Here is a 484,850-nt window from a genome sequence, read left to right as displayed (position 1 = left end):
TCTCTGACATAGATTCGCCACGCCATAGATTCAATACCTCAAAACATGGCGCGATACGATAACTAATTGATTAGATTCAGGGGCCTGTGATCAATATATATCTATTGCTATTATTATGTGCTTGTTTTACACAAACAGTTAAACCTTTTATTCATTTACCAATGCAACCAAAATATAACTGACATTTTAATTGATAATTGTAAATTCCGATTGGGGCATACAGACTACCTTATTATTACACGATTACATATTATTCACACAGTAGCAATAAATTATTCTTAATTTATTGATTCTACCTAATTCTTTTTCATCTTTTAAATTTTTCCTTTTTAAAACAGCCTACTGCTTATATTCTTATATTATATTTTGTGAAACTCAGTCATGAGTCAGGTGGCTGTAATTGCACCAAAAATTGAGAGGCCCCACTGCGTTGGATTTACAAAAACCATTTCAATTTTAAGAAGTGCTTTCTAAACATGTCAACATTGCATCAACTACTGATGAACACATTGTTTATTTGAGTTATCATTAAATTTACTTGAAATATTGAGATTTTAAGGTAATAAGTTAATAACTGACACATGTTGACTGTTCTCTGAAGTTGGTTTAAAATCAATGACATGATTATGATTTAATTAACTATTAATATATTGTGTAATGCACTTCAAGTGAAGTGAAGTGGCATGTGGCCAAGTATGGTGACCCATACTCAGAATTTGTGCTCTGTAATTAACCCATCCAAGTGCACACACCCGGAGCAGTGGGCAGTCATTTATGCTGCGGTGCCCAGGGAGCAGTTGGGGGTTCAGTGCCTTGCTCAAGGGCACCTCAGTCGTGGTATTGGTGGAAGAGAGCACTGGTTATTCACTCCCCCCACTGACAGTTCCTGCCGGACCTGAGACTCGAACCTGCAACCTCAGGGTTACAAGTCCGACTCTATCCATTAGGCCACGACTGCCTTCATGTTGCTAATAACATAACAAATGGAATATATTTTCTTGGTTTTTATATTTTCATATCAGTTTTGTACAAGATGATCCTATTTAAATCAATGTAATAAGTTAGGTCAAAAGTAATTAAAAAGTAGTCTGACTATATTACATAAAATGTTTAATGCATTACATTACTAACATTTTTGTCATGTAATTTGGAATCTGTAATGGACTACACTTTGTAAGTAATCCCTCATTTGTAAGTCCCCTTCAATTTAAATGATTTTGAGTCGCTCCAACTCAACAAATCTGTTCTCATTACAAAAGTTTTTCACTAGTAAATACAACATTAGGGTGGTGTTCATCATTATTATTTTATAAATAAACCATTCCCATATAACATGGGGTCTTATGTTATTGTAAACCATAAATATCAAGATTAGAAGCAGAAGTCAAAGAATTGATTTATTCTGTTCTTTGCTTGAGACGTCCAACATTACATGGCATAAATAACCAAGTATATGCACCAGATATTCTTGTTGATTATACAGGCACAGGCCAGTAGAGGGCAGATAGTGCTTGTTGTCTGTCTAGAGACACTTTGTTTGCCCATAGGGCTGCAATGACATCAATGCTCTGGGTTTAACTGTGCCCTCTACAGGTTAGCCTTGCAGATAGAGAGCAGAGCAAGAGTTTAAAACTATAACTCCCGTTAAGCTCAGTCAGTCCACCTCAGGCCTTGCTCATTATCACGACACTTGTTGGAAATCATTAAAAAAAGAAGAAAAAAGCTCTTCACTTAACCATGCTCTTGCATGCATCTGTAGTGCTCATTCAAATGAATCACAGAACTCTACTGTAGCATTAGTCAAGTTTCCCCTAAGCAGTTTTAGAGAGACAAACTGTTCCTCTGAAGCAAAGTGGTTACCTTTTTACTTTCTGTCCTCTGAGGTAATATGTTCTCATCGTTTCACCCTTAAAACACGGTGCAGCTAAGTGCAGAGAAACAGACAGTCAGCAGGATAATTGATTGTCTCAGTCTCGGCATGCACCTGTCAATTATCTAATTGAAGCTCTGAGGGGGGCGAGAGGAAGTGCGAACTGTGGCGTCACATCACATCTCTCTGTCTCTCAGGTCACCTAGACCAACCCAAGAGCCATTCCTGTTTCCATAACTCTCTGTTCCACACACTTGAAACCAGTGTGCAGGATTACAAAAACATTGACTTTTGAAATATACGGCTTTATGAAGATCTAAAAAGTGCTGTGGTGGGTCTGGGGTTCAAGTGAGACCATTAGTGAAAAAAATGCTTATTAGATAAAGATGAGTGTCTTTCTTCATCAGAACAGATTTGGAGAAATTGAATGGGTGCCGTCAGAATGAGAGTCCACAGCTGATTTAAAAACTAGTAAGGCTACACAACAATTTTCTGTCCAAACATGTTCTGATGGAACAAACTCAATTACATCTACATTCACATTATCCTCGTATTATATATTGTGCTCAGCCATCTTTAGAATTTTGTCTTTTAACTTCCTTTTTTTGCGGTAGCTCTATCCACCTTTTTCTTCCCGTAAAAATAGGCATGGCCATATTTAAATTCTATGGGTCTAGCTTCCGGTCTCATGTCCACTGTCCAGCTATTTTTAACTGTACAAAACAGTTTGTTTTGCTGCTTATTGAACATTGTGTCTTTGCCATATTATTTTAATGTAATAACAATCTGCATGGAGGCGGAGTGAAGTTACGAGGTTTCGCTGACAGATTGAGCATCCAATGGCGTTACAAAGTTCTACTGACAAGCTCTTTTGAATGCTTTTCATTGGTTAAATATTTGTAAAAAAAAACCTCAAACAGACATAAGGAAGACCAATAGAACTGATTTCAAATAATAACGAAATATAGGCTAATAGAGAAATTAAGTTTGGATCATTTTCCACGGCACACCTGACTGGGCTAGGTAATGGCGACTGCCATACTCTGCAATTCGGGAATGCCGCCCCCTGGTTTCAGCATGAAATAAACATGAAAATAAAATAAAAGAGTACAATTTACCGAAATCTGTATCCTGTCTCATGTAATCGGTCAAACAGTGTTTCAACCGCAGAAAGATGTCATTGTAACAGCTTGTAAAAAATAATGTCACATAACGTCAAATTTACCTCAGAAAAACATATTTGGTGACCATAAACTCGTTAGTGAGCTAGAAAAATGAACTCTAGAGAGGAGAATTTTGCTAAATATATGCACCATATAACATAATCATAATTTTTTACTGATCTTAAATGTTTTAATAAATCCGTCATTTATTATGACAGCCACCATTAAGTTTTATATTTAAAAAAAAACATTTGGAGTAGAAATATAATTATGTAATTGTAACTTTGTTATTATAAAAACTTAAACTTAGTGTAATTTAAGTGTTTGAATATAAATCGATTCATTTTAACCTTCAATATTACAGTAATGTAGTAGTCTACCAACTAACTGTCATTTAGGCCTATATTTTACCGCATTAGTTGAGATTTTTTTTCCTTGAGAAAATTTGACATGTACCTGCATGTATATCCAGTATAAGCTATATCGAATCGAATCATGAAATTTGTGTCAAAATGAAATTATGAAAATAATCATGTACCACGATTTTCGATGTTCTGCAGGCGCACGTACATTATGTGTGGGTTTGGTTAGCGCGTTCATAACAGTGGGTGTTCATCCTCACAGCCACTTTCTGCCTGACATATTGTGCTACCCATATTTTAACACATTTATTAAGGTATAATCATAGTTATTTTCCACTTGACATGATGTGATACCCATATTTTAATATTAAAAGTAAGTCATCCTAACAAAAAAGCACATTTATAGGCAAGCACGACAGTTAGTCACCCCGAGTGGTTTTCAGAGTAGCAGGCCATGGCATGAACAAATGCGTATGCTTGACATGAATTTGGATTTTTTATATATATTAAAACAATAGTACTTAAAGGCTTGATTTCTCAAGTTAATGTGAATGGGCTATTTTATTGTCTTTTTAGACATCTGAGTTTGACCGAGAGAGTTTTTCCCAGTACAGTGAAGACAATAAGCTAGGCTATTAGAAACCTCTCAAGCTTATTATCACGTAACGTGGCAGCAAAGGGAGAAGCAAGGAGAGGTTACGAGTCCCCCGTAGGATGCTCGTGTTTGATTATGACCTCACTTCCACCCCTCGGTGAGTAATGAACCTCTCTGCTCATATTGACTCGTCTAAATGGAACGTTACCCCTCGTCATTAAGTCTCACTGGAACAGCACTCAGCTGCTTTTAATTACATAGGTGAACAAACCTGGCTTAATATAGAACGAATTAACACGCCCCTACCAAATTATTAGTCAAACCACTCAGAGAAGAACACACGAGTTAGTGTGAATGACATTTGTGTTATAGGAGATTGGATGAATTGAAAAAGTTATTTATTATTTTTCCAGTCGTCCTCAGAATCGCATCAAGTTTACGAATTAATTTTAGCAGAGTTGAGATTTAGAAGTTTATTGCTGATAATGGGATGTACTACAACACGCACTGGATGGATATGCAAATCAAAGTTGTCACTGACACAATTGTGTTTATAGCATTCTATTATTTAACAATACAGTTAAATAAGCTACTGTATAAACGAGTCAGTTGTGAAAGGCAAATGAGATGAGGGTTTTGGTGTCTGGATCACGAAATGCATAAAATTACCTATTAAATGAAATGTACCAATACTTCTTTTACAGGGAGAAAGGTGGCGACGATTCTAGGGGCCCCCCACCGGAACGTGTTTTCAGCCAGGGCCCCATATACCCTATGGCCCTGTCAATGAAATATGCATTTCATAATACAGAAAGATCATTTTATCCCCTATCATTTATGCCTTTAAAAGATATATAACCTCAGAATTGTAAGAAGTTGAATTTGAATTCCAAGAAAAAAAAAAGTCACTTACGAGACAAACTTACAGTTCAGAGAAAAAGTCATAATTCTGAGGGGTTAAATCATAATTCCAAGAAAAAAGTCTGAATTGTGATATGTAAACTCAAAATTTTGAGAAAAAAAAAGCCAATTGCGAGATGTTTCGAATTCAGAGAATTTGGTCATATACAGGTAATGTGTTTGTTCCTCTTGTAAATAACCAATTTATGTGTGAATCGTATTAAGTCCTCAAAAACTAGACCGACAACCGTATTCTGCTGCTGTGTGAACAAGGCCTCTAATGCAGAACTATGGACAACAGACTACCACTGAGTAAAGTCTGGCAGAGTCTCTGTACGATATGCTTCACGGCCCTTCTCCTCCCACTCTCATTGTGTTCGTATCTCCGTGTCCTGTCCACAGGGAGCGCACGGCTCAGCTCAAGTTCATACTGATGGTGCCCCATAAATTTCAGCAGCCCTTTCTCCTGTAGGGTGCCAACAACATTGATGTACTTATCGAGCTGTTGGTTGAGATGGAGTTGAAGGCAGGAGGGGGTTTAACCACTGTCTTATTACCATGGTGCGCAATCCGACAAGCCTGCTTCATCATCCTGGGCATCCTGTGTGAAGCGTTCATCTGAGAGATACGGATGCCAGGAATGACCCCCAGTATGTTCTGGGGCCCAGTGCCCTTTCTTTGGCCGCAAAGCAGTGAGATAAATGAATGACACTTCCATCTTCTTCTGTGACACTATCGGATGCTTTAAGCCCTGTGTAATTATGATGGAGACCGCAGTGGGTGCTTTGAGCGTGACATCAGAGAAGATGAAATTTGAGTCATTCTAACCTTGCACTTGATAAGGTCCCATGCAGTAAGAGTCAGGAAAATTCTGGTCATGATTTGGCACTTTGCTGGTGTATTACTGCGGACCACTTAGTTTATTCACAGAGAGCTGATACAAAATTGAAAAGTATTTGTAAAAATCACAAGCTTCAAACAGACTGCAACAAAATTTCCAGAAGTCAGGGTGCATAGGATTTTATCACTCAGCCAAAAAACAAAATAGTTTACAAGCTACTCAGTTGGCATTATCTCTTGTTTTATCGTAAAGTGTGCCATGTTAGCTTTGAGGCTGTAAAAAAAAAGAAATCCGGTAGCAACATTTTAGGTTTTAAGGATTTAACTTAGTTTTTAAATGTACATATATTTAATTAACTTATATAATGTTAATATACTTTTTGTAATCTATTTAGCACCTTTGTAATATACTGATAACCACCAAAAGCAGGTGGTGATAGTAACATGATGAATCAAAGCTCATCACAAGCAGCTTTTCCACGAGCTGAGAAGAAAAATACTAACATATATAGAATGTGCAGAGTGTCATTCATACAAGCAATAAGCACCACCATGGTAACACACATGAAACTGAAATAATGCAATAAACATTCATTTGACAACATTAAATGTTAGATACAACCATAATGTACTCAACTGATAAGAAAAAACTAAGAAGAAAAAAAAAAATCATATGTTGATCTCTGTAGTTCTTTGTAGTAAAAAAACATTTTTACATTTAGATGTAAAATGTTGAAGATCTGCATTTCAGTGTCTATTCACAGGTATGAAAAAAAAAGTAATGCCCAAAAAAGTAACTATATTACATTACTTACTTTTTATGGAAAGTAATGCCTTACACTCTTAAAAATAAAGGTGCTTCACGATGCCATAGATTAGAAGAACCTTTTTGTCAAAATGGTTTCATAAAGAATCTTTCTGTTTCACAAAAGGTTATTTGTGGTGAAAGAAGGTTCTTCAGATTATAAAAAGGTAAGGAAGAGATGGTTCTTTAAAAAACCTTTGACTGAATGGTTCTTTGTGGAACCAAAAATGTTTCTTTGGCATCGCTTGAAGAACCTTTTGAAGCACCTTTATTTTTAAGAGTGTACGTTACTTTTGCATTACTTTTTCTCATCTGGAATGGGTTTAATTGTTTGTTTTTAATATAAAAAGTTCTGTTTTTGGCAAATGTAACTGCTCTTTCACACCAAAAATGGGGAAATAAATATGCCTCTGCCATTCTGGATTGCCAGAAGCATAAGATGCAGGAAAAGAAAAAAGAAACACGAATGTTTATCTAAAGTCATTTTTGGTATTTTTATTTTTTTTGTATGTTTGAATTGGTTCATCGAAGGTCATCAGCAAAGATATTAGTTAATAAAATGGGATTAAATAAAGGGTATTTATGTAATTTAACATATATTAATTATTGCAGGTTTGCATCATATTCTGAGTTTGCATTATACTTTATTCATTTTGAAGAATACTAAATCTGTATTTGTGCACGTGAGATGAGTAAATGCATGATAACATTTAAACTTGCAATGCTTTACCACCAACACTGGTGCTAGAGCCACAAATTATGCACGAATGCTTGAAATTACCAATGAGATCACATTGTTTTAGCAGTATTTTCTGCACATCCATTCTCAAAAATGATTAATGCACTCATCATTTAATTTATTTGTATAAAATAGCATTGCTTATTTCAGATTTGACACATAAAAACAAAAAGAATTACGATTGGTCATTTCCCATGTCACTCAGACAGTCTCTTTCTGTTTAAGCAAGTGAATCTTGACCAGAATTAGCTGCATTATAAACCAAACTATATGCCAATAGGCGAAAATGTTATCATGGATGTGATTCTTATGCACAGCCTGGCCAAAAGGTGAGGTCTTTGATATGACGGCGGCATATGATACATATGTTCCTGCCACTCTTTATCCATTTTAAAAGCATGCCCAGCAGTGAGATAACAGGAGGTGGAATGAATGGCTCTTTGGGAATGTTGAATTGTGTGTAGGTGACAAAAAAGGTCAGGTGATTTAATCTAGCTGAAACACTGTCACAGCATTCTGATCAATACGCTCTCATGCTAATGTCAGCGTGAGGAGACAATCCTCGCTACGAGTAGCAGGTGGATAACACAAGCCTGACTGGAATTAAAATGACTTTTGTGCTGTTGTTTGCTACCTTTGCAGGTCAAACTCAATACGGAGCCCTTCTAAAGAGGCAGTCAGACATCCTGCTGTCCACTTTAATGCATCTGATAGCCTCCTGGCTTCTGCAGGAAAAGGGCACCTGTTCGCCAGTATTGCCATTCTTCCAACGGCCCTCACCGCTGCTGAAAAGTTCAATGTGCCTTTTACCTACAATAATGACAGGTTTGAGAGATGCAGAAACACACACTTAGTGAAGAACGAACAGGTTCCACATGTACTGTAGTTTTATTTTTAATTCTGTGTGTTTAAAAATAGAGAAATTGGTAGCTTCTCCGCTCGAATTGTCTCGTTACAAATGCTCTTACGATAAATTCAATCCTCTTGATAAGAAAAAGGCCTGTTAACTCTGGTTAGCCCTTAATAATGTTTAAGCTTTTGACTGACACCTAAACCTAATCGTGTAGACCTTGAGTAAACCGACATACACAATAAACGGAAGAAAAAAAAAAACAGTTCCAAGGTTTCCAAAGAGTGAAGATAATCATAAAATGAGGGTCGTCAATTGAACAAAGATCTTAATCAAATTAATTAGATGATAGGCTAATTAATTAATTAAATGAACTGCATGATGCCACTGGTTTGGTGAGGTGAATCATGATTAAACATGTAACACATTATTCAAATTAATTGTACTAATTTAACAAGTTCAAAATAAAATGCATCAAAAATATGGCCCTTGAGATGCAATCCGTAGTTTCAGATATGTGGACAGATGGATGGCTTTTGTTTATGCTCATTTTGTTTTCCTCAACATATCACCCATGAGGTTCGGTTATTGTAAGTAGAGCTTGGCATGTGTAAACATAGATATGGTCTGCTTACACAATATTAATATCTGTTTAAAGAGGGGTGAATTTGCTATCAAAGGCCAGAGAGTTCAACTGAGGACATTTTTATTGAATAGAATGTTGGTCTTATTTATGCTTAGTCACTATGTGTCTTATTTAAAAAATAAATTACTTTTAATATTTTTTATTTAATATTCCAGTTACTCTTCTACATGCCATATGCTGTGCTACATGTGCTAGGCACACTATGTTTTCCTTTGAAATCAGTTGAACTAATTTCATCTGATTGCATGATTGTTCTAAACCCTGTCATATATCATCAGAGAGTGAATGGCAGTTTTGTTAAATGAACATGGGTCTCGGTTTTATGGCTTCAGAACACTAGGCTTTCTGTGGTTGGATATTGGGAGAATGCCAGAGCCGTTACGCAGCTGTCTGTGTGGGAGAGGAGAGGAATCTATACTTCTGGCTGACACAAACACAACAGCACAGCGGTGCATTGAGGCCCAGGAGATTGGCTGATTCATAACTAATGAATATTTTCCAAGCCTGCTCAGGTTGCACATTACACTTCAGGAGCCACTGAACCAGTTCTGGTTAGCCCCTCATGAAATCTACACACTTTTTATTTTTTATTTTTTTTCACTGATTGCAAGGGGAAAAAATGCAGAATGGATTTAAATATTGTAAACTCTGTTATGCTGAACTGAGAGTACTACAATCTAATTGGCAGCTAAAAGGCTTATTGGCAAATCACAAAGGCTGACAATACTAAGCTCAGAAGTCTGCTCACAGCAAATGGTCTCTTGTTAAATGTGCATGTTTGTTGTGGTGCAAATTGCCTGGTCAGTGAAATATAATATTAACTATTGTCAAGGGAAAATAAACTGCTAATAACCTGAAATCTGTACTTCCAGTGTTTCTCAAAGTATGTTGCACACACTCCTACATTCATTTTCACTCAAACAAATCTAAAGTGTTGATGATAGAAGCGAGAAGCAATGAGGTTTATGTGTAGTTTCTTCTTCTCTGCCGTCTTCTCCTTATAGGGTGTTGAACATACTAATTGTGCATATTTAAACACATTGTCATTCTCGCTTATGCCCCATATTCAAGTGGATGTTGACAAGGTTTTAACTTTAAAGTTTTGTCTGGTTTTACACACAAAACAATTAAGTGTCTTCAAAAGACTTGGAATAATGTGAACAAACCATATACTTTTGTGATACTTTGTATCATAAAACAGGGACTACTTTGTGATAATATGTGCGTTCATGTATTCACAGGTGAAAACGTCAGATTAAATAACAGAATATTGCACCTGCAAAGTGAAAGTGATGTGACATACGGCCAAGTATGGTGACCCACACTCAGAATTCGTGCTCTGCATTTAACCCATCCAACGTGCACACACACAGCAGTGAACACACACACACACAGCAGTGAACACACACACCATGAACACACACCCGGAGCAGTGGGCAGCCATTTATGTTGCAGTGCCCAGGGAGCAGTTGGGGGTTCGGTGCCTTGCTCAAGGGCACCTCAGTCGTGGTAGTGAGGGTGGAGAGAGCGCTGGACATTCACTCCCCCCACCTTTGGGTTACGAGTCCGACTTTGTAACCATTAGGCCACAACTTCCCCACATTTTTAACAATTTTCAAAAATTATATTTTTTCATTGTGCATTCCAATTAATCTCAATCAAACTGCAGTTGGGTTAATTTGATTAGCTAAGCAGTATGGGAGTCCTATATATATATATATATATATATATATATATATATTTTTTTTTTTTTTTTTTTTAAATTAGTTTTACGTTATCATGGTTTTTATTGTGTTTTATTGTGTTAGTTAGCTAATTAGCTTATTGAGATTAATTGTAATGCACAATGAAAAAATATCATTTTTAAAAATTGTTAAAAATGGATTTATCTAACTTATCTAATTTATCTACCCTGGAGACACTGCAGTTCTGAACATATGCTTCACCAGGCATTGATGTCAACCTCAACAAAAATATGACGTTCCATCAGGTACACAGATGACCCAGAACACCAGCTCCCCGGCCAGGGATCAGTTCCCTCAATCAATAGGACCAGTGTTCTGTGCACAGATACAAAGATAAACAACTCATCCCCATGTTAGATGTTCCGCAAAAGCAGTCCTGGCAGGGACTTTTATGAGCGCAAACATCATAATGCAGTCTCAAAACACTTGCCCCAACAAAGACGAACATGACTGACTTCCAGCTCAAAATAATCCTTTTCAGTAGCAGAAGTGTCACCTCTCTTTTGTCCAATTCATTTCTTATTTCAGCCATATTTGTGCGTGCTGCACTGCATCTTGTCTACTGACGGTATTGTCGAAATGCAGGGATCATTTACGACTAACGCTCTGCAGCCTAATGTGCGTCTGCATTTCGCCTCAATGCATCATTTCTTCAAATAGAGCTCTTGATTGATGGCCTGTGCCATTCCAAACACCATCCCGTCTGTAATAATGAATCACCTGTTGCGCTCCGGTTTGCAGTTTCTATTTGAAATTATTCTGTGATAATGAAGTGCAAATGCCCTTGGTTCTGGCATGAGATTGAACTACCTCAATGTAACAACCTTTCTACAGGCAAATCATCTCCTTGGCCTCTCAAGTTAATAAATCTAGGTGCTATAAAGAGAAAAGACCGTCAACAGATTGTCTTTTGCCATTGTTGATGGATGAAATTTCGGAGAGACTCCTAAATCCTCACTGTAACAAGTCAGTGTATTTGATAAAACGAGAAATATCTGTGCTTTATAGATAAGACAGGAAATCTTATTAATCACCCCAGGAACAGACGCACACTACATCTGTTTACCACCACATGGGTTGTCTTAATTTCTCTCAGCATAAATTTATGTAGCCTGTAATGGAAACTCTAATTTAACAGTAAATTTAATGATCACATTCTGCTGCTTTGGATTCACTGCCAGTGGAATAAGAAAGATACCTCAAATATTCATATTTTGTGCGAAAAGTACAGTGTATAAAGCTTCGTATCATATGAGGTACAACTTGGAAAATATGACATTTCAGATTTCATTTCAACTTAATACAGAACAAATCTGTTGCCTCACAGGCTGTTTTTGAAATACAGACTCCATAGAACAACACTGGATGATAACTTTCAAACTTTGCTCACTTAGATATGCATAATGCGAATGTTAAATCATTGAATCATTAAATCATCAATCAAAAGTGCCATTACATCTTTGGAGATTAAATGTCTGTTCTCTCTGTTCTTTTACTGACAAGGCGAGTATGTGCCTTTATGAAAGATAAAGTGGATGTGCATTTGTAAATTTCATTATACTTGCTAGTCCTCCCTTTTTATAGATGTCAGATGTTTCCTATATGAGGAAGACTCATGAAGAGTCCCACTGGGTGAAGGCCTTTGACAGCATACTGTACTAGAGAGGAGTAAGCAGGCCCACACAGAACCAGAATTCTTCGGAAGTGGATTAAAATAAAAGTAAAATGTTATATTGGTAACTGATAGCATTATTAAATGCATAATATTTTATTAATAAACAAGGGGTTGGGGATTTGCTGAATTTTGTTCAAATTCTGCTGATGGGACAGTGATTTGACATTATTATTCATCATTTCCTCTTTACTAATTATAGCATGAAATAAACATGAATGAACATCAGAAGGTTTCTTGTTTGCACCGCAGAAAGACGTCAACACTATTTATCAAGTTAAAGTCCACCAATGTTAATCTACAGATTCTGCGTTATGATTGGTCAGATCGCCTGTCAATCAAACTCCCAGTGAAGGGCGAAAGACTTGATTTTGAACATGACAATGACTTGAGCTTGTTTTTAAATTCTGAAGTAAATTTTTATTTGTTTTTTTATTATTTCTGATGCAAACATAAAGAAACAAGTCAAATTATATTCTTGACAAGAAAAGTTGATTAGGCTTTTTGGAATATTATTGATATTACTGTATTTATTAGATTTATTAGAATTATTAGAGTACATTAAAATAAATTTTGGTATTCATCCAAATGCCATCTTTAGTTGTAAAAAAAACACACTTATTAATAATTAAAAAACTTTGACTACCAAGTCAATGCAGAAAAAAAAGAAACATAAAACAGGACCCCTGCAGACCCTTTTGAGTCATGACTGCTTGTCGAGGTGAAAAAATCTCTTAGAATTTCAGATAATTTGACCTTTTTATGACAAGCCAAAAAATATTAATAATACATTTTAATAAAATATTGTATTTTATGAATATATAATATTTTATATATATTTTCAAAAAGATATATATTTTGAAAGTTCTTTTTTTTTTAATAATCTTTTTCTTTGTCATGGACACACTTATTTGACACGGACCCAGAAATCTGTAGAGCTTTCCAGTCATCAGTTTATGCTTTCCTCACCCGTTCTCTGGGAGTTCAAAGTGTGCACCTCTATTGGAATGACAGGTTGCTTGATCTGTGTGTGTTTGAGGGAAAAGGTCACATAGCTTGACATCTGTTCTTATTATCCAGCAGCGTAAATCGACTCTGGGACCAAATGTCAAGAAAACGTGGATTAGATCCAGCTAAGATAGTAAAGGGCTCTGTAAGAACTAGGTCTTCATTAAAGCTACATCATAAAAGGCAGATTTGTTGTGTCTCTCTTTGCACCAAATCACAGATGCATATCTCCTAACTACAATTATACGTCCGTTTAGCCTAAATCTAGCTCTCAGTCCGTGGAGATTAGTTCTCACTTAGCAGAGCTACAGCCTTTGCTGATTCATAGGCAGTTCTACAGGGATGCTGACACACAAGCTATTGAACACCTGCACTGCTCACTGACTCAAGGTTTAGAAAATGCATTAAATTTTAAGTACATCATTAAGGGTGGTGGGATAAATGAGAGGCCTCATTAATTATTGTCTGCAAAAACTTGCAGGGTCTGTAAATGTGCTATTTGTTGTTATTGACAATGATTAATCATTTCTGCAGTGCACGTGAGAGTAAGATTAGTATTTATTTGAGTCTAGTGCACACTATTTCACCATTTCAAGAGGTAATTGTGCTGAGAACCACAGATGGGACAAGAAAGAGAGTCTTTGATCTCATGTTAATGTGGGAATTTCCTTTTTGGGCAGTGGAGTAGCCTAAATGAAACAGCTCTCATCTTCTGCACCCCTCATCTGGTGTGTGTGAGTTTGCTGATGCTGACAACCTGTTTCCTGAAAAATGAATTTCTACTGTCACTCATGTGAATCACTTTGGTAAATCGTTATTCATCCGTGATGATTCTGCGTCCATGTGGAGTAGCTATGGGAAAATATGATTCAAGAATTACTCATCGAAACCAAACAGAGGGTACTTATGTCTAATACAAATGATCAGAGCACGTTATGTACACCTGATGAGAAATACGGGGGATGTTTGGCTCATACATAACATGATGGAGCAAGAGAGTAAAAAACGCAGCTTTGACTGAGGAGGCTGCTTCTGTGCTGCCTGCATGGACAACGATGACCAATTAATGCAGGATTGGATTCATAAAAATAAAAAAAACCCGAACCGAATGATTTGTGAGACATTAACAGTTCTCCATCGTGCTGATGGAACACCGTGCAGTTTTTTCTTCATCATTCAGCGGCACCACAACACGCTACAAACGAAACACAGCCTACCGCGCAACCACGATTCCCGAACTAACGACTCATATGAGTCGGTTCTTTTTAGTGAATCATTACCACAGTGCGACCAAGATATTTCGCGAGCGAGTGACTCTTGTGAGCCGGTTCTTTTGAATGTATATCCAAATCTCTACCAGTGTAGTCCGTTTCCCCAAACGAATGACTCTTTTGAGTCGGTTCTTTTTAGTGACTCGGAAGACCATTTTCCCGAACAAAAAATGACTCTTACGAGTCAGATGTATATTGAATCAAAAGACGTTTGATTCAATCGGAGCGGTTTACTAAATTTACTAATTTCATGTCATGTCCTACTCGAAATGGTCAAGTTACATTTTTTATTTATGGCTCGAGATTTAAATCGTTGTAGCTGAGTGGTTATTTACATGACCGCTTTTGTAATCAGTATTTTAAATAAATTAATTAGTTACACTTAACACCCCATTTCTATTTGTAATCGTGCTAAATGCTAATTATTGGATTATGTCGCGTCTAAAAAGTCCTTGAAGTTTATAGAAGTTTTTCTATTTTGAAGTTTTTGTTTTTGTTGAATTCTGAATTATCTCGGTACCTATTTCTAATAGACTTCTGATGGCAGTAAACCCAATAAAATGTTCCCTGATTTCTAAAGAATCCTTTCAAAAATGTCTTCAAAAGTAGGCTACTAAAAGGCCGTTTCCCGAATCATTCTTATTTTCATTTCCCATCCCTATATTTGACAGTCTAACTTGCATTCCCATCATTTGCAATAAAACCTCCAAAGCCAGAGATGCACTGAGCGGAGTACTGGATCAGTGCAGGTCCTGAAGCACAAGAGAGAGGAGAGAGCTCTTATCACACGCGTTTAAAACCGTGATTTAAAGGGACTCATTTCTGGAAAGAGTAAGAAGGAAAGTGAAGAAAAGAGAGCAAAAGAAGACCTCCAACCGATGTTTGACTTAATTTGACATGAGAGAGGATATCTGTTTCATTTATTTCTCACTGGGATGCGGATTTTTCCCTTCTTTTCTTGACAGCGTGCGTCTGCCCCGCATCGCTCGTATCATACGGATATATACGGAGAACAAATTAAAATGAAGTGGCCTTCGAAAGTAGTTTTTGACGGCGTACCGTTCGCTAGGGTTTTATTTTTTCTTTAATCGTGTTCAACAGCGTTGCACCGGGCACGAGGGAACGGCGGGGATTGATAGGGCACGCGCTCGGTGCTTATAAAACAACAGCTGACCATTAAAGCTCACATCAAGCCAAATAAAACACTACCAGAAGAAATAACACCATTGATTTTGTTACACAGAAAACGCGGGGGCATAAAAACGACGAGCTTTAAAACAGGTAAGACGATTCGCATCATTGCTTCATGCAGTTACGGTCTTTAGTTTATTCAACATGTGATGGATTGGATTGGGATTGCATGGGGAATTGCTGTAGAGCGCGAGACTTTAATACTGTGTTTGGATTTACATCATTTTAATTCTGTGGACACGGCATATGAATTATAGATAGCCTACTGAAGCAGCATGCAAATTCACTATACGCTAAACTTGAAAATCATTATGTGCAATTTGAAACATTTAGTTGCCTTATGTCACAAATTAATTTTAAAGTAAATTAGCAAATTTTCTCAGAATGGTCTGCATTTAGTCACAGCAACAATTGATAGTCAATGAACACTGCATGATTTGCATGACAATTAGATCATTCTTTGAAATAATTTAATTATTTAAGTGGTGCTAGTTTATTCATACTGAGCACAAATTTTGGTGTAGCTACTATTCAATATGCATCCAGATTTATGGGAAAAAATAGCTATGAAAGGCAGAATATTAGGAAGATGAAACTTAATCGTTGTGCTGTAGCCTATATTGGTTCCAAACAGCATTCAAAGTCGAATATCTTCATCTATTAAAGTGACCTTAAACCAGTTATGGTGGTTTGTTTTATAGGTGTTATTTGTGCAGAAGGCACACGTTGTAATGCATTAGGTTGTGCAACATGTGTGTCTTAAATTTTGCAGCATCTGGATCAGCTTTTACGCAGAATTACAATTATTATGGAATGATTTGAAATCCACTTTGGTAGAACTGAAATAACCTGATGTATTTGAGAGCTTCGTCAGGCTGTGTTGAGGGCTTTTTGCTGAAGATGAGGGTGGAATGGGTGTCATCTTTGCACCCCCTGGTGGATAATGGCCAGCGAGTGCTGGAAAAAAAGAGTCGATTTCTGTTTTAATGTCACAGTCATTATTTGCTTTCAGTGTGTGAGCTTACTCATACCGTGTTGCTGTTTTGTTAAAAGAGTGGTTAGATTCTTATGTAAAGCCCTAATGTGCATGCGTGCTTACTAGTGATGAGTGGTGTAAAGGGTGAATACTGTAATGCTTCTTTTATAACTATAAGGATATTCCTCCTTTCTCCTAAATGCATCTTTAACGTGAACTGCAAACTTAGAAATTTTGGTTTCAATGAATACTTGCACTTAGACTCTTTCACTATCAAACGATTGGACTTTCCGTCGGTTACATTGTTAGGCCAATAGGTGGCAACAAGTGAGTGTCTTTTGTGTTTGAACGAGTCATGGATTCGTTCACTCAACCGATTCGATTCTTATAATCCTCTGTTAAAATTGATTGTGTACAAATCTAATATGAGACCATAGAAATAGCGTTAATCATCATTTTCTGCACAAATGACAAAAAGGCTTATGTGTTAATCTATTATCATCTCTGGTGTTGTCCACCGCTTAGTAGCCTATGTTTATGAAGCAAACGATGAAGGTTATAGAAACAATTCATAAATTAGATTTTTAATACCATCTTAAGTTTTTATTTGTATAATGGCCAGTCATTTTAAACATTCATAATTCTTCTGCCTTCCTTCTAACCTTCAATTGTCAACCAATTTGATTCCCTAGTCTCGCTCAGACTCAAAACCATGTAAAGGGGGCATGTTTGTTTGGTAGGTGCAAGTGCAACCAAAGAAAATGCACTTTCACAGCAGCAAACGCCAATGCGATTGGCTCATGCTATAGTCAGTCTTCCAAAAACAGTAACACACTTTCAAATCAATATGAGTCAGTGCATGTGAACAGCAACGATTCATTCGTGACCCAAACAACTCTATCCTGTCACCTTCTCACATTATTTTGTTAGCGCAGACAGTAATAGCTCTTTAATGAAATCCTTTACACAAAGTCAGCAGACCTTCATCATGTTCAGCGTTGGTATAAGGATCATATAAGTACGCCATTTCTGTAGCAAAACAGCTTTTCACGGGCTAGTGACGCACTCACGGACAGGACCGCACAGAATCATTTTCTGTGCATTTTCTGTGCTGACTGAAAGCAGAAATTAGACAACATATTTAATAAATATTCAAGGGAATGAGGATTGACAGGATTGATTGATTAACAGGCAATTAAACTCTGCAGGAAGCATTCCCTGTCGGCCTGCTCATGGGGCACATTTAATGTATGTCTTTACATTGCGATGCATTACTGGTAGATGCAATGGTGAGTAACATGCTCTGTAAAGGAAAAAGAGCCATGCTTGTTCGTTTGGAGGGTGAAAAAAAAGTCTTTGTTAGAGAGTTATACACTATTTGAACCAAATCAACCAACTACAAGGTGAATCACAACATTACAAACTTTCATAATTTGATGCAAAAAAAAGAAAATAGGACAAAGAGAACTGCTATGCAATGAAGCACTATAGATGAAAATAAAAAATAATGTATAAATATAAAATGATTGATTTAAATATGTTTATTAATATGCAAAAACAGCATATTTTACGTTTACTGCAAATATGCATATTTCTACATGTATTTAAGTTGTTTGAGACCATAAGACTCTGATACAGTACATGATTTGCAGTGCTTCATGGGAGTGGGTGGGCACCAAAGGTCTTTTGGCACAGTTTGCTGATTCTTTGATTGGTGGAAATATTTGCAGAATCATGGGTCATGTATTTTTTTTTGACCAGGAATCCCACTTTTAATCATGAATATTGAATAATTAAATAATGCAGACTAATGGCTTTAGTAAATAACAATTACCAAGCTCACAGTAGGTCTATCTTTAAATGTTTACAAGTTTTTGTTAAATCAGTTCCCCTTTGGAGAAAATAAATGGGATTTTTACTTCTTGATACTTTTTATTTACCCCTTTACATACCAAGTCCAAAATATATGAGCTGTGAAGGTTGTGTCATTATATATCAACATGGTCAAACATCCAAAATTGTATTAAAATGTATTGGTAATATATACAGTATAATGTAAAATGTGAAATGTTTAGTGCAGTGCTCTGCTGTAGTTCAATGGAACAAAGACATGCACTTTATCTCATTTATTATTTACTGGCATATTTATTTTACATGTAATAAAGTCTGCAAAGTAAAGTCTGCTGCAGGCATAGGCATGCTTGAATGGGTTTCTAGAAGGCTTCTTTTATCGTCTTGTTGCAGAATTGCTTGTCAATGTATTTTTTACTGGCTGGTGAAATTAAAGATCAGCACTGGAGTTTTTGCCTTATTTAATGCATAAAAATACTAAAACAGTACTATATCAGTGGCATAGGTTTGGGCCAATGGAAGGCTCCCTGTTTAGGGAAACCTGTTTGGAAAGTTATTATTGCAGTTCTGTTTGGTGCAGCTAATGGTGCCCAAGTAACTTACAGCAGCTTTAAAGGTACAGTAGTGATATCACCAGTGTGTAATTATGGCTAAAGGTGGCTAAGGCGAGTGTTTCTTGGACTGGTACTGCTGATTTGCATTTGTTTTCACAGAAAGCCCTGTCCCAGTAGACAGAATGTACCCAGCAACTGAACAAACACGATTAAAAGGGCATACAAAGGCCCACACAAGTTTGGAGTCTGAGTGCCTGGCGGGTAGCGCATATGTATATGCACCTGACAGAAAACAGAGTAAGATGCATGATCTCATTGGATGCCTGATCATTTGATGGATAGGTCATAGAGAAGCACAACTCTCTGTTGTAGTGAAGGTTAACCAACATGGTGTGACAATTTGTCTGTATCCATGAGGTCGGTCTTCACAGAATTGAGACAAGAGTGTCATTCAGCGCTTTCTGTGTTGAGGGCCACTCACAGGACATTTGCCAATCTGTGCAACACCCATGAGACCAGCCCTTCACAAACTCAACACTCAGGCCATTTTCCTAGCTAATGAAAACTCTTTTTGTACAATTATTGATTGAAAAAACAGTAGTGATGCTAACAAACATGCTTCTGTTTTGAAAAGCGAAAGTGAAGTGACATACGGTGACCCATACTAGAAATTCATGCTCTGCATTTAACCCATCCAACATGCACACACACAAGCAGTGAACACACACCCGGAGCAGTGGCGCCCGGGGAGCAGTTGGGGGTTCGGTGCCTAGCTTAAGGGCACCTCAGTCGTGGTATTGAAGGTGGAGAGAGAGCGCTGTACATTCACTCCCCCCACCTACAATCCCAGTCAGCCCGAGACTCGAACCCGCAACCTTTGGATTACGAGTCCAACTCTCTAACCATTAGGCCACGACTTTCCCTTTTCAATAGGGATGCATTGATATTGAATAATATCATAGTTTTAATTTGATAATATAATATTTATTTTACATTAATCAGTATTGGAAATATAAGTTGATTACATTCCTATTTAGTTTGCCTACAAATATAAATAAATATACAGTACATATACAATACATACATATATACATACGTATATATAGTATATATGCTATAATATTGTGATGGTTAAATTCGCTTGTACTATTTTAAACAACTGATTTAAGTTTTTTTCTGTATTTTTAATTTATTAATTGGCCACAACACAATTATATTATCAACGTATCAATATTGAACATAATTTTATTACATACTTTTCAGTTGGAACTTGAAAATTGAAACAGATTGATTTGTATAATGTATTTAATTAATACTGAAGATATATAAGTTGATATTGATATTTGGTATTTAGTTGACTGATTTTATTTTTTTTTTCATTTAAATGTTTTTTATTTTCATAATACACACAAGTGAGTTTAAAAAAAACACTAATAGTATATTCTATTTAATATTAACATCCAGTTTTCATACTGTAATGTTTACACACACCCACACACACCATATAATAGTTGTACTGTGTTGCGATGTTATGATGCTTAAAGGGCACCTATTATGCAAAATCCACTTTTACATGGTGTTTGGACATAAATGTGTGTTGGCAGTGTGTGAACACAACCACCCTACAATAATAAAAATCCACCCACTCCTCATTTTTAAATCCCCTTTAAACCAAGTCAGTCTCAATAGGCCTGCCGTTTTGATTCTCACCGCAGTGTGACGTCACATTTCGAAAGGCCGGGCCACGGGGGTTGATTGACAGCCCTGCGTTGCTATAGTTTCTGCCCTCAGCTGTTACGCTGTCCTTCATTTTCTCCGCGCTCGAGCAGCTGTAACGCCAACAATGTTTCGCTTGCAATCTGTGTTTGGATGTAAGACTGAACAAGAGTTTTGTCCCAACATCTGAGCTGCTGAGGATGCGATGCTGTGGATTGCTTATTTTTCAAGGTAATGCACCTCAAAATCTACCTAAATACGTGTATCACTCCAGACTCCTTTGTGAATGTCATGTTGTTATAGTGCTTAGCGTTTGAACCGTATTTGTGTGCATACTTTAAGTATTTTTAACTGATCAGCGCCACGCTTGTGAGATTAGTTTGTGCTGTTCGTAGCGCTGTTTCGTCCCACTTTCAGTGCATTTGACTTCCCATATGTATGACTGAACACCAGTTCTCTTGCTCTCGGTTATGTTGCTTCTACCAGCTGTTTATTGCTGTAGATATGCAACGCAGAGAGACATTTACACGACGCCCTCTTCTGGAGCTCATTGCATTTGAAGCCATACACTCTAAAACAGCTCTTTTTTATATACACTCCAAAAATGACATTTTCCAGCTGTTATAATAAATGATATGTGGGGTATTTTGGGCTAAAACTTCACAGACACATTCTAGGGATACCCAAGGCCAATATTACATCTTGTAAAAAGGGGCATAATAGGTGCCCTTTAAATTCACATGCACCATTTTAAACAATTGAATTCAGTTTTTTTGCACGTTTTTTTTTTTCGTTTTGTTTTAAAACAAATTTATCACAATAATAAGATTATATTATCAACTTTATATAAGATTATATTATCATTATTGGACATATCGGAAATAATTTCAATACATGGAACTTTACTTTAGTTGAACCAGATTGATTTGTAAAATAAAAACAAGTCTTGAAATTGTCTTGAATTCTTTTGCTGACACTTTTAATGGTGGAACAACAATAAACATGGCAGCAACGAAAGCAAACATTCACAATCATGACATGTTAAAACCATAGAGAATTGTTTGTGCTTTCAAAGCCTCCAGCAGCTAAGGCCATTTCAGAATCCATATGTCAGTCAATGAGCAGAATATAATGTCAGAGAGCATGACATATCCATATCTATCCTCTGTGTCTTGTATTGATTCTGTGGTCAGTAGTGTTTAAGTGAATTTTCCAGGCCTCTCCTCTCCAGAGCAGCCCAGCCCAGCGCAGTCAGTATATCATATTTAATCATTATTGGCACAAATCAGTTTAGCCCAGGTGAATGGCTGAAAATTGCAGGTGCTATGTTATTTTCCTTGAGGCTTGCACAAAATATACTTCTTTGCAGCTTATTTAGCTTTATTATTATGATTATGCAGCATGGCTTTTGCACTTTATATAGCACAGAGTTGCTACTGTTAAATCCTTGGCTTATGAAACATCACAACAGCAGCCTTGAGAGTTTGAAGTGTGCTATTTGAATTTAGCAAGATGTTATTTACTGGCATTTGATTTCAGTGTTTTGGCTGTCGAGCACATTCTGAATGTCACCCACCCTCTGAAAATGCCTCTTTCATGTTGCCCTGGAAGTGTCAGTTGTCAGATGTGTCTCCAGCTGAATTTCCTTTCAAGGCCATTCGAGGTCACATGAGCTGATTTTTCCTGCAGGATTTTGAAGTCACTTTTTTTTTTTATCTACTTTGTGCACCACCTTTGTAGCGCATCTCATCAAGTTCATGCCTAGCAGTCGTTGCCATGACAGCAGCTACCACTTTGTGCCACTCTTGTGATGAGAGCGAATGACGAGCATATATCCTATGAGACATCGTTGAAGTTTAAGTAGTCTAATATCTCAGAATTAGCAAATATGCATCTGTCGACAGCGAAAAAGCAGCCCAAGGATCTTTTCATGATAGCAGATTCCCTTGCTGGGAATTCATAACCAGCGAGTAACTGAAGTATCGTACATGATCTAATGCTTCTGGTTGAATGAAGCGATTCTGCATTCACTTAGGGAAGACTCAGGGTGAACGTAAAATATTGTTGTGACTTAAAGCATGTCACATCTTCTAATTGACTGATAAATTAAGGAAATGCATTTTTGAAATGACCTTCTAAGGTTTTACATGGCATAAAACAACCTAGAGGCTGGTCCTATTTAATGCCTGAGGACTTTTATCATCAGTCTTCGTAACATTTCACTTTGTCCTTTCAGATCTCGCAAGGGCCTTGCATTGAAACAGTTTTCATTTAAAGGGATAGTTCACCCAAAAATGAATATTCTGTCATTCATTACTCACCCTCATGTCTTTCCAAACTCGTAAGACCTTCGTTCATCTTCGGAACACAAATTAAGAAATTTTTGATGAAATTTTAGAGCTTTCTGACCCTGCATAGACAGCAACACAACTACCACATTCAAGACCCAGAAAAGGAATTAAGGTCATCGTTAAAATAGTCCATGTGACATCAGAGGTTCAACTGTAATAACTGTTATGAAGCTACGAGAATACTTTTTGTGGCCAAAGAATACAAAAATAATGACAATTTCTTGTCAGTTGCATTGGAATACATTACACGTTTTTTTTGCCCAGATTTTTGTCCAATTTACAGTCTGGGGAAGACAATGCTAGTTGACAGATTTCATAGGAAGTAGATTATGATGGATTAAAACTTTAGTTCTCATTGAGTTTATTATTTACTGTTTTTCTCAAACCAGTTTATTGTTTTAAAATCTTTTCTGAAAAATCGTGTAGTGTATTTCAGCCTTTAGCATCTTGTCTATATTTCCCTGACATGGCCAGCTAGGAAAAAAAAAACAGCTGTACAAAAGATTGTTTCCCTGTTTCTAATTTCAGCAAAATGTTTGTCAATTATTGTGTGAAATTGCTCGTTGTTTTTAGATATGGCTGCACGATGAAGGAGGCTCTGTGAGCAGGAGCTTGGCTTTAATTTTTCTATTTTCTGTTTCATTGATTTCTCCAGTTTGCCAGACCTGAAAATTAGCATTGTCAACATCAGTTCTCCCATACCACCCTCAGATTTCACCGACGTGTGTCCGTGAGTCCTCAGAGCCTTGAACATTACATTGATATACAAGTTAACATTTTTTTGGTACGTCAATACGGTTTGAATTATTTATATTTTGATAGCAGGCTGTCAGGGAAGTAGTCCCAATGATCACTCACTTCATCAGATCAACAGCACCTCTCTTCCTCTCCGCCGCTCTTAAGTCGATACGTGAAGATGTCTATACACTTTTGAAAGATTCCTCCTCCACAAATTAGCTTCCCGGCTCAGAGAAAGAAGTTCATTGGAGACAAATGGTGCACATTTCACAGGTAGGCCTTTGCAACCGCTGTGATTTGTTTCATTGCTAATGGGGGATGAAGTGCCGGGGCCCCAGGCCATTTGCTTTTTGGAGTGGCAGTCTGAGCGAGTACAGCCAGCATCTCTTAACAGCTCTGAAAGAAAAAACCATCAGCACCAACTGATTTCCTCTCAGACTGGGCTTCCAGAAGACTTTCTCTTTACCTCTCCTCATTACCATACACAGGCTCTACAGATAGAATCTCTAATGCCCACAGGGCGCTTAACACACCACAGAGGTGACTGCTGAAGCTGCCTAATTGGCCGCCCAGGCAAAGCCTTATGGAAGCTACCTGGGTGATTGACAGAGGCCATGGAGAAAAGGAGATCCCAAGCGGAAGGCTGGATTGTCCTGGCTTCTTTTTAATCATGTCGTTCAGCAATGTCGATAAGAGATGTACTGAGATTAGAGTTCAAGGAGGAAGGCCTTGTGCCGTGACTGGGATTTACTCAACATGTGAAAGGGATGAATGAATCAGTATTCGGTAGGGGGAGCAGAAGGTTACAGCACATTGTTTAGTATGCAGATCACATACTTTTTTTAGAGTAATGATGTGCAGCCAGACTTGTGACTTTACCACAGCGTTTACCACTGCCTAAATCTCTTGTAATTTATAGGCACTAACGTTCAAAAGTCTGGGGTCGGTAAGGTTTTTTTTAACTTTTTTTTTTTTTTATGTTTTTGAAATAAGACTTACAAAGACAGCATTTATTTGACTAAAATATCCGCAGCCATTACTCCAGGCTTCAGTGTCACATGATCTTTAAGAAATCATTCTATTATCAAGAAAGTTTCTTATTTTTTATCAACGCTGAAAACCATTCATAGCTGATTAGCTTATAATTTTAGTGGAAATCATGATGTACATTTTTGAGTAGAAATTTAAGTAGAAAGTTTGTCCTTTATTGTGATAAGACGAGAAGAGGATGGGATCAGGAAAGATCTGCAAGCCGGGACTCGAACGCTGGATGCCCAAAGCACAACTGCACTATATGTTGGTGCACATGCCTATTATTAACATATTGGCTGTTTATCAGTGCTCATGAAGCACATACATATTCTGCATGACCATATTCTACATCCCTAATCCTACCCAATACCTAAACTTAACAACTACTTTACTAACTATTAATGAGCAACAAATTAGGAGTTTATTGAGGCAAAAGTCGTAATTAATGGTTTGGTAATAGCGAGAAATGGACCTTAAAATAAAGTGTGAGTAACAGCTTCTCTAAATGCCATGCAGTACCTTTGTGAAGCTGCTGACTCCCTTTTGAAAGCCCTACAAGCCCTGTAGTTGTAGAGTCTTAAGAACTTAAAAATTTTGCCCATTTCATTGGATCGTTCCCAGATTCCCATGAGATTATTTTGGATTAACACCAGTGCCAGTTCATGTCTGGCTGTTGACAGGATCATTATCTTCTAGGACTTTGCAGGTGCAGTTAAAATGTAAACTTCTGGTGGATCTTTTAGACATCACAAAGATGGTAGTGACCATGAGGAGACAAAGACATCAAATTAGTGCCATTGCGATACCGGTCATAGCTTGCCACCATATGCTTGGTAAACAACCGGTTATGTTACAAAACTGTGTCTAAACAAATGAACTACAATTTACTTAAAGAGAATACAATTAGCCAACAGTTTGCTTCTGTGTTTCATTGTAGAAGCTGCTCTACCACAGCTAAGAGATCTTGTGAATCTCAAGGACATCTGGGATAACAAAGATTAAAGATTTTGGTCAAGAAGTTAAGAGTAAAGTATAAATGTTACGTCTCTGATGTAAATTTAGTTTAGGGTTTGAAAGAGGTAACATTAAGATGACATATTAAAGAAATAAGCCAGGGAAATAGATGGCAATGAAACACGTGACACAAATTACACCTCAAGAAAAGTTTATTATTCCCAAGAAATCAGTAGTTAAACAAACAAGACAAAGGAAAAGAAGGGAAGTTAAAGTGGTGCTTAAATCATGAAATAAAAATAATAAAAGAATCCCAAATACTAACTAATTCCCAAATCCCCTAAACTATTAAAGTAAAGATATAAAAGAAAAAGTCTTCAACGCAAAAGCATCATAAACTACACTAAATGTACAAAGCAAAACATAGGAACGCGTACACTAATAAACTAATGTATCTAATACATCAAAGATCTCTACGTGCGGGTATGTAGGTCACGTGACTTACTAAACTCTTCCACTCCTTCTTTGTCTTCCAAACCAGCGACAAGCTGACAAAAACTAGCTATTAACAAAGGAGGTTGCAGGGCTCGCAAAATCGCTAGCCCGACGTCCCGGGACTATTGCGTTTTCCAGTCGGGCCACCAAAATGTATCACTGCCGTGCCCGACGGGCTACCTTAAAATACAGGGCTCCCACAGGTCCTTAAAAACTCTTCAATTTAGATGTATCAAACTTAAGAGGGACTTCAGGAGCCTGATCGAGACGGTACGCAGCACATCGCCCGCGGCGACGATCATCGTGTCAGGACCGCTTCCCACGTATCGACGAGGACACGAAAGGTTCAGTAGACTGTAGACTGTTTCCTTTAAACGAATGGTTATCGTCATGGTGTAAAGAACAGAAACTGCTCTTTGTTAATAATTGGAATCTTTTCTGGGAGCGTCCTAGGCTTTTCCATGCTGATGGCCTGCACCCCAGCAGAGTCGGAGCGGAACTCCTGTCTGACAACATCTCCAGGATGCTATGCTCCATCTGACTAGTAAGCCAATTCTCAAATAACTACTATGATGACTTTTGTTCTACCCACTTAAATGATAGAAGTACTTGCGTTGTCCAATCTATACAGACTGTGTCTGTTCCCCGAATAGCGAGGTCAAAATATAAATTTAATGCAGGATCTAGAAAAAATCTGATCGTGATTAAACCAGAAAAACGCAAAATAACAAAAACTATTTTTAAAGCTTGGGCTCCTAAATATTAGATCACTCGCACCCAAAGCAGTTATTGTAAATGAAATGATCACAGATAATCATTTTGATGTACTCTGCCTGACTGAAACCTGGCTTAAACCAAATGAATATTTTGGTCTAAATGAGTCTACTCCACCAAGCTACTGTTATAAACATGAGCCCCGTCAGACTGGTCATGGCAGCGGTGTGGCAACAATATATAGTGATATACTCAATGTTACTCAGAAAACAGGATATAGGAGGTTTAACTCATTCAAAATACTTCTGCTTAATGTTACACCGTTAGATATGCAAAATAAATCTCTCCCATCTCTTGCTCTGGCTACTGTGTATAGACCGCCAGGGCCATATACAGATTTCCTAAAAGAATTTGCAGATTTCCTCTCAGATCTATTGGTCAATGTTGATAAAGTGCTAATTGTTGGAGATTTTAACATTCACGTTGATAATACAAATGATGCGTTAGGACTTGTGTTTACTGACCTAATAAACTCTTTTGGAGTCAAGCAAAACGTCACCGGGCCCACTCATCGTTTTAATCATATGCTAGATTTAATTATATCGCATGGAATTGATCTTACCGATATAGATATCGTACCTCAAAGTGATGATGTTACTGATCATTTCCTTGTATCGTGCATGCTGCGTATTACTGATATTAGTTATATGGCTCCGCGTTATCGTCCAGGCAGAACTATTGTTCCAGCCACCAAAGACAGATTCACAAATAACCTGCCTGATTTATCTCAACTGCTCTGTGTACCCATAAATACGCATGAACTAGACGAAATGACTAGCAACATGGGCACTATCTTCTCTAATATATTAGAAGCTGTTGCCCCCCTCAAATTGAAAAAGGTTAGAGAAAAACGTACTGCGCCATGGTACAACAGTTATACCCATTCTCTCAAGAAAGAAGACGTGATTGGCAAGAGAAACATGTCGTCATAGTTGACTAATGATGAATGACAGCAAAGATAGCCAATAGAATCCAAGGAAGGCGGTACCTAAGAGCATGAGTGTAAGAACAGCAAAAAGACAAAAAGGAAATAACATACAGCACAAAAGGTCGATGACCGTAACAATAACGAAGACATCAGTTATGGAAAAGATACAAAACAGTATTAAAGGATTCGGATGCTGCAGTGGGCACAGTTGATTCAATTAGGAGGAAGTGGAAGTGACCTCAAACCACTCAGATATTGGCTAAAACAATATCAGCAGTTAGACTAAAAATGTCTACTTATGAAATGTGACTTATTGTTTTATCTGCACAACCTAAGTGATGCCAACAAAAAAAATGAAAGTAGTTCCATGTATTATTTTGCACTGGAATGTGTATTAAATAGTAAATAGGGTCACTTTTGTTTTTATGTTGACTTTACAATGTTTTTGGGTTAAATAAAAATATTACAACATCTTTTTTAATTAACTGAAATAAAACTGAAAGAAATGAAAATAAGTATTAGATGAAAAACTTTAACTGAATTAACTGTAATAAATTGCTGTGCTAAAATTGCTAAAGCTGAAAATATTAAAATAAATAGAATATTAATAAATAAATTAAATGCATATAAATAATATTAAAACAACTCTGACTTGAATGTTGAACACTTTAGCACTTTGAAGGAACTGCTAATATTACACTTCATCTCTGCATTAGGTCATCTAGATGCATAGCTGCAGTTTAGCTTGCCAAAACCACTCTTTATATTTTTCAATTCTTAGATCCACAGATGTGTATTAAAACCCAACTTTGATTCATTCTCTGTCATGCATACATAATGGAATGGGATGGTGCAATATGGAAGTCAGACACTGAGGGAGAAGGCAGCTCATTATTCACCGCTTCCCCGGACGTTCAGTTGTGTTACCAGATGCTGGGCCTCATCGCAGATTTCGTCTTTAATCAGCTGGAGAGCCAGAACGGAGTCTCTCTTTTAAACCGATTGTTTAGAGAAGAGTCGCATTTAATGCCACTCACCCTGTCATCGCTTGCTTGCTAGCTCGTTCAGCTGGACTACGGTGCTCCAGCATTCTTATCAGCTTAGCCCTGCCGCAGTCCTGAAGCGAACGCGACACTGGGTCGACAACCTTTGGCTTCATCCACTCATCCCCAGCTGCACAATGACAGCTTAGATGGGTGTCCCCTCTTGGGATAATGCCACATTTACCACTCAAGTGGATCGGGGCAAGTTAGGTACTTCACAGAATGGGAGAAAAGCTCTGTAAAACGTGCTGTCGCATCTCTGTTTGGTTCCTGCTACACGCAACGTGGATTTCAGGTCAGAACAGTGAATGAAGTCTGGCTGTAAGAGCAGAGGAACATGGTGCACAGACTGCGGTAATTACCCTTTCCTGGTGAACGGCTCTCCGCTCTGATAAATAGCCCTGTGTGTGTTTTATACACATTATGGCCTTCAATCATAGCCATGTGGAGAATCTGCAGGAATCGTCAGTCTAAACACCGTCTTCCGGCTTAAACCGTGCTTGGCTCAAACATGTTCCTCGGTTTGTGAAGCCACCAAAATGGACTTACAGAAAAAGATCAAACTTGTATCATTAAACATTCTTAAAAAGGTCTTAATTCACCCTTCTACAAATTAAGGTCAATAAAGATCTTAAATCAGACTGGAAATCTTTGACTTTACCCAAAAATAAAAATTCTGGCATTAATTACTCACCCTCATGCTGTTGTCAAGATAAGATCTTCGTTCATCTTCGGAACACAAATTAAGGTATTTTTGATGAAATTTGAGAGCTTTCTGACTCTCCATAGACAGCAAGGGTCCTACCACGTTCAAGGCCAAGAAAAAATATCTTAATTTGTGTTAAGGTCTTACGGGTTTGGAACGCCATGAGGGTAATTAATGACAGAATTTTCATTTTTGGGTGAACTATCCCTTTCGTTCATAAAGTTATGGCATTAAATGTTGCATGCACTGCAAAAAAATGAATATCTTTCTCAGTATTTTTGTTTTTTATTTACTTCAAATGCAAATTGAACATACAGTATGAATTCTTGTTTGTAAGTGAGTAAATTAAGTGAGTTTATGGTTAAAACAAGAACAAAGATCCGTGACTGGGGAATGAAGACTTGTTTTCCTTTGAATTAACTGGATATTTCTGAGCCCACTGGCAGATATTTGTTCTTGTTTTAATCAAACTTACTTCAATTTGATAAAATTCTCATTAAACAAGACTTGCCATTTTACCTCTCAAATAAATGTGTTTTGATTTAAAAATCTTTAGATATTTGGATGGGAAAATGAGACAAAAAAACAGATGAATAACATGATGATGGTGATCAGAAGGTACAGTGAAATTGATTTCCATATTCTAGTGCTTGCACAGTTTGCATTGCAGGCTGCAATATTAATAATAGTACTTCTTTTTTGTCTCTTAGAAATGCACATTTGACAGTAGCTTGAGTTTAGATGCAGATGTAAATTTAGGTTAATTATCAAAAACAGTAACATCAGTAAAAAGTAAAAAGAAAATTTAATTATTCTGACTGTTTGAGTTTTATACAAATTAACGATTGGTTTTCCATATTAGAACATACATTAGCTCATGATACCCACAGTTAAAACCACCAGTGGTGGTGCTAGGGCAGGGCTTGACGGGGCTATAGCCCCATCAGAAACTTGCTTAGCCCCCAAGGACTTCCAAATAATTTTCTAATTTTTTAATTGTGAATATAATTGTGAGATATAAACTCTCAATTCTGAGAACATATCAGCCCCCCCCCCCCCCCCCCCCCTCAAAATTGAACTTTTAACTTTATCTCGCAATTCTGACGTTATATCTCGCAATTCTGACTTTATAACTCACAATTGGGAGTTTATATCTCACAATTCTGTAAAAAATTGCCAAATTGTGAGTTAAAAGTCACAATAACCTTTTTTAAATTTTGTATTCAGTGGCGGAAACGGGCTTCCATAGTCAATTCACTATAGAGAAAGTGAAAGTAAAAAAAAAAAAACTTACAGCTAACGCTGCATATTAACAGCGCATATTCTCTCTGAGACAACGAGAGACGAATCTACTCTAACATATGCTGATAACGGTATATAACTGTCTTAAATTATTCTCTCAATTTAATTTGTTTTTTAGCACCCCCTCTGAACTGTTAAGCCCCGCCTTAGCACCCCCAACAAAAAATCCTGGAGCCTCCACTGAAAACCACATATATAGAACCTCAATACCATGGTAAAAATGTAACTATATGGTTTCTAGTTACTTGTATTAAAAACAGTGGTCTAAATACATTTAGTATAAATGCACAAGCACTCTAGCTTAATCACAAAAAATACTGTAATTATATTCCATTACTCCTTTAATACATTTAATACGTCTACATTAATAATATAAGATTCGATATGAATATCCCATATTTATGCCACAATATGGTGCAGTAAATCCATGGTAAATGATGGCGATTTGTAGATTGAAAGCCTTCTGACTGTATCGTTGTGCACAGTGTTTCTCCTGTTTTTTAGCGCTGTTTCATCTGGCTTTAAACTATATTTACATCTGGATCTCACAGTGCTGGTTAGCGGTCATGTGACCGAGTCTTATGAGTAAAAGCATCTACTCTAGCAAACTTTGAGCCGAGCAGATAAACGGTCCTTGTGGCGCCATTAGCGCTGTTTCATTCTGCTTTTTGCGCATAAACATATCGAATTATTGAAGAACATTTATATTGGAATAATTATCATTATCGTTTTATCGCCAAGCCCTAAAGTTTCTTCACGGAACCATCAGTGCCAGTAAAAATCCTTGATTTTAGGAGTGTAGGATGGGTTATGTGAGTGTTTGTGGAATGAAAATGGAATATGGTTGACTGACTTTGTTGCTTATTGCATCACCCTGGACCTGGCGAAGGTTTAAAGGCACAAATAAGCCACGTAATTACTGTGTGGCAACCATAATATCTTTTTAAGACATGCTGATCACTGAGGAAGGGGGCTAATCAGAAATCTCATTCAGCCATTTAATCAAACGTGTTTGTGCATTGAACACACATTTACACATGATACGATGTGACAGACTAAAAACTGCTTTGAGATATTCAAAGTATTATGTATAAAGCAGTAGCTTCTGAATTAGTGGTGATTTTTTGCCGTGTCCCATTCAGTTGTGCAATGGACCTGAATGATACAGTGGGGCAAATAAGTATTTGATTCACTGCCGATTTTTCAAGTTTTACCACTTACAAAGAATGGAGAGATCTGTAATTTTCATCGTAGGTACACCTCAACTGTGAGAGACAGAATAAAATTTTTTTAAAAATCCAGAAAATCACATTGTATGATTTTTGAATAATTCATTTCCATTTTATTGCATGAAATAAGTATTTGATACAATAGAAAAATAGAACTTAAAATTTGGTACAGAAACCTTTGTTTACAATTACAGAGGTCAGACGTTTCCTGTAGTTCTTGACCAGGTTTGCCCAAAATCTTGCGATACATGGCTCCATCCATCCTCCCCTCAATACGGTGCAGTCGTCCTGTCCCCTTTGCAGAAAAGCACCCCCAAAGCATGATGTTTCCACCCCCATGCTTCACGGTTGGGATGGTGTTCTTGGGATTGTACTCATCCTTCTTCCTCCAAACACGGCGAGTGGAGTTTATACCAAAAAGTTCTATTTTGGTCTCATCTGACCACATGACCTTCTCCCATGGCTCCTCTGGATCATCCAGATGTTCTTTGGCAAACTTCAGACGGGCCTGGACATGTGCTGGCTTGAGCAGGGGGACCTTGCGCGCGCTGCAGGATTTTAATCCATGACGGTGTAGTGTGTTACTAATGGTAACCGTTGAGACTGTGGTCCCAGCTCTCTTCAGGTCATTGACCAGGTCCTCCCGTGTAGTTCTAGGCTGATCCCTCACCTTTCTCAGGATCATTGATACTCCACAAGGTGAGATCTTACATGGAGCCCCAGTCCGAGGGAGATTGACAGTCATCTTGAATATCTTCCATTTTATATCCAAAATGGAAGAAATTTCCCATCCAAGCCTTTTGCAGGTCTACAATTTTGTCCCTAGTGTCCTTAGACAGCTCTTTAGTCTTGCCCATAGTGGAGAGGTTGGAGTCTGATTGATTGAGTGTGAACAGGTGTCTTTTATACAGGTAACGAGTTCAAACAGGTGCAATTAATACAGGTAATGAGTGGGGGATAGGAGGGCTTCTTAAAGACAAACTAACAGGTCTGTGAGATCTAGAATCCTTGCTGGTTGGTAGGTGATCAAATACTTATTTCATGCAATAAAATGGAAGTTAATTATTTAAAAATCATACAATGTGATTTTCTGGATTTTTTTTTTTTTATATTCTGTCTCTCACAGTTGAGGTGTATGTATGATGAAAATTACAGATCTCTCCATTTTTTGTAAGTGGGAAAACTTGAAAAATCGGCAGTGTATCAAATACTTATTTGCCCCACTGTACATGTTATGACATTTTGATAATAAATTCCGAGGACAAAAAAAGATTAATATATAACAATAATAATAAAAAAAAACTTATGCATGAATGAATTATTCAAAATAAGATCAATAACATGCATTTAAAAAGATATGCGGGATGATTGTTTGTTTTAGGCTGACTTTAATTAAAATATGCATTGAGGAATTCTTTATCTTTAACATCAACAGTTTTCTTAAACACAAAAGCTGCCGCAACAATGTAATGTAAGATTTGTCAATCTATACTCACTATGCATTCATTCTGTGTGGGACTTATTTATTGGCTCTGGAATGGACAAGTAATTAACAGGTGAGAATACACATAAGTGGCAGTCTCTGTGTGAGAACTGGCACTCTGTAATTGCCTTTAGTTTCAAGATGGCAGGATATGGCAGCTCCTAATGGCATTTCAGTGTGCCATAACCTACGCATACCACTGGTATATCTGTCAAATTAATGAATCGTCTAGAAATTTATGAATTTATATTAAATAATGCAGGAGGAATGCAGGTAGCACCTACCCTGATCAGTCCACTTCTTCTCTTCACCTAGTCTTCTCTTCTTACCAGTCTGTCAGACAGCGTTACAGGAGCTTGCTGGCATAAAGGCTTGATTGAGCTCATGGCTGAATGAAATTTCCTCATTTTCCAAACACTAGTCCGAATAGGCCACTTGCCGCCCAGTTATTTGTCACGAGAGCTGTAACTGTGTCTGTGACTTATTTCTGTGCTTTTTTGGACCGCAGACAGTAGTGTGTGTAAGAGAGCATAGGTTGTTATCATCGACAAACAGTGAGGGTTGAGATAAGTGGAATGCTTCAGGCCATTCTCTCTCTTACTCTCTCTCTCTCTCTGTGTTTTAGTCGGTACATTGTCTCTCTACAGTCCAACTCCTGCTCTGTTCCTCTAGTTTATCTTCTTTAAGCCTCACTAAACCCCACCGAGCCAAGCTGTGCCTATCTATCCATCTATCCATCTATCTATCTATCTATCTATCTATCTATCTATCTATCTATCTATCTATCTATCTATCTATCTATCTATCTATCTATCTATCTATCTATCTATCTATCTATCATTGTTCTATTTATCGTTCTATTGTTCTATCCACGTACTTATTAAATGTAATTTAATGAAAATAATTTTACAATAAAATGTATACATATAATAAAGTTTATTATGCTTGTGAATGTACATATTAACTATTTTAATAAAATAAAATAAATGCAAGTTTATTTTAGTTTTTCTCAGTCGCTTTGGTGCATTTCTCGAATCATCCTTAATATTTGCAAAGAAGTCTGTGCATTTCTCAAAACAGATGTGTAAATTTGTACTTTTGAAATGGATATATGGCATACATAAGAAGTGCAGCCTTCTGCATTTCAGTACAGTAACTGTCATCTAAACTGTTGCCATAGTTTACATCAGGTAATACTAACAGAGTGCACTTTTATATTGACAACATGACTAAGCATTTTGACTATCTTGTTTGTGAACAATGACACAAGGACTTTTCGTTCTGATGGCACTGATATGTTCATTGACATAAATACTTACTTTTGAGAGATGAACTAAAGATTTTGAGTAAGTTATAGGCTTTTGCAGGAAATCCATTGTGCAGTGCTGTTTGTACGAACTGTTTTGAGAAATACACAGACTTCTTTGCAAATATTAAGGATGATTAAGTGACTGAGAAAAACTGTATTATGTATGCCATGTATCCATTTCAAAAGTACACATTTACACATTACTGTATGTGGGATATTGATTGAAAGAGACTTGATAGGATACACAGTTACACTTTTACTAGTGGTCTGACACAAAAACAAACAAAACACATTACAACGACATTGTGATATAGAAAAGAAAAGGAAATATGGGCACAAAGGCAAAAATACAAAATTAGAAAGGCAAACACTCCTTAGGCAGAACTTTGCTTTAGCATGCAGCACTGTATATGAGGAATTTCAGAGAACTGGTTTATAATCGGTTGATCTACATTCTCTTCATTAGTGAAAGTCAAGTTTCACCTGCACAATTCATGGCAAATTTACAAAAAAAACTAATAGAAATGTGTTAAAAATATGCTTGAAAGTTCATGACAGCTAGATCAAATATTTAGCATTTAATGACTTATAAGATGAACTAATAACTAGATGTTTTGAGGGGTAAGATTATTGCACAGAGAGCTATGTAAAGCATTTTGAGACACATGACATTAGCAACTGATAATGTAGGAAAGCGCAGACAAATGTACATTATCAATTGCATGAATGTACCAAAGCAATTGCAACTTGATCAAAAGAATGAGAAACTGCTATTATGATGTGCACAGATGATGTGGAGGTTGAACAAGTAGTTTTGAGAAAATCATTTCTGATTCAAGAATTGCACCAAAGCTACTGAGAAAAACTTCAAATAAACAATTCAAACAAAATTCACATTTAAAATTAATATAATTAATTTGTATATTGTATTTTATTAATAGGTAAAAACAAGGTACTACTCTTAAGTATAATAAAGTGTTATTTTTGTATATATAATTTTAATTTATTTACATTAATGTATAATTGTCATAACACTATAATAAAATGTATTATTTTTTACATTATAAACTTAACTGCACAAAGCTTGGCTAAAATTCCTATCTAAAATTCTAAAAATACTATCTATTTGATAATATTAGGGTTTTTGTTTATTTAAGTGTTTTGCAATAAGAAACTGTACTTGCACTGATGTCGGATGCATCATTTATTTGTTGTGTAATATAAACAATTTAGTCATTTCCAACAAAAATAAGTACATTGTGATATGTAACCTACCGTTATGATGATATAAAATTACTCATACCCCAGCGTATCTGTAACACTGGAAGGCAAGTCTTACTGAAGGGCACTGTGCTAAATCAAGATTGATTCATTCATTTGGGAGGAGCACTCAAGAATCAAGAGGCGAAGATCGCCGGTCTTTTTTTGGATCCTTGGCTGAACCCACGTCGTTATCATTCTCGTGATGTCAGATTTACTGTTGAAATTTGGCCAGCGAGCCATGAGTCAGAGCGGCACAGCTGACTGTGTGGTGGAAGGCGGGTGTGGGTGGCCGGGGCTACTGTATGGTGACTTCATGTGCCAGCTTCATCTCCATCATAATCAGGCACGAAGCAGAGATTGCCGAGGCTGCACACATCACACTACGCTCGTCTTATGAGGTCAGGAGGACACGCTCTTAGATCTTGCTTTCATCATCCTGGGAAAGTCAACACAGGATGAAGAAAGCTAGCAAACTTCACCCTACCCTCCTCCTCCAGGAAGGCTGTCTTGCTCCCTTTAGCTTGTCATTGCTCTGCTTATTAAACCCACAAACAGAATGTAAGGACAGGAAGTGGATATGGCGTTTTTAGTAAGCAATTATGCTCGCACCTTTAAAATGGCTTAATTTGCAGGAAGGGAGGCTGGGTGTGATCTTCTGTCCAATATTGACTCAGGACTTGTGATGCCAGTGCAGTGATTACTCAGCCTCAGTCCGTCCTAAAGCCATCGTTCTCCAGCACCGACCTCCACCTGCAGGCTGACACATCCAATAGTCAATCACAGCCACACGTCCAAATGACATTTTCTGAACCTTTCTTTGCGCTTCTGTGCTTTGATGTACTCACGTTTCTAATTACTGCTGTTTGCTGAGGCGCTAGTGCTCATACTAGTCCTGATGTGAATGATACCTGAAAAAAATCACATGCTTCTACTTTTGTAAGCAGTCAGATTATTTATTTGCAGATGCAAAGACAGACAGACAAAAAAACATACTGTGTATTGGTTTCATCAGGTTTAAAGAAAGCGGGTGGCAATGTAGGTTGTATTGTTAATTTTTTAATCTGACTGTTTTAGGTAAAGATTTTAATGTTTTAAACGTGTATGGTTTTACAGATAGAAATGACTGACATGAGCTTTTAGAGGACCTGTAGCCCCACATGTTAGGTAGGGTGCCCCTAATGGTAGCAGGGGATTTTAATTGTGTTTTATCCCAAAAAGATGGGAAGAGGGCAACAGATTATATTAAAACATTGGTTTTATTGCAAAATTTAGGATTTTAAGTTAGTTTACTGTTTTAAACAACTGCATCAAAGCCAGAGCCGCTTGAATTGACAAATGTTTTTTTTTGTTTGTTTTTTTGTAAATTAACGTGTCAGAAATTGAAAATTAATTTGTGGTTGTTTTTGTTTTATTTGCTAGAGCTCATTGTCTGTCAAACTTGAATTGTGCGGCAATATTTCTACTCTGAGAAAAATGGCTCTGTTGAAAATGTTTTTAATCAGGTTAATCCAAAATTAGTTTTAGAAACTTTCAGAAAAATTGGTCTTAAAAATGTAATTTAGTTTCTAATTTAAATGTTTAATAACTAAAGTGTGTTTTTTCGCCATGAACATTTCCAAGCAGGGATTGCTTTAAAAAAGAATAATGACAATGTATTTTAATTTGTTTAACAACTACTCAGAACACCTTAGCAACCACTTTGACAACCACCTTGAACGCCCTAGCAAGTTCTACATGGGCAAGCACTGCTAGTGTTTCCTTTAATCAAGGCTTTCCTGTAGCTCAAACAGTAGAGCATGGTGCTAGCAACACCAAGGTCATGGGTTTGATTCCTAGGGAAAGCAAGAGCTGATAAAATGTAAAAACTGTAACTTGAATGCAATGTAAGTCGCTTTGGATAAAAGCGTCTGCTAAATGCGTAAATGTAATATAGGCCTAGTTATTTTAAGCTTTTTACATACCAAGAACATACATATATTTTTTTCAGCACAAACAAGCTCCATATGTTCGTTCAGAACAAACTCGGTTTTAAAATTAAATTAATTGATAATGTTGTCTGGCTCTCAGGATTGTAGGGTTTCATCAAGGTTGAGCATCAACATCTGTTGTTTTCTGAACCACCGCACCAGAATGGGGTTAATCCAGAACTAGTGGGCTACAAGAAACAAAAACTCAGTTTGTCTGGTGTGGTTCAGATTTGGTTCAGAATTAGGGATTTGTTTCGCATTTGTTCTATTTTTATTATTTTTTTCTTGCTCTTTGTGTGTGTATTCTCAGAAGGTTTGCATTGTTGAACTTGCGATCCACTGGGCATCTACACATGTTCAGGTTTTTTGTCACTCTCAATGCTATAAAGAGTTTTCTATTATTTCTCTTAAAAGCCCAGTGCCTTGTGAGTCCTGTGGGGTTAAGAAAGGCATTTAATTTCCTGTAGCAGATCTGGGATAATTTAGCACTGTGGAATGAATCACATCTGAGGTTCATTTTCTGGAACGTTCCTTTGAGATACATGCTGAGCTTTAGAGATGGCTATAGCAATGGACATTAAAACACAGAGTAATGGACAGAGTGCTCCGAGAAGAATGAATCTCTTTCTCTCTCCTTCTCTCTCGCACATAAATCCTTTCTCAAAGTACAATTCGTGTGGGATGTCAAGAAAATGTAAGTATTAGCTATCACACGAGGTCACAATAAGCCACTGGTATTTGTCTCTGGCTTATGCTTTAATATCTTGTTTGAAATAGGATGGTTTCTCAAGCTCTCCATTGTTGACATGGAAGACAACCCTGCATTTTGTACCAAACTGGCTTCTGTTGAAAATGTGGATTATTGCAAGATCCTCAGTGATAAAACCTTCTCTCTTTGATCAAGGCATTGACAAAAACCCATCATCCTTGTGTAAACATTAATTTTTTATTATTTTTATTTTTTTATTTTTTTGCTGCTCATAGGCTATCATATACTTTAATCTGACAGCATTTATTATGTTGTTGTCCTTGTTCTGTAAACACCAGATAGAATGGACCTGTAATCAAACATGTCTTAAAATAACCTCAAACCGGTCAACTGAAGATGGTCGGGACTGAGTCAGGACTCAAACAGGGAAAATAATTACAGTTGATTTGCTAATGAATAGTTAGTTACTCATGGTGAAATGCAATATGGGGTCTTATTCTGTTCTTGGAGTTCAAGTGGATATTTGTTTTAGAGTGAAAAGTACTGAGGCAGAACTAATAAAAAACATAGCGGGGCTCCGGCACGAATTTGTGTGGCTTTTTGCCACTTTTATTTTGGTCAGTATCATTTCTTTTCTTCGTTTCTCATTACATTGACTTGAATACCCATGGCCTAATTTTTGTTAGGGTGGGGTGATGCTGAAACCTCGCTGAAACCTCTTCTCTAGTGATTATTTTTTATTCCCTCAGTGTTGAAATAAAGTGAAACAACCCATGCAATAAAATGGCAAAGATTTTAATGGATGTATATTATAATGGCAGTAAATTGGCTTCTTATATTAGATATCCCAGAAGAGTGATCTGTTACCAACAAAGCTGCTTAGTTTTTTCTCGTTTTATGTATTTGAATACCTTTTTTGCCCTCTACCAGTGAGAAACTAAAGGGGTCTCATTTTTAACTGTCCTTTGTTATTTTTTACAATTTTACTTCCACTCATTTTTCTCGCAGTGCCCTTGAAATAGACTTCTCCAAGGAGTTGTGAAGTGAAATGCAAGATGGCCCGCTGAAGTTGACCCTCTGACCCAACACTGGGGGGTACATCAGCCAAACCTGAGTGCCATTTTTCTCCATTTGTCTGGCTAACCGCTGCTGTGAAATGATGTTCTGGGCGTACGATCCGCACTACAATTTGAAGGGCCCCACGCTGGTGTGTTTCAGCCAGAAGCTCATTATTCTCACTTTAGGGTCAGGTGTGCTTGATACTCCATGCTGACTATTACAGGCGGTGCCCCCTCCCAAGTGTCAGATGCTGTTGTGTCTGTTGTCGGATCTGATTTGTCACCTGCATCCTCCTTGGGGCCGGTCTCCCATAATCAAACTACGACAGGATTATCCACACCATCCCCAGGTCCAGGTGGGCTGTCAAAGCAGCTTTATGGCACATCCGCCCGCCTCGGCTGCCCACGCTGAACCACGCCGCTGTTTGAATGCAGAATGTCAGTGCTAATGCTGGATAGAGGCGCATTTCCCTGCTGGGTTTCGATGTCCGTGGCATCGGGCTGGCAGAAGACCAGCTTTCTCTCAGTTGTGTTGTCCAAACCTCTGTTCCTCAGCAAGCCGGTCCCCTTCCCAGACACGGTGACATTTCCTCTGTGCAAGCTCGTCTGCAGCTAGGCTGTCCCTTACTGCCTTTCATGTTTAATGTCAAATAAGAGCTTAATTGTGCCATCATGGCAAAATTGATAAAGCCGGGCCATTATGTCTGGCTGTCCAAGCACAACGCTAATGAATGGCCGCAATTAGCGAAGACTTGGTGAGTCATGGTGGTCCATTCAGGCAGTGTAACATTAAGTCCACATAAAGAGCAATAAAAATGGTAGATAAATTGAAAATTTAAGCCATCACTTTTTCATGTCTTAATTCCGCTAGTGGCTGGTCTGCAGTACACCTTGCGGTTGTATAATGTAGATGCAATTGAGTGCACTTGTTGCTGAGGTCAAAAAGGACTTTGAAATCTTTGCATGAACCAGACAATCCATTTCCACTCTGTATCAGACTGTATCACCCCTCTATCATGAAAGCAGAAGTACATTTGCAAAAAGGATAGAAAATCAACAGTCATGTCGCCCATTCAACTTATGTTCTGTATTTTAAGGCTTCTGTAGTCGTACAATCAGTTTGTGTGAGGAACGCACCAATCAAGCAATTTTTCACTGAAAATATCCTGTGTTGATACAGAACTTGAATCTTATTTGCATTTTTCAAACTTATGTTGTGATCAGTCCGGAAAACCAATGCAGGGCTCAACAAGAAGGATTTTTTGTTTACTACTTCCCCTGCCAACATTTCAATAACCACACTACAAAATAATGATCCATTTTTCTTAGCAACACATTTTTATGTTTTCTAGAAATAAGTATATTTTTCATGAAATGTTGCATTTTCATAGCATTTTTGGTTTTGCAATTATAGCTGTAATGTAACTAGGCTACATGAATTTATAAGCTTTGCTTGAAACCGATTGCATATGATGCAGAGCTTGAATCATTTAATTCTAGTTTTCATCATATTCTTACTGATGCTTTCAAGACTATCAAAAGTCAATTTTACATAATCTGGCCCCAGACCAGCAGGCCATCCTAACTGTAATGGCATTTGGCATCAAAGACATCAGACCTGGGGCCTTGTGTATAAAACTCTCCATAGATTTCATCATAAATGTGTACGTACGCACAAACGTTTTCAGATTTATAAAAGCATGTGTACGCCAGAACATGCGCAAAAATCCCTTTCTAAATCCCTGTCAGGGGAAGATTGTGCGTACGTGCATCTCCACCCCGTCTCCTCCCAGAAATCACCATATCTGGAGCTTACAACGCCTAGTTTTATGATGCATAATCTCATCTGCATATTATTTCCATGCATATTCCCATCCATGTGACACCATGTTTAACACCGTCAAAGGTACAAGACGTTAAGGAAATATGAGATACGGATTAAAAGCCATTTGTGCCACGTTCATTTTTATTGCCAAAATCATCCAGAATGTTTGAGAATATATCAAAATATCCATAAAAACAAAACTGTTTAGTTCTCAGATAGTCTATTTTAGAATATATTTGACCTCATTCTTTCCACTGACCAAATAGGATTTCAATTGTTTTAAACAACTCAAATAAAAATTTATGTAGTTTTGCTGAAAAGGTGAACATCTTTTAGCTATTTTTAGTGGAAACAGGTAAGCGATTTATTGCAGTGTAAATACAATTGTCTGACTCGCGCGTCACTGACAAAGTATTTTAAAAAGGAAACAGGCAAATCCTACCCCCCCCCCCCACCCCAAGTTTTATCCTTCAAATACAGTGGTATTTTCCATAATGTTGTGGCGATGCCTTCACACGACATCAACACACAGTAGCTATTGTTCAAACCGGACAATGGACCGTTCGACCACCGAATCCAGCAGTGTCCACCATAATATCGAAGTAATTGTGCATCATTGATCATTGTTCTCTCTAAAAAATTCTCATAACATGACATCCGCAGTTTAGTTTAAATATATGAATTATTATAGCACTCATCGCTGTCATTAAAACATTGCATGCCACAGGAAAAGTGATTAAGCGCATCAACTACAAATATGTCTAAATTCATATAATTTCGGTTTATCTTGTGTAATGACTTTATGTAATTGATGAGAGTGGATTATTTAATGTAAATGTGTATATATGGTGGGTGGTGATGGCGCAGTGGATAAGACACATGCCTTTGGTGTGAGAGACCCGGGTTCGAATCCACTGTGACACCAATGTGTCCCTGAGCAAGACACTTAACCCCTAGTTGCTCCAGAGGCGTGCGACCTCTGACATATATAGCAATTGTAAGTCGCTTTGGATAAAAGCGTCAGCTAAATGAATAAATTTTTTTTTTTTTTTTTTTTTTATATATCGAAATGAAAACAGTTTAAAATCATTGTTTACTTAATTTATATTAGACTATCATAATTTATCATAACGGGTTGTTATCAATTATATATTCATCTTCAGGAATTAACTGTAGCATTAACAGTACAATAAAATGATTTGTTCGTCCGCAGTACGGACAGTTTCAATCGTCTATTGACTCTAAGGAAAATTATTTGTCTGGTCACTGAAAATAATCTCCTTCTTAACACATCGCTCATAGAGCGTGTAACAAAACCGGAACGTTAAAGTGACCTCGTTCTGTGAGCTGCAGACACAGACAACCGAGTGTGAATACATATGGATGTTTATTAAACTACACTACAGGGGTACATGTAACATTGAACTAAACACAACATACATACATTAAACACAGATGCCAACGGAAGGAAGGCATGGCGAGAGAGAGAGAGAGCGCTTTCGTGTGCGATAGAGAGAGAGAGAGAGAGAGAGAGAGAGAGAGCGCTTTCGTGTGCGAGAGAGAGAGAGAGAGAGAGAGAGAGAGAGAGAGAGAGAGCGCTTGCGCGTGTGCGCAAGAGAGAGAGAGAGAGCATAATGGCAGGAGTTGCACATCAGCTGACACAACCTGTTAGAACCATCAAAGAATTACATCACCTTAATCAAAAGTGGTCGAAGCCTAGAAGCGCATCTAACAGTTATCAAGCGGTTGCTTGCACTGGTTTGTTGCAATGTGTTTCTTAATTCTTGATGAATTCCTTTAGGAGCGAAAGCTTTGTCATTCCAGCCACGGGTTGATTGGTCCGAAGTTAAGTCGCCAAAGTTACTGAGCTCAAAGCTGCCAGGAGCTCGGACTCCCCCCGAAAGGGGAGTCACTAAGTTTCCACTGTGATATGCGTGTCTCTAGGGCACCCAAGGTAAAGAGAAGAGCTGGTCTTTTTGGGTGTGGAAGGAGTTTTATCTGGATCCAGCAATGCCCATTTCTGGTCAGTTCGACCAGTAACAACGCACATAGTTTTGGCGGGAGAGTGTTCCTTTGTCTCACTTACACCCCATTTGCATGTTTTATGACTTCTGCTGGATCAGTGTAATTCTTCCCACACTACTGTAGGAATATTATGATGCATTTCACGAGGTCACAGTGTACATCATTGTTTGAGAAATGAAGAGCAGATCATTTTGACATCAAGAAAGAAACATCTAGCATATATTAAACCAGAGATACATTCATACACCTGAATATGAGTATTTAGAGCTTACTAATACAAATAACGAGTGGTCACTAGGCTAATATAATAAGGAAACATACAAACAACACGTGTCTATACCAGATACCTTTGTAACTGATTAATTATGGTCTAAATAAAGGAAATGTCTCTATGCGTGTGTTGTATTCGCATAGGTATTTCACTGGTCAGCCCGGCCTGGTACGGAGGGTCATTTAGTTCTCTTGGAATGTGTTTGAAGTCCGATGGAGAGAACAGATAGTCAATTCTGCTTAGCACCTGACAGTGGGGGGAACAACCACTGGCAATTATGCACCATATAAATGTAGAATTTGGGGCCAGGTCTGTGAGTTATTTAGCTAATGTCACAGGTTAAAAGGGGTCTCTAAGACATAAAACCACAATGACCATCAAGGATCATAAGCAGACGCTACACTTCATTACTCCAGGAAAAGGAGTGCGTACGCACAATCAAGAGCATCCGTACGGTGCACACATATTTATGCCAAGTTTATTTTTTATAAATCCAGATATGTGCTTGGAAAACAGCTTACGCACATTTCTATGCCCATTTTGTGCATACGCAACATTAATACATGAGGCCCCTGGTGCCACATGTTTAGAAATGCCAGTTTTTAATTGTTAATAAGATTTGAGAGCAGTGGCTTCAGAAGGCGCACAAGTCCTATGGGCTTTTTTTCCTCTTTGGAGCTTGTCAGGAGTAAATGTAACAGTTTCCATTTTTGGGTGAACTATTAATTATTTAAAGTTTATTAATTTGACGTTACTTGAATTTTTAGGCAAACGATGGTTAGAAGTCATAAATTCTAATAGAGAGAGGTAGAGACAGATTAGAACTAGTAGCTTGAGAGGTTGTGACCAATCACAATCCATTTGACAAATATTACCATGATATCATCACTGATGGTTAGATATCCAAAGATAGATAGAATAGTGGAAAGAAAGACAGGAAGCAAAGGGGAGCAAGGCTGGAAAAGTACCTCAAATTCTTGTTGCCTGAAGTGCGACTGTGCCATATGTCAGCGTGCTTCCTTCAAGGCTGTGGCTCCTACGTCCAATGATTCTATTAGTGCGAGTTAATGGTAATCAAGAGGAAGTGCCTTGCTAGCTCTCTAATTATACACAGCAAAATTAATCCAGTCGCAAACTTCCTAATGATTCCCATTCCGTCCCATTCCTCTGGGCATTGTGCCTTCCCAATCTATGCTAATATTGATACAGGAAAGGGTCTTGTGATTTCCAGGGATAAGCTCTAATGACTCTGACTCATGTGTCTGGTTCTGGGCCAGTGGAGTGTTCACAGATTTCTCACAGCCCGGGCTAGTATGTGTTCGTTTAATCCCCTTTTATTTTACACTTTCAAATGCAGGCTTATCAGATCCCAAAAGGACGCATGTGCATACAAATCGCCCAAGGTTTGCTAGAAAGTGCCTGATAACGCACCTGCTGGTGGAGTGTTAAGGAAATCAGGATTGGAGCGAAGCCACGTATATCGAAACATATGGTGATTTAAACGTTAATAATTAGGAAGCTTTAATTCATTACATGATGCTTCAGTCTCACCTCTGTTGGCATTGGCCTTTGTGTCGACCAGGGGAAGAAATCAAATGGAGTAATTAGCTACATGCGCTTCCTTTACCCTAATAGAGATATACGGTACAAGTCCCTCACCGTCTTGACCTTTCCTGATGCCACCAACAATTTCACTACATTAATGTGCTTGTAATAAGAGCCGAATTAGAAAATCTCTGTAAACTGTGTGCTAATATTAAGCTCACATACAAATCTTGTTTGTTCGCTCAGAGACAGGGTTTTGCTCTCCGTAAGCGTTCCCTGCGTGATTCACGATGGCCTTGTGCTCATATCGATCGAGAAAGAAGCACGTTGTGGCTGATGCAGTGAGCGTCAAAGCTGAGAACTCACCCCAGAGACGCATCTTTTTTGTCCGTACACGAGGTCTCTAATGTGCAATCAAGGACGTAGCATGAGCCAGTGAATATGATCGATGTTTTTCAAACTGAAAACGTGCTTGATGTCAGCATATCTGTGGTGGATATTCCTACCCTTCGCTGCTCACACGCTCTAAACTTTCTATTGGACGTGGGTCTCATCTGAGTGCTGAATATCAATGGACATGCAGGATGCGTTAAGAATTCAGAGGGCAGCACTTGCATAAGTGCATAACAGTAATTAGATGGTCTTTTCTCCGCATTGTGCCGTCCTCTAATGGAAGCTATCATTGCGTCTCCTTCACTTGTGTCGTTCGAGTATCACACTGTGTTCAGGTTAAAAACGTTGGGTCTGAACACTGCAAGTGTGCAGCAGATTTGATTAGGTTTGATGTGCAGACAGATGTTTAGTAAAGAACAGGAAGGTCAATGCCAGCAAAGGAAGGACCAGGAAAACAGAAGCACTAATATGTCCATCTGCAGATTGAAGGTTAATTGGTGAAGTGCTGTGATTTTGGCTTTTGTTCCTGTTAGACCATTTTGTGGCTGTTTTGTTATTACTGATGGCTCAGACTGACTTTCTCAATTTTTTTTTCTTTTACTGACATTTATAAAACAAATATTCATAAGCACTCATTTGATACTTAGTGTGAAACAAAATATTCCATTTAAGATCATTTTTGTCTCCTGGTTATTAGGCAAATCAAGCATAAAACTTAGTTGTAGTTTTTTTTTAGAAAATATACACTTCTGTTCAAAAGTTTGGGGTCAGTGAGATTGTGTTGCATATGTGTGTTTGAAAGAAGTCTCTTATGCTCACCTTTGGTCAAAAATACAGTAAAAGCAGTAATACTGTGAAATATTATTACAATTTAAAGTAACTGTTTTCTTTTTCAATAAATAAAATGGAATTTATTGTAATGGCAAAACTGAAATTTCAGCATTATTACTCGTCTTCAGTGTCGCATGATCCTTCAGAAATGTTTTTAATATGCTGATGGCTGGTTGGTTAATATAAATGTTGAAAACAGTTACTGCTTAATATTGTTGTGCAACTGTGATATATGTTTTTCTGGATTCTTTTATGAATACAAAGTACAGCATTTACTGTTACTTTTCAATTTAAGGCATCCATTACTCAGTTAAAAAATTAATTTCCGGAAGAAAAAAAAAATCTTACTGACCCCAAACTTTTAAACAGTATTGTACATGGGGGAAAACTTTAATCGTGTTACAAAATTTATATCAAGTGAAGTGACATTCAGCCAAGTATGGTGACCCATACTCGGATTTCGTGCTCTGCATTTAACCCATCCAACGTGCACACACACAGCAGTGAACACACACACACCGTGAACATACACCCGGAGCAGTGGGCAGCCATTTTATGCTGCAGCGCCCGGGGAGCAGTTGGGGGTTCGGTGCCTTGCTCAAGGGCACCTCAGTCGTGGTATTGAGGGTGGAGAGAGCGCTGGACATTCACTCCCCCCACCTACAATTCCTGCCGGCCGGGGACTCGAACCCGCAACCTTTGGATTACAAGTCCGACTCCCTAACCATTAGGCCACGACTTGTGAAGTGAAGTTATCAGTAATATGAAGTTTGAGATCATGTGGGCATCATAACCATGATGAGATGTATGGATTCTTGCAAACCTTGACTTTATTACCTATTTAATAGCTTCAACCCCAGACGGCACAACCATCGCCCATGGGCCGCCTACAGCATGTTGCACACAAAACTTGATCTGGAAATCTGTAATCTGATTGGCTGACTTCCGGAGGGAATCATAGTCATGTTTACAAAGTACTTGGTTGACACAGTGAATCCTCTTGAGGGTGAAATAATCACTGGATTTGACAAAGTCTGCCTTGTTAGTGGCTTCAGATGCTTCTTTTTAGTCACCTAGTAGCAAGTTAACAAGCAAAATAAGTGTTTTTTGACCAGAATAAGTTGCAGCCTTTGCTGGACTGCTTGTGAAGCCTTTACAAATGTAATTCACTCTGTTTGCTAAAAGCTGTGCCAAAGATCCTATTATATCAAACTGTTGGATGTGATTGTAGAATACTCCAACAATCCAAATAAAAGTGCTGAAAAATTGGATAAACATGAAGGATTTTTCCAAGTTTGAAGGATTTCTCAAAGCTGGGCCCTATTAACCTTCCCTTGCTCCCTATTAATCCTATGGAAATCCTTCTGCCAGAGCCTGCTGCTAATGTAAGCAGCCAAACAGAAAAAGAGACCTTTTGCTTTTTTCGCAATGTTGGATCTGAGTAGGATTATGGTTCCTGAAAAGCCTGCCTTTATGCTTGTATCAAACAGCGACATTAGGCTGAGTGTGAATGACGCTGAGTGTCAGGCAGTGAGATAGAAGGAGAGCAGAAGGGGTAATGGATGCTGGGAGACGGATGTGAACCACTACACAATGTGAGGGGTCTCGGAGTCTCAGTCGGCCGTGGATTTTTAGTCTATCCTGGAAAAGTGTGTCTGTGTGTGCGAGCAAGAGCTGGTCTGCCCTGGGGCGGTTTGCGGGAGCTTGACTCTTCCTCCCCTCTGTGCCAACCTGTCTCCCTTGCTGTCAGTCATCCACAGGCAGCCTATCGACTGATTGGCCGAGAAAAGGCCTGTCGGTCGGGAGCTCGACCGTGACCTTACTCTGCATTTCTCAGCCTCTCTGCACATATTTTCCTTCTCACCTCTCAGATTTATCAAATACCGTGACTTTTTCCAGCTGCCTACCTCAAAATGGATGCTCTACATTTTTGGGCTTTTTTGGCACATTTTTATTGTAGGAATGCACCGCTCCAATACCTGGATTGGTATTGGCACCCATACCGACCTTTTAAAATGGATTGAGTAGTGGCTGGATGTGACAGATCCAATTTGATACTGTTTGTTAGTCACGGTCATTACTGTCAAGTCCCAAATAGGATAAGAGAAACAGACTTGAGCCAGTGGTAATTTGGCATCAGTGATGACAAGATGCAAATCTGAACATGAATTATATGTGAGAGCTTTACTTGTAACTGCTGTTGCATTAGTTTAAATTTATGTTGTTCTTTCTATTTAGCAGAAATGCTTGGCTTATAAGAATTTACTCTTAAAGTCTTGTAACACACACTAATAACATTCATATTTGCATTTTTGAATTAAGATGATACCAGATTTAGCAAGGTTACCATTACATTTCCATTTTTAGAATTCATCGTCATCAGTATTTATTTATTTATTTATTAGGGATGTAACAATATCAAAATCTCATGATACGTTAATATTGTGATATGAAGTCCACGATATGATATTTATTGCGGTATTTAAAAAAAGACAAATTAAGAATAAAAATAAAATGACATTTTTTATACATTTTAAAGTTAAATCATTCTATTTAAGGCACTTTGAGAGTTCAGAATTAAAAGCTCCAACCCATGATCTTAACTAAAAAAAAGTCAGTGAATTGACTTACCTGAACTGGACCCTCTTTTTATTTGTGGTATACTGTCTCAGTCAGGTGTTTTAGGAAGCCAAACTAATTAGAATATAGGGTAAACGTACCTATTAAGCTCACCAAAATCTACATTGAGACATTTTTAGTGCATAAGATATTGGTTTCAGTACAAAAATGTATGTTAAAATAAAATATTAATCTCTCACACAAAAATATTTAATCTTATTTTAAATGACAAAAGCATTTCAATTAAGATACATAATTAAATTCAAAAAGTCCGGCTGTGCTTAATGGGTACATTTTTGTACCCTTTAAGCACACCCCTGTTCCCATTAAACTCACATCAGGTTTTATTAAAAATTCTTGTTTATTTTAAGGAAAATAAAAAATAAAGAATAATTGTAAAAATATGTTTTTGAAGGTACAAAGTCAATCACAAAAAAAAAAAACAGAACACTTAAGTCAAGCAACAAGTCGATCGGTTATATATTCATAGTGAAGTATCATCTAAGCACATTGCAACATCTATACTAGTCCACGTTCAGCTAAGTAACACATTCAAAAACCAGTTAAAACAAACCAATAAAACATTTAATTCATGGGGATGAATACAGAAACTAGCCTCATTGTGAAACCTCTTATTAAATGGATCAACTTATCTATACACTACAAGATTTTTGCCCCGATTTTCCAAAGGTTTAGAGTCTGGAGAAGTTGAGGCTAGTTGCCGAAGATCAGAGCTAGTCTGCAGATTTGAGTTGACAGAATCCATAGAAAATACATTAACTTAAATTAAAGTGACAACCATCAGTTAATATTTAAAGTCTGTTTATGAAGTTTTTACACAGACGTTCAGTGTGGAAGAGCTTAAAGAGAGCACACTGAGCTTAATTGGAGCAGCAGCAATTTTTTTTATAAATTTCATGTAATATTTATTAAAATGACAGGATTTGTGCTAAATAAATAGTCTAGGTCATGTATTAAGTTAATAAATATTCTAATATGAACAACTATTATTAAGTGAAGTGAAGTGACATTCAGCCAAGTATGGTGACCCATACTCGGAATTCGTGCTCTGCATTTAACCCATCCAACGTGCACACACACAGCAGTGAACACACACACACACACCGTGAACACACACCCGGAGCAGTGGGCAGCCATTTATGCTGCGGCGCCCGGGGAGCAGTTGGGGGTTCGGTGCCTTGCTCAAGGGCACCTCAGTCGTGGTATTGAGGGTGGAGAGAGCGCTGGACATTCACTCCCCCCACCTACAATCCCTGCCGGCCGGAGACTCGAACCCGCAACCTTCGGATTACAAATCCGACTCTCTAACCATTAGGCCACGACTTCCCCATGAAATTATACTTTTTCTTATTGATGTCACACTGTTTTCATAGTAGTGCACCCTTTAAACTCACCTTAAAATAATATGAAATCTTTAAAAATTACAGCAGTATAAAACCACAGACCAGCAATAAACTGTCAATTTATAATATTATGGATGTAAAAGTACAAGCCAGTAATATATTTGCGTAGCACACAATCTTATACAGCTAGTCAGCTAGCAGTGTTCTGTAGCATCTGCGCTGTGTTGCTAAAACTACCTTTTGGATCTAATGTAATTATTTCCCATATCCTAGTTCCAGGTTATAATATGCAAAAGTTTGAACATTAATCTCTTAATTTTACAATAAGTAGTGAAATTTACCCAAAATAAAGGCTTAAATGTCTAAAAAACACACATTTAAGGGGCTCCTCCTTTGGTGAAAGTTTTTAGACAGCTTTCAAAATGGCCGCCAGACAGTGTGAACACATGGAGACCCATATCTCAGTGTGCAATGATCTGATTTACTTGAAATAATAGGAGGTATATAGTAACAAACATCAATTGGTTAAGACATCAAGTAGGATTATAAATCATTTTTTCTTTTTATAATCTGATCTCAAAAATGGAAATGTGCTTAATAGGTACGTTTACCCTAATAATAATAATAACAACAACAATGACAGTAATATTGTAAAACAATTGCACTGTAATATATATAACTCTGATGAGTTTGTGTTTATGTGTGTGCATTCACACAAGCTATATATATATATATATACAGTATATATATATATATTATTTTTATTAAATTTTTTTCCTTCTTTTATGGGTATCTTATGTATAATGTGTAGTCATAAGTTTGTATTTATTTACACTATTATTTATTTTATTGTAATAAATCACAGGATTCTGAAAACATTAGCTGGACTTGCATTACCCATATAACATGAAACACACTCTTACTACTGGTCCACGACTCCATCCGTCTTTTATCCATCAGATTGTTCATGAGCTCAGTGATTGAAAACAGTTTCGTAAGTGCTTTTGAGAGTAGAGATCCATGTAAAGCTCTCTCTGGATGGAGACGGGCTGAATCAAAGCACAGCAATAGCAAGTGTCTGCCAACAGAAGTGGGCTGAGGCTGCTCACACACAAATACTCGCTGATTTGATTTGAGCTCTGTTTGTTTCTGTTTATTAAAGAGTCATAGGAGTGGATGCCAAAAGACTAACGAGAATCATTTCTGGAGCTCGGTGAAGCTGGCAGCGTGATTTCTCGGTGTGGATTAAAACATAGTCATATTCTATGCATGAATTTCTTCTGTTGCTTTTATTGTAGGGCGCAAATCAACTGTCGGCTCAGTTCGATTTAATTAGGTTCATCACATCAACTTTGGGTTTATCACAGCTGAGCAGAACAAATAAAACACGGCATGTCTGTGTTTAGACCTTATTTTTAAAGTGACTGGCAGGTTTGAACTGGTTACCAAAGCAAAAAAGCGCTTCAACACAATGTATGATATTATATCTGTATCAGTGGACTGAATGTTAAGCTGATTTACAGTATGATCTAAACTTGACGATATGCAAAAATGCATTTATGATTGAATAACAGATAATAACTTTAATCGGTAAGATGGACAAAGATTTTGGGAAAGATGTCTTTCTTTTTTTTTTTATCTGAGCCACTGGACGTCGTGCATCATCAACTGTTTTAGTCTACTAAAAATACAATCCCACACTTTGCAAAGGAGCCCATCAAGTAGAGTGACTGCCGACATTGCCATTTTTTACTGTTCCTTCCGACTGCATGCCATAAATATCTGTCAGATCAAAATCCATGTTATTTTCCCTCCAAATAAATGATCTATTTGATTTGCTCTTAGCTTGCTGTTGATGTGCGTGCAGTCGAGTGATGCGTAAAGCTAAATACAGAGTAGCGCTCGCTGCTCGGGGGGCATGGCTTCCTCTCTTCATCTCCATGGTACCCACAACCAAGCTCTCTCTGTGCATGTTCAAGTTAAATCCCATTGATTTTCATTACAGATTGCAGTGTATGTGGATGTATGGTGTGCTGCCATGATGGAATATATTGATTTAGCAGTCAGACTGAGAGAAAAGATGATGTGTCTAGGATAGTGAGTTCAATTAGTACTACTTGAAAGCATTATTATTAATATTGCACATACTTAAGGTTAGTTGAGTTGAACAAACTCATAGTCTTGTATATTAATGTAATTCAATTGGTCATTCAATTGACCATGCATGTGGTAGTAAAGACATTTTATAATGTCTAAATATTTTATTTCAATTTCATTTTTCATTTCATTTTGAACTTTATAAAAAAAGTATTACTGTTTCTAGTATAAAAGAACTGTTTTCAACATTGATAATAATAATAAAAGTCTCTTGAGCAGCAAAACAGCATATTAGAATGATTTCTGAAGGGTCACGTGACACTGAAAACTGGAGAAATGATGCTGAAAATGTAGCTTTGGCATCACAGAAATAAGTCGCATTTTAAAATAAATTAAAATAGAAAGGTGTTCTTTTACACTGTAATAATATTCCACAATGTTACTGTTTTACTGTACAAATATAGCCTTGGTGAGCATAAGATACTTCTTTCAAAAATATTTGAAAAGCCCAAACTGTTGGACAGTAGGTTATATGCACCTAAACAAAATGGACTTTTTGCACTTATACACATTTAAAATGTAGTTTTTCTATTCTGAAAAACTCATCCTGCACTCGACTGATTATTATCCAATTAGATTCCTACCGGAATTAAAATGTTCCTTCCCAAATTCATGGCTGTGATGTTAAACTTATTGTTTATTTTATATTTAATGTGACCTGTAGATTTTTTTTTCCCTAAAAGGTAACTCATCCCATGCAATTTGTGTCACAAAATCAGTCATAAGTTGCATGGGTATATTTGTAGCAATAGCCAATAATACATTGTATACTGTAGGTCAAAATTAAAATATTTTTTTCTTTTATGCCAACAATCATTAGGATAATAAGTAAAGATTATGTTCCATGAATATATTTTGTACATTTCCTACCGTAAATATATCAAAACTTAATTTTTGATTGGTAATATGCATTGCTAAGAACTTCATTTGGACAACTTTAACTAGGCGATTTTCAAATAGTTGTACAGTACAGTATCTCAGCCAAATATAGTCCTATCCTAACAGACCATACATCAATGGAAAGCTTATTTATTCAGATAAAACTGAGAATCAAGTAAATTTCTGGAAGAGTTCCAGAATTTTTGGAAACTTTTCAATTTTTTTCTTAAAAGTTTCTGAAAATTTACCAGAAATATTCCACCCCTTTGCAACCCTAAAGCTGATGGACTTACAGTTTTAGACAGTTGGGCTTTTTCACTTGAGCCATTAAGAAATGACATAGCAACAAGGATAGTACAAACCACTCAGAACACTTTATCAACCACCCACCATACGCTAGCATCACATCGGCAAGTTTCACACGCCAACACCACTCAGATTTTCTTCAGAAAATGTAGTAATTGAGTTTGAATATGCTGCTTTTAATCCTGTTTTGTATGTGACATAATAGTTAATGGGGTTTGATGACGGGTGGGTGATTACGTGTGTGCGTGAGACAATGCTACAGGTGATTAATTCTTCTGCTGAGCCTTGAAGATGATTTATTTATTTGGAAATGGCACAGCATGACCGGGTCTGATAATAGTTCCCATGGTGAAGACAGCAGATAGGTCGTCCATTTTCCACTCACGCTACTTCGCTCTCTTGGAGAGATTGCAGATCTGCTATCATTTAGCCCTCCCTTTTCAGACTGCGTGCCCTGCTGTGCTCATGGTCAGCTATTAGCCTAGCTCCTGGGAAGGAGAGAGAGAGAGTGAGAGAGAGAGACGATCGTGTGTCTGATGTATTAGTGTCTGAAAATAAACGTCTGCTCTCTCTACACAGCCGTGCAGACATTCGTTTAGCTTCAGGCTAAAGCGGCAATGCTAAATGTGTTTCTTGCTGTGCTGATATTGATGTCTGATCGCATGATGGCCTGGGATTCTGTTCTAAAAGGGGTTTTGCTTTGAGAACGTTATTAATTATACTGTTTTGCTACCAAAACCTTTTTGAAAAGGAGAATCTGGCCTCCTGAGGTCAGCCGTGGTGTAAGACGTTTTTTGATGAGTTAACCATTTAATCAGAATCAGAATCAGAATGAGTTTTAATGCCAGGTATTTTTGCACATACTAGGAATTTGAGAACTAGGAGAGCTGAGTTAGTTTGGGCAGGAGGAGGTCTGGAATGATAGTGTTAAAGGCCGAGCTGAAGTCCACAAACAGGATCCTCACATAAGGTCCCTGGTCTGTCCAGGTGTTGCAGTATGTAATTCAGTCCCATGTTGACTGCATCATCCACAGACCTGTTTGCTCTGTAGGCAAACTGCAGGGGGTCCAGTAAGGGTCCAGTGATGTCCATCAGATAAGCCAAAACCAGTTTTTCAAATGGCTTCATGACCACAGATGTTAGAGCCACAGATCTGTAGTCATTAAATCCTGTTATCTTGGGTTTCTTTGGGATGGGGATTATGGTGGAGCATTTGAAGCATGAAGGGACTTCACACAGCTCCAGTGATCTGTTGAAGATCTGTGTGAAGATGGGGGCCAGCTGGTCAGCACAGGATTTCAGACAGGCTGGTGTCACACCGTCTGGGCCTGGTGCCTTCCTTCTCTTGTTCTTTTTGAAGACCTGGCACACGTCATCTTCTCTTATCTGCAGTTCAGATGTGGGGGAGAGGGGGGTTGCAGGAGGTGTGTATGGTGTTTTTTCAAACCTACAATAGAACTCATTAAGATCATCTGCCAGTTGTTGATTCTCCACAGTGCTGGGGGATGGTGTCTTGTAATTTGTGATTTCTTTCAGACCTTTCCACACTGAAGCCGTGTCACTGGAAGAGAATTGGATCCTTAACTTATCGGAATAATTCCTCTTTGCCACTCTGATCTCCTTTTCCAGTGTGTATTTGGCCTGTTTATACAAGACTCTCTCCCCATTCCTATAAGCATCTTCTTTGGCCTGACGGAGCTGTCTGAGTTTTGCAGTGAACCACGGTTTGTCGTTGTTATAAGTTAGATGAGTCCTGGTAGGAATGCACATATCCTCACAGAAACTGATATATGATGTTACAGTCTCTGTGAGCTCGTCCAGATCATCAGCAGCTTCAAAAACACTCCAATCAGTAAGGTCGAGACAGGCTTGTAAAACCCGCTCTGTCTCATTAGTCCATCTTTTTACAGTCCTTAATACAGGTTTAACAGATTTAAGTTTCTGCCTGTAGGTTGGAATAAGATGAACCAAACAGTGATCAGAGAGTCCTAAAGCTGCTCATGGGACAGAGTGATATGCGTCCTTTATCACTGTGTAACAGTGATCCAATATATATTACTGTCTCTGGTGGGACATGTAACATGCTGTCTGTATTTTGGCAGTTCGCGGGAGAGATTTGCTTTATTAAAGTCCTCGAGAATGATTAAAACAGAGTCCGGGTGTTGTTGTTCTGTGTCTGTGATCAGATCAACAACGAGTTTCTGTAAAGCTGAGCTCATGTGCGCTTGCGGTGGAATGTAGACACTCCCGAGAATGAACGAGCAGAACTCCCGTGGCGAATAGAAAGGTTTACAGTTGATGAAAAGCATTTCTAGATCTGAACAGCACATCTTCTTTAACACTGTTACATCTGTACACCACCTCTCATTGATGTAGAAGCATGTCCCGCCGCCGCGCGATTTCCCCGTTGATTCCGCGTCGCGATCTGCTCTGATCAGCGTGAAATTAGACAGGTTTCCGTGAAACACAGAGCAGCAGAGTTTGAAAAGTCCTTGTTAAACTGGGAAAGCAGAAGGAGTTTGTCCGTTTTATTGGTTAGAGAGCAGAGATTAGCCAGATGGATGCTAGGCAACGGCATTCGAAATCCGTGCTGTCTGAGCTTCACAAACGTGCAGACGCGCTTCCCCCGTCTGCACGTCTAATGCGTCTAAACAGCGCTGCAGCTCCGTCGACTACTATGTTCAGCAAAACATCTGAATAATTGAAAACCGGTTGGAGATTTTGTGGAGTCTTCTGCCGAATGTTCAGCAGTTCTTCCTTGGTGAAACTGATCGTGTTAGACAAACAACAAACAGGTAAAACTAACAAAAACACTAAAACAACTGGAGAGCCAAGCACAATGGCTGCATGCGCGGCACCATCTTGTTTAGTATAATCGTCAAGAGTTTACTTAAAAAAAAAAAAACTTTCTTATCAGTAGTGTGAAAAATGCCTGATTATTGCCCCTTTTTCATTTTGACCTTTTACTGAATATTGATTCCAAATCTGTTGAGAGGTATATTTTTAAAATACATTGGGTGGATAACAATGAACAATGTTGTCTTAAAACATAAGGGACTTAATTAAATTATTATTATTATTTTTTTAAGAAAATACTCCTTATTCTGTCCAGTTACCTTCATATGAGCAATGTGACAAATGTCTGTTCCCAGTGTTTGCATTCAACAAAGTGCTGTTACTTATAATTCTGGCACAAGAAAATCTCACATGATCAGTGGGAGGTGTTTGATTTGACTGAATCATCTAGACCAGTGTTTACCAATCCTGCAGTTCTGCATTGTCATTCTTAAGCCCTTTTTTAAACTGGGTTCAAGTAGGGAAAATTTGCATTGATAATTTATGGATTTTATTTTAGATTTTTGTGTTTAAACCTTGCAAGCATAAGTTATTCGCTCAAAAAAGTGTATAGTTTAAAGAGTGGTGGCAAGAGTTTTCCATTTGCTCAAGAGTCGCTAAGAAGTAATGCATCTCTTTAATGTTCTCTCTTGTAGTATAAACAAGTGTAAATGTCAACTTCTTCATATGTGTCTTAAGGACTGAAGTCTGTCCCACAAAGAGTAAGCTCATTGATCTATTCCATTTTATTCCAGTCAGTATTCCCGGTTGGAGGCTACCATAAATATTTAGTTATGTCTGCTTACATTTCAACTTATATTTCAAGTGTAAATGAGCACAAGCTGTAACATTGCACATTTTGTATTTCTCTCTTACATACTAAATCAGAGAAATTTAAATTCATGATGATTTAATTGTATGCACACATATTGTTCAATAAGATTGTGGTTGGTGGGATTTTTTAATGTTTTAAAAAGTATCTTGTGCTGCTTTATTTGATCAAAGTATAGTAAAAACAGTATGGTGAAATATTACTATTTAAAATTTTTGTTTTCTATTTTAACATATTTAAATGTAATAAAGCAAAGCTGAATTTTCAGCAGCCATTACTCCAGTCTTCAGTGTCACATGACCTTTTAGAAATCATTTTATTATGCTGATTTGATTCATGAAACATTTGTAATTATCTATTGTGTTCAGGATCCTTTTATAAATATAAATGTATGAACTGTATTTAAAATAGAGATCTTTTGTTACATTATAAATATCTTTACTGTCACTTTTGGTCAACTTAATGCATCCTTGCTAAATAAAAGTATTAATTTCATAAAAAAAAAAAAAACACCCAAATTTCTAAACTCTGATGTCATTTTTATTTAAGCCCTTTAAAGACTTTATAAAGTGCATGTTTCTAAGAAATACTGCAGATATCCATTAGCTACCTAACACAAACATTATAATTATGTTGTGATGATACATTTTATCTTCTGCTCTCTTTTCAAGACCGCGTCCTTTTTGATGACACCGGTTCAGAGCTGGGCATGATTCACAGTGTTTATTCACCTACTGTGCTACCAAACTGTGGTCTACAACCTCTTGTTGTGAAAGCATTGCTAATAACAGCAGCATCACTGCTTATTCCACACATCTATCATTTGACAAAACAGTGACGCGGGACTTTCAAAGGTGCCATGTAAAGCCAGCATGGCATTGCAACGCCTGAAGCAGACTGGCAGAGATTCGGTCGCCTCTCGCCTTCACGGCAGATGAGTCATTCCAAATGTCTTACTCATGAATCAGTTGGGCTTCATTAGGGTTGATCGGAGGTGCTCTGACACCATTCGTGTCCTGGCCTGCTCACCTGCTATCACATGTTGAGTGAACTTATCCTGACCAGGTGGACCGTATCCATGGATACCATCCCTTGGACCAGTTAACACCACTGCAATTACTCATGCGACTGATGCTAGACCATTTAGTCTGGTTTTGCAGATATCTAGAAATGAGTGGAAGGGATCTGCTTGCAGAAAGGTGCTTGTTGAGACAGATGCAATAGACCATTGTTATGCAGGGCAGACTGTCTCCCCAGGGACGAATCGCTCTGGCTGCATGCTGGGAAATATGACAGGCTGTTAATTGGACGTGGCAGCGAGGCTACAGTGACACAAAGGGAGTTTAGATCAGTGCCACATCTAGTCTCTTAGTGCTGTGGTCTAACTTAAAGCCATCTACAACCTGCCCAGCTCCCATGACCAATTTTTTTTTAGTTATTTATTAATTTTATCCCGAGCATGACTTTAATCAAGTGAGTTTCAGCTGTGTATATAGACTGTCTTTGATCAGACGTATCTCATCCAGCAAAGAGTCGGTGTTATTAAATTTCTCTTCTATAAAATGTGCACGTGCAAGGCTGTTTTGTAATGCTAGAACCATGCTTTGAATCTGGTCTGAAAGAACCATTAACATAATAGTTTTGTTCAAATAGTGAATTTTTATTTTATTTTACACACATACAGTAGACATGTCAGTTTTGTAATATGACATACCTTATATAATTAACCACACACATAACATGAACTTCACAGCAGTATTAATAGGTGTGTAATAATTTTATTTGTTTGTGCATATTATCCATTTTGGCCATATGAAGGGCTTACATATTGTTATGCATTATAAATAAAAGCACAGTTATTCATTATCGCAAAATAAACCCAGACATGGTGATCAGCACTTCTGTATTCCAGACACAGGTGTCACATAACCCTGAAGTGGTTTCTTTTTTTGCGATAATGAGCGGCTAACTATACATTATCCTGCTTATTTCACGGCTACTTACTAAATACATAAATACATGGACATGAAATATTGATTTGAGTATTATGTGAGAAGAAAGAGTGATATGAGACTAGCACAGCTATGGAGGAAATCATTCGCTGGGCAATGGTCAATTATACAATTTAGCGGTCATTATGCTTTAACAATCAAGTATTGGTCAACTAGTTGATATAGCAATATTTTTCTCAGTGAATCTTACAAAGTAGCTGCTTTAAACTGGTATTAAAGGGATACCCAAAATGTAAATTTTGTCATTAATCACTTACCCCCATCATTCCAAACCCGTAAAAGCTTTGTTCGTCCTCGGAACACAATTTATGATATTTTGGATGAAAACCGGGAGGCTTGTGACTGTCCCATTGACTGCCAAGTAAATTACACTGTCAAGGCACAGAAAAGTATAAAAAAAACATAGTTAAAATAGTCCATCTGCCATCAGTGGTTCACTCTGAAAATTTGCATTTTGGGGTGGAGTATCCCTTTAAATTTGAAAATATCCAAAAGATGAATTCCGTTGCTTAGTCACGCAGAGCCATTGCTGTGCCACTCAACTCGATTCATTTCCTGCTCTTGAATTAGAGTGCTTTAAGAATGGGGGAAAAAAGACATGCATTTTTTTGGCGAATGTAATTGAGCCTTCCATTCTACTCATTAGTTTTCTTTAATAGTTTCTCTGTTATGATAATTACTTTGGTGCTCATTAAATAGCTGCATTCATTCCCTCGGTAGAACAAGATTCAGTGGAGGCATCTGTCAGGCAACACGGAAGAAAAAGGGAACATCTGAAGCTCAAATAAACGTGCATAAGTGATAAACTACAGCAGAGTGACGTCGAGGGCCTTTGTGTGTTTTCAAGCATGCTTTGAGCTTGGAGAGCTTTTTTGTCAATTTAGCAGATGTTGGATGACACCGAGGTGACAACGGCATGGTAGCACAGTGAGAAAATCAGTCAGGCTGTCGGTATGGTCCATCTTGCTCATAAAGTCTTCACGAACTGCTTACATGTGCCATAAGCACTGCTGGTGAATAATGGTGATGTCAAAGCCAATGATGAGACCAACATATGGCAGCCGTCACCCCACCGTGAGCTCGAGTGACACAAACACAAGGCTATCTTACTCACTCCGACACCTGTGGATCATACAGCCATTCATTCGATGATCAGACACAACTTGTTTTCTGCTCCTGACGCAAGAAGTATATTAAGGTAAGAAATTTGAAGGCCATGACATAAAGGGTCTCTCATGGAGTCCACAAGCTGGGTAGATATTTCCTCTGAACTTATCACCTGAGTAAGGACTGATGGGTCAGTGATCCTTATCGAGAAATAATTACTTTGCTCTCTTCTTTTTTATTCTACCAAAGGTTGACATCATTTATCTCTCAGCCCTGGCGCTGTCAGTGCCACGGTGTCGTTTCTTAAATAAGGCGGGCTCGGTTTTGCAGAACCTCTCTCTCGAAACTATTAGTTTCCCAGTGCAGCCGAGACCCCTGGTGTACCACACCTCCAGAGCGGGTCTCGTGGCCCTCGGCTCCACAGGCCTCTGATGGGAGTTTAGAGATCAAAGCAGCATGCAGGCCATCAGTGCTGCTCATTACAGCGGACTAATCAGCAGTGACCGAGAGAGGGAGAGGATGGATAATTTGATTACACAACAGTTATTAATGGTGCTGTTGGAACGCAGAGCGGGGGTCTCCACTGCCGTAATTACTCTGGGACCAGGAGAGAGGAGGGAGGAAGCCTTGGTCAGGCTGATTAGTTAAAAGTACGGCCCATCTCAGCGGTCTGCGAGATGAGAATAAATAAAGCAGTATTAACCTAATATACAGTGGTTGTCTTTTAAAGAAAGCTCACCGACATTCATTCTTTAATCCAATCAAAGACAGTCATCTTCCTTTGGAATTTTCAGTGTTAATTGCCTTGATGTTTCTCTTTGAGACCGATCTTTCCTCAAGATCCTCTTCAGATTACCAACATTAAACATGGATGTTCGCTGAGCGCCCTCCCCTCTCCTAAAATCCCATTACGATGGTAATCTTTTCAATCGTAACCTTTTAATTATCTTTGCAGATATAAATCATAATTAAACTCACTCAATCTTCAGGATTTTAAAGGTGAAATGTGTTTTCTGCATTACTAGTGGTGCCAAACATTATTGTTTACAAACAGAATTCCTATAAACTTCTCCTGTCCCGACTCTTGTCTTCCATTGTTCTGTAAAACAGGTAGTCCCGCCATAATTTGAGATGTTGGATCAATTAAAGCGCTAGATCACCAAAAAAATGAAAATTATCATCAGTTATCCAGCCTCATGTCATTCCAAACCCAATACTTTTTTGTTCGTCTTTAAAAAACATTAAAATATTTTTAATGAAACCAGAGACATTTTCTCATGTCCCTTAAGTACAGTTGACTACGGGTGTTATCATATTTGATGTGCTTTTTGCACAGTGTGATTAAAGGATTAGTTCATTACTGAATTAAATTTCTTGATAAAATGCTCACCTCCATGTCATCCACGGTGTTCATGTTTTTCTTTCTTCAGTTGAAAAGAAATTAAGGATTTTGAGGAAAACATTCTAGGATTTTTCTCTATACAGTGGACTTCAATGGGATCAACGGCTTGAAGGTCCAAATTGCTTTTTCAATGCTGCTTCCAAAGGCTCTACACAATCCCATCTGAGGAATAAGGGTCTTACCTACGGAAACGATCAGTCATTGTCTAAAAATAATTATATAACTAATTTATATAACTTTTAACCACAAATACTCATCTTGCACTAGCACTTGCACACATTTTCTCCTCCAACTTCAAAATCATCTGACATCGTTGTTTTACATTTTTTTGTAAAGGCCAAATGTGACCCTGGACCTCAAAACCAGTCATAATTCAGCATTTCCATTGATGTATGGTTTGTTAGGATAGGGCAATATTTGGCTGAGATACAACTATTTCTGCAATCTGGGGGGTGCAAAAAAGTCAAAATACTGAGAAAATTGCCTAGTTAAAGTTGTCCAAATTAAGTTTTTAGCAGTGTATATTACTAATCAAAGTTTTGATATATTTACAGTAGGAAATTTACTAAATATCTTCATGAAACAATTATTTTTGGCATAAAAGAAAAATGGATAATTTTGACCAATACAATGTATTGTTGGCCATTGCTACAAATATACCTGTGCTACTTATGACTGGTTTTGTGCTCCATGGTCACATATGACTAAGGGCCAGTTTTACTAAACAGGACAAATTAGCGTTAAGAGCACAATTCCATAAAAGTGCCGATGGGAGGGAAAAATTCTGTGGGTGATTTACTGACAGTGCGCACATTAAAGAACACAGACGCAGCCAGATAATTTCCATAATGACCAGCACAATCCACCAAGAGCAGTGCAAATTACCGCCTGCTCTAAGACATGTTTTTATGGGTGTTAAGTAATGGTGCAAATACCAGTAATTTGACGAGCGCAAACGTTAGCAAATCACATTGCATGATTCATTTTAATACTCCCCTCTCATAAATTTTGCGTCTGAAAGGGAAACTCCAATAAATGCATATTCAATAAGGTTAGGCACAAAAATAACTGTGTCCACGCCTTTTCAGCGCTAATTCTTCACTGCGTGTCTTTAGTTAATCCCGACAGTACTATTTTAACGCCAAAATACAGTTTGCACTGATGCTGTTAGTAAATCTGGCCCTTAGTCTTTGCACATTCGCTTTGTAAACAATGCGTTGGTACTTCCGCCTATGTCACACGTGAACTTTCCAACGTGACTGCGTCATGCGTGAAGTTGTGGACACAGGTTATTTTGTAAATAACCGATTGCTTCGCTAGATAAGACTCTTATTCCTCAGATTGGATCATGTAGAGCCCTTTGAAGCTGCATTGAAAATGCATTGCAGTTTGGACCTTCAACCTGACCCTGTTGAAGTCCACTATATGGAGGAAAATCCTGGAATGTTTTCCTCAAAAACCTTAATTTCTTTTCGACTGAAGAAAGAAAGAACATCTTGGATGACATGGGGGGTGAGTAAATTATCAGGAAATTGTAATTCTGTAGTGAAGTAATCCTTTAATGTTCATATGTGACTAAAAGCCTAAATTAAATTGTTCTTCATATAAAGCAGTTGTGTCTCTTCAGACTGAACAAGTTTTGGTATAGTGAACTTTAAATGGAGGGACAGAAATCCCTCAGGATTCATTAAAAATAAATCCATTTGTGTTTTGAAGATGAAAGAGAGCCTGGAACAACATGAGAATGATAACTGTTTAAAAAAATATATTTTTAGCTGAACTAAACCTTTAAACTATTTGTCTCTGTGGATTTAAAGTTTCAGTCATTTTGCTAACTTCAGCCACACACCCTGTCAGGACGTGTCAGAAAGTACAATCTCAGCAAACCGAACATGCTAAATGATTCACAGGCAGAGAGTGTTTCTGAGCGGTTCTTAAAAACTACATCCTGCATTTTTTTCTCAAAGACAGATGCTATTTCTCAGAACACCTATTTCAGTGATATCTGTCACATAGAACAAGAAAGAAAAAAAATCAGCATCTTTAAACCTGTATAGAAGACTGTATTTAATTCACTCAAAAATGAAAATGATGGCATTGCTCTGTCAACCTCATATCGTTCCAAACCTGCATGACTTTCTTTCTTCTTGAAATACAAAAGATCATTTAATATCCATTTGGATGCATTCAATACAATGGCAGTACATTGTGACTCACTTTCATGCTTAATAAAACACCCAAGAGTATCAGGAAAAAAAAACCATTTTACTCACTAATGATTTAAGTGTTTTGATCAGATTTGGTGAGAAACTAAAAATTTAAGCAGTTTCAAAATCATGATGGTTATCATTGCTCTCCTGCACGTATTCAAGGGTTTGGAACAACATGAAGGTGAGTAAATTATTAAACAATTTTCCTTTTTGGTCAACTGTTCCTTTAACATGGGAAAATTACACACTTCATCTGGAAGCATAATGTGTTGCCGAATCAGATCAGGGCTGTTGGACCATCTTTGAAGCTTTAAGGACCAGCAGTTGTCCGGACCACTGAACTCTATCCCAGTAACAGCTGTTAGCAGTAAGGAATGACTTATTCTCAAGTTCTGATTATCATCTTCACTTAACTGTTGAAGGTTTGTAGGTGAAATATACATTTCAACCCCTTGAGAAACACATGGTAGAAGTGAGATGTCATTGTATTAGACACATTTGGCTTTTGACGACTGAAAGTTCCAACAGTGGGTGTGCCTACAGGGATGAGTCACTGCTCACAAATCTATGAGTCCATAATGCTCATGTCAATTAGCTCGGAAACAAAGAATGAGATACAGCGATTCACTGCTCTTTTCATTTGTATGAGCATAAAAATGTAATATTGAATTTCTACAGCTAGCAGGGCGTTAATGACCCTACAATAGTATTGTTCTCAAACATTAACATTACCTAGAAATGCACCATATATCTAGAAAGTCCATTTTATATTTTTAGATGCAAAGCTTATTGCTACAGGTGATAAAAGTGCTGTAAAGGCACATACAAAATTAATATTTATTGTAGTGATGATTTTAATACCTGCTCAGTAGGTTTGCTGTATTATTTGTCTGGGAAATATCAAACATTAACCCTCATATGAATCCACTGTATAGTCTCAAACACAAAGCTCAGTACTTTATATCACCAGCTGTGAGAATAGGCCTGTATTTTATTAGTAAACATGTTGTAAATAGTTAAGTTTTGCTGTTCTGGTTTCAAAGACCTCTAGTCCTGGACTTAATGGGATGTTTTATTTAAACTCATTATTAACCACATCATTTAGTCCATTGCAAGGAATCCAGTTTGGTAATATAATGCAGTGTGAACAGAACCTTCAGTCAAAAACTGTAATGTACATAAAGGATATGCCTAGGATATCCAACATGATGTGATAAGCGCTGAGATCAGCATTTAATACTTTACGTCAAATGGAGTTGGACAGGTAATTATTCGCACCATGTATTATTGTTTTTTTGTTTTTTCTTTGGTTATAATTTATTGGTTGAGTAACATAAAACTGAGAAAGGGAACGTATAAACGGGGCCATTAAATTTATTTTCACATTCCAGAGCTAACAGGACCTTGAGGACTCTCAGAAGTCATTCACATTAGACTGTTTTATTAAGGAACGGGGACAAAAAACAATCTCTCTTTTGCTTGGAGGTACAGTGCATGAATTAAAGTTAAAGTCATAGTCACTGAATATTTCACAGTTTTTTGAAGGGAAATGTAGCTGGGAAACTATGATTAAAAACTCATATGTTTACCTCATGTTTTTGTTTTGTTTTTTCACTTAGTGTAGCTTATCAAACCAAAATTATAGTCACAGTATGCAACAAAATAAAAGGCCATACCCAGAATTGTCAGTCCAAGAACCAGGCTGTCCAAGGTATTTATCACTTAAAAAAAAAAAGATTCACTTAGAATATTGAATTGTCATCATTTATTCACCCTTATGATATTCCAAATCCACTTGACATTTGAAACTTGGAAAGAATCTTAATGGTAGAAAAGTATCTATTTACTCTGAAGTTATGCTTTAGCATAAACATTGTGTAAAAAAATCTTTAAATATATTGTATTAAAAATGCTGTTCTACAGAACATCACTTTTTGCACTACATTGACAAAAGAAAGGCATACAGGTCTGGAAAGACATAAAGATGATATCATTTTTATTATTTTGTGTGAACTGCTCCTTTAATACCTTAGAAATAGACAGCAGTCTTGTCAGGGACCATAAGCTAAAAGCCAGTTCCAGACCAAGGCTGTGTTTATTTAGTCTTCAGAGGTCTCAAAAGTCAACGTCTGCACACAGTCCTGCTCAACAAACATTATTCTGTTGTAGTGCAACAATAGGACAGCTAGTCTGGCATCAGAAGAATGACTGCAGCATTCACAGTGCAACAGATGAGCCATGTACTTGCTGACACCATTTATGTAGTTCTTCTAAAGCGTATGCAATATAGCATTACCATTTAAACGCCTCTATAATCTAGAATGTGTATTTACTGACAGGACCTGGCAAGACCTGTCATCAACCATGATTGCCCTGTATAAGCATAATTAACTTATACAATCTAAAGGCCTTGTGTTTTATTCGGAGTGTCTATAACAATTACTGTACCTTACATATGAGCAAGCTTTGTAGACACTAGGTAATGTTTACAGGGAAATGGAAATAAGAAAGAGGTCTTGAGGCTGATTCAACAGCCAGAGATGTCTAGACATACTTGTAGATCAATAATGAAATTATATTACTTAATGTATTGCTGTAACTCAGTGGTAGACTTATTTTTGATGATATGCAACGTATTGACTACTAAAGCCACTTGGGGGATTTTCTCAGCAAAGATTGATATATGCAAGTGTAATTCAGTTAATCATCATGTAATTAACTAAATTGAACGACAGCCCTTGGTAATATATGTATTGAATTCTAAAGTTGTGTACAATTATAAATAGTAAGTTGTTATAAATTGAGTACTGTATCTACACTCTTATGAGGTGCAGACAAAGATCTGGGCTGAACAGTTGGATGACCTTTAGAAGTTGTAGAAAGTGTGTTGTCTTCTGTAACGTGCGGATCCATACGCAAAGCTTTATTCATAGACATGGTCATACACAGGCAGGGTCAAGCATCAGCAAACAGATATATAAGATACAGTATATAAGAGATATATCGGCAAACTAAATCCAGAGGGCTTGACAAGAGGGGTAATCCAGAAACATACATACATGAGCAAAAGTCCAGACGAGGTACAAACAGAGTCTGAACGGCGAGACAAGGGTTAATCCAAGATACACAGGAATCAGGAAACAGGAAACAACGCAACATGACTGATGCTACTAGACTTCCTAGAACTAGAAAGTACACTGTAAAAAGTGATAAATTGACTTAACTTAAAAATTTTTTTAGGAAACCCCTTGCCTTAAAATGATCAAGTAAATAATAATTAAAATAATTAAGTTAAGTGAATTTTCAGATTCACTCAACTTATTTTTTTTTATTTGTATTTACTTAATAATTTTAAGGCAGTTTCCTCAGTTTTTTTTAAGTTATGTCAACTTATCACTTTTTACAGTGTAGGCTCCATAAAGCAGCTATATCACTAGGTGACTGATAAACACAGAACAATACTAGAGACAAAACAGAAACACGGAATGGCTCGGTAAAGCAGCTAACACTTGGAGAGTGATAAACACAGAACAATACCCGGCAACTTGAGCAGGATCTGAGTGGATGTTATATAATGGGTGTAATAGCTTTCAGGTCAGTGTGTGATTGGTGACAGCTGTGTGTACTCAGTGCAATGGATGATGGGAAATGCAATCCAGGGTGATGTGTAACAGTCTGTGTGGCATGAAAGTCAATGTAATGGAAGAACGATCTCTGGTGGCTAGCGGATGGAAGTCCATGAACCAGATTCAAAATCCACCAAAATATTTGTTTCGGACTGTTTTTTGCTTGTAAACAGTGCTTGATCTGTGCATTATTAACTCCTGATTCAAATGAGGCGACTATTTATTATGACATTTTAATCAGCTCTCATTCATTCACTGCAGAGGATCCATTGGTGAGCAACTGAAGTACAGTAATGCTAAATTTCTCGAAATCTGTTCTAATCGTATTGGGATCTATTTATTTATTTATTTTTAATTTATGCAGATCTAAATGCATATTTGATTGATGGCTGATAATACTTATACAGAGAAATTACTTCTACAGAGACAAAGGATGATGTGGTGTGTTTTCTGTTTCATTACTGACAATGCAAGCTTATCATAGTAATAGGAAAAGAGAGGTTTCCTCAGAGTCACTTCACTTTTTGATTTGTGAAGCTAAGTGTTCTTTGTCTAGTCTTCTGTTAATTCCCTTTTGTCATACACCATTCCCTGAAGTCCTTTTGGGAACTCCCACAAATTGCTATTGTAAGACACTCATAAATTGACTCAATCTATGAATTAAATTTGGGCATATCAGATCTGGTTATTTCCTGCTTCATTATCGTTGCTTGCAGCTTATTGCCATGCCAACAAATAATCAAATTGCTGCACCTATCATATTTTGATTAGGTGGAATGCAGTGTTTCAATGTAAGGCAACCCATATGCATCAGTATGGTAATGGGTTCAATCAGATAGTCTTTCTTTCATCTGTCTTTGGAGACATCACGGCTTTCAGCCAGAGGCCTATTATAGTCAGTGGTGAGTTTTGTTCAACAGTAGGTGTCACACTATGAAATGTCAGAAGGGTTCACAATGTTAATCACGCCACTTGCAATAATATAGATGTGCCATATGTGATGTGCAGCCCATCAGGGAGATCAGCCAACGGTGGATGATGTTTTGTACGCTGATCCTGGCCTGCCTTGGAGACCAAACCCTTCATTTCAAAGATTTATTTCTATATGTACAGTTTGTTTGGTCACACTTTATTTTAAGGTCCAATTCTCACTATTAACAAACCATAAACTACAACTTGTGTCTCAATAAACTCCTAATTTGCTGCTTATTCATAGCTAGTAAGGTAGTTGTTAAATTTAGGTATTGGATTAGGGATGTAGAATATGGTCATTCAGAATTTATGCTTTATGAGCACTAATAAAGCGACAATATATGTTATAGTAGGCATGCTAATAAGCAACTAGTTAATAGTGAGAATTGGTGAGTTTCTTTTTTTCTTTAAATTGGTGCTGATGTAAATAGAGTTTAGATCAGTCCACACAGAATCACCTTAATTGATAAAATTATACATATCCCTACCCCCTGTGTGCTTTTATTAAATATGAACGCTAATTTTCTTGTATTTAGTCTAATTTGTTAAAAATAACTGGCTAATATGATCTAATTTGATAAAAATATGAAATCACTATTATTTAGGCTACATTACAAATATCAATTTGCTTATAAAATGTGTTAATATTTAGGCTGCTAATATTTAACATTTGGCTTTGCTAATTATGTGAACTGAATATTTAAACTAATTTGATCATATTTAGGCTAGTGTTGTTTATTCCTTAAAGTATGGTTCCTGATGAAAACCCCCCACATGTAATCTACACCTAAACAGTGGTGTATCTGAAAGCCATACTTAAGTAAAAGTATAGATATCTTACCAGAAAATGACTTTGGTAGAAGTTGAAGTCACCGTTTAGAATATTGCTTGAGTAAAAGTCTTAAAGTATTTGATATTTATTGTACTTAAGTACGAAACATATTTTTTTTTTTATCTTAAACGTACTTAAGTATTGAAAGTAAAAGTACAAATAAATGCAAAATGGAAAAGAAGCAAATAAATATATATATATATAAAATGTTCATACACAGCTTGAGTAGCAAGATTGTCTTCAGTTTTAACTCTTTTTTTCCATTTTGTATTTTTGGGTATAAGAAGCACTTCATCCGGTACTTAGTGTCTTTCATTCCTACATAAAAAAAAACATTTCTGGAATCTGCATCTGAAATAGCATCTAGATGTATTTTCACAATTTAGTGTATCTCAGAGGGGACATGGATGCTTTTCAACTGCAGTTACCGATGCATAAATAGGCCTATTGTTTTGTTTTTAATTTAAAACGCTGAATACTCATATTTGAAATAATTTAAGACATGAAAAAATTGTCGAAATGTGAAATTAAAACCGCCAGTAGGTGACAGCAAGTGACTGTTAATTAGTGAGTCATTGAGATTCAACCAATTCATTCAAATGGCAGGACACAGGAGTAATATGTTCGTATTTACGAACACTGGTTACGAACACATCTAGATATTGAAGAACTGTTTATTCCCAGATACAAGGAATTACAATAATCAATTCTAGAAGAAATAAAAGCATGAATTTCAGTTTCAAAGTGCTTAAAAGAAAGGAAAGTCTTCACTTTAGCCAACGTTCTTAATTGGTAAAAACTTGATTTAACAACTAAATTTATTTGCCTATCAAATTTAAGTGCACTATTGAAAAAGACGCCCAAGTTTTTTACACCTGATTTAACCGAAGGAGATAAAACACCAGAATTTACATGAGAAATGTTTGGGCCTTCAGAAGAACCAAACACAGAGACTTAAGAATTCAAAGAATTAATTCAGAAACAAAGCATTTCACTGAATAATTTTTATCAACCAATTCGTTCAAAAAGCTGATTCATTCAATAAGTAAACACCATCCATTGCTCAGAGACGCAAAAACAGTGCTCTGATCTTTGTTTGGAACTATTTTCATTACAAGCAATATTATGTCTAAAATGTAAGTCACTTATTGCTATACTGAACTTGTATAAAATGATTATTAAATGTGTTATCATGCTGATATCTGCAGAAAAACGGTACTCTTTGTGTGATATACAGTAGATTAAGTTAACTAGGCTATATTAAATTATATAAATAGCATACAGAAGCATTAAAATCAACTACTAATAAATCAACGTGCGTGCGCTCTGTGTGTGATTTGGTGGTGTAGCCTACTTGATAATGTCAGATCGCACATCATTACAACAGCACTTACCATATTATCGCAGAAGATATACTGTATATCGCATACCCCATACTCGACTTGAGTGGAAAACGAATCAAAACGGTTGTGCTCGTACCTTATTGAGGTGTATTATTACTTCATTACGTTACACCACTGCACCTAAATTCATATAATGCTACAAATCCCCTGCCCCTTGTGTGTCCCTTTATTCAATAGCTAATAAAATTGGGAAATATTCTGTCTAATTTGTTAATAGTGCAAAATCGTTTTACGATCAAGTTACTAATATTGTTATTACACATTGTTATTATTAATTTTCTAATTACATAATGTTATGGCTTGGTAATAATGTGAATTTGTTAACATTTTAGCTAATTTTCTTATATTTAGGCTAGTATTATATTCATATTTAGGCAAATTTGTTAATGCCAGTTTAAAAAGTGTTGTACATTTCAGGTCTGATTAATGTATTTTGCCAAAATTAACTCCACAGGTTTTGCATCATAATCAGCTCTGACAATGTGGGAAAAGTCCATCTGGGCCTGTTAAATGCATGAAAACATGAATTGTGAATATTTCCCTGAAAGAAGTGCTACTTTGAATGTACTTTGTTTGTATCTACTTTATATTTCATGTTGTTGAACAGTAAAGCTGTGTCAAAAAAAAGACTGATGCATATGGAATGGTTGACGTCTAAAGACATTTGTGAAATTGTTTGAATGGTGGGTGCCAGTCGGCATATGCACAAAGGTATCATTAGTCTCCATTAGCTGCCCGTAATACCCTCATTTTCAGAGCCGTGTAATTGTAACATTGAAGGGACCTTGGCACAAAGGGAAGTTCAAATGGATCGATTAAGTGTAATTCAGCCATGCTGTTAACAGCACCTCAAAACACCAGATATAAGCTCTTAGGCCTCCTCAAGCAGGGGTTGTGACGGTGAGGGGTTCATCTCTGGAAAGACCAAAGTGGCTGTCCCTCTCTCAGAAGCTGAATTTTTCTTTCACAGATGGTGGTTTAGAGTAGACGGGTCTAAATCAGGAGCAGGTGATATTTGGTGAGAGGTGGATGGTGACCTTGTTGTGTTTACAGCGAGTAGGTGCATGAAGCTGGAACCTCTGCATCAGAGCGGTTCTGTGTGGGCTCAATGGTCTCTGTGTGTGCCTGGAAAAAAGAGGGGATGCATTTATGAACCCCTGGAAAAGCTCACTGCATTTTTCATTTCGTATTTTGTCAGAAATCAATACCTAACCACCCTGAGCTGAGATTTAGAGGGTCAACACTAAATACACACCGGTCCCAGACGTAAATCTCAGGAGAGGTAGCCAGTCTTCTTGTAAACTCTACTTTGGCAAACAATTGACTAGCGCTATGTTTTATGTCCTGCTGATTTGTGTTTTCTGCATTGGTTATTTTCTGAATTGTGTCTGCTTTGTGTATGTGTGCATTTTGAAGTTGTGCTGTTGATATTCCTCATTAGTGGTGCTGAGTTGCGCGGCTTGCTCTTTGCATTTAGCGTCTATCTTCAGGGGACGCAGCGCCCGCTGTCGTAATTGGTGTGGAAACCGATATCTGTTCCCGCCACACGCTGCTGTGGATTGTCAACATTTCGTAGTCCCTCAGTTGTAATCTGCAGATAATAATTGCGTGTTTTTGGGTACATGCTCCTCAGTGTCCCCTACCCTACAGTACTCAACCTTCCCCGCTCTCATTGACATTCAGATTAATCTGCTGGAGCATGAGCTGGCTGTCATGAACACTGTGAGGAGATGCCCACTGTCCATATTAACAAAGAAGTGGCCTAGTGTGAACCTCAGCCGTTGTTGCGATCAATTTCTCCTCCTTTAATGCCACATTGATTTGGAAATACAGACATCTGTGTCGCACACAACTGCCAGGAGAGTATGTGAGCTTTGCAGACCCAAGTTCAATGACTTGGCTGGTGTGAGAAACAAATTTGTTTGTAAGTCGAAGAACCCTAGATTGTTCCATTACAAACATACCAAATGTTAAAATTCCATAATACAGCTGCATGTCAGCAAGAATTCACTGTGTTCATATGTAACAGGTATGGAAAGTAATGTTCATGTCAAATGTAGAATTACACAAAAATATTCACGATGTATACTTGATATGCCTGTCTATGTGTGCACCTTCCCCTTTAAATTTCTGATAGCAGCGTTAGTCTTAATTTCATGTCTTTGCACCTCCTCTTCCCTTTCTGCACTGTCTGTACACGGGAGAGGTGGGTTTCTAATGAGCTCTGATTAATCTAATTTCATCTTTGCTTTAAAAAGCACTTTTATACTTTATACTCTGTTTAAATCATATCTGTAACATTATTTTACATGTATATTTGATTATTTCTGTAGTTTCACTAAGTTTGATCAGTTTTATGCCTCATCGATGCACTTGAAGCACGTGCTAATTGCGTTGCACTTTGCATTCATTTAACAGAAAATACAAAGGTTGAAAACACACTGTAAAGACTGTGTTTTGTTTCATACAGTAAATGAAGAGTCGAACCATCAACCGATGTCCGTCTGGTTACTCCGAGAAAAAAACACAATGCAGATTACGCCGGTCACACATAAACTATTAATGGTCATGTTGAAAGTTGGAACTTGTGAAATATTGGAAAATCATTTAAATGTTTTATATAACTGAGCCAACATGAAATCTACACCTTAAAACAATAATTTGCTGAAATATTTCAACTTTGTCATCATTTATTCACCTTCAAGTTTTTCTAAACCTGTATGAGTGTCTATCTTCTGTTGAACACAAAAGATATTCTCAAGAATGTTGGTTACCAAACAGTTGCTGGTAGCCTATTCCATATAGTTTTTCTTTTCCATTGTATGGAAGGTTTGGAACAACTATGTGAGTAAACGATGACAGAATTTTCATTGTGTGAATTATCGATTTATTTAATAGAATTTTACAAGTGTCCTGCCCGTCTGTTTATTGATTTGTAAGGCTAATTTGTGTGTATTTTGGCTAATGTGTTCATAAAATGTTTAATATTCTATCTACAAGTTGCTAATAATGTGAACTTGAATAATTGTTAATATTGTTAATCTACTTAAAATGATTTACTTATGTGGGTTAATTTGCTAATAATTACCTAACAGTGAATGTATGGTATCATGAACTTACAATGTTTTTTATATATATATTTATTTATCTAGGTTCACATTAATTTACTGTGCTATTTATTTTTGTATACTTGTTAAAATATACTACAGCAAATACTGTTTGCACAATTTTCATACTTGATCGTAGGGGTGGGCGATATGGGAAAAATATCATATCACGATTTTTTATAGAAATATCACGATTCACGATTTTTATCACGATTCTTTGTTAGTTTTACTATTTTGGTTTTACAAGTTGTCTGAGCATTACAGCCAAACTAGAAAGACAAAGATGCATGGCAGATATTTAGGCCAAAGTGGGCGAAGATAAAAAATCTTTGTCATTATTTTATTTTTCTTATTAAAAAATAAGAACAAAGATACACATTACAAATACACATAATATACAAATAAAACAAACAGTGCTTTATTTCCAGGTACAATAGGTGTATTTAGCAGAGCATTCAATGAAATTGAATGAACAAATATAAAAATAAAACACTAGATAGACTGATTCCTAAAGCAACTGTATTAAAGTTTTTCAGTCAAGAATAGTGAGTGATTTTTCTCTGTGTTTTGTTGTTTTGTTAACGTTAAATGAATAGTTCCCCCACAAATTAACATTCTGTCATCTGTCTGTCAATTCTGTCATAATGTTGTATTTTTATTCCATCATTTACTCAAAAGTTGTTTTAAACCTGAATGAGTTTCTTTCTTGTGCTGAACATTTATAAATGCTATTTTGAAGAAGGTGGAAAACCAAACAGTTGCTGGTCCTCAGTGACTTCCATAGGATTTTTCTTTCCTACTATCAAAGTCAATGTGGACCAGCAACTGTTTGGTTTTCCACTGAGTAAATAATGACAGAAATTAAATTTTAGGGTGAACTATCCCTTTAATGACAGTCGACAGCACGTTTAGTGTCCTGTCCCTTTAAGAGCTGCACGCATCTAATATACAGTACAGGCACGCATCCGTTTCTCTCTTAACTATTTACTTTCATTTTAGAGATAACCAACTCAGTCTGTATATAAACCTTGTGTGTTTTGACAGTATTAGCGCAAAATATAACTTAGTTGAGTAATCAGGCGCTGTTAGACAGGCGTTTTAGTGCGCGTGCTTCAGGTGTATGCGCTCAGAACAAGCGCACGTCAGACCAGCGCGCGAATTAAACATTTAACCAGCAAGGCTTGTGTGCAAATAATGTACTTTTGTGAACGCGAATAAGTGCAGTGTCCTGTCTAAGTAACTCTACTGCTGTATGTCGTGTTGTACAGTATATAGAGACGGAGGCGCCAGAACTGTATTTGACAATGTGTGCGGTAGCGCGATACTACGATATTTCTTAAAAAGCAGATCGTGGAGACATTTTTATCGTCCACGATCAAAAATCGTCATATCGCACACCCCTACTTGATCGTGCATTATCTAATATTAACAAATTTAACTTTGTGAGGTGTTACAAAAAAAACAACAACAACTAGGCCTACTTTACAGTTAAGCAGCATCGATGCAGATTTTGGTATGGAGTGAACTTCAAACAGGGAGTGAATGAGGAGCTTGAGATGGAAAACCCTGAGTGGAGTTGAAGTAAAGTGATTACAGAATGTTTTTTGTGGGAGGGGGAGTTTGTTGTTACTCCATTCCACTCGCATACTCCATCAGAAGAGGTAAAGAGCATGCAGTAGTGCAGCAAATTTAGATACCTTTCTGATTAATGATGGCGACTGAGTGATAAACTGAACACATTTTCTGCCAGCTCCCCACAAGAGGCTCGTCCCCTTACTTGAAGCGTTCACTCTTAAGATGAGAGTGGCCAGCATAGCGCTTGTTGACTTCTTTCAACGCCACTTCTTCCAAACCATCCGTCGTTTTTTCATCTCTAAGAGCTTCACATAAGTTTCTCTCCCTCTTTACTACCTCCTACTCCTCCGTTTTTCTGGTAATTTATTAATCTTGAATGACAGCCTCTCTGTAGTCATTGATACAAAAGCCTTTTGGCTATTTGCTCTATTGAAAAGTGCGGAGGAATCTATCGTCTATGAAAACTTGATGGCAAACATCAATAATTAAACCCCGCGCACAGTGAATAGTTTGAAAACTAATAATGCGTAAGGCTCAGACTTTTGAGCATTAATCTCAAGCTTACTGACATTTTGTTTTGTCATGCCCTCACCCAATTTGCCTGTAAATTGGTTTTGCTGTTGTCTCTAGATGTCAGATAACAAAAGCTGGAGTTTTATTGAGAGGCCTCCGGTTTGACGTTTGAATTAGCAGGAAGATAAACAGGGGTGTTGATACTCAATCCAGTCCCCTGTGTTTCCTGTTACGAGGTGACATAGTCCGTTTCGGTCCACCTACGATTCGTAATAAAGTTTCACACCATCCTCGGGGGAAATTCCTCATCTGTATCTACAACAGGACGGAACAGGAAGTGGTGTACATGTGAGAGCAACACCTTTGTGTGAAATTGCATGTGGCAGTGCAATTTCCATCTCAAGTGGTGTGCCCATCTAGCCCGCCACTTAATTTTCACTTATGATTGAAAAAGATTTTCCAGTCTGCACAGAAGCCATTCTACCTGGATTAATTTACTGAACGTGGCACCTCTTTCAGATAATTGTAAATATGCCACGGGCCATACGATCCTGTCATAGCTCGGCAAAGTGTGCCAGAAACGTCCTGTGGGCCTCTCCGCGGTGGTATGTCCATGTCTTGTCTTTGCCGTGACATTTGTTTGCGACTTCTTACAGGCACTAAAACAAGGTTGTCACATAACAATTCCCTAAATAATGGGCATTTCAGAAAAAAAAAACCTTTGAAGTAAACAACAGATCCCATCTGGCGGCTCGGATATGTGGTCAACACCCTCCATTCATTTCCCCTTTCAGGTCTGGAGTGTAGAATATAGAAAAAAAATGACACGACAGCATCTCATTATCCAGTAAATACCAGCAGATTAATTACAATGACAATGACAGATGGCTCATTATCGCATCATCCAGAGAGGATTCTGGGAAAAAAAGTACAGGTAGAGAATCATATGCGCAGTGACGGGATCACTGTACAGCATGAAGCCAGTAATTTAGCATTTGGTATGGCTCTGTGACTCTGTGAAGGCATTAAGGCTCTGTACCGCAATGCTCACTGGTTACTTTAATAGCAGGCAGCATGTTTATCTTAAAAGCTTCATCTTGGTGTGTGTTTTTTTTATTATTTCCATGCATCTGCCCTTCACAAGTAAGATAAACGCAGTATGCCATGTTTCGACAGGTTCGTGTGAAAAGTTTAAACCCCTAAGAATATAGGTCTTTAAAGGTCAACTCATTTTGTGTTGACTTTTTTCTTGAGCAGGGAGCAATTTTTCTGTACCAGATTTTTAGCCAGCTATATTTAGTCATGCCCTCTTGTCCTCTATGTCTCCATCTTCATGTACTGTGTGTTGTTGACTTGTCAACATGGTCTATCTTAGGCTTGTGCACAAACTACATATTCTTATAATTGATTAGTTCAGGGGGTTTTAAACAGGGGCGATAAAGTGGTGCTTGGTGGTCTGTGGAAAAATTGAGAGAAAAAAAGACCATGTTAAATTAAAATGTAAAAGTTTTATGCAATAATGTTAATACTTTATAAAATATTTCAGCTTCATTTTGCTTTGTAAAGACAGATTGAAAATCACGAGATTCATTGTGATTTATTCTATTGTTTTATTCAGTAGTTTTAAATACTGATCATTTTTATATTAAAGTTTTATATTACTCTACTAGCTGCTAGAACAATATGTCAAGTTAGCATTAAGTAAATATCCTAAATATATTATTTTTGTAATTCGCTTTGGCCTTGCCACAGTGAAAAGCCAATTATATAACTTTAGAAACAAAATGTCTTTATGATGCTTAATATTTTTTTTTCACACAGTGCATTCATAAGACTATTTAACTGCCTTTTTATATTTTGGAAATATGATCGTAATACAGTTTTTAAACTTCCTTAGTTATGAAAAAGCTGGACTAGATGATTAATCATTCTTCACGTGTCAATCATTCACATGACTAATCATTCTTCACAATGATACAAATCATTCTAAATGCTTATTTGGTGCTTAAGAAACATTTCTTGCTATATTATCAATATTGAAAACCATTGTACTTTTTTCCAGGGTTCTCTAATGAATTGAAAGTTCTAAAACAAAAAACAACATTTAAACAAATCTTTTGTAACATTATAAATGTCTTTACTGGCACTTTTGATCAGCTTAATGTCCTTGCTGAATGTATATTATTCCCTTGGTTTATTTATTATACTATATATATATATATATATATATATATATGTGTGTGTGTGTGTGTGTGTGTGTGTGTGTGTATTATTTAAAGGGATAGTTCACCCAAAATGAATAGATTTAAAAGAAATGTATTTTAATTTTATAGTATAGATTTATATATAAATGTATTTGCTTGTTTTTTCATGAATGTATTTTACAATAATACAAAAAGCAATGTGTACCATTTTACCAGATTTAGTCCTACACTTATTCACTTTTAAAAATAGTTAAAAATGTTTCTCTAGGTTTTATAAAACTAGAGTATCTTTTGTCATAGATTATGATTATATATTTTTTCATTTATTATTTTTCATTAATACGAAGTCATCTATATGTAGTAGATTGTGTTTAACACACAAAAGAGTGACAATCAGGTCAACACAGAGAAGTATAGAAATTCTACATCTATTTAAAAAAAAAAAAACTGTGCTGGTATCGGATTGGATCGGTATCGGCAGATACTTAGAATTTTTGGTATCGGATCGGTTCTGGAAAAATGGTATCGTTGCATCCCTAGTTGTTCCACACCTGTAAGATCTTCAATCATCTTTGGAACACAAATTAAGATATTTTTGACAAAATCCGAGAGCTTTCTGACCCTGTATAGGCAGCAATGGAACTACCACGTTCAAGGCCCAGAAAATACATTTTTGAATAGGGTCATTATTTTTGTTTTTTTTTGCACACAAAAGTATTCTAGCTAGTAGCTTTATAAAATTACGGTTGAACCACTGATGTTAAATGAACTATTTTAACAATGTCCTTAATACCTTTCTGGGCCTTGAACGTGGTATGAGGGCGAGTAATTAACGACAGTATTTTCATTTTTGGGTGAACTATCCCTTTAAATACAATTTTATTGGATGACAAACATTGTGACCTGCTGCTAGTCTATATTCAATGTCACACGTTCAGTTTGCCACACTTTATTCTTTGCAAGAGCCTCAAGTTATCAAGGGAATTGAAAGGCAGAACTGCACCCAATGGCAACAAACAGTCTTTCATAAATATAGAATTGGCATTGCGAGGTCTCTTAGAGCATCATAAAGGTTGCTGTGATGCGTTTCTGGACATGCCTGTTTGACACGAGCAGACTTCCCACGCAGCATATTACAAACAAGATGTGACCTTCTCTTTCATACGTAGCCACCATGCAAATACTCCTCAACACCTTTTCTTTTGCCAAGGCATCCACACGCACCACACATTTTACATGCTATTGAAATCCTCCAGTTAGCAGAGAGAAAGCGCGACCCTCAGGGCAGCTATAGAGTCAGACTCAAATGTGTGTTCTTAAGACAGCAGAGTTGACACTGTACAGTATGTGCTACTTATTTTTAAGACGGAACAATAAACAGACACACCAGCTGATTCTTGACTGTGAATTACGTAGCGCTTCGCTATCCTGGTTTCATTCAAACATTTGCTGTAATGTGTAACAGATGATACCATGGCCAGGCAAGTGCTCCATCTGGAAGGCTTGATGACAAAGAAAATCTTGCAGGAGTGAATGAGGACAGCTTGCGATTGTTGATGACACGGGAGCGTGTCTCAATCTGACTCGAATTCTCACTTGCAGCGTGCATTCATTACTGATAGGACACTTGATATTGACTCACCGGTTGTAACCAACATGTCATTTGTGCTTGCACTAGTCTATTAAAACTTTATAAAGGTCATGGACCAAGTTAAATAACACATTTGCATACATAGAGAGATTAGATATTATGAAAGCTTCAGGGGCGCATTCTCTGATTTCTGTGCGGTTTGATGTTAACAACTCGTTCTGTAGTCACTCACTCTTTTTATAGAGTCCACTCCTACCTTTTAACTCAGGATTTGGCATTTCACCTCAGGTGGGACACATTCGCTTGCCATGGAAAATGGTTTCTTAATTCAGTGGGTTTTTTCAGTGTGTAGATGGATATGCTGCATGGAACTAGCTTTCCATCCATACTTAAGATTTAAAAGCCTCAATTCATCATAATCATGTTCAAATTTAGTTGGATATTGCTTAAATTTACAAGGAAGATTTCATAACTTTCAATAACTACAAAGTAAAAATGCTTCTTTTTTCATGGCGATTCATTACAATCTTGAGCTTCTCCTGTTCTGTCAACCATCAGCCTAACAGCAAATGTTAGATAAATAAAGGCAATAAACAAGAGTGTTTTTTGTTAACTATTGAACGTTTTGCCGCAAATGTCATCCTAACACATTTGGGCTGCATCCTTTTGCTTTTGTAAGGGAACAAATAGATTATTTGATAAAAGATTATTGACTATTTAGTTAATTTTAAGCAGTGTCTTGTAAATACTTCCTTGCAGTTGAAGAATTTTGTCTAAAACGGCTGAAATATCCAATTTGTTTTATTTGGGCAGTGTCTAACATAGACATGTGGTCCGCTGAGACTAATTTGGATTTATCTGTTGGTTGCCATTGTGAAATGCTCCCCTCTAACTTTAACACGAAGTGAACCAATTCAATTCCCCAGCAGGTACGTTGGAGACAAATATGGCATTATGGGACCAAGAGGAAACCTCTAATTTGTCGGTCACTGTCTGGTGAACCCCTGCCATTATCAAATATGGCTGGAAGCCTGATCCGACCTTAAAGTGAAGCACCTTAGCTTAATTCTGTGGACACATGGACATGAACCTTTGAGTTGCTCTAGATGGTCCTCTCCTGACCAGAGCAAATGTCCCTGTTCTTCAGTTCAGTTTGCCAGCTTTCACATTTCATTACCTTTGCCTTTACTTTTATGGTCTGACAAGCAAAAGTTGACTTTCGACTTTACGTCTGCTGCATACTGTAGTTTACTGGGGCCTAGAATCATCTATTCAAGACGCCGTCTGAACACCACCAATCACATTTCACTTGTTTTTACTTGACATTTAGGGGTGGCTAATAGACCGCTGTGCTTCAGATTGGGCTGTGTGTCAAATACAGATGGATATCTTGTTTACTAGCAATTATCTAGCAAGTTCTTTATCATAATTGCTCAATGTAGCCTTGACTTTTGTAAACCATCCACTGTTTTTGCATCAGTAAGAACATATTTACTAGGTCTGTCAACTGATAAATGGAGAAGATCCAAGTTTGTCTCTGAAATCTACATTCTGAATGAAAGGTCTTTAAAAATGTATTTGTCAGAATTAAAATATGGTACTTAGAAACTATTATAAAAATAGTTTCTAACCTTCACTTTTTAATAGTTTCTTAGGTTTTTCTCAGGCACATGCTCTAAGACAGGATAATGGATGACAGTAACCTATGCTAGGGTTTTTCTCTTTTTTTCTTCTTCTCTTCTGGATGCAGTTATTGTCAGTACTTTTTGAACTTTGCCCTCTTGGGCAAGTAGGGGTAAAGCGTTTGGCAGCTGATCCTGGCTCCCGGGCTGCTCTGCCATCTCTCTCCCTCGTTTGTGGGCCATGGGCTCCCTATTATTAGTGGCTCTTTTAAAGCCACACTATCTTACCATCTCTATATCGCTTTGTAATTCCAGTAGTATTCTCTATGCTTATCGGTTTCCAATAGCCTCAGTAAATTGTGTGCTAATTTGTATCTCATTCACGTATGCACATTATGCAGGTATGCACCAACAAAAAGGTATTTAAACAAGTCTAAATCTGTGTCATTTGAACATTTACCCAGTTAAATACTTATTTCATAAACAATATGGTCACATTTTAGTAGTTTTACTTCTTTGTTAATCATTACGGTGCTTACTTCCCTCATTATCCTTGAAGGGATGATAATTCTGTCACTTTTTTGTGACTTTTTTTTCTGCTGCAATCTTAGGACATCAAGTAAGTAGTTTTGGACCCCATTGGCTTACATTGAATACAAAAAAAAAACAGCTTTTGGTTGAGCTGGAGGTTAAGGTCAGATAGCTAACAAATGTTTTTTTTAAATTTTGCAACACTCAAAAGATTTACGCACTTCACTTTTAAGGTGACAAACAAGAAAGATGCAGTTTGTACATTTGATCATCAGTCTCGCCAATCCTATAAATTTGACCCGAACGGGGATTTATGTTGAATAAACACCACCATAAACTGTCGCCCCAAGCCACATTGACCTTAATTCTGTCACATTATGGTATATTATAAAGGGTGAATGTCTTCTCCAATCTATTTGCTCTTGCTCTTTGTCCCTGAGACGGAAAAATAAAAAATGAACAGTTTTTTGTCGAGCATTTTGGCAGTAGTTTTGATACTTTTACACAAATTGTATATAATTTTTATAGGATATAATTTCATTTCAATGATTCAGCCTGTAAAATATATTCTCTGACACTTATAAATGAAACTCACTCTTTTTCTGAAATTAAATCAGCCTTAATGTGCATATTAAAGCATTTTCTTGCTTCGTTAATGATGCTATCCAGATGTTTATAGTCGATTTCCAATCTCCACATTGACCATTTTCTGCTATGATGGCAATAAATCAATTTTAACACTGGCAGTTGCGTCAGATTTGGTTTTATTTCTTTATAACACGTTCTCCTTGTGCCCTTAGTGGCTGGTGGCATTTGGCATATTGTTTCTGTTGATGTGGGTCTGTTAGCCGTTTCTCTGTGTTGGGTGAAAATCTGTCATTTTCTCAGACTCTGTGAGTAGTGCTCTTTTTTTCAGTCTTGTGCCTTTGATGTCTTCTCCACAGACCGCCATCGTCGCACCGGTTTCATCAGCCCTCTGTGTCTCACTGTTCTGGGATCAGCTTTGAGGTCCTGACTGAAACCGCCACAAAGACCCATAGCTCCTAATGTAAATTGTGCGACTGAAAAGAGACGCCGAGTGTTTGCTGTGTGTGCACGTGTTGTTTGTTCACATACATCCGTAAAAGCAGAGAAGAAATGGTATTGATGGTCAGACTGACGCAGACAGAAAGGTGAAGAGAGGTCGTTTGTTCTGGCTGCACTGTCAGCTCTCTGAGACTGATTGCTCATTGAACGCTCTCCCACTCTCTCTTTAATCAACTTGTCACCTCCTCGTTTTCATTAACCTCCATTTGTTTAGAATCATCATCATCAATTACATCGCTTATATGTTAGCCGACATGATCATCTGTTCATTTAAATTCTTGCAGGCACATAAGGAAGTTTGCCATTTGTCAGAAGTGACAGAAAGGATTTGGGAATGAAAGTGTAGTGTGAAGTTAATGCTTGGCTCATCATTTTCTGTTTAACGGCTTATCTTTGGTCTTCTTGCAACGCTAAACACATACGTTATATAAACAAACACGTACTTACAGTATAAGCTTATATGGTCTTTAGTTTTTGCTTTTTGAGGCATGGTAAAATGAATTGCTTGTATGATTTAATGTCACTGTGACTTTTCATGATTGCTAATTATTTTGAAGTAACATTTGTTAATTATAGATATCTAAAATATAAAAAGATACAAAAACAAAATAAGAACGTTTGTTTTAATTTGAAAAGGTGAAATAGTTGTTTACAATCAGTACTGTTTAATATAATCTTCCTTTTCTGTTTCATCTAGTTGTCATTGCTTTGTGATGTAGTTTCAACTGTAGCTTAAATCTAAAAGTTCAAACTTTTGTTATGTCTCACTGTTAACTAAATTATGGTTTAAATGAATGCAAGCTTAAAATAACCATTTACCGGTTGAAATGAAACATATGCATATGAAAAATTAAACATATGCTTGTTTAAAAGATTAAACCATGCAGGTCTAAGTACAGTACGAATGGCTCATGAAATCAGTTATGGTCCCTTTGATCGCTCCAACCGATTAATTCATTATTTTAACATTATGTAATCTACATTTAAAAGTTTGAACTGATGTTTTGTTTTATTTGATTTTATTTTCATATTTTAGTGCCAAACAAATCAAGCCAAATTCTGTGTTAGCAGACATAAAAAAACATTATATTGTATATCCTGACTGAGATACATTATGATTGTAGTCTGTGACCAGGAAATATTTTTTGCTCGATAACTTATATGACCTTCCCAGTGGCACTTGCAATCACCTGCCTGACCAGACACTAATGTCCACATATTTTCCATATTGCTTCACCTTGTGTTGTCTCAGCGGATGTCACAGTGACATATGAAGCTCTTATGAGTGACTCTGCACTCTCAGCACAACGGCCGCTGGCTCATTACTACCCATGACGAGGTTTATCGCTTCTGGGTGAGTCAATGTCAGCACTGTCCATATGACCATCTCATTTCAGACACAATGGCAGGTACATCTCTGCAAAATGAATCATACTCTGATGCAAACAAGAGCATTTGTGTTTTACAGAGAGTGCAAGAGATGCCAAAATAGCAAGTGTAAATTGGTGTAGGCTGACCTTTTTCCATTTCGGAGAGACAGTAGCTTAAATTGACAGTTTTCAGGTTAATGGTATTCATAGTGTTTACGCAATGTCTGAGTTCAATTTCAATGTTATAAACTAGCGATTCATTACAGTTAAAAAGTTTTAATGAGAAACTTTACAAAGTATAGCTGATTTGTAATCAAGTATGTGATCTATAATGGCAAATTCCATAGAGAAAAATGATTGACATCTGATATTACTGTTTAATGTCAAGCCAATCGCATTTATTTTTGACATTGATTACTATTTTAGTCAGTATGGCATGTAAATGTCATAAATGTAAGCGTATATTGACAAAAGGTCATATTGATGTCAGAATTGACAGCACTAGTTTGTTTAACAGTGGGGGCTGTCACCGTCTGAGATATTACTTGTAATGTTTTTGTCATAATTTATGCTTTAAATGACTTCTTCAGAGAAATACTGAGCACCATAATTCTATTTTTATTGAGTGGGCATCTCACCAACACACCACGCTCTTTGCTAATGACACTAGATTGACTATAGGTCCCTAATAGTGTTTGATGTTTGATTTTGTAGGCGCTGCAAAGCCTGCTTGCTGTATCTTTCTGTTTTCTCATGTTTTTATATCTTTCACGCTCTGTATCTGGCCTTGCTAACAGTGTCGAACATAAATCAGCCGACTGTAGAGTTAGTCTTATCTTTCAGTGCCATATCGCACCCTCACGACTAGCTGCATCTCTACACTGCCTGAGGAGTCCATCTCACTCCTCCACTGCCCTGTCTTCTTCACGCACTGTCATAACAGCTTTAATTGAACATTGGTACTGGAACTGCAGCGCTAGCACCGTGTTGTGTTTCTTCGCAGCTGGAGGTAGCTATAGATGCTGTTTGGATTGCACCGCTGGGGCCTTTTTAAAAACTATCAAGTTAATGATTAAACAAGCTAAGGTAATATTGTTAAAGGATTAGCACATTAGTTCAGTGTTTTTTTTTATTTACTTACCTTTATGTTGTTGCAAACTGTATGACTTTATTTCTTCTCTGACTTCTGTGCAGTTATAATGAATGGGACTGGAGCTTGTAGTTTGTAAGATTGGTGTGCTACATTCCAAGTTTTCTGAAATCTTTATGCAAGAAATCTATTTCAGTCATTATTTACAGGTAATCTTCTTTACTGGTTAATGACTAATGATTGAGCTAAATTTGAGAATGTGTCTTGACTGTTAATGTCTGAATCATTAAAACAGTGAGTTGAACTTAAGATTGGATTTTGGCTGTTATTGACTGAATCATTGAATCAGTGAGTTGAACTTGAGAATGGATCTTAGCTGTTATTTACTGAATCTTTGAATTAGTGAATACTTGAGAATGGATCTTAGCTGTTCATGACTGAATCACTGAATCAGTGAATTGAACTTGAGAATGGATCTGGGCTGTTGATGACTGAATCAGTGAATTGAACTTGAGAATGGATCTAAGCTGTTATTTACTGCATCACTGAATCAGTGAATTGAACTTGAGAATGGATCTTAGCTGTTATCTGAATTAGCTTTTAGCTGAATCAGTGCATTGTTAGCTAATTATGGTCATTAGTTACATTGGATTCTGTTGGTATTTCTCATAGCTCTTGAGAAACGCACCCTTAAAACGTGGGTGGAAAAGAATGACAAGCACATTTGCTTTTGGGAAACACACCCCTGGGCTGTTGAAGACTGAATCACTGATCTAGTGAGTTAAGCTTAAAAACGGATCTGGGATCCAAAAGTATCTTCAAGCTAAATCGATTGTAGAAACTATTAGCAGCAATGCTCTTATATTTGGCAATTAGCATCAACTTCTCCAGACTGTAAATCTGTGGAAAATCGGGGCAAAAATCATGGTGTATTCCAGTCTTAAGAGACTATAGATAAATTGACATCCATATAATAAGAGGTTTCACAATGAGGGTAGTTTCTGTGTTCATCCCCATGAATTAAAAGTTCCCTTCCAGGAACTCGAGCTGCGTCGAACGCTACGGGGAACGCCCCCAGCGTGACCGCGCTCTGAACCAGAGTGTAAAAGTGTCCTATGAAAGGGCGAGACGTCATAGGCGGGTGACGTCACTGACCGGAAAGCATAAAAGCACGTGCGGTGGAGCCGGCGTTTGCTTTTTGTCATTCAGCAACCGCCTCTCTGTCTGTGTGTATTGTCCTTGCATGTTGTCAGTCTTATTTGGTGTTGTACGTCCTAAAAAAGATTCTGTTCAGCATGTCTAAGAGTGCTAAAAAGATAAAGCACTCGGGCGAGAGCAGACCGCATTTCAGACCGTGTGTTCCCCCTTGCAGACGCTACATCACTGCGGGGGATACTCACGAGCTGTGTGTGGTCTGCTTGGGAGCGAGTCATGCAGAGTCGGCTCTCGAGGGAGTCGGCTGCCCGCATTGCGAGCTTCTTTCACTGCATGCACTCCGCTCCCGGAAGGCTCTCTTTCGCGAGGGAGCCTTCGCCAGCGTTCCCCGCGGTGCTGGTCCCGCTTCCGCCGAGGCGGAGCGGCGGCTGCACTCGTGGGGTTCGCAGGTGGATCTGGTAGTGGGAAGCGAGATGGGCCAGTCCCTATCTTCTTCCCCGCCTATCAGACCCAGCGGCCGCTCTCCGGGATCGGAAGCCCGTTCTGCGGATTCTTCCCCCCCGGGGCGCGGCTCGACGCTTCTCCTCTCTTCCTCCGAGGAGGTTGAGTTGGAGAGGGTCGATGAGGTTTCGCCCCCTCTTCCGCCCCAGTATGAGGAGTTAGTGGAGGTTATAACTCGCGCGGCAGCCAAATTAAATATCAGCTGCCCCGCTGAGACGGCGGTCGAACCACAGTCTAGTAAACTCGATGAGAGATATTTGCGTGCTAGACCGCCACCTCCACGACGGAGCCTGCCGTTTTTTCCCGATCTCCACACCGAGGTGTCGAGATCGTGGGCTAAACCATTCTCGGCCCGTCTCTTCATCCCCGCCTCTGGGAATTATAGTAATGTGGCGGGGGTGAGTGAGCACGGTTATAGAGCGATGCCACGAGTGGAACAGACGCTTGCGAGCTATCTGTCCCCTCGCTCGGCATCGTCTCTAAAGGCTCCATCCTTGCCCTCCAAGCCGCTGCGTACTACTTCAGCGTTGGTGGGCAAGGGGTACGCGGCTGCAGGTCAGGCTGGTGCATGTCTGCACACTATGGCGGTGTTGCAGGCATACCAGGCCGACCTGCTAAAAGAGCTGGATGAGGGAGAGGGGTTCGGGCCCGAAGATATTACCGAACTCCGTAAAACCGCTGATCTTTCTCTCCGCGCCACCAAAGAGACCGCCCGAGCCATTGGCAGGTCTATGGCAGCACTGGTGGCTGCGGAGAGACATTTGTGGCTGACCTTGTCCGATTTACAAGATAAGGACAAGGTCCTTCTTATGGACGCCCCGCTTGCGCCTTCTGGCCTGTTCGGCGACTCCGTCAATGCGGTCGTCGACAGGTACCAGGAGGCTCGTAGACAAGCGGCGGCGTTTCAGCGGTTTCTCCCTCGCCGTTCTCCAGCTCAGGGGGCTGCTAGGCGGGAGCAGCCCTCACCGCGTACCAGCTCCTCATACAGAGAGGCACAGAAACAGAGCGTTGCTACTCGCACCCCACCGGGGTGGGGTCGTGGGGGCAAGCGTTCTGAGTCGGGGACCTCTAAGGCTAAGCCGGATCTGAGGACCGTTCTTAAGTCGAAGAGGTCCTCGGGGCTTTCGAGGGCACACCCCCCTGGGGCAGATCGGGTGTCCGTCTCCTCCCAGTGCCCTCGGGAGATCAGTCTGCCAACCCTGCCAGAGTTCCAGGGCGCAGCTGGCTCCAGCGAGCAATACTCTCAGTTTCTTCCGCCCCGAAGTGTAGCGGAGCTGAGAAGCTCGCCACCCCTGCGGGGGTCGCTAGAGTTCCTGGTTCGGCCGTCTCCTGCCGGTTCGCCGCTTCAGGGCACCGAGCCAGCAGCTCTAGTTACATCAGAGGCCAGTCTCGAGAGACTGGTTCCCTTAGTAGACCATTTGGCAGCGTGGAAACTACTGCCAAATGTATCTCAATGGGTCCTGCGTACTGTAGAGAAAGGCTATCGTATTCAGTTCGGCGCTCCGCCACCGCCTTTCAACGGGGTGATTCCCACGTGCGTGGGCCCCCAGCAGGCTCTGATTTTGGAACAGGAAGTAAACACTCTCTTGAGGAAGGAGGCCATCGAGGTGGTCCCTCCTCACGAAAGGGAGTCCGGGTTCTACAGCCGGTACTTCATCGTTCCGAAGAAGGATGGAGGCTTGCGTCCCATTCTAGATCTGCGTCAGTTGAACCGCTCAGTCATGCGACTGAAGTTCAGGATGCTAACGATCAATCAGGTCGTGTCTCAGATCAGGTCCGAGGACTGGTTTGTGACCATAGATCTAAAAGATGCATATTTCCATGTCTCCATCCTTCCTCCTCACAGGAAGTTCCTGAGGTTTGCTTTTGGGGGGAAAGCTTACCAATTCCGGGTTCTTCCTTTTGGCCTTGCACTCTCGCCCCGCACCTTCACGAAGTGTGTGGATGCTGCTCTGGCTCCTCTGCGACTCCAGGGCATTCGCATACTCAATTATATCGACGATTGGTTGATCTTAGCTCGATCAGAGCAACTGGCAGTTCGGCATCGAGATGTCGTTCTCGCCCATATGAAGGCGCTGGGGTTAAGACTAAACGCCAAGAAAAGTGTACTTTCTCCAGTTCAGAGAACCACTTATCTAGGCGTGGTGTGGGATTCGACCACGATGCAGGCACGTTTGTCTCCTGCTCGGATCGAGTCGATCCTCACCTCGGTCAAGAGAGTGAAAGAGGGCCAGTCACTCACTGTCAAGCAGTTTCAGAAGCTGCTGGGGCTCATGGCAGCTGCGTCCAACGTGATTACTTTTGGCCTCCTGTACATGAGACCCCTACAGTGGTGGCTCAAGACCAAGGGGTTCTCCCCGAGGGGAAACCCGCTTCGCATGATCAAGGTCACGCGGCGATGCCTACGTGCCTTAGACATGTGGAGCCAAGCTTGGTTCTTGTCTCAGGGCCCGGTGCTGGGAGCCTCTTGTCGCCGCGTAATGCTAGCGACGGACGCATCCCTCACCGGTTGGGGAGCGGTCATGAGTGGCCACCCTGCCCGCGGTCTGTGGAGCGGTCGCCATCTAACGTGGCATATCAATTGTTTGGAAATGTTGGCCGTGTTTCGTGCACTCAAGCACTTTCTCCCAGACCTAAGAGATCACCATGTGTTGGTGCGCACCGACAGCACATCGGTGGTCTCTTACATCAACCACCAGGGAGGTCTGCGTTCGCGCCCCTTATACAAGCTGGCGCACCAGATCCTTGTGTGGTCCCAGGGCAAACTTCGCTCGCTCAGAGCCATTTTCATCCCTGGGTATCTCAATGTGGGAGCAGACATCCTGTCGAGGCAGGGGCCGAGGCCCGTGGAATGGATGCTTCACCCCGAGGTGGTGAAGCAGATATGGAGAATTTTTGGCCAGGCTCAGGTGGACCTCTTTGCGACTCGAGAGTCGACACAATGTCCCCTCTGGTTCTCTCTAGTTCCTCCAGCTCCTCTGGGACTGGACGCTATGGTACAGGCTTGGCCGAGGCTTCGCCTGTACGCCTTTCCCCCGATCGCTCTGCTCCCGGGAGTTCTGGCGAGAGTGCGCCAGGACGAGGTCAGCCTACTGTTGGTAGCACCGTTCTGGCCGGGCCGAGTGTGGTTCTCGGACCTGATTTCTCTCCTCGACGGCTCTCCGTGGGAGATTCCCGTCAGGAGGGATCTCCTCTCACAGGCAGGGGGCACCATCTTCCACCCCTGCCCGGAGTCATGGAAGCTGCGGGCATGGCCCCTGAGGGGGCGCAGCTCATAGCTTCCGGTCTCTCAACCGAGGTTGTGGAGACCATCCTCCAGTCCAGAGCTCCCTCTACGAGGAAACTGTATGCCCTGAAGTGGAAGCTTTTCACTTCTTGGTGCGGAGACCGCCACCTTGACCCAGTTAACTGCCCGATAGGTACAGTGCTGGAGTTCCTACAGGCTCGTTTCTCCGCAGGGGTAACTCACTCCACCCTGAAGGTTTACGTGGCGGCTTTATCGGCCTACCACGCCCTTCTTGGTGGACTCTCAGTGGGTAGACACCCCCTGGTTACACGTTTCCTCCGTGGTGCGCTGAGGCTGAGGCCTCCAGTACGATCCCGTGTCCCTACGTGGGACCTGGCTGTGGTATTAGAAGCTCTCTGTAAACCGCCTTTCGAGCCTCTCGAAGAGATCTCTGATTGCCTTCTCTCTATAAAGACCACCTTCCTATTGGCTATCTCTTCCTTAAAGAGAGTTGGGGACTTGCAGGCCCTTTCCGTGGCCCCTTCTTACCTTGACTTTGCCCCTGGCTTGGCTAAAGCTTTTCTCCACCCTCGAGCGGGTTATATTCCTAAAGTCCCCTCTTCTACCCCACGGCCGGTCGTGCTGCAGGCCTTCAGTCCTCCTCCCTTTCGGGAGCCTGACCAGCGAAAGCTTAACTGCGTGTGTCCAGTGCGAGCACTGGACGCATACGTCCACAGAGCTGCCCTGTGGAGAAGGACGGACCAATTGCTAGTCTGCTTCGGTCCTCCTAAGCGGGGTCTGCCTGCATCTAAGCAGACCCTTAGCAGGTGGATAGTGGATACTATTTCTCTGGCTTATGAGTCCTCAGGTCTCCCCTCGCCTTTGGGGGTTAAGGCCCACTCTACTAGGAGTATGGCGGCCTCTAAGGCCTTTCTGGCAGGGGTCCCTATGCAAGATATTTGCGATGCTGCGGGTTGGTCCACGCCACTCACCTTTGTCCGGTTTTACGACCTTGACCTCAGGGCCACTCCCGGCTCTTCTGTTCTCTCGCCCTCGTTGTGCTCCCAGTGATACACACAGGGCAGGTATTGGAAGTCTGGTGGCGTTGGCATCTCGTTCCCCGTAGCGTTCGACGCAGCTCGAGTTCCTGGAAGGGAACGTCTCGGGTTACGTATGTAACCCTGGTTCCCTGAAGGGAACGAGACGCTGCGTCTCGAGGCCATACTTCCTGTATCCCTGCGGGCGGTTGCTTCATTCCTGGAAGCAAACGCCGGCTCCACTGCACGTGCTTTTATGCTTTCCGGTCAGTGACGTCACCCGCCTATGACGTCTCGCCCTTTCATAGGACACTTTTACACTCTGGTTCAGAGCGCGGTCACGCTGGGGGCGTTCCCCGTAGCGTTCGACGCAGCGTCTCGTTCCCTTCAGGGAACCAGGGTTACATACGTAACCCGAGACGTTTTATTGGTTTGTTTTATCTGGTTTTTGAATGTGTTACTTAGCTGAACGTGGACTAGTATAGATGTTGCAATGTGCTTAGATGATACTTCACTATGAATATATAACTGATCGACTTGAATGCTTTGTTGTTTGATTTTAGTGTTCTGTTTTTTTTTGTGAGTGACTTTGTACCTTCAAAAACATTTTAAATATTCCTTAAAATAAACAAGAATTTTTAATAAAATATGATGTGAGCTAAATGGGAACAGGGGTGTGCTTAAAGGGTACAAAAATGTACCCATTAAGCACAGCCGGACTTTTTGAATTTAATTATGTATATCTTAATTGAAATGCTTTTGTCATTTAAAATAAAATAAAATATTTTTGTGTGAGAGATTAATATTTTATTATAACAACTTTTTGTACTGAAACCAATATCTTGTGCACTAAAAATGTCTCAATGTAGATTTTGGTGAGCTTAATAGGTACGTTTACCCTAATTGATGTCAGACCCCAAATTTTTATGTAAACCATCCCTTTAAGGCAGGGGAAATAGTATAGATTACCATGTTGACATTTGGTGAGATGCAGAGAGCTGCGGCGGCATAGCAGCTCTGGATTGACATTCTATGCTCGCGGAGTTATTGGATTAAGAAAGTGACCTGTCAACGTACGACTGACAGCTTTACGGGAAACTCACCGCCCATCTTTATGGCTGCAGGACATGCAGTCACATCACGCTGAGTCCAAAACATTTTGAATAGAGTTTCGGTGCAGAGCAGGTCGGTTGGCAGGTTAGTGCTCAGTTTGAATGAGTTTAAGCTCTGGTGGCAGGTGCTAGCATGCTTATGAAGCTCGTATCTGCTGCGATTGCCTTGCTTCAGCATTTAGTGATTATTATAACAGACCTTGACAGGGTTCCTTTCCGTTTCTGGGCTTCTCAAGTAATGTAAGAACTTGAAGCAGACTACTGAAAGATTAAGACAGAGATGTCTTAGAAGATTCTTATAGGACCTTGGGAGAGTGTGTGAGATTCAATCTGACATATTTCTCATGTCAAGGCCTGAAGTTACGAGCCCCGAGGTCTTAAAGACAGATCTCTGGCTCAAACCGTGGGACCATCCTCCTCCATCAGCAGATTTGAAGCTGAACAGACTTGCATGGGCATTATTAGGACAATGTTCACCATAATAAGAAATCTGACCACGTTTAAGCAAACAGATTCCTTTTTTAACTGCTGCACTCTTGGGCATCAGTCAGTGCTGGAAAACTGATTCGACTCCAGTCACTCGTAGCCGGTGGTTAAGGCTGAGTTGGGTGATGCGACTGTCTGTTGTTGTTTTGTTTGCATGTAACCAGATGACGCAGGTTCCTTTATCCTTCCCATGAGGCAGACACATATTGCATTTGTTTTGTGCCACAAACACCATTATGTGCATTAGCACAGACTGGGGCTAGTTGTCATTACGGTTGTAACCTAAAACTGTTTCTTGAAAGTCAACACTTCAAAGTGTTTATATTTACAGAAATTGACTCAAATATTTAACATACCCTGGGAAATATATTCTGGAGTATAAAGTGTGACAACTAGCCACCGGTCTATGTTGTGTTGTGATTGAATTTGAGCTTCATTGTGGAGTTATTTGGATGTGTTTGCTAGCATACACTGCACTATAGAAGATCTATAACTTCTATTACAGAGGCTTACAAGATTATGGCTGAGTCTGAGATATACATTATACATTCAGGATACAACAGCTCAGACAACCACCAATGAATGCATGATCTCTCTTGATTAAGCAAATGTGCTTGTCATTCTTTTCCACCCACGTTTTATCTACAACCTCATTGCAGCAACCATCTCCCCAGAGTAAACTGAGGTTAAGTGCCATGTTAAAGTGCACAATAACAACGTGGATCTCAGTAACTCCTGCTTATGATCCAACTTGTAATATTTAGTTATCTAATACGACCCATAATTACTTCAGTTTCATCATTCCATCTTTATAGCTCTCTTTAAGCCTTTACATTCATAGAAACATTTTTAATCTTAAATGATTTGTGGTTTTGATTCAGAACTCATTTTTATTTCATTGCAGTTTAATACTTTGTAAATGGAGCTTTATATTTTAAAGAGAATATACAAAAACACTAACTTTGTACTAATTATTTAATATCTTGCATAATGGTGTTTCACTTCATTTTCTGTTCAATGATTCATTGTGAAGCTGAAAGTCTTTAAGAATCGCAAATTGTCTTCCAGCCATCACAATCCTGTGTGACACTGTATAAAAAGCAAATGCAAAGCTGCAATTTCACACTTAAGTCTGTTTACCCATAAAATAACACAAGCTGTTGTATTTGTCGGATCAATCTGTGATGGCAGAGACATTGTGTAGCTGGATACAAAGGGTTTTTTCTTATCACTCCACTTCGGTTGCAGAGGGCTCATTAGACTTTCATAAACGTCTGTCCAGACAAGTCCAGCGAGTCCTGACTGATGTTCCATCAGATGTGCTGCTGGAACGCACTACTCAGGGGAATTCACTAAAAATTAATTGCACCTGCCAATACCTGCTTTCTTTGTTTGCATGTGATGTCTGCAAAAGTTCCAGATTGTAGAATTACGCAAATCTGGGAATGCCGAAAACATACCCCCATATTTTAAAATATAATAATAATACTTATTATTTTTTTTATATATATACACTATAGTTACATGTACTGTACAGTACAGACATTTTTAGGGTTACTATTTTCAACATTTATAATACCAAGAAATGTTTATCGAGCACCAAATTAGCATATTCAAATGATTTCTGAAAGATCAATTCAGCTTTGCCATCACAGAAATAAATTATATCTTAAAATATATTTATATGAAAAACACTTTTAAATATTTCACAGTATTACAGTTTTACTGTATGCAACCTTTGTGACACGCTTCTTTGAGAAATATGAAATCTTACCAACCCCCAAATTTTGAACAGTACTGCATTTAATTTACAGTACATATTTACTAAAATATTGTTTGAAAATTAATCGATATATAATAAATAATAAAAAATATTATAATATAATATAAAAAAAAAAAAAAAAAAAATATATATATATATATATATATATATATATATATATATATATATATATATATATATATATATAAATAAATTCTAATAAATAAATAAATAAAAAGATAATAAATCTAAAATAAAATAAAAAAATTCTTGAAATAAAGACCTCGGTGATAAATCTTTTGACCACTACTATATGCGTACAATATACTTGTACTATATGTTTGAATTTGGATTGGCCATGTGGAGGCAGCAGCAGGAACAGGCAGAAACTAGGCATTACTGTGACATAAGGAAGGCTTGATATGGCAGATCACCTCTACATTTTCCATGAACTGACATATAATTTGTCCACACACAAACAGAGCCATACATAACCATGTTTTCCACTTTAATTGGGTTCATTTGGCATTTCTAAGAATGTTTTCAATCATTTCGCACCCTTTAACATCATATGCAAAGTTCTTTCACCTCTCTAATGTACCAGATGTCTCAAGGTTGTTTTGCCAGCATGCTTGCATGTGTCCCCAAAGGCCTTTCTCAGAATCTGTCTCTTTGACAATGGAGATTATCATAATGTAATTTGATGCTGCTGTGTAACTGAATGGGCTTTTAATGTTTAGCCTGTTGATAATGAGAGTCTTTTCCTAGAATGAGCCCAGGCTTTGCTAACACATCTCATACTGTGTCTGTGAGACAGCGAGCGTTCACCTCGCATGCACATTCCACAGAGAAAATTGATGTGTGCCCATCCGCCAAACTTTTGTCGGGAGTCTTGGGTGAAGGTAAAGAAAAAGTATAGAGAAAGAAATATGAGATCGCAGCTTCCCACAGCGCTGACTCATTTCACAGACTGAATGCTACTGGAACCCTCTGCACTGTACAGCAATATTTTCTCTGTTTTATTTGCAAGGAGATCCCAGAAAGAGTGCAAACAGAAACTAGTCCAAGAGCAGCTTTATTTGAATCTGGTTTCACAGTCATTCTGCTGTCTGCCAATCTCTACCTGGCCATGAAAGCAAATCTTCTGATTTCCCTTGACTGGCTGTATGCTGCTCAGGTAGCTCCTGGGACTGAATGAAACAATCAGGCCAATCAACACTGTTCAGGATCACGCTGCCATAAATCACACATGTGATGCCGACCTTCCAAATACTGCATTCATCAGTCTAATGGCCATATGAGCCTTCAGATATAGAGTTTGAGAATCACCATATTCATGTGTGGATTCATATGGCATTCCGCTTCTTGACCTACTTGCATTACTGATGCAAAGGACTTGGCTTGGTCTTCAAGTGGTAAGAGGTCAACATCTCAAACAGATCAGATAAAATGAGTGTATCGCTCTGTTTCCAAACCTAGTGAGCTGTCTATAGAGGCGGTATTTTAAGGAATCATATAAATAATTCATATTATGAGGCAGAACTGCATGCACTCGTTATTGCAGTGAGCTTGATAAAGAAATCAGTCCAAAATGGTGGAGGATCTGTGAAAAATGTTGATTATATATATTTTACACTGAAAAGCATGAATAAAAATATGGTGGGCGATATGACCAAAATCTTATATCATAATGTGAGTAATTTTATTTCATGGTAACGAACGATATCATATAGTTATATTTGCTTTAAAAAAATTTGATACCATATATAGAAATTTCATAGTTTTAGTTACCAGTGTCAATATCACAAAAAACTAATACTAGGCTAAATATAAAAGCTCAAGCTCACTGAAGAGAAGTAAACTACGGTGCCCTTTAAGGGACATGGTGGTGGGAAAAATTTGGGGTGAGTGGAGAAAATATAACGCAAAACTTTAGCGTTCCCTCGCGAAACTTTTGCGTTCCCTCACAAAGATATTTGCATTCTCTCGCAAAACCAGTTGAGTTCGGACTGTTTACTTTACAGCTTGCAGTGGTTCATACAGCTCCATATGTTCACAATGGAGCGGTTCATAGTTTTATTTTGAACTTGGACTAAAGTATAAAGAAATACAGTCAGTGCTTAGTTCAAAGCATGGTTTTGGGGCATTCTAAAATGCTTAATGTGGCTTAATGTTTTAAAACAGTGACATTGGAGGACCAAATACGGTGATTATTATAAAATACCAAATCTGTTTACTGTTTATATTACGCACAGAAAAGCAGATGAGCCCAGAACGGAACAGCTTGCAGTGGTTCATAAAACACTTAACGCGGCCTAATGAAGATGATAAAAAAGATGATGACCAAATTTGCTATAGCCTATTATATATGTATTAAAAATATGTACTGTGTACATGCAAGCCAAAAATATGAGCTGAATTGCACGATAAGTGTTTTCTCCCCCATAGAAAAGCTTGCTAAAACATGGCTTAATATAAAATAAAATAAAAAAACAGTGATTAAAAAGCCCAAGTTTTATATTTTATTATAAAATATACACTATATGCACAGAAAAGCAACGTGCTAAGAGTTTTTTTTATAATGTTTTGTCTGTGGGGGAGAACACACTGCGCGTTCCGTTCTGGGCTGTGCATATAAACTGTAAACAGATTTGGTATTTTTAAATCACCGTTTTCATTCATTAGCCTGTCTTAAGCGTTTTATGGGGGAGAAAAAGCTTTTGTGCACTGCGTTGCGTTCATATTCTGGGCTATTCTGCTTTATTAATAGTAATATTATTAATGAGGATATTAATATTAGCCTAATAATTTTATCAGCTTTTATTATTATCGAATTTGGTCCTCCAATGTCACTTTTTTAAAACATTAAGCCACATTAAGCGTTTTAGAATCCCCAAACCGTGCCTTGAACTAAGCACTAATGTATTTCTTTATTTGCGTCCAAGTTCAAAATAAAACTCTATGAACCGCACCATTGTGAGTATACGGAGCTGTATGAACCACTGCAAGCTGTAAAGTAAACAGGAAGAGTTTGTCCGAACTCAACTGGTTTTGCGAGAGAACACAAATATCTTTGCGAGAGGACGCAAAACATTTGAAAAAAAAAATTTCCTCCCACCCTGAATTTTTTCCACTCACCCCGAATTTTTCCCACCACCATGTCCCTTAAAGAGCTCCATAGTAAACAGTCAGTGATTAAATAAGAACAAGAAAATAATTACAAACAATAGGACAAAAAAAAAAACACTGCATATTCTTCACTGTGTAAATTAAATATCTTTCTTCTTATTAAAATTACCGAAGTGATTTAGTCAAGAGCAGTGAGAGATTTTCTCTCTTTTGTTGTTTGAGTAGCATGAATGACAGACAGCAGGAATATTAGACAAAAATAACTCTGTTCAATACTCCCACGCTCTATGACAACACGCATAAATAGCGAAATAAGTTCTCTTTCTTTGCTGATTGCATTCCAACGGTTCAAAATCAGTTTTTTAAACCGCAATGCTTAAAAACACGTGCGAATGATACATTTTCATGACCACGTAGCACAGCAACGTCATGTGAATCTGTAACCATGATAGAGACGATAGCCTAAAATCTCTACCAATAGATTTCTATCGGTTAATTGTGTTTACTGGTATATCGCCCATCCCTAGATCAGCTCAATAAAAATTTTATGTTTACTTGGTATGTCTGTATTTTTAGGTCATGTTTTCATTAGCTTAGCAACATGCTAACAACAAACACGCATAAAAACTGCTTAAACTATCCTAAGCAGGTTTCGCTGGTCCTAGCTGATTTTACGAAGGTCATAGGTTGTTTAAACTGGTCTCTGTCCTAGCTGGTCTTCAGCAGGTTTACAGTCTAAGAAATATACATAAAAACAGAGCCCGTTGTATCTGTGCTTGTAATTGTTTCAATCTGAGTGAATTTTCTGTATTGTTTCTTAGATGTGTTTGACCTGTGTTTTGTATTACGCATTACATTGTATTGTGTTTTAGGGTTAAAGAAAAGGTCTGTCCTGTCAGGAAATTATCAGCACCTTTTCCATTTTTACTTACAGTTGGATGTCTATTCAGACAACAGAATAGCCAGCTAAGAACTGGAAACCAACTTGGGCTGGTTTATGTTTTTTATTTATTAATTTATTTATTTTAGCAGTGAAATTAGTTGGTGGTCAAGCGTGTGGCCCTTTAAGAGCATCTGAATTATTCACTAGCTCGTGAGGCAATTCACTTTTGGAAGAGAACTTAGATTATGTGGGTATGCAAATATACTGGTAAATGCAGTTGACTTAAGGCTCATTGTGGCAGACCCCTTCTAGTGAATATTGAGTATTTGAACTTTGGTTAATATTTGTTTTTCAGGCCAAGAGCCGAGGGAAAATCGATTACTGTCAGACGATCCACAATTGAGACCGTCAAATTAGTCCCAGGCTTTGGGATAGTGAAGACAGTCAGTGGCACAATCTATTGCTTGCAGACAAGATGCTTATCTGAGAAACGCATATGTCCTGGCTCACCTTGCTTCGGCTTTGCGTTTTGCAGTTACGTGGGAATCTAGGAGCATCATGACGGTGGGTGTCAGAACACGGAGGATGGGATCTTGAGAAAGAAAAGAATGCTTTTATTCTCATAGAGTGAGCAAGTCCAAGGTCAAGGTGCTCTTGGAATGCTATAGTTTCACACATACATCACAGGACGACAAAACACCTGAGGACGAGTGAAGAGGAGTAAGTGAGCAGAAAAGAAAAGCGGCCTTTAAAATAAAACAGCATTCAGTCGCAGTGTTGCGGGCAAAGTGTTTTATGTAATCAGATGACTTTACTTTAAAATGCTTTTCAATAAACTTAGATTATAATATCAGTTAAAAAATCTTAATTTTTAAAAATAGTACAGTGACTCTATTTAGTCACTGGCAAATACAACCAAAAAACAATACTAACTTTATTTTGCATAAAAAGTAACTGCACTTTTAATAAGTAACAATAATGTTCTTTAAAATCCCCCCTCCAAAAATGAAACGCATGCAATTATTTCTATATTATTATTTAATTATACGTATATTATAGATATTAAAGTAGCACAGTTTTTACTTTAAAAGTAATGTTTCTACACTTCACATTTATCCTTTAACTGGCAAAATATTTTAGTTTTATCTCTGCTGTCAAAAACAGCACAAAATGAAAATGTTACACACGGCCTAAATTGCCGGTGACCTGATAAAATTTATTGAATTGAAAATTTAAAGTGGGCCAAGGGGGTGGGGGCCATCCTGATCTCTGTCACAACACACACTCTGGAGCAGGGAAACGCAGAGACGTAGGAACTTCTTTCTAACATAGACTTTTAATAACAAACTTAGGACTCGCTGGAGATGCAGATACACATAAAATGATGATCAGACTGGACACAGAGACAGGGAAACACAGGGCTTATAAAGGGGAGACTAAACTAGATAATTGACAACACAGGGCTGGGGACTAATAAACTAATGATGACAGGAACAGGAAGAACACCAAATATGGGCGTGGAAACACAGGGAGCACGTGGAAACAAGACACGGAACCAAAGTCTGACAATTTCTTTCTGGGGGAGAAATTAAATAGAAATTTAAAATCTATAAAAGGTTAACATTAGTGCTGTCTGTCAATCGATTTAAAGTAATCATACATTTCTCTGTAATTAATCATGATTAATCGCATATTTATATTGTCATAATTTCACATTGAACCTCCGAATTAATCTAGAAACAATATAAAGATAGTATATTTTAAATATGTTTTTAATGGCATCTTTTTACAAAGTAGCCTATTATTAATGAAGAATTAATACCAATACTGCTACTGGTGTCTATATTAAATGCATTTTCCCTCAATTTTATCTATTAACTACAGTCATTCAACATTACAGTAATTGAAAGCCATTATTTTTAACATTTAATAGACTCTGAAATAATAAGTGATTTTAAAACGATCTTCACATAAACTATAACTTGTATATGCATAAACTATACAGATCAATCTTTATTCAGCTACAAAAGTTAATCAACGACTAGAGCAGTCTTGTGATTTCTCTTTTTCTTTTGTTCTTTGATTTACATCAATGACAGACTTCAGCAGGTTTCACTTTAAAAGCAGTGCTGTCTCTTTAACCTGATGCACATGACGCAGATCTGACACATATCCTATTTTGTCCAAACTCTTTACGGGCATTTAAGACTTTATAACTCATTTAAGACTACGTTTACGAGGTAACTTGCCAAAACGCGTATTTTCAAATAATTGTATGTGTTTTTGTCCGTTGAAGCGTGTTCAGCCGAGCACGCAGACTTTCAAACTATACTTCACTGCACCGTTTAGGCTGCGAAACCCTAGGAATATGTCGCCACATTCTCGGGTTATGAAGAATAAAGATGGGGAAAGTTAATCTTCCGAAATGAAGCAGTAATATCTTCTTAGGCAAACGTTATCTAGTAGGGACAAGCTGGCCAACACACTGCTCTGACCTAATCAGCCCGTTAGTATATTTGATTCGCTTTTGTGGCTTATGAACAGCTAATCACGATGAGCTCGTCTTCGAAAAAGATTATTTCATTCGCTTGTGTCAGAAACAGCGAATCTCTTTAAAAACGGGTGGTTGTTCTCACTACATTGCATGGTTATATTTCGTAAAAAGTTTTGCATGTGCAGTCCTGAGTGCATGTCTTCAGCATGTCTGTTTCTATAGCAACCGGGACTTCTAACTGCAGATGCGCTGACTTTACAGATTAGCGATTGGCTCTTTCATTCAGAAGGCGGGGCTTCCTGCGATTGAGCGTTGCATTAGTCTTTGATTCTACCAGAAACGTACATTATCTGTCCTTGACTTCTTACAGTGAATAAAAAGTATTTCATCCAAAAAAATTCTAAAACTGACTGATGGTTGATTTCTGTGAGTTGTTCTGTAAAGGAATATGCCATTCATTAGGTTCTCAGATACTTTTTTCTTTATTAAAAACACTTTGAAAATTACAAATCCCGTCTTTGTCCCGTCCATGTTTTCGGTCAGTCCTGTCACGTTTACATATAACTCAACATAAAATGTGTGCAACAAGCCTTTAAGGCGTATATCTTCCTTCAAGAGGAAATTACATCATTTGACTGAGGTGAAGCTGACACTGATAAAGGATGAGTTCTGTATTTGATTTTTTTTTGTATGTTTTTTTGAGGAGGATGAGCTAAAGCGTCAGGCCCTGTCACGCTAAAACATCCCAGAAAAGAATGAAAATGTTTTAAATCCAAAACATGTCTAAAAAGGTTACTGAAATTCCTTGATTGCATGCTAACAGTTTTTATGCTAGCATGCTGAGTAATAGCAGTTTAAAGTGGCTGACCGTCAGGCCCTGTCACATCCCTGTGACGGAGCATGACTGTCCTGTTACACGGCCTTACAAATGAATGGCAGTGTTCGTTTTTATTACCTTTTTTGCATATAATATGTATTTAACGCAGGACATTGTAAAACATTATTTGAATAAATAGACATTATACTGTAAATTTGAAGCTTTTTATGCTCATCGACAAATGTTTTGAATTTTGTACCTCTTTTACCTAGGCCTATATAGATATATAGATATAATTGTCATCTATATTAGCTTTGAGTAATGATGACTGTAATTATTCCAATTCATACAGGTGGCAGTTAGATGGCTCCAGTTAGTGCAGCTGAGAGTTGAAGGCAATGTTGTGAACGACTAAATGCAGACCCTGAGAGAAAGGAAAAACATCTTCAAAAAGAAAGGGAGAGATGGAGGCAGAAAAAGGAAAGAAGGAAAACTATTCATGAGTTCAATGAGCGAGACCAAAGACATAGGTGCAAATTATGGAGAGAGCAACAGAAAAAATCTAGGCTTAAGAGAAAGGTCATAGTTCCAGGGCCAAGGCCTTCAAGGTTAGAAAGGGCTGCCATCACAATATGACTTCATATTACAGCTTGGTAATAACAGAGTGATACTATGGTAATATCTACATTATTACCTATATGACATGTTACCATGTAATTTCCTAAGTAATAATGTAGATATTACTATAGTATAACCCTGTTGTTACTGAGCCATAATATGATGTGGCACCACAGTTACTTTACATTGTGCTATTCAGTTAAATGTCTATTGATTACATTTGCTGTATTATAGTAAAATGTATTTTATATATTATGAAGTTAATTGAATAGAGTGGTGTATTTTAATGACTGTTAAATGGTTGTGTGACAGTAACTTTACCAGTCTAATATTACATTAACATTAAGATTATAATAATAATTTAAAATAAGAATGCTTATCAAAACTTAAGAACACAAAACATATATTTTTCTGCATCAAAGAAATCCATAAAGTCAGTCCTGTCACACATGAAATTGTGATATAAAAATGTACTATTTGAGGCAATATTGATGAATTAATCTCTTTCACTGTGTAGATGAATGTGGGGGTAAATATACACTGCTATGTTTTTGTAAAAATCTCCTATGTAAAGGTAGTTTTTTTTTACAACTATATGAGTGCCTGGTGGGTATTCTGTGATTTTGTACTACAGTTGGAAAAGTTGCTTATATTTCTTATAGGAATTACAAAACCATGTTAAATACAATCAGGGACATGTGACCAATAAGAAAATGCTATTTGTTTCAAATAAATTTATTAGGTAACCATTCTAACATATACAAATTTTTCCGTGACAGGGCCTGACATTTTAGGGGTGAAATGTGTATAAAAATGTGTTTTATTCAGTCATAAAAACATGCTGAGATAGCACGATATGCGTTTCTCATAGTTTAACATGTCCTCCGTATGACTCAACGTTTAACGATTTAATGATAAGAAAAACAATTTCCCAAGATATTTTACGAGTGGAAATGTACGTTTCTGGTAGAATGTCCCCTCCAGTCACATGTTTCTTCAGAAATCATTCTAATATGCTGATTTGCTGCTCAAAAAACATTTATTATTATGTTGAAAACTGCGGAGTAGAATTTATTTTAGGTTTCTTTTATGAATAGAAAGTTCAGAAGAACAGCATCTATCTGAAATATAAATCTTTTGTAACATTATAAATGTCTTTATTATCACTTTTGATCAATTTAAAGCATGCTTGCTAAATAATAATACTTGCTAAGTATTAATTTCTATAATCTATAAAATTATATCGCGATACATATCGATATTGAATTATTGTCCAGCCCTAAATACAATCATACAAAAGTGTTTTGCATTAGACGTAAATAAATTAAAACAGCAGCCAGTAACACACCTGCCATCATTTGTGCTGTTCAGTGGGGTATGTGAATAATGGCAGTAAAAAAATTAACCACAATTCTTAGCGAATAATGGAAATTGCATGTAAACGGGAGTAAGAGACTTGCTCTTGACATGTAAACATCATAATGCGATTAAGTCCTTACTCTGATTATTGGAAATAATCCCATTATTCATGCCCATGTAAACGTAGTCAATGTTACATTTACTCACCGATGCTGATTTTTACTCATATTTGGCGCTTGGCGAGTGTTCCTTTATAGGCCCTGGTTACACAGGTGTGTTTGTTCTGATTCAATTCCCTGTAAATTACTTTTATGTTATTGTCTTGTCAAGTTAGCAATGTGCATCGCACACTGTCCTAAGCAGCAGAAATAACTTTGGTGACGACTGTCCTTGCAAGCTAATGCGCGACCCGTTCACCCATCGTACGTCAATTTGTTTTTGACCCTGTCCCATGGTTGCTCTTGAGGCTTCTGGTTGCATCATAATCAGTTACAGTCTTCTGGATGCCTTCATGCTTTCGTTAATAAGGTTAGAATATATTTTGTGGCATGGCTGTGTGAGATAATAGATTAGAGCTGGTGTATCTGGACCGTCCAATGAGAAATGAGTCCTGTCCAGTGTCAGAGCCTGGTGCATTTGCTTTCCTGGCTAGATGGAGCACAAGTTTACTTATGTAATGTACCGTTACAAGCAACACACACACACACACACAGAGTAAATGATAGATATGTGGCTGCTTTATGAGCAAATGCAGCCCTGGGCCCTTAATGAGCTGCAGTATGAGTTTGAATGAGTTCACTGCACAGAGCGACTTTAATGAAACAGTCTAATGACATCAACTCGAGCAGGGAAAGATAAAGATGACATACTGTCCTATAATAATCAAAGTGAACTTCAACGTTAATGTCAGGTATGTATTTTCAGGCCACATTCTGTTGTTGATGCAATTTCAAGGTGGCACCTGGGGTGAAATCACAAAGTTTTTTGCACTTGAATATGGTCTTTGTTTTGGGTGAAACTTCTTCTTTCATCATAACATTTGCTTGTATGCAGTGTTGGGGGTAACGCATTACAAGGAACATGAGTTACGTAATCAGATTACTTTTTTAAGTAACTAGTAAAGTAACGCGTTACTTTTTAATTTAGAAGGAAATATCTGAGTTACTTTTTCACATAAATAACTCCAGTTACTTTGTTTCCCATGTCTTGACTGACAGCTCTGTTGCCATGTTGAGAGAAATGGGGATTAAAGGGTTAGTTCACCCCAAAATGAAAATTATGTCATTAATTACTCACCCTCATGTTGTTCCAAACCCGTAAGATCTTCGTTCATCTTCGGAACACAAATTAAGATATTTTTGATGAAATCGGAGAGCTATCCTCCATAGACAGCAAAGCAACTGAAATGTCCCCAGGTCCAGAAACGTAGTAAATACATCGGTAAAACAGTCCATGTGACATCAGTGGCTCAACTTCAGTTTTGCGACACTACGAGAATACTGTTTTTTTGCGCAAAGAAAAGAAAATGAACAATTTCCTCAACCATTCTTTTCCCCCCGAGTTACGTCGTCCGGCATTTTGGAGAGTACCCAAGAACATATTTGATGTAATCAGCGTTGTTTGCGTTCGGGGGAAAATGCGCGCATGAATGAAAGCCGCGTAATAAGCGTTGTTTAGGACATGAGGTGAGTAATTAATGACATATTTTTCATTTTGGGGTGGAATAATCCTTTTAAGTGCAGAGGCGTTGTGTGCGCTGTGTGAACATGATGCTTACTGTAGTTCTAGACTAAATATGAACAAGTATTTACTCGTCTCACCTGCACAAAACAGATTCAGTATTCCTCAAAATGAATCAAAACAGTCAAAGGCAAACTCAGAATATTATAAAAACCTGCAATAATTAAATATGTTGAATAAGACAAATATAATTTATGTATTTAATCCCATTTTATTAACCAGTGTCTTTGCTACTGACCTTCGATGATCCAATTCAGCGATAATAAACAAAAATGACACATTTGGGTTTCAATTTTGTTATTGATGAATAGTCTTCTCTTGGGTTATATTCTTCATGCAATTTGTTTGAGCTGCGTCCTCTACTGTTTAGACATTAATTTTCATTTCCTTCAGCCTAAGGCGTATTCATTTCACTTTTGTTTTGACAGGGCTTTTACAACACTTTTTCTGTATTAAAAACAAGCAAGCCAACCCTGCCCAGATTTAAAAGGTAATATAACGCATTACTTTCCATAAAAGTAACGCAATTAGTTACTTTTTTAGGGAGTAATGCAATATTGTAATGCATTACTTTTAAAAAGTAACTTTCCCTAACACTGCTTGTATGGTATAGTAAATAGTTTTTTGCTTTACTGCACCTTCTGAATATTTGTCTTCACATATTTTCATTTGTTAATCTTAGGTTTAATGCAACAGACACCATATTAATCATATGAGTCATCATGATAGTTTTTATCATTTTGAATGATTCATAAAAAGCACTCACTTACTACTTGAGATCAAAATAGTATTTTTGAGTCGAAAGAAAGCTAGTGGGATTAGTGGTACATGATTCACAATTTCCAACATTAAATTTTTGGAATCTTTTTTGGTATGTTTTAATAATAGACATCACTCAGTGGATGTAAAATGTCTTTTCAGTTTTTTCAGTCAAACACATTCCACCTGATATGGAAATACTTCTACTTATACATCAAATGGTTACTATGCAAATCTGCTTGCGTAATTAAACATATGAGAACTGTGACTTTTCAGATTTGGAGAATGTCATTTAAATTTCCTCAATTATCGAAGCAGCCACGCTTGGCAGCGTTGTAGTAACTATATCAACCCTCGCCAATGGAGCTATTTAGAAAGCGACCTAGAGTATGTGTCTGCATTTCTGAGCGGCACTTGTGAAAATGAGCTGTGGATGGAGTCCTAAAGAGTGCCGTGATGATAACCTCGCTCAGCTGTCCTCACGTTCTGCATGAGATCCGTGGAGCCGATGCTGTTGCTTGCTGATTAAGCATAAACCAGCTAAATATTGAGAGACTTAGACCGAATCTATTTACATGAAGACGTGCTTGATGTGGCGAGCAGAAACCGTGTCACAATATTGACAATCTGGTTAATTAACAAGGATTGACGTGTAACCATGATGGGATGTTTACTACATGTAATCCATCTGCTGGAGGTTGAAGATGTAAATGTCCACATTTCTGCACCGCCTACACTGGTGTCCTTATGTGGTATTTTATATCACTGTTGCTGCCTTAAACATGCTGCATTGTGACACCTACGTTTCTGTAATTACCCATTTGGTCGGCTTTGTCTTTCTGGTACATGTCTCAGAAGTTCCCCAGGCTGGAAGGTTACAGACTTTAGGTAAAGCCGTCAGCCCATCTAAAAGAAAACCGTATTGGTAGACAGAAACTCTCACAGTCTCAGAAAATGCGAATATCTTGTGTTGTCCTTATCCTAATTGATTTTTGTTGACGCTTGACATCTGATTGGTGACACCTATGACTCAACTGGTATAGCTACAGGACTCAGATTTTTTACATGTTTTTTAGTTTTTACTTAAATGTTTATCAGTTATTGAATTTCCAACACGGTTTCCAACACATAAATTGCTTTTCAGGCATTTGTTTTAAGTGGAGAAAGAAGTGCAAAATCTAAAGAAATGATGATTAGAGTGCAAAAAAAAGTTTTTTCTTGAATATAATGCCATTATTAATAATAATTCATAATAAATGTTAATTGTACATTATTGTTAAAGTGTCTGGGGTCTGTAAAATGTCCTCTATACTCAACAAGGCTGCATTTATACGATCAAAAACATAGTAAAAGCAGTAATATTGTGAAATAGTATTATGGCATTATTTATATTATATTTAAAATAACTGTATTCTGTTTTAATATATAATAATTAATAATTTAATATAGATAATAATTTAATACAAATCTGAATTTTCAGCATCATTAATCCAGTCTTCAGTGTCACATGATCCTTCATAAATCATTCTAATATACTGATTTGTTGCTTAAAGGGGACCTATTATGCCTCTTTTTACAAGATGTCAAATAAGGCTGTGATGTCCTCAGAGCGTATATGTGAATTTGTAGCTCAAAATACCCCAAAGGTAAATTTTTATAGCTTGTTAAAATTGCCACTTTTAGGGTATGAGCCAAAATGCGCTGCTTTTGAGTATGTTGCTTTAAATTCAAATGAGCTGTTGCTCCCAGAGAAGAGGGCGGAGCTTCAAGAGCTCCAGCTCCGCATTAGCAGTGCTAGCCTTTGCAAATAAACATTCCCCTATTAGTACAAGCCTGTTATCTTTACAGAAAACTTACTCAGTTTCAAAGTCAGTCATCTGATTATACTGTGCACAATCAATTTGTGTTTATGAATTACACAGACGTGGAGCACGGTGGGTTAAAAATAACAACATAGCTGGTCTCATGCTATCACAAACTTTATAAGTGATCTCGACAACTTCAAGCGATCAACTCACATTGCTTTCATATGCAACTTTTAACTACCACATTCCTATTCACGATCATTCTGCTAGCACTTGAAGGCAGCATCAGTGAAAACAGGCAGAGACAATGATAGCTTTAGCAATAAGCCTTACAGAGTGCCAAGAAGCTCTTTCAGAAAGGCAATTTGGAAAACAAACACGTGATACTTACTTTGTCTGGAGCTGATGTTCGCAAAGGAAGCCTTACCGATTTTTTCCAGGATATTTCCTTCGAAAATTAAATTTAACCACAGTGTGGGCTCAGATGGGGAGAGATTATGGCGACTCCTATGTTCAGTAGTGCATCCCAATACACAACATATGTAAAGCCTCTTTGGCGCTGACATTGTACAGTATATATAAAATGCCATAGTAATGGCAGACTGCAGCTTCTCACTCAGGCCAGGGCTGTGTTTATGCTAATAGGACAGAGAGCGTCACAAATGGGCAGGATTTTTTCCCCTCGGTGACGTGAACAGAGGGAGAATCTGAAACAGCTCGTATGGAGAGACTGTTCATGATTTTTTTTTTTTTTTTTTTTTTTTAAATGACTTGTTTTTTAAATGACGAATGTTTTCACACACTGCAGCCACACAACTGTCTTCAAACACTTTATAAAAGTGATTTTTGCATAATTAGTCCCCTTTAAGATGCATTTTCCATTATTATTCATGTTGAAAACACTTGTTTCTTAATATTTTTGTGAAAACCATATCTTTTTTCTTTTGATGGATTCTTTGGTGAATAGAAAGTTCAAAAGAGCAGCATTTCTTTAAAATCTTTTGTGACAATATAAATATATTTACTGTAACTTTTGATCAATTTGATGCAGATAAAAAGTATTAATTAAAAATATTTTATAGGCTATTTATACATAAAAATAATTATCATGAGGCATAAGAAAATATTATAAATCTTTTTCTAGACCTCAAGTGGTCAGCCAACACCAGAACCAAAATGATATGCAAAAAAAGAAACCAACATTGAGTCCATGTCCATGTTGCTTTTGCTAATTTGACTAGATTCTTACAAAGATTTATTTGCTTTTCCAGAATAATGTAGAGTTTAATTCGATACAGCCTCTGACATCAACGTTTTCTCTTCTCTTTGGTAAGACAATTTTTATTTTGCAGTCCTAACGTTGTATGATAATAAAGTTGCACTTTACTATTGCATTTAGCATGGTTTTGTTTTGTTTTCCCTGCTGTCCTCGACCTGTCTATTCTGTTGGAATAGACTTGCCAGTTGTTCGTTTGGGTGCCCTGGCACTGCTGTTTTCCCATGTGGCCTTTCTCAGGGTTGGAGGTGGCTGATGCTGATGGCCCAGCTGCTGCCTGTGTCTGATTTAACGGCCCGGCTTCAGGAAGTGGCTGCTCAAGAGTCCAGGCACGTTACAGTCTCCAGACCAGAGGAAGTTCACTGCTATTCACGACTGATGCCTAAATGAGACTCTTCTGTCCTGCAAGGGCTCTGGCACACACACCTCGCTCTCTCTCTTTCACAATGTCAGATAACAGCACTTCCTTTTCTGAGACACTTCATTCTTATCATTTCCTGCTCCAGCTCTGTGATGAATCACTGTTTTTTTCTGGTTAGAGACCCGGCAAGCTAATTCTTCTTCCCTGGCTCCAGACACTTTGGCCCTTCATTTTCTTTCTTTTTTTGGCTCGTTTACGAGTACATTTATTGTGTGTTTTAATGTAGATATGCTCTCCAAGAGTGACACAATTAATGCAGGTCCAAGGTCTGTATAATGAAACCTGTTAGGATAAAGATAGTGGAGAATGATGAATTCATTACCTAAACATCCATCCGTCTGTCTGTCTATTGTTACAGTCTGTCATACTACAGTACTTATTCCATCTATTCTATTTATCTTCTGTCATTCTATCTATCTATCATTCTGTTGTTCCATTTATCTATTTATTCAGTTTTTCTATTTATTGTTCTATCATTATCACTCAATCTGTTTCCCTCTATCTATCGTTTTAATATTCTATCTATCATTCTAGCTATCGTTCTGTTGTTCTAGCTATTGTTCTATAGTTTATCCATCATCTGTTCATTCATTCATTCATTCATTCATCATCTGTTCTGTTGTTCTAGCTATCATTCATTCATCCATCCATCCATCCATCCATCCATCCATCCATCCATCCATCCATCCATCCATCCATCCATCCGGCTTTCAACCTTCAAGCATGGCTTAATACTAGTATTAATGCTGTCATATTGTTTTAATGTTTGTTTTGTTGTCAGACCCTCTTTTTGTACATTGTATTGGACAGTTTTTAAATATATTTATTTATTTTATTAACAGAAGCATTAAGATAAAATGCAGGTACATTTATAAAATAATTTCAACTACAATCAAAAGTTTTGTGTTCACGTTTATTTATTTATTTTGGATAAGTGGCTGTCTAATAAGCAGGATAATGAACAGTCACCCCATCATTATCGCAAACCCCAAAGAAAGGTTGACCCTGATCTCCCTTTCTGGGTTTATTTTACGATAATGACTGACTGACTGTACATTATCCCTTACATATATTAGAGATGTCAGCAGTACTTGAACCAACTGTTATTTTACCAAGAAACTTGGCAAAGGTCTATATACATAATGAAGGAGCACCAGACAACGCAACAAGAAATTCAGCTTTAGCAGCGGTCGACAAAGGTCAAAATAAATGAGAAACATTGTGAAAAGATAAAATATCGCAATCACAGACAGGATGAGATTTCACAGAGGAACCCTGAGTCAGCTGAACATAATTTCTCCCATAATTTTTCTAATACATTTTTGTGAATTCAATGTAATCTTACCTAAAGGGCAAAAGTAGTTTCATCCAAATGGGCCTATAGACAGAATAGGAATATAATTCTGTTGTTTTTCACTGACTGAGACATTTTCCTTCACAATTCAATATGTCATGACAAGTTGCATATGTCAGGTGAAGTGCTGTACCAAATACTCCCAGCATGCAGCAAAAAAATTAGGTGTGTACGCCCAGAAGTGCTGAGCTATTGCTTTTTGAAATTGATCTGCGCTAACTGGCCGGCCTCTTCATCTCTGCCTGTCTCGCTTTCTCTCTGTTCTCTGTTCCAATCGAACCAGTAGCTCATCAGACAGTCCTGGTCCGTGCCTCACCATCGTGACATCACCGTTTCCGATTCTCATGGCGTGTTTGAGCTGATGACATTGTAGCATTTACTTCTTTTTGTGTCAGGTAACACATTCGGTCACATCCACCTGGGGAGGACAACAGGCTTTAAGACGGCCCGTGAATTCTAATGGCTTTATCGGTCCCCTGCAGCTGGCTTTGGCTTTTTCCACTGTATGGTCTCCTCCCACAGCACACTGCATATGCCTCTTCAATTGGGGTCATGGCTCAGGCTGATAGTGAACTGTATTCCTTCCTAACTGGAGGGCTCCCTGCGCCGGCCGTCAATCTGGCAATGAGCAGCAGATTGGCTGGTGGTCTCGCTGCGTCTCAGAATTCATTCCACTGGCTTATATTGTGTTATTCTATGAATTAACAATGAAGATTGATGACACCGCCACACAACAGTGACAATCAGTCCGGCTTTGAATGTGACTCGGATTTCATATATTGTGCATATGCAGAGCGTGTGCGTGTGAGGTGTGTGTGTAGGATATGTACTGCGGAACTGAAGTTAGAAGCAAAATGCTTTTACCAAGTCATAGCTTAATCTTATCTAAGAATGATGTGCTATTCAATATCTTTTCTTTTTTTTTTGTTGCATGTCTCATTTTGGATTTGGAGAGTGGACAGGATAATATAATATAATACACACATAATTGAATGTTTGTACAGTATGTGTGTTCTTATATGTTGTACAAATAAATTATGGTTGAATTAAAAATGGTTGGGTAACACTTTACAATAAGGTTCAATTTACTAACATTAACTAACAATGAGCGATACATGTGTTAAAGTATTAATTCATCTTTGTTAATGTTAGTTAACAAAGATAATAAACATACATCTATTCATTGTTAGTCCATGTTAGCACAGGTCCATCAAATAACAATAATAGATACAACTTTTGATTTTAATGTTGGAATCAACATTAACTAAAATCAATAAATGCTTTATAAGTATTTTTCATTGTTAGTTTATATAAGCTAATGTAGTTTAATGTTAACAAATGGAACTTTACTGTAAAGTGTTACCAATTGTTTTCATCAGGTGTTACACATTTAATATTTGATATTATTTTCCAGAGAACATTTTAATAATTTATTTTGGCTTCAGTACAATCCAGTGATATATTTTTGTCTTCATATTATTATGCTGTCTATTTTTCCACACACAGTATAAAGAGGTCACTATACACAAAAATATATTTAGCTGCCTTTATATTTTAGGACCTGGGGCCAGTTGCATAAACTGCTTAGACTAGTCTTAAAAGTTACTCATCTAATTCTTTTCTTCAAGACTGGTCATAACTTTGTAAAGTCAGTTACAAGAAAAGGTAGACTGATCTAATTTTAATCTGAAAAGTAAGACTTGCTTAACTGCTAACTAGTTCTTAAGACTCGGTCTTAATAAAGAGACTATGGGCGAATTCCAAACTGCTTTTTTGCGCCCTTGAAGGGCACTTCGGGAAGGGGATGCCATTTGTAGGGACGTTCCAATCGAAAGTGAACAACTGGTTCCCTTCACGAAGGGCCCTTCCAGATGTCTGTTAGCGAAGGGAACATACGATGGTCACTTCACGGAAGTGATTCCCGTTTGTGATCATGTGATCTTCACTTAGGAGATCTTGCAATGCATTTTAAAGCAAAGTTGGGGTTTATTTTGACTTTACATACAAACGTAAGTAGAATAAGCTAATTAAAGTGGTCTTTATTTTCATGTAATGCAAAATATTTTCATCAGTGATGGAAATATGATTTAAGACTTTACTGTAAGCAAGTTTAGTTTGACAAAGTTTAATAGTAAATAAGATACAATTAGACAGTATTTTAATAAAATAATAACAATAAGAAGAAATATTTATTTGTAACAACTTTTGGAGCCCTGAATTCTACACGCACGTTCAGCGTTGTCAAGGTAACATTTTGTCCTTCATTCCCATCACCAAGGGAGTTCCAAACGCTTATAGGAGACAGTAATGCCCTACACCCTTCAAAGAACACACTTTAAGGGCTCTGCCCGTCGAAGGGAGTAGGGCATGCTCACTTCTGTTTGGACCTATGTTAATGCAATTGGCCTCTGGGTCCATAGCAACATTTTTGTATCAGTTTCAAAATCTCTGATGTAGACCACTTGGCCACAGCTTCAATAGTATCTAATCAATTTTACATTCTGCCAATTTTATTTATTTTGTTGCTTTATTTTTCACCATGTTTGTGGAAGTGTGTACATGTGTTAGAGGAAAAACCTTTGCCTGGTTAAAGTGAGATAAAGTGTCAGTGTTTTTGACAACTGTGAATGATGCAAAATCAAAACATGCCAACCGTGAGGCAAAAATCCTAAATGTTGAGGCCCAGTGGATGTGTCTCCATGTTAAGCCCTGCTATAACTGTGTGAATGAACACCTGTGTCTGCTGGGAAACTCATTAGAAGGTGATGTGTCTCAGGGATTACAGATGTAGCAATTATTTTTGACTGTGCATTCATTAGTAGTACTGGTGGGCATTAAACATGCAAAGACATAATTATAATGTATTTGCATTTTTATGTTACTACTGTGTCTGCAAAGGCTCTTTTTTGTTTTCAAGTTTTCAAGACTTTACAAAGTAGAAAAAGTAGTAAAATCTAGAAACTGAGTTATCATTCATATTCCTACAAAAAAAAAAAAATATATATATATATATATGTATATGTATATATAAGCACACACACACAGACACACACACACTATATTGCTATATTGCCATAGGTATTGGGACACAGATGGACTGGGAAAGTCCTAATCACAGTTGAACTCCTCTGGCGTGACTTTAAATGCTGACCTTGAGCCAAAAACTCATCACCAAACACCAAAGACTTGTAAGTTGTATGTCATTTTAGACAGAAACTGTCTAAATACATGAATTATGTTTCAAACTTTGTTGCCACAGTTTTGGAAGTGCCTTTTTTTTTTCCAAAGAAGGGGTGTCCCAAAACTTTTCAATACAGTATATGTACAAGTCATTGCTGTTTGGTGATGCGTTTTTGGCTTAAGGTCTGCATTTAAACATTAAGATTTGTACACATGGAAGTAGTCAAACTTGAAGGGGGTGTCCCAATACTTTTGGCAATATTGTGTATGTGTGTGTGTGTGTGTGTGTATATACTGTATGTATATATATATATATATATATATATATATATATATATATATATATACATACATATACATATACACACAGTTTAACTGTTCAGGACCAAACAAGGAACTCATGAACAACTATCACTAAACAAAAAAAATCACAGCTGTGGATCATTCAGGTAACAACACAGTATTAAGAATCAATTGTATGTAAACTTTTAGACGGGGTCATTTTTATAAATTCAACTATTATTTTCTCTTGTGGACTATATGTAAACATCTTTTATGTGAAATATCTTATTCAGGTCAGTACTAAATAAACAATAACATGCATTTTGTATGATCCCTCTTATTTTGGTAAAATAATTAACATTTTGCAGATTTTGAAAGGTGTATGTAAAGTTTTGACTTCAACTGTATATAGTATAATACATAGATATACACAGTATAGTACATATATATACAGTATCATACAAATATGCAACTTTTTTTTTTTTTTACTTTACATACATAAAATGTGTGTTTGTACAAATATTACTAAAATAAAATGTAATTTATTCCTGTGATTGACAGCTGGATTTTCAGTCTTCAGTGTCACATGATCCTTCAGAAATGATTCCAACATGCTGATTATTACAGATGTTTTTGCTGCTTAATTTTTTTTAAAACCATGATGAGTAAAATTATTTGATGGATAAAAATTTCAAAAGAACAGTGTTTATTTGAAATATATACAGTACCTTATGTAACATACTTTTTTTACTGTAAATTCTGATCAGTTTAATAATTTTGTGTATTGGTCATGCAATTGATGTTAATATATAACAGATTAAGATATGAATTAGTGAATATATTAATTATAAATGAATATATTAATAATACTATAATGCCTTTTTGTATGATAGACAATTTTGGTACTATGTTTAGTTACCTCTTGACGTTCAATGTAAAACCTTCCTAAAGTAGAACCAGTAGAGGACCACTGCGTTAAAACATGTTGTACAGTCATTCGAGTAGTGGAACATTGACCGAATCACATTATCAGAAAGTGTGTGTCAAATAAAGCCGTGTTTAATTTTGTCTAATCAGAAATAGCTGATTTCATTGAGACAATGCTAATGCGTTCTGCATGTTTGATAAGGAACAGGCAAATGTGATCTGTTAGATTAACTTTAATCTGCTCTAAATCCCCTTCAAGTGGAACAACAGCATGAATACCAATGTATTATTCATCACGACAACAAGCCAGGATTTTTCCCCATTACAGCTATTACCTTAATTGCCTTCATACGAGTTTGCTTCTGAAGGCTAATGAACATATCTGTAAATTGAAAATGTTTGATTGGGGAAACAAAATGTTTACCAGTCAGACAGCCAGTGAATGACATGTTATTAAGTAGATAATACAGCTCCCCCGCTCCGCCCCCAAGATATTTTACGAGTGCTTCTAAAGCTCTTCAATCAGACCTCACATCTCCAGAACCTGCCAAGAAGAATGAGAGCTGATTTTATCTCCAAACCTCAAAGACACTTTCCTTTCAAAGCAGCATTTATGTCTGTCAAAGTATATTCATACAGCTTTCCTTAATTTAACAAGACCACTTGGCATCAAAAAAGCAAATTGAATGGAAGCCATTTGATTTATGAAGTCTCTTCATTTACTAATCTGACTAAATGGGCTTGCAAAGTAAACATCCTAACTTGTTCACTCTAGAGCCACTGAATAAATTCTTGATGGTCCCACGCAGCCAGAAGATTCTCCCCCAAGGTGGCGTGGACTTGAATTTTCCTCCTTCTTGAATACATCACGGCTTCATTACTTCTATAGTGTTCTGTTATATGGCCTGTTTTCCCATCATCCCACATTTCTGTCTCCTCTCCAGCCCCTCAGCCATTGGCATAACTTTTTATCTTTTGTGAGTGCAGGGACAGTCGAGATGCTTCATTTACTCTGATGTGTTTCCGCTGGTGGTTCGAGGTATAGAGGATAGTGAGATGAAGAAAGAGTCAGTCCCCAGTGTGGTTGTCTACATTGCTGGGTGGGAAGGTGGCACTACGGGAGTACTGAGCACACAGTCAAACTGTGTCACTGTCTCACTCCTGCCTGGGGGAAAAGGACATATTTTATGCCTTCAATCTCTTTAAACTGTTTTCATGTGAGAGAAATTTCATTTGATGTATTGGATTGTGTGCGTGGTCTGCGAAACTTCTGAATAGATCTGCACCACTGATCTTTTTGCAGTCAAATTAGAACTTTTTTGGCAGAAAAAGGACATTGAAAATGTCGTTTTTGGGAGGACAATTAGGGTTCTCCTTGGAGACCTGACAAAATGTGAAAGATTAAAGACAGTACCTCAGGATATGGTGGTTTGCAAATGAAATTATCAGATGGAAGGCTTTTTTTTAGTATTAATGAGAGTTTGTGATTCAGTGTAGAGTATGCTAATAAAAAAGTGCCCCAACATTATTTGAAGTATCTTGAAGTGCTGTCTAATTACCATAGTACATTAATATGGTAATCAGCAACATGTAGCATGTTATATATCTATAGTTAGTATAGTTAGAGAATCTCTTAAGGAAATATATATTTTTGGTAAATTGTTGAAGCCTAAAATTTTTTAAACTTCAAAAGTTAGCATAAAAATGGCTAATCAGCCTGGCAAAAGTTTGGGATCAGTATGATTTTTAATGGGTTTTTTTTTTTATCTTTTGTGCATCAAGGCGGCATTTTTTTTTTTATCTAAGCTTCAGTAAAAACAGTAATACTGTAAAATATTATTCCATTTAAAATAACAGGTTTCTATTAGAATATACTTTAACATATAATTTAATTCTGTGGTGCAAAACTGAATTTTCATCAGCCATTACTTCAGTCTTCAATGTCACATGATCCTTCAGAAATCATTCTAATATGCTTATTTATTATCAGTGTTGGGAACAGATGTGCTTAATTTTTAATGTATTTTTTTGTAACCTGTGATATGTTTTTTAAAATTATTTGATGAATAAAACTTTAAAAGAACTACATTTATTCAAAATAGAAATCTTTTAACAATATAAAAAAAAAAAAAAAAATGAATAAAACTAAATAAACACTGACCCTAAACTTTTGAATTGTAGTGTATATTGAAAAGATTTCTCATTTAAATAAATGCTGTCCTTTTAGCTTTTTATTAATATGTGTGTTGTGAGAGAGAGAAACCGAACAGTTATGGCTGCTATATGATCAAATTAATTAGATGTTGAATATACAAAAAACATTAGTAACACTTTATTTCGATAGTCCACTTTAGACATTCTACTATCAGTAAGTAACTTTGCAATCACATGTTAACTAGCAGTCATTAGAGTATTAGTAGACTATCTGCTTAATATCTTCTAACACTTGTTAGGGTCCACAACATACAACATACTGACTATGAGAAACTTTGCAAGTATATGTCAACTTATTCTACTAACCCTAACCCTACCCTAACAGTCTACCCTGAGAGTTAGTAGACATGTAGTTGCAAATTAATGACAATTAGTTGACATGTAGTTGCAAAGTTACTTATAGTTAGTAGAATGTAAAGTGAACTATCAAAATAAAGTGTAACCAAGGCATTAAACAATACATAGAATATCATGATACAATTAATACAAATTTGGCAGATTGGTTGGTCAGATTCTGTATTTTTAGAGCAATGAGTTGGATTGGATAAAAAACAGTTTAGTTACTATGTGCATATGAGTTTGTTATACTGTATAAACGTACATATTCTGATTCATCGGTGATGTTAAATGTAAGAGTGCACTTACATAAGCTTGGCTCTTCAGTTAGTCTAGTTGCTTATTATAACAGCTCACAGGTGGGATCTGTGAGGAATCCTCTGGTGGCTGTGATAAAAGCAGTAAATGACTGGGTCATCATAAGGAACAATTTTAATCCTCTTCTGAGAAAGGGCAACATTAACGTGCAGTGAGGTTACATTAATGTTCATCTTGTAAATTACATTTACTGTCTCATTTAGCGTAAAATGATGTGGCAGTATTGCATGTTTAGAATGCTAATGAGTGTCAGATTCCTTTTGAGGACAAGTAACAAGTTCATTTAGATCCACTCGTTATTCACAAAAAGGTGAAACTCTGGCGTGTGCTTCTTCTTTAAAAGAAGGGAGATTCGAGGTCGCATAAAGTTGAATGGCAGGCAGATAAAATATGCACAAAAATATCAGAGTTAGAAAATGTTGAAGCAGTGGAGCGGGAAAAAGATTAAGCAAGGACAATTTGAAATCAAAAGCTAAATATAAACAGTAAGGAAATGAAATGAAATATTAAATTGTACTATTACTCAGCCTTGCTTATATGCCAGACTCTCTCCGCATGCTAAATTTAAAGTGCTTTTTCTCCGGCATTGATTGTGGAAGGTCATTTTGAGTTACAGAATACATGGTTATGTAACAGCTCCATGTAAGTGAAAGTTTTAACAGACTTATGAAGTATTTGCATTGCTTGATGGCAGTACATGCCAGATCCTTTTTAGGGCGGTAATCCAATTTGCTTGTGCCAAGTATCAAAGGATAGTTCACCCAAAAATAAAAATCATGTCAGCATTTACTCAGCAGCATGTTGTTCCAAACCCATACACTGTCATTTTTTCTCGTGCAAAACAAAAGAAGAAATGGAGGAATTGTTTTTCCTGAAATACTTTTCAGATATTTATGTGATAGACTGCAATAAATCATTATATCTGAAAATAAATATAGGCTATTTTCATTGCAGTATTTATTTATTTTACAATTTATTAATTTTTGTTAAAAGAGCTCTGTAAGCTTAAAAAATATATATATGAATATTTAATATTTGGAATTATGCTTTTTTGTTTTTCCTGTGATGCAAAGCTGAATTTTCAGCAGTCATTACTCCATTTTTTGACATATAATACTTCATAAACCATTATAATATGCTGTTATGTTAAATTTTAATAATATTTCACAACATTAGTGTTTTCACTAAGGCTGGGTAAAATATTAAAATTTTTACGAAACTATATCGATTCGAAGAATCGATTAATCTGGCCTGTTTTCAGTTCAACGGGAATATTGTAGCGCCCATCATATAAAAAAAAATCGCAATAAGCTTTATAGCTTTTTACTTTTGATATGAAACAAAGTCTCAGATTTTAAATTCTTACCATTTTATTACAGAATTCAAACAATAAATAGAGTTTTGGCGCTGTTTCATGTGGAGTGTCAGGTCATATTGTTGCCAAGTCCACAGTTTTCCCGCGGAATTGGGCTACTTTAACACTGTTGCTGCGATTGTTGAAGCGACCCCACCCCCTGGAATGCGAATTATACCAGGGGCACCCCGCCAAAAATGTATTTTATGTATTTTATCCCCTGGAATGGGATTTTTACCGGGCGACCACCCTCGAAACATGATTGAGCTAGTTTTGGGCTAAATTGGGCGGGTTTTGTTGTGAAGACCTGGCAACCCCGAAGTGCTCGTGTTCAAGAGAAGCGCGCGCCAACTGATCATGTCTTCCGCTTTAATAAGTTTCAGCACGAAATTGAACATTAATAAACATCCAAAGGTATGTTAAAAGAACGAGTAAAGCTTACCAAAATCCGTATCCCGTTTCATATAATCGCTCCATCAGCGTTTCAACTGCCAACAAGTCAATATAGCAGCTTGTAAACAAAATAAGAGTCAGTGTCATATAAAGTCACCTCATTTACCTTAGAAACAAATATATCTGACCATAAACTCATTAGTCAGCTAGAAAAATGAGCTCTGGAGAGGAGCATTTTGCTAAATATAGTATGTACCATATAACATATTCATCATATTTGTTTTTTTACTGTTCTTCAATGCGTAATTTGTTTGAATAAGTCCATGAAGTTTTTATGACAGCCACCATTTAAAAGTTTGTTTCAAAAAACTAATTTGAGTAGAAATATAATTATGTAATTGTAACTTTATTATTATAAAAACTTAATTGAGTGTAATTTAATCGTTTTATATAAATCAGTTAATTTTAACCTTCAGACTAATGTATACCAACTGACTCTTGTGTATATTTTACATTAGTTACATTAGCTTTAGATTTTTTTTTCTTGTGAAAATTTGGCATGTAGGCTACTGTTCCTGATATATAGCTAGAATAAACAATATTGAATCGAATCGAAAGCTTGAAATTTGTGTCAAAACGCAGCCCTAGTTTTCACTAGATTTTTGATCAATTAAATGCAGCCGTGATAAGCATAAGAGACTTAAAAAAAACATTAAAATACTTTCAAAATTATTATTCCAAACTTTTGACTGAAAGTGTGTGGTTTTAAAACATGCAAACATGCAAAGCAAAGTAAAGTAAATATTAAAATGTGCTTGAACCAGGGCTTGAAAACGAAAAGTCAATCGGTTCACTCCGAGCAGAATCGATATTTTAACGTTTCCGTTCCTGCGTTCCTCTGTATTATTGCCGTTCCGAAACCGGTTCGAGTAGAAAAAATAATGGTTAATACCGTTATTTTTAAAATTGTCTTTGCCTATAATAATAATAATAAAGTACAGTGTTTTCTTTACACAAAAAGAAAAAGAAAGAAAGAAAAAATACAGAAAGAGATGGTATCTTAACCCGCAGCGCTTAGTCACAGCCAATACATCTTTTCTAGATTTTTTCATTTCTAAATTTGGGCTACTAAACAAAAGAAAAAAAAATCTATTCATGCTTTAAAGACATTAAAGTATTTTTTAAGATATTTAAAAATGTTTGCTGCAAATTGTTAAAAAAAATGCTACTTGTATAAAATTGCGTTTTGAGGGAAAAAAGACAAAGCCGCGTCGCATTTTAAAAACATTATAAAGACAGTTATTAGTTTCTCTCCACAACAAATCCTCTAAACTTAAGGATATAGCCTATAGGCTATAAAAACGTCATTCCAAAAACAAATTAAAGGTGAAACTGATGCCTACCTCTCTAACTCGGCACGAATCCAAATGTTTCCATATTCTCGACGTATAATAAAATATTATTTATTGGCTTTTACTTTCATCGACGTAAAACCTCATCCCCTTCACATCGGCAATAACAGCACAGTGAGGCGGTGGTCACGCTGAACGCAACAGATTGGACAACGGATCACTGGAACTTTTTACAAGTTCCTTTAACTGATTTTGATAATGAACAGGCTGCAATGTCGCAAAAATATGTGTCTTTGTGCGCGTGAGGCGCCAGCTCGATATGGCCATACCAACGCTGGTTGGTTATACAGATGCAAGACATCATTCAAAACTGTCAAGCTATTGCAAAACAAATAAAACTGTAAAATAAAACTGTAAAGCTTTTGTAAAATAAAGAAAACTACTTTCTGCGTCTCGTTTTCCTTTCCGAGAAAGTTGGAATGCGTCACAATGAACCGTAGGCCTAACTCAGCATATATATATTTTTTTCATTTTGTTAATCTGTCAATAATTTACGTGAAATATACTTAGTGTATAGGCATATATATTCCTTTTTATGTAAGCCTATAGTTTTATTGTGTTTTCTCCGTTCACAGAAGCGCCGCAGGTGCGTAAGATCTGTTGAATCCATCTTACACTGTCGTCGGATAAACTCTTAACGCCGGTGTTCTGGCGATTTGTGCTACCCTGTCAGATTTTGCTACCTCCCATTAAAACAGATGGTAGCAGAATTAATTGCCATTGCGACTAGAGCTCACAGCTGAGCGCGGGGGGCATTTCACTCGCTGGATGCGTCAGCATGACATTTGCATAGTTTGTAGTACTTGAATTCCTGATTGGTTGACAGCAAATTTCAAATATTAAATGGAACGATAAAATAACGTTATTAACCGGTTAATGGCCATTTTAAATTTTCGATTCTATTTGGAACTATAAAATTTGATTTCTTTTCTGTTTCCGGTTCTGTTCCAGTCAAAATTTCGTTTGTTTCCGGTTTTTGTTTTCGTTCCTTGAACCGTTCAGAGCCCTGGTTTGAACTGTTTTTTTTTACTTGGTGTGCACCAAACAAACAGTAGATGCTTCAGATGCTTTGCCATATACACCTGACTCCCTGTCTCTTCCAACAGGCCAGTTCCCCAGCGTTTCATACGGTGGGTTTAGGTGGCAAGTGGACGGGACTCTGATGTGGAGTGCTGCTCCGGAGCTGAGTGCCCACTACTAGACCAGCAACTTCCAGCACCTCAAGATGGATTAGAGCTTCACACCTCCGGAGATCAAAGGTATGAGATGTATAGTAATGAGCTTCCATTCTGCTCTTTCCAATCAGAGCACCACATGCCTGCCGTAGTGCGTAGTGTTTGTCTTGAATGCACTATGGATGGCTATTACTGTCCTTTAAATATTTATGAATGTGCCGGAGAGGTGAAGGAGTGTTTGATGTGCTTAATTGTACTGCAGACATTACATTTTTCAAGGCTTGGAAACAATGATAGACTGCAAACAACACTTGTCTGCTTCAGCACTTTGCATTTTGTTTGGAAACCTGCCATGTTGTGCACACAGAGCCATATGAGCTGGCCAGAATTAATGTGATTATAAATGTAGCACAGATTTATTGCTTGAGGTGAAAGAACGAACGAAGAAGAGAGAGGAGAACAATGCTGCCTTGAGTCACAAAGTTCTCCAGTAACCATGGCAGCCGGGTTTTGACATCCATATAGCTGTCAGCCACTTGATTTGTGTCTCCTATATTTCAATTAGGCCTATATTTCAGATGTGTACCTAATTCGCACCTAATTCCCCATTAAAATGCAGAAGCCCGATGAGATGAATCAAAGTTCTCTTTACAATTTTTTTTTTATTCGTTTCAGTGGCTTGAAAATGAGGTTAGGAGATTGTTGGTGTTATACAAAGGGTGTTATAGGACTAGTCAGCGATTTATTGGAAAATGGAAGCTCACAGAGGGAATATGACAGAAGGGCTGAGATCATTCTGTGGCCTCGCGCATGTCTCGCTGCATTCAGAAAAGAGAGAGAACTTCAGAGAGCTGATATGTTGCATGTTATTGTATCACTGGAGACACTGAGTGGCCATGTTCTTGGGCGCTAGAAGCTGTTCCTACAGCTTTATGGTCGATTGTTATTTTTTGGCCAGCACAACTGATCTTTCACATTGGTAAAAAAAAAAGTGTTTGTTCTTTATACAATACTTACTTACTTTACTTTTACTTTTGTCATTTAGCAGACGCTTTTGTCCAAAGCGACTTACAAATAAGAAAAAGTAACTAAAACTAAAAAATTACAACTCTATAAATACTATCTACCCACATATTTAAGAAAATAAAGAAATTAAATAAAATTAACACATGCATATAACAACAACATTTCAATAATAAACATATCAATGAAAAAATTAAATAAAAAGCTACTACTATCCCTTGCCGGTGTCCCTGCCCGGTGGAGTCGCACGGTAGAGTCGATGGTCTTTACACTCTTTACTTTTTTACTTTTGTCATTTAGCAGACGCTTTTGTCCAAAGCGACTTACAAATAAGAAAAAGTAACTAAAACTAAAAAGTTACAACCTTTATTATACCAAACCAACAAATGATCATTTCAATTCAGCTGGACCCACTTTCCTGTTTATCAACTACAAATGGCCAAGCAAGTGCACACACTGACAAGATACACGATACAGTACGAGACCAAACGCGATTTCAGCAACTCTCATCCTAGTAAACAAAAATAAGCGTTTCCTAGCAACGGCAAATGCGCTAAACACTGAGACAAGTAAATACACTTACGAGCTGATTTTAAACTTCCGCTGATAGACTGCTTCTCTTAAAGACCACTTCATTACACTGCCTTCTGCTGGCGCTTGAACCCACTTTCCTGTTTATCAACTACAAATGGCCAAGCAAGCAAGTAGAGGTAACTGCAGGCTGGAGCAATGGACGTGCCGTAAGGTCGGAAAGGAATGGACGTGCCGTAAGGTCGGAAAGGAATGGGGCGTGCCGTAAGGTTGGAAAGGAATGGGGCGTGCCGTAAGGTCTTTACAATTGGACGCATAAAAGCATCCTGATCCGCACAAAAGCGAGCCATAAACTTAAGTGCACACACTGACAAGATACACGATACAGTACGAGACCAAACGCGATTTCAGCAACTCACTATACAATACACTTGTCTTAGTGTTTTTACAGGGATTGTTCACCCCAAAATTTAAATTCGGTCATCATTTACTCACCCTCATGTTGTTCCAAACCTGTATGACTTTGTCTTCTGTGGGACATAAAATAAAAGATATGTAAAGGATTTGGAAACCGAACAGTTTTGAAAACCATTGACCATTGACGAACTCGGATACATTTCTCAAAATATCTTCTTTTATGTTCCACAGAAGAAAATAAATAAATAAATAATGATAAATGAATGAATGAATGAAAGAATGATTCATTTAAAACTAGGGATGGGTCTCGTTTACTTTTTATCGATACCGATACTTATCAATACTGTTATCGATACTATTTGGTGCAAAAAGATATGATGTGAAAAGTTCTTGAAAATTGTAAGTTATTTTATTACTGCTGAACTTTAGCAGCTGTATTAAAGTTCTTCAGTCAGGAGCAGGGAGTTATTTTTCTCTTTGTGTTTTATTTTATTAACATTAAAGAAATAGTTCACCCATAAATGAAAATTGTCATCATTTACTCACTCTCAAGTTGTTTTAAACCTGAATGAGTTTCTTTCTTCTGTTAAACATAAAAATTATTTTGAAGAATGTATGAATTTTTATTCTTGTGCTGAACACAAAAGAAGATATTTTGAAGAATGTGGGTAACCAAACAATTGCTGGTCCCCAGTGACTTCCATATTTTTTTTTCCTACTATCAAAGTCAGTGGGGACCAGCAACTATTTGGTTACCCACATTCTTCAAAACATCTTCTTTTGTGTTCAGGACAAGAATAAAAATTAATACAGGTTTGGTACAACATAACGGTGAGTAAATAATGATAGAATTTAAATTTTTGACTGAACTATCCCTTTAATGAAAATCGGCAGCATGTTTAGTTCTGTTCCTTTAAGACTTGCACACACCCGTTTCTCTCTCAGCTGTTTACTTTCACTTTAGACATAACTAACTGTGTTTATATGTAAACCTTGTGTGATTTTGACAGTATTAGTGCAATCATAGGATAACTAAGATAACCAAGTAATCATGTGCTGTTTGACCGGCCTGTAGCGTACGCACACTTCAGGTGTATGCGCTCTGAATAGACACATGTCAGAACAGCATGCGAATGAAATGTTTAACCGGCAAGACTTTAAAGTTTAAACTAAAGCACATGCAAATAATGTACTTTTGTGACTGCGAATAAGTGCAGTGTCTCGTGAGTGTAACTCTACTGCTGAATCAACATTTGATGTGAATGTGTCTCGCGAGTTGCAGTTGGAGTTGGAGCCGGGAGACATAGTAAATACAGCGCATTGCTTGAAGTAGATGTATTTTGTTAGTAAATATTTCATTATATTACTGGTGTTGCCTCCTTTGTTCAATATTACACTACTGCATATTGCATCTGACACTGGTGTCTCTTAGTTTTGTCATGTGAGCCCACACTTTCGAACATTTCACTCTTGCCGCGATGACTGATTGCACGCAAACACCGCACATGTGCATGGATATCACACACACGTCGAGCAAACGACGGTCACATCATTCAGTGAAGAAAAATGACAACTAGCAGCTTCTAGTCAAGAAGGGGGAAGTCGTGGCCTAATGGTTAGAGAGTCGAACTCGTACTCGAAAGGTTGCGGGTTCGAGTCCCCGTCCGGCAGGAATTGTAGGTGGGGGGAGTGAATGTACAGCGCTCTCTCCACCCTCAATACCACGACTGAGGTGCCCTTGAGCAAGGCACCGAACCCCCAATTGCTCCCTGGGCAGCCGCAGCATGGCTGCCCACTGCTCCGGGTGTGTGTGTGTGTGCACCTGGTATTCATCACGTCCTGGGGACCAAATGTCCCCACAAGGATAGTAATACCAGTAAATCTTAATCTTGTGGGGACATTTTTTGGTCCCCATGAGGAAACAAGCTTATAAATCATACAGCATAAAGTTTTTTGAAAATCTAAAAATGCAGCATGTTTCCTGTGAGGGCTAAGTTTAGGTGTAGGGTTGGTGTAGGGCAATAGCACATACAGATTGTACAGTATAAAAACCATTACGCCTATGGGATGTCCCCATAAAACATGGAAACCCAACATGAGTGTGTGTGTGTGTGTGTGTGTGTGTGTGTGTGTGTGTGTGCGTGCGCATTTGTTCACTACTCACTGCTGTGTGTGTGCACTTGGATGGGTTAAACGCAGAGCACCAATTTCTTGACAATACGTCACGACAAATTCTAATTCGCCATTAACATTGAAGTACACGGAGATAAAACAATGCAAGTATCGATAACAGTATCGTTTGTCCTGAAGCTCATCGGTAGTCCGGTATTGAGCCAATTACGACGGTCCAAAAAAATACTGGTTCTCTGTACCCATCCCTATTTAAAACTATAATTTTAAGAGAACAGTTCACCCAGAAATTAACATTTGTTTTCTTATAAAAACAGGTTTTTGCTTTTCATGGTGTTAACTAATTGACTGGAATTATGGATTATGGTAATGGGTTACTTGTGGATTATTTTGGTGTTTTTATCAGATGTTTGGACTCTCATTCTGACGGCACCCATTCACTGCAGAGCATCCATTGGTGAACAAGTGATATAATGCTAAATTTCTCTATAACTGCGAAAAATGCTGGGTTAAATACAACCCAGCTCTGGGTAAAATATGGACGAACCCAGCAACTGGGTTGTTTAGACCCAGCGGTTGGGTTACTGCCCAGAAGGTTGGGTTAAACATTTAACCCATCTGTTGGTTGAAAACAACCCAACATGTGTTCCGTCCAATATTTACCCAGCACTGGGTTGTATTTAACCCAGCATTTTTTAGAGTGTGTTCTGATAAAGAAACAACCTCATCTACATCTTGGATGGCCTAAGGGTAAATTTTCTGCAAGTTTTCATTTTTGGGTGAACTATTCCTATTCCTTTAAACCCAAAATTCTGTCATTAATTATTCACCCTCTTGTCATTCCAAACCCTTCGTTCAACTTTGCAAAGCAAATCTAGATATTTTTCATGAAATCCAGGAGCTTTCTGACCCTTCATAGACAGCAATGCAACTACCAAGGCTCAGAAAGGGAGTAAGGACATCATTAAAATAGTCCATGTGACATCTTTGGTTCCATCTTAAATTTTATGAAGCTACGAGAATATTTTTTGTGCGGAAAGAAAAACAAAAATAACAACTTAATTCAACAATTTCTTCTCTTCCTTGTCAGTCGTCGATGTGAGAATTTTCATTTTTGGGTGAACTATCCCTTTAAGCATCTTACAGGAAATTGGATGATATGCATTTTAATGTTTTTCTCCAGTCAGTAGCCATCACATCGCTGCTCATTTATAAATTATCTTTGTACGATGTATCACTGGTCAAGCCCACATCACATCACACCACTAGCATTCGCTGTCACTCATGTTGCTGTAAAAAAACAAGATTCATTTGAAAATTAATGTTTTGCAAATCTCTATATGTGTAAACGACCCTTTACTATGACATACTATACTGAGCACTCAAATCGAGATGTGATACATCGTTTCACTGCTGCCTGGAATGGACTGCTATATCTACTGTGGTCTGCTCTTTGTGTAAAAGTCATTATTGAATATAGCTTTAGAAAATGCATTGTTAGCTAGTAATGGCAACACCTCATAAAGCAGTGCCATGGCAAAACATAATTGGCTGCTCACTTGAGAAAGCTGGTCAGCCCTTGCAAGACTGGAAAATAATTGCTGCCTTGTGGCTTCCAATGCAAATAACTGTTTCTTTGTCTGCTTAAATGGTTTCTTCGATTTGTTAATTTTTTGATCTGACACATAAGTCAGATAGTAAACTATATATTTATTGTATTAATAGTTACAACTACAAAATAAATGGCCTCAGCTGTTGAAGCATATAGGCTTTATGTGCCTGTTTACATCCAGTAATAACATGCATCTCAGATGTGTCTTCTGTATCTGGTTGTGCATGCATTTTGAGGGAAATATTTCTGATCGCATTTTTTAAAAGCTGTATGTATCTGGAAAATTTTAAATAAATAATTTAGAGCACTTAGATAAGATGTACAATACTGTTCAAAACTGTTTTAATTTATTGTAAAATTGTATTTTTCTGTGATGGCAAAGCTGCTTTTTTTGGCAGTCAGTATTCCAGTCTTCAGTGTCACATGATCCTTCAGAAGTCATTCTAATATGCTGATTTGATGCTCAAGAAGTATTTCAGGATTCTTTAATGAATAAAATGTTCAAAGGAACAGTATTTTAAAAAGACCATTTATTAATTTACTCTCAATTTTTGATCAGTTTAATGCATCCTTGCTGAATTTTTTTTAAAGCTTTTCAATTTATTATAATTTCTTTCTTTCAAAACCTCCAAACATTAGAACAGTAGAATATATTGAGTATTGGTGAAGAAATATTGGTGAAAAACTTTTTTTTCCCCCTCTATCACCCAGCCTAATCAATCACAAACTGTTATAAAAACCTTTTTGAGTGCTGTCCTCGCCCTCAGATTGCCTGAAATAAATCCTAATACCTGGTGTAAACAGGTTCTGTGTCGTTAATGAATCAGAAATGGTGAATTTACCGCTGACGGTCACCCATTTCTGAGCAGTCGTGTCTTTTTGCTGATCTCCTTCTCTGTGGCTTCTCCACACTGGGCAGATCCTGTTTTGTACTGTTTTCATGCGGCTCCTGCACTGATGCAATAAACACAGGTTTGTGTGTGTATTTGCGACCGTAGTCTCCCTCACAGCCACAGTTTCCCTCCGTCTTCACTTCCATCCTGCGCACCTGAAAGCTCCAGATAAGCCTCACTGATGCTTGACTGCTCAGGAGCAGATTACTTTGTAAACTGCAGGCACAGTGGAGAGGAAACAAGGGAAGGGAGGGAGGACTCGGCTGACCTGAGCAGGGTAAACAACTGCTGTGCTGTGGTAAAGGTTGGTGGAGTCTGTGAGTGCTGGGCATGTTTGCGATGCCCTATGAAGCCCGACAGTAACTGACTCACGGACTCTTCTTTAATGCTGTGAAATCAGCTCTTTTACTGCTGCCATCACACCTTTTCACAGCTGTTGGCTCTTTATGCCCCAAATGGGTTGGCTTTATTGTTTGATCATTAAAGGAGAGAGAAAAAATAGGAAAAATAGCTGCTAAAATATTTCTCCTCAACTTTATTCAAATAGATTTAGCATGCTAAGCTAACAGTGCAATGCTTCCCAAATGTTTACATTTTGGACATATTTTCCCTCAGAGTCCACCAGTCTCTATGCTGGGATAGAATACACGATTCTGTTTTATAGTTTAGCTAAATTTTGGTGTCTTAGGCATCATAATTGAGTGTGTGTGTGTATATATGTATGTGCATGTATGTGTATATATATATATATATATATATATATATATATATATATTGGACCCACTTTTGCCTTCAGAACTGCCTTAATTCTTCGTGGCATTGATTCAACAAGGTGTTGGAAACATTCCTCAGAGATGTTGGTCCATATTGACATGATAGCATTACGCAGTTGCTGCAGATTTGTCGGCTGCACATCCATGATGCGAATCTCCCATTCCACCACGTCCCAAAGGTGCTCTATTGGATTGAGATCTGGTGACTGTGGAGGCCACTTGAGTAAAGTGAACTCATTGTCATGTTCAAGAAACCAGTCTGAGATGATTTGAGCTTTGTGACATCGAGACTCATCAGACCAGGCAACGTTTTTCCAATCTTCTATTGTCCAATTTTGGTGAGCCTGTGCAAATTGTAGCCTCCGTTTCCTGTTCTTAGCGTCGTCCCCACCTGTTGTTTCATTAATTATCCCATTAGCCACTGGGTTTAATTTGGACCGAGGACAAGGTCGGAAGTTACCATCGCCCCGAAGCCTACTACCCCGCAATGGTCTGACCAGGTGTGTGAGCCGGCTACACTGCTGAGCACTGAGGGAGTTTTAGTGGAGTTCGGGGATATAGAGGATTTTCCCGCCAACACTCCTACTGCTATGAGTGAGTACGAACTGGCCTCTGGTGGATATTATGAGGAACTAAAGGACATTTTTTTGGAGGACCTGATTGACTTTTTTGGAGATGTGAACCCTAAGCTCCCTGTTCTTCCCAATACTCCTGTGTCTCCGCTGGTCCCATCCAGCCCTGAATCTCCTGTGTCTCCGCTGGTCCCATCCAGCCCTGAATCTCCTGTGTTTCCTGAATCTCCACCCAGCCTCCCTCTGCCGCCTCCTCACTCAACCAGTCCTTCAGCCCCTCTGCAACGCCCACTGGTCAGCTGGATATGCAGAGTGTTTTCAGACCATCAGCTCAATCCTACACAGAGGATCTCCTGTCTCCGCCTCAGACCTCTGCGCCCCCTGCTCCACCTCGGTCCGTCGACACTTTGGCTCCACCTTGGCTCCTCCCTCCCTCGGCTCCACCACAAACCACTGGCCATATGGCTTCTCCGTGCTCCCTCGTCCATCCGGCTCCGCCTTGGTCAGTTCTCAACCTGCCTGCACCTACGGCTTCGGCTGGCTCCTCCTTCCCTCCGACTCCGCCTTTGTCCTCGGTCCCACCGGCTCAGCCTCCGACCTCTGGATTTACGGTTCCTCCTCGGAAGCTCGTCCCCGTGGCTCCTCCTTGGTCTCCAGGACCATCGGCTGAGCGTGGACTCATCGGCTCTTTGGCTCCATCTGGGTCTCCATCTGCGAGGGCTCCATCGGTCGTCCCCAGGGTGTCCACGACTGTCAAGGCGTCATTCCCACCTTGGCCCCTCCCACCTTCGAACTCTGCCCTGGAGCCTCGTCCTGGTTGGTCTCTGACTCAACACATGGCTCCTCCTGCTCCTGGCTTCCCTTTGGCTCCTTCCACCTTCCACTCCCCCATGGACTTTTATTTTGTTCTGTATTTGGTCTGCCCTCTCTCCTGCTCCACTCCCTCCTCCAGAACCCCCACCCTCCCTCCTCAGTTTGAACTCTTTACGGTGTGAGGACACGCCTTCCCGGGAGGGGGCGATATCTGTCACATGTCTGTGTTGAGTTTCTGTTTTTGACCTAGTTTTTGCCTGTGTCTTGTTAAGTTCATCGTCACCACCTGTTGTTTTATTAATTAGCCCCTGGGTTTATAAGTCCTGAGTTTTCCCCATTTCAGTTGCCAGTTATTGTCTGTTACATGTTTTTGAGTGGACTGTTATTAAAGACTGTTATTTTGGATTATCTTTGCCTGATCTCATCTTCCTCCTTGGAGCTCCGTAACACCTGTGAGTGTGTGTGTGTGTGTATATGTATTAATTACATATAAAGAATTCATAAGAAAAATTTAAAAAGTAAAATGTACTGTGTTTACATTTATTTATCTTTTGTTCTACTTTTCCAAAGGTCTTTCAAATTGTTTTACAAAATACGTATTTTTATTTAATCACAAACCATAGTTTACTTTTGATATTTAGTTTATTTTTAACAGTAAGATCTAAAAATCTGCATATAGTTTTGTTAAAAAATATAAGAAATGTTTCTTGAGCGCCAAATAAGCATATTAGAATGATTTCTGAATGAGTATGTGACACTAAAGACTGGAGTAATGATGCTGAAAATTCAACTATGCTGTCACAGAAAAAAAACAGTTGTTTAAAATTAGAATAATATTTTACAAAATTACCAAAAACACTGAAAAATCAAACTTTTGAATGGTGGTGTACATATTGCTATGTAGCACAATATGTAACATATAACCCTAACCCATTTGTGGGGAAGTCGTGGCCTAATGGTTAGAGAGTCGGACTTGTAATCCGAAGGTTGCAGGTTCGAGTCTCCGGCCGGCAGGAATTGTAGGTGGGGGGGAGTGAATGTCCAGCGCTCTCTTCACCCTCAATACCACGACTGAGGTGCCCTTGAGCAAGGCACCGAACCCCCAACTGCTCCCCGGGCGCTGCAGCATAAAATGGCTGCCCACTGCTCCGGGTGTGTGTTCACGGTGTGTGTGTGTTCACTGCTGTGTGTGTGCACGTTGGATGGGTTAAATGCAGAGCACGAATTCCGAGTATGGGTCACCATACTTGGCTGAATGTCACTTCACTTCATATAAGTGCTACACAAATTAATTTTGATTGACCTGAAAATGTTTCTCTTCAGATTGATACATTAAACAGCATTCTAATATATATTTTTTAAAGATTCAGTGTCAACTCAGTGCAAAAAATAATTTAATTTTAAATTAATTTAGTCAAAATTATAAAATTATTATTAATATAATTATTATTATTCATAGATTTATTAATTAATTTATTTTGTACTGAGTTGACACTGAATCTTTTTAAACAATATGGTAACACTTTACAATAAGGTTCATTAGTTAACATTAGTTAACAACATTAGTAAACATGAACTAAGAATGAACAAAACTTCTAAAGCATTTATTCATCATAATGTTAATTTCAGCATTTACTAATGCATTATTAAAATCACAAGTTGTGTTTGTTAACATTAGTTAATGCACTGTGAACTAACATGAATAAATAATGAACAACTGTATTTTCATTAACTAACATTAACAAAGATTAATAAATGGCGTAATAAATGCATTGTTCATTGTTTGTTCATGTTAGTTAATACATTATCTAATGTTAACAAATGACACCATATTGTAAAGTGTTACCAACAATATTAGAGTGGTGTTTAATGTATAAATCTGAAGAGAAACATTTAAAAAAAAAAATCATGTGTGATTAAATAATTTACTTGACTAAAATCAGGTGTCTTACAAGTCATCAAACTGTCTACATTTTGTGCTGCCAATGTTGTCCTAAAATCGTGTCTACATAGGCTGCACACTAGAATCATTTGGAAAAGAAGTCAGTGTGCATGCGTGTGTGCATGTGACAAATTTATCCTTTCAGGCTCTGCTAAAGTTGCTCTTGGGCCGTACTCAGGCTTTCATCTTCACTGGTACTGCATCAGTTGGGCCACATTGGTATTCCACAAGATTTGCTCTTGTTTGAACAGCACTGTGTACAAAGTTGTCACAATATTTGGCTTTCCAGTTTTGAGAATGTCCAGCTGTTTTGCGGTACCAGAGGAATACAAAACCACAAAGGAGGTCTGAGGGCTGTTTCTCACACATTACACACCGGCGGAGAAATTAAATTATTGGGTATGTTGTTCGTGTCCTTTGCAGAGGAAGTGTATTGGCACAGTCATCCGTGCGTGGCAGCTTGGTTATGTGAGGATAAGGCCTGAAATGGTAGATTCACTTACAACTGTCCATGCAGACAGCACTCTCTAACACATCGTGTATGTGTTTTGAATGCAGAAAGACTGCCTTAAATACAGATCCTCCACCTGTACTAAAACCTTTCCCCCCTTGCCACTCAAAGGACAAATGCATACATGACGTAGAGCAATATTCAGATGCTGTTTAAGAATTCAGCATGCAGAAATGTTTGAATTCTAAACCTTATCTAGAGAAAGTGAATTTTGAAAGGGAATGTTTTGTGCTGTGGCATCCCAAGGCTCAATCTATTAAGGCTCAATTTGTGTAACTAAAAGACATTAATCTTACAGTAAAGTAAAAAAAGGAAAAGGTTGCTACAAAGTTATTTTCTTTTTGCTCTTCCAAAAGTCACAAATTAGAACTAGACTTTTTCTTTATTTATAATATTACATATTACAGTAACAAAATCAAACAAAATCAAAAACTACAGTAAACAAATTGTTTTTGAATTACAGAAGCAAAAAAAAAAAAGCTTTAGCAGCAATAACTGCAACCAAACACAAATGATAACTGGAGCCTTCACAGCGCCATGGTGGGGTTTGGGCCAGATTTTGTGTGCAGAGCTTCTTTAGTTCAGCCACGCTGAAGGGTTTTTGAGTATGTACTGCCTGTTTAAGGTCCTGCCACAGCATCTCAATTGAGTTCAAGTCAGGACTTTGACTAACTTGCAGACTGAAGACCAGACATTTACCTTTAGGATTGGACAAAATAAAAAACACTGAAATAAGAGCGTGCAGTTTATCTGTCAATCGGATGAGTTATGTCCCCACCAATGTCGAAAGCAAACCTACACCCTTGTCTGTATGTGTAAAAATATGTTTGTGTATATCTAAGCATACCTTATTGAGCATTTATTTGTGAAAAGCACTTCTTTTGAATTGAGCTGAAAAATGTTTATTTTCAGGTTTAACCATTAATAATGAGTAGAATAAAACAGTGTCAGTTTAATACTAAAAAATATTTTGGCTTTGCTACAAAAATTTCACAAACAACTTGTTACAGTATATAACAATACATTTTTTCACACAGTATAAAAGCTGTGTGAAAAGAAGAAAGCTGATTTTTATTTTATTTCTCACAAGGGGATCATCACATTTACAAGGTCTTTGGCATGTTATTGTATGGCATAGCATTAAGATTGATCTTAATTGCTATAAAGGGGTTTCTACATACTTTTGGCTGTGTAGCGTATCTTGTTTGGCGGTCAAAGCTCTACAGGCAAAAAGTATTATAATGAAAGAAGCTTCATACATTTTATGGATTGTATTAGCAAAACTGGCACTATTAATACGAAGTAACTGTAAAATCACCTGAAATATATCTACAGTACACAACTCTTTTCTTGAACTTGAATTGGTTTTTTTAAAGGGTTTTGGACTAGAAACAAAGCTCTTTATGTATGCATATTAACAGCAGATTTGGAAGATGAGTTGATGATGAGGCCAACTGTGTTGTTATGGCTGGCACTATAGTGTGGATCCAGAGGGTCTTAGCTGGCAGCGGCAGTGAACCGTGAAGGTTGGCACTGTGTCATTTCTATGTCATTCATTTCCAATTGGTTGAAGCATTTCTCTTGATAAAAGTGCTGAATAGTGTAGCATATGGGTGGTGAAAGGCAGCAGGCTGGAGAGAAAGTGTTGTTTCATCAATTGTGCATCTAATTGTTTTATGCACAGAAACACATTAAGCTCAGAACTCTTAATTGAATAATGGATGTCCCTGCTTCACCGCAGCTATTTCACTGCCACTCGGTTAGCAAGACTATCCAATCTGAACTCGTCTCCTTTGTGTTTTACCTGCTCTCTGCCATGATCCAGAGCAGAGTTGCATTAAGTCAGTCTGCCATGAGCCCAGGCCACGTGAGTGACAGGCTCTTATCAGCGGTCTAGCTGGCTGATGAGAGTTCAGCAAGGGTCAGCGTGAATTAAAGAGCAGGTAATTAAAATGTCCTAGGTACATGCTGCCGCTGCTTCGTTGATCTCCTCACGCAGCCGCTAACGGAGATATGTGCTATAAAGAAAGGCCCTGTTATAAATTCCAAGTTCAACAGCATCTGATAGCCGATGCATTGAACTCCGGCCATCATTTGTGTGTTTCTGAGTTTAATAATGCTGAAGTCTCATTGTCCACTGTTATGACCTTTCCCCCCACCATCTTATTCACAGGATGGGTGAGAGCTGTGTTTTTAAGTGTTGTATCCCTTTGAGTTTAGCTAATAATTAGCTTTCTGAGGGGTTTTTTTAGATCCAGTTAACAAATGTCTTTTTTTTTCTTCACTGACAACTTTCCAGCATGAGGGATCATTCTTTTTCTTCAGTTCAGTGTCACTACTGACAAGTAAACATGTAGGGCTATATGAAACATCAAAATAAAACTTAACAATATGGCTTTTTGTAATTATCAAATAGCTTAAGGTTTGCGGTTTAATCCTATAAATATATGCACCTGTTTCAAAGTGAAGCGCAGCTCTGTGTTCTTATACACACAAGCAGCTCATTATATGGTGTTTTCAGTCTCTCAAATTGGCTCAGTTGCAGTAAATGCTTCTCTACATGTTCTTTGAGTTTGGTTTACTTGTAACGTGCAAGCAACCTGCAGCAACAATTTTTCCCCCCAAACTTGTATTGAGAACTGAGATTATAAACCAGCTGTTTTCAATGAAAAAAAAAAGCTCTTACGGCTTATTGCAGAAATATTACGTAATTCTTATTCTGTTGTATATTTTATTCAATAATTTTAGTTATAAGTAATAATAATTAATAATAATAATAACTCCCATAGGGTTGACTTGGCTAACTAGTATGCTAGCTGTTTATTTTTGCAGATCAGTTCTTTGACCATTACCATTGATTCTGGGTGTTTACACACATCACAGGTGAGCTGATGGTAAAAATCTTGGGTCTATCAGAGTTCTGCCTCATATCAGATGTCATTATAACTCCCCAGGAGGCAGTTGTTGGTAGTGAGGTGGGAGGAATGAGTCAGTGTGGAACGGATGGTCCATTGTGATCTAAGGACTGCTAGAAAGAGTAATGAAACTCAGTCAAGCAGAGTTACCTTAATGTGAGGGATCTAATGGATGGAGACATTGGTGGCCAGTAGAGGCATCAGTGAGCAGTCCTTTCATTGGAAAGGATACAATACAAGGAATTCCATCTCTGTGCTTGAGGTTTTGGTCTGTCTTTTTTTATCTTCTTTATTCCTTTAACTCTCACTTTGTTTTTATTTTTCACACAGATTGACATTTGAAAGGATCAGAATGCTATCATTAGTAACTTGCCATTAGTTTAGTAGCATTCCCACTTTTGAAGTTTATCGAAAGTGATAACTAAAATTTTATTTTTATTTGATTACTACTGCTCATAGTTATTGTAACAAGCCCTTAATTCTAAGTTTTCAACTTTGGTGCACAACCCTTCCTAATAATGTTTGACATGAATGACATGAATAATAACTCAAATTGTGGGCCTTGTTTTAGGCCACATTAGCAACCACATGACCTCCCCAGAACTATCATGGCAGCATGTTTTTCAGGGAACCGAATGACCGCTCCAAGGGCACAAATGGATAGCTTTAATTTTACAGTGAACAAACTTTCTCAGAGCTCAAATATATCATTTTACATCCCCTCTTAAAGTGTGATTACCTGCCACTAGCTTCAGAAATCCATAAATCTGGATTTGTTCCATTGCGTTATGACTTGGCTGGTGTCCAAAGAGGGGTGGATCACAAAGCCACAGGCGACAGGTGCAATAGCTCACGTAGGACAGGTCATGAAGGGAAGAAATGAGAGCATAGTATCCCACAGCAGATGATCAGTCGTCAATGAGTTTACAGCATCCTGATGCTCCAGCCCTTCCCTCCACTTTACATGCACCTCCAGCCTCTCTTAAAGCAATAGTTGACCCAAAAATTAACATCTCCTGAAAATGTACTCACTCTCAAGTCATCCAAGTAGTAGATGAGTTTTTCTTCACTGGAACAGATTTGGTGAAATTAAGCATTGCATCCCTTGCTCACCAAAGCATACTGTGCAGTGAATGGGTGCCGTCAGATTTCAAACAGCTGATTTAAAAAAAAAAAACCCAAAATAATCCACAAGTAATCCACATGACTCCAGTCCATCAATTAAAAATAGTAAACAATGCTCTGATCTGTATGTTTCTCTCCTGATTCAAACAAGGTGATTTTTTTTTTCACTGGAGAAAGCAATATTATGGATTATGGCCTTGTATTTAACATCAGTTTATACTTAGTACGCATTAATGATTATTTGTTTCTTATAAACAAACTTTAAATTAATTGATCAACTGAAGTCGTGTGGATTACTTGCGGAATACTTGTTACGTTTTCATGAGCTGTTTGGACTCTCATTCTGACGGCACACATTCACTGCAAAGGATCCATTGGTGAGCAAGTGATGTAATGCTAAAGTTCCCCAAAACTATTCCAGAAACTCTACATCTTGGATGGCCTGAGGGTTATTACATTTTCGTTTTTGGGTGAACTATTCATTAAACACAAAAGTTTACAAAGGCCAAAGATGATTAAGTTCTGGTATACTGCTCTCCCTCCTCAGAATATCTCTTGTGGCTGTTTTTTGTCTAAACACAATATTAGCTTCTCGTTTTCTTAAGCCTCACCCACAACACCTTCCTTATCACCTGCTGTTAATGACTCGCATGAGAAATCTCGAGGTGCAAAATGAAACCCCTCGTGCTCGTGTTCTTCACCCGCCCTTCCACCCCAGCGCTCGCTGATAGCTCATAACATGCATGACTTCAGTGGAGCCAAAATGCATTTTTCAGCCAGAACGTCCCTCCCTATCTCTGCAGCAATGATCAAATACCTTTGTGTCTTCCATATTCTTTCGTTCACATTATCAAATTGAGTAAGTCAATCTAATAGGCACATGGGGAAGTGTGGTGACACTGCAATCAGATTAGAGGCGCAGGAGGGAGTGGAACCGAAGAATCTAATATTGCTTTGTGTGGAGCGTTCGGGGGCTCGGGTAATGCATCTCTCAGAGACCCGTGGCCCAGATGTGAGACGTGCCAGCCTGCAGAACTGCAGTGTCCTTGGAGGAGAAATTTCCAGCGTAACACAGAATAAGACATAGCTTGCGTATATGCCATGCCGGTGTGTTTCAGGCATTGGTCTGTTGGGGAAGACAGTTCATAACAGCAGATTCAGATTTATTGTGTTATTAATATGTAGCATGAAGGAGACCATATACTCAGGCTGTCACTGGGACAAGCTATTTTCCCGGTAGTATTGGAGGCATAGATTCAGACTTCTTCATAATGCAGAAATGTCATTTTATATGTTATGTTATGTTATGTTCAGTGGTACTGCTGGGAATCTACATGTAGACATCTGTTGCTTTATTTAAAATAATGATGTAGCTCCTATCTCTCACTTTTTCTGTGTTTGTTGTGATAAAGCATTGCCCATGTTTCGCCAGGACAGGGAGACCATCTTTGGTCATTGTGCAATGTATCCTGCCATTTGAAAACATTTATGTGGCTTTTCCTTGGCACGTAACTAAATGCCCATATGGTTAGAGGCCTCGTTTTTGCTGGAAATTTATTAAATTTTCTCCTTAATGGAAGATTTTACCATGCCCTCATGATTTGGTGTGTTTTACACCCACAAACTTTGTCTTTTTATTGATCTCTAAGACAATACAAATGCTTAGTTGCTGTGTGTGTGTGTTATTACAATTTAGGTTAATACAATTTAAATAAGTAAGGGATATTGTAAAGTCAGCTAGTCATTATTGCAAAATAAACTCAGTCTCAGATCTGGTCCTGTGTCAAACTGATGAAGTTTATTTTGCAAAAATAAAATATAAAATAAAATAAATATTTGGTGTTTTTGTTGATAATAATAATAATAAAAATATTTTGTTTAATTTATTTATTCAACAACAACAATAAACAATTAATGTCATTAATTATAATATAATTACTGTGAAATATTCTTATTTTTAAAAATAACAATATTAATAATAATTTTTAATTCAAACACATTTATTTTTGTAATTGATAATTGTTAAAAAGAGATTGAGATAAAAGATAAAAGAGATTTTTTTTTTTACCAAGGTCAGTGGTAAAATCTACAGTTTAAATGACATTATTCACGTTTTAGCCTCTGTAGAGCACCATCACTCCTAATTGAGTGTGTGTGTGTGTGTGTGTGTGTGTGTGTGTGTGTGTTTGAGTGTGAAAGAGAGACACAGTGAGAGCGAAATGTCAGTGGGAAAAGATCTGTGTTGAGTTTGGCCATGGTGGTGTGAGGGCTGCCATCATGTTTGGCTCAGCTCCTCTTTACCCACACAGTGGCACCTGCATTAATCACAGCAGGGGTCTGAGACTCAGTTCACATGCCACAGTGTTTTACGGCCGAGAGACAGCGAGAGAGATAGCTGGCCATCCAACCGTCCAGCCGAACAGATTGACAAACCAACAGACTACAGCAGCCAGAGCAAACAGGAGGGAAGCCGGAGGTCCGGTGGGAATGTGGGATAGTGAGGGGCGAGCTCAGACCCGCAGTGCATCTGTTTACTCCGCTGTTCTAGATTAGTTTAGAGACAGATCACTTGGACAGAGCTGAATCCTGTGAAATGCTGAGGCTCCTGGTGTGCTGCAGGAAATGGCCCTGCTGTCAGCAGCAATGCAGTGACCCCACAGTGAACGTCTGTTCAGTTACCGCCTCGATTTACACCATAAGACTCATTTAAGCCACCTTTTTTAGTGAATCAGAAACATACAGCATGATCAATGTTGTCAAATTCATAAGCAAATGACTCTTAGGAGTCCATTCTTTTAATAACTCAGTCAAAAACATTCACAAATACAGTAATTACCAGTTTGAATCAGATTGATAAAATACTGAATTACCAAATTACATTGGGTTGCTGAATCAGTTTCTGACTTGTTTACACACCAAAACACACTGAAAACAGTCCAAAACAGTTGTAAACAAATATGTTGGTAGATTGAGGAACCAACATATCATTATTATTACATAACATTAAATTATTATTATGGATTATGGACTCATATTTTGGCCATAAGTGATGGTTTAAAGTTAAAACATGTTAGGATTTTATTTTTTTTATTTTTTTATTTATTTATTTATTTTACAAACATTCAGCTTTTCGCTTCACACGACAAATAATTGATGGACTGGAGTGGTGTGGATTACTTGTGGATTATTGTGATGTTTTTATCAGTTTGGACTCTCATTCTGACGGCACCCATTCACTGCAGAGGATCCTTTGGTGAGCAAGTGGCTAAATTTCTCCATATTTTCAGTAAATATCTTCAGTTTTGAATGAACTATTCCATATTTCAACTGATTTATTATTGTGTCATTTTCCTTTTCAAATAAACCCGGCCTGAATAGCATGTAAAAGTAAATATTTTACATCTTATTCAGGTCGTTTCTTTTTGGCCAGAATATGTTGCAAAGATAATCAAACCTTTTGATGCATGTCAAAATCAGGATATTATGTGAGACTAATTAATTGATCACTGCTTAGTTACTTCATCCAAATAAGGAAGAATGAACAGTTTTAATTCTTTATTATACACTGCTTCTTTTTTGTAAATGATATTTCCTAGCACAATTTGTCAATTAACCTTAATGTGCTTTTATAAACAATAAACGAATAGAGGAATATTGCTTTCTCAGGAATGTATTGCTATGCTCAGTTATTTAATTATTTGCATATTGAATTTGAAAAACCTTTACCTTTGTAATTGCTTCCGTATGCTGCCGTGTCTGCTTTGTTTTTTTTGTGTGTTTTTTTGTTCTGAAAGTGATTAATCTTAAGAGAAGGAACAGTGTTTGTTAGAGGGAAGTGTGGAGAAGATTATGCCCTTTCATTCAAATGATGAATGCTTCCAGGCAAAGCATCTTTCTTCTTTTTTGGAATGTGTAACAGTGAAGTGATTGCAAGGTTCGCAGGAAACATATTTGGTCTTAATTCGTATTCTATAGAATGTGCTCAGAGCTCGCTTCTTTCACCAGGCACTGCAAGAACAAAGGCCCATTCTAGAATACATGCCCGGGTACAAATTTTACTTTGCTTTTTTTGTTCATTTCTGAATTATGGTTGTTGAATCGGAACATAATAGCTTCTTTTTGAATGAATCACACACAATATATAAAGTTTTTTTTTTTTTAAATGCACAGTAAATCAGTGCTTTTGATTTTGTTTCCCAGGCAAGAATATACCCGGTATGTTTATTAAAAAAGAAAATAAATACACAGCAGTCACAATATAGGATGAATTCCAACGCACAGCAGACACAGCCCATGTATATTAGATTTCAGTTTTTATCAGCTTTTTTGTAATCCTTACAAGTGCACATAATGAGATCTCTCTTTTGACCCTGGAACATTAGTTTCAAAAATCTACCACATAAGGGATGTCCGAGGAAATGAATGCTGCATTATTTATGCGCTACGGCACTGAATTTATGATACAGTAACATGGTCACACAGCCATCTTTTGTCTTCCTTAATTCCCGACTGTCATATGGAGCCTTATAATAGATATGTTGTAGCAGAAGCCTCCCTATGGCAATGTATACACTTCTTTTATAGGTGTTGAGAAGCTACAAGGATATCACACTGCAAAGACGTGCAATTATTTTATGAGTTGCTTTGTCCTCCTGCCAGGAACTAGCAGCATCTGGCCATGTCAGCACTTCTGTGTTCTCTTAGATATAAAACGGCACAAACTTTATGCTTTGAACTGGAAGCTGGTTTGGTAGGTTACACAGTTTTCCTTTCAAGTTTGGTTCTGTTCTTTTTAGAGCTGATTCAAAGTAGTATTTTACATTTTTCAGATTATTCAAAACTTTCTTTGAAGCTTATCGCTGGAAAAGTGTCTGTTAAACTGGGTTAACTGTACAGACACCCTTTTGCTAAAATTAACATTTACTACAGCGAACAGTGATTCCTCGAGCAGATAAATCTGGCTGTTTTATCAGTTCAAGCACATTTAACTGATAAATCTGAAAGAGCGTCACATGGCGCTCTGCCCCGTTCTGGCAGAAGGAAAATAATAGATCAGCATAATGTTGTATCAGGTGCGAGATTCAATTCCAGAATGAGCTTCCAGGGCAATAAATCATTTCTTTTCATAATCTTTCAAATGTAATTCTTGAAATGTGAATCAACTCAACTCTCTGAAGTCTAGGGATGTAACGATTACCGGTTTGACGATAAATCATGATAAAATTCCCCAAGGTTAGTATTACCATTTCATATTTTTAATTATCATTAAAACCGTATTAGATTACCGCGATTTGAACAATTCATGATAAATAAATACTGTCCAGCATAAAGCAGAGTTTGAAGTAAAAGTCTCATGTGCGCACAGCATGTAGAGTAGTCTTGTTTTGAGTGAAAATAGGGCGGAAAAGCTGGGAGGTTTTAAAAGAGTGCTAAGGGAATTATACAAATGAATATATGAATTAATTAATTATATGAATGTACCTCTGAAGGTTCTAACTGTCTTCAGAAACGATTCGATGGCATTTTGTTTTCATCTTCGCTCCATGTAATAACTAAAGAAGTGTTTAATCGCAGTGCTACTTTGTCTACGGAGTTTACGTGAAACAGCTGTAATTCAGCTTTTCCATAAGCGCCACCTAGTGTCAGAGAGTGGATTTACAGAGACTTATATTTACATTCAGCCTGTGTGCTTCTGTCTGGCCAAAAACGAACCGAATTTGCAATTTTGACCGGTTGATGAAAAACAAGCTTATGTGGATTCTACGCATTTAAACAATTCAGGGCCGGGTTTCCCCATAACGACTGATCTTAGCACTTAGAGTGTTTTCTACGAGTCATTTTATGAACACTCGTTATTGTTTCACATGCGTTTCCCAAAAATGTATTTAACACAATTGCACGTAGCCGTGCCCTAGGTGCTACTTAGGAGTCGCTATCCATTGGTCAAGTGCTGAAATGTCAATTTATAGAATGGCTCATAATTGTAGTGCACGCTTGTTAATTGAAATGTTAACCTAATGCTGCGTTCCAGACAGCTCGGATAATATAATATAATAATCTTAATATGTAAAAAAGTACAATATTAATATACTATATATATATATATATATACATATATATGTATATATATTATTGTATATAATATCTGTAGAGACAATGGGTCTCATTCACTAATAATTGCGTATGTTTTTCGTATTTATACGCACATTTGAACTTCTCACGAAAATTCACAACACGTGCGTATGCACATGAGCTTGTTCTTAAACTCGTCTTCTAAATGACTAACCTTGATTAGCATAATACACGCCCAAACCAGCTCCATATAAGGTCTTTCCACAAAGCGCCACTCGTCCAGAGAAAGACAATTATGGCACCAAAACAAAAGACAAAGAAAAAGAACTTCAACGATAATGAACTTGAGGTTTTGCTATCGGAGGTGGAAGCCAGAAAAAAATTGCTATTTAAAAGCGACTGAACAGACATTCGTCACTCTCAGCAAACATATCTGTGCACTCTCTAAAGATGCGTTCTCTCCTTAGAGCACGCGCCGCAATGTCTTCAAGCAGTACCAAGTGTGCCATGCCTCCAAACACAAGGTGAGACACAATAATCACTGTTTATATAAGGATAGATCAGGTGATTTGCTGTTTGGACGTCTAATTATATATATATATTTATATATTTCAAATCCGAGAATGAATATTCCAAACTTCAACGGATTTCCTCTGCTCAGTAGGGAGCAATGAACACTGTGTAGGGAGCATGTCGATCGGAACACAGTTCATGCATGTAGCTCTCTTCTAACAAGTTGGTTATCTGAATCAGGTGTGTTAACTAACCGCGAGACATGCAAAATATGCAGAGCGGGGGGCGTGAGGACTGGAATTGGGAACCTCTGGGCTACATCATGTGTCATTCACCGGTGAGAAAACTTTATAGCACAGTTAGTAAAAGTACTACAATACCAGGAAAGAAGATCGGGTTGTTGATGTTTGCCTGCCATTCTCGCTCTGTTTGCACAGCATGCGTGAACATGCTGATGACGTATACTGTCTGCGCGAACCGGGTGCGCAGAGGTATGCAAATACATACGCTGACAGGCAGGTAGGAAAGCCAATTAAAACGCTCGGACCGAGCATTTTGATTAGACGAACATTTCTTTTTCCTACACCTTCCATAGGATATATAAATACAGATAAATACATTTAGACCACTTAACTTAATCGTTGCTATCAGGATGTGAAGAAACTTTCAACCAGAATAAAAAAAAAGTTTCTGAAGACAATCACCAATGGCACCTTAAACCGTGCCTGAGTGCGCGTGACCCCCAAAGCCCGGTTCATTTGACTATTGTGATTGTTTTGTTGTCTCCGGCTCAGTTGGAAGAGGTGGACCAGAGCGCAGTTCAGTTGGGCTCGGGCGCGTTACGCATGTAGTGTGATGTGAGCGCTAACCGCACCAGAGCGCGGAACTTCTGATACGTGCAGCACGATTGCGTTAACATTTCTGAGCGGCAAAAGTGATAGATCTGTAAAGCAATTATATTGTGAGAGGGCTGTGTGTTACCGCATCCCAAATGACTCAAGATAATAAACCACAAAGTTAACAAAACGATGCACTCCACTGTGTTAAGAGAGAGTGCTTCTCTGCTGCCTTCACGTGCTATCGGAAACTTCCTATTTCCCCACTTATGAAGTCGTGATTACAAGCACGTAGCCTTCTTTTCTGTTAAAAATAACAGTGAACAGTGGTTTGTGAATGTTGATGCTTAATAATTTTATCGGGAGCGTTCCCGTTCATGTGAGTGCTGCTGCAGTCTTAGGGGCTGTTTACACCTGGTCACTTCATGTGTTTTTTCTGATCGGATAGCTATCCGATCCTGAAAAGACCAGGTGTAAATGCCCTCCGAAACGCATATAAATCCGATCGCTCAAACCACTTCAGGAGGTGGTCTGGGCCGTATTCCAAACGAAACAATCTGTAAATCTGTAAATGCATCTGATTGTTGAAACCACATATGCTAATTTTACTCCTCCCAAAATATTAAAGTAATCAACATGTGAGAGGGCGTTTTATAGGCTATATGGCATGTTATAGTCAGACATGACAGCACTAATGCAACAAGCATCACCGCGGATGAGTAGCTGACACCCATCCTACGCCAGTACTGATCAACATCCCACCCCTCCTGTGACCCATGGTTCGTCTGTATGTGTATTCAGAGCCAGTGAGCAACTGACTTAAAAAAAAACTGCTTTAATACACGATATAATAATTGTCGGCGTTAATTAATTAATGCGTTATAATGAAAATAAATATATATAATGGAAATAAATTTGATTTGAAAACTAACCTAAAGCAAAATCTTCAGTGTATAATGTCTTAAATTTTACTCTGTCCCTCACATAAAGCCATTGTTAGCCTTCAGAAGTCTTTGAATGTAGTGCATGAGTCATATGGAGCACTTTTAGGGTGCTTTTATAGTCTTTGAGCCTTTTTTGGTTGTTCAAAGAAGAAATCTCATTTTGTGTTCCACAGAAAAACTAAAAGAAAATGGGTTTGCAGCAACATGAGGGTGAGTAAATAATGACTGAATTTTCATGTCTGGCTGAATTATTCCTTTCTGTACTTTTTCGTTCATATCATAACAATATCTGTCTGCCCAATGAGGCTGTGCTGAGTCCAGTTTGAAGTCATTATGAAGATGTGGGATGCACATAAAAGGTCAAAAATTAATTAGGTCTCAGCAACGATTTTGATCATTTAACCCCACAATTCATGATTCAACTGCACATTTCATCTCAAGCATCCCTACCATGAAAACTAAGACGTCTATGGTCAAAGTATAAAAAGAATAGGAAAGGGAAGTGTAAGGTTGTATTTTGATTGCACAAGCCTGTTATTCTTCAAAGTTTAAACACATATTTTTCATGTTGCAGTACACAATGCAGACTCTTTCTAACCATGAAATGAGTATTTTTAAACCGTAAAATATATGAATGTGGCCAAACAAACTGTTTACATGCAAAAACATGATTTGCACAAGCACTCCCACATAATGTGTAAGCTCACGTATTTGAAGTCGGACTTCAAATAGACATCCTGCACTGCTTGCAACATGGTTTCCCACACAAACTGTTTGGCTTCTTTTCAGATCAGGATACAGTTGCATTCCCGGGTGGGGTGGCTACAAGAGAACGAAAGGACGGGAAAATGCTAATTCCTGGAGAACAGTGCAAAGGGGCAAGGCTACTGTTTGCTGCAGTGCTCTTTACTGCATTTTTTAGGAATATCGACGGCATTCGTGAGTGAACTGAGGTGAAGATGTTTACATAATCAACTGGTTTACCCTTCAGCACTGAACATAAATCAGCTGCCGCAAACCCCATTTCTTTTTCATTGCAAACTAAGTGGGATCATGAATCTTCTTCTGTGAGTAGGTGAAGCTCTGAGTCTGTTTCTGAGCTTATTGAAAGGATGAGGGTTTTAATTAAGCACTGGTGATGCTTTTGTTGAAATCTATCTATCGAATGGTTTCGTTGGGTGGTTTTTGTGTGAGGTTCTGATAAGAGGCAAATTATTTTTATTTAGCTCAGACGTCTTTAAGATTCAGCTTTCTTCTTTCTCAAAAGACTTTGGTCATTCACACTGAGCTTTTGAGTGAATTCATTTCCATCTAAAGTATTTCTTACCCTGAAATGCATACCAGTACATCACATAGATCGCACCTACAGCACCGTTTGTGTTTCTTTCTTAACAGCTTATTGAAATATACATGAAATAAGCATTTACGGACTTGACTTGTATGTGCGTTGGCCTATAAAATGCCTGAGGAGATGTAAATGTTCATATCTTCTGGAATGGATATCACAGTGCATGTAAAAAAATAATGGGATTTTTTTTTATATTCCTCTCACTGGGAAAAAGCAATCATGATCTGTGCAAATCAATGATTGGAATGGTATCAGACAGTATAGCCATGCAAAAAAAATCAATGCATGTGCAAGAGTCAAGCCTGGATTGTTGCATATCTGGTGGGACGTATAGGTATATCGGAAAAATAATTATGTTTACTAAAGATGACCGAGGCATTGTATCCGGTGTACATGATGAGTCTGACTTTTGGTTTGGTGGATAGGTTTGTTTTGAAAATATCGGGTCAGGAAAAATCGGGTCATATTTTTATTGTGTCGTTACACATATGATTTCCTTTCAGATATTTTGCTTAATACAGTATTGACAAAAATAAATAAATAAAAGAAAATGGAAATAATTTTTTTTTTATAATAACATTTATACATAAATAGTAGATTCTCTACATAATCTATGGAGAAATTCACTCAGTAGCAAACTCACCTTGATAGATATTCAATAATAATTTGAACAACTAGCCTCTGTCTCGCCTACAGTACATTACGCTCTTGATATATAATCAGATCTTTAGAAATACTGTGCTGAAAAATAACACTGACAGTTGACTCTAAATTAACCTCTTCAATTGTTGCACAATGCATTGTTTTATCAGCAGTGATTAGTAAATTGTTTTGACAACATTATTAGTCCGTGACTCATGTCTTGTCAGCTGTATTTAAATGGTAATGACATTATAGATGCAGCAGAGATATTATAAACTGTAGTACATTCAGCAGTAAAAGCCATGCACTCTGTGCTGAAAATAGCATTCTCGCAGCTATCTCTGACATTCACAACATCAAGGATCAGGAATAAATGAAATAGCTGCATCTTCATTTAAATGTTTCAGAATAGATTGCATTACTACATCATAATTTGAATGTTTTCGAATAGCTTACATCTCTGCATCTTAATTGAAATGTTTTAAGGTCGAGGAAATGCTGGTCTGTTAATGTTAATGTGTCATCCTGAGTATAATTGCATTGTCAAGTCAATTTCTTTTTCTTTTTTCTTTTTTCTTTTTGCAGTTTTCACAATACATACCCAATGTAGTTTTGCAGAAAATCATGTCTTAATGCCAACAGTGGGCAACGCAGAGGAGACTACGGTAGGGAACAAAACGCAATAAGATGTTCAGCAGGAGCCCATTCTCTTCTTACAAGGCACAAATATAAACATAAGCATGTATGTAAAAGGGTTAGTTCACCCAAAAATTTAAATTAGCCTGTGTTTTACTCACCCTCGAAGCATCCTAGGTGTATGTGACTTTCTTCTTTCAGACGAATCCAAACAGGATTTATATAAAAAATTGTCCTGGCTCCTCCAAGCCTTTCAGTGGAGGTAAGCGGGTGTAAAACACAGGCTAATTTGAACTAACTCTTTAAATATCTTGAATGTCTTATACTAGTTATGTGAATAAATATTTAACATGACTGTAGTGGCCAATTCACCATTCACTGTCTGACTGGCATCAGCTGTTGTTGGCAGATGACATGATGAGGTGAAAGTTAGAAGCAAAACATTTATGAAAATAAATGAGATGATGTCGGTGGAATTGATATTCGTTTATATAATACAGAATCCAACAGACCTGATTGAGTATAACTACACGTTTGAGAGGTCAGTTAGACGTACGTCTGGCTAGCATGAATTTCAGACCGAAGGCTGTATTGTAACTCAAATCTGCAATTATAATTGCCATCATATTTTATCTTTTGATGACTGGGTTGTTCACACAGCAGATCGTAAACCAGAACATGTGCAACAATATTTCAGCCTCTGAATTTTCTGACATTCTGCCGGCGATTACATGCTTTTTAGGGAGCTCTGCAATCAGCCCTTACATCAACTGCTGGAGCGTGATTGAGCTGATGGAATTGGTTTACACGAGCATAGCTCTAAGTAGTAAGCTGTAATCTATGTGATATATCTGTTAGCATATGATTGATGGTGCCATTGCACACAACATGGTTGAAGCAGTGCAAGTGAATCACCCCACAAATGAAATGAAAATGTCAAAACAAGACAATGCTATTACTGGAATTAAAGCATTTGTTAATCCAAAAACGAAAATTGTCACCATTTGCTCACCCTCATGTCATCACCAAATAACTTAGAGAAACACAGAAGGAGATATTTGTTTTTTTCCCAGTTTTGTTTGGGTCCCACCATTCTAGTGAATATCTTGTTTTGTGTTCTACAAAGAAAAGTCATAGAGGTTTGATTGACGTGAGGGTGAGTAAATGATAGATTTTTGGGGGCGAACTGTCCTTTAAGCAGTTTTTGGGGAGTAGAAAGGGTCACCCCTGTCTATGTCTGTTACTACTGTTAACAACATTGTTATTTTCAACTAAAACTATTTTACATTGCCTTTGTTAATTGACACAAAGCTGAAATAAAATATTTAAATGAAGATTTAATCTAAAATGTACAGTATTAGATGAAAAAATAAAATCAATAACATTGTCATAATTTACTCATCCTTATGTTATTCCACACCTGTATGAGTTTCTTTCTTATATGTTGAACACAAAAGAAGATATTTTGAGGAATTTTGAAGAGTCAAACAGTTGTTGGTCCCCATTGACTTCCATAGTAGGGAAAGAAAAAATGTGGAAGTCAATAGGCACCATTAACTGTTTGATTACCAGCATTCTTCAAAATATCTTTTATGTTCAACAACAAAAAGAAAAAAGAAGAAAAGAAACTCTTATAGGTTTGGAACGACATGAGGGTGAGTAAATGATGACAAAATGTTCATTTTTGGGTGAACTATTCCTTTAAGAAGTGCTAAAATTACTAAAAACTTATAAAAAAACTAATAAAAATGACAAAAGCATATAAAAATAATAAATAAATAAATAAATAAATAAAATATAAAAGGTACTTTATTTTAAGGTATACTTGTTGCACGTTACATTGACTTACTATTATAATAACAATAAATTATGCATAATTACATGCAAGTAACCCTAAACCAAACCCTAATCCTAACCCTAACAATATAGTAAATGCATGTGGTTAATCAATATTACTCAGTAATTAAATGTATAATTACACTGTAACAAGGACACCTTAAAATAAAGTGTAACCTAAAAAGTAACTAAAATTATTAATAAGTATTGTAATAGTTTATACAAAATATAATCTAAAATAATGCTGCCAGCACTTTCTAGCAATGAGTGTGTTCCCCACTGTTGGATCAATTCCATCTCTTCCTCAGCAGTGACAATTGTTCTCACACAGATTTATACACACAACAATGAGCTGCCAAATGGCGATTAAAATTCACAGTGGCCCTAATAAATTTGTAACCCTCAACAAAATATATATATTTTTTAATATATTTTTTTTTTACTGAAACCATTCCAAATAATGGTGATATTGTGTCAAAACAACTCATTTAAGTATTTGAGGAACATGTCACGGCTGTTCTCAGTTTATTATGGGACCATGTTTTGCCATTTAAAAAAAAAAAGAAAAAAGAAATTGAGACCACACAAGTGTGTTTAATGGGACCGTTTACCCACAAATTTACATTTACATCTCAATATTTACTCCCCCTGATGTTGACATTTATTTGTTCTGTGGAACACAAAATGAGAAGTTCAGCAGAATGTTCTGGCTGCTCTTTTCCACATTATGAAAGAGATTGGCCGTCCCAACTGTTAAGCTCCAAAATTAACTAAAAAAAGTTATTTAAAAAGTTAAATAAATGTAAAGTAGTTCACATGAGTCGGTCTCCATATTCCAGTTTTTGTATCAGTAAACATTAAATTAGTGATTGGTTTTCAATTTCTAAGCTGATGTATTCCTATAAGGTGAACTTCAGGGGATTCTCTGAGTTCTAAAAAAGGCACTGCACAATAAACAATGAAACATCATTTACATTTCTGAGAGTTATGTCCGAATGTGCGTTGCCCGCTAGTTTAGTCATTCGGATTGTCTTTGATTCTGATCAAAAGCCGCGAGTCAGAAAGCTGGCCGGAGAAGGTCTGAAACACACGCAATTATAAATGTGTCCCGATGGGTGATGACTTTTTGAACCGCAGCAGACCTAAAACATTCAAATAGTGTGGCAGATTCAAATTATGCACCATGAATTACTCACAGGCTCAACCGACTGTGAAACTTTTGCTTGATTACATCATATCGTTCAAAGAGCCCCAAAGAGTTCGCTGCTTATTATCTAGTTGGTCTCTTCTGACCACAGTTCTCCTTGCAATACGATCACACTCGCCTGCTGTCCTTGTCATAGCACAGGCTTCAGATACTATAGACAAACCTGATGCTTTGATGGAAAGATCCAGTTTTTCAAAGTGCAACGTTTCACCAGATAAAAAGGCTCAGCATCAATATACATGCGTTTCAATGAGGAAAATAAGTGTCATTACTACTAATCCGGTATTATAACTTGATGACTCAGATATTTTGCCGCTTTTAGAGAGGGAAAGAGGGAAAAAGGAGGTATTAGTCATCTTTATCATGCTTTCATTAGCGTTTGTAATCCCACTAGAGGAAGACAGGGCATGGAAGGAGCCAAACACACCATGTTGCCAGAGGGATTTATCCACTGATTCATTTTCTCCATTAAAAGGCATTTAACCAGGCTCTGATTGCTGGTAAATTAATCACAAACTCTTAATTCCTCAAAAGAGTCACAATATGTTTGAGATTCGCACTTTCTGGCAACTTCTAGTCTCGAGCCGCCAAACTTTTCGATATTTTTGTGCAGGTCCGATGACGTAGATCAGACAAGCTAATTTTGCCCTTCACATCTGCTTCACCGCGTTCAATTGAGATTAGCCTCTTTATAGATACGTCTATGAATATGCATTTGTAGTGTGTTTAATTTTAAACCTTTCATTGTGAAATTCTGAATTATATGGAAGCCAATTACCAGAGCAAGTGCAAATGTATTACGATATGAAATCTGACAGCTCATTAAGACAGTCTAACCTATCTGTCAACTCACTACTTTTAAATATTTGTTTCTAAAAAATATAAGCCGTGGGAGATGATTTCTGTCATTGTCCATTTTTTTTGCTGTGACTTAGGTCTGTGCGATATGACAATATATATCGGATGGACAAAAAAAGTCTATCGTTTCATATTATGTTCTATTGTTTATTTCGTTTTTTTTATTATTGTTTTTATTGTTTATCATTTGGATGACTGCGATCTTTACACGCCACCACGGGGCGTGAAGGGGAGACAGAACCAAGTGGAGAACGACCAGAACAAAACGAGGAGCTTGTTCCTAAACGAGGAACTACATCTGTAGCATGGGCACGCAAATTTAAGTCGTTGAAACACAAACAACAGAGCTATATGCATGCGCCGTCTCTGTTTTGCTGTTTTATTGGCTTTGAACGATTACATAAACACACTTATATGCGTCAGAATACGCATATAATCTTTGAAACTATCCTCATAAACACTTAGCGATTTAGGTCTTAAGAGAGAGTAAACAGCTGAAAGAGAAAACGCATATGTAACAGTATATTGGATCCGGACTTCGGTCTTAAAGGGGAAACTGTCCAATATTCGTTCTGTCTGCCATTCATATTAATCATAGCATATTGCTAGAAAATCTCTCACTGCTCTTGACTATATCACTTTTGTAACTTTAATAAGAAGAAATAAAAAAATTTAAATAATGATATTTATATATTTATGTATAGAATCTATACATAATACACATGTTAATTATATCTATCATAGATAGATAGATATAATTAACACTGTGAAGACTAATTAATTTACACAATGTATGTAGCATTTCTTATTTATTGTAGTTTTTTGTCCTATTGCTTGCAATTAGTTTCTCATCCTTATTTCATCACTGACTGTTTATTTATCTTCAGTGAGCTTGTTTTTTTGTCACTTTTTAATCTTGTATTAGTTTGATATTTATGTTGGTGAGAAGGATTATGAAAATTCTATGGTATCAAAGATTTTAATATCATAATTAAAAACCTTTTTAAAAGAAAAAATACTATACCGTGATATATATCGTTATCGTGATAAAAAAATCTATGCTTTCCTGTAGCTCAAATGGTAGAGCATGGCGCTAGCAACGCCAAGGTCATGGGTTCGATTCGCAGGGAAAGCAAGAGCTGATAAAATGTAAAAAACTGTAACTTGATTGCAAGGTAAGTCGCTTTGGATAAAAGCGCCTGCTAAATGCATAAAAAAAGTAATATTAGTCATATCGTGATATCAAATTTTGGTCATATTGCCCACCCCTACTGTGACTGCACATTGTGTTTACTTAAAGGCTTATGCCAATGCTGTCTTTGAATTTGACGCCCATTAATTATTCAGGTTTTATGTGTAATATTTTCTGCAAATTGTATAAAAACCGAAGAAGGCAGTTCAGAACACTTTGAAGCTTCTTTTGAATGTGCTGATATCATGAGAAAAGGCTGATATGAGGAGAAATGCTACTGCTGCAATTTTGATTTGGACCAAATGTGTGTATATGAAAGAGAGATGTATTCAGAGGCCACGCTCAAACACTTCTCTGATTTTCATATTGACTCAATTTTAGAAGTGAGCAGAGATAGGCGTTTTTTCTCGCCTCTTTCCCTCAGACCCTAATAGCAAATCCTGAAAAGATCATTCGGAATAGAGGAGGCTGCTGGCTGCCACCTACGGCGTGACCCGAAAGGACCCTGAATATTGAGCCTGTCTGCATATCTGCGCTGCAATCGGTGCTGCCCATGTGACTCGAGAACTTAATGCTTGATAGGCTGATATTTTAAAAATCCTCCGGTGGGAAAACACTCACAGGAGGAGTTAAATCGTGTTGCAGGTTCTCAGTCAGAGGAAAATGGTGCCAAATATCTTTCCCAATCCTCAGAGCGGAGGATTGAATCCGTGCCCTCTGTTAGTGCGGTGCGCCAGCCAATCCCCTCACCGGCGGTGGAGTCGGGACTTTCATGTGACCCTGCAGTATGGACTGCTGCATTCCTATCAAAGCTGCTCGTTCTGCTTATCTTCTTGCCGGATCTTCAAAACAATGGAGATCTCGGCAGTAGATGTTTATTTCGGTTGCAAATGAAGCTGACCTCCTTATGAAGTGTTCTGGCATGTGAATGTCCTGTAGAGGCAGTGTGGGACACAGCTTTGGCTTTTAATAACCCTCCATAATGCCGGTTCCTCTCCAGGCTCATCCTCGAAAAAAGAAGTATAGGAAGTGTATTGCGGGGGCCTGTGAATTCACTATATGTACACACAGGGCCATCCTTAGCTGACTCGGGGCCCCCTTCGCATTTTCATTCGGGGTGGTGGGTGGGAGGGGGTTGTTTGTCCCTCGGTCCATTCGCGATCATGTTCCGGGGGGCCTCAAAGCGAGGGGTCCGGATCGACCACACCAGTTGTAATAAAGACCTTCTGTCTATTGTCAAAAGAGTACAAAAGTATGAAGCACAACTTGCATAGAAGTAACTTTCAAACCAAATAGTTTTCTGTGGGTCAAGTTGCCAAGGCAAAATTTGTATTGTAAATGTACGAGATGCTACAAAGAAAACTAAAAAGTACTAAAAAGAAAACTGAAATAAAAATTTAATAAAAACAAATTATTAATCATACAAAGCATAGAAAAACTAAACACACACACACACACTTTGGTATTGGTGTTTTACGTGCATTTTCCATGGGCTTAATGATTTTTAAACTGTACAAACTGTTTTTGCCATCACTCTACACCTAAACCTATCCCTCTAAAAGTTTTTTTTAAGCCTTTTAAAACACGGGGACAAACAGTAGGCAGTGGGTACCGATATCCACACAAACACACACACACACACACACATGTTGGTTTTTGTGGTTTGTGGGGACTCTCCATAGGCGTAATGGTTTTTATACTGAACAAACTGTGTGTGCTATTGCCCTACACCAACCCTACACCTAAACTTAGCCCTCACAGGAGACTTTGTGCATTTTTTAGATTTTCAAAAAAACACCATTTAGTATGTTTTTTAAGCCTTTTGAATTACGGGGACATAGGCAGTGTCCTCATAAACCACCTTCATATTGTAATACCTCTGTCATACCCATGTCATTATACAAATTTGTGTCCTCATAAACCACATAAACATGCACACACACACACACACATATATAAAGCTAGTTGTTTAGTTTAAGTTAAAGTGCTAAAATAACTTAGGCAAAAACTAAAAACATTATATATATATATATATATATATATATATATATAAAATGCAGATTAGGTGAATTCATGTTGAAATGACAATTCCGTCCGCAATAATTTGCAGAACAATGGTAAATGTGGCCACACCTTTATACCTGCTTTCTGAGTTAATATGTAAAAGACTTTCATTATCGAAGAAGTTTTTCCATTGTCATCTTAGATCTTTTTCAGATGTGGGCTGTTGAAATTTTGCCTGTTCGTTACTTATTGGTCTTGATAAGCAGCCCATTGTAATTCATCCCATCATTCTTTGCAGGTGGTTTTATGCAGGATGCACTTCCCTCACTGATTTGGAGTATTTGAATTCATCACCATGCTCACTGACATGTACACCAAGGTGCCCCGCAGCAGCTGCTTAAATCTGCTGCAATCAAATTGCATTAAACTTTAAATATTCTCAGATTCCAGTCTAATTAATCACTTGTTTGCGGGTCCTAAGATTGGGACTCTAATGAGGGGTGTTATGAATGACTGCGAGCAGTTGGAGAACCCTAGCAAAACAGCTCTTCTGTTTAATCACACACACCAAACCTAAATGCCTTGACTAGATTAGATTCACGTGAAATTGTTAATTTGTGTAGCACTGTTGCGAAAAGATTAAAGTGTGTTGTTGTGTAATCGAGTTTTCTCAAAGTTCACATACAATAATTGTTCTTTACTACTGTATATTTGTCAGGGATCACCAGCTCCGACACGCACCAGATCCCATAATTGCTGATCACCCGCACCTGCAGCCACTTGGCTTCACTCCTTTAAATACATGCTCCACTCAGACACTCATCGTCCGGTCTACAGTTCACTACCCCGAACCGTCTCCAGATCCTGTGTGCACTAACCTGTGAATCTTACCTTATATTTCTCCAATGTTTCTCCTACGATCCTCCTGCGAAGTATCCAGTCCCCATTGGTTCCTGATCTCCATCGATCCTGTCATAGAGACTCACTTCAGTCCTCAGCTACTATTGAACTATTCCAATCTCCAAGATACTCACCCACATTTCTCTCCACATGATCTGCATTCCTTGTCAATAAACCATCCTGTTGTTTCACTTACTTGTTGTTCCCGACTCTATTTGTGACAGAAGACCGGACAACAACATTTGCCTGACACAATGGGCATTCTCCTCATCCCTCAAGAACCAGCAAATCAAATTCTCACATGCTTTCAGGATGGCCGCCCGATTGAGGACTATGTGGAGGAGTTCCTCGAGCTGTCACAAAGTGCCCTGGAACGATGACATATTGAAAACCGTTTTCTGGTGCGGCTTTGATGAGCACCTGTACCTACACTTTCCAGTAGGTGCTACTCCAGGTTCTTTTCAAAATTATATAGATTACATCCTGAGGTTATGTGAGTCACCATACACAGTAGAGGAAGCTCTTCCTGAGTCCGCCATTCCCCAGTCAAGCCGATCAGCCGCCGCACTTTCAAGCCTGCCATCCGCAGGGAAATTTACGCCGCCGCCCGTGGCCAATGCAAGCCCGCCGCCATCCAGGGCTCTCCCAAGCCCGCCGTCTGGTAAAAGACTTTTTCGGTCTTTTACTTTTTTTTCTGTTTACATCGTGGGAGCAACATCCCAAAGTGCTATACTTGCTATCCATCATTTTTTTTATAACCTCACTTTGTCATCACTTATTTTAATGCGTGCGTGTGTGTGTGTGTGTGTGTGTGTGTGAGTGTGTTTGTGTGAATGAGAGGGAGAGAAAGAGCATGAACACATGGTCTTTGTAAATAATGCTGGACTGTTTTTAAAAAATTAGGTGAATTATGTTTTCCTGTGACCAGAGAACAAGGGATGCAGTGAGTGAATATAAAATGTGAGATTGTGCAGTGCTTTAAGTTATGTCTTATATCATCTCATCTTCTCTTATTCTGGGCTAATATTGATTGTTAGCCATTCCTTTGTGATAAAGACCCATCATCTAAAAGATGCACAAATTGCCTTCTTTAATGCAGTAATTGAAGATCTTGGTCTTAGCAGCTACAGTGCATTATATCTCAATGTATTTATGGATGTCAGCATCATATCCAGTCATTACATATGATTTGTCAGGAGATAAAGATGTACATGTATGACAAATTCATTGTGTCAAAACAAATTAATCTGCTGTTCATGGCTTTAAAGCACTAATTGACTTGATGGTCATGTGAGATCTCTAGTGTTTTACAGCGTCTTTGTATCAGTGTGACTTTGAACAAGAGCATTGACTTATTGAATGTTATAAAATAGCTATGAGGAGATGTTGTTAGATTTTCTGAAAAAGTATTTTATTTGTGTACAGTATGTGGGTTTTCCCGAGGGACCTATATGGAGGCATTGCTGTATTTGACACGCATTCGCTGGTGTTAAACATGCATGGTGTTTACTCAGCACTTCAGTGAGACAGATGGTGACAAATTTGTAATATGAAAGTGATGGATCTTCTCACTTTTTATCATGCAAGTCCATCCATCTGATCGGTCTCCCCAGCATCAGAGCCAGACAGAGACTTTTACTCAAAATTGAACGTTATTTTTATTTAATTTTTATTATTGTGTTATTATTTCTAGTACACTTAAGATGTTTGACATTGTAACATCGTTACATTTTTTGAGGATAATTTTACTGTCAAATCACATTGCTGTAATTTTTAAGACACTCTTCAGTGTTTCCCAAATGATTTTGTGAGACTTGTGGCGGCAGGTGACATCACACAATTACAGTAGCATATTTATGACGTCATTGCATCGGGTTTGCATTCAGACAAGGTTTGGTAGTGATCTGGGGCCCGTTTCAATAAGGAGGTTCAACCAACTCTGAGTTGGGAAACTCAAGAGTTTTCGGTTTCGGAACAGCTGAATTGTGTCAGTTTATTCAACTCTGAGTAGGTTGACACTGAGTTTAGCGCGTGCACCACGACTATGAAAAGTCATGATCAGTGGAGCTCCGAAATCACGATTCACCATGGCAACAGATCCCGCCAAAAAAACGTCCGCACGCGTACTTCCGTTTGCATTAAGATTATTTTTTTTTACACTATGGAGAGCACTTTTATATTTTAACAAGACTAAATATCTAGATCAGGGTTCCTCAAATCTTACCCTGGAGGGTCAATCCACTGCAGAGGTTAGCTCCAACCCTGATCAAACTCACGTGTCTGTGATATTCTAATGATCCTGAAGACATTGATTAGCATGTTCAGGTGTGTTTGTTTAGGGTTACAGCTAAACTCTGCAGTAAAATGGATCTCGTGGGCCAGATTTGAGGATCCCTGATCTAGATCATTTTCATCTATAGAAAATGAATCTTAATTTAAGAATTTTGAAATATTTGTACTTGAAATAAGACAAAAATACTCCATAAGAAAAGCAATTTTGCAGCGCAAATGAATGAATGAGGTATAAAACATCGCTTACACTATAAAAAGGGGGAGGAGACGGAAAGAAACTCTGGGTTTACCGAAGAAAACCTGCTCCCGACCAGGTTAGGTTCACAGAGTAAGTTACCACGGTAACTGACTCTGAGTATAAGTTACCTCTCTTTCAGAAACCGGCTTGACTTACCCTGCTTTCCCGAGTTTGACAGACCTCCCATTTGAAATGGAAAACCCAGAGTTTCCCTCATTTCAGGGTTAACATACTCAGAGTTTTCACTTAACCTCCTTTCTGAAATGGGCCCCAGTTCTACTCTCTAAACTGTCACATACTTTAATACAACTGAATGCCCAATAAAACTGTTAACATTAACATTTTCTGTTTTCGCATATAAAACAAGTATAAATAGTGACTAAACACGAGCCATTATTAATACATGTTAACCAGGAATCGCTTCTCTGCCGCTCACTCCACAGAATAGACGCCGAGAGGCAACACTGCGCCGGGAGAGTCAAACCTCACGCTGGCGGGGCAGTACTGGAGACATCTTCCAACTGAACCAGAGCTGAGGTTTATCTAAAAAAGTCGCCAGGTTTGTCAGTAGTACCTTTTATGGAAAAAAGCAGCTAAAAGGGTCTGAAAGTTGCTAAATATATAAATATAAAATATAGACGCTGGAACTGCTGGCAGTGGGCGGTGGATATTTTTGGCAGTCAATGTGGATATTGTGTCAGGCTGCCACAAATAAATCAATGTATTAGGAAACACTGGTTGATCCAGTCTGTAGCGTTGCATGAAGAGTCAACGACGTGCACATGAGAGTTACGTAATTTACACAGGTCATCCAGAAAGCACGGAAATTCGAAAAGGGGAATTCGTGGGCCGCCCAGGTAGAGCTTATGTATGGGAAACACTGCTCATGTCTCATTACTTTAGCAAGAAGAAATCTAACAAAATATAATGGATTTATATATATATATATATATACATTTAAAAGTTTATATACTTTACTGCCAGTTGTTGTAGTGCCTTTATATTAATTGTAAAACATTGTAAATCATTATTTTTTGCTGTAATACAGGGAAACAATACAGTAAAGACTTTTTTTTAACAGTAAAAAGAATCATTATACAAAATAATGAGCTAGTATGAGACACATTATAGTATGAGAACTTAAAGGGGGTAAATTCTTCTGAAATTAATGTCACAATGCATAAAAAATTTAAATGTAATGACATTTTCTTTATGAAAAGATATGTTTTTTTATTTGTTTTTAAGGGATTTGATCGTGAAATTTCATTACACTGACCTTTTTAATTCTTGGAAGCGTAATTTCAGCATCCATCCATTTTAAAAACTTTTTTTTTTTCAACAACATTATGTCACACAGATCCACAACTAATGGCATACAGTAATTGCTCCTTCACTAAAGGCCGGGACGCGCCAAGAGGGTGAGCGACGGTCGGGCTAGTTTGTTTGGTGTGCTCCACCAAAATCTGAGTCGACGAGTCGTGAGCATACTCACGTCGGCGGCAGTTTGCCCGATTCAGCATGTTGAATCGGCGTTGGGGTCGTCGGCGCGAGTGAGAACTCTGATTGGATGTTCAGTTTAGCGTACGAGTCAGTGCCAGAGAATTACAGCGAAAGTGATGAAAACGAGCACGTAAATGAAGGCGGTACAGACAGAAGGCTGTTTAAATGTTACGTGATCTTTCCCAATCATTCTAAAATGCGAATGTTTTCATAACAACATGAGCCATTTAAAATAATTAGGGCCGGGACTCGATTAAAAAAATTAATCTAATTAATTAGAGGCTTTGTAATTAATTAATCGAAATTAATCGCATTTTAATCGCATATAAATATTTGACCTGAGAACAGTGAGAAGTAAGTTTTTTTTATATGGATTTTTAAATTTCCCATCCACAGGGCCAACCAAAGCGGTCTCATCAGCTTCTTTGTCCATGTTCACTGTGGTTTGTTTTTGTCTGTTTCTCAATATGCGTTCTTCAGCGATCTTGCGTCCTTGTGTTCTCGTTAACCGTCGAAGTTCAGTTCCAATTCTCAAGAACGCAAGTACAGAGGATGCATGAAAGTGCCCGGATATGTTCTTGAAAATGAGGATGAATCGAGTGCAGACTTGAGAGAATTGAGCCGTTAGAAATCCCAGAAAACGCTGTGGGTGGCCGGTTTACGGAAGCCTGTAAGCTTTAAAGTCGCTCTCACAAATACTTAACGGCTCTTCAAGTTGAAAGTAAACATTTATCCTTTTGTTTTGGTTAATTTTAATAAAGTTATAAGACCCGGAGAAAGTCTGCATTTTTATTGGCATATTAAAATGAATCTTAACAGTAAAACATATAACGCTGTAAAATAAAACAATACAATTATATGAAAGTAATATCTATAATAGTATGAAATGTTTTAATAAGTTATGATATGACATTTTGTAATATTTATTGTTCATTGGCCGTTTCTTATGCTGAGACTATGCGGTCAGTTAAGCAGGAATGCAGTAAGTTACATCTCAATTCTCATAAGTGTGCGTTCTGTGTTCTCGCGTCCTTCCGAGTTTGTTCTTCCAAGGAAGCTTGCCAAGACTAGGGCTGGGTATCGTTCAAAAAATTTCGATATCGATACCGATACCTTGAGTTCGATACCGGTTCCTGAACGGTACTTTTTTCGATACCAATTTTATAAAATCAGTTTTAATAAGATTACATTATCTGAAAAAAATATTTTGTTTTAGCTTGTTGATATTTATACAGACTCAAAGTCTCATCTCCTGAGCCACTGCACAAAGGAACAAAATATATCCAACACAATAAATAAATAAATAATTTTAATAAAGTTCAAATTGTTGATAGTTTACACATCTGTTAGGCTACGTTTACATTAGTGCGTGTTCATTTTAAAACACATAGCTCAGACAGAATCATCATTTCTAGGTTGTTAAAGACTTCAAGAAATTTAAAATCTTCATCCACTTTCATAAGTGGGTGTTTTATTTTCTTTCACCACATGTTTTATTGTTATTAAATTCTGGTGTAGTATGTCTAATTATTTGAATGCATAAAAACAACTTAGTTTATTTAAATTTATTCTTAAAATAGCCTTATGAAATGTTTTATTTTTCCTCAGAAATTCTGTGTTCTGTATCTGGTTTTCAAATGAAGACATAAAACATTAATTTAATTTCTCTTTAAAGTATTGAAAATCAAAGTTTATTTATTTTGGCAAACAAAGGGAGGTTACTATTAAAATTAAAACATGGAATAACTGTTGTGTGATCATTACAAAAAAAAAAAAAGTTTTAATAATTTTAATAGTAGCCTAGTAGTAGCAGTATGTACTGTCTGCTGAACAATATTAATACCGTTAATATTAAAACCGAACTTTTATTTTGACGGGTTGCCTGGAATACCTTTACAGTTCTGTGTGTATATGAGATGAGTTAGTTTTACTCGAATCAAACGGTAAAATGCTCATGAAGTGACTTTCAGAGCAGGTCTGGAGATGTTGTTCATGTCCTCATTTAGAGAGGCGGCAGACGCTGAAATGACCGCGAACGTCACGCGAGCTTCAGTCTGTGTATAATAAACAAACCGCGCGATTTAAAGAGCGGACTGCTCCGTGCGCTTTCGAAACGCTCTCGCGGAGGTCAAACACTGATCAATCTGCACGTCGCCGTTTCTAGTCAAACACAGCTAGTGATGCAGGCTTATTGGCTCACTGATGTGATGAGATTAACCCCTTAGGTATCGAAATTTGGTACCGAACGACAAGACGTTTTTCGATACTCGGTGGTATCGAGGCAATTCGGTCGGTGCCTAAAAAGTATCGAACTCGATACCCAGCCCTAGCCAAGACCGGTCTCCACGAACGCAAGTCCGTTCTGACGCTAGTTGGTGCTCCAGTATAATCGGTCCGTCGAAACTCATCCAGTGAGAAACGTTCCGCGGTGCAAAAATAAGTGCGATTAAAATGCGTTAAAAAAAATTAACGCGTTATTTTTGTGTAATTAATTAATCTAAATTAACGCGTTAAAGTCCCGGCCCTAAAAATAATTAAAGTTATCAATGTTACTGATATTCAAAATGGTAAGCAAGCGCTTATTTGTTTACGTTATATCTGCGTTTATCTCTTATATCTTTGTTTCGGTTTCTCCTTTTGAATGACGAATATATACTATTGATAGCTGTTGATAGACAGTTAATTCCTCTCACGCATGCGTAGAAAGCACATGTTAGTTTGCCATCGGCTGTAGTCTGTGCGGTGTGTTTGAGTGCAGCTTTTTGGTCCGACGCTGCTGACACGAGGCGACAACACCGTTGCTTTTGTCGCCGCTATTTCTAAGCCCCTTCAGAACACTGTGATTGCCCCAATCTCTTATGTCAGACCGCATTGTCTTGCACAATCTTTGAACTTCACCAGCAAGTTTCCAGAACTACTTGGAGAGCTAAATAAGTAACACTTATTTACACAGCCATATTGATCACAAGCCACTTTGCCCATTTTATATTTGACATTTTATCCATTCCACTTGTGATATTTGGAGGAGTTTCTTTCGTGCACGGCCCACTTCAGGTCTCCCCACAGCATTTAGTTTGGCTTGAGATCTGAACTTTGACTTAAGCCATTCCGAAATCTTCCATTTCTTTCTTCTGAGTCATTCTTCTGTGAATTTGCTTTATATTTTGGGTGTATATCATGTTAAAAGGTTCACTTATGGTTCAAATTCAACCTTTTTCTGGCTGGCCCAACATTCTCTTCAAGCACTTTTTGATGAAATTCATACAGTTGTTGATGTTACGATGGCATGTTTGCACGGCCTTGAAGCAGCAAAACACCCCTAAACCACAACACTCCCACCACCGTGCTTCTTTAGTCTTTAGCTTTCATCAAGCATCTCCACCTTTGATTCATCTGTCCAGTTCCAGAGGTCTGGTTCCTTATGTAGGTGCTGGATGGTGTTTCTTTTTTGAAAACTGAGGCTTCTCCTTTACTGACCTCCTAGATTTTCTGATGTTTGATTGGCACACATTCATATTGACCGTTTCCAGAGCTGCCTGAAGATCCCTTGATGGGGTTCTTTGAGAGTTCCTGAAGCATCTTGTGCTGTGCTGTTCGGGTGAATTAAATTGTATTGTGTTATTTGTTTATAACAAGAAACACCCACACACTGAACAGATGGGCAAAAACTTATTCTGGTGAGAAGTATATCAAAGGCAAATTTAAGTTTGAGGTTTTGACATTGTGAAACGTTACTGAAATCCACTTTCTTCCAGCGTTCATTACGTTTGCAGCAAATTGCACTTTTTCATACGGGAGACAATGTGAAAGTTAGCTTTAAGAGTTGCCAAGCAACAGCTGTTACATTTAGCTGTTTATTCTCTGTCATATAACATCTACCTTCCAATTACTGTAATGACCGGACTTTTCCCTGTCTCCTGCTTTCACTGATGCCTTACAAATTCATCTCCAGCTGGGAAAATTGTAAATGGTGCTTTTGAAAATGCTTAAGGAAGAGCCAGGGATATTCCATTAGCTGAGGCACACCTGTGTGACAGCACAGAGCCAGAGAACATGAGTAAATGCCTTTGAGAAATCGTTCACCCATGATAGACGGAGAGATTTCATCAGGTTTTGATACTTTCCAATGGAAACTGTCATTAACAGGATTGGGAAAAGCTCTCATAATAAATGTGATGAGTGGAGATCATGTAACCGTCGGTGTGTAAATGCCATCACTCATTCCCTCTAGTGTTTCATTCTCTTACTCCCTCTTGGTGTCTTTTATTCTCTGTACCTTTCTTTCCTTGTTCGCTCTGATGATTTCTGGTAATGGAGATATTCGTCTTACAGAGGCAATAATGTTCATTACTGGGCTATTATTGTGCTGTGCTGCACTCACAGAGATACTGTACAGTGAGGTCTAAAAATCTGAGACCACAAAGAAAATCTGGATTTTTAAGTCTGTTTTAAATGTAGAAATAAATCTGAAATGGAGTGGGCATGATTAGCAATAAAATAATCACAATATTCTTAAACATTTTGGCTATTTTAAATAATAATTTTAATACATTCAAAGGAATATTTGGTAACACTTTATTTACAGCCTTTATGTATTATGTTTTAATGCATTAGCCTTGTAATACACCTTATAATGCATTGTTTAAGCTCATGAAAAATTGTAACCACAGTTAGTAGCCTACATTATAACACTTACAATATCAATTCAGTGTTACACTATGCACTATGCAACAAGATATAATGTATTACAACGCACATTATGAATAATTATAATGCATTGTACCCTTTAATAATGCATTATACATAAAGGCTTCAAATAAAGTGTTACTGAATATGTGTTCAGAACTAGCTAAGCTTAATCAACGGCATTTATGACAATATTGATTACTAAAATAGTTTTTTGATGTATAAAAGCACTAACATTAGAACTTATTTTTTTAGGGTTTATGTGAAACATTTTATTTAACTTGCATGCATATTGTTTACATCTTGAAGCTATGATTTTGAAACAATGAGTCTATTATGCTATTATAGCTTCCATTATTATTTTTTTCCCTTTTTTATTTCTAGCTTTAATTTTAATTAAAGTTTTAGTAATTTTGTTGTGTATTTTGTCATTTTCATTAGTGCTTTTTTTAAAAACAATATGACTATATAGTTTTTATACATGTTTATTTTATTTTAGAAATTTTAAAAAATCAAATATAAAAAAAGAAGGGTTTTTTATATTTGATTTCATATCAGTTATTTATTTTATTTCAAGTATAAAAATGTTTTATTTATTTATTAAAGAAATGGAGGAAGGAGTCTGGTAGAACTGGTAGATCGACATTACAGTCTTTGTTTTTTATTTTATTATTTTTAATATAGTTATTTGCATTGCAATTCAGTAACTTTAAATGCATCTATTAGCAGCATTGTTCTATTTTTCATTTCAACTTTGTTTCAAATAGTTTTTATTTATTATTTGTATTGAAAAAACACTGTATTAAATGAATAAAATTCAAAACAGAAGCATTTTCCCTAGTGGTCTCAGACTGTTGGATCACATTGTATATCACAGAATCATGTTTTGCGGCCTGCAGCACTGTTGAAAAGGGAGTGATGTGACATTTTAATATGAATCTGTGATAATACATGTTTGTGTGTTGGTATCTTTTGGGAAGCAATCTTACAAATCTGATTCTGTCCATATAGGCTACAAAACCCACGGCACAATAAATCAGCGTGTATGGTGTTGATTTGAGCGCCTTAAGGCGAAGCATAACATAAGGTCAAGTAAAAAGCTGCATAATCAGAGTGATGTGTGTAATACTCTTTTTAGAAATTATATTTACCAAATGAGATTTGAGACGCTCGTTTCTTTCCTGGTGCATTTGCTGTAATGTGACTTGTCAGTGTAACACGGAAACAAAATAAATGCTTTGTCTGTTTTAAAAAAAATAGAAGCAGAATCTATTAATGTTGGGATTTGTATCAGTGTGAGCCAGGCAGGCCTGCCTCTGTCTGGTGTGCTGCAGAGCTGTATTGTGGATGTTGGCACATCAGTGAGCTTGTTGTTTGCTTTGCAGTATGTCTGGACTGACAGCAGCAGAGTGTAAGAGAGGGAACGGGGTGCAGGCTTTGGTCTCTCCCTGCTTGCCCGTGCTGCTCCAGCCTGCCTTCGATTTATGATTTGATAAAACTCAAGTTGCAGTTAATGGAATTTAATCAGGAGAATTTCCATGCAGCTGAGCTGTGAAAGTTTTTATTGCATTCATTAGGGATATTTGTGTATGTGTGCGCATGTGTGTTCCAGTCCTCGTGTTTATATGCAGGGAGGTGTGGTGCCTGGTTAAATATAGATTTATGGAAGTAGTTAAAAATTATTTACCAAACTTGTAAAAGATCAAGTCTATAACACTGAGACCGTCCTCCATCCAGATTTACTAATAAGATAGCAGTTGCTTCAGATGGCTCTTCTATTTTTTTCCTCCTAGTTTTAAAGCTTTTTTCTTATTTTTGTCAGTGTAAAAATATATTGTTCAAGCTTAATATGCAGAGACAACTATAAATAAACCATTCATAGGCTGATTTCCCCCAAAAGTTAAAACACTGTGTCTTTTTCAAAACATTGCTGTTTGTTTGAGCATCCTGGCCTGGCTCAACTCATAGTGTGCAGCAGTTCCCGCTCACTTTTTCAGTGGCCTTATACTGCCCTACAAACGCATAAGAGCTTAACTCTCTAGAGAGTGAAACTGAGAAAAATGACTTTAAAGTTTTTTTTATTTGTCCAGCTAATTCTAGGTAGGACACTGGAAACTGGTTAGATGTTTTAGTAATGAAAATTGTCTACATAAAAAAAATTGTGAGCAGAAAAAAACGTTTCAGCTGGTTCGGACAAGAGTAAACAGTGTGGTGTGAAAAGGAACCAAAACGGCTAAAAATAGCTACAATGTATAATTTTTTGCCTTTGGTCCGGACCAAATGAACCGAACTACAGGTGTGAAAGCACCCTTAGTAATGAAAATTATCTACATAAAACAATTGTGAGCAGAAACTTAATTTTCACCCTTATTTTGAAGTTACTGTACTCTGCCTTTGCATTTTCTGCAAAACGTGAGAAGTCACACCAAGGAAAAAGACGGTAACTTCCACATTATCATATTTGGTTGCTGATCACCATTTACAAAATCGTTACAGTAACACCTGTATAAAATCTAGTGATCATGGGCTATCTCATATAGGCTATTGCATACAGAAATGTGACTAGCCTATTAATTATTATTATTTTTTTACTGTAATAAGCGGACTAAAAGTTAAACGTGAGAGAATACTGTTTTGCAACCAATTTATTTGCTATGCTCATAAAAGAATGCTAAATATAGTGTAATGCTGTATTGACTTGAATGAAAATAGCCTAACCTAAAAGAAACGACTTGTGGATTGATGTGAACGCCAGCAAGCAGGAATGCTCAGAATGCTTGTGGATTAAACATCTCCGACGACGTTCATCGCCATGGTTTGATTTTATCTGCTAACAAGAAATGGTAGGATATGGATTTAATTGCGAACTGTTAGTACTTATTTTATGATTGATCATGCTGCACATGCACGCAGTCACGGCTTTGAGTCCACACACGACCAACTTGAAGTGACAGCCTGGTTAATAATCTGCATAACAAAAAGGAAAAAATAATAATTAAAAATATCTTTAAAGATTATTCACTATTATGTATTGCTGCCAAGGTATCTAGTCTTTGCAGTGCTTTGTTATAGCACTGTTTGGTAGATTGCGATCTATCTAATTTGTTTGTCTGATAAAGTGCTTCAGTGACAGATCAGATGTATGAAAGTAAACAAGTTACACCGTAATTAAAATGTGGTCGAGTTTAATGGCCAGTGAAATGAAAGCAGAACAACATATAACTCCGGTGTTGTGCCCATTTTCGACTCCCTGACAAATTATTACCCCCCTTGTTGAAAACACTACCTAATTGCTTAATCCTAACCCCACCCCTAATCCTAACCCCTCCCCCACACCTAACTGTAAACCTACCAATACTAGGGGATAACAATCTGGCAGGGGTCAGAATTCAGCACAACACCGGCACCGTAACTTCATATTGACGTGCAGTTAAACAAAGGCCATAACTCAATTTGAGCATTCCAAACAAAGTGAAAGAGCCGTATACGGTGTTCTGCCTTGGTTTCTCTGGGGCTTTTCGGAGTTACGGTTAAGACGACCTATTATTTTCTCTGAAAAACAACGGAATTGACTCAAGATACTCATGCACATGATAAAGGATGTCTTGAATGTACCAAAAATATTAATTTTCGAAATAACTCATTTTCGACCAAAATCGAAGTTATGGTCTTTTGCCTTTGCACGGCAGTATAGTTCCAGGCGTTTTCCCATTACCCATTAATTAAAAAAATAAATAAATTAGAGTTATATAAACGATGAACGCAACCAACCAGCTAAAAGGTGAAGCACAACAATACAAACTTTCATTTGAAGTAAAATATATATATGTATATATATATATATATATATATATATATATATATATAATTTTTTTTTTTTTTTTTTTTTTTTTTTTTTCTTGGAAATTCGGACAGAGACAAAAATACAAGACTGTGAACATAACGGCTGTAATGACAGAAATAAAACTACATTTGCAAACAAAATAGTTTAATTAAATGTGATGGATTACTATAAACCTTTTAATGTTGATTTTGTATGTACAAACAACATATTTTACATCTACTGCATGAATATAAGTAAAACTGTATATGTAAAAAGGAGATTGAGTCTGTTACAACATTGCTTCATGGGAATGGGCGAAGACTACATTTGGCATGTTTTGATTCTCTGGTTGGTTGAGGTTTTTGCAGAAGTATGGGTATTGTAGTTTTTACCAGGAATTTCATTGTTAAATGATTTATAAATCAAACCACATCCACCGCTCCAGCTCCCATCTTCTCCTTCTGTCCCCTCACCGAGGCAGAAGTATCCAAACTTCTCCTCTCCAGCCATCCTACAACATGTCCTCTCGACCCGATCCCCTCACATCTTCTTCAAACAATCTCTCCCACACTCTTACCGGCACTCACACACATTATCAACACATCTCTCCTCACAGGCGTCTTCCCCACAGCATTCAAGCAGGCTCGGGTAACCCCACTGATCAAAAAACCTACATTAAATGGTTCTCTTTTAGATAACTACAGACCTGTCTCTCTCCTTCCATTCATAGGGAAAACACTCGAAGGAGCTGTCTTCAACCAGCTCTCGCGGTTTCTTTCACAGTACAACAAGCTGGATGCTAAACAGTCAGGTTTCAGGAGTGGCCATTCAACAGAGACTGCGCTACTCTCAGTCACTGAAGCCCTGCGAACTGCAAAGGCTGATTCCAAATCGTCAGTCCTCATTCTGCTGGATCTCTCTGCTGCTTTTGACACTGTCAATCATCAGATTCTCCTGTCTACACTCTCTTCACTGGGCATCACTGGAATTCCACTTCGCTGGTTTGAATCCTATCTCACCGGTAGATCCTTCAGGGTGACCTGGGGAGGGGAGGTATCCAAACCACATCATCTGATCACTGGAGTTCCTCAAGGATCAGTTCTTGGACCCCTCCTCTTCTCCACGTACACTACATCGCTGGGTCCCATCATACATGCACATGGCTTCTCCTATCACTGCTATGCCGATGACACGCAGCTCTATCTCTCTTTTCAACCAGATGACCCAACGGTAGCTGCACGGATCTCAGGCTGCCTGGCGGACATCTCGGCATGGATGAAAGAACATCACCTACAGCTCAACCTGGCAAAGACGGAACTTCTGGTCTTCCCTGCTACTCCGACTCTACGGCATGACTTCACGATTCAGTTCGGCTCATCAATGATTACCCCATCAACTTCGGTCAGAAATCTTGGTGTAATCTTTGATGACCAGCTGACCTTCAAAGAGCACATTGCAAAGACTGCTCGTTCCTGCAGGTTTGCACTACACAACATCAGAAAGATCAGGCCCTTTCTGACAGAGCATGCTGCGCAACTTCTTGTCCAGGCCCTGGTTGTTTCTAGACTGGACTACTGCAATGCTCTTCTGGCTGGTCTGCCATCAAACGCAATCAAACCTCTACAAATGATTCAGAATGCAGCGGCACGACTGATCTTCAACGAGCCCAAAAGAGCGCATGTTACACCTCTCTTCATCTCTTTGCACTGGCTACCAGTGGCAGCTCGCATCCAGTTCAAGTCACTGATGCTTGCGTACAGATCTACCACAGGCTCTGCACCCTCCTACTTCCACTCACTATTACGAACCTACATCCCCTCCAGAAGTTTGAGATCTGCTAGTGAGCGACGCCTTGTGGTACCATCACAGAGAGGCTCAAAATCACTCTCCAGAACATTCTCGTTCACCATTCCTGGCTGGTGGAATAATCTTCCCACTCCTATTCGGAACGCCGGATCTCTGGCAACCTTCAAGCAACAACTGAAAACTCATCTCTTTCGGCAGTACTTGACTTCATCCTAAACTCAAAAAAAAAAAAAAAAAAAAAAAAAAAAAACTTTCCCTCTATCTTTCTCTCCACCTACTAGTTTGTACTTATTTGAACAATGACTGAGACTTGGTGTTACGAGCACTTCCTCTGTCTGACTGCCTCTTCAAGATGAATCGCTTTTTGTATTCCCCAATTGTAAGTCGCTTTGGATAAAAGCGTCTGCCAAATGACTAAATGTAAATGTAAATGTAAATGTAAATCAAGTTTAAATCATGCAGGTTGATGCTTCAACAAAAGCGTATATCACTTACTGAAAACCTGTAACTTTAAACCTTGTAACAATAGGTCTGTCTTAAAAGGTGTGTGAGTTATTGTTCAAACTCAATTCCACTACACTCAAAAAAAAAAGAAAAAAAGTTGAGCCAACGTAAAATTTTAAGGCAACCAGCTTCAGCAGATTCAGCAGAGTTTTCTCAACTTGCTGTTTTAAGTTTATACAACAACTCATACAAGAGAACTAAAAAATCAGCTGAAGCTGGTTGCCTTAAAATTTTAAGTTGGCTCAACTTTTTCTTTCTTTTTTTTCTTTTTTTACAGTGTACAGAGAAAAGGAATAGGATTTTGACTTCTGAGGTCAAAATGTTGCACTCTATGGCATGACTATGGCACTGTTTCACAGTTGTCAGTCAGTTCCTGTTTCAATATGCACCTCTTGAAAATCACACTACAGAGTTCCTGGTGAACATATAGTGCAGAGTATCTTACTGTGATGTACATCCTGCATCCTCTTTACCACCAGTGCTCAACAGCTGTTGATGGCACCTCAATTATAGTCATCTCTTATTGCTTTTTAATACAGCTTGTCCTTGGTTATCATACATATTCTAGGCACATTGCAGTACTGCAGAGCAATTCATCTAAAGAGGAGGAGGTGGGTCAAGTGCCTTCCACTGTCAGGTATGATTTATGTAAAATCCTGTTTAATATGAATGCAGCGCTCTGGAGGAGTCAGTCACATGCTGTCCTTAGACCCTCACTGTGGAGAGACGTCCGCTGAGTGGGCCTTGATATCTGGCCTAATGTGAACTCTGTCATTATGACCATGTGTTTTGTTACTGAGGGCTCGCAGCTCACCAGGTGGCTTTTAGCGTTGAAAAAAAGCAACAGCCACTTTACCTGAATGATGCAAAATTATGGAGTGGCTTTGACTAGTGTAACCGTAATGTGATGTGATAATGAAAGACAAGAGGAATGCAAAACACACACGCTGATAACCATGTGCTTTTGGATGTTAATGTAACATGCCCAGCACAGTATCATGAAGGTTTGTAATTATTTTACATTTTGGCAGATTGGTGGTTGATTTGCATGAATTTGTACGATCTCATTTGTACATTTTCCTATGATTAGATAATTGGCCCAGTGAGGGTCAATTTTAGGGGTGTGGTTAGGGATTGACCTAATTATGTTGTTTCTAAGTTATCATATTATCATGTTCATATGATTTACATTCATAGAAATCGTCACTTTGTAAAATAGTTGTGAGACCAGCAAACCACTAGTATATTTTTTTCTCCCAGCAAGGTTTTCATGTTATTCTACTAAAACTGCTTGAACCAGCCTTAGCTGTTTTGCTGGTGAAGTTGGTTGATTTGAGAGAGGTTTGGGTTTTTGCATGGACCGTCTAAAACCAGAAAATTTGGACGGTTTTTAAACATGTCAGTTTGGAAGAAACCTAAGATAGGTTTCCTAAGATATAACCACCTTAGGCTGATTTATACAGTTTTTTTTCCTGCAAGATTTTCATGTTAGCTTACAAAAAAACATCTTAAATTGGTTTACTAGATTTTTGGTCTCATATCTTGGTTAGGCTAGTCTGGCTTGTTGATTCGAGATGGGCTTTGGTCAGTTTGGAAGACCAGCGTGAACCTGCTAAGACTCGAAAAACACCTTAAACGTATATATATGCTGTTTATATGTTTTGTTACAGAAAACATCTTAAATTGGTCTACACTAGTTTTCTGATCTCCCAGCTTGGTTAGGCTAGTCTGGTTTGTTGATTTGAGAGGAGCTTTGGAATATGTCAGGCTGGGAGACCACCTAAAACCAACAACTGATTTATCATTTTTTTCTTCCAAGATTTTCTTACTAACCACCTACTAAACAATTAATAGAAGCTACTTCACTTTGAAAATCGCCTTTTGCAAAAAAATAAAAAATATTTTGCATTATTCACTTGCACTACAACCAGTAATGCTCCATGACACTTTTGTTGGTCTCTATAATGCTGGTTGCAGTTCCTGTGCTAACTGTAATATGTTGTGCGGCAGTCTGTAATTACTTATAATTGTTTTTTAATCAAAATATAACACATCTTCAGGGTTCTCCAAGAGACTTTCTACCATTAAACATCTTCGTTCTTCATTTTCAACTATTAATGTAATGCCATTGTCGGACAGCACAGTTGTAAGCGTTTTTTCCATTAGCTTTCAAATAATTTTGAAGTTAGGACAGGTGTGGGGTTGTCCTAAAGTTAAGACAGTTTTTAGTGTTTTTTGTCAAGTTAGGATGTTTCTGTAATACCCCTTTCCTATCTGTAGTTAAGATAAGATAATGCACTTAGGAAATGCTATTCTGTAATAGCTTTTGTCCTAAATGTGGTCCTAACTGAAATTACCATGGTTACCAAACAGATAAGATAAGATTTTAAAGTTAGGATCTTTCTGTTATTTCCCCCTGGTCTCCTAGCCTGGTCTCGTTTGTTGATTAGAAAGGAGCTTTGGAATAGGTCAGGCTTGAAGACCAGCTGACTAAAAGCCAGCTATAGGAGATCACCATAAACCAGCTAAGACCATAATACTAACTTAGGCTGGTTTAAGATGTCTTTTTCAGCAGGGTTTTTCATGCTAGGCATGTTTCAGGACTCCAATACGTCTTCAGTCTCTGTCATATGTGGATCTTAAGCGTTAATGTAGTGAGACAGATGTTCTCCTGTGGCTCTCTGGTGAGTGAACAATTACCAAGAAAATGATGGATTGATTTACATGGCAAGTGAAACATATGGAGCTGTGCTTAGTGAAGACAAGAGGTCAATTCATTCTCACTCTCACCTGTCTATAGTACACGGACGAGATCGGCTCAGTCGAACTAGACTTATCGTGTTTTAGGATCATTTGCATGCTGGAGGAAGAGCATGAGGTGTAATTTACAGTGAAGAATGAGTGCGCGATCATCACTTTCTCGCTTACAAACGAGGTTGTTCCTGTGTGCACGGGCAGCAATTAAACCCTGTCAGCATTTGATTTCCCTCTGGCTAGCGTGCTTATGCTACAGCCATTGTTGTTCTTACACCCATAAACTTCCTGTTTAGGCCTTCAGCGCTCATCTGTTTGTACCACAAGCCAACAATATGTCCGGCAGAATGGGGAATTGTGCATCTCGAAAACTTGGATGAAAATTTATGGGGCAATTTGCCGGTTAGGTTGCTAAGGCACAATGGAGTGGAGTTGATGGAGTTCTGTCGGTGGGGAGTTGATGGGCCCAGCTGTTCTTCCCAAGCCTTGTCTGCGCATGCTGAGGAACCGGGGTTTAAAGTGGCAGCCCTGAAGGCTAAGGATCTTAATTTCCCAGAGATTGATTAATAAATTTTCTGACAATCATTTGCTTGAGAAGTATTACTTGCATAATATTGTACATGACCGTTCAAGGTCAGTATGTTCTTTTAATTATTTATTGATTGATTGATTTTTTTTTAATAATACTTTTACTAGCAGTTATGCTGGGTACACACTAAAAGATTTTTAAAATCTTATAAGATCTTCAAAATGTGAGAGACCACAAGCATGAGAACAAAAAAATCCTAGATTTAACTGTTTTGCTCCTGTAGTGTGTGGTGTGGTGTGCTGCGATGTGACAAAGACAGCACACCACACACCAACAGATTTTCAACCAGAGTCCCGACTGTGAACACGGGAAATCTCACAAAAACATAGTTCAATATCAGTTTCAATGGCGTAGATGGTAAGGCGCATGCTTTTTGACGCGATCGACCCGAGTTCGAGCCTTCTTTTGCCAAACATTTTTTTCTCCCTTTTCAAATCTCATATCGCATCAGAAAGGCATTTATTTTCAATAAAAATGAATAAAATGTTAAGGATAAAAAGTTGAAAATAAAGTATCGGGTAGGGTTAGGTTAGGTGTAGGGAGGGCTTTATTGTCCCAATAAGGTGGCATCCATTTAATAAATTTGAATTAAAATAATAATTTACACTCAGTACGTTATTATTGCGTACTGTTTTATAATGTACTACAATACTGAGGTGCAGATAATTGCCATTATTTGCAACAAGTAGTATAAATAGCAGAAAATCTTGCTATTTTAACATAGTGTAAATAGAGTCCATCACTATTTGCACTTAGTGTAAATAGCATCTGTCACAAAAAAATATGCTATTTGCTCTTATGCTATTTACACCGAGTGTAAATAGCGTCTATCGCTATTTACACTTAGTGTAAATAGCCGCTGCCTTATTATATATACTACTGTTTTGTATATATACATATGTTTTACTGTCTTTATTAGATTCTTTTTTTGTTTATTTTTAAATAAACTCTTATTCTTTTTGTTAGAAGACTCCTGGGACCCCTTTGCTATGGTTGTGTCTCTAAGCTAAAATGTGTCCTCACATCTTACCTACACTGTATTCAGGCAACATACTGATTAGCTTTGTGTTTATAAAATTCAGCGTCATTCAACATTCACATATCATTCCGCCAGAAGACCTAGTCGTCTCTGTTTCCATCTGATGTCCTCAAACCTCACGTCTCACCTTCCTTGTGAAACCATGGTTCCAGCCCTCTGGCATCTGAACTCTAGCCTCGACACCAGCCCTCTGGCAACTCTGTGTCTGCACAACGCGCTGGTATCTGAGCCATCTGCTGACAAGAGAAACAAACCTCTGAAGAGCGGCGAAGTTCAGCAGTTTGCAAGCCCTTCATTCTTTCCTGCAGCAAGAGGAGAACTATAACCCTGCATAATCGCCATGCACTAGCCATGAACTCTAGCTGAGCTCCAAACGTAAGCCGGCATTCAGCAAAGCGGAGACACAACAGTGCAGTTAGGTGGGATCAGTTCTGCTCTGCTTTCTGTCTCTTTCATGCATTCAGCCAAACCAGCTATGTAGAAATCTGCTCTGTGTTTTTGGCCGAACGCACAAAAATAGCATCACTTGAATTTACATTTTAAGTCTCGGGGCCAATTCAGTTGCGCCATTTTTGCGTGAGGTATTTCAGCAGTGAAATATGAATCAGAGATGTGTGATGTGACGCTGGTAGAGCTTCAGTCAGGGCGGTTTAGGACATTTCTTAAGCCCATTGAAATGCTTTACATTCTCGTCGACAGACCTTTTTTTTATTCACATTTTCTGACTGCTTAAACACCCAATTTACATTCCAATTATATTCCTCTGCTCTTTTTCCTCTGGTACCAAGCAACAAAGTCCCTTCTAATCATGTGTTTTCACCTTTTTTTCTTTTATTAAATGAAGGAAGTGTTTTGGTCCGAGCCGCACCTGTTGTATCTGATGTGGAATGACTGACGTCTTCCTGGGCTGTTTCTCATGTGCGTTTTTGCTGCAGTTGGAGCTGAAAACCCTCATTCAAATTCAGTACAATCAGGTTTCATGAGCTTCAGCAGTGTTAAAACCCAGGGCTGCATTCTGACAACTTACTGATTTTAAAAACACACTTACAGTAAAGACGCTTAAGAACTCTTGACACTTAAATGAGAAGTGTCTAAATTATGTAGATTTAAAACTGGGTTGTGCTTTCATTCAGCATAAAAGTGAATGTTTTTCATTTCAACTGTGCTGTCATCAAAAAAGAAAAAAATATAAGGTAACAAATGTGATACTGGTATGTTTCAGCCTTGAACACCTTGAACAGTTTTTCTGAATTAATTCACATTGACATTATGCTATTCACTGCTACTAGATTATTTTAGTGCTGTGGATTTTTAAAACAAAACAAATGTTAATTGCCATAATGTTGATATTTGCTTGTAACATGAGCTTATTTTTTAATAATCAAACTGTATATGGATAATTGCCACGGATTGTCGAGGAATGAGTACTGCAAACAAAGATTCATACTTCCAAATAGACTTTACTGAGAAAACCAAGGCGGTACAACGCATAACACCAAATAATAACTGACAAAGGATAGAACAGAATAAACGAGGGAACTAAACAGGAACAGCTGGACAATGATTAACTAATTATAGCAGACATGACAGGAACTGAACTAAACTTAACAAATCATGACAATACTAGGGATACACAATTTTTTTTTACATTTTTTATTTTATATATAAAGATATATATCATCTTTTTTGTCATCTAATGCTCACAATGTTAATTTTATAATACTGGACTTTGGACTACTGGACTATAAGACTTTGACATTTTAAGGTAGGAGACAGACATTTGATGTGTTAAAAACAAATTTTTCATTGTACACTTTAAAAAAGTCCAAAAAAATACAGTACAATATACCGTAATAATTTTAAGGAATTTTCCGTATTTGGTTTTTACAGGTGTTTTTCCGTATTTTTTTAATATCGCTTTGCATTGTGGGAACAAGAAGCTCAGTTGATTATCAGCGCGAAAACAGTGCTTGAGCTGATGCCATTATTCACAGAGATAGTCTCTGTAAAAATTTCATTTTAAAGTCCGATTTCAGGTTTGGGGAACCGTTCTTACACTTCCGTGGTAAATTATGTTTTGTCAAATGTAAAATTGCATTTTACATTTTCAGCACACTGTCACATCTTACTCGACGTGGAGGTAAGTTACGTGTTACAGTGTGCTCACTTTCAGTTTTATAAATAAAAGTTTATTAACTTTTAATTAATGTTAATGCAGTGTACGTTATTTGTTACTGAGCGTGTCGTAAAGCATCCGGCATATTAACGTTACTGAGGTAAAGTTGGTTTTATATTCGCACATTTCCGCGTTCAATAACTTTCTAATTATATGTGCAATAAAGTTCACACACACACACACAGAGCAGTGGGCAGCCATTTTTGTTGCGGTGCCCATGGAGCAGTTGTGGGTTCGGTGCCTTGCTCAAGGGCACCTCAGTCGTGGTATTGAGGGTGGAGAGAGTGCTGTACATTCACTCCCCCCACCTACAATCCCTGCCGGCCCGAGACTCGAACTCGCAACCTTTGGATTACAAGTCCAACTCTCTAACCATTAGGCCACGACTTCCTTAAGCAAACATCTGTCAACCTACTAAAAATGTTTTCACAATCGAACAAATTGGGCAAGTATTGTCATATTTACTTGCGAATGTCCGCTGAATGTCCACTGTGGTTAACAAAGTAATTGAATGCACTAGTCCAAATGTACCAGTTTAAAACCAACTTTACCCAAGTTACTGAGGTGATGTTAAGCATCTAAAGTGCGGTACAACTGTGTTTAGAACGCTTTATGCCTTCAACAGAAGCAGGCAGATCAATAGTCAAGAAACGAAGATACCATTACGAATTTTTTTTATTATTTAAAAGAGATTATACGACTAGGTGACGATCTGACATCGCGGAATTCTTCAAGGATAACGCACCTTTTCTGCCAAATGAGGTAGGTTTAGACATTTTATTGTCTTGTTTATGACACACACACACACGCATGAGAAGCTAATTCGGTAATGTTAAGCCCAATTTATACTTCTGCGTCAAACCTACGCCGTAGCCTACACAGAGACTCACCGGATATATAAATATATATATAAGGCCACGACGGGGGAAGTCGTGGCCTAATGGTTAGCGATTTGGACTCGTAATCCAAAGGTTGTGGGTTTGAGTCTCGGGCCGGCAGGGATTGTAGGTGGGGGGAGTGAATGTCCAGTGCTCTCTCCACCCTCAATACCACGACTGAGGTGCCCTTGAGCAAGGCACCGAACCCCCAACTGCTCCCCGGGCGCCGCAGCACAAATGGCTGCCCACTGCTCCGGATGTGTGTTCACTGTGTGTGTGTGTTCACTGCTGTGTGTGTGCACGTTGGATGGGTTAAATGAAGAGCACGAATTCCGAGTATGGGTCACCATACTTGGCAGTATGTCACTTCACTTCATATATATATATATATATATATATATTATATATTTATTATTATTATATATATATATATATATATATATATATATATATATATATATATATATATATATATATATATATATATATATATATATATATATATAATATATCCTCACTATGGATATACTGTATAAAGTCAATGTGGATTTGAAATGCATTTGAAAATGCAACATGCCCCTGACCTGTCAATCGTTAGGCTCAGCAACAGGACGCACAATAGGTCAATATACGCTTTCCACATTTACTTCTAGTCATCGCGGGGTATTAAATGAAAATGCTATTGAAACATCTTATATGTAAGTGTCAGTGCATTTAAGAAAAATAAAACACATTTAAATCACCATTTTGCTACCCTTTTGCTGCACCTTTGGCTCAGAATGCATCCTCAAATTATCAGTGCATTTTGCTACAATTATCACACGGTATTGTGATGGATATGCAATCCCAAGTGTCCTACCCCTAAGTCTAAATGCATTTAGGAAAAACTGCATTTAAATGATAATTTTGCTGCAGTTTTTGCTTGGCCATATTAAACATATCTAATCAATTTGGGTAATACATTTTCGTTTTAATTTTGCAACTTATAATGTGTTAAAGTATGTTTTTAATTTGCATATTAAAACTAGTGTAGAAAACGGCAAAATTATATAACTGGATTTTAATTTTGCACTAAATTTTGGACATATGTATGGCAAAATGTAAATTAAAATACAGAACTACATTGCCATTTTATGTGTTGCAATGCATTGCCATTTTGCATATTTCAAATTGATTTTTTTTACATTCATACAAATGTAAGGAACATAATGAAACTGTGTATAAAGCATTTTGTTGTGAAGTGAAGTGACATTCAGCCAAGTATGGTGACCCATACTCGGAATTCGTGCTCTGCATTTAACCCATCCAACGTGCACACACACAGCAGTGAACACACACAAACACACCGTGAACACACATACCGTGAACATACACCCGGAGCAGTGGGCAGCCATTTTATGCTGCAGCGCCCGGGGAGCAGTTGGGGGTTCAGTGCCTTGCTCAAGGGCACCTCAGTCATGGTATTGAGGGTGGAGAGAGCGCTGGACATTCACTCCCCCCACCTACAATTCCTGCCGGCCCGAGACTCGAACCCGCAACCTTCGGATTACAAGTCCGATTCTCTAACCATTAGGCCACGACTTCCCCCGAATGACAGGATGTGTTGCTGTTTAGTTGAAAATAATCAAAGGGCTAGTTCACTCAAAAATGAAAATTCTGTCATTAATTACTCCCCCTTATGTCGTTCCAAACCCGTAAGACCTTTGTTCATCTTCGAAACGCAAATTACGATATTTTTGATGAAATCTGAGAGCTTACTGACACTCCATAGACTGCAAGGGTCCTTACATGATCAAGTCACAGAAACGTAGTATAAGGACATCGTTAAAATAGTCCTCTGCCATCAGTGGTTCAATCTGAACTTTATGAAGCGACGAGAATACTTTTTGTATGCAAAGGGAAAAAAAATAACGACTTTATTCAACAAGTCGTTATTTAACAAAAACAGCGTATCCGTGCGGTGCGGCTGACACAGAACAGCATACGCAGTTTGCGTCCAGCGGATATTCTCCAAAATGGCGCTACTGTGACGCAGATGCGACAAATTGTTGAATAAAGTCGTTATTAAACATATTTCACAAATTTAAAAAATATATGATTTATGAATCTAATGCTTAAAAACTTCAGTGTGTAGTGTTCTGCATTCATGAAACCAGTCTTTTATCAAATGCTGCTCTGTTTATACATTCTATTGATGTAGAAATGACTGTAGACAGAGAGAATTGGGCAAATATCTCTCTTTCAAACTGTATTCAACAAGAATAGCAAACAACAGCTGATAGGTAGTTGGTAGGTAATTAAATAACTTAATATGTGGAAGCATATTAAATTTGGATCACTGAACACAGATTAAAGTGTTTCTATGGGTTTTGTAGCTGCATTGAACTTACTTTCTTACACAGTAAAAAATTGCACTTGCAAATTCCTTCAATATGAAATAGAGGTTGACCCTCCTGATCTCATTACTGCTGATGATTTAACTAATTAAAGCAATCTTTGTAATGATTTCCATATAAACAAAATGAAATTGCAATAACCTAAATTCAAAATGGCGTTGTAATTACTGCTGCTATTAAATATATTGAAATGTATAGTGTTTCAGTAGTCTTTCGTCTTTACTGTTTTGGTTCAGAGCTCCCGCAGTGACTTTAAAACCCTTGAACGTTTCACCCGTTAGACCCCTGCATGCGAGGATTGGGACTCATTTTGGGATTACCAGGAAAGAAACAACCAAGAACACAAAACTCAGCATGTTTAATATCTGCGCTCATTTCCTGTATAGCATTGCTGCTTAATTAGTATGCGGCATCGCCGGTTTACAGAACTCCAGCAACAATACCTGTGAAATTCAATTTCCCTGCAGCTGGGTCTCTGGCTCATTTTTGCATCCTGTCATTCAGGCTATAGCGCACTCTTCACTCTCATTCCTTTGTTTAGGGGATTTATTGTAATTAACATATCATATTGAAGTTAACACAGTTTTCTCCAATGTTCGTTTGTAAAGACAGACGTCATCTGCAGAGTGAATGTAAGTGCTTCTGAGATAGGATGCTACTCCACAGTTAGCATGACTTTGTTAGCTGCTGCTAGATAATTGGAACTGCACTTTCTGTGTTGTAAAGCATCTGTATTGATTTGAGATATTCAAAAGGAGCAGTGTGTTCTTTTGTTTATTTGTTGAAATGAACACATATCTCTATTAATTAGCTATAGTAAGGCACATCTCTGCTTTTACAGTACAATGTAACATGTTTTGTATTCATATGCTTGTTTGTTTACAGCAATACATGATATCTCCAGTATTGTGTTGTACATGTTTTGCCAGTGACAGATTTTTATTTTATTTTTTTATTTATCTATCTGTTTTCATTTATTTTATTGTTTTTTGAAGAGCTCAAACCAAAACCACCTCTAGTCATTCATTCATTCATTTCTAGGTCGGAACCAACACTGCTTCAGGTTTTACTCTGGCAGATTTTTAATGGGTTTGAGGAGAGAATTCCAATGCTGACTCATTTCCATGGCTGGTATTTCCAGAAGGTTTGATCTGAATACCCACACATTGAGTGAGTTTCATGCCGCAGTGATGATGGCTACAGTTGGCAAAGTGCTTTGCAGAGAGCACACTTTTCCTCTTTCCACCTGCCGTGGAATCGCTACAGCCACAATGATTGCTTTCGAACAGGTCTCAGTGATGAATGAGTGGTTTTGTTTTGCTTGTTTGTGCAGCTTGGAGGTGGATGGCAATAGGTTGTTTACTGCTATTGGTAGCAAGTACCACCTTAAATCTTAAATAATCGCGCAATGCATTTCTATACTGTTTGTGAAACTTTTTGAAGCGTAACGAGAGCCTCTTGCCCTAAAACAGTATTGCTGTTAAGATGACCAATTTATGGCTATTCTGCAACATTTACCTTTTTATTCTTAGGGCTTTCTGATGAGCTGCACATTTATTTACAGTGCGGTGCAAAAAAAAAAAAAAATATATATATATATATTTTTTTTTTTCGTCATGAACACCCTTAAAACAAGATACATCTGCTTGAGAAGCAAAATTTCACGCAACAATTTAATTGTTTTCAGAGAATACATCTTGAATTGTTTATTTTTCTTACCCTATTGGCTTTTATTTTCATGTTTTAAGCATAAACCTTACTAGATTTAGTTAGATTATGCTTAAAACAAGAAAAAACTCAGGCTAATGGAATAAGAAAAATAAGCCTCAAGATACTGTATATTCTCTTAGACACAGTTAATATTTAGATATTTCTGCAGGATAAGGCAAAAAATGCTAAGTAATATAAAATTATTAATTCACGTGTTAATCAATATGCTAGCTAAGTACATTTATTTATTTATTTATTGCAATCTGAGAACTGTCCCTCTTTTTCATTGAGTTGCATTTGTAAAGATGTAGTCCTCCCCCTGTGTTTCTTCCTCTCTCTCCAGTCCACACAACCACCTTCTTTTCAGACCTTCATTTATCACATTCTGATAATTCAGGGGCTGCTGGGAAAGCTGCATTTACCCTGCTGGTATAAATCTGCTTTGGGGCTTTAATTCACAATCAGCATATGTTAGTGCACTTTAGAGGAATTAAAGCAATGGTGAAAACACACACATAGAGGCTCTATCCTATAAACAAACTTTCCTGAAAAATGAATTTAGAAATTTATCACTATGCCACTATATCACTCATGAAGCACTCTTTTAAAGGAGAAAAAACATCCTTGAGATATTGCTTTAATTTAAATGTGTGGTATAATTGCCTAAATTGGCATACATTTCCCATTAGCTTAGTTGTTTATTTAATTTCACTCACCCTCGACTAGACTCACCCTTCCAGCGCCGTACATTCACTGAGAGGGTCGATGAGGGCGGCGTCTGTCTGCTACCAGATATTAATGTGTGCAATTTGGATGTGTGCATCATGGGAGAGCAGCAGGCAGAGAAAAGTTGCTTTTATGACCCAGGCTTTGCTCAGCACAAGCAAACACCCCCAGGATTTCTGGGCATGGCACATAATTGCAGCATTAAGAGCCGGTCAGGCCGGTGGCTCATTAGGCCTGCTGTAGAGACAGCCGTAGGGGCCTTCGGGAGGCAGGAGAGGCGGGTAGAGGCATGCAGTGTGGAGCATCAGCGTTGCAGCCGGGGGGTAGGGCAATGGGAACAGAGGGATGGTGCAACGCGAGGAGGCCGTTTTTATTCTGACAAACTCTACTGGAGGAGTGGGTGGCTCTTCTCTGCAGTTTCTCATTAGTTAGCCACGAAGGCAATGCTAACTTAGCCCAATGTCATACCGCTGCCACAGATCCTTTGCTGAATGATCGACCGCATTCATATATGCACAGTGGAGCGAGAGCTGTTGAAACATTCGCCCTGAGGCCTATGGGATACTGTCCTGTGAAACTTTGGAGCATGTATTGATGGTGGGTGGCATGGTCTAGTAGCAGTTAAAGCTAAAGTGTTTAATTAAAAAACTATATTATCAATATATGGATTACAAATTTTATGTATTCATACGTTTAATTTATTTAACGTTTTAACGTTTTATATTTGATTTTAATAAATTTGAATTTCATGTAATACCATATAGTAAAAAAAAAGTGAAAAAGTGATGTGTGGCCAAGTATACACTTTGTGCTCTGCATTTAACCCTTCCAAGTGCGCACATCCAGTGTCACTTCACATGCACACAAGTGCACACACACAAACACACACACATGTTGGTTTTTGTGGTTTATGGGGACTCTCCATAGGCGTAATGGTTTTTATACTAAACAAACTGTGTGTGCTATTGCCCTACACCAACCCTACACCTAAACTTAGCCCTCACAGGAGACTTTGTGCATTTTTAGATTTTCAAAAAAACACAATTTAGTATGTTTTATTAAGCCTTTTGGCTTACGGGGACTTAGGCAGTGTCCTCATAAACCACCTTCATATTGTAATACCTCTGTCATACCCATGTCATTATACAAATTTGTGTCCTCATAAACCACATAAACATGCACACACACACACACACACACGGAGCAGTGGGCAGCCATATTGCTGCAGTGCCTGGGGAGCAGTTGGGCATTCGGTGCCTCGCTCAAGGGTCTCACCTCAGTCGTGGTATTGAGGGTGCAGGAGAGCGCTGGTCATTCACTCCCCACACCTACAATCCCTGCTAGACCTGAAACTCCAACCCACAACCTTCGGGTTACAATACCTTCTGGTATTTCTAACCATTAGGCCATGACTGCCCCTATATATAGCTGAAGTGTATAATTTTTTTAAAATATTGTTTTTCTTTTTTATATTTATAATTATTTGTGTTTACATGTAGCTAATTTGTTACATGTATTTTTTCTTTTATTTCTGTCTACAGTAGTTGCTAAAACAGTTGTCTATTTTTTTTTATTATTTCTCAGAATATTTAATTATTTATATATTTCTTTGCTTTAACTTTTTATTTTCATATGCTATATTATTTATGTATTTATTTGCTTTTACTTTTTATCTTTATCTAATCTAGTTTTGCTGAAGTGTGTAATTAAAACGACTTTTTAAAATATACATTATTTATTTATACTCTATTTGTTTAAATTTTTAAAATATTTGATGTAATTGCATTTATTTTATCTCATTTATTGTTTTTAAAGCTAGAGTTTGTAATTAAAAATATACATTATCATTATTTTAACCTTTATATTTAATTTAATTTTATTTATTTTATTTCATTTAATGTTATCTAGTTTTCAAAAGCGTGTATAAAAAAAAAAAAATATATATATATATATATATATATATATATATATATATATATATATATATATATATATATATATATATATATATATATATATATTACATTTTTATTTTTTTCTTATACTTCATTCTATACCATATAGTTTTTAAAGCTGAAGTGTATAATTAAAAATATATACATTATTAGTTATTAAATATGTATGGGTATTTTAACTGTAAAGCTCATTTAATATATTTTTATTTGCAGTATGTTTTTCACTTTTTATATTTTATTTAATTTTATTATTTTAATTGGCAATACTTAGTAGGTCAGCTGCATACTGATCTCTCCCCCCGAGAAGCTCTGTTTCAAAACATTACATAGCTAAAAGCCCCATCCTGAAGTTAGACTGTCTGTTTTGGACAAAAACTCCTACTGTCCTTCTCCTGGTCCACCTTCCTACCAAATGAAGTGTTAGTCCTGCTTCTACATAAGTGGCTATAATTTTCCAGCAAACCCAAAGACCTTAATTAGCTGGTTCAGAAGTGTTTGATTAAAACTGGTACTAAAGTCGGCAGGCGAGGAGCAAGATTGAGCACCCCTGCTCTAGGGCGGACACAGCGTGTCAGTATGTTTATGTATGTTTATGGCTATTAATGTCAATCTGAGCTGCCAAAAAAATACTAGAAAGAGATGTTTGTTCATTATCGTTGTTACCTTCATGTCTTTTTTTTCGGTCTGTATTTCTCTGTCATTCTCATCTCTTATATATCTGGGAGCTTGCTGAGGATTCCACTGGTGTTTTTCTTTTCACTCAGCCCACAGATCAAAACACCACACCAATAAGTGGACTGTAGGTGTGAACACTGTAATTCATTACGGAGATTTTAAAAGTATTCTTTCTGCTCATTATAAAATTGACCTGTTGTTCCTTCTGAATGCTGCATCTTATTACACTGAAACTTACAATGGGTCCCTGTTTCTAAGGAGAGAAGAGAAGAGAACCAGTTTGAATGGTTAATTTAGACCTGAACTCCAAGTGAAGTTTTAAAACTTTCTTTTGCTTAAAGGCCATTATGCAGGTAGTCTGTTCACTATAAAAGTAACTGGATTAATTAGGATCATATGTGTTCTTTTTTCCCAATAGTAATTGCAGTGTTGTTTATTTCTTCTTCCTCAATAATGAATTAATTATTTTATAAATTGTGGGGTTTGTGTAAACAATGGCTTTGACTCGCAGCTGTCTTATTCTGTGCAATGAAGAGCTCAGAATAGATTTACTGTACACTGTATTTAAAGACATTAGCAATTATAGTTTGACAGTCTTTTTTGATATTTCAGCATCAGTTTCTCTCTTTAAAAATGTAGAATTACATCACTTGTTCACCAATGGATCCTCTGCAGTGAATGGGTGCCGTCAAAATGAGAGTCCAAACAGCTGATAAAAACCATCACAATCCATACAATTTCAGTCCATCAAGTAACATCTTGTGAAGCAAAAATTTGTGAGCTTGTAATAAACAAATTCATCATTAAGAAGTTTCAACTTCAAACTGTTGCTTTTGGCCAAAATATGAGTCCATAATCTAAAATAACATTTCCATCAGTGAAAACATCTATCCACTGTTGTCCTCTCACATCAAAATCATCAACATCGATATGATTGTTTAGAACTGTTTTTGACTGTTTTCGCTTGTAAACAGTGATTGATCTGTGCATATTTCTCTCCTGATTCAGACGAGATTCTTTTTTTTTTCTTACTCGAGAAAGCTAAATGGGGAAGTCGTGGCCTAATGGTTAGAGAGTCGGACTCATAATCCAAAGGTTGCGGGTTCGAGTCTTGGGCCGGCAGGGATTGTAGGTGGGGGGGAGTGAATGTCCAGCGCTCTCTCCACCCTCAATACCACAACTGAGGTGCCCTTGAGCAAGGCACCGAACCCCCAACTGCTCCCCGGGCACCGCAGCATGGCTGCCCACTGCTCTGTGTGTGTGTTCACTGCTGTGTGTGTGTTCACGGTGTGTGTGTGCACGTTGGATGCAGAGCACGAATTCCGAGTATGAGTCACCATACTTGGCAGTATGTCACTTCACTAAATTATATATTGAGTACTTGTTTGAAGTTAAAAAAATCTTGATTAATTTGTTTCTTGCAAACAGGCAGCTTTTCACTTCACTAGATGTTAAGTGATAAACTATAATGTTTTAATCAGCTGTTTGGAATCTCATTCTGACGGCACCCATTCACTGCAGAGGATCCATTGGTGAGCAAGTGATACAGTGCTAAATTTCTCCAAATTTGATCTGATGAACTCATCTATTTAATTTAGATTTTTGGGTTTCTCATTCATAATTCTGACTTTGTGGTGATGTTCATGTGCATTCGACTCGTAAATAGTACTTTCACATAGAGGGCTGTGCAATATATCAAATAACTAAGGTTTTTTTCCAGCAAAATAACTATAAATATTGTCATATGAACCTTTACCATGCTACCCACTGTAATTTATCATGAGGTGAAAGATGTAAGCTTGTGATAAAACATCCAGCAGATAGAGATGCCTTTACCATAGGAGGGATTGTTGGACGTGAGGATGTCGGGGAACTCTTCAAGATGGTGTGCTACACTTAAATGCAGTTAAAAACCCTGTTATTATAGGCGCTGCATCAGAGCCCTGTCAGCCTTAAATCAGGGTCCTTCCCCGTGATGGGAGGCGGTGCGGTTACCCTGGGCAGAGAGACCAGGGAGCGGGGGCGCTGAACCAATGCATCGCTCCCTGTGGAGATGGTGATCGATTTGCCGGTTTCTCCCACAGCAGTGCTGGTGTCATTTGTGGTTAGTCTCTCAGATGGGAGGGTGACAGCAAAGTAGTGGAGAAGATGAGCACTGCATACTGTCTGCCACGTGTCTCCTCCTTTTAGTCCACTCAGTCATGCACTTACTCATTCAGGATGTACAGAACTACGCACTTTCTTTAACTAGCAGCCCACTCAGTTGTCTTGTGATTGAGGAAGCCTGTATAATTATTTTGTTTACAGTTTTGTTTTATAGACATGATCAGATATATAGAACATATGAGTGTTCTTCAACAGGACATCTGACAGATATTTAAATTAAGAATAGACTCTAAAATTTTTGTCTAAAACAAGCAATTTTATCAGACTCCTATATTTATGTTCAGTTATTTCACTTTAATTGCATAGAAAAGGACATATACATTGACCATAAAGTGAAATTACTGAACCCACACATAAGAGCCTGATAAAAATGCTCATTTTAGATGAAAATTTCAGATGGCACTTAGAAGCTTTTGCATCTGAACTCTTCAAATATACCCTTTTTTCACCAAATTTTCATATTCCTCCTAGAAACATATTATGCACAATAATGGCAACATTGCTCACAGCAGGTGATTTGAAGTCCGAAAGTAATTGCTTGAAATGTATTGTTGTAGGTGGTTAGTTGTAAAAGTGTTGCTGTGGCTGGGCTTTAAAGAATTGCTCATTGATTTCAGAAGCATAGGCTTTGTCATCTTGCAAATGTTGCATCATACGAGGTCTTTTTGAAATTCATCCATGCACCGTTTGTTTTTCGTGACATCTTTGCGGAGAATTTTAATGCACTGTCAGTCAATCAGCATTCACCTGTGCATGATGCTTTTGAAATGTTAGATGCAAACCCCAAAAATACAATGATATTATTGATCATATAATAAATGAAAAAATATTGAATTAATAATTTGTAATTATTTTAAAAGTAAAATTATTTTAGATTTTAGTCAGCTTTAATATACATATCTAATTGTATGTCATAAATATGAAAGATTACATTACATGATTATATTTAATATGAAGTATTTATATATTAGATATCTTAATTTTTTCATTTAGTTTGTCTCAATAATGATAATGATTGTTAAAAATGAGCATATATTGTATTATAAATATTAATATTTATATTGATTTGAAGTTTGTATTGGGTAGGGATGTAGAATATGGTCATGTAGAATAAAAGCTTTATAATAAATAGCTAATATGTTAATAATAGGCATGCTAAATAGTTAATAGTCAGAATAGGTTCCTATGAGACAGAACTTTAATAGAGGGCACTTTTCATATTTAAACTGTTTTCTCTTCCATTAAAATCAGATATCTGAAAGACCGCCTTGGCCTTTATTGTAATACCTCTGTTGGCGGTGTGACTTTTTGTGAGGACCTGAGAAACCGGAGTATCAGATCCCACTATTAATGAAAGCATCTATCTGAGAGTGCATTTTATTTGCTTACCCAAAGCATCAAATCTCCAATAACTGGTGCAGACATTTCTAAAGTTGTGTACTGAATTGTTAATATGACATTGCAGAGCTGCAGTGTGGTTTATTGGAGTTCTGAATATGAATGCTTGTCCTTAGTGACTTCAAATAAAGGATTCTTTACACTGCCTCAGTGTCCTTGGCCTTTTATCAGAGCAGATTTAGTCACCTTATGTTCACTGTCTCCTCAAAAACCCCTCGTTCTTTGATCAGGAGCCTGCAGAAGGGTCGACAGGTATCATTTTTCATTGTGTTCAGAGGAGGTCTGTCTTTTGTCACTGCTCTTAATGTAGTTGTCGATTCCTCCCTAGTCATTTAAATAGGATGCTATTGTTTTGCCATGTCAGCACAAGCTAAGCACCATCAGTCCAGCTAGAAGCCTCTGTAAAGTACTTCTAAGGATCTGTTCTAGGCTGAAGATTCATTTGATTCCGTTCAAATTGAGTTGAACCTAAAGAGCTTATTTTCTTAGATTGATGTGAATGATTATATTTGAAAATGGACTGCTTACAAACAAGGCACCACAGCAGCATTTGATTTTGGCGTGACATTATTTTTAAGATATACATATGTGTAGACAGAGACATTATGTAAGGAGAAGATGGACCACAAAATGTCTAGGAAACAGTGTAAAGCTCTACCATACCTCCATGAAAAACAATTTTGACATGATTTGAGCTAAAGAATCAAATATTTTGAATCCATTGATGTCAAATTTGATTGACATTACATTGTCCTGCATCCCATTTGTTGAATGAAATCTGATACTTTTTCCTTACTTTTTTTGGGAGCTAATTCCAAAAATTGGCTAGCGTTGTTTTTTTGTGTTAGTTTTTTTTTTTTACATTGAATTGAGAATTTGAGAATTGATACATTGACTTTTTACATTTGACTGTTATTTTAATAAGTGCAATAAAGCTGATACATATATTAGAGGTCTTCACAGGTCCAAAAATTTGTACCTGTAAATGTGCTGCACGGAAACGACCCGGACCCGTATTTTATTTGCAGACCCGAAAAATGCCTTAAATGTACTACCCGGACCCGACGCAGACCCGACTATTATTTGAAAGTTGGACCCGAACCCGGCTGGGAAGACACAGACCCGACTGCACAGCAAACTTCTATTAAGTCAATAAACAAGTTTAGAAATAAACGTTTTGCCTTAACTACTGTTAGTAGCCTTCTGACTGCGATGCATACAATCCTCTGTGCCAATAAATTTCCATCCATGTTAACCTGTTCATCTCTCTTACCGACTGAAAGAGCCTTCTTAATCCACTCATTATTCCAGCTTCAAAAGTCTACTTGATGTCATGGTCAGGGACAGATGACTAATGCAACTTCGCAGTTTTTTTGCATCTCGAGTCAACTTTGACGTTTAACCTTTTGAACTGCAATAACGATACTTTGTGTTGGTTGTAATAAAGACTAAGAGCATTTTTTTTATTTAGCAATAAACGCACAGAACAAAAAGTACGTTATACTTTACTGCGTGTGTGTTCAATATCAGCGTCTCTTCTTCAGTTTTGTTTCTGCTTTTTTTCACATCACTCATGAAGAAATCCAAGATCACCGTCCACTTTCAGTACTAACATTAACTCCACCCGCACTCGGCTTCTGGCGGCTGAGGTCAGGCGTGTTTTTAAAAAAAAATTTCCTCACCTTATTTCCCGCTCACACTTTTCTCACCCTAATTTTACAATATGCAAGTTACAAAACACACGCTAAGTGCTGACTGACACTGATCACTGACGGGTGCAGTGTTCTCCGATCGACTTGGATATTACACACAATGTTAAACAGACTCGGGACCCGAAGTAATAGATTGGGGTCCTCGGGTCCTCCATGAAGACCTCTAACATATATGTCATTTGAAAAAAAAAAGAACAGAAAAAAGTTAAAAAAGGAAAGTTTTTATTGATATCTTTGAACTCAGCATCATCAAATTAGGTAATATTAGACCTTAGCAGTCCCCACCCCCTGCGGTGTTATTGAACATTTCAATCTTTCTGCACTTTTATGTCTATTAGAAAATAGCTTCTGTAAGTGTTAACAAGATGGCCTACAGAGTGAATTCATTTGCCTTAAATGGACATCGGGATAGAAAAACTTTTTGTCAAACACGTCATTAATTGTTTTGGGTAGTGATGGATTGTATCCTCTTAGTTAAATATATCTGCAACAGAGGGTTAATAATGTAGAGATTTGCAGAATTGTTTTGCAGGTTGGGGTGAACAATATTTGCCCTTGAAAACCCATTTGACCCCACGACTGATGTCTTTGCAAGCAGGCACTTTGATTCCTGCACTTTCTCTTTTGAATAAGATACAGTGCTGTGGTGAAGGTGTTTATTCTGCAGTCTCTCTATATCAAAATAGTAAAACACATTTGTATGCATTCCTTTGTTCTGTTTTCTCTCTTATGACCCACTTCTTGGAAGTGAACTGAAAACCAAGAGCTTCCCAAACCGCTGATTTATCATGGAGACTAAATAACCCCACCGATGGGTTTTATTGTTGAGGATGTCAGACAATGTTAACACCAGGCGGATTTATCCAACAAGGATATCACACATTTCCCAGCCGTAAGTTTTAACCTGCGAGTGACCTTGCGATATCGTGGTGATTCAGTATGCATCGTGAAACACCAGTCATTCTCCTAACGGTTCTGCGTTAGAATGTTGTGAACCTACTGACTTTAACAAGCTTTTTGTTTATGCCCTGCTAAAGCCGGAGTAGGGATCGGCTGTTGTTCATTGCTTTCCATTCACATAGTTAAAAATCTTTTTCAGATACATTTTTTAAAATATACTTTAAGAAAAATATATACAAGAAATCGACCAAATATAAATTGCTAATAAAGTTTTAAAGCTAATGTATATTTTTGATCAGTCGAAAGTTTAAACAAAATACATTTTCGATTTGAAAAATATACTTACCCGATCTCTGCTGTTTGATTCATATATTGAGAATAGATTTGATATATATATTCGGCCAGGAACTTTATATAATCTTTTTCCATAGAGGTCATTGATTGAATTTATTCGTTCACTTGTGTTGGATGTCAGCGCTAAACTCTGACGTTTGCCCACCTTCCTAAAATCTTATTTGGAAATAGATGATATTAAGCCATACATCATTTCTGCTGTTATCCATGTTATCCAGGGGTTTAAAGATCCAGCCTCAGTATGGCCATCTTTTATAGTGCTTCAATCTGTATTTGCTTTGTGATATTCAATATTATTGAATATCCATAATCATTTAGATGTAGGCTAACACTGGCAGATATCCCAGAACTGCTCCACCAAACTTAAATTTTAAAGTTTTATGGAAATTCAGGTAATTTGAGTCACTTTATCCCATTCATCTCACTGACAAAAAATGTTCCAGTTGACCTTAATTCACCCCGCTTTACCTAATACAATCACTTCGTGCTTTTGTGTCTGTGACAGGCCATCTCGTCTCTTATGATTCAGGCTGTGATTGAGATCAAGTGTAGTAGTTGTTATGATGCAGCTTTTTGGCTCATATAAGTAGCATACTGTTTACAACAAACACACACATTACTGACCACTATAGCAAGACAGTCTGAAGTTAAATACTTTTTTTTTTCTTAAATGGATTTGTAAATTTGCTGTGTGTATGTGTGTGCAACACATTACTCCATACCAACTTTTATTGAGCTAATGTGCTACATGCTACTGGTTGGCTTTGGAAAATTATTAGTCACTTTGAAATAAATAAATACCAACTCTGGTACTTAAAGAGATCCAAAAATAACATAAAATTAACCCCTTTGACTTTCCTTGAATGGAAAAAAAGACTGTTGATTGTTTGAAAGTCAATCGTACAGGTTTGGAAGGACATGAGGTAAATGATGACAGAATTTTCATTTTTGGGTGAAATGTCCCTTTAATAATGGTAAAACACATATCCTGCATGTCAATGGCTCAGTTAACAGTATTTAATGTATTAAAGGGGTCATTTGATATAGAGGTTAAAGGCTTGGGCTGGCGGCCAAAACTTTTAGGTTTGAAGCCTGTATGGGGCGATTCATAACTTAAGATATCTACATTTTGTCTTCAAGTAAAACACTTAACCCCATGTTGGACGAACTGTCTTTGTAATAGGTTTATTCTTTTTTACTTTGGATAAAAACAGCTGAACATATACTTTATTATTTACTGTATTAAACTACTCATTATTAATGTAAACATTCCAAAATAGTGCTTATTTATATAATTCATAAGAAACAATTGTTCAACAAATACATTCATAAAAACGTTTATTCGTTATGTTTCAAAAAGAACACATTTAATCCTTGAAGTTTTTTTTCTCTCTCTTTGCTCTCAGCAATTGAAAATCAAAATGATTTTCTGAGTAGACAATTCAAAAGAGGCACTTACCCAAATTCTGCTGGCTCTCACGCACCATTGTTATTCCACAGAAAATGTTCAACTCCAAAAGTGCTCTAAAACACACCAGTTGCACAGCAACTCGGCAGGGTAGCTGAGTAGTGAGTAGCTAATATGTCTTTTGAATCAATTATTTTACAAATTCTTGAGAAAAAAAAAACCAACTGAGGCTGCATCTCAAAATTGCAAAGAGCTACTCATAATGCGGCGCAATGTTTGTTTTGGCAGCGTTTCGGCCCAGAGTGTGTGTCTCACAGCAATCCTGATAAAAATTCCTTGCTCGCGTTGTTTATGTTTGATTCTTCTGACTAAATAACAAATGACATTTAATGGTGAACTGTCACATGTTGATTTTCTTTCTGCCAGATTAATTTAATTCCTGGTGTGTTTATTTACTTCCAACTGCTTCTAGACGTTTACAACTTCAAGACATTCGAAACGTCAAATGAAAAACTCAAGAAAATGCATTTATTATCCATCCCTGCTGCTGGTTCTAAACTCTACATGTATTCACAAAGTATTTACCCTGCGGTTCAGGCTTCTCATTGACATCTAGAAGAGGAATCCTCTTCCCCGACTTGCTTTTGATTGGCAGCAGATGTCAGCTGTGAGTGCAGCATAAAAATACCGTAACAATTCAGTCTGCCTGTTGTTTTTGAGAAGAGAGCTTTGATGGACACTTAGAGGTATTTGGAGAGAATATGCGATGAAACTACGGTTATGAGTGGCAGGTTTGACTTGTTTGCGGTGCTCGTGGTCTAGCAGCCTTAATTGAAAAGAGCTCCTCCATTGCTAGACTTTAATTTGATGCCTTTTACAAAAGGGTGGCATCCTGGGGACTGAGCCAGGACTAATTAATGTTTGGACTGAATTACTCCACATTGTATCGAATCAGTCGCTTGGCTATAGTAGTGAAATTTTCAATAGCAAGCCTCGTGGCAGAGTTCTTCCCCATCCGATGGTATTGTTGGCCGGTCAAAATCAAGCTCTATTTCACCACATGACAGCAGCCGAGTGCGTTCCGAACAACATGGTGATTTCGTCTTTGTTTTACTCCCCACAGCGAGCATTTGTCTTACAAAAACAAGCTAGGGGCTATTTCTGTAGTATCCCATTACTGATTCAACCCTCCCTTCAAATGACTCAGTCCCACACACTCAGTAATTCACAGGGGGAAAGGCTTCAAGCAGATTCTGGAATGGGGTTTAAGTGGAAACTCTGCTTTGAATGTCATTTATACTATACATTTGTCAGTTATCATAACAATACTTAACAGCTTTCCAGCGTTCAAAAGACTTCTTCACTTCAGGAGGGTATTGCTATTTGTGATTGTGTGTGTGCTGTTTATTCCACAAAAACCCTTTATATAGTATCTAGGAGATGTAATATCTCATTATTATTATCCAAGAAAAGCATCAGTATATAGTGTAATGGCATTATGTAGACCAGTTTTAATTTGAATATGTGTTTCACAATGCTGATTTTTAAAGGGATAGCTAATAAATAATAATAATAATTATTATTATTATCATTATTATTATACAATTTTGTTTTTTTCATCTTCATGCCATTCGAAACCTGTATCATTCTACTCTGTTGAAGAAAAAAAGGAGATATTTCAGGGATTTGTTTTTTTAAAGTCAATGAGGCCAAATGTTGCATGAACAAAATCATGTTTTTTCCATACAAGAAAAAAGTCTTGAATGAAGACAATTTTCAGGGTCAGCCATCCCTTCAGTTGTTCATTTTGATCAATCAGCTGACAAAACATAAAAAAAAAAAAAGAAATCCAGTGGACCAAAGTATTACAATTCACTGAAAAACAATGGCGTAGAAACAGTTTTCACTCAAAAATTGCTAATAAATTTCACCAAAAGTTACAAAGAAATGGCAAATAATGCATTGAATTAAACTTGAAATTCTGATGAAGACTGAAACTGTATTTTCGGTCACACTTTAGTTTGGGGAACTATTAATTATGACTTTTGCCTTAATAAACTCCTAATTTTCTGCTTATTGATAGTTTGTAAGGTAGTTGTTAAGTTTAAGTATGATTAAGGGATCTAAAATATGGTGATGCAGAATATTTATTTGTGTAAAAAAAGCTTTCATGTTGCCCACCATTCCCAGTCATTTCACCTTTAACAGGTTTTCTCCGAACTATGTTTGTTTGAAGACAAAGAGAGAAAAAACTCTGCATGGCTTGTCTGGGCAGAGACGGGTAACTGTTTGAATTGAAGACACAGCGGGTCTGATTCGCATGATTCCCTTTGAGAGCGATGACAATTTCATAAACGAGTAAGAAACAGAACACATTCTATTTTCATCCTTCTGTTCGTAGTCAAAAGACTACATTGTTTGCTGTGTGGTGTTTGCAGGGTCTCTACTGTATTTTTAATTGCCTGTTAGCTCCTAAACGGAGCATTTAGCCAGAAACATTTCCTGCCTCAGTTCATATTAAAACACTTCCTGTATTTCCAGGATGAGTTTCTCATGGTATCAATACAGTCTTGTATTGATTAAAGAGCACTAACGTTTGTGAACAAGGCTTAGAAATGAATGTGCTGAAAAGAATAAGACAGTGCTGTTTAAGCAATTTGGTTAAAATGGATTGTGGGTTGTGGAGGTTTTTGCACTGTTTATTTGCTGAAGTGCTAAATAAATAATTCACCCAAAAATGATTTTTTTTTGTAATCATTTATTCACCTTCATGTTCGTATGTGGGACTTTTTTTCTGTGGAACTCAGAAAATTACATCCAAGATTTCGTCATCAGAACAGATGTGGAGAAATTTAGCATTACATCACTTTCTCACCAGTAGATACTCTGCAGTGAATGGGTGCCGTCAGAATGAGAGGCAAAACATCATTTTGATGTTTTTGATAAAAACATAAAAATAATCCACAAGTAATCCACATGACTCCAATCCATCAATGAACTAGGGCTGTAAAATCGATTAATTGTGATTATTCACATCTAAAATAAAACGCAAACATTCGTTTTGGATGCGATTAATCACAATCAATTTGACAACCCTACAATTAACGTGACTGGGATGCACTGGTGATCAAGTGATGCAATGCTGAATTTCTCCAAATCTGAATCAAATCTGATCAAGATGAAGAAACAAATGTATCTACATCTTGGATGGCCTGAGGATGAGTACATTTTCAGCAAATTTTCATTTTTGGGTGAATTATTCCTTTAAAGTCAATGGGGTCTCAAAATGTCTTCTTTTATGTTCTACAGAAGAAAGTAAGTCATACAGGTTTGGAAGAAGATGAGAGCAAGGAAATGATGACAATTTAATCAATTTAAATGAATTCATCCATTAGATTATTATTTTGCTGCTAACCATTTCAAAAAATGAAAAAGCCGTTCTCATTTGCACAGCACAAGATTACAGACATTTATTAACTGTACGACAGTAAAATAAAATTACAAGTGTCAGTACAAATGCGGTTTCTGTTCTGTATTCTGCTGCTGAAGGAAGGTGCTGTGCACAGGCCATGCGAAACCATTGAAGTTGATTTGCAGTAATTGCATTTGAGCAAAATGATTTGGATGTGTGTGCAGTTTCTAATTGTCATTGCATCCTGCTTCAATAAATGAATTAGGCATGTGTTTCCTGACGCGCACCCTTTCTTGAACTCTCTGTCTAACTGCTTGATCCTTAATGTGTTTTTTTAAATGCTCTACATAAGCAAAAGAAGAAAAGTTGTAATGAATAAGAGCTGGTGAAGAAAGCGGGAGTATTTCAATAAAATAAATGTGTATCGTGAACAACTTTTAATCTTATGCCTCAGCATCTTCGAAAGCATTATGTAATGGTCACATTATGAAGTGAAGTGAAGTGACATACGGCCAAGTATGGTGACCCATACTCAGAATTCGTGCTCTGCATTTAACCCATCCAACGTGCACACACACAGCAGTGAACACACACACACAGCAGTGAACACACACACACCGTGAACACACACCCGGAGCAGTGGGCAGCCATTTATGCTGCGGCGCCCGGGGAGCAGTTGTGGGTTCGGTGTCTTGCTCAAGGGCACCTCAGTCGTGGTATTGAGGGTGGAGAGAGCGCTGTACATTCACTCCCCCCACCTACAATTCCTGCCGGCCGGAGACTCAAACCCGCAACCTTTGGATTATGAGTCCGACTCTATAACCATTAGGCCACGACTTCCCATTATAACCATTTTGTAAACACATCTCTATGCTTCGTTTATTTTTGCTTCTTTTTTCTCTCTAGAATGCTTTTTGTATAGATTTTACTGTTTCACCATTGTTCCAGACTCAGACTTCCTATATGGAAATACCAGTTGTTACAATTGTCAGGTAAATCTGTGATAATCTAAACAAAGAATGAAATAATCAGAAAATAACGATTTCTATCTTATAATGAAAATGTTGTCGGTCTTTCATTTGTGGTGTCATTTCCATCACAGTTTAATTATGCAAAAAGTAAAAGTGAAAATGTTATTTAATTGTGCGTATTTATGATGTGTAAATGCTAACTATGACATTGACCTCAGTTAGAGGTTATTTTTATTTTATTTTACTCAAAATGACAAAAGCAGCCATGAGGGTAAATTTTTCAAAACTGATTATAAATAATCTTTCCATTGGTGTATGGTTTGTTAGGATAGGACAATATTTGGCCAAGATACAACTATTTGAAAAAAAAAATACTTTACGTAATATCCTAATAATGTTTGGCATAAAAGAAAAATCAATAATTTTGACTCATACAATGTATTTTTGGTTATTGCTACAAATATACCTGTGCGACTTCAAGGTCACACCTTTACTTTACTGCCCTGGGATTAAAATTAGCCACCACATTTTGCATTGCTTTTATTTATTATGTATGTGTTTTGTCTATGATTACATAGCTCTTTGTCATTTCTACCACAGACTGCTATAAACCACAATAAATCATTTGGGATGTATGGTAGAAATAGAAATGGTGGGAATAATTACGACAGAGTTCTCCTGCAATGTATTCATAGACACTTTTGGACATTTTTGTTGACAAACTAGTAAAAGTGTAAGAAAAAAATGTTTTAAAGTTTATTTTCTGAGTTAGAAAAGAATACCCAGTTATAGTGTTCTTAAGAACCAAAATAAGTTTAGCAATGTTCACCACAATGAAATAAACTAGATTTTTCGGCACCAACAAACTATTGTAGCATATGCGCATATAACTCCTTTGATTGAGTGTGCTTTCTATTCTTCTGAAGTGTTGCTGTTGTGTTTGGTGTGGCAGGTGGCTGTGTGAAGGGGGACCCCCAGGGCTGGACCCATGAGGAGTCAAAGAAGATGCTCGCAGCCTGGGCGCCTCTGCTCTTCTTAGCCATGTGGGTGAGAAACGCCACCAGTGGCCCGCTCTCATTCAGAATAGGTGAGTAATGTCTGCCGCTTTCAAGCTGTAAAGCACATCACTATCTACGGCCTGTATCTATCGTTAGTTCTCATGCTGAACGGTATAATTTGTAATCACTGTTAATTAAAGTGATGGGGTTTCACACCAGATTTGCTGCCTTAAGGCGGACTGTAACTCCCAGAATTAACACACTGGAAAAGGAGAATGAGCATGTGAGCGCTGCTTGTTTTATGTTGATGTTGTAAACAAAGGCTAGTTGAAAAATTAACAGTTTGTGGTGCTGTGGAGGAAGCTGCGGTGAAACAGATTGTGTCTGACTCATAGAAGTCACACTCTATATAAAGATAAATTCTCAGTTCACTTTTCAGGTAAATCAGCCTACAGCTGTCTTGTTGTCTGTGGTTTCAAATTTTGTTGTGGGTTTATGGGATGGCCTGGATGAGTGTGAGATTTCCCGGCCTGAAATTTTGTCCCAGTCCGCCCCTGACTTTCAATTACATCCTCCCAGAGAGAGCATTAATAATGTCAGTCATAATGCTGAAGTATAATTAAATGCTAACAAAAAAATTAGCGAAGGCCTCAGATACTCGCTTAAGAGATGTTGTTTTTGTGAGTTGTGTTTATTAGCGCCCACACAGCCTCTGTCTCACTGGAGAAAAGCATTAAAGGACGTTCCCTCATTAAGGAAATGAATATAGCTGTTTACACTGACTTCATTACGGTTTAGAAGGCGAACAGAAAGAGAAAAAGCGAGACGGAGCAAATAAAAAGAACCCATTACATGTAGGTCTGGGCTTTCAATGATGATGTAAATGTCGTCTAATCTATTTGGCGCCATATTGAGCAGTGCAAAATGTAAATTTAGTTCCAGCTGATTTAGCAAAGGGAACACGTTCTGTTTTCTATGTGTTGTGTGTACAAGTGTGAAGCTTTTAATTCACTGTGGTAAGGCTCGGTTGTGAGATGTTTGTGCTCGGTAAAAGAGCATTGATCTGCTTATTCGGTGGCATATTACAAAACCAATCCCTCTGATTCCAGCGGCTCGGGGATCAGATGAGGCAGTGTGCTCTCATCTCCACAAAACAAGCTCTTGCTTTCGTAGATCAATTAAGCAGCCAATGCGATCGCCGCCTCTCCAGAGCCTCTGCCTCTGTCATCTCCTTTGTCATTCAAACGCCGAACAAACCGTTCCCAACTTCCCCGGGTATGGTTGGGTAATTAACCGTTGCTGCTCTCCTCCTCCACTTCTCCCTCGTCTCCTCACATCTTGCACCTACAAATGCACCTCCGCAGCAAACCCTGTTTATTGCTGTCTGGTTTAGTTGACGATTAATTAAAACGTGTGGTTTCTGTTTTTACCGCTCCGATCCGAAGCGGCTCTGCTGAAGGTTGTGTAAATAGCGCGGGCAGCATTAACTTCTTTTCTTTCTCTGCACTTTGACATGATGCTGACTGTTCTGCAGGAGATGATGTTTAACACTGCTGCCCCTCCAGTCCGAATGTCACTGTCTGGCTTGCACAATGAAAGCGTCAGGCTAAAATAGCATCACACTGGCAGGAAACAGTGTTTGGATACTGGTCCCCAACTTGGGATGTGTACTGATATTCCCGCTTAGCTTCTTAACTCGTTTAAAGGGATAGTTTGTCAAACTGTATGACTTTTTTATAAGTGGATCACAGAGGGAGATTTAGTTTTTTTTTTTGTTTTTTTTATTTAGATTTTTGATCTCCTAAGCTGATCTTTTTCATACAAAGATATGAATGTTGGCTGTCAGGTAAGATTTTCAGTAAATATCACATGGATTCAGAAGACTTAGGCTATGTTCAGACTGCAGGCAAAAGGCAAATCCGAATATGCAAAATATGTCAGATTTGTTTGTTTTTTTCCCCCTCACCAATGTGAGCATCTCAAACCACATGGAATTTGATCTTTTCGATTCTTATTTGGGCTTCTAAGATATGAGCGCCTAAATCAGATACAGGTCTGTTTTGCAGTGCAACGTTAGTCTTAACTTAGAAGTATGTTATGCTAATGGTCTCATTAAGTTATGAAAAGTTATTTCTGAATGTTCTCTGAACATTTAAAAAACTGGACGCTTTTAAATGTTTTAAAGACTTTTAAAAATGAATGCTTTTGTGCTAATGTTTTGAAAACAGGGGTTTATAAAACAAGGTGGGTCGCGTGAAGGCATTTGGCTGCCTTCTTAAATAGATTTAAAAAATTAAAATTCTGTCATTAATTACTCACACTTAGTACCACAACACATGCATATGCATTCGAAGGTGCAACACTTCCAGATTCTACATCAGAACGCCAGCTCCTGTGTCAGCAGCATCACACACATGCATCGTGGTACTCTCGTGAATGGCGACGGAGACTGACACAGAAGAGAAGAAAGCGTTGAATAAAGTTATGTTTGTTTTCTTTGCACACAAAATGTATTCTCGTAGCTTCATAAAATTTAGGTTGAACCACTGATGTGACATGGATTATTTTAATGATGTCCTTACTACCTTTTTGGGCCTTGAACGTGGTAGTTGCGTTGCTGTCTATGCAGGGTCAGAAAGCTCTCGGATTTCATCAAAAAAAAAATTTAATGAAAAAAAACCTTACTTTTGTGATCTGATGTGGCTTCTTTTCATAGAATGAGTCAGAAAAGATTTTATAGTAGCCTATTCTATACTGTAATATGTTATGTCGTTTAGTACTGGATTATAAAAATATATTATTCTTATGAAAATACCTGAAATGGCTTGAATAACATATAGATAAAATGTCACATCCATGGTTTTGTGTTTGTTGTCTTCGAGTTTAATCATCAGTTGCAAATAATTTTTCCTACCACCTCAAGTTTTCATTATCATAAAAATGTATCTCATTGTCATGTTCTAGCTTTGTTATATTTATTTTTCAATAAAGATCAAACATTTCATGCCCTTAATGTTATGGCAGTTTTTTCCCTATGGTATAGAAAATAGTTTAAAAATGTTTTCCCCCCGTATTTTCTTTTAAAACATTTTAATTGATCTTGGGATAGATTACTTATCTAGGTGGTTCCTGGAATAGTTTGGGAACCCCTGTTATAAAAGACCAGCTAACTTCTATTAACATTACTGGATGAATGTTACCCAAAGTTCTGAGAATGTACCCTGTTATATATGGATTCATGTGACTTAGATTTATATCTAATCACTGATTGAAGAATGTACTGTATGCACCAGTAGTTCTTTGGTCACCTCTGGAAGAAAAGATCTGTTGCCACTTGTGTTACATTGTGACTTTAACCTGGAAATTAATGCAGAATTAAGACTCACAGACAAGTAATCAATGTTTTGATGTTGGAGCCGTGGCTACATATTGAGCCATGGCGCTGTGATGTGATTCTGGCTCGATTTTTTTTCTTATCCAGTTCCATGCTTTTTTGCCATCAAAAACAAGAAATGCTAGTGATTTTAGTTAGTAAATGCTTTTATATATCTGGATGTGTCTTTGAATGATTATCTCTGTCTGGCTATAAAACGATAAGCTGTAAGCTACAGAGTTTGAAATGCTTCCATGACTTTTTCTCAAGTGTATTGAATAATTGACAGTGTGTGTGTTTGTCAGCCTCGATACAATAAACTATGAGGATGTAAAGAAAAATCAATACTGCCACCTCCCCTTCCCTCTCAATCTCTAAGCACAAGTGATCGTTCATAACCGGACAACAAGAAAAACGAAAATTATAGATTTTGCTTTGGATAGTACATTTTGCCCAGCTCATTTTGTCCCAGATAACATCTCAGACGGCCATCACTGTCAGCTCCCGCTTATAAAAGTCCATTCAGACATGACCTAATATGTGATAGAGACAGCAGCCGGAGAACGGTGGTTGACTCAGTGGTGTTTGAGAAGCAGATGACCCTCTCGGGTTTATTATACCTTCAAATGGTGACCAATAGCTGTTTTCAGGCTGTAAAAGCAGAAGAGTGTGCCTATGTATGCAGGTGTAATGCACGTGTATTTGGTGTGCGTCTCTAGAGAGAGGTGGTATATAACTCAACTGGATCACAGCTGGTAAGGTAAGCTGCTAGGCCATTTTTTAGGCCTGCAGGGGGTTTTGTACTGAAACACAGTGATTCATACTTTATGGCTGTTGTGGTGTCTGAATACAACATAAACCAAGATAACAATAGCAGTGGACTAGATGGGTCCAGTAAGAGTAGAAAGATGCATAACACATAACTTTTAAGTTCATTTGCTGTATGTAATTTAGGGTCAAATTATAATAATAAAAAAAAAAAAAACATTTACGCATATGGTAGATGCTTTTATTGGAAGGTTTAGTACATAGATTTTATCAAGAGATTATTTCAATATTTAAATTCAAGGTATTACTGAAAAGATTTTTCATTTTAATGGAATAGTTCACCCCAAAATGAAAATTTTGTCATCATTTACTATGGAATTCAATGGGGATCATTAGCTATTTGATTACTAGCATTCTTCAAAATATCTTATTTTATGTGCAACAATAAGAAAGAAACTCAAACAGGTTTGGAACAACATTTTTGGGTGAACTATCCCATAAAGGCCAATAACCGACAAATATATATATATATATATATATATATATATATATATATATATATATATATATATATATATATGTGTGTATATATATATATATATATATATATATGTGTATATATATATATATATATATGTAGTAAAGTTGGTAAATAAAGAGAATTTGTTGACATGCACCAAAATCTAATATTGACTCTGATATAGTTTGTATACAGATGTAAACTTAATATGTAAATATTTTATTTTAATTTATATTTTATTTTATTTGTAATTATTTATATTTAGGTCATTATTAAATGCTATTATCTGAATAAAATTGTTAACTATGGCCTTAGACTAATCTCAAAATGTTTATTAATTTTTCATATACCATGTATTGTGTTTCATACAGCATAACAGTATCATGTATAATCAGTATTATGCTGGGATGACTAAATTCACTTGTAGCATTTAAAATGGCTCATTTTTATTTTTAGTGCTCAATTTTTTTTTATTAAGTGAGCATTTATTGCCATGCATTTGAATATCCAATGCCGACAGATACAACACATATCATGTATCCAGTACTTAAATATTGCACATCCTTAATTTGACCAGTTGTCAGTTCCCTAGGATTAGAACACATGACCTTGACGTTGCTATCACTAAATTCTAGTATTTGAGCTACAGGAACAGCTGCACTCACAGATGTGTGCACAATTTGGACAGGACTTTGACAGAATGATGGAGGCCTGAGTGTGTTGTCTGGATAAATGATTGCTAGGATAGTGCAAGTCACACAGTCAACATTCTTCGGATCACATGGTTGAACAAGCTCCAAAGGTGTCTGCTAGTGTTTGTGAAATGAACCTCAGTCGTCGTGACTTACTTTCATAACAATCTGATGGGTTTGTCATACCTTCTCATGCAATCATTCTAAAAAACTCAATGTTCTCGCCCTTGGGGAAATTGTGACATTCGACTGCTTTGTGAAAGCCTTTTAGTCATTAATTCTCGACTGTGTGTACAAGGTTGATCGTGATAATACATGTGAACAGAGCCACGGCTTGGGTATTTTAAGCAGTTAGAAATACACCAGATCGTTTAGGGTCATGCACATTATGAGTCAGAGTTTCACTGAGGGTCCTGTGACGTACACCCACTCGGAGCCAGACAGGGACATAAGCAACTGACAACCCAACCCTGCCAACTTCTGCCATCCAACAGGACCATTTGGCTCCCTCCATCTCCATCCGTTTATCACGCCTGCAAAAACACGACAGGTGCGGATATTTACCTCCCCATGTAGTCTAGAAATGAATTGAGTGTGAAGTGACCTTGTGTCTTTGTCTGACAGAGATGCTGCTGCGGGACTCCACACATCAGTGTGCGGGTGCTTGACATCAGCTGTTTATTTTACACATCCAGGGTGATATACATTTGTGAAAGTAGTAAACTGTTTCATTCTTACAAAGTTATGGTCTGTTAATATTAAATACATTTGTATTAATACAAAATAAGCATCTCTGAAATAATAAAAAGGACAATCTTTCAAAAATCTACCTCAAAGTACAAGTGCCAAGTTTTTAGAAATGTAATATCTGAATTCATGTTGGTTACAGACATGAATGTGTGTACCATTTTCCACAAACAAACAAACAAACAATAAATAAATTTAAAAAATCCATTAAAATAAAGATGTCAAGTGATGTCAAGTGACATCAGTGTATTTCTGATGTCAAGGGGTTTCTGTTTTGTTTTGTTTTTTGTTCAGATGTCTCTGTCTGAACCAAACAAAAAAAAATTGCCTTTTCATAAAAGAAAATACAGTATGTGACAATTTTGGGATCATCTCTTCAAAATGGTTTCTTTCATGTTTGTTACAATTGGGTGAATAAATGTTATTCAAAAAATATACAAATTTTAAAACTAATGGTCTCACTGTGTTTTGTTTTGTTTTTTCCTGAAATAATTATCACATATTTTGGCATAATATCAAAATTAAATAATTGTTAACATTTTAATAACATCAACAGTTTATTATTATTATTATTATGCTATTTATGCCAACATTTGTTTTTTCAAAAATATCAGTCTTTTTATTATTGCTTACATTTTCCAGACAGTTGCACCAACAAGCCCCACAAAGGACCACAGAATAATTTGAATTCAAAAAATTAATAGATTTTCTTAATCAAAGAGATGTATTATCCACATCTTTCATGTACTTTTGATTATCTTAATAGATCTAGGCAAACAAAACAAGCAGTGTTCATTTAGACGCAATTACTGCAGTTATACTGGTTTCTGTGCCCTTAAGATACACAAGTTACTGGATTGTGTACCAGTTTTTATTATACATTGTCTCATCCAATTATCATTATCCTTCAACATAAAATCATATGTGGTACAATTAAATAATGATTAAAATCTGATTTGTACGGTCAAAAATTATGAAAGAATAGAAAAATGAGTTAGATAATATCACACACAGTCAAAAGAATGTTTTTAATTATAGTCTGAGTTGTTGAAACCTAATTATTGAGAGCTGACTCCAAATTTAAAGGGGGTATGGATAATCTCGTTTTGTACTCATTCATTTATAATGTAAATTATATTAAAGCCTTAATGACTGGGTAGGAATACATAAGGGATGCAATATATTAAAAAATGAAATAAAAAAACAGTGTCTGTGAAACCCTAGAATGGTCATATAGTTATTGCTAGCTATTAGACTAGAATTATAAAAATACCTGGCAATACATTTTCAATTAAAACATATCTGGGGGCTGTGAATCTCTTGGCACAGGTTAAACTTGAAGCAAACATATGTCTCATTCTCCTTGGCATGTAAAGCCTGTCTCTGTAGTGTCTTTGCTGGGGAGAGAAGCTGTGGGATATGGGGATACACTGCTAACCTGACAACATTTCAGAGCTTTAGCTTCAGGTCAGACTGCAGATTCGCTCTTGTGATATGTTTTCATCTGCTGCGAGCTCAAGAATCCGATATAAAATGAGAGAATCTGGGCTTGATATGACAACTCCACTTCAACGCCTCAGTTTCTTAACTTTATACATTTCCTTATTCTGACATAACATGACATTTTATTTTCCTGGATTTTCACTGGTTAACTTTGATACTGTGGTGGTACTGCGGTGCAGTGATGGTATCAGATGGTAATACCATGCTATTTTGAAATGTGCAGTTTGGGGTCAATAAAATTATACTTTTATTCAGCATGGGAACATAAATGTGGTCAAAAGTGATTAAAAAAAGCCATATAACTCCTGAGAAGTACTGGGTTCCACAAAAATATTAGTTTCCACCAAAAATTAAGTGGTGCAGATGTTTTCAAGATAACAAATGTATAGACATGTATAGGATAACAAATGTCTCTTGAGCAGCAAATCAGCACATTAGAATGATTTCTGAATGATAATGTGACACAGAAAATTCAGCTTTACCATCACAGGAATATTTGACATTTTAAAACATATTGTAATAGAAAACTACATTTTTAATTGCAATATTATTTCACTATATTACTGTATTTTGATTTAAGAAATACGGCCTTGATGAACATTTATAAAAGACTTGTTTCAAAAACATTTTTTTATCTTTTGAATGGTAATATCTATTATGATACTAAATGATACTGTGAGACCAGGTTGCTATTATTCTATTAAATAATTACCATATTCATGTACTACAATATTTACATTGTACTACAAAAAATACCATGGCTGTGTACATAAAATCCTGATTTTTGGTTGTTTTTCTGGAACATTCATATTTCACATTTCACCCTTTTCTTGAACAGACACAGTGTCATGTAGCTTTGGCTTTTATTCACTAAACAGGCTTGGCTCTATTGAATTAACACCTGACCAGCATGTAGTCCTATACTTGCGCTTTACAACTCTCATTGCCATAGACAAACAACAGTGGCAAAGAATCAGTCACTGAATTGACCCTGCGGCTCTATACACCTCTGTAGACCTGTGTGGTTTTTGCTCAGCCTGTGGTTTAACTTTTCATCACATCACTAGATGCTGTCAGACAGCGATTTTTTTTATTTATTTTAATCAATCCACAATCGGCCATCCTTTAGAAGCCAGGCGACGGATGCTAATTGCAACAGAGAAAGGGGCGGTTGAGATGGATAGGGAGTGAGCGAGAGAGAAAGAGAGAGATCCTCTCTTGGCAGTGCAATGATGCAGGCATCCTACTGTGGACGATGGTGTGCCCTGGGAAAAGCCAATCTCTCAGTGGGTGTCATTACCTGTCATTCAGGCTAACTGTGTCCGGTGGGTGCCCCCAGACAGGCCTGCCGTAATTGTATAGGGGAGTGAGCGAGCAAGAGAGAGAGAGAGAGAGAGAGAGAGTGTGTGTGTGTGTGTGCAAGAATGCAAGACTGCTGGAGAGATGGCTTGATGGGTATTTGGAGAAAGCAGGCCGACGTGGGGCTATAGAGCTGACAAACAACCTCTCAGATTCAAAGTCAGCTGGAACAAATGCTGCGTCTGGATCCGGCTGGCAGTATGGAAATGCGGAGTATTAGAGCTGCGTGATGGTCCTGAATGTGTTCAATCAATTGCTGTGTAGAATACATGCTAGAACAAAAGAATCACCTTGACGGATGGAGCAGAACAGATGCACAGAAACGGACTACTGGTTATGTGAAGGATGTTTTTTGATTTCAACACAATTGATAGTTAGAGAAAAGTCTTCAGAAGTTAAAAACTCATTTATAGGGTTTTGGTATTTTTCAGGGTTTTCTTTTTATTCTGGAATGATTACCATAACCTTGATTTATGATGTTTGGTTGGTGTCAACATTATACCTCATATTTTGAAGCCCTATTCATCTTGTGCAATACGTCTTGTATTTAACTTGTATTTTTAACTTTTATCTTTGTAATGTTAGTCACGGTTTCCTGCACCAAAAACATTGTAATTTATTTTTAAACATTGTTTGCTACCCTCTCTATGATCCTCGGAAGTAAAATGGCTTTTTGTTGCTGTACCTCTATAAGGGGAATGTGCGTTCATCTGTTTCAGTCAAGTGACTTTTCTGCATATCTGCTTATATGTATGACCATCATCAAAGTAACAGCAGCAAATACAACAGTACATGAATATATGAAAAACATTAAGCATTGGATTTGATTCATATGAGGCCTCTGAAAACCTTTTTATAGACCTCAAGTTCTTCATTTTAGTATTATTAATAAGCTATTATAGTTTTTGTTAATATTTTAAATTAGGTTTATTTTATTTTAAATTGAATTTTGTTATTTGCTTTTGTAATTAAAAAAATAATAATTTTGTATTTTTTATATATATATATAAACCATTATATTTATTTTAAACTGATATTAAAAGTTTAATTTTAAATTTATGCATTTTGGCAGACTCTTTTATCCAAAGCAACTTGCACTGCATTTGATGTACAGTATGAATTTTTCAGGAATGAAACCCATGATCTCTCTCATACTGATTGATCTATAGATGGGTGGATGGATGGATGGATAGATAGAGAGATAGAATAAACAATTTAATCTACAGTCATGTGACTGAAACAGATTAATAGCGACAGAATTGCAATCATTTTGCCAAACATTGCCATTGGCTGAACAAATAGGTAGCCATGATCCAATCTCACACCATTGGTCGAGCCACTGTTGTCGTGTGGAGCTGGTCGGAATTTTCAAATAGAGCAATGTTTTTATATTACCATGGAGATGGAGAATCAATCTAAAGTAAGTTTGTATAGTGCATCACATTCTGTCATGTAAAACCAGAAGGAAAACTCTGTTGTCCATAGTTTGTTACTGTAATAATCAGTAATGTGCCTTGCTTGTTAAAATCGTCTGCATAATCACATCACGCTAGATGCTGTTCATTTACGTCATTCTTCTGACTCCCTGACACTGAACTTTGTATGACTGGGGCGGCTTTTATATGAACTGCATTATCAGCAGCCCTGTAATGAGTAGATCTTTTCTTTGCATTCGTCAGTAAGGGCAAGGGTGAAAGTCTTACCCTCCGGCTGGTCTCCTTGCCGCTTCGATCTCATTGATCTTTCGCATTTGGACACGAATCTCAACCTGTGGTAAATTTTCCTCAATTATTCATGAGAACACCTCACAGCAAAGTCCAGCAAGCAGCAGGCCTCATGAGGCTTTAATATGACAGCTTGTGAGCGGGTATTTAACTGAATGTGCGGAGAGAGATAATGTGGCAAAGGTTTGGTTCCTTTCAAGCCCTTCATTAGTCTGATGTTGAATCCAAGGACGTGTGGATGGGGACTGAGTGTGTCTTGAGACGACAGGTGTCTTTTTAGCTTTCTGTGTGTGTGTGCTTGTACTGCTTGCGATTTAACAGATAAATGTATTACATTGTAGACAACAGATGGGTAAGGGTGGGCATGGCCTTCTGCTCACCCAACAGAAATGCAGTCAAATTTAATATTTATCTTAGATTTGCCTCATCTTACAATTGATTATGAACTCAACTGATTATATTTGTAGGTGTGCTATGGCACTATAGCCTCTCTGTTGGCATCTGTGGTTAAAATATATAGTTATTAGGAGTTACCTGAGGAGCTTTGGTAACACTTTACAATAAATTTCCATTTGTTAACATTAGTTAATTTTTTTTTTTATTAATATTGTTGATTCCAACATTTAGGAACTAACGAATTATTCAAATGAAAAGTTGTATCTATTAATGTTAGTTAATGGACCTGAGCTAACATGGACTAACAAAGGTTAATAAATACTGTAAAAAATAGTTTGCTCATTGTTAGTTAATGCTAGTTAATGCATTAAATAATTAACAAATGAATCCTTATTGTAAAGTTGGATTGAAAATTTGTATTGAATTTTATATTTTATATTTAAAAATCTTGATTTAATAAATTAAATGATAGATGGATAGTTCTATTCATTAAAGAATCCTGAAATAAGTATAGTTTTCGCAAAAATATAAAGCAGCAAAACCATTTTCAACACATTTAAGACTGGAATAATGGCTGCTGAAAATTCATCTTTTACATCACAGAAATAAAAAAAAATTTAAGAAATATAAAATTGAATATTTTAAATGAATAATATTGTATTTTAAATTGTAATGATATTTTAGAATATTAGGATTTTATTATATTGTTTATCAAATAAATGAGCTTAAGAAAGTTTTGAAAGAAAAAAACATAATGCTGAGTTGCTCCAAATTTAAAAGAAGATGCCAAGAATTTAAAAGTGAAATTGATGGACAGGTGGCTTCTGTCAGTATTAACCTTCTCTCCAGCTGAATCCACCCCTGCACTCGTGTTCAGATGACACATTGGAAATTGTGTGGCAGTCAGTATTGTGTCTCATCATCTGGAGTGTTTGTGCTGTGGGATTGGATTCATTTTGCGGAGGTTAACTTCACAACACATATGTGGCGATACACAATAACCGACTCTAACTAATAGAATAAAAGATCTCGGCTTGTGAGATTTTGAGGACTGAGGACAGACGGTCTGGAACAGTCACCTCCAGGCTAAATTTGCCACATGTGGAGTCTAATAGCCTTCTGTTGTCAGTCTGCCTACAAAGAAAATGCATTATTGTAAAATCAAATCATGAGTTTCATTCACACCGCTTATAATTGGTCGTTATGGAAAAATATTTTCTACTAAGCCATTTTACCAGGCTCTCATCATTTCCGCACTTGTATGTCAACAAAATGCTGTTTTCTTATCTTTTCAATTGTGAGTTCCCAAGTCAATACAGATGACAAGAATTCATCTTGAAACACATTATCAGTTCTCTTTTTATACCTTAGAATATCCATCTAACCCAGCTCTCCTTATTATTTCCCATACAACCAAGTGATTTCTCAAGATAATTGCTTTCTATTTGGAGTTTCAGCTTTTTTCTCACTGATAGTAGCGTAATTGCAGCATGTGTTGTGTTTGATGAGCACTAGGCAGGTTGGTTCCTGAACACAGCTCAGATGAACATTAGCGCAATCTATAATTTAACAAGAAACGTGGCACATCTTGTGGTTTCTTTTGACAAATGGCAGCTCACAGTTAGCGATCTTACACATGTGGCTGAAACATTTCCCACCAAGTACATTTCGCCATAACGCTTAGAGTGCCCCAGAGAGGTGCTTAGCGCAAGTGCCTGGAAGCTTGCCATGAGAGGGTGGTAAAGTGTGTGTGCGAGCAATAAGGTAACGCTAAAATAGCACTAACAGCCTATCGCACTGTGGAACCTCTCCTGTGGGGCCTACAGAAGTTTTCAAGAGCAAGACCTTTGACTGCACGCCCATAACAAAGAGAGAAGATAACCACACACTGTAAAGAAAATGATGGTAATTTTAATGGTAAAAGACTGCGATAAAAACCTGTTAACAGTAATTTCCCATTACTCTATATGGTGAAAAACTGTGATAGCTCTAATGTGACATTTTAAGTCATTTTACAGTAAAATACTGTTAAATGCACAGTTTTTGGAAGTGAAAAACAAAGTCCCTTTAAGAAAAGACTGTTCACACACCTAGGCAGCTATGTTGGGCATCCAAGACTAATCCGGAAATCTTAAATACTGCTTGCCACACTCTAATAGTTATAGTTCACCCAAATATGAAAATGCTGTCATTAATTACTCATCACCATGTCGTTCCAAATCCTTTGTTCATCTTCAGAACACAAATTAAGATAATTTTGATTAATTCCGAGAGCTTTCTGACCCTGCATAGACAGTAATGCAACTGAAATATTCCCAGGCCCAGAAAGGTTGTAAGGACATGGTTAAAATAGTGCATGTGACATCAGTGGTTCAACCTTAATTTTATGAAGCTACAAGAATGGTTTTGTGCGCAAAGAAAACAAAAATAAAAATTTTATTCAACAATTTCTTCTCTTCCGTGTCAGTCTTTGCCCTGTGTTCAGGAGAGTACCACGACGTGTTGAATAAAATCATAAAGCTCTCGGATTTCATCAAAAATATCTTAATTTGTGTTCCAAAGATGAATGAATGTCTTAAGGGTAGTAATTAATGAAGGAATTTCCATTTTTGGGTCAGGTATCCCTTTGAATATAATATTATTTAAATCAGCAACAAAATCTGACATGAACTGTTCCATACGTCACAATTTTAGGCTAGACCAGTCAATGCGCATGTCTTAAGTGCACGTCTCAGAACACTACAGTAACCGGAGCGTCTAATGGCATCTGTAGTGACCAGTGTTGTGAGTAACGCGTTACAAAAGTAATGCATTACAGTAATAGATTACTTTTTACAGTAACGCAGTAGTGTAAGGCATTACTAATCCATTTTCAGTAATATTTTACTCTGTACATGTTCAGCAACGCTTGCGTTACAACACACTTTTAGCCCCCAATTTTCGGGCTCCGACTTTGTCACTAGGGCCGGGCTTCGGGACAATATTCACGCCATAGTTCAGACGCGGGCCGGTCCTCGGGCCTGTTTTAGGCTTCTCCTTATCTTTATATTTTAGACATCCATCAATTATTGATGAATAAAAAATTGCCATGCTGGTGGAAATAACATGAGTCCGTGCTGCCGCGACTGTCAAGAGCAGCTTGATGGTGTTTAGTGTCCCGCAGCAGCAGCGAGCCGTCAGCGCAGCTGAAGAGTTCTGCATTCAAATACACGCAATAAAGCACAAGCCCCAGCAAAAGTAATTACCATGAATGTGTCCGGGGGAAATAGTAAGGATTCGCCATCTCCTGGTTAGACGCGCCTTTACAGAGAAGTGCATCTTCACGGATAACGATTATATTAAATATTTTTTGTTTTTGTTTTTATTTATTTTGTTAAGTAGTAATTTAAAGCTTTCTATAGATATATTTATCATGTCTGTGAGGCATGTATTCGCCGACTTTCGGTTCATTTTTGTGAAGCACTCCTGTTCAAGATAAAAGCACAACGTTTTGTTGACATTGTGAGTGCACACAAATAAAAGTAGACCCTTTACAGTTACGAATGATATTTCTCTTACCTTTATGAGCAAAAATTATGGTGTAAGTTGTTTCCATTGGAAAAAAAATGCAATTGATTGTGCTGGTGCCTCCATGTCCTACGCTTTAGCTTCCACTCTCTGCACAAACTACTGGATGCATCACACATTTATCTAGGTTTAACGTTTAAACATTGTTATATGCTTGAACTGTTTTAGTATATCTATAGATTTATTTTAGGCAAGTCATGATGATTTGAGAAGGCTAAATTGATCAAGCTTAAGCTATGATCAGCCTGCCGGTCTGCTGCTGGCCGCTTGGTCGTTACTTTAAGAAAGAAAAAACGTATTTAATGAACAAAAAATTTTCCAAATGTTTTTTCTAAATGAACTTAATAAAAAGCCAGAACGAAATATAAACACTTTGCCATTAGGGCAAGGCTCTAGTACATTTTGTCATTTTAGAATGTTAAGCTCTACTTCTGTAGATATTTTGGTGAAAGGAACTCAAAAGTAATACAGGAATCATGTACCGCATTACAATTCTGAGACAGTAATATTGTAAGGTAAGGAATTACTTTTAAATAACAGTAACAAGTAATCTGTTATGTATTACAGTTTGGAAGTAACTTGCACAACACTGATTAACATTATTTCAGTTAAGGAAATTTTTACTTTAAATTGAAGTTTAATCAGTAAAATTCAAATATTGCTGTCATATGTTTTACGGTAAAGTTCTGGCAACCACAGCGGCCATTTTTTATTTTTATTGTAAATTTCATAGATTGTGTGTGTGTGTGTGTGTGTGTGCGTGTGTGCGTGCACTCTTAAAAATAAAGGTCCCAAAAGGGGTTTTTCACAGTTTTTCACATTTTAATAATCTAAAAAAACTTTTTCTATTATAAAGAACCTAAATTGCAAAGGAAAGGTTCCATGGATGTTAAACCCTTTTCATGGATCCATAAATGCCATTAAAGAAATTTTATTTTTAAGAATTCAGGTGAGCTCCACACTACATGGCGGTTCAGTGGCACTCAAACAGGACAGGACGCTTGTAAGTATGACACACTGCATGTGCTCAGCCTCTCGTACCGCACACCTTTGTCTTTTACAGGTCACTGACGGCCGCCCTTCTGCTGCTGGTTAGTACTCAGATATGCAAGAAGCAGTTGACCCTGAAGATTTAATAAGGTGCTTGTATTCCCTGTGGAAGCCAGCGGTGTTATATAGTTAAGGTGAGAGGATGCCGCAATCCAGAGCTGCTCCCTAGAATGTAATCTTGACTATTGTACAATGAGCATCAGCCCAATGGTAACGTATTGACCTTCAGCAAGATAAAGCCGACGAGGCCCTGTCAATGACCCCAGTCACTCAGGCGTTATATTAACAGCGTGCACACAGCCTCTGCAAGTTATCACAGTGCAGTGGGCTGTGTGATTAACACAGCCGTGGTAAACGTCGCCATTGTTCGTTATCTGGCCCATCCATTGATTACCACGCTAGGTAATCAGTTTCCTCCAGCCATGTAAGTTAATTGGTCAGAACAAACGGAGAACTGTTGCTGTTATGAGCAATATGTCATTTCAAATATTTGAACAACTGAGTTTTTTACTTTACTTTTCAGAACAAGCTGAAAAGTAAAGTCGTGACGTATTGTCAAGTATGGTGACCCATACTCGAAATTGGTGCTCTGCGTTTAACCCATCCAAGTGCACACACACAGCAGTGAGTAGTGAACAAATGCACGCACACACACACACACACACCGTGAACACACACCCGGAGCAGTGGGCAGCCATGCTGCAGCGCCCGGGGAGCAGTTGGGGGTTCGGTGCCTTGCTCAAGGGCACCTCAGTCGTGGTATTGAGGGTGGAGAAAGCGCTGGACATTCACTCCCCCCCACCTACAATCCCTGCCGGCCGGGGACTCGAACCCGTAACCTTTCGATTACGAGTCCGACTCTCTAACCATTAGGCCACGACTTCCCTAACATGTCAATGAGTTTTCCCTCATGTAGCCTCTGTTTGTACATGACAAAAAATGTAAAGTAACACATATTTATTTATAAGTCACTTTTTCTCGCTTTTGTTTGGTTATATATAGACTTCTTTTCAAAGGTTTTGCATTTGTAAGATTATTTTGTTGTTGAAAGAAGATTCTTTTGTTCTTATATTCATTTATTTGATCAAAAGTACAGTAAAACTGTATGTGTTGTAAAATATTATTACAATTTAAAATAACTGATTTCTATTTTAATATATTTTAGAATCCAAGTTATTTATTTGATGGTAAAGCAGAATATTCAGGAATTACTTCAATCCATTACTTCAGTTTTCAATGTCACATCATCCTTCAGAAATCATTCTAATAGGCTGATTTGATGCTCAAGAAACTTATTCTTATCAATCTTAAAAACATTTGTGCTGCTTTATATACTGTTGTGCTGCTTTTTTTAATAACTATTTTTTTAACTATTTTTGTGGAAAACTTTTTTTCAGTGTCATGCTTGATCAACTTAATGCATTCTTTTTTTGACTGAGTATCAATTTCTTGAAAAAAACAAACAAAAAAACATTGGTTGTTGATATTTCTCAGTTTGTGCTTTTAGTTTTGATTGTGATACAGTACATTATATCCAGTTCACCAGTTGCGCACTGTGTAGTCACACAAAACATATTACTTTTCATGTTTCAGTTTGCATAGTTATATTTAATTTCATATTTCAAATGCTCAAAGCTCAAATTTTATCTGAAAATCCCATGTTCGCACATCATTGGAACTCCACACAGCCTCTGTGTGACTATTCATTGGAAATGAATGATTTCCGGTCTGTTGTTTGTCAGAAGCACTGAATAGGCAGCTAATAAAACGTGGGCAAACAGGGCATGCTAAGAAAAGTTTAAAAAGGTAAACTAGGTGAAGTATAATGGAACTGAACAGAATACAGGTTTTTTTTTTTTTTTACCTTGAAATAGACCAACATTGACAAAAACACCACAGACCGAATTCAGTATTGCATCTTTTGTCAATGTCCCTTAATAATGAAGGAACAATTTTGCTAAAATATTGTATTTCCTCCTCCAGAGTAAAACAGAGCAAAAGACAACAATGGGCTTTGCTGTTAGTTGCCAAGCCTTATTATTATTATTAAATCTGCCCTGACCAGAGAGTGAGTTTGTGCCAGTTTTTTAAGGCTAGTGACATACAGAGATAGATTATCTTTGCGAACAAGTCATTAAAGACTGAGCATGCTGGGATATTCTGATTATAATCTTTCATTAAACTGGAAATTTTCCAGGTAGTGCTTTTCTCAGCATGGGCATGTTTGCAGGCTTTAAGTAATTTAGTATCCTTACTTCCTTACTTCCTGGAGATTGAGGCCTAGCGGTTAGCCTTCAATGGCTTGTTTTACCAAAAATGAACGAAAATCACCAATTTTAGTTGAAAATGATTGCTCAAGTAGCACATTGCTTACCACCAAATATTTGCAGATTACATTTAAAAAAGTTTTTTTTTTAAATGCTATTCATCTAACTGTGGTCACTCAAATTAAAATGTTCCTTCATACATATAATGTATTTAAAATATATTTTAAACACAACTTGATGTAGATGTTTTTAGAGATTCAGTGGGATTTATATGGTAAAGCTGTGAGAAATTATATGATGGTTTTTCATTCTGTTCATTCTTTTATCTTTTCACTGGTTTGAAGAGCTCTGCAGGCTTCTTAAATAATGTGCCGATTTATGACATCATGTACAGTCTTGGTATACAGTCACGACCTTGCTGAAGAGAAAGATAATTGCTTGTAGTATTTGGAATCACAGAGAACATCCTTCAATGTATTTTCTCAAATTCTGCTGCTTTGTGTTGAAGCTGGGGATTTTAAGGTTTTATGAGGGAACTTTGAAAAGTTGACTTTTCACAGTCTCAAATATATCTGTTAATTTTTCCCCAAAGATTCTCATTTCAGGTTGGGAATATATTTTCTGGAGAGATGGTGGTATTGAGAATATTTTCTAGACTAAAGACTCATTGCTATTGCCATTATTTAGTATAAATCAGTGGTGAAAAGTGACTTGACTAAATGCTGCACCCTCTAAAAATGTATGAATATTTGTTTTCAGATGACTTTCAATATTTACTTTGCTTGGAAAAAAAAACATGAAAATATACAGTTACAGCTTTTTTCCCATTTGATTTAGTCAAGTTAGTTTTGCAACAAATACAATGTGATTTTCAGTAATCGAGGTCTGACACCAACACCACATTTTTCAGCTTGGGCGATCAGTTCATGGAAAGGGCTTTTACATTACACCTCAAATGACAAGGGAATTTATAGTTCTGTCTTGATAATGTAATGTACATGACAATGTTAATGTATTTGGTCTTGGCGGAATAGATCTGCTACGCTGCTGCTTCTGCTGTGGCAGAGAAAGTAAATGAAAACTAAAAGACTTTCAAATCACATGAGTCAATATTTTATTCACAATAGAACATAGAGAACATAACAAATGTTTAAACAGAGACATTTTACACTTTTATCCACTAAATGAGCTCATTTCAAATTTGATGCCTGCTAAAGGTCTCAAAAGAGTTGACACGGGGGCAACAAAGGGCTGAAAAAGCAAGAAATTTATTTCAAATAAAAAGTTATTTTACATCAGGTCTATAATAGGATTAGCTATTAAAAGGGATGTATTTGAGAGGCAGAGTCTCTCAGAAGTAAAGATGGGCAGAGGCTCTCCAATATGTGAAAGAGTGCATAAAAAGATTGTGGAATACTTTAAAAACAAAGTTCCTCAACGTCAAATTGCAAAGGCTTTGCAAATCTCATCATCTACAGTCCATTACATCATCAAAAGATTCAGAGAAACTGGAGAAATCTCTGTGCGTAAGAGACAAGGCCGAAGACTCACTCACATCATTCATCGGCATGATTCTGTCATTGACATTACTAAATGGGCCCAGGAATACTTCCAGAAATCACTGTCGGTAAACACAATCCGCCGTGCCATCTGCAGATGCCAACTAAAGCTCTATCATGCAAAAAGGAAGCCAAATGTGAACATGGTCCAGAACGCTGTCGTGTCCTGTGGTCCAAGGCTCATTTAAATGTAGTATTTCGAAGTGGAAAAGCATTCTATGGTCAGGCGAGTCCAAATTTGACATTCTTGTTGGAAATCACGGACGCCGTGTCCTCCGGGCTAAAGAGGAGGGAGACCTTCCAGCGTGTTATCAGCGTTCAGTTCAAAAGCCAGCATCTCAGACCTAGCAGGCATCAAATTGAAATGATCTCATTTTGTGCATAAAATTGTAAAATTTCTCATTTTAAACATTTATGTTATCTATGTTCTATTGTGAATAAAATATTGGGTCATGTGATTTGAAATTCTTTTAGTTTTCATTTTATTCAAATTTAAAAAACGTCCCAACATTTCTGGAATTCAGGTTGTACATAATAACCCCCCATAGCATACATGAATCACCTCGTAGCAGATCTATACAGGTGGAGCTGGGGGAGGTGGAGGGTTTCTGAAGCACGCTGCGAAACTGCAGAACCAATCAGCTGTGCCATGTGGTAAGGATGTCATTAGGTCAGATTGAGTTAGTCCTATTGGACTGTGCTATCTAGAGTTTCATGCCAGAGCTCTGTATTAATGTTAATATTTAGCCAGTCCTTGAACCTTGGATTTTATACCTAATAAATAAAATACTATTAATACTAATGGAAACTATTCCATTTAAAGACTGTTTGAAAAACAGCAGGCCTACAGTCCATTCGGCTCTTTCATTAGCAGAGGCTGTGCTTAAAGTGACACGATCGTCATCAGCGCCATTGAACGTGACTGTAATGTCAGCACCTTTTGCTATCCCGACCGAGCCATTGAGGAAATTCACTTACACTTCAGTCCGATGCCAGTCACACGCCAGTGATCAGAGATAGGGGTCGACCGATTATCGACCTGGCCGATTATTGGCACCAATATTAAGCATTTTTATGATAATCGGCATCGGTCATTTTCAAAACCGATGTGCCGATAAAAATATTTAATTATGAAACGCGCTATTTGGCTCTGATGCAGCCTGTCGGAACTCACCACTCTGTGGCCTAGAGCAGTCTCCGCCCACCGCGCATCTGATTTGTTGAGAGTCAGGAGTCCGACCAATCAACTTGGAAGACTAAAGGCACTCTCACACCGAAAGCGCTTGCTAACTGGTGCTGCTTCATCATGCATCAGTTCTCTCTCAAAGGCAGCAGCAGACCTTGCACAAGTTGCAATAAATTACAATCCACTACACTGAAGTTGTAAAAACCTCAATATTATCTATTTATGGTTTCCGAGATGGGGGAAACGCAGGGGAAATCGCGGAATCCAGTCATATGGAATTTACTGTATAACGCGGAGTCACGGAATTAGTCAAAGTTTGGATGAATTAATCAAAAGTAGGTCAGTACACTTAAATCGACTCATGATATGGACTATCTGTAAACATTAAGCTGCTAAAAGACTATTTAAATATGAATTCTGCATGTTCGGCGTGTCTCTGTATATGTGAAAGGCACAGACGCGTGGTTTTGACACACACACACACACACACACACACTGAAGTGCGCGATGCTCGCGGTGTTTTCCGCATCTGCCATGTCACTAAATGAGGACATAAATATATGAACATCATCCCCAGAACTGCTCTGAGAGTTACTTCATGAGCATTCGACTGTTTCGTTTGAGTAAAACGATCGTCATATCATAAATAGGCTACAGAAACTTAAGAGGTCCTCATGGCAACCCGTCAAAATAAAAGTTCGGTTTATTTACTAATGCTACTACAATTATTACAACTTTTGTTTAAAAGAACAATCACACAATACGCTATTTCTTACATGTTTTAATTTTAATAGTAAACCCATTTGTTTGCCAAAAAATAGAGTAAAAGATAAATTAAATTAATGTTTTATGCCTTCATTTGCACTGTTCTGTAAATGAAAACTAATGGAAATTACTGTCACATAGGCCAAGATTAAGATACTGTCACATAGGCCAAGATTAGGATGACGGAAATTGGGACATTTCAATAGGCTATTGAACCAAGTGAGCCTATAAAAGGCTCTTATAGTGTTATAGTTTCATTAAAATAGTTGAGGTCTTCTTCGCAACTTCTACAATGGAGCTATGAAGACAATTAAATTATTTACACGTATTATATACATTGCGCTTTTTAAATTAATCAACTGATGTGCATTAGATGATGAATTGAATAGTCACCTCTTGTAGGTTATGATTTAGTCAACCGAAAATAATTAATGAAGAATTATGAGAGGTTATGCTATTACACATACATTTCTAAGATGTAAATTATTGAAGCCAAATACTTACATTTCCCCAAGCTGTTTAGCTGTAGTATTTAGTATTCATAGGCTTAATCATGAAGCATGCAGTGGCCCCACTTTTAACTCTCTCTTTATATATTACCCTTATTGTAGATGGATGCATGGGGGAAGACAAGAGTAAGAAGTGCAACCAACACTAGGGAAGGCCGTTTTTGTCAGAGCCCTTGTTATTCTTAATTTTGACATTCATTTTCATTTTTACACCAGACATATATATCGGTTCAATATATCGGTTATCGGTCTACTTAGTCTGTAATAATCGGTATCGGCATCGGCCCTGAAAAACACATATCGGTTGACCCCTAATCAGAGAGATCATGAACTTTAAGACTTGACCGGGGAACGCGATTTGGATGAGAAGAGACATTTTTGCACTCCTGCTGTGAGATCCAAAAATTAACTTTTAGATTTGGTTTTATCAAATTTATCTAACAGAGTAAAGTTAAAAGATACAAGAGCTCAAACACTCTCTACAAATGGGGTCTTCAGCAGGGGGTATCCGGCAGTACTGCAGGGCGGTCTGTCAATTATTGTTTGATCTTAATCTATTTAATGTGGGAAAAGTGAAAATATTGCAACTTAAGAAAGTTAAGAAGCTAAAGTCCATTGTTTCATTGTTCAAGCCACACTGAAATGTACATTACATATGAATTTGACTGCATGAATTATATGACTCTACATAAGTGATTATTTTAATATGCAAACATCATAAACATCAACAGTACAGTAGATAAATACATCAATATGATACTATGCACATAGGCCAGGATTAAAATGCAACACTCAATTTTTTCATTTTCTTTTTACAATATGTTAGGGGGTCTCTGGTCCATCTTTATATACCAAAAGTTACTAGGTGTGCAAAATATAAAAAATTCCTGCTGTATAGTTCCTGGAAATATACGATGAGATTAAAATAAGATAAATGATTATTGTTATTGTTCTGTTCATGCCTCTCAAGATGTCATCCGGTCCATAAAGCAAATTAGCTGCAACATTGGATAAAACAAGAGCTCCCACTTGAGGTTTTATACACCAACATTGTTTGATTGTATGACTAAATTAGCTCATTAATCATATACTGTGTATATATATATATATAAAAAACATAAATCAGCAGACGCTGAGTTCACATTAGACAGCACCGGACTCTGCTTCAGTCTCCACTAAACACAGCAGAAATTAAAGTGAGCAAAAATGGATCCCGAGTCTCTCTTTGGGATCTTTGAGAAAATTGAAAAAGGTTAATTTCCACGTTCCATTTTCTCTTGCCATTAAGCTAGACGAGAAATGAGTTATCCGTGACTTATTCTGAACACCCGTCTTTAACACCAAGTGCAGCACTTTTGGGAGGAGAGGACTGACTATAGGCCTACAGGCTTACTCACCCAAACTCTGATTCTTCAGCACAAAATACAGTAAATGAAAGATTTTTAAAAGAAATCTTTATGTACTCCTTCACACAGTCTGTTTGTAAAGTCTGTACTTTACTGTAACTACAGTATAAACCATGATTTAAAAGTGTGGAGTAATGACATTCATCAAAATACAGTAAAATCATAATATCATTATTATGTAACTTCTAATCTAGTTCACTATATTTTAAAATATAATTTATTCCTATGATGACATCTAAATTTTCAGCAGCCAGTACTTTGGTCTTCAGTGTCACAGAAATCATTATTATATGCTGATTTGTTCCTCAAGAAACATTTTATACTGTATGTACTGTAGAAATATTTATTTTAGATTTATAAAATAGCATCAAGGTTTTGTTTTGTCTGTTACTTTATGTTCTGTGGTGACAAAGAAATATATAGGCAACATTTTTTTTTATTATTATTCTATAGATCTGATCTGATTTTATTCTTCCAAATAATTTTTTTTAGAAATACAAACTTCAGAATATTCTTTACAAATATTTTATATTTTCATTTTGTTTAGAAGCAACAGGTTTAAGACTTGTTTTGCTTTGCTTTGCTTTGCTTTGTTTTGTTTTTTGTTTTGTTTTGTCCTGTCCACACTGGGTTCTTCCAATTGTATTACTCTTGCACATTGCAGTTCAACGAGAAAAAGAGAAGTATTCTTCTAATGTGAAAGGAGCTCTATCATCTGCTCTACCTGTTTTTAAGTCTCTAGCTAGGAGTCCTTGATATTTTATTCATGCATCATATTCAGACATTTTGAAAAGAACGCATTTGCCTTATCAAATATTGTTATGGGGCACAATGCCTTGCATCATTCAAGAGAGCTATATAGCCTCAGGTGGATCCTAAATGAAGGAGTTTAGGGTAGGAGAGCCTGGAGGGGAGAGACAAGACAAACACAATGCCAGGAAGCATTTCAATCCTCTTGCATGGCAAACGCCGGGCAGCGTTTCAACAGTTCTTTATTTTGTGCTGGCAGCGTCTGGTGGAGTGTATTAGAAAAGCTGCACAGATCTCTCCACTGTCAACTCCACCTTAAAACACATCCGTTTACTGTCGGCTGAGTTGTTCTGGGTAGAGGACATGAATTAAAAAAAATTTTTGGCAGCTCTGTTCAAAAATATCTCCCACTTGCATCGTACCTGTTCGCGCCTCATTTCAGTGTCTTTTGAAAAAAGAGGGGCAAAAAACAGAGAGAAGCAAAGCTATTTTCCACCCTGTCAAGATGAATGGCCAATCGCAGGTGGCCAGGAATGGAGAAAGAGTTCTTGAAAGTAGCTGTTTAAAATGTGCTCTGTCTGTCTCATCTTTGCTCTTCTGTGATTTGGGCTGAACTGGAGTGGCAGATCTGATTTAGAACGTGGGTGCAAGGCATTGATTCTATAAACACACTCCCCAGTGCTCAAGTGTGAAGAGGCGCTGTGCCGTTAATTATTTAGGAACCACAATCATCTGAATGTTTGTTTGTATGTCTGTACATGTTCACATTACAGCAGATTTTATTTATTTTCCTTGTGCAATAACCCAATATGACTGTATCTGGCTGTGTATTGTTTTTGGCACTGGCTCTACACATAATGCACTGTGAATTCTAATGCGGAGAACTAGAAATACACAAGGTCAGCTCAGATGTGCTCCGCTGCCTTTGAGGTGATAACAGGGACCTTGACAGTAAGAGTCTCATTAAGCCCCACCTGATGGGTCTGTGGCTTACCGTGGGGATGAATGGTTATACTTCCTCTTTTAATCACTGGACCATGTGAACAAATCAATGCGAGGATCAACTCCCAAACCTCAAGCCCAACCCACATAATCAATGTGAACACTTGGACTGCATAAAAGAGGCTCAAACAATACCACTGTGCATAAAGCGTAAGTATTTCTCAGTCTTTAGCAGATGACAGCGGTGTTTGTTTTAAATGATGTTACTGTAGCTCAACTTGTAGAGCAAAGATTTAGCAGATGGTGGATTACAAATAAAAAATGTCTGTCTATAAATAAATAACAAATATAATTATTTGTTTAAAATATGTATTATTATTTATATTTGATATATTATTGTTATATTTATTTGGATGAAAAACATATGTAGATAAAAAAGTAAAAAAATATAAAAGACTGCTGAAAATATATATTTTTTTATTCATTTTGTTTGTTTGTTTGTTTATTGCATGCTTTCAACAAATATATTTTTTACAAAAGAGTTTCAACATGGAGAAGTGAATAATTTTTGTAATGAAAAATAAAGATTTTTAGGTTAATATTTATATGAATGTATGAAAGTAATGAACAAATGGTGTGTGTGTGTGTGTGTGTGTGTGTGTTTGTGTGTGTGTGTGTGTGTGTGTGTGTGTGTGTCTGATTCTCTATTTGAAGAAAAAGTTTATTAACAAAACTATTTTTTATAAACCCCAAATAAGCCTCCAAAAAAACAATGCTGTTTATTGTTTCATAAAACTATACCTTATAAAGCTGTAGTTTTTTCCTACAATTCTTCTTTTCTTCCACAATTCTTCTTTCTAATTTATTTAGTTAGTTAATTAGTTAGCTAGTGCAAGTGCAAATATCCCATGCGGTTTCTCATATGCATTGCAATTATGAAAATTTTAAAATAGTATTTGAAGAAGTATTGCATGCCATACCACAGAACTTTAGTGTCATTTAGCATTCAGTATGGCCAGTGGTCAAATGTTTTCTCACCGAGTGTACCAGGATCACCACCAGACCTCCAAAATCCCATTTTAACCCAACACACTTATTGCAATTTAGTCTACAGACTCATCAGTCAACATTTTAAAGTCTCAGTCTGAGCTCAATGGCCTGTGCACTTTTAACTTAATAGACCAACATTGCTTTTGAGTCCTCATGCCGTTCTCCTGTCGTCTCTGCATCATGTTGCCTCGCGTCTCTGTACCTCCAGCCTTCTTCCATCTCTGTGTGAAATGAAATGTGAGCGCCACATTTCCACTATAAACACCTTCCTCACACAGCGTAAGTCAGGTATTGTTTGCTCTGTTGGCAACTGATTTTGTCTGTTGTTTTACGCTGGTCTGGAAGCATCAGCTGGAGTCTCTGGAGCCGTGAAAGTGTGTGGGTAGGTGTGATTCGGCACTAAACGCTAGTGAACGTCTTCATGGCAATGATGTGTGTGCTTGTTTTTGGTGATGTTATGGTGCCACTTCGTGCGATGGCAAGCAAAATAACAAATACCTTGGTCAGATGTAGACTCAGAGAGGCTATTACTGTGACCTGCTCTTTACTGGATGTGCAACCAATTGAATTTAGTCCACTGCAATTCTCCATCACACTCTCGATATGGAAAAAAAAAAAGACAAGCAGAGACGATTTGGTGCTTAGCTTTGATAATGCCCTCTATGGAGTGCACTTTCCGTTCAGTGTAACAGGGATTTGTATGCTTAGCCTTCTGTTTACTGTAGGCAAGATAAGCACAGAGAACAGAAAATATGAAATGAGAAAGTCTTCATCGTTAGTCTGGGCATGCTGCTATCTCCTGACATGTTTTGTACACTTCATCGCAGGAGGGAATGTCATGCCCAAGAAAGGCAACAACCTTTAATTATTGTGAATCGTGTTATTCAGAAGAACAGCGGAGGGAATGAGGACAAGCACTCAGAAATAATGACTTAATGAGCAGGAACAAAAGAGGATGGAGAAGTGATTGTGTTAGTATATGTATGTTTATGGATATGGCAGAAGTGCAGGTCCATTGACAGCAGAAGTATATTAAAAACCCAATACCAACCTTTTTACCCTATCATAATGTCATAGTGATCACACTCGTGCCTTGTAAGTTTGCTTTCGTATCATATAAAAATTTGTGAATTAAAAGAGTGCAAAATTTTAAATCCCGGGGGTCACGATCCCAACTAAGGGTCATTATAGATTTACACAATGTTCACCAAGCTCACTTTAGTTTGAGAGTTAAAAGTTACAGGTTTGATAAACCACGATACAATTCCTGACGAAACCACGAACATTTCCATTTCATAATTTAATTATCATTAAAATGTATTTGATCACTTTGATTTGCAAAACTCATGGTAAATACTGTATACTAGCATTTAGCAAAATTAATAACAGTTTCCACTTTGTGTGCAAACTTTAAACTTTTGCGCAAACTTAAACATTTTTGTCACCTCTTTTTTGTGATGGCTCCATTTCTGAAAATGTTCAGGGCGATAAACTATACAAGTGTACCAAGTTTCATGCTTTTATGAAAAAGTGAACAATTCACCTCAAATTTTGCACGTCACCTGGACTATTAATTGGCTTTACTTTAAAGAAAATATCTACATGCCTTTTAATTTGATAATAGATATGCAACTTTTTCAACAGAGTATTTATTGTTTCCTGCAGGAAACAATAAATTCATGACTTCCAGGAAGTCAGGTGGGAGGTCAGGAGTGTCACGGGGTGGAGCAGAGGCAGATCCTGGGCGTTGTGTGTTTCTCTTCCTTCTCTATCCTGTATAAGTGTGTGTGCTGAGTGATAAAGTGTGTGAAAAGGGATAAAAACAGGCAACTGAAGATGTAAACAATTACCCCGGCACACGCATCCCAAGGGCTGCACTCCAATGGCAGGCAGGATGAGCAATTGGTGCCATTAATACCATCATTATTCCCCTGTCTCTAATGGCCTCCCTTAGCGAACACACACACACACAAACACACACACATGCCTATTACAGCTATACACAGATAGCAATGAAAGCACAAACAAACTCAGACACAAAGATCACCAGTCGTGATCAATGAGAGAGAAACTTTCTTACCCTTTTCCTGCTCATTTATCATTCCTCTAAAAAAAGAGCTCTAGTGTATGCCATGCTTTACAGTAATAGGCTAGCCACATAAACCTTAAAACTGTGAATTGCGGATTCTCTCACAGCTGAATTTATTATAGCCAGTGTTTCAGTATAAAGTCTTATACCTGTAAATGTGAGTCTGTCGCCCAGAACGTTAAATAATGCAAGCTGCACAGTTTTTCCACATTTAGCTTAAGTGCACATTAAATAGAAATGATGAAATAAGTATTCAAATAAAGAAAATTTAAATCGAGACCTAAATATTTAACTGTAGGGGTTTTGTTAAACTACAGGTTTTGGTTAATGAACCTTTTATGGGTTGATTTTATTAAAACAGATTTTAACTTCTTGTTCTTTTTGTGATCTATTTTGTTATATAAGATGTAAACATATTTATACTGTCTTGAAAACTTTTTACCAAATTATTTTTCTAATGCCTTTCTGTATATATTTCGTTTTATCATGAAATAAAATTTGTCCAACTTTTAACTCTGTGTAAATATATATATATATATATATATATATATATATATATATATATATATATATATATATATATATATATATATATATATATGATAAATATGAGTATCTAATAAATCTTAGTTTAAGGATACATCTTAGTTTAGTTAAGACATTACCCTGCATTAGAGTGTCTGATTTCTTCAATGATTACCTTATTGTACATGACATTTAATATCAATTAAAAATGTGAATGTGTTTATTTTAACTGAATATATGTGAATAATTCAAATCTTAAAAAAACTAGATTAATGGAAATGTAATGGAAATTTCTGAACCATTTAAACTTCAGATTCATTCACTCCTCTTTTGTGAGGTTGTGCTGTTTGCGGTAGAGTGAGTAGTTATTTGACTGTTTGTCAATTTGGATCATGTAGTGTTATTCCTTTCAAAGTCTTTATGTGCAGAGGCTTTGAAAACAATTCATTTTAATGCATAGCCAGGCCTTACTCATTTATCACATATAATTTCTCTAATTCCCTTGCCAATCCGACAAGACAAAGACCTCTTAAAAGGTGTAAAAAATACACTTTTTCCTCCACAGACATGTAAAGACAAGTGACTGTGATGTCCATAAAGCAATCAGCGTTTTGATTTACTGGGACCTTAGGCCCTTCAGCTATGGATTCAGTCTTCAGCGGCTTGTCCAGGGGCTCCGCTAATTAGTGTCATTTCTGGAATTAGACGAGTCTTGCTGTGGTGAAAATAAAAATTTAATTAGAATCCGTAATTAAAAGTTGATTTACGAGACAGATCATTCCCAGTCAAAGATAAATGATATATCCGTTTAAAAAGCCTCAAAGCAGGGAAGATCCATACAGAATCACATGTGAATGGGACCTTCACCAGCCTATTTTTATACAAACAATCAGGCCTTTCCAGATGGAGAAGAATGCGGACCATTAAACATTATTGATAACCTTGAAATCACTTTTGTCCCAGCTTGATAGCAAACTGAATTTAAATCAGATTTAAAAATATCCTGCTGATATTTCATATAAAGGAACGGAGAGGTGGAATACTAATATCTAGTTTATTCTCATCAGTGACAAGGGTAAAAGGCCAGTCAATAATAAACTCAAACAACCTTTGAAAGCATTTTAAGACTCACTATTCATCATTTGACAGTGCAGATCCCTCTGTAAAACCATGGCATTGGCCTCTGAAGTGTTTTATCTCCCAGGTCTTTGCTTTTGCTGTAGTTATATCCTCTTTCGGTCTCGATGGGATGAAGTGAAGAGCAGATCTAAGTAGCTCAAATCTGATACGTAGATACCCAATGTAAGCAGCCTATTGCAGTGTTGTTGGGCTTTCAGGAGGCTGTGTGCCCAGACGACCAATGTATAGATAAGCTAAGCCCCATGACAGTGCATCTTAATCTCGTACCATAAAACTCCTCTCCTAAAGGACAAACATAGGCCTATCTTAGTGTTAGTGTACCAATGCATTAAAAAGCTGGGCAAATCAGATTTAGGCTGTTGAAATTGATTTTATTTACAGTAACCTGTTCTGCTGAATATATATATACAGTGTGGTAGCATTATTTCACCAGTAGGTGGCGGCAAGCGACTGTCTTTATGCTGTAAATGAATCACCGAATCATCATTAAAATCAAATGTTTAGATCAACACCACTGATTCATTCAGAAACAAAACAAGTGGTGTGAGTCTTTTAAATTAAGCTAATTATTTAACCGATTTGTTCAAAACCACTGATTCATTCAGTAGCTAAACAAGTGATTTGAATATTTGAATTATTCATTCAACCGACTCGTTCAGAAACACTGATTCATTCAGGGATGAAACGAGTGAGGTGACACGCGTCTTTTGCCTTGTCCAAATACCCACACTTGCGGTCTTGGCCACTTGAAAGCACATGCACATGACAGGAAGTAAGTAGTAAGTGCACAAGACTATCCCAGATCTTAAAAACACCAAAGCACAGTGCCCTTAACGCACACTAAACCCACACTATCTCAAAGAATACCATTCCAGAGTATCCGAGGCTTAGTGTATCCCATCATCCATCATGTTTTGGAATAAATCGTCAGATTTTTGCTGCGATCTCGGGAGAGGTCACTGAAACCTTTCCAATGTAAGTTAAATATTAATAGAATAATTAGATATTATTATACATATAATTTGGTAGAAAAACAAAGTGCTGCACGTTTTATTGATGCAAAGATGAGTAGTGGTGATATTTATTTCGTAGAAACATTTGCAACTGCTTTTCATCACTTAATTAGCCGCACCACAAATTAAATTGTGCCATGTTACTGAACAGACATTTAGAAGTTGATTTTAAAAGTATTTAAAATAAAAATAAAGCTATGTAAATACTTGCATTTTTACAACACTAAGTGTGTCCCATCAGGTAATGAAAAGTCTTCATCCTCACTTGGACACTTGGGCCAAATACAGGAAATACGTTGTCATAAGTTGCCAAGTGGTCAAGTGCAAATACCGCAAGTGTGCATATTTGGACAAGGGGTCTGAATCCTTCATTCAGCCGATTCGTTCAAAACCGCTCATTTATTCAGGGGCTAAACAAGTGACTCAAATCTTTGGATGATCCATTCAACAGCTTTCAGACAGTGTAGCACTGTGTCTAAAACGTAAGTTACTAAATATTGACATAATATGTTTAATTGTTCTATCCACCTTATCTTTCAACGCGTAAGTAAGCTGCTTTCTGTGAATGTGCAAGGTGTCCGATTCATTAGCCATTTATAAGTAAATAACTGAAAGAATGTCAAAGTACAGTAAACTGTGAAACTATTTGTGCTACAAATAAATGTGTTTATAAATTTTGATTTAAAAAATAATATTATAACAAATACCAGTTTGCGGTATCAAAACAGACAACAACTGGAAGCGGCTGATGACACAGGAGATCTTGCACCCGCTTTTACTGTACGTTAAATGTAAGGTAACATAAGATAAAAGCAACATTGTGCTGTTTTGTATATCAGGCATTTGGGAAAAGCGACAATCTTGCTAGTGTCATATTGCTCTCATATATTTACTGGATATTTTAGGAGTGGTTTTAACATTAACATTGCTTGTTTACCACTCTAGCATAGCAACTGTTTATTGCAAGAACACACTATGTAAAAGCTTCCCAAATTGATCGTTGTTGAGGCCTACTGTATAAGTAGACTAGTCAATTTTGAAAATATGTATTTTGCACATCCTTAAGTTGCAGGTTCAGCAAGGTAAAGATAAGGTCAATTTGTACATTTTAACCAAACAAGAGATACTCCCACAGCAGAACTATTTATTAAACCGGGGTTGATACTGAAATATCCTCAGTGGGTTATTTTTATTTGCCTCAGATTTGTTGCTTACAACATGCATCATAAAGGAGCATACATAAATGATCAAACATTATTGTGGCCTCCCTTGAGCTCATGATGTGCTCTGTTCTGCCTTAATACCTTTAAAAGAAAGATGATATTTAAAAACCACTACACTGTAAAAAATAAATAAATACCTTTTGTGGCTACATCATGTACAGCATCAAGTTCTTTTATATTGGTAAAGCTCTTTCAGCTGTTTGAAGGAAAGTTAAAGAGTGTGCTTTAATGTCATTACTGTTGACAGTTTGTTCATTGATAATCAGTCTAGTATAACGGCTGTATAAATGTCACAATCAAGATTCTGCTGCTTTGACGTTCTTCAAGCCTCATTTGGATCTAACGGTTCAAATGCAAAAGCATATTAAATGGCAGTTAGTACGCTTAAAGGTGATGCAATTGTCCATTTTATCTGCATTCAGTCACTCTGGTTGATTAAGTGTGTGATGATGCTTATTTAATAGGCATTTGTACATTGGACAACCCATTTGAATGATGAGTTCCTTTCTCCTAACAGTACCGCCATGGCTGGTCTGTTTTGACTACTGTTAGCCAACGGCCCAGTGGGAGCAACAGCACAAGGTGATTTTGAGAGTTTAGTGGCTTTATTATGGTGACAGTGTAGTGTTGAACGGGCCTTTGGGACATACTATAAACCCCCATGTATTGTAAGATCAAATGGTTTGTTTCAGTGTTTCTCTAGCCTGCAGGATACATAGTGGTTTGCGAGCTACACAGGTTAATAGCTAGAAGAAACATAGTTCAATAGAATCTAACTTCAGATACAGAGTGCACATAAACAAACGCAGAAAATAATTCTATAATGCAGTGGGTAATGCCAAGGAGGTGTGTAATATCTGGAGAGAGTGAATTATGTATACATTAGCATTACCATTTGTCTAAAGTTGAACTACTCAGCTGTGCGGGAATGAAGGCTCCATTATTTAGCAGCTGTGGTGCTATTACGAGGGCAAAGGTTCGAATCTGGCCAGCATCATCCAATTTTTCAACCTTACCACTTGCTATTTTCTGTCTCGCTTCACTTACCTTTCAAATAAAGCCCTGGGGTGCTTTTGTGGGGAGGCAAGTTTGAATTAGGTCTGTGTCATATCCAATTTTTTAACAGTGCCATTTCCTATTTTGCTTAATTTTCTATTAACTTAAGGTCAAAACACCCAATTTAAATAATCTTTTAGGAGCCGGGATGCTTTTGTTGGGATGCAGGTATGAATTTGACGGGCGTCATATCAAATTGTCTAAACGTTAATGATGCTATTTCCTGTCTTGCTTCATTTACTTAGTACCCTTTTTTAGGTGTTTTGACCTTTATTTAATGAGGCAAAAGTCATAGTTAATGGTTTGTTAATAGCAAGAATTGGACCTTAAAATAAAGCGTGACCCCTAAAAGTTTCCTTTGTTTTGGAGCTGGGTTCAAAGCCAGTCTGCATTATATCAAATTGTCCAATCATTATTTTTTTATAATAATATTTTTAATAGTAATTTCATGTCTTGCTTAATTTTATCTATCAAATAATGGTCAAAACACCTAAAGGTTTCTGGATCTGTGGTGCTTTATGGGAACACAGGTTCAGATCTGTCCTATGTCATATCCAATTGTCCAATCTTTAACATCACCATTACTTCTCTAGCTTCACTTATCATTCTGAAACCCCAAAAGCTTCCACCGTGTAGGGGGTTGTTGCACTCACAGGAAAAACGTGTTTGAGTCTGGCCTGCAACATATCTGATTCCCGCATCTTTATTTCAGTTTCCAACTGTCTTTATTTACCTATCAGTTAAAGGCCAAAACACCCAAAAGCTCCCACTATTTAGGAGTTATGGTGCTCGTATAGAAAAAAACGGATTCAAGTCTGGCCTGCAACATATCCAATTCCTTAATTTTTTATTTTATTTCCTGTCTGTCTTTTCCCCAAGTACAAAAAGCTCAAAAGTAAATACATTTACACTTAAAACTGATTTCAAATACACGGCAGTGCAAAAACACACATTGCTACACATGCATTTCTGGATAGTATCGAGATCCACTAAGACAAGGATGGTGCTGCTCATAACATAACTGTCATCCCTGGTATCCATGCACATTACACAATGCGTTTCATGCCCCGGCACACGCTGCTGCTCACCATCGATTCCTCTAAAAGGGTCAGCAGCCGAGCCAAGACTGGAAGATTGAATAGAACCTCGCCTGCAGTGGACCTCCACACTGCTCAGAGTCTCATACCGCAATGCCTTTAAAATGTCATTGCCCTGCAACAGATCTCCCCTTCTCATATTTTTACCCTATGCTAGGATTCCATTTAGCACTGGCAATTCCAGTTTCTTACTTTGACATCTACATTTGCGACCATGGATTGGGGACAAGAACAGAACCTCAGGGCTCAGAGCGGGGCCAGTGTTTCCATTTGGCGCTCTTTGTTGTGAGATTTGGGGGTGAACACTGGGAGAACTGCCCAGTTTGAGCTTTCTCCATTTATGCTGTGGGAACAGCCTTTTGCTATAGGCTGCGACAGAGAGGAGGGTGTGTGAGAAGATGATTTAGCTTGCCGTTGGAGACAGACTCTACAGAGTCTTCTGTATGGGCAGCCAGTACAGAATTACCATCTTTTCCTGTAATCTTTTTCTTTTTTTGTTGAGGATGACTGTTTTAATGTGAATAAATGTATGCATTTCCTGTGAACATACACTATGACAGGTATTACTGATGGGAAAACTTCTGTAATGAATGTGGCTTTGGCCTAAATGTGACAGCACATTAATTGATAATACATTTTTTGTAAACTATCCCCTGTGAGTCTGTGGTAAAGGCAAAAATCTGTTTTTTCCTCGCAGAACACATTAGCTCAAAGTGGACTCCTGTATATAGTAATTTAATTGCTTTTTACCCAAAAGCACATTAAAATTGCAAAAAAATGTGTGGCTTAACTGCCTTCACTGCTCTGCCTCAAGCGAATACATTTAATCTCATTTACAACATACCACACCATCTCCATTTACCATCTCTAAACAAACATCTCGATATTTATGGCAGTCTTAAGTGGATTGTTATTTATATTCCCCTTTTTTAATAGGAGGACTCTCATGGCTGATTCAGTCTTGTTTGAATTAAATCATTAAAACGCTCTGAATCACTGCAGGTCCATTTATGCATTATGTAATATTTTTTATTTATTTTTTTATGATGATTGTGCAGTCCAAGATTAGAAGGGTTTGCTTACTTCCAATGCAATATGTATGAACACAAGCATTAACTCTTCTAGCATACAGTTCTTGTCAGGGTTTGACAACTGACATTAAAAAATCTTTATAATCGTGCACAGTTTCAGTGCTACAGTATAAATAAAGCACTTTCAGGGAAATGCATGTGAGTCATGCCACAAATTTAGGGTCACTGGAGAGCTAATTATGTGTTGGCTTGAAGAATGTCGGAAAGATAAACCATTTCAATATGCCAACATGACAGGTAACAGAAATATCACAATGATAGTTTGAAAATAGGTTGACATTCATCAATAGTGACAGATGCTCATCTATAGTTGTTTTGATGTGATATTCAAAGTGCATTGAATATGATATGGGTTCACAAAAGTGGGCATACAGTACGTACACTAATAGCACTAAGCAGCCAGTGACTGTAAACATAGTGCAAGGATATTGTTTATTTTACCATGCAACATAGTGACAGAGTCATTCATAGCAAAAGACTACATGGAGCACTTGTGTCAGTCTACCAAGAAAACTGTCAAAGAACAGCATGAATCTTGTCTACTGTGAACGAATGCGCTTTAATATGCATACAAAGATGACCCAGAAACACTTGTGCCTACATTCCCCTGATTCTTCATTGTGTTGAATGATTGCTGCTGTATCTTGAGGATCTCTTGTCACAGTTGTGTTTGTCAAAATATCTTGTCTCACTTTCTGGGTCTCTCTCTGTCTTCTTGAACTCTTCTTGTCCCAGCTGCCATTCTTGATGACCCGATGGAGTGTAGCCGCGGAGAGCGACTGGCCATCACTCTGGCGAAAGACAGCATCAACCGTTCCAGCAACCGCTCCACCACAAGCAAGCTGGAGGTGGACATCTTTGAGCTGCTCCGAGACAGTGAATACGAGACAGGGGAAACTAGTGAGTATTCAAATGTGTTATGTCATTTCTGAGATGTAGGTAATTTATAATTTTTATACATTATACCTAAATAAATGTAAAAAAATATATATATATTTTCTACATGGCCACAAATATCGGCACCCTTGGTAAATATGATCAAAGAAGGCTGTGAAAATTAATCTGCATTGTTAATCCTTTTGATATTTTCTTTAAAAAATTCTAACCTTTCATAGGATAATACAAATTTAAAATGGGGGGAAATATCATTATGAAATAATTGTTTTTCTCTAATACACATTGGCCACAATTAATGGCACCCTTTTATTAAATACTTTTTGAAACCTCCATTTGCCAGTTTAACAGCTCTAAATTTTCTCCTATAATGCCTGATGAAGTTACAAAACACCTGACTAGAGATCAGAGACCATTCCTTCATCCAGAATCACTCCAGATCCTTCAGATTCACAGCTCCATGGCGGCGCTTCTTCTCTTCATGGGATGGCCATAGCAGAAGCTTGGTTTTGTGCTCAGTGACCCATTTTTGTTATGTTTTTGATCTTTGTGTTTTGATTATTGTCCAGTTGGAAGATCCAAACATGGCCCATTATAAGATTTCTAACAGAGTCAGTCACTTATTGATTTTTTATCTGTTATTATTTGATAGAATCCATGATGCCATGTGCCTAAACAAGATGTCCAGGACCTCCAGCAGAAATGTAGGCCCACAAGGTCAAAAATACAGTAGTATATTTCATTGTACATATGGGGTACTTTTTATCCCTGTGTTCACCAAACCCATCTTGAGTGTTTGCTGCTTAAAAACTAATTTTTTTAGTTTCATCTGACGATAGAAGCCAGTCCCATTTGAAGTTCCAGTCGTGTCTGATAACTGAATATGCTGGAGATTGTTTTTGGATGAGTGAGGAGAATTTTTCTTGAAACCCTCCCGAACAACATGTGGTGATGTAGGGGCTGTTTGCTGCACATCAGAAATATATTCTTTGTTTTCACAGCCTTCTTTGATTATATTTACCAAGGGTGCCAATAATTTTGGCCATGACTGTATAATACATATTATAATTTTTATACATCATTTTTTTTTAAATATCTGTATATTTTAATAGGCAATATATATTTATGTTCAGTTAAATATATTAGATATCACTTTTGCTATGTTTAAAATGATGCATTATGCACGACAACATAATATGATCCCATTATTTTTATCCACATTTTGAATACACATTTGTTTCATTTACCCAGGATAAGTACTATGAATAGTATGAAACATGGAACTAGATAACCCAGGATTATGTTTACTTAAGAAAAGCCTTGCTTAAAGGGATGATTAACCCCAAAATGGAAATTCTGTCTTTATTTATTCTTTCTTCTGTGGAACACAAAAGAAGATATTTTGAAAATGAAGATAATAACTTTGTCTATACAATGAAAGTCAATGGAATCCTATGCTGTTTGGACCCAAACATTATTCAGAATATCTTCATTTTTGCTCCATTAATGAAAGAAAGAAAAGTCATACACGTTTGAAACAGCAGTGTTAGTAAATGATGAGTTCATTTTCATTTTTGGGTAAACTGTCCCTAACCAATTAGATTAAGGTGCATAATATACTGTAAGTGTGCTAGATACTACATTTCTGCCCCTTCCTACTCCACACATTTGTTTTACTTTAGTTAGAACCTATTTGTAAAGCTTTTTCATTTTCATTTTAACCGCTGTTCTTTAGCTGGTAATAGTCCCTTAACTGTGGGGTTTTATTCAGCAGTTGTAGGTATTATAATGATTCACAGGTACAGGCAAATTATAAGATAACTGTGTCCTCGTGAGGGCATTCCTTCTGCAAGACATGCACTGAATACTTATTTAAACAGCAACATTTTGTTTGGTATTTAGGTATGAGCATGTCCTTGATATGTTTTCTTTTATATCTTTTAAAGAAAATACAGTTTTTCTTGTTTTAATATTTTCCAACTTTTGTAATGAAGTGTAGTGACACACGTAAAAATTGGCTTATATACATGCATAATTAGAGTGTTTGTCAGTTTCATCTCTCCGTGTGTTCTTGGCTGGTGGCAGATGATGTATTCAGTTATAAAGAAAGGGACCATTATGTGAAAGCAATTAACAGGTTTTCAAGTATGCTGTCATATTCTGATGTCTTCGTAGTGAGAAGTTATGCAGGAATTTATTGGAACAATATTTGTTTCCTTGGTTACAGCAAAGTCATTGTCAAAGGTCAACTGATACACCATATACAAATGACCTTACAGACATTTTTATTAACACAAACTCCAATAAGAATCAATGTTCAATTGGATCTATATCAATATGAATTTTAGAGATTTATTTATTAAGTTGTTTATATTTTACTAAAACATTAATGTATTTATATATTTCACATCATAACATTTTGGTTCTACATTTTGCATAATCATTTATTTATTTATTTTAATATGAGCATAACTAGGGGAAAGGTTAGCATGAATTTCGTGTCATAACATTTTGTTTTACATTTTGCAGTTTCATAAATCTTTGTTTATTGGTTTGAATCTCAGATTTTCAATGTGGGCTCAGACTTTTGAACTTCACTCTGCCTTTAAAATTTAAACCTACAGTCAGCGGGTTTCAAACGAATAGTGCGACTTTTACTTTAACAGCTGCCAGTCAATCTTTGTGTGCCTTCTTTACTCTGAGGCCCTATATTTAATAATGCTTCCCTTACGAATCCTGAATCAAATAGCACTGGGGAGAACAAAATAGAGTTGCTCGCTCACAGAGGGATATTAAACATGACTGAGGTTCATTGTTGTCAATGAAAGTAGGTGGCACTAAAATCAGGAGACGACGAGCTGTTATTTAAACAATCAGAGCTGTTGAGACACATGGCAGTTAAGGATGAAAAGCCTCTCCTGGTTTCTCTGGGCTTATGAGGCAGCGCCATTAAAATACCCCTCCTGATAGATATAAACAGCTTTTTTTCGCTCTCTATATGGTTAGTCGCACAACCCTGTTCGGTCTAATTCAGTATTGTAATAGCTTGCAGTATGCAGGAATTGAATTAGAAATGGATCAGTGACACTTCCAGGACGGTAGAAATGCCACACTGCCGCTACCTGCCCTGGCATACTCCCGTCTGAAATCGCTGAAGCCTGCATCTTCCCACAGCCCACATTGTGTGTGTTTGCGTGTGGTCTGCATACTAATGTCTGTGATCCAAACTGAACAGAGACGTCCTGATGCCAGCCACGATCCATGGTGCTTACTCAATCCACATTGATTCATTGTCCTTCTCTGGATCAGCCATGCAAGAGGGTCATGTCAGAAGATTCGACTCCAGTCAGTCATAACTGTGAATCACCTGACCCTCGTGACTCGTAGTACATGCTAGGGTTAATAACTATATGCCTTATGATCCGTGCATGCAAGACAAGAGTACAGATGAACTATTCATGGACGACTGTATATTAAAACACACTGAGATAAACAGCTTTTGAGATAAATTAAACATTTATAGTTGGGAAGTTCTACACTGTTAATACATTTACGTACATTTACCTAACGCTTCATTCTCTTCTGTGATTTCCCAAGACTTTAAGATTTTAAAGGGCTAGTTCAGCAAAAAAATAAAAATAAATATCAAACTGGTGGGGTTCCTGTTGCTCCACATCATTTTCAATTCAACATTTCACTCAAAATTGTGCTGATCATGTAATTTGCAATAAAGTCTCAGAGTTTTGGAAACCACTATATGTATAAATCAAGTCCAAATGGGACTTTTAACAGAAGTTAGTTGAAGTTAGTGGAATTTAATTGTAACTGAAGCTGAGTGATAGTGGCAGACCTTTTTGCATCTGACTCAATTTTCTTTTCTTTTAAAGAGTTAGGAAAACCCAAATGCATTAAAACTGGATGCAATATATTTTGATAAGAAAATGTACAGTACACTCTTAAAAATGAAGCTTCTTTATTGCCATCTGTGCCTCCATGAAGAACCTCTAACAACCTTTCAGTGCACAAAAGGTTCTTTATTGTAGAAAAAAAGTTTTAAATGACTATTAAAATGTTCTTCACACTAAGAGAAAATGTTTGTTTTAAGAACTGTTCACTGATTGTTTGGGAATCCAAAATGGTTCTTCTGTGGCATCACTGCAAAAATCCCTTTTGGAAGCTTTATTTTTTAAGATTGATATACTACTAATAGTGTTAATGCCAATACATAATGAGATTAATTGTGATGAATTGCTTTAACAAGCTGAAAGCCGTATTTAGAGGAATAACAAAGCACAGCACGGATGACATGAATCCATAAGGGTGTCCACCTCCTGTAGGCTACACTTGATTTCCAACTGAGAGCAGTTGACCTGTGAAATCAATGCTTGTGCATTCACTGTAGCAATGTGTAGTGATCCTAAAAATGCAGCTCATCACCATTCAGGGCAGTGCGGAGATATGCTTGCAATGTATTATGGTGGAGACAAGTAACAGGCTTCCACAGGTGTCTGCATTTGCATTGGTTACTATGAGATTATGAGTTAAAAATAAATCTCTGCATTTACTGGTGCTTTATAATCACATTGTTTCCCTTTCCTTTGTTCCCAGCATGCCCTGCTTAAGTGCTCAGAGCACCAGTATCTGGCTTATACACTGCCCACAGCATCATAATTACAACGGAGAGGGATTATAAACCCATGTGAAATGACACTCTCTTAGAGTTCAGACCAATGCGCTGCTCGTGTGCTGGAGAGTGAGAAACAAATCTACCTCATACTCCTCCTCCTGCTCCTAATCACAAATATAATTTCAAGACACACTTCACTCAAAGATCATTTAATAATGAAATGTAATTTTGTGTGAGAGACTGAAAAAGAGCAGATTAATAACAGCGCTAAGCCTCTGATAGATTGTGATTATAGTGAGCTCTTTAAAACTCATTCTTGAATAAAATGGAATTATTTGGGTTTTGCTAGTAATTTTAGAACAGATTGAGTGGACACCAAAGGGTCAGGTTTTGGCTGATTAGCATGGACCATTAGCCTCTGTTGGTAGATTCAGTAACTGCACCATCTGGCCCCAAAAATCATATTTCTCTATTGAAGGTTGTTCCAAAGTAGGCGTTTGTTATAAAAGAATACATCTGTTTGCAAACAACATGTAAATATTTTTAATATAGCATTATGTTAGATGAGTATTATTTTTATTTTAAAAGTGATTATTTTATTAGTTATTATTTTTATAGTATTATTAGGGGTGGACAATATGGCCAAAATCACGATAGGAGTCATTTTATTTTACAGTAACAGTACAGTATATAATATAGTTATTTTTGCCTTATATAAGGTCTTTATTATATCCACATTTTTGATACCATAGAAATATTGCTGGGCGGTATGACCAAAAATTTATATCAAGGTATTTTTCAAAATTATACCAGTTTCACGGTATATTATAATTTATTTTTTTCATGCATGACCGGGTGTTAACCACATTTTCTACTGATTGAGAGAGGAAATACTGCAGTAGATTGATGTAGAATGCCCTATTTTACTGTCATGATGAGTGAATATTGTAGAAAAATTCCACACTAAATAGTGACTAAACACAACCCAATAATACATGTTATCCAGCAGTCACTCTCATTAATAATTGCGATATCGTCTGATAAAATCAACATGCATCTACACTAAAGAGCGGCTATGTGGTGGTTTTGGCTATATTACTTTTTTGTCTCATGCAGCGCACTGCCTGCTTCTGAGTAACAAACTTTAAAAAAAAAAACAGTCCAAACAGTCAGAAAGCGACAGGTGCTTGGAAACGCTGTTTTGTACATTTACATTTATTCATTTAGCTGACGCTTTTATCCAAAGCGACTTACAATTGCTATATATGTCAGAGGTCGCACGCCTCTGGAGCAACTAGGGGTTAAGTGTCTTGCTCAGGAACACATTGGTGTCTCACAGTGGATTCGAACCCGGGTCTCTCACACCAAAGGCATGTGTCTTATCCACTGCGCCATCACCACCCAGGTACTCCTTTATTGACGAGTATGCTGCGGTACGGCCAACTGAATGTGCTGCTTCTCTGCACAGAACAGATGCTGAGAGAGGCGATTCTGTGCTGGGAAAGTCAGGCATCGCACTCACGGGGCAGTATTGGTGACATCTTCCAACTGAACCATAGCTGAGGTTTATCCAGAAAAGTCGCTAGGTTTGTCAGTATGTATATTCTATTGGGAAAAAAGCCGTTAAAAGGGTCTGAAAGTTGCTAAATATAGTGCTAAAGTCGTGCTTGTGTGTGACGCGAGAGCTGATGGCAGCGGGCGGTGGATATTTGTGGTGGTCAATGTGGATATTGTGGACCAGTTCTTCTATGTCATCACGTTCTACTAGTTCTACAGCTTTAGTTTCGGAACTTTCACGCTTAGTAACACATACAGCTGTTCCCTCACCACAGTGCAACAGTGAAAAGAAACCCCTCTCAAACAGTGTCGCTGTCACGATTCAGCTACTACTGTGGAGGAATGAGGGAGTGCGGAGACCAAGGAGGTCAATAATAAACAGTCTTTATTCATCTAAATAAAGCATCACAAGGAACAGGCAGGCACACACACGTAGCACTTGGGGGTTGACAAACAATACCGGACGCGGGACATGGAAAGACACAGGGCTTAAATAGAAGGAGAGTAAACGAGGAAGAATTTAAACAGGTGAGGAGTAATTAAACAGTGGTGGGACTCATGGGACTAAACGAGAACAGGAACAGGAAGACCAAATAAGGGCATAAGGAAACATGAGGGAGGAAAAACACAGGACATGGGAACACAGGGCTGAGAGTCCCTTTCTGAGCGTTGTTTAAACGACATACACCAGTACTGCAGTATTTAAAAAATTCATATCATAAGAAAAATGAACACCGGTATTCGGTATGAACCGATATACCGCCCAGCACTACATAGAAATTTCACATTTTTTGTCACCAGTGTCAATATCACAAAAAACACTATATATTCTTCACTGTGTAAATATATATTTATTCTTATATAAGTTACAAAAGTGACTTAGTCAAGAGCAGTGAAGATTTTCTGTCTTATGTTGTTTGATTAACATGAATGACAGACAGCAGGAATATTAGACTGCTATCAATTTAAGAGCTGTCCGGCTTCAATATACTGTCACACGTGTTGTCTTTCTTAGCTGTTTGTTTCTACTTAGACCTAAATTACTGTGTGACAGGCATTTTGACACATACAGGTGTGTATTTAACCGTTCAACCCCTATAAAGCTTAAAAAAAAAACATCTTCACATGCAAAATGATATAGCAAAATGAGTTCTCTTTCACTGCTGATTGCATTTCAGTGGCTTCAAATCACTTGTTTTTAAACCGCGATGCTTAAAAACCCATGCAAACGATGAGTTTCCGTGACCACGTAGCACAGCAAAGTCTCGTGAGCGTGTAACCACGATAGAGACAATAGCCGAAAATCTCTACCGGTTAATCGTGTCTGCTGCTATATTTCCCACCCCTAATTGTTATTAACAGTTGTTTATATTATGGTGGTGATTATTTTATTATTAATCATTGTTAATATTAGTTATTAATTAATGATTTATTTTTATTCTGTTATTGTTGTTTTTTATTTTAACTACTACTAATTGTTAATATTATGGTATTGATTATTATTTTTTATTATTAATTATCTTATTATTTAAAGATTATTTTATTCTATTATTATAATTATTATTAACACCACTGATTATTGTCATTAAATTGGTGTTATAATCAATTTCTTTCAACTCCAAAGTAATTAGTCCCATATTGTTTTCATTGAGATTTCAAATCACCTGCGCCAGCCAAGCAACTGGGATTTAAATGAATGAGTATGCTAAAACTCTCTGTACTTTTTGCTTCGTCTGGGTATAATACACTTCCATGGCAGATATGGTATCCTTGAATAAAAATGATGCTGCAGCACTCTTGGAAAGGTTACATCTTGCTTTCCTTCTGCTCTCTGTCTGTAATAAATGACAGTTGGTCTTTCCTTTAACTATTGACAGTGTGCCAGATCATGTCCAAGGGGGTTGTGGCGGTCCTGGGCCCCTCTGCCAGCCCGGCATCCAACTCCATCATCAGTAATATCTGCGGTGAGAAAGAGGTGAGTGCTGGCATTGGCTCTCTTTTGTCATCAGCGCAACATACCAAAGCCCAGATCATATTACCAAGTAATCATTCATATCATTACCGTAATGACCTGTGTGGTCAGTGACGTGCAAAAAATGATCCCTAACCACAGCTGATGAACACGACAACCAAATGGCGGGAGTTAAGCTGTGACTACAATGTGCAGCTGTAATTAATAAATACATAAATGATTATTGACACATCATGCTCAGTAATCCCACTGTTTTAAAGTCAAACTTTCCTATAAGCATTTGTTCTGCCGCTGGCAAACATGTAGACACAAGCGAACAGACTAAGTAAATTACTAAGGGAAGAATTAAATAATGCGGTTTAACAGAGAATTTATATTGATTAATTGTCGCCATGATGCAGACTGAATTGTTTGGAGCAGTTTCTCGCTCCGTCAGACAGTAAAGGGAAACTTTCAAACACAGAGAACAAAAAGAGAGCTGGATGAAGTGAAATATTTATCTTCAGTCACTTGAAACCAACTACTTGTTCATCCTATCTTAATTGCAGTTGTCCTATGTAAATGCTTTAATGTATTTGTATGTGGATTTCTAGCTGACAATGTCGTCACAAGCCGAGTCGCCAACTCTAAACAGTCTAGCGTTGAAGCTGATGTGATATTATGTGTGGATTTCCTTCCAGCAGTCAGACAAATATATTACTATCACACAGGTAATGAATAATGCAGCTTGAAACAAGTTTACTGTACATACTCAACTGACTAAGCATCACTCCTTAATGTCTTCATAATTCATTCTCGCCTTCCAAAGTGAGCAACATGCATAAATATTCAGTAACATCTTATAAATTACTTCTTAGGTCATAGATGAGGCCTTGTGTAATGAAAGTTTAAACGTTTACATCAGCTATAATACACCTCGATGAATATTTATAATGCTGACATTTTATTTGTTTTTCAGGAGCTGTTATTTGTCTTTGCAGTAGGTCAGGGTTTGGTTAGCGCTGCGGAGGTTGTTAGCTGCTTTGGGATGATGAAATGAGGGGGTCAGATACTCTCTGTCCTCTGTCTATGAGGAAAGGTCACTGTGCTCCTGTTATTGTATTTTAAAAAATGGTTTGTCTATCTCTAATGGTCTAAAGGGAGGAGGGGTCATTGTGTTTATAGTGGTGTATGTGTCTGAGTGTGTGAGAGAGAGGGAGAAAGAGAGAGTACAAAACAGGAAGGGGTTTGTAGTTTAGCAAGAAGCCTCTGATTTTTCAGGATGTTTGAAGGGATAATTTCATATCTGAGTGAAACCAGGCTTACTGGGTCTCTGTGACTGATATGTTAAAGTATGGAATAAAATTTATTTTGCACAGTTCTGCAAGAAAACCACTTTGCAACCCAAAATGAATCTACATATCATCCAAAATCAGAAAGTTTATTTTAAAGGGGTCATCGGATATCAACTTGTGGAAAATGGGTATGATTCTTTAGGGTCTTAATGAAAAGTCTGTAATATACTTTGGTTAAAATTTCTCCAAAACACCCTGTTTACCCTGTCAAAAACAGCTCTATTTTCAGCAAGCTGTTTTTTAGTCCATGTCGCTTTAAATGCTAATGAGCTCAGCTGATCCTGCCCCTTTCTTCCGTGGGAGCAGACTGTAAACTTCAGCTGCAAAACTGGCTAACTAGCACAATATTAGGAAAGGTGATTTGCAAAGATTCATAAAAACCCCTTATACTCTTATACCCCTTATACTCTTCTTCTGTAGACGAAGCTGGATCACGAATGATTCGCGCAAACATAGACGCATTTATGTAGATCGGGGATCGCCGCATTCTCTTCAAAAATGAAAGTAACGTTAATCCTCTGCGTCTTCAGCGGCTCAAATGTCGGGAGTAAAAGACGACTGCTATGTTCATTATTACATCCAACAAAAGAACACCTCAATCGCTTAATCGGAGACATTCTTGTCTTCCCCTGCACCGGAGCTGACACAATGGCGGACAGCTCTCACTCAGGGCGGGTCTAAGGTCAAGTCAAGTCAAGTCACCTTTATTTATATAGTGCTTTTAACAATGCAAATTGTGTCAAAGCAACTGCACAATATCAAAATAGGAAAATAGTGTGTCAGTAATGTAAAATGACAAGATTAAACACTAAATTTTCAGTTAAAGGCATTTCATTATTGAATTCAGTGATGTCATCATCCAGCTCAGTTCAGTTTAAATAGCGTCTTTGGAATCAGGTCAACGATATCGCTGGAAATGAAGTGTCCCCAACTAAGCAAGCCAGAGGCGACAGCGGCAAGGAACCAAAACTCCATTAGTGACAGAATGGAGAAAAAAAACCTTGGGAGAAACCAGGCTCAGTCAGGGGGCCAGTTCTCCTCTGGCCAAACGAACCAGCAGTTCAACTGTGTTCCAGTGGTCTTTTCCTGATGGCTGTCTAGTTGACGGGGTCCTCACTGGGGATCTGTCTCTGGGGCTTATCTAGGTGTCCTGGTCTCCGCTGACGTTCAGGGCTGTTGAGGTTGTCTCTGGGTGCTGATCCACCATCTGATCTGGATACGAACTGGATCTGGTGACTGCAGTGACCATCTGGGCTGGATACGGACCAGATCGGATGGCTACGGTGACCTCGGAATAAGAGAGAAACAGACTAATATTAGCGTAGATGTCAATCTTCTTACGATGTAACAAGTACATTGTGTGTTATGGGAAGTGTTCCCGGTTCCGGTTGACAAAAATAGAAAAAGGATAGAAAAATAGAAAAAGGATCTGCCCCCCCCCCGCAGTTGATTTTGATATTCTAGGTATTATCAAATGGACAGAGTTTTGAGAACGTAATGGACGTGGAGGACTATAATGCGATAAGAGCTCACTTAAGTACTGAGGAGCTAAACCATTCAGGGCTTTATAAGTAATTAACAAGATTAGTAGTTTGTTTATTAAGCTTTCAGAACAACCTCCCAATAAAGTATTACAATAATCTAACCTTGAGGTCATAAACGCATGAATTAACATTTCTGCATTTGACATTGAGAGCATAGGTCTCAGTTTAGATATATTTTTAAGATGAAAAAAAGCAGTTTTACAAATGCTAGAAACGTGGCTGTCAAAGGAGAGATTGTTATCAAATAGCGCACCTAGGTTCCTGGCTGATGACATAGAATTTACAGAGCAGCCATCAAGTGTTAGACAGTGTTCTAGGTTATTACTTTTGGGGGTTTCACTCGTCATTCAGTTTTTTATATTGACTATGCATTCCATAAGTTTCTCAAATTGGTGTGTTTCATCGGGCCACGAAAAAATATAGAGCTGAGTATCATCAGCATAACAGTGAAAGCTAACCCCGTGTTTCCTAATGATATTTCCCAAGGGTAACATGTAAAACGTAAAAAGTAATGGCCCTAGTACTGAGCCTTGAGGTACTCCATACTGCACTTGTGATCGATATGATACCTCTTCATTCACTGCTAAGAATTGATGGCGGTCAGATAAGTAAGATTTGAACCATGCTAATGCACTTCCACTAATGCCAACAAAGTTTTCTAGTCTATTCAAAAGAATGTTGTGATCGATAGTGTCGAACGCAGCGCTAAGGTCCTGTAGCACTAATATAGAGATACAACCATGATCAGATGATAAGAGCAGGTCATTTGTAACTCTAATGAGAGCAGTCTCAGTTCTATGGGATGGTCTAAATCTAGACTAGATCTTTTCTAGTATCTTTGACAGAAAAGGGAGATTCGAGATCGGTCTGTAATTAATTAGATCTTTGGGGTCAAGTTGTGGTTTTTTAATGAGAGGCTTAATAACAGCCAATTTAAAGGTTTTGGGGACATATCCTAATGACAATGACAAATTAATAATAGCCAAAAGAAGATCTATGACTTCTGGAAGCACCTCTTTTAGTAGTTTAGCTGGAATAGGGTCTAACATACATGTTGGTTTAGCTGATTTAACAAGTTTGTACAATTCTTCCTCTCCTATAGTAGAGAATGAGTGGAACTGTTCCTCAGGGGATCTATAGTCCACTATCTGATGCGATACTGTAGCTGACGGCTGCATGGTTACAATTGGATCTCTAATAGTATCGATTTTGGAAGTAAAATAGTTCTATATAGTAAAATAAAGTAATTACTGCTATGCTGTTGGGAAATGTCAACACCTGTTGATGCTTTATTTTTTGTTCATTTTGCCACTATTGAATAAATACCTGGGGTTATGTTTGTTTTCTTCTAAAAGAGACGAAAAGTAATAAGATCTAGCAGTTTTTAATGCTTTTCTGTACGATAGGGTACTTTGCCACCAAGCAATACGAAATACCTCTAGTTTAGTTTTCCTCCAGCTGCGCTCCATTTTCCGGGCTGCTCTCTTTAGGGCATGAGTGTGCTCATTATACCACGGTGTTGGACTCTTTTCCTTAATTTTCCTTAAGCGTAAAGGAGCAACCGTATCTAAAGTGCTAGAAAAGAGAGAGTCCAGTTTATGTTACATCATCAAGTTTTTCTGCGCTGTTGGATATGCTGAGGAATTGAGATAAATCAGGAAGATTGCTTACAAAGCAGTCCTTTGTGGTAGAAGTGATGCTTCTACCATATTTGTAAGAAGGAGCTGAATTTACAGCTTTAGTTATATGGAGTTTACACAAGACTAGATAATGATCTGATATATCATCGCTTTGCTGCAAAATTTCAACACCATTAACATCAATTCCATGTGACAGTATTAAATCTAGAGTATGATTTCGACAATGAGTAGGTCCTGATACGTGTTGTCTAACCCCGATAGTGTTTAGAATGTCTATGAATGCTGATCCTAATGCATCTTTTTTATTGTCAACATGGATATTAAAATCACCCACAATTAAGACTTTATCTGCAGCCAGCACTAACTAATAAAGTCTGTATGGTGCCCTGGTGGCCTGTATACAGTAGCCAGTACAAACATCACAGGGGATTTATTATTAATACTTTTTTCTCTAGTTAATGTTATATGAAGCATCATTACTTCAAAGGAGTTATACTTAAAGCCTGTCTTGTGAAATACTGAAAATATTGCTATAAATTGTAGCAACACCTCCCTCTTTGCCTTTCGGACGTGGCTCATTTTTATAACAGTAATCTTGGGGGGTAGACTCGTTTAAAATAATATATTCATCTGGTTTTAGCCAGGTTTCTGTCAAACAGAGCTCATCTAGTTTATCATCAGTGATCATATTATTTACAAAAAGCACTTTAGTAGAAAGGGACCTGATATTCAATAAGCCAAGCTTTATCATTTGTTTCTCTGTGTTATATACATTTTTCATTTGTTGAACATCAATTAAGTTGTTACTCATAAATTGGTTTGGACGTTTTTTGTATTTTCTAGTTCGGGGAACAGACACAGTCTCTATAGTGTGATATCTAAGTGAAAGAGTCTCTGTGTGCTGAGAATTAACTGACTTCTGTGACGTGAGGCGGCTAGCAGATGGTCGGTTTAGCCAGTCTGTCTGCTTCCTGACCTGGGCCCCAGTTAGTCAAGTACGTACTCTAAGACTATGTGCCATATTTCTAGAGAGAAGAGCGGCACCACCCCAGGAGGGATAAAGACCATCTCTTTTCGTCAGGTTTGCCTCAAAAACTTGTCCAATTGTCTATAAAACCTATGTTATTCTGCGGGCACCACTTAGACATCCAGCCATTGAGTGATGACAGTCTGCTATGAATCTCATCGCCACGGTAAGCAGAGAGCGGGCCAGAGCATATTACAGTGTCTGACATCGTACTTGCAAGTTCAAACACCTCTTTAACATTATTTTTAGTGATCTCCGACTGGCGAAGTCGAACATCATTAGCGCCGACGTGGATAACAATCTTACTGAATTTACGTTTAGCATTAGCCAGCACTTTTAAATTTGCCAAGATGTCAGGCGTCTGGCTCCTGGTAAACAATGGACTATGGTGGCTGGTGTCTCTAAGTTATATTTTACCACTTAAACAACAGAGTGAATGTAAGATAGAGATTCAACAGAAAAGCGAAGCTACACGGAGCTACAATCGCAAACCTCTCAGCAGCTCGACAGACAGAAGCAATCGAGAGACAGAAGCAATCGATGATCAGCACATGGGTCCAGTCGTATGCCCTCCAGAAGTCTAAGCTAAGACGGCCTTGTCAATCAGCTATCATGGGAGGGGCCTGTACAGAACTACGTCATTCTGACAGGACTCTCAGAACAGCCTGATTTGAGAAAGGGGGTTTTAAAATAGGGATTTTAAAAAAACCACTGGGTGGATTTTTATCATTATAGGATGGATGTGTACACACACTTCCAACACACATTTATGTTCAAACAACTTGTACAGTGAATTTTGCATCCAATGACCCCTTTAAATAAAAATAGGAGTATTACAATTAAATTATCATTACTTTAATGCATGTACATTTTTTTAATTATTTGTATGTATGTATGTATGTATTTATTTATTTATTTACAGTTTGTGATGAAACTAATAGTTTGTAGACCGGCCATAATTCAGTTATTTTATTTTTACTGTATTATGGTAAAAATTGCAGTAAAATAATTATATTTTATTTTAAATAGCCAAAAAAAAGAAGCAAAAACTATTATTATTGAATTGTATTTTTAAAGTTTCATTATTGTAATTTTTATTTATTATTTATCCATAATTTATTATTGTTATTATTATTATTATCATCATCATCTTTATTATTATTATTATTATTATTATTATCTTTATTATTATTATTATTATTACTGTGTGGTTGGGGAATGTACTAAATTGCCATATCAAATTTCATGGTCCTAAAATAGATTTCATAGTTTTTGTTAGCAAAATAAAACTTATTTATTTTATTATAATGTACATTTTATTAAATATAGATTTTATTTAGAGGCAGAATATGAAACAGACATGTTTTTGAAAGGTTTTATGAGATTCACCCATTTCTGTGGACAAATTTAATTTACTTCTGTATGCATACAAATGCAGAACATATTAACTTCCCTCAGTGTGTGCATTCATGCTTGAGTGTGTGGGTGTGTTCGTGCTGGTTAGATTGCAGGCATGTTTGTAATATGTGGGAGGTCTATATTGTTCAGATTGTATCATTCGTATTTCTGTACACAGCTGTTCTGAGCCTGACAATTCGGCCTGGAGATAAAAGTGAGTACAAGATGAACCTCTACTCGTGTTTTTTTTATTTTATTTTTTTGTATCGCATCACGGGTGCTCAAGATGCTCCTGCACTCATGTAATGCAATGATGGAGTTTCCCATCTGGCCTAGAAAGAAAAGACAAATTTGCTGTGAGGGTCTGGAGTGTGGCTTTTGACTTCTCTCATTATTACTGATAAATGTATGTTCACAGCATACTGTCACTTTCCCTTCTCACACAATTTATTTTATACTACATGAAGTGACAGCTCTTGTAAAAGCAGAAAACGTAAACAGTCTAAGTGATCTTGCTTTTTGTAAGTCAAGTACAGGAACCTTATTGGCAAAAAAGAGTTGTTGACAGTAGAATATGTTTTCTCGGGGACCGTGGAGTTCAGCTAGCAAATTACATTGTTATTCAAGTCAGTCACTTGAGAAAAACATATACTTGTAGGACAAAAAAAGGTGAGAGGAAAAGAGGTTTTCCTCTAATTTCTCATAAATATGAATGGTGTGTTTGTAGTACAGAGGGTGGCAGATGAGAGAGGCAGGAGCCTTTGAGAGCTTCAGGAGCCACTACAGTAGAGCGGCACGGCTGCGCTTAAGGCTGAGGCCTTTGAACCTAAATGACACACGGGTTCAGGAGAGGAGAGAGATGTGGGAACTAGGTGAGGGAGAAAGGCCAGGCCTGAAACCCAAGAGCATAACACACAGAACCTCCTGTGGAGCCTGAGACCTCTGCTGAATACATTCACACAGAAAATTTGTATTCATGTTTTGATATTTAAATCACAGTTTTGGCTCTTAGGGGCACTCTGTGCCACGGCGGTGATGCTGATTTTTATTCATTATTTTTGTAGCGTTTTTGTACATTTTCATAAATAGGTGTGTTTTGTGCATTTGCTTTTGCATCGCTTGAATGTGAAATACAGTGGGGCTGGAAGTGTGATGCCATGTTGAATATCTAGGATTTAAAAACTAGTTAAACCTCAAAATAAACACAGGTTTTGTAGTTGAACAAATTTAAAACAAAAATGTTGTGTCATGTGATGATAAATAAAATAATGTTTTTTTTTTTGTTTTTTTTTCAAATTAAATGTTACTTACATTACTTAAAAGAATTATTAGTATTTTTACTAATTTAAATCAAATGTTTTGCTGGGTTATTATAGTTAACTAAAACTAAAACAAACCAAAAATTTTAAATTTATTGCAGCTGCAAAGGCAACATTTCTCATTTTATTTTAAAGTTGATGAAATAAAAATAATTAAAATATATGTAGACATTAAAAAAATACTACAGATGACAAACAACATTAAAAGTAAAATGCAAACGGAAAATATAAAAATAAAAACTGATTCAAAATATTAATAAAACCTATAATACTATATCAATGATACTAACACTAACATTGTTTCGTTACACATTTTCGTGTTTTTGCCAATTTATAAGAAATATTATCATATTACTTGAATGTTTCGTATTTTACTAATTTAAATCAAACATTGTTATTTAACAGAATATTTGTGTATTTTTGTCAATTTAAAACAAATGTTGTTACTTAAAGGGATAGTTGACCCAAAAATGTAAATTCTGTCATTAATTACTCACCCTCATGTTGTTCAAAACCTGTAAGACCTTCGTTCATCTTCGGAACACAAATTAAGATATTTTTATGTATCCCGAAGCTATGAGAATACTTTTTGTATGCGGATCCTTGCTGTCTATGGGAGGGTCAGAGAGCTCACGGGATACATAAAAAATATCTTAATTTGTGTTCCGAAGACGAACGGAGGTCTTACCCTTACATGAGGGTAAAGAATTAATGACAGAATTTTCATCTCTTTAAACTTTTTGTGTATTTTTTCCAATTTATAAGAAATATTATATTATTTAAAAGAATGTTTTATATTTTTTTTCAAATTCAATCCAATGTTGCTACCTAACAGAATGTTTTTGTAATTTTATCAGTTGTAAAAATATTGTGTGTTGTCATGTTACATTACTTACTTAACAAAATGTTTATGTATTAGCACAATTTTAAAGCAACAAACATCATGCTACATTGTTAATTTAACTTTTCAATCAAATTGTTATGCTGCTAATAGAATTTCTAATGGATAAATACAGTTTAGTAACACCTTAGTTTAGTGACCAATTCTCACTGTTAGCTAGTTGTTGTTAGCATGCATATTACTAGCATACCGGCTGTTTATTAGTACTTATAAAGCACTTATTAAAGCCTTATTCTGCATGACTAAATTTTAGATAGCTTAATCCTATCCCATACCTAAACTTAACAACTATTTTACTAGCTATTAACAAACAGCAAATTAGGTGTTTATTAAGGCAAAAGCCATAGTTAATACTTAGTTAATTGTGAAAATTGGTCCCCAAACTAAAGTGTGACCAAAAGTTATATTAAAATGAGAAAGATTAGCAAAATAGGAGCATATTCACTTGTGCTTTTAGACTTTTGGCCACCACTGTTTAATCAATTTATGGTGAGTGGTCATCTCAGTCTCTCAGGTTATCACTGATTACATATTAAATTAGGATTACTCCACTTGGTCAAGCATGAATAATGAAGTATAAGCAGCGGCCCACAACAGGGAGACACAGAGGAGCGCCGATGTGAGTTTAAGCCAGCAGACTCAACCTGGAAGCCCTGTTTATTTGTAGCTAGGTGTCTTTTTTTGGCATGCTATTTTGGGCCAGACTTTGTTCCAGGCTTGCCAGTGAATGAGAGTGGACCTAGCATGCTGTGTTTGATCCTGAATGCTGTAATTTTGCTAGCTATCAAAGCTTCAGCCCAGCAGGAGTCTTCATTTACAGCAGTCACTCTGCAAGAACGTTTTTTTCATCATCTGTCCGTCCGTCCGTCCCTCCCCTCTCTCTCTTTCTCCCTATCCACATGCACATACTGTATCTTCCCATACTTCTCGTGCAGTGTTTTTGGAGAAGGGCCAGTGATGGGATTTGTGCCAGTAACTTGCCATTAACGTGATTTGTGTCCCATATTGCAAGTTGCTTGAGTAAGTAAGCATCTGTCGAGAACGTCAATATATGTAAATGTAAAACAACCGAATCTGTCCTCGCTTCAGGTTGGCTGTGGTTCCTGGTGGACGATTCCAACAGAACGGGGTGAGAGGTCAGTCGTGGTTATTAAGCTATGAAAACTTTACTGGACCGTATGAGGCGACGAGGCTCTTAATGGCAGAACCCTTCAGACCTCATTGGCTTAACTATAACTACAGCGCGGCTGATCCCGCAGTGTTAAGTGCTATAAGCGCTAATGTTGTGCTCTATGGACAGATGAGCACTGATGGGAGAACAGGCGATATGTTTGACAGATCACTCCAGATTTGCTGTTAAATACCCCACTTTCCATCAAAATGGCTCTCATTCTTGTGGCTGTGCTTGGAAATCTGTGAACCTTGAATCTGTGTCTTATGGGCTCTATGACTGTTTTAATATTCAAAGTAATTTGATTCAGCTATTTTATGCTGGTTTAATGCAATAAAATCTAACAAAATCAGATAAATTGAAACGTGGCACTATAAACACGGACATGTGTACATCGATATTATCATTTCACAGGAAGTAGAGAGGAAAATCTACTTGCCAGTCATTGTGCACAACCTGAGTACTTGATTTATGGCAAAAATGAATGTTGTGAATAAGATTTAAGCCTCTGGCATTTTTATTTAGTTTAATTAATGTCAAGTGTGATTCCTACGCAGATGTTTGTGGGCATAAAACGCATGTGATGTGATCGTTAAAACATAATTATAAAGCTCATGGGTCACATAACAGTTAAGTAGACTTTCAGTATAACCAAATAATGTTTATTTTCGTATTAAAAATGGAAATTTATGACAATTTAGAATGAAATTATAATTTAGGTTTTTAGAATGACCAGTTATAACATTTAAATATGCAATTATATATTTGTATATGAATACACATGAGTATATTTGTGAAAATATGGTAATTTATGTTATATTTATACATTTCACATGTATTTACAAAGATTCCACACATTACTATATTTCATAATTCTTGAAATCCCTAATCTTTGTGATTTTCTTTAAATGATTTTCCCTGTTTAGTATATAGGGAGTAGTGCACACTGCACAGGGACTTTGTGAATTGAAACTAGGGATGCACGATATTTGATTTTGGCCAATATCCGATATGCCGATATTTTTCAACTTTATTTTGGCCGATAGCCGATACCTGTGCAGAAATTAGAAGCTAATTATTTTAAATTTTGGTTAGTTTTTTAGCAAAAACGTATTTGTTAGAATTAAATAAACAATAATAAATTTATTTTATAATGACAGTACATTAAAGATTTGAAAATAACTATATATATATATATATATATATATATTGATCCCTGCATTTTTTTATTATTTTTTTTCCAGAAAGATGCAGTGGTAACCTTAACATTTTATTTTAAGATTTAACATTTTTAAATGGTCTAAAGCAAAAGAGTTGTAAAAATTCTAAAAATCTTAATTAAATCTTAATCATAATGTTTAAAAGTTATAACATATTAGACATTAACCCTCTGGGGTCTCAGGTGATTTTGGGGCCCTTTAGATGTTTTGACATGCCGTGATATTTCTGCTTATTTCAGCTACTTATAACATACTATTGACCAACGTGTATTTTTTTTGTATTCAGCACAAACTGTGCTACAATAATATATGACTAAGATGGATGTACATGTTTGCCTTTTTTAGAAAAAAAAATATATTATGCGTGGTTAGTAAGTTTTGAGGGGAAAAAATGTAGCTGAAATAAGGCCATAAACCCACACTTAATAGTCCTGAATAAGACTTTTGAGTAGTCAGTCTTGTAGGCTAGAATATTTACTTTCCAATTATGTGAAAATCCTTCTGCTTACTCATTCAAAGAAAACAATAAATTGATTTAAATTTTTAAAGATCGAAAGTCTATATGCGAGGGAGTGCTAATGGCCTTGAATATTATGTGATTTTCACCTGAGAGACAAAGGGCCCTCCCCTAACGGCTGCTAATGGGCCATCAGTGTGACTGTGACTTTGAGGCAGGTAAGAGAGAATGTGAGGAGATTGAAAAAAATTTTTTTTTTTTATTATTTGTATTTTATTTACAACACAGTATAATCAAAACATACATAATGAAGGCCAAAGACACATTATTGTGCACACTGATCTAACTACAGAGATGTGAACAGACAAACAGTTTGAAGATAGTCATCAGGATTCATCTGTGGTTCAGGTACCTGATTCAATAAAATACAATCAATCAATCAAAAAAAAAAACATTTGTGAGCATGTTAATATCAGGAGCATATATATATTTAGGTTTTATAGACTCACGCATGCTTTGTACTATCGCAAACAAAAAAACACATTTTATATCTGAGAAACTAATTATTATTTTTTAGTACGTTATTAAAATCAATTTTTGAACAGAGTAGGCTATTAATCATAAACATGTTCTAAATATACTTAGACTCGTAGCTGTTATGTGTTGGTGTTGTAGTAAGGAAGCGCGCGGCGAGGAATGGAAAAGGAGGTTTTTAATAATCATCAACACTCTATACATAGATTAACTTAACATTAAGATCAGACAAAAGACAAGGGGAGAACTCAGGACTTATAAAGGGACAACCAAACGAGGAAACAAGATAATTAAATCAAGACAGGTGAACAGGATGAATGATGATTAACTAATGACAGTTCTGTCAGGTCCATTAAGTCAAGAACACAGACAATAAAATAATTTAAGAATTTTTATTGAATAGATTGCAAACAGGTTGATGTTCCTGAATTGAAATTTGGCGGTATGGCTCTGTTCAGGGAGTCCTCTGACCTTTCATGAGCACCATGAAATAGCAGAGAGTCAGAGGACAGCAGCAGCATTAGGGAACGTTCACACAGTTTAGGACTGTGAGAGCTAAAATATCCCCCCTGTGAACAGAGCAGGCAACATGACAAAGCAAAATGCCACGTTATGCATAAGGAGGAGCTGGGGAGGTGGCGGGCAGCAGTAGCGAGCAGCAAGCATTTATGAGCAAGCATGTATAACACTTTAAATAGGGCGCCTTGTTTGAGCTTGGCCATTGAGCAGCGAGGGGAGTTACCCAGCTAATGCAGCTCAGCTGAAGCAGATCAGCTGGAGCAGATCAGCTGGCGGGACAGTGTTGAAGCAATAGCATTAGCAGCGTCTTGACTACCTGGCCTGCCAGAACTGACGCTGAAGTTCGATTTCTGTCAGGTCCATTAAGTCAAGAACACAGACAATAAAATAATTTAAGAATTTTTATTGAATAGATTGCAAACAGGTTGATGTTCCTGAATTGAAATTTGGCGGTATGGCTCTGTTCAGGGAGTCCTCTGACCTTTCATGAGCACCATGAAATAGCAGAGAGTCAGAGGACAGCAGCAGCATTAGGGAACGTTCACACAGTTTAGGACTGTGAGAGCTAAAATATCCCCCCAAACAAACCACACCTGGCAATCCTCTGAGATACAGAGGATGATTTATTTTAACAATTTATATGCTTAGTAATCTTACGAATATATACGGATAATTTGCAATAGGTTATAATCATTACGTTATTTGACTAGATGAGCTATTCCCCCAAAACAGAAATTGAGTGTCTCGAACGGTGTCGTCTGAGCCGCCCTAATTTAGTGATTTATATTAGGCTATAGTAAATTATTAATTAATTACTGAAATGACTATTCAAGACCGCAATAGCTAAAAACATGCTGTTACCTAGAATTATCCGTCTTGACGGTTTTGACGGTCTACGGTGTGAGCGCTATGACTAAGCCACCTTCTGAGAACGAGCTGAAGGAATTAAACAGCTGGTAGCGCATCCCAACCTTGCGCATCCAGGGGAGTTACTGAGCAGAGCGCGAGCAAAGTAATGATCAAATGCGTTTATTAGTGAAACAAATCAGCAGTAGCGAGCAGCAAGCATGTATGAGCAAGCATGTATAACACTTTAAATAGGGCGCCTTGTTTGAGCTTGGCCATTGAGCAGCGAGGGGAGTTACCCAGCTAATGCAGCTCAGCTGAAGCAGATCAGCTGGAGCAGATCAGCTGGCGGGACAGTGTTGAAGCAATAGCATTAGCAGCGTCTTGACTACCTGGCCTGCCAGAACTGACGCTGACGCTCGATGAAAAACCAAATAAGGGCAAAAGGGAAACTGAACAGAAACCAAACCGTGACAGATATTGCCCCCCTCCATGAAGGTGCGTCCCACACCGTAACAGTCACAGGACTCTTGGGGGTGCTCGGACAGTGCAGACTTTTGGGGGCGCTCGGACAGTGGGGACACTTGGGAGCGCTCTTGAAGCGCGGACACTTGGGGGCGCTCTTAAAGTGCAGAGCTGGACGGAACCAGCGGAGATGCAGGAGAGCTGGACGGAACCAGCGGGGACGCAGGAGAGCTGGACGGAACCAGCGGGGACGCAGGAGAGCTGGACGGAACCAGCGGGGACGCAGCAGAGCTGGACGGAACCAGCGGGGACGCAGGAGAGCTGGATGGAGCCAGCGGGGACGCAGGAGAGCTGGACGGAACCAGCGGAGACGCAGGAGAGCTGGACGGAACCAGCGGGGACGCAGGAGAGCTGGACGGAGCCAGCGGGACCAGGCAACGTTTTACAATCTTATATTGTCAAATTTTGATGAGCCTGTGCGAATTTTAGCCTCCGTTTCCTGTTCTTAGCTGACAGGAGCGACACCCCGGTGTGGTCTTCTGCTGCTGTAGCCCATCTGCTTCAGGATTCGACGTGTTGTGCGTTCAGAGATTGTATTCTGCATACCTTGGTTGTAACGAGTGGTTATTTGAGTTACTGTTGCCTTTCTATCATCTCTAACCAGTCTGCCCATTCTCCTCTGACTTCTGACATCAACAAGGAATTTTTATCCACACAACTGCCGCTCACTGGATATTTTCTCTTTTTCGGACCATTCTCTGTAAACCCTAGAGATGGTTGTGCGTGAAAATCTCAGTAGATCAGCAGTTTTTGAAATACTCAGACCAGCCCGTCTGGCACCAACAACCATTCCACATTCAAAGTCACTTAAATCCCCTTTCTTCCCCATTCTGATGCTCGGTTTGAACTTCAGCAAGTCGTCTTCACCACATCTAGATGCCTAAATGCATTGAGTTGCTGCCATGTGAGTGGCTGATTAGCAATTTGTGTTACCAAGCAATTGAACAGGTGATAAAGTGGCCGGTGAGTGTATTTGCGACTGTTGGTAACCAAACAGTTGATGGTAGCCTTTAATTTCCATAGTATGGAAAAAAAATACTATGGAAGACAATGGCTACCAGCAACTGTTTGGTTACCAACATTCTTCAAAATCTCTTTTGTGTGTGTGTGTGTTCAACAGAAGAAATAAACTTGGAACAAGTGGAGAGTGAGTGAATGATGACAAATTTCATTTGGGGGCAAATTATCCCTTTAATTAATTTCTACATATACTAATGCATTTTTTTTTTTTTTTTTTTACTTTTTAAAGTTCTATCTGTTAGCATTAGTTTATTAACTCTGAACTAACATGAACAAAAAAAATGCACAACTGTATTTTTATTAACTATCATTAACAAGGGTTAATAAATGCTGTAAAATACTGTATATTGCTCATAGTTCATATTACCTAATGTATTAATGTTGATAATAAATGAGACCTTATTGTAAAGTGTTACTGATGAACTTGATACCAGTATGTTAAAAATAACTGAAAGTGTTAGTTAGAAAAAGTCTAGCCTCATTTAATCACTTGGTTAAACACTTGGTTTGATATATTTATGCATTGTAATGATATTTAGACATTGTACTATAAATATTTGTCATTTAAACTGGGGAAAATAACAACATCTGCAAATTGCATTGAGAAATTTAACATTGTTGAGTATCTCTAGTTTTGTCTTTTTCTTTACTCTGTGTAGACATTATAATGCCCCCAACTCATAACCAGCTGTGGAAGCGTACAAGAAGGTTCCAGATTGGCACCAGCAATGCTGGTGGAAAAGGGCTAAAAAGTCCCTCTGGTACTGTCACGAAGGGGGAGGACGTGACATTTTCAGAAGAGAGGGCCTTGTGGTGAAAGTGGATGATTGTATCACGGTATGCCCGTACCGCTCTGCTTTCGTCGTGCAAACAAAACACAGGTGCTGCGTCCTCATCCGCCTGATGATAATTAGAGTAGCACAGCTGTCGGCGACACCTCTGCTCACCTCTCTTTTGCTGTGCAATTGATCTGTCACGCCGAGGGACACCCACACAACTGAATTTACACCAACGAGAATGAGTTCTCTTTATTCCTTACTAAATGGATGTGCGTAGTGGTGCTATGCCACTCAAGACCCCTCCTGGCTTGTGAGAGCCCTTTCAAATTCAATTCATCCTTTTGTTTCTAATATGATGGATGTGCAAAAGACACTGGACCAGTTTTCTATTGTCTCTTTGTTCTGTGGTCATCCATGGAACAGTGCTGTCTTTTTGTGGAGGTGTGAATGGATCAGGTTTTTACGCCCCAGCTGAGCCCATCAGCAGCGCAGAGTGGAATTATTCATGGCTTCATCAACTCTGCAAACAAATCCCTGGGCAGGCATGAATGCGCTCTTAACGAGTCATGCATTTTGTTGTGTGTTATTACATCACATATCCCTGCTAAATATTTAAGTGTTCACAATGTGCTCTAATTTCTGCAAGCCTGTTTCTGCCTCAGGTTAAAAAAAGTAAAAAGGTACTGTAATTGTGACTACTCACAATTACAATATACGTATTTCAGCATTGCTACTTTTTCATTGGAATTCAGATTTTTTTTTTTCTCTTAATTGAAAATTTCTTTCTCGTTTAATTGTTTTTTTTATGCTTTAATTGACCCTTTACAGAGAGCTTGATTGACAGGCGATCTGCCCAATAATAACGCCGGATCTGCCATTTTGTCCGACAAAAAAATCAGACTTACAACTGAAAAATTGTGTGTATTGATGTCTTTCCGCAGTTAAAATAAAATACCTTCTGATGTTTATTTATATATTTTTTCATGCTTTAAGTAAATATGAAAATATGATCGGTTCATTTGCCGCATGAACGAAGGCAATACAGTAATCTGTCACGACACATCAAAGAGCCACAAAACGGTATTTATTGTTTGTTAGTGACAACATTTGAAAACTGAGACTTTTTCATACCAAAAGTAACCTGCTCTGTCTTGTCTGCCGGAGTGTTGTGAGTTTCCTCTTTGCTTTGCGATGTATTTTTCACTTCGTGAAAACATGATGTGTAACGTCAGAGCGGCATGGCTTGTTGCACGTACCAACAGTAACTAAGGGGGTGGGTCTTTTCAAAGGCTCAATTAGCACTTTATTTAGTGCAGTTGCAACTTTTTCACATAATTGTAACTTGATTTTAAATAATTGTAAATATTGTAAATTGCTATTTTATTTCTCATTACTGTGGTATTATAACTCACAGTTGTGACTTTATTACTTACAATTATAGCTATTTCATATTATCAGCTTTCTCACAATTACCTGTTTTATTTTTAGAAGGGAACTGGGCCCGTATTCACAAAACATTTTATCTTACCACTAAGAGTTCTCCTAAGTAGCAGTAAATGTTTTTAGCTAAGAGTTTTCTCTTAAAACCTATTCACAAAGCTGCTGAGACAAACTTTTACTAAGGAATAGAGAGAAGTCTTTAGCTAAGAGTAAGGGTGGGGTTAACCTTGTTGCTATGGATGATGTCAGCATGCTTACTAACCATGCACACAGTGATTAGCTGATAGGAGAGGGGCGGGGTCTCTGTCAGAAATTAATTCCTAGAAATGTTGTAGAGCGCAATATTATGTTGCCATATTCAAACGAAGGTTTAAAAATAAAATGTTAATTGCCACATTCAAATAAAGATTTTAAAATGCAGGCTTAGTGCACTAATTAACAAGTATGTTCAGCTAAATGTCAGCCTCTTGCATGTATGCTTCTCGTAGCGGATATGCATACAAACAGCTTTTTAACAGAGTCTATAACAGAGGCTGATAGTAAGACATGCAAACGTAAAAGAAATCCAAACTGGATGCAAGAACAAGCTGTTACTTCTTGCCCAACTGGTTAATGAAAAGGATATAATCAAAGGAAAATTTGGAGTTGGGATAACCTCCAAACCCTAAAGGTGATACTTTTTTAAAAGCTCATTATTGTCCAATGTTTCTAAAATGTTTATATTCTTAGGCAGATTGCCGGCAACAGCCATTTTAGGATAGTTGTGAGTTGGTCTTAGTGACTTAGGAGTCCTCTTCACTACTCCTAACGTTTCACAGATTTAGGAGCTAGTTTTAGCGCTAAAATGCTTTGTGAAATACTCTCAGAGCAAAATTGTTGGAGTCCTAAATTTAGGACTGACACACACACTATTTTTAAGATTTTCTCCTAAATCAGCAAGTTAGGAGCTACTTTTAGCCTTAATATGTTTTGTGAATACGGGCCCTGGCTTCCATAACTACCCTTGAGCATCAATGGATTGATTTGTTGTTTTACATGGAGTGCTACACATTTGTCCACAATGGCTGAATGCATGAGCAGACACCAAGGGAGGCACACACCTGCGGATTCCATCTGTTAGGTGATATTTGAAATTCACCAAAGATGACTTGTCCAGTTCACCTCCATTCACCATGGCTTCACCTTTCCACCTGCACCACCGCTGGTAGTCATGGTGCAGTTTAAAAGGTGACCCACAGCTTTAAAACGTTAGAGTCTTTTACAGGATTTCTATGTTCTTCGGAACCAGCAGTGATGCTTGCAAAACAGTGATCATAGAAAGTGTTTTTTTTTTTTTTTTTTTGAGCAGGCTGATCAATGAGATTGTGGTCAATGCTCAGCTTTCTCTCAAGGCCTTGGTGGCCTTTTCTTCTCTTTGTTCCCTCCACCAGGGACTCTCAGCGCTCACATAGCCTCCAAAACATGATTACTCCACTTAATGCTTGAGTGTGTGTTTTTCCCCAAGCAGCTGACTTCCCGTGGTCCATTGCACCACATTAGAGAGGTGTGCGATGTCACGATCATTCACAATACCCTTCCAGCCACTCTGCCATCCCCATGTCCGATCTCCATGTCTTTGACTAATGGAACTGCTTTCTGCCTACATCCGCCCCCAACAACCTGTGAGGCAACCTACCATGGCTTTGTCACTCGCTGCCATTCTTGAGTGTGACAACGGACAAATATGGCCAACTTTACAGTACAACAGTATGTCCAGCTGTATCAGTTGACACTGTGGCCCTGGTAAAAGTTCTGTGATCTTTTATTAAACATGATTTTGTTCCTCTGGCACATAAGGGAACAGATGTAAGATCTCATTATACTTTACCTTGCCATATGGCATGAAATTCCCCAGGGTTCCCTCCTGAGACCGTCCACCCTTATGGATGAGTTTTTGTTCAGAGCCACAGGTAGAAAGCTGGACGACCATAAGCAGTAAAACCAGGCCTAACTTTAATACTGAATGGTAAAAAAGGTAAAGGTGGGAGTTTTACACTGCAGAGTTTCTTTCAGCACTGCATCACAACAATCTGCACGATTTCATGGTTAAGTGAGAAGACCCTACGTGTGCCAAATGACTTCACAAATGGCGCTTTGTAAAAGCCATGCATTTCCCTATGAGGTTTAAATTGATTATTTAAATAAGCCAAGGGACGTTTTAAGTAACGCTCATGATGTCGCAACAGATTTTGTTATTCAGAGTTGCATATTTTAGTCTGGCAGTTGCACAGTAATGTCCTTGCCTTATTGTAGTTTAAAACCCTATTAAGATGACTTTGCAAAAATGATTGTGTACTTTAAATAAAACATTTTGGCTATACACATTTAGATAAAGATTAACAAAGAGCTCAGTTTGCTCAAAGAGTGTGTACAAGAATTATAATTCAATCAACTGAATTGTCGAAACACTTACAATACAATTCACAAGATATTTAATGCAAAACCATCCATTTGTACTGTTCTACATTAGAAATGTCCAAAATGCAGCATCTGTTAAGTGCCTCAATATTCATTTGTTCCAGGTCAGCATGTTCCTGCTGGTTTAAATGAAATGTTCAGCATATGTACTTATACTGCAGTGTTGCATGGCTGTTTGCCTGACTTCAGTGAGCTGCTTTTGGCCTGCACCAGGCCCCTCATTAAAAGCCTGTCAGCAGTGCATCTGTAGGCCTGACAGCCACTCTGTCAACCCGCAGGAGCAGACAGCACACGGACAGACAGATATTACCCTCATACACAACTCTCCCTCTGGCCCACAATTCCAATGTTGCAGCCCAGATTGGCTCCACCAGGGCAAAGAGTTTCTATTTACACCCTGGAAATGCTGCTGATGCATATGCTGTGTGCTGTAACCACAAGAAAAATGGCTTTCAAACCTCTTTCACTGTTATGCTCCATTTCCTGTTCATACACAATGGATATTTACTATGTATGTTTGAGCACGCAATGAGACATTAGATTCTGACATCTGTCTGATGTAAGGGATAGTTCACGCAAAAAATATAAAAAAAATACTGTCATTATTTACTCACCCTCATGTTGTTCCAAACCTGTATGACTTTGTTTTCAATGGAAAAACAAGAAGGGTTATCAAAGGAATCATTATCAAAGGTCTTTCCTCACTGAGCTGTGTGTGTGTCACTCTGTTGAATGACCTCTGAATAGCAAGAGCTTATGCACACAGGAGGAAGTCCGACTGTAGCCGCTATTTACAAGTTAGCACAGGGGCTTTGGACAGATGGGATGTTGTCTGGAATCCGGCATGGGGAATAGAGAAAAGCATCTTCTCTGAGAAATAGAAAGAACGGTTCTAGGAAGGTCGGAGGCTTGTACATGTCTCTTCGCTGCAGCAATCCCATTACCAGCCTACTCTGAACCCTCCATCTCCAAGAATCCCAGTTGTCCCCCGAGTGTCGGAAAGCCCACGCGCCCCATCCATCCACACTGGCGGGGACTCCATTACACCCTGATGGAAAGCGATGGAAAACCAGTTGGGGATATAGGGCCGTTCAAGTACGATGCATGGTCACACGGCCCGTCGCAGACAGGCAATCTGCTGTGATGAAAAGGCCCTTTACACAGCCCGCCTGCGTCCTCTAGGATCCCCTTCAAGCCCCAATGAGCCCAGCACCCACTTTTCCCAAATCCGACACACCCTCACATCAGCACACATCAAATCAGAGAGCAGCCAATGCTGAGGTCTCCATGGATAGCAAGACAATTTGCATTGAATAAATATCTCACTGGCCTTTACACAATGAGAGATTCTGCCTCAATCATCGCTGAGGTTCAAAAAATCTGTTTTTATTTCATCTTAAGTTGCTGAGCTTTTATTGTTAATTTACATGCCTTCAGAGAGGACCTTTTGAAATTATTCAAATGAGTTTTTATTAGTTTTAGGCGTAAAATGGATCTAATTAGTCTGATGAGAATGCGGTGATTCTGTTGCACAGCCACTCTTGAGACCCGCATCACAGCGCAGTAAACAAAACGCCCTCCTGCAATGTTCTTTTGTTCAATTTATCTGCAGTAACAACCTAACAAGAGGGGTCCTGCAGGGCTCAATTTCTCTGTCTTGTTCTGTGTCCCTGTGCAGGTGCCATACGTGAAGGTGGCTCCGGAGGACATACTGAAGGTGCAGTTTCCTCGCTTTACCACGCTGGACCTCAGGCCCACTAATACAGACATCAGCATGGCTGTAGCCGGACTGCTAACATTCTTCAACAGCAGCACGTCGTGTCTCATATGTGCTCAGGCCGATTGTGAGTATCACAGGGTTTCTGTTTGTATTGTTTGCGTGTGTGTGTGTGTGTGTGTGCATCTACATATACATATTAATGGCAATACTGCACTCCACAGAGTAGCTATACTTTTTAATTTAGGCCTCAAAAAATATATTTTAAAATCTATTATTTATTTTTCCTTATGTTCCTAAATTCTGTTCCATTTTTCCTTTTTTCCTTTGCAATTTAATACAAATTTATCAACTATTTATCATTAAATGATGTCTGGTGAAATGTAACAATATAATCAATCTTTTAAAATTTAATCAAATGAAAATATAAGTCAATTTGCAACCAAGCATTGCATTATTATTTTTATCAAATGAAATGCAGCACAACAGAAGTGTATAAATTAAAACATGGTTGTAAATATGTTTAATTGTATGATATTCCTTAAAAAAATAATACTAATATATTTCTGTAAATTTCTTCTTGTCGAACTAAATTTTTTTGACGGGTTGTCGTGAAGATCTTTGCGTTTCAGTGCGTATTTGACAGTAGTTTTTCTCAGAAGCAACAGGGAAAAGCTCACGAAGCGACTCTCAGAGCAGCTCTGGAGATTAAATAAATGTGGACTATCATCATATCTTGAGACGACAGGTGCTGAAAACCCACGCCATTCATTTACACAGAGAAACTTATTAGCGACATGCACTTATCGGCTGTTTATTGCATTTGTTTCTGCTATGTAATCAGCTGTCAAAATTATCCATATCGAGTAAAAATATCCAGAGCGTATCACTGTTATCAACAAAAATGTTATTGCCATAGCGATATGATATTGTTTATCACTCAGCCCTTACTACAGCTCTTTATATGTCAAAGATGTGAGGGACTTCAACAATTCTGAAATAAACAACTAAATAAATACATTTTATATTACTCTTTCTCACCCACCATGGTTGGCGACCCCAGCATTAGAGGCAAAAAAAAAAATTGCAATAATTACATTGTACTCATTGGACTCTTTCTTAATTGGCACATACTGTATAGAATTGCTTGCATCTGTCAAGCAGCAGATGTCCTCTCATATAGATTGTTCCAGCTGCTTTCTGACATATGCATTCTCTACAAAAAGAACACAGAGTTACATAGTGGTACATACACTTTCTGCACTCTTTGCCACTGGATGCTTTTGTGCACATTCACGTGCTCCATTACCTTCTGCTGATTATTTAGCAATAACAACTGCTTATTAAACCTCACATATCCACACGTTTTTGAGGATGATGTTAATGTAATTTCGTACTGTTTGATTGTACTGCGTTGTTGGATTATTTCAAATGTGTTGTTCATTCTGTCTCTTGTCCATCTGTGTCCTTCAGGCATTCATCATTTGTGCTGTCTCATTCATTCACCATCAAACACTCACCCTGCCGCTAATACCAGCGCACTCTGCTGAAACAGAGATGTCCATGGAAATGAATGGCTGAAGGTTTAAATCAAACCCAATATAGTCAAAGAAAAGGCAGCTGACGGATGACCCTTCGCAAAGTCTCCTTATTAGACACACATTGAGTTCAGCTTGGCAGAGGATTAAAGTTTAGTATTCTGAATTCACATCTCGGTGCGAGGATGCCGCAAATTACCCAGAGAATCCAAACAAAGTCACATTGCCCCTTCAGACAGTGGCTACCTTTCTCCGTAATCAGCTTAAGGCCTTCAAGTGGAACAGTTATAATTCCCACTAAGACGTCAGAGAGGCGTGTAGAGAGATGGCAAACTACCAGTAGAGACTTGAGAACAGGGTCAGGACAGGACTGAACTAAACCAATACGAAATTTCATATTGAAAAAAATGACCTTATATTATATGTGGGCCAAATTCAGGATTTAAGTATTTGATCCCTTTCGTGGGTTGGTATTTGATTTAATTGGCTACACCTAAAGGATGCTGAATTGGAAATTGATTTTACTGAACTGCAATTTGTGACAAAACGTGAATAATTTGATCATATATTAGATATTATTTTGGTATGATTAGAGATATTTTTAAGACTTTCAAAAGAGGTTTTCCTATACAAATTTTCCCATACAGTACCACAGAAATGTTATTTATTAAATGTAATGAAATATTCACTGCCATTCGAAAGTTTGGGATCAGTAAGATTTTTTTATGTTTTTGAACATTTTATGTTTTAAGTTTATTTAACTAAAATACAGTAAAATAGTAATATTGTAAAATATTACAACAATTTAAAATAGCTATTTTCTATTTAAATATATTTTAAAATGTCATTTATTCCTGTGATTTATTCAGCGAAGCTGAATTTTCAGCATCATTATTCCAGTCTTCATGATCCTTCAGAAATCATTCTGATATGCTGATTTGGTGCTTAAAAACATTTCTTATTGTAATCAAGTGTTGTGCTACTAAATATTTTGTGGAAACCATGATACTTGTTTCCAGAATTTTTTGATGAAAAGAAAGATCAAAAGCATTTATTTGATAGATAATCAAAATAATTTGTAGCATTTTAATTCTATTTGATTTCAAATTAAACATCCTGTTGAGGAATTTAATTATAATTTAAATGGTGTTCTCAATTCTGCTCTGAATGATGCACAACACTGGTGCTCAGATGAACAAACTCTCGAGAGACTGACTGTAGGGGATTGGTATGCCATTGTGATTATATCTACAATAGCAGTATCTGAGGTTTATCTCAGTTCTGAGTCCTTAAAAGAACCCGGTGTTTTGCTCATTCTACCATAGAAAGCTGAAAGCAGACAGCATTTCAGGTAACTTGGAAAGTTTGTCTTGTGGTACACTCTAAAGTTAACCATTTCACGCGCATGCCAACACTATTGCTCAAATGTTTTTCTCTTTGTACCTCTAGAGTAAAAGCCCGACTTTCTACACAGAGATGAGTCAGAAACAGGAAAAAATAAAATAACATTGTTTTTCAGCTAATAATGAGTGCATGCGCTCCCTGAAGAATTCTGTAGGAAAATAAAGGAGATTCACAGCAGCGACAGACCAAACTTAAAATGCATTGTGACAGAAAACTTTTAGAAAACTGTACCAAGGTGCTTTTGACTCTCATAAAAATTCCCTTAGTGCAATGCAAAACTTTACCTATATTAACTACAGTTGCCGTTATTTTTTTCTAAATAATATTTCATTTCTGTCAATCAGTGCATGTATATATGTCACAAATTCACATTTTTTTATGATTAGAATTTATATTTGCATTTATGTTCTTGATTTAAACCCCTTATTCCTCAGGGAAGTTGTGTATTGTATTTTGTTTGGTCAATTGTATTGAGAAAGTTATATATAGCACAAGGTCTCTTAATCTTTAAAACATTTTATAACCAATAGCCTTTTCAAGATTTATAACTTAAGGCCCATTTGCACCAAGAACAATAACTGTAATGGTAACTTTAATGATAACGTCTCGGTTACGTAACCCTCGTTCCCTGAAGGAGGGAACGGAGACGTCACGTCGGGTGACCGATGAATTGGGATCTCCCTTAGAAAGACCAATCAACTTTGAGTGTAACTAAACGACCCAATGCACATTGGCATGTGATTATTGCATCCAGTTGCCACTGATCACAGCGTGCGTATAAGTAGGTAGCAGGTGCAGCGAATATTCAGGTTTTCGCTGAGGAGCCGAGCCGTTGACCTGGCCGCTCAGCGTTGGTACAACAGCCGTGGCGACGGGACGTGATGTCTCCGTTCCCTCCTTCAGGGAACGAGGGTTACATACGTAACCGAGACGTTCCCTTTCAGTCAGTCACTCCGAGTCACGTCGGGTGACCGACGAATTGGGATCCCTACCAAAGGGCCAAGGATACTGTCCCTTCCAGTGTCCTACTTTTTGGCACAGGTCAGGGCTTACCACAAGAAGACCAGCTACTGTGCTATGGCACTATGCACTCAGTAAGATTGGATAACACTGGGAAAACGTACCCGTTCCACTTGGAAGCCCAAACTTCCCGAAGGAGGTTCAGAAGCACTTATGCATATGAACAACCGCTTAGGTGCATATGGAAGATTAGAGGTGATTGTAGCCCCTTTCCCCAGAATGCTGGGGAAACACGGGCTCGGAGGCTATACCGTAGACTTACACATATGGAATCCAATTAGGTCTCTACATATGGAACCCAGCCCTCTACCGGTTCTCACGGATTCATCGAGTGAGGGCCTGGTGCCGGACGCTCCTCCACGTCTGGCTGCCGAGGGGATGGAGGAGCTCGACAGGGTCTGCAGTACGGAGCAGTTTTAGCAAGCCGACCCGAAACCGGAGCCTCTCAGTGCTTCTACCCGTTTGAGGTGAGAACACAGGAGGAGACCGGTTCCACACGAAGGCTATAGAATCTAGCGAACGTGTTAGGGGTCGCCCAGCCCGCAGCTCTACAAATATCTGCCAGCGAGGCGCCACGAGCCAACGCCCAAGAGGATGCAACACTTCTAGTAGAGTGGGCTTCAGCAATTGCAGCCACATAGACTTTAAGTGTGGAGGGAGACAGCCTTCGATCCAACCCCTGCTGCAAGAAGGACAGCACGACTCTGATCAGGCACTTCCGGGGGTTTTCTTGATGAGAAGAACACTATTCAACGAACAGGTTCCACTTCAAGGCATAAGCATGTCTCGTAGACAGCGCTCTCGCTGAAGTGATGGTGTCAACTACCTCTTGGGGCAGGTCACCTAGAACCTCTGTGTTCCGTCCAGGGACCAGACATGAAGTTTCCAGAGTTCTGGACGCGGGTGCCATAAGGCGCCTCGTCTCTGAGTCAGTAGATCCTTCCTCAGAGGAATCTGCCAAGGAGGGGCTGTCACGAGGAGCATCAGTTCTGGGAACAAAGTCTGAGTGGGCCAGTACGGCGCCACGAGCAGGACCTGCTCCTCATCCTCCATGATCTTGCACAGTGTCTGTGCGAGAAGGCTCACTGGGGGAAACGCATACTTGCGAAGGCCCCGCGGCCAGCTGTGTGCCAGTGCGTCCGTGCCGAGTGTTCCCTCAGTCAGGGAGTAAAACAACTGGCAATGAGAGGTCTCTAGAGACGCAAACAGGTCTACCTGAGCGGGCCCAAAACATCTCCAAATCAGCTGGACCGTCTGGGGATGGAGTCTCCACTGTCCAGGGAGCGCAGCTTGTGACAGCTTGTCTACTGCCCGGTTGAGCAAACCCGAAATGTGAATGGCACGAAGCGACCTCATATGCTAGCGGGCGAGTTGTGACATACGACGGGAGCGTAGACCACCTTGTCGGTTGATGTACGCAACGGTCACAGTGTTGTCCGTGCGGACCAGTACGTGCTTGCCTCGTAAGCGCCTCTTGAGACAGATCAAGGCCAGGCGTACTGCCAGCAACTCTAGGCAATTGCTGTGCCAATGCAGTTGGGGGCCCGTCCAAACCCCCGACATTGAAAGCCCGTCGAATGTGGCCCCCAGCTGGTGGTGGAGGCATCCGTGGAAACCACAGCATGCCTGGAGACCTGTTCCAGGGCACTCCCGCCCAGAGATACGAGAGGTTTTGCTATTGATATGAAGAGAAATGCTAACCGAATACTGGTGACGGAAAAATGTAAACTGATAACCTTTTCTGCTGAGATGAATAGAAATGCTAACCAATAGCTTTTAGCACTAAAATTAATAGAAATGATAACTCATAACTTTTGTTGCTGTGATAAATGGAAATGCTAACTAATAGCTTTTAGCACTAAAATTATGCTAACTGATAACCTTTTCCATTGAGATGAATGGAAATGTTAACCAATAGCTTTTACCACTGAAATTAATAGAAACGCTAATCAATGACTTTTAATATGATTATAAATGTTAACTGATAGATTTTGTCACTGCGATGAATGGAATGGCTTTTACCAATGAAATCGGTGGAAATGCTAACCAATAGCTTTTGCTGAGAGCCATTGAGATGAATGAAAAATGCTAAAGGATAGCTTTTGAAAATATGTAGCTTTTCCTCATTCCTACTACTGTATAATCTTTGGAGGCTTCATCTGGCTCCAAAGGTCCGTACCATGTAGTGAGGTGAGTAAGGTCTCATTGAACAAAATTGCCTGACCTGTTCTATCCAGTCACGAGACCCAGAAGATCACCAAGACCCTGTGTTCGTAAGGTATTACCCAAATTATTCAGAACGGGGTCAGACAGGTGAGCACTACATTCTCTTTCAAGTTTGTCCTCTTGAACTAAAGGAGCTCACGGATTTAATTGAAAGGAACTGAGCTTTGGTGCCCAGATTGAAACCAGAGAATCAAATACACACACTTCAAAGAGGTTTCCCACCTGTCAGGTTTGCTGTGCCTCTCCGCTAGGAACAGAAATGTTGTACTACTTGTTTGCCCGACATTCTTCTCAGTGCTTTGAAGTGATCTGTAATTAAAGATGATTAAGTGAAGAATTCAGCCCGCGTCCCACAGAGAGATGAGAACCGAAACGTGGGTGAATTAGGATGATCTAATTCTCCTGCCTCTTCAAGAAGAATACAATAAATGTTTAGATAAAATAAGGGCAGTACTGTAAAATCAACCAAAAACCCCTGTAATGAAAGTCAGTGTCACGGAAGTCGTAGGGAAAGGATCGCCTTTCTAGAAAAGGCCACTTGATATGAAGCAGGACGTTGGAAACTCTCTTTTGTCTGGCTGTGTTTATTTCTGAAGTTCTCTCCTTTGTGCTGGAAGACATTAATTTAATGTGATAAGGAGTGTAATGGGATTCTGACATGCGTTGTTTAAGTAGGAAGACAAAAGCTTTTTTTTTTTAGTGGTTCACACCCCTTCAGCTTTCCCTTTTTTCTGTCTAATGAGAAGAAACGAGTGCAAGAATGGTTGTCTGGCCCCGGGCAGGATGAGATCTGACTCTAACTATTTTTCTTTTAGCAAGTACTGATATAAAAGGTTTACCGAACTTGCTTATTTTGAAAAAACAACAAGATGACCAGACAGCACCATAATGAATCATGACTCTTCAAACACTCTTCACACTGTTAACTATTGTAATGCTAGGGTGTATTGACATCCCATATCAACGAAAGGATGAAAAGGTGCTGACATGAATTAAAAATTCCCCTTTTCAAAATGCACATTATTGATCTTATTCTGATTAATCCCTCTATAGCCTACTGTATGTCCCCATAATTTTTAATCAAAATGTCATAATCTTACAGTAAAATTATAGACTTCTCTCTGTTGATCTATGCTAGGCCACATATCAAAATTCAATTAATGGCTACTGTATAGAACCAAGTCCACATCTCGAATTTATTTTCTTTTTCACTAGTCCATGCACTCAGATGATCTACTGTATGTCACAGAAGAAAATATTTGTTGCTGCTGCTGATTTGTCGTAACTGTTATACCAACATTAAATATACAAAATAGTTGAAGAACACCAATTGAGAACACCAAATATCCAAAACCATCCCTTACGAAAAATAAGTTTATTCAAGAGTGCTATTAGTATACTTCTTTTAAACTTAAAATAATAAAGTATACTTTCAGTCTACTTTTTATGTACTTCTCAGAAATATATTTAAAATGATATTTAAATGTACTTGACTTATACTTAGAAAAAGTCTGACCCTGCATCCCAATGTGCATACTGTCCACCCTATCTGCCCTAAATAGTATTGAAAATTACTTAAAACAAAACAAAAAAATACTAATATCACATAGAATTTAGGATGGATAGTATGCACATTGGGACGCAGGCTAAATTTATTTGAGCTATACTTGTGCTCAGAGAATGTTTTCATTGTTATATGGTAGGGGGCGCTATTACACATCTTCTGTACAGAGTTTCCAAAACCTAAGCGAAGAAGAAACCGAAAAACAACAGGTGCTTCCACACGTAATTTAACATGATCATCAGACATAAAACAGTATCAAAACTTTGAAACGTTATGGAATAAAATGTTGACCCATGAAGAGCTTGAATGATTATCAAGCTTTGGGGTGTTGATTGACTCCATCTACGTCTTGATTATCATTCTGAATCCAATTCATAGTCTTTTTTCAGCCTTTTGTTTAAAATGCTGTTTATTTATTTTTTCATTTTGTCTTTATTTGTGAAACTTACCCACATTCAAGTGTTTATAAAAAAGAATGCATGAAGTTAGAATAAAATGTTATTGTTTACAAGCAAATACCCTGTTCTTTATTTTTGATGTTTTTGTTCAGATTTTCATATATCAAAATATATACAAATTAATAAATAGGGACATAGTAGCATACTTAAAGTATGATGTAAAGTTCACTTAAAGAAAACTTATGAGTATACTTGCAGTATATAACTACTAAACAAGTAGTTTACTGAGACTATACTTCAGTGTGTAATAACTTTTACTTTTCAGTACAAACTAAAAACACAGAGGTAAACTAGTTGTGTACTCAACATTTACTGTAGTGTACTTTTATATAGTAGAAATTGGGCCAATTTGGTCCCAAGGAGTATTGAAATAGTATATTTACAAGTATACTACTAGTACACTGATATTTGTATACTTACTACATAAAGTATTCTTAAAAACATACTTGAACTTTACTGAAGTATACTTAATAAAATAAACTTGAAGTATACGTCTTTTTGGTAAGGGATCTAAAGCTGGTTTGCGGGTCTAGCCCAGGCTGACTAACCCAGCTGACAAAAATATGTTCAAGGAACATTTTTGCTAAAGTTTCCATTCAATTTTATAAAACATTATTTCTGGATTTTCTCTGAACGATCAAAATGTTATGTGAACATTAAGGGAACATTCCATTTTCAAACATTAAGGTAATGTTACTTTTGAATGTTTTCTTCTGAATTCATTTAAAAATGTTAGATTGGTGTCCAACTGAAATGTTTCAGGAAAAATGTTTCTATGATTAATGTTTTCGTGCTTTGTTCATAACTTGACAGAACATTTTCCCTGTTAGTTAGGAAGCAGGCGTTCTGCTGGTTTAACTTGTTGATGTGTGCCCAAAACCCCTCTAAAACCAGCCTAACCTGGCCCAGAGACTACATTAGCCCAGCAAACCTGCAAGGTTTTTTTGTTGTTGTTTGTTTGTTTTTGTTTGTTTGTTTGTTTCTTCAGCAAGGTTTGTGGCAGTTAAACACAAATCTAGCTGAAGTTAGCAAAAAAGCTGACTTTACCTCAGATTTGAGGAATTGTTTATGCATTGTAGCGTAGTCAAATACAATCCTCCGAGTGCATGTGTACATACTTGTTATTTACCTGTGCGAATACTCTTCTGTTATGTTTGCACAGTGCTCTGCTGAGCTTTTAAGCATGTGTGTATTTTCATCTGTAGAATTTGCCCATTTTGTGTGTGCGCTTTAAAGATAAATGAAGTTGGCACTTTGTAAAAGCCCACTGGAAAGTGATAGCTGAGGAATTGATTGGCTGCTCAGAGTGAATGGACACTAAGCTTTTATCACAGTCTCTGTGTGGGAAGCGGCTTTGTGCTTTTCTTTTGCCAATGCTGGAACCCTCTTTTTAACACCTTACCCACTGTGCTAACTTAACCCTACACGCTTTCGTCTTCTCATTTACCTTCCATGTATCCTCACATTTTGCTCTCTTAGCCAATCCTCCCAAATTTAAAGTCCATTAAGCCAAGCAAAGTTAGCTGATTTGGTATAAAAACTCAATGTTTTGCTGTTCTCACAAGTTCCTGTCCAACTTGATCGGTGCAGTCAGCGCATGTGTTAGCTAGCAATGCTAGCAATGCGCCGTGTTTAATGTAGTGCACTAAATGTGAAATTGCATATGATGTGCAATGAGCAAAAGACAGAAACCGAATGTTTATGGTTAATCAAATATACGCTGAGTAACTCGGCAGGAAATTGAGATGACAGCTGTGAGCAATGGCATCGGCCGCTTTATGTGTGAAGTCAGCAGCTAAAGCCTTTCAGATTTAAAGAGTCAGATTATAATAAACCGATGTCACGATCTGTTGCGATGCAGTGTTGTGCATTTCACAAGTCGTGTATTCTCCTGGGCCTCATAATTGCCAAAGGAACCGAGATTGAACACTCGGGTGATTATGATTTCACTAATTAAATTAGTTTGCGGAAATACACTACAGCAAAAAAAAAAAAAAAAAGCTTTGTTATCCTTGTTGAATTCAATTAAAAAATATTGGCAGATAATTTAGCTGAAATTTTCAGACATATGTAATAGCATTATATTTACACCCACAAAAAATCGACTCTAGTCCCTTAAAAGGGACTATCCCATGGTATCATAATTGCTGTGAAAAGAGAGGGAGGATGTATTTCTTGTTGTGAGCAAAGGTGACATGATTCAGGACGCTGAAGTGTTTTGTGTGTGCCCCTTTTCAACAGGCCTATTAAACCTGGAGGTGTTACTGCGACAGTTTCTCATCTCCAAGGAAACCCTTTCCGTTCGCATGCTGGATGACAGCCAGGATCCCACCCCCCTTCTCAAGGAGATCCGCGATGACAAGACTGCCACCATCATAGTGGATGCCAACGCCACCATGTCTCACGTAATTTTGGAAAGGGTACGTCTCAGCTTGACAATTGGCCTGTTGTGCAAAAACAAATCATTGTTTTTGTCTAAATACCCATGAAACAAGATCAGTTTAATTAAATCAAAAGCGTTCAATTAATTAAATTCAAATTTGTGCAATGTAATTAGCTATTACCATTATTTATTTTTCTTTTCCAGTGAGTTAAAAGTGAATTTATTTTCACTAAAAACACATTTCAATGTTTTGTGAAATTCTTCTCAAGTAAACTTGCCTTGTTTAGGGTTGTTTAGTATTTTTTTAATTGAAAACAAGACAAAAATACTGATTGGTACAAACTGAACAGCATATATGGATAAAAAAGGTAACTGCAACTTTTTATCTCATAATTTTGACTTTTTTTCTTGCAAACTCTCTCGCAAAAGTTTATATCTCACAATTCAGACTTTTCTTCTCAGAAATGCAAGTTTATATCTCACAATTCAGACTTTTCTTCTCAGAAATGCAAGTTTATATCTCACAATTCAGACTTTTCTTCTCAGAAATGCAAGTTTATATCTCACAATTGCAAGTTAACATCTTACAGTTGTGACTTTTTTTCCTCCGATTTATATATATTCTATATTTTACTACATGGTACGTGGAAGCTTTTACAATAAGTTTCCATAGGATGGAATGTGTTGAGAGGGATATGCTGCAAAAATCTCTAATCAGTTAACTAGTCATTTTTGTTATTTTTTCAATTAAATAAATGTAAACGATAATAAACAGGAGAATATATATGTATATACAGTATATGTGTGTGTGTGTGTGTGTGTGTGTGTGTGTGTGCGTATATTAGTGCTGTCAAATGATTAATCACGATTAATCGCATCCAAAATAAAAGTTTTTGTTTACATAATATATGTGTCCTGTGTATATTTATTATGTATATATAAATACACACACTTGCATGTATATTTTTAAGAAAAATATGTTAAGTTTATACATTTAAAATATTAATATATAATATCAATTATATGAATATAAATATATACATGGAAATATTTTACAAATATATACTGTATGTGTGTGTATTTATATATACATAATAAATATAAATAAATAAATACATATATATATATATATATATATATATATATGTAAATTTGTTTTTACGAGTTTCTAACTTATAATAAATTGAAGCTTCCTATAAGCGTGCAAATTTTAGGGGAAAAAAATAATAGTGAGATAAAAAGTCATAATTGGCAGAAATAAGCTTACACAGGACCTCCATACATCCAGGCTTTGAAAGGTTTGCAAAAATATAAGAGTAAAAGACTATCGTTATGTAATTATAAACTGAAAATAGTTTGCTATTACTATTTGCATGATAGATCTGGATGTCAATGACCATGACCTTGAGTCTCAGAATAAAATTAACATTCGCTCATGAAGATGGAAGAATTTAATGATGCCATTAAACTATATAAGTAAGTGTTCTACTACATTCTCAGTGTAGCATTATTCTCATGACCTTTTGTTCATGTGTTTTTTTAAGTGTAAGAGTTAAATATAATAGGGTTAAATATTCATCCCACCCTTGAACTCAGTCGGAGCCTGTTGCTTCCCTTTTGTAAGATTGACACTTATGAACTGTAGTAAGTAAATCTTTCTTTCTGACACATTCAATGCAAATGAACATGAACATGCATGGATGCGGCCTCATGACTGAATAATTCAGTATAGATGAATGACTGAACACACACACCTCTGCAGCAAGTATGAGCCATAATTAAACATGAATCATTATTTTCAGGAAAGAGAAATAAATGGCTCTGCAGGAGCGGCTGATTGCAGACTGGTGAAAAGAGAGTGAATGTGATCAATGGAAAGAAAATGAACAGACTCAATTGCGTATGACAAGTCAGTCTAAAAATGCATAACTGAAGTTAAAAGAAGTTCATCTTCTTAAAAATACATCTCAAAGACTTTTTTTTCACTCCACTGCCTAGTGTGTCACTGTTTTTATGTAAAACCACATTATGTGTGAATGGCCCCTTATAGGCTTTTAAGGTGCAGTCACATTTACCGTTGTTCTGTGAAATTTCAAAGCTGAAATTTAGACATTTCAATAGGAATCTATGTGATTGGGAAGTTTGTGTGAGGGAAAAAGATTTCCCCGCAAGATTTCACAACGGGTTCAAGTTGGTCACATGAATTTGCACCAGTGTGAAACAGAAAGCTGCTTGGTTTGAACTTGACTTCTATGTAAGCTGTGTTTTAAGCATCTCTATTGACAATAGACCAAAAACAATTTTGCCAACATTTTGATAATGCGATCGCAACTAAATAGTGCTCATGGCAGGGCTACTATAGTTAACTAAAACGAAAACTACATTTAAAACCTAAAAAAAACAATTAATGTTATTTATATGTTATTTATTATTCAATATTATTATTTATTTATTTATTATTATGTATTATTTATTTATTTTAGCTATTTGCCAAGGCAACATTTCTCATTTTAATTTAGTTTAACCTGATGAACTAAATCATCTAAAACGTAAAATTTACATAAAAAAACTGATTCAAAATATGAAGGAAACTATAATACTTAACGTCAATGATGCTGAAATAACACTGGCTCAGGAAAAACTGTGTTTATAAAGAGGGTTCAAATGTCATCTTAACATCTCATAATAACCACAAGCCCATTTCTGCTCATGGTGTTGTCCTCTTCTCTTCTCTTCTCTTCTCTTCTCTTCTCTTCTCTTCTCTTCTCTTCTCTTCTCTTCTCTTCTCTTCTCTTCTCTTCTCTTCTCTTCTCTTCTCTGTCTTGACTCAGTTTGTCTCTTCTCATGATATCTCGACTCTTATCTGCTCATTTCATGTCATCTTGTTCTTTTCAAACATTTCAGCCAATGGATATCCTTCATTTTTCCTCCCTATTCACACCATTGCTCTTTAATCAAAGTGTCTGATGACCATCACAGGTCTTTCCTTGGCTTTTCCTGTTGCTATGGAGACAGGGACAAGAACCGCCACTGTTACGCCGGTGTCTTGCACGGTTCACAGTGGGTTCCTTGTCAGTTTGTCACCCTTACTATGTTTCTCATACCCCTTTGATCCCATCTCTTTCTCTTTCTCTCTGTATGTCTCGCTGCCTCTGTTTTATCCACTCACATCTTCCCTTCATGTCTCTCTGTTCCTTTCTCTCTCTCTAGATCTATATGGAGCGAGCATGCGGCAGAGCTGTGGAAAGTTGGCACTCGTTCAGTTTGTGAGGTGCGAGTGTAGGGCAAGCATGCTAGAGCTGTTTGCCAATGTTCACAGCACGGCTCACACACCAGCTTGAGTTACAGGATTCAATTACATGGGCAATTGCAGGGAAAATCTTTCATTATAAAATACTTTACGCAAGGACAAAATTATCATAACCTGGAAAAACTCTCCGCTCCTGTGGTCCATTTTCTCCCTCTCTCTCTTGCTTTTTAACACAACATTGGTCAAATGAAATGCAGATGGGCATTACGGGACGCTAGGCAGGGAGTCTGGGTGTGTATAAGTACAATAATACAGATGCTGCTTTGAACTGTAATGCAACCACAAGAGAACAGGTGTCTAGGAGTGCTGTGTTAGCATGACTTATGCTCTAAAATGTAGGAACAAAGCGGGGAGTTTGGGAAGTTCAGACCTGGTGCTTCTGCTACCGTCAGCAGATCTGAGGCGTCTACAAATTATGCTTTGCCACATAAGTTGTATATGTCACACAGGTCGGAAGGAACATAACTTTGGGGCTGTGCCATTAATAATGTTCAAGCAAAAAAGTTTAGAGGGCACATTTTGAAGAAGGGATGAGCACAATGCTTAATTTCAAAGTCTAGAAAAAACGTGGAGTGGGTTGCCTGAATGACTAGTCAATTAATCAGCCTTAAGGAAGCTACGTAAGTTTTGGGATTGTGAGATTTTTTTCATAATGTTCTTGAAAGAAAGTTTGCATTTTATTTTAAGGTCCAATTCTCGCTATTAACAAACCATAAACTACGACTTTGCCTCAATAAACTCCTAATTTGCTGCTTAATAATAGTTAGTCAGGTAGTTTGGTAAGTTTAGGTATTGAGTAGGATTAGGGTTGTAAAATATGGTCATGCAGAATATGTGGTTTATAAGTACTAATAAACAGCCAATAAATTAATAATATAGCATGCTAATAAGCAACTAATTAATAGTGAGTATTGGTCCCTATATTAAAGAGTTACTGAAAGCAATTTCTTATGCTCACCAAGGCTGCATTTATTTAAAAAAAAAAAAAAAAATACAGCAAAAACAGTAATATTGTTAATTATTACTATTACAATTTAATGTTTTTTATTTTAAAATATTTTAAAATGTAATTTATTTCCATGACCGTAAGCAGCATTACTCCAATCTTCAGTGTCACATGATCCTTCAAAAATCATTCTAAGATGCTTATTTGCTGCTGTTGTGATGATATATATGTATAGATATAGATACAGATATACAGATATACATATATATATATATATATATATATATATATATATATATATATATATATATATATTTGTATATATATTTGTATATATATATTATATATTTGTATATACAAGTATATATAGTATATACGTGTGTGTGTGTGTGTGTGTGTGTGTGTGTGTGTGTGTGTGTGTCTCAGGATTCTTTGATGAATAAAAAGTTCAAAAGAACAAAATAAAATTGTATTATTATTATTAAAAATGACAAAATTATCAGCTAAAATTTTAAACAACTACTGTGATTCCTATCCTATTCTGAAGTGCACAATAACTAAAAATAAATCTGTGTATGCACTGTATGGCTTGAGGTTATTGATCATGGCTGCAAGGTTAATGAAAAGATCTGCAAGAGCAGTTTTGGAGAGATTATTTGTGAGACCTATAATAACTACCAAGTTACTTCATTGTTCATTTTGTTCTAGGAAATGTGATTATATTTCACTGCCGGTTATTCCTGATCAATATATTTTTTATTAATTATTTAACATTTTCTTCTGCTATGGAAAGAAGACCAACACGCCCAACCGCTCAATTCATTTCCCTCTCGTGCATTTATTGTACTCTAAACTGTCCCTTTTACTGTCCCGTTGTCTCTCCGTTTCCATAGAAATAATTGTTGAAAGTGTTTTCACCCCTGACATTTGATTGACATATTATATTTGCTGCTTTGTTTCCTTGGAGAAAGTGGAGAATTGATAAATAGAATGGCAATGACAGAACGGGAATGTTGTCTGTCTTTTGCTAGCTTTCACCCAACTCTGAACAGGTTTTGCAAAGCATTGAACCTTGCCTTTTGTTTCTCAATGCCGGCAATGCCATGTGTGGATTTAGTCTAAGTAGCTGTTTAAATTAGCCTAGCCTTGTCAAAAGTGTTTAATGTTGCTCTCTCTTCTCTTTTATCTTCCAGGCCTCAGAGTTGGGGATGCTGTCAGTGTACTACACCTACATCCTGACTTCCTTGGTGAGGGAATTTAAGTCTGATGCTCTCTGTTGCAAGAGTTTTTAAAGCACATGCCTGTCAAATATAAAGTCAAGAAGTCGAGTTTCCTTTCTTCCTCCCAAATTACGTGTTTTATTTCACATTTAAATACGAGAGGGAAAATTTTGTTAACTGCTTAAATTTGGTTTCTTAGTTGGAAGTTATAATATTGTACAATATTGTTTATTTGATTTTTATTGCGTAAAATTACATAACCAATAATTAGTGTACCCAAAAATCTGAAATGGCTAATGATGAGGCTGAAACCACACTGAAATCTAGCGTAAAGTGGTGTGGCACTTGCACTGATTTGTTGTTTTTTTTGGAGTTGATTCAAGGATCCTATAAACAGTATCTTTGATGTTTCCTTTTCAATCTTTCTGTTTCACGCTTATGTGCGCTAGAAATAACAAACCAGGATGGATTTTTCAAAACTTTTTCATCCACACTTCAACACACTCCAACCTAATTTAAAGAAGCCACTTCATTTCCACACACTGCTTTCCTTTACTTATTTAGTCTCTCCTGACGCGTCGTTCATGTGTCCAACACGCTAACGCCACACCGTCCTCCTATCTGCACGCTGGTGTTGCATTATGCCATTTTGACAGGCCTTTTTCACACTATTTTTTTGCATGTTTGTCACACTTTAATGTTTCAGATCATCAAACAAATTTAAATATTAATCAAAGATAACACAAGTAAACACAACATGCAGTTTTTGAATGAAGTTTTTTATTATGAAGGGAATTAGATAAATTGTTTGTTAGCTTTTCATCAAATGTAAAATTAAAATTAAGAAATGAGGCTGCACAATTAATTAAAATAAAACTGAAATTGCAATGTAATTAATAAATATTATTTTAGATATATAGATATATTGATTATTAGCTTTTCTTCAAATTTTAAATTAAAATTAAGAAATGTGACTGCACAATTATTTAAAATAAAACTGAAATTGCTATATAATTTATTAAAATGCTTAAATATACTTACATGTATAGATATAGTTTTCATAATTGTCACATTGCAGTTTAAATGGCAATCATATATGACAAAATAATTCTAATATAATTTTTGGGTTACGTTGTGCAGCCCTACATATATAGAGAATCATAAAGCACTAACTAAAAAAATGTATATTATTAGAATATTTTTTCTATTTACTTGCAAGTCATGTGACCTCAGAACTGAACACGCAGATGTGTCATTGCATTATTGCATAATAACAATATTAATTCTCAGATGGTACTTCAAGTAAATATTTCACATCTATAGATGTTCAGCTGACAAAATATTTTGGGAACCTCTGACCTAAAAAGTAGCTGGCTGAGGCCTTGCCAAGATGGAGGCAAAGCCTGCACCCATTTTTAAACAAACTCAGAAAAGAACCGGATGGATGGATGGATGGCCTCTTTAGATGTAGAGGACACCTTAGGCACTTTAAGAGATGGAATCGGTTTGCTGATAAGCGAGTCCAATTTATGACTGTGCTGGGGGCGGGGCATTTTTCAAAGGCAATTTTTGATCGAGCTGCGAGCCGAGGCCAAAACATCACACCCACACATGACTTTACGTCTCTGTCATCTCACCTGAATCCATCTGTCTTGGGAATAATTCAAGTCCCCGTGGGATCTTGGCTCAGATATATTGTTTCTGTACATTACAGCAACTACAGCATTTCTCTCGCAGCGAATGTAAATCAGGACTTCACAGTGTCCAGGCAAGCTTATGAATCACGCTCACCTGCTGCTTGTGAATCATTTTGAGCAATCAGTCATTAGTAGTGACAGCATATATACAAACCTTTTCCCAAAGTGCACTTTTCTAGTGCAGTTATTTATCATGTGCAATGTGCTTTGCTATCGCTTTAAAGGGATAGTCTATTCGAAAATAAAACGCCTGCCATAATTTTGTCATTCTCATGTCATTCCAAACAGTATGACTTTCTTCTGTGAAACATGAAGATACATTTTGAAATTGATACTTTTATGAAGTGTGTGTGTATATATATATATATATATATATATATATATATTTATACACACACACACACACACACACAAATATAAATACATTATACATATTTAATATTTTAAAAGGACATGAGAGTTAGTAAATCATGACAGAATCCAGGCATCTATTTTTTGTAGCTATTAGGCATTCAAGTATTGATCCTGTCTGATAGGGAATGGCCAAAATCTTTATCTGTTGGTTAAATGTATGTTTCAGATATATATTTCATAAATCAGCAATAAAATCTTGCAACAGTGCTGTCATTTATCATCTTAAGATCTTTGCACACTGAGTCCGAAATTTTCGAATGCGTTTTTTTCGGGTTCGTCATCCTTTCTATCAAAATGCTTATGGATGCGAAAACGCAGAAAATAGAATGTGAACATTTCAGACGGGAATTTCGGACTGAGTGTGCAAAGACCTTTAAGCTACAATCAAGCTAAAATACCTTCTAGTGTGCATCAGACTTGGACTTGAATAGAGAAAAACGCTTGCTATCATATTGATGCTAAAACTGTACTTATGCATGTTGTAGAACAGTGGTTCTCAAATAGTGGGTCTCTGCAAACTTCCAGGGCTGAAATGAAATAAAAATATCAGGGCCTTTAAAGGTTGACGTCTACTATTCTAGAGTACACTGAGAAGGTGATTAGGTCTATGTACTTGGACAGAGAATGACTAAAATCTCCAAATCTGTTTCTTTCAATAATATATTTTATAAATCATTAATACAATCTGACAACAATGCTATGATTTAGTATCTTTAGCTACAATTTACTTAAAAAAAGTACATGTGGTAATTAAAAAAACTACCACATGTTCTAGAGAGCCCCATTTTTTTCCTTTAAGTCTTTGATGTAATCTCCATCTACATCCAGTACAGTTTCCGGCTTGCTCTTTTCAGAAACTTCACTTTTCAGACATTACATGTCAATTCCAATCTCGTCCTCATTATCACGCAGGAAGAGAAGAGCTACCGCTGCTATGAAACGTCCCTGTAATTTGATACAACATCCTTCCCTCCTCCGTTAGAGATCAGGTTCAGTAGGTTAATTGCAATAATGAAAGGAAAGGAGCGAAGCCATTTTGCTCTAATTACTAGATGTATTCTCTCTGGTGGTGACTGCCGTACAGGTGAGCAGTAAAGGGATTGTTGCTTTGTGATTTGTGCAAGCAATAATGCTTTGCCGAGTGAAGAACGTTTTCATCTGTGTTTGACTGTCACCCAGAGAGTCAGCCTTTGTGCTGCGTTTAAATGGAAGAGGTATGCCAGCAAGACCAGTGTGCCTGAGAGATCTGCTTTTATTGAACAATCTTTGCAGATCAGAAAGTTCACATTGGCATATCTGACATTTCTGCAAAAGTTCTCAGAAAACATTGTTTTTCCCGTTCTTGACACATCTGTTGAAACACATGGCACAGATTGTGTGCCCTCATCACACGTGTTGCCGATCCCGAGTAGAACAATGTGATGAGAAAAATTGATGAAGGTCCCTCAGACTCAATTCACGGGTGTAATTATAGACTTCCTTATGAAGAAGACATTATGAACCCCAGGTTTAGATTAATTGCATATTAACCACAAAGCATTACAAAGAAAGAAATTTTGTTCTTGGGTTTTGTCTGCCTTAATGAGAATTATGAAGGAGACGATTACATTGGCAAATTTTGTAATTTTTTATGTTCTGGTTTTATAATCCTGTACTTCAAGTATAGCCTGTTTTTGACAGAGTGTATTAACATGAGAAGTCAGGGTCATTAGCACTGGCTACATTATTGATTTTTAAGGTAGACATACTCTAAACAGATGTTTTTTTGACAGCTGTGATGCATCTCGCTGTTAGCACTTTGTACCTTGAGTGCTATGTTTTTGAGAAGCGTGTCAAGTTAAAGGGATTGTGCATCCAAAAATGACAATTATGTCATCATTTACGCACCCTCATGTCATTCCAAATCTGTATGACTTGCTTTCACAACCCAAAAGAAGAAAAAATATATTTTTTGTCTGTACAATTAAAGTCTGTGGGGACCAGTGTTGTTTTGGACCCCATTGGCTTTAACTATATGGACAAAAACAATTGAAACAATCTCCAAAATATATTTTTGTGTGTGTTCTGCAAGAGAAAGAAGTAGAAGCTCTACAGTTTTGGATTGACATGAAGGTGAATAAATGATCACAGAAAGGGAGAACTATTCCTTTAAAAATTCCTTTACGTCCGGCGACTGCTTATGTTATGCTCCATCTAGCTTTTATTAAAAACAAGAGCGTGTCATGTAGCCTACACAAAAATATTCTGCAACCTGTCATGTTACAGCTGTTGTAAATGATAATTACCTAAACATTCCTCTTACTTTTATTATTCAACAAATAGCCCCGCCTACAAACATACACCATTGGCAGAAATCTGCCTTCAAGTTTTCTGATTGGCTGATGCTTGCAAGAGTAATTTTTCCTCTTTTACAGAGCAGTTTACTGTATAAGTCTAGTACTGTGATATTTCTCAGGATACCAATTTCAGTGCTACCTGACAGGCAAGTATAGGGATATTTTTGCATGCCATTCGAAAATAGAAGTTGCTTACTGCAGCTTTAACGTTGAGTTATGGACAAAAATGATGTAGCATTGTGAGTGGCATAAAATACAGCTACAACAAAACAACAAAAGAGATGTGGCTTGTTTAAGCATATAAAACACAAACACACTATCTTTTTGGGCCAGGTTTTTTGAGAACGGACCAGACTGTTAAATCACGATTCTGTTTATAGCTCATACAAACACTGAAGTGTTTGCCGGTAATTAACAAGACCAGTTTCTCTTTCTATTATTTGTTCCACCGTTTAAATTTTGGAGCATTAACCAGCAGGACGGAATTACAGATGTGACTTTTTTTTCTCAAAGATAAGTGCAGAAAGGGAAGGTTTCTTCACGGTTTGTAAACAGCAGAAGCCATTGTTAAAAGGGCTATTGAAGTCATACTCACGGAGAGCAAACACTGGCGGGTGTTCAGAGTTAAAGCAGAGGACACAAGGTAACCGGCTGTGAGCCAGGCTCAGGAGGAACCCGAGACCAGACAGTAGAGAGAGACAGGAAGGAAATGAACAAGACCATCTTTGGGTGCCTTTGCATAAGTAGACTGAATAAAGAGCTGGTCAGCATCACGTAGCTGCTGTATTTCTATGGAGCATGGAGGGGTTTTGTCATTACTGGCCGCTCTCGAAGTCTCCTCAGCAGCCCCACGAGGCCCAGCTTCACATGACACTGATGAATGGGCTGCCATGCCACTCACCTGTGTAATTTGTTTTTTAATCATTTCAAGTTGCTGGTAGGGGACAGAAAGAAAAGTTGCATGCATCTTGTCACCAAACTGATATGTTGGTTACCACTGACATTAAACCTTGTTTTGTGGTGTTTACCAAGGTATTTGTTATCTTAGAGTGAGCTAATACAGGGATGTCTGATAATGATTGCATGCATAATATATTATGTGTACATGCATTACATGTGGGTGAGGTTGATACAGTATTCCCTATTCAGTTTGATTCCCATTCACAAGCTCTTGATTCTAATGCATTTGGGTGTGTTTTAGATCATATATTAATTTTGCTGATTTATGAAAGAAACTCTCTCTCTGCTAAAGCTGTAAATTAAACAGGGGTAGTGAGTTAGACTGATTTAAACCAGTAACTCATCTTTTTGAAATATTCAATATAGCTATTTGTGTTGTGATTTGAGCTACACGTAGTTTTATGTTTTGGATTCATTCAAGAAACATGTTCATATGAATTATTAGTTTGTGACTCGGAATACACCATTCCCGCCATATGAATTTGATGTATGTGCTAAAAAAAAGTTCCATTTCATAAGAGTTATTAATTTCAGGAATCAGGCTACGCATATTGATTTTTGGATATACAAAAATTAAATCTGTCTCTTTTTTTTTTTTAAATTAATTAAGTTGAATTTTATGGGCAAAAACGTCCATTGCCTGTTGTCAGTAGTGTAGCTTAAACCAATAATTTTTCTGTCGGTCAATTTAGTATCACGCGATCAACTTCCAAACCCTTGCGAAATCTGCGTAAAGGTAATGTTTTGCCCTTATGCAAAATTCCCAATGGACCTTTTTCACATTTCTGGGTTTCTCAGTAGCATCATACGTAGTTGGGTAAACTTCTATAGCAATGAATGGGAAACTACCACAAATATATTTTTTGCATTCCCATTTGCTCAAATAGCAAAAAAAAAAAAAAAAAACTCCACAATAGTGTTTTCACGACTTTCCAAAAAATAGAGAGATACTGATAACGGCAGTCAGAAGAGAGAACGATGACAAATTTATCGTCACTCCCATAGACGCTGTATTAGAAACACCCTTGCATTAGTGTAAACTATTTTTTTGTGATTTGATGCAAAGGTAATATAAAGTATAGTGTTATAAATGTACTTACATTTAAAAAAATGTAAATATAAAAATCTTTGGAGGACTTACAATGCTGATAATCTCATGGACCATTGGCTGAACGTCTGATGCATATGGCACACAAAATTGGAAACACTTCAAGAGTTTCGAAGTTGTCATTGGATTGGTTGAATTATACAGGAATTCCGGGAGTTGTGTGTCACGTTCTTTAACGTTCCATCTGGAAACAAAGATGTCGTAATGCCAAACCCCTTCATAGAAGAAAAAAGTAATTTTGTCTACAACTGTGACAGTGACCGCTCACCAGTATTAAATAAACACTGGATTTTCAAAAGTATGTGAAATATGTAAAGTTCGTGGCATAGAATCTTTCAAATATATCCAAGAGATTTATACACTGGTCTGTTATTGTGGCGACACTTCCACGCCCCTAAACATGACACGGCACAAAACGAAACATGATTGGTGGCTTTACCTACAGTCTCAGTCATATGGCCTCTTGGGCGGTCCTTGGCCATTCAAAGTGGCCAAGGTTCCCAGACCTTCTGCCATTAGTCTGAGGGTCTGTCTACGCGAGACTACGATGCTGATGACCATTGAAACATGCCATTACAGTCTTGTAAAAAGAGTCCATTGCTTGGGATCCTTTTAAAATGACTGGATTTTCATCACAAATCTGACTGCACCTTCAGGATTTACTTTGTTTGCAGAGACCAAATGTCCCTACAAGAATAGTACAACTTTCCATTACCTCCCAGCAGCCTGTAATGAAATCGGCTTAGTAAAAGGACTAAATATCTTCATTAGAAACTAAAAAAGAAAAATATTTTATGTAAAGGTTAGGTTTAAGAGTAGAAGTCCATGGAAAAAACTTAGCATAATATAAAACAAACGTTTGGTGGTGAATGGATGTGAGTGCGTGTGTGTGTGTGTGTGTGTGTGTGTGTGTGTGTGTGTGTGTGCGTGTGTGTGTGTGTGACCTTCTGCCATTCTTCATTTATTCATGTGCTGTGATCTCCTGCTGCATAAAACAGCCTCATTTTGGAGTGTCCTTTCCACAGAGAGTGCTGACTGGCCTTTTATGTGCTGTGTGTATATATTTTGTGTGTGTGTATATGTGTGTGTGAGAGAAAAAGAGAGAATTATGTAGGGTCAGTGATAAGCCTGCCGGGGTCTCCTCATAGTCAGATCTCCTCACAGGAGCTGATAGAGAGGAAATGAAGAAAGACAGACCAGACCAGGGCAGCTCACCAATGCCGTCTACTCCCATCAACCCAAGCCGTCTACACTGTTTACCCCCTATAATTCAGCTCTGCGTCCAGCCCTGGGCTGAGGGGAGAGATGTACAGCTGACCTGGTAAAGAGGCCTATAATCAGCTGTTCTGCAGCATTAACTTCCTCCACTCTTTCCATCAGGAAACAGCCTCTTTCTCTCTCGCTGGTGTTTTGCGTATGTGTGCTTGTATGTGTCCTACTCACTTTTGATGCACATGTAAGGTGGCCCGCATGAGGGCCTGTAAAAACTAATGAGCAATTATGCTCGTCATTTGGCCATCATTAAATGGATTGCAAGGAGATGCGCACGGGTCTCAAGTGACAAATGAATTCCTTCCTTACAAATCTATCTTTACCAGATTTAGCTGATAAGGGCTTATGAGATAGACCATGTGCTCCTCGAAACATTAATTCAGCAAACCAGCTGCAGGGAAGGGCCTCGTAAAATAGAAGGTCACGAATAATCAAGAAACAATCGCTCAATTCAGATAATGGCACCGTCTGAATTAGCCGTGATCGCGCAATCACCGAAAAGACTTTCCATTTATCGTGGAGCACTGCGAGCAGCGCCTCTGTGTTGTTTTGATACGCCGTGTCAAGAACCCTTCCCATCTGGACTATTAGCAAGAGTGGACGTAAATACAGCTCTATCAGTTGATATTTATGGAGAAAGAGAGACCATAGGGCAGAATAGATTTCCTAAAGCATCTGCGATTTTTATACTCAAGACCTGAGTGACTTTCTTTCTTTTATAGAACACTAAAGAAGATATTTTGGAGAACGTTAAAACTGTTTTTGTCTGTATCATAAAAGCCAATGGGATCCAAAGCATTGACATGAACTTAAAACATTAGCTTGATCTTTTTCTGGTTCTTGCACATCATGTGACCATGCATTACTTTAAATGTTCCTAAATGTTTTTGACTTTCATTTAATAGAGCTGTAACATATTCAGTATATTATCTTTTGAATGTGCAGAAGAAAGTCATTTGAGTTTGTGACAACAAACAAATGATTGTTTTTAATTTTAAGGTTGATCTGTTCCTTTAAGAAGAAGATTTATGTTTGTGGTGGCCATTTTGCTTTGATTTTGTTTTACATCGTACAGTAAGTTTGCACATATTTATTTTGACAGCCATGTTAGCAGGTCTCAACATTCACACTGCCCGCATGAGCACTGGCTATTTTTGCCATGTGTAGGAGTGCTGAACTCTGGAAAATACACTGAAAATGCTCTGTAAGATAATTTATCAACACAATATTTTACAGTTTAGGCATTTGTAACATTTACATTTATGTGATTTGGCAGACGGTTTTAATCCAGAGCAATTTATTAAATTTTTTTTCATTGTGTCCAAGGTATACATTTTATCAGTTTTCTGTTTTTAGGAAGCAGCATAATGAATGGGCTAAACTAAAGACGTATTTTGCGCTTACACATGTTGTGACAAGCACACAGAAAGCTCTTTGTATTCAGTAAATCTGACTGAATCCAGACCATTTAAGAAGCTTATAGTTGCACTTTGGGATTTGGCTTCTATTCTACGTAGATTAATTACCATTCGAATGTAAATATGATCCTCTTCCCCTTTGTATTATTAGATTTCATTATGATGAAGTTTGTAATAATTTTCAATAGCCAACTCCTGATAACACTTTGTATAATTTATGGCCGTTATCAAAGGAAATCCTTAATATAGTAACTCAGAAATCTTTTTTATTTTTATTTTTTTTAGAGCCACAGTTACACAGCAGAAATGCTGTGAGCTTCAGCAGCTGTCTGAAACAACCCTGGTCTGTCTCTCTCTCGCTCTCTCTCTCTCTCTCTACTCCTACGTTTCCATCATGAATTCCATCAAAGTGATTTGTTCTCCTTAGTTCCAAACTACTCGGCTGGATTAAATAAATCACATCAGCTCAGCTGCATCAGCTGCTGGGGGGCTCTGATGTCATTTGAAGGTTGTGTGAATGGGAGATCTGCGCTGATGCTCATCAGGCCTCCGCATGGGCCGCTTCTCCACATATTATGGCTGTCGTCAGCTGCCACTCTCTTACTCTGTCTCTCTCTCTCTGTCTATCTTTCTGTCTTCTGTTTGTTTTGTTCTTCGTGTTTAATTTCCCTGTCACATGGTCCTGATGCGCCCTGTCAGACATGTCATCACCGCAGTGCTTCAAGCAGGGATCAGAGCAGAGTCATACATACAGGCACACACTTTACAAGCAGGGTGGTCCAGCTTCTGACGGGCTCATTGTTCATGTGTTCATTCATTCATTATAGCCAAATTATCTGTGTTTGCTATGAATACATTGCTGCACATCATCTGCCCCATAAGCATGTGTTGGATTGCTATCCTATATCTATATCTATCCATCTATCCATCCATCTATCCATCCATCCTCTATCTATCCATCCATCCATCCATCCATCCATCCATCCATCCATCTATCTATCTATCTATCGTTCTATCGTTCTGTTTATTGTTCTATTATTCTATCCTTCAGTGTATCTATCTATCTATCTATCTATCTATCTATCTATCTATCTATCTATCTATCTATCTATCTATCTATCTATCTATCTATCTATCTATCTATCTATCTATCTATCTATCTATCTATCTATCGTTCTGTCTATCGTTCTATCATTCTATCTATCATTCTTTCTATCGTTCATTCTATTTATTGTTCAATTTTTCTATCTCTGTTGTTCTATATATAGTCTATATTTGTGACCCTGGATCATAAAAGCAGCCATAAGTAGCACAGGTATATTTGTAGCAATAGCCAACAATACAGTATATTGTATGGGTCAAAATTATCCATTTTTCTTTTATGTCAAAAATCATTAGGACATTAAGTAAAGATCATGTTCCATGAAGATATTTGATCAATTTCCTAGTAGATATATCAAAACTTATTTTTTTTATTATTCATTGCTAAAGGCCAACTTTAAAGGTGATTTTCTCAATATTTTGATTTTGTTACACCCTCAGATTCCAGATTTTCAAATAGTTGTATCTCGGCCAAATATTGCCCTATATCTTAACAAACCATACATCAATGGAAAACTTATTTATTCAGCTTCCAGATGATTTCATTATGTCTATTGTTATAATGTTATGTCTATCTATCTATCATCCTGTCTATTGATCATTCTATCTATTGTTTTATCTGCCGTGTCAAATTTGGTTGGAAAAGGAACATTTCCCGTAACCATTCATCCTATTTGCTGACCTCATTTACCACCAGCTTAACTCATGAATATCCAGTTCAACTCACCTGCATCCAGTTTCCACCCTCTTGCGCTCCTCCAATGCAGTGACATGGTGGAACGACCCTCAAACACATTAAGAGCAATCAGGTTCACAACACATGGATCCATGAGGTCTGAGCAAAGTGGTTTGCACTGACTTATAGAAGTCAACGTCCGTATCGTGCTTGTCAATACTCACAAATCATTATTCAGGCGTTGAGGACTTCTCATGGTTTCTGCTTCTCTGTTTGGATGGATGTAAAGCTCAGCAGTCAATAGAGTGTGTAATGAAAGAAGCACTGTAATAGTACGTGAAAATATCAGAAAGGCTGTAAATTTCCTGATATTTGCAGCTTGTACATTTAATGCCAAGCTATTTAAGAGGTAATGAAACTTGTAAGCAATACTGTACTATTTGGCGGCCATTATGCATTTCAATCCAGCATGTGCTACTGCAGCACAGATCCAATGGCCATATTGAGATATTTGCTAAAAATAGTCATTCGGTTTGGTGGCAAACTCTCCCTAACTTTACGCCACTTGTCTTAAGCCTTGTTGCATATTGATTAGTTTCTGTCAGCTTGATTGCAGTCTTACTTCCTCTGTGGCCTTGATTACTCCCTGTTGACAAATGTATTGAGCTGATAGCACTCACTGAAAGTTCCTGCCGTTACCCCGATGTGCAGATAAGCATGGACTACATTCGTTTTTCCTAGAAAAAAATTTTTTTGTAATTGTCCCTCGGGCAATAAGCAGATGATTTACAACTCCCCTGTTTTATAATTATGTAAAGTGTTTGAGACCTCCTTATCCACGCCTGTGCTAATTACACAATTGGGGGATTCATTTCAGTGAAAGTGCTAAAAGATCAATCTTTTATTTTTTAGCTGTGAAAAACATGAAGCAATGGCTGATCTCTGGCACCTGCTATATTGAGTTCATTAGATGCAAGCGATGCCAGTGGCCGCTCCCTACCTTGAATGATTGAGGGTTTGCTTGATTCACTCTGCATGTCCGGTCTTGCCTCGGACGATTTGTAATAAGTATAAATGGGTCTGAAATTATATTCTATTACTCTGAAATTATCAATTAGCTTTGCTCAGGCTGCCGTTTTTGCCAGATTTCTTTGATAATTACACAGCTCTCTGAAATACTTGCTTCTGATAGATCAAGCGTTATGTAATGCAGGCAGACAGTATATGTTTGCGCCATTACTGCTTCATATGGTGAGACTAAAATAGAAATTTGAAGAAAACTTTTGATAGATGCTAGCAGCTCAGGTATTCCTCAGTTAAAGAAAGATTTGAGATTGCAGATATTAATTTTATATTAATAATTTTAGTTCCAGTGTTTGTGTTGTTGCTAGGCTCGTTGTTATGTACAGTACACATTCCATGTTATAATAAACTATTATTCTAGAAAATATAAAAAATGGTAAAAACAAAATTTAAAACTAATTTTCATATCCATTTATTTATGGTAATATTGTATTTGTTCATAGCAGTAGCAGTGTAATAAGTAGCATAGAAAATATACAGTATCTCACAGAAGTGAGTACACCCCTCACATTTTTGTAAATATTTTATTATACCTTTTCATGTGACAACACTGAAGAAATGACACTTTGCTACAATGTAAAGTAGTGAGTGTACAGCTTGTATAACAGTGTAAATTTGCTGTCCCCTCAAAATAACTCAACACACAGCCATTAATGTCTAAACCGCTGGCCACAAAAGTGAGTACACCCCTAAGTGAAAATGTCCAAATTGGGCCCAATTAGCCATTTTCTCTCCCGGGTGTCATGTGACTCGTTAGTGTTACAAGGTCTCAGGTGTGAATGGGGAGCAGGTGTGTTAAATTTGGTGTTATCGCTCTCACTCTCTCATACTGGTCACTGGAAGTTCAACATGGCGAACTTCCAGTGACCAAGATGGCGCCGCTGTGTTCGGACGCCGTTAGGTTCGCTCCACTGAGAATTTGCTTCTACTTTCTTTTTTACTTAGTTTTACTTTCTCTTTTTACACATCTCACGTCGGCACTGATCACCTACAACATAGAAACACTTTTGGACATTGGAAACCGCTACACCAACCTGTTTCAGGACACTTTATCCACGAATCCTGCGTGGCCTCTGGAGATTCTTCGGAACGCGGAGATAAACAACACCCCCCCGAGGCGACGGATCAAGAAACACCGCGGGAAGCGCGCTGGAATTTGAGTCAGACTCAGGAAAAGGGCTCACAGTCCTCCTCTCCCAAGCATTCTCCTCGCTAATGTCCAATCCTTGGAGAATAAGATGGACGATCTTAGAGCCAGGATTAGTTTCCAACGGGACATTAGGGACTGTAACATCCTTTGTTTGTCAGAAACGTGGCTTTCGTCCTCGGTCCCGGACACTGCTGTAATGCCGAGTGATAACTTCTCTGTCTTTCGGACGGACAGAACAGCAGAGGCCGGTAAATCCAGGGGTGGAGGAGTATGTTTCATGATCAACAAGAAATGGTGTGACCCCAGGAATATCTCCATTCTGTCGCGTTCCTGCTCGCCTCATCTGGAACATCTTTCCATTATCTGCCGCCCATTTTATCTGCCCCGGGAGTTTTCATCGATCATTGTTACTGCTGTGTACATTCCACCACAGGCGGACACTGGCTTGGCTTTGTCTAAGCTTCACGATGTGCTCAGCGGCCACATTAACAAACATCCTGACGCTGCCTTCATCATCGCGGGGGACTTTAACAAAGCCAACCTCAAGCAGGTCATGCCGAACTTTTATCAACATGTATCCTGTCCAACTAGAGGACCAAACACACTGGATCATTGCTACACTCAGTTCCAGGATGCCTACAAAGCCCGCTCACTACCGGCTTTTGGCAAATCGGACCATGCCGCCATCTTTCTAACACCGAGATACAAACAAAGGCTCGTTCAGGAACCTCCGGTGCAGAGAGTAGTGAGGCGCTGGTCCTCCCACTCAGAGACTATGCTGCAGGCGGCGCTTGATGACGTCGACTGGGACATGTTCCGGGCGAGTTCTTCTGACGTCAGCGAGTTCACGGATGTAGCATTAAGCTTCGTAAACACGCTAACCGAGCAAGCTACAGAAACAATAACGATAAGGACATTCTCCAATCAGAAACCGTGGGTGGACAGAACAATCCGTGCCGCGGTTAACACACGCACCGCCGCTTACAATGAGGCTCTTCTGTCTGGGAATACGAGCGAGTACAAAGCATCGTGCTATGCTCTCCAACGCGCAGTAAGAGCCGCCAAACACAGATACAGAGAGAGAATTGAGTCTCATTTCCAGCTCAACGACTCTCGACGGATGTGGCAGGGACTGAGGACCATCTGTGACTTCGGAAACAAATCCTCCGCGGAGGTGAGAGCAGATCCGTTGCTGGCCGACGAGTTAAACATCTTCTACGGCCGCTTCGATGGCAACGGCGGCGGCGCGTTTCTGCCGACCAGCGCGTCTGGAAGCAACAGGCAGAGCAGCGATGATCCTGTAATCACCGTGTCGGAGGATGAGGTTCGGAGGGCGCTAAAGAAAGTGAACGTCAGGAAAGCAGCCGGACCTGATGGGATAACCGGCCGTGTTCTGAGGTCCTGCGCCGATCAGCTCGCTGGTTTGCTCACTTCTATCTTTAATGAGTCCCTTGCTACCGCCGTGGTTCCCACCTCATTCAAAAAATCCATCATTATCCCTGTGCCAAAGAACAATAAACCCTCTTGCCTGAATGACTATCGCCCAGTTGCCCTCACATCTATAGTCATGAAGGTTTTTGAGAGACTTGTAAAGAGCCACATTTGCTCCTCCATCCCTGATACTCTGGACCCTCTTCAGTTTGCCTATCGCCCAAACAGATCCACGGACGATGCCATTTCTCACGTTCTCCACTCTTCCCTCACACACTTGGATAGCAACAATGGAAATTATGTAAGGCTGCTATTCATTGACTATAGCTCAGCTTTCAACACTATAGTCCCCATCAAGCTGGCATCTAAACTCACAGACCTCGGCCTAAACTCCTCACTCTGTGACTGGATTCAAGACTTCCTCACCGGCAGACCTCAAGTGGTGAAAGTTGGCCAGTTCACCTCAAACTCCATCACTCTGAACGTAGGAGCCCCACAGGGCTGTGTCCTGAGTCCCCTGCTCTACTCTCTCTACACGCATGACTGCGTGTCCTCTCACAGCTCCACATCTATTGTCAAATTCGCTGATGATACTGTGGTTCTGGGCCTCATCTCCAACAACGATGAGACCGCATACTTGGACGAGGTAGAGAGACTCACATCATGGTGCCAGGACAACTGTCTCTCTCTGAATGTGAGCAAAACTAAAGAGCTGATCATGGACTTCAGGAAGAGACAGCAGCAGCCCTACACTCCTCTTATGATCAGTGGGACCCCTGTGGAGAGGGTGAGCAGCTTCAAGTACCTCGGTGTAAACATCTCCGAGAACCTGACTTGGACTACACACATCCAAACACAGGTAAAGAAAGCCAGGCAAAGACTGTACCAACTGCGACAGCTGAGGAAATTCAGGGTCTCACCAGCAATCCTGAAAACTTTCTATTCAGGGACCATAGAAAGTGTATTGACTCAGTGCATCTCAGTGTGGTATGGAAACAGCTCCAATCAGGACTGCAAAGCACTACAGAGAGTTGTGCGCTTAGCTGAGCGCATCTCAGGGTCTGCTCTCCCCTCTCTGCAGGACATCTACCTCAAACGCTGCAAAAATAGAGCTGTCAAAATAATCAAGGACTCAAATCACCCTGGTAACCAGCTATTCACTTTGCTTCCATCTGGTAAGCGCTTCCGTAGCCTGATGGCAAAAACTGAGAGACTTAGGAGGAGCTTCTTCCCCCAGGCCATCAGGCTCCTAAACTCTAACTCTGTGTCATAACATCACTTGACTCCATGTAAATATCACCATATCAATAAGCTATTCATAATTTTTCTCTACCTCATATTGCTGCTATTATATACCCTGTACAACTTTTTTGCACATTATTTTGCACATTCCTCTTAGTACTATTTAAGTCAACAACATACTGACCTGCACATTTATATTTATATTTTTTATCTATCTTTTTATTTTATTCTTTTATTTTATTTTATTTTTTCTACTTTTCTTCTCTTAATATTTGTATACTTTATAATTGCATTGTCCTTGGAGCGGACCTGACCTACATTTCACTGCTGGTTATACTCTGTATAATTGTGTATGTGACAAATAAAACTCTTGAATCTTGAATCTTGAATGGCACCTCATGGCAAAGATTTCTCTGAGGATCTGAAAAAAAAATTGTTGCTTATGGACTGGGGCTGCATGAGTGCTGATGGAACTGGGGAGCTACAGTTCATTGAGGGAACCATGAATGCCAACATGTACTGTGACATACTGAAGCAGAGACTGGGCAGCAGGGCAGTATTCCAACATGATAACGACACAAAACACACCTCCAAGACGACCACTGCCTTGCTAAAAAAGCTGAGGGTAAAGGTGATGAACTGGCCAAGCATGTATCCAGACCTAAAGCCTATTGAGCATCTGTGGGGCATCCTCAAACGGAAGGTGGAGGAGCGCAAAGTCTCTAGTGACTCCAGTGGCAACCTGTGAAGCTCTGGTGAACTCCATGCCCAAGAGGGTTAAGGCAGTGCTGGAAAATAATGGTGGCCACACAAAATATTGACACTTTGGGCCCAATTTGGATATTTTCACACAGCGGCGCCATCTTGGTCACTGGAAGTTCGCCATGTTGAACTTCCAGTGACCAGTATGAGAGAGTGAGAGCGATAACACCAAATTTAACACACCTGCTCCCCATTCACACCTGAGACCTTGTAACACTAACGAGTCACATGACACCCGGGAGAGAAAATGGCTAATTGGGCCCAATTTGGACATTTTCACTTAGGGGTGTACTCACTTTTGTGGCCAGCGGTTTAGACATTAATGGCTGTGTGTTGAGTTATTTTGAGGGGACAGCAAATTTACACTGTTATACAAGCTGTACACTCACTACTTTACATTGTAGCAAAGTGTAATTTCTTCAGTGTTGTCACATGAAAAGATATAATAAAATATTTACAAAAATGTGAGGGGTGTACCCACTTCTGAGATACTGTATGTATGTGTAAAATTAAGTTAAATAATAAAATAATTTACCAATAATGACAACATATTATTTTTATTGTTTTCTGCTAGAAACAAACACAGTGATTTAGCACTTATTGGTATGTACACATTCAATGTTATTATGAACTATTATTCTTAGCAGAAAGCTAAAAAGATAAGCATATCCATACATTATCACTCACTGTACATATTGTATATTCTGCCAGAATCCATCAAAAGGATTGGCGCTAAGGGCCAGTTTTACTAACAGCTTGCGTCAGCGCAAACCATCTTTTGGTATTAGTACTGTCAAGATTTACTAAAGATGCGCATTGACAAATTAGCACTGAAAATGCGTTGACACAGCTATTTTTGAATAGCTTTTGACCTATCTTATTGAATATGCATTTTTAGGAGTTTCCCTTTCAGATGCAAAAGTTATGGGAGGAGAGTATTCAAATGAATCACGCAACGCGTTTTTCTAACATTTGTCAAATTAATGTTATTTGCGCCATTATTTAATGCTCAAAAAAGCATGTCTTTAACTATTTTGCACTTGAAATGGCTGGAATTATTGTTGCTAGGAAGGGGCACTGCAGAGAACAGAGAGCGTGTGGTAGAAGGGAGAGGATTTTTTTCTAAATGTATTAATTTATTTGGAATGCAAAAAGAACACAAAAATATAGTTTGCCAAGCCATGTTATTTTTAATTTGCTTAAGGAAATAAAAGACCACTTGGAACCCTCAACTAGGATTCACGCAATACCAGGTCTATCAAAACTTCTTGCAACCCTTCATTTTTTGGCCTCTGGTTCTTTTCAATGTACTGTGGCTTCTTTATTTCTTTATTTGCGACGCTAATTTGTGCTGCGCTTGTTATATTGCGTTGGTCGATATGTAAATTAGATGTTTCATCTGTGTTCTTTAATTTGCGTGTTGTTAGTAAATCACCCGCAGAAATTTACACACACATCGGCGCGGATTTGGAATTTGCTCTCTCGCGCTAATCTGCCCTGTTTAGTAAAAATGGCTCTTAAACTAATGCACATTGATTTCAAATAGACAGATGCACATTGATTAGACAAACAACCTACTTGACATACATGACCAAATAAAGACTCAAATGAATATCAAATGTGAAAATCTCATAAATTGCACATTCAACACGGTGTGAATGTATCAGAGATGAATGTTGTAAAACAAAACATGATCTCAAATAAGGTCTGTCTGCACTTCAGTAGTGAGAGCTTCATGTCTCTGTCATAGTGACGGTGAGAGAAAGAGCTGTTCTGTCCAGTTGTGATTTAATCTCAGGTGTTGGACAGCATGCAAGACAGACCATTATTTCTGATGAAAGGTGAGGTGGAGCTGGTCCAGCTGCATTGAGAAGAGATTTGGAGATAACAGCATGGGATCAATCACCGATCCCTGGGGGACCCCTGAGTAGGTTGGCTACTGTTTTCATACAGTATATGGGCGGTATAGCGATATCCACCTCACTGTCGGAGGTAGACAAAACTAATAACCAACAACTGTAGTTTCCACACAAAACCCAATAGCAGAATAATTTGCGTTTCTGTTGTCATTTCCACCTGTTATATTTACATCATTTAATGTGTTCCACCTCTTTTTGTAACACCAAAATATCACTGTCAGTTTCTCTCCTCTGTTCACATCTGTCAACAGATTTGTTTTGGCTTAACAAACGTGGGGAAGGTGTAAAATAACCAGCTTGTGCTACGTGAGATGTCTGAGAACAGCTCTGTTGTCTATTAGTGGCTTGTTTGACCTAGACTTTCTTGCTTCAAGTTGCAATCTGTCAGGATGAAATGGCATAAAGCCAGTGGTTTGCTGAAGATAGAGGTTAGACAATGCAGTTTGCACTTGGAAACTTCATTTGTTGTGCCCCAAAAAAATATAGCAATATTAATCCGAAGAGGAAGAGGTCAGCACATTGGAGGACAGAGTTGGATTTCTGCCACTTCTCTCCTTCTGTTTTGTATTCTTTGTAAAAGTACTTAAATACAGTTGCCTTTCCTTTAGCAAATTACGTGTAGGATTATATTGATAATAAATTAATCTAGATATTTCTTTTGATTAATAGATTAATAGAGTAATCATATTTAAGTATACATATTTTAATGTATATATTTAATGTGTATAAATATTTAATGTGCCATTTTTTTCAGTATATATAAGCTATGCTGTATATCAGGTAACTACACACAGAAAAATAAGGGTTTAAAATTGTACCTTTTTGGGTACAACAGCTTGTCCCTGGAGCAGTACCCTTAAAAGGACATATTTGTACCTTTTATTACCCCTAATAGGTTCATATTAGTACCTTAGAGTAGTAATACGTACCCTTAAGGTACTGATATGTACCTATTGGGGGTAAAAAAAGGTACAAATATGTCCTTTTAAGGGTACTGCTCCAGGGACAAGCTGTTGTACCCAAAAAGGTACAATTTTAAACCCTTATTTTTCTGTGTGTAGTGTAGGCTCAACTAATTGATAATTAGTTGTCAGTCATTTTTTATTATCAATCGATTTGTGTTGCGGGCATGAGACAGAGATGACACGTGACTTTGGAAATATCACAAGTGTGGTGTGGGCAGGTGAGTGACAAGAGTTGCTTGGCCCCTAGAGATTGATAAGAACATGCCAAGGGCTACCCAAAGTGATAATACCTAGCTAATTTCCGTCAACTTAGACAGATCACCTTCCCCCTGAAACCTGCAGCCTTGTCTCATTTTCTCATTCCCACAAACACACACACATACGCACTCATTTGCACAAAGGTATACATGCATTTTTCAGTGTGCTGACATATTATAAGTGGTTATGCATTCTGTTACTATACCTCAGAGCTTATTCATGCCATCAGAGATCATTAATATATAATTTGTGAATACTTTAAGGCACACAATGCATTTTTGTTTCCTGTTCAGGTTGGGATTTGAGGCATTGTGCCAACAGTGTTTGCAGTATTTATGAAAGCATTTGTGGACACTAGATTAATCAAGCGCACAAGATTATTCTGTCAGTAAGGTAATATGTTTGTGGCAGACGGACTGTGGTTGTAGGCCTATAATTTTGTGAGAAATAAAAATGAAAGCTTATGTGAGGTACTCTATCATTTAGAGTTGTAAGATGCAATGATCTGTTTGTAGAAAAATGTGATTATAAGATGTATATATAATTTGGTAATTTTATATTTGATAAAACTATTTTTTCCAGTTCTAATAATAAGTTCTATAATTTTTATGACAGCAACTGCAAAGAAGCTAACTAAAGTTGATTTTTATTTGGACACAAATATCCGAAACCAGTTGCATAAATAGCTTAGACATGTTTTAAAAGTTAGTCATCTATTTCTTTTTTGTTGTTGTTCTTTAAGACTAGTCATAACATTTTCAGTTACATAAAAAAGGTCTATTGGTCTAATTTAATAAGACTGATTGCCCCAACATCTAGTTGGTCAGACTAGTTCTTAAAGTCGAAATGAAAATTCACCCTGTCTGTATTCTAAATGCATGTTTTTGATCTTCTTATTAAAAAAAAAATAATCTTTGCGTATGTTTCTTTTCTCTCTTTTTTGCCTCATAATTCAATCTTCTGAGAATTTGACAAAATCTCTTTGGTGAAGTATGCCATTTATGCCAAGTATGACTTTTCCAATCATTTAGTCCATTAAAACCCTTTGTTTCCTTACAGTCGACTGCAATCTCACATTCAGATCTGCCTTCGTCTAATTAACAAGTGATTTTATAGAATCAAGCCCCCTAAACATGTTTCCGCTTTTTAAAAAATCTGTTGCACTCAGATATGCATCATTATATGGTGGAAAATATCTGTCGCTACTTCTGTTTCATTGTGACTTTACAAACTTCATGGTCTTAAGCATAGTGCCTGTGTTTATTCAACTGGCCCCTGCTGTGAAAATGTGGCATTACATTGTACAACAATGTCATTTTTTTTATTCCTTCTGAATTTTACTAGATGTAAGTCATATTGCAATATTCCATGGGCTAGAAAATATATATATATGTTGTCCCGTATAGATTGTTGTGAATGCCAGGGTGTGAATCCAATCTCCCTGCCAAAGCAATGAGAAGACTATACAAGCTCACACATAGTAATCCTATCACATGTTCGGCTATCTAGTGTGTGAGAGTGGGAGAGATGGAGAAAGAGAGAACTCTCTCCACAATCAAGTTCAAGTTCAAGTTTATTTGTATAGTGCTTTTTACGATACAAATCGTTGCAAAGCAGCTCTACAGGAAATTAAGTTTCCACGATATATTTATATATTGCAGAACCTTAATATATTTAACTTATGGCAAAATTTGGTAATTCTGTATGTTGTCTGAGCGTTGGCATCCTCTGAGGTCCTCTGAGGGGTTGGCATTATCTTTTCTCAGGTGTTCGGTCATCTCAGATCATTTAAGGGCTGGATCCAGACTGAAGCTTCTGTAATTCCTAGTTACCATGGGATGTTAATCCCGAGACAGAAACAGAGAAACAAATAGAGACATAATTAGCGTAGCTGCTGTTCCATCTAAGCAAAAATTATTTGTTCAATCCAAGCTAAAGAATAATAATAATGTACATTTGATCAGATATAACTGCAGTACAAGATTATAAGATGCATTATGTGAATGCTTGGCTAAAGAGATGTGTCTTTAATCTAGATTTAAACAGATAAAGTGTATCTGAACACCGAACGTTATCAGGAAGGCTATTCCAGAGTTTGGGAGGCAAATGTGAAAAAGCTCTACCTCCTTTAGTGGACTTTGCCATCCTAGGTACTACCAAAAGTCCAGAGTTTTGCGACCTTAGGGAGCGGGTTGGATTGTAGCGTGGTGGAAGACAAGTTAAGTACGCAGGAGCTAAACCATTTAGGGCCTTATAGGCAAGTAATAATATTTTGTAAATGATACGGAACTTAATAGGTAGCCAGTGCAGAGACTGTAAAATTGGGGTAATATGATCATATTTTCTTGACCTGGTAAGAACTCTAGCCGCTGCATTTTGGACTATCTGTAGCTTGTTTATTGAAGATGCAGGACAACCACCTAGCAGTGCATTACAATAGTCCAGTCTAGAGGTCATGAATGCATGAACTAGCTTTTCTGCATCAGAAACAGGTAGCATGTTTCGAAGCTTGGCAATGTTTCTAAGATGGAAGAATGATGTTTTTGTAACATGGGAAATATGATTTTCAAAGGACAAGTTGCTGTCTAATATAACACCCAGGGCCCGTATTCATGAAGAATTTTAATGCAAAAAGTAGCTCCTAGTGACAAAATTCTAAGAAAATTCTTAGAAATGTGGGCGTTTACTCTTAAAATTAAAGAAAAAATCCTAGTAAAGAAAAAAGTAATTCAGAAAGCATCTTAACCCTTAAAAGAGGTCTTAAGGTCAAACTTGTTAGGAGTATGGACAAGGACTTTTAAGGGGCTTAAGAGTTTCTTTAACAGCGGAGAAAATGGACGAAAATGAAGAGGGAGAAGAAATGTGTTGCACACAATGCATGACAGTGAGTTAATAAGACACTACACATTAGTTCGTGCAGGGATCATGTTTGTGACTGATCTTATTAAAGACATGCTAACATCTCAGACACTACATTAAAATATTTGGCAACTGGAAAAATGCAACTATGCAGCAGTGATGATTTGGGTCTGTTACAGCACTTATTAGGCTTATATGTCTCTGTTCATTTCCTATAAAACACAGTAAATATGCAGGGCCGGCGCCAAGGCGCCCAAACGAGTTACTGTGCCCCCCCACTTTCCATCCTCTCCCCTCCTTGCTGAACGCGATCGATTTTGAAAGCGAAAGTACCGATAAAACAGCGCACATAATGCGATTGCACGCTTTAGCGAGCGTCAGCAACTGCACGAGATCACAGATTGCAGCCCCCCCCCCCCGACACACACACACACACACACACACACAACGTGATTTGTGCCCCCCCCCTAGAAATTTAAATGCCCCCCGATGGAGGTGCCCTGGCGCCGGCTCTGTAAGTATGACAGCATGGTAAATAAAAAATAAAGAATATATATACATATATAATGTGTGTGTGTGTGTGTGTGTGTGTGTGTGAGAAAGAGCGAGAGGAAAAATTCCGCCTGTAATTTCAAAGTGAAGGCTTATAATATACCCTACTCTTAAAAGCACGCTTTTATTTCCTTCTTGACAACCAACCAATCAGTCTTCAAAAGATTGTGTCATACATAGCAACGGGGTCAACCCCGCCTCCTCACTAAGATGAAAGTTTTTGTCTTTTCCTTACTCAGAGTTGCTCTCAGATCGGTCCCGAATCGCTCTTAAGCTAAGACTCCTACGTAAAAGTTTTTAAGCTAAATTAAGAGTTTTCTGAGAGGATTCTTAGAATCTTTATGAATACGGGCCCAGATCTTTTACTTTAGCGGACGTAAGAGTACATCCGTTTAGTTGCAAATTGTAATCCAAGAGATTTTGTGTAGTGTTTTTTGGTCCAATAAGTAATATCTCTGTCTTATCTGAATTTAATAGGAGGAAATTATTGGTCATCCAATCTTTTAAATTTTTTACACAATCTATTAGCTTAGATAGTTTAGAAGTTTCATTTGGTCTTGAGATATATAGTTGAGTATCATCAGCATAACAATGAAAACTAATCCAATATTTTCTAATAATATTACCAAGGGGCAACATGTATATTGAAAATAGCAGAGGACCTAGGACAGATCCTTGTGGTACTCCATACTTTACTGGTGATAATTGAGATGACTCCCCATTTAAATGAACAAAGTGGTAGCGATCGGACAGGTAGGATCTAAACAATCTTAAAGCCTGCCCTTGAATACCAGTATAGTTTTGTAATCGATCTATCAGTATGTCATGGTCTATAGTGTCGAAAACAGCACTAAGATCAAGTAATACTAGCAATGAGATGCAGCCTTGGTCTGAAGCAAGAAGCAAGTCATTTGTAATTTTAACAAGTGCAGTTTCTGTGCTATGGTGAGGCCTGAAACCTGACTGAAATTCTTCATAGAGATAATTTTTTTGCAAGGAGTACAATTGAGCAGACACAACTTTTTCTAAAATTTTAGACATAAATGGAAGATTTGAAATGGGTCTGTAATTTGCCAGTTCATTAGAATCTAGTTGTGGTTTCTTAATAAGAGGCTTAATAACCGCCAGCTTGAATGGTTTTGGGACGTGACCTAAAGATAACGATGAGTTAATAATATTGAGAAGCGGTTCTTCTGCTACAGGTAACAACTCTTTCAGTAGTTTAGTGGGTACAGGATCTAATAAACATGTTGTTGGCTTAGATGCACTGATAAGTTTATTTAGCTCTTCCTGTCCTATAGTTATAAAGCACTGCAGTTTTTCATTGGGTGCGATGAATGAAGCTGAAATACTAGACGCAGTAGAATAAACATTTGTTATTGTACTTCAGATGTTATCTATTTTATCAGTAAAGAAATTCATAAAGTCATTACTATTAAACTGTGAGGGAATCTTTAGATCGGGTGGCATCTATTTATTTGTTAATCTAGCCACTGTGCTAAATAAGAACCTTGGATTGTTTTGGTTATTATCAGAATAAGAATCAGAATGAGCTTTATTCGCCAAGTATGTTTACACATACGAGGAATTTGTTTTAGAGTAAGGAAGAGATACAGCATGACATGAGGAAAGCGGGGAGAAAAAAATATAATTCACAGACTATGCTCCTTTGGGAGTACAGTGTGAGAACAGGAAAAACACCCCAGCAACAAAAAGCACATAGTCAATCAACAACATAGCCACACAACTGCAACAGGGAAGGTAATCCAGTTCCGGCAAGCAGCCATCCGGTCCTGCAGCCATTCTCGGCGCCGGTCGGACCCGCATGTCAGGCTGGCGGTACAAAGCGGCGAAGGCGATGGATCGGGGGTGGGGAGGTGAATGCATATCTTTATATGTGCGTATGTGTCTGTGTATGTATGTATTTGTATGCCTGGAGAGTCGCCACGCTGGCATTCAAATCAAGTTGTCTCAGTCCGCAGAATGTGATAGCGACACAGCACGTTGCTATGGAGACAGCCTTGATCAGGACCCAGACAGAGTCAACAATCCGCAGGTGTCTGTGGAAGGGGGGAGGAATGCAAGAGCGTCTCACAGCAGTGCTCTTCCCGGGATTGTTTTCCAACAGCGACCTTGGCCGAGGCGATGTGCTGCATACCGTCTTGATCAGGCTCCTGAAGTCCCTCTTCAGTGTCTCCGTCTGCCGCAGCTTGGTGTCATTAACCCCCTGTGCAGCACGACAGCACCGATACTCTCGTCGCCCTTCAGGATCGCGGGTATCTGCGCAGAAACATCGAGAACACGAGCACCGGGGAAACAGTGAGTGTGCACTTTACCTTCAGCTAACGTAGCACGGATGTGCCGGACGATGGAGTCTCCGACGATCACAGCATCGCGTTCCGTCTTGCAGAGGGGAGCGAAGCGCTTCCGGGTGGAGATCTCGAAGACCGGAGGTGGCGGAGGGGGAGAGGTCGTCGCCCGGGGCCTGGCTTACCTCTTCCGCTGCTGGTGCACCCAGGGTCCGTGGCGTCCCGGCGCTGGAGTGAAGGACAACTGGGAAGATTGCATCCTGGGTACACAGGGCCTGTGCAGAGAAACACACAGAGTAGAGGTGGTGGGAGTGTTAGCAGCATGCTGTATACTTACCTCGGACTTGTGAGCGTCAGCCCGGGATGTTTCCAGCGCGGCTCTCTGCTCTCTCAGCTGGGCCTGCTTCTCCACCAGGTCGCGGATCTGCTTCTCCATGTCCTCCAGCTCCAGCTGCACTGAATGCAGCTCGAATGTGTCCTCACCTGCACTCAAAGGTAGACACAAATCTGCCTTTTAAGCAAGTAACAGTGAAACAATGGTAATGTGTGTGAATAGAGTATTAGCAGTGTAAGCGAGATTAGTGGGAGCCACGCTGCCGATGCTAACGTGCTATAAGCTAATAGCAGACTCGAGAAATCAAAATAAAACTAGTGATAACAAGGCGCTCTGATTGGTTTTGTTTTAGAATGCTATAAGGGATATATTCGCACATTATAGAAACGAAAATGATAGTGTATAAAATTGTTTTTAAGATAGAAAATAAACAATAAAGAATCAATTTGATGGAGCTCAAACTGAAAACACGCAGTCACAAATCAGCGCATGCGTAGATTGGATCTCAATGTACTCAACACTGTAAACAACTATAATCATTAGCAGTCAGCAGGGATCCCTCTCTCTGATTCATGCCATGAATTTACATGCCAGTTAATACAAGCGTAAAATGACTTATATCTGCCAAAAATACTGTGTGAACGTTTCAGCTGTTCAGATAATCACTCACGGAGATTTTATTGCGGCAGTTTAAATCGGCATTCATTACCTCTTTAATTCATAGAGTAAAAGAATGGCACTTAACTGATGTTATCATTGAGAAAATCGATATCCTATTCATTAGTTTGTAGCTCAAGTCTAGAATACAGTTCTTCTTGGAGCCTAAACTGTTTATTTTTTGCTGTTTATAAGTTTAAAGGCATAGTTCACCAAAAATGAAAATTCCATCATCATTTACTTCACCTTCATGTCATTTCAAAACCGAATGACTTTCTTTCCTCTGAGCAGAACAAAAGACTGCGTTGATTGCTCTTTTCATGCAGTTACAATGAACACTGACTGTTTGTTCTTTAAAAAGAACAAAAAACAAACAAATAAAAGTAGTGCTATATTCGAAGTCTTGTGAAGTAATATAGCTTTGTGTAAAAAACAGGCCAAAGTGCCCTTTCTTAGGTTTTCTTTGACGCTTAGTCAGTTTGTACCACTTATGGAGTGTATTCGCAAAAACTCTGAAGAATTTGTCTTATGTTTGGGCAGAAAAATTATTATTAGAAATGGTAGTTTGTATTATGCCTCAGTGCTCAGTTCAGTTGATTGAGCAGATGCGGTAGTGAACGAACAAAATAAGTCAGTAATACTGTGCATCAGTGAGTAAATCACTGAATGAATGAGTGATTCAGTGAGTGAAAGACACTATCTGTCTCCTCTTGTCAGAGAGAAAGTCTGTTTTATTCTCTCTTGGCACTTTTCCACTGACACCATGAATGATGTTCACAGCAAACAACTCTGAACATCATAACACCAGCCTCTCCTACATAATCACACCTCGCTAGGAATCAATTAACACCCACAACCGAACACCTAAATCTTGGTTTCAGCACACTGGCAATTTGAGTACAGCACATTAAGTGAGTCACGTAATAGTTGAGATGGGACTCTAAGTTCCTGAAGTTCATCTGAAATTCAGGAACTTAGAATTACTTTCTGAGTAGGTAATTATTTTGAATAAGTAATTACTTTGCGACCGTTTAAAAAGGAATTCAATCGCGTTTCCATTACACATAAGGGTTCTTTATAGTGGGGGAAAAAAGTTCTTTACACTTGTGGCGGGAGGAGCAAACGACAGACACAGTGGGTGTGGCGTCAAGCCTCAGAGAGGTTTTTATTAAACAATAAAGGGTAAAATAAAGTGTCCAAAGGGGGAAAAGTGTCCAAATAAACGGGGAATATGGTGTCCTCGTTGTGCTGCGGGGCTTGTGCAGGAGGGTAGTGTTCCGAAGGGAAGGGTCCAGGGAAGGGGCGGAGTCCGGTGGCCGCACGCGCTCCCCTCTCGGGCCGGGAGCGAGTGGCGGCGGCGTCTCTTGCGCGGCTTCTTCCATCTCCTGAATTCCCAGCGTCTCTGGGGGACTCGACAGCCCGGCATCCTGGCCCGTCAGCCGCCTAACGGGTGCGGCAGTCCTCCTCCTCGACGCACCCTTCCTGGACCCACGAGGACACCAGCGTGCATGCACGGGGGAAGAGACCGGTCTCTCGAGGAGAGGAGCGCTCGGCGTTTAAACAGCGGCGGTGATGAGGCTCCATTCACATCAGGTGCGCCTCATCACACGCCACCAGCCGTGGCTATCCAGCACCCCTCCTCTCTCGCACACCCACTCCCGTCGGGAGCCTGGTGAAGGGCGGCGAATACGGGACGGGGTGGTGATGATAGAAAGGGGGGAGGCAGCCGACTCGTCACACACTATAAATTTTTTTTTTTTTTAAGAACTGTTCACAGAAAGATTTCTTTGGGAACCCAAAAAGGTTCTTATATGGTATCAGTGTGAAAACCCCATTTTGAAAACCTTTGTTTTTAAGAGTGTATGTAGTATGAATGCAGTCCAGCCTTTGCTTCAATGCCATTTACAAATCCTCACTTGTGGCCTTATGGAACGGTAATGCGTCCCTGGATGCTTTTCACATTTTCAGGGTTCTTCTTTCATAGTGAGAAAGAGAGAGAGAACTCTCTCCACAATCAAGTTCAAGTTCAAGTTTATTTGTATAGCGCTTTTTACGATACAAATCATTGCAAAGCAGCTCTACGGGAAATTAAGTTTCCACAATATATGTATGTATTCCAGAAACTTAATATATTTAACTTATGGCAAAATTTGGTAATTCTGTATGTTTTCTGAGCGTTGGCATCCTCTGAGGTCCTCTGATGGGTTGGCATCATCCCTTCTCAGGTGTTTGGTCATCTCAGATCATTTAAGGGTTGGATCCAGGCTGAAGTTTCTGTAATTCCTAGTTACCACGGGATGTTAATCCCGTGTCAGAAACAGAGAAACAAATAGAGACATAATTAGCATAGCTGCTGTTCCATCTAAGCAAAAATTATTTGATCAACCCAAGCTAAAGAATAATAATGTACATTTGACCAGATATAACTGCAGTACAAGATTATAAGATGCATTATGTGAATGCTTGGCTAAAGAGATGCATCTTTAATCTAGAATTAAACAGAGAGAGTGTGTCTGAACCCCGAACGTTATCAGGAAGGCTATTCCAGAGTTTGGGAGCGAAATGTGAAAAAGCTCTACCTCGTTTAGTGGACTTTGCTATCAAGGTACTACCAAAAGTCCATAGTTTTGCAACCTTAGGGAGCGGGTTGGATTGTAGCGTGGTAGAAGACAAGCTAAACCATTTAGGGCCTTATAAGCAAGTAATAATATTTTGTAACTGATACGGAATTTAATAGGTAGCCGGAACGGTGTAACGGAACGTGTGGTTGTAGTAGGTCAATGAAAGATTCGGAGAACAACGATGCATCAACACACGTCTTCCTTTATTTAACGAGTAGACAGGACAATGAAACAAACCAAACTGGGTGCTTTTAAAGGAACAGGAACAAAGGAGTAAATGAGATAATTAACACAGACCAGGTGAATATGATGAATGATAATTAACTAAATGACAGGAAAACCCAAATAAGGAAAAACAGGAACAAAGGAAAACCAGAAAAACCCTAAACTCCTGACATTACTCCCCCCTCCCGGAAGGTGCGTCTCGCGCCGTAACAGTTCCACCAGGGAGGGGGGGCGGGCTCCCTGGAGGCCGCTGCAGGACCGGGACAAGGGAGGCCTCCAGGGCGGATCGGTGGAGTGGGACTCCTGCAGCCATGGCGGGACAGGAGACTTGGATGGCCATGGCGGAACGGGATGCTCGGGGAGCCATGGCGGATCAGGAGATTCGGGAGGCCATGGCGGATCCAGGGATTCGGGAGGCCATGGTGGATCAGGAGGTTCAGGAGGCCATGGCGGGATATGATGCGTGGGGAGCCATGGCAGATCAGGAGATTTGGGAAGCTTGGATGGCCTTGGCGGATCAGAAAGCTTAGACGACCATGGCGGGACAGGAGGCTCAGGGAGCCATGGCGGGATATGATGCGTGGGGAGCCATGGCAGATCAGGAGATTCGGGAAGCTTGGATGGCCTTGGCGGATCAGAAAGCTTAGACGACCATGGCGGGACAGGAGGCTCAGGGAGCCATGGCGAATCAGGAGATTCGGGAGGCCATGGCGGATCCAGGGACACGGGAGGCCATGGCGGATCAGGAGACACCAGAGTCCATGGCGGATCAGGAGACACGGGAGGCCATGGCAGATCAGGAGACACGGGAGGCCCTGGAGGGACTATTTTTTGGGTTGGCTGAGATAGTACAGGGAGCTCCTTGGCCTTTGCTTTCGGCCCGGCCACACAGGCCAGGGGTATATAGCCCCCCCCAACATTTCTTTGGGAATGTTCCCTTCAAGGGGCCAAACTGGAGTTGCGGGTTCTGTGGGGCGCTCAGGAGGAGCGGACACTGGAGTGCGCTCTGGAGGAGCGGATTCTAGGGGGTGCTCTGGAGGAGCAGGCTCTTGAGGACGCTCAGGAGGAGCGGGTACTTGAGGGTCCAATCAAGGCAAACCCATCAGTCCAATCAGGCAAACAGAGCAAAGGGGCAAATCCAGGAAATCAGAAGTCGTAGTAATCAGGCAGAGTAATACACAGGTAATCAGTCAGAGAAATAACAGTTGGTAATGCAGGTAAACTGGCAATACTTCGCATTCTGCCATGAGCTCAGTATCCAGCTTATAAGGTCTCCAAACAGGAAATGAAAGCAGAGGAAGCAGAGGGAGCGGCATGCAGTCAGTACTCGGGTGAGGGCTCCCTCTGCTGGTTTGGTGTTACAAACTGAGATTAGGAGCACTCTCTTAGTGCCCCTAATCGCAGTTTGTTACCTGTATAAATGACAACCTGTCCACAGAAGCAATCAATCAGTCAGATTCCAAACCCTCCACCATGGCCAAGACCAAAGAGCTGTCCAAGGATGTCAGGGACAAGATTGTAGACCTACACAAGGCTGGAATGGGCTACAAGACCATCACCAAGCAGCTTGGTAAGAAGGGGACAATAGTTGGTGCGATTATTCGCAAATGGAAGAAACACAAAATAACTGTCAGTCTCCCTCAGTCTAGGGCTCCATGCAAGATCTCACCTCGTAGAGTTTCAATGATCATGAGAACGGTGAGGAATCAGCCCAGAACTACACAGGAGGATCTTGTCAATGATCTCAAGGCAGCTAGGACCATAGTCACCAAGAAAACAATTGGTAACACACTACACCGTGAAGGACTGAATACTGCAGCGCCCGTAAGGTCTCCCTGCTCAAGAAAGCACATGTACAGGCCCGTCTGAAGTTTGCCAATGGTTCAGAGGAGAACTGGGTGAAAGTGTTGTGGTCAGATGAGACCAAAATCCAGCTCTTTGTCATCAACTCAACTCATCGAGTTTGGAGGAGGAAGAATGCTGCCTATGACCCCAAGAACACCATCCCCACCGTCAAACATGGAGGTGGAAACATTATGCTTTGGGGTGTTTTCATTACCTGCTAAGGGGACAGGACAACTGCACCGCATCATAGGGACGATGGACGGGGCCATGTACCATCAGGGCCAGGGCATTGAAGCCAACCAGGGTGTTGTAAATGGGTCGTGAATGGGTATTTCAGCATGACAATGACCCAAAACACACGGCCAAGGCAACAAAGGAGTGGCTCAAGAAGAAGCACATTAAGGTCCTGGAGTGGCCTAGCCAGTCTCCAGACCTTAATCCCATAGAAAATCTGTGGAGGGAGCTGAAGGTTCGAGTTGCCAAACGTCAGCCTCGATCTTCAAAGAGGAGTGGGACAAAATCCCTCCTGAGACGTGTGCAAACCTGGTGGCCAACTACAAGAAACGTCTGACCTCTATGATTGCCAACAAGGGTTTTGCCACAAAGTACTAAGTCGTGTTTTGCGAAGGGGTCAAATACTTATTTGACTCATTAAAATGCAAATCAATTTATAACTTTAAAAAATGCATTTTTCTGGATTTTTTTTGTTTGTTGTTATTCTGTTTTTGTTTGTTGTTATTCTGTCTCTCGCTGTTAAAATAAAACTATCATTAAAATTATAGACTGATCATTTCTTTGTCAGTAGGCAAACGTACAAAATCAGCAGGGGATCAATTTTTTTTTTTTTTTCCCCACTGTACGTGTTATTTTCATTTGTTTATTTTGTTTGTTTTATGGAGAGTTAGACCAATAAGAGACTAATAGCTACATCCCTTCCTTTTTAACATACAAAATCTGTCATTAAGAATGTATAAAACTGACTTATGCAGCACCATTAACTATTCTGTAATTTAATGCCAAGGTAATAACAAAGTACTGCTATAATGTACATACACAATGTTTTTTTAATAAAAATGTAAAAATTAATAATAGATTCAGTGTTAAAAGCTGTGGAAACACGTCTTCACAGTACATTGCTTGAGCTCTCCAGAATCTCACACAAAGTAGAAGATCATCTAGTACTTTTCGTCTACTATTTTAAAAATACAGTAAATTTGAACATTCTACATACTACATTTTTCAGTTGCTATATAGGGAAATATGTGTGTTCGGATGCCACCATATTAATTCATTAGTTTGCATTTGTTGTGCCGTGTTGTCCTCTTATTATTTTTGTGTCATTTATTTTAGTTTCTTTTTGTACTCTGAAACCTGTGGGAATGCCTTTATTTGTCATAATGAATATTAGAGTGTCAGATTGTGTCCTCATTTGTCCTCTTTAGATTGTCAATTAAGTAAACATAGAATGACTTTGGAGGTTGAATTAGTTTGATTTGGGTGCCAGACCTGTTCGGACCCTCTACTGTTTTACCTATCAGGGTTTAGCGTTTCTCCCGGGAGCTCATTATTTCAAACTCTGTTTGGCTGTGCCACAACAAACAATATGCATGTGTGCACGCCCGTATGTGTGTGTGAGAGTCTGCCAGCGGTGAAGCAGCAAGCTGGCCCAGGTTCAGCTTTTCTGATTGATCTTCAGGTGACAGGCTGTGTCAGGGGGCTCATCGCCAGCCTGTCATCGCCTCACCTCCCTTCCCTCTCCTCTATGCAGTCCCTTTCCTTCCTCTCTCTTTGTCTTGTCCTCTCTTCTCCTCTCTTCTGTCATCCTGCCAGAGATCAGGAGCAGCTGCTGTCCCAGGGGTCCAACTGTCTCCTAGATGCTTCTTCTCTTACGCTAGCCAAACAGTTAAATAACTGTTTGCGTGCGTGGTTTTTATGTGATTTGCGGAATTTTGGCACAAAAAACTGTCTTGTTCACTAACCACTTGCAATCCAGTTTAGCCAGGTGTTAAGTGTGCTGCTCTGTGAGTATTTAAATGAAGTCATTATCATTCTTTTGTGTGCAAACACGCCTCCTTTCTATGCAAACTTATATAGATTATGACTGTTTGCCTGGTTGGTATAATATTGTGCTATTAAACAGAATTATTTAGTGCAGTCGTGGCCTAATGGATAGCGAGTTGGAAGGTCGTGGGTTCGAGTCTCGGGTCCGGCAGGGATTGTAGGTGGGGAGAGTTAATAACCAACACACTCTCCACCCTCAATACCATGACTGAGCTGAGACCCTTGAGCAAGGCACCGAACCGCCAACTGCTCCCCGGGCGCCGCAGCATTGGCTGCCCACTGCTCCGGGTGTATGTTCACTACTGTGTGTACACTTGGATGGGTTAAATGCAGAGCACAAATTTCGAGTATGGGTCACCGTACTTGGCCACACACCACTTCCCTTTCCCCTTAAAAGATATTTCTGTGTACATTTTCTTTTGGTTGTGGCAACAGTTATTGGTGAAGTCAGTTGTGCAGTATTAGTTTGGAAGCAAATTTTTGTTGATAATGATATTACGATATAAATATTTTTATAGAAACATAATTTAAAAAATACTAATTATAGACCATCACAAATTTGATTCATTTTATGTTTTGGTATTATTTTATTTAAAAAGAGATGAACATTGACATAAAACAAATAGGTTTAAAAATAAATAATTATTAAAACTGCTTCATTTTGAGAGGGACATCGTTGAAATTAATGACTTTTTTATCATTAGCGAATCAGATGTTTAAATCAGTAACCGCTTGGATCAATTCATCGAGTTGATTCAGTTCATTTAGTGTTCATCAGACTGATTCAAACTCCTGAGTTTGTGAGTCTTCTGAATTACTTGTTAAATTATTAATCTGGCTCAAATTACTCATTTGCTCATGAGTCAGACTACACTGACTGTTCTGTGTGTTTGCTTTTTGCGTGCGATTAGCGAAGACAGAACAACCAAATAAAAGAGTCTTTATCTCAAAAAATTCAATCCAGACTGCAAACTACTGTAATATTTAGAATTACGTTTATTTTTAGATTTTCAGTTTTTATTTTAGCAATTTTTATTTATTTTTTTATTTCTGTTTAGCTTTAATTTATATTTATTTCAGTTTTAGTGATTTGAGTATTTAAACTTATTCATTTCAGTTTTTTGCCAAGGCAACATTTGTTAATATTTAGTTTTTCATAATATATATATATATATATATATATATATATATATATATATATATATTATTTCAGCTTTATTTCAAGTAATAAAAACTATGTTTAGTAGTTTTCGTTATCTGTAACAACACTGCAACATGTGAATTGTGTTCATAACGTGTTTGTGCTATTATCTAATTTGCATAATTACTTATGCAATTATTACTAATTACAGACTGCACGCGCAAATGAGTGGGCAGTTCATTTTTAGTAAATGCTGAAGAGTCTGCTCAATCACACATGCACACACTCCACGCGTGCTTCAGGACATTCGGTGACCTTGCGTGTCGTGTATGAGAGGCCCAAACTGCACCACAGTTAATGACTGGCTCATTTACACTGTCTCTGTTTTAATGAAGTATTAACATGCGCTCAGAGAGTAATTACAGGTCCGTACCCATCGGGCTTGTCAGACTGCACCAGGGAGTGCAGATGGAGGAAGGGTCAACTGTTCACACACTCTTATATGCTAATCAATATGAGTCCATTTACAATAAAGCTTCATTTGCAAAGCCATAAAATAAGCAGCGTTATGATTTGTTGGCAGCATTACTTTTTTTTTGGTTTACGCCAGCAACAGATTGTAGCTTGCGGCGTCTAATGTCTCAAAAATTGCTTGCTAATGAAAAGTTTTTTTTATTACTTTTTAGTTAAGTTTAAAGTTTGAGTGTGAGTGTTTTAAATAAAAGGTTTTACTGCTGGAGGTGCTATATTTACATATTTTGCAGCATGATTTTGTTGTTATAGAATGGAATCAGCCTTGCGTTTCTTGCCAGGATCATTTGAGCATATTTCAACGTTGTTTCGCAGCATTGTGTTGTCATCAGAGCAGGAGACAGCCTTTATTCAAATCAAAAGCTGAAATGGCCATTCTTTAGTGAATCAGAGAGGCCGCTTCACCTCTAAAATAAGAAAAGAGGAGCTTCTGTTATCTACAAGAAGATTCAGCGGTCTCTCTCCCTCGGGTTTCCTCTGAAACAAACTGTCTCCTGAAGCTCTGCAGTGCATTTTTGTCTCTGCACTCCCATGACACTGCGCTCCCCTCCTTTTCTTCCTGTCCTCTCAGCAGAGGCTTTAATCCTATGCGATGTGCGCTACCCATGGCCCGGGTGGCTGTCTTCATCTGGCTTTGTGTTTGTAATGAGAGGGCAAGATTGTGTTGTCTTTGATCTGAGGTGCTTCATTCTTACTGCATGCTGCCTTGTGTAAGGCTGGGGATTTGCTATTGTGTGTGTGTGGATCATTTGCTCACCTTCCCTAACCCCTCCTCCTCCGCCATATCTCATTCTTTTATTCTCATTTAGTCTCACTTCATCTCATTCTCTTGTTTGTCTTCTAGTCTCAGGTAATCCTGTGTCTTCTCATCAAGTCCTATTGTGAGACAAGTCCTTTTCACTTCTCTTTACCTCTTATCTCATCATGTCTCTTCTCGTCTCAACTTTCGTATCTCGTTCTGTCACGTCGTCTTGTCTCTTCTCATCTCATGCGGTTTCCTTTTCTTTGTCTTCTAGTCACAACCCATGCTTTCTTTTCACATCTAGTGTCATCTGTTTTCTTCTTCTCGTGTAGTCTTATCTGTCATCTAGTCTGTATAATCTGTCTCTTCTCGTTTAGTCTCATCTCATCTTTTCTCATCTAGTCTTCTCTGTCGTCTAGTCTGTATATTATGTCTCTTCTCATTTAGTCCCATCTCATCTTTTCTCATTACTGGCATCTAGTTTCAGTTGATACTGTCTCATCATATCTAGTCTGTTTTCCTCTGTCATAGTCTGTTAATTCTGTCCCTTCTCATGCAGTCTCATCTCATAATTTCTCTTCTCTGTCATCTAATGTCAGTTCATTCTCTTTCATCTCATCTAGTCTTATCTCTTCCCTTGTATCCTCATCTCTTCCCATCTCCTCTCTTCTTCTGTCGTCTAGTCTCACTTCATCTTTTCTCTTTTCATCTAGTCTCATCCTTTCTCATTTAGTCCTCTTTTCTCTGTCATCTAGTTTCAGTCTCATCTCATCTAGTCTCTTCTCCTTTCATCTCATCTCTTCCCATCTAGTCTCATCTCCTCTTCTTTGTCATCTAGTCTCAGTTGTTTCGTTTTCTTCTCTTCTAGTCTCATCTCATCTTTTCTCAATTAGTCTTCTTTTCTCTGTCATCTAGTCTCATCTAGTATCGTCAGATTCATCACATCTCATCTCTTCTCATATATTCTTCTCTTTGTCAATGTCATCTGGTCTCAGTTCATCTTTCTCTTCTTTTGTAGTCTCATCCTTTCTCCTTTAGTGTCATCTCATTTTGTCTCATTATTTATCATCTAGTCTCCTCTTCTTCACTGTCATCTAGTCTCTTCTTATGTAGTGTCGTCTCATTTTATTTCATTATTTCTCATCCAGTTTCCTCTTTGAGAAGAGTCTCAGTCCATCCTGTCTCTTCTCATCGTGTCTTTTCTTGTCTCATCTCTTCTCTTCTTGTCTCTTCCCTCTTCTCTCCTCATCCCGTCTCATAATATCTGTGATGGGTCCAGGACTATAACTTATCTTCTTCTTCACATCATCAGTGTCCCCTGAGCTAGTGATGGTGACAGAGTCATAGACTGTAATAGTGTCAGCAGGAACTGCAGGGACATCTCTATTAACCTTCAGCTGAAGTACTGCACGTGCCGGGATGCAGACTGACAACACTGCAGACCTTTTTTTCCTGGCTTTCGCACAATCTCAAAAGTGCCCCTCCTGGGATCTGAAGCACAATAGCTGCTGGGATTTGCTCTCCTAAGCATTAACTTTTGCTGAATTGAATTACTTGGCCCAGGAATTGAATTACCTCAATGCTTGTTAATGAGCCTGACGATATTGTTTTACTTCCTATGGGCATTATTAGGTTGTTTAGATTCGACAAGGAACCTGAGCTTGGCAACTTGATAAGAAGCACTCATATTGGTGAATTAACTGAAACGTTTTTTCTTCCCTTGCAGGAATTCTCTCTGCTACGATTGGACGATTTAGTTGATCAACGAGTCAACATCGTCGGGTTTTCAGTCTTCAACTGGACACATCCTTTCTTTCAGGACTTCGTCCTCAGCCTCAATCGATCCTGGCAGGAGAACTGTGATCATGCTCCTTTTGCAGGAACACCAGTAAGGCTGATAAACTATTAGTTAAAGATGTTTTGAATATGCAAGATTACATCAATATTAAAGGGAATAGTTCACCAAAAAATTCAAATTCTGTCATTAATTATTCACCGTCATGTTGTTACAAACCCGTAAGACCTTTGTTGATCTTCGGGACATAAAATTAAGATATTTTTGATGAACTCTGAGAGCCTTCTGACCCTGCATAGACAGCAATGCAACTGAAACGTTCAAGGCCCATAAAGGTAGTAAGGACATCGTTAAAATAGTCCATGTGACTTCAGTGGTTCAACCTTAAATTTATGAAGCTACAAGAATACATTTTGTGAACAAAGAAAACAACATTGTTGACTTTATTCAAAAATGTATTCTCTTCCATGTCAGTACCATGACACAAAAAGTATTCTTGTAGCTTCGTAACATTAAGATTGAACCACTGATGTTGCATGGACTATTTGAATGATTTTCTTACTACCTTTCTGGGCCTTGAATGTTTCAATTGCATTGCTGTCCATGCAGGGTTAGAAAGCTCTCAGATTTCTTCAAAAATGTCCTAATTTGTGTTCCGAAGTTCTTACGTGTTTGAAATGACATGAAAGTGAGTAATTAATGACAGAATTTTTGAAACTAAAGAGAAATCAGTTACTTTCTTTCTTTCATGAAACAGAAAAGGAGATGTTAGGCAGAATGTCCAAGCAGCCAATTTTAATATCATGAAAGTAGATGGTGGTTTGTCCTTATGAACTCCAAAAAACAAAAACATCATAAAACCATAAAAGTAGCCATATGTTTACAGTGGGTTACACTTATTATACTTTTTTGCTCATTTTGGAGCTTGAAATCATAAATTCACTTTCATTTAATGGAAAAAAGGGACTTGGACCTCCATCCCAACATCTCATTTGGGGTTTTACTGAAAAATGAGAGGTGGAACAATATGAGGGTGAATAAATAATGATAAAATTTACATTTTTGGGTGAACTATCCTTTAAAAATTGTCTCTTTTCTTGTTTATGTCTAGTACATATTCTAAAATAAGTCATTTATTTGTAACTCAAGGATGCTGTGTTAATTAATTTGGAACAGCCTACTACCCATGTCCTCTTGCTCACCTTGAAGACGAGGCTATGGCTGTATAATTCATCACACAAAGTCACATATTCACCCTGAGGAATACACACACCCTGCATGTTCACGTCAGCACAGTTATTTCCGTCACTTTTATGGAGCTTATAATATGACAAAACTATTTGAATTTCCTTGAATCGTCACGTGGCTGCCGTTTTCTCTCGTAGTGGAAGTGTTTTGTGCGGTCTCAGACAGGTCTCATTACATCGACACAATGATCTCGTGGCTACGACATATTATCACACTCCCACGAGTTAATATGTTGTGGCCAGGACAAAACTAGCCTAAGTGAACCGAACATATCCCCTCCCGGTCGCAGTAAAGGCTTCGTTCGACTTTTCGGAGATCATCTACTCTTCCCTGTGGATGACCTCTGACCTACTTTCTTTACGATCTGAATTTCTACGCTTTGAATTTTAAATATTGAATTTAATGTTCCGAATTTCTTCTTCATCTTGAAAACTTGAAGCTGTATTTTTTAAAACTGTATATTTGCATTCAAAGAATTCAGAACAAAAAAATCCGCTGTTTGAAAATACATGTATTATTCCTGATCTCGGTCCCAGTTTGTACTCCATCAAACATCCAGTGAAGCTAATAAAAAACAAGATCGATCGGTGACATTTCTTTATCTGATATATGCAAGCAAGTCGAAATAATTTATTTTTACATTTTTGTATTCTAATTAAAGCTAAAGGGGGAAGACTTTTGAAAAATAAATGCTTACTGCTTTTAGAAACTAGCCCTGGTTGCACTTCTCATTTAATTAGGTCTAATCTTTAATTAATCAGAATATGGTTTGTAGTCTGGCAGACAGATGAGAGAGAGAACAGGTCTAAACCCCACAGTGAGACTCAACTCTGTGTTACACACTGGCCTAGAAATGCAAAGCCTTAAAAACTAGCTTAGCCTAATGTTTTTGATATGGAAGACTCTAACAAAACAGATATTTAAGCCCTGGACTTCATTAGCCAAAGACTAGACTGGCTAGTCTGTGCAGAGATTAACCAGCGAGCCTGTATATGTGCCTCAGTCGGCAGCGCAAACACATTGTCATTCTGCATTCGCCTAATGAGAGCAGTCAGGACGTTTCCCTGCATGTGACCAGAATAGTAACACTGTTTTTTTTTTTGTTTTTTCTACAGAAAGGAGAGAAACGTAGTCAACTAAATTTACACAAACTTTTATTTTAGTCACGAACACATTCAGTCTTCCCTCACGACACATACACACGCACATCTCCACCTCCTCTAAGCTGCTGTGTTGTTCCATAATGCAGCATAACATATCCTCATTACAGAAAGCTTTAGCACCATAATGGATGTCAGAGGGAAAAGAAACTCCACAGCCTTTGCTGCAGTGCATTAACATGCCATCTGATGTAATTAAAGTGGTCAGTAATTCAGTTCCAGGGGGCTGAGGGGCAAAGGAAGTGGTGGTTGTATCACAATCATCAACGATGATTTGATGTCTGAATGATTTAATGATGTTCTGCATGGCCAAATGCATGCAGACAACCAAACACCCAAATCCATGTGCTTTTTCCAGCATTTAAAGCATGTGCTTTCCGGTAGATATTAAAACATGGATGCAGGAATTTACTTCCATTCAAATAAGAGCATCAATGAGGTCAAAGAGGCAGTATTTCATTTGTGTGTGTGTATCTAGTTAACATATTTTTGGGACAAATTTGTACCCAAAAGTTAGCTACACCTGACAAAATCTAAAAACAACTCCCTTTGGGGACGTCCTCATTTGTAAAACTGGTATAAAAAGGAAGTAAACAAAGTTTGTTTGTTTTTTTTATTAAAAATGTAGACAGTTTTCTGTGAGGGGTAGGTTTCGGTGTAGGGTTGATGCAAAATATAATTTTGTACAGTATAAAAAACATTATGCCTGTCCCCATTGAGATCCCCATATTAGAATCAAAAAGGATGACAAATAAATGCAGTATATATCTCTAATAAATGAAGCTCGATATCTCAAAACTGCTCAGAAGGCAGATAGAACCTTATAGAACCAGTTTTAAATAGTTTTAGAGTAAATATTACAGACTTTTTATTAAATACTATTTAATTACATACAGCTTTATGGTCTATGGTATTTCTGGTATATTTTCTAGTGAGTTCATGGGTTTTATTTTCAGGGAACATACAGCTATACATTTTAGCCAATAAATCCCTTTGGATAAAAGCATCTGCCAAATATATTTACATATTTATTTCTATGCCTGAATAGCTAAAAATGCTAATCAAAAGCTTGTCCGCATACTTTTGGCCATGAAGTGTGTATCTATCTCTGTATTTGGATTGTACTGTTTTCTGTTTGCTCAGTCTGTGTTTACTGTTATGTGTGTGTGTTCCAGCTTTCGTCAGCGCTGCTGTTTGATGCGGTACACTCGGTGGTGGCAGCCGTGCAGGAGCTGAACCGTAGCCAGAATGTAGGAGCCACTCAGCTCTCCTGCAAGTCCTCTAAGATCTGGGAGCATGGCACAAGTCTGATGAACTACCTGAGGATGGTGAGAACCGCAGGGAGAGCCCACGAGCTGCCAATCATCTCACCTGCTGCTGTTGCAGGCTCATTCATCATTTAGTTTTTGCTCTCTGTACCACTGCGGCCCACAAACCCTCGTCAGAACTGCAGCCTTCAGCAGAATCTGTGAAACCGAGACACTGTGTCTTACTCAGCCATTAAAGATTAACGACCATCAGCTTGTCATTACTGCATCATCTTATGCATGACATACGGCAAGCTATAGCCACTTCCTGCATTGTGCGAACGCTTCCAGTGAGGAGCTCTGCCGTCCACGTAGCTCTATAAATCGATACAGCACTGAAGACTTTTGTGGCTGTGATCGGATGATACCCCCAGGCGTTAACATGTTGTCTCTCCTTCTCTCCGGATAGGTAGAATTGGAAGGTCTAACAGGCCACATCGAGTTCAACAGCAAAGGCCAGCGCTCGAACTATGCCCTCCGGATCATGCAGAGCAGCAGGGATGGCCTAAGGCAGGTAAAGTAACTCTCGGCCACATCAGCCTATCAGCCAGTGGTATAACTCGCCATTATCTGTGTTTATGTTTCTGTCTGCCAGGAACACAATGAGATTTCCTGGCCGTTGTCACACGGATGTGATGGAGAAATCTGCTAAAAGCACATTGTTTTTTTCCCCAATCAGAACGCTTGATCGTAAACGTGTAGGAAGGAAACTCCGATTTTTATAGAGTCCAGCGAGACGGCTAGACCGACTGTGATGGAATTATTGTTAATTAGCACTTTCATGCTCCTGTGATTTTTATTGGCAGGTTTGGATGTAGATTGAATTGTTATTGCAACATGAAGCGGGGGCTCTCGCAGGTGTGCCATCTGCCGTTCGTAAGCAGAAAGCGAGTGTTTGGAAATTTAAATTGACAGTTCACCCAAAAACTCAAATTCTGTCATCATTTACTCACCCTCATGTTGTTCCAAACCTGTATGACTTTTGTTTATCTTCTAAACACAAGTGAATACTGCTTTCGGCACTACTTGACTTCATCCTAAACTCAAAAAAAAAAAAAAAAACCTTTCCCTCTATCTTTCTCTCCGCTTACTAGCTTGTACTTATTTGAACAATGACTGAGACTTGGTGTTAAGAGCACTTCCTCTGTCTGATTGCCTCTTCAAGATTAATCGCTTTTTGTATTCCCCAACTGTAAGTCGCTTTGGATAAAAGCATCTGCCAAATGACTAAATGTAAATGAATATATTTTTAATGAAACCTGAGAGATTTCTGTCACTCCTTTAAAAGTGACAGAAAGAAACGTTTTAAAAAAAGTCCATAAAGAGATTGCAAAGGAAATCATGTGAATTGAGCAGTTCAGTCCAAGTCTTCTGAAGAGACACGATTGCTTTACATGATGGACAGGTTTAATTTAGACTTTTATTCATTTCACGATCATCTCACATCTTAGAGCACATCAGTTATGGTAAATGGAAGCTTAAATGTTTTTAAATGATGCAGGAAGGAACCTCATTGGTTCTCTCACATCATGCAACTTCATGAAATTATATAAACAAGGGGTGGAAATCTCTCAAGTTGCATTAAAAATATGTTAATTTGTGTTTCAAAGAGGAACAAAAGTCTTAAAGTTTGGGACCACATGAGGGTGACAATTTCAAGAGTTTGCCTGCCCAGTCAGTCCTGACGGACTGCTGCTTATATAGGCCCGTAATGATGATTGTCAGGACTGAATTATTAGGCTCCTCCTGAACCTATGTTTGGAATTCATATAATTAAATGGGTAGGCTACCTGAAAAGTCATAAAATTGTTTGTCCACTATTAAAATAGAGTTTGAGAGCATAGTGACAATATGATGTCTTTTTGTTTTTTGAAGGCATTGTTGAATGTTTTTTCGGTCATGAACCTCCTCTAAAGTCATTTCAGATGTTTATTTATTTGACGTTTCATAATAGTACTGGTTTTGTGTTGCACTCCACCCGATGAGATTTGATTATTAGTTTTTCATCAAAAAAGCAATAAGCAACACATTTTTTCATTCACAATGCAATATTATAAAAGAATCATCTTAAAGGGATACTCTTTTTGAAGATGTGCCCAGTCTGTGCTCAGAAAAAGGAATTTTCAAAGAGGACTACCTGATGAAGACTGAAGGGGTCAAAATGTTGCTTGTCCACTTTTAAAATAGAGTTTGAGCGCATTGTGACAATGTGCTATTCTTTTTGAAAGCATTCTAGGATTTCGTTTTTTGATCACTTACTCTAAAGTTGATGGTTTTTTTTTTTTTTTAGATGTGCACATACCACTTAATTTAATTTAACATGCTTTTTATGTTGCACTCCATTTGATGAGACTCTCGTGACATTTTGGGGTTATTCTTTGGACATTTGTTTTTTTATCAAAGACATTTTGGAACATTTGTTTTTATCAAAGATGGAAGCACACAACACTTTTGAATTCACAAAGGCAGACTACGAAAGAATACACCTAAAAGCCAGGCCCCCTTTTTGCTCAGAAAAGATTCCCTGAAGGACTACCTGACACAGACCAAAAGGTTTGAAGCGTTGTTTGTCCTCTATTGAAATAGTGCGAGAGCATTGAGGCAGTGTGCTGTTCTTTTGTTCTTTTTTGAGTAATAGAATTACTCTTAGAATCAAAATTACTAGGGTTGACATAGAATAAATATTTCCATCCATTATCACACAGTGGCACCCCTGAAGTTAAGTGAGTTTTCTTGCTTTGCCTCGAGCTGCATCCAGCAGCACAGTATGAGCGCTTTCCAACTTAAAACAGCCATTTAGGATAAACCGAGCTGACGGCTGACTGTTGTTAGTGTTGGCTGTTTCTGTATATGACGGCGAGAGAGCAAAAGGGTAGCGCTGTCAAACAGCAGCCTGGTTTCTGAGTGACACCGCATTTCTACATCATTTGTGACCGTCACCTTGTGTCACTCACATACACTTTTTTATTGCTCTTTTAACCTTTTGAAACACTGTCAACTTTCTCCGTCAACTTCTGCCGTACGGCGAACTCTGTGATTCGTGATGGACAGATGGACAGTCGAAGGCCCCTTTGTTCACTATTCCAGTCATAACAGCAGAGATTGGACTGGCAGCTGGTGCTCGCGCCCAACCTTATTAGTTTCACAAAGACGTCACTGTTTTTCTAGAGAGTAATATCCGCTGTCTCAATTTGATGTAATGCATCTGCACCTGGCCCAGCCCTTTCAGTGTTGCTGTGCGGTACAGCTGGACAGCAAAGTTCATGCGAATGTCACCTCGCTGTCCTAACGTAGCTCCCCTCTGCACATAATTTTCTGTATTTGTTGTGCACTTGTTGCTGTGAAAAACTGAGCATTGTGGCAGAGCTCACAGTGTCTCTTTCCCTTAATGATAGACATTCACCCACAAATCCAAGCAGAGGCTGTTTTCATTTAATGAGTATGAGTGTGAAAAATACAGTGGATGTGTTTGGATGGAATACTGGTGTTCTGCATAGTTTACACTTTATACTGCTTTTTTGAATAGTGTGATCACTGTGCATTATGCTAGTAAAATACTATGTGCATGTTTAGTGCAGTGGTGCCAAGGGATAGTTCACCCAAAAATGAAAATTCTCCCATTATTTACATTGCATCATCATTTCGTTCCAAACCTGTGTGACTTACTTTATTCTGTGGAACATAGATGATATTTTGAAAAATGTGTCAGTGACTTTCATTGTAATATATACTGTATAGATTACAGTTTAATTTTGAAAATGTTGAAAATTAATTTACTTTTAGCAGTTTGATAAAATAATAATGACTGATATTATTTTTGATTCATCCATCACTCTGGATATGGAAGGTCAAGTTGATTGTATTGCATTATTGGATACAGTATTCTGTGCAGTGTGTGTTCTGTATATTGCACATTTTGGCAAAAGTCATGCAAGTATTAAATTAGCATATTGCACACTGCATGAATAATAAGAGTTGTATGCTATTCCAAGCATAAACAATAGTCATTTACTTGGAATGGTTTTATTTTAATCTTATAAACCTGACATTAAACATTTTAATATATATTAGTACTGTCCAAAAATTTTAATAATGTAACAACATTCATTTTGTTTTAATTTATTTCATTTTAAAATGCATTCAATCATCCCCAATGTGTGTAACTTTCGTTCTTCTGCAGAACCGGAAATAAGATTTTTTTGAAGAATGTTTTGGTGACCGTTGACTTCAATTGTATGGACAAAAACAATGAGAAATATTCAAAATATCTTCTATTATGTTCCACAGAAAAAAACAAAACAAACAAAAAAAACAAGTCCTGCAGGTTTGGAATGACCTGAGGCTGAGTTATTTCATGAAATGTTAATTTTAGGGTGTACTATCACTTTAAGGAAAGAAGACCCATCAAATGTCTCAAACTAGCATAAACCTAAATGTTGCTTTAAATTATGCTTCTATAGTTTCTCAAGCAGCCTCCATTTTAATATTAATGAATTGTATACAGTATAATATGGGTTAAAAGTAACATTTCTGGTTCTGTTATTGGTTCTTGAGCTTTACTAAAGGAGCTGAAAAAGGTTGGGAAACATTTACATTTATGCATTTAGCAGACGCTTTTATCCAAAGCGACTTACATTGCATTCAAGTTACAGTTTTTACATTTTTATCAGCTCTTGCTTTCCCTGGGAATCGAACCCATGACCTTGGCGTTGCTAGCGCCTCTACTATTTGAGTTACAGGAAAGACCTGTGGTAATGTACATAAATGAAAAGTGAATGCTAAGACATATTTGCGTTTGTTTTTGTGTGTGATTTATGCTATCAATATCCTGAGATATTTAAAGCAGAATGCTTCTGAACGCTCTGTCTCAGATTAGCAGCTATTAGAGCTATACGGATGCCTTGGCAACAAGTCTTGAGTGAATCTGCCAGGCTTTATACAAAGACGTGCACACATCCACGAATGCACATGCTTTCTCTTTCCACATCATATACTGACAGATGCTTGAGGCTGTTAGCCGTTTCGGAGGCTACATCAACACCCTACCTACTGGGAATCCGTGAAGCTTTCCAGAGATGCTGGACAAACAGAAAAAAGATGGAGCGTTGTGGCTAAAAGGAGAGCGAGATGGAAAGTGGTACAGCACTGAGAGCAGTGTTAAGTCTAGATTTATCCGTCATGTCCTGGAGCAGTTGGCAGAGCCGATCTTACCCAGAGGGCATTGGACAGACTGGCCCACATGTGTACATACGCTTCCCTTCTGGAAGCTGGTATGGAGGGAGGAGAGGGAGGTGGGCAGCACACACTATTGGCACTTCTAATTTGAATTTCTCTGGCAAGCATCTCACATATGTGAACTGTACCGCGCTCAACCAGCACTGCAATTTCACATCAGTTTCAGCTCGAAAGATGTACAAACCCAATTCCAAAAAAGTTGGGACACTGTACAAATTACGAATAAAAAGGAATGCAATAATTTACAAATCTCATAAACTTATATTTTATTCACAATAGAATATAGATAACATATCAAATGTTGAAAGTGAGACATTTTGAAATGTCATGCCAAATATTGGCTCATTTTGGATTTCATGAGAGCTACACATTCCAAAAAAGTTGGGACAGGTAGCAATAAGAGGCCGGAAAAGTTATATGTACATATAAGGAACAGCTGGAGGACCAATTTGCAACTTAATAGGTCAATTGGCAACATGATTGGGTATAAAAAGAGCCTCTCAGAGTGACAGTGTCTCTCAGAAGTCAAGATGGCAAGAGGATCACCAATTCCCCCAATGCTGCGGCAAAAAATAGTGGAGCAATATCAGAAAGGAGTTTCTCAGAGAAAAATTGCAAAGAGTTTGAAGTTATCATCATCTACAGTGCATAATATCATCCAAAGATTCAGAGAATCTGGAACAATCTCTGTGCGTAAGGGTCAAGGCCGGAAAACCATACTGGATGGCCATGATCTTCGGGCCCTTAGACGGCACTGCATCACATACAGGAATGCTACTGTAATGGAAATCACAACATGGGCTCAGGAATACTTCCAGAAAACATTGTCGGTGAACACAATCCACCGTGCCATTCGCCGTTGCCGGCTAAAACTCTATAGGTCAAAAAAGAAGCCATATCTAAACATGATCCAGAACCGCAGGCGTTTTCTCTGGGCCAAGGCTTATTTAAAATGGACTGTGGCAAAGTGGAAAACTGTTCTGTGGTCCGGCCTTGACCCTTACGCACAGAGATTGTTCCAGATTTGAAGTTCTTTTTGGAAAATTGGAACGCCATGTCATCCGGACTAAAGAGGACAAGGACAACCCAAGTTGCTATCAGCGCTCAGTTCAGAAGCCTGCATCTCTGATGGTATGGGGTTGCATGAGTGCGTGTGGCATGGGCAGCTTACACATCTGGAAAGGTACCATCAATGCTGAAAGGTATATCCAAGTTCTAGAACAACATATGCTCCCATCCAGACCTTGTCTCTTTCAGGGAAGACCTTGCATTTTCCAACATGACAATGCCAGACCACATACTGCATCAATTACAACATCATGGCTGCGTAGAAGAAGGATCCAGGTACTGAAATGGCCAGCCTGCAGTCCAGATCTTTCACCCATAGAAAACATTTGGCGCATCATAAAGAGGAAGACAGTTCAGCAACTAGAAGCCTGTATTAGACAAGAATGGGACAACATTCCGATTCCTAAACTTGAGCAACTTGTCTCCTCAGTCCCCAGACGTTTGCAGACTGTTATAAAAAGAAGAGGGGATGCCACACAGTGGTAAACATGGCCTTGTCCCTACTTTTTTGAGATGTGTTGATGCCATGAAATTGAAAATAAACTTATTTTTCCCTTAAAATGATATATTTTCTCAGTTTAAACATTTGATATGTCATCTATGTTGTATTCTGAATAAAATATTGAAATTTGAAACTTCCACATCATTGCATTCTGTTTTTATTTACAATTTGTACAGTGTCCCAACTTTTTTGGAATCGTGTTTGTATATCAAACCCAGCTTGGATGGCAAGATGGCTGCAGCGCTTTTTGTGCAGGTGTCTTTAAACCAAGCGTGGTTCTAGCAGTATGCCAGTCCTATCCGTGCGCCAGTGGCTGATGAGAGCTATGTAACATTTCAACACTTCGCTCATTATTTTACACACAGCCAACACTCTTCAAGATGTATTTGAGGAAGTTTTGGCACATGGACAGAAGGTGAGATGCTTCTGGGGTTTAAAAAATATTCCAAAACTAATTATTCAGTGATTTGGGCAAAAACACCTCACAAAATTAATCAAGAGATCTGGTTTAATTATCAGTTTCCAAGACATGGGGGTTCTATTTATCTATCCATCCATCCATTGTTCTATCTATCTATCTATCTATCTATCTATCTATCTATCTATCTATCTATCTATCTATCTATCTATCTATCTATCTATCTATCTATCTATCTATCGTTTTATCGGTCTATCTATCTATCGTTCTATCGGTCTATTTATCCATCCATCCATCTATCTATCTATCTATCTATCTATCGTTCTATCGGTCTATTTATCCATCCATCCATCTATCTATCTATCTATCTATCTATCTATCTATCTATCTATCTATCTATCTATCTATCTATCTATCTATCTATCTATCTATCTATCTATCTATCGTTCTATCTATCGTTCTATCGTTCTATCTATCTATGTCATTCTATCTATCGTTCTATCTATCTGTAGCAAATTAGCTCAAAGTGAGATGAACATAATTAATCATAAAGGGTTGTTATCAATTATATATTCATCTTCAGGAATTAACTGTAGCATTAATAGTACAATAAAATGATGTGTTCGTCCGCAGTATGGACAGTTTTAATCGTCTATTGACTCTTTTATTTGTTATTATTATTATTTTTATCTCTGGCCACGAAAAATAATTTCCTTACTAATACATTGCTCACAGAGCACGTAACAAAACCGGAACGTTAAAGTGACCTTCTGTGAGCAGCAGACACAGACAACCAAGTGTGAATACATATGGATGTTTATTAAACTACACTACAGGGGAACATGCAACATCTAATTAGACACAAACATACACACATTAAACATAGATGCCAACGCAAGGAAGGCATGGAGAGAGAGAGAGAGAGAGAGAGAGAGAGGGAGCACTCGCACGCAAGAGAGTAGAGTGTAATGGCAGGATTTACACATCAGCTAAACACAACCTGTTAAGAACCATCAGAGAATCACATCACCTTAATTAAAAGGGGTCGAAGCCTAGAAGCGCATCTAAATAGTTAACAAGCGGTTACTTGCATTGGTTTTGTTGGTGCTGAGTAAAGTGTCCTGGTATATGTATAATGTGTAGATTCTTGATGAATTCCTTTAGGAGTGAAAGCTTCGTCATTCCGGCCAGGGGTTGATTGGTCCGAAGTGAATTGACAAAGTTACTGGACTTAATAGTGCCAGAAGCTCGGACTCCCCCCGAAAGGGAAGTCGCGAGATTTCCAATGTGATATGTGTGTCTCCAGAGCACCGAAAGTAAAGAGAAGACTTTGCCTTTTGGGTGTGGGAGAAGTTTTATCTGGTTTCCCCTTAACACCCATTTCGGTTAGTTTGACCAATAACAAGGCACATAGTTTCAGCGGGAAAGTGTTTCTTTGTCCCACTTGACACTTCATTTACATGTTTTATGACTGGTCTGGAGAATCTGTGTAATTTTTACCACAGTACAGTAAAAATAGTATGATGCATTTCACGATCACATAGTGTACATCATTGTTTGAGGAATAAAGAACAGATCATTTTGATACCAAGAAAGAGACATCTAAAAGATATTAAACCAGAGATACATTCATACACCTGAATATGAGTGTTTAGAGCTTACTAATACTAATAACGAGTGGCAACTAGGCTAATATAATAAGGAAACATGCAAACAACACATGCATATACCAGATACATTTGTACCTGATTAATTATGCCCTAAATCATAGGTCACTAACAGAACGGACCGCGGACCCAAAAGCCATCCCATACGGACCCGTCTACAGCCAAAACAGAAGGTTAAGATTTAAACCTGACGGTGCGCTTCTATTTCACCGGCGCAGCTTTTGTAGTCTTTACGGTAGTGGGGTCACCAACTGGCAGACTCCGGTCCGAATTCGTGAAGGCTTTTGACATAATGAAATAAATAAATACCAATAGCTAATTTAATAAATCAAATTTATATTAAGCACATCAAGGTCAGCTCTAGAGCCATTTGGGTGCAGTCATGCGTGCAGTGATGAGATCAAAGAGCGGTGCGCTGCATGCGCGCGGACAGATGAAACTTTCAGTGAGTGAAAAACGATGGCATTTTCAAAAATTAGGAAAGTTGACGGGTCCTTAAAGTCTTAAATGGTACAAGAAAGTCTTAATTATGATTTCAGGAGGTCTTAAATGTGGGGACTGAAAGACAAGAATTGCAATTAAACTTAAAAAGGCTATTCATTCAATAAATATGAGCGCTGCACGTTTCAGATTCAGCTGCTGCACTGCTTTGTGGAGTCTTGGGCTTGTGTACTGCAATTCCGAAAGTGCCACCCGCTGGAAGAGCATGATTTTCCATTTTCAATCAGCCTGTACGTCTGCTGTTGTCAAAGACCAATGTGAAAACAACCCATGATTTTAAGCAGCAAACACGCAGAGTTATAAATGTGAACTGGTGGATCAACAAGAAGATAATATGTTGTAAAATGTAAACAATTAAGGCAGTACAATATATTTATATGTCACGGTACGCCCCCAGGAATGGCGTGGAAAGACGAGGTCAGGGTCCAAATGCAGGTAAGGCTTTTAATAATATAAACAACAAAGGCCAACACGGCACAGCAACACTTAAACACAGCAGATGACAAGACATAAACAGATAAGTACGAACCCAGGCAGAGTGGTGGGAGAGGGGAGACTAAATAGTCTGTGGCAAATGGGGAACAGCTGTGGGTGTACTGAGTGTGATGATGATGCGGCAGGTGTGTGTGATGTGGCAGGTGTATGTGATATGAGAGATGAGTCCGGGAGAACGGGAGATGGCGGCCTCCTGTGGGGCCAGGGAGAAGTACAGAACCCGGACTCGTGACACTACCCCTCCCCTAAGGAACGGCTTCCAGACGTTCCACCAACCGCAAAAGTCTGGAGGGAGGTGGAACCGGGGGATGGTGGGCCAGGTCCATGTGGAGACAGAGGCCGAGCAGGAGACCGGGGCGGATTCGGAGGGTTGGACCAGGGAGACTCCAGCCAGACAGGAACTCCAGCGAACGGCCAGGGTGGGACCGGAGGAACAAACCAGGCAGGCACCGCCGCCTCGGAGAAACCTTGAGCGGGCACCGCCGCCTCGGGGGCGCTGAGAGCGAGACCAGCTGTCTTGGGAGCTTCGTGAGCGAACGTTGCGCTCTCGGGAGGAACGGGAGCGAGCACAGCTGTCTCGGGAGTTTCGTGAGTGAACGCCGCGCTCTCGGGAGGAACGGGAGCGAGCACAGCTGTCTCGGGAGGAACGTGAGCGAGCACAGCTGCCTCGGGAGCTTCGTGAGCGAACGCCGCGCTCTCGGGAGGAACGGGAGCGAGCACAGCTGTCTCGGGAGGAACGTGAGGGAACGCCGTGCTCTCGGGAGGACCTGAAGTGAGCTCCGCTGCCTCGGGGACAACCTCAACGGGCGCCGCCGCTTTGAAGAGGCCTGACGTGAGCTCCGCTGCCTCGGGAGGAACGTGAGTGAGCACAGCTGCCTCGGGAGGAACGTGAGTGAGCACAGCTGCCTCGGGAGGAACGTGAGCGAGCACAGCTGTCTCGGGAGCTTCGTGAGCGAACGCCGCGCTCTCGGGAGGAACGGGAGCGAGCACAGCTGTCTCGGGAGGAACGCGAGCGAGCACAGCTGCCTCGGGAGCTTCGTGAGCGAACGCCGCGCTCTCGGGAGGAACGAAAGCGAGCACATTTGCTTCGGGAGCTTCGTGAACGAAAGCCGCGCTCTCAGGAGGAACGGGAGCGAGCTCAGCTGTCTCGGGAGCTTCGTGAGCGAACGCCGCGCTCTCGGGAGGACCTGAAGTGAGCTCCGCTGCCTCGGGGACAACATCAGCGGGCGCCGCCGCTTTGAAGAAGCCTGAAGTGAGCTCCGCTGCCTCGGGAACCACATCAGCGGGCGTCGCCGCTTTGAAGAGGCCTGCAGTGAGCTCCGCTGCTTCGGGAACCACATCAGCGGGCGTCGCCGCTTTGAAGAGGCCTGCAGTGAGCTCCGCTGCTTCGGGGACCACATCAGCGGGCGTCGCCGCTTTGAAGAGGCCTGAAGTGAGCTCCGCTGCCTCGGGGATAACATCAGCGGGCGTCGCCGCTTTGAAGAGGCCTGAAGTGAGCTCCGCTGCCTCGGGGACAACATCCGCGGGCGCCGCCGCTAACTCTACCCTGAGGCCCGAGCCGCTCATCCACAGAGCCAAGTTAATGTAACTCTCCAGCGACTTCTCGGGGTCCCAGTAGGGCATCAGGGTCTTGAAGGGCTCGGCCAGGCCTCCGTGAAAGAAGACCATGAGGCAGGTCTTCTCCAACGCCGTCTGCCGAGCCAATCCTCTGAAGTCCCTGACGTAATCCTCAATGCTCCGGTCTCCCTGGCGGATGCCAAGCAACCTTCCTGCTGGACCCATGAATGCTGGGTTCGTTCTGTCACGGTACGCCCCCAGGAATGGCGTGGAAAGACGAGGTCAGGGTCCAAATGCAGGTAAGGCTTTTAATAATATAAACAACAAAGGCCAACACGGCACAGCAACACTTAAACACAGCAGATGACAAGACATAAACAGATAAGTACGAACCCAGGCAGAGTGGTGGGAGAGGGGAGACTAAATAGTCTGTGGCAAATGGGGAACAGCTGTGGGTGTACTGAGTGTGATGATGATGCGGCAGGTGTGTGTGATGTGGCAGGTGTATGTGATATGAGAGATGAGTCCGGGAGAACGGGAGATGGCGGCCTCCTGTGGGGCCAGGGAGAAGTACAGAACCCGGACTCGTGACATTATATATGTTATTTAATTAATATAATACATGATTGTTTTTGTGAAAACCTGCATCTGAACTGTAAATCATGCTTTTTACAGTCATTTTATTTTATTTATTTTATTTTTGTGCAGGTCTTAAAAAAGGTCTTTAAAAGTCTTGAAATTAAGTTTAAATATCTTGCATATACCCTGACCTGGCAAAAAACAGCAATTGTTTTTTAGAATTGTCCAGACCTCGGCTGGTGGGGAGGGTTCATTACTGGACTTCAAGCCATTTTAGTTGAAGACCCCTGGTCTAAATAAAGAAAATGTCTCTATATGTGTGTGTTATGTGTCTTGTAATCGTGGGGGTAGTCCACTGGTCAGCCAGACCTGGTACCGAGGGTCATTTAGTTCTCTTTGGAGTCTGTTTAGCATCTTTTTGACAGTGGGGGGACAACCATTGGCAATTTAGCACCCATATAAAGGTCGGATGTGGGGCCAGGTCTGTGAATGAAATGCAAATGTCAAAAGGCTAAAAGGGTCTCTTAAGACATAAAGTCCCAACGACCATCAAGGATCATAAGCAGATGTTACATATTCTATCTATCTATCTATCTATCTATCTATCTATCTATCTATCTATCTATCTATCTATCTATCTATCTATCTATCTATCTATCTATCTATCTATCTATCTATCTTCTGTGAAGTAGTTCTTTCTGTCTTTCCTTTGGTAGTTCTATCAATCATTAAACTGCTCTATTTATCGTTCTACATATTGTGGTATGGTTCTCTCTCTGTCAGTGTATTTCAGTATTTAAGTGAATAAAATCAAGCAGAGCTCTTTATATATATATATATATATATATATATATATATATATATATATATAGATGTCAGGGGATGCATGGCCCATAAAACCCTTTTTGAAGTTGTGCATCAGTGGGAACCTGTGGCTTATATCTGAACACTTGTTTTAATGGAGCAAAGATGGATCAATGTTCATTGGACAAAAGGCTTTAAACATTATTGGACATTGGACTTTCAATCAATGTATTTCTTTTTGTCCCACCTGGAAGCTTAGCTTCTCTATATAATGATCGAGAAAGCTTTCAAAAAGACAGGACTTTGCAACAAATGTCCAAAAATGAAACACCGGTGTGTGTGAATGACAGCATTTCAAATGTAAAAGCACTGCTGTCGAAATCAGAGTGCTCATGCAGCCACAAAAATACAGATGCAGTTATTGCAATCTGTCATAACAGATTTATTTTAGCTTTTATAATCCGGTATTTTGCCTGTTAGGCTTTTTATGCATAGAAGTTTTGAGCTTGTTCAGTTATTTAGCCAAGTGAACTCACTATTTAGTGCATGGGCATCAGTTTGAATAAAAAATCAGTAAAGGGAGGTTGTGATGTCACAAAAATGGCATGCTACAGTGCTACAGCTGTGACATCAATACCCGGAAGAATAATTCACCATGGGATCTCTTGAGATTTTCTGATGTTTTTTTTTTTGTTGTTGTTGTTTTTGGAAGCAGTTATGTTTAATTGTAAAATTTTGTGTTTGTAATTAGTAACTACACAAGAACATTGGGGGTTTAAGTATGTGTAGTTTATATTGTAGGGCAAGACAAAGTATCATCAACTTATGTTTAACACAGGCCTTATATTGCTCATTCATTGAAAAACCTCAATTTAAAAACCCCTAGGAAAATTTCAAAGGAATCCATGGTGAATTATTCTTCTATGTTTTGAAGTCATAGCTTCTAATTAGTTAATTAGAAGGATTTTTGCCGTTTTTATTGATAAATAAATATTCTACTGTATGTGATAATCTGGTTGTGTCATTTTTACTGGTTTTAATGTCAAAACTGAACCGTAAACACTAAAATTGCATATTAAAAATATCCCAAAATCATTTAATCTGCACATTGACTGCCTGTTTTTCTACAAAACAAGATCTGATTAACTCATTACACAGCTATTTAAGGGAGCGATCATACTTGATAACTAATTCAAGTGCTCAAATTAACTTAATTTGATAACTTCATCCATCTTGGATTTTGGAGAACAGTGGATGAAACCAAGCATGACTTTTGTCCAGTATTATTTTTGCTTTTAATATGAGAGGTTATTTTATTTTTTATTTAAAATTGTATTTATTCATTTTTAAATAGATTTTATATCAAATTGCAGCAGTATAGCAGATGTATAGTGTGGAAACTGTTTGCATTTTCCTTTTAGATTTCACTGGAACGGATAGCAAAATGTGTGAAAGATTGGAAAAGGAATAGATTGGAGCATGTGCTGCAGAAAGCATTGCTTGTTGTTTTTTTTGCTACCGACACCAACTACAACAACCGCAAAATAACAAATTCATCTCATTATAACACACACAAAAACAAAATAAACTCCTGCTAGAGAACTGGAAATGTTTCCTCTGTTTTAGACAGTAATAGTCACATTCATCGTGTGAGCTATTTAATAAAATAGTGGGCATATATCCCACCTGTTTCCATCATATACTGTATATGTTGCCTTTTGTTTATTAGCAGCCAGAGATGCAGCTTTTGGAAGCAGTTGCTCGAACATTTCTCCTCATGCTCTCTGAAATAGTTAGCCCATCCAAAATGAAGATGTGCCGACATTAAGAAGGTCACCTCCGCCTCGACTGTATTCCTCAGTTTCAGCAGGCCTGACGTTCCCTGTGGCTCTCCCTGTCTGATCTGGCATGTTCTCTGCCATAAGCTCCACCAGTCATCTCCATAAAGAGACCCCATTAAACACGGCTACACCGTACAGAGCTCAGCTTAGCATCCTCCGACAGGCATTCTCACCCACGCGTTTTCTCTATCTCCACTAATCAAGTTAAAAAACTGTTTAGACTAGTAAATATTTTCTAGAGAATGCGCTTTAATTCAGGACACCCTGTGTTTATCTTTATATGAGAGTGGGTAATGAGCGATATCAAGCAAGCTAATAAGGAGCCACTGCTTTGCAAACATGGGCAGATGGTGTCCTCCATTGGCCTGTGATGGTTTGGCTAAATGGATGAAATAATTCAGCCTGTTCAGGGATGAAGATGTTATATAGAATAGGACGGACAGAATTATGATGGGACACCTTTTCAGTCTAAAATGGGCTCTGACCAAGGACATGGTTTTCTGTTGTGAGCTTCAGAGATGATGTGGCGTGATCTCATTGACTTTGCCCCGCTCCAAACGCTAGATCGTGTAGCCGATGGGTCCCAGGGGGCAAGCCGAGTGGAAATGCCCTTCAGGATCCATGAGAAAGGAAGCTGGTTGGTTTGGGCACCCCGCCAGCCGGTGTGCCCTTAGAGCAGCGATCCAGGGAAAGCATGTTTGCAGTAACACACACACACACACACGTACACACCGTTGGTTAGGTCTGCACAATATACATAAATTGAAATAACATCAATATCTTGATATTGTCAAATTGTGCAGGCTTCGATTGAATAAATATATGCTTTACTGGTTTCAAGTGCTGCATGTAGCTTGTGATGGTGTTTCAGTGTCTGAGAACATTTCAGTTCATTATGAATCGAGCTGTTTGGACACAGAAATGCCATGGGCTGCACACATGTAAATGAACACATAGACGAGCTTCACTCTGAATCTGGCAGGGCATATTTTTATTTGCTGGAAATCTATCAAAATGAAAGCTAAATGGTTTACCATTTGAAAATCTAAAATTAAGACAATAATAAATAATAAATATTAGTATTGTAATTTTACAGTAAAATAAAATATTTTTTATTAGTCAATTTTTTTTATTTGACAGTATTATTACAATATATTTCTTGTTTTGTTTAATATTTTTATTTACCAATATATTTTTATAGTCATTTTTTACCGTATAAAAAAATATTTCTTAGTATTTAATTTTATTTCACAATATCACAAATAATATTATTGTAATTTAACAATAAAATTAAATTATTACTCATTTTTAATTTTACAGTATGTACAGTATTACAATATTTTTCCTGTTTTGTTTGATAATTTTATTTCATAATATCACAATAATCTTAATAAAAGCTCAATGGTTTACCATTTGAAAATTTTCCAGTAGTAAATATCAGTATCTTACAGTAAAATTAATTTATTTGTATTACACTTTTTATTACTTATTACTTTTACTTTTTAGTATTTCTTTTACAATATTATTTCAATAAATTTCTCTTTTTTATATTTTATTTACCAATATCACAATATATTTGACATTATGACAATCATGACAATTAACATTATTTTTTTATAGTCATACTGAATTGATCAAAAACGGGGAATGTAGCTTAAGTCAAGCAGTGAGCAAATTATTCGATTTTTTTAAAAATCTTGCAGCCCTACCAGCATTTGACACTCAAAAACATTTTCAGAGTAAAAATTAAAACATTTTGTGCAGACATCAAAAAATGACCCCACTAAACCTTGAATGATTCATTCTTTCTTAATATACAGTAGCTATTAATGTGACATACTGAAAAAAAATCATATTGTAATATACATCACAGAAAAACAAAATATGTCAGTTTTTCATATTTTATTTTGTTTATTGTGCAGCCCTACCAATGATGCAGCTTTTTTTAAATCACTCACATATTTTTATGCAACAACAAACACATGCACACACACACACAAACTTCCAGCCTATTTCCCAGCAGGTTTTAGCCCTGCATCTTTCTCCCAGGTCTTGCGAGAGGCTATTGTCAATTGTCTTTATTTCCCCAATCGATAGCATCGCGGGCTATTAATTAGCCTGAGCTCTATGGAGCCTAATAGCAGTCAGAAGCCAGCTGTCGGAGCCGCACTGCTGTTTATTTGTTTGTCTCTCTTGCTGCGGGGGGTTGGCCTGCTCACGCCAGCGCAGGCCACTCTTGACGATTTCGTAATTAAGTTTGGTAATAGAAGTAGTTAATCAAGGCCTGAGATTATACCACCTGCAGCGGAAGCCTGGCAGTAGGGAGTAGTAGCTCCTCTACTCTGAAGGAGAGGCTTCAACTGTTGGATTTTCTCCTGCTGCGCACAGGCCGCGTCTCCCGCCTCGCATTTGTCCCGCTCTGATTCTCCCCCTCGGCGGCAGAGCTCATCCTCTGAGTAGTTTAGACAGCGTCAGGCCCCGGTCTTATCTCACACTCGCTTCATACAGATTAGTTTTGGGGAAGCTCATTTGAAAATGTAGCTTTGTGAGCTACAGGTCACCCACAAAACTTTTTTTTCATTTTACTTGCTAATTATTTTACTTTATCAAGTAATAGTATTTGAGCATTACTTTCTAGAATTTATATATTACTCAAAAACATACAAATTAAAAGGCAAAATGGAAAAAATAGTATGATATGTGACCCTGGACCACAAAACCAGTCATAAGTAGCACGGGTATATTTGTAGCAATAGCCAATAATGCATTGTATGGGTCAAAATTATCAATTTTTCTTTTATACCAAAAATCATTAGGATATTAAGTAAAAATCGTGGTCCATGAATTTGTTTTTTTTTTACTTCCTACCGTAAATATATCAAAACTTTTTTTGATTAGGATTTTTTGATTTTTGATTAGGAATATGCATTGCTAAGGACTTCATTTGGACAACTTTAAAGGCGATTTTCTCAATATTTGTTGTAACTCGGCCAAATATTGTCATATCCTAACAAACAATACATCAACGGAAAGCTTATTTATTCATTTATTCAATTTCAAAACATTGACACTTATGACTAGTTTTGTGGTCCAGGGTCACATAAAATAATTTAGATAATATACTACACTATACTATAAAAGATAATATACTGTACTATACATACACTACCATTCCAAAGTGTGTATACTGTGAAATATTACAATTTTAAATAACTTCTCAATTTTAATATATTTTAAAACTTTATTTGTGTGAAGCAAAGCTGAATTTGGCATATTTATAAACACATTTACTGTCACTTTTGATCAATTTAATGTATAATGTGTGTAATTTAATTTAGTTTTAATTTCTTTATAAAAAAAATGTTACTGACCCCAAACTTTACTATGATATATATATATATCGCACGGAGCGGAGCGGGGCGCGAGGGGCGGTGGCTTCGTCCTTCTTCAGCCCGCGGCGCTTCCGGGGGATAGTACGGCCCGGCACCCTGACCCGTCAGCCGTCTCGCGGGTGCGGAACTCGATCCATTCTCGACGCTCCCCTCCTGGACCCACGAGGACACTGGCTGTTTCAGCGCCCCTCCTCTCTCACACACCCACTCCCGTCGGGAGCCTGGTGAAGGGCGGCGAATACGGGACGGGGTGGTGATTATAATAAGGGGGGAGGCAGCCGACTCGTGACAATATATATATATATATATATATATATATAGTGGGGGAAAAATTATTTGATCCCCTGCTGATTTTGTACGTTTGCCCACTGACAAAGAAATTATCAGTCAATGATTTTAATGGTAGGTTTATTTTAACAGTGAGAGACAGAACAACAAAAAAATCCAGAAAAATGCATTTCAAAAAAGTTTTAAATTGATTTGCATTTTAATGAGTCAAATTATTGTATTTGACCCCTTCGTGTAATGGAGTGACAGAAGCGCGAGGTGTGCGGATCCATCTGCAGAGCTTTATTAAAAGACGTGGTAATGAAACAAGCATTGCTCGATACACAGCAAACAGACATAGATGAGGCAAGACAAGCGTATTCCTAGGACAAGCGTGGGTCTATGATCGCCGAACAGTATCCAACAGGGCAAAGCAAAGAGAGATAATCCAGAGATAAACTGCTTGGCGATGGTCTTGTAGTACATTCCAGCCTTGTGTAGATCTACAGTCTTGTCCTTGACATCCTTGGACAGATCTTTGGTCTTGGCCATGGTGGAGAGTTTGGAATCATGATTGATTGATTGCTTCTGTGGACAGATGTCTTTTATACAGGTAACAAACTGAGATTAGGAGCACTAAGAGAGTACCTGTTTAAAAGACAGCTGGGAGCCAGAAATCTTGCTGATTGATAGGGGATTAAATACTTATTTGACTCATTAAAATGCTAATCAATTTATAACTTTTTTGAAATGCGTTTTTCTGTATTTTTTTGTTGTTATTCTGTCTCTCACTGTTCAAATAAACCTACCATTAAAATTATAGACTGATCATTTCTTTGTCAGTGGGCAAATGTACAAAATCAGCAGGGGATCAAATAATTTTTTTGCCCACATACATACTGTATATTTAACTTAATATGTGATTTAATATTAATATTTGACTTTTTTTTTTTAAAAGACAATGGGCAAGACTTACATTTTTAAACTGGAATGGTTTGTAAAGCTGTACTGCCACACAGTGATTGTGATAATTGTAAAGCTTTGTTGCCATAACAAGTGACATCAATATAGAATTTTGTCATGCTATACTGCTATTGTTGGAAAAGTTTCAGGACAAGCAACATTTTTAAGCAACCGGGCACTATCTTGCTGCTAAAAAACATGTTACTGGTAGCGTCGCTAATTTTAGTTTAATTTCTCCCCAACGCTGATACACACTCACAGCAGGTTGATTTAATACACACACAGCTATTTGAATTCGATTATGTTCACCTGGCTCTGTTGGCTTGCTCTGTCTTTCAACTGAATTTGTTTACTTGTACTCTCAGCACGAGACCTCATTTATTAGGCCCGTCTGTGTCTTGTGTGTGTTTTTATCACAGTGGCTGAAGACAACAGTAGTCGCTAAGCCCCGTCAAGTTTGCACCCCACATTGAACATTGGAGAGGAGTCAACACTTTCCGACACATGCTGGGAATTAAACTACCAATTCGCTTCTTGTCTTGAAAGATATCATACCACACCAGCTGGTTTGGCATGAGCCTTGCAAATCAACTCGAGACCAGTCGATTTAAACCATAAGGCACAAGTTCCTCACATTTCAAAGTGTTTAAAGAGCTCCGCAGAGTGATATTTTTATTTCCAAAGGACCCATTTCTCACATACTATACGGTTTGGTGCCAGTATAAAAACACGTTTCTGACAGAATTTGGAGAAATGGAAGTTGAGGAGCATTTTGAGGACTTCAACATTATCGCCGATAGAAATCATGAATTACCCGTTTATGTCTTCATCCGGGTGGCAATAAAACTGTCACAGCAGCCATAACATTCCTCTGTAATGTACACAATTTGTGTCAGTGCGTGAGCGCGCCTGGGGAGAGCAATAACGTGGATGTGATGAAATATGAAGGAACGGGTCTGCGAACGCTGAATGATCAAGACTCTAGTACTGTAGGATGTAACCGAATAAGAGATGAGAGATATGCGTGAGAGAAAAACACACCGTGTGATGGTCAGGTCTCTTAAAAGTGTGTTTTTTACCCCAGAGCTATTACCAGGTCCACCATCTGGCCTACCAATCATTCTCTGACCTAGTCTTTATGGCTAATTGCTCAGTCCAGGCTCAACTTTTAACATTGCAGACACTGTGTTCTACTTCTGAGGAGACAGAAACAGAGAGATGAGAGTCTGAAGAAGTCTCGAGGTCGTGAGAGCCAGTAACTACGCTGACTTGAAAAGAAGCTGGAGAGGCACGCAAGGCTCGCCTCTTTTTAGCACCCGACATTAAAGCCAGTATGTTTGTATTCGGTGAGTGTTGTGGTAATTAAAATGAAGAGGGTTGTGTGAATGTGGATGTGGATAAAGACTGTTTGATTGTAGACCACAGGGGAGTCTTTCTTTATGTGTCTTTGCTTCTCTGTTTGGACTAAGTCAAGTGGCAGAAAACTGGCAGATTTGATAGATAAATTAAAAGAAGAATGGAGGAGGTGCTTCATACAATTAGACACTTTTAAACTTTCTCTTATTAAGTTAAAGTTTCCAGCTTTGACATCTGGGAATTTATATGACCATAATTTCCACATTCTACAGGCCGTATACTTACCACTCACATCAATGCATAATAACATTTTGTTTATCATGCATGTGTGCATTGCAGTTCTGTCATCTGTTGCTTTAAATGCTTACGCTCCTTAAAGTCAGGTGGATTCTGATTGGCTGTCTTGTTTTAATTATTCATCAGCTGGAGAAAAAAAATCTTCCTAAAACTAGTTTTGAATCCCATTGTTATTTTTTTGTCATACTTACTATAACTATACAGTATTAGAATTAGAATTATTCTTAAAGCAGTTATTTATGGTTATAGTTATCAACCTTGGTGTCCTTTATCGACTCTCAAACTGGCTTAAACTGAATTAAATGGGGGGGGGGGGGGGGGTTATGCTGAACATTTAAGGTTTTATCATGAATAATGATGCATACTCTGTTAATGTGTTTGGATAGACAGACAGAATAGATCTGCTACGCTGCTGCTGCGGCAGAGCAAGTACAGAGACTTGCTACTGCCAATACATCCTCGGACAGGCTGCTGTGAGCATATAGAAATACTGCTGCTGCACATAACACATAGTATATGGAAAAAAAAAACCTTATATAACATACATGAAACTACCCTGTAGCAGATCTATGCAGGTGGAGCTGGGGAAGTGGAGGGTTTCTAAAGCGCGCTGCAAGTACTACAGCAACACTAGCTAAGATTAAAATGTCAAGCAGCAAGCTCATTGGCTGCTGATGCTGCGCCTTGTGAATGAGAATTATATCAGACTGAGTAAGAACCTATCGGCCTGCACCATTTAGAGGTTCATGACAGAACTTAGTATGTCAAAAATCACTATTCACACTGTTGTTTATGAACACTGTTGTGTTAAATACTGAATAAACAGCAATATGTGATATTGTCGGCCATTATTGTGGCTCATGGTTGTGAAATTTATATTGTGACACCTAACATAGTTTATCTGTAGCCTGGAATTGAACAAGATTGGATTTCAGGATATTATTGTTTTCATGACATCAGCAGTGTCTGAACAACACTCTTCCTGACATCCTCTTTTTAACTTCTTTTCTCTCTGCTCCAATCTTGAAAGACTCTGAATGTACTTTTCTGTTTTTACTGTCCTGTGTAAATCTTCCAAGTCCCATATAAATTCCATTCACTACTGCTTATAAATGGTATAAAGAAATCGCAGTCTTTTACCTGTATTTTCATGTGTAAAAATCTAATATGCATTAAGAACTCAATAAAATTCTAGGTCTGTAACTCTTAAATGAACTGTATTATGATCAAGGTCATGATACCTATGTGCAGCATGTGCAGTGAACACACAAAAACACTTAAAGAGTTGTAAAGCACATCTTTTTATTTTCTGGGTTGTCTATTTTCTAGTTGCCACTTGGAGAACCTGATGCACAACTGTAGTTAAAGGGCCTACAAGCTAGGCAGACTGTAGGCATAAATTTACAGCGTTTTACCAACATTTCAGATCTCATGGGACTGTTCTTAACTGTGGTCATTTTTCCAGAACATTTAAAGTAAAAGGCATCATAATCTTTGCAGACACTAGAATGCAAAGTCTATAAAAAAATCGAGGAAAATTACTGGCACAGCCAATTCAGAACAGGATTAAAATAAATATAAAAAGCTCTGGTAATTATTACATCACCCCTCCTCTGAGAAGGGCTTAAGTTTCCATAGATGGGCCACGTGGTCTGAGGAGGGAGCTTTGCTTTGTGAATGTCAGAGTTTCTCTACATGGTACAAAGAAACAAGCAAGGAAAATCCTAATATCCCTATCCCCTTCAATGATGTCTTGAGCCACAGAGTTTAGTGTGTTTTTGTATTTCCTGTTTTTTTTGGGGGGTTTTTTTTTGGGGGGGGGGGGGGTTATATTTATTTTATTGCTTGCTTGTATTTATTTTCTTTTATGAATATTATTTGTTTTATAGAATTAAATTTGTACATTTATCTTGTCTAATATAAATGTATTTGTTTGTTGATTTGTTCTACATATTATTGTTCTTTAATAATTCCTATTTTATTTATAAATAAATAATATATCCTAAAAAGTTATTTATGTTTTACTTGTATGTTTCATATTATTTATATTTGTATTTTTTCATATTATTTATATTATATATTTTTATATTTACTTTTTTTAAAATTCTTATTACCACCATTATGTGCCACCTTACTTTATTATTTTATACTTATATTTATAATATTTTATTTTTTATAAGGATATTTGTTTTGTATATTATAATAATAATAATAATTAATATTGATATTTTATATTACCAATGCATTTTAGCCATTACATTTAGTCACTACTTTTGTTTTTGTATACTGGTGCGTTGGCAATATTGTATGTATAACAATCATGCTTATAAAATGTTTTAGACTTGATTCCTCTATTCACCATTACCCATGCACAGCCAGTCAGGACCTTCAGAGAGCTGGAGAAGGAAGAAGCCAGCAGAGATGGAGAATAAATGAGGAATGATGAAAAGGGGACTAGACAGTATGCATGATTTGGTCTCAGCCTATCTTCCCCTCCTTGCTTTCAGTGTTCGCATCCGGACAGTGGGAGCTTCGGCAGAGCATTGTTAAGCGTGTGTGGGGGGCGTTTGTAGAAAGCTTTGATGTGAGCTGCGCTTTGGGTGGAGCTTGACGGCTCTGATCTCCAGTGTCTCGTCATTATGGGAACGGGCCTGCAGCAAGCGGATAATGTCAAATAATGAATGTTGAAATTGGCTATGCTATTTGGGAATAACAAGAAATGTTTTTCTGTTGGCGGTTATGCGCTGCAAATTGAAATTTTGATTGTAGTAAAAGGTCACTTCTTGAAAGGGAGTATACCCACCTGACCTTTCCAACCAGCCTTTAACTCTTTACCCGTCGGCATATGTTTCCTGCTAATGACTGCAGGTGTGACATTCTCCTCGTTCCACATGAGAGGTGGGAATTCTGGCCTCTGAATAAACGGAAATGGGCAGCCGTCAAACGAGGCGATGTGGACTTGTTTTTGAGTTGCGGGTCACAGGGTTGTAAGGAACACTCACAGATTGGTGCGATGACACTTGGCAGCTTGGTGGTGCGATGACACGAAGATAGAGCCATTCAACCACTGTATACACCCACTTCACGTTCAAACACACTCTTGAGAAACTGGACTCAAACAATGATAGTTTGATAGCGGGTTGACAAGTCGCACACTGATACAGTTGCCTTTTTGTCCTATTACTTTGAGAACAGACTGAAAGGTTGTGGTGGCTCACAATAGGCATTCATGTTATCTCTGGAGCTGCAGTGCTTTCTAAGGCCACGCTTGGGCTTATCCATTGCTGTCTTCTTCCTCTTCTCCATCTTTCTCACACCGCTGTATTGATCTGTGTCGACTTCTTCATGCCTCCATTCACAGAATATACCAGACTCTGCCTGCCTGTTCCAGCCACCCCACTGGTATTCATTATTGGGTAGATTTGCAGCAAGCAGGATGGGGAAAAGCAAAAAAAGAAGATGAGAGACAGATAAAGCATGAAGGAATGTGTGTCGGCACAGCTGAGGTGATAATTGCATATGTAGCAGGTATGGAGCTATATGATTATTGCTGACAACTACTAACCTGACATTATCAGAAATTTAAAACGCATGTAGAGTTGTACATTTGTACCTCTTCTTTACTTTTATCCCCGGAAACCTTCCACAGAACTTTCTTTTTAGCATTACAGTGGGAAAACCCTCCTGAGATATAAACCTACAACACCACCTCTGCCGACTAAAGCAGACTGACTGATGTTGAACTTGAGAAGTCTGTCCCTGAGTACATTATGGGCTTTGATCGGGCGTACAGGATGCTGTAAGTACCATTTGTACAAGCAGGGGAGCTCAAATTTGACTTTGATATTGTGTACTTGTCTGCGGTAATTAATGACAAGCACTCATAGCTCTTGATTAATCACGACTCGTTTAAATGAACAGGATATGGGTCCTGCTCAGCCAGTTACTCCCATTTACCTTGACTTGTTGCTCTCATTTTACACACTTAATTACCACAACTGCTCCCTTTTAGCCTCTTAAGGGCCCAGTGTAGAAAATGAGTCACTTGCTGGGCCTTTATTGTGATTATTTATGCCAGAGGCATGAAACAAACTAAAGACCTTTAAGGGTATTAAACCGTGAAACCCATTCACATTTAAATCACAGGGAATCATGGTCAAACGTTTAAATGGGGACACTGAACTTTAGGTTGTTCTCATTTGTTTCTCTCTGGAAAAGCATGCTTTTTCATGCATTTTTTACTCTTCACAAGTACTACTTGTAGGATATCAGAGACTGAATCAGACAATGCTAAGATGCATCAGAACATTGAAACCTGAGGAGCTGGAATGCAGAGAGGCCTTAAGGAAACAGCACGTCGTAAACCTAGTTTGAAGCAAGCAATCTAACCAGCGAACCTCTGTCACCAAACAGCTTGCAACACTGAGACAAACGAACACTTATTGATAATTCCAATTCAAGAAGGAGACTGTCAAATTTGTTGCAAATAATCAAGACTGATGGTCAAAGAGATGGCCATCACGTGTTCCACGATTGAATTCACAAGCTTCCTTAGACTGACTTCTCCCCCACATAGAAGACAGTCCAAACCAACATTCCTTTGTCTAAAGAACATGCCGTCGTTCTCCATAGAACTGCATAAAGACTTTCATTTTCAATGTTTAATGAAACTAATAAAAAAATGAAAAAAAAAAAAAATTCTATGCATAACTGCATAATGTGTATGTAACCCATTTGAACATTCGATTATCCTTGTTTTAATCACTCAATATGTCTTGCTTTTAATAAGTATTGAATAGCTCGAGCCTTAAAGAGAAATATTGCATATTTAGTATGTATGAGCTTGAAAATCCATGCTTTAAATGTTTCTTCCAATCAATTCTTTGTCAAATGCATCATAGTCTTGTTATAGAAACCATGTTCAAAAGGTATACTTTGCAAGAGTCTGTAAAGTTCGGACCTCTGACTGAACGGATAACAAGTTGATTTATGATTTGGTGGAGGAACAGAGCAACACCCCAAGCAAGGACAGTATCTAATTGGTCAAGACGTCCAGAGGGGACGGTCTGGAAGCCGAGTTTAAAAACTCAGGACATCGTAAAATTCGCTCTCTTAGCTCTCTTAGCTCTCATGTCACTCTCACTCTGGTCGCGCTCGTCCCTCTTCTTCTCTTTTGCCACCGCGTGCTGCTCTTTGAGCGTGCTCTGGCCCACATGCCATAATGAGAAGGAAAACAACTTAGTCTCATTACATCCTTTTATTTTATTCTTTTACTTTAGTTTCTTTTCTTTCCGTGGAGTTTCGTGTTCTAGTGTAAGTTTGCTACAAAGTCCAGCTCCGACTGCACTCGCTTCAAGTTTCGACTAGACTCCAACTCCGCGTCCTCAGCCAACGCCCAAGTCACTTCAAAGACTACTGAACTCTCAACCAATCAGCAACTTCGGGGAACCCCCTGTCTGCAACACAGGCAATGCACGCAAGCAAGTACACCTCCAGATTCAAACTGAATCAGGTGCATTTAATATAAATTTTAGCCTCATTGAGAAACTCAAAGCGAGGGTTAAATAAGTGATTGATGGTTGTTCAGGTCTATGCAATAGCACATATTGCTGTAAACTTGGGATTTCACATTTCCATTCTCTTAAACTCATCCTTTCCTTACTTTCTCTCTTTCTGCAACGTGTGAATGTGTGAATGTGTGAATGCTTGTGTTCATGTGTTAGATTAGTTTATGTCTTAGGTTTATATAAATAAAATCTGATTTATATTGAAAAGAGAAGTATCTTGTGTTTTCTGCTCACAAGTTAATGTCTTAATCTGTCGATTTTGTTACTGTGCTGTTTAATAGTGTTTTCACTATATTTTGGATGTTAATATCCAGTGCAGAGTTTGTTATACGGCTCGTTCAGTGAATCGCCGTAACACTGATTCTGTTCAAATCCCTATAAAATCATAAATGATTCCCTTTGAGCTAAATTAAACTATTGCTTTAAATTACATATTAATATTATAAAATGTATTACCCCTACATACTTCTAATCCTTTATGGGGTAAATTATTCCACTTTAATTATTAGGGATGAACACTGGTGTATGGGTATCATTTCAGTGTTAATTTATTATTGACCCATATGGATGGATATATATTAATTGATGTTGGATATTTAGTACTTATTTACAGATTTATTTATTTTTTCCAGTTTTTCATTTAGGTTTGCATTTTCTGTCATCTAAGACATGCTTTTATTATTTTAAACATTTCTTTTTAGAAAAAAATGATAATTTAATCGCCGTTTTAAATGCAATCTTTAGCAGATCTCAAAATGAATATCCGTTATTAATGCTGTACATTATAATGGTGTAATACCTAAATTTACATGCATGCTTTTAAAATGATGGTCCTTTATTTGTATTTGTAATCTACTGTAGAGTTTTTAAAGCTGCAATCCGTAAATTTTGGTTAAAAATGATCCGAAATCAATATTTGAGCAAGTACATAATCAGCCAGTGTTCAAAACTAATGCCTTACTTTAGCCCGATTCACAAGGGTAAGTTTATAATACTGTTTTCTAATTTGAGTGGTACGGGTAGGTTTTCGCGGGAAATCCGAGCATGGCACTACGTCACATCTGTAAACATAAAGAAGTTGTCCCAGCTACTAGGCTATCACATGTCCGGATCCTGCAGGTGGCGGATCGTTTAGCCTTTTCTCACGGCAGCTAGAATAATTAAATGTATAATTTTGATGGCAGATTTTAATCGATAAAGGATTATGTGTTTATGAAACACATATGAATGAAATTAAATTGTATTCCAGTTTTGAATATGCATTTGATTACAGATAACCTGGAATTACACAAGATTTGTATTTTAAAGAAAACCAGTTCGAAGGGAGCATAGTTTGCTTTTTGGGTTAAAAGAATTTCTTAATATGAAATTGACAATTAGATATTAAACTGCACAGAAATTGTCACGCAATGCTGATGTTGTTAACATTAATAATTTGAGAATAAAGTATAACAATAATAATAATTTACATGGTTTGATGTGATATGAGCTAACCGATCTTTAGATTAAACCACCATTGATAGCGCGATTTATTGTAATGATTTTTTCCTCAGTTAGTCAGAACAAACGTGGCAGACTTGTTACTTACTTGTTCAGATGGCAATATACGGTGAAAATTATTATTTGGGTCATAAAATTTCAAGACGTATGCTAGAATTTGTGATTGCGAAGTACAGTAAATATCCACACTGATGCAGTGACTGACAGCTACACATTCACCTTAAAACATTAGATTTATCTGCGCTGAAGCCTGCCAGAGCACATCCCACACAGGGAAGATCCGCAAGAAACTGCAATTTCAGGTTTTCAAACCTGAAGATGGCGACAAAGAGGCAAAACTTATGGACTGCAGCTTTAAAGGTGTCATAGAATGAAAAACTGTATTTACCTTGGCATAGTTGAATAATAAATAGTTCTGTACATGGAAATGACATACAGTGAGCCCCAAACACCATTGTTTCCTCCTCCTTATGTAAATCTCGTGAATAAAAAAGACCACTGAAAAATAGGCGAATCAGACTGTGGCATAACAGTCGGGATCACTAATAGTGCTCCCTGATGCCCGCATTTTATATACAGTATAATTACCTGACGATATAACTGCGAGAGAAAGTATTGAAATATATATTTTCCCTGTGTTCCCTTCCTCCTATGTGAGAAATGAGCTGCAATGAGCCGCACTGTGTAACAGCCAATCAGAGCAGAGCTCAACATCGAGCCGCACTGTGAAACAGCCAATCAGAGCAGTGCTCAACATTATTATTCATGACCCTTTCAAATAAGCCAATAACAGACCATTTCATTCTAGGGAGAAATCCTAGGGTTGTGAATGCACATGTAAAACCAATTTTTGCCCTTACCTAAGCCACATAACTTCTATGTAGATATCAGAGAACAATTTAAAATATTGTATCAATGCATTCTATGGCACCTTTAATATAAGCCATTTATCGGTTCTCGGTTACCATTGCATCATGGGTGCGAGTTTTGCATTGCAAGTACTACTCAGATTGTCTTCTAAGTAGTCCAAAAATCTTGTTTAATATTGTATTTGAGTGTGTGATAAAAAAAATGTCTACTTATAGAAAATCTGCTCATAAAATATAAACATCAGAATCAGTTATCCTTTCATAAGTGCATGTGTGTATACATACGTAACCATATTCTGGGGTCAAATTTGTACCCAGAAGGGAGCGAAACCTGACAAAAGCATCTTTTGGGGATATTCGGGGATGTCCTCCTTTGTAAAAACTATTGGTCAACTAATACATTAGCCGATATTTGCCATTTTTTAATTATCGTCATCGCCCAATGTGTTTTTCTATTTGGCTGATGTGTTGCAAGCAGGACTTTTATTTTGACAGCTCTAAGATGATTTTCTTTAATTGTAAAAATGCTGCAAATTTTCTGTTAAGGGTTAGGTAACAGTATTTCTAACTAGCTGTACATAAAAACAAAGTCTATGTAATGTCTCCATTTAAATAGCTGAGTAAAAGTGTGTGCGCATGAGTGCGTGTATGCTCTAGTTGCCACTCTGGGCGTGTTTTGTTCTTCATGTTTGTCAGAGCTGTTTGTGCTGAGTAGATGGCTGCGCTCAGAGCAGTTCCTCCCTATTGGACGATATCCAGACTCTCTTCCTGCCCACAGCTTTACTGCATGGTCCCTCACTGTCCCTGACTGCACTCTGCCTACACCTCCTCCTCCTCTCTTTTCTTTATGTCTCTCCTAATAAATCCTAATTGTTCTTGGTATCACAACCTCTCTCTATTGAAATGGTTTGGAGATCAGGGTCTGGCTGTGGGTTCCTGTCAGCTCATCACAGCCATGTGCTGCTGATTCCACAGAGCCATCAAGGCTGTTTGGCTGCTACTGGATTTCATTTGTAAGAGTAAGGTGGTATCTCTGCCACAAGGGCGAGGAGGGAACGAAATAGAAAGCAGGATCTTTTGATCATATTCTCAGAGGAAATCTCTGATTCTGGGTGTCCTTGCATTCTCAGTTTCCCCTTTCTTCATCTCTCACTGTGTTCACTGCAAAACACAAGATACATTTACTTAAAGCAAAACTATGTATTGTTATATTTAATATATTAAGCCTGGTTTTCAAAGGTTTATTTTATTTTATATTTTATTTTTATTTTAACCATTACTTAATTCTGTTATATGTATGCTTGTAAAAAAGAAATGTCTTGTTTTGAGAAGATATGTCTAGAATTAAGTTTGTTTTTGGTATCGCATTGCACACAGTAGTTTTTATTTTTTTGTTTTATTTTATTTTATTTTAACTATAATTACATTTTGTTAGATATATGCTAAAAAAAGAAATGCCTAGGGCAACAAAAACTTAATGCAACCTATATTCTCTGAGGCACATCGTAATATCTTTCATCTGTTCTGCTTCTCAAGTAAATATATCTTGTTTTAGGGCTATTTTAGTGGAAAACAAGACCAGAATAATGATTAGGAAAATATTTTTTGCAGTGTGCTTTGAGAAACAGGTTTACAGTTGAATGAATGGTGAGCTATTTTCAAATGGATTATCCTCGGTATCTTGCAATCTCACGAGGATCAGTGCAATCTTGAACAGCAGCTCTGCTTTGCAACATAAAAGTCAAACTAGTGCAGATGTATTTGCCCTTGCTTTTAGGAGTGTTTCATGCAAGGTCCCCCATGCACGCAGGATTTGGAGAAATATTCCTGGTTCTGTGGCTGCAGCATCCATAAAGTCCTTAGAATACTACTAGATTGTTTTTGCTTCTTATATTCACTTTAAACAAAAAAAAGAAAAAGTTCCTGTTGTTCACTTTCTCCCCTGTTTGTGGCCCTCGACACTTTCATATCTCAAAGAGTGGGTAATTTTAGATCCAGTGCAGTGCTGCATCATTCTCCCCTGTGTCGTTTGGGTCTATGGAAACGCTATGGATCAGGTACGACGGGGAAGATAAATAGAGCAGCACCTCTTCAGAATACTTCAAGCTGGAGGCCCAATGAACCATGCGGCTTTGTAATTATAATGAAAAATAAAAATGATGGGTGATTTAGGACTGCCATGTGTGCTGGGTGGAGACTCAGCCTCCCATTAAAGGCAGCGTGGCCCCATATAGGCAGTCTAGCGAAGGGGTGCCAGCCAAAACCGGAATGATAATGAGGACATTGGCTCGCTTCAGAGAATTGGGGTGTAATTGAGTTAATGAATGAATTCTGTTGCATCTCTGATTGAGCGCATGTCCCTTCGCCACTTCTTTTAAGGTGTTTTGACTGTTTTGTGTGTGTGTGTGTGTGTGTGTCGACGAGCTCACTTCCGCATTCTCCTCCACCTGACATTGAGCCTTAAAGAAATAGTTCATGCAAGAATTTAAATGGTCATAATTTACTCTCCCTTATATGTCTTCCTTTGTGTCTCCCCTGTATGACTTGATTTCTTCTGTGGAACACAAAAAGGGAATTTTTTTATCATTTCCTGATTACTTTTCTTAATATGAAAGTGAATAGGTTCTGGGAATGTCTTGCTTCAAAATGACAAAAATGGCACAAAAATAAACAAAATAAGGGGGCAAAAACTGCCTATACAGTTGAATTAAATCTATTACAAATGTTGAAATGATAAAACCAATGAAAAGTATTATCTCTGTTTCAGTGATTATAAGGAGAGTTTTTTTGAGAGAGTGCATAACTCATGCAAGACTGAAGTCACAGGCCGTTTCAGTGATGGAGAACGTTCTTTTCTCACTTTCTGTGTATAATTTATTAGTAGTTTGAATAACCGTTTTGGTAAAAATCAATTAACCAATTAATACATTGTTCTTGGCTTGTTTTCTCTGTTTATCCTATAAGAATGATGTTCCATTTCCCCAAACACAAAAACATATGTTATGTATTTTATTAATAATCATTACTACAGTGTAAAAAATACTCAAAGTTGCCTATACAAAAGTAAAAAAAATAGCCCTGGAAATGAGTTTCAGGGGACATATATTGCAGAATCTACCGTCCTCATGTGACCTTTGTTTGTTTATGTATTATTCCAGGTCTTCTGTGGCCATATAAAAGTGATTTTGTACACAATTAGGATTTATTAGGAACAAGCAAAATTTGAAATGTTAAATGGAACATTTTATGCACAAATCTGCACATTCAAACTGTTGCAGTAAGTCATGAGATATGCAAGAACCAATGGAGATTGACGTCACTGCCAAAACTGGTACGCATTTTGAAGTGCCATATTTCAATATGTGCAAAAGCAAATCAAATTTGACAGCTATGAGTTTAAAGGGATAGTTCACCCAAAAAATGAAAATTCTGTCATTAATTACTCATGTCGTTCCAAACCTGTAAGACCTTCGTTCACATCTTCGGAACACAAATTAAGATATTTTTGATGAAATCTGATAGCTTTCTGACCTTGCATAGACAGCAACGTAACTACCCCATTCAAGGCCCAGAAACGTAATAAGGACATTGTTAAAACAGTCCATGTGACATCAGAGGTTCAACTGTAATTTTATGAAGCTACGAGAATACTCTTACAGTCTCCACTGCACATTCACGAGAATACCACGACATATACATTTGTTTTGTTTTTTCTTTGCGCACAAAAAGTATTCTTGTAGCTTCATAAAATTTTTGGTTGAACTAACCCTTTAAGTGAATATCTAATAAAATTTTGGTCTGTTCCTCACACAAACTGTGTAGTTTCAGAAGACATGAAATCTAATACATTGGTGATACTTTCATGGTGCTTTTTGTTAATTTGGGAGCTTAACAGTCTATTGTCTTTGAAATGACTTGAGAGTAAGTAAATGACAGAAATTTATTTTATGGGTGAACTATCCCTGTAAGGCTTCATGGTTGCTCTTTCATGTCATTGGATCTTCTGCTGCACATAGTTTGCTTAAAGGCTTAGTATAACTCTCAGTGTGTTTCTCTTACAGATTGGTCAGTGGCATTCAGAGCTGGGACTGTCCATGGAGAGGAAGCTTCCATCACTTAACGTGACAGACACACTATTCAACACCACTCTCACCATAACTACCATCCTGGTAAGTCCTATCTTCTACTCTGGTCCAGGTTCCTCAGTAGAGGACACACCCTAACGATTCAACCAAGAGATTTACACACACACCCTGGAAAGGATATATAATAGCTCCTTTTTGAAGGAGTCTCTTTTTAGCTTCCAGAAATTGTCTGTCTAGTCTCTGATCACCTCAGGGTTCAGCACTGATCTAAATAAAGACTCTTCTCCTCTGAGATGAGTGGAAGCTAACAAGTATGTGTGTGATAGCATTTCCTGAAGCAGCAACCACCAATTGAAGATATAATCCGCTAGGCTGTTATCTAGGGGCAATTTTCTCATCTTCTCATACACTGTATTGTGATGAGAAAAAAGAGGCTCTCCGCAGCCTTAGGCTGGATGTCGCATATCTGGTTGGGTCATCCCGCACTAGAAAAGAGAGGGGGAATAAAGAGACTGCGAATGAAGAGGGGCCATGCAAGGTGAATGAAGTGCTCGAAAGCCAATAAATAGCTGGTTTAAAGCAGCCTTGTTGAGGACAGATGGAGAAATCTTCTTCAGTTCAATTTACACCTGATGAATGATATGATAAGCATGAAGAACTGCTGAAAAGACAAGCATAGTCATGCTGTTTACCAGCAAAACTTACCGCTGGTCGACCAGCATGATTTAAGCTCAATCAACAGCATTTGTAGCATAATGACTACAAGGGGAGTAAATGTGCCCAATTTTTGGAGAATGTAGAAGCAGAAATGTGAAGGTTGTAATTTTATAAAAGCATTTACATTTTTTGAGTATTATTTTTGTAGTTGCTTTGAGTCGTAAAGTTCTCATTTTCATGGTTGTTTGGGTTTTAGAATTTTTTTTTTTTCATGGCAACAAAGTAGTAAAATTAGCTATAACTGAACAGAAAGTGTTTTTTTTTTTTTTACAGTTAACAACATGTTGTGGCTATACTATTGAAACTGTGAGTATTTTAACATTTACAGATTGGCCCCATTCACATCTATTGTTAGTAATTGCAAAGTAAACATTGCCTGTAAATAAAAAAAATATATATTGTTTTTTAAAGAAAAAAAGAGAGAAGATTTGAGCTTATAGTCACCATGATATCAAAATGGACAATACTTATTTATAATGGAAACATTGCAGTGTTTATTATAAATTATTTATCCATGCTCATGATTTTTTAATTATATGCCCAAGTAATCAAAAACCGCAATCCTTCCCTCTCTCAGTGACATTGATCCAACAATCCAATCTATTCTTAATGAATAAAATCAAGTCCCAACCCACCTTTTTTCTTGTTCGAGAAGCTGTTTCACTCGGATATATATACGTTACAATAAGGAAGAAAAGATGATCACAGTTTCATGGCAACTGGAAGTTTGATTTAACCCAGAACAATCCTTCGTTAAAGTTTGTTGAAGAGCCTGATGGGAACATCAGCACACCAGTCTCCAACACAACATATTACTGGTGTTTTCACCAGGTTTATGAAAACAAACTGCTGTGCGGTACTGTAAGTGAAATAGAGATAATTATGTTGTCTCACTAAAGAACGAGTGGAATACAGGTGGAATGATTAGTTCCTCTCAGATCTTTTATTTTTAATGTGCTTGATTATGTTGCATCTGGGAGAACGGGGGAGAAGTTTGCACCGCGTGTTTATTCCACTTTAAAGATATACGAAGACTTTGGCCGCATTAAAGAGCCACCTTAGAGCAATTTCAGCTCTATCATGGCCCATTCATCACAGGCTGATTGCAAAGTCTGCTTTATCTCGTTGAAAACATGCTGCAGAGCTGAGCACCTGTGGACCACTCCACCAGCGTTTTCATTACTGCTGTGAGCTTTTGTCATCGCTGGAGCTACAACACACACACAAACACACAGATTGAATTTTACCCTGGTGATATGGGCTAGATCTAACATTTTTGTAAGGATAGACAGTATGTTAGTGCTGGTTTGGCTTGTAGTGGTAAAGCTGTCTAAACTGTACAAACTGTTCTGCGGGGTTTTGTAGCTGCTCTTGATGCCTTTGGCATTATATCATGTGCAGAAGGAGCCGGAGCTTCAGTGCTTTGATTGAGAACACAAATAGCTCATGTTTGTTTGTAACATTTTTTTTTTATATACTCTGCTTTTCATAACCCAGCCTTTGATTGAAAAAAAAAACTGTGTTACTCTGCCATTGATAGACTGGTGGCAATTGGCAGACTTGGTGAAGACATAATATCCAATTTAATATATTATATAATATTAGCTCACTTACCTCACGTATTAGAAGAACAACTCAGAACAATATTACTCCTGTAATACTCATTAATATTGCTGAATAATTTCTGACCTTTATATGGTAATAATTATTTTAGCTGTGAGGAATAATTTGTGATTAAATGGGTCATGAATTATTTTATAAAGTTTCCTGAAGTCCACTTATAATGTTTTGTAGGATTATTAAAAACTGCTGTAATTTAGAAATAGATTTTCCACGCTGATTTCAGCCCTCTGGTTTCCTTTCCTTTAAGGCTTACACGTGGGACTCTTTTGAAAACTTAATTATACTTTATATAAAACTATATTTATCACACTCCTTTTTTGCAGAGAGAATTTCATTGAGGACATGTTTAGTGCTAACTTGTAGAAATTTAGTGTGTTACAATTGAACACAGTCTCCCCTGTAATCATTACTGCTTCAAAATCTTTGGTGTTAAGTCAAGCAGTGGGCATTGGGGCCAGAGCTGAATTCACAGTTATGCCACTTCGGCGTGTGGTAACGCAACTGCTTCTTTTTGCAAACCTCCTGCCAATCAACTCAACCAGGCACTCATGAGTTTTTGGGCTTACTCTGTTTGACACAGTTAATGCCTGATTTGCATAATTCCCTTAGTGATTCAAATACTAAAACAACACAGACAGCGTGTGCAAATACAAGATGCTGTTGTTTTATTCGTGTTTAATAGTTTTTCAACCTTTCTGTGCTGTCATTTGATTCGGTTTGATATGCTTTCCCTTCAACAGCTGCTTGCTTTCTCAGATAAAGCCGTTGTCAAGACCTTTTTTTTTTTTTAAGCTCAAATACATAGTTTTTCCCGTGAAACTGAGTTCACTTTCCGTTCACTCCATAAAATCTCCTTTCTGTGATGCTATCAGCATTTTTAAAAACGCCATATCATGAATTGAATGACTGAGAAAAGTCGAGTAATCTTTCCCGGCCAGAATTGTCTCTGAGAATCCATCTTAAAAAAAAGAAAAGGCAAAGTGTTATTAATCTGTATGGGTGCAATGGCAGAAGACAATAATGTGACATGGAGTGGAGACTGAATTACTGCATCTACTCAAAAGAAAGTCCTCACTGAATTCACGCTCACGGCAATCAATGATGGCGATAAAGTGCTCTTTCTGAAAACATTGAGAAGTACGATTGAAGAAACAATTTCATGTTGAAACCTCAGGCTCACCATCTTCAGTGGACAGACCACTTTTATTGTGTTCAAAAAGAGGCAGATAGCCTTTATTCGCAGAGCAATTGGAAATGTTCATAAATATAAAATGTGAGGCACTATCTTCATGTAATGTGTCGCCTCTGTGACCAATTTCTGTTTCTCAGACCGCTAGAAGAGCTGGTTCTGTCTGGACTATCTTCAGTGCCATTCACCCTCTGTAAGCCATAAAAAAAATCAAAAATCAAAAAAAATCAAGGGAGGCATAAATAAAGAGGGTGTAGTGGACCAGTCAGTTACCAAACTCACTCAGGTTTTTTGAGAACGTCTGAGAAATGCTAACACACAAATCCAATTTTTCTTCACCTTCTGAACAAAAAGCTTTGAGATTTGATTTGAAGTAAGATTGACTTTAATGTGTTTGTTTTTCAAACGCACCAAACCAGACTGCCGCCATGCTATATTTGTAAAATGGATTTCATCAGCTGACAGCCTTCCAAGAAAACAAATAGAATCTGCTGCAGATCCCAGACTGGTGAGGAATGTTGCATTTGGCAGACATGACACTCAAAGTGCCCTTAATCTCACTGTCTGCGCTATTAAATGGAAAGTTTCTTTCTCTGATGTGACCCGCAAATGTTATGGAACCATTCAAGCTCGGAAGAGAGGATTGCTTGGCCTGATAACAGCATTCACTCAGTTGATTGATGCCCGAGCTCCATTCCTGAGATTGATGGCGATACGCCAGGACCGGTCCTGTGTGTTCACAGTTAACCTCGCTCCTCTTCCTCAATTGCTTCCTCCCTCTTTTCATAGGCTTTGCTAAGAATGGATTATTATATGTAAATATGTGGTTGCTCCATTTTCTGGCACTCGATCATCAATCAAACTAGAGGCTAGCTGAGAAAAGGAGTTGTTTTGTCAGTTTTATTTAGTGATAATTTTTTGTTTCTGTAACATTATGTGATATGTAATTTCAAAGGTTAAGAAGTTAGCTTGCTAACCGAAGATTAACTGAAAACAATGAAAGCAGAGATGTTTTATTTGGTTATTTTTAGCTTTACTGATGTTAAGTTAAATATGGTAAAGTTATATGTAATTTAAAAGGTTCAGCGAGGCTAAGTTGTTATTGCTAACAACTGAAAACAGGCTGGTTAAATTTTTGTAGCTTCTGTAGCTTTTTAGCTTCCACTTGAAATGTAATCTACAAGGCTAAAGCTAAGCTATAGCTTGTTAACGGAGTGTTAACTGAAAACACACAAAAATGTTTAACTTCAATTTTATAGCTTCTGTAATATGTGATAAGTAATTTCTAAGCTGTAAAGTCTAAGATGTTAGCTTGCTAACCAAGTACTGACAACAAAAGAATGGAAAATGTTTAATTTGACCATTTTTGGTAAAATGCTGTGATTGGAATCGACTGGTGCCAGAGCTCAATTTCTGATATTGATGGCGAAAAGCCTGGTCCTGTGTTTTCAGGGCCCTTAAGAAAATTAACCAGGGTTTTTTGGAGAATTACCATTTGTATAACCACAGTTTTACTTAGTGCATCAAAACCATGGTTAATTTGCCGTTACCATAGCTAAACTAGTAACCATGTTTGTTTGTTTTTTTGTTGTTGTTGTTTTGGGGTTTTTTGTAGTAAATCCATGGGTAATTTCCATAAGGGAGTTTACTTCCCTCCTCTTCCTCAATTCCTCTTCCTCTGTCTTTTCATAGATTCTGCTTATAATGGATTATTAAGTATGAATGTGTAATCATTCCCTTTTCTTTGGCTTAATCATCAATCAGACCAGAGGCTAGCTGGCCATTATGGGCACCACGTAATGACCCGAAGCCATCGATGACTTCTCTCACCCAGTGCGTAGACCTATTAATTGAATCCAGAAGGTTTGTTTATTAGCTTTCCTCCTTTCTTTGAAACCGTCTGTCTAATATGCAACTGGTCCATGAAATGCTACTCTTTAATAAGCCTAGTTGAGAGAAAGTGTCCGGCTGCAATACTTGAGTGCCTCCAGCAGGCTGTAAGCGATGCAAATTTGCATTTATATTGTGCTTTTCTGCATAACCACCGCACCAGTGTCAGTCCGGGGCATGACGGTAACATGAGTTAATGAACAAAATGGAAGGATTTGCATTTATAGAGTGTTAGACTCTGAGCCAAAGCGGCTCCTCTTTGTGCCATGGCAATATGGGATTTCGCTGTTTGCTTCGACAGGTCCAAGGTGCTCACATCCATCTGCAAAGACATCATGCGGCTTTTATGGACATACAAATGAGGTGAAAGGACAGTTACCGTGTTATTTGGATGCATATGAGCGGCTCGTATTAATAGAGTTCAGGTTTATTTGAAGTGTCAGAACATGTCCATTGACGTTCCCCCTTGTCTGACAGGCCGCAAGACCCAGCTGCTGCTGTACTCAGGCCAGCTGGAGCATGGCCACTGGGCACATCAAAAATCAGGGATGCAGGACCAGACAAGCAGGTAGAAAAAAAAGAAGAAAAAAGTGTTGCCATGGCGATGCGAAAGACTGAAAAGTCTCCTCAGCTCTTCAGATTGCCACTCAAAGCATCGGAGTGGAGCGAGTCAGATTTACTGGTGAAAATGAAACACTCTCTCCAGTCAACCAGTCTGCGCTAAACAAATCTTAAGTACCACAGACCTATTTTAGTGTCTGTCTTACCGCAACACATCAGACAAAGTGATTTTTACATTTTTTTGCAGTTAAAACAAAAAGTGGTTTTGAAAAGCTTAATATGGCTGCTTTCATTCTGTAGTGCCTGTTTATGTCCAAGGTGGCAATGTTCTGTTCAATTTATGCAAAGTGTTTAATTTATGACAGCAACATTCTCCACTATCGTGCATACTAGAAATATCCCAATGTATAACGGTGGGCACAGCCAGTGTTTATTGAAAGATGGCGGGATGAAATTTTTTACGAAGCCTTTATTTTGACCACAGATTGCCTAATAAATCTATTCGGTCTTTGGGCAGCATGAGAAAACAAACCGTAAATTAAGAACTTGGTCTTTTGGTGGGCTCACGTTAGTCACAGAGCCTTATGTGTCCAAACTTTTGTTATGCTTACATCCTCGTATTTTTATGCAAACTTATATTGTGTTAAAATATTGTGTTAAAAACCTCTGGATTGAAATGTCAAGAAGTGCGTAAAATCATAAAATGTATATAAAAGATGTGTTCAACTGAGGCAAATCATTATTTTTATCCAATAAGGAGACGTGTGCATAAACTACAATGGAAACACACATACAGAATAAATTCCTTAATACATAACAAAAAACTCTTGCCTCAGCAGATCATTGAGTGGATAACTGGACTAACCAGTGGACCAGTCTCATTGCACAACATCTCAAATGTTGGTTTAGTCATTCTGAAATGCCTGAGCCAAAGTCTGTCATCAAAATGGTTTGGTATAATTACATCTCAGAACTGTCTCACACGATTGCGGTCCCAAACTAGTGATCGACCGATATTGATTTTTTATAACCGATACCGATACCAATTATTTGCATGTCTATGTGCCCGATAACCGATATGCAGAACCGATATTTATTTACTGTTATAAAGTAAATAAATGACTGTGTGAAGTAAGTCCATACTTCACTTTGGTTTTTCCTCCTTTCAGTCATCTTAACAAAAAATGTTTTGAGAATTAGCAGTCTTTCACGCAGGGCTCTAGACTCATTCTTCCCACTGATCTCACTTTTGCGCACGAGCACATAATTTGGTTGCAATTTGTTTGTTTTTTTTGCTACAACATTTGATTAATCAATGCATGCTGATGAACTTTTATCATAGTTTATAGTTATATGGTAACGAAAGTTTTCAACATTCAACTCGTTCTTTTTCATCTGTATTATTTGTGATTTAAATTTTGTGAACAGGAATTTCTTTTTTCGTGCGCTTTTTACTTTCAAATTTGCGATCTTGGTGTCACATTTTACAAGAAAAGATCATTGTCTGTTTTGCTTATATCTATACACCTTTAACTTTTTAAGACTAAAACAAAAGATGGATTCATTGTTATTCTTAATTAAAAAGCGCAACAACAATAAAACAGTACGTTGACAATGACAAACTCTTACATAACATTTATCAACAAAAACGAATAAGATGAGGCATGGCAGGACACATCACATGCTGTACTATATACCTAGTATATTACAGAATGTTTAGCAAACTCTGAGGAAGCAGATAAATATTAATATATATATTTTTTTAATTAAGGAAAGCCTCCATAGCATAACCTGAGGTAAACAGCAAAGATAACAAGCTTCTCAAAACGAAAACAAAAAGAAAAGTAAAACTAAACTGGCTGTAGCTGACAGGAGTTTTTTCTACAAGAATACCACCACGTTCACCTTCTCTGGTTTAAGAAGCGGTCTTTTACTTTAGTTTGAAAACAAATCCATCCGTTGCGCTCCATCCGCTACGCGCACCTTCACGCTCGTGCTGACGCGGCGAGTATAAACCAGGCTCTACCCACTAAGCGCTCGGCTGAAAGCACCTCTCTTCACGTGATCAGTGAAATCTGACTCCTGCTATAATGTGCTGCGGCTGGCAGCGCGCGCTGTATGAAGCAGACGCTTTGGAGCAGCGCAGACCTGGCACTCGTACAAATGCGACCACGTCAAATTTTAACTCGCAAACAATTACCATTTTGGTCGCAGTCTAGAGCCCTGTCATGTTCAATTTAATCTTCGTATTACAACAATAAAAAACATTTTATTTATAAAAAGCTTTAGCAGCAACACTAATATTAGCAGTAAGCAAAATTAACATAGAAAGTCTAATGTTTTCAAATGAAGAAAATAAATAAAGGACAGGAGTCATATCAACTTCATTTTTAACTACAGTTTTAGTAGGTTTATAAGCTGTTTAATAGGATAAAGAGTGAAGAATAATTCACTGGATAATGTTAATTCACGGAATAATATTCTCTGGAATATTGGAATATAACAAGCATTGTATTTTATTGCATTTCTCAACTGGCATGCTCTAAATTATGCTGCTGACAGCGCGGTTTATCTATGCATTTACACAGAACTATAGGGTACTCAAACTGCGATCGATCGCGGAGATAATAAATAATTAATTTCCATAGAGTTGTATTAATTTAGATGTTTATAAACGAAATAATGGTTATATAGTAAGTGTTAATACAATTTAGGGTGCTTCAAAAAAGTGAATCTTGTTAAAAGTTAAATGCGGTGGCCGTGCTGAGCATTTCTTGAGCATCAACCCGCTGAGTGAACTGCAATATGAAAGCGGCTTCACGAGACTAATGATGAGCATATAGACAACAGAGAGAGAATTACATTCAATGCTTTTCTTTCCAACATGCAATCATTCATGGCTGTATTATTTAATTCATGCAAAGTTACGTCTTTATTGGGAGAGGACTCGATGGATTATCTATGTGACTCCGACTTCACGAGACTAATAGACCACAGAGAGAATTAAATTCAGCGCTTTTATTTCCACCATGTGCTAATTCATGGCTGTGTTATTTCAGGCAAAGTTATAGCCTATCTTTATAGGGACAGGGCTTGACAGAGTATCTTATTTATCATATTTCTTAGAGCCAAGTTGCATTTAAACTATATATCAGGCATTTATGTAATACATCTAATTTGTGCATTAATGCCTGTAATATTAAATAGTTTACTAACTACAGCAAATCAAGTACCTGCACGCCGTTGCTGTCTCGTCTCCCCTCAGATGCGCTGCAATTGCGATCCTGCGCGCAATTCTGAAAACGTCCACAAGATGGCGGTGTTTATCGGGGAATCCGATATTACAAAACCGATATTCGATTATGGAAAAATGCTTAAATATCGGGAAAAATATCGGTAAATCGATATATCGGTCGATCTCTATCCCAAACATCAAGCATCCGCCTCCAACTGCAAGATAACATGACAGCGTTTGTTATTGCATTTCGTCTGCACACTCTGAGGTGCAAGTAATTTCTTATGTAGGAAAAAAAGCTACTGTGTCTTCCCCAGTTGCATCAATCCAGTTCCATTTTGATTCGATTTTCATTCGATTTTGTTATCTTGAACATATGGGATGGAAATGGTGGATATTCCAATTTTCCCACATTAAATTTACAAGTTTGGATGGAAATTGAAAACATGGCTAGTGTGACTCAAATGATTTGTCACAAAAAACTGAGTGTTGATTGATACAGAAGTGCTCCCAGAGTGCGTTAAGATGTGTGAGTGTTGACGATAACACCAATATCTTTACAGGAGAATCCATACGTAATGCTGAGAGCCAATCACCAGGAATTTGAAGGGAACGAGCGCTATGAAGGCTTCTGCGTGGACATGCTGAAGGAGTTGGCAGATATCCTGAAGTTCAAGTACCGCATTCGTCTAGTTGGGGACGGTGTGTACGGAGTGTCGGGTGCCAATGGCACCTGGACAGGCATGGTGGGAGAGCTCATCAGCAGGGTGAGTGACGTCACAAAATAATAGGTTTTAATCAGGGGTTAAATTGGGACAGAACGGCACTGCGGTATCATGCATTTTCCCCCTTTCTTTGCTGCCTGATGATTATTGCTATTGTGAAATGTTGCTACATTAGCTAGTAGGCAAAGTTGTTAGCTTGCCAACTGAAGATACAAAGAAGGGAAAATGTTCAATGTGACCATTTTTAGCTTCTGGAACATAAAGCAACGTGTATAGTATCTCACAAAAGTGAGTACACCCCTCACATTTCAGCAACCATTTTAGTATATCTTCTCAAGAGACAATACTATAGAAATTAAACTTGGATATATTTTAGAGTAGTCAATGTGCAACTTGTATAGCAGTAAAGATTTACTGTCCTCTGAAAATAACTCAACATACAGCCATTATTGTCAAAAAAGCTGGCAAAAGTGAGTACACCCTAAGTGATAACAGCTATACGTCGTTTAACCATGCAAAGCCACATGTCCTATTCATCATGTTCATGTTTTTGTCTGCTTGACAGGACTACAAAAATGTGTGTATCTTATATTAGAGCAGTTAAAATTGGGTGCTTTGAGTACAATTCTCTCATACTGACCACTGGATGTTCAACATGACACCTCATGGCAAAGAACTCTCTGAGGATTTGAGAATTACAATTGTTGCTCTCCACAAAGATGGCCGAGGCTATAAGAAGATCAGTAACTACCTGAAACTGAGGTACTGTACTGTGGCCATGGTCATACAGAGGTTTTCCAAGAACACTCGGAACAGGCCTCGCAAGGGTCGATCAAAGAAGTTGAGTCCTTGTGCTGTGTGTCAGGTGCAGAAGCTGGCTTCAAAAAACAGACGTATAGTGCTGCCAGCATTGCTTTACAGGTTGCAGAAGTGGAAGGCCAGCTTTTCAGTGCTCAGACCATACGCCACACACTGCAACAAGTCAGTTTGCATGGCCGCCATCCCAGAAGGAAGCCTCTTCTGAAGCTGGCTCACAAGAAAGCCCGCAAACAGTTAGCTGAAGAAAACCTGTCCAAGAGCATGAATTAATGGAACCATGTCCTGTGGTCTGATGAGACTCAGATAAACTTGTTTGGTTCAGATGGTGTCCAGCATGTGTGGCGACACTCTGGTGAGGAGTACCTGGAAAATTGTGTCTTGCCTACAGTCAAGCATGGTGGTGGTAACATCATGGTCTGGGGCTGCATGAGTGCTGCTGATACTGGGGAGCTGCGGTTCATTGAGGGAAACATGGATTCCAACATGTACTGTGACATTCTGAAGCAGAACATGATGCCCTCCCTTCAGAAACTGGGCCGAACGGCAGTTTTCCAACATAATAACGACCCCAAACACACCGCCAAGATAACAAATGCCTTGCTGATGAAGCGGAAGGTAAAGGTGATGGAGTGGCTAAGTATGTCTCCAGACCTGAACTCTATTGAGCACATGTCGGGCATCCTCAAGCGGAAGATGGAGAAGCGCCATGTGTCTAACATCCAACAGCTGATGTCATTATGGAGGAGTGGAAGAGGATGCCAGCAACAACCTGTGCAGGTCTGATGAATTACATGCCCAAGAGGATTAAGGCAGTGCTAGATAACAATGGTGCCCCTACAAAATATTGACACTTTGGACACAGTTTTGACATGTTCACTTAGCGTTTACTCATTTTTGTTGCCGGTTATTTGGACAATAATGGCTGTATGTTGAGTTATTTTTAGAAGACAGTAAATTTGTACTTCTATACAAGCTGCACATTGACTACTCTAAAATATATCCACGTTTCATTTGTGCCGTATTGTCCCTTGAGAAAATATATTAAAATTGTTGCTGAATGTCAGGGGTGTACTCACTTTTGTGAGATACTGTAATTTAAAAGGCAAGTATTGGAAATTGTTTAATTTGATGTCATATTAAAATGTGTACATGTAATAATATGTGGAAGTTAACTTGAAAAGCTAAATTAAGTTAAAATTTTAACTTGCTAATCATCAGCTAAATGGAAAAAAGCTATAAAAGTTTAAACTGACCATTTTTAGCTTTAGCCATGTGAAATATAATTTAAAATACACACACTACCGTTCAAATGGTTTGGAAAAAAGTCTGTTTTGTAAATACAGTGGTCACACTTTATTTGAAGGTCCAGTTCTCACTATTAACTGACTTTTCACTCAATAAAGTTTGTAGAATATGGTCATGTAGAATATTTGCTTTATGAGTACTAATAAACAGCCTGTATGCTAGTAATATGCATGCTAATATGCAACAAGTTACTAGCGAGAATTCGCAAATTATTTCTGTGACGGCAAAGCTGAATTTACTTCAGAAATCATTCTACTGAGCTTATTTGGTTCTCATGAACAATTTTTAAAGTTTTATCAGTGTTGAAAACTGCTGCTTAGAACATGATACTTTTTTCAGGATTATTTTATAAATAGAAAATTCAAAAGAACAGCTTTTATTTTAAATAATTGTGTAACATAAATGTCTATACTGCCACTTTTATCAATTTAATGCATCGTTGTTGAATAAAAGTATTCATTTCTTAAAAAAAGAATATTATTGACAAACTTTTGAATTGTAGTGTACTTTATATTTTCATAAATAAGAAAAACCAAGCATAAAGCGATTTACAGGCATTGTATGCAGTAGCCTACTCATAAGAAGTTATTTCAGTCAGCGGAATGGCTTTGTTGAGAAAAGGGGATAAAACATTATTGGCAGTTTGTTTGTCTAGTAGCTTGTTGTATCTTACCTGAGGAAACAGAATCACTGGCAGATTTTATGGTTCCCCTCCTCCAAAATCCCAATTTAACCCCTGGTTATACTGGCATCTAGAACAGTCATGTAGTATGAATACCATTCAAAGCACACCTCTTCTGCTGTTCTGAATACATAGCATGAAACAGTCTGTTTCCTCTTGTTTCAGCCTAGAATTATTCATTCTCAAATGCTCATTTCAATAATTCATTAAAGGAAGGAAGCCTTAAAGCCAGACTAAAAGTTGTTTTACTTGCTTCCACACAGGTGATGCAGATTAACCAATAATATTCATGTTTATGCCTCCAACCCAGTTACAGGTCCCTCGTCCTAATGAATTTCAATTAGCCCATCTGATCCCATACCAGACACACAGATGTGTTTAAAAAGACTCGGTGAAGCGTGAAGAGTATTAGTCCCATTCTGACAGCCACTAACATCCCGTTGATGAGATGGAAATCTTGCATGCCGCAAATACTGTTTAGCTACTAGCGCTTGCCCTTTTCGACTGAAATGTTATTTATTTAAAAACAGTCGCAGCATTACGGCTTGCTGCTGATTTATTTGTACGTTTTTTTGGCAGGCACCGCAGGGAGCAAAGTAAATTTTCAGAAATGAACAAAAAGGCCACAGCGATATTCATATATTTCCAGGGGAAAGAGTCATAAACCAGAACGTTTCTCTAAAGCCTACGTTCTCGCATACAAAAATGGAGAGGCTTTGAGAAGTTATCCGTCTTAATTCCTCAAGCTAATGGAGGGCAAAGCCATTAGTGAAATAAAGAAAGAAGTGCCTAATCTTATTATTGTTTCAATTTGTTCCCTCAAAGTATGCTCTATACAGCTGACCTTGAGAGTGGCCAATGAGTCTAATTGCATCCCACGCGCTATAGTGTCTGTAGACAGTCGAGGGTGATGAGGGGCAACTGAAGGAGGCGAGGAGCGCTACCTCGTCCTGACAGCCTCTCTATGCCACTAGGATCCCATGAGGGACCTTTATCCTGTTATTTATTACATAAAAACATGGGTCTAGATTTGTATATGAACAAAGACTACAAATATTTTTGCAGTTGCGATTGAATGTAACAGAAAATTTAATGAAGTACAAGCTAACATTTTGCCGCACCTGCTAATGGCTGGTGACTTGAGAAAATTTAACGGCTATATTTTTTACTGGCCATAAAACTGTATGTGCATAATTTAAAAAAAATGTAAAAGGCAAGGAAAACACATCTAATTGAAATTATTATTATTATTGACATTATTATTTACACAATAATAGTTTAATTACAATACTCATTTTTTTCTGTGTTTGCAAAGGTTAAACCATAAAGATTTTATTTTTGCGGAAAACTACAAGAAAACATCTATTGAAAAGGATTATATAGTGTAAACCATTATAAACCATTCATAGTGGGTTTTTTTGTTTGCATTTGGAATTATTAAATTATATTTACAGTTGGACATTTAAAATAATGCAAAAATAATTTATGATCAATTAAAATATTCAATTTATAAAAGGTTTAAAATAAACAAGGACTATAGAAGAGACTGGATTTATATATATAATAATAAATTTATAAAATATATATAAATATCCCTAACTGTATTAAAACTGAACATACACCTTAATAAATGTATGTACACCTTAATGTATGTATAACTACAGCCATTATTTAAAACAAGTACATCTGTGGATACGGATAAAACATTTTTCAGTTATGTTGTTATTATATAATATCATTATAGGATTTAAAGATTTTTTTAAAGAATTTTTTAAAAAGAAAAATATATAATACAATATAATATTAACTCTGAATGCACAAAATTCTACAATGGTTTGTTTTCATTATATATAATAAACATTTTGTAGGCTTGTTTATCTGTTAAACATACTAAATGCAATCTAAAGCAAGAAAAATTAACCTTAAGATACTGATGTAATGGTCAAATAAAAGTTAAAATTTATATTTAATTAATGTATTTGATAGTTATGCATTCATAAATGAAGCAACAAATACAATACCTCACAAAACCATTTCTGCTAATAGTATTATAATTTATTGGAAAATGAGAATCTGCACAAAAGTGGTTCATTTTTGCCCTGGAATATGGACTCCTAATCCTTTATAATCTTTATAATGTTCTGGAACCTCTTGTAAAACTAAAGGCAGCACAATAGTACACAAAGGTAGCGAAGCAGCCGAGCTGTCGGGGTTTTCTATGGCGTCAGATGAAGAATAAGCCTCAGAGGGAATATGAAATGCCACACTGGGAACTTACGTCAATGTATTATTCAGTAGTGATAGAGTTGATATTGCATTCTTCTCTCATTTTTGGGGGACATCACTTTTTGATTGAGTCAAAGCTGAGGGGGAGGATGGAGCGCAGGAAGAATATCATACTGCATTATTTATTATTTAGAGTCTCCGTCTCATAATTTCTCTCTCTGTGCAGTCCAGCCATCAATATTAATACGTAACGAGATGTCAAATATTTGAGCGGCAGTTATTGTCCTTGTTTCTGTTACGGACGACATCTGTTTGAGGGATTTCTGTTCAGCGGGGACCGCGTAATTTCCTTGTTTGTGTGTCAGCGTGATGTTTTGTTGTGTGAAGTGAAGTGTGCATGAGTTGGAGAAGAGCTGTGAGCCACAGCTGAACTGTGGAGAGCACTTGAAGATTAGCGCATCTGCAAGCTGTTATTTGGGAAGGAATCTTCAGGGAACGTTCAAGAGTTCGTCTTACCGCACCACAGTCGCTTTTGCTACGATGAAGTACTGTACATGGCGAGATAATGACATAACTAACTTTATAATCAGGTGAGCAGACGGCTGCAGTGTTATTATCGTTAACTAAAACCATAAAAAAAATGGTTTCTTTAAATAAAATAGATGGTAACACTTTAGAATAGGGAACACGTACAGTTGAAGTCAAAATTTTACATGGGCTACATCTTGCAGAATCTGCAAAATGTTAATTATTGTACCAAAATAAGAGGGATCATACAAAATGTGTGTTTTTTCTTTAATACTGACCTGAATGAGATATTTCTGTAACACTTTATTTTAGGGTCTCTTAACTAGTTGCTTATTAGCATGCATATTACTAGAATATTAGCCATTTATTAGTAGTAATTAAGCACATATTAATGGCTTATTCTACATGACCTTATTCTACATCCCTAATCCTACCCAATACCTAAACTTAATAACTACCTTACTAACTATTAATAAGCAACAAATTAGGAATTTGTTGAGGGAAAAGTCGTAGTTAATATTGAACAAGTGTTCCCTATTCTAAAGTGTTACCGATATTTCACATAAAAGATGTTTACATATAGTCCACAAGAGAAAATAATAGTTGAATTTATAAAAATGACCCCGTTCAAAAGTTTACATCCCCTTGATTCTTAATACCGTGTTTTTAGTCCTGAACAGTTAAACTGTCCCGCTGTGCTCCATACAAATTCTTCAGGTCCCACAAAGTCTTTGGTTTTCCAGCGTATTTGTGTATTTGAACCCTTTCTAACAATGACTGTATAATTTTGATATCCGTGTTTTCACACTGAGGATAACTGAGGGATTCATGCACAACTATTAGAGAAGGTTCAAATGCTCACTGATGCTCCAGAAGGAAAAACCATGACTTTCTGAATTTGAAGATCAGGGTAAATTTTATTTAAGTCTCTTGGGAGACATGTAAATATCTTCTGTAGCTTTTGAAGGGCAGTACTAAATGAAAAAATATGATATTTAGTAAAAATATGAAAATTGTACTCTCCATTCTCCAACTCCATTCTGTTCAAAAGTTTTCACGCCCCGGCTCTTAATGCATGGTTTTTCCTTCTGGAGCATCAGTGAGCGTCTTCTTTAATAGTCGTGTATGAGTCCCTCAGTTGTCCTCAGTGTGAAAAGATGGATCTCAAAATCATACATTCATTGTTGTAAAGGGTTCAAATACACAAAAATGCTGGAAAACCAAAGAATTTGTGGGACCTGAAGGATTTTTCTGAAGAACAGCAGGCAGTTTAACTGTTCAGGACAAACAAGGGACTCATGAACAATTATTACTAAACAAACAAAAAAACACAGCTGTGGATCATTCAGGTAACAACACAGTATTAAGAATCAAGGGGATGTAAAAATTTTGAATGGGGACATTTTTATAAATTCAACTATTATTTTCTCTTGTGGACTATATGTAAACATCTTTTATGTGAAATATCTTATTCAGGTCAGTATTAATAAAAAAATAACATGCATTTTTTTAAGATTTCTTAAAAACAATTCCCTCTTATTTTGGTAAAGTAATTAACATTTTGCAGATTCTGCAAAGTGTATGTAAACTTTTGACTTCAACTCTATTCAGTATTAACTATGACTTTTCCCTCAATAAAATCCGAATTTGCTGCTTATTAATAGTTAGTAAGGTAGTTTTTAAGTTTAGATATGGGATCAGATTAAGGGATCTAAAATATGGTCATGCAGAATAAAATGTGGTTTATAAATACTAATAAATATTCATGTAATATGCATAGTAATATGCATGCTAATAAGCAACTAGTTAATACACTGTAAAAAATCAAAAGTGATAAAACTTAAGTTTCAGCCAAGGCAACCAGCTTCAGGACATTTTTTAGTTTTCTCAACTTCTTATATTCATTTTCTACAACAAAAAGTTCAGAAAATAAAAAAAAAAATCATACATTGAGAATACTCAAAATCTCCAAAAAGCTTGCTGCCTTAAACTTTTAAGTTTTCTCAAAGATTTTTTTACAGTGTAGCGAGAATAGGGACTTAAAATCAAGCATTGCAAATCAATTTTAATAAAATGTTAAAATATTTTTAAAGTATATTATTTTGGCTTACAATAACTAAAATCAAGATAAAAAAGAATTAAAACTATATATATTTAAAAAAAAAAATAATAATAATAATCCCAAATTTCCACAAAAACTAGAAAAGGTTTGTTAAGACAAACTTTATGTTGGCTTGACAAAGCAGTTTAAAAATGAAAACAAAATCTAAAAAATAAACCTATAACTTATTCAAAATATACTATAATAGTACCTCAATGATACTTTTTGGATCTTGAAACACGTGTCTAACATTCCTAATTCGGCTCTCGGCATTAACAAGCCTCTCCTGTCGCTTTCAAGGGTTCAGGCTTGAGGCTAAAACATCACATTGTAACCGGTATCTGCTGTCCGGAGAGTCTCTCTCATTTACAGCGCGACTTCCAATATCCCATCATTCCTCCTGGAGAGGACAAAGAGCAGTGGAGGGTAAGAGTATGTCCCGCGGGACCGTAAAATCCCTTGCAGATGCACTTTTCGGTGTTGTTTGATTAGTGGGATCCGGCCACAGCATTGTGCCCGGCAGCACTGGATGCTGTGTCAAGTGATTTGTCATGACAGTTTCTGTGTTCATGTTCCATCAGAGACACACACACACACACACACAAACACACACACAACAACGCTGCTTTGCCCTTCAGAATTCACCAAACACAGGTATTTGGACTGAAAGCAGTTGTTTCCAGGTGTAAAAACACAGGTCATGGTAGCTTAAGGTGGTTAAGCTGGTTTGTTGCTGGTTTGAGGTGGTTTAAATGCTCTAATCAGCTTAACTAAGATGGGCTACAGGGGTGTCATGATTTTGAGGGAGCTTTGTGCTTTTGGTGAGACAAGAGACAATAACCTACTTCATAATGATACATAAATGTATTTAATAATTGTATTTGATAATCAGTGTTATGTGTAATTTACAGTATTATTTATTGATATTTTGAATTAGCGTTTTGATGTTTTTTGGATTTAAGTTTCAGCTTGCATTTATGTTTTAGTTTAAGTTTTAGTGTTTTTGTTATGTGCTTGCATCATTATTATTTTTTTTTTACTTTTAGATTTTTCACTTTTTTATTTTAGATGTAATTTTTATTTCAGTTTTAGTTTTTCATCTAATATATATATTTAATAGTAATCATTTATATAACTATATATTTTATAATTCCATTTGATCAGTGTTGTTTTTGTATAATTTATATACTATTATAGTATTTATATATTATATATTTTTAATTTTATCGTATTGTATTTATTTTGTATATACAGTATATTAGTGCTGTCAAACGATTAATCGCGATTAATCACATCCATAATAAAAGTTTATAATGTGTGTGTACTGTGTATATTTATTATGTATATATAAATACAAACACATACATGTAAATATTTAAGAAAACTGTATTATGTTTATATATTAAATGTATTTGTATATAATATAAGAATATGAATGTATAAATTTATATACATGTAAATATTTTCATAATATATACTGTATGTGTGTGTATTTATATATGCATAATAAATATACACAGTACACATACATATATTATGTAAAAAAAAACTTTTTTTTGGATGTGATTAATCACGATTAATCGTTTGACAGCACTAATATGTATATATCAGTTTTTATATAACATTATAATATAATAAATATATTATTATTAATATACATTTATAATATATATTTATCAGTTGGTTTAATATTTTCAGATTTCCTTTTAGTTTTAGTCATTTTATGTGTTTTTGTCATTTTGTTAAAAAAAATTGCCGTATTTTTAGTCATTTTTATACTTCAACTTCAACTTTTTAAGATACATTTTTAATACTTTATTTTAAGCTTTTTTTATTGACAAGCTATTTTTATTTGTTTTACTTTTAGTTAACAATAACAACACTCTTGATAATGAAGTTTAAATATCTTAAATATCTGAAGGGCCAGATACCCCCTTTCTTGAACCAGCAAGAAACCGCGTATACCACCTTACCCGGTTTGAGCTTCATTTTTTGCACCACTTTATCCAGACCCGCATTAATGGCTGCTGTTATTTTGCATATGTTTCAGAAGGCTGACTTGGCTGTGGCTGCCCTGACCATCACGGCTGAGAGGGAGAAGGTCATTGATTTCTCCAAACCCTTCATGACTCTGGGGATCAGCATCATGTACCGAGTGCACATAGTAAGTTCCTCCATCTCCTCCATCCACTGCAGCCCGAGACTCCCGAACTATTCCCGACCTCGTAGCATTAAAGATCAACAATCCTCAACAATCGGCAGCCTCTAATGGCCAGAGAGAGAGTGTGTGGGAAATAAATAGAGAAACACTTTGGGGCAGAGAGCTCTGAGCGTCAACCTTGCCGTAGCAGATGGTGCGCTGTGGTGTGAAAAGCTGATAAATGTAGTGCTTTCCTTCCCAATTTCAGATTCTCCTTATTGTGACTTGTATCTAATTCACACCAATAACACCCCAAGCTCTTGCACACAGCAACACTGAAAATCCAATAGCTCTTATTTTTAAAGGCCTGTGCGCCATTAATCAAAGCCCCTCCCCAAACCCAAGGTGACATGCTGATCTCTCTGTTGGCTAAATGCCGGATGAAGCCGCTCGGTGCAGCGTGTGCAAACATTAATGTGGTATCCCGGTAGGGCACTTACACAAACACACACACACACTCACTAGCTTACACAAACACATCGTCAGCCCCCCTGCTCTGTTCATGCTGTTAATAGATGCTCCTGAGCGCGTCTTCATTGGTTGAAAACGGTTGGGGGAATCAATAACACCAGGTGTGCTGTTAACTGAGAAAGAAAGAGCACTTCTGTTGCAGATTTTTGAACTACGGCATGCAAATGCATGCTTTTCACCCAACTCAAGTAGGCCATAACCGCTATAGATATTGAGTTAGAAAAGTCACCCCATTGATTGAGAGAAAAAGTTCACAAAATGTTTAGGCTGCTCTGATCGTATAGGGAGTATTGGACTTTTTTGACAAATTGTGCAGTATTGAATTGAAAGCTGATTATAAAAATTCTTGTTCTTTTACTGCTGTTCTTCTTTTTTTATTTGTTGTAGTAAACTAGAAATACACACAACATTCAAGACACATGCTGCGTCCCAGTTCGTCTACTTATACTATACTACTTATACTCTCTTTATGAAGGAAAGTACATACTTTTGAGTATGTAGCAGAATATTAGGAAAGCTTTGGGACATAGGCTTCGTCATAACTGTGTCTTTAACAGACGCTGTGTTCTGTTGCGTAGTTACGTGCAATCTGTCACTGTTTAAACTGCTCTGTCAGTCATATTGTTACATTTAACATAATCCACATTTTGTTCCATTTTATTTCCTACCGTACTGGAGAGAAATGAAGAGGCACGTTGATCTCCCAGTGGTGGGTCTTTCCTCATACTCTCCTCATATGTTTGCATAATGATGTATTCAAAAGTTAATGACCAAACTTATCTTTATAAAATTTTTGTATATTAAATATAACGCAGATAACATTAAATACATTTTTTTCATCAGGTTAGACATTCATTATTTATCACTCAAACCCCTTTCTCTACCTGTCCGTTGGTCTCGCATATCTGGCATGTTTGTAGATTTTTAACACTTTTTATGCACGTTTGTTGTTCTAATGAATCCTTGTCCAACGCGCAATTGACCATATGCACGGAGCGCTTTTTAGAACTTCCGGATAAAGGTAAGCCAGCTCATAATCTTCCGGTAAAGCTCATTTTATATGTGCTATATATGTAGAGACTCTCACAGAAACCTCTCCTGCCTCATTCTTATCAGAATCTGAGAAAAAAAAAAATCATTGCAACACCGTAAATAATGACAGCGGCATTAACATACAGTTTCATGTTATTAAATAACATATAATTTTATACGCAGAGTCTTGTAATCCCAGGAAAGTACCCAGACACGTAACTGTACATTTAAATGTTAGTAAGGAGAATAAGCTAATCTCTTAAACGACATTGTAATGGTATTCTCCATAATCAATATCTTACCTTCTCAGCCATGAACACATTTTTAAAATCTTATAAAATTTTAAAGCCTTTATTATTTCTCAACTCTGTGCAGTAAAATTCACATTATTAAAGGTTCACTTTTAATTCACGAAGACGACATGAAGAAATGTGCCAAAAACATGTCTCGGTGAAAAATAAAGACTTTTTAAGAAGAAAATGAAATTACCATTATAGCCAGGAGATGGCAGTATAGGATCAATCATTGGCTGCAGCTGCTGTTTCAACTGCCTAGTTTTTTCACATCTTCAGATTTATTATAAAATAAATATTATAACAAATTTTGTACTTTATCGCACTGAAGTATAAAATATAGCAAGTGCAGGAAGTCACAAAAATCACTTGTCATTTAAAGAAATAAATAACGCCAGACGACAGTGTCAGGATCCTGGACTGTTTTGTTATGTTTTTGCTCCTCATGTGTTCCCTGTGACCCAGTTTCTCCCCAGTCTGATTGTTTTTATTTGCTCCAGCTGTGTCTCATCGTCTTCCCCTATTACCCAGTGTTTATAAGCCCCAGTCCTTTCAGTTAGTGTTTGTCGGATCTTGAACGTCTTTCCCTGTGTTCCTGTGTCTCCTACGTGTGTGGACTATTAAAGATCGTGTTTGAAATACTCCTCGCTCCCTCGTTCCTTGCTCCCGGGTAAAGTGTGACAGAAGAACCGACCAAAAACAGTTACCTCCGTGTGTTCCCTCTGTTTTGTTTCCTTATTTTACCCAGTGTTTTGTTTCCGTTGTGTTCCCATGGATCCCTTCATCCGGCCCGAATTCCTCCTCCTCCTGCTGGAGCAGAGGGACCGATCTCTCGAGGACCATACCAGACTGTTCCTCCTAATAGCTAATGCCACCAGCTACCCGGACGACGCGCTCTGCTCATTCTATAATGCAAGCCTAAACACCGCGTGCAGAGCGCTGTCGTTCGAAGATGGTCCTCGAGAGGATTTCGCCACATTCGTGGAGTGGACTCTGGCGAAAAACGGTTCGCCCCTCACAGTCTCCCCTGAGGATGATCTTGCCAGATCCACTCCAGACCCAGAGCCCAGCCCACAATCTCCCCACGGTGCGGAGCACCAGCCCGAGCCCACCGATGACGGAGAGCCATTTCCCGCCGCGATCTGCGAGCTAGCGCGAAGCTGAGCGACTGAGCGGATGATCGCCCCGGAAGTTGAGCCCAACCCGTCAGACCAGGTGCGAGAGCCGGCGTCAGTGCCCATCATGGGGGAGCAAACTGTGGACGGTGTGAGTGCGGAGTGGAGCTCCGCCCCCTGCACCGCGGCTGAGGGTGAGCTGAAGATAAATCTGGGACTGCTGGACAGAGAGGGGGCGTCCGATCCTCCAGTGCCCGCTCCTCGAAAATGCCCTCCTGTGCCCGCGCCTCGAAAATGCCGACCCTCCCACACTCTCCTGCCTCGTCCACCGCTGTCATCTGGCAGCCTCCCCGCTCGCCCTCAGCCCTGCGAGCCCCATGGGTCTGCCATCCTCCAATGTTGCCGGGGCTGGAGTATCCCTCACCTCCTCCTCCAACCTCCAAGGCCCGGACTCCGCCTCGGCCCGTAGGCCCAGTGGCTCCACCTCGGCTCCTAGCTCCCTCGCCTCCACTGTCACCCCTCGATCCACCAGCTCCACCGGTCTCCCTCGTCCCTCCGGCTCCGCCTTGGTCGGGCGTCGACCCGCCATCGCCTCAGGACTCCTCTCCTCTGGCTGCGCCTCGTCGCTCCGTCCCACCGGCTCCGTTGGACTCCTTCCTCCCTTCAGCTCCACGTGGGTCCTCAGTCGCTCCGGCTCCGCCGCGGATCTCCGGGTCTCCGCCTCCGCCTCGGTCGCCAGAGCCCTCGGCTCCACCCTGGCCCCCCGGATCCTCGGCAGACTGGCAAGACAGGACTTCAAACAGGGTAATATCGACGACGAACCGGCACAGGACTGCAAACACAAGGAGATTATAAAGGGAGCAAATGAGGAGGGTAACGAGAAAACACAGGTGGGGCAAATTAACCAATAATCAGGAAACAAGGTGGGTGGGGTCAAGACAATTGACATGAGAGCACATGGCACATAGAACCTAACAAGACAAGCCATGTGCTCACACAAAACAAAAACACAAGCACATGGCCAGCAAAACAAAATGAGTAGCCATGTGCAAAACAGGACACGAACACGCAACTAATGAGGAGACTCATAAGCTGCATGTTCACAAAACATGACAAACATGAAAGCACGCAGCCAGTGAAAAAAACACAAGCTGCGTGCCACACAGAACAAGACAAAACAAGCGACAGCACACAGCCCGAGCGAACTCGAGACCGCACACTCCTACAGCAAGAACAAACCTGGAGCGTGAGTGTCCAAACCCCGACATGAAACCAGAACTGAGTCTGAACAAGACAGGAGTGCCGGGATCCGAACACTACGCCCCAACATGAAACAGAGCACGCAGACGAGAGAGCGTGCAGCTCGAGCACACTCGAAGCGCACGCTCACCAGAAAACAAGACAAGAAGGGAGTGTCAGGGCTCCGTCACAAAACCATGAATAAACTAGACCGAAGTGACAGAACCCTGACAAAAAGTGCTTCATAACAAGCACTTTTTAGCACTTAATTATGTTTTCAGATGTAACAAGGTGTTTTTTAGACACTGCGGTTTAAACCTATGTACCAAGATTTTTTTCCATGAACAATTTCAATAATACTGGCTATAGGCAATAAATGCTAAATATGAAAATTGTTCCAGAACCAACAAAGGGGGTTGGGGTAAATTACATTGTGCCCCTAGTGAGCTCAGATCTTAGTGAATTGTGAATTATTTTCAGTGTTAAAATGCTTTCGTTTCCAGCAATAATTAATTCATTTATAGATTGATGAAAACTGCAAACACTGTGGAGCTTTCAAAACATTGCTAAAATTACACACTTCACCTTTAAATGCAAGGCTGTGACTACCCTAGAGAGGTGGCTAAGAAAGTGAAAAAAGAAGTGAAAGTTGATTGAGAAAGGCATAGAGGCAGACACAGTGAGCGACTCGGAGACTGGCAGACAGAGAGAACAGTGACAGAAGACATAAGACGAGTGTTAAATGAGTTCACACTGGTAAAGAGGATAAAAGGCTGTTGTACAGTGTAGAGCTGTTCTCAGGTTGGAAAGCCTTGAGTTCTCTCTCTCTCTCTCCCTGTCTGTCTCTCCATGGCCCTTTCTGCTCTTCTCTGTCCCAGAATAAAGCTGGAGTAGCTTTAGGTTAAGGCTGAGCTCATGAATATTAGTTAGCTTTTGCTGGCGTTGCTGATGTTTCACATTGATTTGCCAGATGTAATATTAAACCAGTTTTGCATTGGTGCTCATCACATTCGATAATTAACCATTTGTCAGAACTGAAATATCAATAATTTAACACCATATATATAAAAAACTATATATGACTGTGTGTGTGTGTGTGTGTGTGTGTGTAGTTTTTCAATTATTAATTAATAATCAGAATTTTTACAAATATAAATTAATTTTAGTTATTTTAGACATTAGATAAAATATATATAATTTTTAATTGAATATTTTATATTTTAATTACTTTTTATTTTTAATTTCAGTTTGTTTGTGTATTTTCTATATATAGTTTTTCTATTAATAATTTATAAATAATCAGTAGTGAAAATGTGTATAAATATACATTTGTTTTATTTATTTTGATATTGATATTTTGATATATAAGACTTGAGCCGACTAAACTTTGTTGAGTGTGCTAAAGATGGGGGTCGGCCTTCAGTTCGGTTGCTCCTGCTCAGAATAATCTCCTCTCACTCATCTATACCCTACAGCCATGGTGCTCTGGATATTTGGATTCTTGTGCGTGCACTTGTTTAGATTTAATCCACTTACTATTGATCCAGCAGGCTTTGATTTCTACAAGGACCCCCATAGCTTATTTCAAACTTTAAATGAAATCCTTCACTTGATCAATAACAATGGCAAATGGAATAAAATGTGGCCTTCGGCCCTGTTTTAATTACATGTTTGCGAGTACAGTGGTATCTCCATCGCAGCATGTCATTGGGCGCACTGGTAAACGTGAACGTATGGGACGTGCCATTTTGTTTTTGTATGTATATATGAGTTTAGTCTGGACAGTGTGTGAATAAACACAAGATTGCATGAAAATTAGTCTCCCTTCGTCTTGTGCGGCACACGCAGGGAGGAAGAAGAGAGACTAGGTGTGGCTGAGGATGAAATAACTAATTAGTGCAACAAGTTAATTAGATCGTACAGGGAGCATTGGAAAAATCATGCACAGCCACAAAAGAGCAGCAACTGAGCTTGTGTGCATTATGAGACTGTGTGGAGTATACAGAGAAAGAAAAAGAGCAGCTGCCCTCAGAACATGAAGTCAGGGCACTTTTTTCCTCTGAAGCACTCCAGCCGTGACAAGACCATGTTCCCACTGGCCACACACTTTCAAGGTGTGAGCGGCTACAAAAGGGAACTCTGTGCCTCTGCAGCACTGAGCCCTCTTTACTCGTGACTGAGCGTTTGTCTCACAGCAGCGCGCTTGGTTTCATGATGTACTTCAGAGTTGAAATAATGCATCTCACCTCTATGTGTGTTTACGATCCGTCACAGTCACGTAGTTCCGCTTAAAATTAGCCTACAGAAGGATAATTTTTAAATCTGGACGTTTTTAGTGACAGGAGAAGAAATATTGTGAATGTTACAGTGGAATTCAATGGAACATTAAGTTTTCAAATCTTTTCAGCCCAAGTCGATCTGACAGTGGCTGGTAAACATGTGCTGACAGTATATCACTGCTCTGTAGCAGAAGCTTCACTACAGATCAGTCTGAACTGCAAATCACAGAGGAGACTAGTAAAGGGTTTATGACCAGTGATCTCTGGGTGAAACAACAAACATGCTCAAGTGTGTGAGAGCGAAGAGAAAGACCCCATGCATAACCCTTTTATGTATTTTTATTAAATGCATGTGTAATCACCATCTTATGGTAGCCCGTTTCCGTCTAGAATTAAAAATATAAAATATTTTTTTTGTTTGTTTTTTTGTCAGAATTACGATCTTATAATATAACTTTTGACTTTTTGTCTCACAGTTTACAATTTTAGTTCTTGTAATTGTAACTTCATATTTCATAATGTGACTTTATATCCCACAATTAAATTTTATATCTCACAGTTGCAACTTTACATCTGACAGAATGACTTTATATCTCACAATTTGGCTTTATATATCCCACAATTTAATTTGATATCTCATAGTTGCAATTTTATTTCTCTTATTGTGACTTTGTATCTCACAATGCGACTTGTTTTCAACTTTATCTCACAGTAGCCCGTTTTATTTTTTATTTTGAGGTGGAAATGAGCTTCCATACTGTTGTGTGTCATTGTTTCTTAGATATTTTCTTAAATTTTGCTCCGCATGTGGTATTGGCTTTAATGACACAATATTCTTTAATGAATCTAAATTTAAAAAGAACAGAATTTATGTAAAATAGAAATGTGTGTTAGTCTTTACTGTCATGTTTAATGAATACAATGCATCTTTGCTGAATAAAAGTATAAAAATAATTACTAACCTCAAACTAATTAATTTCATCTTAAAGTTCAGAGTTTTTTTCTTAAATATTGTTTTGTTTACATTCTTTCAAAATCCAAAAATAGCTAAATTATTTATAAATCAAACCCGTATGTTAAACAAAAGTAATAATACTGAAATTTAATTATCATTAAAGCTTAAGTATGAAACATCACCGATAAGTGAAACACGCCACTAATGAGAAAACTAGCAGTGGTTTTATTTATTATTCAGGAAGTGAATGCCCTACATTTGGAAAAGTTCAAAAATTCAAACTCGAGATCAATCACATTAACGCCACAAGGCATAATTAATTGTTTTAATAAACTGACAAAAACGTAAAAGTAAATAACTCTTCCCATAAATAACTCCCTGAATATAAGTGTGCTGAACAAGAAACACTGAAGCTGTAATCAGTAAAAACAGATAAACATGGTAAGACTACACATGCAATGACATCTCTGCAGTTTCCTCTGTAATTTAATATGTTGTGTAGTGCAAATGTTAATGAGGACCTGGTTAACCAGACACAGGGAACCCTGATGTGAAAATCTGGTATGACTGCAGGCTTCTGCAGCTGCTTCAGGTTGTATTTCGACAGCCAAAGCAGCAGCGCTTCTCAAAGACTAAATTTTGAGTATATCACTGAGAGAAACTTTATTTCTTTCCTCAAATCCGCTAAGCCAGAAACGAGAAATTACATAACACCACAGAGACACATCAGAGCCTGTGGGGACGCGCTAGAGTCGAGCAAGAACTGCCCTACTGCACTGCTATTCAGTCAAACTGGGGGAGGATCTATCTGTGCTCATTTGTTAAATGATCAAGGGAAGATTCGCTCTTGAGGGTGTTACATGTTCGAAAGGCTGATAAACCACGTGTACCTGTGTAGCTCACCTCTAAAACAGATGTGCACTAGTTTCTCACTTGTTTTCCGGCAGGTTTCTGCAGTCCACAATGTTGATTGTGCTTTTGTTTAAACCTTAAAATTGAATTTACAAAGAGGCTGCAAACAAGGCAAGTTGCTTCAGCTGGAAGCAGATTGTACAAACCCAACACCACAGTTAACGTACCCCCTTGTGAGCACCCTCCGCAAGTCCCTCTCGCTATAAGTCACGATACATTTATCTCCTCAAATCTCACACGAGCTCAGTCTGGTACATACAGGCTCCAGGCACGGCCCAATTTTCCCTTCCCTCGACGACAGCTTCCGTTAGAAAGTGTAAAGCAACCTGCCTAAGAATAAAACCACACCTGAACCGTTTTTTTTTTCCCCCATTGAGAGCCCATCAGTTTCTTGTGTATCTACCATAGACAGACTTGCCTCTATTTATTGCTATAATTACAGCTTTTAGTGTCCAGCTCAACAGCAATGCCATTCAATTACACTAATATGGAGATGATTGCAGACACATTAATGAATTTCCAGCCTGGTGCGGGATAGATAGTGGAATAATTGCTCATTTCCGAACTATAGTAAACCTGGTTTTTGTAGTCTTGGGGGAAAAAAGCAGCACAAATTATTTGTTTGTGAGTGTATCCATCGCTGGGACTATTTAGATCCACCTTGTTAGGACAGGACTATATTTGGCCGTAAGACACCTGTGGCGTGTAGATAGATTGGCCATGGTGCTTTCACACTTAGTTTCTCGCTGATAAGAGTTGCTGCTGTTAAGTTGCTGTTGACCACTGATTGTCAAAGTACCTCCAGGAGAGATAATTGGATTTGACTATTGTGTACAGAATCGGCTCCTGAGTTCTGTCCCAGTGGTTATTGGATCTTCAGAGTGTGCCAAAATGGTTAGGAGACAGAAAATCAAGCACTTTGTTTGGATCAAGCCAATCAACCGTAAAAGCCTTTAAACATCTTTAACCTGAATGTTTACTTACTGGAACTGAATGATATAGGCTTATAGGATCTTTTGGATGCTTGTTTCGGTGTCTTGATGTTACCTGTGTGTCTTATAGGGAAGAAGACCGGGGTATTTCTCCTTTTTGGATCCGTTCTCTCCTGGGGTTTGGCTTTTCATGTTGCTGGCCTACCTGGCAGTCAGCTGCGTGCTCTTTCTGGTGGCGAGGTAAATACTCAGCTCCACACTGACACCTGCAGCATCTTATCAGCACTGACACTATCCTTAAAGGAGTTGTACAGCTAAAACATTGTCAAAAATGTCTGACTGTTTGAAGGAACATTTTAAAGAACTTTTACTCTGCTGCCATACAATGAAAGTGGAAAGCTACAAACTGGATTTTTAAAAATGCTAAATAAAAGTTGTGCATATGAATCTTACACTATATTTCAAGTCTTTTTAAATCATATAGTAGTTTTGTTTCAGAAACAGACTAGAATTTAATTCATTATTCAGTAAAAATCTTACCTTGCTGCTTTACTGCTACCATTCACTTTCATTGTATGGAAATGAGCTTGGACACTCAGAGATGTATACATCATCTGAAAGCTGAATAAATAATCTTTCCATTGGTGTATGGTTTGTTAGGACAGGACTATATTTGGCCGAGAGATAACTATTTGAAAATCTGGAATCTGAAGGTGCAAAAAAATCTAAATATGTGACCCTGGACCACAAAACCAGTCTTAAGTCGCTGGGGTATATTTGTAGCAATAGCCAAAAATACACTGCATGGTTCAAAATTATCGATTTTTTTTATGCCATTAAATCATTAGGATATTAAGTAAAGATCATGTTCCATGAAGATATTTAGTAACTTTCTTACTGTAAATATATCAAAACTTCTTTTTTGATAAGTAATATGCATTACTAAGGACTTAATTTGGACAACTTTAAAGGCGATTTTCACAATATTTAGATTTTTTTGCATCCTCAGATTCCAGATTTTCAAATAGTTGTATCTCAGCCAAATATTGTCCGATCTCAACAAACCATACATCAATGGAAGCTTATTTATTCAGCTTTCAGATGATGTATAAATCTCAATTTTGAAAAATTGACACTTAAGGTTTTGTGGTCCAGGGTCACATATTGAGAACCCCAGCGACTTCAGACTGGTTTTGTGGTCCAGGGTCACAAATGTCATTAATTCCTCAATTGTCATTCCAAACCTTATTTTTTAGTGGAAAACATTTTAAAGAAACTTTTTCCTGTTGTTTTCCATATAGCAAAAGTGGATAGGGACTAGGCCTATCAAGCTCAAAAATGGACAAAAAATCCCATAAAAGCAACATAAAAGTTGAACATAAGAATTGTGCCTTATATTATAAGTCTTCTGAAGTCATATGCTAGCTTTATGTTAGGAAAACACTTCAAATTTAATTCATTATTCACCGAAAATGTTGTTTGGCTGCTCTGGTCACCATTCACTCTCATTGTATTGAAACAAGTAGCTTGGACATTCAGCTAAACTTCTTCTGTAATGTTTCGTAAAGAAAGAAAGTCATAGATTTCCCATAGAATGGCATGTGAATTAAAACTTTATTTATTTTCTTGCTTTAACACCATTAAACATTATGGGCCCGATTTACTAACAGCTTGCGCCAGTGCAAACTGTCTTTTGGCATTAAAATAATACTGTCAGGAAGTCATGCAGTGACGAATTAGCGCTGAAAAGGCGTGGACACCGTTCATTTTGCGCCTGACCTTATTGAATATGCATTTGAAGGAGTTTCCCTTTCAGACGTAAACTTTATGGGAGGAGAGTATTCAAATGAATTACGCAACGTGATTTACTAATGTTTGCGCTCGTCAAATTACTGGTATTTGTGCCATTATTTAACACCCCCAAAAAAACATAAAGCAGCTTAATTTGCACTGCTCTTGGTAGACTGCACTGGCTGGAAATGTTCTGGCTGCGTCTGTGTTCTTTAATGTGCGCATTGTCAGTAAATCACACACAAAATTTTCCCCTCCCATCGGTGCTTTTATGGAATTGCGCTCTAGTAAATCTGGCCCTATATCCCAAAACTAAACCTTCTACTTAAACCGGAGGGCAAAGATTAGTTAATTCTGGAGCATTCCTACTGCATGAACTAATCTTGGTGCTCTGATTTTAGGGAGAGGTTTAAAGGTTACGATTGCTAGTCCAGTTAGGATTGTAGAATGTTGTTGTTGCAAGATCAACATCCTTTGTTGGTCCTGTGAAAGAGTCATGACCTTAAACCTAACCCTAAAATCTAATTGTTTGGTTGGAATGCAGTTCTAGGATCAGCATGTGTGTATTTGTAGACATTTCATTTTAAACTCACTTTTTATTTCAGCTTTGCTTTGGATCACAAAAGAAATGTCATGTTTTATACTCTTTCACAGTAACATTCTGCAGGACAACAGGGGTGTTGTGTGTTTTTATTTGCTGAACATTACCTGTCAAGACATTTTATATAAATTCATAGTTGGAGCTTTTGCGTATGCGTGTGTTTTTCTTTGTTTGCCTCTCTATAATGTGTATATTTTTACACATTTGTTATTGAAATACGACCTGTGTTTTCTTTTCTGCATTGCTTGTGTTCGGCATTTCAACAGAGCTGTAATGTGAGGTTGTCGCACACCTTGAAGAGTAACTCAGCAGCGTCCTGCAGTGCAGTGCATTTTTATTAGTGTCCTGTCAGTCACGGCTAAAGCTTGCACAGCCCCTTCAGGGAACAAAAACCAGGTTACATGGCCAACAGGGAGCACTGGTGACTTCATGCTTTGCCAACTGTTAAAATTGTTCCTGGCTCATTTATGTTTACTACTTTTTATTCTTTCTTTTTTCACGCTCCTCATGGCACACAGGCTAACACCTTATGAATGGTACAACCCTCACCCCTGCCTGAAGGGGCGCTGTAGCCTGCTCATTAACCAGTATTCACTGGGCAACAGTTTCTGGTTTCCTGTGGGCGGTTTCATGCAGCAAGGCTCCACCATCGCCCCCAGAGCCCTGTCCACACGCTGCGTCAGTGGAGTATGGTAAGAGCACAGGGTCACTCAGGTAAACTTCTCCTTTCATGAAAGAAAGAAACAACATGTAGCACATCTTATCCTCCTGGGGTCTCCATTCTGCATTCATGGTCACCAGCATATTTGGTCTCCAGGATGGGATTTATGAGGAATGTACAGAATGTCAGGGAATTATATTGATATTTCCTCATAAATGTTTTATGTAAGCCTCAGAAATGTACATATTTGTTGGTCATAGCTCTTGTCTTCATAAAGCAGGTCAGAAAGGCCATGTATCGAATCATGGTATTTTTACCATGATATATTTAAGACTTGACATTCTTTGGAAAAAAAAAGTGATTTCATAACTTGATATGCTCTTTCATTTTTGGACACACTTGAATAAATGTTTATTTTGACACAGAAGACCATAATGAATATGTTTTTGACTGGTTTTGGTCTCATTTCTTTAAAAGGCAGTCATGTAAAATCTGCCCAAAAGCCATGGAAAACTTTTTTTGTGAAATAAGATGGCCCTGTCTGAAGGGTCATATCAAAATAATCTGCAAAAATAGGAAGAAATAGGCAGGAAATTAAAATTTCACTCATGAACTTGTTAGTTTGCAGATTCTTTTGTTCAAAGTGACATTACATTGCATTCAAGGTATAAACCAAGCTCTTCTGTTTTATCTACAAGAATGATTATTGAATATTGAATTTATATATTTATTATTGTACTTGGGAAGTGAACAAATTACTGAAACTTTTACACATTTACATATTCCCTCCTTTATGCATTCATTTTGCATTCATTTCGATTTTTAGGTCTTTAATTTTAGGGTCAACTAGCTTAACCAGTAAGACCTCACTGAAAACCAGCATTAACCAGCCAGTCGAAGATGTTCTTTTCCACAGAGTATCACATTCTGCTACACCCTGATCTCATTGTCAGCTGCTGGATATAGCAGATAAAAGTGCTACTCTCACTTGGCCTCTGTTTTTCTGCTGCGTTATTGTACTGTCATTTTTCGAGGCCTCGCTGACTGCAGCACACCGAGGTCAGTGGAGAATAAAAGCGAGCTATTTTTGAGTATTCTGAACGGCGTACAGTATTCAGAGAAGCCTTTCAACTTCTCATTCGGATGCAGAGCTCACAGTAGCGCCGAGCTCTTTTGATGTTGGGTTAGAGCTTTGCGTTCCTCGCGTCTAAAACTGGTTTGTCGTTCCAGGTGGGCCTTCACCTTGATCATCATCTCTTCCTACACAGCCAACTTGGCGGCCTTTCTCACTGTGCAGAGGATGGAGGTGCCCATCGAGTCCGTGGACGATCTGGCTGACCAAACGGCCATCGAATACGGCACCATGCACGGCGGCTCCACCATGACCTTCTTCCAGGTGAGATCTCCAAGGACAAAATGGAAGGAAGCTCCACCCACAAATCAATGGCCTGTCGGCATGTTTATTGAGCATGTCGCTAGCGCTCTTCCCTACTTTGGGATTTATCTGTTTGCTGTCTTAATATCAATGCCCTTCGATATCTTGCCCTCTCCAGAGGGCCATCCCAGACTAATTCAAAGTCTTTGATGTGTCAGAGGGACGTTTCTCGACCCGCCCCTCAGCGAGCACAGACTGTTTCACATATTCAGTTGTCACATCAACATGTCAAACTGTCAGCTTATCAACCGCCAAGTCCTTGGTTTACACAATGAGTCTCGCCTCCTGAAAGCTCTAGTGATTGGCTGTCAGGACACCGGATGAAAGTTGAGGAGCAAACGTAAAGATTCTAATATCTCCTGCTTTCCGATTAGAACTCCCGCTACCAGACGTACCAGCGCATGTGGAACTTCATGTACTCCAAGCAGCCCAGTGTGTTCGTGAAGAGCACTGAGGAGGGCATCGCCCGAGTGCTCAACTCCAATTATGCCTACCTGCTGGAGAGCACCATGAACGAGTACTACCGCCAGCGCAACTGCAACCTCACCCAGATCGGAGGCCTGCTGGACACCAAAGGCTATGGCATTGGCATGCCTCTGGGTGAGAAAGAGTTCCTGTTAGAGAGACAACAATGAATAGAGGTTTATGTGGAGTTAGCAGGACTTTAATTGATTGAAATGCAACTCATCTAGAGTGCAAAAGAAGTGTAGCAAGGAATCTCACACACTGTGCAGACTGTGCGACGTCAACGGGCATTTATGCTACTGAACGATACACAACTTTGGTCACGATTGACAGCGTTGACCAGTAGATCAATGGTGTCACAATCTGACATACTTATTAACATGCAAAATAGTACCACACACCACACATATTGCACTGATGTTTATGATTTACCTGAAAGAAAAGAAAATGTCTAAAAGTCTGTGGAGGCAAAAAAGGGAATTTACCTTTTTTTTTTTTTCTCAAAACAAACTTGATGTAGTTTAATCATAACATAAAGGAAATGCTAAATGGCTCTTATAACATTTAAATGAAAGGGTTAGTTCACCCAAATAAGAAAATTCTGTCATTGATTATTCACCCTAATGTCGTTCCAAACCCATAAGACCTTTGTTCATCTTCAGAACACAAATCAAAATATTTTTGGTGAAATTCGAGAACTTTCTGACCCTGCATAGAAAGCAACTCAACTGAAATATTCAAGGGCCAGAAAGGTAGTAAGGACATTGTTAAAATAGTCCATTTGACTTTATTCAACAATTTCTTCTCTTCCTTGTCTTCGATGCGTGTTCACGTGAAAAAAAAGTGAAATTACATTACCTGCGTCATGGTACTGTCATGAATGTGCACAAAAGACTGACAAGGAAGAGAAGAAATTGTCGTTATTTTAGTTTTCTTTGTGCACAAAAAGTATTCTCGTAGCTTCATAAAATTATGGTTGAACTACTGATGTGACATACTATTTTAACAATGTACTTATTACCTTTCTGGGCCTTGAACATGGTAGTTCAGTTGCTATCTATGCAGGGTCAGAAAGCTCTCGGATTTCATCAAAAACATCTTAATTTGTGTCTTACAGGTTTTGAACTACATGAGGGTGAATAACTAATGACAATTTAAATTTTTTGGTGAACTATCCCTTTTATTTTATTATTTATATACACACTAACATTCAAAACTTTGAGGTCAGTAAGATTTGTAAATGATTTTAAAAGTTGTCTCTTATTTGTGGCCTTCAAGGCTGCATCTATTTGATCAAAAATACAGTAAAAACAGTAATATTGTAAAATACTATTACACTTTTTTGATACATTTTTCATAATTGTTTGATGAATCGATAGTTCAGAAGAACAACATTTATTTATTACAGAATTTTTTTTGTAACAAATGTATTATATCTTTGCTGAACAAATGTACTTATTTATTTACAAAATCCTTAACGTTTGAACAGTAGTGTAAATATTTTTAATTTTAAATTTCTTATTTTTTTTTTATTTACTTTTATTATTATTTGCTATATAGAGCACTATTATATACAATGCTCTTGCACACAAGTCATCAGTTGTTGTGTTTTATGGGGGTGTTTATTAGACAGGCATTGTAGCAATAGTCACACTTCACAAATTTTGCAACCTAAAATTTCAGACACTGTCAGAACTTCGCCTGATGCGTTGACTAATTGGCCATCAGCGAGCATATGACAGTAAGCTATCCAAGGCTGCCAGTCTTCGTGATAGAAATCTTTTATATTTACCAAAAACCTGTCTCAGATGGCAAAAATGGTAGCCAAAATAGCACACTGCACACCAGGCTTTAATCATATAACTGAAGTTAAATGAATCCATTGACCGAATATAAATTGCACTAAATTGATTTGAACCAAGCTATGTTTTTCTCAACATGACTGATGGCAGGGTTTAGTTTACAATAAGCTGACTGAACACCATTAGAGTGGCAGGAGTCAGCACAGCAGAAAATATACATCCAGCTCTGGCTTTCTAAGATGGATATTTTGTTTCAGGCTCGGTCTACAGAGATGAGTTTGACCTGACCATACTCAAACTACAGGAGGAAAACCGCTTAGAGATCCTGAAGAGGAAATGGTGGGATGGTGGCAAGTGTCCAAAAGAGGAGGATCATCGAGCAAAAGGTGAACCACCTGTCACTCAACTGCAGGTCCCAACAGAATCTTTTAGGAAACATTTATCAGGTTGTGTGTTTTTGTGAAGGTCTGGGCATGGAGAACATCGGTGGGATCTTCGTGGTGCTTGTGTGTGGTCTTCTGGTGGCCATCTTCATGGCGGTGCTGGAGTTTGTGTGGATGCTGCATCATACGCCAGCAACAGAGGTGAGAGAGGGCTATTTTACCTGCCTCTGCTTTTTGTCCTTCTCCCCGCCCTCGCGCCTCCCTCCCTGAACCCCCCACACCCCATCCCGCACCTCACCACCAGCACACCAAAGAATATACCTCAAACTGATCTACACAGGCCATCACACGCTAAAGGTGCCAGATGCTTTTTACGCTTTTTAATGTTTGAATGGAATGAAGTTCCTTCTTTTTTGTCTTTTATTTTCTTCCCTGAATCAAATCAATGGTTGTGTGACTGCATTGTTTCAAATGAACCATTGTGATTTTTTTTTTTTTTTACTAAATAAACACTTCAGCATGTTTCAGTTGAACCCAAGACGTGACTTTTTTTGGAGGGTGCAAATGCATGCTGTGTTTGTTTATAATGTCTTCATGATTTAGTTGTGGTTGCCCATATTCATAGACTGAGCATTGTGGGTAAATATTTAAAGAAGAATGATGTTTGTCTATATGTTATGTGGGTGTGTTTGAAGTGAGGCTAAACTAAATGCTAATTGAAAACTGCTTGGGAATATGGGTGTTTGTGTGATCTCAACATCAAATCAAAATGACTAGTGCAGTGCAGTTTATCCCATTTTTGATATGTAGAGTGAATATTTGCATTACCCCTAAGGGAAATATAGCTTTGTGTGTTAGCATTAGGTTATGCTAATAGTGTGTCTGTGTTTGTTTATGTGTGTGTGAGGTGCATTTCTGCATGTAAGTGTATATTCAGCACCTTAAACTGCACTTGCATGGCTCATCGTTCAATAGGTAGAAACTTTCTGTCCTGTTTTTAACTAGTGTACATATCTTACCGCCATACAACATTGATCCAACACCAAGATGGCCCCTCCAATTAAATGTCTGCTACACATTAAAGCTCCCCCAATCACATTGATTGTATGCAGTGCCTTTTCAACCTCACGACACGATGACAAAATATTGATTGGATCATATATTTTTTTTTTTACTTTGTATCATATGTATGAATGTATGTGATGTATATCTGATATAGACCTTAGGCAAGGTAGTACTATATTTATTTTTTGACAAGAATAAAAACAAGGCTGTGAGGGACTGAAGTACAGTGTGTTCAATGGACTGTACTGTTGTTTAACAACACATCTTTCCGCTAACTCCATAAAAGAGTTTTAAAAGTTGTTAGTTGTGAATTGTGAACTAGGACCTTTATACAGTGCGTGCCATTGTAAAGACTGCAAGTCTATCCCTCAAAGCCTCGTGTTCATTGAATATGGTGTCTAAACTGACAAAGGTCAGATGTTCAGAAAACAGAACTGGTCGAGCTTCAGAAGCTGAGTTCTGGATTTTATCAGTAAATTTGAAATGAATGCTAATAGGATGTGGCATTCAATTTTTTAAAGGCACATCACAACCAGCTGTTTTTTTTTTTTTTAGTTGTAGCTTATATACTTTACTTGTCACACAAAACCTTAAGTGTCATGGTGCATTCACACCAGACGCGAATGAAGCGTTAAGCGCGAGTGATTTACATGTTAAGTCAATGCAAAGACGCGATTAGACATCCTGCGGCGCGATTCGCGCGAATGAGGCGGCGCGAATGACGCGATTCGCGCGAATGGCGCGGCGCGAATTGAGCGTTTCGAGCGTTTGACGCGCGGAACGCAAGATTCGCGCGAATCGCGCAAGTTGAAAAATCTGAACTTTGGCGGATATTTCGCGCCGCGCCAACCAATCAGGAGCTTGCTCTAGTAGTGACGTGTGGAGCAGAGGCAGAAATCAAAACAACAATAAAGGACAAAATCATTGTCGCTGTATGTGGATACCCGGAGCTGTACCATAGACCAAAGATTACATGTTAGATTTACCCAAAACAAATGATATCTTATGTTTATCCACTACAGAGACATCAGAGCCAGCGGCAAATGTCAGACTAGCCGAGGTTATGCTCCTCTCTTCGGCATACATGAGCACGAGCGCCCGGTGATCGCCTGGAGCTCACGGCTCCGAAATCGGCAAAGCACATTTTCAAATAGGGGCTGTTTTTGTAAATAAACAGCAGATTTGAGTTTTAAACAACTACATTCTCGGCTGAAATACACGGGTCCAGTGTTTCCATAGCACATAAAGGTGATTTTATTTGCCAAATTCTATACATATGCTCTCTGTGGCAGTCATTGTGCCCCCTGGCAGAAGCCCCGCCCATGACGCGAATTCGCGTCTGTTGTGCAGTGAATTTCACGCGCGAATGAAGCGTATTTCACACGCGAATGAAGCGAGTAAACCCAAAATGTTCACGCGTCCAACTACGCGCGAATAGCGCGATTTATTCGCGCAAGTCGCGTCCGGTGTGAATGCACCATAAGAGCTGGTCAAAATCCAGTCATTTCAATAGCAATCCATGCAATCAGAAATTTAGCATGAGGGCTAAAGATTTCCCCACAGATTTTGCAACAGGTTCAAGTTGGTCACACGGATTTACCGCACTGACCAATAGAAAGCTGCTTGGTTTGAAAGGCTCCACACAACGCTACTCTATTGGACAGTAGACAATGTTGCCTTTTTTGTGACCTCATCTTAACAGACTGTAACTGAACAGCGTATAAATTAAAAGGTAAATCCTTAATGATATTGTGCTGAGGAAAGATGAAATTTTGGTTTACTTTGAGTGGATATACATAGTATTTCCCTTGAAATTTGATGTCACCGCAGGAAATTAACATTGGGAAAACAGGACAAAAAAAAAATACTACTGAAAAACAACCGTTAAGATAAATGAACGATTCAAAGCAAAGATGATTTATTTAACAGCCCTTAATCGAGACTTTATTTTTGTAATACTGTGCAATAATATTCCATTTATGACAGAATTCCATTAAGATAACAAATTGCACCAGAGGACACGGGAAAACACCCCGCCTCTGTTTGTAAAGTGATTAAAAATATATATGCATTCAAATAATCTGATTATTTTATGTAAACAATCATCAAAACTCCTCTTGGGAGCAATTTGAGCCCAATTTTTCAAAGCAAAAGGCACTGCATACAAAGAATGACCCAAACACAGCAGCTCCTATCACTTATGTTTTTTTGTAATGCAAATCTAACAGAATATATTTAAAGATGTGAACTTGTTGAGAATGTAATGAGCACACACCGAGATCACCAGGCGCTTCAGGACTTTTTCTTTGATTTCTCTGCGGTGCATCAGTCAGATAAACAGCCACCGCCCCCTGTATAGCCCAGTGTTATTTTTGATCAATGCTCTGGCTGTGCTGCCTGCCACCCCCTGCGAGTAGTGTGTCAGTGAGACCCCCTGGCCTCTCTTTCTCTCTCTTTCTCTCCCTCTGTCTCCGTGTCTGTGCCTCACAGCTGTCCATGTGCGAGGAGATGCTACGAGAGCTGCAGGGCATCGTGCTGTGTCAGGACAGCCTGCAGTTACGGCGCAGGCGTGGAGCCAGCGTGTTGCGACCACAGCCTTTGCCCCTGGACGAGCGACGGGCGCGGGCGGCGGCGGCGAGCCTCAGCAACGGCAAGCTGTGCACGGGCACCGGCCTGCCTGAACCCCTCTCCCACAGACTGGCGCAGGAGGCCGCCCTGGTGGCTCGAGGGTGCAGTCACATTCGTATCTGCCCGGAGTGCCGGCGCTTCCAGGGCGTTCGAGTGCGCCCGGCTGGCCCTCCAGGAGCATCACCCAGCCACAGCGAGGAGAGTATAGAGTGGGAGAAGGGTACCAACAACAGTGAACATGAATAACCTCTCGGATCTGTGGCGGATAGACGTTAAACGACGGTTTTGCTGGACCCAGGGATTATGGGAATGTAGGCTCCAGGGAAGGAGCTAAAAGAGACCGTGTCCGTGCTGCTCGATTCGGCCCAGGAGCTGCATCTGGTTTCTGTACACTGTCCTTATGGCCCTCTGCTTTCGGGGGACACAGCAGAGGGGCTTTGTACTATGCAGTATATTTGTCTTACTGTGCTGTTGATTTATTTTTAAATTATTCCTCTTTTATTGTGATACCACTATATTGCTATTATCTCCTTCTCACGACACCAGTTTAGTTTGGTTTTTCACACTGCGGACGGCTGCAGACTGTCAACCACGCGCAACCTTTTTAAGAGTGCCAAAACACTTTGTATTAATTCTGTGCTGTTGCCGTCTCATTCCGGCCCCCGAAGGAGTAACTATTAAGAGAACTGAACACAAAAACAACTACGATCTGTTTTTATTAATAGTCATATTCTATTGAAAAGGTTTTTGGGATGTTTCTGAATGTTTGATGTGCATGTACAAGGGTTTTAGATGCTACTGAATGGAGAAGAACATGGGAATTCTATTTTTTTCTGGTTAAAGACACTTTCTATATTTTGCTTTTCATTCTTTTGAGTTTTGACTCATTGTGTTGCACTCCTCGGATATGAAAATTGCACATAGTTGTGGGAAAGTGGAAGATTATGCTCGCACTGAAATTTTCATTGGGAAACTAACTAGGAATTATGCCAATTTCCATTCACCCTTATTTTTGCCATTCCTGCAGTGCGCTTGGAGGTGTCAGATGTGTTCACTTTCAAAAAACATCAGGAAAATGAGATCTGAGGTGATTTTGTTCCTGTTGAGGAACATCTGTACCACTCAATACATGATGAAATCAACTACAGACAGGGTCACTCCATCTAGACATATCTGTGTGATGAGATATTGGAGATCATAGGCCTATTTACATTCAGGTATTTCTTTATATTACAGAACATCTCATAATGTTTAATGTTTATTTTCTTGTTTGAAACCAGAAACGTTCATTTGTTCATGTGACGTCTTTGATTTATACTTCTGTTGAACACTCTTTTAAAACTGGACTCAACTAATCCGTTTTTCAATGTACCACAGCTGAAGCAGAATTTGGATACCAAATGAAATTATTTTATTAGGCATGATGTTACCCTCAACTTCCAGTGCCAAATTGTAATAAATTGCCTTCATGTTTTGGAGAGCCATTAGAGGTTACTTGCTACTCATGTTGATTTTTTTGTGCATTTCTATTGAACTGAATCCATTTCTACATGATATTTCAATACGGTGTTAGTGCCTGATGAAAATAAATGGCATTGTGTTCAGTTCTGTGAAAGGTTGGCTTTGTTCTTGAAGGTTTTGTCTCTTGGATCTGTTGGTCCTCTCTGTAAACATTTATTTTTCTAGGTGCGCAAATACAGCTCCGTTTATTTCCTATTGCAGGCTGGAATGGCTGTGCGAGTGTGTGTGTTTCAGGCTTCTGATGAACAATGGCAAAGCTGTATGTGCAGGTGGGTTTTCGCTGGATACACAGACCTGCAGACAACTCTATTGGGGCAACTTCAAGATGTGACACATTTACTATGTGGGGCATGGCATCAACTGCACATCTGCTTTAGATTCACAGAGGCACAAGCTGGTTTAAAGAGTGTCAACAAACAAGCAAAAACATTTGGCAGACAATTGCTGCTTGGAGTGACAACTGACTGCTTAAGAAGGTTAAAACAAGTAGTTTACCATTAGCATTTACAATTTGGGTGAAAGCAAAGAAGTAATGCCAAAAATATGCATGCAATTATTTACATCTGTCACAAGGATTGTAGCATCCTGCAAACTTTGTACTCAGACATGAAAAATTTATTCCATTATCCAAAGTGTCCAGTAATAGGAGGGTTAACAAGATAAAGAGAGTAGTATCTGGCTTGTCATGTGACCTCAAAATGGCTTACTGAGTACACTTTTGTGATTGCATTGTTCTTTTCTCTTTACTAAATACTTTATATAAATATCTGGTTTAGTGAGAACTCACACCCAGTCTCATGAAAAAACAACTATTTGATGAGGTTGCAATGTAATTCATATAAGACTGTGATTTTTAGAAAGAAGCAAGCATATTATATGAAAACAAACAAATTAAATTGAACTAATTCCTATGAATTAGCCACCAATTCGCCAAAATGTAACATTGCCATGAGACTGTTTTAGAGCTTCTGTGTTTGACTCAATCCTGAGTATTTTCTGCAAATGTCTGTATGATGGAAATCCATTTAAGTTCCAGGGTTCAAACACTAAGTTGTCCAGCGCTATGATGGTTTGATAGTAATGAGTGTGAATTGTTCAGAGACTGAAATGTCATGGCTGAAGACAGGACTTATTAGTGAGACACGCAAAGCTCACAGCCCAATCAGTCCGGATGCATTCCCGAGGGCAGGGCCTCTATCTCTCTCAGCATACTGCCCTTCTCCAACCCATTTATTTCTTAATTCAGCTCTAACCCGTTTCCACAGAATGAAATTGCATCTCTAGCTTTAATTCCTTCTAGTGTCGCAGCTGGTTTCTGTCCAACAGAAGGAAATTTGACTTTTTTGCTGATTTACACTTAATGACATCACTAAACTTGATGTCATGTCTTGTTGCTTTCTGAAATGTGTCAGACGGCAATTCAGGCACATGTTGTATTTTCAGCGTTGCCATATGGGGCAGGGGCACCATGAACCTTAATCAGGGTATAGGCCATAATATTCAACAGGAATGATATTATTGTTTAACATAGGCTACCAATTGTTCAGCTGATGAAATGACTTTCTGAGAAAAAAAGACCAAAGACAAAAACATCTTAAAACAGTTCTGAAAGATGCTATTGTAAAGACTTTAAGTCTATCACTCACAACCTTGTTTTCATCCACACTAAATTCAATATGGCATGTAACCTAACTAAAATGGACTTCTTTTGTGTTAGATCGATGTTGCTTGTTTGCACCTTGTGTTTTTAAAAGCAAAAATGCTTTCTGAGTGAATGGCCACAAAGTTAAAGTCAATATAGGCCTGGCCTATTTATAGCACCTGAATAACAACACATCCAATTTTATGTCAGAGGTATTTGAATGTTATGTTTTATGAATAGTGTTGACTTGCCACATCTTAGTGATTTTCACAAATTATTTATTATCAAAGGCAGTATATTAAAACAGCCCGTTCCTCTAAAATAATACCATTTTCATTCTTTTAAAAGGACACAATGCTGCAACGAATCTTTTTCAGATCACTGGTTTGTCACCTACAGCAGAATTGATCTTAGACTCTTTTTAATGTTCTGAAACAAAAGGTAAGTAGCTCAAAATGTTATTTCCCATTTTGGTTTCACAATGGAAGTGCTGTTAGCATCACTGTAAGTGCGGGGAGAAATTATGTCATGTTCATTTTGCTGCCTTTTGTTCTCCAGCAGTGCATAAATGAGTAGAACAACCGTCTCACATCACAGATTTAAGTGAAATAAAAATCTTTGTTTGCTTTCTTCTGCTTTCCATTTATTGATCGATCTCAGATTGGGAGACATTGATCATCTGTCTGCCGGTACTGCTGCACATAGAAAATGGCATAGTGCCATGAGTTTCCATGAATGTCAAATTTGTGACATAACAAGGTCATTTAACTGCATTAACACAATAATCTGTGTAATCAAGATTTTTGTACTGAGATGATATTTGTAGAGCTTTTTCCAGACAGTCAGTTCTCTCGGGGAATCTCACATCCGTAAATCAACAGCTGGCGTCTGTCAGGGGCATTAGCATTACACTTGGACTCATACTAAGAAGAACACAACAGGTAAACATCCTACACATTCTTTGGGGGAAGAAAATAAATCATAAAAGGGCAATTACATTATTTTAGTAAAATTATTTTAAATTTGATATTAATTTAAACATGAAAACGCTGTGTAAATTGGAATAGCGGCAAAACAAATTGACCAACAGAGACGCCTGCTGGAGACTAAATGAACTGCACTGTGTTGTAAAACTATTAGGACAATTCATTATGAAAGAGTTGTTTAAACGGAAAATCAGTCTGCTTTTGTTTCATAAATAAGACAAAAACATAAGTCGGCCTATAAACACAATGTTTAAATTGCTTCATCAAATTATGCTAATATCAGGTATGGTAATTCAAAATGTAAACAATATTCACTTTAGGATAAATTTACTGTAAAATTACATGTCCTGAGTCTTCATTTTCAAAATAATTCCACAACCTTCAACCCCATGTGAAACTCATTTCAAAAGTCACTAATTTCAATTAAAGTCAGCTTGACCTTTTTATGGAGAAGTGATAATTAAGACAATGTCTTTTATTGTTGTTGTTTTCAGATCAACATTTTGACCTCAGTTGAAGTTGATATGGGCACAAAGCTAGCACCGTTCCCAAACCTGTATACCTGAATATATAGCTATCAATTAGTCAGAAAGACTTTCAAAAACTTTTGAAAATCTTTCTAAAATTCAGCTTTGCCATCACAGGAATAAATTACATTTGAATATATTTTCAAATGTAATTTATTCCTGTGATGGCAAAGCTGAATTTTCAGCTTGAGTCTTCAGTGTCACATGATCCTTCAGAAATCATATGCTGATTTGATGCTCAAAAAAATAATAATATCAGTGTTGAAAACTTCAATTTTTTGTGGAAACTGTAATACTTTTTTTCAGGATTCATTGATGAATAGAAAGTTCAAAACAGCATTTATTTCAAACAGAACTCTTGAAACATTATAAATCTCTGTACCGTTACTTTTAATCAATTTAATGCATCCTTGCTAATTAAAACTATTAATTTCTTTATATAAAAAAAGTATAGACTCGTACTATATATAGGAGTTTAAAAACTCCTGGTTTATGCAATATGTGCAATTGCTTAGCTGTCAAAGGTCAGATGTCTTGGTCCTGCTCCTGTTCTGTTCACAGCGCTCAACTGAAGGTGTACTCATATGTGAAGCGGGTTTATCCCAAAGTCTCTGAGAGTGTCCTTGAATTCCTGATGAATGACTGTGCTCTGTTCTTCCCACTGCAGCCGCATTTCAGCCAGGTGAGAGAGCAAACTGTCCAGACAGCCCTGTATCAGGCCAATAGACACCAATTAATAAAAACGTACTCAATTTAAGATGAAAAGTAGCTTATTAAATGGGGCATGTCTCACCATCTGGCATAAGCATTTAGAGCTGCAGATGGTCTCTACTATGCTAAAATAATAAATGCTGAAATGGATAGCCTTGTGGATGGCAATTAGATTTGTTAACACTTTAATTAACAGTCAGTTCAATTTGTTTTACTATAGCATTAATTATACCTCATTTCGTTGAGGTAGATTAGTCTGTCGCGCTTTGAAATGTCACCAAGCAATTTAAGCTAAGCCTTGGGTAATGCTGATAAAATATGTCATCCATTCAAGCATCTAATATATATTTTGACACAGCGCTGATATTTCACTTAATCACTTATAGAGCCGTGACTCTGACTTACGTGCAGGATCTTCTCACACTCTCTCTCCATACTGTCCAGTTTGCTTTGGAGGTCAGAAATGATGGCGTCTTTTTCTGCTTCTGTATTCTCTCGCTGCTCTCTTTCCAATTTTAATTGAACCTGACATTCGGCTAATCAAACAGAGGCCTTGTTTGTCATCAGCATGTCATTGGAGAGCATGTGTTTGGTTAAAGCACACACTGCCTATGATAAGCACAAGAATTTGAATGTGTTTATGCCTGGACTTACCGAGCTGCGTCTCAAGCAAGTCTACACTCACTTCAAGCCTGTTTACTTTAGTCTGCAGGTCTGTTTCCATGGACTTATATTGACGGTTGAGATCTGAAATCAAGTTTGTATAAAATACAATACATATTGTGTTAGAAACCAATGATATCCCTTTACTAAAATATACATTTACATAAGTCATAAAGAAGTGAGTAACATTTTTATATAATGACATTTATAATGTTTTGTTATATGAAATGAAATCTAATTTTTATTAAATGTATAAAACATTTCTATTTCAAATAAAATATTGTTCTTTTGATCTTTCTATTTATCTAAATACTGAAAGAACATAAAATATTAAGCTATTTTCAACATAATAATAATGATTATAATATTAAATGTTTCTTGAACAACAAATGAGCATATTAGAATGACTTTTGAAGAAACTAACACTTTTATTTAGCAAGTAAGCATTAAATGAATCAATTAAAATATTTCCATTTCAAATGGAATTTCATGCTGTTCTCTAAACTTTCTCAAATAATAAAAAAAAAATAGTTATAAATAATATTGATAATAATAAAATAATTATTGATGACTTCTGAAGAATGATGTGACATTGAAGACTGGAGTAATGACTCCAAATTACATTTTCAAATATATTAAAATAGAAAATAGTTCTCTTTGTAATAATATTTCAAAATATTACTGATTTTACTGTATTTTATTCAAATAAATGCTGCTTTGTGCTAGTGGATCAAATAATCATGTAATTTAAAGAAACTAAACTAAAGTCCATTAGGTGACCTTAGAAATATTGAGCAAGTTTATGAAATAATGAAGTCTATGAAACTGCCTATAACTTCACCAGGATCTGTGGGGAAGCTTCAAGATATTAACGAAGTAAAACTTTTTGAGACATAAAGTGTCTGTTTGGAGAAAGCTAAAATTCAGCATTCTTCAGCACGTTTTGTTCTGTACTGCAACATGCACTTTCATTTTCATTCAAGTATTTCCATAACAATGCAGCATAAAACAGAGTACACATTGTTTCATGCAGGTGTGCTATATCAATAAACCTGGAATAAAGAAATTCACTTTCTACAGACCTGTAGTGATGTCCTTCATGTCTGATCGTTCCTGACCGAGCACCTGCTCCAGATCTCTGATTTGACCTTTCAAGTCATCTCTCACTGCTGTGGCCTGACGCGTTATACTGGTCCTCAGAGCTGGCAAGATTTGTAGAGAAGTTCTTTTCTTTATGTTTTAATAGAACTGGACATCAACAAACAGACAACAACTCCTAGAACAGGCCGATTCAACAATTATATTTGCCTTACCAAGATGTTCTTTTAAAACAGCCACGTCTAAGGCACTTCTCCGATACTTCTCTGCTAGTCCATCATCTGTATGATGAGGGAAAAAAGGGAATATATCATGTCAATCAAATACTAAAATACTAGCTATTGTTAAGTACTATAGCCTATTATACTGTGTTTTTAAAATGTAATGTTATAGTTAATAGATAAATACCTTTTTCTGGTGTGCTCATTTTGGACTTGTTCTTTTTGCCGTCTCCTTTCCCTTTCTTTTTTGGTGGCATGGTGTAAAGATTCTAGATCTTAAGGTTTCGAACTGAAGGGAAAGTTTCATTGTGTCTGTATTGTGTATACAGAGCCGCCTGGCAGCGTGGGCGTGGTTAGAGAGAGGCGTTAGCCAATCACCTCTCCAGAATGCCAATTACAGTTGCTCTACGTATCCGCATTGCACTACATTACCGACTCGTTGCCTGGAAGTGTGTATAGTTGCTAAGCGCGTCGTTTAGTTTTATGGACAATAAAGTCTTTTGAGGTATTTCTGAATTGCTTAGATTCTTTAAAGAGAATCTCACTGACGTTCAGGACGCGGAGCTCTGTAGAGGCATCTCGTTCACAAGTTTTTACTTTTCTTTCAATTTAGTTTTTGGATATGTGTAAAGCGAATATGAACTAAAATGATCAGCGAATCAAGCATCACATATTAGACCAATTCGTGAAATGTGTCAAAAAAAATCTGCATAATTAATCTCTTTAATCCGGAGGGCGGAGAAAGGTCGCTTCTTCTGCCCAATGCTTTGCTCATGAATATTATAATATGCTTACGTTGCTTGGCAACCTTCCTAGTGCTCCGGTTACGTGCCCTATTTAATATTCATTAGGATTCGTATATTCGCAAGAGGAGAAAATGTGACACATGTCTTACAGGCGGAACAGGAAGTGCAATCACACGAGCACGGGAGGGGGAAGTCGAAGGCGGTGTTTATTTCCCAAAATGGTTTATTTATCTTATTTCAATATGATTGAATATCATTTCGCGATCTAATATTGCATTTTCATATGGAGAAAGACAATGTGTGCCGCGTTTATAATAAACGTGAGTGATCGCTCTTTCACTCGCTTTTTGCTTGCAAGGACTCTTTACTTGCTCAGCCTGAACTTCCCGTTGCAAAAGTAGTGATGGGAAGTCCGATTCATTTCAGCGAATCGGGTCTTTCGGACAGGTTCACTCAAAGAACCGATTCAACTGGTCCCTAACACCCAGGCTTTGAAACGTTCCAATATTTGTGTTTTTAAAAGTATTTTCTCTTCACATATATATATATATATATATTCTTTGTTTGTTTTTTGTTCAACACATTGTTATTCTGTGTTTGCAAGTGATTTTTGTAATGTTTGTTGCTTAAAATTACTGATAACTAAATCAAACTCATAACAGTCATAGGTTTGTGTTTGTTTTGATTGTTTATTGTAATTTCATGTGTCGTTTCATGTGATTATTGAAGCAATGATTATGATCATATAAATCGTTTCGATTTTAAAAATAATCTTCGCGTAAATTAAACTAATTTTATTTTACCTGTCAAACTATTTCAATCCGACCAGTTTTGTGAACAGATTCATTCAAAAGATTCGAACCAACTGGTTCATTTAAAAGATTCGACTCAAATGAACGATTCGATCACGAATCGGACATCGCTCTGCAGAAGCGCACAGATAGAGAAAGAGAGAGAGAGAGAGAGAGAGCTGCAGGAAAAGGGAACATCACGCACGGGGTGTCGATGTGAAAACATTGTTCCTCCACGTCCAGACACCCATCAAAACTTGTTTTTATGCGTTGTTTTTAACGGGATCCGCCGCACTAGCTGAGCGTATTCAACACAGCGTGAAACGGTAGTTTCCTGCACGGGGGATTTAATGGGAGTCTTGCATCAATAAAGCGTCCCCCCCCCCCCCCTTGACGGACCCTCGCTCGAACCCAACCGGACTCGGGCGCTGTCCTCACCGGGGGGTATCCGATCCCAGTTATATTTTGACTAGGAAAAGACCACTCCAGAGTCCGAATATGGCAGGCAATCTGAAGAAAGGTGGGGGGCTTATTGGCATGATGAAGGACGCTTTTCAGCCTCACCATCATCTCCACCACTCCCATCACCAGCCCGGGGCCGTGGACAAAAAGACGGTGGAGAAATGCTGGAAATTCATGGATAAGGTGGGTGGCTATTAATCAAAACGCAAAAGAAAGATACCAGAGAGAGACGCTGTAGCTAGCAGCCTCGGTCTCTGTTAGCTTAGCCGGATGGCCTGCACGGAGGAGTTCTAATGCAATATGGCATGGCAGCTCTGCTAAGGCAATTAGCTGAATGGTTTGCAGGCTAATAAACCATATTCAGCCGGCTAGATACTCTGGGAATATCTAGTTTTAGAGAGCAGGTCATTTGCCGGACCCGTACACCTCAGCTTGCCTAGTAAGACTCGTGAATGTGGTAACGTACAGGGTCATGTGCTAGTTTTGCTAGCTTAATAGCTTGTGGCATTTCTTTAGCTGGTAACGTTAAATATTGTTTATATGGTAAGACGACTAGAAGTGGTTTGGACATATATCTTCAAAAGTGACTTCTTCAGGATGCTCAAATGAACAGTGTGGAAATCCCAAAGTTGGTTAAGCAACCAGTGTGTGACGTTACTGATCTTGTTGCTGGTCAGTCAGTTGGTTAAATTGCATTTACTCCGTGTAGATGTGGATAGTGGCATTTGGTGGATTGATCTGCTCTTTCAAACCACTACTTGCTTGCTTGTTCCTGTTTCTATATAGATTTTTTGGGATAAACAGGAAGTGCCATATCACTTCTTCTTCTTTTTTTATCTTTAAGCATTGGAATCTGTTTTAAGTGGAATATAAACTGTTGTGTTCCAATCATGTGAAGCTAAATATGCAGCTTTATTAAAAGCTAGTGGTTTTGGGATTTAATGCAGATCTAAGTATGGTTGATCTTATTATCAGGTATGGATGTAGCTGCTAGGCACACAGTCCTTACTTCACACCTGATTAGCCATATAAAGCCTACTGTATCATTTGGTATGTGAATTTCTAAGACCTCTAAATTATTAACATGATCAACATGAACTTCACACACAATCTGCTACATGCCTCTGATTGATTGTTCATACCTTTTTTGCAAGTAAAAATTGTAATGATGTCCACCTTCAGGTTGTTGTTGTTGTTTTTTTATGAAGTAAACATAAGAATAACTTTTATATTGGTTAATGTTTTAAGATGAACATTTAATGGACTGATTCAGCTCAGAATGTTATGTAGCGTAAATGCTCTGCTATGTTATTATAAAGATCTTTTATTGATGTAGATTACTATACATCAGAATTTCAGAATTTGACAATAATAACCGCAACTGCACCAAATTGAATATTTTTCCTCAGTTCAGGCCTTTGAATAGCGTTGAGGTATTTTCTTCAAGTGTGAGCACAATATTCTCATTATGCCATACTATGAGCCAGAAAATTTTTTATTAAATATGATACAAAACATAGAACACATAAGAAACTTTTTACAGATTTTTATTTTTTAGATTTTTAAAAAAGCATGTCATAAATGAACTTTCAGTAAAGTGTTCCATTTCAAAGAAACATATTTTTCATATCTCAGGCTTTACAGAGTTAATGTACTAACTATTAAATAAGAATTTAATCAAATGGTGGAGAATCTTTTACCAGCTTGTCTGGTAAAACTTTAAAACCTAAAACGTTTATGTCTACCAGAGTGGTTTTCTTTTGTTGAATTTGCTGCCTCACAATACAAAAGTTAAGGTAGCAGTTCATGGAAAAAAAGTTGTGGTTGCTGACCTCACACTTCCTGTGATCTTCACACTGATACATGAGCGAAACAGTGCATCTGTCACAGGGGGCTCATTTTAAACTTATCCTGTTCATGCATAGATACTAAAGATGGCTTTTAATTTACGTTTTGAGATGCTTGTTACAAAGGAAGACTGATTAATGATAATGGTTGCTGATTGATTACTTTGCAACTTCCCATTTGTTTAGTTTCACTCTGGGTAGTTTGGTTAGTGCACATGTGACATATCACATTGCCTTCATAAGCGAATCTCCCTGTTTTTGCAACATAACATTGTAAATTTTCACTTTAAGTCAGCTGAGACTTATAAATGATTGTTTAGTATGAACATCACGATCAGTGATTCAGGATACGTGACATTAGCAGAAGTTCCACTTGCAAAACAGACTTTTCTTAAATAAATGTTTCTTCATATGACTTGAACTTTTGTTAATTTTATCATGACTTTGCTGCTTATTATCCAAAGTTAACATTTTCATATTATCCATTTAGTTATATTCTGTAAATCCTCTGTAAATATTCAACCTCTTACCAAATACACAACACAAGTTGTGCTTCTTCCCTGTGAATCATAACATGCTAAATCATTCCATAGTCAAAAACTCTAATATAGAAGTTCTGGATTTGGGTTTTCCCCCCGTGTATTGTGTTCACCTTAGTTACAAACACACATTATCTACACGTTGGTTTCCTTATAAGGTTTAGTAATCGTTAAACTGCATGTCGATTGTAGTTGTTGTTTACTGTATATTTGCATACTTTGATAAGGTTGTTCTTATACTATGAATGCAGATTTAACACTATAAATGGCACTCTTGCTTGTTTGAGTGCATTATTGCATTGGTGCATTTTAAATTATGTTTATTTTAATCGACTTCCTGATATAGTTTCTACGCTTGAGACCAAGCGGATTCTTCTCTGCACTTCTGTATTATTATTATTATTCTGAGTTCAGGTTATCGCTGGAAGCCCTAATGAACACACATATGCACATGAACACGTAGCGTATGCATGTTCGCTGATAATTCTTGGGACGTCCTGTCGCCACAGTCTTATCTTTTGTCAGGGCTGGGCTGCATGATATCCAGAAGCTTTGGAGCACAATTCAGACTGGATGTTGACCAGTGATGTCATCAGCTCTCCCCACCCCCCCAATCACAGCTGGTCCTGTGCTGAAGACAAAATAGATAAGAGCGGCTGCAAGTACTCTGAGCAGCTGCAGGCAGCGCCGGACTCTTATTGCTGGAACGTGCGTCTGCGGCACTGCGCTTCTCGAACTGCTGGGGTGGTGACATTTGAGCAGTTTCCCGTTTCCTCAAATTTCCCACCCACGTCTTAATCAATAGTTCAGAGGGTGATGATACGTAGCTTTAGTCCAGACACAAGAGAGCCACTATGTCTGAATTAAAGCAAAGCCTATTGGCCATCAGTCTAGCCATTAAGTTGTTTGGCTAATGAAGTGGTTTGAGGCCGTGCACTTAATCATAATGATTTATTGTCTGGAATGGAGTCTTTTTTTTCTTGGACAATTTTAACAGCTTTGTGGCCTCCAGTAGGATTGGATGGAATGACGATATATGTGTGTGGCGATTTCTCTATGTGTAAAGATTTATTTGTACAATTGGCATGTAACCGTTCAAAGGTATAAATATATAAAAAAATTTGAAAGAATTGAATGCATCTGTTGCAAGTATTTTGCATTAAATTGATCATAACTGATCATAATATTACAAAAGATTTCCATTTTAAATACATGCTGTTCTTTTGAGCTTTCTATTAATCAAATAATAATAGGTAAGCTAATAAAGAACATATCTTGAGCAGCAAATCAGCATATTATGCTGATGATTTCTGGGTGATCATGTGACACTGACGACTGGAGTAATGAAGCTGGAAATTCAGCTTTGCCATCACAGAAAAAGTCATTTTAAATTGTAATAACCTTTTTTTATAAAATGGTTGTTTTTACTGTACTTTTTTAATCAAATAAATTAAGAATTGGATTTACTGGTTTATGTTTTAACATTTAGTTTTACTGTTTTGAGTCAGGATCAGGATCAGGCTATTTTTGCACTAATGTCAGGCTTATTCCTTTGTGATGAATCTTTTATAAAGTAGAAATGGATTAATTAGAAATAGAAAAGAATAAAACCTTTTATAGTTTTAGGTTTTTATTAAACTCCTGTTTTTAAATGAATGTTTTATTTGCAAAGTGTTTAATGCAAAAGTAGGTCAACACAGTTATTAAACATATATCATTGTATACAATGCCATTATAAACAGCATTTTTATCCTGCCGCCCAACCCTAATCTCAAGCATTAAACCCCTATAGCTGCAGAGTACACGATGTCATTCCCAGTCACCAGCTGTAAATGTTGTGGAAATTGAGATGACTGTGTAGTGCTGTAGATTGCAGAACTGTGTCTTTTGTGCAAAACACAGTTGTCATCATATGTAGTTCACAAAAATCCTTTGGACTTTAAGATTCTTCTCTTTGGAATGTTCTGGTGTGTGACCTTAAAAGTTTTGTGTGTGTATTTCTGGTTCTGTTAACAGTTTTAAAGCCCTTGTCAGTGTAGTTTTTATTTTGTCCCTCACACTGCAAGAGAAAACTTGCAAAATGTTGACCCTCAGAGGATATGAGGTTAGTTTGCAGTTCTCTTTTCTTGATCGATATTCAACTTAATGCGCCTTTGGAGAATTGTACAGAATATTTGTATCAAAATATTTGTACAGAGCTTGTTGGCTGCTGTTAACAGACAAATATAGACACATATATTGTGAGTTTTTCTGTAAAGATGCTTTGAAAAGACATGTATTGTGAAAAGCACTATAAAAAATGAAGTGAATAAAACATGAATTGTGAGTTTTGGAGGTGCGACATCATAATATAAAACACGAGTTTGAGCAAACTAGCTTTATGCTATTGCAATCTTTTGTGTACACTACCTTTCAGGGTCAGTAAGAGTTAAGAAAAAAAATATTTTTGGAAATAAAAAATACTTTTATTCAGCAATTATGAAAGAAAAAAAAAAAAAAGTGGCAGTACAGACTAGTATGATTAGAAAAAATTCAAATAATTTTTTTCTTTTGAACTTTATTTATTCATGGAAGAATTGTTTTCTGGCATTCTCAGTGTTGTAGCAACCCACCATTTTCGCTTTTGCTGCTCACTGTTTTGAAAAGATACCATATTTAACATCATCTGCTTTCTCTGCTGTTTTGTAGGTGGTACGTCTATGCCAGAACCCCAAGTTGGCCTTGAAGAACAGTCCTCCGTACATCCTGGACCTGTTACCAGACACCTATCAGCATCTCCGCACGATCCTATCCCGCTACGAAGGCAAGATGGAAACACTGGGTGACAACGAGTACTTCCGCGTTTTCATGGAGAACTTGACCAAGAAGACCAAACAGACCATAAGCCTGTTCAAAGACGGCAAAGAGCGAATGTTTGAGGAGAACTCTCAACCCAGGTGAGTTTCTGACACCATCTCTATTTATAATATGTCAGATGACCAAGGTGACGCTTTTAGTGCTTTCATGAGCTGCAAACGTTCAAAAAGATGTGTTAAGCACAATCTGTACTGACCAAATAAGGTGTCTGCATTTTCCATTTGACGAAGTGTTGCGTTAGGTGTGAAATCAGACTTCAGAGATCTCAAGCCAGCTCTGTTCAGACGTTTCCTGAGCTAGATCGTGTTTTTTGGAATGTCCTGCATATTAATTCAGTGTGGGAGGCAAAAGCAGAAGCAGCAAAACATGGTTCATCAGTCCTCGAGTCATGTGAAACCGGTCCCTTCAAAGAATTTGAGTAGAGGTAACATTGAGTGAACCTGGAGCTCAAGACGTATATCAAAGATGCAAATGAGTAGAGCATGTAAGTGGTCTGAGATCATATCAGGCCTGTGGTTCAAGTTCAAGTTTATTTGTATAGCGCTTTTTACGATACAAATCGTTGCAAAGCAGCTCTACAGGAAATTAAGTTTCCACGATATATTTATATATTGCAGAACCTTAATATATTTAACTTATGGCAAAATTTGGTAATTCTGTATGTTGTCTGAGAGTTGGCATCCTCTGAGGTCCTCTGAGGGGTTGGCATTATCTTTTCTCAGGTGTTCGGTCATCTCAGATCATTTAAGGGCTGGATCCAGACTGAAGCTTCTGTAATTCCTAGTTACCATGGGATGTTAATCCCGAGACAGAAACAGAGAAACAAATAGAGACATAATTAGCGTAGCTGCTGTTCCATCTAAGCAAAAATGATTTGTTCAACCCAAGCTAAAGAATAATAATAATGTACATTTGATCAGATATAACTGCAGTACAAGATTATAAAATGCATTATGTGAATGCTTGGCTAAAGAGATGTGTCTTTTAATCTAGATTTAAACAGAGAGAGTGTGTCTGAACACCGAACGTTATCAGGAAGGATATTCCAGAGTTTGGGAGCCAAATGTGAAAAAGCTCTACCTCCTTTAGTGGTTCTTCTGCTTCTCCTGCAAACACTGAGCTCGTGTGAGCGGACTGAGGAGCAATGTGTAATGCAAATAGGACCAGTCACAAGAGGAAGAGCGTAACTGAGCCAAGGCCTTACAAGTAGCAGGTCGATTGTAGAGTTTCCTGGTGTAACCTTCATTAAAACCCTCATATCATTTGTTATTCATCTTCATATTCTCCTGCCTCAGTTTTCATTGCCTTTATATAACCTAAAAACAAGACAGTTGTTTCATTTTCATAGCACAGCCTTCCAGCCCATAGATTCCAATGTATGTCATATATGAAAATCATATTCAGCAATTCTTTTGAGTATGAAAATAACGTTTAATGGGCCTGCTAATCCTTTGAACCCAATTTAATGTGTTTGAAATGCTTTTGCCTTACGTTTGAACTAGAATGACCCTACAATATGATTTAATAGTGGACTCTTAATTTAAGCTGAAGTCCCACACATTCCCATAAGTCCTGTACATTTTCCCTCAGGAACCGCAGCAGTCTGACTTGATTGTAAACATAATAAAAATGTTCATACTTTATTTCCGTCATTCTTATAATCTCACTTCCCGTAGTACAGTGGCCTCTCGTATCAGGCTGTATTGTTATTTCGTGTTGTTCATACTATTTCACTTCTCTGAAACTAGCAAAGAATTGTCAAGCTGAACATTTAGACGTTTGTAACCGTAAGAGCATTCACATGAAAGGGCCTCTTTTTGAGCCACTTTGGTGGCAAATTCTCGAGAATCTTATCCAAAGCTTTTCCGTGTCTTTAGACGCTGGAGCTTTACTGAGGGGGTGGAGGTGTTCCTATTGAGTGAGAATAATTTAATGATTAACTCTGACACACCAGTCATACTTTGCACCACACAGAGACCGATCTTCCTGTTAACACACTCACTTCCCCTTCCTGTTTCTCTTAGGTCTCCTCAACATGCATAGCTGAGGCTAGCCAAAACCCGCCACTTCATACACTGACAGTCTGTGGCAATTTAAACTTCACAGAATCACTTTCACCTTAGTAGTACTGAAGACTGTTATAGATCTTCATGCACTCATTGAAACAGCTTCTCTCCATCTCTAGTGCTTCCTACATACATTTTACAGGATACCAACATTTTGACTTCAGCCTCTTTACCTCGATATTAATACTTGCTGCAAACGTACAATAGGTAAACTGATGAATATGTGCTGTAAGTTTGCATATCATAGAAATATGAAAAGTAATATTTTAAGCATACTTAAAGACAGGGTAGGCAATTTCTGGAAGCCAATGTTTATATTTGAAATCACCAAAACACGCCCCTACCCCAAAAGGGTCTTGCCCCTATTTTGATAGATCCGCCCCACATATACGTATGTAGCCTACGCAACCCGGACAACGATTAGTTCTGTGAAACATAAGCCGCTTTTCCACCGAAATTACCTGGAACAATATGTCCCAGGAAATGTTTTTCCCCCAGACCTGTTGCTGTCTGCGTTTCCATCGCGGTCTAAAGTACCGAGAATATTAGGCAAATAGTCTGGTGACGTAACGTTAGGTCTGCGCACGTTTCTTAATACCAAGTACGCAAATTTCAGCCTTGCATCCTCGGTAGTTTGGACTTCACGAGTTAGACTCAGTGTGAGTTCCCGCAGAGGAACGACATAATTCGGGTAATTCTGCAAAGAGCAGCGTACTTGATAACATCAGTCAGCTCGCCTTGGCTGCTGCAATCTTCCTCACTGTATTTACAGATGAAATATATCAAACACCACTGCCTCTTTTCGTTTTCATTTAAACATATTACTAGAACAATAGGATAATGACCAAAGATTACCGGTTAGATTTACCCAAAACAAAATATATCTTATGTTTATCCACTACAGAGACATCAGAGCCAGCGGCAAATGTCAGAAGGACAAGCCGAGGTTATGCTCTTCTCTTCGGGATCCTCTCTTCGCCCGGTGATCGCGTGGAGCTCATGTCTCCGAAATCGGCGAAGCACATTTTCAAATAGGCGCTGTTTTTATAAATAAACCGCAGATTTGAGTTTTAAACAACAGACTTAGACAGACTTTAGCTGTTGCGGCACGCCGCGTCCGGTGTAGACACGGTGTTACTCCCCTATCAAGAAGAAACAAAGCAACCTTGGCGTCCGATCGCAGGCCTTCTACTCCTTGAGTTCTCTCCAGCGCTGGAAAACTGATCCGATATTTACACGGGTCCTACTTCTTGCCTTATCATTCCATAGTCGTTTTCCTCTTTTGTTTTTTATCCGCCATCGCTATCTTTCTGTCGCTCGGCTCGGCTGTTCACTGAACGCTCTCTCCTCCACTCTGATTGGTTATACAGGGCTCGCAAAATTTCTAAATCTCTGGTAGCCCTTCGGGCAGGTACTCCTCAGATTTTGGTAGCCCGAAAATTTATTTAACTAGCCCAAATAAAATAAAGACCATAAACGTCAATCAAAAACATTTTCAATACACAAATATCAACGAATATCAAGGAAAGAGTTTTATTTTACTATTTACAAGGTATCTGCAGAATTCTTAAAAATCTATTTAAGGCAATTTGAAAAGTTATTTCTTATACCATTTAACATATTTAAAACTAAGGCCTTTAAAACTCTTTAAACTTTATTCAGCAAGGATGTGTTAAATGGATCAAATTGATAGTAAAGACTTCTATTGTTAGAAAATATTCCTATTTTGAATAAATGCTGTTCTTTTAAACTTTTTATTAATCAAAGAATCAAAGAAAAAAGTAACAAGTTCCAAACAAATATTAAGCAGCACAACAGTTTCAACACTGATAATAAATCAGCATATTAGAATGATTTCTGAAGGATCATGGGACACTGAAGACTGGAGGAATGATGCTGAAAATTCAGCTTTGATCACAGGAATAAATGCTATTTTAAAGTATAGGTATTAAAATAGGAAACCAATATTAGAAATTACAATAATATTCCAATACATCACTGCTTTTGAAATGAATACAGCCTTGATGAGCAAGAGACTCAAAGTCAAAAATCTGATAAATAATTGACCTTGTTTTTGAGTCTATAATACAAGCCTAACATAATATATTATCAAAACAAGCTATTTAAACTGATGGAATAGAATAGAATACAAACTGAAGCAAAACTTAAGCTGAGATCTGCAAGTTAAATATATTAAAAAAACATGAACATATGAATTATTCTATAGCGCAGTTTGTACAATACTCTTGTGTGTGACTGTACATGTCTTTATTACCGTTCTTTGCCCATCCTCCGCTATTTCCAGCACTTAATCAAGCCACTCTTTAATACATGAGGACGTTTTTTTTCACATGTCATTGTGTTTGCGTTGTCTCTCGTGTTGAGCGCACCCAAACATTGAAGTATTGAGTTTGTACAGCGACTCATTTGGTGCATCGTTCTCTTTCTATGAAACCGGTTCTAACTCTGTCGTGACATCAGCTCCATAGCGGTTTGCCCGAGCATTGCTTTTCTTTCCCTTTTACTGGCGGCATTCAATCAAATGGCTTCCCAACGTATTTTTGTGTGCGCGAGGCACATTATTTCTTCTGCGCGGGCGCGGTGGAAGAAGAGTGCGGTCGCGCGCTCAGCTTAGAGAGAACACTGCGTGGGAGCCCTGTATTTAAGGTAGCCCGTCGGGCAGGGCAGTGATACATTTTGGTAGCCCGACTGGAAAACACAATAGCCCCGGGACTTTGGGCTAGCGATTTTGCAAGCCCTGTTATAGCAGCACCCTGAGCTCTGATTGTTTAGAGCATGCTATTCAAAGTATAAACATGAGAAGAGAGAGAAGCTTGGTTTTGAAGTCACGTATTGATGTCTGGGTTAGCTACATGCATATCTGATTCATCTAATATAGGATGCGTTGGAATATTAACATTTATTAACATGCTGAATGCACTGCATATTACCAGTTTCATGCTCAAATGCAATGTCCGATATTGACTGAGTTATTTGAGACCGTCATATTCCTTTTAGATGTTTCTTTTTCAAAAATACTGATCAATGCAGCAATGATGTTTTTCGTCATATTTGTTCAACAGTAGGCATATTTCAATTAAAATTGTTTTCGTATTTCGTATGGCTTCGAAAACACTCAGGCTATTTTAGGAATCACTTGATAATGTTGATGAAAATATAGCACAAATCAGCCTTAAACATTAATGACATAAGCATTATAATGACAACTTTATAGAATGTGAACTGGCATATGCATCCTTTTGTGCAGATACAAGTTGTAATGTTACGTTTGTTATGTATCTAAGTTATCTGATTAATATCAGGGTTATAGAACGGGTTTCAGTTTATTGGCATAAAGTTAGCTTCACCTCAGGCAGCCATTCTTTTTTAGATGCTTCTTTTTTAATAACATTGCTGCATCATAATCATAATCTAACATCTAATCATGTTCATGTTTTCATGTCATTTTTATTTTTAACATTCATTTTCATAAGTCTTCAGATATTTTCATCATCTCAATTACAACCATGCCCCGCCCACGAGTACTCGATTAATCGTTTTTGAAACCAATCGATGATCGAAATAAGAAATTTCCAAAAATGCCCATCCCTAATATTCCTGAATGTATACATTATAATTGAGCATGCAAATAACAGCATTTAACTTGCTTTGTTGAAGTTGATGTATCCAAATAAGAATAAAGACACACATAATTTTCTTTAAGTCATGCATATAATCTAGGACAGTCTCTGTAACACATTGAATAAGATTGTAATTACTGTCATCTATTATTAAAATCCATGACTGAATTGTTAATTGATACAATACTGCACAGTGCACACTTAAATGTTATCTTTGCTTTCACGCGTAACGTCATACCTAATTGGCTGAACTAAAAAAAACACAATTTCATCAATACTGAAATTTTTGTATTGCGCACTTTTCTAGTATGCCATTGGTGACAATTCAGCAAAATTTTGCTGTAAAAAAAGCTCCATTGTCAATAGTTTAGCAATGTATGAAGCACCGCTCACACAAAAGTTACTTTTTTTTATAAACCAAATAACTTCCTCTTGGTCAGTGCAGCTATTTCACATGACCAACTGAACATAAGCAAAATCTGGGACCTTTTTCCCTCTCACATGAAACTCCCTAACGTTCCTTTTGAAATGACTGGATCTCACCTGTAAAATTTTTACAGAGCAATTATAAATGTAACTGTATCTTTACCAATAAGAGGCAGGATAGCGGCCTCATCATCTCTCTTAAATCTTTGATCCCTGCTAGACACTCACAAAAATGAAACTCTGTTATATTGTTGGAATCTTCTACCACATATTTTCTCTATTTGTCTTTCATTGCAGGGCTTCCTTATGAAGAAATGCATAGCGCTCTGATATCCATCTCTTTGAAATTGCATATGCTCTCAATTTAGGTAGCCTGAGGTTAGGTGTGTGCCATGCAGCTGTTTTCAATTAAGCAAACTAATTTTGGATATGCTTTCTGACCGATGTTGTATCCTGAATTATAGTAGTTGTATTATCTAATTGTGTTGTCCTGAGATTACACATCCACACTTTTATTTGGGTCACTATATTTGGACCGTGACTTTTCCGAACTCATGTTTCCTCTCCATTTAGTTTGGTTATCTTTTCATCTTATCTGCATGTTACAGGTCTGCATGAAAGGAGCATTTATAGCAATAGGGAAATGCACAGCAGATAGGTGAAGTCTGATACTTGTGCATCTGCTGTGTTTATCACGTTAAGGCGTTTTACAGTTGTGTGGCATAACTGAAATTTGTCAGCTCGTACAGAGTACAATTTCCTTTTTGTTGTAGTCGCAGCTCTGTCATAAGATGCACTGTCGTTTGTTGTGGTGAAGACGTGTCACTCATGTTCCGTATTTAAAGTCTTAACATCCTTCTGCATGTTTCTTTCTGTGAATTGTTTTGAACTTGGACAGTGTAAATGAGATGTAGCAGAAAAACTGGAATAGAACAGAGGAAACATTTCAGACTACGTGCATACAATCGACAGGGGAGGCCCTGCCCAACTGTGGGGGAACATTTCAAGTTTACTACAGTACCTAGTTTCCATTGATTTCTAGAGGGAAATTAATGGGAATTTACAGATGACCTAACATGCCAAAAAGTTTTGTTTCTTTTACACAGCAAATAAAAAATACTTGAAGTTTTTGTTGGTTGTTTTTTATGTTTGTTTTGTTTTTAAATGTGTTTTTTTGTTTTGTTTTGCATTTTGTTTTTAAATGGTTGTTTTTGTTTTCCAGTTTTGTCTTTTAGTTTTTGTTTTGTTTGTGTATATTTCCGACAGTAAGTAAATCTATAGGCTGGTGAAAAAATAAATAAACTTGTAGCCAATGATGTGTTCACCCGTGTTTTGTGGTTTAGCTCTAATTTAAATTTAGTGCCTCCTACTCATCAGAGGAAACCCAAGTGCAACAAACCCAATCAAAAGATGCTATCAAACAAGCCAATTTTTTTTTTTTTTTATAGTAAGCGCCTTTGGTCCAAAGTCTTAAAATGTCATGCTGGTGGTGTAGCTCAAGGCTCACATCAGTGGGGTGTTAATTAAGCTTTCTTTGTATTAATCATTCATTGTTTAGTGAGATATATGGTTCTCAAGGGATCACAGGAACCAACAAGCCTGCAAGCAATGGAGCTGAGCAGCCAATGCTTCAGTGTCATGAACAAAGTTATAATCACATCTAAACTTCTGTCAAAGAGATAGTTTTGTCTGTTTTTCATGAGTTAGCGCACATGGAGAGCGTTTCGGATGGAAACACGGTTAACACGTCCGAGGATTGTATTGCAGCTCGAGTTACTACGTCCTGCATCTCGCTCCACACAGAGCCTAGCCGAGCCCAGCTAAGCACAATTGAGAGCCACACACTAGCAGTGGGACACTGTATTTATTTATGGCCTACTGAACACACTGGCTGACTGAACTCTAACTGATAATGCAGCTCTCATACTCTTGCTGTGTTGTTCTCCTCTTCTGTCTGAAGACATGGCAGAAAAAAGGCATGCTTTGCCATCTCTTTCGCTTCCAAAGTTACACTTCTCTTGTTTCCTAGTCAAGGGTTAATTCAGTCTGTTTTTTTAGTTCTTCCTCTAAAATACTGCTCTTTTAAAGAGAAAGTTCACCTGAAAATGATTATTCTGTCATCATTTTCTCACCGTCATGTCATTCCAAACTTGTTGGACCCCACTGACTCTTGCTTCAACACTCTTAAAAATAATGGTTCTTTATTGGCATTATTTCATTCCACAAAAGGTTCTTTGCAGTGGAAAAAGGTTCTTTAGATTATTAAAATGTTCTTCAAAAATGTTTTTTTTTTTAAGAACTGTTCATTGAAAGGTTCTTTGGAGAACCAAAACAGGTTCTTCTATGCCAGCATCGCTGTGAAAACCCTCTTTTGGAACCTTTATTTTTAAGAGCCCAAATTTCACGTGGCGTCATCACCATACTGAAATTAGTTATAAAACTACAGTATCCTTAAAATCAAAAATTTTACATTTCATGTAATTAATATTACCATAAACCATACTTTACCATTCAAAAGTTTGGGGCCAGTATTTACACAAAAATATTCAACAACACAACTGTTTTCGACTTTGATAATAAGAAATGTTTCTTGATATTTAGAATAATTTCTGAAGGATCATGTGACACTAAAGTTTGGAGTAATGACTTAAATTACATTTTAACATAAATAACATAAAACTTACCAACCCCAAACTTTTGAAGCTAGTGTGTGTAAAAACATAAAATAAGTAGAAAATGGAAATCAACAAATTTGTTTTTTAAATGTGTCTTTGCATATTTAGTCTGGTTTTGATTTGGGAAATAATGGCATGCCACATAACCTGTCCGTGTTAGTGTCCGTTTAATTTGAATAGCTTCTATCGATGAGTAACTTGGATGAGGATATATTGTTCCACTCTTTTAAAGCCTATTTATTTTGTTATCACAGTCATGATTATATGCTTAGTTGAATTATATTATTTGCATATTAAAATAGTCCTGCATCCCACCAGAGGACCGCTTCTCTGGATGAGGTGAAGTCACCTCATATGACACAATGGATGGGAATAGACAGCGTTAGATCAGTAAACACAATTTGTTTGTGTGAATGTTTTATTTAAAGGGGTGTGTGTGTTTGCTTGGGTGTATGACTGCTGTCACCACCACTTCCTGACAGAGATCCGGTGTGAAGCCAGTTCCGGACAGTTAAATTTGTCAAAGGGTGGCTGCGTTGAGAAGGAAACACGGAATCCATGACCTGTTCGCATATTCTCATGAACACAGTGTTTAGACATAAATAGTGTCCAGAGGCAGATAAAGTCACTTCCTTAGACAACTACAGGTCTAATGTTTGGGGAAATGTTAGAAGTTATGGGGAAGTTGGCTTTTGAAATGTGCATTAGTTGAGCAATGCTAACTAGTGTAAATTAGTGCAAACTGGCCCTTGTGTTTTTTTGTGTGTGTGGATAAATGGAGGTCAGTGGGGAACTAAAGGGAGACTGAAAGATGTGATGCTTCTGGACTCTAGACTCTTTGATAATCAGCCGTGGGCACGAGCAGACCGCTCTTGCTTCCTCCAGTTGGCTTGGCTGTTTTATCATAGAAAACAGGAAACAGGAAGGGAGCAGCCAGCTGCAGGTCAAAGGTCAGGCCAAAAGAGGAGGGAAGCAGACAAAAGCACAGTATCTAGGCAGGGCTTGGCCTACAGCAACTGCAAGGAGAGGCCGGCCAACTGAGAGATTGGGGAGGAGGAGGGGTCAGATGAATTGTTTTAATGCTGGCAAACATGAAACCGCAATAATTAAGCACTACTGAAATTAATGAACCTTGACCATTGATAAAGTAGGTTTCCTGGATATAAAGACTGATCACATTGTTTACTGATGACTTTTACCCAGGTGTTGCTTTTATCACAACTTTAACCTTAGTCATATGCCTAGTCGTGGTCAGAATTATTGGCACCCTTTGTAAATATGATCAAAGAAAGCTGTATGTATCAATATGAAATACACATTGGCCACAATTAACGGCACCCTTTTATTAAATACTTTTTGAAACCTCCATTTGCCAGTTTAACAGCTCTAAATTTTCTCCTATAATGCCTGATGAGGTTAGAGAACACCTGACAAGAGATCAGAGACCATTCCTTCACTCCAGATCCTTCAGATTCACAGCTCCATGTTGGTGCTTCTTCTCTTCAGTTCACCTCACTCATTTTCTACAGGGTTCAGGTCAGAGGACTGGAATGGCCATAGCAGAAGCTTGGTTTTGTGCTCAGTGACCCATTTTTGTTATGTTTTTGATCTTTGTGTTTGGATTATTGTCCGGTTGGAAGATCCAAACATGGCCTATTATAAGATTTCTAACAAAGTCAGTCACTTTTTTTTTTTTTTTTTCTTTTTTTTTTTTTTATCTGTTGGCATTTGATAGAATCCATGATGCCATGTGTCTAACCAAGATGTCCAGGACCCCCAGCAGAAATATAGGCCCACAACATCAAAAATACAGCAGTATATTTCATTGTACACATGGGGTACTTTTTATCCCCGTGTTCACCAAACCTATCTTGAGTGTTTGCTGCTAAAAAGCATTAAAAAAAAGCAACTAAAAATATTTTTTTAGTTTCATCTGACCATAGAAGCCAGTCCCATTTGAAGTTCCAGTCGTGTCTGATAACTGAATATGCTGGAGTTTGTTTTTGGATGAGCTTGGAGAATTTTTCTTGAAACCCTCCCAAACAACGTGGTAATATAGGTGCTGTTTGACAATTTTTTTTTTTTTTAAGGTTTTCTGACCCCGAGACTCAACTATTTTCTGCAATTCTCTAGCTGTGATCCTTGGAGAGTCTTTAGCCACTCAAACTCTCCTCCTCACCGTGCATTAGGACGATATAGACACATGTCCTCTTCCAGGCAGATTCATAACATTTTCTGTTGATTGGAAATTCTTAATTATTGCCCTGATGGTGGAAATGGGAATTTTTACTGCTCTAGCTCTTTTCTTAAAGCCACTTCACTAATTTGTGAAGCTCAATTATCTTTTGCTGCACATCAGAAATATATTCTTTTGGTTTTTTTAATAATAGTACATCAAAATTAAACATGGCATCCAGCCTGGCTAATTTTATTTTTAACAACTCCTCAAGGTCTTGTACATTTTTTAGCAGATGCAGTGTGTCATTCGGATAATTGGGCATTTGGCTCATTTGATTTGTTTCTGTAAGCATTCAGTGCAGTAGAAATGCTTGCATATTATTTGTACATAGGATATGTTGGTTTTCCCATTCTGATGTGAATTAGCCAATTCAAAGACATGATTGTTTGTTAGCATGAGGGCTTGAGTTATTGTTCTGAAGAGTGACGCCTCTGACTCTGGGATTAGCTGAGTGCAGCTCTCAAGCGCCGTCCTCGTACGACAGCTTTAGTGAGTGATTGAGCGAGCTCTGCTGCATGAGCCTGGGCTTTCTGTGCATCTGTGCCCTACTTGGTTTGAATCTCCTGCCGAAAGCCTCTCTTCTCCCTTATGGTTTAAATCTACGTGAATATACAGAGTCGAACGTGTCCAGGATCTCTTTAGTGCTTCACTGTATTCACTTGTGAGTGTCACTCTTTCAAGCATGCACGTACTGAAAGTTGAAAGTGTGAAAGTGCCACTCTGTATTACACCAAAGGCATGTAGCCTCACCACACAAATGTTACCCTGGACCACAAAAGCAGTCATAAGGGTCAATTTTTCGAAATTGAGATTTATACATCAACTGAAAGCTGAATAAATAAGCTTTCCAGTGATGTATGGTTTGTTAGGATCGGACAATATTTGGCTGAGATACAACTGTTTGAAAATCTGGAATCTGAGGGTGCAAAAAAAATCTAAATATTGAGAAAATCGCCTTTAAAGTTGTCCAAATGAAGTTCTTAGCAATGCATATTACTAATCAAATGAAATTTTAATATATTTACAGAAGTAAATTTACACACTATCTTCATGGAACATGATCTTTACTTAATATCCTAATGATTTTTGGCATAAAAGAAAAATCGATAATTTTTACCCATACAATGTATTTTTGGCTATTGCTACAAATATAATCCAGCGATTTAAGACTGGTTTTGTGGTCCAGGGTCACAAATGTCATCGCCAAAGTCCTCTAATGTGTCCTCTTGGAGAGAGGAAACATGGCACAGCTGGCTTCCCCAGAAGGCACATTGGCACCCTTTTGCCACAAACAACAACTGTTCCCAGAGCCATAGATAAAGAAGTATGTAAACGCAAGCTATGTAGCCAGTGGGAATTTAAGTTATTGCAGTACCTCAAATTAAATATGGCATCTACCCTGTCTATTTACTTATTTTAATAGCAAAGTGTTTACTGGTTGTACACTGTGTTATCCGGACTTGATTTACATGATAAAATGCATGTATATTTGAATGCTACATTTTGTTTTATTATTATGTTTAATAGTAATGAAATATTATTTTAAATTTATTTTATTAAGAAGACCAACAACTATTTTAATATTATTAGTAGTAGCAGTATTCAGTTTTGGAAGTAAAACTTTCTCATAATCTTTCACTTAATTTTTATAGAATTTTTTTTGCGTGAGCTATTTTTCTCATTTGCTTGCTCTCATTTCTTGTAGTTACACTCCACTCTTGCATTTAATTTTTTGTTTGTTTACACCCCTTTTCTCACTTTTTTCTCTTTTTTAGTTTAAGTAAGGACTCAGTATTTGAAGGCAGCTGTGGCGCTGCCACACTCAGACTCTCTCTTGTGCATGTCAATTCCCCAGGCTGGAGCGCTTGTACAATCCCCCACTGTGCTGCCCTGTAAATCATGGCTTTCTTTCCACTTCCTCCCCCTGCCGTGCAGCACAACCCTCCCTGCTCTCGCCTGCCTGCCTTGAGCTCATGTGCCCAGAGTCGGTGGAATCAGAAAAATGCAGAAGGCATTCAGTCCTTGCTGATACGGGCCTAACACGCTCCCTCACTGTGCCCGCCAGCCACAGAAATACTCAATCACCACCAAGCTCGGCTCCAAAATCTGCTGATGTTTTCACATTTCTGTGCTGATTTTGGAGAAATAACTTCTATTATCACTCTTGATGAGACGCCTCATATTTCATGTTCAGATTTAAACATGGCATATTGTGAAAATCTGACTTTTTCTGTGTTTAAGTGCTATAATCAGGTCCCCGGTGCATATACCAACTGAGAAAATGAACAACCCCAGTGAAAACAATTTTTGGGAAGCCTTTCTCTGCAAGCTTTTGCAAAGCTTCAAACTTTGTTACCCCGTGACTTAGAAAGGAGACCTTATTGTAATATTACCGCCCCTTAATCTGTAAATTTCCACCCACGGCGCCACCAAGCAACAAGAGTGTACCAGTTCAAACGCCATGGCGAAAGTTCAAGCAAAGCATGCTAAGTGTTCTGTCTTTGCTGCCACACAGATCTAACATAAACATGCAAATTTTTTCCTAGCATTTTTTCCTTTACATTCACAGACATAACTGGCTGTTTTTTTAAGTCGTGTTTTTAACAAACTTGTGTGTATTTGACAGTTTAAGCGCAATAAGACATGAAAGAGAATTTAGTTTAGTACTCGTGCCATGTAACAGCCATTTTCTGTGTGCTTTGGATGTGTGCACCGTATATCAGAATTTTAAACTGATATGGTTTTTTAAAATGCATGATTTCAGCGCCGTAGCAATGATAATCAAAACCAAACAGATGTTTTTTGGCAGAGTGTACTATCTGATGTACAAGTTGTAAAGGAACAGCCCTGTAGAAACAGAGCGACACGCGTCATAATCTGAAGACCACGCCCACCGGGGGACAAAAAAAAAATTCCAAAACTCTCTCCATTGACTTTGTATTGCGGGAAGCTACCTCCTTGTCATTTCTGACTTATAACAAAGAAACAGAACAATGTCTAAAAGCTGCTAGTGGTTTTTTTTTTTTTTTTTGTATTTGTTTTTTATTGAAATCAATTTAATTGAAAAAAGACAGTGGAGATCTGTTGGAAGCTGTATTTTCAAACTTTGAAGTGATTTTTAATAAGACATTTTACATTTAGAGACCATTTTGGTGTATTGTGTTCCATTTCGATTTCTTTACTTGGTCTTAAAATGTCTTATTAAATTACAGAGACAGTTTTATGGATTTATCAAACCACTCAATAAAAATGAAACTATTATTTTTCCTTTATTTCAGACGGAACCTGACGAAATTGTCGCTGATATTCAGTCACATGCTCGCCGAGCTCAAAGCCATCTTTCCCAACGGCCTGTTTCAAGGGGATAACTTCAGAATCACCAAAGCAGATGCCGCAGAGTTCTGGAGAAAATCGTTCGGGGACAAGTGAGATGCTTAATGTGTTCTTTGTTCTCGTTACAGATTAACATGCTACATTTTGAGAAATTGGACTTTGACATGCTTAAAGAACAGAAAACAGTCTGATTCTGATCACATAATCTGAATTTATCTTAATTTCAGGACCATTGTGCCTTGGAAGGTGTTCCGGCAGGCCCTGCATGAGTTTCACCCCATCAGCTCAGGCCTGGAGGCCATGGCTCTCAAATCCACCATAGACCTCACCTGCAACGACTACATCTCCGTCTTTGAGTTCGACATCTTCACCAGGCTTTTCCAGGTGCGTCATTCAATCACTCCATCACTTCCTCCAAGCACAGACTAGCTCTATTGTGCTTGAGCTCGGTGTAGAGGAAGGTCTGACAATGACTATTGTTGTGTGGCTGTGGGTATGGAAGCGCTGTTTGAGTGCGTGTCAGTGCTGATTCTTCAGTTCTCATGGCTGAAAGCCAGCCTGAATGGAGGCCTCTTATCGCCTTTTGTAGCTCAAACAGGCTTGTCTGCACTCCTCCGAGCACACGATTTCCTGAGAGTAGAGGGCGAGAGATGATTTGAAAGTGCCTCAGCTTTAGATGAGAGCTGTTTGACCTATTTTAATGACGACTGCTGCTAGCCTCTCTGGGATTTTGTTTTTTTTTGCTCTAATTATATATACCCTTTGAGAGCAACAATGCAGAACAGAGATGTTTGAGGTTTTTCTGTTCTTCTACTTGATTTGTGTGTGTGTACACACTTTTTATTCTGGAACCACATAATTAGTGGTATTTGCTAGAGCAAGATTACGATTACTATTGCTCATACTTGGGGTTTGGGAATTTGAACCAACCTCAAGTATTTAGCTAGTCGATGGATGATAACCAAAGTTGACATCAGAATCGAAATCCCAATCCAAATTGAAAGTGTGTAGATTGAATCAAATAGAGAAAAGTGTATATCCAACCCTTCTGTGCTACAAACATGAGTCATACATCAATCATGCTATTATATTAAGTTATTATGCTTCCAGTGTTCACCATTCATAACAATAGCGAATACATAACATGTCAAAACCACTCTGAATACACGAGTGTTCAAAAGTATTGGGGTGTTAAGGTTTTTTTTTTGGTTTTTGAAAAGTCTCTAATGATCATCGAGGCTGCGTTTGTTCAAAAATACAGTAAAAACTGTAATATTGTAAAATATTAATACAATTATTTAAAATAACATTTCCAGTTTAATATACATTTAAAATGTAATTTATTCCTGTGATGGAAAATGGTCATTACTTAAGTCTTCAGTGTCACATTATCCTCCAGAAATCATTCTAGTATGCTGATTTGCTGCTCAAGAAACATTTCTTATTATCAATGTTGAAAACCTTTGGGCTACTTCACTTTGATCACTTAAATGATTTCTTGCCAAATGGTGATGTACTTTACTGCATTGCAAAGCTCTGGCAACCATCCACAACACCCTTGCATCCTAATGACGAGATTTGCCACTCGCGTCGTTTTCAGAAAATTTAAAAATCTAGTCGTGTAGTTTTTTCCATGGAACAGTTGACTATTGAGATTAGAATATGAATCTATAATATAGCAGCTGTTGAATGCATCATCTGACGGATGCTTGGCGGTGCAGTGCTGTCTATGTAATAAGCTCATTATTCAGAGTGCTCTAACACAGACATCACAGCGGTCCAGAGCTTTCTCGTTCCCCTCTCTTCTCAATAGGCCATAATCACATCTATCCTTTAATTAGCTTTCCTTACTTCACATCAGAGCTAATTTGGGATAAAAGGGGGGTCAAGATATTTTTTTTTGACTGATGCAGCTATAATCAAATGCTGCCTTTTTGATACATCTAATAATCAAGCTAACATTGACAGCATGTCATAATTCAAGTCGGTATGTTGGTCTGTTAGAGCACTTAAAACGGCCGTGGCACGGCAGGCCTTGTGCTCGTTCTAGTTGCAGTATAGAGCATTTGTGTTGCACCCTACCTCAGCTTCATTCATGCAGCCAGAAATAGACCAGCTGTTTACAGAGAGCCCGCAAAGCTCTTTGACGAAACTCCACGTAGCAAGGTCACGCTTCTCACCAGCATCTGAATGAACCCGCCCTGCTCGAGAGCCAGTCACAGGCTTTTTTTACTCCTTCGATTCGGCAGCCTTTTGACTGTGAGTGGACTTTTGTGAGATGGATACCTCAGTATGAAAACCGGTTTTGTTTTATGTGTTTGTTCAGTGTACACAAGCATGGTTAGGGTAGTAAATACTGAAGATTTCTAATAATGATAATATGTAATCTGAGAGGGGAAGAGGTGAGTTAGTTGACCCATATTTGCTTTGCAGCTATTTGACATGAGTGTCAGGGGGCGTTTCAGCTGATGCATAATGCATTTTGAAAATGTGTGAATTAGGGCTGGGTGATATGACGATATTATCGTATATCGACAATGTCTTGTAAGTATCGCGATGTCAACAGTCAGGTAAAAGACGATTACAGATTTTAACAAGAAAAAAAAAAGACAAATGATAAACCTAGTAAATTGCAAAAAATGAGAAAAATTACCCCATAGTCACCATACAGGTCTTTTTGCATGCAAGAATGAAATAATTCAGTAGGAGGGTTGGGAATCGAAAAGCTGTTTCAATTTTTGAGATCAGATCAGATGGAAGGTCAGGAACCGAATTACTTGTTATAAAATTAAATTTTGATTCTGCTTCTCGATTCCTGTATGTGCATTTATTGTGATTTCAAACGATTCAACTGCAAGAAGACGAAATAGAACGCGCTTCTGCACTCGCACGCTGTTTTCCGTGCTGCGCACACACACACAAAGTGCACGCACTAAAGCCGCCTCTTATATACGCGAACACTGGACTCAGCTCTCTTTCTCGCATTCTTACACATTCGAATGGACAAATACACACAGAATTATATCAAAATAACCCATAAATACAATCGGTTATGTCTTAAGTGAACGTAAAGAGCTGAGAAAGAAAACAAGGGTGTATTGGATCCATGCATTGACAGCAGCCGCTGCTGCCAGTCATTAATGTTAATCAAAGGACAAAAGAAAAGAAAATCCCTCACTGATCTTGACTGAGTCACTTTTGGAACCTCGGTTTATATTTATTTGCCCCCTTTTTTTTTTTTTTTTTGGTGCTGACCACCATAATGGCAACGTGCATCTGTGTATGCGATTTTGGAGATGCGTTCCAATCCTATTTATCCTTATTTAGGGTATAGACCTATTTTGATCTGCAGTTTAATAAAAGTTAAACAGAAAAAAAGAAAAATAGTAGCACTGCATGTGTTTCTGAATGTTTATTTAAACAATGTATAATGATGAAAAACCACAAACATGACAGTTATAATTAAAATACGCAAATTCCTTGACAGCCTATTCACATAGATTTTTTTTAATCAGTGTTTCCAGTATAATTATGTTTAATTAAGCTGAGATATAGCACTATAAATTATTAATTCATTTGCAACAAAACTATAAAGTTTTCTTGCAAACAGATAAAGGCATTATAGGCCTAGCCTATCTCAGCTCGCCCCTTATATTGTGGGTGTTGTATTTTGATTATTAAAATAAAAACTATAAAAATTAAATTACAAAAATGACATTTAAATTACCCCGCTTCTAAATAAGAAGCAGTTATTTTTATTTTGTTACAAAACAGGCCAAAAGAGACCTCTGAACTAGGCTTCCAGAAAAGAAAAAAACCTCAACGTTTTTGCTCAGAATTCGTTTTAATCCCTGCATGATTTTAGTCATACATGATAAATATCAAATAGCCTACTTATAGCTTGACTACAACGCAACAATTGTTATATTCAAGGAAATTAAACTTACCATCATAAAATGTCTACACAGGCGATAATGCCAAAAAAAAAGAGAAACATCCGAAAATAGGCATATTTTATTCAAAATATTAAATGAATGAATGATTGAGGCATTTATTTATGACATCATCATGCATTTATCATTCTTACAATCACCATGATGAACTTAAAATTGGGTTCTATTATTTTTCCTCAACAGTTCTCCTCACAAAACGAAATTATTTTCAAACACAAATTTGATAAGAACAGAATGACAATTATTAGCAACACCAACATAACAGTAAAGCTAATGTTTTCTGTTAGTTTAAGCACAAACTAAGAAATAGTTAAACCGAAACTTTAATGTGGCAATAATTAAGACCAAACTGAACATGTGCGGTGCATGTCGGCAATGTTGTCTCGGCTGGGGCGGGGCGGGGCAGGGCGGGGCGTGGTGGAGATGGGGCTTTTTTGCGGCGATTATCGATAAGATATTTTTGACATATCGCCCAGCCCTAGTGTGAATGTGTGAACAGAAACTGTGCTGGAGCCACTACATAGCCTGTCGTTTCCACAAACAAACATGGTGGATTGTGGTCTTTGCTTAGTCTAATTAATACTTTTATTGAGCAAGGATGCATCAAACAGTGCTGAAAAAATTAATCTTGGTTTCCACAAAAATGTTAACCAGCACAACAGTTTTTAAGATTGATAATAATGGTAAATGTTTTTGAGCAGCAAATCAGCGTATTGGATCATGTGACACTGAGGACTGGAGTAATGACTGCTGAAAATTCAGCTTTGCCATCACAGGAATACATTTACAATATATGAAGCTATAAAACAGTTATTTTAAATTTTAATAATGTTTTACAACATTACTTGTAATCAAATAAATGCAGCCTTGATGAGATTTCTTTCAAAAACAAATCCTACTCAACTACAGAGTATGTAATCACAAGCTGACTTTGATGTAACAGTCAAAACTGATTTAAATTTCAAATATATAAATAAAATTATATTAGATTCATTGCAGTCATTAGAACTGTGGTGTATGTCGACTGAATGCATGCTGAATTACACACGTCCAGTGTGGTCGGTCTGTGTTTATAACTTTCAATTTGAGCTCTGTGATTCTTACTCCGGCTGATAAAATGGCTTTCAAAGAAAAAAAATGAACACTAGTCCCATTTTTATAGGCCAGGAAGTGAATTTTTACTCTGACATCTTTAGACAGAGAAATTTGCATAAGGGCAAGCTGTTGATCAGTGTCAAACAACTTTTTTGAAAAAGGAACAAGTCAAATTCTCAGAAGTGATTGTCAGTGAGAGGAAGTGCCAGTTTTGCCTCCGGAAGATGCCATGAACACATGGGCAAAGTCATTTTAAAAGTACTTCTTATATAGTACTGTCACCCTGAACTAGAATGTCATCTGCTCAATTGATGTAGTTTATAGATTATATCAAATGAGCACATGACACTGTTTTTCTCGGAAGTACTTTTAAAGGACTTCATTCATGTGTGATATATATACTGGCCATTTGTCTCTTGATAAACTGTGTCTGTGAACAACAGTCCCATGGTTTTGGATGAGCTTTAGAAAGGGAAATAAGACTGATTGTGTGTTTTAAATTTGTCAGTATATGTCACTAGGCTTGGCATCTTGGCATTGAATGAAACGCCTGTTTTACTAATAAGGACTGACATTAAGTGATGTTTAAATACAGAGATCTTAGTTCATTTGGTTCTGAGTGACTCACCAATCCATCCACAACACACTCGGTCTCTTTGACTCAGACTCTCTCCATCGCTTAAATGGATATTAGAGCTCATCGCATAAGGGACTATGGGTGTCTTTGCTGTCAGATGTAATCTGTATATACATGCCACTACATTCATAGTGTGAATGGTGTTTGTGGGGAAAAAACTATACATGTTATTTTTTTTTTTTTTTTTTTAATATAGCCATGGTCATCACTGCTAAGAAACTGGAACAGCCTGGCAGTGACTCATCCAGGCTACATGGCCTTTCTCACCTATGATGAAGTCAAAGCTCGTCTGCAAAAATTCATCCACAAGCCCGGCAGGTAATGCAAACACCGCACACGTCACTGTTATAGGGGTAGTTCACGCAAAAATAAAAATTCACCTTGTCATTTTGTATAATGACTCATGTCGTTCCAATCGTAAATTAGTATTTTTCTTCGAAATAACAAAAAAATCTATGATTTGATTTTAAGATTTGATTTTATTTATTTTAATTTTTTATTTTTTATTATGAATATTTTCTTCCATTTTTAGTATTATTTTGTTTTATTTTATAGTCATGATCAATTTTTTTTTTCATCAAAACAACACAAATGTCATTTTATTTAATTTTTTATATATTAAGTTATTGGATTGGGACAACAAGGAATGATGGCAGAATTTCTTTTTTTTTTTGGTCAGCTTACTATTTAGTCCCAGTACTCAAGGATCTTGGTGTCTTGGGCTTCGACCAAGGGTCACGCAAGTCTTTTTTTAATTCAGATGTGTTGACGGCATCAGCCTCGTCACAGCAACATTATCTGCGACTCTTACATAAACAGTGACAAGACTTACATGGCACCATTAGTTGCTTGAATCCCCACTCTAAGTGGCCCGAAGGACAGCATGGTACCTCCCATCAATAGATGTATTGTAAAAGTACCATGATGTCACAAGCGCTCTCAATTCAAAGAAAAGCAATCATATGACCACCCATAATGCACTGAGACACGTTTCTCAGTGATGGCTTGATCTGACGCTGTTAGATTGTCCTGTTTCTTTATCTCATGTCATAAGTGTTTGTTGTAACAGTCACGTTTTCTCTTGGTTACAGCTATATTTTCAGGCTGAGCTGTACGCGCCTCGGCCAGTGGGCTATTGGTTACGTCACAGCTGATGGGAATATCTTGCAGACCATTCCTCATAACAAACCCCTCTTCCAGGCCCTCATCGATGGCTTTAGGGAAGGATTGTAAGTCAACACAGCAGCTCAGTCTAAAGCTCACATTTAAAATATTTAGATGTGTAATAAAGTATCAGGTGTAACACTTGACCTCCCTCAGTGTGTCTTAAAGACTGACTTTATTCCCATTTAGCTACCTTTTCCCTGATGGCCGCACACAGAACCCTGACCTCACAGGGCTGTGTGAGCCCTCACCTCAAGACCATATCAAAGTCACACAGGTCTGTTTTTGTTTTTTATTATCTCAGTCAGACACCTAAATCCATCTAGTGTTTTGGATAATCTGTGTAACCCTCTTTTTTCTTCGCTTACAGGAACAATATGAGCTCTATTGTGAGATGGGCTCTACTTTCCAGCTGTGTAAGATCTGTGCTGAGAATGACAAGGATGTGAAGATCGAGCCCTGCGGCCACCTCATGTGCACTTCCTGTCTCACAGCCTGGCAGGTAAACCTGAAGAACCTTCAGCTGTCCATTAGTCTGGATACACACGTGTTTTCCTCACTCTTGGTTTATTTTCTCACTTTTTTAGGAGTCAGAAGGCCAGGGCTGCCCGTTCTGTCGCTGTGAAATTAAGGGCACCGAACCCATCGTCGTTGACCCCTTTGATCCCAAGGACCCCAATAGTGGAGGTTCCTACGGAGGCTGCAGGAGTATGTTTGGGGCTGAGGGAGCCCCTTCGCCCAGCTACGACGATGACGATGACGATCGCTTTGAGGACTCTCCTTTCATGATTAGCAAGCTGGTTGGTTCTAAAGTAAGAACAACTTTATCTCATTATGAGTTTATGGACCATTCTGTTTTGCTAAATATGAAGGCATTGAGGTGCCTTCATAAAGACACCTCAACCTGTTTTTCAATTAACAGCATTGATTCAGCTGTCACCTGCCTTAGTAAATATTATTTTTTTTATGTGTTTGAGGCTCCTGTTTTGAAGTTTAATATAGGAATTCCTACAAATCCAAACCAGATAACTTTTCCTGCAGACACTTCAGTATTACTCAGCTCCAGATTGTGGTAAAGGCTCAGAAATGTTAGCATGAGTATTTAGCATCAGTATAGCTGTATGCTGAATGGTTTGGCTTGTTTCAGGTGGAGAGGCCACCCTCACCTCTGTCAGCTGCCCCTCAGCCCGTTGTTCCCCCAGTACCTCCTCGGCTGGATCTGCTTCCTCTCAGACCCACCAACCCTCCAGGGGCCTCTAGTCCAGGCGCCACATCCAAGGTAAATGCACTAGCATGGAATGTTTCGCCAAGTTTTTCATCCTCAGTACCTCAGTTTAGAATGTATTAAGCATTCTTTTTAAACACTTCAGAAGAAAATTTCAGAGTTAGGATTAGACGAGCACTTCTTGATGTTCAGTTTTTAATATCTGGTTTTTTCTCCCATCCCCAGGCCCCATCCCATCACAAGGACAAGCCGTTACCGCTGCCCCCAGCCCTTAGGGACCTGCCACCACCTCCTCCCCCAGACCGCCCACACCCAACCGGATCAGACAACCGGCTCCCGAGACGCCCTCTCCCCAGTACGCCTGGAGAACCTACTCGGGACAAATTGCCTCCTGCCCCACCTAACCGCAACATGCCAGACTGGAACTCCCGGCCCGTACCCAAAGCTCCATCGCAGCCACCAGCAAGCGGAGACTCCCGTGGGTCTCGAGAACTCTCAAACAGACACTCTCTGCCTCTCCAACTGCCCTCCACGCTCGATGCCAGAGCAGAAGGCCCGAGGAACAACGGCCCCCCCAGCCTCGACCACCAGCTGGTGAGGACGCACATGCCATATTTACACATTGACAGAAGCCTAATCTGACTTTTATCTAACTTTCATTTGCTTCATGTGCAGAGTTTCGGATCATCTAATCCTGGGTCAGATTACGACAGTCCGAAAGTAAAGCCATCTGCCTCGGCTAATGCCATCTATTCCTTGGCAGTCAGGTAGGTGGCATAGAGCCAACATAAAAGGCCATTTCACACTGAGCATGATGCGAAAAAGTGAGGTGAATCGCCAACAAACGGTTCCTTCACACAGAGTACAAAACAATTAATCAACTTCTGCTAATTCACGCCTACATGCCAGGTGGCAACCAACAATGCATTTTTCCTCATGGATGTATTTCATATATGGCTTTAACGTCGCTTTTCAATAGCATTAAATAAAGATAAATAAAGTTTGGTTCAACACCGGAAACACAGCCTATCTGTAATGCTTACACGAATACATCTTAAAGGGGTCATCGGATGCCCTTTTTCCACAAGTTGATATGATTAATGAAATGAAAAGTCTATAACATACTTTGGTTAAAATTTCTCAATGGTAGTGTAAAACAACACCCTTTTTACCCTGTCAAAAACAGCTCTTTTCAGAGCAAGCAGTATTGTTGCATGCCGCTTAAATTAAAATTAGCTCTGCTCGCCCCGCCCCTCTCTTCCGTGGAGTGACGCTCAGTTCTCTGAGAAACTTGTTTGCTTTAGCCACGTTTAGCTGCATTCATTGTGAAACTTGCTAACTAGCACGTTATTAGGAAAGGCGATTTGCAAAGATTCATAAAAAAAAACCTTCTACTCACTTCTTCTGTAAGGGGAGCTGGATCACAAATGATTCGTGCGAACATAGATGCATTTAGGTAGATCGGGGATCGTAGCATTCCCTTCAAAAACAAACATATCCACTGCGTCTTCAGTGGCTCAGATGTCGGGAGTAAATGATGACTGCTATGTTCATTATTACATCAACAACAGAACACCAGTCCAGTCTGTGCTGAAACTCTACTGTCTATCAACTATCGTGGGAGGGCCTGGGTCTGTGTGACGTCACACAGACAAGAAGCTGAGAACAGCTTGATTTGAGAAAGGGGTAAAGATTTTAGTAGATTTAAAAAATAAAAACACTGGGTGGATTTTTATCATTATAGGGTGGTTGTTTACACACACTGCCAACACACATTTCAGTTCAAACAACTTGTAAAAGTGCATGTTGCATCCGATGACCCCTTTAAAATATAATTAGAGGTACAATTAGCATCAAGCTACACTTCAGAATTTGTGATTAAAGTTTTTGCTCAAAACCTACTTTAAAGCATCATTAAGTGTTTGTAATAACTTCCGATTGTGATCTAAAGTGGATTTTGATCCTATAATAGGCAGACGTGCACCCTTTGTTTTTTTATAATGGATTGAGTGCTACACCTGCTTATCATGTCATAAACATCCTTTATTGCTATAAAAATACCATGAGCTACATAAAAAACATATACAGAAAAATATCGTCATAATCATTTGTCTATTTGCTTTCACATTTCATGTGTAGAAAAATGTTTCTCTCAGTTTATTATATTGGGAAGGACTGGAGATATGATCACACGATTGACAGATCTAGAGTGAAAACGCTTTGACTCATAACACTCGCGCACATGGAAGAAAACGGACATAATTTAGTGGGAAATAAATACAAATGATATTTTGTATAAAGAACAAGTGAGAATAAATCTGTTGTCAGAGACCAATGATGACAAGAACTCAGCATCCACTCTTTCTTCTGGAATACTCTTCTTCTGTGTTTGTTTACACTGGTTTTCAAAACAGCGCCACCACCCTCACAATTTTGTGCAACAGGAGCAGCCGCTGGCACGTGATCTAAGCTCAAATCTAATTGGATGGCCTGTTTCATTGCGAAGCGACGGGAGAAAAATCGACACGGTTTTTAAAAAATCCTCGCTTTTTCGCTCTGTGAATGATTGCTCCTGGTGTGAATAGCCCCATAGAGATCTATTGTTTCAATTCAAAAGTGTCATCACACCAAATTTTCGCGTTCAGTGTGAAAAGGCCTGCAGACTAGAGCAGCACGAAGTACTGCATATTGAAATAAAACTGGAATCGCACTATGGCTTAATGCATTAGTTTATCACTGAGGCACTATGTTTTTTACATGTGTGAAACCACTTGCTCTGAGAAACTGAAACACCGTGTCATGAGCTGTTTGTGTGGAAATGAACATAGTGCCGAGCTTATATACATATATTTATTCACCAGGAAACCTTCAAAAAATGCTTTAACATTTGAAAAAAAAAAAATATTAGTATTGTAATTTTACAGTTGCATGATAAAATAAAGTTTACACATTTTGTAGTCATGGAATGAGTAAAAAAAAGTGTTAATGTGGACTATGAAAAAAGTTCCCCTCACTTTCTATACTCACTCTGAACCTGTTAGTAAAGCGAGCAGTCACATGTGCGTTGACACTTTCTCTGTGTTGACAGGCCTCTCCCAGCAGTCAAAGCTCAGACCGGGGAGGACACCTGTGAGAACGATGAGGAGTCTGAGTACATGACTCCATCCTCTCGACCAGTGCTGCCCTCTGCTGCAGGGGAAGCTGTGCCTAGACCACCTCCTCCACTTTCTCTCAGTCCCAGGTAAACTTGTTTTAGCAGCCATGGAGGTGTAAAACTCAGAGACACTCTGAATAGACTAGACATAGATATCAGATCTCTTTCAGTGTACTGACACTCATGTTTACCTCTGTAGGAGTATGCTTAATGAAATGGAGTCAGAAAGCCCACAGATGTACGAAGCCATGTACAACATCCAAGCCCAGGCCCTTAGTGCCTCTGCACCACATCAGGCCAGAGACTCAGGTACTGTAATGTTTAAAGCTCTTCGTCTTTATACAGGCAGTCTTCTAGTGTATTCTGAAATGTGTAATATTGTATTTCTTGATTGTTTAGATTACTCTGAATTGCCTCCTTTGACCTGCTCTAATGGCCAGAGGGATCCTGTTGGTGCATGTGGTGAGGAGGAAGAGGAGAACAGCTATGACTATCCCAAGCCCCATATACCCACCAACCTCGCCCGACGAACGCTTTCAGATATTAACCCTATATCCTCACCCTTCAGCCGCTTTTCCATGGACAGCGAGTTTGGAGCGGCAGCAAGTAAGTAATACGGAGTGTTATTTTAGTATTATTTATACTTATTATTCATATACTCTTTATGTAAATAATAAGGATATAATATATACTAGTACATTGTTTTATAAGTTTATATACTATAGTTTTTGACTTGTATATTTACATTTTCAGTTTTCATTTTTATTTTAGTTCAAATGTTATTAAATTTGTCATTTTTATTAGTTTTTGCTTTTTTAAAATATTAAAGTATTTACGTTTTTTTTAACTGAAGCTAATAGTTTTAGTTATTTAGTACTTCCAACTATATATATATATATATATATATATATAAAATTTAGTTATCTAATATTTATATTTTATTTTATCTAACTCAAGCTGTCAAGCATCTTTTAATATCAAAAGATTTTTTTAGATGAGGAAACAAAGTCAGTCGAGTATGTCCAATCTTTTTTATTTCTATGGTAGTCAATATTTTTTAAATATATTTACAGAGCAAATATTGCACTGCCATTTCCTTTTTCCACCTATATTTATTTTAGATCATATTTCAACCCCATGAGAGTGCCATGGCTTCCTTATTTTAGAACAGCAACTGCAGTATGGTCATTATCTCAGTGTCTATATATTGACATCGTTTTTATTCTACATTGTGTCTTCAGCAGGCATGGACCCTACTGAAGCCCCCGAGCGGCCTCCTAAGCCTCTTCCCCGTCGCATTAACTCAGATCGCAGGCCCAGCCCGGTTCCCCCCGGAGCGAGCCCAGGGCCCAGCCAGCAGATCAGCAGCGAGATCGAGCACCTCTTGAGCCAGGGCTACTCCCATCAGGACATCCAAAAAGCCCTTATGATTGCACAGAACAATATCGAGATGGCCAAGAACATCCTGAGGGAGTTTGTGTCCATCCCTTCTACTGCACATATCTTAACATAGCGAAACTTATCCAAGCATCCAGTCATGGCCCGGCCACGCTCGTCACACATTCGTCTAGACTCCAGAAGAAAAGAGCGCAAACTTGCACTCTACCTCTAGATCTAGTGACGGCAAGAGACACTTTTTCCGTAACACTTCTTGGATTCTCTGTCCTCCTCCGTGCGTGCGGAAGAGCGAGGGGTTCGTTGCGGCCGCTTCTTCAGCCTGAAGGGCAACGCATGTCCCCCAAGGACAAAAACAAAAAGACAAAAACATGTACGTGTTTATATATGATTTAATATATAAATCAGAATATTGAGTATAGTTAATATATACACGTGTATGTTGGAGAGGTTCAGCTGCAGAGATCAGGGTGTGTGAAGTATTAGGCCTCGGAGTTCGGATAGCTAAAGGGAGTTAAACAGCAGACTGCAGCTGAGCATTTTCTGGTGTGAAAAATGGCCTTTACTTGTGTTGCTTCGGTACGTTTTGTTTTCAAGTGTGTGATTTTTCATTTTTCGTCTGTCTAGTAGCATGCTGTAAACGTCGGTCCCCACAGCGCAGTCGTCTGTTTCAAAAATACCGCTCAGCCCAAAGCAACCCATTCTCCGCTTGACCTTGACCTCCAGGGTACTGTTTTTTGGGGTTTTTTGGTTGTTGTTTTTTTGCGAGCGTGGTGGCGGCTGTCTTCGGAAATGGGCTCTCCGTCAGCCTTGTTACATCTGTGTAGCATTACTGTAACTGTACTGTACCATGAATTCACTTCCCAAATGTTTTAAGGACAGCCAGTCCTTCAGATTCCCAGTAGAAATGTGCTGATGAAGGGTACACACGTCTGATGTCAGGGGACATGTAATTAGTTTGCTCTAATCTGAATGTGTCATTAATATGGTGGTCTCTGACTTTTGTGAAGTAGTGTGTTTACTAAAGATAGTGTTATCTAACAGATAAAGGGCGAGAGGTTGGACACAAAGTGAATCTGCTTATTTAAAAAAAAAAAAAAAAAAAAGTAGTATTTGCTTAGAAAGGTCTAAGGCCTGGCCAAGTCGGTGGGGACTGAAATCACACTTGGGGAGGTTCGGACTCTTGTATGAAGCTGTTCATCTTTAGAAACCATTTCATTTGATCACCTTAATATATTGTTATTATTAATGTTATTATTATTTTTTTGATTTATTGTTATTAATACAGAAGTGCTTTACTGCTGCTATTATTGTTAGTGCTAAACAATTAAGCCTTAAATGTATATTTGTGAATACTGTGTTTAACCCATTTTAAAGTGACAGTATCGGTTGTGTGTATTTTGGTAATGTAGCATACTTGAAATAAGAAGCAACTTGCGCAGGTGTGAGCCCAGATGATTTGTTCAATGTGTGTGTGTGTTTGTGTGCATGGGACGTCTTGTTTTCATCCAGGTACGTTGCATTTTGCTTGAAATACATGCGTTTTCGTTTATCGAAATGGTGAAATGCGTCACGGGGCTCATTTTAGAAGGCTTTATTTCTGTTCTTTCCTTGTCCTATGAGGCTTTGGTTTTCAGCCCATCACCGATTGGATCGATCTTTCAGTGGCAGCCCTCTTCAAGCCATGATCGCAGTGCCCATAGTCTGCCTGCTGTTAGGGAGAAGGTTCTTCCCAGTCTCCCCTTTGTACTCAGGAATACCGTACATTTCAACAGAGTCTACATTAGTGACTCTGTACTTTAAAACCAGTGCAAGACTGTCTCGTTTTCAGGGTGAACACAATGCTAGACTCTTTTCTCAATGACATCAGCATCAAATTCATTAATTCCGCCTTCCTTAAAGGTATAGTTCTCAAAAAAATGTAATTCTGTCATTAACTGTATGGAAAAAACGACATGAGGAGGAGTAATTAATGTCAATGGGGTCCAAAATTAAATTGGTCCCATTGACTTCTATTGGATACATAAAAAAAAACATTCTTCAAATTTATAATTCACAAAAGAACGAAGGTCATTTGGAACGACTTGTGTTAATAAATGGCATCGTTTTCATTTTTGGGTGAACTGTGCCTTTAATATTTCCAGTTATTGTTTGTTATTGCACCAGCACATTTGAATGCACTTCTAATACATTAAAGTGAGTTTGAGTTTCTCATGTGGGACTGGAGGACTCATGATTGATGTCGCCGACATCAAAACTGGCCCAATTTTAGTATCTACTAGCCCTCAGTTTTCTTGAGTGTTGCACTGGGATTCCAGGTACTTCCATGTCTCAATCTTGTAGGTACACATGCAACCTTGAGAGCTTGTGAGCTGGTTAGTTCGAGTTGTAGGCGGTTTGTAGATTCTGTTGCCTTGAAGCACATGATGGTTTAATACTGATTTTTTTTACTGCACCATATGAAGTTTAGAGATGAGGTGGTGATACATTTTTAATTTTTCATTTTACTGTACTACTATTTCTTGATGATGTGTGATGGACGTGTGTAAGGTTGTGTGTACAATATTTGGCACAGTGTACCAATTTGTGCTATGATACTGTCACTTTAAAATCAAGTGTGTAAAGTTACTTATACATAGAATACGTGGAAATGGCAATGTTTTATTTCATTTTTGCATTCCTGTACATGTCAGAATTTTATTTTTGTTTACTGATGTGAATATTACTGTGAGCAGTGCCATATGTTTAGATATGTCCGTAATTTTTGTTCTGCTACCCGGAAAAAAAGGCCTTGTTTAGTGTAAAGAGTGAATGATTTCCCTCATGAATTTTTGGAAAAAGTTTCCATTGTCGCTTCTTTGGCTTGGTCAGTGACATCATAGTGAATATCTTGTCTGTTTACTGGAATGTCTCGAGTCAGACCACAAGAGGGAGCTCGCTCCTCATATTGCCATAACTTGCCTGAGTATTTCAGGGTTTCTTTCTTTTGTGCTAATTCTCATATCACTTTGGAAGTATGCACAGTGCTATACTGTTAATTAAAACAATAGAACAAACATCATGGCCACAGTGTCTGTCTTAAAGCTGTGTGTGTGTGTGTGCTGTAATTTTTTAATTTATTACTATAAAAAGCCACATCTGTTTTTGATCTTATCCGGTCTTTAACCTTAAAATATTTTGAACTATTGTACAGAACAGCTGTTTCTGATGAACATAAATAAATAGGCCAAACCGTGACAAAATTAAGGCTTGAGTAAGCCAGCCCTTTTTAATAGAAATACCAGGACAGTTCAAAAACAAGCATTAACAAAAACACTGACACAAAACAAAAACGGTGTGACAAACCAGAGGAAATGAAACGGGTGAACTTCAGTGTAATAAGGACTTTTGTATCCAACTGTGGGTCTGCTTTGCATACAGTACAGGGTACATACTGCATTGATTAAGATACAACTTATAAACCTTCAAAATATGGATTGGAAAAAAAAATCTAATAAAATATATAGTTAAAAAAAAGTCTTAAGTATAAAAATAACACCTGCATTCTTCCTGTTCTACTCTCCTTCCAATGTGTTAAATCAATGCAGACTTCCACATGCATTTTAATATTCCCTCTAAAATTTTAAATTGGGAGGGTTGGTCATGTATTACTTTATTTACATTCAGTGCAAGATGAGGACAGCAGGTAATGGCATTTAAAAAAAAGAATGCAACTGAGCTCAGCAGGACACTTCCATTTTTCTCAGACCAGAGGGACATTTTTAGCTCAAACTGACATTAACGTAATTCACTTGCTCAGCCCTCGCAGTGAACGTGAACTTCATTTGATATAGCTAATAAAATATCAAAATAAAACCAGAGGCATGACATGAACCAAACGTTTTGCTTAAGAGCAACCATGTCAGAGACATTCCCTGACAATTTATTTGTAGAGAAACTGCCCTCAAGCTTATCATTGGGCAGTGTCAGTGCTGATCCAGAGGACAGATGAATGTTGACGGTGGTAAAGACAGTTCAGTGCATGGACTATGTTGCGGCAGAGGTGGGAGCAGGTTCAGATCAGACACATCGACAGCACAGCAAATAATGCTCAACAAAGAGACTTGCATTATCAAAAAGATACTCGAGCGCAACCTTTCGAATGTCTCAGGCATTTTAAATAGCTAAATATATACAGTATTTCATATTTATATACAATTTGTCAATAATGGAGTCGTCCATAATGAACTTGGTGCTTTTTGGATCATCTTACTGTATATTGAATCAGATTATAGCGTTTTAAATAAACATGGGCAGAAAAAAGCAGAATTGAGTGGGAATTCAAGTAGAGGGGAAGATGTGGAAGTGTTGTGAGGTCTTTGAGCACTCAGATTTGGATTCACCCTGAGACGGAGCGCTGTAGGACAGAGGCCGCTGGCATCTCTTCATAGGTGGATGTAGTTTTCAGTCTTTGACTCTAATTGAGAGAAAATACCATCAGGTTTCTGTGGCACGGTGAGTGTCAGCCTTACAAATCTAGGGTCTTGTTTAAGATTGGATTTAAGTTCTGTGGACTGTAAAAGAGCTAATACTGGGAGTCATTGTTCTGAAGTAATGACCTATTCAGTGGGGGACTTTTTGTCTCCATTGACTCCTTGTAGAAGCACCGCCTCTTCAGATTTACCGCTTTTCATCTCCATCACAATATCATCCTTACTGGCCTTTTCCTTCGTGCTGGAGAATGAAAACAACAGATGATTTAAATCCTTAGTATGATGGTGTATTGAAAAATATTCATGTACATCTATCCAGACATTTAGTGTGGCTATGGCATTACGTTGATTCATTTTAGACCATTTTGCTCTAATTTTAAGGTACAGTGATACTTTAGTATTATTTATATACTATTTTTGTATTTCTTTTTAAATTTACCTTTATTTTTACATTTATATTTAGTCATTTAGCAGACACTTATCCATAGTGACTTACAAATGATGACAATAAAAGCAATCAAAAGCAACAAAAGAGCAATAATATGCAAGTGCTATGACAAGTCTCGGTTAGCCTAATATATATATATATATATAAAGTATGTATATACACACATGGTCAGAATTTTTGGTACCCTTTGTAAATTTGATCAAAGAAGGCTGTGAAAATAAATGTGCATTGTTATTCCTTTTGATCTTTTTTTTTTTTAAAATCACAAAAATCTAAGCTTTCATTGGACAATAAGAATTTAAAATGGGGGGAAATCTCATTATGAAATAAATGTTTTTTTTCTCAAATACATGTTGGACATTATTGGTACCCCTAGAAATTCTTATGAGTAAAATATATCTGAAATATATTTCCATTCATATTCACAATTTTGAGCACACCAGAGTGATTATGAACATGAAATTATCCAGCCATGGCTTCCTATTTCACAGAAATATAAACAAAACAAAGGCCAAATTCCAAATTAATCATCCATCACAATGAGAAAAACCAAAGAATATATTTCTGATGTAAAGCAAAAGCTAATTGAGCTTCACAAATTAGTGAAGTGGCTTTAAGAAAATTCCCATTTTCACCATCAGGGCAATAATTAATAATTTCCAATCAACATAAAATGTTACGAAACTGCCTGGAAGAGGACGTGTGTCTATATCGTCCTAATGCACGGTGAGGAGGAGAGTTTGAGTGGCTAAAGACTCTTCAAGGATCACAGCTGGAAAATTGCGGAAAAAGGTTGTTTCAGGGTCAGAAAACCTTTTTAAAAATTATCAAACAGCACCTACATCACCACATGTTGTTTGGGAGGGTTTCAAGAAGAAGAAAAAAATGAAAATAAAATTCTTTCACCAAAAAACAATCTCCAGCATATTCAGTTGTCAGACACGACTGGAACTTCAAATGGGACTGGCTTCTATGGTCAGATGAAACTAAAAAAAATAGCTTTTTAGCAGCAAACACTCAAGATGGGTTTGGTGAACACAGGGATAAAAAGTACCCCATGTGTACAATGAAATATACTGCTGTATTTTTGATGTTGTGGGCCTATATTTCTGCTGGGGGTCCTGGACATCTTGTTTAGGCACATGGCATCATGGATTCTATCAAATAATAACAGATAAAAAAATCAATAAGTGACTGACTCTGTTAGAAATCTTATAATGGGCCATGTTTGGATCTTCCAACCGGACAATAATCCAAACACAAAAAATTTTTGTGAATTTTTTAAATAATAGATCAAAAGGATTAACAATGCAGATAAATTTCCACAACTGCCTTTGATCATATTTACCAAGGGTGCCAACAATTCTGACCACGTCTGTGTGTCTGTGTGTGTGTGTGTGTGTGTGTGTATGTATATATATATATATATATATATATATATATATATATATATACACATATATACAGACATATATATATATATATATAGACATATACATATAATAAAAAGAAAACGAGTAGACAGTATAGAAAAAGAATAAAACAGCAAGGCTTAGAGGCCTTTTTTTTTTAAAGAAAACAAGCAAAACTAATTTTTACAACATTTCTGTTTAGCTTAAAAGTGTTTTAGTTTTAGTAATTTTAAGTTTTATTTGTTTAATTAAAAGCTAAAAAAAAATTACAAAAACATGTCAATTTAGCTATTTATCTTTAATGTATTTTAATTTTAGTTCCAGTAATTTCAACTTTGAGCATAAAAAAAAAACATAAAAATTACCAAAATATATTTCTAATTTATTTTAGTTTTAGTAGTTTTATGACAAATTAAAAATGAGAAATGTGAAAAGTTTGCTTTTTAAAGGGGTCATATGTCGTTGCTAAAAAGAACAATATTTTGTGTATTTGGTGTAATGCAATGTGTTTATGTGGCTTAAAGTTCAAAAAGCACATTATTTTCCACATACTGTACATTATTGTTACTCCTCTATGCCCCGCCTTTCTGAAACGCGTAGATTTTTACAAAGCTCATCGTTCTGAGAAGCGAGGCGTGCTCTGATTGCCCAGCTATCCAGTGCGTTGTGATTGGCCGAATACCTCAAGCATGAGACGGAAATGTTATGCCCCTCACAGTATTGTGATGGCGTTTCCTAACGCCGACAAGACTAAAACAATAAAACCCATTACAAACGAAGCATTTGTTGCATCCAGTGGGGACATAATTACTGATTATAATGACTTATACTGTCTTGTTACGCGGAGCGATGCAAACATTACCATGTCTGCATTTGTGATCGGAGAAACGACAAACAACAAGCACTACACTACACTGCTCAAAACTCGCGTTTAAATTTGTCAGTAGCAGAAACATACTGACAGGCTGTGAGTCAGAAGCCCAGACTGTCCTTGCAAAGTTGGAATTGCCCCACTTTATAGAAACAGCCTTTGTGCAAGCCAGCAAGCTACTCTTCCAGCTTCAAGAAATAGTCCTCCGTAAAATGTTATCTCCTCTTTTGGAAGACCAAACAAAGTAGTTTCGCCTTCACAGTGTCTCCAGGACATGGTGCCAGTGGCAGAAACAATACTACAGCCAGAATAAAAATCACGCCCTCTTCTTTTATTGCGTATACATTTAGGCTGTGTTATGAAAATCTGCCCACATCCTGATGTAGGCATGTGGGGGCGTGTTTGAATGAGCCGTTTTAGGGGGGCGTGGCAGAGTCTTAACTTTTATAAAGAATATCTCTTTGGTTTTGAGACTTTAGTCTTTGCAACTTCAGATCTTATTTATGCATGAACAGCTTGTAACACTCCAAAGAGAAAGGAAAATTTGAAATCGCATCATATGACCCCTTTAAGATTTTTATCTAATATTTTATTTTAGCTTAACAAAATAATGATTTTTAATATTTTTTTAAAGTTTTACTAACTAACAACACTGATTTAAGGGTGCAGTGTGTAATTTTTACAGCACCAAATAATCAAATAAACCTACAAATCGCATACTGCCTTTGCAAATATAAACTGCTGTTTCTAAAATGTTCTATATATTAATATGAGACAGAAGTAACTTACTATCAAAAAATACAGCAGCTTAAAGCTAATTAAGTCTTTGTTAATTATACTTATTTTATTATGTTCAAATAACATGTATTTTTTCATAAAGAAAAGCATACAAATCCTGCTTTCCCGACCGTCCACAGGGCAGCTTTCCTTTCTTGTAGAGGAAGTAGAGCACGCTGCCCAGTATGGCTATGAGGAGGAGGCAGATGATGATGATGGCTATGATGACTCCACTTCCACCTCCTGTGGAAAGAGAAGAAATGCAGGCTGAAGTAAGTACACTGACAGAGGAAAAGCTGAAACTTCGGGTGAATGTTTCCTGTATGTCTGACTGAAATATAAAAAGCCTTTGCCATAACAGTTCGTTTCCAAAAGGGCTGTGAGAAAAGAGTGCTGAGTGAAGAAAAGCAGTGATGATGTGTGACTCGGTGTAGGGGGTGGTTATACAGAAAGCAAAGTACTCTGGAATCATTCATTCCAGAAAGATGGTCACAGTTCAGTGGTCAGTGCAGATTAGCATGAGAAATTATGGTTTGTACACAGCCCGAGAAAGAGTGCTCATGTGATCGAGGCTGGGGGTGATGGTGGGCGATGAGTGGTCAGGCTGCTCTTCAACCTTGCAATACAAACCTGTATGTTGTTGTTTTGGTGGAACGGTTAATCGTGTTCCTGTGATGACAAGGGTTTGAGTTACCAAACAGCAGTTATATTCATACATCACTTTATCTTGCATGGTGCTTTTCTTTAAGTAGATCACGATTAGACCCTGTGAGGAAGTTATTGCTACAACTTGGACATTTTAGCATCTTGTCTGCACTTCTCGTAAAGAAGGGGGGTTAAACTGCAGTGTAGGGATACTAAAAAAATGGATAAAAATGAAAAAAATGGATATAGTTTTGTGGGGGGGGGGTATGTTTTTATTGTTATTGATCTTGTTGACTAATTTTAGGGCATTATTTTCTTTAAAATTAATGAATGGAGATATATATAGAGAGATATATATAATAGAGACATATATATCATATATTTATTAATATTATTATTATTTAATTCCTAATATTTTTTTTTCATTCATTTTTTTATTAGTTTTTCATTCATTTTATTTTTACTAAAATATAAATAAATTATATTTAATTATTTAAAAATCATTATCAATAAAGTAAATAAGTTACTTTAATTTCTTGAGGCTTTAGTACAATTACATATACAAGTCAATTATTCTATAATTTGGTATAATTAACATATTTTAGTTTCTTGAGGCTTTAGTACAATTAGATATACAAATACATTTTTCTATAATTTTCCAAATAAGGCTTTAGCAAAATTACAAGTCAATAGTTCTATAATTTGGGGTAGAAAAAAATATTATAATATTTAATTATTAATTTTAAAATACTGCTACTATAACAATAATACTACTACTACTAATAATAATAATAATAATAATTTTATATAATATTAATAATGTTTTAAAATAATGTTTGAATTGTCAAAAATAAAAAATATACTGTTGCCATATTTTGACAGACACATTACTTTCTATTAACTTGCATTGTGTCTGGTAAGAATAGACACTGAGACCAGCTAAATCTGCTCTTATAACTCTGTTTATTTTCCTGACTACAGCCATAAACAGTATCAGAGATAAGGGCTCTGAGGACCACCATAATAAGAAACGGAAAGGTCAGCTGATATCCCAAAGTGAGAGTGGCTGCTTCGCCTCATTTGCCCTGATACCAAGCGCTCTGGTCCCATGAGGTCACAGGCAGTCAGCCAGGCCTGATGCGAAGCCTGCCTTTCTCCTAATCAGAGTCCAGAGACCACGTGAGAGCATTTTCACCATCAACCGCCACCTTCTGTTACAGTAAAATTGTTTATTTTGACTGCACGTCCAGAATAAATATACAACACCACATCAGCCCTCTCAGATGACTGTGTTTCTATGGCACAGATACTGCTTTCTGTCATCAAATCTCAACCGTTTTCTGTTACAGTCAAAATACAAACAGTCACTCGCTGCACTGATGGAAGTAAAAATATACAAGTATCTCAAAGTATTTTTGAGTGAAAGCTTCAGAAACATACCTTTAGTGCTGGTGGCTTGGGTTATAGTTGTTGCCACACGTGCAACTACACAAGAAAAATTGGTATGGATTAAGATTGTATTTGTTTGCATAATTTAACTGTGTTAGTTAACATGAACTGATAATGAACAACACTTGTACAGACAGTATTAGTTGTGGTCAATGTTCATTTATAAACTAATACTAATACATTCTTTACATTTAATAGAACTAATAGCATATTTGTTGCATATTAAATTTAAAATGACATGAATTAAAATATTAAATAATATAATGAACCAAGACGTACGCTGTATTAAAAAAAGTGACAGTAAAGACATTTATGCAAAAGTTACAAAAGATTTATTTCAAATAAACGCCACTCTTTTTCACAAAAAAATATCCTGAATAATTTTTTGTGGAAATAACCTTTCAAAATATTGTCAAAATATTGATCAAATTATTTAACCTAAATGAATAAATTCTGTAAAAAAAAATTGTTCATTGATAGTCCATGATACCAACAGTGCAGGGTAGATTACTTACAAATTGTAGTCCGTTACTTTACTTTACGATACTTAGTCTGTTAATTACAGATTACATCATTAAAATTATAGTTAGTGATGTAATCTAGGTTACTAATTTTAGTCATGTATTTTGACTACTTTTTAGATTACTTTTAGATTACTTTGTATTCTGACTACTTTTAAGTTACTTTTGGATTATTTTTTTACCTAACTCGTTTTAAACTTACCATTAAATGTAGCATATTGATATAAAAAAGCAAAGAGAAAGAAAATATATTACATTATTTTATATCAATATCATGAAGTGCATTAAACATGACATTACGCCAGGGTTTGCCTTGCCAAACAGGGGTTAATATAAGAACTGCAGTGGGTTTGTTCATAAAAAGCTGATAATTAATTCAGTCAGAAAAATGTACATTAAAAATTAATTATTTAAAACCTGTGACCACTGACCAACATCAGAGAATTGTGAACATGCAGATGTAGAAATCTTAAGAGTCTGAAAATGAAAACTCACATGCTTCAATCTTGCGAGAAACATCTTCTGTCCCCAGCTCATTGGCAGCGCTGCACTTGGCTGTGAGTTCAGATGTGGTTCTCACAGAGATCATGCTGAGAATACCAGTGTCCGTCCTCTGGTTCTCCGCCTCCGGCACAGGGACAGGCTGCCCAGTCTATATATGTTTTGTCATGGTAATTTCAGTTTACATTACATTAATCTAGAATATTTTAGCTCACGTCTGCACATCAGGATTTACCCAAGAGCTTTCTTGAATCACCTCATCTTTGCAACATTCTTATCAAACAATATGCCTCGCCCTCTGTACAACCACAAACTACCCAATTTTCAAATTACTAGCAAAAGATCTTTGTGACTGTGTGATGGTTCCTGATTGGCCAGAATTAGAGTGCTATAAGGATACCCGTTTGTCAGAGAGGGTCCAGGTGATGGTGGGGAATGGGTAGCCTTCTGCATAGCAGGTCAGGTTAACGGAGCGGTCAGCCTTGTTCACTGGACCCACTGCTATCTCCTCTGTTATCTTAGGCTTCCCTAAAGCAGGTTTAGATGTTTAGTCATGAAAGCACTTTAGTTTTTCTATAATATTGGTGATGTTTTATGTACTGAGCTAATATTTTTCATTTTATTATTTATAAGCCCGGTTTTACTTTCCCTCTATGGACATTCGGTCCTCACAATGTAGGCAAAGACTGACCTCGCACACTGATTTGCACAGACTTTTGTTCTCGTAGCTCAGTCAGGGAAGGGACTGTCACTTCACACATATACAATCCAGCAGTGTCATAGGAGGCATTGTGTAACTCCAAAACATGCCTCTCCACCAGCCGTGTGCCATCCTGCAGTGAAACACACCGTCAAATAGATCAGTTTACATTCTTGAGCATTTCAAGAGCACTGTCTCATTCTACTCATGCTGGATATTATTTGTATGTTGTATTTTTGATATTGGGTCTTGAGCTCTTTTGAGACCACATAAATGCGGTATTGGTCTATATTGGGGTCTTATTACTTCAAATCTGGGGTTTAAAACTCTGGATCTCGGGTTAATGAGCTCTAACACTTCCTTTCAAAAGTTTAGGGCCAACACAATTTTAAAGAATGCAATACGTTCATTCAGCAAAGACCCATAAATGTATCAAAACTTAAAGTAATGACATTTATAATGTCACAAAAGATTTCCATTTCAAATAAATATCAAAGAATCCTGAACAAAAGTATCACGGTTTCCACAAAAATATTAAGCAGTACAACTGTTTTCAACATTGATAATAATAATGAATGTTCTTTGAGCAGCAAATCAGTGTATTAGAATGATTTCTAAAGGATCATGTGACACTGAAGACTTAAGTAATTTCTTCTAAAAAAAATATTCTTATGAAAATATTTCACAATATTACTGTTTTTACTGTATTCTTGATCAAATAAATTCAGCCTTGGTGAGCATGAGGCACAAGAGCATACTAACCCATGAGGCAAAAAAATATAAAATATTTTAACTAAATGCTAAATTTATTAAATATATGTTTGAAATTGAAATATACTTAGTTTTATTATTTTTGACAGCATCCTCATTTTACAGTACCTAAACCATTTAAAAAGTACTGTCGCTTTGCAGGTAGGTTTCTTGAAGCATCTGTTCTTATAATGTACAAAAATGGCCAAAAAATATACTGGTAGAAAATATATTTGCATAGATACATATTTTTTAAATATTTAGCAAAAAACATTTTTGGCCATTTCTTTGTATATTTTGAAATATAATTTAAAATATATTTTTATTAATTTATTTTTATTACAGGTCATCAGTTTTGACTGCATCTAATTATTGTACCTTATACCATGCTGTCAATGTGGGTAAAGAAGACAAGGCGTTGCAGGTTAAGGTAAGATCTTCCCCCTGGCTCAGAACTGTCTCCTTTGGTGTCACCACAATTTGATCCAGATCTAAGAAAGAAACAAAAGCTGTTAGTCACCATGAAGCTAAAAGCTTACATCATCTCACCAACATCTGCCGTGGCACAGGAACTGCAGAGGAACATGTTCTTACAGTGTACTGTGATATTGGCGGAGTCCTCAGAGACAGAGCCTGAGTCAAAGTCAAATGACTGGCACAAATACATCCCACTGGCTGACCGTGTGACATTTTCCAGACGCAGCATTTCATTATCTGCATAATCTAACTCTTCCTGGAAAGAAAATGAGAATAATTAGAACTGCAGGCGATCCAATAAATATTTTTAACGTGGTTCAGAGATTTTAGAACAGCTGACATTCAAGTTAATTTGCATAGCACTTTTTACAATATGTATTGTTTTAAAGCAGAAATTATTACAATCAGAAAGTATTCTGTTCACAGTCAGAGATAAGTGAGTCAAACTAATGTCCATATGGCTAATAATATACAGCTATAAGATAATATTAGCTACATAGTTATTAAGTATAATGTTTTTAGTTAAGCAGGCATAATGAACACGTTTGGCAGTGATTTCAGCTCATATATTACCCCTTTATGTGTGAAAGTAAAAACGGGCTGAGGGTTTCCATTTCCCTCACATCGGATCTCCACAGTGTCACCTTCTTTTATAAGCCTATCAGGTGGACTTACATACGCTGTTACTTCTGTCGTAGGGTCTGAAAGATGAAGTGAAATTGTGAGATACTGTTGCGCTTTGTGTATCCAACAGATGGCAGCACAGAGCACAGTACGCTAAAAAATCGATCAATCCACAGAAGAAAGTTATACAACACGAAAAGTAAATGTAGGCTAGAAGGATGTTGACTCACAGTGAACTATGATGTTGATTTCATTGGACTCTGTCATTCTTACTCCACTGGGGACAAAGTATTTGACCTCACAGTAAAAAATGGCATCTTTATCTGTCCTCTGAGCCTTAATGTACAGATCACTCTCGACTGTGAGCAGACCGTTAGCTTTGGTTGTCTCCGACTCCGAGATCTTTACCTCTAAAGGGGATTCAGATTTTTTTTTTATTGCCATAAAACAACATTTTGTTTTGGAGAATGTTCACTTAATGGTCCTGTATTTACCACCATCTGATTGCTGGAGAGGGAATCTGTCCTTGTACCATGTGATGTTGGGTCTGGGATATCCGTCGTCCACTTTGCAGTGTGCAACCTGAGTGAAAACACCATTATTATGCAAAGTCCGTAAAATGTACATAAACGGATAGTTTTTTTTTTTTAGCTCTACCTTTGATGGCTCCTCCACAGTAACAGAAATCCCTGTGTGTAGACCTTCAATCACAGGTAGAGATGGCGAGTCTAAAGGACAGAGAGGTTTGGTGTTAGGATGAAGCTCCTAATAGGTCAAGAGGCATATTATTATGATCCTCTAGCCTGGACAGGCTCTTCTAAAACAAGTGAGACAACTCTGATTTGTCTTACTGAATATTTGGAGACGAGTGTGTCCTTCACCGATGTCTGCTGACACATCATGCACGGTGCAGATGAACTCCTTCTGGTCACTCAGTTGCACATTGTTGATGATCAGAAGGGCACTTCCGCGTTTGTTCTGTGGGTCATAAAAGTGTGTGATGTTGATCCGCCCGGCGTATTCACTGCCCTCGTCAATGATCTCGTTCTGATCATCATAGTAGTAGATTCTTCTCCTGCTTTGGTCCCTGCCTGGCGATTTCTGTACAAAGTCAAAAAAGCTTCAACATTTATTGTAAGACTAGATTTGTACACTACCCTTCAAAAGTATAGGGATGTTGAGATACTTTCATTCAGCAAGGTTGCAATGAATTGATCAAAATTACAGTTAAAAACATGTATAGTATATTAGAAAAGGTGTATATTTGAAAATAAATGCTGTTTTTAACTTTAAATTTTTAAAATAACCCTGAAAAAAAACAAAAAAAACCAGCAAACACTGACAATTATAAGAAATGTTTCTTGAGCATCAAATCAGTATATTAGAATGATTTCTGAGGAATTATATGACACTGAAGACTGGAGTAATGATGATGAAAATTCAGCTTTGATCACAGGAATAAATTACATTTTAAAATATATTAAAATCAGAAAAGTTATTTTAAATTGTATTACTGTTTGGCTGTATTTTTGATCAAATACAGTAAATGCAGTGTTTGTGAGCATTAAAGACTTCTTTTTGAAAAAAATTACCCAAACCTCATTCTATTGAAATTCTACTGATAAAATTGCCAAAAACATTTTAAGAATATTAAAGGATATTAAGAATATTAAATCTATTTAAACACTCTTTTCTCCTACTGTTAAATACTGTAGAAAATAAAAAATTTAATATTCAATGAAAAATGTAATCATTGTATTTGTAGTAAATATTATTAATGTAACTATTTTTGGTAACGCTTTAGTATAGGGACCAATTCTCTCTATTAACTAATAGCATGCCTATTATTGTTGTTTATTAGTTCTTATACAGCATATATTCTGCACGACCATATCCTACATCCCTAATCCTACCGATTAATAACTACCCTTCTAACTATTAATAAGCAGCAAATTAGGAGTTTATTGATGCTAAAGTCGTAGTTACTGGTTTGTTAATAGCGAGAATTGGATCTAAAAATACAAGTCATTTTTAAATTTAGTAAACTACAATATACATTGCAGTAGTAATTGTTATACTGACCTTTAGCTAATTTAATTAAAAATTATAAAGACATTTTATTTTTTGTATTACAGTTAAGATAACTGGAGGAAATGCACTTAATTGTTAGCCTTTTCTTATTAGCCTTAAAATCTGGTTTATTTTCTTAGCTTAATTTCTTCATTCATCTTTTGATTTTTGGGTTTTAGGCACTATAGATCAGTGGTTTTAGGGCATTTTTCATAATAATTACCCATTCAGCTGATATTTGTGAATGAAAATAATGTAAAGTGTGAATGGGCCTGTTTTTCTCACCGTAAACCAGACTATCATCTTGGCTGGTTCCTGCAGAGTGTAGATACAGGAGATTTCAGCCTGGCCTTTTAAAGATACATCCACCCGGTCTTCCATGTTCACATCCACCGCGGCCCATGCTGAAAACACATAAACAAACATAGATTTGTCAATAGACCTATACTTATACTGTCAAATCTGTTGAGTAAAAGGGTCAACATTTCCTGGACAGATTTTGTGATGCCTAAGACCCTTCATAATATCCTTTGAATGGAGTGACCCCTTAACAGGAAATATGGCATGGGGAAGACCACTTCTGATTGGACCGCACCACCCATGTTCCCATGTCAAATGCCTGATTTAGTGGGAGAAAAGCACTTGAGGGAGAAGATATTATGAGTGGAATTCACTGAGCCCACCCATGTCCAAATTCATGTGTAGCATTCCCTCATGTCACATCTCAGGAGGAAGAAAGACTCGATTTATCTAGAGAATAAGTGACCTACTGTTGGCCAGAAATGAGCTGTTCTCTCCCTTAAAGCATCTTAAAGCTCTGTGAATCATGAGGAGGCTGAAACTATTCAAGTCTGATCACCACAAGACACGACAAAAACATCCATGCTGTTTGTTTGCTCTGTGAGGAGAATAGTTTGCTAACACACTTCACAGAGAGGGTGTATAATCTAGATTCGCATTTCCAATTGATTTTGCACCAGTGCTCCTCAGTAACCTTTCAAATAGATTCTAAATGGCCTTTCTGGCCTCTATGTGGTCCTGTGGGCACTACAAGGGGATAATTGAGTATGAAGGATGCTTTCACATTACAGAAATCTGATTAGTTTCTCCCAACAAAGGCATTTCCTGTGCATTAGCGACATTAGCGTAAGGCTGACGCTCTTTGTTGTTGCCATCAAACATTTACCTTGTTCACTGAGTACGAAAGGTAGGACTGAGGTATCTGTAATGCCGTGTTTCTGAAGTTTCTGAAGATTTTCAGAAGAATTTTTCAAACAAAATTAAATAAACCTTTGATATCTTTGATTCTGATATTTTTAGCAGTTGTGGTTTAGTTAGCATGCTAATGCTGTGCCTCACACTGACAAAATATTACCCTTGTTGAACAGGCAATTTATATATGTAGGTTTTAAGAAATTCATATTTTTATTTGGGATGCAGTGAATAATAAGTGACAGTAAAGGCATTTGTAATGTTAGAAAAATTTCTGTATGCTGTTCTTTTGAACTTTCTATTCAATCAAAGAACCCTGGAAAACAATGTATCACGGTTGAGTTTCCACAAAAATATGAAGCAGCCTAACTATTTTCAACACTGATGATAATAAGAAATCTTTCTTGAGCAGCTAATTAGCATATTAGAATGATTTCTGAAGGATCATGTGACACTGAAGACTGGAGCAATGATGCTGAAAATACAGCTTTGCCATCACAGTAATAAATTATATTTTAAAATACATTCAAATAGAAAACTATATTGTAATAAAAGTTCACAATATTACCATTTTTACTGTATTTTTGATCAACTAAATGTCGCCTTGGTGAGTACAAGATATTCTTTCAAAAAAAAAAAAAAACGTTTGCATGCTTGTATATGAAATATTTCAAAATCTGCCTTTCAGCTAAGAATCATTTATGTCATAATGCAAATCTGTAATCATCTTTCAACATAAACATACATAACTGGGCATCACAATGACCAGCATTTCCTTTGATTTAATCTCACAGATTACAGAGAAGAAATTAAACAGATAAGAAAAAATAACAGTGAACTCCAATATCTTGCCCAGCTAAGAAAGACCAGCAGACAAATGAAAGTCTGCCAAGATGCCATAGCAGCAACCAAGCAGAACATCATAATAAGCTTCAATTATAGTTAAGAGTCTCACTCAGCATGTCACTCTTTTTAAGCATGGACAAGCTCTCAGACAAAAAAGAATGGCCAAAAAAGGAAGTGAGAGCTAATAATGTGCCCATGAGCCACTGTTGACAGTTTGGTGTCTCCACAGTCTAGAGTACAGATAACCATTACACGTAGGTTGCGCTGTATCATCAGTCTATTGAGTAGGCTGCTAAAATAGGTTCTCCTTTCAGAGAACCAGTACTGGACAAAACCTGGACGTCTGAACAATGAAGCCGCAGTTTTTGCCAGGCTTTCAAACAGAAGACTTTGAGCAGGAAGACACAATTCAAGGTTTACACATTTCCCAGTAAAGCTGTGAGCCATTTCTATGAGTCCCAGATGAACCCAATACTAAGCATGCTGTTACGGCTTTTTAACCTCACACAAAGTTGACAACAAAAATAGCACATCCTGTAACTGCTGGAGAAGAAAAAGAGAGTCTTCAATTAAAGAATGAATTTTTCCTCAGAAAATAGAAATCACCCTATGAAATCCTGACTGCACACTAAGAGAGCCCCTGTCGCCAGGAAGTTACAGATGCAGGAACACAATTACACAGGTGTGCGTTAGCATGCATGCAAATACACTAATACACGGCATGGAAGATGCACACTATTTTGGTATTTTAGGAGTTATATTTAATTGTTCAGGCTCTATTCCTCTATTTTTACATTCAGATAGTCTGTGCCATCATCTAACACTCAATTAAAAATCATCTTCAAAAACTCTCCTGAGACCCAGACATATAGCTCTGTACTCTGCAGACTAGAATACATTATATTTTAGCAAATTTTTATTTTCATTAAATGCAGACACTAGTACAAAATACATAATATGAACATTTTCTAAAAATCCTTGAATGAATACATATCCATTTTAGAGAGGACAAGTTATAAAAAAAAAAATAGCCTGGAACCTAAAAATTAACGGGTACATCGAATATAAAATTGATCTATATTAGTGCTGTCATTAATCGCACCCATAATAGAAGTTTTTGTTTACATAATATATGTGTGTGTACTGTATATATTTATTATGTCTATATAACTTCATTTGTTTCTTATGTTCCAAACAGTGCAATGTTGTAAAAAAAACTAAATAAATAAATTTCCAAAACTTGTAAACCATTTTTCTTTGGTTCTCGGTTAATTAATTTACACTGTTAAAAACATAATCTTTACTAAATCTTAAAAATTAATAGACATTTTTCACACTGTACAATATAATGCTGTGATGCCTGAATTCATAGCATTTAAAACAACTGATTTTAGTCTTTGGTGATTTATTTTCTATTTTGACAAAATAATATAACATTTGAATATTGCCCATTTATCAGTTATTGGCCATGACATAATAATTTTTGGCTTATCAATTTTCTTGATATATGAATGTGACATTTATCTTTGTTCAACATATTTCAGTGCTATTATGGCATATTTGAACTTGTCTGACCTTTGTGACAATTCAACACTCCAGCATGTATGAGAAGCACTTACACACTCAAACATGTCATATTCTAGTCTGAGCCGCTCATAATGAGCTCAAGTCTGCAATCTTATAGAAATCTCTATTATAATAGCCTTTGAGGCCAGCCAAGCACAACTGGGCATAGAAACAGGAAATAAATGGTTGCTTTTAACATAGAAAATACCCCCAGGCTGGGGGTCTGATTCCATTCTCCAGATTCCATGATCCGTATGATGCTCACAACCCTCAGCTCCAGTACAACCATTTAAGGGGCCTATAAATGGTCATTGTTAATACCATTTATGGATAATGCACCTGTTTTTCAATTGTCTCCTGTGGATTCCAGATGTATGTCATGCTCCCATTCTTCTGAGTTGACTTTATTCATAAGCATACAAAAACTCCCACAGCTGCATAGTGAAACTGAAGTGCTGGAGCCACTCTTTCAATCATCACATGCTTTATTTATAGGACGTTCCACAGAGTTACACCATAAACAAATGCTGGCGGCCTACAGCAGCTCTGCAGTCTAAGCCACCACATCCTCTGATGATGAATTTTGTCTTCTTCACAAATCACACAGAGGTTTGTTTAATACCTAATGCTGCACAAGTTGTTTTATAAGGGTTGTTTATTTGGCCCTGCAGATTATATAGTGCTAGTTGAGATTCTGCTGCCAAGGGCGATGGCTTCTGTTATGGGACAACAGACGGGAGAATGACTGTGCTAATAGAGAATATTTCCTTGTACATTACTTCATGGAGCAAATACAGGAGTTAGCTGACATGTCCTGCTTTATCACATATAAGAATAGATAAAACAGCAGTGTATCAGCTGTGATTGACGCTTTGAAAAGGTTCCATATCATGCCAGTGTGGTTACATGCAATGGCCCAAAGACACAGACATTCATTACTAAAAATACAGCACTTCAAAGTAGGCCGATGCAATTATAGCAACATATTATACTGATTAGCAACCACAGCAAAATATTTTTTCCATTTACCCATTCAAATCCATTTTAATGTTTCCATTTTAGTTAATAATTAAGTTTTAATCGAACCACGTCTGATCAATTAAATTCATAGTATCTTAAGAAATTAATATTTGATAAAATTTTTAACAAAAATAGACACATGAAACAAAATAATAAAAATTAAGTACTGCGCAGTTGTGTCAGTCCTGTCTTCCTGTGTCTTGTGTTTCCCCTCCTCTCGTGCCCATATTTGGTTAGTTCCTGTCCTCGTTTTGCTTATCAGTTTATTAGTCCCCAGCCGTGTGTCATTTATTATCTAGTTTACTCCTCTGTTTATAAGCCCTGTGTTCCCTGAGTCTGGTGTCAGCTGTTATATGTCATCCTTGTGTTCTGTGTCTCCTGCGACTCCTGTGTTCAAGCGATTGGATTAATAAATACTGTTTGATGAACGATTTCCTTGTCTCCTCGTTCCCGATATCCAGTGAACATGACAGGTTGAGGTTTTTATATATTTTTATAAATTAAGTTTTTAATTGAGTGTTCATTAAAAACATGTTTTGATTAACTATTATTATTATTATTATATTATTATTATAAACATCATAACTGAAATTTAATTAATAACTTTTAACAAAAAACTCAAAGTGCTGCATAGTAGTTTTTTTAAAGAGATTTTTATCAAGTAAACTTTTTTTATAAATGGATAAAATAATCTCTTGATTGAGTGATGTTCCTTAAAACACGTTTTAATGAACTGTTATTAAATTTAATCCATAAGACTTAAACATTTTATTCAAATGTTACAAAAATAAAGTGCAGAGTTTTTAAATATAATTTTGTTCTAAATTAAAACATTTCTATGAATGGATATGGATTTAAAAATGGTATAGAGTAACGTTCCTTTAGAAACATGTTTTAATTTTATTATTATAATTAGCTACATTTATGACCCTAATTGTTACTGGTTCATGAATAAAACAATATAATGGCAACTTTTAGGAAAAGTTTGAGGTTTTTTTTTTTTTTTACTATTATCCCAAAAAAAATAAAAAATGCACATTAGAAATAGTAAACCACCTTTCATTGTTCAATATCTGAGACGCACTAATTCCAGTCTTCGGCACCATTCTGAATGAGGCACAGCCACTGCTAGTTTAAATTCAAGGGTCCAGCATTCAGGCTAGCCTAGCAAATCTGAGTTTATCTCTAGGACAACTCTTAAAAGCAGTCTTTAAGCCTTTTATCATGTGCATGAAAGCCAGGTCTGTCTACGTATATGCATCCTCACCAGTAACAGCAGGTGTGCTATGGAGGTAAGTAGGACTCTCTATTAAAGCACAAACAGCAGGCACTTCTTCCTAGCTAATTATTGCCCAGACCTGAGGTTCAGAGTTTCTTTTAAAAGGCTTTAATGGGTTTAGAGTGGAGTTCCTATACTTCAGTCCAGGCTGCTGAATGACATGGACAGACTGTTGGGAGGCCTTCAGAAGAGCAGACTGAGCCAAATGTGATGCAAAGCTTTTATGTTATCGCAAGATCTTTACAGCAGTTTTATGGCGGAGTTAAAGTAATGAGAACATAATCACTATTTATAAGCCCAAATCTTACAGTAAGTAAGCTGGAGCTGACGTGACTTTGCAAAACTGTACTGTCTGTGAGATGGACTGTTTTATTATTCCTCTCAAGTGGAGATAATACATACAAACGCAGCTGTTAAACTCCGTCTCACACTCCCAGGGTGTCACACACACACCAGTGACCTACAACATGGCACGTCAGCCTGTCGCCCCCCACGACATCCTCTGAGATTTAAAAGGGTAAACGGTGCACTTAGTTAGTCCTGTTTGGTTTACAACAAGCATCTGACTGCGCTCACAAACACACACATAAAAATTTAACAATCATAACAAATGGACTTCATCTCTGTTGTGTATTAGCAATGATCTCTGTGGACTTTTTTTTTCCAAGAATCCTCCCATGAACCTCCACTTCCCTTCTGTCCCTTTTTCCCACGTCTCGGACACGTCATGCTAAAATAGCAGCAAAAATAGCTGCTGATTTCTGGGGTATGGGAACAAGCAGCAGGACATTATTTATGCTGCACTGATTGTGATGACCTGCCCTGAGAAGTATGGGATACGCGATGGAGATCTCTCATTGGTTAAGCAGATCTAAGCTCTAAAGATAGCCAGTAACCCGACGTGACGGAGCACTAGAGAGCGGCACATTCCTTTTTTGGTGCACTTGAAAGTGGCATGATGCTGGATTCTGCATCATAAGCCTCCCAGTGTGCCAAAGCAGCGGCATTTACCATGTGACACACAAGTATGCGGGATAGTTATTAAAGACACTTCATTAAAGATAAAAAACATTTAAGTTAAACATCTTTTAATCTCCAGAAATGGAATGTTGTGATGACAGAAAAACTGGAAGTCTCATATTCTGGAGGCCAGAATTATCTAAACAGAAGATCACAGAGAGAACTGGTCTGACCGGGAGAAAACTCACAGAACCCTTGAGTTATAAAATGCATCTGAATAAGCCTACTTAAAGGGAGTGTTCACTCAAAAATGAAAATTACCCCATGATTTACTCACCCTCAAGCCATCATAGGTGTATATATAGTTGTATACAATCGGACTTGTATATCTAAAAAAAAAAAAAAGAGTTCTGGCTCTTTCAAGCTTTATAATTGCAGTGAATGGTGGTCGAGATTTTGAAGCCCAAAAAAGTGCATTTATCCATCATAAAAAGTACTCCGCATGGCTCTGGGGGTTAATAAAAGCTTTCTGAAGTGAATCAAAAAAGTATTTGTGTAAAAGAAATATCCACATTTTAAACTTTATAAACCACTGTCTCTAGCTTCTGCTAACTGTCGTACACGTGTTCACGATTTTTGTGAATCATGTGGGATGTAGACATAAATATTAACATCCAAGTCATATTGTTCATTTATTCTTTCATTCGTTCATTTATTGTTTTGTGTAAAAACATTGACTGTCCCACCAATTTTGTTCCTAATAAAGTTCATTCAAGTTAGTACACTAACAAATATATGTTCCAAGAATGTTTTGCTAATGTTCCTGTTAACTTATGAAAACATTATTTCAAAATGTTCTGTGAACGATCTAAATGTCTAGTTTTTCTGAATGTTAAAACTTTTCTTGGTTATTTATACATTAGGAAAAACTTTAAGGGAACATTTCATTTTATCATTTGCAAACATTCTGGGAAAGCTCAACCACCTGAAACTTGTATTAATTTTTTAAATAAGTTAGAGGAACATTCAACAAAAATGTTTCAGTAAAACATTTCATAATGCATTAATAATGTTTTTATGCTAATGTTTTGAGAGCATCATTACAACTGAACAAATGCCCTATTAACGTTACTAGAAGAGTGTTTGAGAGAACCTTGCCAGAACATTAGCCAAAGTTATGGCTACCAAGGAAACAATGTTGTCAACAAAGGGCTTGAGAATAAATATAAGACGTGTGATATGAGAAAAACAGTAAATATCACTTGTGAACAGAATATTTTTATTTGTATGTCATTTCAAGTTCAGCTGTAATGTTGTAATTTCAAAATGTGTGACAATGTCACGAATCCAGTCCATGAACTTCCGTTCACTCACCACCAAAGGTCACCCGCTCACCGCATGGACTCTTGCACTACACCACTGCTGCACTTCACCATTGGACTACAATTCCCATCATCCATTGCACTGACGACACACAGCTGTCACCAATCTCACATTGCTCTGATTACACAGCTGATCTACACACTTTATAAGCCTTGGACTTCCTCTCTGTCATTGCAGAGTATTATATAGCGTATATCACTCTCCTAGCGATAGCTACTCTACGGAGCCCACTTAGTTGGCCTTGCCTTGCGTTTTCTAATGTTTTGATTTTTGGCTTGCCGTTCAGACTCTGTTTGCACCTCTCTTGAACTACTGCTTGTGTACCTGGATTATCTCTCTGCTTTGCCCTGTTGGATATTGTTTGCCGATCAAAGACCCACGCTTGCCCAAGGATTACTCTTGTGTCTTGCCCGTGCCATATCCGTTTGCTGTTGTTTGACCCTGCATGTTATTTGATTACGTTTATTAATAAAAGCTTGCACTTGGATTCGCTTGCCTCATGTCTCGTTCGCCCCATTACAAGACAATATTGTAGTGTATATATTTAAAATGCCAGCTATGAAATTAACCTTCCAGGAATCATCTATTTTATTTAAAGGGGACCTATTATGCAAAAATCACTTTTATAAGGTGTTTGAACAGTTGTGTGGCCGCAGTGTGTGACAACAACCAGCCTATAATGTTAAAAATCCACCAACTCATTTTTGTATAAAACCAATAAATCATGAACAGTCTCTCCATACGAGCTGTTTCAGATTCTCCCTCTGTTCATGTCACCGAGGGGAAAAAGTCCTGCCAATTTGTGACACTCTCTGTCCTATTAGCATAAACAGCCCTGAGTGAGAAGCTGCGGTCCGCTATTATTGGAGTTATATACAATGTCAGCACCAAAGAGGCTTTACAAGTGTTGTGTTTTGGGATGCACTAATGAACATAAGAGTCACCATAATCTCCCCCCATCTGAGCCCAGGACACTGTGGTTAAACTTCATTTTGGAAGGAAATATCGGTAACGTCCCCTATATGTTTAGGAATTAATACCAACGCTTCGTGCACGAACGTTAGCTCCAGACAAAGTAAGTATCACGTGTTTGTTTTCCAAATTGCCTTTCTGAAATAGCTTCTTGGCACTCTGTAAGGCTTATTGCTAAAGCTATCATTGTCTCTGCCTGTTTTCACTGATGCTGCCTTCAAGTGCTAGCAGAATGATCGTGAATAGGAATGTGGTAGTTAAAAGTTGCATATGAAAGCAATGTGAGTTGATCGCTTGAAGTTGTCGAGATCACTTATAAAGTTTGTGATAGCATGAGACCAGCTATGTTGTTATTTTTAGCCCACCGTGCTCCACGCCTGTGTAATTCATAAACACAAATTTATTGTGCACAGTATAATCAGATGACTGACTTTGAAACCGAGTAAGTTTTCTGTAAAGATAACAGGCTTGTACTAATAGGGGAATGTTTATTTGCAAAGGCTAGCACTGCTAATGCGGAGCTGGAGCTCTTGAAACTCCACCCTCTTCTCCGGGAGCAACAGCTCATTTGAATTTAAAGCAACACACTCAAATTCAGTGCGTTTTGGCTCATACCCTAAAAATGGCAAATTTAACAAGCTATAAAAATTTATCTGAGGGGTATTTTGAGCTAAAACTTCACATATACGATCTGAGGACATCAGAGACTTATTTTACATATTGTAAAAAGGGGCATAATAGGTCCCCTTTAAAGCTGCAGTCCGTAACTTTTTTGTGTTAAAAATTTACAAAATTTATATAATAAGCGAGCACACCATGAATCCATTTTCCAAACCGTGTTTTTAGCTTGTCCTGAATCACTACGGTACACCTATAATAAGTGTTTATATTCTGACTATTTAGACTCGTTCGAGTAGGTACCGCTGCGGAGTAGCCCAGTACTTGCATGATTCACTATAAACAAACAGAGAGAAGTAGCTCCAGCTACAATGTTCTTCTGCAAAACGCACGCGTGGTTATTTACATATGAACGGCGCGTGCCGCAAGGGGGCAGGATCGCATTAGAGATAATGAGTTAGACGGGAAAGACTGAACATCGTGTTGGTTTCATACGGATTACTTCATCACAGAATATCTGTTTTCGATATGACTTCATTTAAAAGGAGACACTTCAAGCTTTCTATAGATATCTCATGTCTCTGTGTTGAGTATTTGCCGAGTTACAGTTCATTTTAGTGACGCGTTTCTAAATGCAGTTTGCGGAGACGGAGAAGACAGAGCGCACCCTGTTTGATTTCTTTATTTTATAAAATTACAAAGTTGTGTTGTAATTATGAGTGTATACAAATAAAAGTAGATGCATTTACAGATTAGATTGATGTATTACTCTTATCTGTACAATTAAAACTCACAGAGTAATTTAAGTTCCTTTTAAGGGCTTTCAAAAAAATGCACCAAAACGCGCCAGCTCGTTTGTCGACCCCAGAGGGTTAACCGCTAGAGCGCCTAAAGTTACGGACTGCAGCTTTTAAAGAAAATGCTATTAAAATACAACACATAATTCAAGATGTGGTTGAAGTGACGCTGTGGTGGAAATTCCTTTCAGAAAAAAAATACTTTCTGCTAATGGACACATTAAATAAATTAAAAGTGTGGAAAGTTTTTCAAGAGAGTTTATTTTAAAAGTCCACAGGGCCAAAAGTGCCAATAGTTGAAGAAACACCCATTCTGTACGTAAAATTGCTTTCAGAAACATTTTTGTATTTCCTAAGTATGATCTATTAGACCCATATTTGTCTAAACACAGAAACCTCAGTTTACAACTGGAGAGTCAAGTATTGGTGACCCACTGTAATGCAGTAGTGCAATATCAGAAGAAAAACTATGAGCTCTTGCCAAACCATCCTCAGTAGAAAAGCATAATGTCCACAAATTACAAATCATTGGCAGTTTGTCCCGAAAATTCATTCCAGTCACTAGATCTATACAAATCTCTTAAAAAGATGATGATCAGAGGGTTCATTACATCACTCTCTGAATCAGACACTGATTACATTTCTAGTTTTTCACATTTGCATGCCAAGATAAATCTCAAGCAGTTCATTGATTCAAACAGGGCATTCCTGTTGACTCAAGAAGGAGACGGAGAAGGAGACATTCTCACAGGCCGTAAAAGGCTTCTTAGATGTTTGTGATCAGCAAAGATGGGTGTTTCAGGAAACCCCATAAATTATTTAGTTGCATAAATGACAGAAGAGATGAAGCTGCCTTTCCTTGTCAACATCAGCTCCCTGAGGAACATCTATCCCTGTTCTCTAGCTAATAGCTGAAGGGCTTCAAAGCATGAGCCAGTGGCTGTTTACAACCTGCTTCACTTCATGGATGCAAATGGATCCCTGCAAGCCTGTAAAAGGTCCCCGGGGGCTACATCAAGATGGAAGGAAGTCCACAATCAAAAACAGACATGAATATAGTGTTTGAACTGACGATCGGGAGTTTTTTAGCTTAAAAAGTGCACACTGATTCACAGAAGTTTGCATGTTTGCAGTGCATTTATTATTATATTGGCAAAAAAAGTATTTCTTAAAGTTACAGTAACTATTAAAATCTGTCTCTGAGCTACTTAAACCAGTAAACTCAAGTTTATAGACTGCCACGAAGACATTTCACCTGCTCTAACAAATTGGGTAACATGAGCAGGGGCAGAGACCACACAATGGCCCAAGTGGCATTTGCCCACCCAGAAAGACAGCTGATGGAATAATCTAACAGTTTAGAAATAAAAAGAACCTGCATTTTGTTGCACAGAAAATAATAATAGCTCAGATGCCAGCATAATATAATTTGCTCAATATTTAACAGCCATTACTCCAGTCTTCAACGTTACATGATCCTTCAAAAATCATTCTGAGGCCAGCTGTGAATTTCAGAAAACACGTTAATGGTTTTAAGTCTACAGCAAAAAGGTGAGAAGGTGCCAGAGGATGAGGATTTTATATGTTGTGTAAAGAACCATCTAGAGGGATTTGTGGTGGTATGTATCGCTGGGGAAGACTTACACTTATGGCAAAAGTCCAGAATGAAGAACCAGGGACACACAAGACTCTAGCTGGGGAGCAGGGAAACAGGGAAGTCTCTGAGGAATGCCTGGCATCTTTGGCCATATGATGACTTGGATAAGATTACCATTATGGAGCACCCTCTGTCCCACAAGCCAGACGCTCCACAATTCATGCTCTGTCATCATCCACTAACCCCACAAGTGTCCGTTTCACTTGCAAGTGAGAAAGGAGGCACCATTCTACAGAGATTAGGCACGCCTGCACCAGATCAGGATATATGAAGGATTCACAATGACACAACTATTTCTCAGGTCATGAATCTTGAGCTAAGAACACGGAGGGGTCTTTGTGACAGAGGTTACGAGGTTGGGAGCCTCATAAATTACTCTACTGTGTCTGAAGAGCCCATGAAATGACTTGATAAATGCAGTTTTCTATTGTGTTGACACATTTGCTATATGAAACAGAAAATGTCCACATATCGAAGGGTTTGTCTGTTTTAATTCAGTATAAACTTTAGTTATTAACATGATTGGCTACGTGCTAATGCTAGTCAATGCCTGCTATTAGGGTGAGGGGCATTCTCATAGAGGATTTAATTAGACAGAAATTACATGTAGTACAGGATAATCATCATTTTAGTCTGTTTTCCTAGAAGAGAAAGACTTTAAACTGTAAATTAGGGCTGCACAATTAATCAAATTTCTAATCGCGATTACGATTATGGATGCCACGATTACATAATTGTTCAAAGCCGCGATTACAAAAATAAATAAACAGTTAAAAATGCCCACTTAAATTATTCTATGTGCTTAAAGAAGCATTCGAGTTCAGTGCAGAGTTCTCCAGAACAAATGACATCTCTTTAATTTAAACTAGTTTAGAGCCAAATAAATCGGAGCTGTTATCCTCATCAACACTGATGCAGAAACAGTGCAACAACGATCCAGTTAGAAAACGTTTCAGTCCACAAATCACCCACATTTACCATAGTTTTACTGCAGTAGCACGGTAACTACTAATGGTACGGTGGTAGAAAAATAGGATATTCTTATTGAGTATTATTATATTGTTAATATACTAAATACGTTAAAGGAGTAATGGAATATAATTACATTATTTTGTTAATTATTCTATCAGTTGGTGTGGATTTTTAATTGTCAATGTCTTTAGGCTACTGTTTTTTAATGCAAACACCACAGAAACCATATAGTTAGGGTACTTTTTTTACCATGGTAATGAGGTGCTGTACTTTTGGTTATGTATAAAAGATGAGGCTGTTACAGTTTTCACAATGGTACCGTACTGTCAAATGTACATCTGCATCCCAACTCAAGCTCCTGCTACTCTGAACTCAAGCTCCTGTTCTAATGTGCATTTCTAAGAGACAAAACGTGTAATATTACATGTTCAGTGCTACCAAATCAGGTGCTGGTGCCACTGCTCTCGAATGTTAGTCTGGAGCCCTGATCATATAAATTGTACTGTAAAATGTTGCTGTAATTTGAAATTTCTTCTGTTTAATTGTAAATAAAATATACAGCTATAGTAAACCATTTTTTCTTTTTTTTCTTTTACTATTAGTATAACATTATTATACCACGCATAATTTTACCTTTTTTTGTTTAAAGAAGAAACCAAACCAATGTATAGTTGACATTTGAGGCTCAATGCTATAGAAAAGCAATAAAAGTTCAGGAAGAGTGTTTTCAGCCTTATATATATTATATAAAAATATGGCATGCAGCTTCAAACAATGGCATAAATCTGTTCAATATAATCGTTATTAATAATCGCAATTACAATCTCAAGGGAATAATCGACAATTCAGCCCTACTGTAAATGCTTAAAAATCACTGTCAATCAACTTTTAGGATATATAGATATGCTAACGACCATGGACTAAAAGCTACAAAGTAATCACAGATGTTGGCAAAAAAAACAGTAAGATTTCTGATTATAATAGCAAGCCACAGCATATAAATCAACACTTCTGACTTATATTTGGCCTGCTATCAGAGACAGATAGGGATCTGTTTCAAAAATCAGATCACATGGCTGAGCTTTTCATGTGGGCACTATGAGGGTGTTTGAGCCTGAAATCCTCCATAGCTGTCTGCTTTTCTCCATTTCTTACTAATATGTTTATCCGTCTTGTGTCTAATCAAATAAAAACTTAAAAGAATTTCTGTCTTTCATCAAGATGATGTCAGAACTGCTGTGGCAATTAATTTTTAAATTTTAAAACACTTTCTCCTACCCAGTTTAATGTGAGGCATAACTATAAGTAAGCCATTCATAGTCTGATTTCTCAGAAGAGTGTAAACACTGTGGATTTAAACCATTGCTCTGTTTGAGCGATCTGACAGCAGTCAACTTCAGGCTCATCTAATGGTGTGAGTTGGTTCTTAGATTAAGAAACTGTGGTAACACTTTATTTTAGGGTCTCTTAACTAGTTGTTTATTAGCATGCATATTACTAGAATATTAGTCATTAATTAGTAGCACATATTAATGGCTTATTCTACATGACCTTATTCTACATCCCTAATCCTACCCAATACCTAAACTTAACAACTACCTTACTAACTATTAATAAGCAGCAAATTAGGAATTTATTGAGGCAAAAGTTGTAGTTAATAGTGAATAAGTGTTCCCTATTCTAAAGTGTTACTGAAACTGTTTATGAACACAATCGTACAGACACGACAGTATATTATTTCAGTAAATAATAATGATTTTTACTGATAATCAAGACTCAATTAATCTATCAATTTGTGATTTGTAACATTTTCCCACCCATTTGTCAAAAATGCTAAATGCATGACAAAATAATAATAAAACAAAATCCAATACATATAAATCATCAGCTAGACACTTAATCAGGAGATCCATGGCCTGACTAAAAATAAGTCACAAAAAAGTTTTAAAAAAAATGCATAACAAGATAAAAACATAAAAGAACAGTATGGTTTCTAGAAAGGTCCTCGGAGACCCCAATTTAGCATGTCACACATCATTTGTGCAGATGAAAAGCCAATTCTGAAATCCATTGCAACGTTATAATTGTGGATTAGGAACTTTTTTCCATTCCATACTGACAAGTATTGATCAAAAGTTTCATCCATCCATCCATTCATCTTTCAATCCGCTTGTGCTATGTGGGTCTAGCTTAAATTGTCAGTATAATCAAAATTGATCATTTTACCCAGTCTGTATTTTTATTCTTACTCTACGATCTACTGTTAGTTTAGCAAAATTATAATGTCAAACTATGGAAACTAAAAGTAGAGTCTCTCACATAGTGTTGCCTATGCAGGGCTTTCTAATTTGATCAGTTGTTAGGTTCCTTACTAGGCAGCTCTCTAGGTTTCAATTCTTGATTTATTGCCATGTGATTGTTTGTAATAAAATATCCAGTTGTGTGTGTTTCACATTTTAAGGGCTATTGAAAGACAGTACCCCTATTCAGAGGACAATCACCCTCTGGCTTTACCATCCACAACTCATAATTTCCATCTCAATCTCCTGCACAAGATGATCCAGAACTTTATTTTAAGAGCACATAAATGCTAAATAGTTTCAGAAAACCACAAAAATGAGGCCAATCACAATGCCAGTTTACTTAACTGCCACCATGCAGCCTTCATATTGAGCATTAAACCAAGGCTGTTAAAATCTGGCTCCAAGCTTACAGTGATTCTCAGACAGCAAATTCAACAGAACATGATTTACAAACATAAAAATAGTTTGGGCTCGGGATTTGTATGCTGACAAACTGATGTTCTGCAAAACTGCACTGCGGTTCTGTTTAAAATCATTCGGCCGTGCCCTGAAAATATTTAGATTTCTAAAGTATATATTTTAAAATATTACTTGCCAGCAAAATATTCTGAATGAACTCCAAACAAACTTAAGACTGATGTACAACTACAATGACGTATCATGCCCTGCAGTACTACGCCACCCACAAGTGTCAAATCACTGACCTAAGTGGCGTGAATTATTTGATTTTACCCCACATCTGCATACATTATCCATTAATACAACTCAGATCCATTTAAAATGACAAACCACTGCAAACACATGAACTGTAACCCATTCATTGTGTAAGTCGAGCAAACAGAACAGCTGTAAACTGATTTTTCCCACAGCACATAAGCATTCAGTCTTTTTATACTCATATACAACATTATAATCATACATATTGCTGCACATTTAGATGTACTTAAGCAGAAAGCTGTAGTTTGATTTGTTCTTATTGGGTTAAAGTAGCCAGGAGTTGCAGCATGTTAGAAGCAGTTAGACTGTGGCACATGGCCAGAGCTGAGCAGAGTGCAGTTCCTCTGAGGCCTCGACGCAGCCTCCAGATCTCCAGAACAAGAGCCGCATTCAGGCCTTCTGAGTTCCCAGCGGGCAGGCCTGCAGGCCCAACCGAATTTTGGAAATTGAGGAGTTCTATCTTCAGACCACAATACTGTTTCCTCTAACCATTATGCATCTCATGTCAAAGTAAAGCAAATGTTCTGGAGGACAAATTAAACTGGGAATTATTTTTGGGTTGAAACCAGAGAAGTTACGTTATTTTCTTTTTTTATCATTTGCTGTCGTTCGAAACCCACTTGACTTTGTTTATCATGTTGTATCATGATTTAATGGTTGGCTGTGAATACCATGACCTCGCATGGAAGACAGCAGCTTGGATATTCTGCTAAACTTCTCATTTTCCACAGATGAAATGAAATCATATGAGTTTAAAACAACCTAAGGACATAATTTTAATATTTGTGTGAACTATCCCTTTAAGAAAGGTCTGCAGATGGAACAAGTCGCTTCTTAAACCCTCCAATCTTTGTTGAAAGGAACGGTTAGTGTCTTCAGATTCAAAGACGTAAATGACAGAAGATACCTGTCTTTCATCTGTCTTCAGTCAGGTTATCAATAATGCAAAGTTAAAGTGTGTTGAACTAAGACAGAGACTGCCTTTACATTCATTTATGTTTATGTTTATCATGCACAAAATGTCTCATAGAATTTCAAATGATGAACCGGGATACACTGTTTATAACACAACACACTAGAATGCATTTATATAATGCTTTTATATATAGCGTTTAAAAGTCAGTGAGAATTTTTTTTTTTTCAATAAATTAATACTTTTATATAGCAAGCATCAATTAAATTGGTGTGAAAGTAAAGTGAAAGATTTTATATTTTGAACTTTCTCAAAGAATCCTGAAAAAGTATCATGATGTCCACAAAAATATTGTGTTTTCAACATTGACAACACATAAAGATAAAGACTGGAGTAACGGCAGCTGAAATTTCAGCTTTACCATCGCAGAAATACACTAAACTTTAAAATATATTAACATTAAAACTGCTATTTTAAATTGTAATAATATTTCACAATATTACAGTATTTCCTGCATTTTGAGCATATAAATGCAGCCTTGGTGAGCATAATGCGCTTCTTTCAAAAAATGTAATTAAATAAATAAATATCTTACTTACAGTCCCCAAACTTTGAACGCTGGTTTATGTTCTTTTTCACAAGAATTTTACTGTTTAATTAACCTTGAACAACTGCAAAACTTCACAGATTTGTTGGTAATGAAGCAGTTCTCAAAATATAGCACCATCATGTTGAAATCCAGGGCTAAAACTTGCCTGTTCTAAAGATCTCAAATGCAAACATATAGAGGTTTACCTTCACACGAACTGCCCAGCCCACATGTAGCGTCCTCTTCCACCAGGAAATATTTCAGTGCTGCCACAAAGTTATCAAAAATTATATTTCTATATCTAACTTCACAATTTTGGTTTCTTTGTTAATTTATAGGCTGCTACTAAATTCTCAAAACTACTAAAAAAGAGGTGACAATTACAGTGGGACATTCCATTGCTACTCTGAAGATGTAAAAAATAACACTCCACTAATGAGAGCTATTCTCTAATAATCCATAAAGAAAAGTGTTCTATGATCTATTCATCGAAGTATACAGTGATTGACGGTCTCTATTACAGGACTAACCTCTGCAGGTTATGTGATCCAGAGCTATGTATAATGAGCGTGACCATTCATTATCAGCCACATTCCCAAAAGTTGACTGTACCGATTAGTATGTGCTGGTCATAAAAGGTAATATCACAGCCACTCACAGGCAGACTCTGTGTTTGAGCAATCAGAGTGAATCATATGGCTCATTGCTGTAACCTAGCAGGAAAGCTGCTGTTGTGGGGGTGGGCAGGACTCGCAGTCTGAAACCTGAACTTAAGCACGTTCTGTGATTGTTAGAATGCCAGGTGTGGGCAGCTGTTTGCTGGGACCCACGTGCAGAAAAGTGAACGCAGTATGAGAGCGTGTCCAGAGATCTGAAGTCAGGTTTGGTGACATTAAACAGCTTTAGCTGTACTGCAAACAAATCTCAATCAGTATTTTTGTCTTGTTTTTGAGTAAACATCCTTAAAACAAGATAAAGTTTGAAAGATAAACTGCATAAATATTAAGATTTGTTTTACAGAATATAACTTGAATAAAGTCTTTTTTGTAGCACACTAGCAAATAGTTTTTTGGGTTTTTTTCTTCTAGTTAGTTCTAGTTATTTTAATTTAAACGATAAACTGATTTTGGGTAACAAACATACAGATCAGTATTTTGTATTTTTTTTTTTATATTATATTTGATATCCTGAATAAATGCTAATGATAATATTTAATTCTGGAAAATCCTACACACAGCTCATATGATATCCAAAAATCCAACAATATCTGATTTCCTTGATCATCATGTAATTAACATTTGCTTTAATTCTTTAAAGTGTACAATGCAATTTTAATATGTTTTCATAAACACATATTCCTAATTTCAAATTAAAAACTTTTGCAGTGTTTGAAATATTATCAAATATACCGTATCCGACGGAGAAATAGAATTAGGAAAAATACATACTTTTTGACTAAGGAAATTACTAAACTGTAAGGAATCAAACATTAATAAATCCAGCTGCAAAAGAATTGTGGAGCCTCTTATCTCACTAGTCACTTACAGAGTGTAATAGCATCTACCATCGTTAGGAAAAAGTCATAATTATCTTTATCTGTTCTATCTCGCTCACTCAGTCATATGCACTCACTCCCTCTGAAGCAGTTTTATGCTCTTTCTGGGAAATGAAAGTATTGCATTAATGGTCAACACTTTTGCGAGCTTATAAGCACCATGCCTTTACAAAAACTTTGAGATTTAAAAGCCATGGCAAAGTTCATAAAGTCTGCTTACTTACTGTTTTTAGATAAATCAATGCTCTTGACAGAAGTACAGCAAGTACAACATGTAGGCCTAGGTATTTACATTTCGTGCCATTAACGTCACCAAAAATAAATACTATTTTTAAACAGATTTCCAGAATACTATACCTGGGTAACCTGGCTGCCATTGCTCAGACAAAGAAAGGGAGTTCAACCTATGAATGGTTTACTAGTAATTATTATAGATATTTAAACATAAAAATAACACTGAAAATAAATTACATCTCCTCATTAAAACAAAATAATTTCAAAATAATGGGAAAGCAACATGTCAATGCAATAAAGACTTTTCCCCAAAACATGCCTAACTTCAGTTTATAGCAATAGTTTAACAAGAGTGCAGGGCTTTTTTCCGCTTGCAGAGATCTGGATACTGTCAGCCTAATCTCAACAATACTGCATTACACAGACACATATTTATAAAACACTGATAGACACAGAATATCATACGCAGGAGCAGGATTATTCTTCTGTTATAAGGACAGATATTTAGAGGAATGATATGCATAGAACAAAAAAAGCCATGCATATTCCAGGCATTATAAGCATGCAGATTATTCCTGAAAACAGAGTGGCAAAGAGGCCACACTGGAGAAGCTCTAGGTCTGAGCAGAGACAGAGAGCAGCATGAAGGGGAAATGACTCTCAGTCGTGCACAGTGATTGAACACTAATGGACAGTCAGCTGCTATCCATCACTCAAATAAACCAGGGCTCAGACCCAGAATGCCTCTCATCAACAACAAACACTGCAGACTCACTGTACTGTAGCACACACTGAATGCAAGGCATGCAGCAATTATCACTCATGACATGTGCTTCAGAATGATTCTCTCTGATTGGTTCTTGCACAAGGTTTGACTGTATGCTCATTCTGAAAAGGGAAAGTGACTTTAAGCCAGGAATCCAAGCTCAAAAAGCTTGGAGGGTGCGGTCCTATATGAAGTGGTCTTTCCTATGCCACAGTTAATTTTTCAACTTCACAGACTGTGAAACAAATAAAATAATGCTCTAAAGACTGCCCTGTAAATTCAGTTTGGAACAAACATATTATATTGAAGTTGTAAATGTTATTAAGTATGGAGTGAATTACATGGCTAATCACCAAAATTAATAAATATGGGGGTATGAAATGTCGATTTGAGCTAAAATGATTATATAATCTTAATTGGTTTGAATGAGAAAAGAGATGTGAGTAATACAAGAGATACGAAAGTAATGCTGTGTTCAGTTATCCGGATAAACAGATAACATTGCCATGGGTCAAGGTGAAGAGCGCGACAAGTCAATCAGAATCAAGTTTCTATTGAACTTTCATCAAAAAAATCCTTCAAAATGTTTCACAGTTTTTAAAAACAGCACAACTGTTTTCAACATTGATTAGAATAAGAAATGTTTTTGTGTTCTTTGTGTAGATTCTGGTTTCACAATTTCATATTTTATATAAAACGAAAAACATTGTTTTTCCCAAGTAGTGCAACAAGTCTCATGTTGACTAGTACTTTTACTACCACCAGCATAAATAAACGCATCTGTTTCAATCTCAAGAGATTTAACAGATAACAACAATTTAAATGTATTCTAACTCTACTTACACAGCTGTTTTACATATGAGTAGGCTACATTAATAGGCAACACTTTAAAGACTATTTCAACAGTAGCACTGCTGCATGCTTTAAAGATGCTTACTTCATTATATACATTTATGTACAACTACATACAAAGACCTTTACTGTTTCACTACATGCCTTTGTAAGAGTAAACACACATCATCTTTGACATAATCCTGAGATCGAAAATGGCCTTTAACCCTAAATTAGATGGTGTCCAGAAAGACACTTTGTTTCTTTTATCATCTAAAATGTTGAGATCCAAGTGTTTTAAGTCTTTCAATGACTCAGAGAGGGTCTTCATACCATGCACATAAAAGCGGCTCCACTCACAGAAGCTTTGTTCACTGCGTGCACTTCACACAGGCCATGTTCAAACCCACAAAATCTGACACAGTAAAACAAGACAGCTGCAAAACCCTAACACACACCACATATGAGAACGTGTTCATACAAAGTAGTCCTAATCGCTTTAGAAATGTGACCGTGGGGAAGGAGAACAATATTGCTAATCAACATATTTATCTCTAAAATGGCCCTAACTTTAGGCTAGACATCCTGAATAGTGGTGTGCATTTAAACCCAATTACTAGGAACAGTTCTGGATAATATTACATAGATAAAAATCTAATTCCCCAAAACAGACCAAATCCATTTATATTAGGCAACTGATCTTTTTTGGCCCTTGTTTTTTTTATATAAAAAACAATCATGTAAGCTGTTACGAATGTCCTAAACTGAAAAAAAGTGTTTTAGTGCATTCCAGAGTCTATTTTTGGTATTTGGTAAAGGTTTTTGGTATATACTCAAAAATACACTAAAACCCTAATAAGTTAAAGCACCTATATGATTAGAGCAGTTTGTGACTCATATTCTCAGAAATGCGGAAGGATGTACTGAGCTACTACAGATTAGGTCAGAACTAGAAAGATGCAGGAAAGGAGACGGAAAAAAGCAGGGGCTGAAACAGGAGGTCAGTATACAATAAGGAAAAGCATGAATGGTGGTCAACGGAAAGGGGGATAATTACGCAAAAGAATAAGGAAAAATGAAGAAACGGTGAGGAAGCTCAACACAGATGTGGAGATCAAAGGGTGAATGGAAACAATGTCTGATTATGAACTCGCATGTCAGTCAACAGATGCTTCTGAACAAAGAAAATGCCATTGGTGGAGATGCAGTTCCTTCCTTGTCAATCCTCATGTCTAATCATACAATAATGTGCTAAAGTAGTAGGCCAATCCATTAGATATTCAACATGATTACAAAACACATCTGCAAGTTATGATCCAGTGCTTCATAACAGTCTTAAAAACACTAATGTTATCTAACCACGGTCCCGTGGTCTGTGAAGAGAAAGATAAACCTGCTACTGTGTCCTCAACACAACTCCTTTCAGTGTTCTGACTGAAGCTCCTCCAGTTAAGAACATCCCCTGACAATGAACATAAGAATAATCCTTCGATTATACACAATGCTACAATAATGCTGTTTTACCCACACTGAAAAACCTTTTATGTTGAAACAGTTTTCACTCAAACAATTGCTAGTACATTTTACAAATAATTCCAAAGTATAAGCAAGCAACACATTAAATAAACATGAAGATCTGAAGCAGAGAAACTGAAACAGCATTTTGTTGTAAAACGTACTCCAAAAAATATATTTACAGTGTTTATAACCCTGTTTTTGCCTTTGTCTACTAAATTAAAGAATTTTTTTATTACAGAATTATGAAAGTGTCAAAATGTTCAAAACAAAAATCTAAATTGAAAATAGTTTAATAATAATCATAATACATTTCAAAATTAATAAATAAATTAAAGTGGCTTTTAAAGATCATTACATTTAACTCATGAAAAAAAAAATCAAGATGAATCAAGATCACTAAAGAACTTAGAAATATCTGAAAGCACAATTCTTTTAATCTTATTCTGCATGTGGGGTGCTGGTTTTTACGTTAAAATGTCCTTGAATACTTTCTTGTGATTGGTTTACAAACTTAACATTTATAGTATAACCTTATAATGATCTGAAGAAGTGATTTTGCTTTAAAAACGTTAGAATTAATTACAATCATACTAAGTAGCCTACACAATTTGAAGAGTTGAGCTAGTATCACCACATGCAGCATGAATTGTGTTCAGCCTTTATAATGAAAATGCATTACATCTACAATGTTCTCATTCATTTCCTATGAATGAGGAAAGCATCTCGCACTTTTGCACAAGAATGAATGACACAGTTTATATCACACTATTCCTGGCATAAACTTTCCCGTTGACTGTGAACCTGATTCTGTCATTTTCAATTGAAACTTTGACTTACTTTTGCACGTGAGGACGCTCAGTCCCGCAATCAAGAGCGCGATATAACGGAGGGTCATGTCTCCCTGATCCGACATTTGATGCGAGGAGATTGAGTGCGCCGGAGATCTGAAGTCTCCTGTAGATCATCAGATAGCAGATGTTTGCACTGAGAGCGCCTGAAGTGAAGAGATATGAGAGGGAGGAACCTAGTGGGCTGCGCCCTGTATGCCACACTGTCTGCTACTGCACATGAAACGCTGTATTTAGCTAAAATACTCACCAACATTTTTAAAGTGAACATATTATTATAATATCAGCATTATGCAGGTGTTTTGCTGGAAACTACTTTGTGAACCCTTAAGAAATTTCTGCATAAGTTTCACATCAGCCTGAAGGAATTTGCCCCATTCATCTTCAAACACTGCTTCAATTCAGTGATGTTGTCAGGCTTCCCTGCATAAACTTCTTCGTTCAAGTTCTTCCACAACATTTCTGTTGGCTTGTGGTCGGGTTTCAAAATTCGGAAATTTTGCCATTTCAAAACCATTAAAAAGAAATCTTCTGCTTCAAGACTAGTGTGTTGAGTGTTGAATTATTGCTGCTGGATTTTCTGTTGTGTTTCAGTTTCAGGATTTATATACATATTGGCCAACATTAGATATTGCTTGATAGTATATTTTTGTTTATCACCTATTTTCATATTTAGATGACCTAACCCTTAAGGTTAATTTTCAGACAAAAAAATGTAAATAAAAAAATCTATAATTTAATAACACTTTTAAATGTAATCTTTAGCAAATCTCAAAGTGAATATAATGTTTGTAGTATCGTATATTTATATTGTATTATATTGTGATGCTTGAATTTACTTGTAGATTTTGAAAAAAAACGTATATAATATTGATATTAATATTTGTAATATTCATATTAAGATATTTGATTCCATGTGAATTGGCTTATCGCCAATAACAACAACAAGCCAGAAATGATCATTTAAACCAAAATGTTGGTGCTATATTTTTTCAGAAGGACTGTTCTATAAATTAATAAAATAAATAAAATGATCATTTAACTGGTAAGATCTGATCACTATGCTGGTAAAATGTTTGCAGTAATACAGAGAAAGTGTAGGGGTTCACAAACTTTCTAGGGTCAGTAAACATTATATATTGTACAATATTGATTGTTTTCTCATAATAATACATTTACTGCTGTTTGGCTGAGAGACATGGGGAGGTGTCTCCTGAAGTATATGACATATATATTCTGACTTGCAATCTAAGCACATGAGCAATAGCTTGACCTGATATTTATTCAGGCGATGGAGCCTGAAGTCTAAATCAGTGCTTTCTATATTTATCAACGGTCATTATAAATGCTATTGTTCTCGATAATGAGGCTTTTAGTTGGCTTTTTAAATAGTTTCTAAATTGACTTTATTTGAACTGTCTACCATTAGTGGATGAAAAACAGATTTGGAGAGCCTGTAATCTGATCATCCATCCAATGATCTACTGCTGAGAACTAATTACGAGACAAACCAAGGAATATGTATTTGAAAATAGGCTGAAAATTTCCTGTGGGACTAAAGTCGAGAATCAATTTGACATGGTTTATTCCCTCACATGACCCACCAAGTCAAATCCCTTTTGAGATGCTCATTTTTAGTTTCAGAGCTCAGTTTGAAGTAAGGGCAGTATTTCGTCAAAGTAATAGGTTGCTGGCTGTAGTTTGTGAGTGTGATGTTGACAGCTATGCTCTGGAGACCTCAGGTAATGTTTGCACACCTGGAGGAGAGTGTGGTGGTGCTCTGCTGACAAAAAAACAAGAGATGCAAATTCATTTGGTCACATTTTACATAACTTTATGTATCAAAGTAAAATTGTGTATGAGATCTATTTCAAGTTACCAAAGTTTTACCAATTAGTTTGGTTGTATTCTTGAAATGCATTCTTCATTCCATAGTCTAAACTGGAATAGAATAGAATAGAATAGAATAGAATAGAATAGAATAGAATAGAATAGAATAGAATAGAATAGAATAGAATAGAATATTACTTCTGGATCATTTTGTTTGATAAATTAGTGGAATAAATTAGTGGATAAATTTAATTGGGTTCTCTTTATTTAGTTAATGAAGATCTGACCACTATGCTGTTAACATTTATGCAGTAATACAGATAAAGTGTAGTGTAGGGGTAGAATAGAATAGAATAGAATAGAATAGAATAGAATAGAATAGAATAGAATAGAATAGAATAGAATAGAATAGAATAGGCCCACTTAAAAATGTATAAATGAAACTGCATTATATAGCACAATATCAAACCAAAGGCGTTATTTCATGAAAGCACAAATGTGTTTTCATATAACAGTTTACAAAAAGAAGTTACAGTTTGAATAGAGTTAAATAGTAAGACGCATTATGGATGGACTTGTATTTTGTACAGAAGTGACAAAGTTAAAATGGCTTAATGATTTATTTGTTTGTTTTGTTTTATTTATTTATATAGCACAATTAAAACAACACAAGGTTGACCAATGTGCTGTACAGTAACAACTAATAAAAAGAGGACCATATCACAGAAAGATAAATAGGACAAAAGAAAAATAAAATAAAATAAACAGGTAAAACAACGAACCCCAATATTGAAAGCTCAGTGTGATCAGCCAAAAACTAGTTCTAATAAATACAGTTTCAAATTTCTCTTAAAAGACCCCAATGGAGTCTAAGACGTAACGGCAAACTATTCCAAAGCTTTGGAGCCACCCCTGAGAATGCCCGATCACCACACAGCTTTAACCTTGACCTGGGGACAACCAAGATCATCTGATTAGATGACCTTAGATTCCTTTGAGGTTTATGAACAAGTATGATCTGTTAAATAAGAGGGTGCCCGATTGTGTAGGACTTTGTATACTAAAACAATTCATTTAAAATTGACCCTGTGGTGGACCGGCAGCCAATGTAAAGTGGCTAAAATAGGTGTTATATGCTGATGTTTACGGACACCCATCATTAATCTAGCAGCAGCATTCTGCACTAGCTGTAAGCGAGATATTGATGATTTGCTCACACCTGCATATAAAGAGTTACAATAATCCAGTCTAACAAAAATAAAAGCATGAATAAGCTTTTCAAAATTGCTGGGTGACAGAAACGGTTTTACCTTGGCTATCTTAAGTGAAAAAAGTAGGGCTTAACCACTGACTTGATCTGTTTATCAAATTTCAGAGATACATCAAACTGAACCCCCAGATTCTTAACCACTGATTTCTGGAAAGGACCCAAGTTTCCCAAATCAGAAAAGACTTGGGACTCGGAGTTTCCGAACAAGATTACAGTCTTGGTTTCATTTAAACTTAAAAAGTTTGCTGGCATCCATAATTTGACTTCATGCAGGCAGTTTAGTAGCGAACTAATTGAACTCTTATCGTGCTTCCGCAAAGGAAAGTATACCTGAGTATCGTCGGCAAAACAGTGAAAAAAAACTCCATGTCTTTTAAAAATAGAACCCAAGGGCAACATATACAATATGAACAAGATGGCGGCATGGAGCAGTAGGCGTTGTCACAGCTCTCTTAGTTTACAGCTTGCTTTTTAACTTTTTAAGTCCTATTAATTTTAGTTTTTTTGTGGATCATTCTAATAACCATTCATTATTTAACAGATATGAGAAAATATTTGTTAATAATACTGACTGGTTAGTTAAACAAACATACAGTGCCTTGGGAAATTTCGGACATGGGAAGCACAATTTAGTGGTAACCTTTATTTATCTATCTTTGTACACACGAGTGAAGAAACATTCAAAGTCATTAAATCATCAAAGTGAAGCTTTAGGCCTAATCATCATGATGTTTACTATTATCGGGAGATATTCATCCCTGTCCCGGTCCACACCACGCCAAACCAGTGAATTTATTGGATTTTACGTCGGACTCGGCTGTCTCTCAGGTACGCACTCTGGGTCGCGGGACGTTGCTGTCTGGTTATGTACAACAAACTAACCTCTCTTGCTCTGGTTCGCCGGGTTCTGGTGGCGTCGTCTTGCCTGCGTGGAGTGCCGTGACGAGCGGGGAGGTGGTGGAGGCCCAGCGGCTGGGCACTACCATCATGGGCCGGCGTCACACCGGCCCAGTGGATTCCATGTCGGATCCAGCTATCCTTCAGGTACAAACTTTTGGTGGCAGTATGTCACTGTCTGGCTATGCTCAACACACTAACCTCCCTCGCTCTATCTTGCTGGATGCTGGTGGCGGTGTTGGTGCGGGGAGCGTTGTGGCAGATGAGGCTGAGTTGCCGGGTGTTACCACGGCCGCAGTTGGTGTTCCGCGGCCTGTCCATGTGGGATTGTTGGCGTCGGAGCATGCCTGGGTTCCCTTGCGGCGAGCGGGAGTGACAAGGACTTTCAGACGAGATTGTGCATTTTAAGACCTTTGAGGAATGAAGGGAATTCTGCTCCGTTGGAGTCACCAAACAGTTCCATCTCTGTTAACTCTGGTTTAGGTACTTCACAAGTGTTTGCAAAGTCTATGCAAAATGTAAAAAGTAAAGTTGTAAATCAAGGTATTTTAAAAAATAAGAAATGGGGATTCTTTCAGACAGTAAATCAATCAAGAACAATTTGGGATCCTAAAGCCAAGCCAAAGGGTCTCTTAGGTGGGCATTTGAATATACGAAGTATTACATCAAAAAGTGATCAAATCCATCATCTTTAGGGTGGTCTTTCGGGGGGAAGGGTCCATAGACCCTCACAGATTGTTTGTTGAATGAGAGGGTTTGCTGGATTATTCATTAAATATAATGAATAAATGTGTGTCTCATTGGTCCAAATGCTACACTGTGAATCCCATATCATTGTCTTGCTTTCTTGAAGTAGTGGAAAGAACCATGCTTTTCCTTCAACAACAGGAAGGAAGTAGGAAAGAAATCATTCTTTCCATTCTGGACCCTGGGGAATGTTTTTTGGAGTTGTCTGCTTGAATGTGAGGGGCTATTGTCTGTAAAACACAAGGGTGGTGACTGTGAACGTCTGAGGAGTGAAGGGGCTCAAACTAAGGCAGGGAGCAGAAGACAGGGTCCTACATGTGCGCAAAAGACTCTTCACAAAAACAGGGTTTGTTTCAAGGAGACACTGACATCAATGCTCTTGATCATGGCGTAAGGATGTTTCTGTGGTAATGGAAAGATATAAGTTGTCTTAACATGGTCTTTTGGGAATACATATACAGTTGCATGCGAAAGTTTGGGAACCCCTTGCAGAATCTGTGAAAATGTGAATAATTTGAACAAAATAAGAGAGATCATGCAAAATGCATGTTATTTTTTTATTTAGTACTGTCCTGAGTAAGATATTTTCAATAAAAGATGTTAACATATAGTCCACAAGACAAAATTATTAAAATAACCACATTCAAAAGTTTGGGAACCCTTGGTTCTTAATACTGTGTGTGGTTACCTGGATGATCTACAACTGTTTTTTTGTTTTGTGATGGTTGTTCATGAGTCCCTTGTTTGTTCTGAACAGTTCAACTGAGCACTGTTCTTCAGAAAAATCCTCCAGGTCCTGCAGAATCTTCAGTTTTCCAACATCTTTTGCATATTTGAACCCTTTCCAGCAGTGACTGTATGATTTTGAGATCCACCTTTTCACACTGAGGATGATTGAGGGACTCAAACACAACAATTAAAAAAGGTTCAAACATTCACTGATGCTCCTGAAGGAAACACGATGCATTAAGAGCCGGGGGGTGAAAACTTTTTGAATTTGAAGATCAAGGTAAATTGTACTTAATTTGTCTTCCAGGAAACATGCAAGTAGATTCTGTTGCTTCCGAAGGGCGGTACTAAATGGAAAAAATATATATATTTCTACAAAATAAGAAAAATTTGGACATCATTCTGTTCAAAAGTTTTCAACCCCGGCTCTTAATACATTGTGTTACCTTCCAATGATTTATATTATATATATATATATATATATATATATTTCTCTCTTTGGTAGCAGAACATGATGGCCTAAAATAAATGTTAGCTTTTGCGGCTTGAATATGCATATCTCAGAATCTTTATAGCATAGCTATGAAGTATTTCTTTTGTTTGGGGGCATGAATCTGATACAGAAAGATCACGCCCTGGTAAAAATGATATCGCTGGGAAGGCAAATTTTCACAGACCAAGACTATAAGCCCAAGGGATTGTCCAATTGGATTTATCAATATTGTCTCTACCCCTTTCATTCTCCCCTCCTATCCTTCTTTTTAACCTCGCTCAAGTGTTGAACTTGGCTGGAGCTCGTGGGTTGCTGTGGTATGTTAGGTCGTAGCCTAGGTTGTGACCAGACAGCACACCAGTGGTTTCTTCTGTTGAAACTTTGTGTTTTCCCATAGAAGCTTCTGGATTACTGCACCATCAGTCTGTCTCTAACTGAGGGACTATTAATAGTTCTCCTCAAATTGCTTTTGATAAACTTCCTGAGTCAACACAGAACCAGCTGCAATTTAACCCTGTTATTTGGTTCGAAATCTGGGTATGATCATTATGTTTAGGGTCAGTTGACCATAACTGGATTCAATAAAATTTATAAAA

The 484,850-nt window shown here is 37.8% G+C and overlaps 4 protein-coding genes across 9 annotated transcripts; 2 read left to right on the top strand and 2 right to left on the bottom strand.

The window, feature by feature from the left end:
• Positions 1–201,073: 201,073 nt before the first annotated feature.
• LOC306853984 (glutamate receptor ionotropic, kainate 4-like) lies at positions 201,074–399,005 on the top strand (the record flags this gene model as incomplete). Of its 2 annotated transcripts, none has more annotated exons than XM_079391731.1 (19): positions 201,074–201,155; positions 237,169–237,333; positions 245,389–245,486; positions 267,293–267,458; positions 277,783–277,961; positions 283,374–283,427; positions 320,796–320,957; positions 324,448–324,600; positions 324,989–325,093; positions 357,519–357,626; positions 367,321–367,524; positions 377,194–377,307; positions 386,702–386,811; positions 389,482–389,655; positions 390,855–391,020; positions 391,434–391,659; positions 393,584–393,712; positions 393,792–393,910; positions 397,265–399,005. In XM_079391731.1, 19 exons carry the CDS (start codon positions 201,074–201,076, stop codon positions 397,646–397,648), a joined length of 2,898 nt encoding a protein of 965 aa, XP_079247857.1. In that variant the 3' UTR covers positions 397,649–399,005. The 2 variants fall into 2 exon arrangements, with proteins under 2 accessions (XP_079247857.1, XP_079247858.1); XM_079391732.1 differs by having other exon boundaries at positions 397,268–398,999.
• Positions 399,006–401,996: 2,991 nt separating this feature from the next.
• drc12 (dynein regulatory complex subunit 12 homolog) lies at positions 401,997–405,688 on the bottom strand. The gene is made up of 6 exons (XM_079391990.1): positions 404,959–405,688; positions 404,766–404,831; positions 404,535–404,654; positions 403,444–403,536; positions 403,195–403,325; positions 401,997–402,787 (listed from the first exon to the last, which is right to left on the bottom strand). The coding sequence occupies exons 1-6, from the start codon at positions 405,026–405,028 to the stop codon at positions 402,659–402,661; spliced, it is 609 nt and encodes a 202-aa protein (XP_079248116.1). The 5' UTR covers positions 405,029–405,688; the 3' UTR covers positions 401,997–402,658.
• A 736-nt stretch (positions 405,689–406,424) lies between these two features.
• LOC306854432 (E3 ubiquitin-protein ligase CBL-like) lies at positions 406,425–442,055 on the top strand. Of its 2 annotated transcripts, none has more exons than XM_079392409.1 (16): positions 406,425–406,953; positions 411,845–412,092; positions 426,338–426,484; positions 426,620–426,776; positions 432,274–432,395; positions 433,169–433,306; positions 433,431–433,518; positions 433,612–433,743; positions 433,829–434,053; positions 434,389–434,520; positions 434,692–435,060; positions 435,142–435,233; positions 437,555–437,707; positions 437,820–437,929; positions 438,020–438,226; positions 438,862–442,055. In XM_079392409.1, exons 1-16 carry the CDS (start codon positions 406,807–406,809, stop codon positions 439,131–439,133), a joined length of 2,739 nt encoding a protein of 912 aa, XP_079248535.1. In that variant the 5' UTR covers positions 406,425–406,806; the 3' UTR covers positions 439,134–442,055. The 2 variants fall into 2 exon arrangements, with proteins under 2 accessions (XP_079248535.1, XP_079248536.1); XM_079392410.1 differs by having other exon boundaries at positions 438,865–442,049.
• A 191-nt stretch (positions 442,056–442,246) lies between these two features.
• Positions 442,247–478,503, bottom strand: LOC306854439 (cell surface glycoprotein MUC18-like). Of its 4 annotated transcripts, none has more exons than XM_079392423.1 (17): positions 478,278–478,503; positions 455,018–455,136; positions 453,514–453,763; positions 453,320–453,390; positions 453,157–453,244; positions 452,893–453,072; positions 452,612–452,739; positions 452,156–452,294; positions 451,940–452,052; positions 450,803–450,944; positions 450,512–450,639; positions 450,106–450,262; positions 449,081–449,125; positions 447,626–447,664; positions 447,109–447,238; positions 443,614–443,728; positions 442,247–443,471 (listed from the first exon to the last, which is right to left on the bottom strand). In XM_079392423.1, the coding sequence occupies exons 1-16, from the start codon at positions 478,351–478,353 to the stop codon at positions 443,614–443,616; spliced, it is 1,920 nt and encodes a 639-aa protein (XP_079248549.1). In that variant the 5' UTR covers positions 478,354–478,503; the 3' UTR covers positions 442,247–443,471. The 4 variants fall into 4 exon arrangements, with proteins under 4 accessions (XP_079248549.1, XP_079248551.1, XP_079248552.1 ...); XM_079392426.1 differs by lacking the exon at positions 478,278–478,503 and adding an exon at positions 472,743–473,069 and having other exon boundaries at positions 442,251–443,471; XM_079392424.1 differs by having other exon boundaries at positions 442,252–443,471; positions 447,127–447,238; positions 478,278–478,458.
• Positions 478,504–484,850: the final 6,347 nt, after the last annotated feature.

The sequence above is a fragment of the Barbus barbus genome (assembly GCF_936440315.1).
Source record: "Barbus barbus genome assembly, chromosome: 34".
NCBI classification, from domain to species: Eukaryota; Metazoa; Chordata; class Actinopteri; order Cypriniformes; family Cyprinidae; genus Barbus; species Barbus barbus.
The sequence above is the reverse complement of the archived record's forward strand: the minus strand, read 5'-3'. Positions and strand labels throughout refer to the sequence as shown.

Coding starts and splice junctions, on each gene's coding strand:
- drc12 (XM_079391990.1), bottom strand. CDS start 405,028: ATGCCACCAAAAAAGAAAGGGAAAGGAGACGGCAAAAAGAACAAGTCC. Junction 404,832..404,958: donor AATGAGCACACCAGAAAAAG/GTATTTATCTAT, acceptor CTCATCATACAG/ATGATGGACTAGCAGAGAAG. Junction 404,655..404,765: donor TGTTTTAAAAGAACATCTTG/GTAAGGCAAATA, acceptor AAATCTTGCCAG/CTCTGAGGACCAGTATAACG.
- LOC306854432 (XM_079392409.1), top strand. CDS start 406,807: ATGGCAGGCAATCTGAAGAAAGGTGGGGGGCTTATTGGCATGATGAAG. Junction 434,054..434,388: donor GCAAGCTGGTTGGTTCTAAA/GTAAGAACAACT, acceptor GGCTTGTTTCAG/GTGGAGAGGCCACCCTCACC. Junction 435,234..437,554: donor ATCTATTCCTTGGCAGTCAG/GTAGGTGGCATA, acceptor CTGTGTTGACAG/GCCTCTCCCAGCAGTCAAAG.
- LOC306854439 (XM_079392423.1), bottom strand. CDS start 478,353: ATGTCGGATCAGGGAGACATGACCCTCCGTTATATCGCGCTCTTGATT. Junction 453,073..453,156: donor TCTCCAGCAATCAGATGGTG/GTAAATACAGGA, acceptor AATCCCCTTTAG/AGGTAAAGATCTCGGAGTCG. Junction 447,665..449,080: donor CCAAGCCACCAGCACTAAAG/GTATGTTTCTGA, acceptor TTGTCATCACAG/GAACACGATTAACCGTTCCA.